The 576,716-nt window shown below is 38.4% G+C and overlaps 9 protein-coding genes and 2 long non-coding RNA genes across 51 annotated transcripts; 7 read left to right on the forward strand and 4 right to left on the reverse strand.

The window, feature by feature from the left end:
* Window positions 1-16,116: 16,116 nt before the first annotated feature.
* GCNT1 (glucosaminyl (N-acetyl) transferase 1) lies at window positions 16,117-25,957 on the reverse strand. 2 transcript variants are annotated; one of them, XM_085567103.1, is made up of 3 exons: window positions 25,635-25,957; window positions 18,839-18,971; window positions 16,117-18,449 (listed from the first exon to the last, which is right to left on the reverse strand). In XM_085567103.1, the coding sequence occupies exon 3, from the start codon at window positions 18,309-18,311 to the stop codon at window positions 17,031-17,033; it is 1,281 nt and encodes a 426-aa protein (XP_085423229.1). In that variant the 5' UTR covers window positions 18,312-18,449; window positions 18,839-18,971; window positions 25,635-25,957; the 3' UTR covers window positions 16,117-17,030. The 2 variants fall into 2 exon arrangements, with proteins under 2 accessions (XP_085423229.1, XP_085423230.1); XM_085567104.1 differs by having other exon boundaries at window positions 22,691-25,957.
* Window positions 25,958-26,683: 726 nt separating this feature from the next.
* On the forward strand, window positions 26,684-52,952 carry RFK (riboflavin kinase). 3 transcript variants are annotated; one of them, XR_014951573.1, is made up of 4 exons: window positions 26,685-39,931; window positions 45,452-46,447; window positions 49,646-49,748; window positions 50,282-50,318. XR_014951573.1 is itself a non-coding variant. In XM_077790204.2 (4 exons), the coding sequence occupies exons 1-4, from the start codon at window positions 46,366-46,368 to the stop codon at window positions 50,410-50,412; spliced, it is 468 nt and encodes a 155-aa protein (XP_077646330.2). In that variant the 5' UTR covers window positions 46,268-46,365; the 3' UTR covers window positions 50,413-52,952. The 3 variants fall into 3 exon arrangements, 1 of the variants encoding a protein (XP_077646330.2); XM_077790204.2 differs by lacking the exon at window positions 26,685-39,931 and adding an exon at window positions 48,141-48,292 and having other exon boundaries at window positions 46,268-46,447; window positions 50,282-52,952; XR_014951572.1 differs by having other exon boundaries at window positions 26,684-46,447.
* On the reverse strand, window positions 52,787-99,189 carry LOC144248314 (uncharacterized). Of its 7 annotated transcripts, none has more exons than XR_014951578.1 (3): window positions 84,301-86,079; window positions 68,676-83,715; window positions 52,787-67,626 (listed from the first exon to the last, which is right to left on the reverse strand). It is a non-coding gene; the product is annotated as an uncharacterized LOC144248314 (long non-coding RNA). The 7 variants fall into 7 exon arrangements; XR_014951577.1 differs by lacking the exons at window positions 52,787-67,626; window positions 84,301-86,079 and adding exons at window positions 86,086-89,858; window positions 92,380-99,189 and having other exon boundaries at window positions 76,317-83,715; XR_014951579.1 differs by lacking the exons at window positions 52,787-67,626; window positions 84,301-86,079 and adding an exon at window positions 86,086-99,189 and having other exon boundaries at window positions 76,317-78,665; window positions 83,671-83,715.
* A 27,629-nt stretch (window positions 99,190-126,818) lies between these two features.
* On the forward strand, window positions 126,819-224,654 carry PIP5K1B (phosphatidylinositol-4-phosphate 5-kinase type 1 beta). Of its 14 annotated transcripts, XM_021530504.4 has the most exons (19): window positions 126,821-127,026; window positions 131,106-131,240; window positions 131,735-131,841; window positions 138,598-138,695; window positions 139,538-139,649; window positions 163,420-163,501; window positions 164,220-164,288; window positions 175,394-175,524; window positions 185,784-185,901; window positions 188,899-189,051; window positions 190,829-191,128; window positions 199,328-199,539; window positions 201,145-201,228; window positions 201,341-201,389; window positions 201,841-201,925; window positions 206,187-206,342; window positions 207,087-207,231; window positions 215,779-215,896; window positions 223,913-224,654. In XM_021530504.4, the coding sequence occupies exons 7-19, from the start codon at window positions 164,220-164,222 to the stop codon at window positions 223,913-223,915; spliced, it is 1,623 nt and encodes a 540-aa protein (XP_021386179.2). In that variant the 5' UTR covers window positions 126,821-127,026; window positions 131,106-131,240; window positions 131,735-131,841; window positions 138,598-138,695; window positions 139,538-139,649; window positions 163,420-163,501; the 3' UTR covers window positions 223,916-224,654. The 14 variants fall into 14 exon arrangements, with proteins under 14 accessions (XP_021386180.2, XP_021386187.2, XP_085423690.1 ...); XM_021530503.4 differs by lacking the exon at window positions 138,598-138,695; XM_085567560.1 differs by lacking the exon at window positions 131,106-131,240.
* Window positions 194,027-228,549, reverse strand: LOC146763867 (uncharacterized). Of its 3 annotated transcripts, XR_014951544.1 has the most exons (5): window positions 225,986-228,549; window positions 207,971-221,378; window positions 207,020-207,288; window positions 206,837-206,909; window positions 194,027-200,693 (listed from the first exon to the last, which is right to left on the reverse strand). It is a non-coding gene; the product is annotated as an uncharacterized LOC146763867 (long non-coding RNA). The 3 variants fall into 3 exon arrangements; XR_014951543.1 differs by having other exon boundaries at window positions 207,020-221,378; XR_014951545.1 differs by lacking the exon at window positions 206,837-206,909 and having other exon boundaries at window positions 207,020-221,378.
* Window positions 228,550-228,926: 377 nt separating this feature from the next.
* FXN (frataxin) lies at window positions 228,927-239,884 on the forward strand. Of its 4 annotated transcripts, none has more exons than XM_085567005.1 (6): window positions 228,927-229,055; window positions 230,355-230,437; window positions 231,783-231,903; window positions 234,464-234,541; window positions 235,041-235,138; window positions 237,882-239,884. In XM_085567005.1, exons 1-6 carry the CDS (start codon window positions 228,927-228,929, stop codon window positions 238,033-238,035), a joined length of 663 nt encoding a protein of 220 aa, XP_085423131.1. In that variant the 3' UTR covers window positions 238,036-239,884. The 4 variants fall into 4 exon arrangements, with proteins under 4 accessions (XP_085423131.1, XP_021386220.1, XP_031363268.1 ...); XM_085567006.1 differs by lacking the exon at window positions 228,927-229,055 and adding an exon at window positions 229,503-229,712; XM_021530545.4 differs by lacking the exon at window positions 234,464-234,541.
* Window positions 239,885-244,100: 4,216 nt separating this feature from the next.
* TJP2 (tight junction protein 2) lies at window positions 244,101-306,125 on the forward strand. Of its 9 annotated transcripts, none has more exons than XM_021530495.4 (24): window positions 280,518-280,728; window positions 281,333-281,356; window positions 284,507-284,560; window positions 286,554-286,678; window positions 288,886-288,988; window positions 289,438-290,017; window positions 291,502-291,605; window positions 291,760-291,913; window positions 292,906-293,014; window positions 293,120-293,259; window positions 293,765-293,831; window positions 294,951-295,101; window positions 295,841-295,949; window positions 296,585-296,795; window positions 298,166-298,353; window positions 299,380-299,475; window positions 299,585-299,664; window positions 300,095-300,305; window positions 300,723-300,823; window positions 301,195-301,407; window positions 301,765-301,875; window positions 302,757-303,095; window positions 303,490-303,575; window positions 305,199-306,125. In XM_021530495.4, exons 1-24 carry the CDS (start codon window positions 280,657-280,659, stop codon window positions 305,362-305,364), a joined length of 3,594 nt encoding a protein of 1,197 aa, XP_021386170.3. In that variant the 5' UTR covers window positions 280,518-280,656; the 3' UTR covers window positions 305,365-306,125. The 9 variants fall into 9 exon arrangements, with proteins under 9 accessions (XP_021386177.3, XP_085423126.1, XP_085423127.1 ...); XM_021530494.3 differs by having other exon boundaries at window positions 280,518-280,724; window positions 281,248-281,356; XM_021530499.3 differs by having other exon boundaries at window positions 280,641-280,728; window positions 281,248-281,356.
* A 6,704-nt stretch (window positions 306,126-312,829) lies between these two features.
* Window positions 312,830-313,617, forward strand: LOC110470691 (interferon omega-1). The gene has a single exon (XM_021530544.3). The coding sequence runs from the start codon at window positions 312,972-312,974 to the stop codon at window positions 313,524-313,526; it is 555 nt and encodes a 184-aa protein (XP_021386219.1). The 5' UTR covers window positions 312,830-312,971; the 3' UTR covers window positions 313,527-313,617.
* Window positions 313,618-322,901: 9,284 nt separating this feature from the next.
* HACD4 (3-hydroxyacyl-CoA dehydratase 4) lies at window positions 322,902-339,013 on the forward strand. Of its 3 annotated transcripts, none has more exons than XM_077790316.2 (7): window positions 322,902-323,006; window positions 327,153-327,256; window positions 328,139-328,266; window positions 334,036-334,148; window positions 336,563-336,669; window positions 337,407-337,538; window positions 338,270-339,013. In XM_077790316.2, the coding sequence occupies exons 2-7, from the start codon at window positions 327,160-327,162 to the stop codon at window positions 338,350-338,352; spliced, it is 660 nt and encodes a 219-aa protein (XP_077646442.1). In that variant the 5' UTR covers window positions 322,902-323,006; window positions 327,153-327,159; the 3' UTR covers window positions 338,353-339,013. The 3 variants fall into 3 exon arrangements, with proteins under 3 accessions (XP_077646442.1, XP_085423129.1, XP_085423128.1); XM_085567003.1 differs by lacking the exon at window positions 322,902-323,006 and adding an exon at window positions 324,155-324,173; XM_085567002.1 differs by lacking the exons at window positions 322,902-323,006; window positions 338,270-339,013 and adding an exon at window positions 324,155-324,173 and having other exon boundaries at window positions 337,407-337,780.
* Window positions 339,014-345,601: 6,588 nt separating this feature from the next.
* FOCAD (focadhesin) lies at window positions 345,602-434,029 on the reverse strand. Of its 2 annotated transcripts, none has more exons than XM_021535466.3 (45): window positions 433,953-434,029; window positions 430,050-430,152; window positions 429,512-429,600; window positions 426,475-426,549; window positions 424,606-424,760; window positions 419,960-420,064; window positions 414,733-414,834; window positions 411,801-412,005; window positions 410,014-410,220; window positions 409,493-409,580; window positions 408,585-408,787; window positions 404,215-404,472; window positions 397,335-397,439; window positions 396,846-396,947; window positions 395,570-395,700; window positions 393,906-394,032; window positions 388,637-388,771; window positions 388,204-388,254; window positions 386,445-386,528; window positions 384,860-384,992; window positions 382,210-382,398; window positions 381,865-381,986; window positions 374,386-374,478; window positions 372,393-372,481; window positions 370,304-370,345; window positions 368,919-369,027; window positions 368,268-368,384; window positions 367,676-367,914; window positions 366,169-366,258; window positions 362,746-362,893; window positions 360,715-360,834; window positions 359,715-359,837; window positions 358,740-358,817; window positions 358,288-358,359; window positions 358,018-358,120; window positions 356,816-356,896; window positions 355,662-355,790; window positions 354,545-354,660; window positions 353,078-353,338; window positions 352,273-352,362; window positions 350,616-350,793; window positions 349,151-349,248; window positions 348,035-348,286; window positions 346,826-346,901; window positions 345,602-346,039 (listed from the first exon to the last, which is right to left on the reverse strand). In XM_021535466.3, exons 3-45 carry the CDS (start codon window positions 429,566-429,568, stop codon window positions 345,966-345,968), a joined length of 5,412 nt encoding a protein of 1,803 aa, XP_021391141.3. In that variant the 5' UTR covers window positions 429,569-429,600; window positions 430,050-430,152; window positions 433,953-434,029; the 3' UTR covers window positions 345,602-345,965. The 2 variants fall into 2 exon arrangements, with proteins under 2 accessions (XP_021391141.3, XP_085423124.1); XM_085566998.1 differs by lacking the exon at window positions 433,953-434,029 and adding an exon at window positions 433,240-433,472.
* Window positions 434,030-445,048: 11,019 nt separating this feature from the next.
* On the forward strand, window positions 445,049-566,662 carry MLLT3 (MLLT3 super elongation complex subunit). 3 transcript variants are annotated; one of them, XM_021535464.4, is made up of 12 exons: window positions 445,058-445,314; window positions 445,808-445,988; window positions 505,488-505,570; window positions 510,331-510,474; window positions 522,307-522,426; window positions 530,055-530,660; window positions 546,419-546,497; window positions 550,089-550,221; window positions 551,738-551,837; window positions 554,481-554,552; window positions 556,359-556,430; window positions 563,091-566,662. In XM_021535464.4, the coding sequence occupies exons 1-12, from the start codon at window positions 445,303-445,305 to the stop codon at window positions 563,220-563,222; spliced, it is 1,734 nt and encodes a 577-aa protein (XP_021391139.2). In that variant the 5' UTR covers window positions 445,058-445,302; the 3' UTR covers window positions 563,223-566,662. The 3 variants fall into 3 exon arrangements, with proteins under 3 accessions (XP_085423383.1, XP_021391139.2, XP_085423382.1); XM_085567257.1 differs by lacking the exon at window positions 530,055-530,660 and having other exon boundaries at window positions 445,049-445,314; XM_085567256.1 differs by lacking the exons at window positions 445,058-445,314; window positions 445,808-445,988 and adding an exon at window positions 446,078-455,811.
* The last annotated feature ends 10,054 nt before the right edge of the window (window positions 566,663-576,716 follow it).

Consider the following 576,716-nt stretch of genomic DNA (forward strand, 5'->3'; position numbering starts at 1 on the left):
ACAGCATGTGGCAGATGTTTGTGATGCTGTGCCCTGAACAGCCTAGCATGACGTCACACTGTGTGTAAGTACAGATGGGTGGGATGCCAAAATTATTAAAAAGGATACAACTGCTACTCATCTTTGCCATGACTAATCCCTTACAGGGGAAATAGTGCATAATGAATACGTATTTTTCCTCGAGATAGTTACAGTTCATTGAGAATAGACCTGACAAAATAATGGGCAGCCTATGGCTTAAAACTAGAAGTAAAATCTAGGTATCCAGGAAAGCTTCTGCAGAAACACGGGTCGAATTTTTTAAAAATCTAGGAAAGAAATATTTCACATTGGGGTACAAAAACTTGAGAAAACTCAGTGCAACAGTGAGCAAACAAGAACTGGAACAGTGCATGACACATTCCCATTCTTAAAGGGAATGTTGTTTACTGAAGTTGTGACAGAAATGGTTGCCATTTGCTGTAAACAAGTGTATTTAAAACAGCTACTGTAGTATAGTATGTTGTGCACAATTAATTTTAAAGCCCGTTTGCAGCTTGCTGGATTCTGATTATAAGCTTGCTTAAATAGCATTTTATTTCACATTTAGGTTCAATTTCATTCTTCTCTGGGTACCCCTGCTGCTGCTCCTATCTTCAGCTTTGCTGTTGTCCATGATTTCCTTCTTGTTGCTGGCATTACCATTGCTATTGCCCTTGTCTGGTGTTGTGTTGCTGCCCCTGATGAGATTGGAGTGGGAAGAGATGTGGCAATGGCAGCAGCTGTGGAGGCAGTGGCAGTAGAAGTGCTGGGATGAACCTCAGAGGAAGCAGGGTTGTGCCATGTCCCTGCAGCTTTCTGGGCAGCTGGAGAAGGCTAGATAACCAGGGTAATTTCACAGATCACAGAGTCCTTTCACTTGGAAAAAACTTCCAAGATTATCACCAGTTTGATGGTTTTGTTGCTAAAGTGCTATTATTGAGTGAACATTTGGGGTGGGAGTTGTTTTTGGTTTTGTGTACAGAATAGGAACTAGCTTGTAATGAGGACAATAAAGTAACTTACAGTGGCTTAAAATTTAAAGTCAGCATGTTTAGCAGGATTCAGAAACACTGACTGAAGCCAGTGAAGTTACTAAGGAGTGAAATGATCTGTTACAGATGACTAGCACTGATGTTGAGTTTATCATTAAAACAAAATCATTGTTCATAGAAGTATGTATCTGAAAAATATTATCCTAGAAAAAATAGTGTGTTCTGTAAAAAGTTAGATCAGTAAAATATTTAAGAAGGTACACACATTTCTGTAGCATTTCCCCACAGCTTAAAAAGTGAAATACAAATGTTGGTTAATAAATGTAAAAAGCTACTACATCCCTTTTAAAGCTAAAAGGATGTTAAAATAGAGTGACCCTTCCGGCAGTCGTGGAACATCTGTGGATGTGGAATTTCCTGATAACTCTTGGTTTGTAACTTACCAAACAGGTTTTCTTTCTTTTTCATAACCCTATCTGAAAGTTAGTCTAAACTTTAAACATTTTTTAATATATTTTTTTTTCTGACCTCTATTCTCCTATGATCCTTTAACAAACACACCTTATGGTTTGTGGACTGAACTAGTAACTAAATGTTCAGCCAAGAAAAACAATTATTTCTCAACTTTCATTAACGAGGTTAAGTGCAGGACAGGTCCTTTTCTGCTTATGGGAAAACCAGTACTGTAGTTGTACATCAGGAAGTACTGCTACAGAGGTAGGTTCCATTTACAATGAAATCACAATTAAAAAATAAAAAAACCCACAATGAAAAGAAAAATAGCATGGGATTTATTTCAATAGAGACAGATCTGGGATAAGGTCAGATGCTTCATAGAAAACTTGCCGGGAAATGACCAGCATTTTGCAATATAAAGCTCTTTTTGACCCCTGCTGTATCAAGACCTTTTTCATAAGATGAAGAAATTGTCCTGATCTACTGATGATGATATTCCAGATGCAAACTCATGAAAAAACTAAAAACAAAGAAAGAATTATTTACCTCAGATTTAGCTCAGTTCACAAATGTCCACGTATCATAGAATCACAGGATGGTTTGGATTATAAGGGACATTAAAGATCATCTACTTCCTACCCACATGGACACTAGACCAGTTACCCAGTGTATCCAGCCTGGCCTTGAACACTTTCAGGGGTGGGACATCACAACTTCTCTGGGCAACTTGTTCCTGTGTCTCACCACCCTCATAGTGATAAAGTTTTTCCTAATACCTGAACTGTATCTACCCTCTTTGATTTTAAAGCCATTACTTCTTACCCTACCAGTACATGACCTTTTTTCATGGTTACTCTTGAAGGTTTTTTTAAATTTACTTAATTCTTTAATATTAATACTTACTTTATGCCATGTTAAGTTCTGTCTTCTCTTGGTATGTTTTTTTGTGGGTGTTTGTTTGTTGTTTTTTTTGGGGGGGGCGGGAGGGGGGGTTGTTGTGGTTTTTTGGGATTTTTTTTGTCTTTTTCTTTTGCTGTGTGAGTAGTTGTCATGGTTAAATCCCAGTCAGCTGCCAAGCTCCACACAGCCACTCGCTCATTCCCCCACCAGCAGGACCAGGGAGAGAATTGGATGAGTAAAAGCTAGAGAACTCATGTGTTGAGATAAAAGTTTAACAGGAAAGCAAAAGTCACACACGCAGGTAAGGCAAAACAATTAATTCAGCCCTACCCATGGGCAGGCAGGTATTCAGCCATCCCTACAAGAGCAGGGCCCCATCACATATGACCTGGGAGGTCAAGTGGCATCAGTCCCCGCATACTGCCCTTCCACCTTCCTTCCCCCACTTTATATCCTGAACATGACGCCACATCATTTGAAATATCCCTGTGGCCAGTTTGGGTCACCTGTCCTGGCTGTGTCTCCTCCCAGCCTGCCAGGCTCCCCCCGCCTCCTCACCAGTGTGGAGCACAAAAAAGCAGAAAAGGCCTTGGTTGTGTGTAAGCCCTGCTCAGCAATAATGAAAAAAATCTCTGTATTCTCAACCCTGTGTTCAGCAGAAATTTAAAACACAGCTCAATATCAGCCACTGGGGAAAAAATTAACCCTATCTCAGCCAAAACCAGCAAAGTAATTCTTTCAGTTTATGAATATACAAAGCACTGCTACCCAGACAGAGTTAGTCATGTTATTGGTCTTATTCCCTGTAGAAAACATCTGCAGGTGTCTTTCTTTATCCTGGATTTATAAATTGGATTTGGATTATTTTATACACCTGTGCAGGAGACAAGATGAATCCTTTTTCTGTTCAGCCTGTTGCTATGGGTGTTAAGAGTGCTAGAGTGCAAGTAGTTGAACCTAGAATGTCTTAGTAAGTCGTCAGTCATCATAACAAATTACAAGTGGTTGATATACATGACACAAATTATAGGCATCAAACTTCCCAAAGGTATTGCAACTGCTGACAGGACTTCCCATCATTAATTACCAGAGGGGAAGAGAAAGGGTGCTGGAAATAAGCAAATGTTCAACTATGTGAAAAATTAAATTAAGCTACATAGTGTTCTCTGAAGTTCTAGTATGTAAAGACAAAGGAAGATGCAAAGCTTAGGACCAGTTAAAGCAAGTGGAGTTAAAATTACCCATAGCATCTAGGCTAGCCTAAAATCCTATTTTGCACCACATTACAGCCAATTAATGTGACTTTTGAAGCCAAAAATACATTACAGGTGTGGCTTCAACAGTGCAGATGAGGTGACAGATGACATGGTGTCCAAGACCAATTTGTTCCAGACAGCTTGTTCCTGTGTCCAGAACAAGGCTAATAAACAGATGACTGAAGAAATGTGAAAGGAAAACGTTTGAACTAGAAGATACTTATTGGTCAAAGTTAGATAGGTGAAAAGGGCTTGGCATGTTTGTGGGTTTGGGATTGTATTTCCTCTGAGGGCTGTCAGTTTATCCTTGAATTAGAGCCACTAAATGATTCCCATAGGTAAAGCAAGATTCAGGCACCTTGTTGGATGATCCCTTAACTGCCATCTGTTTGTTTCTACAACCTGGCCTCAAAAATACTACCTGCTACTCAGTTGCTACCCAAAACTACCTGATTTTGAGCTGCTCAATACTTGTCTGTTGCTTGAGTGAGGATCCAGATACAGGTGAGACAAGTAAATTCCTATGGATGGGGCTAAAGGAGTTCAGCTTCCTTAATACGCAGGCTTGAATGTCTGCTCTGTGATCACATACTCGCCTACAAATGTCCTTTTCACACTTTGAGCATTTAAATTCCTATGTCCTCTTCCCTGGAAAGTGCGGAGGAATCTTAGGCACACAGCACTCTTCATCTGTCTTGTATGTGAAATCAAAAGTTGCATGTGAAATAAAAAACACTGCAGTGGGCACTGGGGAAAGGTTTTATTTTCTTTCTGTTATTTTTTTCTTTTGGGGATTTCTTAACCAATAATATGACCATCTCTGGCGTTTGAAAAATTATGTATTGTACAGTGCAGTGAAACCTCTCTTTGTTGCCAAGGCATTGTGCCTGTTCTTTAATTTGTGTGTTTGCACAGGTGTGTGCCTAACTAAATGTATGGATTGCTGTGCAGGTCTGCACTGAATGAAGGCATAAGACTATATTAATTTTTTTAAGTATGTGGTGAAAACAACATACTATTATATTTTTAAATGTCTAATTTTTAAGTTTTATAAAAGTCTGATATTGCAAAAAGTGCACATGTCCACATGTGATGCTACATGATGCTGGGAGAATTAGGATAAAGATAAAATGTAGGAACTTAAGAAAATTATAGTGGTGAAAGAATAGTGAGATGAGGGCAGCTGTTAGCTAAAAGGCATCTCTTTGAAAATTTTCTGGTAAATAAGACAAATCTTATTTAGCTCTATTGAAGTCAGTCAGTCACCCTCTCTACAGAAATGTTCAGTGTGTTTTAACATATCTTTACTTGTGGTTACAATAGACAACTGTGCAATCCTTGTGGCAATGCTGCTGTTAAAGATATGCAGGCTGTTAAGATACCTCGAATTCTCTGATTTTGAAATCTAACAAGGTATGTGCATTTTTGAGAGGAGCTAGCTGAAATCAGTTTTAACTGTCACACCAAGAGTAACTCGGCATCAATGCAGAAAAAATACAAAGCACATCGTTCCCCAACCTGGGGCGCTCCTGCCTCTTTCGAGTTGCAGGATTCCCCTGTTCACTGTCCCCCGTGGCTGCCCCAGGGACAAGGCCACCGTGTGTTTATCCAGTACTCGCTGTGCCTGACTGGCCACCATCAGACTTGCGGGCAGCCCCAGGGGACCATTGTACTGGGAAGCAGGCGCCTCACCCAAAGCAAGAGGCTAAATTTGCGGAACTGGCAGTAGCAGGAAGGCTAGTGATAAAAATAGGTTAGAAACTATTGTAAAAAGGGGTTTAAATGGTGGTTGTCAAAAATACAGTACTCGACGTACCATAATGCACCTAAGTAAATTATTTTACCAGCCCCAGGCGAAACGAGCCTGCCTGGACAGAACTGTAATGGGGCAATCAAGCGCCTTAAACCTTCATGCAAATGCAGGATCCAAACAGAAACCAATCCAAAGGGACAAAAAACAGGATAGAAAGGGGGCTTCTGACCCCGTGGAGCCGTGCCGCCCTACCTGGACCATCGGGGACATCGCTGCTCAGCGGACCCAGCGCCGGTGCCGCAGCATCCTCGACGGGAACGCTCCTGCTCAGCCCGCGGGCCCCCTTGCTCTAGGCCTTTTCCTTTTTATTACAATAAATGCTGAAATCACTTTTAGTACTGGGAGTGTGGTCCCGTTTTTAACATAGGACAGCGTTGCCCATCTGCACGACTCTCCCTCAGTCCTGCTTTGCTATGACAGGTCGTTTCCATATCTATACACAATAGGAAGGGATTTTGGGATCTTTTGCACTGATTCAAGTCTTTGCTGGGGCTGGTTTTGTACTCTTGTAATTAACTTGGAGTGACATATTGAAATTACCCCTGTGCTGAGGTTAGAGAATAAAATTGTTTTCTTGCAGTATAAGCATACATGTAAGCATATGTAGTTTGACCTTCATTTACTGCATATGAAGTATCTGGAATCCATTCTAATAGAAGTTACAGTGACTGTATGTCTCATGACAAAAATGTCTGGATTACAATATCTCATAAATTGCTGTAGTAAACAGGGCATATTCTCCCAAATGAAGAAAAGCATTCTCAGCTGCTTGGTAGTAGTAAACCCAAAAATTAAATTTATTTTACTTTTAGGCCCAAAAAACAGACCAGGTGAGTGCTATGTAAGTACCAGAGGACTTCCTGTTATACTTTAGATAAGCTAATGGATGATTTGTGAGAAAACACTAGAATAGGACTTTGTGCTAGAGACTTGTCATTGTTTAAGATAGCTGATGTGTGATGCTTAACTTCCTGTTCTTTCAACTTCCAGATGGAAATAAGCATTCTGATCTGCACTAATCTCTTTGTGAGGCTATTTCAGACTTGTTTGTTTAGAAGAAGTCAGTTTGGATGGGCTTGTTTCAGAATTAGATTTTAAAAAGTATAAAGGCATTATTATATTGAATTAATTTTCCATGGGAAAGATTTTCCCAAATAGTTGTTCCATTTTAGGTAAGCTAGAAATTTAACTTTCCAGGGAGGAGAAGCCCCTGGTGCCTGTAAAAAAGATTTTATTTCAATTTACTTCCAAATCCTTTTAACTGCCTGATGTCATTTGTACTGAATTCATACATACTACTTTGCAGGTGAGAGGAGGTTGTGTTAGTTGTTCTGGGGAGTTTTCTTGAAAGATTTTAGCTTTATTATATTTTAGTTTTTCAACTATGTGCTGAATTTAGTTCCTTAGAGTGATTTTCATTTAGAGCTTCTGGTCCTGCCTTGGAGGTGCGGGTCTGTTGCCATCCCCATAAGAAGAAACACTAAGATCTGGTATCTTTCAAAATGGTATTTCATAGCAAGACACTCCACAGACCCTATTTATGACAGAGAGAGCAAGTTAGCCACCCTCGACAGTCATTCAAGCTGTTGCAGGATTTCCTAACAAGAAAGCAACTCTATTGGTAATTTCCACTGTCAAAGAAGAAGGACATTCTCCACAGAATTTCTTGTACCCTGTTAAAAGACAGGGCTTTACCAACTGTGCTGAGTGGGGGCTGCCCACAGGCTCCTCCAGCACCACGCAAGGGCTGTGGTGGAGGAGTGTGTGTAGCACGGTGTGACAGGCACAGTGTGGCTCAGCACAGCCTGACCACCAGCCTGGCATGCAGCACCTGCCCAGCAGAGCTGTGGTGTGAATCACTGCCTCCTTAGTGTGCAGTGGTCTCCAAGTCAAAACTTGCAGTTTCCCACAAGTACAATTATTAGGTCATTTATAATGCTTCACCACTGCTGTGATGGACAGGATGGGTACAGACAGAATGGACAATTTCTTAAAATGTCAAAAATTCATTGGAACAGTTTCTTCCACCATATCCTGCCATTTTACTATCATTACCTCTTACTAGTTTTTTCTATTCCTCCTTTTGTCAGCCTTTCTGTTTTCCTATTTTGGGGTTGTTGGAATTTTTGGTATTTTTCTAGTTCAAATCTATTGTGATTTTATTGTACATTTTCCCATTCTATTTTTTTCATTCTAACAAAATACATTCTTCATCTCCCTTACCTTTTAGTGCAGCACCCTGTGATTTTTTTGATGTAGTTTCTTTGGAGGAAGTGGTCTGTCTTCCCATTTGTTTGTATTACACTGGCCACAATAGGGCACTTGGATAAAAGTTATGCTGAAATCAATAACCATGTGCTATTTTTCTGCCATTTACTTCCTCTGGACAAGTTAATATTTAACTCCAGTAAAAGGTCATACTGAGGATTTTTCTTTTTTTCTTTTTCCCCTCACTATGTGTCCACTCAGTGTGTGTCCACTGCCAGGACTCCAGAAAAAGTGAACAGATCTATGCCATTTTCTTTCCTATATTATTGTGTTCCCAGGTTTTCATGGGATTCCCTAGCCACTTCACTACTTCACATCTAATACTGAATCTTCTGTCCCTTCTTACTCTCTCTCTGCTATGTGGACAAAAGCAAGTGGTTGTGCTAAGCAGAGTCTCGTCACTTGTTCTGCTTTTCACAGCTGATTTTTAAGACATTTTTGGTCTCTTAAGTTAATGTAGATCATTTCCCTAGCAGTTACTGTGTTTTTCAAGCTTCTGCTGATGTTTCTGTCTTAACAAAAAATGTATTGTGTGAACCTTCATAGAATACACTGTAGAAGGAATTAGATAGCAGCAGTGTCCCAAATCTGCCCAGCAGCTGGACTCCCTTATGGCAGAAATAATGTGATAATGTGAACTGAGCAGCTCTGAAAGCAGGATTTGCATATTGAACTGCAGCACTGGGATCAGTTCTATGAGGAAAAGTGCCAAGGGCCTCTTGACATATACTTAACTGTTATTTGAGAGTGTTTTATCCAACAGCCTAATCCTTTTTGTGCAGATTTTAATTTAACACCAATTCTGAAAATGTATTCTACTGTTTTTATTTTGCTGTTTTTAAGATAGAGAATCTTCTATCTGGTAACTAGAGTTGTTTAAAAGGCAGGGTAGTGAAGATTGTTTTTTTTTCTCCAGCTGAGATTTATTTGCCTAAGCCTTTTGAAGTTGATAAACTTCCCTTTCTGAAACTATGCAGTGTCCAGGCTCCTGTAAGTTCCATTGCTTTGTTGTGTTTTCTTGACTTCTCCTGCCTGGCATTCTCCAGATGTCAATTCTTGAGACTTGCCATCACTCTGAGCCACCCTTCCAGCTTAGCAGTGGGCCTCTGATATTAACTGGCTTGTATCACAACCTCAGAGAAAGATAAAAGGAATGTGGTATCAGACAAGCACAGTGACACTTCCTCCTCAGCAGTTACAAAGTGTAAATAGCATGCAGTATCTGCACAGAGATCTGCAAACAGCAGTGAAGATGTACACACTGGGCTGCATTTAAAATGTTCTCCCAAAGGCATGTTGGCATTATGTGCCTGATTCCCTATCTGAGATTACACACAAAGCTATGTTTAAACCTCATGAACAGGAAATTAACAACTGCATGGGGCTGGCCAGGGCAGTGGAGAGTATGGAGAAGGGTTTGTCTTTAACCCACTTGGAATTATAGAACTCAATTCTGCAGAGAAGAGATCAAATTCTTGTGTAGACAGCAACATGTATTTTTTATCCTTTCAAAACATGAATGTGTGTGCTGTTCTCACACAGGGAGGGGAAGAAAAGCAAAGCCTTCTGAGTGTGCTTACAGCATATGTCTTTGTGCAGACTTTAAAACTAATCAGTTGCTGGGCTGTGCGGTATGGGCTAAGCTAGATGGGAGATGTGTAAATGCACATACGAAGGATCAAAGATAAAGATTAGATGATGATGAAGCAAGATGCCTCTAACTTGAGGTGTGGTGGGGCATGGATGGAATTTTCAACATACTATTCAGTGTACCACATTAGGTCCTTTCATTTCTTTTTAACAATTGGCCTAGGCTAGCAGCATGAAATATGAATTGTATCATAGTCCTTTCCTACAGTTTTGGCAGTACCAAATATGGGAAAGAAAATTTGAGCCAATGCTCTTAGTGTTAAAAAAACATTTCATGGTCACTTTTTGTTGCTGATATTTTTCGTTCCATTACCTTTGCCAACAAATGACACAGAGCACTCAGCAGAAACTGAAATAATTTTGGTAAGAGTTATTTTTCCTTTTTTTACTCAGCAGTGAAAGAGAGTAGCACTTAAAACAAACATTAACCAAATACTGCCTTCTGCCATAAACCATTTATACTGTTATAACTCAAATGCATTTATATAAATAATAATACCACCGCTGATATATTCTGATATACAAACTTTAAGACAAGATTTTCCTTGGGATTGTTAGATTATATATCAGATAGTAAGTTCCCATCAAAGGTCTCTATAATGTGGTTTCTCAGTCTAAACTATTTTATGAATCACCTTCTGTCCAAAGAGATGGCAAACTATACAATCAGGCAAGAATCTAATCTTTCTTACAGCTGTTTATAACAGTAACATACAAGTCCAGATATACAGACCCTCTGGAGCAAGATGGAATACACATGAAAATAATTACACAAAACAGAATTGCTTTCCTACAGTTCATTATCACAGCTACTTCAATATTTAAGTAGCCAAAAGCTGAATAACTTCTTAGAGACATTTATAGAAGATTGACTTGCTTGTGCAGATTCTTCTTCATGTCCAAAGTGAGATTTGTACAAGTGCAGACTCATTTTCTTTCTAATTGCACTCCAAGAAAAAGCGAGGAAATACTTCCTATCATCCCATTGTTGTATCTCACAAATGGATTAGTTGGTGGGAGCAAAGCCAGATGGTCATAACAGAACCAGAAAGTGCTAAGTGTATATATTGTTCAAAAAAACCCTGCTATTCCCAGTTTCATCTGGGCTATGTGAGCCTCTGAAATGTGACTGCGAGTAATGGGGAGATACCATCACATTACATGTAGTAAGAACCCTGGCCCTCTCAGAGTGAAACTGTCATTCATGTAAGCAATCATTTGACCAAGTTTAATCCCAGACAGATAGGGCAGTATTCCTGTGAAAGGAATACTGAGTTAAAAATAAAACAACAGGTGAAAACCAATATGCTGGGACTTTGTGGGGCCTGATTCTTGTGGGTTGACAAAGTGGTTTAACATGGGAAAATGAGTTGCAGCAAACCTCTGGTACTACATATTATTTAAAACATTTGGTTTCTAAGTAATGGATCATCTGACTCTGGAAATACTTTTCTTCAGCTCTTACTTCTCTAGAGTAATTTTGTAACTGTATAACTACTGGAAGAATATAGGAAAACAGTTACATGGAATGATGTGGAGTGCAGCAAGTCTCCAAACTCAACTCCCTGCCCAAAACAGGCTTATCTGTGGGATCAGACATGGTTGCTCAGGCTTTGTGTCACTGGAGTTTGAAGTCCATGAAGGACAGAAATGTTACAGCCTCTCCAGGTAGCCTATCCCAATGTTCAGTCACCCTGCCATGGAAATTCCTGAGGCCCGCTTTCTGTAGCTGAAAACTCTCCCGCTTCTACTTGTGGCAACTATTGTCAAAAAATCCTAGCTGCCAGTAACCTCCTTGTAGGCAGAGCAGACACCTTGAAGCTGCCTTCCTCCAGTCCAGCTTGCTGCCTTTCCTCACATTGTCTGCTGAAGTCTTACTCATGTACAACCAGGCCAGCATCATCTACTGCTCTCACCTCATCCACAAACCAAATTATTTTGTCACAGATGATCATCCATCAGATCAGGCATCACTTAGCCAGTCTCCATCTTCTGCCTTGTGTGCTTGTACTTGCCTAAGGTAGGTTGACAGCTCACTTGAAAGCCACCAAGTACCTCATCATCTGTCACTAAATCACTGCCCTCCCTCGAGCAGCTGGTTCAAATATGCTTTTTTAACCTCCACTGGTTGTAAAGCAACTGGTGACTGTAGCATCTCAGAAAGCTATGTGAAGTGTTCTGATATTTTCATTGTCATTCTGTTCTGCTGTGACTGTCACTTTCTTTTCAGTATTTTCTGCTCTTAGCATACTTGCAGATTTTTGAGAGACTGTTCCAGTCTGTGTCATTCATCTTAGGATGCTGAAAGTAGCCTTGTGGAGGATTTTTCCACATTTAAAAAAAATTTCCATGTGTGACTATTGTAATGCTAGAAAGATGCTCAGTTGATGGAAATAGGTTTGTGTTCTCATAGTTGCATCCAAATTAACTGAAGTACATGAATTACATTGCTGCATTGCCAGTCTGGCAGATTTAGAATTTTCTGAGGATTCTTCTGGCTACTAGTAAAAATTGAACTTTCACAAGTCAAGGCCCCTATATTGACTGCAAATTTTGATACATTAATAGGTAAAAATAATGTGATTTCAAAAACACAACCCTAGCAGAATGCAGTTTGCCAAATAAAAGGGAGATGTGCAAACGCAATTATTCTTAAGAGGGTTTGAGACACTGAATTTACTAAAAAATTAAGCTAAAAAATAGCTACCAAATTGAGAAGCAGAGTCACCCCTCACATGCTAGATCTAATTCATCTGAAAATAGTTTTGCTGAAACTTCACTTTGTACCTTGGCCAGTAATGTTTAGAAGGTTTCTTAGTGTTTCTTTCATATGTGCTGTCTCTTCACAGATCATGGTAGGAGGAGCAAAAAAGGTAAGACACTCTGAACCAAGGAGGCAAGGGTGGGAGAAGTCTTATGTTTTAAAGAAGGAGAAAGCCTATGAGACTGGAGATACTGAGACTAGAGAACAGACCTCTTTCTGTGTGCCCCTTGTTACACAAGCAGGCAAGAAATGTTTAAAAACCAGCAAAGAAAAATACTTTGAGTAATTGCTGTGAAAACAATTGGCCCTTCTGATTTTAGTCATTTGAAGAGAACAAGAGCTCTCCAAAGGTCTGTTGCACTAGGGAGCAGGGACATTATCTTTGTGAAATGTTTTGTTTGCAAGGTTTCCTGGCATAGCAGCTATTTGAATTAAATTTAGTGGGGAGGGAGGAAAGAAGAGAGGAAGAGAAGAGTATGTGTGGTACTTGTATTTTGCCTTCTATTAAAAGTGCTTGAAGAAAATACAAATTAATTGTGTAGTCTGGATATTTATTTTTTCATTGCTCTCTCATTGCTGTCTCATTGTTGAGGATTTATATATTTCACAGACAGCAGCTGCTCAGTGCTACAGTGCCACAGGCACAGCAGAAAGAATAAATGCTTTTGGTCTCACCTGGGTTTGCTCTGCTGTAAAAGCAAATCCCCTCTGCTCTTGGGGGCCCCTGAGGCAACAGGAATTGAATGTGCCAGGATGCAAGGCTTAAAAGGCTTATCATACATTAACTCTTAAGAGCACTTCCTTGTTCTGCGTGCCCAGCAAAGACATGCCGTGTGCATAACATCACTGCCTGGTATGTTGTTAAAAACACGTTTGCTATTTTTGCAGAACTTGAAAAGGCTTAAAGGGTGGCTTGGACTAACTCGAAATTAAGGTCAACAGCACTTTAACTCCTTCTTGTAGGCATTACAAAATTAAAAATTATCCTAATAATCTAGTGGTTCAAAGGGGTAATCAAGATTTAACTGCCTGGTGAAAGCAACATGTTTAATTAACAACAGTCTGTTGTTAAATGAGATCATGAGCATTATCTACAGACATGTCATGTGTTCTCTTCCAGTACATTTTCCATACTAACATGATTTCACATCAACACTAGGGAATCTCTATTTCCAGCACCACTAAAGCAACTCACACAGCTCTTAGCACAATATACTAAAAACTCACTCATAACTGTTGATGCTAAGCCACAATTTTCACTTTCCCTATCACACACACATGAAGCCTTAGACCATTTCTGCTCCCCACCCCAGGCAAGTTGTGTGGAAGGAAAAGTGATAAAGGGTTTTGATTGTAGACAAACAAAATTCATCAAAGATATTGATGATTTTATTAATTAAACATTTTCTGCTAAAATATTCCTGAATTATTACTTGTTTAAATGAGAGAATTAAGGGGGTCATGTCCCTGAAATATTAAAAAAAAAAAAAATAAGATATGCAAGATCAATGTTTTCATGGTACAGAATAAAACACCATTAGTTGTATGTGACTAGATCTCCCAGAAGGCTACATTTCCAAGTCCAAAGGAAATACTTTATTTAAAATGTAGCTAGATCTCTATCTGTCAGAAAAAGTTCCAGCATCCTGTCTTGGAGTAGGTAACATGGATCTTAAAAAATGGCATCTGGTCAAGGCCCATTCTGACATGTTCTTAGCAGAATTTTTTCATCTTTTACACAACTTAGTTGTTTTCTTAGGAAACTTTGAAAACTTCAGGTTTTTTGAGGAAAATAATATAACAATATATTTTTAATTATACTATTTTACTTCAAGGATTTGGTTGTGTTCTTAACTTTTTCTTGTCAAGCTCTATTATAGATACAAAAAACAGACAAAATAAAACAAATACTGGCAGATCCTAGAAGAATGCAAACATGTTTAAGACTCCAACAACAAAGCTCAGTTTGAGAGGCAGAGTATTTAAATGAGAGCACTGAGCAGAATATTTCCCACTTGGAAGATACGGTATATAAGGCACGGCAAATAAGGCAGACAATGGTGTAGAACTGTCAGATCCAGAAAAGGGAAGGGGTGAAAAAAAAAAGTGAAAAAAAAAAAGGATGGGGCAGGGGAGGAATGGGGAACCAAGAAGGAAAAAAAATACAAACTATTATCTGTATGCAAAGAATGTATGCAAAACCAACTCATTTCTGCTATAAAACAGAAGAATTAGGGTACATATTCCAGAAAGATACAGTAACATCTTGAAATAATGTATAAGATCAGATTAGTTAGATTCTTAAAAACGGACTAAGTATATCTGTTAAAAGTCTGCTGGCTTGATTTCAAATAAAAAAAGAGATAAAAGCACAAGTTTTCGGGATCAAGTCACCCTTCAATCCTAAAGGCTTTCAGCCTGGTGATCCTAAGTGTTACTTTGCTACCACGCTTACCATCAGTAAACCAAGTAAATTGCTTATGTGTTAAGTGGGGACTGAATTTGTGCAGTGACTTCAATACACTGAGCTCTTTTAGAAAGCTCTGCTACAGAAAATGGGGACCCTTAACATGGCCCTTCAGCAACGATTTCAGTGAGTCTTTCCAGTTGCCCTCCTAGCTGCCCACAGGATGACAGGATCATGGTGTGAAGGCTGGTGTAAGCTGGGTATGTGACTTGGACATTTAAATTCTAACAGAGCAAGGTGACTGTTCTGTAGTCAGTTTTAGAGAGGGTTTTAGAGGGTTTTTTTTGTAGTTCACTTTTCCCAGAAGAAATTCTTCCTTATGGCAAACGTGTCCTAAACAGCTACGCTCTCTTACTTTTCCTTCTGTACAGAAGATACGGTGAGCATACACAGGATCTCTCTTGACTCCATCTAAACAGTAATATTTGAAGCATCTAACCAAGCAGCATCTTTGCTACCCATAGTAGTAGTACTATTAACAACAGAAATACAGAGTATTACACAAATTACTAAGTACAAAGCAGGCTGAAAGAGGTAGGGTAAAGATTGACAAGTAGATTTCAAGCAACTGAGTCAGCAGTCCATCTGCTGCCCAGAATATTTTATTATTTACCATCACTTTTGCAGTCTTTTTGAAGAGCAGTTCTGGTATCATAGAAGACACTCATGTATATTGTCTTTAGGTGCAAATTCTTAAATAAAAATTACTTCCTGGAAATTCCCAGTCCTATACACAGTGCAGTGAAGTTTGTTGTAGCTTGTGCAAAGGTGGTAAAGCACGACTGTCTACAAGAGCATTCTTGTGGAAAAGTCAGAGGGTGGGGAAGACGGGGTATTTCCCTCAGCTGCCTTCGGGGTATTTCCCTCAACTGCCTTCGCTACAGGCTTTAATTACCTGCTAATGTGAAAGTCTCTGAAGACTCCCTGAACAACTTTCAGGTGGTTCTGAAGGCAGAGGTTGGCAAAAACAGGCTCCACTTCAGATTAAACCGCTTGCCTCCCTAGCTGTTTGCATGACCAACAGTAAGCAGTCCTTTATGTTAATGTCTAAATAGGAGAAACTTCAGAACAAAGTGCCTTTGTGAGAAACACATGCTGCAATTACAGCAACAGTTCACAAATAAAAACATTTAGTCTGTTTTGCCATTTGCTAATACTTTTAATTAATTCCACTGCCAGCTCAGGAATGAGACAGCTGGCAGTAACTATGCATGACAAACCTGAATTGATACAGAAGGAAGTAGTATCATCCCTCACAGTGTCTTCTTCTTTCATCCCCAAGCTTCTGTGTCATACTGCAGCAGCTAAACTAAGCAATGGCCTAACTAGAATTAAAATCAGATGAACAAGTTAAACCTAAACAAGCACAGACACATGAGTAACTGATCATATGGAGGTAAGGAAGGGCTTACATAAGCTGCAGCTTCAGTCATGTATGGAAAACTATAGCAAAAATATCTTCAGCCTTCATCATTAAGAATTATTTGTGATATTTTCAGAGGGGACTTGAATTGTAGGAAGAGACAGTATCATTTAAAAAAATAATTTTATTTTTTCCATACTTAGTGTTAAAATAATCTGGAATGTAAAGTGAGCTTGACAGAAAGCAGAAACCAGCAGTTCCATCAGTAATATTTAGACACTACTGCAGTTCTTTAAGTTTTGAGAAACTTCAGCTATTTTGGATACAAAAACAAAACTCCCCATACAGTAAGAAATGTAAAATTACAAGTCTAAATCTCATCAGGCACAAAACTGAAGTTTCCCTGAGAAGATATAATTACAAACTAGTGTATAAACTTTATGACACAATATCAGGGTGCTTTAAGAATACAAAATATTTGAATTCTTTAATACTCCATGCTGAAGACAAAAATTTCAGGAGGATTAAGAATCACATGTAACATAACTGCAGCAAACAGATCTATGTAAAATGGTAACAGCTGGTTTTGTATATCCCCTTTTGCATAGCTTTTAGATAAATTCTAGTGTATTCCTGAGATCTTTTAGTATTCAGTATGAAGTGCAGTCCAGCTGCTTTGTACCCCACCCCTTCATCTTTCTCTTCCAGCTAGCATTACATTCATGGGAAAAAAAAATTGAGAATAATCATGAGCAACATGCATTTTCTGTGCCTTAAAATAGTTTGGCCAAAGGAAAGTCCATTATACCTTCTAGACAATAAATACTCCAAATAGTTGGCTTTCCAAAAACTGCTGTCTGATTTTGTACCTAAAGCTCCAAACCTCAGTGTGCCACAAGACACACTCAAGATATGTCTTTTCTGCCCTTTGTCCGTGGACAAGGCAGGGCAAGAGCACCACCACACCAACATGGTGGGGGTCATTATACCCATTATCAGCATCACCACAATTGCTGCAACATGTTAAAGTATGTTGCAGTAGAATATTTGTAGCTATGTTTCCTGACAGGAGCAGACATTTCAGTTCTTTTGCAGATACAGAGCTTTGTGCCGCAAATACTCTTCCAAGCATTTCACTGCAAAAGGGTCAACATCAGTGTCGAACTTATTAGCAAATAAGTGGTGGTTTCGTAGGATCCAGTTCAAGTCTCCTACTCCAAAAACACAGACAGAGCGAATGTGAACTCCACTGCATGGTGGGTAGGGTGCACCTTTGGACACATCACCTTCAAAGTATTGCCATTTGACAAACCTGGCCAGTGCATTCATGTCAGAAACATCATACTTGTCACTGGAAGAAAATGCACCTGGGACTTCAGGGATTCTCTGAATTGTTGCCCACAGGTACTCATCTGGGCTGTAAGTATCTTTCGCCCACTCAATGAACTTTAGTATTTTGCTGTTTTCTAGTACATATTCTACAAAGTTCCTGCTAACTACAAAATAGGCACTGCCAGAAAAAACTGGAGTACTGAGAGGTGGTAGTTGTTTGTCTATGCCTGTGTTCTTTATTTTACCATCAATAATCTCATGGTGTTTTTTCCACCTTACTTCTTTATAAACAGGCATTTTTTCTGTTTCCAAGCTGTTTTCACCTTTAAGGGCTTTTAATTTCTCTACTATTTCCTGGTTGGTCTTTATAGGAAAGTCCATACCACATAGGTTTATTAGGTATTTCCAGTTTGAACTTCTTCTGTAGAGATCTTTCATGCAGTTAATGTCTGCTTGCACTCTGCTCCATGAAGCATATACCACACTCTCTAACTGGCTGGAAATAAAGACATTATCAAAACATGAGACTATTCCCTTCACAGCAGCAAAAAATGATTCTGGAGACTTTTTGTCTACATGAATGCAATAAAAATTCTGCGGAACATAGATTGATCTTAGAAGTCTATCAAGCATCTCAATTTTGTGATAAACCACAATTGAGTAAGCAATTGGAAATTCTGCTTCTTCGTTGCTGAGAGGTTCCATAATGTATTTCCTAGTCTTGGTGAAGGAGGCACAGTCTGCAGTCATGTTAATATAATCATCTGTTGTTAGTCTGGGGCGTTTCTTAAATGACACTGATAATGCCTCAAGCTGTACCTTTTGTATTTCTTCTATATCCCCCTCAATAATCTTGGTGCAGTTAACATTGCTAATAGGATCTTCTTTTGTTAGCTCCAGATGTCTCCGATTTAGGAAGTCTTCTTTCTGGTTAACTTTCAAAACTGAAATTATTACTAAAATGAGAGTTAGACCCAAGAAAAGCCTGAAGCGCGAGTTGTGGCAAAACCGTAATTTCCTCTTCAGCATTTCAAATATCAGGTAGCTTTGCAGGGCTAAAAAAAAAAAATATCCTCTTCTCTATTCATAAGAGCTTCAACAACTTCCAAAAAAAAATTTGCTTCTCAGGATTTTGGCAATTTTTTCAGGGAAATGGAAGGAAAAATCCTAAAACAAAATGGAATATGATAATCATTCTTAGACTAAAAGGTTTATTAAAAAAATTAGTGATTAATAATTACATTCTTATTTAGTGACAGTAAAAAGCTGAATAGTTCAGCCAAAAATACTCTGTTGAAAATTAAAAATTAACAAATAATTTTTTAAGAGAAAAACACTGGGAGAAGCATTGTTTTCATGAAACTTCCACAGTACTAACCCTACAAATCAAAGTTCAGTAAGAAAATAGAGGTGATTTAGTTGCATCTAAAACAAAATTGAAGTCAGATACACTACTGAGAGGCAAGCATTTCTTGTTAATTCATGGTTCAGAGCCTGGAAAGAATGTTTAATACCCACTTCAGGGTTGACATAGATTTCTTTATCATTAAACTTACCACTCACTTCCTGGATGGCAGTCATGCTTTAGTTCTCACTGGCGAAGAAGTCCCTGCAGCCTTTCAAGATCTTTATATGAGACAGTCTCTTCAACATCCTTCATATGAGTTTAGAAATACCACTAGGGAAGAGCTGATGAGAAGGGAAAGGAAAAAAGTTATTACAACAGGGCATCTCAATTTTCAGAGTTGTGAGAAAAACCTGTTACTGATTTGCTGAAATAGGTTTATAAAGTAAGAGGCAATACTTACAACCTGTATCTCAAGTTGATTTGTATCAGGTCACTGCAATTGCACTAATCTAGTGCACAGCAGTGTTGCATTACCATCATTTAAACACACTTGTTCTTCTTATTCAGCAATTACTTTTATGTGGAGGCATGCTGCAATGTTGGATTGCAACAAGATTTCTAGCCAATTTTATTTTCTACTTTACTGCACAAGCACTTGATAATTTTTGTTTGTTAGTTCTGTTACTCTTTAAGCACCTTTTTTTCTGTTTTGTGAACAGAATCACTCCAGTTGTGCAGCAGCTACAGCTGTAGCTGTTGAGAATACTAGAACTGTATTGCAGAACTGTGTGTCTTTTTTTTTTTTTTTTAAGTACTATGTCATGCAGGTAAATTGATCAAGAACAGGATATCCTTAAATAACCTACACTGCTACTCACATGCTACTTCTAATCACAAATTCACTGCCTAATAATGTAGTGCAGGTTTGAATTTCAAACCAGCCTCTAATTCCAAAAGCCTACACAGTTTACAGAGAATGTCTTACAAAACGTGAATATTTAAGCTTATGAAATATAAAGTATTTGAGAGATACAAGGCTTCTTACATTTTTACTACTTCCAAGAAAAAAGACAGTGCCTCAGAATAACTTTTTAACTGGCAATAAACTCTGTTCAAGAAAAGTAAGTGTGTATTGTGTCCACTGCTGTGTTTTGCTATAGGTTGTTCAGCATAAGAATTTTCTTTTTCCCCATATTCTCTTTAAGCTACCCCAGGACCATTTTAAGTTTTAATTCCTAAACTGTGGCTCTTAAGCTGCTACTTGCTGATCTTAGTACAGGTGCATATAGGAAATGAGGCATGGCATCACAGAGTTGTTCCTTAGTAATGCTGCTTGGGATGCACTACACGCTGGGTCCACCACTATGCCCATGGCACTGCAAACTGACTGAGGGAAGCAGCAGGTGGGAGGAAGGTATGGAACACTGCACAAATGCCTAGCACAGCTATGAGAATCAGGAACTATTATAGTCAAATATATTGTATTTCAAGCCAACAGCAGACAGAGACCACAAAGTAGACACAAATTTGTCACTAGCAGCATGATATAAACATTTTATTTACACTGAAGTGTACTTTGTTTTCGGAATTACAATGGTAAATATTTTATCGTGCATTTCTTATCTATTTTAAGGAAGGCAGTATATTTTTCACGTACAGTGAAGTCAAACTGGAAGAAGATTTAAAATGCAAAACTTAAGGAAAGTAGCCCAGTGAGCTAGCATTCAATTACAGTGGCAAGCACACAGAGGGAAATTTTAACAATGAAGTCTTACACTTTGAATGTAAAAAAGAATTAAAAAGAAAATTCCAGAATTCTGTTATTCAATTTGCAATGTATCATCGAACCCAGTCACATAATTTAGAACATATTTTAATACGCCTTGTAACTTATCACACACTTTTGTACTTGACGTCCTGCTTGTTTGCACTAGTAGATCTAATGCTCCAAAAATAATATTCATCACATATTAAACTAACAAAGGAAGGAGACTAAATATGTGATAGTGTTCATTGCTTATATATCTTCATAGGATGAAGCCTGTGATACTGCTTAACCTTCAATTACTGTATTCTGCCTACCAACTTAAAAATTAAGATGTTTCTAGAACTTAAAGTGCACTTCAAATACAGTTATATTTGTGATACTTTAGCTGATAGACATTGGAATCCTTTCTTTAGGCTGTTAGCACTATTATTTTATCCTATTCTTAGGAGCATTGAGAAGCATTTTATAGTACTGAGAAATAAAACACACTCAAGAAGATTACCAGCCCATCACTGTCCCAGTAGAGGGAGACGGTCTTAATTGAAAGTGACCATGGCTGTCTTCACCTTCTAAAGTTTTCAAAGACTAAAACTTGCTAAGAAGTCTTTCCTGCTCTCATTTTAGAATAGAATTTAGTTGAGTGTAGGATACAGAATCCCATTCAGAAAGAATGGGATTCTTGTATACCCAGCTGGGTGCAATTCCTCTTTTGTTCAGAGCTCAGAATAATCAGACATGGCATTTTCATGATACCAAAATGAGAGATCTGCAAATATTTACACATTAACATGACTCTTATCTTTATAATTTTTCCCTGTAATTTTCCCTGTGAAATTCTTTTCCCTTGTAAATTTCTCTCACTGGCACACTCCTTCCTCAGACCAATTTTAACAGTAAGTAACTATATATTTATTCTCACAATTTCAAAATCCTAAAATCTGAATCATTTCCCATTCACAAAAGCTGATCTTTACAGGGTAAGATTTGTTGCCTTTCATCTACTAATACACCTAATACACTTAGTGAGCATAGAACACTCATTAATATAGTTTCAGATTACATTCAGTTAAGCTTTTTTAACATCACTAAAACTTTAGCTCTACACAGCCTTTGTGCACTCACTAGAGAATTATCTTGCACTGTGGGAGAGGTGGAGGAAGGTTTGCAAAGCTATGGAGGAAATGCTTCATTTGGCAGCCTTCGTCTTGCTCTCAAATGAGCTTCAGTTGCAGAATTTACATACCTGACCCAATTTCTTTTTTAACTGCTTTCTCCTCAAGTCAAAATCTGTACTTCTGAAGTTTCCCTTTTCATCATTGAAAGGGGAACCTTACAGACGTTGCTGGTAGTTGGGGGAGTCAGCAGAAAGGCTGAGTTAGCTGCCCACTTCCCTCTTTCCTGCCAAAGTTATTTTTTATTCCTGTCTATAAACTGTCAACAAACTGTATGGTCTGACTAAACAAAACCAAGGTAATTTCCGCTTGATTTCTAGCAAACACGAAATTCCAAGAGAAACCTAGGTCTTCAAAACAAAGGAAAAAACCCCACTACACAAAACACTTCTAGAACAGTATAGCAGAGCTTGGAGGGAGACCAGAGCTGGCATGGAGGTTTTGTGCAGACAGGCTGGACTGGAGCTAGCTGCGGGTGCTACAAATGAGGATGCTTGTGAGGATGCACAGCCAGCAGGGCACTGCTACTCCAGCAGCCAGGACACCAGCCTCTGGCCACTGGCACAGCACAACCTCTGCAGCTTCACTGAACCACTGCTCTGGCACCACCGTGTGCTGCTGGTGGAAGGAGCAACCCCACTCCCATCCCTGGCACCCACACATTGGGCCGGGAGGACAGATCCAACCAGACAGCCTCTGGGAAGCTCTCCAGCCAGTGGGGCCCAAAGATGGATTTGTTGTGAAGTCCTCACATATCTAGAATGCTTCAAAGCACACACATCCTGTAGTTACTACAGTTACCATGCTTCCATTCAGATTCAGTTATGCAGAATATTCATTCTGATGAGGAAGTGATTTTCAAAGCAGTAAGCAGCTTGTATAAAAACAAACATGTATAAACACAAACATGGATAAACACAAAGACAGACTTAGTGGACTGCAGAGATCTGCCAGGCACAGAAGTCATTTACTCAGCTTTCCAGGACACCAAGCAGCACAATCTTGAAAGCAGATATGCCTGTAAATCAGTCCAAGAACTCATATTTGTTCTGTTAGGTAGTATTGAGTCTTGAGTCGTAGTGAAAATGAGAACTGGTCATAAGCCGCATAGCTGGCTTACCATAAATCTTTATGGGACCCTTAATTCTGAAATCATATGCAGCAGGGTTTCATGTGGGCTTCATGTGTCAGTTGTCCGCAACACTCTGTAGGAGTAGATGCTTCTCCTTCAGAGGTGCTCAAGAAAACAATAAAAAGGGAAAATATATTCTCTTTTTACAGAAAAAAAAACCCCAATGCATTTATAGTCCCTTTTCAACTTGGAAGACAGCTTTAAATGAAATTCCACAAGTGACTAGTACTGCTACATATACCACTACATGGAAATTAAATAAGAGAGTAGCAGTAGACAACTGTTTTTTCAGAGCTAAAAAAATACAGAAATAAATTAAAACCTCCAGGTTATTTGAAGATATTATATTCAATTGTTATGTATCTAACACTCAAAAATATTTCTGTTTCAAAAAATTAGTAACACTCACATGAACATACACTCTGTGTAGACTCTGTTTCAAAAAATTAGTAACACTCACATGAACATACACTCTGTGTAGACTGTAAATTGAAAAAACAGTTTTACTAGCCTTTCTAGTACTCTCTTATACTACTGTATCACGTAAACCTTCTGCAGAACAGTTCAAAACCTAATTACTTTTTCCAATCCTTTCCGTCCTTAGAGACCCCATAGATAGAGCTAACAGTAAGGAATTTCAACTAACAGTAAAGATGTTATGGCAAAGTCATTCAGTCACCAGTTCCTACCTCAAGAAGCCCATGACTCTTAGTATGGACAAAAATATAGGTTTTACCTTTAGGCTACTAACACTGAAAGAACAAATCACAAAACAAAAAATAATGAAATCTTTAAGCTAATGTTGGCCAATTTAACATGCAGTAGAACTGCCCAGTGTTCCTCAAGGTAATTTGTACACTTTGTCTACTTCAAGATAAAACACACACTTGTTCTTTTTACATTATTCTAAAGTAGGACCTATAACCATCAGGAAGAGCACTCCTCATGCCCAGATAAAAATTTTTGTTCATTGCTGCCTTGTGACAATGCTGTATTTCATAATGGGACACACCGGCAGGAAAGGTAGTCTGTAAAACCAGAAGGAAGGCGGAAGGAAGAAGCTGTCAAATTTTTTGAGTACTGGGATCCCTCTTCAAGCACAACATAGAAAATATTCTGAGATTTTTTTTTAAAGCCCTATGGAGAAGCCAGCATTTTAAAGCCATACCTACAGTTAAAACTCACCAGTGAGCTAAAGAATCATCAGTGAACTTGCTGATATATTTTATCACAGATTTCCAAGATGAAGTTTCTGTTTGTTTTGTTAACTTCCTTTAACAGCACCACAATTATCCTATGAATAACAATGCTGCACATTGCAAAAAGTGGTGTCTCTGGAGCTATGAAGTTTACCTAACACTGAAAGTTACTCCACTTGTACTACTGGGTAGGATACATTTTTGTGGCACCACATTTTTTCACCTTTTATAAGACAGAATTCTATGTTGATAGTTAGGTGTTTTCTGTTTCAGGACATTATGAACCAGAGTAAAGGGGGAACTTTTAAATTATGTTGAAATCCAAAGAAAAACTGAGAGGGATTATTTACAAAATGAAATTAACTATTTTAATAAGACTAGCAGTGGGTTTTCTAATGTGGAAACAAAACTGGAAAACAGGATTTTGCTCAGTAAACGTAGTATTTTCAGCAAATAGACTGTAAATCTTTAGCTTGTATGTTTGCCTTGTATTTGGTTTATGTTAGAAAAAAAAAAGGCAGTCGGCAAAGGTATTCATCAGGTTTTTTAAGCAACTTTTGGCTCTTTTGGCCTCAGGAAGTTAGTGTTATCCCAGATAATTCAGATTATTGTAGGAAAGACATTATGCTGGTAACTGGCATACACTATAGGCAGAATAGCTAATCATTAAGGAAAAAATACTTTCTTTTGTATACACCTACTTTCAAAAGCAATCTAAGTGATCTCCAGCTTGAGATACAAATACTGCACTGTTTTTCACAAAGATTTTCAAGTTGAAAGACAGAAAAGCTAAATTTGTCCCATCTTCTCTCCTTACGATTTCTGACTCTCATTCTTGCCAGCTCTGTGGTCAAATACCTCATATTCCATTAAAAATTAAATTTAAAATAGCAGACTCCAAAATGGCAATTCCCTCCTGCTGCCACTCCTCCTCTTTCCCACAAAGAAGTCCACTTTTCTGAGCTGAAAGAAGGCAAAGTGCCAGAGCATAACTGAGTCTCCTGTCAGCCTTCTTTTTCAGTCCTCTCACCCAACCTGGGCGATAAAAAAAACCTATTTACAATCTTCTAACTAGCTGTTTGGTGGGGTTTTTTTGTTGTTTCTTGTTGGTGGTGGTGGTGTTGTTTTGTTTAGTTTTAAATTCTAACCAAAAAGAACTTTTTTTCAGGGTTTTCCCAATTACATTCAGTTAAAGAGAGAAAAAGAAAAAAAAAGAAAAAAAAAAAAAAGAAAAAAAAAAAAAAAAAAGAGGCAGCACAAGCTACAGCTCAACACCTCAGGAGCATCATGAACCCTTAAACCCCGTTCTCGCTAGCAGATTTCGCACCAAGCGAACACCCAGCCCGGAGGGCAGCAGCCTTCCCGGGGCTCTCTGCAAGCACTGCCGCGGAAAAGGGCGAACGGAGGGTCGGAAGACAGACAGAGAGTGGGAAAACAAAACAAACTAACAAAAAAGGAGGTGTGACGGGGGAAAAGCAGGGGAAGAAGGGGGAAAGGGAAATGAGAAGAACAGGGGAAAGAAAGAAGGGAAAGGACATAAGGGAACCAAAAAGGAGAGAAGAAAGGGGAAGTGGGGGCGGGGGGGAGGGTTGGGGGAGAGAGAGAGGAAGGGAAAGAAGGGGAGAGAGGGAAAGGAGTAAGGAAAGAAAAAAGAGATGGGGAATAAAGACGGAAAGAAGAAAAAAAAGGACAGAGGCACGACAGACGCATCTCCCTGCCCTTGAGCGCAGCACCTGCCCGACGATACGGCGGCTCCGGGAGTAATACCGCGGGGCTCCGCTGGGAACGACCCCAGGAACAGAGATGCCCAGGAACAGCGGTGCCCAGGAACAGCGATGCCCAGGAACAGCGATGCCCAGGAACAGCGGTGCCCAGGAACAGCGGTGCCCAGGAACAGCGATGCCCAGGAACAGCGGTGCCCAGGAACAGCGATGCTCCGGAGCAGCCCGCGCTGCCGCCGCCTCGGGCCCGCTCCCGGTACGCCCACAGCCCCAGGTGCGCAGCAGCCCGGGGGCAGGCACGGAGCCCGGCCACCTCCTGCCCCGGGCCGCGGGCCCCGCCCGGCCCCGCGCCCCTCCGGCCCCACCCGGGGCCGGCCCGCCCTCCGCGGCGCCCGGCGCCCGCCCCTGCCCCGCGCCCCGCCGGCCCGCCTCACACACGGCACCGCGGCGGCCGCGCTTGTTTATCCTGCGGCGCTTTCCGCGCCGCTTCCTCCTCAGCGCCGGCAGCGCCCGAGCCCGCGCAGGGCCGGCTCCCCGCGGGGCCGCAGGGCCGGCTCCCCCGGGATCGCAGGGCCGGCTCCCCCGGGATCGCAGGGCCGGCTCCCCGCAGGGCCGGCTCCCCGCAGGGCCGGCTCCCCGCAGGGCCGGCTCCCCGCGGGATCGCAGGGCCGGCTCCCCCGGGATCGCAGGGCCGGCTCCCCCGGGATCGCAGGGCCGGCTCCCCGCGGGGCCGGCTCCCCGCGGGATCGCAGGGCCGGCTCCCCGCGGGATCGCAGGGCCGGCTCCCCCGGGATCGCAGGGCCGGCTCCCCGCAGGGCCGGCTCCCCCGGGATCGCAGGGCCGGCTCCCCCGGGATCGCAGGGCCGGCTCCCCCGGGATCGCAGGGCCGGCTCCCCCGGGATCGCAGGGCCGGCTCCCCCGGGATCGCAGGGCCGGCTCCCCGCAGGGCCGGCTCCCCCGGGATCGCAGGGCCGGCTCCCCCGGGATCGCAGGGCCGGCTCCCCGCGGGATCGCAGGGCCGGCTCCCCGCGGGGCCGCAGGGCCGGCTCCCCGCGGGATCGCAGGGCCGGCTCCCCCGGGATCGCAGGCCGGCTCCCCGCCTGGGCCCGGCCCCGAAGGACCGCGCACCGCCGGGGCTCGGCAAGGGCGGGGCGGGCTCGGGGCTGTGGCAGCCGCGCCGGGCCAGCGGGGCCGGCGGCTCTCGCCTGCTGTGCGAGGGGCTTGGAACAGCTCCGTGAGGGAAGGTGGCGTGAAGGGGAGCGGGCGTGGTGAAGAGTAAGATGTGCCTAGGGACAGCGTGAGGGAGATTTTGATTTCTAGTTCGCTTTGTCACTTCAAATATCTGTCGGACGATAAACTTAGTTCACGGGGTGTGGAGAGCTGTGAAAGATGAAGGTGGAGCTCAGGGGCAAGCCCCTTATTATTTTAACGAAGTACTTTGAAAGAAAACAGAAAATTAAATTTCAAGGAAATAAAAAGTTCAAAGACAGCATGTGCTGCTTTTAAAAAACTCCAAATACTGCAGCCTGCAGCAACTTGAACAGTGCTTACAGAATTCCTCAAAAATCCTTGCACTTCACCATTATCGAGCGTGCAGCTTGATTTGGCATCTGGAGGCACATGTAATGAACTCTCCTGGCCATTTCTCATCCCAGTCATGAGACTGTATTGAGAGGTCTCGCATCTGCACTGATCAAGAGACTGGAAGCTAACAAGAAAATGAGGTTAGCTTTCAAGGCTCTTACTGGAACACATTGCCAACAAAAGAGGGAATTGACTCGATACATCAGATCCATCCACATGGATCAGACAGCTTATTTTAGGAATGAATTGCAACATCTCAAATTTTCATCATCGTGTTGTTAAGATAATGTTTAATGGGTGTGTGTATATATATATATATATATATGCACTAGGTAAAGAATTTGTGTGTAACAAGGTAAAGAATTTTATCTAGGTAAAACTAGATAAAAAATTAGTGTGTAGCATGCCAGCTTGGCAGTTCTCCCTTTTTCCCCTTTTCCTGACAGATGTGGGGGGAAAGATGGTTTTCTAGTGTGTCTATTATTTATAGGCATGAACTTCTTGTTCACTTCTGATTGTTCATGGATCACCATGCCCAAAAGGCCTTTTATCTGTAAACCCAGCAGAGGCTGGTAAGAGAAGTTTCCAGCAGGAGACAGAAATCTGGGGGAGTGGGCTAATTTCCTACTAGTTTTCCCATGAAGAGTAATGTTTTGTAATTACTAAAGATTTATTATTATAGACAGTGACTGTCTTGTTTGTCTTCCATGTAAATAAGAAAAATAAATCATAACGTAAATTTAAGTATTTGTTCTCTTGCTAAACTGCCTGCAAGAGCTCACAATATTTCAATTGCATTACAAGCAGTAGAGCTGAACACCAGTATTCTTAAGAGAATGAATTGGGTAAGCTTTAGGGGCAGGTGTTTGCTCTGTTTTCCATCCACCCTGCCCTAATTACTTAAAAAGTTACTGATGCAAAGATGTCTGATGCAAAGTCACCAGCTAGAGTTGATATATATTGTTGCACTAACAAAGTACTGTCTAATAAGTACTTCCTGTGGAGAGAAAAAGTCATTAAAGTCATTACTGCATGTAATTATTTCAGGTAGAGGACTGAATTTAAGAAGTCTGTTATTCTCTAACTTTGGCACAAGTAAAAAATGGAGTTCTCTGTATGCTGACATAATTACAGAGGTTGTGATCCTTGGCTGGACATGCTGGCAGAGATGCATCATGTTTTTAGTGCATCTGTGAAATTTCAAGGACTGTGTTTCACTTATGGTTCTGTCATGGATAATTTTGTCAGTTGTTCCTGAAAAAAAAAAAAAAAAAGAATGAAGTGGGTTTTAGGGTTTGTGCCTAGCTGCCTAGTTTTTACTCATCTTACCTTGAGTCTGGAATATGAAGATGACAGCGTCCACAAGCTGCACTTCATGTCATGTGACAGGTAAGTGACAGATGTGACTGTATGGCAACTGTGAAACATAAGAAAAAAGTTACGTTGTTCATAATTTTGGAATTACTGACAGACAAAGCAATAGAAAAAATTGGAGCTTAGAGGCAAAATAAAGACAAAAGTGAACAAAAAGCAAGTTGCAAATATGGGAAATCTAAAATCCATAGATGAATTTGCTGTAAATTTTGATTGGTTTGAATGAAATCAATTTGTACATGAATATTTGATTGATGAGGTAAGACTTACAACCCACTGAGAGCAAGTACATGCAAACAACTTTCAGAAAGTTTCAAAAATAGTTTTCTGTGCATGGCTAAACTTACATAGTTATGGTGCAGGAAAATCTGGAGTAAATGTATTTCAAATAAGGAGGACAGTTGTCTCACAGATACACTTTCTCTAATTTGATACTAGTATCTCATTTGTAATTTGACAGCTGTCTTCAGGATTTTAGGCTTTTTCTTGGAAAACAAAGTATACAAAATGTTTCTAAATACCTTAGATTTTTTTTTTTTTTATACTATGTAAAAAGTTCAAGTGGTAGATAATTTTTTAGTCATGCTTACTGGTAATTCTTTTAATTTTACTAATTTTAAGGAAGTAAAGTTTCCTTTTTTTGAAATGTCAGACAGCAGTCTAGCATTTTGCGATAAGACCTTCCCTATTAATCTTTTTAATGAATTACTTATCTAACTTTTTCTGTCATGTTGCGAACAGCAACATCATGTAATATATATTTCTTCAGATAATAAAATAAAATGTAAAATATATTTCTTCTGATAATTCAGACCTAACATTAGAAAGATGCAATGATATCTATCCTCAAATAGACAGGAGATCTGAACCTCAGTTTTCATTCCTGCTAGGGCTTGAAGGTTTCTTCATAGAGTGTGATGAGTGTGATTTTACTGCATTAGCCTTCTCTAAGGAAAGAGTTGCTCCAATCCAGAATTTTTTATTATCTTCTCCACAAACATCCCTAGCAACATTTACCTTTGTTGTAAAGTTTATGAGATTTAATGATCTTGTCCTAGACTTGCAATTCTGCTTGCTCTGTACCTGAGTAGGAGAAAAAGTAATCTTCAATTTGCAGATGAACTCTCGAAGGCTGAACCTCCACATAAATTGGGGGTGGGGGTGGAGTGTGCCAAAAATGCAAACATCATGCACTGAAGTAAAAGGTCTGAAGAAGATGATTACAGCTGCCAAAACCATTTTAACACAAAATACTGTCTGACAGAAGGAAGACAGCTCAACCCACTTTTGAAAATAAAGAAAAGCATGTCTAAAGCACATTGGAGTGTTCTTCTCTTTGGAACAAAATGTCTACTGATGTGGGTCAATATTAATTTGTGGGGACAAGAGTGGCTCATGCCTAAAGTTCATTATGGAAGGTCACGTTTTCTTCCTCAGACTATGTGCAATACATACAGAAAATACTATTTCACTTTACCTATTGTGTGCTTACATAGAATTCTGGGACTGTTTGAGAGGCTCATTTTTCAGGTAAGTTTAAAATAAGTTTAATATAAATGGACTGTGTCAGTACTGCATGATCAAGGACATGCTAGGACAAATTTCTTCCAAGCCACTGGCTGGCAGGTGGTACTAATTACAGAAACAAAAATAATATAGAGTGGATTGCAACCCTGAGTTCCCAAAATTACTGTAAAACATACATTGGGTAAAATAGGGACCCCTTGTCCTACCACCGTGGTGTGTTTGGCTTGCTGCCAGATGCCTACCCAGCTCTCTTACTTTGTTTCCTTCACAGAACAGGAAATAAGATGGAAATGCTCATGGATTGGAATAAAGCCAGGGAGGTTACTCACCTGTTACCGTCCTGGTCAAAACAGACTCAACTTGGGAATGATTAATTTACTGTCAATTAAAAACAGAGTGCAATGGTGACGGGAGGGGGGGGGGGGGGAGGGGGGGAAGGACAAAACTAAAAATACCTTTCCCTTAGTCACTCTGGCTTCTACTCAGGTGCAACCTTACCCCTTCATTTCTGACTCTTCCTCCTTCTTCCCTCCTGAGTGCTGCATGGGCATGAAGAATAATTATTGTCATTGTTAACTGCACCTCTCTGCCAGTCCTTTGTCCTGGGACTGTTTTCCCCTTTCATGTGCTTCACAAGCTGCTGTAGTGTGGGTCCTTTCAATGGATTGCTGTCCTTCAGGAATAGACTGTTCCAGGATGGCTTCCTGCCCCAGGTAGCTGCTCCTGCCAGGAGCCTCCACTTGAATGAGCTTTCTACTGCCTACAGCTTTCTTCAAAACACACACCCAGCTGTCCTTATCTTCCATGGGCTGCATGTGGTTATCTGTTCAACTGTGGTCATCGATGGGGTGCAGGGGGACAACCTGCTCCACTGTGTTCTTCTCCAGGGTCTGCAGAGGAAGCTCTGCTCTAGCATCTGAAGCACCTCCTCTGTTGGAGAGGATAGATAAATATAATTATTCATAAATAATACAGCCAGGATGAGAACAGTCCTCTCTGTAGCCGGACAATGCCCTTGCCTATGGATGGGTCCAGGGGTCAAGTGGACTGTTCCATATCACCGTCTAAAATGTATGGTTCACCCTGCACCTGTACCCTCCCCTAAAACATCAAGTGCCTGTAACCCCATTGGTCCGAGCCTTGTTCCAGCCCACCTTGAAGCCCCCTGATAAGGGGGCTCCAAGGGGCCACACGGCCTCTTGAGACTTCCCCTCCTCTTGGAACTTCCCCTCTCCTAAAGCACCCTCTTGTCTCTCCCCTGCCCCATCCCCTCAAGCCTCACCACGTGCTGCATCTGGCAGCTTGAGGCAGGACCTTTCTCCATCCCTAATAAACCTTATACCCCAAGAGCAGCCTTCAGAGATCTCTCGTCTCCATTCATCTACACCGTCCTGGAGCAGACAGCGCTCCCTACACTCCTCCCCCTCATTCATTGCTGGCATTGGTGTCCGTTGGGCTGTTTTTTCCATATTTTTCTCACTCTTCTCTCTCACAGCTGCTGTAGAGGCGTTGTTACACTTTTTGAAATACATTATCACAGAGGTGCCACCAATGTCACTGACAGGTTCAGTAGCAGGTCCATCTTGGAACTGTCTGGAACATGCTGTGTCCCATACAAGGCATCCCCTGAACTGTTTTTGCAGAGGCCTCCCACTTCACTCCACCAACTTTTCCAAATAAACCAAATTGAGCCACTTAGATTACTTTTTGTTACTCGGATCCAATTAAGAAACATGACTTGCTAATTTCACTGAAAAGGTGAGAAGCAAGCCGGGTGCTACAATGTCTGTTGGGGGAATGAACAACTCCTCCTGCTGAATGTTTGGCGAGAGTGGTGAAAGCTCAGCCTGTGTAGCCTGGCAAAGACAATATTTTAACCAGAAGGAGTCAAGGTTCTCCTAAGACACTAACAAATGAGAAAAACTTCAACCCTCTGAACTATTTCAGATTTTATTTATGAAAATTATAATTTGTCTTAGAAAGTAATAATAAATAAATACTGATATTATGTATATAACCATAAACAAATACATACATATATGCAGATCTGTGTGTATGTATATGTCAGGAATTTTGAACTAATACTTGAATTGGTTTCACTCGTTCTCTACACTTTTGAAGCATTCCACAGATTTCAGAACTTGGTCTCACAATTGCTTACAGGTGGTCCAGCTGCAGACTTCTGAAAGGACTGCAGACCGTGTATCCACAGTGGTCTGCTCAAGCCTTTTCTTTGATTGTCTATTGATGGTTTCAAAGTCAGCTTTCCCAGAGACGTTTTGCTTCTCCTTCTTTGCTTTATTGAAGCTGATGCCTTGGGTTTTAGCTTTCAAATTTTTCAGATTCTGTGCTGTCTAGGTGTGTAGCTCTGAGCTTCATATTAAGTGTTAGTAAGTTCTCTTCACAGGGTAGGAAGACAAAACAATCCATTTCTGCCTTGAGACCAAGGACAACTGTTACAAGCTTCAAGGCCCCAAAGGTATAAAAATGGAGCACTGAAGAGAGGAAAAAGGAGGATGGAACTTCATAACCTGAAGCTATTATTAGACAATGAAAAGTGTGAAATCTCATGACTGGTGAGCATTTTTGTGACCATTCTAGGTCCATTTCAGGTGTAGCCCTGGCCAGGCTCTTGTACTGCCCAAGGTATATCCTTTAAGGCATTTTAACAAATACCTACTTTATTCCTTTAACTCTGTCTAGTCTCTGTTCCAGGGTCAGCCTCTCAAGGCATCAAAGCTGTTGTTACAGCTGTGTGGTGGGTTGATCTTGGCTGGATGCTAGTGCCCACCAAAGCTGCTCCATCACTCCCTTTCATTAGCTGGACAGAGGAGAGAAAAAAATATAACAAAAAGCTTGTGGGTAGAAGAAGGGCAGGGAGACATCACTCAGCAATTACTGTCTCAGGTAAAACACACCCAACTTGAGGAAATAAGTTTATTACTGATCAAATCAGGGTAATGTCATGATAATGAGAAATAAAACTAAATCCAAAAAAATACCTTTCCTCTTACCTTCTTCCCATTATCAGCTTCACTCCTGATTTGCTCTATCTTCTCTCAGCAAGAGAGAGAGGAGACAAGGAATGGAGGCTGTAGTCAGTTCATGTGTTGTTTCTGCCATTCCTTCCTCCTCAGGGGGAGGATCCCTCACAGTCTTCCCCTGCTCCAGTGTGGGGTCCCTGCCATCAGAGCCAGTCTTCCATAAACTTCTCCACTGTGAATTCTTCCACAATCTGCAGTTCTTTACAAACTGCCCCAGCACAAGTCGCTTCCACAGAGTGCAGTCCTTCAGGAACAGACTGCTTCATCATGGGCTATTGTGGGGTCCCAAGCCTTCCTAACAAACTTGCTCCAGTGTGGGCTTCTTTCCATGGGGTCACAGCCTCCTTCAGGCATCCATGTGCTCTAGTGTGGGATTTTGCATGGACAGCAGGTAGATTTGCTCCACCAAGTAAATCCATGGGCTGTAGGGGCACAGCTGCTTCACTGTTGGTATAAGATCTATCATTAATATCATTTCATGCTATGTTGTCAGTTGCTACTTGTAGACAGGACAAAAAAAGAATTCTGTATCAACATGTTTTTTGAGCATGTCCAAACAAATGTTAGCTTAGGACCATGAATCTAAAGTTCCTTTAAATGTTATTTGTATGTACAGAATAAGTCTCTTACCTTTACTTGGTTCAGTCTTTAGCATTAAGGTTTCACCATCTACTAATTTCCTTGTATGGCTTTCCTTATGACATTTTATGTAAATTCTGTAAAAAGGGCAGTATTTTTGTTATTTCTGGGGGTTTTTTTTGGTGTTTTTTTTTGTTTGTTTTTTGTTTGTTTGTTTGTTTGTTTTTTAGTTAGACTTTCACTGTATATTATCTATTGTTGTGGGTTCCTTTTTTATAGCAGGGTTGTTCTACTGGCATCAGCCAAAAAAATTTCAATATTCCAATTTTAAGGATTTTTTTTTTTTACTAAAACTTGTGCAGGAAGCAGAATGGCCTTCTCTGTCCCTCTGGGCAGTCAGACTCCATATAACATGTTCATAAAGTACTGTATATGTGATTGCTGGGAAACTGCATGGAAGTATGAAATCTGAACACATGTATTTTCCAGTACTACCATGGGAATTCTTTTTTATTATGTAAACTGTGAATAAAATTCATAATCTGATATTTTCCATCACTGGATTAGGTTTTCTATTCCCCAAGGAAATAATAAAATGTGTATTTCCAAGTGTTGAGAATTGTTAGGATTAATAGCCTTGCATAGCACTTGAAGCTAAAATACTTGAGGCATTAGGCTGCAAGAACTCTCTGAGAGTAAACCTTTTGATAAAGCTAATGATGCAACCACAAATCTAGATGAATGTGGCAGATACAATCAGAATGAAACTAGGAACCCAGGAAACATTTCTAAGGGAAGATGGTAATTCTTCACACAAGTCAGCCCATCAACCAAAGTATAGCTAGGGTGTGTGGTCTGGAATGGGGGTCCCTCCTTGGACCACACAGCTCAAGCTCCTCTGTATGTCAGATAAAGAAACAAGTTATTTACTCAGCAGATTGGTGGCCTGTCTCCTTCAGGCAGGAAGATAGGGCTGAGCCCTGTTGAGGTGGCATCTGCAAAATTCCTAACATAGACTAGGTGGCAGCTGCATAATTCCCACAACACAAGACTGCCTTTCACTTGTATATTTAGTAACTTGAATCTATAATAAGAATTGTCCCCTGCCTTGTGATTCAGTTATTTCCTTTTTGGACTTTACTGTAAGCTCATCACATAATCATATAAACTGAATGTTACCATAAATTACAGGGAGTTTATTCATACAACTAGATGGAGCTTCTTGTTGAGTAGTTCCTAGAGTGGTGTACTGCTGCATAAGAGTGTAGTTTCATTTTTATTAGGAATTTCATTTTTGTCCACAGGCTTGTGAAGATGGTGTAAGTCCTTGGAAATGGAGAAATTTTATCCAAAGAGTGGATATTGCTGGGATGTGTATTTTATTGTACCTTTATACAAACTTTCACAGAGCCCTTTCCAAACTTGTCCTGTTGAATTTCTAGACTGCAATTTCCAAATCTGCCTTGTTTCTTTATGTTCCCAGGAGTTAGTGGTTTGGTTATTGTTCTGCCCTGGAGGGTACATGTGGGGTCCTAATTACAGACTGGTCAGTTTATGTTCTGCATTTCACCACTCCTTTTATTTTTTGTTTTCTTAAGTTTAAATCTGTATCTTATGTAAATATTTCTTTTAAGTTTGCTTGTCTCATGTCTGTCACAGACAGATCCTGAACAAGAACTTCCCTAAGATCTTAATACTGCCTATAAAATTGAGGTCTCTTGTAAGAATTTCTTAAATTTCTTCTTCATACATGATACCTTTTAACAGTTTCATACGTTCTAAGTCAAGAATACTTAGTACCTTTCCCTAGTAGAATTTGATGAACATGTAGTTTCATTTATTATTATTAATCAATTAGTAAAGTAATTTCAATATCCAGGACAAAACAAGTTTCTTGGTGTTGTAGTTTAACTCCAGCTGGGAACCACACGCCATCTAACTGCTCACTTACTTCCTTACAGTATGATGGAGGAGAGGATCAGAAGGGTAAAAGTTAGAAAACATATGGGTTGAGATAAGGACAGTTTAACAGCTAATGCAAAAACTGTGCAGACAAGCAAAGCAAAACTAAGAATTTGTTCCCCTTTTCCCATGGGCAGGCAGATGTTCAGCCATTCCCAGGAAAGCAGGGCCCCATCTCTCATAAGAGTGACTTAAGAAAATCAAATGCCATCATTCCAAGCATTGCCCCCTTTATTCTTTTTCTCTTAGGTTTATATGTTTAGCATGATGTCATATGAACTGTGATATCCCTTGGGTCAGTTGGACTTAGCTCAGATGTGTCCCCTTTCAACTCTTTGTGCCTGCCCAACCGAATCACTGGTGGGGTGAGAAGCAGAAAAGACCTTGACACTGTGTAAGTGCTGCTCATGAAAACACCCTTGGAAACCCTTGAAGAGAAAAAGATTTTAAAAAATCCTCATTTCCCCCACAGCAAAATATTGCCTTGCTCATTCTAATTGTGAAGAGTCATAAAGTGAAGTAGTAGATGGTTCATGTCTCCAGCACAAATCAAAAACACAGCACCATGCAAGCCAGTGTGAAGAAAAAGCACTCTTTTTGCATTTTGGGGTTTTTTTCTGGCAGCTTCAGTAAACCTTCCTGAAGGACAAAATTCCTGATGGATCCTGTCAGGTTTTTTTCTATTGGTCCTATTTCTAAGCCTTATATTATCATGAAGTGCTCTGATAAACCTAAGTGGTGGTGTTTTGTGGTAGAAGTAAATACTTTGAAAAGGGAAACAACAACCAAAAAAAGTAGTATTTATCTCTCATGGATGAGTTACAGGTCAGAACCTTGCCAGAAAGAAAGGGTTTAATTGCTTGTTATCAACACTGTACTTAGTCCTCAATAGCAGCTCAGTTTTCTTAAATGCTAAAAAGAATGAAACTTTTGAAAAAATAGCAAAAAGGTGTTTCTAGTGCAAACCAAGGCAAAAGAGGACTTAATGTATGGATCTTCTTGTATTTGTAATTTCTGAATTAAATAGAGAGGGGAATTATTTCTTCAGGGAAGTGATTTTAGGTTTACTGATTAAGTGTTCTGCATTGCTGCAGTTGTTGACAATAGTGTTCAAATATTTTGCAACTTTTGCTTCTTGCAGCCACTTCCTGAGTAATATTTCAAGATATGATCAAGACAACTTATGGTCTGAACACACGATATAGTAATATTAATTTAAAAATCAGAGCAAGGTCCAGTGTTGACAGTTTTGTTCCTTTGGCTACTGCTGCAACTTTCTTTATGAAGTAGTGTATTGATAGACTGTTCTGGGAAATTGATCTGGTGCTCTCACAAAAATAAAGACACAAGCATGTATCATTCATCCTATTTCTCCTTTTGTATACACACATGGAAAGAGCTATGTTTGAAGAGAAAAAGATTTTTAAAAATCCTCATTTCCCCCACAGCAAAATATTGCCTTGCTCATTCTAATTGTGAAGAGTCATAAAGTGAAGTAGTAGATGGTTCATGCTGAACATACTAAGGATTTGGTAATAAAGCAAGTACATGTTATAGGATCTTTTCTGTATCAGTCATGATTCTTTAAAAATTAGTTCAGCATCAAAAGTTAATTGAATAAAAATCACTATATATACTACCAAATAATGCACAGGAAATAATTACCTCAACTTTGGAATTTATGAATAAAAATCACTGAAGTTTTTCTTACCAGTTTGAAACAGGAAAATCCATGTTCCTGGGAAACATGTACATGGACAAATGGCCCACAGGAGCAAAACTGATGTGGTTTTCATTATAAAGAAAAAAAGTGAAAAGTGAAAAAGTGAAGTATAAAGGGAGGCGCTCATGTAATTTATTTTACTTGCACCATTATTGTTCAATTGATTTTTAAAAAAATCTACTGATTAGTTATCTGAAATCAGAATTAGCTTGATCTTTAAGTATCCTTATGTCAGTTGATGCAGTCTTTTTGGATTTCAGTAAAGTATTCAATGCTTTCTCCTAGAGGATCCTTCTGGGCAAAATGTGCAACCCACTACTGAATAAACACATCAGGGGATGTGTGAGCAACTGGCTCATAGGTCAGGCACAAAGGGTTACAGTGAGTAGGGTGGCATCAGACTGGGAACCTGTCACTGGAGGGGTTCCACAGGGAGTCATGCTTGGCCCACTGCTCTTCAGCATCTTAATAAATTACTTGGATGTAGGATTGGAAGGGATACTGATCAAGTTCCCAGATGATACAAAACTGGTAGGAGGTGTTGACTCCCCCAAAAGCAAGGAGACCCTGCAGAAAGAGCTCAACAAATCAGGGGTCTGGGCAATCACCAGCCACATGAAGTTCAACAGGGGAAAGTACCAGACCCTTCATCTGGAATGGGGCAACCCTGGATGTATGGGCAGACTGGGAATGAGATGCTGTAAGCAGGGTCATGGAAACAAACCTGGGGGTCCTGGCAAGCTGAACATGGGTCAGCAGTGCCCTGGCAGCCAGGAGGGCCAACCCTGTCCTGGGGGGCATCAGGCACAGCTTCACCAGCCAGGCAAGGGAGGGGATTGAACTGCTCTGCTCTGAGCTGGGGCAGCCTCACCTCGAGTGCTGGGGGCTGGTTTGGAGTGTCATGATATGAGAAAGACATTAAACTGATAGAGAGTGTCTAAAGGAGGACTATAAATATGGTGAAGGGCCTTGAGGGGAAGCTGTATGAGGAGCAGGTGAGGTCACTTGGTCTGTTCAGCCTGGAGGAGACTTGAGGATACACCTCATTGCAGGCTACAACTTCTTCCTGAAGGGAAGAGGGGCAGGCACTGATCTCTTCTCTGTGGACCCAAATGAATGGCCTGAAGGTGTGTCGGGGAGATTTAGGTTAGATAGCAGGAAAAGTTTATTCACCCAGAGAGTGGCTGGGCACTGGAGCAGGCTCCCTGGGGAAATGTTCATAGCAGCCATGCTTTACAAAATTTGCTTGTTTCTTTGTTTTTAAATTCAACATTGGACCACTTAGATGATCAAAGGGCTGCAGCACCTCCTGTGAATGACAGGCTGAGAGAGGTGGTGTTGATCAGGCTGGAGAACAGCCTTTCAATTTCTAAAACAGGCTTATATAAAAGGGTGAGAGTGACTTAACAGAAATATTTTGTGATAGGATGGGGAGTAATGGCTTTAAACCGTTGATAGATATAAGGAAATAATTATTTACTGTAAGGCTGCTGAGGTGCTGAAACAGGTTGCCCAGAGAAGCTGTGAATACTCCATCCCTGTAAGTATTTAATGCCAGGCTGGATGGGGTTCTGAATGGAAGGTGTCACCTCCCATGCTGGAGGTTAGAACTGGAGGATTTTTAAGGTCCCTTTCAACTCAAACCATTTTATGAATCTAAATTCTTTCACAAAGTGATGGATTCAGAAAATTATATTCTAGTTTATAGGCCTACTATGGGCTGTAAATATTTATTAAATATTGCATTAAAAAAAAATGGCTGGATCAAAACAGATGTTTATACAGATTATTTTCCATAGCTTGATTTCACCTTAAAAGAAGATGGTGTTAGTTTGCACAGCTGGTTTTTTGTTGGTTTTTTTATTTTTTTTTTTTTATGTTCTTGCATCAGATAAAACATTTTGAGTACTTTTGTGCCACTTCCTTACTTATCTACAGAGACAGTTAATGATAGTTGGAGTAACTTGTCTGATGTGAGAAAATACTATTTCTTCTCTGCTGTCAAGGAAGGAAGTAGAAGATAATTCAAATCACCCCAGGATATGGTGCACTCTCTCACTCACTAGTAAATGTTTTGCAATATCTCAAAATGTCTGTTCCATGCTAGTTAGTACATTCTGGTTGCCAAGTACATGTGCAAGTACAGGGTGTACAGCATTCATGAATCTCTGGTTTATTTTTTAGGCAATGAAGGATTATATTAATATTTTTATTAAATGAGTCTGATACTACACTGATGATGGCTATGAAAAACTTAGTTTTGAGGGTAATTACATCTGTTATGTAAAGCAGGCTCTACTGAATTTTCTGCTCAACCTGTTTTGTAGCATAAATTATGGGTTCCCACTGCTATTTCTTTGCCAAGGTAAACAGTGTAGGGCAAAATAAGTGATCCAAGTGCAGGAGGTAGGGATATTAATTATGTGGAAAAACTGGTTAGAACATCTCCACATGAAGCTAGTACTGATTTAGATAACTTGTTTTGAACCTCTACAGCTCAGGACACCCTTGAGAAAGTAAGTGGAATAGGGGATGTCTAAAAACAATTGAGCTTTGGGGTTTTGTCCGGTTTCATTTGGTTTACATGGGAAGCTTTTTGTTGGTGATTTTTTTTTTTTTTTGAGGGGTGGTGGGGGAAAAGAATGATTTTAATTGTAACTCCCAATGAGAAAAATAAGTTGTTTTCATTGCATTTGGATGCAGTTGAACTGGGAAAATTGAAGAAGCAGCATACAGCATTATATTTCCACCATATTTAGCAACAACTGTACCAGCTGTTTTATTCAAACAAGCCTTGTATTACTTCTGGGATTCTTCTTTGTACATGCCTTTTATATTCATAGATTTGGTGTGATTAGGAAAATGAGTAGGGCAGCACCCAGCTAGGCTTACTAGCAAGGACAAGTGATGGCACTCTGCCCATACTGAATTTTTGGGAGAGTTATGCCACCAAACTCTTCTGTGCTCAGCACCGTTGTGTTTGGCACAGGCTGCTTTCAGGACTACTGGGACTGTGTGCATGGCAAATGGGATGGAGCCCAAAAATCGTGAAAATTACGGCTAACACTTTTCTGTTGCCGTTGTGCAAATACTTCCTGTATTAAGAAAACATGAGTTTGTGCTCAAAAGGCATATTTGAAGAGAGAAGGATTTCTTTGCAGTGGCAGACACAAGTGATGATTAGGTCTATTTCTTCAATAGGCAATATTAAGAAGAATGCAATTGAAAAAGCTGTTGCCTTATACAGATTGCAGTGTTGTCACAAATGCAGGTGTGCCTTGAACATGCATCACATATTGGTGGAAGCAGAAGCATTACAAACTACAGGTTCCTTTTAGCAATGAGAAATATTCATCAGAATCTTGTTTGCTCACCTGTTGCTTACTCTGTGATAAAGGCTGGAACAGCAAGCCCAGAGAAAGAAAGAAGCAAATTATCTTGAAAATTATCAATAGAATGCAAGGAAAAACATTGTAGCTACTTCCTTCATTACATCCCCTCTGCAATGTCAGTCACCATAACAATTTTCATTTTCTGCTCTTTCTGATGTTGCTGCATAGGTGAAAAGCTTTTATCCTTCATAGGCTGAAAACTAACAAAATCTCTTCTGTAAAGAGAATAGAGGTCAGTGCCTAAGCAGAGTATTCCTGGACATAAAAAAAGGAATTCTACCACTGGGACAATACATCTCCTGTGGTTTTGAGAGGCTATTGTTCTTCAAGGTATTTCCATGAATTAATTCAGTGGTCACTGGTTCAATCTTTTTGTTCTTTATGTTTTTGTGAAACCAATTCCTGCAGTAAAGACCAACAGTTTTGACAAACTGATTTATTTTCTTTTGTAAAGTGTTCCCAAACTTAAGAAGCTTAATGAACATCAAATATCTGCTCCTTTTATCTCCATACTCATTCCCATTTGAGCTTAAGCCCTTCTAACAGGCTTTTCCCTCTGAGTGATTGCCTTTTTCTGTAAATCTTTAGCACCTTTGTCTTCTATTCTTCCCCATGAAAAGCAGAAAATAAGTGCCAAGTTGTATTAAGTTCTAGGTTAGAAAATACTTTGGTATCTAATATTTGTTTGCTTTACAACTAATGAGAAACAGATATTATGCAGATTCACCAAAATCTGTAATTAAGTTATTCCTGGTATTTCTTAAATTTAATGAGCTGAAAAATTCATTGCCTGTCCCATTGCTTATTACTTTCTTAATAGAGTTCATCTATCTGTTACTTCCTGTAACACATTTCTTACATGCCATTTCCTATGTTTCTTGCACACCATTTCTGCAGAAGTAGCTTGACACTGACCTCCAAGTTGCCTAACATCTATTCATCTGCAAACATCATGACAATACAATAAACATCTCCTAACCTCTCACCTAGATCCCCAGTCTTGTTCTTCTGCATTCCATTGCAAGACTTCTGATAACAATTTGTGTTGATTGTTGAGAAATGCAAGATATTTGGGACAAGAATCTAATTTTATTATCTCCAAGGTGGTGAGCTGCCTTGCCTTGTAATATTTTTTATGTGCTGCCAAAGTTTCTGTAGGTAAGATTCTCCTTAATATTTTGCCAAACAATTAACTGAAGGTTGCTTTTATAATAAGGGATAGACTGGTCACAAATATTTTGATCTGGGTCACTCACCTGTGGCTGCAAAAAAATATGTGTGACAATAAACCTGCCATTAAGATGGCCATCATATAATCCAACCTAATCAGTTAATTACAGATATTTAATCTGAGGCACTTATTAAACCATTTTGGGGAAATGGACAAAGAGGGAAGGACTTAAAATACATTTAAAGGCTTTTTTTGAGCACTAAACATGAAGCATGTCCACATGGCAGAATACAATACTGTGCAGAGATAATGGGAAGATAGCTGAAAACAATGCTTTGTATTTTTCAAGGAGCTAACTGAGGATTTGGTGTGGAGAAAAGACACCAGAGAGAAAAACAGGGATTCATAATCTGGAGGACTTCTTGAGAATTGAAATGAACTTTCAAAAAGCATCGTTCTCCACTTTTATGTAATATTTCTGCAATATCTGAAAAGCACCAGTTTTATCTTTTGCACACAGTTCACTAACATACAAATGGTAGTTGTTAGAATTTTATGTACTTATCAGATGTTTAGCAGATAGTATCAGCTATGCCTTATTAAACAGACATTCATAGTACCTGTTGCTTCACTGTAATCTAACAGTCTCGGTACCATCATTCTACTGTGCAGGTATTTTTCCTAGAAGAAAGTGGTCTATTCAACTAGAACAAAACTTCAAACTACTAAAAATAAAGATATTTTTTAAAAAAAGTAAAATAATAACTTTTGTGGTTTTCTATTCCAGAATAAAATACAGAAAAAGTACTTTCAAAGCAGGTATTTGTTAGACATTCTAGCAAGAGTGTTTTGTACATATCTCTGATTTCATCACCTGGTTTCAGCATACTAAAAGTAAGGAGTGCCAGAGCGTCCTTGAATTGAACTCCTGAATCAATGAGTGTTTTGTCATGCTGGGAATGGAAACTTCCAAGGAACTGGCTAAAATGCTGCTACTTTTACTACATGTTACTCTTTTCTGAGTCAGCTCTTGAATATTTCACTGAGCCTGGTGTAATCAGAATTTCCAGTTTAGCTGGGACAGCCCTAAAATATTCCAGTATCCAGCAGATATGGTTCTGCTATTTTTCCACACCACATGAAGGAAACAGGATATTCTTGTTCTCACCTTAAGTCTTGCATAGGAATGCAGGCTTTTGCAGCACAGTAGTAAGAGACAGGAGCTCTGGCACAGGCTTGTGATGTGATACAAATCTTGTGCTTTACTGCAAAACAAGATTAACAGAGTATGTTTTACTCTGCATTAAATGTTGGTATGATGAGTCCTCAAAGCTTATGTTCAGTTAGATAACCTGACATGGGCCTTACACAGGTGACATAACATGTGCTCTCTTTTCTTTATTCTGGTTTCTGTGGCTCTAGAAAAAAGAAAAATATTTTTCACTGACAATAACTATAGCTAAAGTAGCATAAGTAGGGAACAGAAGTTCTTCCCTAGCTGCCAGAAATAACACCTGAGTTTTCTCACTGGAGATAGGAACTCTCAAATAGTTCTTCTTTTGACTGACAATGGTAGAAGATATGTTCCTAACTAAAATTTGATTATGTTTTTGGAAGAAACATGTCTACTAACTCTACTACATTTTAGTAGTTAACTACTATAAATGTCAGTAGAAGTAATTAAATTCTACTTAAGATCTACCCCCCTCTCCAATATGAACTACTATACTTAATAACAAAAGAAAAATGAGGACATAGTAAGAAGGATGGCTAATATTTTAGCTGGATCATGGCAGCCCATCATGATTGCTGATAAAAATTAGTGTTACAACTTCTTGAAATAATGAGATAGAAGTTGTCAGCAAGACTTCTGTGAAATTACTTAACCACATAATTCTTAAACAAATACTTCCTTGATTTAGTAATTCTCAAGGTCTCAATTACTGAGATTATAAACCTTTTGCCCAAGCCTACAGACGCTCAAAAAGAAGTCACTGCGTGCCATCGTGTGGATATCACAACAACAGCAACATCAGTTCTGAAAAGAGGGATTCGTTAAAAAAAAAAAAAAAAAAAGGCGTGGAGACGAACACAAATATGTATGTCCTTGAATACAATTATCGTGAGGAAACTCATTCCAGAAAATAAAGGGGTTTCCATTTTTTGCTTTTCAGTTAAAATAAACTAGCAGTGCTAATGGCTGTGAGGCTGTCAACTGTTAATTGTCTGTCATTAGTTAAGCAACTAGGCAAGGACTTCAAGATTTAAGACTTCATATTCAAGATACTTCCATTACAAAACCTTTAAACATCCTTTGTAACATTGTTCTCTACACAATCAGAGACTGCAGAACAGAATTAACTTGCTAGCAGCATACTTAGGATACTTTCCAATTTTTCTTACATATATACCACCACCTTTCTGTTGCAAGTTCCAGCTACACATATGGTCATTCCCTAAGACAGCCAAAGCTTCTCAAGCAGAAGTAATGAATTTAAATGTTATCATGAAAAAGATGGCAGGGAATCATGAGAAGGAAAGAAGGGGATAAGTTTGAAGCAAAATCACTTAGAAATTTTTTGCTTTCTTATATAAAAAGTTTGTGTCCACAGCTTCCATGAATAGTCAGTGCTTTATAATATGATTTCTACAAAGAAATAATATTATTCCATTTCTCCAAAAAAAAAAAAAATCACCATTTAAAAAAGTTGGAATACAATTAAATACAAGCAGAAGCCACAGATGTTTACACTGCTTTTCCTCATTAAGAAAAATAGCAAACCAAATTAGAGGTAAGTCCTGAAATATTTTTATGGCTCATATCAAACTTTTGAAATTAGAAACTGTTCTAGAAGGGAGGAAAAAAAAAAAAAAGAAAGTGCCAGCTCACTTCAGGGATTTTCTGGATGGTGTTTCTGGATAACAGTTATGTGTTTAAACACTTATGCTTATGTGCAGCACAGCAGTGCTGAATGAGACCCCAGAACTCAAATGGCCTATAGTATCACTGATACAAAGGGACTGTCTGCTGGTGGGCTGGCTGTTCTGTAATTTACCAAGATTATGTACTCTTTCACAGAATGCTATTTTGAACTCGTGCCATCTTAAATTTATTTAAGCTGAATCAGGCAAGCTAATAGAAAAGAGTGCTAATCATCTAAATACATTAATAAGCTTTAACAACATGAAGATCAACTGGAGACAGGAAGTGAAGGAAGATAAATGCTCCTGTCACCCTTCATTTTCCTTTGAGTGAACACAGAATGAGCACTGCTGTCTTGGTGCTTTTTTCAAAGGAGACCCTGCACTTGCAGTGGTAAAGGCAGAAGGGGAGACGTGAGCACGTTGGTGAAAACAGAGGTTGAGTAAAATGGTTTGGGTTTTTGGTTTGGTTTTAGTTTAGTTTGCTGTTGAGGTTTTAGTTTAGTTTGCTGTTGAGGTTTAGTTGTTTGGATTATTGTTTTTGTTTCAAGCAAGGAACTGCAGTTCGCTGGAGCATGTCAAAAGAGAGCTGTTCTCGTGGCTTTCCTGAATGTCTGCTGTGCACTGAAGCATTTGGCCTTTTCTGACCGAAAAGGCAAATCTAAGGCTACCAAGGGAGCAACAATTCCTATCTCCATGCGTGGCCGCGGGGTCGAGGCGCAGCCTTTCAGGTAAGAGCGCCAGGATGCGGCAGCTGGAGCACAGCAGTCGCAGCTATCACTGCAGCTTTCACTGCAGCTTCCATCAAAGAAGCTGCAGGACGGGCCAGACTCAGCTGCCCTCGGAGAGCCGAGTGCGACGAGAGCCGCGAGCAGGAGCAAAGGGCACGGCGGTGGCGAGTGACAGCAGCCGGCACCGCCCGCCGCCGGCACCGCCCGCCCCGCCGCGGCCGGGATGGCCGCGCAGCCCGCCCCGCCTTGTCCCGGATCTCCGCCCAGCCCGGCCCGCCTTGGCCCGGATCTCCGCCCAGCCCGGCCCGCCCTGGCCCGGATCTCCGCCCAGCCCGGCCCGCCCTGGCCCGGATCTCCGCCCAGCCCGCCCCGCCTTGGCCCGGATCTCCGCCCAGCCCGCCCCGCCTTGGCCCGGATCGCCGCCCAGCCCGCCCCGCCTTGGCCCGGATCTCCGCCCAGCCCGGCCCGCCTTGTCCCGGATCGCCGCCCAGCCCGCCCCGCCTTGGCCCGGATCTCCGCCCAGCCCGGCCCGCCCTGGCCCGGATCGCCGCCCAGCCCGGCCGCCCTGGCCGTCCCCCGGCGGGGGAGGGCGCACTGGGCATGCGGCGCGGGCACGTCCGCTGCGGAGGCGGGCCGGAGGCTGAGCGGGCCCTCCGCTGTCGGCGGTAGCGCCCCGAGCGGGAGGCGCTGAGCGGCGCGGCGGGCCCGGGGCGCCGGCGGCTGAGCGCAGGGCCATGAGGCACCTGCCGTACTTCTGCCGCGGGGAGGTGGTGAAGGGCTACGGCCGGGGCTCCAAGGAGCTGGGCATCCCCACCGGTGAGCGGGCGCGGAGGGCACACGGAAGGACACGGGCGGGGCCGGGCCCCACGGCCGCGCCGGCTCCCGGGAGCGCTGCCGCCGGCTCCTGCCGGCCGGGTCCCGCAGCCGGGCGGCCCCGCTGCTGCCGGCCGAGTCCCGCAGCCGGGCGGGCCCGCTGCTGCCGGCCCCGCTCCTGCCGGCCCCGCTGCTGCCGGCCCCGCTGCTGCCGGCCCCGCTGCTGCCGGCCCCGCTGCTGCCGGCCCCGCTGCTGCCGGCCCCGCTGCTGCCGGCCCCGCTGCTGCCGGCCCCGCTGCTGCCGGCCCCGCTGCTGCCGGCCCCGCTGCTGCCGGCCCCGCTGCTGCCGGCCCCGCTGCTGCCGGCCCCGCTGCTGCCGGCCGGGTCCCGCAGCCGGGCGGCCCCGCTGCTGCCGGCCCCGCTGCTGCCGGCCGGGACTGAGCTCGCCTGACCTCGGCGGCCGCCCCGCTGCTCCGCACGGCTGCTTTTGTCATGCCTTGCGGCTTCCGAGAGCGGCCCTGCCTTGTTTCCTACTAGCGTTTTCCTGTTTGTTCCTGTTCTCATCTAGTGATCATCACGATGTAGATAAGTGTCACATTCTCCATGCAGTGGTGTGGCAGCCTGGGAAAATAACCTTGCGCATAAGGCTCCGGTAGGAATAGGAAAGGGAGTAGACATTTGGAATCGCTGCAAGGAGGAAAGTTTAATGGGAGAAAAGCAGAGTTTGAATCAGAGCAGGTGGGCTTGGCCTACTGAGAATGTATTTTTCTATTGCCCATCTCTGTTTCAGTTGTCTAAATTCAGGCAGATGAAGACTGCAAGAGAATTTGGCTGTTCTTAAGCAGACTCTGAAGTTAGTAGTCATATTGTGCTACATCTAGAAGACATGGAACTATAAAACTACTCTTGTAGTGCAGGATTTCTGACATCTGTTTCTGGGAACTTTTAATGCTTTTCTCTTGGTTGTTTATAAATGATGTGTTGGTATTAGGGAACAGGGAAAGGAAGCTGCAACTATCTGTGAGCTTTGATAAAAATTTGGTAACCAGCTATTCTTTCAAAGCATTTTTGTATCTTGTATGCAGAGATCTATTTAGCTTATAGAGGTAGGATAGTCATTTTGTGAGAAGATTCAATTCAGTCAAAAGGAAATTTTATTTTACTGTAAATACGTAGTTTTCAAAGGAAATCGCAAATCCACAGAAGCATCTGAAAGGGAACTTGTGCAAAACTTGACAGATTATTACATTTGCTTCTACACAGTTTATTTTATCAATAAATATTTTACTAATAAATAGTTCTGAGGTGCCACTTTATAGTGCAGAAGAAAGTTGACTTTTCCCCCTCTCATTTTTCCTCATTGTAAATCTGTGGTAATTGTCCTAAGAATGAGATGTGTTCTGGCTGTCTGTGTGACATATTTATTAATTATTAGTGCAGAAGAGAAAGAAAACTGTACAATATAGTGTGTGTGTATGTGTATGTATGAGATGTAATAACTCTGGTATTGCCACAATAACTGAATTTTATGAAGCTGTTTTATACTTTGCTGGTGGTATGCTTCATTATTCTTATCATCACCAGTGTTATATTTGTGAATAATATGTAGGCATATTGTTTGGCTTTTAAGTATTTGAAGATCATGTTGTATATTTGACTTACACAAAGTCACTCACACTTTATAAAATTTTTACAGCTAACTTTTCTGAGCAAGTGGTTGAAAGCTTTCCATCTGATATCCCTACTGGTATATACTATGGATGGGCCTGTGTTGGAAATGGAGATGTGCATAAAATGGTTTTGAGCATAGGATGGAATCCCTTCTATAAGAATATTAAGAAATCAGTGGTAAGAATCTTGCTTTTTGTGGGATTATTATTCTAATAAAAGATGAATTCTAATGAGATACTCGGAATTTGATGAATGGTATCTAGAAGTTTGTGCACCATTAGAAATACATTTGTTATCTATATAATATTTCTAATCTGAAAATAATATACTCACTGTAACCAGATAATATGCAGAGGAAGTTGAATAAAGTTTTTCTTTCTTCTATTCCACCACTTTTTAACTACTTCCAAAATTAAAATATAATATTACTTGAAATGATGGTTGCTTGACTTGCTGATAGCAGATTAAGCACAAACTTGGTAAATGCATTGAATTTACTAGTTATGAGACCCTAGCAGAAGCTGGAACGTATTAATAATCTATTGTTCTCTGCAGTGTATCTGAATTTCAGATAGGAGATGCTGGTGCAGCTTAATTTGTAATGAATTTTTAATTATTTGTTCTCTTAAATAAGGAAATGGATACATAGGATGCTGTGTCTTAATTTACTAAATAAATATTTGAAGGCATATAAGGATGTAAGGATGGAGAAATCAAAATCCTGAGCTGTCATAGCTGTGGGGTTTTTTTCTGTCAGGTGCTGGTACTTTTCCTGAGTCTTGCAAAGCTCTCTTTTATTTGTATATGAATCTCTACTTCTAAGTGGTTGTCTTAGGAAAATCTATACTTGAAATTTTTTTTGCATATAACTTTTCTGAGCAATCAGTTAAAAGCTTCCCAAGTGTTAGCTCTGTTGATATGGGTTGGCCTATTTTGGAGATCAAGATGTGCATTAAAAAGTTTTGAGTGTCAGGTCCGTGTCTTAGTCTGGACTTGCTCTTCAATTTTATCATTCAGTTCCCTTAGGAGACGGTTGTAAAAGCTCTCCCTGAGGCAACTATTTCTGTCAACATCTTCAGAGTTATTTTAATGCATTCACATGTTGATGAAACATTAACACTTCCTGGCATGGAAATCTTAACTCTGAGAAGTTTTGAAGCACTTCTTCTGATGTCTGGGGGTGTGGGTTTTGTTTTTTTTTAAATTGGTTTGTTGGGTCTTTTTGTTTGGTTTGAGCACTTTTTGTTGTTTTGGTTTTGTTTTTTTTTTTTTTTTCCCCATTCCTTTTCTCTTTGTTTTTACTCTTTAAGGAAGTACTTTTTTAAAATTCCATGCAGAATGCAATTCTACTTCCTATTACAAACTAAAGCCCTGGCCTTTTAATTTTGGATTATACATGCTATACTAAATGTCCCTTTTATTTTTTATCTCTTGAGAATTTGAATGCTGGATATTAGGCCTACATGCTTACAGAGCAGGAAAGAAACTCGTAAGTTCAGAGTAATTGTCCACTTATTTCTCTTCCTTTAGGAAACACACATAATCCACAGCTTCAAAGAAGACTTTTATGGAGAAATTCTTAGTATAGTCATAACTGGATACATTCGACCGGAAAAAAACTTTGATTCCTTAGGTCAGTATTGGAAGTCTCCCTCAGACTAGTTTATATTTTGCCTTACTCATGGAAGTTTTGTGTCTTCACTGTACCTCCATGCATCCTGAGATATTTTATTGGTTAACCTTTAAAATGTCAGTAAAATGTTTTTGTAATTTAAAACCAAAAAACATACCCCCACATCTTCTTATGTATCACACTAAAGACCTGCATTTTTCTTTCGCTTGTCTGAGGAGTAATGTTAAAATATTGGGCTTGTCATAAAAGTCAAGTGTACTGATTTCTTCTTAAAATGCAGTTTTGTTAGTTTTGAAACAGAACTGCTAATGTGTCTTTTGGCAAACAAAGATAATAGTGCTGATAACAGATGAAAATGCAACTCTAGCATGTTAAAAAAAAAAGTTTAAAGAAGAGAATTCTGCCTTTCAAACCTCATAGTTATATTCTACTTCTGTGATTGTTGTTTGACATTTTGTGGTACCTTATTTTCACTTATTATTTGCTCAGAATACAAACCAACTTTTAAATATCCCTATTCTTACCTTTTTCAGATGCACTCATTTCAGCAATTCAGGAGGACATTGAAGAAGCAAAAAGACAGCTAGATCTACCAGAACATCTTAAACTCAAAGAAGATAACTTTTTTCATCTGCCAGAAGGCAAAATAGTAAACAATCGCTGAGAAAAACCATACAGCCTCTTTTTTTTTTTTTAATTCCTTTCTTTTTTTTCTTTTTTCTTATTTTCTCCTATGTCATGGCGCTTTTGTATTTGCACTGCTGTCATAGATACTTTTGTGTCATGTCTGTTAGGTGACTGAGATCAGAACAACCGTACAAGATGACTTCTGTTTTGCTTAAGTCATCATTAGCCCAGTCATGCAAAAGAACAAGAAGGCTGTACTAAGTGATTATAGACAAGCAATGTACAATGTATCCTAATGTTACCAGGTCTTTGGAGATCTGAGCACATTCAGAACATGACCAATTTTAATTGTAACCATGAGGTGTGGTTAGCTCATTTAATGAAGAGCGTCTGTTCTTAACATAATGTTCTTGTCCCATTTTCTATGTAATTCTTAGATCTGAGTTTTAGCTTAGAAAATGTTGGTGTCTGTTAACTCAGAAAATTCCTGTGGCTAGATATGATTAGATAACAATAGCAAGATTAATTCCTTGTAGTTCTTGTTTTTTTATATGCTGCACGGCTGTTATGGTTGAAGCTGTTACTTTAATTGAAATTATTTATTTTAAGTTTATTTGAAATGGAAGTAATTGCTATTGCTCATTGTATTGCTAGAATCTGAACTATATTTCTTCACACTTGACAGAACATATGATAACTCATGACTTGTGTCATTTAATTCTGAAGAAGTGTTTCACTTAATTTCAAAAAATGAGTAGAAGTGTGAAAGCTGATAAACTTTAAGGTTCAGGCGTAAAAGATGAATAAACAATATAACAAGACTTCTGGTCATTGCACCTTAAAGGAAAAGAGGTAGTGAAACACAAATTTGCATTTTATGTGCTGCTGGTAGTTTTCATAGGGAAATCTTGAGGTTATTCACTGCACTGGCAATAAAATGACTGGCTTCAAGGTTTGCATTATTGTAAGGCACAGAAAAATTTCATCAACACTCTGCTCTAGGTGCAGGTAAGAGCCAAGGTTTTGGGAGACCAAGTAGATAAATACACAAATGAAAACCTTTGGGGATTTATTACATAATGTATCAACACTAGAAGGAATATTGGTTATTTTTTATAAGTAGTTGCAGACAGTCTTATTGTGAAATGTGGGGATACAAGTGAGGGTTGGACTAGATGATCTCTGAATGTCCCTTATAACCCTAACTATTCTATGATAGCTAAGTGGAAGGAGGTGTGACAGTTGATGTAATTTGAAAAATACTTTGAAATAAGTATATGATGTGTGAATCAATACCTAGTCTTCTTTTCCTCTGATAAATTTTTCTATCCCTGGGTGAATGGAAGCAGGTTAGCTACAGTGACTGTCAAAATTATAACTTTTTGACATCGCTCTCTGATATGTCTTGGACATATTCTGAAATTCAAAATACTTCTTTAAATATGTCTCAGCTGTGATTCTCTGTCTGAACTATGATGTTCAATATGGAACGCACAATTTCTGTAGTGAAATTTGATTAATTTACTCCTTGTCCTATTCTTATCCTACCTTTTACTCTAGAATTTGAGTTTTTCCAAAACAGCTGTTTCAATCTTTGTGGTGAGTGCTGTCGTTAGTTTCACTTCATATTGCTTTAAATTCTAGCCAGTAACATGGGCTGTTATTAGGGAAGATGGCTCATGTTTGCTCTTTAGGATTTCAGGAGAAAAGTTGATTTTGCTTAAATGAATTCTTCGCCAGTGGTGTTGATAGCAGAGGCAGATACAATACATTTTGGAGAGATGGACATGGGACAATCTACTTTCTTTTAAAGGAGAAAAGAAATAATTTACTGGGCTTTTTACTATATAATGTGTTAGAAACTGTATTTTTAAAAAGTCTGTAAAATCTCTTGGAAGATTGGTGATTGAAATTTTAAAAAGCAGAGATAAAGGGATAAATTTTTTTTGCTAAGAGTTTATGCATTCTTCAGATTGTAGTAACATTAAAATCATATATTTTACTACTCTTTCTAGAAAATAAGCAGAAGCCACACTAGTCAATAGAGTATGTTGTCAACATTAGATTGTTGTTCATCATGGTACTGTAGCTAAACACCTGTAGCTGCCTTTAAAATTGATTTTTGCCAGTAATGTCTTGGGTCTGTTGTGTAAACTATGGTGCCTTAGGCTGGTTCTGAATAATACTTTTCTGTATCTGCTAATAAATGCCACTATCAAAAATTCAACTCACCATTTGATTGTAGAACTACTGTGCTATGGATAAAGAACAGTAGCAAAGGGAAAACTTGAAAGACTTAACTTGCTCTCATATCCTAGCTGAAGTATGATATATGAATACACTGAACTAAGAAACTGCTCTTTAGGTGTTTGTCTTCAAAGAGAGTGTGTTAGTACATCCATTTGGCTGAGTGTACCTGACCATGTTATTTAAGAGAAAATGTTATGCATTGCTCTTTAAGCTCAATATGTAATTCCTAACACAATATAAACTTTATTTTTGTATTATGTACAAGTAGCTGTATTTTGGTTGATGCTGTTGCACTGTACCATTACTAAAGGAACTGTAATTGACAAATTTATTCTTCTTGTCTTGGATTTCCTTTCATTTGCCACTCCTAGCAAAGGAGTTGTTTCAGTTGTTTCAGTTTTAGGCAAAACTTTATGGGGATGAGTGCCTTATTTTGAATTTCTAAATCTTTACATGATTTTATATTCCTCTTTGTTCTGAAGGTGCAATGATTAAATCCACAGAACAATGTCAAAGTTACAGGGTGATCATGAAGTCTTTAGGAGTATCTAACACACAAAAAAAAATCCACTCAAGAATTACGGCTTAAAAATTAGTCCTTCTCAAAATCAATTCATTTGTAAAGATAACTCTTAAGTGATTAACAGCTCCATAGCTATTTATTATCAAAAATATGAAGGAACTATTTTAAGGCTCAGTCTATTCTCTTAGCCATCTAACCATACTGACAGCAAAAAACAGCACTTCTATGCACTTTCGTGTGAAGACTTTGTTCTTTATAGCAATGTTCTTTATATGAAGAGCATCCTCTTCTGTAGTATAATGTATCCAGTAATGCTAAAAAAGTTGCTTTGTTGTATCCCTTTAAGGTAGATCACCCCACTGAGTTCTATTTATTCCCTTTGGCATAGTTTGAAAGTGCTGAACCACTTTAAAAGATATGTGGAAAATTTCTGTTGGAAATACTGTCTGCTTTTTTCAGTTCTCTGTAGCCCAAGAAGATCATAAAGAAGACAGAAGTTCTTTTTACCTGTGTACTTTTGGACTATGTTTCACAATAAATTCAAACTCTCTCTTTGTGATGGAACACTATTTAAACCACTGGAATTAGATTAATTAGCTGTTGAGGTATAGAATATTTCTGATAAATTTTAAACAAATGAATACTGTGGAGGTAATTGGTGGAAGAAGTAATGTCATAAGGTTGGAGTACCATTTTTAATGTTTCGGAGATACTCTCGCACCCTTCCAGTACTGGAGTTGTACTCTTAGAGCTGTGATGGTATAAGGCTAAAAAACAGGGGCTTGGTAGGGCAGCTATACAGTTTTTTATTAGTTAAGAGTAGTCAGAAGCAGAGAAGCTAACAGGGACACAAATACAACTCACTTCTACCCTTAGGCTAGAAACACAAAACACTCAGAAACATTTTTAACTGTAGTATCTAGAAAAAACTGAAGACTGGTTTTCCCAGTTGTATCCATTTGGGTTAATCACATTTTTTTCACTCCACTAATCTATATGCAAGATGCTGTAGCTGTTTCAAAGCCAATGAGATACAGATTGCTCTCCATTGAAATAGGTACTTTCTAGTCAACTGTTTTATGGAAAGCATGGATGTTTTTAAAAATGCAGGACGAAAAGTGACATTGCAAATCAGCTTTAAGTAAGCCCAGCCTGTTCTGGTGATGGTGCAGAGGCATTATGTTATGTACCTTCAGCTCAGCATCAAACTTCAGTTTTTTTCTGCCTTTTCATTTTTAAATGTCAGTGCAGTCAGTCATAAAGCCCTTAAACGCCAGTACTGCTCTTCAGGCAAGGTCATAGCTTGGGATTTTTGCTACAGTCAAAGCAACCTGGGCTGTCTGCCAGTTTGAAGTCACCTCAGCAGGGTGGGCAGGAGCCTTCTTCACTGTACAGTGGCATGTTAGCTGTAAACAAGAAATATCAAGACAGCCTATCCTTACAGGAAATTCTCCATTGTTCACATTGTGTTCAATAGTTAAAAGTTTCGTCTACAAATCACAGGAGAAAATGCTTCCAAATGTCTCTTGGACTTTGTATTCATCTGTAAAACAGCCTGAGTTACGCATTTCACCCAATAAACTTTATCTGTATGCACAAGGTACACACCCAAATGCTCTCTTTCCTAGAAAAAAAGTTAAGAAAATATCACAACACAACAAAGGTCATCTTATTTCCCTTCAAATACAGTGATCACTTTTCTTTAGTCTTCACAAAGAATCACATGATATCTTTAGCAGGAGAAAGTCAGCATTAAAAAAAATTAAATGCTGAGCCTCATCTTGAAACTCTTTACCAGATTTTGTTGGTGTTTTGAAATTTGTGAAACAGCTCTTCATGAACTGCAAGGACTGTGATGGACTTTTGCCTTTTTTTTTTTTTTTTTTTTCCCTATTATCACCATTCTGTCATTTCCCTGAAGAGGGGTTCCAGTGAATTTGTAGAGTCCTGGCAGGGTTCTTCAAATAATGCATATTACAGGAGAAAGATGCAGACTGTCAGGGCAAGCGTGGGACATGAAACCCAGGCTGAAGTGCTGACCAGAAAAAGGTCAGGTTGTGCTGCATAATTCTGAAAGGAAGAGTGAGCAATGGCAAAGGAGTTCAGGAAGGATATAACTCTCTTGGTCTATAAGCTATTCTAAACATTTACTACTTCTTTTTATGAGCTCCATTGATTTTTGAACTTTGTTTAAGGAAATAAATTGACGCAGCCATTTAGTGTGAAAAACTGTTCCTAGAGTTAACCAATTAGGTCCATTCACAGGGCCATTCTCACCCCTAAGCTGTCTGCCCAGGTTTCTTATTTGCTCTTGTCAGCTACAGTTTCTCCTGGCAGCCACAGCTAATTGTGGTGCAGAGAGGAGCTTTAAGGGCAAGCAAACCAGGTGTCTGCCTTTCATGGTGATGTCAGGGGCAAAAGAAGAGTGGATTAGGACACTCAAAACTCGAAGTCAGTTTCAGTGAGGAACAAGAGCATCCAGGAGCTGGACTGCAGCTCTCTGGAGTCACCCAGCAGTGGAGTCACATCAATGCAGAAGTAGTGGAGCAAGATGAGCTAGAAGATGCTAGCTTAAGCAGAAGGGTGTAGTGGGCAGGAAGGAAAATCAGTAATTCAAGTCCCTGAGATTGAAAACAGTCATCTGAGTCACTGGGTCCAGGTGTAGCTTATTTACCTGGATGTTTGTGGGGATGTCTGATTGAAGAGCTGCTGGGAAATTTTTCTGAGAGGTGGAAATCAGGATTGTTAGAAAAGGCTGCAGTTAGGCCAAGTATCCAGCACATGGGAGCTCAGCACATCATCCTCATCCTTACTCTGTTAAGTGTTTTGTTTTTCCTGTTTCTCCTTTCTGAAAGGTTGAAATACTTTTCAGCTGAGCACACCAGCCAGTCAGGTAGTGGGGAGGAAAAATAATGGCTACAGAAGTAACTTGACCAATGTTAAGGTCTCCCTTTTCGGAGATTATAGTGCAAATACAATAGTAGTTAATCTTTATAGTCAGAATGTTAGCAAAATTATTACAGACTACCCTAGGAAAAAAAAAAAAAGCCAGTACTATTCAGTGTGGTCTGTCCCAATAACTCATTCTGCCATCTGAACTTAAGCCAAGTGCAGGTGGAGAGGTGTGCCTTATCTCCAGCTGCTGGGGGCTGCAGAGACCACCCCAGTGTTCCGTGATTTCTCAAAGAAAACTTTGACTAGCCTCTTTGCTGTATCTATGTATTAGTTAAATATTTTGGTATGGATTAGTAGTACCCCAGCAGAGTGAAGAACAAGCAACACAAAGACTTTTTAAAATGCCTTTTCCATTTTCCTTTAAGTTTCATCCTTGGGGAGAATTATCATTTTTGTTCTGCTTTCCTTAGCTTTTTTTAGTGGAAGGATGTGGATGTCTTGCAAGGTTTCCTGCACTGGCAAGGTCCTAAGAGTTTAGATAACTTCTTTCTCTCACTGACATACTATCTATATTTGCTTTTTTTTTTTCTTTCTTGCTGAAGATCCATTTTTCGACAGAGCAGATTAAAATGTACAGCAGCCCCATCTGTCTCAATGTCCCTGGGGATAGAGTGTAGTCCAAGTCTCTTTTAAGCCTCTAGATGTACCTAGCTGTGATAGCACACAAACATTTTTAGCTTGCTTATACACATAATACTCAAAGCAACTTGCTGATGACATCTCATCACTCATGTGAGATGCAGAAATTCACTCTCTCCAGACTTTGTGAGACTATTTTCTAGCTTCATATTTTTTCATTACTATTATTGAACAAATCCTTACAGAGTATCCTACTTGGTGTCATCTCTAAGAATATAAGGAATACTCTAAGACACCTAGATGTTTCATCTTAATTTTGTTGAGTTGAGCAGTACTCGTGTTTTCCATTCATCTAGCCCCACTGCCGTGTGAATCCTAAACTTTTTTTTCCCTTTTAGACTCTGGTCATTTGGCATGCTCTGAAAAAGTGTCAAGTTGTTGATGGTATATTGGACAGCCATGTAGTTTTAAGGAATGTGTTTCACTTTACTCTAAAACCTTAGCTGAAGTAAAGATCCCTCTCTTTCTGGTATCTACCTGCAGTAGGATGTCCTTCATTCTGTTGTCAGAGATTCCTAAAATCTATGTAATAGATAGTAATTCTCATTTTTCTTTTTTGCCTTCATCTAATTTACCCTAGTTTATGTTTAGTTTAATCCTGGTTATGAGTGTGAAGAACTAAATCAAAAGCATAACTGAATTACAGTTAAAATTGACCTTGGTCCTGACAAGGTAATGGTTGTAATATAAAAAAATAATTAACTAGCAATAAAATAGGCTTCTTATCTTGCTATATTGAGAAGAGATTAACTACTGCTGAAGAATATAATTTCAGAAACATCTGAAGCCTTGCAAGTAAAAATGAAGCTCTTTTAAGGTGGAGTACAGACCTCCTGCCCCCTGCCTTTAATATTTGCTCCTTTAGTAGATTTTATTGTTTTCTGTAGTAGTTGCCAGTCACCTGCAGATGGGAATGTACACAAACAGGTGGTATCAATATGTTTTTCAAGTGACAGCCTTTAATGTCACAATCAGATGTAAATTTTTAAATGCTTCAATTTGTACACATCTCTTGCCAAAAAAAGGAGTGTGATTACACTTTCTTTTATTTAAAAACATTTTTTAATGCCTAAAACTTCATAGAACAAGTAGTTGTGATACAGAAGATTTTCCTACTGAAACCTGTGCAGAGTATTACTTCTAGTAACATAACTAGATGTTCCCCCAAAACAGCCTCACAAAGTTGCAAAGAAAAACAGTAATGAAAAGGTAAAATGTTTATCCTTGGCCTTTGAACCATTGCTAAATGAAAACTGCAAATGCCTGTGTTTAGTGATATAAAGATCTTTAACTTCTCAGTTAAAATTTTACTCAGGAAAGTATTACATGTTGTTGCAAAAATGACGCAGGAGAACTAATTAATTAATAACAGAGTTTCTTGCCTTCATGGGAAGACTGCCAGTTTGGAGTCTTCATCTCTCCTGCACTTCCTGCACCTGGTCATTGCAAAAAAACAAGTCTCATATGAAGACAAATGCTTACTCATGTCTTCTTGATGAACTGTTTTGTTGTACTTTCTGTGCTCTAGTGTCTACTACCATGTTTTACTTGAGGATCCTGTAAGTCTCTGTTTAAAAAGTTCAGTCTGTAGCTCTTCTGGTTGCAAGTGAAGCATATAGAACTCCCCTGTTTATGATGTATGAATCTGAAATTTTTATGAAATCATGGATCAGAGTCTACTGTAAACTAACCACATTCTATAAATTGAGCATTTACTCCAGATGAACCACTCAATTAAATTATTGTTTTGCTTTTATGGTTTTTTAAAGACAAAAATGTACTGTTTCATACCTACTGAACTGGTTTTACCAATATGTGTACTTTCTTGTTGGTTGGTGTTTCTTTCTTTAGCTATTTCTATATAATTTTATTTCACCTAAACTGAAACACCTTTCCTTTAAAAATCCTGTACAGGCTAGGCTCTGTCTTAATGTCACATTGATTCTCGTGACTTTATCTACTTTATGACTACTTTGTCATACATCTAGCTCATCTCTTCTATATCTGGAAACCAAGAAACTGATCATGATGTGTCATTTCTTGAGCTAAAGCTTAATTCATTTAAGAAGCTACTGTTGTGCTCTGCCCATTCTGTCTATTCCAGCACTAAAACTCTTCACAGTTCTTGGAAATCTTAGGTACAAATCTGAAAATCGCTACAGAATTTGTTAATAGGAAGACAGTAATACCCTTCCAAATGGTCACAGAGATCTCATTACTGATGAGGTGTAGGTGTAGGTGGTTTGGTCTGATGGCACTATGAATACATTCTATTTTTAGATCTTTATTTTTTTCAGATACCTCCATGAAAACACACAGAATAGGTGACAAGGAAACACAGCTAGTCTAATTTAATGCAATTCTGAACTGGAAAAATTAATTTCTCAGTCCCCAAACCTGCCCATGCTTCCTGTGCTAATCTTCTATTCATTGAAACATACCTTCAGTCAGTACTGTTTTCTTCTCAGCTATGATTTCTTTTTCCTGGACTCTGCATGATCATAGATATTTGTATTGTAAATTGTGGAATTGTTTGTTTTGTTGTTTGGGGTTTTTTTCTCTGTGCAGGAATATGTATCACAGGATGACTCCAGTTTCGTACTAGAAAGAAATGATGCTGGTCTGTCGTATCCTGATACTCTACTACAGCACAAGCTAAAACTAGATTAATAGCAAAGGAAATCATCACCTCTTTCTGAAAAAACAGGTTTTATTGAAGCCTCCTAAGTGGAAGTTGGTTCCAAGTAGCTGGAGATATTTGTCCAGATTACAGCTGTAGGTATTTCACCTGCAGGCACATTTGAGACAGAACTCGGAAGAGTCACATGGAGAAAAAGAATAGCATTGTCATGTTTCTGTGTTTTGGGTAAACATTTATTATTTCATGTGCCTACAGCAATTCTTTTTTGAAACTAGGACAGCCACATTTGGTATCTTCTGCAGAGCCAGATTCTATGAGATTTTTTTACCTTTTCTGCTAGGATCACAAGGTTATTCATTCACTTGTAAGAGTGCTTCAAATGTCTACTACTGCTTATGGATTTTACATGTCTGTTTAAAAAATGAATTTTGGTTCCCCTACCAATAAGGAACATCTGCTCTTTTTTAGACCCTACACAACAGAACAGTAATAAAATTCACAATTAGATAAATGGCTTGAGTGAATGACTGGGTGTGTAAAGCAACAATAAAGATCAGAAAATACTTCCTGACTATTGCAGGAGCAAACCATAAGGTCTAATACAGTTCATCAGTTGTGCTGCTAAAATAATCTTACTTGCCTTACTGCAAGTCAGAAAAATGGAAGTCAACCTGGAAAGTTTTCTAAAAGTTCACTATTAGCCAAAACTAGTATAAGAAACTACAGGGCAAACTCTCTCGCTTGCCCACTAGCCCACTCGAGCACTCACTCACTCACTGACTTCTTCTGGTCACCTACTGCATTAAAAACAATACAATTAAGATAACAAAGAGTGGAACAAAAAATTAAAACTTGTCTAGTTAATTTTGCCAAGTTTCTAAGGTGTTATGTGATACTGTTCTGTGATTTGAGTTTATAGGATAGAAAACCATCAACATCACATGCAATCAATTTTTCCATTTTGTCATTGTTTGAAATGAGAAGGTTAATTTTTGTTCAAAACTTAAAAATACAGTTGAGCTTGCCCTATATGTTATAAATTGTGACACGACAATTTGAAGTGTCTTAATTCAATAAAGCAATTTTATTTAAAATAGCAAGCGAGTAAGGCAGGCAAAGCACAGCGCTGGGCGGCCGGGGAGTCTCCTGCTCCACCAACGGCGCGCAAAAATGTTCTGTCCCCACCTTCCTTTTATCCCCCCCCTTCTCCTTGCAGGCGTGACTCTCCAGATGTAGTCTGAGTCTGGTCGTTGTGATAGCTTCTAAGTCTCTTCTTTTGAGATACAGCGAGCAGACCAGATACACACACCCAGGGCTCTAATCTCAACCTCCTTATCACCTTGTAAGCAAATAAGCATTTCAAAGACACACCAGTACATTCTTATGCAAACCAAGGTAATCGAGCATATCACAGTGAACAAATGATCTTCCACTTATCTCACTATATACATACTGGAATAGGAAGGAGGCAGAATCACTGGGCACTTCCATCTGCCAACACAAGAATTCGTAATATGCTTTGTCTTTCTTCTAGTTCTAGTGAAAATAAAACTTTTGATCCATTTACCTTCAACAGGTGATTCACACATAGCATTCATTCAAATCCAAGAGAAGAAGAAAAATATTTCTACTCCATGAGGAACATCTCCACAGCTGGTGGCAAATATTAATGGGACACAGTATGCTTGAAATTAAGTGGACCAAGAAAAACTGAAAGGAATCTTTCTAGAACAATCAACTGCATGCACATGTCCTGTCACACTTTCAAGCACTCAGAATTTTAGTTGATGTTTCTTTGTGTGTCTATTTTTCATGTAGTAGAAAAACAGAAATACTTAATTTTTTTGAGGCTCATTCAAATAGTTCTAGTGACGTCGAATAACTCACACATCTAAGCATTCTTAAAAATCCCCTTCTGTTAATCTCACATAGATATATATTTTATGGCTTCAAATACCTTATTTTAAGTAAACATCTGTCTTAGTTTGACAAGACAGGAGTCTGTGAAGGAGGGCAAAAGCCTCCTGTGCAACGGAGAAGGTAAACCCCCTCCCTCCGAATTACTAGGATTTTTAAATTAAAAGGCTCTCAGGCAAAGATATGGGAATGGGAGTAACAATTCTTTACTAGGAGAAACTAAATAACAATTTAAAAAGGCAAATGCAATCGGTACAAACAAAACTAGTGACAAAGTCCACATCCTGAGGATTCGGGGTGTTGGTAGCAGTCGGGTTGAAATGACAGCTGCTCCTCTTGCAGTGGCTGATGAATTGCAGCTGCAGTGGTGATCTTTAGAAGGGTATAGTTTTCTCTGAAGATCTGGTGGCAGTGGGGCCGGACTTCCTCTGGGAATCTTGCCGAAGGAGCTGCTTCTCTGGGAAATCCCGCAAAGAAAGAGCTGCTCTGTCCCCCAAAAGGTACCACTTTATACTATAAAAGAGTGCTTGGCTTCCCCCTCTGGGTGGAACATCTCACAATGGGATGGTGTTACGTTACCAGGCCTGCAGTGAGTCAGTCAATGGCCCATTAACAAACGATTACCTCTTGGGAGCAAACCATTGTTCTTGGAAGAGATAACAAACCTGCCCAACCTCCAACAGATGGCAAATAAAATACAAGCTTATCTTACAAACCAGGACAACATCAAAGTCTTAACATTCAGAATGATTTTGTTAGGAAATGACTAAGACTGTTTTGTGATGTTATTTAGCTGCCTGAAGTGTAATATGCTTTGTAATTTAGAAAATTATAAATTAATAATTAAATAGTAATGTTATGGCAGTGTAAAATGTTCCCTACTAGAAGTCTTATAACTTATTTTTAAATATGAAAAAGTAGTAATTTTCTAGATTTGTCCCTTCTGATATAATACTATTTCTTTCTGAGATGGTATTCAACCAGGTATGAGGACTACGCATTCATTTTGCCTTCCTGATAATTTCCAGTATTTAATAGTATTCATCTCTCTAAAAAGTAAATTTTAAAATAAATTCAGTGCTCATACTTAAACAGTTTTATTTTTGTTTGCATATAGATCTCTTTCAAAATATATCTCAAGGCTGAAATTTTCAGGAAGCTGAAGGGCAATTCTACACTTATCTCACATAACCAGCAAATAGAAGTACCCACTCCTGTGACATTCTTACCAAAGTCTTTCCTTCAATCTCGATTTTTTTTATAAAGTGCTCATACTGAAATAAATGGAACTGAAGTGTCCAGTGGGACTTAAAAGCATCATGCATCCCAACGTTACTAAGATGCCTCAGTTTACCTAGCTGGTTTAACCCCTGTAGTTAGGAGATAGGTTAAATTTGCCTTCAGTGGTTTTGTTCTCTATACTTTCAAGGCTTTTATCCAATGCAGATGTATGCATATTTATTAATATTTTTAAAGTAAGTATCATGGGATTTGAAAGACTTACAAGGAAGTGAATTATTTCAATTAATGTAAAGTAATTACTATCATCAGTGAACATAAAATTAACTGCATGAATGGGTCAATAGTGCAACACAGGCGACTGAACTGCTAAGCAAGTTCAAGTTGCCACATGCCACACTGAATAATACAAGAAGTCTGGGGGAAATTGTGTGCTATTATGAAATTGAAATTGCTAACATAACACATATTTGCAAGTGGCAAACTCATATTGTGAAGAAACCTTTATTAGGAGGTTCTACAGGTTATCTCTAAAACCTTCTATATTTTACATGTAGTGATATTTGTTTTTAAGTAAGTAAACCTCCAAAGTATAACACCCATAGAAATGGATCTATTATTTTGCTTCTTGTTACATGCAATTAGCTGGAATCTGTTTTATTCTTGATATATGTAGAACTCATAAACTCATTCCACAGTGAATTATTTTTTATTGAGTATGAATGAATATTTATTGTGCTGTAATTATTATGCTCAATTTCCCTTCAAAACAATTTGGTTCCTTGGAGTATGGTATGACCCAATAAGGAAATAAAAAGGAGTTTAATTTTCCTCTGGTGAAATTCAGAGTGAAGTTTTTTTAAAAAAAATGTGATTAGATAAAACTGAAAAATTTCTCTATAATATTTCACTGTAGCAGATAAACATACACCAAATACTGAAATGCTTTGTTAGTATAAAAAACAAACAAACAAACAAACAAACAAACAAAAACAACAAACACACCTCATTTTGAGGGGGTATGAGAAATTAATCCTTTTAATATCCAGATAATACAATATTACATGTATGTATAGTTGCATTAACTCTGAACCTGACTAATACACCTTAGGGAATTACAATGCTTTTTTAATATCATAAGCACCAGAGAAGTGAAATACTTCAAATTTTTGAAGGAAAAGAAAGAACTTGTCTTAAGTAAAGCACTTTAGATGTAAGAGATTGTTGTAGTTTTTTTAAAAAAATCATTAATTTTGAAGTGTCAGCTACTTATTTAAATTTAGTATTATACAGTATATAGTAAATATATAAAATTATAATTCTTATTATAATATTCAGAGAATAGTATACCAATTCATTTTTTAGTAGATGTCAAATACGAAAACTTACTTCTGTGTCTTGGCTCAAAATAGAGTAATATAGGAGACTGGCAGGCATAATCTGCATTCTGCTTTGTGAAACATTTGATCTAAGACTTTATAATTAAAAAGTTTGCCCTTCCAGAGAGGAATAGCCACTCACAGGATTGAGTTGCAAACTTGGAGAGCCTTGTAAGTAAATAATCAGCATTAAATCCAAATTTAATTTAATGTTGCTGCTGTTTTTCTTCCCTCTCATTGATTTTTCCAATTGTGTCTTCCATGTGGAAGACCACTTTATTAACTGGTATAACTGGGTTATATTCTAAAATGTTAGTTTTTTAAAAGTTCTATAGCAAAGTCGTTAATTTTCTTAGTTTTCTTCTCATATTCTCTTTTTCTGCTCTGTGGAAATGAAGAGAGGAAACTATTCCATTGAAAGCCCAAGAAGCAACTTATAACAACAGGTGAGGAAGAAAAGGATTTAGATGCTTAAGAGTTATGGGTAGTCATCCTTCTTTGAACATGCATTGGATATTTCTTCTGGATCTTGAAACCACAGTAATTTTGTGGTATAAGAGACCCATTCCTTAACCATCTCTTGCTTAGATCCTGGTAAATGTGATTGTTGTCTTGTGCTCTATTTTAACCTTTTCTGAAGAATGAATCTTGGGAAGGAATTAAATGAAGAGAGTAAAAGGGTGAAAGAGAAAAGAAGAAATAACAGACAGTAAGACAGTAGTTTGTAGTACCTCTCCTTAATACAAAAATGGGGGGAAACCACACTACTCTCTGAGGCTTTTGGAGCTTTGTAAATGTTATAAAATTAATTAAGTGTATTGGTAACAGCAGTTATATAGGGAGAGCCCTCATGAAGTTTAATGTTCTACATGTTTAACTGTTATATGTATGTATAGTTATATAAACCTTTAGATGGTAGGAAAAAGACAAGTTTTTTTAATATTAAAATAAATATTATAGTAGTCAATTCAGAGCTGTGTCAATATTATGTCATGTTTTGAAAATTATTGACATTTTGGAAAGCGTGTCAGTTTATAAGAAGAGTTCTAGATGAGCACTGTTTTATGTCTTAAAAGACCACAGTAGAAGTATTTGGAGAAACCCCTATATTCAACAGTCATGAATAACCAATCCCTTCCATTCTTGATAATAGGATTCCCAGAAACTAAGCAGGACATAAGAAGTTTACTGCCTCAGTCAAAGGAGAATTTTTGGGTGCTTTAGAGTCCCATAATGTATTCAAACAACTGAAATTCCTTGTTCCTTCCTCAAACCTGTAATATGTTCTTAAAAGTATTATATTATTAAAAGTAAAGGTTTTTATTTGCAATTCTGCTTCTTTCACTCCAAGCTCCTCTGTCACATAGGAGATGTTGGTGTGCCCTAGGTGTATCTGGTATATTGGGTATCATCTATCCAGTTCTGCACACACTTACTGCCTTCCAGACCTCAAGCTGTGTCTGCTTCTGTCACAAACACTTCTCATGACTTGGAATGGCAGAGGATCTTGAGAGATGTGCAGTATCACCAAGGGGTTTGGACCTTTGTGATCATAACAGAGTTTCTTTGTTAGTTAAATTGTTCCTTACATTAGGTGATGAGCTCTTGTGGCGTGGGGCTGCTTGTGTCCTGTGCGCTAAAATGCACCAAAGGTGTTTGGGTCAGAAGCTATAGTAAATTTTATCCCATTTTCATGAGAACTCATCTTCAGGAACAAGACAACTGGTCATGTAAAAGAAAAGATAATGTACCATCAAGCATGAATTTTTGCAGATAAGCTGTGTTCGGGTGTAAATTGTGGAAAATAATGTACACTAAATACTACAAGGATATTTCATCACTGAATATTTGTTTTCCATAAAAGTCTGAAGTTGAGCATTACATAAAATACTACAATTAAATATTATATTGTATAACATGCGGTACTTGTGCAGTATTTTGCTTATGTTTCTGATGGCTCACTTTATTAATGCCTAAGACATCATTTATCTAATTATTTATTCATTTTAAAAGCAGAGTCAGAATAAAATGTAGGTGTATAAAATATTCAGCTAGGTTAAGATAATGGTGGCTTAGACAAAAATAATTTGAATCAGTGAGAAATGTAAAATAAAAGTTTGTATATGTGAGCCTGTGTGTGAGGAAATAATATGAGCAGATGCAGTGCAGCCTGCACAATGCACATAACTATTTTATCTGTATCTTTGGAAGCAATAGATTTTAATACCATAAAAATAATTTGAATATCTTTCATTTTTAAAACAAATATTGCATAGTGGCTCCTGCTGAAGTGGTTTCAGAAGTATATCTGAAATTTTCTGTATTATAATTTTATTTCTATACTTTAGAAATTTATTTCACCAGAAACCACCTTCTGTTATATCTCTCTTGTCAAAGGAATATAGGAACATACAGGTTCATACATTAAATACAGAGGTTCCGATATAATTTCTGATTTAAATCCTTCATTTGCCAGATGCATTTTCTGATGCTTGAAATTTGCAGTAATTTGCATAACATCGTACAAAAGAAATAATTCAAGTAAGGTGCAATGTTCCATTTCAGTCTATATCAGTGAAAATATGCTGTACTTACTGAATCATACAATTTGCTATACAATTTCTTCAGTTAAACAATTATCAGATTCACAAGCGCAGTGAAATCTACTTCTAAATTAATAATTTATTTATTGTTTTTCCTACTGAATCAACACACAAGATGGCAGGTTTCTGTTTCAACATATGCATTTTCACCTTTTCTTTGGGCAGTTCTCCATAAAATCAGTAGAGTATGGAACACTCAGTGACGCTCTGCACTGATTTTGTGGTATTGGCTCTCTTCTGATTTCCTACTGCTAAGCTTAATTTTAAACATTAAACCCAACAAAGTTAAATGCCTTCTTGTCTTATTTGTCTATATAAGAAATTTCTATGCGGCAATTATTAAAATGTCAATTCATGAACAAGTTGTTCTGCACACAATAGTTGGTGTATTCAAGCAGAAGTGGTATATAAATAAATCACCTTTCAAATGTTGTTTACATTAAGAGAAGAGTTTAAAACAGACTGTTCTCAAGCATTGTTATTACTTATATGGTGTTTTCAATGTAGTGAACGTTTTGTTTTAGTTCCTATGCTGAAAAGAACCACTTTTTAGTTCTTGTTGGAAGGAAGTTAAGAAATCTCAGGTGGAAAACATGATAGAGCTCCAGAGTTTCCTGTTTTTTTGCATCCTTGTCCCCGTGCCTCTGCTATTCTTTTAGAATCAAGTAGGAGATACTGACAACAGAAAATTAGTCTGTCTAATTTGCACAAAACCAGTCAACCATAATTGCAAGTCATATTAGGAAAAAACCTATGTATGGACAGCTGAAATTTTTTCAATAATTATTTTGTTTTTAATCCAATATTGCATGAGAATTTCAAGTATTTGTTTGTCATTCTTGATTAGGGTAACCTCTTTCTCAGGACCTAGAGAAGGGAATTAATTTTCTTCCAAACAGAAAATTGTGAGTTCAGCATTTATCTCAATGATATATATATTATACTCCCTTAAGATGTTTTATAAAGTAACAACAACTTTTTCTCATTTTGATTTTTTTTTAAATAAAATTGAATTTATCTCCTTTAATAAAAATTTGCACATGTGTAAATATTAGTTAATTAGTACTGCTAGTAGCTTCGTTTACTTTGGCTCTTTCTCAGTTACCTAAAAAAAAAGATTTAGTCAGAGAACACATAAATGCAAACAGGTTTTATCAATTCCACATATATAAACCTTAGAGCACTGTATAGATTTGCTCAATCTAGTGGAACTGTAAAGACAGATCTGTTCCAAATGCTTTTCCCAGGAGACATCACTTATGTCCTGAAGCACCATAGGTAGTATAACCTATGCTTACTGCATGTGAAGGTACATTTACTTAGTGCAGTAATCTGTTAGTGAAAAAAAAGGTTTTTTCAATCTCTGAATTCTTAAATTTGTGCCTTTTAGACAATTTATCAGTATTTAAGGAAAGGTTAAACTGCCAAATGCCTCTCATCATCCCCTAACAGTAGAAAAGTGTGAGCTACAAACTTTCAGATGTTGTAATGTGGGGCCTTTTCCTACCCTTAGCATGCCCATGCTCTCTTGCCCTGGTTGCAGCTCAGCCTGTGGGGTGTTCACAAGGGGTATAATGCTTGTACTTTTAAAGCAGATGTTAAAAAAGAATTGTATCCCAGTTCTGCTTTTGTACTTGAAAATATGTGAGTGCATTTTAATTCTCATATTAGGAAATCTCCATAAAACTTTTATCTTACTATCTGTTGTAAATAACCACATATTTCTTTGGTGCCTTGTCAGTGGCAGTGGATAATAATCACTTCAAGAACAACCACATTAGGAAAAGGTTTGAAATGGACCATGTTACCCTGTTATAAGACACTCTTATGAGTAAGGCTACACATGTGTTTCCTTAGTCTTCTATTGACTAGAAGAAAACACTTGTTGAAGAACTTTGAAGCAAAATCCAACAGCCAAGTTATTAATCCCATCTAGGACTCTTAGATACGGATGGAACAATAAAACAAATAGAAGTTTAATTCATCATAGATTTGCTAAAATTAATCATAATAATAATCATAGGAACAGTAATTTAGGCCACTATTTCCTTTTGTTTTCAATTATTGGAACTGTAATGCACTCTGCACTACATGGTTGAAGAGACCAAGTCAGACAGAAGATAAATACAGGTGGGAGACACCTGATTGTCTTACCATAATTCTCACAAAGCGTGGTTGGGCATAACTTGGAAGGAAGTCCTCAGCATGCTTATAAAGTTAAAGTTGTGGTAACATTTAAGCACAATGGCTGCCATCCCTGTCCTTCCTTCATTATTTAAAAAAATTGAAAAATAGTATGACAAGTAAGAGTATATGTTAATGTTTTATAACATTCGGAGGGATTTAGTAATATTCACAACAAATAAATTGATACTGTGAAATATCTATCCTGTTTTCTCAGACATCTCTGAGTATAAAGTATATGACATTTTATTTATAAGGTATATGATATTTTATTTACTTTACTTATTTTATTTATACATGGCATTGGAGAACTTTAAAAGTTACTTTCAGTGGGTTTATTCAATTTTAAAAAGCCACTGATGTCTTTTAATTGGGAATTCTCTGTGGCTGGAAACTGCCTGCAAGGTTTTATTACTACCTGAACTCTGGTAAGGTAATGGCCTTATTAAATCAGAGGGAGCATTAATTAAAAAAAAACCCAAAACCTGAAAGCATTCAGACAAAGACTAATGCAATAGAAGGACATAGACATGTATGACACTGTACTTATTCTATATAAAGTTAAATGCTTATTGTACACTGTAAAGGCAGTGCTGAGTGCTTTGCTCTCTATTCCACAGAAAAAATTGTGACAAAAAAGCTGACCCCTATATATTATGTTTGACATGCAAACTGAAACAAAACCCTTTTAAAAAATGTACCAGACATAGTTCCTGCATTCTATTTATTGAAACACAAGCAAAAATTTTAAGTGGAGAAAATACATAAGTTGGAAGAAATCAGCTGCCACAGTTAAATCTGCTCAGAAAAAAAGACCAGCCTTGAGGTCTGCCTAGAGGCACTGGAAATTAAAAATATGGGTACTCCTTTTCCTGAAAATGAATCTTCTGTTCTTGAACTGGTGATATGCTGTGAAGTTTGTTATGGCAATATTTGAGACTCAAACAATATAGAAATATGAAAGACTATGCTATCTAGATGTTATTGACACTACAACCAAAAATTGATGTGAACCTTGAGGCATTTTTAAAGTACTATTTACTGCCTGAGGTAGCAATAACCCTTTTGAGGAGCTCCCATCAGCTCCAACTGTAGATGATAAGAGATGATTTGAACATTAGTGTACAGTTTTATTTGCATGCACTACATGACTGCCACCTGCTGATCAATCATTCAGATGATGGCCTTTTAATTTTATTTTTATGTATTCTCTTTCTTTGAACTCATTGTGTTTCCCATCTCTCAGTGCTGTCTCTTGACAGCTTCTTTATGTGAATAGTTTATTTTAATACTAGACCTTATTTGCCTTCAAAGCAAATGATGAACATTTACTCAGCACCACAAAAAGTTTGTCTTCCCCAACAAAGTTTGTCTTCCCATTGTTCCTTCAATGGCTGCATATTCTAAGAAATTTTTAAATTTTGTAATTTGGTTTCCTACAGTTTTTTAGCATGATATTGTATATTTTTATGAAGCATCATATATGATTGAGAGAACATTCCAATTATGAAAAAGTATGTATATTCTTGGACAGTACTCATAAGATAGTGGTTTCAGACGTTATCTTTTAATATACTCTATCTTACCATTTTTCAGAAGAAAACCTGTAGCTCAAGAGAAGTCTTATGTAGTTCATAACTTTGTATTTCTCACTTCATATTTCTCATTTCTGTGTTACAATTTTTAATTTACCCAAATTTTTCTTCCATTCATTACAAAATTTCAGCATGTCATATTTATTAAATACAGCATTTTGTTGAAATTGAAATTTCAAAACACTGAAGAAAAGCCTGAATTGCCAAGCTGAAACTACTTATATCCTTACAAATACTTGTGCATGCAGTTGCAAGACAGAAAAGTTATAGTAAGAAATTACTATCTTCATTTTATATTCTTAAACTATTGGCAATGTCTTACTTTTTATACTTACACCATAAACATTAACTTATTGGACAAAATTCATCATACCAATGATCTCTGCAACTTCTAAAGTGGCAACATTTTCTCCTTTCCACATGTTGAAAATATTTCTTATATTAATATAGATATTAACTTACCTTTTTAAATTCTGTATGTGTCAGAGGACTACTTTTAATGTGGGGTACATTCTTAACTGAAGAATGTAGACGTACAGACAAACCCTTTTCTGCTTTAGTGCCATCTTATTTGAGATCCCAGTGATACAAGAAGTGCCAAATTTGAAAAATTCTAATATGTTGGAGTGAACTTTGGTGGACTTGATTCCTCTCCTTAGTGTTTTTGTTTAAACAAAATTGACATTCATCATGTTTCAGTCTGATCTGTGTCGTCCAGTCCTGTGTATGTGTGATTTCTTCCAAGCTCCCTGGATTTACTCTTGACTTTATGCTATGCCTGGAAGTGTCTCCCACTTGGTCAGTGAAGGAGAGGAACCCATCCTCATCCATCACTAGGGGGTCCTCTGTGTCAAGATACACATTTCCTTCCACAAACACATTATGCAGGAATTTCTTCTCTCAGGTTTCTTTATTTCCAATATATCCAGAAAATGGGCCATCCTCAGTAACTTGAAAAACTAGAAGACCAGGTGCACCAGCAGGCCATGAAAAGGGGATGCAAATGAACATATATAGAGTGAGCTATTAAGAGCATAAATTATGATATTAAAAATCCTTTGGAAAGCCATATTGGTTTTATGTGTCTTATTGCTACATTACCTTAGTTCTTCCCTGAACAGAAGAAACAGGTGAGTGGAAAAGGGAACATAATTTTTCTTCCTCCTCTTCCTTCTCTTAAAATCTGGACCACAGGGAAGAGATTTTTGGAGTGTGTTGTACATCACTTACCTGGTAAAAGCATTTACCTGTTGAAAAGATGATTTATCTGTCATTTGGAAAGGGTGATGGTAGTAAAACAATACATGTAGAGGCAAAATATATAGTACCTAAGACCTCTGAGGGCTTTGAGGTTTTCCAGAGGATAGGGGTGCTACTGCCCTAGCACTGGTGTGCTGGTGCGACAAAGCAAGTTGTAAGCCACAATGTGTCTGGGCCCCTGATCATCAAGGAGTCCCTGGAGTCTGAAGCATATCCATACTGGGCATCACTCCTTGTTTCTGCCTAAATTCTGTTTATAACAAAGACAAAACTTCCATTGACTTCACTGGAATAGATTCAGAATACCCTTTAAACATTTTTAAAAAATTATTCTTTATCTGTGATAAGTACTGGCTTTTTTCTCAATGTGCTCCTGAAGTTAAAAGGTAATTCCATCTTCAAAAAACTTTTATTTTACTCCTTCAACAGATGAAATGTTTTCAAGCAAATAATTTTCTTTACAGCTGTATTTCTGCATGCTAAATTTAATCCTCTTTGACAAAATGTTGAGTTTAAAAAAGGGGTTGCTCTAATCCCAAGTTATTTTACAGGAGGATCCTCTAGTTGTTTGTGAATTTACTGTCATAACTATCTCAAATTGCATCAAGTGACAGCTTCATGGTTATCTAAAAAATATGTGTAACAACCTGCAAAATTTTGTGTTATGAAACTGGGAATTTTATTAATTTCACTGAGAAATCAATAGTTTTTTGTCCAGTTTCTAATGTAACCATTGTGAGGAAGCAAGCTCTTTTCAAGAAAAAACAATAAATATTTTTATTGATTTGGATATTATCAGCAAATCATATCTTATCAGAAATAATAGAAGATTGCTACTTTTCTTGCAGTACTACTACAAGAATATGTTATGTTTATTATATTATCAAAGATAAGCAATAATAATTGCTGATTTGATGACCAGTATTACTGTGTGTCATGTAAATCTGACATTATCATAACCTATTATAATTTAGGTCATCTGTACAATCCTCTCTTCTATTTTCAGGAATTTTATCTCTATGATGATTTAATCTACATACTAAAATTAGTGATGTTAAAGACCTTTCCCTCAGAATTGAAAACTTTGTCACAGATGGACTCAGGCTTGTGTGCACAGGCACGTGAATATTTGATGTGGCTTCGATAAATACAATGCTGTCTTTCGTGACACTCAGTTTTCAGGATTTTTCTCAAACATATTCTCAGCTACCTTATTTTCAATCTAGGAACTTCGACTCTTTGAGGTGGAATATTACATTTTAAGTAGGAGTTTGGAAAGTCTGTGCAACTATAGGTACTAAATAGGTAAATCTGGTTTTGTCACTAAAAATAAAAATATGATCCATAATTTGAATTTTTTATGTTCTTCCTCAGAATTTTAACTCTGAAATTTAGAAAGCAGCTTTAAACATTTGGCCTCAAAGCACAATATGTCTAGGAATTACTGTCTTTTTTATTTCTTTAATTTTTTTTTTAAGAAACACTAAAAAATCTGACTTTTCCAGGAATAGAAACAAATTCTTCTCAAGTGAGAATAAAAATATTATGGGCCCCAAATATTACTAATGTTCTTATATGACTGTAATTTTTTATTTTGGGTTACTTTATAAATATTTGCATATATTATTGCATATATCAGCAACAAATCCCTATTTGGATCTATTTTCCTCTTTTTTTCTATTTTCAAGTTCTATGCGTATGTCAAAAATCTGTTCCTCACAGAAATATCATAGTCTAAATTGAGTTACCTGTTAGTTAATATATAACTAATATTTTTTTCTTACCTATGGGTACTTTGTTGCACCTTCCATTTTCACCTATTATAAGTTCTTTTTTCCAGATATATTTCAACAAGGCAAAAGAAACTAAAAAAAAGCACATATGCATACTTAAAACTATGCCTTTCTTACTAATGTTATAGCTTTGATTAGAATAGCTTTGAATCAATGAATAGTCCCTATTGACTTTTGAAGACTTGATACAGCCTGAAATAAATTGACAGTATTCTAAGATGAAATTGTCAGAAAGTGTTTATATAATGATAAGCAACACTAAGTACACATACACAGATAAGTGTTCATCTCCTTTGCCGATAAAAAAAAGCCCATTGTCTTAGAGTAGGATCATATTCAGATCATTTTTATGAAGGATAAAATGCATTGGTCAAATTGTCAGTTTTGCTTTAAAACTGACATCCATTACTAACATTGCTGGAATGCAAATCAAGATAATTCTCTGACAAAAAAAAAAAAAAATCCAAAATAATTTTATAGACATCTCAAAAACTGCCCCAGAGAGGTGCAAGTGCAATCTTACAACTTAATGACTTAATTAGTCTTTCCTACCTCAATCCTCCATCCACATGGTAAAGATTGCTAGAAAACTGAAAGTATTGAAGAGTTGGTATCATGGTCTTGCCAAGGCATTTTTGGCATCCCAGATTAAAAGCAGAAATCATTTGGAAGTCATTAATCTGGTCTTGATCTTTACTGATCTGAATCTGTAGTATTGCTTGAATAGTATTTTATTGTAGTATAATGTTCATGATTCACGGAAACTGTACAAACTGGAAAAACATTTGAGACTGTCAGGGCATTTTTATGGTAGAAACACTGAGAGTTTCAACAGTGGTTGTATATGTAAATGTATATCTTAGATATTTTGAGATTAATAATTGTCTCCTTTATTTGTTGAGAAATTTGATTTTTTTTTTGTTTTGCTAATCTTATTTCAAAGTGTGACATTAGTTTTAATGAATGGAGATGCAGTCAAAGAGCAAATTTGTGTAAGTTTGCTTTGGAATATCTATCTCCGGATTCATACCAAAAGTCAAATCAAAACTAGTTTCTGGCCTCATCATTTATTATATGTGGGTTTTAAGGATGATAAGTAAATGTTAACAAAAATCATCATAAATCAGCCCTGTGGGTAGTCACATCTACACAGTCAGTTTGTTTTGGTTTTTTTTTAATATATTCTGGGGGAAAAGTTGCGTACACAAGCTTCCATGTACTCATTGTATATATTTACTGCGGCCTCAAATTATATGTACAGAGAATAGAGTCAAGGAAGGGGCTAAAAATAAGACTTCTGTTTTCATGAACCAATTATTATTATTGTATCTGGAAAGAAGGAAGCATTTTCTTCCTTCCTGTTTTTTGTAATTTCTGTCTTTCCCATGCCTTTAAATTTTTTTTTAAATTATTGTATGGTTAATTGGTGTTTGGTTGGCTGATTTGATAACCCTTACCTTCACAGCTCCTATTTTATTAGTGTAGTTTAGGAAACCAAGACTTTCTTCTGTGGACCCATAGAACTCAAATATTTTAATTGGGCCAAACCTCATCAGAAATTCTTTCCATACAGAAGGTCTGATAACAATTCCAAGAGCAATGCACACTTAATGAACTCTGCCCTTTTCTTAATGTGAACAGACAAAATAAAACATTCTTTGGATGGGAAAAGTGGATCTAAATACCTAAAATTGATCTAGAAATTTCTAACAGAAAAATTTTCATTTGTGAACTGCCACCTTGACTAAAATACTTCACAGAATGTTTTGGGTTTTTTTTTTCATTTTTTGTTTTTCTTCAGAAAACAAAACATAAGCATATTTAAAAAAAAAAGCATAAGAAATCCTAGTCTGAGGTTCAGGAGGTTTTGCAGGATGAAAACTTTATTTCTGTAATTGTTTGAATTTTCATTTATGAACTCTGTAACAAGGATGTATATTGCAGAGTTTAAAAGATTTTAGCTTTAAAAAAATAGGATTTAAGGAAGTGCCATTTCCCATAGAATGAAAGTTCCTTTTCTGCCAAAAAGAGAAGTTTTCCTGTATCAACAAAATTGTGCCTTAGAAAACACTTGTGATAAACAAAGGTTGATTCTTTTTGTAGTGATACTTTGTAGAAAATCTGCCATGTTCCTTACAGAACTCAACGCTGCTTAATACCTCAAATAACTCAAAGCTGCTTAAAATACCTCATATTAATAGGTTCAATTTTAATCTTAAATCCAGATTCACTAAAAGATTATTATAAAATCTGCAGTCAAAATGTATTTGCTAATGTGTTATTGTTACATGTTAGTGATGTAATTATTGTGGTAAACTATTCAAAGTTTACTTACATAAGTGCTTTCTGCATAGGAGCAGACTGCTCAGCCCCTGTCTATAGGACTGTGGTCAAGACTCTCAGAAACCCTCACTTTTTTGCAGCTGTATTTCCTACAGTCATTCCAAAACTGTCTTGCAGAATATTTCTTCTTCAAAACACAGGTCACGCCTATGTGATGAAAACTTAAAAGAAATTTCAAAATAACTTTTAAAATAAATCCCTTTTCTTCTACCATTATTGTAACAAAAAAACCCAACAAAACAACAAACAAACAAACAAACAAACAAGTTGTCATTCTCTTAATTCAGTTAATGATAAATTCAGCTAATTAAATAGATTATAAGCTCTTTCCAACAGGATCTGTCTGTTAAATGAAACTTGCACAATTAAGCCTTGCTTCTTTTTCTGAGTAGTAACTAAAAACTTAGAGTAGCAGAAGCAACAGAAGCATAGCTTTTAATGATCTCCCATTGTTAGGAATATGCCACAGCCTAAACATATTGATTCTGTCAAGATCATGAACTGGTTTAACTCTGAAAAAAGAAGAACTTGGAACAGGGGAAATGATAGCTCATAGCTCTTCTGTTTGTGTGACAAGTGGTAGAAAGGAAATGGGCTGAGTCTTTGTTGTTTCTGATCCATTCGCCTTTTTTTGTTCCTTTACAACTGAAAATAAACACTTTTTTTTTTTTCTGTGACCCTGATGTTCTTTTAGAGCTTTCCATTCCAAAAGCCATTTCACCTCTCATATCTGCCACCCCATCTCTTCCTAAATGCTGTCAGTCAAGAATTTATGAATTTCCCTGTTTCTATCCTTTCAAAAATTCCTTTTTGCCCAAGTCCTTTTTGTCCCGTGTGAGGCTTCCCAGGGCTTTCCAAGTTTTGAATCCCTTCTAGTCCACTTTTCCCAGCTTGCCTGCTCCTCCCTGATCTTGAAACCTCTCGGAACTCTTCAGCCTCATCCTTCTCAAAGCTTTGTCATTCAAATCTCAGACTCCCAGGTCTCTATCTGAACACCTAAGAAAGCTGTTACCCTACATTTTCTGTTCCAAGAAAATTCATCACCTCAAACATCTTCATACACTCATTTTCCCATCCCCTTTGTGTTTCTGTTAGGCAGAAGAAGTCTTGCCAGCAGTTACTGTAAGCCAGCATGCCTGCCTGCCTTGTTCCTGAATAAACAAAACACTGAAATGTCTTTTAAAACACTCCAGTTATATACTTAGCATGACAAACCCCAGCATCTGGGCAAGACTTTAACAACAGAAAAGAATGATGTACCTAGGAAATATCTGTTTGCTAGCTCTCTACAAATAACTCCCATTATCAAATTTAGAAGGGGAGATTTTGTTCTTCTTCCTGCTTTTCATTTTAATATGATGAATCTAACTCTGTAGGTCATACTCAAATAAGAGACTGAAAAAGCTCCACAACACATTTAGTCAATCTTTTGCTGAAGGCTGGCTTCCACAATGCATTTATAGCTTCTGACACTAAAAATCAAGCCTCAGATACCTGTGTGGATTCCTTTACAGACTTTTGGCATAGAGTAGGAATATGATTTCAGGTTAAACCTACAGAATATATGCAGTGGTGCTAACAATACACAGGTCTCAAGTAATTTTATGCTGGATTTATACAACAATAAGTGTTTTAAGCTTCAAAAACTATACATATAACTTAGATATTGCCCAGAAATGGGAGAGGTGATAAAAACTATAAATTTACAGAAGTTTTTTGGTAAACATAGTATTTGAGTTACCAAGCAGTTATTCACCTAATACTAACATGTTATAGCCTTGTTATGTTATTGAAACTTTACTAGAAGGTAAATATTACCTAACTGAATGCATCCACTGATGGCAAGAAGAGAAGCACTGATGTGGTACAAGCGAAGAGCAGTATACATAATATCCTGGGAAACTGCACCACATTGAGTAAATGCTAAGGAAGGAACCAGAGTTCTGAGATGAGTGATGAGTGATGAGCAAGGTTTTGGAAACCTGTTCCAAGGAAAGAGCAAATAACTATAAGTGTATTGCACACATTAATGATTTTGCTGTAAGTAGAATATGTTGGGAATGTACAGGGAGAATTGTCTCTTCTTGTGAGTCTTCATCCTATGCTTCGCTGTTTTATGAGTATATCTCCTTAGTCCTGCTTCACTCTTTCTGCCTGTAAAGATATTCAGTCATAGAATTATAGAGTGGTTAGGGTTGGAAGGGACAATGATGGTGTAAGATAATGTAGCCCAACCCCCCTGCCATGTCTGTTTCATCTCGGGGACAAAGTCCATGCCCTTCACAGCTGTGTGCAGGCCAACTCTGCATACAGGTTTCTCTTGCCAGAAAGCAAGAAGGGGAAAACTTCTGGAGAGCCACTGTGTCACTCACCTTCTACTTGCAATTGAAATAACTTCTACAAAGTTTTTTGGATTGACTAGTGGATGAATTTCCCCATTCTTCCACTATAAAAATAACTCCCATTTCAGAATCAAAAGCAGAGGTTCTGCTGTTCTTCCTTTCTGAGCAACTCTTAGAGACTGACCTTATTTGCTTTATATTCAAGAAATTAATTTCAGCCATAGAGTAACTATGTAGAAATTCAGTAACTGAAATTACACCCTTGTTAAGCTATGGCAAAAATGGTTTAAAGTATACTGTGCTTCTAAATAAATTAATTCTTCCTGTCTTGATTTAGAAATTCAAGTTCTGTCTTTTTGTGTCTTGTTGCTTAATTTATACTGCCTTAATTTTCAGAGGTGAAGCTGTACTTTGTTAGTACATATCCTCACATACACACATACAGAGCTGTGTTTCTTGTATCAGTGACAGCTCTAAGATGAGATGGAACAGGATTATCAGACACCTTGTCTAGTTTTTCTGGTAGGGTGTGAACATGCTGGAAAGGAGAACTGATGCTCATCCAGATAGCAACATTATTTTCCAAGAGATTCAAAATAAATTATTTCTCGATTGATCCCAAACAATCTGCCAAGTTCAAACAAACAAACAAACAACAAACAAACAAACAAACAAACAAACAAACAAACCATGGTCATTATTAAAATAAATACAACTGCAGACCTGATTACTAGCACTGAAAAATATGTCATACCACTGTGTAAACCTACTGCAGCCATAGGAGGGCTAACCTGCATACTAGACAAAATACTAGAAAATATTATCATGATGTTTAATTTCCCAATGTTTCTTTTGTGACTTTAATTGTAATTGACAAAACACCATGAACTTAGTTGGTGATGCTAGTACATAGGATGGAATTTAATCACATTTGTTCCAAAAGTTGCTGCATATACCAAATAACAAACCCTCGCAGATTCATATGGAATTATGGTAGTATTGCCAACCTGTATAAAAGACGGGAAAACAGCAGTAGGAAGTTAAATAAATTGCCTAGTATTGCATAATTTGCTATAAACAGGGACAAAACTGCCGCTTGTGCTTCAATCTTTGCTCCAAAAAATGCTGCCTTGGGATCACTATAACTACTATAACTACAGTAGTTATAAAGTAACATAAATTTTTATGGAGGTATTTTGAGCTGAAGGGAATCACAACTACAAAGGGAATCTGTGTCTTCCTGTAGTCAGTAAAGTTTCGTACAGGCCATATAAATGAATAAATAAATGAAATTATCCTAAAGTATGCTAAAATATCTCCCAAGGCTGCTTTCTTGCTGATGCATGATTATTACTTCTGGTACCTTGTCCAGTAGCTGGAGAGTTTCAGATTTAAGCTTTTTATTCTACTAATTAATTGCAGGGGCTTATTTTGTGCTTATACACTTGAAATTTAAACATTATCTCTTTTCTCTCCTTTTTAGACAACACTATCTCTTTCCTTACTTTTCTCCTTCCTTTTAAGTATGTTTATACATAAAGAGCTGGCAGCTCTAAAGGTCTGTGTTTTTCTATGTTTGATAAAAGCAGGAAGCAGTAGAAAGTGAGCAGTGAAACACAACACAGAATTTACCTTCTCCTACAACCAGTGCTTTTGCTGCACATGTATTAAGGCATTGCAGGAGAGATCTTGGGTGGATATTGATGTTGAGAAAGGCCACGATGAAGGCCAGCTTGGCTAGCCTGAACCAGACACTGATGAAGTCAGGTTCACCAGCAGGGCCACAGTGTCAGCTTTTCTCAGATTCCTATAGTGCAGGAAGGCCTGTGCTACCCTGTTACTCCTCCTGTCCACATCCTGATAAGTGTATACCATCCCTTCATAGATAAGGAATGTCTTGTGGGGATTTTTTTCCACTGCCTGAAAAGGTCAATTATTGAGAGAATTCAATTTTTTCCCCATTTTTTTACTGTTGCCTTTGACCTCTTCCACCTCAAAAAATAGATAAGGTCTGCCCAGAAATAGGGAAGATCTTCAGAGAGACACATAGCATTGGTATTCCTCCAGCAGATGTTGAAATCCATGTGCATAAGCATGCTTGGAGCAGGACAATTATACATTTAGTGATCTCAGACATATAAAATACATACATTATAATAATTAACACTGAGTTTTAAGACATAGACTGGAAGTTAACAAACTAATTCCAGGAGTAAATCTGAGAACTGTAAATACCTTAAAATTACCTTATTGGCATTTACTAGAATAAAAAGAGCCCCAAGCATATAAAAAAGAAGACGGGAGTTAAGAGTAAATAAAGGATTGTACAAGTATTATGAAAGGATTGTGAAAGTATTATTCAAATGGAAACTTAACTTGTAATCAAAACTGTGTTTAGATTTTTTACTGTCCCATGGCAAATCCTAAAAAAGGTGAAAACAACCAGGTCAAGTACATACCATCATATGTATAATATGAAAGTATGTTATGTACAATACACCTGTAAGATGCACCAAATGTTTTTTGCTGCCTAAGATGTATTTTCTGGTCTGATAGAATTTGGGACTGTTTGAGACCAAAAGTTTGAACAGTCTGATCAACAAACTGAACATAAACAAATTGTAGGCAGCATACTGTGAAACGTCTGCATCTTCTGAAGTACCCAGTTTTTACCATAGGATTTTCTGGCATTTGCAATAAATGGTGATTAATAACTTTGCAATATTTGTGTTATTGTCACTATTTGCAATAGCATCCTGCAGTCTCAAACAAAATCGTGCACAAATACAAACTGAAGTTTGGAAAACAACCTTTATAGCATAACAATTATTAACTTCTGTAAAGTATTTCAGGAAAATTTAATTGTCATATTTTCAAACAGTCAAAGGGGAGGACTTATGAAGATCATGCAAAATCCTTAAAAATATATGTATCATTGACCAGTCTCCTTTTTAAAGTTTCAGCCATGATTGCTACAAATATTTGAAATGTCTTATGTGACAATCTAGAATTCAGGAACACGTCAGCAGACTGAGAGGCTTTTTTAAATGGGGTGACCTCCACTCGGTAGTTTAGAAATATCTTACTGACAAGCTGTACTTTTGTTATAATCCTCAAGCTTGTTTACATTTTAAACAATATTCAATGAATATACTTGTAAAATTCAGTGGAATTACTGCAGAAAGCAATATCTTGTATGTACCATAAAGCATATGAAATGTATTGGTAAAAGAGCAGCTTAAAAATGAAAGCATCATGGCATTAAATTGCACATAAACATACAAATGAAGTTAAAGCATGTGAAGCAAAATGTTTTAATGTTCCAAACAAAAATTCTAAACCCATCAATTTTTAAAGTCTTTAAGTTGTAAAGAGACATTCTTAGTTACCTTGAAATCTGTCAATTCTTCTTGATTACACTGTGTTGCCTATCAGGCCAAATGTCTTATCCTTCTATGTTAAGAAACAATTGAAGTAGCCACAAGTTTAGTCTTACAATAGATGTGCTGTTAAAAGACCCTGTGTTTCAGCTCATATGGCTCCTTTAGTGCCTTTCTCAGAATGTTATTGTTTAATGGCCTAAGGCACAAACAGAAGACCTCCTGAATGTCATGGCTTGTCTATGATTTGGAAACCTTTGCTCAACTTTCTTTGCTACATGCAAGCATGCAAGATTCACTGAAATGAATCAACCAGTAAATTTAACTCCAGGCAAAGACTAGGTTTCACCCCTAGCTTTCTTTTAGCATATTATTTGTATTGCCAAAAAGAGCAATAGTGTATAAGAACTCAATGTAAAAAAAAAAAAAATAGAGGGAAAAATAGGCAAGCTACAGGAAAAAAAATTTAGTCCTCAAAGCTGTGTCAGGATTTTGGTTCACCCTTTTTACACTGGAAAGTGATTGGAAAGGCCCACAAATTCTTATTTTAGAATTGTTTGAGCAAAATACTGTTTATGGAGCAGAAAACAAGGAAAATTAAAGGAAAATGTAGACCATATAGAGAAGGAGTGAATTTTAGGAAAGAGTGACTATTGTGAAAGAGCATGTTTCTCTCTGAGAGAGACTACAGTCCTACAGCCAGCTGCAGAGCAGAAATCCTACTGTTGTCACCTGCTGTACACCTGGAATGAAAAGCCTGATACTTCCTTTTGACTGCAGTATTCTGGCAATACAACCTAACTTGCTTTTGATTATTGCTTATAAATTTTCTCAAAATCATTCATAAAATGTACATGCACAGGAAATTAAATTACACTCCAAATGAAGGGGCTGCTCAGAACAATGAAATTATTTCCAAACTTAGACAAATTCAAAGCACTTTGGAAAAAAAATCAAACACTGTGATAAGTAGGTCTTGATTTTGCTTTGAATGCAAACCAGTTTCCACAGAGGTATTAAATGCATGCTTAATTTGAAGTATAACCAAATCCTTTGCATCCTTCTCTCAATATCACTTGTTAAATTACTAAGTTCTGGCATAGTTTGGTTTTTTGATTGTATTTGGGGTTTTTTAGAAGCTGTCTGTCAAAGTATGAAATCTGATATTAGCCCTGTTATCTGGGTTGTCATTATCTTGTTGTCATTATTTTCACCAAGTTTCCACAAAGTGGAATTTTTTTGCACAAGTACTGAGATTTTTATATCAGCATGGTCAGAAATAAACTTAGTCCAATAGGTCCATAAAGAACTATAGAATCATAGAATGGTTTGGGTTGGAAGGGACCTTACTAATTCTGGCCTGCCTGCTATGGACCACCTTGCACTGGACCAGGTTGCTCAGAGTTCCATCCAGCCTTGGATGTTCTAGGATATTTTCTCATGCTGTCTTTGGTAAATTTACTCTGAAGTCTTGGAAAGTGCATTCGTACAATTATCTTAGAATAACTGAGTAATTCCTTTAGCCTTATTTTAATTAATGTGCAGTCTGGTTATTTCCAGTCCTTAGTCTTAATCTGTTTATCTGTTGAGAGCATTCTATGCCAAAGAAGTATTATTCCAATGGAAACTGGCTGCTAGCTCTTCTCAGTTGGAACTCCCTTTTTCTTTGCCTGTCTCTGATCTGGCCCTATTCTGTTAGAGAAAAGGAAAACAGGACAACAGAGCTGCCACCTGAAACACAGGCTATGACATGTCTGCAGCTTTGCTTTCACAAGAAGGGTAACTCTGGGAGGCGAGGAATGTACTGGAGAGAGCAATAGCACAAGAATCATTTAGTCGTTTAAAGATCCAGCAAGACTATCCAGACATGTTCTCCAGTCCCTGGGGAATGTAAACAGCCCTATGTGTTGTCCTCTATGCCTTCATGTCTAGCTCTCTAAGGCATCTGAGATGTCTCTGAAATACCTGAGAAACAAAGACTTTCAGTAACTGCCCTCACAATTAATGTCACAATGACCTTAAAAGTGCTTACAAGACTGTCTCTCATATGAGCTTTGCCAGGTGGAAATACTATTTTAAAAGACTTAGTGTTTTGAACAAATGTCACATAACCTCTGCTTTGAAATTTGGAAGCACAAAACTTCAATTAAATTAATCACTTAATTGGTCACCAAACCGTAGTTTTGGTTTGTCATAGCTTTTTGGTTATATGGAGACAGAAAGCAGAGAAAAGCAGGGTTTTGTTTACTTACTCTGTCTGCTTTGTTCCTCTTTTTTCTTTCTTTTCAGCTGTTCCTCTGCAATCATAAGGATTGAAAACATTTCCTTTTAATGAGAACTAATATTCTTAAGTATCTATTAAATATTCTTAACTATCTCTTTGGAAAATGAAATAAAATTCAAAAGGAAGTAGTCAGTGGTATCAAAATACACAATGAACTATTTTTCATTATTTTCTGGCAACCACATGAATAATGACAACAGGGAAGGTTTCTAAATACAGGGAGTCCAAATATTTAGCAAGAATTATGGTAAGAAGTCTGTCTTCCAAATAATATGTCCGTTTTTTCAGTGAAACAACATGCTACCTTTTCTAAAAGCAATCTAACCTATAGGCAGCAAAATATGAGTTTTGAAGCTCACTGTACTATATAATTAGTAGGAATAGACTGAGATGTTTCTTGGATTGAAGCAGAGTTTCAGAAAATTTTAATGCAAGCAAAAAAAATCTCTAATTGGCTTCTGATATATACAGTGGACATTGTTTTATGTAAAATAAGAAATTATCTTTAAAAGAAAGGCCAACATTATACTTCATCGGATTTTATATCCAGTTCTTTTTACAGCATCTAAATGATAAAGGAAAGCATTCACTTACCAACCTTTTTTCATGTGTATGCTGATTAATGTCCTGCATGCAATTAGATAGTTTCTGCCTCTGTGTATCACTTATAGGAAGGTTGCATGGGCTTTCTGAAAATGTTCTTTTTACCCGAGCAGATGTTCTCTTAAGCTCCATACCTAGAGTGTGCCACTGGTGACTGTGTGCCTGTATGTGCAGATAAAGACTCCTTTCTGTCCCCTGGATATCACAGGTCCCCAGTTCTGTAGCTCCTTGCTTTGCAGTCTTGAAGTATGTGAGTGAAAGGAAATTGGACATTGTATTTTTGAGCAAATTGTATTTACTCTCTGTATTGAGAGTTAATTGTTAAAAGATTAAGAATCATGTGCTGCTGATTTATATGCTTGAAAGGATTATGAGCAGCATGACATAGGGTTGTAGCAAGGGAAAGGACTAATCTGTGGAAATTACTGTTTCAGTGCAATAGAAGCAACTTAATGATGTTTCCATATGCTCCTAAATACAGTATATAGGGTACACAGCAAATATGTATGTAACATTTGTCTGACATTGTCATGTAGTCTATGTAACAGGAGCAAAAGCCTTTTACAATTAACATATTTTTAAGTTTAGTCATACAAATATCAGAGGACATTCTTGTTGTACAATGTAAATGCTGAACAAGGACACTATACTGTGTGACACTGGCAGCCTACTTGTTTGAGGAAGCAGATAAGATTACATTATTGAAAACATACACACTGTTGACTGAGAGTTCAAATCATGTGGATCAACCTCCCAATTTTTGAAACTCAAAAGTACAAGCTAAACAGCTTTTTAAAAGGCTGTTGAATACATGTGGATTGCCTGATTCCTGTTTGTGTATTTTAAAATTTTTATAAGACATATCTTTTACATATGTATGAATATTTCCTGAAGCATAATTATGGCATTCATTTATTAGAAAATCTATAGGCTGTTACTTTGCTCTCTCTCTCTCTTTTTTTTTAAATGCATAATAACTCACATTATTTCATTAGATTGGAATGCATTATTTAAGGTTATGGACATTGTTTCATGCACATACTACAGACATAATTTAGTTTGTTTACTCCATTTGGAGGACATAATTTTGAGCTGGTCATACAGTACCCTGGCTTTTTATGGAAAGATTGGACTATGGTCCTGACTGGAGAAAAATATTAAAGACATTGTAAAGGGAAGAAGATTACTATGGAGCAGATAGCCTGAAAACATGACTAATTTATTAGAGAAGAAGAAGAAGATGAAGAAAATAGCTTGGAGTAAGGGTCAAGTAGGGGAAAGATTTGGCTTCTTTCTAATAATAGAAGTAGTGTTTTGTGATTTTGTTACAGTTTTTGTTTCCTTATGAATGAATGATTTTAAAGGTAGTAGTTATAAATAAGGACAATATTGGGAAGTAAATAGTAAGGTCAGGAAGACAGAAGCTTTTCAGCTGAAAAAGAATCAGCAGAAGAGAAAGAAAACATTTATTCTGTAGCATAATGGCTATGAGTCTTTCCTAGCAGTCCTAGATTTCAGTCATTTGCCTAGCAGCAGAAACTGTACTTGTACCATACATTCCAGTATGTATCCTGCAGATGACTAACAAGCATAAGTAAAGCAGAATTATACTACCTTCCTTACTGTCCTATTTAATATCTCTAAAACGAAATTATTAGACTAGATTCTTTACATAACTTAATTTTTTTTCACAGAATCACACAAAGGTTGAGCTTGGAAGGGATCTCTGGATGTCATCTTGTCAGGGTTTTCTGGTTCAGAGACAGCTAGAGCCACTTACCCAGAATAATGTCTAATCTGCTTTTCTGTCACAAGACACTGCTGAAAGAGCCTGGCTCCATCTTCTTTGCAGCATCCTTTTTGAGACCTTTTAGGTTCAGGCCTTTTTGCAGATTGATCAGATCCTCTCCGAGCCTTCTATTCTCCAGGCTGAGCCATCCCAGCTCGCTCAGCCTATCCTCCAGGAAGAGATGCTTCATGCCCTCATGATCTTCATGGCACTTTGCTGGACTATGCCCAGCATGCGCAGCTCTCTTGCACCAGGGAGCTCAGAATCAAGCACAGTGCTCCAGGTAAAGGATCAGCTTCTTCATCCTGCTGGCAAAACTGCTAAAGCAGTCCAGATCATTAGTGTCAAGGGCACATTGCTGGCTTATGATCAACTTGGTGCCTGGCATGACCTCCAGGGCTTTATCTGCAAAGTTGGTGTCCTACTGGATAGCTGCATGGGCAGGTGCCTGGGAAGGCTGTCCTCAGGGGCAGGACTCTGTGCTTCCCCCTTGCTGAACTTTTTGGGCTCCTGGTCTGGCCCTGGGGTGCTGCAGAGAGAAGCATCAAGTTATGACTCTGTGTAGGAGGAATCTGGTTGCTGCTATGATGCCTCAGGTTTTAGCTTTTGTATTTTTCAGATTCTGTTCTTCTTTAGTGTGTAAGTCTAGATTTCATATTAGGGGATAGCAAGCTCTCTCCACAGAACAGGCAGACAAAGCAATTTCTTCTCTAGCTGGGGACCAAGGACAGGTGATCCAGGTCTCAGGCTCAAGAGCATAAACAACGGTGGACCAAAGAGAGAAAACAAGAAAGATTTTATTTCATGGCCTAAAGCTAATTGGACAATTATTAATTGGACACTTAGCTCCAATATGCTAATGGACCAAAACTTATAAAAGTGTGAGACCCCAGGACCCCAGATCTATTTTGTGGCCATTTTGGAGTATGCTGCACAAGGTGGATTTATTGAGCCTCTTAATAAATACCTACTTTATTCTTTAGCTCTGCCTAGTCTCTGTTCTAGGTCAGCCTTCACAAGGCATCAGCTATAGCAAGTTTGCACCAAGAATTGCAGGCTGGTAGGAGAGCAGGACCCCAGGATGTGGGGGCAGAGGGTGTGGTGAGGATAAGGACAGGCCCGGAGTGATTATCACTGGAGCACAGGCTGACCCTGGAGACTTCTGTCTGGGATCAGCTGCAGAGATACAGGCATGAAGCTGGAGAGCATTTGCTTTTGGGGAAACAACAAAATCATATCTGGCAAATGTAGAAGGACCCAGCAGCATTAACATGCCACTTCTCCTGGCTAGGAGCTGCATCCCCTCACCCCTTCTCCCATGTTACCCATCCACAGCGGCTAGCAACACATGAGGAAGCAGAGGCCATGCACCAGGAAAAGGGGGAGAAAGCACAGATGGGGATTGCCATACCAGTAGCATTAATAACAAGATTCTATGTTTTTCATCCATGTAATTTCCTTGTTGGACTACTGAGAGCCTTCTGGTTGACTTGTGGGCTGGCAAATATTCCAGTTGCTGGACCAGCTCCCAGCTCCATTTTCATCATTATTTGGGGCACTCTTCCAGTGCTGCTGGTGAGTTGGCGTCTTGCAGGACTGGAAAGAGCCTAGGGAGCTTCTGGCCTGCCAGATGAATGACCTCTATCCCAGCTGGAAGTGGAGGAACTTGGCATGGCCTACCCTGGATCTGTATGAGGCAATAGCTTCTCACTGTAGGTGGGAATAGGGGCACTGGGGGACTGCTGGCACTGCCATGAAGAGCAGTGGTTGAGGTGCTGGATCACTCCTCTTCAGTTCCAGCAGGGCTGCTGAAAGGGGCCAGGCCAGGTATGAGAGACCCCCTTGGTGAGGCAGCAGGATGGGGGGCACCAGGGGCTGCCCACCTGCTCCTCAGCAGCATGGCTGTCCTCCAGGTCGAGCAGATGGGGGCTCCCCCTGCTGCTCTGCTGCACCACAACATTAGTGAGGTTGTACAATGCTTGACATGTGGTTTTTGAGGCTGAACCTCATGCTGGATCAAGAAATCTATGTTCAGCCCAAAGCAGCACAGGGTGAGCATTACAAAGTCCTCCACTACATGAAAGTGTTGATTCTCAGAGGTCAGTCTCAGTTTCTGATGTACCCAGAGAAGAAAGGGCTGGAGGAAAGCTGGGTGGTCACGGAAAAGGGATGCCCAGGTATGCAGGTGGAGGCCACCTTCAGGAGACCTGAAGTAGATGGTACTCCACAGGTTGTTCTGCTCCTGCAGGTCTGTGGGCAGCTGGATGGCCATGAGGTCCTCCTGCCTGGTGGCCAACAACTGATGACAGCGTAGATGATATGACAACATCTTCCTCGAAGTCAGACCCATCTGCATTGAGTACACAGTGGAGAGGATCTCTGTCTTGCAGAGGGGGCAATTGGGCTTGCTCTCAGCCTGCTGCAGGATTTATGGATAGGCAGCATTGTTCAGCTGTCCAGGTTGTGGGACAGCAGTTGCCCAGCTCCATGCTCATGCTCTGTGCTGCAGTGGGATGGTGGGAGCTGTGAGGTGCTGGGAGCTGTTGAATGCTGCAGCAGTGGGTGTCACAATAGAAAGGGAAGAGGTGTAGCAATCACCATCCCCTGGAGAAGAGTGTAAGTGCCCAGGTCCCTCAAGAAATAAAACCTCCCAGCTCTGCAAAGTAATTTCCCCTTCCAATTCAGCTCTGTTTCTGAGAGCAGTCCTGGGTGCCTCAGCTGCCTGAACCTGTCAAGGCTGAGGAAGTTCCTTTGATGGATCTGGAGTTGGACACCAAGACCAGCAAGAAGCACACTCCCCTCAAACAACACTGGCACCACAGGCCTCACTTAATGCACCAACCCTCAACAATTCTTCATCAGGAGTCCAGACACAAGTTGACTGGGTGAGACTCAGTGCCCAGATAAAGCAGTAAGGTCACAATCCATCACTTGGGGAAAGCCAATAGCCAGCATCACAGCCTGTCATTCAGATACATGTCAGTGTTGCAAAAAAATGCAGTAAAAAATCCCCAACTCCTTAACACCAATATTCATTAAGAAGCATACATTCTTTATTTGGCTGGATGTGCAAGGGCGGTATCTCCTCTTAACACTGTGCATGCTGAGTATGGGAAAGTTTCTGTTTATATACTGTATTTTACATACATATTCATAATGATTTTTCCAGAATAAACATGAATATGATAATAATTTCCTCAAAGTCATGAACACATTTTCCCTCCCTTTTATGCATGTGTTCTTCTGTCCTAGGGGTCTCTTTGGTGATCCTTACTGGTGGATGACCCCAGTGCTGACTGACACCAGGTGAAACTGGCAGAACACTGGGGCTGGTGGACTTCCAGTTCTCCTTCTTACATAATGGGCATTGTGGAGTTCCACAGGCTAGTGGGTTTTGAAGAATAAGCATTGTGTTAACTCACTGGGTGTAGACAATTTATCATCCAGTACATCCCTTGGTGACATCAGTTACCTTGGAGACACCACTATCCAGCACTGGGTAACATCACAATGGGCCATCCTCGCCCTGGCTCTCTCCAGGAGCACTGTGGCCCAAGAGCACATGTCTGGGATTTCTGTAGTGCCACTGCCAACACCACCCCTCTATCTCTTGTCTCATGCTTCTTACCAGTGTTTCATACCTGCCACCGAGGCTTTATCCCTGTGTTCCAAGGCCCCATCAGGTCTCTATGGCCAGGGCAGACATTTCCAGGCATATCTGGCAAGAGGGCTCTCTGGTTAAGAACTAATGCCTCCCTGACAATCTACAAGACAAAGCCAGCAAAATGGCTGTGAGACTGACAGCTGCTGGTGGCACTCACACTAGAACTTCATCAAGTTCACATCCACTGCAGCTTCTCAGGACACCCAGGCAGTGAAGAGTGAATTCTGGGAATGTGAAGGGGCACCAAAGGTTGAGTTTCTTTCCCTCTGTCTTACCTCAGATAATTCTTTCCAGACTAAGAGGGAATACACATTTAGCAGCTTTCAAAATGGTGGATATGACAGTTTGTGTGCAAATGGGTGAATCCATTTTATTTCAAAACAAAAAATCTCTGCTCCTTGCTTTGAGCTTTGCAACATTACTGTGATTTGTTTATTCAATTTGCATAGAGGTTTTGGGATACTCAGAATATCCCAGAAGGCTTCTAAACTCTGCCCAGGGACCAACAGTGTAATATGATCTATGTGATTAAAGACAAGATTACCTACCATATCACATAGCCATCGTCCTTGGTCACACAGGATGGGGTGGGCAGCATTTTGCTTTTCAGAGGTTAAAGCTGTTCCATTTATAAGAGAGTACAGTGTGCTACAGGGAATTTGCTATTACAGGCCTCTTTCTATTTGTATGTTCCAAGAATCTTAATTTCCATGAGATTTTCAATACAAATTGCTTCAGGCCATCAAAAAAAAAAAAAAAAAAAAGACTTTTGGATGCAAAAGCCATCCTCTAATTTTATTATATATTTATAACTTGCTATATGTGCAATATGACCAAAAAAAAAAAAAAAAAGGCAAAAAATGCAAACAAATGAAGTAAAGGTCAAAGAAGTATGATCATTCTTCCCTTGCCCCAGGTACTTTGTAAACTATGCAAAAAAATTCACATCAAGTAATGCATTCTTACTAAAAATCAAAGGAACACTTTAGGCTTCAAGAAAGAACCGCTCAGAAAAGGGGATATACAGATGGTAGAATTTGAAGTCACGGTGGCTTTGTTGGTCCTGTGAAGTACTGTTTGCCTGTTTCGAGGTATCTTTAGTCTCTCTTGCAGAAAAAAATGGAATACAATTTAGATCAGACCAGAACAGAAGAATTTTATCACTACAGCTATAGGAAACAACACAGAATGGCAGTGACCATTGCTGCTGGTACGAACTCTGTCCAAAGGAGAGAGACACAGAGCTGATAACACCTGACATGCAGGTTATACAACTCCTTCTTTGTCAAAACTGTGTCAGATAAGCAGGATATGGAAGGTAACAACTGAGATTCAAATCCTTCAGATAAGTAGGGTCTATGCAGTATATCAGTTTACAAATGATCTACTCCTTTTATGAATAATCCACTCCTTTGTAAATAAATCCTGCTGACTGGCAAAGCCCTTAGCAGCAAATATGTCTTAAGTAGGGAGACTGGTAGAGGCCTATGAGACATTAACTATTTTGCTTCCACAACACTGGATGAATTTCTTTTTTCCTACTTTCTAAAACCAGCAAAATCAGAGAATGTAACATGGACTCATTTTAGCTATATGTATTATGCCAAAAACCCTGAAGTCTGCAACATGAACAAAATGTAGGAAGGAAGCTAAGAAACAGAATACCCTATGTGTGCATCAACTGACATTGAAGAAAATAAAATTGTTGTTGCTATATTACAATACTGCTTATGTTATACAGAACCCCATAGATTTAACGATTTCTATTATTGTGAAAGGATGTGTTTATCTAGTAAAAACATGGACATTAAAGGATGTAAAACAGTTTATTGTGAATTTTTTCCTCTCTTCTACAACAATTAAAGACAAAGAGGAAAGAGAAATGAAATTGGAATTTAAATGAGAAAAACCAGAAACTGTGAAATAGTAATAGATCACAGAAATTCAAATAAATTTGTTTGTTTGCTTGTTTGTTTTTAATTTGGTGAGGGGGACTTACAAGGATAATTTGACCGGTTAGTAGATAAAATCTGGAAATATTCAAATATTAAAGTTAGAATAATTTTATAGTTTCTCCAGAGAAAACTGATTGTGCTCATGGTTTAGGTTTCCTTCAGTAAAAATACAGTGTTTTCTGGCTTTACCAGAATTATCTTTCATTAGTCCAGCCAGAGGAGCCAGCAAGGAGTGGAATAATTAATTTCCCAGGCAGTTGTATTACGTTTGACCTGTTACTCACTTCTACAAGGCAAACAGCAAGCTATGCTTTTTAACTTCATCAAAGTAGCAAAAGCTTATCTAGATAGACACAAGAGGCCCCTAATTTACCCAGTACATGCTTTGTAGTTAACTCCAGCAACTCAAACCTGCAATAATTTCTATTTTCTTAAGCTATTTCAATTTTTTTCATTTTGTATTTGGCTCTAACAGCTAACCAGTCTCTTGGAAGAAAGTTGTCCCAAGATATCTTTGATCTGACATTATTTATCCACATTAAACTCACCTGAAAAAAAATCTGTATCAAAATTAGTACAACTGGTGTAAACTCACAATTCAAAAATGAAAACCCATTTATGATGCTTATTACAGATACTTGTTTATACAGAAAAAGCAAATCTGACCTTGCCTTATGTCCTGCTCTCAGCCAGGGCAGAGTTAATATCTTCTCAGCAGCTCCTAAAATGCTGTGTTTTTGATTTGGAATCAGGATGATGTTGATAACACACTGGTGTTTTGGGTTTTGCTAAGCTGTGTTTATCCTGAGTCAAGGACTTGTCTCATGCTCTGCCACTGAGGATAAACACAAAAGAAACTGGGAAGGACCACAGCTGGGACAGGTGGCCTGAAGTCCCCAAAGGGTGTTCCACACCATGGAATGTCAGGCCCAGTATGTAAACTGGGGGAGTTACCTAGAAGGGAGAGGGCTGATTGGGGCTCAGGAACAGGGTCTGGCACCAGTCATGGGATTGTAAGTAATTGATTTGCACATCACTTGTTTTTCCCTTTTTATTATCATTATTATCTACCGTTATTTCCTTATTAAATCCTTCTTATCTCAATATACAAGTTTTACTTTGATTCTCCTCCCCATTTCACTGGGGTGGAGTGGGGGTTATGGGGGACATTGAGCAAGTGGCTGCCTGGTGCTTTATCTCCAGCTGGGCTTAAATTGGGATACTTTATAAACCCTCATCATGAGCAGTGCTCATGTCTGTGAGTGAGCATGCAAACATGGCAAGTCTGCTTGTTTGCTTCAAAGACTGTTTCCCAAACCTCAGTTAACTGAGCAAATTCTTCCAACTGGAAAGAGATGAGATGAGAAAACTGCTCTTGATGGACTGTGGAGTCAGTCTCTTCTTTCTGAGTAGTTACCTGACAAGTAGATTCTGAGTGCCCCTGTTCCTGGATGTCACTGCAAGCAGTCCAGGCTCCCCAGCAGCTTCTGGTCCTACACCCACTTAAATGCATTCAACCCTTTCTCAATCACTGTTTGCACCCAGGCTGAAATATAAAGAGAACGTGAAAAATCATGGCAAAAAATTAAAAGCATTAATAGAAGATACATTGTTGATTTCTTAAAACCTCACAATGGAACACAGAATGAAACGCAATGCTAGAACTAAAGGGATGAGAGTCCAGAGCAAAATACCAATCCCTGTCAGTAGCCTGTGAGAAGCACAGTGAGCCAAAGTGACCCCAATGCATTATGATGTTCTGACACTGCTGGAGCAGGTCCCTCACCAGAAACAAGGACTTGTAAGGGCATCTGTGGCACATGGCATGATTCTCTTGGCAGCAGAAAATGCTGGCATCATCAACCCTCCAAAATATTTTCTGTTTCTGAAAAGCAGTTGAAGAGCACCTGCTGGGTGCATTCTTTGTAAGGATGCTTTAAGACCAGCAGTGAGGGTAGGGGGTTTTAATAGAAACAGTTCACAACACACATACAAGAGAAAAGCTCCATTGGCAATTCCTGGGTTGAATTTTGCACTTAGGAAGAGGAGGAAGAATACAGACTCCTTCATCTGCAGTGCTTTCACTCAATGATAGAAAAAAATCCATCTGTTAACTATACTCTATACACACATGCATTAAAAATATCCTCCAGGGTATTTTGCCTATGTGGCTGAGGAGGTGTGAGGCAGGGAGGGTGGAGGAGGAGCATCAAACTGGGGAAGTCAGCAAGCTTTGGCACATTGTAGCTACTATCCTTTCATTTAGGATGAATGTCCTAATTTGTAGCTAAGGAAGCTTAGAAGGAGGGAGTTGAAAGTCTTTAATCAGATACATGTGACTGCGGGCACAGTGTAGAGGTTTTTTGTGCAAAAAGGGTGCAGGCGCTATCAGGAAATGGCAGAGCAGTATTGGTTGTACAGTATATGGGGCATACAGGTGATTAACATAATGAAAATAATTAGCTATCTTTAACCATTTTATTGCTGAATGCATCCAAGCCACTGAGAACAGCACACCTCAGAAGTAGTATGAAGCCAGAAGAGAGGGTAAGGTATCAGGCTTGGCTCTTATATTATTTCCATTCAGCAGCAAATTATACATAGATAGAATGGCATATTTCCCTGCTGCACTTTGCAGGGGGTTTCCATTCTGTAACACAGAGCAGGAGTACTTCTTTGAGCAACCATTCTCAGGGAGTCTGTATGGCCAGGTACCTAATCAAGGGCCAAAAGGAGACTGGAGAAAACATGGGCCTGCAGCTGAATGGTTCAGGGGACTGGTAACAGATGACATGGAAAACACTGATGTACTCAGTGCCTTCCCTCCTCAATATTTACTTTACAATATTTTCCAGGAATATTTACAGTATTTTTAACCAGTCTGCTCCAATAAGTGTCAAACCCAGTAGGATCATTAGAGGCAAATTGGACTATTTCAGGTCTGAATTTTGATTGCTGAGGATGATTGTATCTCACACTGAAAGCATTATTGATATGTTCCCATTTAGTCTTTTAGTGACTTTAACCTCCTTCTCTCTGGGTTGTCTCTTCTGCTTTTGCTGGCACAGTACCTCAGCAAATTCTGCACTGATCTCAAATCTTGAAGCAATGCTTGCTGCACAGTTTGTTGAGCCAGCACCTCCAGCAGCACCTTGACTCTCATATAAAGTGACCCTGACTGTCCTGCAGGATCCCCAAGCAGCTGCAATTCCCAGTAGGGATCTAGGGCAAGGACAGACAGCCTGGCAACCTCCAGGCTTCCTGAGGCAGCCTATGGGTCAGGGATTGTTGCTCCTCACCCTCCTGTCTATGCCCTGGCAGTAGGATCAGCAGTGAGTTGGGGCACTGGAACAGCCAGGCTGAAAGCACAGCAGGTGGGAGAAAGAGGAGCATGCGGAGATGGAAGAAGTACAGGAGGAGCAAAGTGGGCCTTAGGCTGATTTGCTCCTAGTTGAAGGGGTCCGAGCAGGTCTTTGCTCCATTATAGACCATGTCCACAATAATTTTTCTTCTAAGTATAATAGTAGCTGATCCTTTCAGTCAAACTAGGTCCTGTACATCTGCAGTCCTCATGCACAAAGTACAGCATCCTGTTGGGGCCCTCAAAGGAAACAAGACAACTTTTCAACTGAATGGTGTAGATATACACTAGCCCTGTGCTAGTACTAGCATCAGGAATATGTTACTTTGAAACACAATCACCTAAAATGTTAGAATTAATTCTGAGTATTAATTTCTGGAAGCCTCATTTATGTTTTCTTCCATTTCCAAATTGTACTTCAGAAAATCATAGGGATTTGAAGGGTTTTCAAATTAATCCATATTTTGAAATAGTGAAAATGCCATTAGTATGTTTTGGTGCTGCAAAAAACACCTACATTATAGCATGGGCACAAACTTATACAGGGTAATTGATAAATTGCATAACAGCTTCTCCTAAAGCAAAGCCTCCATGTAGTGCCTAACCTCAGGCACTTGGGGGTGTCTTCTGACAAAATATGTCTTTGACTTTCTACAGCACGGTTAAGATGTGCCAGCAGTAGCTCTCTACAGTAAGGATCATTGATGTTTCTTGGGAACTTCCTCTGATTCTGCCAAGTAAGCAGTCCCTGAATCCAGCTACATCTGGCCTCTTGTTTCCACACTAGATTGCCAGTGATGTGCTGAGGATGTTCCTGATCAGCAGGGGATGTCCCAGCATGCTTGTCATGGGGCCAGGCGCCTTCTACATGCTGCTTTTTCTTTGGAAAGCACTGATAGCAGTACTTCTGGCTTTGTATGTGTCTCCTGTGAAAATGCTTAGATATACTTAGGCCTATTTTTCTTCATGGATGATCCAACTGTCATGTGGTTTTCCATTCTTGTATCTTCCTTTGCTGTAGGACAGGCCATCCACATGCAGGTGGTGGTTGGGCACTACAACAGCTCCCCAGGGAGGTGGTCACAGCCTGACAGAGTTTAAAAAGTGTTTGGACAATCTTCTCAGGCACATGGTGTGACTTGTGATGTCCTGTGCAGGGCTGAGAGCTGGACTGAATGATCCTTCTGTGTCCTTTCCAACTTGGCATATTCCTTGATTCTGTCTTCTAGCCCTGCTGTCTGACAGGTGTGTGTTCCTGTCCTCAAAGGACTCTGGCTCCATACTTGTGAATTTATTGTCATTAGTTAGCTCTACGACACAAGATGCTGCCCCTTCATTTTTTTAATGCTTCTTTTAAGACTGATATGATGAGGTGCTTGTTCAAGAGCAGCACAACCCAAGGAAAAATATAATTAGACCTAAGTGGAACATTCTTCCAGCCACAAACCAACTGAAAACAAATAACTTCAAATCTAGCTTCATTTATGCTATTAATTTAAACAGCCTAAAAAAAGTTCCTTCTGTTTCCCTGAAAAGGTGAATTTTTTTTAATTTCTGCATTACTTAAAATTAATGTTCCTTCTATGTCACATGTACCATTTTAAGAAATTATTGGTTTGTAGGTACCTGCTGAAATACTGGGTAATTTTCTCAGTTTATATTTTGCTCTGTTTTTTTATGGGATGTTACTGCTGTCCCTTATTTTTGTCTCTGTCCTTAAATGTCATATCCATATCAATACTTTCATACAGTTAAAAAATAGACTCACATTTATAATTCAAGTAAAAGTTTAATTCCATAATTTCTTCCTTCACAGAAAATTGTTTTGAATCTGTGTTCTTCCCCATGCATTCGAATATTTGAAAGTCAGACTAATATTTTGATTTAACTAGCAATCTATTGAAAAAGCCTGTGTTTTCCAACTTTCCAATCTAAGTTACCATTGTCAGTAGTAAAAAGTCTTGGGTGGGGGGGTGAGGGGGGGAGGGAAAGAAAAAGAAAAAGAAAAAAAAAAGAAAGAAGGGTTTGTCAGTACTAGGTTGCAAGATGAAACCATAAATACACAGAAATTCTTTGTTGTTTACACCTCATACCTCCAGGACCTCCCAGCATGGCTCAGCCTGTGTGGTAATAACTCCCACTGTATTTCCAGGGGTCTCACTGCTGAGCTCAATGCAACAGTAGGGGTGAGGTGGTGAGGGGTTTTGTCATGTATGTAATGAAACAGAGACTTGGTTTGAAGGATATAAAATACCTATGTAATGATTATAACCTCCAGCCTATAGCAAAATCTGCTGAATGCAATATACTGACTGCAGATGAAAGAGCATTTAATGGTAAAATGAAAGACAGGAACATTAAATAGATGTTAGTTTGGAAAGGGCAGAACTAAGTTGATAATCCTACTGTCCTACTTCACAGTTTCTTTTTCTTTGTATGAGTATATTAAAAATTCTCCTGTGGTTAAAAAAGGGTCGAGGGCATGATCTGGTGCCCAAACCTTTCCATGCAAAGGAGGACCATTTATTATTTGAGGCGTAGGAGAAAATACTGGTAGACATATTTAAATCCATCTTCCGAAGTATGTCCTTTGCATGAATAGCATAATTCTTCATGAGACAAGATTGAAATATAGACTTCCTTGAGCAAATGAACATGTCTTTGAAAAAAAAAAAAAAAAAAAATCTCAGGCTATTTTAGGAGATCAGAAAAGTCATGCAAAAACATCAGTGAAGAGCAGTCCAGGATGGTCACAACAAGATTTCAAAGTGACTTGTGTAAAATCAATCTGAAATTCTGATGAATTCAGCTTATTTGGTTTATATTGCAAAAGCTTTCCTGAGTCTCTCTTGGCTTGGAGGCTGGCCAGCTCACCAAGGTCACCATGTACCCACGCTGAGAGGATGTTGCCTGTGCAGGCCCCAAGGACAAGGAATGCAGCACTATGCTTATTGTGCTGTGGTTTTCTGTAACCAAGATTTACCAGACAGGAAACAGAAGGACTTTCCAGCTTGCTCATATGGTAAAAAACAGATAATTGTAAAAATGGGACAAACTGATAAAAATCAAGTCAGACATTGGGAAGCTGTGGAGATGCCAGAGTATCTATCCTGCACAGAGGTTAAATTATTGCCCAAAATAACTGGAGGTGCCTATCTACTCCCTTTTAAAAATACTTTAGATTTTAAAGACAAAATTTGTCAGGAAATTGTACAGGGTAATATATGCAATATTCCTTATTGAAGCAGGAAGGGCCTGAGACCTTTCTTAGCTGAACCTGTGTTCAACTAAGAGGGAGGGTGAATTACTGTGGCACATGCCCAGAGCTGCAGTGAGATAGACTTGTTACGACCATTGTGCCCCATGGGGTGTTTTCTGTAGTGAGGGGTTCTTGACGCAACCAAGACAAAGCAGATGCAGGATCTAGTCCCACTTGAAAATCCAAGCTCTCAGGAGCCGTAAAGAAGAGCTATGCCATATTGAAAAAAAAAAAGAACAAACTCTCAACCATTTAGTAATTTGCATCTTGACTATACTGTCCCAATAGGAAAGTATCTAAAAATTAATGGAGGGGTAGGTTTTTCACTAATTCAAGAAAAATCTGGAATTCTAGAGCAGAGGAAGTACTTCTCAAGAGTACTCAATGAATATTCCTGCCAAACCTTTTCCCTCCAGGCAGACAAATATGACACACTGAAAAATGTTTATAAACTTGCACCATTCCCCAGTATGTCAGATCTCAGATGTTAGGGAAAAAAAATTCAAGAAAGTCAAATATCCATATTCAGTTGAATTCAGTATGAACAGATCAGCCTTTTCTGCCAGGGAGGAAAGGAGGAAGGGAGGAAGGGAGGAAGGGAGGAAGGGAGGAAGGGAGGAAGGGAGGAAGGGAGGAAGGGAGGAAGGGAGGAAGGAAGGGAGGAAGGAAGGGAGGAAGGAAGGAAGGAAGGAAGGAAGGAAGGAAGGAAGGAAGGAAGGAAGGAAGGAAGGAAGGAAGGAAGGAAGGAAGGAAGGAAGGAAGGAAGGAAGGAAGGAAGGAAGGAAGGAAGGAAGGAAGGAAGGAAGGAAGGAAGGAAGGAAGGAAGGAAGGAAGGAAGGAAGGAAGGAAGGAAGGAAGGAAGGAAGGAAACATTGAAAAAAAGCTTTAATTCTTGTATGACAAAACAAAGTGTATTCAGTGTGTTTAGGCAATTTGACAGACTTGAAAAGCATGCAGAAAATGGTAAAACATTAGTGTTGCTTCCATACTCAGATAGAATGAAGCCCTCTCCTGAGAGAGATTACGACATCTTCTAGTTCATATGGTGCTTAACAACTGAACTGCAGTGACACTCCATGCTGGAAAACTGTAACCTGGGGCTTCATTCTGGGCCAGGGAGTTGCTGTTTCTCTAATGTGTGGACAGGAAGGTGTTTCTAGTGGCATCAGCTGCAGCTTTGCTCTGACATAGAAAAATTGACTATACTAACACTAATATACTCAGATGACAAACAGTTTGTTCCGTTTCTTGTTGTAGGTACTTAGGAGAGAAAGAAAGCATTGTGTACACACAGCACAATCAGTTAGTCTGGAGAAATGCTATTGTTCTCACACACCTCAGAGTGCTTAGAGAACTGTGTTTGTGTTCTTGCACCCTTTGTACCTGCACATTTCCTGCTTTTGCAATGTAACAGAAGTATGGGGAAGTATTGGGAACCTTGCACACATTACCTCCAAAGTCATGAGACTATATACACTAAAAATATAAGATGATAAAAAGTGGAAAAACTTGAAAAGTCTATTCACTAAAGAAGCTTTTTTCCTCCAGCAAATGTTACCAATAATTAGGAAATAGAATGTATTGAAATGAAAGATAGTTGGCTAATCTCATCCTTCCAAGTTCTCGCTCCCTCTCCATCCAGCAAACAGAAGGGCAACTTTCCATGGCTCAACCAGGAACAAAAAGAAGGATCATGCATACATGATCCACACTACACAGAAGTATTTCTTTAGTTTCCTTTTTTCCAAACACTTTTATTTCCCTACTCATTAGCAATGAGGAAAGTGGGAGCAGAGAATTCAGTCTTGCAGTAATAAAAATACATCACACATCAAATAACTTCTGATCATGGTAAAAAGCTGCTAACAAAAGAGGTACCTATAGAAAAAAAATCGGTAAATTACTATACCAGAGACTACGCTAGGTTTCTGAGAAGAAAACTAAAAAGGATGAGGATTTGTTTGATGGCAAGTGTGGAAGGGAGCCCTTGGCTGTCCCAGCGTGGCAGTGCCCCGCAGGGCTGCGCAGCCTCCCGGGGTGTCAGAGCACAGCAGAGCGGCCAGAGCACCTCCCGCAGGGGAGCTCCTGTTGGTACAGCACAGACAGCAAAACTGAGCCTTCCCACACAGCTCTCAGTTGAAAACTAAAATAGATGATCGCCCTGATGTTAGCAGGCAAGTTTTAAGAGTATAAGTTTTTCTTTGTGCTTGTTTGTAAAATTGCAATCTGTGCCTTTCTAGGTTTGTTCCATCTTCTAGTTTGATGCCTTTTCTTCAAGTTAGAGGGACTCACCTGGCCTTTTATAACCTTTTTTTTGCTTAGGATAATTACTAATTTTACCCCTTTTATAGATTATTCGTTGCAAACAGAGATGAGTGCTCTGAGAGTGTGAAGGGTTTGTTTTTGCCCCAGCTGACCTATGGGGAGGACAAGGAGCAAAGCCACTTACATACCAGATCATAACAGAGGAAATGGAAGGAATATAGATTTTCTCTTTATGCAATAACTCCTATACTGTTGAAAATAATGAGTCAGTAAAGTTACCTGATATTGTAATGTTCTCTCTCAAAAGGTAGATTTAATGTCATTAACTTGTGGTGTACTGGACATTACTCAGCTCCATACAGAACACAGCAGAAACACAGCAGAACTACAGCTGCAGCTTCTAGTTAATAATGGCAATGTGCTCTTACACAAAACTACTATTACTATTTTCAGACATGTCTAACAGGACGTAGCAGGAATAGGACACATCCTAAGATGTTCCTTACAAGTCATTGTAAGCTTTGGGTAGTTCTTAATTTCAGGATAGGTAGAAAACACAAGCGGTATTGAGGTTGGAACGAGATGATCTTGTACATTCCTCATAACCCAAACCAGACTATGATCCTATTAAAAGAAAAAGTAGGCATGCAACTGAAAAAAAAAAAAGTTATTCAGGTACTTCTGCCAGGTAATATATTTACTTTGTATTGTACACTTGATTTGAATGGAGACACTGTCTAGAAAATTCTGTAGATCTGGTGGATTTTATGCATTTATATTGATGCTGAAATTGGCAAGATAGAAACTTTCTAATGTAGTTTGGAGTATTAGAAATCAGAAATCATCTTTATTCTTAATCTTCTTTAATTGAGTGTCCTAGGATTGGGTAAACAAAATTTTTATTATACACACTGATTACATATTCATTAAATACCCTTGCTTACTTGATGTGTATATACTATTTCAATTTACATGGAAATCCTTGTATGGTTCTTTGGGATTTTCTTTAGTGGTCTCCAGCATATAATGTTCTTTCAATGTGGCTGTTCCTAGATCCTTGTTTTTGAGTAAATGCAATATTATAATTTTGCTCAACTTCTACTTTGTCAGCTTCTCCAAGGCTACACTGTTGCCTTTTTTTGATAAGAATAAAATGTTGTTTTGTTCTACCATTCTTATCAAGTGAGTAAAATGCTGTTCTTTCTACTGTCCTTATCAATATGAATAGTATGATCATCTACCTTTGCAGACTGGTTACTATTAAAAATATAAGAAGCTTCACAGTTTGGGGGCCTGAGTCAGATTGCTGAATAGTATGATTTACAACAGACTGTTCCAAAGATAACCATGTCAATGTGTCCCTTTGAGATACCTAAAGCCCTTCTTGGTCAGAGCTGGAATGCCGATCTGATCCAACACAGTACTTTCTGTGGCCCTGGATTTTTATTTATGCTGTGAAGCAATTGCATTTTTGCTATTTATAAAAAGAAATCAATCAAAATGTAAGGCTACCCTACAAAATACCTTGGTTAGGAGAAAAGGGTCAAAAATGGAAGAATGGTAAGAAGGACAGTAGATAAGCTCAAGTGACTTTGCAGCTGGGAATGCCAAGGCCTGGAGAATAACTGTGTGGGGAACCCCATATATTATACCCACTGCTGTTTATCCTCTGTCTGTTTTGAGGAACAGAATTTCCCTGTAGAGATAGCATAGGTGTTTGGAGAGACCTGGAGGCAGTCTCAGAGACCTGCTCAAGGATCCCGTTTTGGGGGGAAAGAGGATCAAAGTTTAGAGATCACAGAAAACTGGGAGGACAGCACATCATGGTGGTAAACTACATGTGCACAGGCCCCTGAGAAACTGGCGGAAGCAGCAGAGCCACTGCCTGCCACCTGCCAGCCTGGACTGAGCCTGTGCTCCTGCTTGATTGTCTCTGCAAAGGCATTGCCTTGGGATCACCCTGGTTAGCGAAGTAATGAAATAAACTTACTCTTTGCGTTTCAGACATGGTTTTGTGGTTGTTCTGGCTGTCTGCCTGTGTCAGCTCACTCACATTCTTCACTTCACATAGTATTTTGAAAACATATTTCATCTCAGTTAATACAGCATTTGGCAAATAGAGTAATATTGGCAGGAAAACGTTCAAAATGAAAGATTTGATGAGGCAGATGATAGGTTTGCTCTAAGTGTCTTGTGGCTGGGCAGACTAAGAATATCCATGAGAGAAACTTCACATATTTAATGCTAATTATCCTCTGTCTGTTTTGAGAGGCAGAACTTCTGCAGAGATTATAGAGAAGCTATCAGAAATTTAAGAGGCACCTTTCACAGACAGTCTTGAGTGTCCTGCTGGGAAAGAGATCAAAAATCTCAGTGGTCAAAAAGCACAGCATTGTGACGAACTACACATGCATGAGTCCCACTGGTACCCCGGGGCAGGCAGTGGATCCCCAGCCCCACTGGGGTCAGGTCAAGCCTAACTGCACCTGCAACTCTGTTTCCTGTGTTTCTACAGCACTGTGGTGTGTAGGGACTCTCAGTTAGTGACCTAATGAAATAAATCTACTAATTGCATTTCAGCTGTGGTTTGGTGGTCACCTTGGCTACTTGCACGTATCAATTCACATGGAAATACGTGGGGGTTTAGATCTCATGTTCATTTAGCTGAACTAGAATATGTAAGTTGTCCTTTAAATAACCTGATCTGAAGTTTTCTTGATCTGAGCCATAGGGTTTCCTCTAGTCCAGTTTGATATACAAACATATTATTATTATTTCTCAATTCCTGTATTCACCTAATTGTCAGCTGAGTATTTAATTTAGACCAAAAAAATGCATAAAATATTTCTGCTGCAATAACAAAATACATTTTCCTCCTGAGTCCAAGCAATGCAATTGTTTGGGTACTTTGTAATAAATCAGTTTTGACAGGTGTGAAACTAAGAATGAAGGTAACATTGGGGCCAGGGCAGAAAAGGCATTTTCTAGAAATATCTTTATGTAAATATATTACTTATCTTAGCAGGGAATTTATTTTAAAATAAATAACCCCTAGAAAAATAAGTAATACAAACTGATGCTGATTACATAAACATTACAGTAGACTTCTTTAAAAACTTTTCTCCCTCTTGGAGGCCTGATGAGAAAAAATCCCCAAGTGTATATTTTTATGCACTGGATTTGGGTATCCGTTTTGCTTTCAGAGAAGTAAAGAGCTGCTCACCTGTTGTACTTGCTACACCTCTAGGGTTGTTTATGCCTGGCAACCTTATCAGTATTGTAAAATACAATAATGTTGTCCCAGGTCAACAGTGGTTTATTTAATGAAGAATTGCTGGTCGCCAGTGAATTCTCTTGAGGAAGCAGACTTACCCACTGAAAAAGGCTCAGACTTAGCTAATATTTTTGGTATCAAACTTTAAAAGCACATATTGCTTTGATTCAGATACATAGTTCTTTCATTCTGTCTTAATGTACTCCTGTGTTAGAGAAATTACACTTTTCCCCTATTTTTAATAGCTTTATCTGCCATTTAATTTCTATCTTTAGCTGAAGAATCATTTTAAACGCAGACTTTTGGAAATATTCCTGTTAGCCCCATAGGTCCTAGGAAGTAAATTCCTGCAGATACAAGATACAGACAATAATTGGAGATTGGCAGCCTTTGCCTATGACAAGGAGTACCACTGGTGAGTTCTCCTGTCAGAAACTGCTTTCTCCAGCACCCCACATTGATTTTATCTGCCTCAACAATTACAATCATCTACTAACAGGACATCCTGAAATTAAACTTACTCTAGATCATCAATCTTGCAGAACACACGTAGTGCGGGTAGCTTGGAGTGCGAGCTGCAGGTTGTGCTCTGGCTGGTGGGACACAGCTGCAGCCCCAAACAATGAGCTGTGCTGGGGCACTGACCTTCTGCCTAACGAAGGGCACAGCCCTGGAATGCCAGTCATCAACAGAGCCTCTGCAGTGAGAAGAGCCCAGAATAAATAAAACCATCGGACCAAGAGGCGCATGAAAAGGACATGAAGGGTGTGTGAATAGAATGTGCAATGACTGCAAGGATCAGGGATTCCTTTAATCAGAGTCCCTCCCGGGGGCACCCAAATTGTGCTCTTACTTTGTTGCTTCTCCACAATTATTACTTGGAGGAATCAGAGGTTTCACTCTGCTGTGGGAACCCAGGGTCAAGCCAGGAACAGAAACTTGTCAGACAGTGAGGGTGTGAGGTGTGGGGAGAGTCAAACAGGGCACTGCTGGTTCACTGGAGCCACTCACTGCAAAGGAGCTTTGGTCCCAGCAGTTAAAACCTTGGATGGTGTGACTCCAAGTTCCAGAGTGACATCTAAATGGTCACAACAAGAAAATGGCTTTAGCATCTGTAATGTCCATATTTGAAACCTTATTTTGAATAAAACTCAACCAAAACCAGCTCAGCTAACAAGGAAAGATGCTCTGCTGGATTTTATATTCACCAATAACTAGGAGATTTTGGAAATGTGAATCTGAAAGTGTCACGAATTAGTGTCTTAAGATCTCTTTGTGATTGAGTGTTTCAAGAGCAGCCTTGCCTGCAGTGATCAAGTAATTGTGGAGCTTAGGCCCCTGAGGTCAGTGAAGAGGGTAAAAAGCAATATAATAACCCTAGACTTCAGGATACCAGATTCTGGCCTGTCCAAAGATCTGCTTGGAAAGGTCATATGGGATGATCCTCTGAAGAGAAGACAGGCCCAAGATAGCTGGTTAATGTTCAAGGGTTGCCTCCTCCAAACTCAAGAGCAGTGCCTCCAGGTAAAAATGCCAGGAGGCATTTTCATCATAGAGCTTCTGGACAAACTCAAACACAGGAAAGAAGCATCTAAAAGGTGGAAGCAAGGAGAAATAAATGTAGAGGAATACAGAAACACTGTTCAAACATCCAAGGAGGGAATTAGGACAGGATGTCAAGGATGTCAAAGACTCACCAAGAAGGGTGAGTACATTTAATAAGCATATGAGTACATAGGTGGTGAAAAGGTGAGGGTCTGTTGCACAAAGGGACTTGGGCTGAATTGCTGAATGATGTTCAGTCTTCATTAGAGAGGATGGCCTTTGGAGTTCTCAGATTGCAGAGACCATAGCAGAAGTTTGGAGCAAGAGAGATGTACCCTTTTTGGAAGAGAATCATGTCAGGTAATACTCAACTAAACTGGACTTACAGAAGTTCCACATGCTGTGGCATCATTGTGATACCACACCCAAAATTCCTTGATTGTGGCAACTGGAAGTGCCTGATTTCTGAAAACTGGAAGAGCTGGGGCTGTTTGGCTGGACAAAAGAAAACTGAAGGGGAATCTTATCAATGGATACAAACATCCCAAGGAAAGGTACAAAGAAGATGGAGCCATCAGTGGTGTTCAGTGACAGTCCTAAAGGCAATGAAAAAACTGAAGCACTGAATATTAGGGCATATTTTTATGTTGTAAGGTTGACTAAGCACTGGCACAGACTGCTCAGGGAGGTTATGGAGTCTCCATTTTTGGAGATATTCAAAAACCATGTGGACATGATATAGACCAACACTCTAGGTGGCCGTGCTTGATTAGGAGTGCTGGACTAGATGACCTCAAGAGATTTCTTCAAGTGCCAACCAGTCTGTGATTCTCTCATTCCGAGAAATACAATGCAGAGGTTTGGATCTCCTCCTGACCTATTGAAGTGATTTTGGATACCAAAATAGGATTAATTGTTCTTGTAAGATGGTGCTTCTCACCCAGCCTGGAAAGGCAGAAACAACTTTTTTCAGGCTCCATTGGTACTTCAATTTCTCAGCTAAAACAAGAAAGTGCAGTAAGTGATGTGACTGATAATAAAAAACCAAAAATAAAAATAAAAATAAATATTAGCACAAAATGCAGACCTAAATAAGGCTAGGCTGCAAACTTACATGTGTGTGTCCTAACTAAAGCAGCCCTTAATTCCCAGTACAGAATTGCCTGGGTCATGAAGAAGTAGTGCTTCCCTGAGAAAAGTGATGAAGGACATGAAATCATGTTTAGATTTTTCAAGGTAGTATGAAGACTCCTGTGGTTTGCACTCCACAGTGTAAAATACATTTATATACTACCAGAGGATTTGCAATTGTGACTGTACACAGGATTAATAATCAATTAAGAAATACTGTTGACATAATGAGGGTTAATGACAGTATGAAATCTCATACTAATTTTATAGCAATTATAACTTTAAGAATTGTTTTAACATTTTAAAGCAGAAAAGCTGGTTACTTTAACACATGATCATTGTTGGTCCCTTCCAGTTCAGAATATTCTTTGCCTCCCCTTTGCTGAGCTATTGTGTTTATACAATATTAGCACTTAATGCTCCTATTACCACAAATGCATTCTTCAGCACAATGTTACATCCAGTATGTTAGAAATACTGCCAAACAAGGGAGAGTTTAATTGAAAAACAGCAAAATAGAATTACTGCCTTTTCATTTACAGATTTGCTTAAGGAAAGACAACTAATTTTCCTTACTTTTTACGTACAGCTTTCATGAGACAGAATTTATTTGGAACACATTACTGAGCATATTTCCTTGTTTTTCTTATCCAGTTTATGTATATAAAGATAAGAGATCACAAAAATCACTAAGATCAGCAAACTCCTAAGGCATATATTTTCTAGTTGCATTAAGATTCTAGCATGAAGTGACGTCAATTAAATTCCATTTTTACTTGATCTGTGTGATTAGCTGTGAGATAAGGATCCAGTAGGAAATGTGGAAAAACTTTATATTCACTTTCAAGTACAGAGGTTACTTTTTGGTTAGCTGGTTGGCACTGGTTGCTGTTTCTGTAAAGCTCAGTAACTGCATGAATTCTACTAAAAGATGTTGTGTTTTGAGCAAATGGTTGAAGTCTTCAGTCCACAGCTACTATTTTAAAATAGTTAATATTTGTGATGAACTGGCCTTTTGAAAAAAAAACAATGCAAAATCTTCCACATAATAACAAAAAAAAAAAAAAACCCAGTTCTCTTTCTCTCACATTTTCTCTGTATCCTCCCTTCCCCAGATATAAACTACAATTTAGATACAGAAGCAACATCACATTGAGAAGAGAATTTTTTTCCCAGGGAAATCCTTCTTTCCATAGGTAGTAGGCATAGCTACAAAAGTAATGTATTAGGAAAATTATGTATTTTAAATTGTAAAGTACAGTTATTCTTTGTGACATATTAGTGATATGTTGTGCTTGCTTTACACTAGTGAAATTTAAAGTGCAACACAACACCTATGATGAAAGGGTAATAGAAATACTTATCACACTTCCTAAACATGTATTCTGCTCTTCACCCAAAGATCTCAAACTGTTATGAAGTTGGAGGGTAAGCAGATGGGCTACTTCCTGAAATTGCCAGGGTGCCCAAAGAAAGAAGGACATGGGCTGATCCTCCTAAACAACCCATGCCACACTACAGCTCTCATAAGGGGTGGCCAGCAGTTGCTCCAGCTTATTTTCTAGATTCCTTGGCTACTTCTGACCATCTAACCCAGCTAAAAACTGCATTGGCTGTGAACCTTCCAGATTTCCTCTTTTCTCTGAGAAATTATTTTCTCATATTGACTGATTGAATGTGTTGGTCTCATGACCCTGCAAAAGATACACTGTGCGTCTTACTAGGAGAATAAAGTTTGAATGTAACAATATTCTTTGACTTACTTATAGTTAGAAGCATCCCTGACACTCAATCAGTGATCATTACCAAAGCAGACCTACAGGAGCACCACAGTTTTAGTTCTGTTTGTTCTAAAGTCAGTGAAATTGTTTGGTTTTCTGATTAGTATCAGAACTTGAGCTTAATCTAGGAAAATGATGAATAAACTAGAAAGTATGAGATCCAGAGCTACTGCTGAAGTTTAATATTTATGTGAAAAATCACCAGAAACTGGCGACTTACCAACCTACATCTGCATTTTTATTTTATTCACCATTTTCCATATTTACAGCTCTGTCAGAGATTAATGAGTTACCCAGTTCCTACTTCACCTCTTTTTGTAAGAATAATGCATATACTGATTAATAAGAAACTGCAAAAAACTAAAAGCTTATTCTCCTTCCCTTTCCTTTTTTGAGATGGTCTTGAAAACTCATCTGTTCTGGGAAGTACTCCACCTGTGAGCAGATGCCTCCCTGACTTGTGCTTTGTTTACTTGTGTGCCTTTAATTGAAAGTTCTTTGCCAGCAGGCCTGCTAATCATTTATTATGCTACCTTTATTGGAGATGGATGTATTTACACTAATAGCACTACTAGTTCTGTATTGTTCTGTGTCACAGAGAGGAAAGAAATATGCTATGAAACTGCTCAACAGCCCACTACAATGTGAGTCTTGTAACATAACTTCCCAGCAGTCAAATTGCAGCAATCATGCTCATGCAATGGTAGTTGTGAACAGAAGTCATGATACCAGCAATGGTAATGACACTATCTCGAGTTACTTTTTTATTTTTCTATAACAGAAAAGAGTAGAGATTAATTTGGCAGTTTCTTACTGAGCAGTTTCTGTTTCAATTATATTCACAGTTTACTTAGGAAGAGTAATGGTGTAACCACACTGCTTTGCTCAACACGTGAGATAGCTTAGTGATTAGAAAACAGAGAGAAAAATCACAAGGGACTAAGTCCTGTGATTGCTGGAGTTAAAGGAAAAACCCTATTGGTTTTAATGGAAAACCATAAAACCTGTGTAATGTAACCCACGATTCTGAAAGAAATGGATTAATACTAGACATTCATATTTTGCCTTTTATACTTCAGTATTATTATCACCAATGTGACAAGGAAAATATCAAGCCTATCAAAACTTTGATTGTAAAATTGTATTTTTTAATATGACTAGGATTTCTTACCATGACCTGTGTGATAATCCAGTGGTTTGGTTATAGCTGTGATCATCCATCATCAAATGAAACATTATACCTTATTTGACTGTGTTTCCTATGGCACACAGGAATAGGAACAGCAAACCTGAGATAGCAAGAGAGATATTATTCAATGCTTAAATTAATGCTTAAATAAAAGAATTCATGAAATACAACATTTTAAATAATGGAACCATTCTGTTTCAAAGTGTGAAGCAGATTCCTGTGGGACATACCCAAAGCATATATTCCATGTGGGTAAATATGTTTACAAAACAGATCAAAATTATTACAACAGTTATCTAATCAGATCTCCCAGTAGATAACAATTTTACTCTGATCACTACATTAAATACTTAACTGCAGAGTCACAATAGACAATTCAATGTAATTGCAAAACTTGCAGCAGCAAGACACCTCTCTCGACATCAATCAAGAAACCTACTCTAGTCACTTACTGTTGTAAAAATCTGATAAGAATAGTACTTGATGATTACCAACAAATTATTTAACCTTTGGATGATGAGTGCCTGACTCAGACAACAGGCTTTATCCTCTGCAAGGAAAAATGATAGCTGTGCATCATGTTTTTGGAATGGATTATAAACTGAAAGGTGTTAAAATATTTTACAGATGGGAGATCAACTGGATATCTCTTCATAAATCTTGGCATTTTCCATCTGTTTCCATCATGTCACTGAGGCTCTTGGTGACCACACAGTTGCTGATAATATAGCAGTACTACTTGAGAAACACACTTTGCTACAACTGTACACATCCCCTTCTGTTAACCAAGCCTTGTCTGCAGAAGGTGCAAGCTTATGTCCTTTGTGTTACCTGCAGACATAAACTCTTTCTGATTGTCTTTCTAGCCATGATAGCCTTATGTCTTCAGAAGCAGTAACAGCTTGGACTTAACATCACACTACCTCTTTTGATCTTTTCCTGAATGCTACTCACTGGAATTGGGGTTTGGGCTATTGAATAACCTCTCTTGCAACCTCTGGTCCATGTTACTACCTGTGGTCCTCAGGAGGTAGGTGCTGTTTAAACAATACTGGGTACATGTCATCACAGGTTCACATGCTTCCCTGACAGCCTTCTTGATCCCAGCAAGAACAATCCTCTGAGCACACACAAAAGTGGCATCTTAATTTCTCCTGCTCACTTTCTCCTAACTCTCTGCGCAGTGTCGCATAAGACAGAAGGGTTGTGAAGATTTTGCATAGCCTGTGCATCCCAGGGGAACATCTGGTGTTTTGCTTATGGGTCTTTGCACACCTGTGAACACACAGAATTTACTGTGCAGCTTATTCCCAACAATTATATAAACAAATTTCATTCCTAAATACTTAGGAACCCTTGGACAAAAATACACCAAACAAAGCAATACAAAATAAAACCCCAAATCAATAAAACAAACCACTCCCTCAAAAAAGACCCAAATCCCCTATTCTCCCTGGCACACAAACACTGCAAAATGAAATGTATCACTGCTTTGAAAATGTCTGCCCTTTTCTCTTGTAAACATCTGCAACACCAACAGATTAAAAGATTGACTCCAAGAACACAAAGCAGTTTCAGTGTGCTGAAGGGAGAGCTGCCCACAAGAGCAGTGCCCATGGTAACGGGAAATCTGCCACCTCCTATAAAGCCTGGAAGTGAGACAGGGAGGCAGGAGCCGTGATGGGACTCCGCAGAAGACCAGGAGAAGCAGCAGTACCTGGGAACATCTGTGCAGGGCCGTGACACTTGCAGACATGCATCTAATGCTCTCACTGTCTGCGGAACTCTGCATCAGAAAAAACGACAGGATCCCTGTCTTCATATCCCAGCTGATGGGATTATTATGGGGATGATGGTAATAGTCCTGTTTTGACTTTAAACTGGAATTTTAAGGAGCACATTTAAACACTCAGGTATTCACATCTTACCACAGAGAATTTAGCTTAATGACCTCATAAGAATTCCCTCTGTGTTCAGGTAGCTAGACTACATGAGTATTATTTCAGAAATGTTACCTCCAAACTGATGAATACTTCAAAATTATTCAAAACTATGTCACTCTACCACTCTACCATCACAGCCTTTGCTGATTAGTTGATCCTGACGACTGGGATAATAGTTTATTGCTTTTCCAGAAGACATAAGGTTATGCTTATATCGAGACTAAAAGTGTATTTTTCCTCTGCTCATTTCCCTGATATGCTTACTTTCTATGTTAGGAAATGATACCATCCTCTCTGCCAAAGCTTTGCTCTCTCAGCAAAGCTGCTAGTCTCCTTTGTGGTATTCAGTTCCCTACTTATTAATACTTGAAAATTGTGGGATTTATTGGAAAATGAAAGTTACCCAGTTCCTACTTTACCTGAAAGAAGATTTTTCAGGAACACTATCTATGACAACTGGACTTGCTGAACATTTGGGAAATGTAACATGACACTGGCTACCTTGAGCTGAGAATGGGGAGAGAAAAAATAGAAACTTTGTGTATCTCAAGGCCTCCTTTATTTTCATAGATATTTTCTGTTTTCTCAAAGCAGGTAGGTTTCTCTAGGTACTCCCATGCCCCTGTGAAAAGAAAGGTTTAAAGGCCACCTAAATGAAATCACAGAATCAGCTAGGTTGGAAAGGACCCTGGAGATCATCAGGTTCGACATATGAAATGTGTACTCTTTGTAGTCTTCTTACATGCATCTCAATGCCACCACAAGAAGAAATAGAGAAGAAAAAACCCACAGGTTACAGCCCAGAGTAATTACCTTGGATACCAAAATACTGTGATTTATAAAATGTATCAATAAAATCATGATAATTTTCCCCTCTTTTCATTTCTTTCACATGCTTCTCTAAATTATGAATGTGATGTTATATTCTTATCTCAATGCACAGCACCGAAATTCCATTCTTATTAAAAATCCCTCAGTTTGAGATTAGTTCCTTTTGTTTATACCGGAAATAATTTTTTTGATGTTCTATCCTCTGATGTGATATACAGCCTCCTTTTACTGGGAGTGCCATGACTTTATCAAACTGTAAAATCTGAGCTTTGCCTTTCTGAAGAACCAGTCTCAAAATCCATTGTTTTGCCTTGTGTATATGTTCTCCCCTGGAGAGTCTGTATGATATTGTAATAGGACATTGTTTTATACATATGAAAACAGGACTTAAAGTCACATATGCCCGGCATTATGAACACCTGCCGCTTTATAACAGCTCATTGTTCATTTGGGGAAAAAAAAAAGACACAAAAGTATGCAAAAATATTTCCCACAACCTCCAAAGTGTTTAGACTGTATTTGAATTTTGTGCAGGTTTTAAAGGGAGAGCAGCTCTTTGAGTTGGGTATTTTGGGAGATCTCCCTTGCTGTTAAAATGCAATTGGAATGAAACTCTCTCTGTATGAGGGAGGACATAACATCAGTATCATTGCAATTCTGGCTAATTATATAATCATACAGTTCTTACATGCAGACAAGTCTTATACTGAATAAAAGTACAAGTTTACATGTACAAGATGAGAGGGTTCAAGCCTTTAATCAGATTATTGGCAGCAATTATTCAAGCCTTTCTTGAATAGTTCTTTTTCAATTTTCTTAATTTATTTGCAACTCAAGCTACAGTGTTTATCATATATGAGGTCTATGCATTCCAAAATGAAGGTTTTTTTTTTTTTTTTAATTTGTCATGTTAATTTGAGCTTAATATTATCTGCCAAGTAGTAGAGATATGAAAATTGGGCTGAAATAGTCCCAGTGTTTCTGCAGTTGGGGAGCTATGGGATAGTTAATTACAATATGCTATAAATAGACAACAATACACTGCTTCAGCATTTTCTTTTCCCTATTCTACCACTCTTTCTCTTCCTGTCTCAGTCTTTTCTTCTATTTCCATTTTCACTTTTCCTACTGGTATTTTTTCTCTTATTTACCTAATCTTCCCTGTCAAATTCCCTTTTAGTTATACATTTCTGTCTAATATTTATAGCCAGTACCATAAAATGTGAGTTAATAAGGCAACAGGATAAAACTGAAACAAGACAGATGGCTAGTATCACTCTGTTTTAAATAACTACTTATGAAAAACTCTTCAGCTTTCAAATTCTATTAGATGAAGAAGAAATAAAAAATTATGTGTATACAGTTTAAAATATGCCTAAGGAGTTGCTTGCCAAAGGATTTGCCATATGTTGAGTGCACTTTAGAGGTGGTCTGGGGGCCAAATTTCACATATGACTTGCAGATAGGTGATGGGAGCATATGACAGAGAACTGGGCTTCTTAAGGAATAAATGTGTGGTCTGAGCTCACTTCTTTAGACCCTTTAAAGACATGAGTGGCTGTCTAAAGTTAGACACTTAATGAAAAGAGGATGTAGCCCATCTTTCTTCCCAAAAGATTATTTCGACAATTTGTGCAGGTGAGGACTTGGGCAAAAGTAAACTTGTTAGGAAGGAGACTGATGAGAGGATTTGGCAAAGAGACTGTTTTAGTGGTTGTGACACTGCATGTGACTTCACTGCAAAAGTAATTTGTTCTTTAAAATTTCCTTTGAAAAGGACCTGTGCATTTAGCTTGAAGAGAAACTGAAGTTCTGCAAGAAGAGTTGCTGCATCTGGTAAATTCATAACATGTTTCCTGCTTTCTGTGTGTGCTTTTTCACTCCTGCATTGACAGAGCCAATATGGGAATGATGCTCTTTCTAACCTGCACTCTGAGTGCTCATATAAAGGCTATTCCCTGAAAGTGACTACTGATTTTGAATTCTTTAGAAAGAACAATTGTAAGCATTATTCTGCTCCTTCAATTGTGCAGCCTAAGCCTTATTAGCTGTTGCTCAATTAAAAATAATTTTGCACAGACTAAAAACTATAGCACTGGTTGTATACATTCTCAGGGTTTTCTCAATGCTAAATCCATATGTGCAAACTGCTTCATGTTTGTGTATATGGTCCTTCCTTATCCTGATTTTAAAAATAATCTCTCCCCAACATATACATATCCTTTTTTGTGTGGAATTCTCTTGACCTCTTCCCACGTAACACCAATGATCAGAAATCTTGGGAATTAAGTCATGGGTTTAGCAATGGGAATTAATTTCTTTCTGCTCAGTACCTCAAAAGTATCCCTAATAAATAACAGCTTTCAATTACTATGTAAATGGATGCTAGTTGTGCTTATTCTGATTCTTCCTATCATGATGCTGAGTGACAAACTCCCAATCATTTGTTCAGTTTAAATTATCAATTTGCTAGTCAGAATACTTAAATCCTTCACAGTGATACCTCTGTGGCAGGTGTATACAGGTACACAATACTCTGACTATTTAACATGTCATTTTTACCTGAATAATTAGATAATTCTACCTCTGGCTGTGTAAAGACAGTTAGTTCTAGACATCAAATAATAACAATTCAGGTTCACCATCTGGCTGTGAAAAGACAGTTCTAGACATCAAATAATAACAATTCAGGTTCACCACTTTTTTTCTGAAATCATATCAAATGGAAACTTGCTGAGGGATTAAACAGCAATCTTGTTTTAGCTGTCAGTCTTATTTGATGACTAATACCATTCACAGAAGAGAGTCAGGGATGGAAGAAAATGAATGTATAGATTATAGTAATCAGTGTCCTTATTTCTGCATTCAAGACTTTCAGTTGTGACAAACTGTAATAAGGATATATATTGGATTTTACATTTGAGTCTCTGGTTTGCCTTAAAGAGACAAAAGAAGCCCTTGGAAAATATACTCAGCTACTATTAAAAAAGAACTAGATCAAAATTATAATTTATGCTTGCTATATTTATATTATGGGCTGAATATTTTCACAGAACTCCATTTTCAGTGGCCTGAAAAATCCACAAGGAGAAAAAATTAACTTTTCATTCCCTCCAAATCTTTATTTTTTAAAGTTATTTCTGTCTTGCAGTAAGTGCTGTTGCACATAAAATTGCTCAAGTCATAATCCCTTAGACATTGCTGAAAGACTTGAAGCACACTATTTTTTTGAGCCAGACTCTCAATGAATTTGTCAGTATGCTGAATGGGAACTGTCACCAAAAACATTCTACCCACCAAATTGCTGACTCAAATGTGTCAGATTACATTATGGGTATGATAAAGTAATGTTTTTATGTGACATGGTGATGCAATTCAAACACAGTTTGAATAAGGTGATTTTACAAATTATTATAATAATTTCACAATCATTGTGAAAGTAAAATCATAATGTATAAGGTTGGAAGGGACCAAAGGGCATCATCTGGCCCAGCCTCCCTGCTCAAGCAGGGTCATCCCAGAGCACATGGCACAGGATTGTGTCCAGACAGTTCATGAATATCCCCAGTGATGGAGACTCCACAACCCTTCTGTTCCATCTGCTCCAGTGCTCTGTCACCACACAGTAAAGAATTTCATCCTCATGTTCAGGTGGAGCTCCTGTGTGTCAGTTTGTGCCCGATGCCTTTTGTTCTATAGCTTGGCACCACCAAGCAGAGACTGGATCCATCCCTTCAGATGACACCCTCCCTTCAGATACTCACAGACATGGATGAGGTCCCCTCTCAGTCATCTCTGCTCAAGGCTGAGCAGGTCCAGCTCCCTCAGCCTTTCCTGCCAAGAGAGATGCTCCTGTCCCCTCATCATCTTTGTCACCCTCTGCTGGACCAGCTCCAGCAGCTCTGTGTCTCCCTTGTCCTCAGGAGCCCAGAAGTGGACACAGCACCCCAGAGGTGCCTCACCAGGGCTGAGCAGAGGCCCAGGATCACCTCCCCCAGCCTGCTGGCACTGCTCTTCCCAATGCACCCCAGGACACCATTGACCTTCTCGGCCACCAGGACACACTGCTGGCTCACGGACAGCTTGTTGTCCACAAATAACTAATAACTAATAACTAATAAAGAGGTCAATAAAACAATCCAAAGCACTCAAGATGTTGCTTACTTCAACAATTACTTTTGATTCTAAATGAGCCTAAAGAAAAAAGGTTATGCCAAAATTCTGATCCTGTGTGGTTTTTTTAACCCTCAGTTGAGTGTTTACACTAAGATTTTATTTACTTCCTATGCTAATGGACTATAATTTACTAACACCAAGGAATGACTAGACTTCATCAAATAAACTTCCGAAACACCTGTGGGATTTTTTGGTTGTGGCTTTTGTTTGTTTGTGTTTTTGGGTTTGTGGGGTTTTTTTGTTTGGTTGGCTTTTTGTTAATTTGGGGGTTTTTTGAGGGGGAGAATACTAACACATTTAATATTTAATACCTATGTTCAGTGGGAAAAATTTCGTGATAACAAATACAGTTTATATAGCTTATTTTTGACCTTTCATTTCATAGGAATAAATATCAGCTTATTGACTGACAAACATTAAACCATCATAGCAACATGGCCATTACTACCTTAAGAAACATAAATTGAAATTATAATTTGGCATAATATGAAAATATCACCTAAGAAACTGGTGGTTTGAAATACACTGTAGCAAATTTATAGATGACAAATAAGACTAGATTCCTGCTGCCTTTGGCAGTACAAAAACGAGAGAAAAATGTGTCATCCCATCTCTGAAAAAAAACAGACAAACCAGATGTAGTATTTAAATGGTTAGAAATTTAAGAGGAAGTAAATTTGGAATTTCAGTTTATGGAAACACTGAGCTGAAAAAAGTAAAATAACTTACAACTTCAGAAACCCCCCTTGTCCCCCAATTCCACATTCTGCTTTTCATTGCCTGGCAAATACCTTTCAGCTAACACATTGATAATCACTTACAAACATAAAGATTGAATTTACAGTAACCAGTTTTCCTATGGATTTCACCTGGGACAGTTGGATATGTAATTTATTAATGAGAACACCACAGCAAGGTGTTCTAATTAATCTGTTGTTAGGTATGTTAACTGCTACTGCTCTATCCAATGTTTCTCATTAGAAAGTTAAGCAGCTCAAAAGTTCTCTACATGTGGGGCCATGATCAACAGTGCTAAATAATCTAACCTAATGTTAAGTACATCCCAAAAGTTTAAATGATCAGTTTGGATCCATTGTCCTGTTTGCATAAACACCAAATCAGAGGAAGATTATGATCTATAACCCAAACAAACAAACAATTGTGATATCTTTTTACACACACACACACACACACACACACACACACAGACACACACACACACAGACATATATATAATATTAAAAATTCAGCAATCCTCTGTATGGAAAGCTGTACAGTGTTGAGCTTTAAGTTATGATGTTTCACTGCAGGGTCTTCTTGTGTCTGGGAAAAACAGGCATGCTGTATCATTGCTGCTTGACTTCACAGCTGTTCAGGCAAGGAAGTTCTCTTTTTGCATTAATTAAGATTTTACACAGTGCTAGGCATTTAACAGCACAAATTTTAAGATAAATTTTGTAAGTATTTTCTTAAGTGGAAGCTGAAAAACCCTTTTAAATAGAGAAAGTAAGAAGCATTTCTGCTTCTGGTTATTTTTATCACTTTAAGAGAGAAAGTGAAATACTGACAGGAACTGTTTCCAAGTTCAAATCTCAAAGAAGGGAGTCACCATGAAAAAGTCCTTGGATATTTCCCGTTTAGTCATTGTTACTGTTCCACCCACATAGCCAACAGGGTTTATGAAGATTAAGTGAAATAAATAAACTTGCACACCCTTAACCTAACAGAAAATTGAATATTTCATAGAAGAAAAGTGGAGCAGCTTGACCAGAGAGGCTGTAGAGCCTCCCTCACTGGAGATATTTAAGAACTGTCTGGACATAATCCAATGTCATGTCTCTGGGATGCCCCTACTTGAGCAGGAAGGTCAGACCACATGTCTCCCTGTGGTCTCTTCCAACATGACCCATTCTGTGACTCTTTGAAAAGGCAAAAGGTACATGAATCCATAAAACTTAACTTTGAGAGACTACATTTCTGTAAGTCAAAACAAAATATGAAATACCTGGTTGCTGTTTATGGTTAAAAACAGCATTCAAGGGAAAGCTTTGGACAATGTAGGAATCAGCTGAAAAAATAATGTGCATTAAGGATAGAAAAATAATCAAAAAATAAATAAATGCAAAACCTGAAATATTGATGGTAAGTATGAAAAAAAACCAGTGATACAAGATTGTCAAGGTTTTACGTAGATATTTTGAAGTATTTCTACTGATAATTAATTCTTCAGTACTCTGTATGTGAGAGTGGGACTGCAGTTTAGTTTTTAAAGACCTTTCTTCTGTTTGAAATTATTACAAAGATGAATCTATTTTCTATTTCATACAAGCAGTTACAGCTTAAGAGAGAATGTTCAAGAGTATACAGGCACATATGATGAAAAGCGCAATATTGTCTCTTACTGTCTTGGCTGGTCTTTTCTCACAATGGTATAATTCACACCAAATGAAGACAAGTTTTCTTTTAGTGAATTAAGAATTCAAATGAAGTTTGGAAAGCAAAAACACTAACAAGGATGTGAGCCTAGACTATTTTTTTTTCAATAAATGGATCAGGTTTCTTAATAGCCATATGATTTTAGGTGAAAGATATCCAATTTTTAGACATGCAGACCTAGTCACCATTAATTTTTCCTAGCCTTTTCTTCAAATTCATCTTCAATTTGGGCTACAGAGAGTTGAATTGTAGTCATGAGTGTAAAAGAAACAAAAATTGAACTTTTCTCTACATTTCAAAGTTTATTTTCTCTAAAAGTTGTTCACAAATAGCATTTTAATACCAATAAACAGTGATAACACAGAAAAGCTCAGCAGAAATGTTGAGTCTAAAATGGAACCATTACCTACAGCAAAACTAATGGTTTAAAGAGAAAAAATTCTTCTGACATAACCTAAACATAATCTAACATTCTAACATAATCATATTCCAGTGTTTTCAGGAAATATCCCAACCAGAGTATGGTAAAAGCTAGCAATTATGTCACATATGCAACTCAGGAACATAAAGTCAAAATTTTATCCATAATTCTTTGATGACTTTAGCATAGCATCTGAGGCACATTTTCAGCATCTGAGTCCCATTACCTTTGACAGTCTTCGGTTCAAACACCAAATTCTGAATGCACAGAGACCACCAAATAAAAGAACAGTAGCAAGTAGGTTTTCCAGATGCACAGTTTCAATGGATGGAGTCAAAAGAAGATTCAGACACTCTGAAACAAATTCTCCTGAATATCCTGGATTTTAGCCAGAGGAGGAGAAGTAATTCTGAATTCCTACAAACCTGTTTCATGTCCCCATGTTCTTGTCTGTTCTGCTATGCTTATTATTTTTTTCTTTCTTTTGTGACTGGAAACAATTACTAAACTTTTTTTAGCATTTCCACAGATTTAGAAGCAGTAGCTTGCTAACTACAGAACATTTGCTTGATTGCTCACAAGGCCTAATGCAGCATCTCATCCAGTATTTGCAAAGTACAGTATGCCTAATTATCAAAATTTACAGATAGTGTTGAGAGACATTGCATTTGGAGCCCTACCTGTGTAGGATCACCCTTGGCCTGGGCTGATTCAGCTGCCTGTGCAACTCTTGTATCTGGTACCAGAGTTCCCTTCAGTGTATTTGCACAGCACCAACAGTGCTGGGCCACAGAGACAGGAGATAGCTTTAGTGTACAGTGTTAGGAATACAGCCTTAGGAATACAGTGTGCCAACATTTGCTCTCCAATATGATGATGTGATATAGCAATAGAAAGAGAAATACACTGCAACTCTGTTTCTGTGGAGCTGTAAAGGAATGTGTCTGGAAGAAAAATCCATGTGGGCTTGGTCACTACCTCTGTCCAGCAAAGGATATGTCTCATGATTTAGAACTTCTGTTTAGCTAGGGAATAAAGCAATACTTTCTAGTCCTGGTAGTAACTCATAAAGACTTCAAACATATTTCTGAAATAAGTGCAATAGAACTTGCATGTAATTGCAAGAACAATTTCATGTTTTGAAATAGTAAGATAATTTACTAGTATCTGAGCAATCCACTTCTAAATGCTCTTAGAAATGGAATTTTCTTCCTCTCTGCCATATATGTGAGCACAGCTTTACACACATGTGGGCCTCAAGAGCCAGATTTTATCAGTAAAATGGTGCCAACACCCACTGAAAGTGCACTGCATGTCATGGTTAAGTTCTCCAACATGAATCCTGAGTATATTTTTCTGTAAAGATTAGATACTCTTTAAATAGAAAAACATAAAACAACACTGAGAGACTAAAACAAAATTACTCACTATCAGAGGGGTAGGATCCCAAGTATAGGAGAAAGCATCTCTCTGCATGGAAGATGTTGCAGTGGCATTTGATTTCCCTGAAAGACAGTCTTGCTCTGCCAGATAATAAACTGGGAGTTTTATACTTCATTTTCAGAGAAACTTGAAGAAGAAACATGCACTCAAACCACCATACTTCAATTCAGTGTCTTTAATAGAAAACACAGCTTTGAGAAGGAGAAAGCCACAAAAACCAGACAAAGTCTGCAGGGTGTGTGCTACAGGCCAATACCTGCTTTTGGTTGGTTGGTTGGTTTGTGTCATAATACAGTAATCTAATTTAAAGATGCAAACATATATTCCAAATTCCATTTTTCAGATTACTTCAGATATGAAGCAGAATTCTTATACTCCAAATAATGCAACTTATTGTGAATTAATGACTGTATAATTAGTGAACATGTAAAATATTTATAAATGCAATCTAACTTTAAATCTGAGATTTAAAAGATATAAAATATTTATAAATGCAATCTCACTTTTTTTATATACCCTTCTATCTAAAATATTTCTATAGTCATTACACTGTTATTTTAAAAAGCATGAAACTAGACTAGTCAATAAAACATTCAGACAACATTTACTTTTACATTTTACTTATTTCTTCCCCTTCTTTGAACCAGTTTGCATCTATACAGACTAAGCAATGAAACTAGCAGGAAATTAAGAACTGGTTTAGAATTTCTCTGTTACTCTTATTCCACAAGAATTTCTAGTGATAAGATCACTTCGGGTGCATGCCCTGCACTGGGAAACAGAACCGATGTCATCTAGTTTTGACAGCTAGGAGACCTCAACACTGCTGACTTTTCAAACAAACATGTAGCAAAACATAACTAATTAACTGCTGAAACTTTGTATGCTCTCCATTTTTCAGTGCTGAAACTTTAACTTATGTAGATGCTTCTCTCTTTTTAACCTTCAGAAAGTTTTTACAACCTGTTTTGTCTTACATACAATTTCCTTTGTGGACCTGTCTTAGATTATGCAATATTCTTCAGGAAGACACAAAATAGTGGCAACACTCAGACTAGAAGTTCTGTCTGCAACTGGTTAGCATGCTCTGCAACCTCACAGTTACAAGAACAATCGAAAAAATACAGCTTATTGCAGAACTGTTCATAAAGTTTATTAAACACAAGTGCAAGGATACGCAGGTGGCTAAAAAGATGGAGTCACAGGTGAGGAATCCAGAAATACTGAATCTAGTTGTAATATTAGTTCAACCAAAACATGAAGAAAGTGATTCAGGGAGGAAATGGTTTCCCATATTTCAGAAAAGCACGCCTGTTCTGTTTAGAATAATAATGCCAACAGTGCAAGGATGATATTTTTTCTCAATGGAAGAGATCAGGATGATAGATTTGTCAACTTCTAGACAAAAGTTGTCTAAATGACTGTGGCTCATGTGAGTACCTGTATGAAGAGCTCTGATTTTTATAGCAAAACTGACTGCCTAGTTCTGCTCAATTATCTGCATTGCTTGTGGAGTAAAAAAAAAAAGAGTAAATTAAAAAGAAAACTGGGGGATGGTAGGATGGTGTAAGCAATCAGCTCTTAGATACCAGAGATTCATTATCACCTGAAAGCAGTCATCAGAAGTCTCAGTAATCCCTGTCAAATAAAGTGTGTTCTCTTAAAAGTGGTAAGGACCCTTTTAAAAGGCCTTGTGTCCTACTTTGTTTTCAACAAACAAAAAAATGCAGGCTTAGTGTTGACATTCTAATATGATGTAATTCACCTCTATTATAGCATGTAATAATATAAATCTGTAATTACTAGATAGGAGAAAATGTCCTTGGGTATTCAGACAAATAAAAGAAATGAATAAATTTTAATCCCCAGTAAAATATATCCTTAATGATCATGGTCAATATTATTTTAATATACATGCTTTTATTATATTCATAAGCTGATCAAATCAGCAGAGGTGGAAAACTAAACTGGTTTTTAATAATCTTGCTTGCTTGTGGTGAGAGAGAAACATAGTAAAGAAAACTGCTTATTTTAATTAAGGGAAGAAACAGAAACCTTTATAGTGCTTTACATTTATAGAGGAAAAAAATCTCACCACATTAACAAATCACAGAACTGCTTGTATTGAAACTGCATGCTGTTTTGCCTCCTACATAAGTCATATTATGGAGAGAGACTTTTGAAGCAAAAGTTTTCATTACCCACTTCTACACAGAAGACTCTAAGAGCTGCATTTGCATATTTATAGAAATAGTTTCTGAATTTTATTTTTTTTTTAAAGCTGAAGAAAATAGATCTTCCTAAGTGTAACTTTACAACTTTCTTTCAAAAATTGGTCCATGGCTTACTGGATATGTAAAAATGAAATTACTAATGTGGGCCTAAAATATTATCTGTGTATATGCTGGACTCTGTACTCTGAACTTCTGCAGTTAGTAGCTCAGATCAGTACTTGTTCATGGATTGCAGGACAAAACAATTACTTGGATTACCTGATTTCACTCTGGTAGAGACAACTAGAACTCTAGGATCCTGCAGTGACTGAGCACTCTGTACTGCCATCCTTATGCAAAAGTTTTGATAAAGAGAAAATCCAAGAAAAATGTTAAATATTCTGCATCAGCAAAATGATCCAGCTGCAACTACTGATGGTTTCATCAAAATTCATCCAGTGGAGCTGTGCACCACTGGCTCTCCTGGTAGCATAAACTTGTTCTGGCTTAGACATGACATACAATTAGACTTCTCCCCACACCATCAAGAATGTAAATTGTGCAGGTAAAGTATAAACTCATTGGCATAAAGCTAATTCCTATAAAATGTCTGAAAGAGTCTCAACCAGAAAACCATGTTTATACCAGATCGTCGCTCTGCCACAGCGCTTTTGATCTGGAATTATGAGTCTTAAAACTGACTTCAGTATAATTGTTAATATATGTCTTCAGTCACACATATGTAAAAGTATATAATAATACTTTTCCCATCTCAGATATTTTGTGAATAAATACATTGCTATGGAATGTCATAAATATCCTCTATATAAACATCATCATCAATCCCATTGAACAGTGATTATACAAAGAAGAAAAATATGTTGACTACCCCCAAAGCTCCAGATTTTCTGCAATTACCTCACTAGCTTGTATGCTAAAAGCAGCATAACATGGAATTCAGTAGGGAATTTTGGCTGGGGAAGGGATAATGTGATAATGTTCTTTACAGTAGTTAGATTTGTGCTGGAAACAAGTGTATAACTCAGGGATGTTTCTATTGCAGTGGAGCAGTGCTTAGAGAGCATCAAGGCCTTTATTTCTCCTCAACTGACTCCACCAACAAGGTGCACAAGCAGCTGGGAGAGGACACAATTGGGATCACTGACCCAAGAAATTCAATATACCATGGTGTCATGCTTGGCATATAAAACTGGGGAAAGAAGGGGGAAGGACCTGGGATGTTGACTGTGATGGTGTTTGTCTTCCCAAGTCAAAGTTACACCTGATTGAGTCCTGTTTTTCTGGGATGGTTTAACACTTGCCTGCCCATGGGAAATGAGTGCATTTCTTGTCTTGCTTTGCTTGTAAGTACAGGTTTACCTATTAAACTGTTTACCTATTATTTACCTATTAAACTTGCTTTATCTCAGCTCATGTGTATTCTTACTTTTACTTTTCTAGTTCCTCCCCCTCCCACTCCAAGGAACAGTGAGTGGATGGTGCTTGGTTGCCAGCTGGACATAATCCATGACAAGGGCAATCTACTAAAATGATAATTGCAGAAAATTAGATTGCAACAAGCAATCTAGTACCACAACTAGTGGAAACTCCTGCCCCATCTGTCTAGTTTGCATACACCTGCACGTAGCTGGTGGACCCCAGAGTGCTATGAAAAGACCCTGGAAGTGTAAGGAGAAAAACATGATAATTGAGATTCACAACTTGTCATTTATTGAGAGTTTACTTATATCATATAGCACTGTTACAGAGTATATGCAGGAGTGGAAAAAAACCCTGTTTGGTTCAGCAAGTAGAGGAAAGAAGAAATTTTCTCTTACTTTAGGATGCTTTTTTGAAAGTAGTCAGGGGTTCTGCCCACTCTTGGAAAAGGGCCTGGGACTTCGTATTGCCTGTTCATCATATATAACCAGTGTCACCATATCTGCAGTTCTTAAAACTTCCTTTGCAAGAGTTCTGTAAGACAGTTTAGTTCTGCCCATTGAGGTGAAATATAACATGAAGCAGTTCACTTTAAAAATCTGAAAAAAATATTTTGAGAAGACCTGATAGTATTAGATTATTCTCATCTTCTGTTTTTCTATCTTGAAAATACTCATATAACCAGAAACTAGTTATAGCTGCAGATTCTGAATACATTAAAAAAAAATGCCATCCACTCTAAAGATTCAGAGCTGAGCCAGATGGCACATCTGACTGCCGTGTATATGAGCCACTGTACTCCTACTGCTGTGAAAATCAGAAGCTGATGCATCAGTGGATGAAGCTAGTTTACCAGGAATCTCTCTTGCAGCTCTGACCTAGGGCAGCCACTGTCTCTAAGTGGTGCAGCTAGTGCACACAGGTTTGAGTAAACATGTGGTGAAGTTGTTTTATAAGTATCACGGAAGATAAAAAACTGAGTGAAGTAAGGACCTTGAACAAAATGGAAGAAAAATGGAAGCAGAACATTGAAATGCTATGTTATTTCTTCTCTTTAACACACACGGGCACACAATAGCTCCTTCTGCACTTGGAATTCAATGCGCGTGAGTCAGCCTGTCCAATATCAGCAATTACAGCTATAAATGCAGAGCTATTATGCACTCATGTTGTGTAGCTTGGGAGTAGTCTATTCTACCGGGAACAAAAAGGTCTTGAGCAGCTTAAGGTTCTTAAGTATTCTCAAGCAGCGAGTAGGCAGTCAACTGTGCAGCCTTGCTTCACACAGCAAGAATTCAGCTCCAGCACTCTGCTCCCTGAGAAGAGCCCAGGGCCCTGCAGGAGTGACATTCTCTTGTGTGCAGCAGTACTGCAGATGAAGTCCCAGTTAACCTCCCATTTTCATCAGCAGGAAATCTTTGCACATTTTTTCTCACAGCTTCCTTTCCACAGTCATTCATTTACACTGATTTATAGCCTTCCTCACTGTCCTCCTCCTCAATTCTTCCCCCTCAATTTTTTCCTGAGGCCTGAAAAACTTAAACGTGGAAAGTACATGTTGGGTAATTAACAATCCGATTTTTTTTGCCTTCTCAGCATGGATGGGAATGACCAGGTGGATGATGCCAGTGGTCCTTTTCAGGGTGCACATCTGCTGGTGACTGGCCCAGAAAGCAGTTTTATGTGAGAAACAGAATTCAGAGCTCGTATGTGACAAATGAGAAATAAATGAGAAGCGAGGAAAGTGACCTTGTCCTCTGACCCTGACCTCTGGTCCAAGCCGAAAGGCTCAGCCCTGAACAGGGGCTGAGAACAGGGGCTAAGACAGGCTGAGAAAGCTGGAGCTGTTCAGCCTGAAGGAGAGAAGGTTGCGTAGACCTTCCAGTATCTGACGGGGGTCTACAGGGAAGCTGAACTCTTGGTCATGAAGAGAGAGATAAGATGAAGAGTAACGGGTACAAACTGAAGGAGGGGAAATTTAGTTAGGAAGAGAAATTCTTAGTGTGAGCAGCGGAGCCAGAGCCCCGTCACAAAGGGCCAAAGGTGCCGTCACTCGGCGCAGCACCACGGGCTCGCACTGCCTCCGAGCGGCACGCAGCCCCGCACAGCCCCTGGCAGACGTGTCTCCTGCGGGCCCGGGACCACCGAGCCCAGCTGCCCGCCGGCCCCTGCCGCAAACAAGCTCCCCGGGCGCCCTCAGCCGCAGCCCCCGGGGAAGCGGCCGGGGGACGCGACGAGCCGCGGGGCCGGACGAGGCGGGCCGGGCGGACGCCCACCGAGCCGGGCCGCCGCCTCGCCCCCGGGCCGGGCGGAGGGCGGAGCTGCCGGCGGGCGGAGCCGTCCGCGGCACCGCCTCCGCCGTCATCTGCCGCTGGAGCTGGGGGAGCGCGGCAGAGCCGGCCGGCAGCGGCGGGTTGGTGCCGCTCTCCGGCCTCGGGGTGCTCGGCGGGGCGCCGGCGGCGAGGGGAGCCGAGCAGGAGCCGTCTCGGTCCCGGTGCGGCCGCGGGCAGCGCGGAGCTTGCCCCGCCCCGCCCTGCCCCGCCGTGTGTCCCTGCTGCGGGCGGGCGGCGCGGCGTGCCCGGGGACTGCGGCGCGGGCTCTCCGGGTTAGTCTGATACGCTTTTATTGCTGTTCCGCTCGGCCTCGGGGAGAAGGGCTGGGGAAAGGCGGGCGGCGCAGGGCGGAGGCCGGCGGGGCCCCCGAGCCGGGCTGGGGCAGGTGATGAGGCGGCCGGCGGCGACGGGTGCTGTCCGCGCCGGGAGCCCCGCCGGCCCCCGAGGCCTGGAGCGCCGGCGAGAACGCGTCTCGCTCCCGTGCTCTGTATGTGTGTGTCTGGTGGTCTGTCTGTCTTCGTTTTGGGAGGGGGGAGATTTGTCTGTGAACTTCCACGGACTTTTAAGTCTCTTGATTGTGGGGTCGCAGCACTTTAAAGGAAAAGAGCGCCCAACAGCATGTAGGGGAATGGTGGGAGGTAGATTCCTGTATGCCTGAGGCGCTGGCCATTTCGGGGTTGAGCTCTGCCGCTGCTTTTCCAGGTGCGCACAGCCCATCCCCGTGGAGGTCCGGCTGGGCGCTGCAAGGGGAGCGGGGCTGGACTGAGACTTCTCTGCTGATTTTGCTGAGTAGAGCCGGATAGAAGGAAAGTCCTTCAATAGTAAACTTACCTGTTAGTACCATAAAGTGACTTCTGTAAAGTAGCAATCTCTCCAGTACCTTGCTTATGTAATCAGAGGCTTTTGGTTTATCCTCTGCACCCCTCTTTTCTCTTTAATGTTGCCTCTTAAAAGCTAAGCTATGCTATTGCTTTAGGAAAACTTGGCGTTGGTGTTGTTATCTCTCCCTAAGGATATGTAAATATACTTACTTCATGTTGCTTCTGAAAGGATATTGCTTAAGATGAAGAAACAGGGTTTGTTCCTTTTATTTGTTAGAGTCATGTATTTATTTAGCTGATATGACACTAGCATTTAAGTAACGTAAGGTGAAGAGGACTTAGATCAATGTTAAAACCATTTTAAGAAATTCTTCTTAAAATGAACCTAAGGAGCATTGGCAGTTCTGAAATTTATGAATGTATATTGTAGCACCCACTAGACTTTATGTAGCAATGTAAATTTATAGGATGTTTATCTCATGGTTTATTAGTGTGGAGATGCTTATAATGAAGTTCATTAAATTGTGTCTCAAAATTCTTTCATCTTCAAAGTGGAGAATACATGTTCTGATGAATGCCTAATAGAGTTGTTACTCTGACTCTCCCAAAACCTATAATAATACCTAATTTGTGACCTGTTTCTCCACCAAAATATTTTTCCTATCCATAATATGTTGGGTTTTTTCCTTATTGCCATTTCAAAGCTGATTCAGAAAATACAAAATTGAACACAATTATTCAAATCCCTTTTGCTCTTGAAGTTCAGTGTCTAATAATTAATTTATTGGGAGAAAATAAAACAGGACTGTAAATAACTTATCTTCATTATTTTTATTTTACTGTATTACATTCTTTCCTTGATTCTTCCCTTCCTGCAATTAGATAAAACAGGGAGTTGAAAATAATTCTAAGACTTGTTATTGATCCTTAAGCCATTAAAAGCAGCAAGAGATTTCTTTCTCCAAATTCATTGGATGCTAGTTGAAGGGTGCCTTTAGTTATATATTTGGATATTCTTGATATTGGAAGAATTGAAACATGTGCCTAAGAATAAGCATTTGCTCACATGTTTTACTGTAAAAGGGTGTTGTGGAATGGTGTTGATTTCTCTCTTTCTTGTCTAGCCTGTAGGGAGCAAAAGGTTTTTTTTCTTTTACTTTTGACATGAGTAGAATGGACTAGAAATTATAAAACTGCTTTCTCTGTGGCCATGTAATGTGCTCCATGTGCTGTGGAAAATGTGCTTACTGATTCCTCCAGTCCTGAACGTACTGTACCTAATCGGTGTGTTTATATTCTGTGTAACCAAGGCAGGTTAGGTGTGTTGGCATTCTTGGCTAGTTTAGAGCAGAAACTGGGTAGATGGTTACAAGGCACTGCCTCCCCCTTTCCTCCCAGCTCACATTTGGTTTTAATGGTAGATAAGAGCTGGCACAGCTTTCATGCCCTTTTCAGCACCCTGCACAATACAGTGCTGTGCTAGCAATTGCTGAGAGCCTGCCCAAAGGTTTGTCTTTCACCGTGATTGAAGACTGTATACTTCTTGGTGTTGTAGTGATTGCTTTGGTTATGTGGTCACCTCCTATGAGGAGATAGCCTGCTTAGTGGATGAGGGAAAGGCTGTGGATGTAGGCTACCTGGACTTTACTGAAGCCTTTGATACTGTCTCCCACAGCATTCCCCTGGAGAAGCTGGCAACCCATGGCTTTTCCAGCTGCCCTCTCTGCTGGTTAAACCAACTGGCTTGATGTCCATGTTTAGACAGCGGTGGTAAATTGAATTGCATCCAGATGGTGGGTAGTCACAAGAGATGTTTCCCAGTGCTCAGTCAATCTTTAAGAATTTTATTGGTGATCTGGATGAGAGGATCGAGTATGCCCTCAGTAACTTTGCAGGCAACACCAAGTTGGCTGGGAGTGTTGATCTCCTTGAGGGTAGGAGGGCTGTGCAGAGGGATGGATCTGGACAGGTTAGCTTGGTGGCCAAGGCAGGGGTATGAGGTTCAACATGCCATGCCAGGTCCTGCACTTGGGTCACGGCAGCTCCATCAAGTGCTACAGGCTGGTGAAGAGTGGCTGGAAAGGGGCCCAATGAAAAAGGGCTTGGAGATGCTGGTCAACAGCAGCTGAACGCAAGCCAGTGTGTGTATCTGGGTGGCCAAGAAGGCCCCTGGCATTCTGGCCTGTACCAACAGTAGTGTGACCAGCAGGACTGGGGCAGGGATTGTCCCCCTGTACTCAGCACTGCTGAGCCCACACCTCAAGTCCTGTGCTCAGTTCTGTGCCCCTCACTGCAGGACAGACATTGAGGTGCTGGAAGGTGTCCACAGCAGGGCAACAGAGCTGGGGAAGGCTCTGGAGCACAAGTCCTGTGAGGAGTGGCTGGGGGAGCTGGGGTTGTTCAGCCTGGAGAAGAAGAGGATCAGGGGAGTGCAAAGGAGACTGAAAGGAAGGTGTAGCAAGTGGGAGTCGTTCTATTCTCTCAGGTAACAATTGGGCAAGCAGAAAAGGCCTTAAGCTGTGCTAAGGAAGGTTTAGATGAGGTATTAGGAAAAATTTATTCTCTGGAAAGGTGGTCAGACATTGGAATCATCATGCCTGGATGTGTTCAAAAGATGGGTAGACATGGATCAGCGGTGGACCTGGCACAGTCAGGCTAACAGCTGGACTCAGTGACCCTAAGTGTCTTTTCCAACCTAAATGGTTCTAAGATTCTATTGCTTGTGATATGATTGTGTGATGTGCTTATGATGTTATTATGTGATGGCCATATTTGAAATTTATCTATTGTAGAAGTTAAAAAGCAAACTTCAATGATCAGGCAAAATAAAATGTGAATTTAGAGCATATTGATGAGCAGTTGGGTATTTATTTTATTGATTAAAACCTCATATTGCCTGATAGCAAGCTCTACATAAGTTAATGCAAAGGAATGTTTTTTCAAGTTAAAGACTTTGCTGGCATAGCAAGCAGGAATTGGAACGATGGTTTTCATGTCTTCTCTGCTGACATCCTGCCATTCAGTGCGAAGTACTGAATGGATCATTCCTTCTCTAAGTGCAATTTGTATTTGAATCAGTTTTATACTATCCACTACTTGTTATAGGCTCACAGCACTGGTACTCTGAATTTTATTTTCTCTAAATAGATCAAGTGTTGACACTGTTGAGGCAGGATGGGAATTAATAGACTTTGTTCAGAAGGCTGAGAGTATAACTGATTTATTTCAAAATACATCACTCTTTATAGAGAGCTTCATCCAGACCAATTCCATTGGTCCTGAAGTAAAAACATGTCAAATCATTGGTGTGCAGTGAATTATGCACAATGGCAAACTTATCTCTAAACGATGTGAACAAGAGAGATAAAGAACCTTATTTACATTCTTCTCAACTGTTTCTCAGCCTTCTGCCTGGTTAGAAACTTTCGGTTTCCCTCTGAGAATACCCACAAAGTGTCTAATTTGTTGTTGCAGACTACTGTTGTGGTTATGTGGTCATGTGTATTGTCTTATTCTTCACATTTTTACAGTCCTGAAAGACCTTTCCTCCTTGTATGTGAGGAAGAAAATTGAAGTCCTCCTTCAGTGAGCTGGAGTTTCCATTTTTTTACGTTCCTTCTTCATTCTCTAGCTGTGACTGGAAAACCATATCAACCTGTTGCAAGGTGCAATTTACTATTTTATTGTTATTTCCTCCTTGCAGTAAAGCTGGTCTGTTTTATTTGTCATCAGTGAAGTAGGAGGAAGTTGCACTTGCATTGTTTATTTTCACTCTTGTCTAGATGTGCTTGTGTTTTGTGTTTTGAAATATGAAATTTTAAAGTAAGAGTAAGCTCACAGTAGTTTCTTCAGTGTGTCACAGCTATCAGCTGCATCATAATCAAAAAATTAAGTTACTTGGAAAATATTTTGTGATGCTGTGTATTTGCATAGTCATAGGATGTTTCTGTCTAGTAAAGCAGGTGCTGGATGATGGCCGTTTCAGTAGCTGTGTTCATTTTTGTTGCTAGCTCTTTTAGCTCAAGATTCATGTATTTTGTGATTGCATGCCATCTGGGCCACCCCCTGTTTGGTACATTCTGGTTTTTTATATGATCCTTGTTATTGCAGTATTTTAAATTCTATAGATAGTGATGTACCTTCTAAAATTCTCTTTAAGATCAGAGAACACACATATTACACACCCTGGAGCTGAGGCACAGAAGCTGAAAGACTCATTCAGTGCTGCATAAGAAATGTTTGACTGCAGATCAAGATCCATTGTTGGTAAGAGGATTTTTATTCTCTTCAAAAGGAGACCAGTTTACTGTGAATCATAAAACTCATCATGAAAAAAAAAAGTGTTGGGCTTCTGGAATCAGGTTCCACTTGGCTCCTTTTATCTTTGTCAAACTTAGAATTTGGCAGTATTTTGGCAAGGGAAAATATAAATTGAAAAGTCTGTCTTGATGTCCTTTTGTGGAGTTTTTAGTTTATGACCACAATTATATTATACATTATGAACACAAATGCAAAGATCCTTTAATTGCAGAAATACTTAAAATCAATACCCTTCAACAGTAGAAATCTTGGTGTAATTTGCAGCAGTTGACAGTTATTAAGCCTTGCTAAACAGCTCCAGAAACTTAACAGTGCCATTTGAGCTGAAGAAAGCTGCTGCCGTTTAAGATTACAGCTTGGTGAGCAGTGCAGTTTAATGACACATTGCCTTCAGCATCAAACAAAGCTGGCTAAAAATGCTACAAGTGTTATGGCAGTTTGCCACTTTTCTGGCTGTGGTTGCACAACTGTTGGTAAGGCTTTGTGATAGTATCGGATCACTGAACAGATCTGAATTAAAAATAACTTTGCAAGAACAAAAGAAACCAGCGTGATGATGGGCAGCTGTCGTTCAACTGGCTCTTTAGCTGGGGCAATTTGCAGGTTCAACCCACATTTGTGGGGTTGTGCTGCAGTGGGTGGGTTGTAAATGGCAGGGGACAGGTGTAAGAGAAGGAATTGATAATTTCTTATGCTCTTGACAAGATGATTGAGTGCGTGAAATTGCTGTTTGTGTTCATTTGATCTAGTCAAGAGAGAGAAACTTGTTGCTTGGTTTTTAACAGCTTGGTACTGCCTTGCCCCCAGCCTGAATATCACTTTCTGTGCCCATCAGGATTGTGTTGTTGTTGTTGTTTTGGTTTTTTCCTTCCTTGTTGCTGATACTTTGTAGCAAAATTAGCTACTTTTACTACTCCAGCAAAGCCCATGATCAGATCAGTGTGTGCCAAGGGAGAGAATGGACTGGATTCTCCTCGCACTGTGTGCAGAGATTCCCATCCTTTGCTATCTGGGGAAATAATTTGCTTTTTTTCTTCTGGTGAGTTTGTTTTCACAAGAAGTTCTTGGCCTGAATACTTGGTCTGTAGTGAATCAGCTAAATGCCAGAGGATAGATCCATGCAGCTAGATGATACCTTAACTATAGGGGAGCTACAGGACAGACAGTCTCACCTCTGTGCCCAGCAAAATCAGGGTATAGATCCTCCTGGGAATGTGCTCTGGTGCATGGAAAATAAAGATATATTTGGTACCAGCCAACATAGCTTCACTAAGGGCAAACTGTACCTGAAAAATTTGATGGCCTTCTATAACAGGGTTATAGAGCAACTGACACCCCTTACCTGGACTTACACAAAACATTGCCACTGTTCCTTATCTCTAAACTGAGGAGACGTGGATTTATTAGGTGGACCTCTTGTTGGATAAGGAATTGGCTGGATGATTGCACTCAAGCAGCTGCAGTCAATGGCTCAATGTCCAAGTGGAGGGCAGTGATGAGTGGTGTCCTCAGGGGCTGGTATTGGGACTGGAGCTATTTAGCAGCTTTGTTGGTGACAGGGAGCATAGGACGGAGTGCACCCTCAGCAGCTGTGCTGATAACACCAAACTTGTGATGTCAACATGCTGGAGGGCAGGGGTGGCATCCAGTGGGACTGTGGCAGCCATATGTGAATCTCATGTAGGTCCTGCATGGGGCTTTTGTCAATTCCAAGCAGAAATACAGGCTGAGAGGAGAATGGATTAAGAGCAGCCCTGGGTAGAAAGACTTGTGGTTGCTGGTTGATGAGGGGCTGGACATGACTGGGCAATGTGTACTTGCAGCCCAACCACATCCTGGGCTGCATTCAAAGCAGGATGGCCAGCAGGGCATTGGAGGGGATTCTGCCCCTCTGCTCTGTTGAGACCCCACCTGCAGTGCTGCATCCAGCTCTGGGGTCCTAGCACAGGAAGGACATGGACCTGTTGGAGAGAGTCAGGAGGAGAGCCATGAAGATAATGTGGGGGACTGGAAGTACTCTCCTCTGAAGACAAGCTGGGGATGTTGAGCCTGAAACAGAGAAGGTTCTGGGGAGACCTTAGGGCAGCCTTCCAATATCTAAAGGGGGTAAGAGAGTTGGTTAAATTGAACGCTTGATGAGGTCATGTAGTCATACGACAATGGGGAATGGCTTTAAACTGAAAGAGGGTAGGTTTAGATTAAGTATTACAAGTAAATTCTGTACTTTGAGGGTGATGAGGCATGGGAACAGGTTGTTCAGAGAAATAGTGGATGCTTTGTCCCTGAAAGTGTTCAAGGCCAGGTTGGAAGGGGCATTGAGCAACCTGGTCTGGTGGAAGGCGTCCCTGGTCTGCCTATGGCTAGTGGGGTTGGAACTAGATAGTGTTTAAAAATGCTTTTGATCCAAACCATTCTGTGATTCTGTGATTAATTGTAGGAGGGGTATGTCCATCACTCTCCAGGTCTCAGTGTAGCTATTCTCAACAGCAGCAGTGGGGGGAGCAGGGAGATACCAGCAGCAGCAGCCTGATGGTGGTCCCAGGTCTGTACCAAGGCTGGCAACCTGTGCTAGCTGCTGGTCTGTGTCTGCAGCTCTTGCTGAGTGTCATGTGTAGAAAAGTTTCCCAGTGCTGGAATAGCATTGCCATTTAGTTATGGAAAAAATCTTGTGAAGTCTCCTGCCCTTAGCCGCTGGACCATGACAGCCAGTAAATGTTTGCTTTTGGATTCATTACAAACTGTTGTTTCTTCCCCAAATCTTTTTTTTTTTTTTTTTGGTTCATGAAGAGGCCTAACTGAATGAGATAGCACATCTCAAACTGTGGTTTGCTCAATGGCAATTACTCACAGGCTGTATGTCAAATGGCTTTTTGTTGGTTTCCTGAAGATTTCTGCTGATCTATGAGTGATTTGGAGGGATGTTTGTAATCTGTTGGCTTACAAAATTTGGGAAATGTGAACTTTTTGTTAATCTTTTTTTTACCCTAGTGAACTCAGTTGCTGGTAAAACATTTAAAACACTCATGAGCCAAAAAATTTGGAAGAAGACAGGTTTCTATCTGGGTAGTGTAAAAATCCATTGCAGCTACCAGTTCTGTCTATCTCCAATTAGAAGATTAATGAAAATATTTATTTTGGGTCAAAGGAACAGTCTTCATGGCTATGTACCTTCTCTAACCCAAGCTGTAAAGTTGCATTATTAAAACAGAGCTGAGAAATTTGAGAGGCTCTTATTAGAGCTATATTGAAAATCTTCAAAGTATGATTGAGCTAAATTGTAAGATTCTGAGATATCCTGGTTACTGCTAAGATAACTTCCTGGTGTCCACAGATGCTCACCCTTTTTATACCTAATTATAGTCTTAGTCTTAATGTGTTGTAAGAGGTTTTTGACAGGAGTAATGCAGTAGCCATTGAGACCATGGCTATATTGAGTTTGGCAAGGGGCACTACACATGATCAAAACTATCTCAGATAAGAACACCATTTCAGTAGTGCTGTCTGAGTTAAGATTTTGGATACTGTATTACTTAGTTACTTCGGTGTCAAATTTGACATTCAAAACTCCGTGAAGGGGTGAGTCAGCTGTGTTGTAATCCTTTCTCTTTAGTGTTTGTTTCTCTTCCTCTAGGGTTTTACAAATTTGAAAAGACTTGCTACTGATTTGTCTGAATATACAAATATTTCTGTATGCATAATTCTAACAAAACATTGCTAAGAAAATATATAGTCCTATTCAGCCTTTTCCTCCAGTATGTTTGCTGACTGTATTGGGAGAGATGTATCTGGGGATGGAGGGGTGAAAATTGCCTTCTAGGCTGTTGGAAAGGTAGCCATGCAGTGTATTCTTTTGGAGTATGAGTCAAGGTAAAGATCACTATACCTTGACTCTCTTCATTGTGCAATGCATATGCAGCAGAGCCACACCTGCAGGTGCTTATTGGGATCTCGATATTTATTTGCGTTATGTTTTATGTGTGATTCTTCACTAAGCAGAGGAGACAGTCTGGTGTGGAGATTGCCTCTTCTTACTCAGCTGACCCAGCTCCTGATCACCAAGCTGCAGAGAGATTCAGTGGTGTTTCTGTGGTTAAACAAGTAGCCTGCAAAGAAGAAGGCTCGTATGTCTTACCTTGCATGAAGGAGCACACCCTTAGGACAAAATTGAGTTCCCAGCTTCTGTCAAAATTTGTGTCTTTGCTTGAGTTTGAGTGATGTGGAGGTCAGTATGGATAACTGTATAAGGTATGTGACAGTCGTACATGTCTGCATGAAGGCCAGCACACAGAGAAGCCTTTGAGGGACTGGTACTTTAGCTCTTTACATCCCACTCAGCTTTGAGGAAAAGAAACTTTCACATTCAGAGTTGTAATGAAGCTCCTGAGAGGGAAGAGAAATTTCCACCAAATTTAGTCACTTTGTTCAACATGAAAACAAAGGAAGTATTGTGAAGAGCTTTCTGGCTAGAAAACAGTAAATCTTCTCATGGGAGTCCACAGTTTCTGGTTTTGTTTTTAGTACAAACATGATGATGTAACAAAGTAATCTTGTTAAATAATGATACTTGTATGTTTAATGTTATCAGTTTCTGTTTACACTTTAAACCTTTTTGCCAGCTATTCATAGATTTCTGTAGTAGAACTCTTAAATACAACAATGGAAAGAGCATTATTGTGTATTTCTCAAGGACAATAGAAATCTGAATTGGAAACTTACTTTGCCTAGAGGCTTTGCTGGTCTTTCTGCTAGAAATAGTTTTGAAGTACTGGGAATGTGGATAAGTAAGGGTCATTGTCTTTCTCATCACATTTTTTTGTGATTATAAGGCTTCTGCTGAAATTTGTGGTGCTGCTTCCATACAAGCAGATGTGGTGCTTTTGAGACTACTTCAATCTTCAGGCCGCCTGTCAGTGTGATGATTCTTAGTGCATGCAGAAAGCAGAGATGGCATTCTTAAAGATGTGTCCATTTTCTAGGCAAAAGAACACACAATGTTATTATGTGGGGAGCAAATAATGAAATCTAAGTATAATATATTAAAAGTACCTAAAATTGAAGCACAAACACCTGTGTAATTTTAAGAGATCTAATATTCTAATATTATTAGACAAAACAATGCAAATTTTTAGTGCAGTAATGAGGAGGAGTTTGAGACCTCTTCAATAAAAGAATCCATCCAATCAGAAAAGGGTCTTAATTAACCATGTGACTATAAGATCACTTATTTAGGAATCACTTGTACCACTTGAATCACATTTTTATCACTTATATAGGAACACGTGCTAAAATGTTCACTGTTGACCAATTTTTTTTAAAGATAAATACATTTTCAGAGCAAGATCTAAGCAATGAGTAGTTTATAACTATAAATATTTAGGTTAAGATGGCTCACATACTGCTTTTCATCTGAGATGTATTTCTTATTCAAAATCTTATGCTTAAGTTTTTGAAGAAAAAAAAAGAAATTCTAACAGTAGGAGGAGCATCCTACTTGTTAGCCTGCAAAGCTTTAATTAAGTCTTGGAGTATTGTAAACTGTCATCTCTGCGCAGTCCCAAGCTCTCTGTTGGGAATTATGTAGAACACAGCCAACTAATTTTGACCTGTTGGTGAAGAAATATTTTAATTGTCTGTGTATGAAAAAGCAGATTCAGTGTACTGTGGTGTTCTCATGCAAAATAGCTAAGAAACATACAAGTGTCTAGCAGGACTAGGTGTTTTATATGGCTGCCCCAGGCCTTTGTTTAGTGTTTACACGGTTGTTTCTCTTTCTCTAGGATTTTATCCTGCTAGAGAACATACCAGGTTTTGTTGTGTGTTAGTGTCTACCTAGGAGTGACTTTAGTTGTGTTCTTCATACGCTTATGTTGGAGTCTGAAGTGTTACTGCTAACAGACAGACCCCATCTAGGACTGTCTGTGTTGTCTGCCTCTCTGTAGCAGAGAAGCAAAACTAGAAGCTTTGAGCAGCAGATGAGTACTTTGAGTCATCTACTGCCCATACAGGCTGCAATGAGGGCAGTTTTCCTTCATATTTTCCTTCTTACTTCAATGGACCAGATTGTTATTAATGTTATAATTATGAGAGCACAGGCCTTCCTGTTGTGCTCTTATTAACAAAAGTGAGCACACAAGCTTCGGGACAAAAGAGGAAACATTTGAAACTAGTCTTCAGAGTTCCTGGTTCCCAGCTTGAGATCATTGTGTTCTGCTAGCAGCTGAACTGATCAATGCACTTCCTCTTTTCAGGAGCAGCCCAGTAAGTCACTAAATTATTTCTTTACTGATTAATATTCTAACTTTTCTTTATAGGCTTGTTTCTAAAGGGGAATCTGGCATGTGCTTGTCTTAATTTTGATAGATACTCTGCTTGATGTGAGAGCTGATAGTAAGACAAATGTACAGTGCAACACTGAGAAAGGAGATTGCTATATGTGTGTTTCAGCAATGTATTAGCATTATTTTCTTACTATATAAATAATTTTAAAAGTTGTTTAAAACAGAAATAAGAGCCATCATATGCTTGATCTCTGGGAGCTCTAGAATCTAGATTTAGCTGTATTTCTTTGGGATCTGAAGTCTGTCTTACTAAAGCCTAAACAGAACATGTCTTATGTGTTACTGACTTCTGAGTTTGTCTTTTCCTACTTTTGGTAGGTGTTTGAACCTACCCAGCTTCTGGTTTTTGTGCTTTGTGTTGCAGAAGTGACAGAAGCTCTACATGAGGGAGGATTGATTTATCAAACTGATCATCTGAGAGCAGTACCCTCTTTACCATAGTTTCTCCAGAGGAAATGTTGTGTAAGGATTCTTATAGTAATTGTGTTCTGAGGAACTCTACTTGAGCAAGAAAGGTTGCTGTAGTTTAGGTGTGTTTGTGATTGAACTGTAACTTTGTTGCAGCCACAAAGCAGTTGTGCATCATAGGAATATCCTACCTCATATTTTTTGGTGGTGGTGCTTGAATTTATTTACTTGTGATGTAAAAATGTTAATTTTTTAACAGCTGCGTGACCATATGTGGAAGTCAATTATTAACTAGTAAGCAGCCATGAACATATGCACGATCACTAAGTGCAGTTACCTTCATCACTCATCTTGACTCCTTGTACTTTGTGCACACTGCACAAACTCTCTGTAATTCAAAATTGCTCTTTTCATTTTACCACTGGTGCAAAAAAATTTTTGCTTTTTATACATTTTCCATATATTCGTAGCTCTGTAGATGACTATTACATAATTATGTAGGTCTTTAACTAACTTTAGTACTGTCCTACCCCTTCACTTAGATTTTAGAACAATAAGCTAATGTTCCTGGAATCTTATTTAGTCTTGCCTCTATAGTGAACCAAGGACATTATAATTCTTTTCTCCGTGTATCATAGACATAATAAATGTCTATGATAGGAGCTGAGGAGGTGGAGGGGGCTTAAGTAGGGGCAGAACCACAAGTGTGGGGATTACTTAATTAACTGTTCCTTTAATTGGATGATTTCTGTTAAATATACTAATTTTTTCAAACTTACAAAATTGTCAGGCTCCTGTATTACGTGTGCATTTCACCATATATTTGCACCCTGAAGGATCTTCATTTAAGGTAACTGTTTTTTATCATCTTAATGTTGTTTGCTTTGTGATTTTAGGCATCCCCACTTGCAGCATGGTTTCAAGCTTGGTATGAAGTGACAACCTGCATCAACAGAAATTTGCAACCTGAAGACCCTTTTGTGTGATCCTACTGTTGGTGTTTCCTTTGTAAGTTTACTGTACTAACTTTGCTGGTTTATTTTCATCCCCACTCTGTCCCTCTGAGACATGTAGGAGCTGAAGTGGTGAGATCTGGTGTTCTTTGGACAAACAAGGGGAACCCTGCTAGGTATAGGTGTATGTCCTGATACAAAGGTTGAAATGAGTCTTCTGTCTGGTCATGGCTTTTCCATACTTACCTTGCATTCTTGATACATGCTTGCATTTCTATCATGTGGGCAAGGACTCCCTCTGGCCCTCCATGCCAGTGTCCTCAATCAGCCTTGTGCACAGTGGTGTGGACAGGTGTGCCCCAGGCACAGCTGGCAGAAAGCAGGCATCATTGCAGTGTTGATGCAGGTGAGTGATGGTGAGGAGCTTGGTGTCTGGAGAACATGTAATGTGGTACTACAGAGAATTGATGCACATCCATAATCTATGCCTGGTTTGGGTCTATGTTAAACTTAAAAAAGAATTGTGAAAAGAATTGTGATTGAAGGACTGTCTGATCTCTTTGGTTGCGATGTAACACTGTAAAAAGCAGTGTGGCTTTGTATGTTTCATCCTCACATCAGGATGTATTTGAGGAATTAGAAGTTCTCTTTGAACAAAAAAGTTACTTGGAAACAAATACCTTTTTATTAAATTAAGGCAGTGTGAATTGTGGGACAAACCACCCCCCCCATCTGTACTAATTGGGATTGGTAGCTAATTTGCATAGCTTAATTTTTTAAAAATAATAGCATATATTGCCAAGTCGTAATCCAGTTTACATTGTATATTTGCCTTTTAAAAGGAAGATGCTTATGTTTTGTTTGGTTTTTTCCTTTCACCCTGATATGGGCTACTAAAAAAATGGAGTGATGTATTTCAGAATTGTAAGCCATAGTAATTAAGACATCTTTTAAATATTTTCCTTGCATAGCATTATTGCAGCTCTTACTGGAGCTGAATTTTACCTGTTTATGACTGCATCCCAATGCCAGGTTGATTCAGTGGTAAGAAAGGTCTTGGAAGTCACAGGGACACAGCAGTGTCAAGCTGTTTATATTTTTTTCCAAAATTCAGGGGGATCATGTGTTTGTTTGGAGTTCAAGGAAGAGCTTAAATCTAAAAGAATCATATTCAGTTAATTTTCATCTGAAATTATCTGGTCTATTCAAATGTTGTTCATACATGTATTATAGAACTTTGAGTTGAATTTATGTAGGTAACAAATAGGATCTGAAATTTCCTCAATCTTGATGTTCAGTATGTTTCTGACTTAACGTAGAGTAACAGGATAGCGCAATACTATGGCAAGTATGAAAGCACAAAAGTACATTGTTTGTTTAGTATGATTAAATTGGAGGTTAAAATGCAAGAAGCAATTTTAGATGAAGTTAGATGTATAATATCAGACTGTGGTAAGAAGTAAATTATAAGTTTTTTGCTTGGCTTTGAGTTGTTGGTTTTCTGGGGGGGGGGGCTTTTGTATTTTTTTTTTGGGTTTTTTTTTTGGCTGTGAGGTTTTGTTCTGTTTTGTTTAGGGGATTTTTGGTTTTTAATTTGGTTGGTTTGTTTGTTTGCAGGCTTTTTTGTGGATTTATTGGAGTATTTTTTGGTTGGTTTTCCTTTTTTTTTCTTGTCACAACATTACATTAATAGGAGAATGTAGTTTACCTGCAAATAAATGGTGATAAAGCCCATGACGAAAAGTGTGTTCATAAATATTGAATTGAAAAACAAAAGATGCTTTACAATATTTTTGTTGGCTGCTATTGAGCAAATTTTTCATAGATCTTCAAAGCAGAAGGAGTTTAAACTTCAAACTTGAGGTGTAATTACAGGGACATAAGTTTCTTTCAGGGATTTAATTTGTTTTTTGAAAAGTAAACATTTTTCTCAGTGTTTGCAACACTCTAATACTATGCTAAAGTATCAGAAATTACATGAAATCTGCTAGAAATATGTATTTTTATGTAGTTTGACAGAGTAAGTGACTAGGTTTAGTAAAAATTATTCTTAATTTTTGCATTTGCAATTATCTCTAGGGATCCTAGTGACAAATGTCTGGCTGGAATTTAGTAATTGCTTGGATTAAACTTTGTTTTAGTAGCAGCCAGCTTAAATGCTTGGATGTTTGCTTCCTCTTAGTATTGTTTATCCTTTCATGTAGAGTGCATTTGACACGGTGGGGATTACTGCATTTAAAAGCAGCAAAAGTCTGGCTGAAAAGGTTGGAAGAAAAGAGAGTTTGACTTCTGTGTTTTGGCCAATGGAAATGAGCAGCAGCTGTTGATACAGGGACATGGATGTTCAGAGTCTTTCTGTGGGACCTCAGAAATACTCAGCATAAACATTGAGTCTGAATTTGTTACTTCCACCATCAGCTGTAAGTGATATTTAGAATGAGTTTTGCAAATTCTGAGAAATACTTTGTAGTATGAATCTACAAAGTGAAAATGATATTATCTCTTTAATATACTAAAAGTTGGGATTTGCAGGAGCATCCCCAAACTTGGAAGGATGAGAAATAAAGTCTTCAGTAGTTTTCTTAAATCTTTTATGAGGTTTGCTGGATACAGTGTCTTCACCATTAAAATTAAATGTAAATTTTCAAACACAATTTTTACAGACCACAAAATGACAGTGCATTTTGTTGAAGAATTGAAGCCAGCTGTTACATGGAAATGAGTAGTTCAGCAAGATGCAGCTGGTTCTTGTAGCCTCAGTTCTGATTGTCTAGATTTGTTGTATAAGACACTGGAGGCAAAAGCATTTCATGAAGTGCAGTACATTAAGACCTGGGCTATATAAGTTTTGGCTTTTTATTAAAAGCTTGCACTTAGATTGTCAATCCTCTGCAACAAGCTGTCCCTTAAAATCTGGAACATGAGGAGAAAATCAGGGCTAACCCCATAAGACTCACTGAGTTGCTGCAGCTCCTTATAGCAGAAGTGAAGATTCCAAAGGTCCAGCCTTTCATGTGAGAGACTCTTAAGGGCTAAATAAGCAAGTTGCAGGAGCTGTACCTTTAAGAGCTAACAAAAGAATGGAAACACAATATAGTGAGTACAGGGAAGGGTAAGATTCCATGATTGAGGCACATTTCCACCTGTGTGTTTTCTGTGGTTTGTCTCTGTGTTGCAGGAGAGCAGAGCCTGTTGCTTATTTCTGTGCAGGGTAAGCAAATGCAGGCTGTGATCCTTTTGTGCTGTAGGGTTTCTCAGAGACTTCAGCAGCACAGAGTCAGATTTAACTTGCAAAATGTCTGTGTTATCTACTGGGCATTGACCATGTATTTCCTGCCATATATTCTATGAGGTAACTTTTTATTTGTACCTATGAAATATTGGAATATATTCTGTTCTGCCACACATATTCTCTTTACACACAACACTGTGTGCACGTAAGTGAGAATCAGACCTGGTATTCAGGGATTAATTGGGAAAGCCAGCAGTGGTGTTGGGAAGTTACAAGGTCATTTGTGATACTTCCATCTGATCATTTATCTTATCTTCAAGAGAATAAGGTTCTCTGCAGGAAAAGCAAATATTTTAATGCTCAGGCAGTGAATCATCATTCTAGGTGTGTGCAATGGGTATTAAATGTAGAGCGAGAAAAAGGATACCACTTGTTCTGGTTTTAACTTTGATGCACTGATAGCAGCTAGTGAAGGTGAGTGACAACTGTAGCAAAAGCCAGCTTAAGAGAAATATCACTTTTAGGTATCCTGGGAACTGTGTATATCTCAATTATGTTGTGTTCTGCTGAATTAATACCAAAAATCATCACGTCGTCATCTTTAAAAATCAGTCTGCAATGGCAAACTGTATCCCTACATATACTTTCACTAGGAAGAGGAATTCTTATTCCTGCTCAGCCATAATTGGATTGATTTGGATGTGGCCCATGAAACATGGTTCTGCATGCTCCTGTACCTCCTGTTGACAAGAATTTTTTTCTTTTGTCTAGCAATACAACTTAAGAATGCCAGTAATTGACAGCAATTTTGGCTAATCAAGCTCTTACAAAAATGCAATGGAAAGTAGTTTGTCTGTTTAGTTGATATAATAAAGAGACTTGAAGGCCAGGAGCCACTCAGATTTAATACTGTTGCAGTGCCACACAATAAATTTCTAATTTATTTGAATACAGTGTAAGACTAAGTTAAGATAAATTTCTCTTAATGAGAATTCACAGGTTTCCAACATCAACTATGTGTTGGAGAAGCTACCTGTTACTCACTGATTTGTGATTCTTATTATGTAATAATTTAAAAAATACAGTATTAGATTTGCTTTGATATGTTTTGTATTTCAGCTATTGTAATAATACATATGTAAGAATATGCTGTTATTATGCTGTTATTTTATAGTATCCTATTGCTTTTGATACTATTCTTCAGCAAAATTATGTGGGAACAAATTCCTTCTCCATTTCACAGTTCTGATATCATGTTCAGTTGAGAATGTTTCTCAGTTTACCACTGCATGTTAGGAACAAATTGTATTTTATGAGCTTTATCTCTGTGCATGTGTATATGGGCAGTATATGTATGTGTGCTATCAGTCTGTTGAAAGGCGTTTCTGACCTAAGTTAGAACTTCAAGGACTCTTTGAACCAAAACCCTTCTATTATCATCATAAAATAACTAAATGGTGTAGTATGTAACATATAATGTAGACAGAATGCTTAATATACATGTATACAAATTCTGTATGCATGTATAAAAGTATTCTTTAGCTTACTTGTGTTCAGAAAAGCCCTTCATAAATATTTCCTTTCATCCCAGTATGCCTGCCTAATGGCTTAAAAATGTGCTTTTGTGGCGATGAAAAGCATATGCTGTTTTCAAAAGTCTGCTCTGAACAGTGGTATTTTTAAATTCCTGTTTGTTTCTAGGAGAATTGAGGTGACTAGCTATAAGTTTGTGAGTACTTACAGTATAGTTTTTTCTGTCTTGAATGACATTTGGTGGAGGGGAAATGGCTATTAAGGAGGTAATTTCAAGCAATATTTTATTGGAAAATGTGTGAATTAGGGTGATTTTCCTCTCACTCCAGTTTTATTTAGGTCCTGTAAGAACTCTAACATAACTTGCATGATTTTGTAGTATTGAATGTATAATCTTTCCAGGTTGCTTGGTCTATAGATGTCTGTGCTTCAACAACATGAATGATTCTGTCTCTTGCTACTTGTCCCACTGTTACAAGGAAATCTAGATATTTTTGGTAAGGTGCATAGTGCCTCCTTGAAGTTGTAACTCAAGAAAGTTTCTTGTAAGCAAGCTGAAATACCTAATGAACCTTTTTTGCAACTCAGATATTGAAATTGGAAAGTACTCTTTCCAGTTCCGCTGTTGAAGCATTAATAGAGCTTTGCTGTGCAGGCATGAAGCCATTAAGTGCTCCCTTTTCAGATTTCCATAGTTATCAAGAGAGGTGGGCAAAGCTGTACTCCACAGCTTTACAAACACTGATGGTTAAACCTGACAACCAAAATAAGGAAAAATACTCCTATCTGTCATGGTGCTTCAAGAAGCATGCTCTGGTACCAAAGCAATTGTAATAAGTGCAGTTAAAATTTCACTGTTAACTGCAGTTAAAATACCCTGTTTTCATATGGGATTGTAAGAAACTGAGCTGCTTTTATGAATTTTTAAAATATGTCTCCTCTGTGGTTATTGCTGGCCTCTCATAAAATGTAGTACAGATAGTCCTGTGTGGAGCTACAGCATACTGCAGATGCAGCCTCTGGGGCCTTCTCATTTTTCAAATCCATCATTTCTTAAATCCAGGACTTTCTTTTGAGTCTATGCTAAACAGTTTCAAAAACTACTATTTTACTATTTCAAGACATAACAGTTTTTTAAAAGTTTCATGCAAAATAGCTCTAGCTTTCATTCTCAGGGAGTTTCCTTAAATACCATTCAGAGACAAAGTGCCTGTTGTAGGGTTATGCTCTACTGGTAACTCATGCATGTCACTTGAAAATAAGAAGTTTTAGCAGTGGAAAATCTTAGAGGGGAGAGAGAATATCAGGTTAAGGATGGATGAAAAAGCCTTTCATTTTCTAGTCTGTTGCAGAACTACACTTTTTTTCCCCCCTGGCTTTTCTGCACTGTATAAAGATGCACCAATAACTCACTTGCCTGTACTTTATCTAGGAAGGCAATTTTTCTGGAGTGGTCAACCTATTTCTCCTACTTCTTGTGTTTATCTTTGTTTTATCCTTTTTCTCTTGAGATTTGGATAATATACTTGTTTGGGGTGACATTACAGAAATCTATGTAGCCTGGCTCCTGTGTGAGATGTGAAATACTTTGGGCTTTCACTATTTATGGTCTAAAATGGGAACAAGAAAGGTATCTTATATATGAGAATAAATACTGCTTTTATTTAAGTAAATGTAAATATATAATAGAAAAATCTTTTACAAATAATAATGAGGGCTGAATTTTGTCAGAACTAAGAGACACTGGATTTATACTACTTTATTGTGTTCTTAGTAAGTAATGCAACAAAACTAAGGTGTGTGTTTATTAACAAAGTGGTATGCTATTGGTTATTTAGGATTAGTTTTGCTATTCCTATTCTATGAGATTATTTCTGAAGCTACTGCAATAGTGGTGGGGGTTTTGTAACACAAGCACTTCCCCCCCTTTTTTTTTTTATTAAAAACAAAACAAAAACTAGGATCAGATTCTTTGAGCAGCCAAGCATCAAAGCAATTTCACTAAGACCGTAGTAATGCAGGAAGTAAGGGAAACACATTTCTTCAGAAACAACTTATTTCTCTTATTTTTGAGCCATTTTTTCTGGTGGTGAAAGTTGTTCCAAGTGGAAATAATGGTGCATCGTGCCAAGAGAAATCAGGAAGCTATACTGGGAGAAGTGTGCAGTGACAAAATTAGAGTGCAAAGAAGTAGTGGTGAAACTTTCTCATATAGGCACACACATACTGCAGCATACTATCAAAATAGCATTGATTTAATAAGCTGCAAAGGGAGCCCTTGGACATGTATCTCAAATTTAACACTGATAAAATGGTGTGTTCTGCAAAAAGCCTGCTTGGAATGTATTTATGGAATATCTTCATGTTCAAAAATATTAATAAATTTCTTTTGACACAGAGTGCTGGGGGGGAAGAAATCATGTTGTATTTTTTTCCTTATTATTAAATATACATATATTCCTGATAAGGACTATATAACAAAAAGCTGAAAAATGGGAAAAGCAAATGTATTTCAAGTTATCCTGAAAGCATTAGTATAGTTAACGGTGAAATTTGGAGATTAAGCAAGAAAATGTCTAGAAGGACTGCAGATCATTTGAAATCACAAAGATAGTCCAGATGTTAAAAAGTAATTTTTTACCAATTACACTGAGGTCCCAAAAGAACGAACCTGATGAATGACATATTTGTAGCTAGAAATTATATCATCATGTCTAGGATGAGGCCGTGTGAGAAAAATTCAGGCCTCTCCTCTTCTCTGGGATAAGAAACAGAAGCCTCAGGCAGTGGGTGTTGAGTGCAGTGCTTCATGTTTATGCCTTGCAACAGATGGTGTGAGACTTGAGGTCTGTGCAAAAAAAAATGATAGGTGGACTTCTCTGCTTCAATAAAGCATACACAGATTAGTTCTGCTAGTGTAGGATGATGATAAGAGTGAGAGAGTACAAAGCTGTTTCAATCATAGAAATACTTTCATATGAAGCATTTTGTTTGTATACGAATAACAACTTCTGCCAGTGCAGAAGTAGGAGGACAGCGATTTCCCTATCCTGACTGCGATGAATACATCCAGGGCAAGATATGTGGAAAGATGATTAGAGGTCTGGTGCACCTCTTCTGTACAGGCAGGCTGAGAGAGTTGGAATTTTTCAGCCTGGAGAAGAGATGGCTCCAGGGAGACCTTGTTGCCTCTCCCAGTACCTAAAGGGTACCTACAAGAAAGCTGGTGATGGACTTTTGACAAGGGAAAAGGGTAATGGCTTTAAACTGGGAGAAGATGGATTAGATATTAGGAAGAAATTTTTTAGTATGTGGGTGATGGGACACTGGAACTGGTTGCCCAGAGAATTTATAAGTGTCACATCCCTGTCAGTGTTCAAGGTCAGGTTGGATGGGGCTCTGAGCAACCTGGCCTACTGAGAGGTGCCATGCCACTGGAGTTGGAATACCATGATCTTTAAGACCCCTTCCAGCCCAAGCCATTCTATGATCCTATAAACTGCCATACTGAAATCCACACATGAATACTTTTTGCTGAAATTATGGCCATAAGATGTAAATCACAGTAGTGATAACCTGTGTTTATATCTTTATAGCCTATAGTTAAGCTTCTATGTGACTTGGAAGAAAAACCTATGCATACAATATTTGCATTTTCTATTTTGTTTAATCTGTGATCTCCTTTGTATAATATAATTGATAAAGGAAAAGAAAGGGTGCATGAGCAGTAGGTGCCTATGGTAAAGGCTCTCTGTTATAATAAAACATATTGCAGAGGTAACTTCACTTATTCAAACATTTTCTGCTTTATTGTGATTGGGCTTCTCATCCCCATTAGCCTGATTTTGGACCCTGGTAACAGATGTTGGAAAGAAATTGAAACTTACGCCTTTGTCCAATTTGCAAGAACAGTGCAGAACTTTTGCCAAGTGGAGGTTCACATCTTGCTCCTTTGACTGTGTCCCTTAGGAACCCAGAGGTTTCTTTTGTAACCACCATATTATCCAAACAGAATATGCAAATGTAACTTTTGCTATGGATCAGTGTACACCTAGACTTCTAGATGTGTCTGTTTTGCTTGGAAAAACACCATTTGGAGGATGATCACAAAGGTGAGCAGTAATTCAGTCTTAGTTGCCTGACCAGGTTTTAAAATATGCTTTACCTAGATCTCTACTAAAGATCAATGTATTTGAAATAACCATTCAGGAGAATGTTTCCCAATATTGACAGTATGTACTGCAGTAAAAGCAGTGTTTAATATCTTGCTGAATTTTTCAATATGTATTGTTGCTTTTGTTTTAGCCAAAGCTATACATAAATTTAATACTTCAGATTGATCACCTGCAAATATTGCTGGACTTGATATATTTTTCACAGAGATGCATTAAAATATGCCTGCGGATTTTGTGCCTTTTACTTTCTCTTCCTTAATTAAAGAAAGAAAATAAAATTGTTTTCTTTGCTGTCTTTCTTACAACATCAGCTCTTTATTGACTTCTTAAATATATTTTTTCCCTTCACCTCAGTACCCTTTTGACTACTCAATTCAAATTTAGTGGCACTGAAGGCTTGTTTTTAGCGGACCAAAGCAGAAATCATTTCCTATGCACGTGTTTCCTGTTAACATGTATTTTCCTTCTACTTTGGTTCCCTTGCTCTTCATCCACTACTGCTTCCCATTTCTCCTTTCTTCCCAGTTCCCTCTTGTTGAGTCTCTCCCTTCTCTTCTTGCCTTTTTCACTCTTTATTTTTACTTTGTTTCCCATCCCAACTTGCTCCCTGTGCTCACTTGCACCCTTCCTGTTTTATGCATAAAAGTCTTCAAAGTGAAAGAAAGAATGCTTTTTAGCTAGATTTAGTTTGCCTCTTTCTGTGAGGACATAAACAATGCAAAGGAAATGGACAAAGTGAGAGATTGAGAGATAGACTTCCAAGAACCTTGGCTGATTTCTGAGCAGAGAAAGGTATACGCCTGTCACAGAGATGCATGTTATTGAGGTATGAAATGCCCCTGGAGATTCCTCTTCTGTCCCCTCAGCCTCATATGTGTCAGTTCTTAGGAGCTGTATTTGTTATGCAGAGTTCCTGTCTGTCCTGTAACTCAATGGTATAGAAGAAGATCCCTCAAAACCCAGGTCTGTGACTTGCTGGGCCCATTGATACAAGAGGTTTTTCAGAGACAGGTGTACAAAAACAGGCACCTACTGTAAATTTCTACCAACATTTTTTGGTAGAACAAGATATCAAGGATTATAAAGTTATAAAGTTATTTTTTCTAATTAGTTAGATTAATTAGAAAGCTATATAATCTTTGCTATGACTGGGAGGAACTCCCGAGGGAAGTGTCTACCTAAAAAAATTGCTTGACTACTGCCATACTGTTGTGAGGGAAGATGGATTTGCCATCCGCTGCGGTGTTAACTCTGCACGTCATCATTCTGTTGTAACCTGACTTCACTATCACCTAGCAACCCCTTCATTCTCTTGAAAAAAACTGCAAGCTCAGACCTGTATCTTCAAACCCGTGCATTTTACTGAAAACATTTTTCTTTGAAGGGAGATGTGGATAATGTCCAGTTTTTTCAGCTTTTGTACAAGACCAGTGTTAGTCACTGCTTGTTAACAGCATCTTTTGAAATGTGTTTACGCCTTCAGACTGGCCTTGTGAGGCATCTTAGTTTCTAGCCTTCCTCCCTGTCACTTTTATATGTGCACATGTAAAAGTGCACACAGACACTAACTCGCACAAAGACACACAAATACACCAGCTAGAGCTGGTAAACCTCAGTAAAGGTTTTTAGCTGATCTAAAACTAAAGGTTTTCTTAAGCTAATGTGGCTGCCTTTTACAAGCATCTGAGTAATGCCATGCTCTGCAAGAAAATTGTTCGTGGCACCATCACCTGTGACAACCTGCTGCGCCTGTTTCTGCAATGAAGGTGACCATCTGTCTGTTCCCTGGCCATCCTTGCTGCTAGAATGATGATGAAGACTAAGCAGGCAGGCTTGTCTGGCTGGCTCTTGTCTCGTAGGATTCTTGCCCTTTATTTGGCAGTCCTTAGTTACTAATGCTGGGCTACAGGTGAGTGCTCTTATAATGCTGCCATATTGCAAGCAAAACTGAAGACCAGTTTATTTCTATAAAATAAAAACATAGCCACCTAGAATGAAATTTTAATGAGTATCACTTTTCTCTTACGTAGCTATTCTCAGGAACAAGATAAAAAACAGAGAGGTTCAGGGGCTGCATACTGTTAACAACAACTCTTAAAAGGCAATTTTCTGTAAATGCATTTAAAATATGTGCTGTTGAACATACTGATCTTTGTTATCTCAGAATAAAACCCCCCAATCCAGTAGCCAGTAAAATTGTAGGCTGAAAAAGTTATTTAATTTATTTAACCAGATGTTTCAGCAGATTAATGCTGGTAAGGATTATAATAAAATAGTCTATTGCATTGTACACCTTAAATTGTAAGAACTCTCTGTTCCTGCAATAGTGTGTTGACTGAATTTTTGGGATTTTTCCACTTAGTCTATGGAATCTTTATAATATTTATAGCCAAGTTTCATCTTGTCAGAATCTTGTTCTTTTTCCAGTGGGCAAAAACTGTGATTAGTTGTGTGGGTTTTTTCTTTCTAAATGCTGAAAGCTGTATTTTTACCTTTTGAAAACTACAGTGTGGGCTGATACCTGATTTACAGATAATACTGGATGCCTTTTCTATCCTACTTACAATGATGCTTCCAACCCAGTTATAATGATGCAGTGAGAGGTGGAGATATTGTTTCAAATGACTTTTTTGTGAAGGAAGGAAATTCTTATTTGAGCCTCTCAAGAATTCAGAGACCTTTTAATTTGTGGGAAAACTCACACTCATTTTCTTGGAAGAAGTCACAGGTTCTGGTGTCAGGTTATGGCTCTTCTACAAAGATATCACCCACTGCTTACTCTTGTTGCTGGTGGTAAACTATCTTCTTTTTGTTTTAAGTTCTGTTCACATGTACACCAGTTTTAAATCAAAAGGGCCAATTTATGTGCAGATGTGTTTTTTACTTACAGTGATAGCTTAAGATTCTGAATTTTCCTATAATATTTCCATCTATGTTATTTAAAGAAATCCAGCTAGTCATTTGCAAAGAAGTTCAAGGGGAGGGAGACTGTGATGGTACTTCTGTATTGTTTGTTAACTTGCATTTTTTAATACAAAAATATTTAAAGTTGTGCAACTATATGTGGAGTATAAACATCTGTAGGATAATAGAGTGTTTCAGAATCGGCAAAAACATCTAGTAATGACTTCATCTTGCTTTCTTGCTGCCAAAGCTGTTCAGGGACAGGTTGTTCAATTTGGTTTTGCAAGTGAAAGACTGTTGGACACAATTTGTTTATGTAATTTGGCTGGAAATAACTACTTCTAAAGGTTTATTTGAAAATATTTGTATTGCCATTTAAAAATTCTGTGACTGTGTCCATGGCTGAAAACAACTGTACACATTTCTTACCGTGATATGTCACTTGATGTCAGTAGGGTAGATTTGTGTGTTGATGCAGTTTGGATTTGTATATTACAGTGCAGATATGCTCATAATTCAGCTGAGTGCCAAAGAATACTGTTGGGAAAAAAGTAGTCACTTGCCCATCCTGATCTGTTAATCCAAGACATGGCTTGGAGTACAGTGATGCCTTTTCCTGGTCTTAAAAATTTTAAGAGCCAGACTTGGTTAAGGGTAAGGGGTTTTTTACCTCGGTATTTTAGTAAGGGTCCTTATAGGTGTACCACTTCACCAAGGTGGGATGTGCCGCAATGCACACACATGAAACAGGTCACATGTACAGTTACATATACACATGTACATAGACGTTACAAATTAGCATATCTAACAAGGACACCCAGTGGGAGGCCTCGATGAATGGTGTGATGTTCCCCCATCCATGGAATTCCCGCCTGAATGGGCCAAATCTCTGGTTTACAGGATATATTCTAGAGAGGGCATTGGTTTCCCAAAGACCGTGTAAGGTTTTCTGGCCTCCTACTGTGAGGCCTTTGGGGTGTTTGGTCTCTGGGCCTAACAGAATACTAGGACTATGCTAAGTTATCAGAGTTAAGGAATTACAAATATGCATGCTAACAGTACTGAGAATACATGAAAGTTATTTAAAAGGTACACCGAAGAGAAGACAAAAAATCATCTTGGTGTGAACAGAAATATATGGTTCCTTATAAGGGTGGTATTAACCATCACATTTAAGCAGACACATTTCAGTCAGAGAATGGAATAACTTTATAAAAATTGTGACAGTTCTTTTGGTTCCCACCTTGCAGTTCTTCTCTAGTGGCTGCAAAATCTGTCCTGGTTTGATTACAGGAGCTCTGACAAATATCACTATTTCCTTGCATGCTGAGTTATTTACTAAATTGTTTCAGAAATTCACGTTATTGTATTAATCATATTTTTGGAGTTTATTTGTCCTATGTAACTTTTGAAATTGTACTTTTCTCCCATGAAGCTTTCTCTGTGATTTAAAAAGAAATATGTTAGAGAACTCCTTTAAACCAAGAAGACTCCAGCTTTTGTGCTTTATAGGCCATTTTATAAAATTGGATGACACTTTCCTTTTTGGTAACTTTTTGAGTGATTTTAGAAATGTATCTGAGGAACTTCTGTTCTATAGGAAAGGAAGAGCTCTTAATTTAATCAAAGAAATCCTACTGATGTTGGATTTGTTCTCTGCTGAGGCTGGTACAAGACGTCTACTAATTTCCTTTACCTGAGGAAAAGAGTTTGTGGGGGGTTAATTGGTTGCAATAGATTTTCTTATTCAGTAGGGTAACTTAGAGTATCTCTCATCTTGAATTTATACACTTTGAATTTACTGCTTACATCATTCTTCTATACCCAATCTTCTTATGACTTTATTTTTCACACAAGCTAGGCACCTGAAAAACAAGTTACTGTATGAATATACATTTGGCAACCTAACCTTAGCCGTGCATTTCCATTTTCTCTCAAGCTAGTGTTGAACGCAGTTTGGGTGCTGTTGCCTGGCCCATCAGGCACTGTTGCTAATGCTTCTCTCCATCTGTGTCTCGGTATTGTGTTCTGGTATTATCACTAGTGGACTGGTGACTCTGAGGTTATACAAAATTTTGTGAGTGATTTAAACAGCTGAGGCAATTGTTCTCTCCTCCATTGTGGATCAAGAGTCTAACAGTATTCATTACCTTCCTCATTTCTTCCCAAGTTTCTTTTTGATCTTAGAGGTGACCATAATAAAACTGTTGTAAGGAGTTCCATTTTGGTTAATATTCTTTGGTAGGTTACTTTTTTGTTAGCTTAATTGTCTAGGTGAATTCTCCTGGAGCAAGAGTAGCATTGGTGCATAATAACAATGCTATCCAATGCATGCTTGGAAGGCAGGACCACAGTAGCATCAGCCTGGATCAGCTGAAATTGTTGCAGATATCCAGTCTGAGTGATACATAGTGATTCAGTGGAAACCAGGAGGAGTCATGGCAGTAACCAGATCCTTTCCTTCCTTCAAGACATTGTCAACTACTTTCTAAAAAGTTGTCTAATCTTTCAAAAGAATCTCACATACTACCTGCCACGTCCTCCCGGGTAATCTCTTCCATTCTTCAACTGTCTGTTTGCAGCTCAATAGAATGGCCCTCAATTGCAGATAAAAATGGGATTTTAAAATACTTGAATTTCTTAGATAATCTTACTGCTGAACAGTTTAACTTAGCTAGCATTCATTAACACTAATATCTACAAAAGTTATACTCAGAGGACCTCAGGAAGAAAGCACAGAGAACTTGAAGATCATGATAATACACTCATGTATTGAGTTCAGTATTTCCATGACATATCCTTCTGCAAACTTTGTTGTGAATAATTATATGCTAATGTGAAAATAGCCTAAATGATGCCTAGTAGTCTATCATTTATGAGTTACCTGTGTAGAACTGATGCACAAATTATGCCTGCTGTTTTAGTGGTTGCAAATTATTTTAATCATAGCTTTTTTGTGTTGTCCACCCAAAAGTCTCAATTCAAAGAATTCTTATTAACATTTTTTATTATTGCCTCTATTGTAAATTTAGGATTACATAGCAGTTTTAGGTGTGGTTGACATCCTTTTGAGGTGGAAAAATGTGGATGAGTAAAAAGATAAAGGTTTCAAACTGGAGCAATACAGCTATTGTGCAGTTCTTGTTATTGCTAAGGTACTTCTTATCAAAGTAACTTGTCCTGGGCTTTTCTGCTTTTTATCTTGCACGTTCAGTCTATTCTTTTTATACTTAATCTTCTCCAAATCCATTTGACCTATATTTCTTTTCTCAAATGACTATTTCTGGAGTTTCAGATTACTAAAGCTTTTGGGTTGACCAAATTCCTCTTTTATACCTATTCCCCACCCACCAAGGTGGGATTGTTTGCATCTCTGTTTGTGTCATTCCTTTAGAAATTGACACTTTCACTGATTTCATTTTTGCTGTACATGAGATTTCCTTCCCCATGGATCCTACCTGCCACTTACATGAATGATTGCTGTGCTCTCCTTTCAAAAAAATCATGATCACTATGTTGCATGATCCCTGTCACTCTATTTGGCATGTACCATCAAAGACTAGTGTAGAAGAATTTTCCCTCTCCTTCTCCCTTTTTCCTTATCAAACATTTTTCTCAGTGCTCTGCAGTGTTTTATTGGATGGCATGCATTACATGGTGGTTTTATCTCAAAGTGCAGTGTCTGGTATGTGTTAGTAACAGTAGTCCATTGCCATATCAAAGTTGCCAAAGTAAAGGAGCAAAGTAAAGGATTCTGGGTTCTGCCAAGTCTTCCACCTGTGCCCTTCACTGTGATACTACCCTAACATATATTGCATACTGTTGTATATAGCATGCAGATGTTTCCTTCTTTCAGTTTTTTCAAAGAAAACCCTATCTTGACACCTTTATTAATTTGTAATTCCAGATGGCTTTATAGAGTGCTTGCTAGTTTTCTAAAAAGTGCTGTTATTGGCACATGAAATCAGAATAGTGAAAACATAAGTAGCAATTGGGAAGTCTTCTTCGGCTATGTACAAATAAGCCTTTCTGCTTTGCATGCTTTCAGACTGTTACAAAATAATGAGAAGTTAATGGGGCTGTTTTACTTTGTAAAAGGAGGGCCTGTTAACAGTTTCTGCAAGATACACAATCTGACGTCAGTTATGTCAGAGATCAAATGTTTGCTCTTTCTGATTGCTGATCTGAGCTCGCTGATTTGGAAAAGTCCCATGGTTATTAAGACATCAACACCACCTAGTACACAGTAGAAAGTTTGCTCTGCTTTTACAGATGGTGTTTGGCAAGACGTAAGAGATCCTCAGGTGCTTCTGGGGAAAGCAGAGACAGAGTAGTTGACAGTAAATGATAAGTAGGCCAATAGGGAGCAGAGGAGTGAGATAAATTTAAGGCCTTTGGAATGAAGCCTTGAATTTGGAAATTCATGGAGGAGGAACAAAGACCAGCCCACTTCTTCTGTGCAGGTTATCTGTCACATGCAGAATTCACAAAATACAGACCTTACAAATGAAAATTTGTGTGCTTTGTTGAATGAGCACAGTGTGCTGTGTTTCCAAGGACTTCTACACTTTGGTTCATTAATTGAATTTTCAGTTTTATTTGCATTGTTGTAAAATAGGTTCTATCTGAAAGAATCGCAGCAGATTATTTCTGAAATGAAGGGTATAATTTGCAGCTATAGTTTGTGATGCTCTTCCTGTGACCCTGGATATTACAATGGTAGTGTGTTTCACCTTGAAGAAAAGGTTAGTGCACAAGGACTACCATTTTAAATTGAAGAGGAAGGGATTCTTGTAGGTTGTCACACCTTCTGGGTAATCAGATGTATTCTGCATGTTTGTAGACTTTGATGGAAGTGGTATTTTCTGAAGTTCCTAATTTTCATTTTTTTTCCATCTGAAAGCTAAAGGAGGAAGATAGATGATCTGACATTTCTTGCAGTAAATCAAAGCATTATAATGAGAACATATGTTTTTTATACTGTTAATAGTATGATACGTTACTTTTCATATCTAGCTAGCAAACTAAGAAAAAAATGCTAGTTCTATTATGACATTTTTAAAAGACATCCAAGTAATGTGCTGTATTCCTGAAACTAGGGGGAGGAAGGAAGGGAGGGGAATGGTAGTAATCAAACTGTATCAGAATCTTAGCATTGTACTCAGATTAATTGCTGAGAGACTAAAAGATCTGTCAGGGCACTGAAACTAATGTGTGTTATTAAAGCTAGGTAAATAAAGGTGGTGTGAACAGCTGACATGACTTAGAGTAGATGAACAGTCTAAATGGAAGTTTTGTGTTGTTTTTTGCTTGCTGCTTTAACTGTAGCATTTCTGCTGGCCTGATGATATTACAAAGACCAGGAGAAAGACAAGATTTTTGTTCCCTTTTACTTTATTGATGAATTTCATCACTTTTTGTATTAATTCTGATTTTCCTCTTATTATTTTTGAGGGAAAATAAAAATCAAATCACATAGGTAGACTAATCAGGGATTTTTTTTTTCTTTCTTTCTTTCTTTTTTTTTCTTTTTTTTTTTTTTTGGCTGGCTTTTCTTAGGCATCACAGGCTACACAGTTTCTGATCTGTTTTTTAGCTGTTCACTCAGAAATTGTTCATTTTAGCATTAATTAGCAAAAACATTTTCCAGTTTTCACAGGTATTATCACAAATTTTACACAGAAGATTTTATTTTCAGTCACCCTTAAAACCTCCATAATCAGTTGTGGGTTGGGAGATCTTGACAAGGTTTCAGACCTAATTGTTTGGAGTTTTTCTTTACTTTTTCCCTCCTTTAAATTCATATGACACTTTTTTTTTTCTGTCAGACAGAAAAGATCGATTTTTTAAAAATAATTTTTTAGTGGCATAAATGAATGGTGTTTATGATGCAGTAAAAAGTTTGCTGTACTTTTGCAGTAATAGACATAAGAATCTTCCAGTACTGCAAAGAGTGGAAGTCAGAGCAGTTGACAATAGAGGTTTATTAGGCTGACGGGCATTACAGGGATTGGGTGGATTAAATGCTCAGATTGAAAATCTGATTTTTTTAGATTTGAAGCTTTCAATTACTTTTAAATTATTGTTGAGTCCATTGCAACATGTAAACATTTACTTCATTATCAGGATACATAATTTAAAAATATGTATGTTATCTTTTACTCCTCAGATGTTTCAGATATGGGAGCATATAAATTTGATCTTAGATGTCTGCATGTTCTTCTGGTACAAAGTGAATCTATTCCACAAATTAGTGTTTGGGATATTATTAAAAAGAGAAATAGAGAGCTGAATTGTATATATTTTTTTTTTTTCTTGTAACTGAGTGGCTACATACATACCTCAATTTTTATTTGGCGACTATTTAACTGCCCAGGTACTCATGTAAAAAAAATGTTCTCTGACATTAAAAGACATAAGGTTTTTGGAGAGGGGGTTAACTTGTGATGACTGTTGAGAAAGCTGTTGGATCTTTGATGTGTTGTTCCCTTTACCACTCTGTGCATTAAATTATGCTTCCTTTCACTTCTTTAGATCTATGTATTGGCACTCTGCCTAGCAGTGCATGCAGGTTCCTAAACACCACTCTTCATTGTCTGGTAAACTCGGAAGGAAGGCAATTAAACCATGAAAATTATAGACAGCATTGTTTTAAAGCATGGAGAAAAGCTTCTTTAAGGAGCTAAAATGTAATAAGACATACGTCCTATTATTTACCTGAAGTTAACAAGTCATTTGCCTCTTGAGCCTTCTGAAAATAGTGCTGATAGTATGCTGATACCTTTGGATGGATTTTGTATGGAAACAAGATGTGTGTAGGCAATTTTTATGTGTGTCAGAGGATTTTTTTTGTGTCCCAAACCCCTTCATTTACAAATAATCAGATAAATAATCCTACTGTTCAAATTCGGCTGGAGAGGGTAGGGAAAAAACTATTGACAGTTTTGATTGACCTAAGTTTGTCAACTGAATTTGACAGTGGTCCAGAGTACTAGCAAGTTTCATGGAATAATAAACAAGATAAGATGAGATCTAATTTGGAAATCCAGTGCTGTTGTGCATATTGTATTAGCTGGCAGAGAATCCAGACAGGAGAGAGAATTTGTAAATGCATCATCTGTAAGAGAAGTTCAGTGCCTAAGAAGGTATGAACTCAAATCTTTATAATTTCAAAGAAGTAGGTTAAGAGTAAGGAGTTAGCTTTAATAGTGCCTTTTGATCTTGGACCTGCCTTCAGGTAGCTCCAAGAATACCATGAATGGTTTTTGGGTACTTGAGCTTGGGGTAGGGGAAGCACAAGAGAACATGTGTTCATGGATTTCTTCAACTTTTAACTTAGAAGGCTTGCCTCTTCTGGCAAAATTTTGTGCAACAAAGGTCTCCAGCTTCACACTAGAGCTGAAATCTGGCAGTGTATGACTGTCCCAAATGTGGTTTAGTGGAAGAATGCTGTCTTACAGATCTGCAAGTCCTTTTAGTGAGTTGAAGAACTGACTTTAAAAGCTACTGTCACAGATTCCATAAGGAAAATAAGTCTGAACAAATCTTACTAGTAAGAGTTTTGCAGTAATGGAATGACTATGGTTTTCATAGTTGTCTTAGAAGCTGCTGCTTCAAAGTTGTAATAGAGAGGAGACAGGAGCCATGAAGGAATTTGACCTGATGATTGTTTTTAATGGAATTCACTATAAATGCTGTTTGTAGGACTAGAAATTCTTGTCAGCATCCTTACAAGCTGCTGTGGTCAAGAAGGAATGCAGTCTTGGTGTGTAAACTCCCAGTCACTTAGGACATGTAGAATTACTATTCTGATGATATTTTTTTGTCTCCCGCTTAGTATCATAGGTATGAATTTAATGCAAGAGTCTGTGCTTTTCTGAGAAGTCACTTGCCACATTCTGAGGATTTAGTGTCCTCCTGGCAGAAGGGAGCCATTCAAGCATTAAGAAGCAGTTAAATAAGTAGGTAATATGAAATGCACAGAACTATGAGAATGAAGTTTCTGTATTGATCCAAAATTGTGTATTCCATCCCAATGCATTCACTTGCCAAAAAAAAACCCCAAAAAACCCAGAGTGTTTCTGAAAATGCATTTGTGTGTTTCAGGCTGGAAAATCTGTGCTGTACCATTTATTTTATTTATATATGAGTAATCTTAAACATACAGAATTGTTTATTGAATTCTTTGATTTCTAGTGTTCTCCCTCTGCCCACTGGAAAATTTAAAGCTTCATTTCATCTTGTTTTGTCTTGTTTTTTTACTTCTCATATTTAAGATTAAAGATTACACCTGTGCGAAGTTATAAATATGTTTTCTTTTGCATGAGGTTTCTAACTCACTGCAGAAGCCAGACAGCAGTACACCCAGGGATATGTCTGTATTGAAAGCTATGAAGAATATTTCACTTTTAACTATCAATCAGAACAAGTACTACATATAATGAAAGTTACATGGCTTTTATTTGGAGTGTGATTCCTCAACAGCATGCTTTATTAATGCTTAAAAAATTTATTTGTTTAAGAAAATGGTCTAAATATGCTAAGAATTGAATTATCCAAAAAAAACCCCAAAATGTTTTCATGGTAATGGAAAAAAAGTAGACCTGATTTTTCGCTGAATGAACTAATACATGGGCCTGTAGGAATCTAGCAATAGCATTTTTCATGAATGTTGGCTTTTATTGAAATTGTTGGAAGTTATAAAGTTAACTTGAAATTGAGCTGAGAGGCCATTTTTGTGTAAGGTACAAATACCTGTTCACGTGAACTGGGCCTCAGCAACTGAGGTTGTGTAAAACAGCTGGCTATTTATAATCTGGAAAAACAAATACTTTATGCTGTTAGTAAAAGAAAAATTTTGACTATATAAGAAACATGGAATTAAAAATTCAAGAACAAGAAATCAAAGCTGGGTAGGAAGCTCACATTTGCTGTCTGTAATTTCTGTTCCAAAATGCTAGCTATGTGGTGGGCAGGGTGGTGTTGACATTGTGGCCTTCTGGCTGATCGGAGAAATTAAAAAGGCATCCCTGTAGCTCTAGAGGAAAATGCATATGGCACTTTTCCCCCAGAGTGATGGAAGTTGCGGTTTGTGTTAGGAAGTGTGTGGTTGTATGATTCTCCTGTGAGAAACTAACTGTGAAACACAATTATTTTATTTTTTTTCCGAAGCATGCATTGAATAGATGTGGTTTTTTCAAAGTCTGCATTTAGGACTAGAAGGTGTTTGGAGCAGAAGGCTGAAACTGAAGGCTGTAATCTTGTGTTTCCAGAAATGTACATGTCACAGTAGTTTTTGTTGCACATAAGATTTGTGACCAAAATGTTGACTCTTCAAAAGTATTTGGGAAAAAACCTCTTTAAATTCCTACTGTACTTAAATGTTTCTCTTTCTTTGTTATCAGGTGGGATAGCATCTAAGACGGTAAAGACAAGATCTTTATAGCCATCTTTCACTCATGGTTTAAGCCCAGCCAGCTGCTGAGCCCCACACACTCTCTCACTCACTACCCCCTGATGGAACTGAGTAGAGAATCAATAGGGTAAAAGTGAAAAAACTCAGGGGTAGAGATAAAGACTGTTTATCTCTAAATAGGTACATAGCTGTGCATGTAAACAAAACAAAACAAGGAATTCATTCACCATTTCACATGGACAGGAAGATGTTCAGTCATTGCTAGGAAACCAGAGCCCCATAATATCTAATGGTGACTTGGGAAGGAAAACAGTCACTTTGACCGTCCTCCTTTCCTTCTTCCCCCTACCTCTGTGTAAGTGAGCATGATACCATATGGTCTGGAATATCTCTTTGGTCAGCTGGGTTCATCTGTCCTGGCTGTTTCCTTTCCCAGCTCCTTGTGCGTTGCCAACCCATGCACTGGAAGGGTGCAGCAAGGCCTTGATGCTGTGTGAGCACTATGCAAGAGTAGAAAACAGTCCTGAATTATCAACACTGTTTCCACCACAAATCTAAAATGTAACCCCACACTAGCTACTGTGAAGAAAATTAACTTTATCCCAGCAAAAAACACACTACAATATTTCTGAAACAAAAAGTTTTCGTCCTCTACCCACCCCTACCCCACATCTTACTTTATTGTGAACTTTTCCTTTGTCAGGTACATACAGAGATCAAGTTTAGTTACAGTAGTTTCCTGCTATGGCAACAAAAAAATAAATAGTTGTAGCTTAGTCTGGAAGTGAGTCCAAGACTGTGACCTGTCTTTGAACTGTTAAACCTCAGAACTGAGACAGTAGCTGTTGCTCTGCACATTATAAAACGTGTGCGAAGGCACCATGTACTGCTTCATTAGCTCTCAGGCAGGAGGAAAATACAGGAGTAATACTTCGCAAAACATTGTTAGCATGGAACAAAGAGATGGTACTCACAGCACAGATTTTGAATGTTGTTTGACACAACCACAGTTAAGATAGAGTGGTGTCTTTTCTCAGAAGATTAGAACAAAATTCTCTTCTAGATGCCTTTAGGAAAGTAATTGACACATACAGGAAAAATTTACTGTCTTTATGGTGTATGAGCTTTTATACTTGGTAGTTACTGAACGTTGTCTGTTTCCTATTGTCAGCATTGCAGGGGTATATTTTCACATAAGTGAAGTGTTGAATAATTTGTCTGTCTGTGCTGGGAAAAAAACCAGGCTTTTCTCCCATGTCTAGCATGAGTGTTTTATTGAGCTGACTTACTGAAAGAACTCTCCCATGTTACATTCATGTTTGGCTTTTGCTGAGTCTGTGTGCTCATAATTTAGGAAGTTTTGTGTGTAGTGGAACTTCATATTGTATCAATAGTCTTGGAGGTATGTGGAGAACAACAGCTTGGGTGGGGATTGGTATTTTAACCCAGTGATCAGTTATTTTAAAAGTCTTTTACTAGTAATTAAAATGACATTTCTTTTCCTACAAAAGCTGTTTAAGCAAGTTCTTAATGCCTTTGTGTACTGATAGAGTTGTAAGCATGGATGAATAGTAATATTAATATTAAATGTGTGAATATAGGTGAGTGAGATGAACTATGTACAATTTAAAAAGCTATAAAAACAAAGTTGTTGCCTTTAGATAGGAGTTCAGTGTATAGGAGACTGCTAATGCACATCCAAATGAAGGAATTAGTGATTAACACATGTTACTTGTATGGAGGCTACAATGAAGAATGCCGTTAGCTGAAGGAGGAAAATACTGGTATGCAGTATAAGAAGTATGTTTTTCTGAGGCATTGTTTTCTTCTGAGAAACTCCAAGTTTCTATTTGTTGTGCACCCCCACCTTTTTTTTTTTTTTTTTTTTTTTGGCTCAGGTGCTTTTCCGAAGAAAAGGAAAGGAAAATACTTTGACTCCTTTTATGAAAAGGTTCCTTGGTAGTGTTAAGTATACTTTTTAGATTAATGGAAAATCAAAATCAGTGAATGAGGCCTGAGAATACTTTTTTAAACCAATTTTTAGTTATGCACAAGATGCTATTTGAACCGCTTAAAGACAAAGTGAGATTTTCTTCTCATTTGAAGTATTATTATATTTTTTCTTATTTGTAATCTTTGACTTTTCAATGTGCTGTCTTCCAAACCATCACAGCTATTTCTTATAAGTGATTGGATATTATAAGCCTTAATAACACATGTAATTACACAACACTCCAGAGCATATATGTGTATTGCTCTACCTATATGTTTTATTGTAGAGTTGCCTGTGCCACAGGGGTGGAATATCTGGGGCAAAAAGGAATTACTCTGCACTGATTCCCTCCTGTGTAATACTGCCAGTTTCTAAGTATATTAACCAAGTTATAATATGTTTTAAGTATAGTAAATTCTAAGTATAGCAACCAAGTTATTTGACATGAATCTTAAAAAGCCTCACTTGTAGCTGAATGCTTGCTTTGAAGGAAGAATAGCAATAAAAGGAAATCTACAGCTAATAAAAGGAAATTTGTTAAGGCATAGAGATGAGAGATATTTCTTATAATAGGTTGTGAAAAGCATTACCACCACCAATGAATGGCTTGATCTTCACTCTCAGCTCCAGATGACCTGTTCTGTTGTTCATAAGGGTAAGTATAATTCCCTTGTCAAAGTATTGGTAAAATCTAGAATTATTTTAAGCCGTGTCATTGTACTTTTTTGTTTTGTTTACTTTGGCAGATGTACTCAGAGTGTCTTACCAAGGTGATCTCTTAGTGGTTCATTCTTGGTCTAGAATAACTTTACAGCTGTGATAAGATACAATGTCAACTAGAGCATGATGCTAATAATGCCAAGGGTGAGGCTTCAATCCCTGTATATGGCATTCACTTAACTGGACTCAGTGCTCATTGTGGGTCCCTTCAACTCAGAATAGTCTGCAATTCCATGTTATTCTATGATTTCCTTGCTACTTTAAGGAGATACATCATATTGATGCAGCCAAGGACCTTCGACTAAGACATGCCACTGAATATCTGGCTCACAAGCTTCAGAGTTTTTCTCTTTCATGCACATCTCATGCAGTAGGCTGAGGAGCAAGACTTCACTGCACACTGGTGTGGGGAAAAGAAGCAGAATCATGTAGAATCAGTCATATGCTGGACATATTCCTGGGCCAGTGCTGTCCTTTTAGTCTGTGTAGAAAATAAAATATCCTAGATAGTCCTTGATTCACTGATCTTGGTAGTGTGCTGTCCTCTGAAAAGTTTGAATTTAGCAAAAATGGATAATAAATTATATGATTTTTCTGAACAATTACTTTTGTAAAGCAAATACCTTCTTTGTAACCTAAGCTTCTGTTACTAGATGTCGTTTGTTACTGAAAATGGAGATGTTACTGCTGGAAAGCCAAATGAAGAGAAAACATATAAAAAGGTAAATAAAACCTTCAACCTTTTCATTGTATGTTTTATCCTTCATGTCTGTAATCCAGACCTGCTGCATGTGAATATATTTCAGAACAGATTAAAACCAAGAAGAAATAAAATATGTTCCGTGGGGTTTTTGAAATTACTTTATCTGTGCTGTGAAATCATAAGGTATTTAAAACTTGTTTAGTCCAGCTTTAAGGAATACCATCTTGCTAGATTGATAGAAATTTTTGCTCTTGGCAACAGATACATCTCTGGGCTTAAACACTGTTGTAAGAAATGTACTAAGTTTCCAAATGCTTTGAGTGTTTATGTGATATGTCTAGACTAGTAACCTGAAAAGCAAAACACCTTTCTAGCACTTTGCCAAGCAGCCCAGTATTTGTTTTCTGTTTTTCTTAAAGACGTGTAAGAGGGGACTTATTTAATGAAGGAGCATGTATCAGTACTCGGTTTAGATATTGCTGAGAGTGGTTTGGGGTTTGTTTTTCTGATACTGATTGTCTGTGACCAGCATTATCTAGGTCCACTAGCAATTTTGGTAACTAAGCTGAGCTATAAAATTTTTATTTACATATTTACACAATCAAATTTTTAGCTACTGAATTTGATCATTACTTTGACAGATAATCTCAAATAAATGGTGATTATGTTTTAAATTATTGCTGTAATCTAGCCCAGAGGTCCACCTGCTTCTGCAGTACATGCAGTGATTAGGGTTTTTAATTTCTGTGTCACGCTTACAGTACTGCTGGTAAAGTCAAGAAGATTAATAAGCTATTTCTTTTACCACCCCTTTCCTGGCAATTACATTGCCAGTACCTTGGTGGCCTTAGCATTCCAGATAATTTTCTCAGAAACGAAAGGAAATAATGTTTATTTTAAATATGGGTTAATTTAAATTTCCCAACTGATGACTTTAAAATATAGCAGTCAGAATTTGTCTTGACAATTAGTATGAGAAAGGAAGAAATGTTTGGTGCCTGAACTTCTACAGGTTTATGTTGCTAGACTAGATTGGTAATAGCCGTAGGCAAGCTTCCATTCCCCCTGGTCATCCCACATATTCTTCTGTTCCTTTTCAACTATAAATTCACATTGTTTCAGGGGAAGCTGTAGGAAATCTTCTCACTATGGCACAAATTCTGGAAGTCCCTCTGACAAGACCTGTGATTCATAGCCACATCATAATCACAGATCACAGTGACTGTCACCTCCAAGTTCTGCCCCTGAATCACCAGTTGTTGTATCTTATTCCAGTTTATTTCCTTTTCATATAATTACACCTCCAGTTCTTCTATGTTCAAGATTCTGTGCTGCATATGCCTCTAATACTTTAGTATTATTATGTAATAGTATCATCCTTTTTGTGATAATTTTAATAAAATATTAATAAATCTTGATCTCAAAATTTATCCATGCAGAGCTGACTAGTAACAACCCAATGTCCCACTTTTAACAATGTCTCTCTTTTTTTTAGTCAAATTCCTTAGAAACTTTGCACCTTCTGTTAAATCTTGAAGACTCTACTTGAGCAGGGAGGTTGGTCCAGACGACCACTGGTGGTCCCTTCCAACCTAAACCACACTGTGATTCTGTGATCCTCACCTCCTTCAGATAGTCCATATATGTTGTTTCTTTTTTTAAATGAATTTTCAGATGTATCAATGGTATATGTCTAGAAGTATAGGGTAAGCCCGGTAAGATTTGTGTTCATCAGAGGCATTTCATATAATTTCTCATTTAATTCCATGGTTTTAGGTAAGTTACAAAGAGGAAACTTGCTCTGCAGAAGGCTTTTTTGCAACCAGAAGCTACCCGTTTTAAATTGCCCACAGGTGTTCCATTTACAGTTCTCCAGTCATGTATTGTTACACTTGTTTGATTGAAAAATACTTACAGTCCTTCCTGTGACTTCCCATGCCACTTCTCCAGAAATCTGGGCTGCAGAAGGGCTTGTTTCCTCAGCTGGTGCTTTTTCAGCCACTTGGGCTGTTTTTAAGTAGTTATAACTGCTATCCATGTATTACAAACTTCTGTAGTAATGGTTGTTTTTCACTGCTTTAAGTTAACCTGAGTTACATGAAAACAAGCTATCTGCAGGAGAGCACCTCTGACTTCATCCATGATAAAACTTTCCAGAATAATAAGTAGTTTGTAAGGCTGTCAGGTTTTCCTCTGGAATTTTAGATTATTGCAATATTTCCTTTATTATTTTGTTCATCTCAGCTAAAACAGACGTAGGTAACATCTTTATCTGAATTAATTAATCTCCAGCTCATCAATTTCCTACAGTAGTCAGCTGACTTGCCATCTTGTGTGAATGTAAACATGTTGAAGTTCAAAGAAATTTCTTACATTACTACAACCTTGTGAAAGGGCTTGCATGAGCATTGCTACACTATCCTTTCAAACTCTGAAATGCATAATTGAACCAAGACAGAGAATGATTTTTATTATGAATCATGCTCCTTCTTTCCACTGTTTTCTTTTTAGCTTTCAGTTTTTCTTCTGCTGCACTCTGACATAAATGCTCTTCTGGCTTTTAATTGTCTGTTACTATCTAGTCAAAGTCTTGCGAGAAGAGGGAACATAACTTTCTGTTTATTTGGTTTTAGTTTTTTGGGTGGATTTTTTTCTTGTTTGGGGTTTTTTGGTTTTGGTTTTTTTTGTTTGTTTGTTTTTGGTTTGGCTTTTTTTGTTGGTTTTTATTTTTTTTCTCATGTCTGAAAACCAGGGTGTTTTTCTCTCTTTTAAATGGTGTTTTTTAAGGTGGGGCTGCAAAGCTGTTCAGCTGCATACATTTTTTACAAACATAGTCTTAGACTACTTATGGGTTCTCTATTTGTAAATTTTGAGAAGTTGTTAAGTCTACAGTGTGAATATGAATAATAAATTGTTTCAGTCACCCAGATCAAAGAACTTAGTTAATGAAAGAGACACTTCATGGATACAGGTTCCATGCAGCTTTTAAGGTAGAGAATTAAAATAACTTTGAGATCAAAGAAATTCTAAATTGTGCAGACTGTGGCCAGTTCTTTCAGGGTGGAGGGGTTTTTGTTAGCTTGGGTCAGTTTTGTGTTTCTTTTGCTTTTGGTTTGGGGTTTTGGTTTAGGTTTTTGTTTGTTTGGGTTTGTGTGGGGTTTTTTTTGGGGTTTTTTTGGGTTTTTTATTTGTTTGTTTGTTTGTTTTTTGTTTGTTTTTGGCTTTTTTTGTTGTTGTTTTTTTTGGGGGTTTTTTTGTGAGTGTTTTTCTCAGAGAGGAACAGGGTAGGAGGTATAAGAGAGACTGGTTGTTTGTACCATTGCATACTTGCAAAAATCAGGTCACCAGACTATAGTTTCTTTTAGATATTTGTATCCAGTCATGGACATCTAGAGTATGCAGTTGCTGCTTTTTTTCATTTCCTCTCTATTTTGCAGATTTTGTTGTGAGAAGTTGCTGACACACATGCAGTTTCTGACTTGCAATGTCATTGATCACACAAGCCCTGAGTCCGCTCCTTGTCAAATCAGATTTCAGTAGCATCCTGATTCTTAATAATAGGATGGTGGTAAGAATAAGGCTCAGACAAGTTTGTCAAAGCAGATTAGAAGTGTAAAAGAATCACACCAGAAAACAGAATAGATGTAATTGTGCACTTGTTAATATCTGTTACTGGATTTCCACAATCTCTGTTTAATCTGAAGGCTGCCACACAAGTATATAATTAGAGTTTGTTTCTTGTCATTACATATCTTGCAGCTCTTCTGTTTAGCCTATTACAAGCACTTTATGTAACCTGTTCAAAACTGCATATCGTGAGTCACTTTGCCAGAAGCAAGGGAAATTTGCCTGGATAAAGGAAGCCAGCTACCTATTGTTAGAGCTTGCTAACGTGCAAGCAGCATTGCTCCACCTCTTTTAGCATTGACTTGTGCCCTGCATCTAATGCCGGCAGATGGGTACTTTTTCTTTTAGACACTGCAATTTCATCACTGAAAGTTTTGCTGCACTGGGACCTCAATGGCAGATTTTATGCACCTATAAAGATACTAAAATGACTGTGATGTTGCCTGGAGCTATGGCTGCTTCCAAGCTCAGAGGTCTCAAATTCTTTTCCTCAAAGATAGAACAGCCAGAGTAGTTGGATTCTTGGCTACTACTGAAGCTTAAGCATAAATGTTTTGAAATTGAGAAAAAATTAATTGAAAGCCATGGAGTCATTTGAATCCTATTTTGGAAAATGAAGGGAGATCAGATTCAGCTTGGACAAGGAAATAATTCTAATTGCAGTTCAGCTGTAACAATTGCACAGACACACACACGATGGGCAGGAGTCCACGTTTATGAAGAGTGACCTGCAGAAGGTAGGCAAACGTGCTAGAGAGAAGTGTGAACTGAAGAAAGATTGGAGTGGTACTGTGACTGTGGTGACCCATGGTCACAAGTTGCGGAGAAACAGTAAGATTAGTTTTTTTTAATGGGATTTTCTGGTAGCTCTATTTTCATGTCCCTATTTGTGATTTATTATGTATCAGCTACAGAAAGCATGCTGAGATGGGGTAGCTGCCTCTGTCTGGGAGTTTCAGTAGAAACAGTGTCAAGTGTTGTTTCAAGGAGACTGTAAGCACACCAGGCACTCAAAGACAGAAAGATCAAGTGCAGGAGCCACGGACTAGGCAATAACCACATGTATGTCTTGAATCTAATTGAAATTTCCTAATATCCTAAGCAAGCTATTTTTAAATATTGCTTGAGGAATATGTATTGTTTTTCAACAGGCATTCTCCTCAGATAGTTTGGCTTAAGAGTTTGCACAATTTCTGGCATATTCTCTCTTCTCAGAAGTCTGGAAATGATAAACTGTGTTTGCAGGGAAGTGATAGCATGGGTGGATTTCTGGGACTTACATTAACTAGTAAAGCTGAAGAACAAATGTCTGCTTGTAGTAGAAAATTCAGATCTGGCAAAAGCCATGTGGCTTCAACAATTTTTTTTAAGTGAGACCTATGAATATTTTTCTTCCTTTTTTAAAAAAGTTATTTATTTCACTGAGACTTTTGCCTGAAGGCAGGTAGCTGTTCTACCCCAATCCTGTTTACTGTCAACAGAGGACAAGGGTGAGATAATGAGGAAGATGAAAGCAGATTTCTCCACATACAGTAGCAGAGAGAAATGAATCTAGTGACAACTACTTTTTGGGATGCGTGGTTGCAAAGCAGTGTAAACCAGTGAAGACTTCTGTTCAGATGTCTGTTTCTCCCTATCTCTTAAAAAGAGTTGTGGTAGTTAGGTGTCTGTGCCATTTTATTTGGCAGATTTAAAAACCTGTATGAATGGCAGTAGTAGAAAAGCAATCATCATTTTGCCTTTCACAGTGATAATGATGTAGAATTTCCAAGGCAGAGTTAATTTCTCTGCATCACTTTGTGGCACCTGCAATAAACCAGCTGTCTTCTGGAAAAATCACTATCTTTGCTATAGAACGTTCATAGGTCAAACTTCAGCTGCAATAAAATGTTATAAAAGGGGAGAACACAAAAAAACAAGGGCAAAGTTCACATTCATGAGGACTTAAAGGGTTTCCCTTTGATGTCTACTTTTGAAGAAGCCTAGAATGTTAGAGTTTCATTAACATGTTGTAGGAAATGCATATAGATTTAGCAAAGAGCAATTGAGACTTGAAAATTGCACAGAAAAATAACTGAATGACAGTAGAGAGGAACTTCTATTAAATTAGATTAAGCCTGTGTCCTTCTGCTCAGCTCCAATCTGCTCATGGTTTGTTAAATCTTTTATGCCATTAATAGTCCCATACAATTACCAATAAATTATAGGGACACTTGTTTCAAGGAATAAATTCATTTATCATATATAAAATCTTTGTGTACAGTGGAGTTTGTACATTTACTGACATATTTGTATTTTGTCAGGTTTGCCAGTAATTTACAACCTTCACACTCTAACAGAAGCAATTATTGTCCAAATTATAATATACATTCTGAAATTACAGTATCCATATTTTTGCCATCCTTGAATTTTTTTTTCAGTTACTTTAAAGGACAGATTTTTTTAATCCTTTCAGTAGCCTTGTTCCTAACTTGTAAGGTTATTAGATAGTTTCAGTTAGTTGATTTTATTTTGTTGGGTTTTTTTATGGTTATCTGGTTATGAACTGCCTTTATATGCATTATATATGTCTGAGTAGCACCTTTATTTTATTAAATAAAAAAATTACACTTTAGAAGGCTACCTGAACATGATTATTTATAGGAAAAACAATGTCTGAATCCTGCCTAGTTTATTTGTGGGATCATGTGCGAACTTAAGACCTGATTTAAGAGGATTTAATTTCTCATTTATTTTGCTACTCTGAAAAAAGGATTTCAGCTTACAGTAATGTAGAGCAAGTGGAAGACCAATCTGCAGAGAAAGTAATTCAAGAAAACAGTGTATTGAGTACTAGAATATTTATCAGTGATGCAAATATTCCATGTACCTGTATTCTGTGTTTTATACTGCTGTTATGCTTTGAATGCATATAATTTTTCTCATCTACAGGCTCTTTTAGCAAAGCCATATGACAGGTATGAAAAAATGTATAGTTACTTTTGACAAAAAGAGGCAAAGGTATGTTTCATTATGAGAACAGTTTCAGTTTTTTATGCAGGGATAAAAGCATCAAAGCACCTGTGCAGTAGACAGTAATATCCTGAACAGCAGAAGGAGGACAGGAGAAGTTTTACTTTGTGTCCCTTTATGTAACAAAGACGGCTGTCATAGAGTACAACATTTGCTACAAATTCAATCACTTTCATAACCTAAAATTCATCAACATTTTTATCCTGCTGGTTATTATCATCCCTTAGTATTTTTTGATCTTCAGAATGTTGATAATAGGTTAAATTATCTGTGACTCATTGTACTGTCACTGTGTGCTGTCAGTTTTACAGTTACAGTTAATAAATAATCTCAGAGCCATTTTCTGAACCTCTTCCTAAGACTAATGGGAAGAAAAATTTATTTCAGTCTCTAAAAGACTGAAAAAACCCATGGTGCAGAAGGTTGCTGAATTTTATTGTTTGCTTTGCAGCAGGAGAGTATTCAAGACAAATTAAAATAAGAGCTTAGGTTTGAAACTAGATTTTGCTGCTTTTTGCTGTCTTAATGTCTTTTAATGGGCATTGAAAGTGGTGCCCAAGTAACGAAAAATTCAAAAGGGACTTCAGTTTTTCCAGTTGCATTTGCAGTTTCCTAGAAATACATTTTTGTAGTAATAAAATGGATATTTCGAGAACATTTCCCCTAAGGCTTAAGAAGGAGCTTTTTTATATTTTTTTTTATTTAATGATGATAATATTATTATTACTAATAGTAATATAAAAATTAAGACAAGTGATGTTTAAAAGACAAATTCCAAGGCTTGTTCTGTTTTTATTTAATGGACTGAAAACAAATACTTGTCAGTTGCTAAAAGCATACTGAGTTACCAGCCTTTGGTCATAGTAGTCATTGACAAGATGTGGACTTTGGGCTAGCAGTTGCCTTCAGCATACTGTAGCAGCTCTCAATTTGTTTCAAAGCTGTTGTTAAAGTATTCTGAATTATTTCCTAAATTACTTTTCTGCTAAGCCAACTTCTCTGGTTGCTGCAGAAATGATGGGTGGTTACTAATGACATTCTTGAATATGAGTGGAAATTAACAAGGAGGTAACCTTGTAGGAAAGGTCTGTGTCATTGTCCTAGAAGGTTTTACATTCTGCCTTCCAGAGACTACAAGTGTATGGGTCTTTTGAATTTGAAAAAAAAAAATTACTACAAATATTTTTATGAGCTTGAAAGGTGATCCAGAGGTTTCTTTTTGAAATCACATTGCCAGGTTACTTCTATTGGGTGTTTTTAAAGTTTGGTGGGTTTTGTCAGGGTTTGTTTGGAATGGCACGTCCTCTGTTGTGCTGTTCTGTCTGCTGTTCTTTCAGCCATAGTTGCTTGCTGTGGCAGTGAACATGATGGGCATCCAGCAATGAAGCAGAAACTATTTGTATGTGTATTGGTTTGATCAAAGTTACATAATTACAGCTTTTGTTGAGCATTAATCATTCATGAATAGAAGCCTTTGAAGGAAAGAAAAATGTGACTCTTCTTATGACCCAAAGCCAAATCTTTTTACTAGTCAAAGTAGTACTTTCAGAATGGACTGTTGTTTGTTCCCACCAAATTGCTGGTTCTAAACTGTTATGCAAGTCTAAGTTCTGCTTGGTATGCAGTGTTAATTATTTAAGAGCTACACATCTCTGTCTTTTCTAAAACTAAGAGCCACTCTAGTTTATGCTGTTCCAAGAACTAGAACAAGAGTAGCTTTGTGTACTTGAACCACTTCTTATGTAATTTCCACTCCTGAAATGTTTCTGTTCAAGTGCTGAAGTGGTTCTGATCATGAAACTTCTGGTGGTCTTTGTTTCTTCTGTTAGTCTCTTGCTTGTTGGGTAGGTAGAAGGTAAAGCCTAGAAACAGGGACCAAACATGTCTTCAAACTGGTGATCATGCAAGGGAAGATACTCCCTTTCTTATAGCATTCTTTCCCTGACCAATGGTTTTCTTTGTTCACTCTTTCCATGTTTCTTTAAAAACTCCTTTTTTGACTAGTTTCTGATTTTGACTCACTTCTGCTGTTTTTAAAATTGATGTAGTGTGACTGTCTATTCAGCATGAGAAGGTTTCAGATATGGTCTCAATTTACACGCATATAGTATCACAATTTCATGCCGTTGTTTTGAAGCCTTCTCTGTCCTGCAAGCTCTGGCCATTGAATTTAGTCTTGGACTTTATAAAGGGTAGATTTTTCAGAGAGATTTTTTTTGCTTTCCCCATTTCATTTTTTCTCAGGACTCTGCACAGTCAATAGACCTCTTGCACTGACTGTTAGGCAGAAGATAATAAATATATTTATTTGCATCTAGAATCAACATTTAAGCCATAAGCTTGCATTGTCATGCTTTGGCATGCATGTATAATCACCTGGAATTTGTGACTGTTTCTTTCCAGAATATAATGCACACTTCACAATCCTGAAACATTTTGAATGTCCTGTTAGATTGCAACTTTTAACAGGATCACAAAGGATCATTACAGGTTTTGTCAAGACAGGCAGAAAAGTAGAGGAGGAGTTGCACTCTGGGTTAAAAGTGAATCATGAACATGTACAGATCAACTACAGTGTCTGTGGAAGCCATATCAAATGCCTCTGGATCAAGATCAGAAAGAACATCCCCAAGGGGGATCTAGATTAGGCATCTGCTACTGACCTCCAAACCAAGAAGAAAAGGTCAAGGAAGCACTTAATCAGGGTCACTTAAGCAGTTTTGGATAACAGATTGTAGGTCTTTTCGGTGACCTCAACTATCCAGACATTCTTGGTAGAGCAATACAGCAGGTCACAACATCCATCAAATTTCTGGAATGAATACAGGACTGCTTCCTCATGCAAATGTTAGATGTGCTAACCAGGAATGAGGCATAGCTGGACTGGCTGCTCACTAACCAAGGAAACGAGCTTTGTAATATCTCACTTAGTGATGGCTTTGGCTACAGTGATCACAATATTGTGGAGTTTGGGGTCTGTCTTTGCACTCTGAAACTTTATACTAAGGCAAAGGAAAGTGTTATGGAAAGAATTCTCCTAGAAGCCATCACAAGTCAGATGAAGCATATGATTAGGAAATGCCAGCATGAGTTCAACAAGGGCAAATTGTGCTTGACAAACCTGATTGTTTTCTAGGGCAAGCAAGCTGTTTGGTTGATGGGGGCAGGCCATGGATGTTGTCTCCTGTGTTTCTCCAAGGCTTTCTCTACGTCTCCTGCAGCCTCCTGGTGAAGCTGTTGCGTAACAGTCTGGACAAGCTGCCCGTGCAGTGGGTGGGGAACTGACCCACAGGCAGCACCCAGAGTGGGGGTAAATGGCTCCTTTTCCAGCTGGCAACCTGGCACAAGTGGGCTCCTCAGGGATTGGTGTTGAGCCCAGCGCTGTTTTATGTCTTCATATGTGTTCATCCAGAGCACTTAAAATCACTCAGGGATCAAGTGAACACTTCGGAAGGGAGAGTCATGCTGGAGGAAAACCTGTGTAGGCTGGAAGAGTGGGCAAAGAGCCTTTTGAAGTTTAACAAGGACAGGTGTAGAGTCTGAGACTTGGGAAAACAAATCCAGGAGTGCAGCACAGGCTGGGAGCACAAGGCTGGGGAGCAGATCTGTGGAAAGGGACCAGGGAGTCCCAGTGAGCAAAAAGCTGAGTATGAGTGAGGGGTGTGCTGATGGAGCAAAGGAGCCCAGTGAGGTCTTGGGCTGCATCAGCAGGGGCATTAGCAGCAGAGATTATCCCATTCTCGTCAGCATTTGTCAGGCCACACCTGGAATACTCTTATCTGTTTTGGTCTCCCCTATACAAAAAAGATATGGTCAGGCTGGAGAGGGTGGAGAGAAGGGCCACAGAAATTATCAAAGGGCTGAGAAGCCTGACACGTGAGGAGAGACTGTGAGAGTTGGGTTTGTTCAACCTTGAGAAGTGACAGTTGAGGGGAAACTTATCACTGTGTTACAGTATTTAAAGCGTGGTTTCAAAGAAGATAGAGGCCCTATTTTTACAAGGGGTCACATGGAAAATATGAAGGATAATGGGTTAAAGTTACTCCTGAAGATATTCTACTTGAACTCTAGTGGAAATATTTCACAGTGAAAACAATCAGCCAGTGGAATAATCTACCCAGAATTGGTGGATTCCCATTTTTGAGATTTGGCTTGATTGGGTACTTGGTTGTCTTGTCTAGATCATGCTTTTGTCAAGAAAGGTTGAACCTTTTGAGGTCCCTTCCAACCTGCTATTCTGTGATTCTGTGCTGAGTTAGAACTCCATGTTTATTATTTGGGTAATTTGAAAAGTTTTACTTTGTATATAGTGATTCTTTAAAATATTTTAATTAAAAATCAGTTATTTCACTGAAGTCTAGGATGTGAAGATGACAGGGTGTTGTTATTATGAAAATGATTGAAGCATTTAGCTATAATATTATTGATAAAGACCAGAAATCTGCTTTTAGCAAACTCATACTTGAATTCTTACTTTTTACACAGACTGCATCCTCAGCTATTAAAGGTGCTATCCAGTTGGGAATAGGATACACAGTAGGAAATCTTACATCAAAACCAGACAGAGATGTTCTTATGCAAGACTTCTATGTAGTAGAAAGTGTCTTTCTACCAAGGTAAGAACAAGCATATTGGATTTTTCTTCCATAAAACTTCATTATTAAACTCTTAACTAGGTATTTTGAACCAGGTTTGTTTTTCAGTTCTAACAAAATCATATAAGAGTACATATAATGTATGAAACTTGAAAATTTTCTGGTCTTCATGCTGTCATTGAAATTTGAGATTTAGCATTTATAGAAAGGGAAAGTAATTTTGACACTTGCAATTGAAGGAGTTGTCAATTTGAATTAAAAGTGATTTCCGCAAATCACACAGTCTGACATTCATATTTGATTAGTTGCTGAAAATTTCAGCTGTATTAGTTTCTGAAAATAATACTTGATATTTTGTTGAGGGGTTTTAAAAATTTATGAAAATTCAAGTCCTGCCACTTAAAGTATAATATAAAAATGTATACTACAATATTGCCTTATAGTTACATTATAAAATTCTGTCCAGGTGTCATGGTTTGACAAGACTCTAGTTGGTGACAACACTCAGCTCCTACAAGATATGCTGATTACAGGTTGTACACCTTCACTGCTTGGCCACCTCAGCTTGTGTCACTGCCAAGTTGTTGGTATAGAAATTACTACAATACAGTTATGCTGATAAGGGAAATCAAGGTCATACTGATTTTTGGTGTTCAGAAGATGAAGTACAGTACCATGTACCCTTTCCAAGTTACATGTGCTAGCAATAGATGAAGAAAGTTTAGGAGAAATATATTTCAAAACCAGGATGACTTCCTCTGTTGAGTGTTTTCTAGGTTTTCATAAGTGCTAAATACAGTTGTTTCAGTAAGGACATGCAATGTAAACTTTGGGATTGATTTGGGATTTGGGATTGATTTCTTTCAGTTTTTCAAAGTTTTGTTCATGTACAGTTTGAATGCTACTTCATAAGCTGTTTCAAATAATTTATAATCCTTAGTATTTACTGGTGTCACTAAACCAAGCTAAATTAACAATGTGCAAAATAATTGCATACACTTTAAATTTTGGTATTTCCTCATCTAAAATGTCTTGATTTTTGTTTAAGTGAGATATCCTTAAGAAAAAAAAATCTTATGTGAAATGCAGCTTTTGCATTAGTTCCTAGTAGTTGAGAGTATTCATATCCTTGTTTTGGGGTTAATGATGGGGTTCATACAAAGGTTAGTAACATTTCTCTTGTAGATTAGGTAGATATAAAGATGGTAATTATATGAATGTGTTTTCATACACTATAATCACAAAATATTGTTCTAAAAATTCAAATTACGGGTAAGAAATTGCATATCGTGTAACAAAGCTTTTATTGGTGAGAAAAATGTCTGCCCATGACAGTGATAGAGGCTTCCGTGCTATGTTTGCTATTTAATCTTTGTTCATGAAAACTAAATTGAACCTATATGCTAAAACTGTTTTATTACATAGCACAGTTTTAGAGAGAAAAAAATTATTCTATTTCTTTTTAAACATAGTTTTAAAGGAACAAGTAAAATAAAATGGTTTGTACTCCATAGCATTGCATGTGCCTTCTTTCCTGTGAGACTCGCATGCGTGTACACACAGAAATGAGATTTACTTGTTTTGTATTGGTATTAAGGAAGAGCAGGGAGACATCCCTTCTGGCTTGAAAAAAAACAAAAGGCAGAACAAAGACACTGATTGCATTAATGTAAAACTGAATATATAAGCTTTAGTAGTACCTAAACAGACAGTTTCCTATTAAAAATAATATTTTGAGGAAAATTAGACAAATGAAAGTAATGGCAAAGCAGTGTAGTTTTGGGAATTTTTTTTTTTTGTATTTTTTGTGGGTTTTTTTGGGGGGGAGGTTGGTTTTTTTTTGTGGTTTTTTTTTTGTTTGTTTGTTTGTTTGGGTTTTTGTTGGCTTTTTTTGTTTGTTCTCTTCGTTGATTTTTTTGCATTGCTTTGCTAGGTAGTAAGCCTTATACAGCATAGTGAGACATCTTGACTGTAACAAAGAACCTCTCCATGAAGAGCACTTCTTGACAACATTGTATATGGAACTAAAAGTTGGCTATCCAGAGCAATCTCTTCAAACTACTCTTGATTACTTATGCTGATGCACAGAAATGTCAAATTTCAAATCCTTGCATGTCTCAGTGTACCATCCACTTTATTTATCTAAATTATATTCAACCAGAATTGTATTATTGTGCATGAATTGTTATGCAATTCGTTGTATATATACAATATATATATGTATATATACGTGTATATGTATATAACTGTGTATATATATATGTATATATACAATTCATTTTGTGCAATTATGATTGCACAAAATTAATACAGGATTCTTTCTTGCTGGTTCAGAGTGTTGGAATGTTGTTTCATGATGGTATTACGTGGATTGGTCCTGAGTCATGTCAATAGGTAACTTCATTAACTATGTTTGAAGCAAAAAGCAAAGGCTGCATATTCTTTACAGCTGGGACTGCACTTCCAAGGTACACCTCAGGTGCTCTTCACTTTTTCCAAGGGGAATACCTACCTGTACCTACCTGCAGCATTGTTAAAAGTCATTACTGTAATGACTTTTTTGTCCTGTTTGGATTGGTCTGGGTTGAAAGCAATTGGTGAAAATTAGTTACACCAGCAGGTGAAGTGGGTTGACCTCTACCTGGAAGTACCCTGGAGCAACCTGAGACTGAGTAAACTTTTTGCAGAAGTTTGTAGTTGAAGGAGAACCTAACAGTGCAGCAAGAGTGGTGCTGAAATAGGTGCTTACTCAGTAAGGAGCAGTATTTTTCCATTTGCTTTGGGTTCAAATAATTCATCTGCAACTTCAAACAGCTCTCAGCTGAACTTCCCCTTCATTTTGGCAACTTCACAGCAACCTGCCTCTTAGCATGGTGTCCTGCCCCACCTTCCTCCCATGTTTTCTCTGCCTTACCTATGTCTGTTAGTGAGGTGAGAAGACATGCTTCTTTGACAGCAACAGGGGCACTGTTAAGGTGACTGTAGTAAGATAGACTTAAGCTAGTAGAAATGCAATGCAATTCAGTCTGTGCCCCAGTGAGCAGAAGAGTGTTATATCTGCCCTTTTATAATTAAGGAAAAATAGTTAACACTTGTTTATGGATTTTATTGGTTGAAGAGGATAGTCTCTGCACACCTCTCAGTCCATGAAATAACCCTCAACCTGTATCTGTGCTTCAGTAGTCATACTGAAGCATTCAGGATTCATTAAGAATGGAGAAAAATGCCAGGGAAAAAAGTGGTTATGTCAGATCTGAACATAACTGCTCTGCATATTGTGGGACCTAGTGATGTAAATCAGAAGTAACTCTCTGAATTGCAGGTTACTCCTGGTCCAGAATTACTCTGTAACTGTGTTAATTTGGTCAGAGTTTAGCCCAGTTAATTTATGTATTTATTTCTGGAAATGACTTTGAGTGAAGTTCAGGTATCTCTGTATAGTGGCTGGATTTGAATTGCAAAGGTGCTTGCCTTCATTTGCACATTGTAGTTGTGGAAGACCTTTCATCCCTTTCCCTTCAAGCTTTTGTATAAGAGTTTGTATAATATATTGCTTTTGGAAAATGAGGTATTACTGGAAGCTACAATAACAGTGCTCATTGAGAACCACCATCCAGATAGAGTTAAAATAGTACTGTGCAAATCTGTCCTGGAATGGAGAAACAAAACGCACCCTGCACCGATCTACTTGATTCTGAAGACAGTGTCTGAAGTCTCCACCTACTTGCTGAATAGAGTGAAACCACAAGGGAAACCACTCCAAGTAACCTCTTTTCTGGCTTTTCAACTCTGCTTTGGAAATCCAGCAACAGAGGTGCTTACCTGAGGTGTTGATACTTCTGCACCTGTGGCTGCAGGGTTCAGTGGCAAGCACATGCATACTGCATGTGCTCTCTATGCTTTGTCCTGCGACTAGCTGTGTCAGGCATACTTGTGCTCCTGTCTTCCTTGGCTGGAAGCAGTTCTCAGTGACACAATTTGCTTCCAGGTAGTTGTTCGTACAATGTGGCTTCAGCAATATTTTGTCAGCGCTATGGCTTGGCGATGGTGCTGGCTCCAAGTGAGATGATCTTGGTTAGAATGGCTCGTTGCTCATCTGTAAGCTTAGCTCTGGTAGGCAGAGATGTCTCAAACTGGTCGCTGGGCCATGAGGCTGTCCGGCTGCATTTTTCTTGAGTTGACAGTGTAGGCACCTTATTAAACTCTTCCAGTAGCCACAGAAGGAGGTGCATTTTCTGTGATGACTGAGAAGCCAAACACAAGCTGCTCCGTTGTATATAGCAGTTAATTTTGGCTACAAGGATTCAGAAATGCAGAACATTTCAAGCAAGATGGTATGTTTCAGCCTGCACTTTTTGTTTTCATAGATGGAGGCTGCTTCTAAGCGCAGCTGTTGAGTTTGACCATTTTTGCAGCAAGTTGTTAGTCAATCTTATGTACTTCCCTTGCTAATATGCTTTTATTGCAGGGTCTAGACCCTGCGTGTTGAGAGCAGTTGCTGTGTTTCTAATTGAGCTGGAAAGTGTGTTAGATGTTGATGTATGCATGCTGTGTGTACTCCATTTACAAATTGCTTTCTTATGATGCTAATGAAAGATTATTCAATACTTTCTGCTCTTTAATGTCAGAAGCATACCATTGTGTTGTGATAGCATTTGAATAACAACCTAAATAAGTCAAAGTACTAAGAAAGTAAAAACTTTACATGGCAATCTGGGTTCTACCCTACATTTGAAATGGACATGTATTGCTTTCTAGTATGTTTTTGAGGACTGATTGAGAAAACTGATACTTGCCTTTGGAAATATCTTTGTATCAAACCTGTATCATAGGTTAGCTGACGGACTAAGTAGTGTATTTGTAGTGTAGAATGCTCTACAGGTTTTGTGTGACTAGTATTTAAATGTTCACACCAACGATGAGTTGTGTAACTTACACCATGATACATGTTTCCTATGGGCAGTTTCACAAGGAAGATAAAGTGATCTGAATATTCTGATAAAGTGCTGCTGCTATTCCTTGGTGCTTTGGTTGCAGAGATGTACAGAATTATTCAAGTTCTGATAAGGTTTATATGGTCTGTCAGTTGAGTTACAAACGCAGAAAGAAGGATGCAAAACAAATATTAGAAATGGGAATACTTTGGCAACAAAAGCAAAGTGGTATGAAATACTGCACTCAGCTACCTCTGTTACCAACAAATTATTGGTAAACCTGATAACCCGAATAGTTGTATGGTTATGTAGATTGCTTAAACTACTTTTCAAGTACTCAGAGATCATGTATTTTAATACCATTTCCAGTTGTTTATAAAATAATATCTTCATAAGTATAAGTAAATGCTTCTATATTCAGCTGTTACGTAGGTATGATTGACTTGACCTGTTTTTAAGTTAATTACTATTCCTAATTGTATTTCAAAGCTGACTTGCAGGGAACTGCTTAGGACAGCATTTGGTAACTGGAAGTTTAGGAAAATGTAAGTGAGAGAAAAAGATGTTGCCACTGGACTTTAACCCAGAGTACAAAGAAAACACAGACACACCTCTTTGTACAGATAAACATGATACCTGCTTCCACCATGTGGGAAATGAAGCTTTCCTGAAATTACATACAGGAGAGGAACTTACCAAAGCAGTACATCACCTATGTGTTTGTTTGATACAGTTTTTAGAGCTGAAACACATTTTGTTTAAGTTTTAAAAAGCAGCTGTGTTCAAGAGCAATGAAATGGAAATTGGATAATCTTCATTTTTAATGTTTGCAGTGTTTAAGTTTAGACTTTTTTTTTTTATTTTACAATGTAAAAAATAATTTCTTTCACTGAAAGAACTGATATGTTCCTCCTCTTCAGTTTTATTACAATACACACAGGAAAGTTATACACATGGTCATAACTACAGACTAATTGTTTTGATAACAGCTCTGTCAGAGCCTTTTAACAATCCTCAGTGATGAAGGCTTGCTACCAAGATATGAAGCTGGCTTTCTCTGCCCCTTCAGATAGGTGTGGTATCTTCTGAGGACATCCTATCAGGGGGAGGCCATAGGAAAGAAAAGCTGCCAAGAAATGTATCTGGGTGTCTTGTTTAGCAAATTTTTACAGCCATTTTTTTTAGCCATTAAAATTTTAATTAATTTTACTTCACTTTTAGTTTGATATTACACCACCTATGCTTTAAATCCACTCTCAGCATTTACAAAGAGGCAGGCTTAGATGCACATACTGTTATTTCTAGGTGTGCTTGATTTTATAAAAATTAAAATTGCAATATAAGTATTAAACCAAACTTGCATTTTAAGCTTAGTCAGCCTATGAATCTTTTTTTTCTTTTGTGGGGTATAACATCTAAGGTTATTAAAATACCTCATAAATTACAATTGCTGCCTAATCATTCCAAAGCCTGTATTTTGTTGCCATAGCTCATATAGAAATACTTGAATTGCTCAAGATTGCCAGAATCAGTTAAAGTCTTTATCTTTGCTTTGCTGGTAGATCTGTCCTTAAACTAGCTGAGTAGGAAATTACATGGTTACCCCCTTTCTTATTATGTCCAAAGTACCATTGTACAAATTTTAACTTTTTGTCAATGGATCATGGGCATTTTTTTGTTAAATTTCAAAGATGTAATCATCCCCTTGAAACTCCCTAGACTGATTAAAAATCATTATATTTAGTGCTTTGCACATACACTTTAATCCCATGAGAGTGAAACTGTAAAATGCATCAAGAAAATGTGAAGAGAAACCACAGAATACATTCTTTCAATAGCTAATAGAGTGGTATGTGAATAATTATAAATAGGGTAGGGATGCACTGAGATCAAGGATTCTGTACAGTGATGTTTATCTTTTTCCATAAAGAGCAAGGCCATACTCAATTCATACTTGTTATGCGAGCTTCAAATTGATAAGACATTTGAAAGGTTTTCATTATTCTAAGAAATTACTGGAAGTGAGGGTGCTTTTTCTATTAAAAGTACCATCAGGAAAACCTTAAAACTATTTTACAAAGTATTAACAAGAAATCTTAACTTTGTGTCAATGCTTCATGAATTACAGAAGAGCTTATTGTTTGGATCAGTAAACTGTTCTGTTAAGTAGTGAAGCTGAAACTAATCAATATGATTAACAGAAACAGGGTATGGTAAAATAATCTGTAGACCTTAAACAGAAGGTGTTTTTAAAGATGACTTTATAAAGAGTAAGAAAGCTGTCTGCATAGGGAAATTGAATGTAGTAGCTGTGATAAAGTGTCTGATGTGTTCTAAATAGATAGAATTGCCCTCTATGTAGAAGCTATTTCAAAATAATTGCCCTGTTTAGCAATAAATCTCCACTTGCTATGCATTACTGTGCACCTCACAAAGTAAGGTGCAAGTGTTACTTGCACCCAGCATTGTCATTTTACTCCATATGCACTTAGGAATGCCTCAGAACTGTCCTATTGTCATAGCAAACCTCCTACCTTCATGTCACCTTAGTGAAGTGACAATATATGTTCTGGTATAATAACGACACATAATCTATTTGCTGACATGCTTTCACAGGAGAAGCTTTTGAGCTACAGCTGGAGGAAGCAGATTTATAAAAGTGCTTAGTACCAAAATGTAAAACTTATTTAAAAAGTTTAGGTACTTTATATTCGCTGACAATTATGTGATACTTCAGTAGAGAACACTCTGTTCTATTCTTTTCTACATTCCTATGACAATTAAATCCATTTACAAGTATGACCCCAGATTTCCAGTGTAACTATATGGCCACTGGGACATCCTCTTATTGTACAAAAATTCAGTGAGTCACAACCAGCTATATACAACTTAATGTCTGACAAATCTAGCAGTGTTTTGAGCAGAAGAGAGGCCTTATGAAAGAACATTAGTCTATGTTAATTATAAATAAACACTACCATCTTTAGCTTGTATCCTACTGATACCCATTTTTAGCTCTATAATGGAACAATAAAGCATATGTGGACTTGATTTTGATATTTGGAGTCATACTGCAAAGTGATCAGAGGAGTTCCTTAGGACTAGGCAGCCATCATTATTGCCTGTAGGGTTTAACACAGCAGCAGTATTCTATTGTCTTCATATGTATGTCATCCACAAGCATCTTTTTATATGTGAATTCCAGAAAGAAATCTGTTTGATTTTTTTTTCCTCCTTGCATCTGCTGTTCAAGAGTCTGAAGTGTTATACATTTCTGGAGACTGAGAAAGCTTGTTCACCTGCTGTCACTGAAACAGTTCAGTTGTGAGGGGTTTGGCAGCACAGGGGCAGCTAGGTGAGTTGAGTAGGCTTCTGTCATCAAACTGTTGTTAATGAAAAGCGGTAAGTTGATATGACAAATATTAATTGTACAGGATGAAAGCTCTTAAATTCTTTCATTATATTTAATTATTACTAATTATGTTTTTCAGGATTGTTGCTTAATATTTATTGCTTTTCATACCTGTGTGAATTTGTAGCCTTTTTTTCTTTTTGGTGTCCTTTGGATATTCTTTTTCCCAAGCATCATGGTACATTCTGCATTACTGAATAATTTAGTTACAGTAAATGAGTAAAGAAGAGTTAGAAAAGCTTATTTCAGCAACTGTGTCAAGTCTTGGATTTTGTATTTCTCTATCAAACCATTCAGACACTGGCCAAACTGATAAGAACAGTAAAACAGAACAGCATTTGCTGTTATCAAGGACAGTGGAACACAACAGCACAGTCTTGGAGATATAAATAAAGGATGTAACCTCAGCAAACAGAAGTCATGCAAAACACAAGCAGGATGCCAGCTCAGCTCTACAAGGCTGGCAAAGTATAAGTTGTACAAAACAACAATATTGCACTTACCCAGAAGCAGAGGTCAAGGAACAGCCACATAGAAAGGACACTGGACATTGAAGACAGAGCCCAAAGAATCATATGAAGACTTCTGATAAGGGGTATGATTATGTCAAATAAAGTCAAGTATGTGAGGATAGCTAATTAATATATAATCAGTGTGTATGATGAAAACTCTGTTCACATGACTCTGGGGCACTTGATTAGAGAAAAGATCCCCAGAGTAATAAAGGTTCTCTTTCTAATACTCTAATAAATATGTGTTAGAAAGTTTCTATCTAGCTGATTTCAGTACCAAAACTGTCTTAAAGGTGTCCTTGTTTATTTTGAAATCACAGTATAGAACTTGATTTCTTCTGCTTAAAAGACCTCTCTCATTTTCTATCATAAATGAATCCATGGGCATAGAGTTGTTTTTGGTTTTTTTTTTAATCTAGCAGCATTTTGCTGCTGGCCTTTATCTTATATCTAGTATTCATCTCAAGAGTTTTGTTACTCAGGCTAAAAATACAGTGAGGTGATAAATATAAAACAAGGAAAAGAGCTAAGGAGTACAGGTAACAAACAGGAGGAGCTGGAAACCATAAAGTAGCAGGACAGCCATGACATAATCACTGCCACAGGAACACAGGGTGGGGTGACCAGTGCACTTCACTGGATGGCTCCAAGCTCTTCATGAGGGACAGGAAGGAGAGGAGGTGGGGTGGCTCTGTACATTGGGAAGTGTTTTGATTGTACAGAGCTCAAAATAGTGATGGTTTAATGCCTATTAGTGACAATCAGGAGGAAACCTGGAAAGGCAGATATATCCTGGTGGGAGTCTGTTTTAAACCACCCAACCAGGATGAGGAGGTGGATGAACTATTCTATGATGTGATGGTGATTTGTGATTGTCAGCCCTTGTTCTTGTGGGTGATTTTAACCTGCCAGATGTCTGCTGGAAATTCAACATGGAAGAGGAGGCAGTCTAGGAAATTCCTGGAGTGTGTGAAGATAACTTCCCAACACAGCTGGGAAGTGAGCCTACCAGGGGTGCTGCCCTACTGGATCTGCTGCTTAGAAACAGAGACTGGCTGGTGGGAGATGCCATGGTTGGAGTCGTCTTGAGCACAGCAACCATGACACAAGAGTTTTCAGAACTTGGTGGAGTCAGTCTACCCTGGACTTCTGGATTTTGTCTTGTTCATGTTTAAACATGATCTTTATGCAAATGCATACAGGCGATGAAAATAGTTTTTTCCTTTAAAGTGAGAAAAAGGAATTTGCTGGCAGTGGCTCTCATGGACGGTGTCTCAGTATTAGTGGTTAATGATGATAGAGAGGTTTATCTGCATTTATGCTTTTTTCTCAGCGCACAAACAGTCAAGTTATACAGCTTAGTGGTGAAACTAGCTGCTAATAATTACTTAGTAATTTGGTTTGGTTTGTTTTTGTTTTCAGTGAAGGGAGCAATCTTACGCCTGCTCATCATTACCCTGACTTCAGATTTAAGACATATGCACCTCTTGCCTTCCGCTATTTCAGAGAACTTTTTGGTATCAAGCCTGATGACTATTTGGTAAGAGCCTGCAGTTTTCCTTTGAGTTACAAATTATTATAAAGCATGCTAGGTTCATTGTGGCAGAAAAGGATTCTTAAAGGTTGCCCAAATCAGTAAGAACTTTTGTGTGCACAGGGGTATATAAATAGTGAATATTTTTAATGGTGACAAAAAATTTAATTTTTTATCTTTGAGAGAATTTGTATAAAAACCCTACCTTGTTAATTAACTGGAGCAACATCTGTGTCATTCAGATGATTTTCTACAGGAGTTATGTCATTCAGATGATTTTCTAGAGAAGTTTGTGACTTTTATCAATTCATTTCTAATTAAGTACTTTTGTGTGATTTGTGTTGCTTACACATTTCATTACAAAGTGAGGTCTGCAAATGTTCCTGTCTAGCTTTGAGGCACATGGATGACAGATTAAAAATGGAGCATTTTAGAATGTTTCCTTTGTTCTCTCTATTTTATAAATTGAAGACTTATTCTTTCACAGTGTTCAGTTTACACAAGGAAAAATGTTACAAATTTGCTGACACTGTAAAAGCAGGCTTTACTTGATGGAACCACTTTGTATACTGCTGGAACAAGTATCTGCTGTTTTATTTCTCCTGTAGTTCTGCTTTTGGAAGGATAGGATGAATGCTGAACTGGATTGTCTTCTAGATGTTTGCCCAATGTTCAGTTTGTTTCATGATGGGTCACTGATGAAATCAGAGTTCTGGTACAAATTAGCAACTTTATATGTCAGATTTATTTCTGACTTCACTGGCATGGTCAGGGACACCTCCCCCACTAGGTCACTCAAAGTGCCATCCAGCCTGGTATTAAACACTTCTAGACATGGGGCATCCACAACTTCTCTAGACCACACATTCCAGCACCTCACCATCCTTAGAGTGAAGAATTTCTTTCTTCCATTGACCACAACTCTTAGAGTATGACCAATTCCTTATCCTCTGAGTTATCCATCCATCAAATCTATGCCTCTCCAGTTTAGAGACAAGGACATCATGGGTGCCAGTTGTGTCACTATGTAATATGCTATTTATCTTATCTCTTTTTATGGACTTGGTAAAAGATGAAGTATGTGGGCTGTGCTGCCAGCTGCTAAAAAGGTTGTGCTTCTTAGAGCAAAGTTACTATCACCTACAACTTCTTTTCCATCTGAGGAAGCTTTTGCAGGAGCAGAAGTGAAAGTTTATACAAAAACTACATGCTGTGAATAAGATTCGTGACAGTAATTTTAAGTATAAAAAGAGTATTCCCTGAGGGAAGTACCAATAAAGACAATTTGTTGCAGATTCTTTTTTCTGTTAGCACAGGAAAACACACAAGTGGTATGTAGTAAGTAGTAAATGATTGTCCAGCTGTGGCAGAAGGGTATGTGAAGTAAAATAAGAGCAGAAATTACAGCAAGCATATGTGACTTTACACTGTTAATTTGAAGTGACAAAGCTCAGGATTTAAAGCTTCACCTTTTCCAAGGAGGATAAGCAGTAACTGTAGGAGTCAGATAGGATAACAAGCATAAATACATTTGAATAGCTGGTAGAATTAAATTATCACTGTAAACCTCATGAAGTACTGTCATTTTGTAAGGAAACTTCTTGATCATAAATACTCACTTGTCAGGCCCTTGGAGATTTTCTTACCTTTTGGTTTTGATTTACCTTCCAGAGGTGTCCAGTCAAAACTAGCTGGGCCCTTTTTATAGCAGCATTTGATGGGTGGACTTCTTTACAGAAATGCATACCACTGGAAAATGACCAATGCAGAGTGTAGGTCAATGTCTTCTGCTTATGTTTTATTGTTCTATTGAGCATTAATGTTTAGGATAATTGCATTAAAATGCTTATCACAGTGACAGTTACTCATTAAGATCGAAATATTTTGACAAGAAAAATGCAATTACTGCAGTACAACTGCTGATTTGGTGTAAAGGTTTGTAGTGTTACAGTTTAGTATGGCCATTCTGTCTATAGAAAATTGCAACTATAAGGTTAACAAGAAAGGCATTTTGTATTAATTGGAATTGACTATAAGCAGGGAGATATCATGGAAAATTCTCTAAAAAATTATAAACCTTAGCTGGAGCTAGGATAAGAAGGTAATGGCTTAAACCCACAGGAAAGATGCTTCTTTAGTTCAAGTGCTCAGAAAAGAACATATTTATTAGCTTTTCTGGAATTACTGCTTTCAAGTTTAATATAAACAGATTTTTCTATGGTTTTGAGTTGAATGTCTACTCATATAATTTGAATGAAGTTTGGAATAGTGGACACTTAATAAATGTACATTAGTCTCTGTGTAAGTGTAGTTCTACTAGTAAGGGGTAGTCTTGTGTCCTTTTCCTCCTTAATGTGATTGTAATTCGTAATGTGTCCAGTGGAAAAGGAAGCCTGTCTAAATATGCAATATAATGATTCTTCAAATTCCAGTTTTTCTTACTTAGTGGTATTGAGTTTTTCTATTTCAATTGGTTTTCAATCATAAAACTAGTAAACTATTTTAAAAATCAGTAACTATACTAAATTCAGTAGCTATACCTATACCAAGTCTAATGGTTTCAATCCCAGTTGCACAGAATAGGATTTGCCTATTCTTCTATAATGAAAAAACCCTACTCACAGTTTTTCTACCATCTTGTACCTGTTTCTTTCAAAAAAATGGTTGTGAAAAGCAAACAGTTCCAGTGAAAATGTCTTCTCAAAGTTTTTAACTCAGAGTTTGCTATGCTGGCAGCATGGAGATCGACTCCTTCCTCATCAACCACTGGCTTCACTCCAAAGGAATCTGCTTTGGAACATGAAGAGGGATTATATGCTTAGCTGCCAGCTGTTCATCCATGATTGTGCAGCATGGCCTGGGCAGAGTGGCCTGACTCAGCTAGCAGCAGTAGTGTTGCTACATAATTCTCTTGTGACTACTTGAACCTGCAGTTCTTCATATTAAACTTGTGTTTGGGTAACACATGCATGGGCAATGAAAAGCAATTTTTGTCTCTTCCAGTACTCAATCTGCAGTGAGCCTTTAATTGAATTATCCAACCCAGGTGCAAGTGGATCCTTATTTTTTGTAACTAGTGGTGACGAATTCATCATCAAAACAGTTCAACACAAAGAGGCTGAGTTTCTTCAGAAGCTCTTGCCCGGCTATTATATGGTAAGTATTTGAAAACTGTATTTTACCTTTAATTCTGCTGTTTCATGTCACTTCTGAAGAATCAGTTCCATTTGTCTTGAAATATTCCACTGGGTTAATCTGTATTTTTTGTGATATTTTTTATGTTTTACCTGCCTTTCTTCTTCATGCCATACACACCCAACAGAAAGAATAGATATAAACCAAGAAGATATTTAAGATAAGAATTGGTGCTCTTTTAAGCATTCAAGGTGAAGCTAAATGTCATAATCTAATTTGATACCAAACTTTGCTTCTAATAAGCTAGTAACAAAATAAGGTTTCTAAATTTCTAATTCAGTTTTTTTTCTCCATTTTGTGTTTGTCTACCCTCTGCATTTCACTCAGAGTGGACAAAGAAACTAGACCGGTCAGTTTCCCTTTTGTTTCCAACTACTTTCGATTTCCATTTCTCATGTATTAAAGCAATCATGTAAAAGATATTTTTATCCATGTAATTTGTTCAAAACTTAGTTTTTGAATGGAGCTTTTTGAGGGCTAATTCTAAGTCCATTGTATTGGGGTTTGTGTGTCACCTGAAGGGAAAACCACTGATTAAAAAGTAAGTAGAATTTAATTTTTTTTTTTGTAACAAAAACCACTTATACATATGAACAGACATTCTTCTGGGTGGTATGTGGGACTTTGTATTATTAGACCTGTGACTGACTTTCTTTTCTTGCTTTCTTTTCTGAAGTAAATACTTGAAAAATTACCTTCTCACTTATACTAAAAATGAGGAATGTTGTCATTATTGCATGAAAGTAACATGGATTCACTGTGTGTGTAAGAAAAAAGAGATATGTACTGACACATGAAAAAAGACAATAATGGCAGGTTTTGTTGTTCCTAATCATGATAATCCACTCAGCACAAGTTTGAGTTATTACAAGTACATATAAGGCCAGTTTGTATTGTTTCTGGGAACTTTATTCTCACTGCTATGCAATTGCTTCCAAAATATAAAATTTCAATCACTGTGATTACTTCTGTGAAAATATGTCTGGTAGTTGTATGTTGTAACTTAGTAATCATGTAATACCTGAAGTAGTTTTTCCTTTTCTTTCTTTTTCATGCTGAAGACTGAGAACAGTTGTATTCAGAAGAAGGATTTTCTCTCTCACCTCTATTATCCTCTCCTACCTGATTTATATTGCCTGTTTTATCACCTCTATTATCCTTTCCTACCTAATTTATTTTGCCTGTTTTATAAATAATTTGGATTATTTTACATTTTTCTGTTCTGGTGGTCAGTTGTGGTTCTATTATGACCTCACACGCCTTTGGAAATAACTTAGTCATTCGGTACTAACCCTGACTGTGTAAAGCCTTATGGAGAGAGGGGTTCTGTTTTTCAGAATCCAAGTCAAGATAATGAGAACTACATTTAACCCAAACTCCTTCCAGCAGGTAAAACTCAAAGGTTGTTCAGGTCAGAAAAAATAAATTAAGTCTTTGTGATGCTTTTAGGTTTGGCCTAGTCTGTTGTTTTCTGTGAGAAAGAGAAACCCGGCTTAAATGTAGTCACTCTCTGTTTTTGGTCTTTATAAGTTCCCAGTAAGAAGGCAGTACCTATGCTAGCTTTCTGGAACAGAAACCCACAAAGATAGTCAACTGGTTGAAGAAACTGTGCTGAATAAGAAAACATTCATAATTGTCTTTGTGTTTGTTAATATCTTTTGGTGTTAAAGAAAACCCTTTCTTAAGTGTGGAAGTTCATTAAAAATAGACATATTTTAAAATATCTCTTTTGTTTTAGAATCTGAACCAGAATCCAAGGACTCTTCTTCCCAAATTTTATGGGCTGTACTGCGTTCAGTCAGGAGGCATTAACATTAGAATTGTTGTCATGAACAATGTTTTGCCACGAGCCTTGAAAATGCATTTCACATATGACTTGAAAGGCTCCACATACAAACGCAGAGCGTCAAGAAAAGAGAGGGAGAAGTCCAACCCTACATACAAAGACCTGGATTTCCTACAAGATATGCATGAAGGGTTGTATTTTGACTCTGAAACACACAGTGCATTAATGAAAACACTACAGCGGGATTGTCGGGTGAGTATCTATTTAAACTTCTGTCTTCACCTCTGCTCTAAATTTACTCAGTACAGATTACTTAACCTCCCTTTGTTTTCCATGCTATTTAAGGAGGGATATCTATGGATGTCAGAGCACTGATTAAGCCTGTATTTTAGTTAAGCTGTTGTGATCTGAGATCATAGTCACAGATGGAATGTCCATATACTTTTTGAACACCAAGACTGGGGACCATGAGCACTTCCCTCACTGTGGAACTGGTTCCAGTGCTTAACCACCATCTCACTGAGGAACCTTTTCTTCTATTCACTCTGAACTTTACCAATACAGCTTTAAGCTGCTTCCTTGCATCCTATCACCAGGCACCAGAGATCAGCACCATCCTTTCTGTCACCCTCAACCTTACATCTTCCTCTGCTCCCCACAGATCATGCCCTGTAGTCCTTTCACCATCTTTGTTGCCTTCCTTTGGACACATTCTTATATTTTATATCATCCCTACACTGTAGAGCCCAACTGCATGCAGTTCTTGAGGTGAGGCTGCTCCAATGCTGAGTGTAGTGGGACAATCACCTTTCTCAAACCAGGTGGCTGTACTGTGCTCAGTGTACCCCAGGATACAGTTGGACATTCTGGCCACCAGAGCACATTGCTGATTCATTAAGTTTATGATGTAGAGCAACCCTAAGTTCCAGGGCTATCACTCTATTTCTATGTACATCCAGGATTGCACTGATCCATCTGTGCCAATACAGATTAATACAGAAATGAAGTTCAGTAGATTTGATGATAATGATAAATCTCCATTAATTTGTAGATTTTAATCTGTTTTTCTTGAGGCATAATTAGCCCTGTGGAAACTTTATTATGTATGATAAACTGTATGTAGAGCTGCTGTGAATTGGTTACCTCGGAATGGGAAGGTAGGCCTAGTGGCAGCAGTTTTACTTCTAGAGCAAGGTAATTTTTCCTCAGTTCAAAAGTCCACATAAAAGCTGTCCACAAAATATTTTCAAGTCAGAAGAGGGATACCTGTCATTGCTCTTTGAGCAGACCTTGGTGAACAGAATCAGTTCTATTACGGACAGAGAGAATTGCTATAAAATAGGGTTTTTTTTCCTGTAGCATGGGTAAGAAAATGTAAGGAAAAGGGAGACTCCAGATCTCTCAGAAATTCCTGGGATTCATGGGGTTTTGGAAAGAAAAAATTTGCTTTGCCTGAGGGAAATCATAAGAATTTAATAATAATAAAGCTAAATGGATAGTCTGAACTCACTACATAGAAGAGACACCCTGAATATCAGAGTTTACTGTTCACTGCCACCTGTGGTACAAGATGAAAAGCATTGTTTTTTCACATGAATAGAATTTTTTGTTTATCACAGAAGTCTGCAATGCCTTGTGATTGGTTTGTAAAGCTGTGTGACCTAATGTTCAGCTGTGTATTCAGCATGAGACATTTTTCTAACGTGACACATTGTTCTCTCTGTAGTCTCTTGCAGTGAGTATTTCCTGAGCTCCTACCATGTGTGATGACAGAGAATGCATCAGTATGTCACATCTGGGGATCTGGATGCCTTTCTGTGCATCCCCCACTTGTCCAAGGTTACTTACCCAGTCAAAGTTTGGGGAAATCTATTTTATTGGAAATAATAGAGAGTATCTAAAATATGTAACTGGACTGAAAAGTAAAAACAAGAATCAATCATTTAATTGTTACATATAAAGGGACTCTTAATGATTCTTTGGAAGTCTGGGAAAATTCCTGCTACATGTTATTTGAGTGCTAATACAATCTTTTTCCATGTATATCTTAAATTAACAACTCTAAAGTTAGTCTAGGGTTCTTAAAGGCCCAGCTAAATTTTAAAAGTATTAAAAGTAAAGAAGAAAATTATCCTATAGTAATCTGTGTATTTACAAAAATACACATATACACAATAAGGCATATATCTGTGTGTATCTGCATATAAACACACTGAAAGTTATACATATATAAAAAATTAATTTTTGTTTTCTAGTCAAGTCTTACTCTGTGTTGTAAAATGGAGGGAGCAGACATTATTATCTTTCATATTGCTGAATTTGCTCAGCTAATAAAGTTAGCTGAGATAGTTTATAAATTTAGCAGATAGTTTATTTATAAACTATCTGCCTTTTATTTCTGCCTTTAAAAGACCAGAAATATTCCATCCATTTTGTGAACAGGGCATCAGTGCTGCCTCTGCTTTTTCTACCCATGAGGTATTTAGATGGGTATAGTGATAACTGACAAGCTTTTTAGGACTTGAAAACTTGTCATCTCTTTTTACTGCTATTTCAAAGTGAAAAATTTAGTGTAGCCACTTGAAATTAGGAATTAATTTAAGAAAGGAAATTTTTGATCTTTCCAGTATTTCAGAACTAAGATATTCTCTTCTGTGTTGCTTAAATTTGGGTTGTGTTTCCATTGCTCATATATGCAATCAGAATCAGGGAGTAATGGACTTTTTTCCTACTTCTTAAATATAAACATCCCTGGTTGCTAGCTCTCTCCTCCTTAAGATCCATTGCTAAGTTCAGAGGCCTGGCAAAATTTCCTGGTAATGAAAGATAGTTGTGGTGGGGACCTGCTATGGTCTGTGACTGCTGTCAGTGAATCTTCTGCCCTGTTCACCACTGGACTCATGTTTTCCTTGGGCAGCTTTTCTCTGTGTCTTGATATCCTTGCTGGTCTCAATTCTATCTGGCCTTTGGCCTCCTTGATCACAGCTGCCATCCCTAGATGCTCAGGCAATGTTTCTCTATTCCTCCTTTCTAGCCTGTCCGTCTTCACCTGTCCTGTATGCTGCCTTTTCACATTCAAGCTGTGCAGTATCTTCTTTGTTTAGCTGAATTGGCCTCCTGATACATCTACTCAGCCAGCACAGACCATCCTGACACCTGACACAGAGCTTTTTCCCCAGGGAATGCAGTGCTGCAATGGTAGACCACTGCTGGAAAAGTTCTGGCCTTTCACACCTCCTGGCAGTGCTGGTGAGGAGATGCATGACCTGCCCAATTAGAGAATGGGGCTGAGTTGTTTGTGGTGATCCCTCACGGTCTGGTGCCTCCAGATTATCCATGCTGGAACAAGTACAGGTTGATTGCATTGTTCAGCTCCTGCATCCCCTGCTTGTTTTGTTCACATTTGAGGTGACAGGGTCTGAAAACTTGTCTCACAGTTCATTTTGCAGAATTTGCAACTTAACTGAACCAAAGAGTGTAATGCAATGTTCCTAAAGATGGAACATTCATGAATTTATCATATATACAATGTACACAATTGAAAATTTGAACTAGCTTGCAAATTCCAGACTATTGGTGAGACTTTCTGTAGCTATCCTATCCTTGCCTTTTTGGAGAAGCATTAACAATTAATCAAACTGTGATCATGTAGTTTTTAAGAGCAAAAGAAAAAATGAAGATGTATTTACTATTGAGAAATGAAGGTTTTTTGAGAGTTTGCATTTTACCTTTATGTCAAAGAACACTAGAATTTTCTGAGGAAATTACATTTTAAAAGTGACTAATGAAAAATCCTGTAAAGGAAATTTCAGGATGGTCATGTCTCCTAAGTTTGAGATTTGGGTATTATTTTCATCACTGCTGTCTTAGCCAGTTGCTACAAAAGTTTTTTGGTGTGATTGCACATCTGTTTTGTACTGTAGCAAATGTGATGCAGATCTTGTATAACCAAATTTATCCACAGAATTTTTCAAATTCCTTCATAGCATGTGTAGTGTGTTTTGCAGTTTTTTGCCTTTTTTCTACCTCAAAGGATCTACACAGATAATTCTTTAAGCCAAATAACTTCAGTGACCCATTGTACAGCATATCCTTACAAACAGTAGTGTTGGCAAAATTAATGAAGTGTTAAACTGCAGCGTAGGACAGAAATAAAAGATGGCATGATGCGGCATGGAGATGGAGAACATACTAATCTTAGATGAAGGGCCTCTTTGTCAGAAATGGTAGTTTGAGGGAAATGACCATAGCATGATGCTGTAGATCTCTTGTATCTTTATATATTATCACTCCTATAGTATCAATTGACCTTAGGAATTTTTCGTTACTTCTACTTTTAAAATCAGAATCTAGATTGTTAATTTTGTAGTGTTAGTTTGGGGAATTATGTTGAAATGGGAAGTGATTCCACATATGTTTTGGTGGGAATGTGATGATTCATTTTCTTGGGGTAGATTTTTTCTAAACCAGACCCATTTTTAGGCATTGACATTTGTGAACTTGTTCCTAAGACATGCTTATTTTGTGAGACAGTCCTTTAATTTGTGTTTATTTCATATAGCTCATTATGTTGAATAGTAATTATTGATATGTTGTAAAATTAGTCTTCTTTCTACTGTGTTAATTTTTTTGTCGCTTTTCCAAAATGCTTGTAGGAGAGGAAATACTTCCTTGCATGGTTGTTCATTTAGTACTTTTATTAAATAAGGTTCTATTTTTTTTTCTTTTGAGTTGTATTTTTCTCGACCCTTTTATGAAAATGATCTGATGACATTTTTGTGTGCTGTTTTGCATGGATAGCAAATGTAAATGCAGATTTCTCTGTCAGATAGTGTGTAGCTCAGGCTGGCTGCATATAAAATAAAAATGACATTTTGTGGCAGAAATACTTGTTTTGCACTGTTAGTCACTGGCTGAGATAGTGGAGCATAACCATGTCTAAGATAATTCACAGAATAGTTTAACATCTGATTACCTCTGAGAAAAGAAAATCTGATTCAGAGAATTAATTTTTCATGTTCTGCATCAACATATTTTGTGATGCCATTTTAGTGTGGGTTTTTATGTGGTATGAAACAAAATAGTGCTTAAGGCTACAAAGGGTGAGTGCCACTTGCCATCTGGAAGTTTTCAGAGCAGCTGAAGTCAGCCTTGACAGCAGTACTTCATGACCAAGTGACAACACTGTGTTGACAGAATCTGTGTAGCTAGTGAATTAACACATATAAATACTATCAAGATAAACAATTTAATGTTTAATTAATGAACTGAAGGTTTACTTCAGTTATTGTCATTATCAAATACACCACTTGTTAGTACACAGCATGGTTGAGACCATTCTTCCTGAAACCCCACAGTGCCATTTTGCTAGCAAGGTACATGTCAGAATGGTTACATGAGCAAAGATTGGGGGTTTCCTCTCTTCACCTACATAAGTAGTGTATTTCTAAGAATTTATGTTGATTTCTAGTGATCTCACATGGATAGAGTCAGGTGTTTTGCAGGGCTTCCTCCTTTTGCTGTGAATATAGCCATGTAATATTGTAATTTATTTGAGTGGGGTTTTTTTCTTTGATTAGGTTATCATTTTGGTGCCTTTGTAGCAAAATCTTCCTGCTGCATCTCAAAAGCGCTCCTAAAATCATCAAAAGTATCTGCAAACAAACCTCAGCATAGGAAAAGAAATGCCTTGATGTTCTGCATTTTGTAACTTGTCCTTGTTGAAACAGATTATTATGTACAACTGTGTGTGCAAAATGTTACTTATGTATTTTAAAATTGTCACAATTTGGTATTTTAAATATGTGAGATATTATTCAGTAAATCCAACTAATTTACTGTCTTAATACAGACTGAGGATTTTGACACAAAGTTTTGTTGATTGCTGATTTATGAGATTCTTCCTTATTATTTTGGTTAGTTAATTCTTACCAGAAGTTTCATCAGAAATAAACGGGGAGCAAAACATGTTTAGATATGGTCACAAATATTAATTTGCAAAAAGAGTGGTTGGTTTGGTTATCACATTTCTAAGGGGAAGTAATCAGAACTGTACATCAAAGATGTAATTAGACAGGGCCAGATCACATCATCATATCCTAAAGACACACTGTGAACAGTGTAATGCCATCTCTGAGTAGGGCCATGAACAGTGTCTGGGGGACAAGGGTTCTTATGCTGTGTGCTGTTTATAAGAATTTGTATTGCAGTTAATCCTTGGGATGTGAAGGCGTTTCAGTTGTTAATGAACTGTAATAACAAAATTTGTTTTTATGAAGTTTTTTGATAATCCTACACCAAAATCATAAATTGTCAAGGCATGATCTGTTGTACTGTACAAGTAGTATGGGTTTAAGTGGCAGTGATGGATTAATTTTATCACATAAGAGGTCCCTGTAGAAGAAGGAGCAGCACATTACAGCACAGCCTCCCATGAGACTGCATCCAGTCATAGACATAGGTTATGTAATTAGTGCGGTAAAATCATGTATCTAATGTGACCTAATTAAAAATGCTGTAAAGAACATGTTGAAGGTAGAACTGTCAGCAGTAATTTATAACTGTAAAATAAATGTGACAATGCTTTTCCCAAGCCTGACTAGCTCCTGTTCTGGTTTTGCATGAACAGTGTTGCTTACTGTACTAAGGTGTTATTTTTCAGCCTATCCTGAATTTTGTTTCAGCATTTGATGGCAAACATTCATTGATTACCTATTTTTTAATTAATACATGATTTTGTAATTTCTTTCTGAGAAACTCTGAGTAAAGGGTAGCAATAAGTAAGCAGTATATAAAATTTTAGATGTTTTTGGCACCAAGTGCCTTTGTACCTGTTAGCCATGCTATTTTTGCAATTTATGATTGTAAACCACCAACATGTCCACACAATGCACAACAAAATTTCAGAATCTTGTGGTTAGAATACAGGCTTTGTTGTGTATTAAATAATTTGTGAATTCTGTCCTCAGAAGATGCTGTGGACTTCTAAGGCCATACATTAGTAGTCTTTTCTTGTTCCATTTGAACTAAGGCATCGCTGAGTAGGATTCCTCTGATAAGAGCAAACCCATGGTGTCTTCAAGTCATTCTTTGAGTCTGAAAATCAGGTCTGATTTTGTGCCTTTCTACTTTATGCTTTGTTTCATCACTGCTCTGGTTATCTGAGCAATGAGTATTTTTCCAGCAATTAGAGTAAGTGGTATAAAAACCTTATGATTAGACATACAGATCCATACTAAATTACTGATTTACTGCCATATAATTTTTAAACCTACACAAATGCTGGAATTGCTTTTTCTTTTTTCATTAAGAGACGGGATGTTTCTGCTTAACCAAAAATACTTATGATTGGATAATCTCCATCCAAATTACATACCTGGAATCTGCACTCATCTCTGTAAAATCACTTTTTTTCTTGTTAATGTAAAAAGACGTACTGTTGCCTCTTGAATCTGTGACAAAAATCCATTATCTTCAGGCACTATGTGTCAAAACACATCATGAATCACTGCTGAGCTGCATGAGGTAAAGAGTGAGTGGCACAGCATATCCCTCCTGGCTGTTACTGGTGTTTCTTCCTCCACTTAGTAGTGTCATGTAAGACATTAAGCACAGTTGCTGTCTGACACTAAACTGTTGCTCTGAACAGTTTGGTTATATTACTAGATGTGATTGCAGCTTGCTTTAGTTCATGTTTGGGTATTGACTTGAGCTGTATTGCCTTTCAATTATAGCATGCCAGACTTTGGAATGATGTAGCTGACTAAAAACAAATGAAACTATTTGTGTGTGAGAGAAGACATGCTGCCAGAGACAGAAATGGTTGGTACAGCTAGAAGAGAAGGATGGTTGGTTAAGTCATACTTCATAAGTAAAACCTGTCTTTTGAGTTTAGATAGGCTCTATTTAGCCTAGTAGAGAGGTGCATGATTTTTGTACTCCAATCCCATTAGCTGCTAATAAGGTGGTGGTAGCAAATACTTTTGTTGACATTTGAAAGTTCTCCAAGAGTATGGTGTCTGTTATAAATAGGAGGTGGAGGGGAGATAAGAGAGGAGTACAGTCAAAAACACTGAGGGAGGTCTGGAATGTGGATGAGAGATAATTTTAAAAATATGTTGTTCATAAGTATACGATGGAACCATTAATTGATTATTTGCTATAAAGGAAAAGGAATTATCTTCCTTGGAATTATTTTCCTTGACTACAAAATAGCATCAGGTTACATTTCAGCTGTGCGTCTTGCTTTCTCACTTGTTACAAGAGCATTCAGCTAATTAGAAAATGAGCACTTGACTTGTGTGGATAGTAAAAGGTTTTTGTGTAAATGTAATTTCAAATACTTCCTGATAAGAGAAGCTTGTGCCGTGAGAGCCTGCTTTCTCTCAGGTTTGCAAAGTGCTGCTGTTTAATTATTTTGTGGTTTCAGTATAGTCATTCCTTCTTTGGTAGGTTCTAGAAAGTTTTAAGATCATGGATTACAGTCTGCTTCTGGGGATCCATATATTGAACAGTAACATGAAGGAAAGAGAAGGAGAATGTTCCCAGGCTGCATCAGATGCAAAACGCCATGGAGGGCAGAAAGTTCTCTATTCCACAGCCATGGAGTCTATACAGGGACCTGGGAAGTCTGGAGACTCCATCACCACAGAGAAAACAAACACGTAAGTGCTATAACCTGCTCTTAATATTGCTTTCAAAAGTATTAACAGGCAAAACTTTCATGAGTACACTGTATTCTAGGAATTGAAAGATTGAGCCTGTTTTTTTTTTTTTTCCAAAACCTGCATCATCAAGATTGGCCACAGAGCATGATATTGGAATGTTGATCACTAGATTGATAGTCTTTAAATACATGATAGTTCAGAGTGACTTATGTATGCACACGTGCATTCTTTTATGAAAGAGATGCTACAGACAACTATTACAAGAGTCCCAGCTACAATCTAATTTTAACTGAAAGCAGCCTGGCGAGACCAAATCAAAAACTATAAATTAACATTGAAAAGGATATTCCTACAGGGGTTGTTTTCATCTTGAAGTAGTATACTCAGAGTACACAGAATGATATAATCAACCACTGAAGTGCAGTCATATATTTCCTGAGATTAAGAACTGATGTTCTTTTTCTATTTTTCTGTCTAACAAAAACTTTAATAGAAATTTGAATATATAAACAGTCATTATTTTGTTTTTCCTTCATAATATATTAAGTTCTATGAGAGTATTATCGTCATCATTCAGCATTGCATATAATAAGTTCTTTATGTTAATGAGGATTTAATTAAAAATTAAGGATTTACTTTTCCTGGTTCTCAAGGGAGCTGTCTAGGTAAATACAACTAATGATGCAGAATCTGTGCTTAAACTTACAGCAAACAAGTGAGAGAATTATGATATTCAGTATTCATGGGGAGTTTCCAGACACTGAGAACTCTGGACTATAATTAGAGCTTTATTTCACTTGGTTTTTACAACTCACATTCACACGGAAGGTGGCTAGTGCTGTTGATGGCAGAGGTGTTGCACTAGCTGGGCTCCCACACCACTTGAGCTAATACAGTGCTACTCAGATCCTGACAATTGTAGTCCTTCTTTGACTCCTTGCACTATGTCTCTCATGGTGACATAATAGCTAGTGGAACAAAACACAATGCAGAGGTTGGATGGACCATTTTTCTAGGTGTTGGAGTAGGAGGAGAAGGTCTTAAAATGACTGTTAATGGCTGAGTATGGATTCTGGACCAACTGGAGCCCTGGATTCTCTGCAGTCAGGATTCTCAGCTTGATACTGTTGCTTTATCTGTCACTTATCTGTCTGTAAAGAAATTTTGAAAAAGCACAGTAATATATTTTTCACTAAAAATGATGTATTAAACAACCTTTTCAGACTTTGATTAATGTGCAGACTCTCTGTGATTTTTTACATATAGTAGAAAAAATTCTCCCTTATCTAAAGGTACTTACTTTCCTTAGCAATATAATGATATATACTTTCTTCCACTTTACAGATCATCTGAATATTTCCAACTCTGTCTAAAATGTATCTTAAAATATTTATTGTTTCTTAAATTGTGGATATTTATCCAGATACTTCAAATTTTTTATTCAAAATCCACTGCATGCTAGGTGACTCACATTTGACTGACTTTGCACTGTGGCATCTGATTTAATTATTGTCTACTCCTTTGGGTTTACAAGTGGGTACAGTTCAGCTAGTAACTGGTGATCAGAGATGTATTAAAAATATTCTTTGTTGTTTCTCTTAGAATGGGAGGTATTCCAGCAAAAAGCCATAAAGGTGAAAAGCTGCTTTTATTTATGGGTATTATTGATATTCTTCAGTCTTACAGGTAAGTTTAACTTCAACTTTCAATGAATTTTCACTGAGCAAACTATTCTGAAATTACTTATAAAAGTGGAAGTTTTATAAAGCAGTTCTGATTTAGTTTTTTACATAATTAGGTTAATGAAGAAGCTGGAACATTCTTGGAAAGCTCTTGTTTATGATGGGGTAAGTAGATTTTATTGATTTTTTTAAAACTGCTTATATTTTAGCTGGTGGATCTTTGACTCATGTTGACCAGGAAAAATCTTGTGGTACATTTTAACCTCACCATGTGGTTTGAGTTGCTGCTGAAATCTTCCCAATACATGCTCTGGTTTTATTTGTTGAGCTTTCAAACAACAGCTAATAATATTAGTTTGTCCTTATAACTTACACAAGTCTAGCCAGCTAGCAGAACACTGATGAATCCATAACTCAAAAATATACACCGTTTGAAAAAAAAATTCAAATGCTTGGAAGATTTTGCAGACTATAGCTGTATAATTTATAACTCATAAATGGTATGATTCGCTAGTTTTGACTATGCCTTAAATGCACACTATAGTTCACCTGAGGTGTCCAGGTTCTTCTTGACACCTTGTGGAAAATGTGACTGAGATATTTTTCAATCTTGTAGGATACTGTTTCAGTTCACCGACCAAGTTTTTATGCAGACAGATTTTTAAAGTTTATGAATGCAAGAGTTTTCAAAAAAGTTCAAGGTAAGAAAGTAGTGACTTCTTCTTTTTAGATATTTTTATAATCACAAATGCTGCTTATAATGCTCCTGTATTGGAAATAAAACAAGCCTTTCTTCAACATCATGTAGCACTTTTGTAGCTCCAGTCAAGAAACTAAATTTCTGACAATTGGGATTTTACTCCATTAGTAAAATTACAGAGAATTATGTACTATGTATTTTTGTCACATCAGGGCTGTCTAAAGTTGGTTTCACTTCCCCTCTTCAACTAGATGGGGGAAAAGTTATAACAAAAGGCAGGTGGGTTCAAATAAGGACAGGGAGAGATCACTCACCAATTACTATCCCAGGCAAAACTGACTCAAATCAGGGCAATTAATTTAGCGTCTTACTAATTAAAAGAAAAACAAAACAAAAACAAAAAAAAAAAAACCAAAAAAAAAACCAAACCCCAAAACAAACAAAAAACCCAACAACTTTAGAGACTCCTTCATACAGACTTTTTCCATCAAAAGTTCAGATCAAGTTTTATTTTCACTACTTTTTCTAACACTAGAAGTCATACTGGCCTTTGTTGCTCTGCATATTGTCTAAAGTTGAAACCACTTTTCTAAAGATAATTGAACCTTTGAACTCTGAGCCTGCCCATGAAAACCACTGTTAAAGCCTGGCAGATTAGAACACAAACATGGTTATGTATAAAGGCATATGAAAAAGACAAAACTGATACTGCAAAAAGAAGGTAGAAAATTATGTAATAAGTATTTTGTGAAATTCTAAATAAAAAAAAGAATAGGATAGACTGATGAAAGGAAAAGGCTGAGACTAATTATACTAAAATAGTTAAGGTATTTTAAGTAGAATTAAGGAATCCTTAAAAGAAAAAGAAAAAATTTGAATTAACCCTAAGTAGTGATTCCCTGTATTCATGATATGTTATGGTAGCTTTTCAGGAAACAACACTTTTTGTGAATCTTATTAATGAATTTATATGTAATTTATTTCTAAATTGACTATACTAGTGAAAGGAAATTCAATCTGAAGTGTTGCAAGTGCAGAGAAGGATGGTGATGGGGGACAAAAGAGAACTGGACAAGTGAGAAATGGACCCATGGGAACCTGACCACGTTCAACAAAGTCAAGTGCAAAGTGTTATATCTGTGTTGGGGCAACCCCAGATACCAGCACAGGCTGTGGGATGAACAGATCAGAGCAGCCCTGCCCAGAAGGACTTGGAGGTGCTGGTGGATGAGAGGCTGGACAATACATGGCCATAAGCACTCACAGCCCAGAAAGCCAAACGTGTCCTGGGCTGCATCCAGAGCAGTGTGGGCAGCAGGGCCATGGAGGGGATTCTGCCCCTCTGCTCTGCTCTGCTGAGACCCCACCTGCAGGGCTGCATCAGCTCTGGGTCCCAGCACAGGAAGGACATGGACCTGCTGGAGCGAGTCCAGAGGAGGGCCATCAACATGATTAGAGGCATGGAGCCCCTCTCCTATTAAGTGAAACTAGGCAAGCTGGGGATGTTCAGCCCAGAGAAAAGAAGTCTATGGGGAAATCTTGTAGCAACCTTTTAGTACCTAAAGGAGGTACTGGAAGGTGCAAGAAGGCTGGAGATGGACTTTTTAAAAGGGTATATAATGACAGGACAAGAGGGAATGGCTTTAAGCTGAAGGGTAGATTTAGGTTAGATGTTAAGAAGCTCTTTACAAGTGAGGGTGATTAGGCACTGGGACAGGTTGCCCAAAGAAATGGTAGATGCCCCATCCTGGGAGTGTTCAAGGCCAGTTTGGTGGGGATCTGAGCAACCTGCTGTAGTGGTAGGTGTCACTGGGCTCAGCAGGGTTTGGAACGAGATGATTTTTCATATCACTTCCAATACATGCCATTCTGTGACGACTGCTGAGACACACTCAATGTATGTGCAGTAAGAAAGTCTCTAATAAATATACTGGCAAGACAAATATGAGTGCTTGAGGTTTGATGATATCCAGGCTGTTCTTTGGGGAAAAGCTCTCTGGATTATTGTGAGCAATGAAGTTTTTTCCAACAGTTATCACAAGTGTTATGAAACCTTACAGTAAGACATACAGATTAGGTGTTTTGAATAGTGTGCACACATACTAACTTGCTGCTTTACTACTAGATTATTTTTTAAACCCGTGGAGGTGGTGCTGAAATTGCACCTTTTTTTTTTTTTCTTTCTAGTAAGAGAATGGCTGGTTTTGATTACCATGTAGGAGAGAGTGTTTTCTGAGTTGAGGATTCTTTTATGAAGCAGTGTTCTTGAGAAATAAGTATTAACTGATGGGCTAGAATTATCTAGTTTTTAGAGGAACTTGTACTTTAAAATGGATCTGAGTTAACAGTTTCATAAGCCTGCTTATGGAAGTGTATTTGTTTCAGAGTTTGAGTGTCAAAATGTGGAATGGTCACTTGGCTCAAATACTACAGGAGGAGTATTGGGCATATGGTATTGTCTTAAACTGATAGAAGGTGTTTTGCAAATACTTTTTGACCAGTGTTATTATACTGGTCTCTTAACATTTTCATTAGTTATCTGGAGTGAGAAACAATTCTGTGTGGACAGAGAGAGAATAAAATACAAATGAACACTAGAACTAAATAATATTTAAGTAAACCAAAAATTACTACAAATACTGGAATAAGTTAACAATTTAAAGTGTTCAAAGTTAAGTCCTTTGGAAAAGATTGATTAATAAGAAAATAGAAGCAATTGATGTAATGTGACAAAATGTGAAGCAAAATTCAGCTTAAAGGAGAAAGGAGCATCCCAAGACCTAGTTCTCTTTAAATCTTGGAATAATTTTGCCAAAGAACTGGTGGGAATTCTGTTGTCTGAGGCAATACTCAAAGGAACTCCTCTGCATTGATAAAGAATAAAGAGTGCCTGCTCCTTACTACTTGATACTCGTGTTTGACAAAATAAATACCGTATGTCTTACCTCAATATTGGCATCTTTTTTCCCCCCAATTCTTTCTAATTCTGACTGCTAGATTTGTTCCAGGACAAGACACAACCTGTTTTGTATTTGAAGCGTATAATGTACAATTAAAGCATATAATGCCAAATTTTCTCTCTGATCTTAATTAATCTGTCTCATTTTTCCAAGCTATTAACCTGTCTAAGTATCCTACTTTTATCAATTTCCTCTGTATACAGGGCTATTAATGGACTTTTATACAGATTAATGGTTCAAATGCATTATTATTCTTTCATAAAATACTGGGAGTGTTCCTGCCTTCAATAATATTATTTCTAAGCTTTGAGTCAGACATTTCAGATTAAACACTTTAGCCCTTGTCTGAATCTGGCTTTTCCACTAGTGCATAGAACAACCATGCATAGTTAAGAACAAAAACTTACTAAGTGAATTTAGCCTTGGGCAGAGGCTAGCTCAGCAACTGTCTTCTATGTTCTTTTTTAAAAGTACCCTGGAACTATGTAGCTGATTATTTTCTTCAGTCTTCAGCCAAGTGAACACTTGATGTGTTTACTTTGAACTGTGTAGTAAAGAAATTAAAGAAGTGTTATAGTGCATCTGATGTAACTTCACAGCCAATGCATGGTGATCAGCAGCCAGCAGCTGAAAAACACTAAATTAAATTGTTGGCATCCTTCTGGAGAAGAACTACTGATGGGGCTCATGGTTCAGTAGTAGTGGCAATGATCAGTTGTAGAGTTTGATTCAAAAGGCTTTTTAAATAGGCAGGTCCTGCTAAGAATTATATAAGAGGTGCTGATACCTGAGTGCGTAGGCCATCAAGATTTTGGAAGTGTTTATTGTATCAAAAAAAAAAAAAGTTTGACAGAAGAGTCTGGAGTGGAAATTCTTCAGTATCATTACATAGAAGTAGTTAACAGCTCAAAAATAAAAAGATTACAACCTCCCAGAATACTCCAAATGTCTTTTTCATTTTTGTATTTTCTGGGTTTTTTCCTGTATCACTCTGTCTTTGATTGCATGGGTTGGTACTCCATAGGAGCTTTTTAAATTAGTGGTGCCAGTGACTTGACTTATTGTCCTACAATAAGCAGTCAGAAACTGAAAAAGACAAAAGTACTTCTCTTGCAAATGAAATAACAATACTTTTCACTTTAGTTACATTAGAGTTACATTAATGTAATGTTTAAGTAAGTTTCTAGACATGTTCTTCATCTGTATTCAAAACCTAGATTTTCTATATGGCTTACTTTTTGTAAAGATGTGTAGGGAGATAAGATGACATAATTCAACATCTATGTTCATTTGGTAATGCAGCTTTAAAGCCTTCACCTTCAAAGAAACGGTGTAATTCCATCACAGCCCTAAAGGCAGCATCACAAGAAATAGTGTGTGCAGTTAGCCAGGAGTGGAAGGATGAAAAGCATGGCATTCTTGCTGAAGGACAAAGTTATGCCAGCCTTGATGAAGAAGGTATGGTCTTTCAAATAAACAAATTATGTTTTTAAGAATTTTGTATAAGCTTTAGAAGTCCTGTAACTAGAACACTACTAGTATGGCTGAACTCTCAAAATCAGAGTCAAGTTATTCTTATGGAGAGGGTAGTTAGTAATATTTGTCAAAATAGACCTTCAGGAGCAAGACAAAGTCAGTGTCAAAGTTTGTAATATGATGTTAAACTTTCAGATTTCAGGACATCCTGAAAAAAGGTGTTCAGTCCAGACAGAAAATTAAAGGCAGAACCAATGCTATCCTTTTCACTGACCTCTAGACAAGCATGTCACTTCAAGTGTTTTGAAGCTCAGTTCATTGTTCCCAGAGGTTTTTTGAAGAGGTTCAACTTTGCCCCTTTCAGAACTTGCCTGCAGCCATGATGAAAGCAGAACCAATTGCCTAATCTAATCTGATAAATGAGCTGTGGTAATATGAGTATAGTCCTCAGACTGAGAAGAATTTATAACTCATACCTCTGTTTAATATTTGACTTTGGAGTTAACTCTGTATTCTGCTGAATGTAGTTGTTAGCAGCTGAAGTTCACTCTGTAATACAAGAGTGTGGTATGGGCATATGAATAATACCATCTCATTAATTCAAACATTAGGAAACTTCAAGAAGCTTATGAGGGCACTATGGGACTCGACATACTTACATGAAGATTCTTGGGCTAAATTTAAAATGAAGTTTGTTAACATTGTTCTTTATTTCTGCATATGCAGTACTAGGTTCACACCACCGGCCAGATCTAGTGCCCAGCACTCCATCTCTGTTTGAAGCAGCTTCCTTGGCAACCACACTTTCTTCTTCTTCCTTGAATGCAGACGATCACTGTCCACGTGATCAACCTACACTCTATTCTAGCAGGTAAAGGCCGTATCTGTTCTGCTAGAAGTTTAATGTTGTGCTCCACAGAAGGGGGCTCTGCAAAATAAGAGCAGAAGGGACAAATGTCGCTGTAGCTCAGTGTTTAACCTTTCCAGTGAAGGACAGGTGCCAAAAGCTTGTAGGATTTATCATGTATTTTTTTGTAATTATACATGTTGTAATTTGGGATCATGAAATAGAAAGCATAAATATGGTGAAAAAGGTTATATGAAGTTTTCTTCATGTTCCAAAACAAAACTGGATATCTAAATTTTGTTTTGGCCTTAGTCTGTACCATAAACCAAACTACATTAAGGTCAGGGTAGGAAGTACTTCTTGTAACTTGGCTGTAGACTAAAACAGCTGCAGAAAATAGTGATGTGCTAGGAAAAGAAAAAAACTGTTCTTTATCCTGAATGCACAGTAAATGTACACTGAATGGTCTGCTTTAAATTCTTCTATAACAACCATTTTCTGAAGTAAATTTGTGTGAAACTTCATATATGTGTGTGATTAGAGCCTGTCTGGTTTTAATCCAGGAAGTATAAAAACAGGAATGTCTTAAGAAAAGTTGTGCAGATGCTAGTGAGCTAGGTTAAATGCAATTTGAGTTGTGTTTGAATATATTTCAGCTGTGTCAGTCCAATACCATGCTTAAGCCAGTAAGTCTTGCTGGGAGATTGTATGTGCCTGTATGTTCCCTTGTGAACCTCAAGTGTACTGTGCTGTGTCACCTTACCTGCTTGCAGATCTTTTTACAGTGTATTGAGCTATTTCTTTGCCAGTTTTCATCAAGAAGGTAGCCACTCAAGCGTCTTGAATATTGTTTGGAAAAATTTGGAGTCCTGAATTACTCAGTGTATAAATTTCACAAATGCAGTAATGTGCCAAGATTAAATTCTTTCCTGTAAATGGCATGTTGTCCAAAATGTCAAGTTATTTTAAAAGCAATCTTGAGGCAGTAGGTTTTTATCTCCTGTTAAATTTTTGACAACTGTATTTACATAAAAAGTAAAATGACTTGCAGCATTACTTGATAATAGTGATATTTACGGCTTCCACTTCCATTACATTGAAATAAATTTCACTGATGTGGCATCTTCTATATGTCTGATGATTTGCTATAAAAATTTGAACGAAGCATGTTTTGGGGTATTATGAAGATGAAGTTTTTATTGCAGAACAAAAATGTTTCTCCACAAGCTTTAGGAAATAAAACTACTGATGAATAAGCATTTGTAGAAATAGAGCTCATTCACTTCAACTTGTGTCAAGTTATCTGTAGGACTTCAATATTCATGATCTTTCACAAAGCTTTTTCTTTGATAGAAATAAAGCTGGAGGGTTTTGTTTCCTTTAAGCATTTCAAATAAAACCACAGAACTGCTCTTTATCAGCATCAGTCAGGAAAAGAGAATGGTGGAGTTGTCTGAATAAAGAGTTCAGATTTAAAGCATTTCAAATATTCTTTACTCTCTAAAAATTAAACTGTAAAGAAAACCTATGAGTAATTCTATTGTACTGTGAACATATGCCAAAATAATTCTAAAATAAAGTTTTTTGCAGATCTACACTATGATTGTACATCTAGACTTGTTTACTTTCCCACAGTGATGCAGTCAATGAAATAATCTCTAATGCAGGACATGTTGCTGGCTATGTGATTAGTATGCATGTCTTTAAAAATCCAATTGTTAGTGTCTGCAGTCCAGGTATGGACTTCATCATTACAAGAGGGCACATTCGCTACCGCAGCAGACCTGGTACCAGCATTCACAGATGTGTGGTTCTCTCCACATCCTCTGCCAAAAACATCTACTCTGTAGGCAGATCTGCCATAGGGGCTTACCAACTAACATCTTTGCTGGTCTAGGTGTGCCATCTTCAGCTAGGGCCTGGAGGCAGTTTTAAATTCTCGCTAAGCAGTGGTGTGTGTCACAATCTCAGTATGTACAATTCATGAGAATTAGCTTCCCTGTCATAGCTAGGAGTTAAGAAGGCTTCAAAGTATGTTCAGTATTGAACTAATTTCCATAAGATTCTGGGCACCTGCTGTTTTGTACCCACTTCTTTTGACATCAGTTCACGGAGGTCATTCCTTCTTCTTGGCACTAAAAAATATATACATCTGAAGTTTTACTTATGTTTTTATGGTTCAATGAAGGAACTTTAGTCCTCTCATAAAAAAAAACTAGCAGGGAAATAAACTCGCCAAAAAATCCGTGCTACATGATGCACTGAATTGTAGATTCAGATCTGAGTTTTTTCTTGCCAGAGGTCTTCTTCTGAATATTAGAAAATTTTGTGATGCAGGACTCACCATTTTACTATTTCTCTCCGATAAGAGCAAGCTTAGAACAGTCTTTGAAACAAAGCCTGAATTAAGAGATCTGTTTACAAATGTGAGCCTGCTTTCAATCTTCAAATATGTAATTAACTGTGACAGTCTGCTTTGCTATTTAATAGAATTACAATTTGGCATCTTCTTCATCAGGCTTTTTTATTATTCTTCAAAGTAACATAGCACACAGTAGAGAGTAGGTGAATTTGCTTGTAACCTGTCAGAAATTTCTGGTTTAAGGTAATAAAGGAGGAGAGTCCTGTGTGCTTAATAATGTGATATTTGGACAGCTCCTTGACTCCTACTAATGGACAGTATGTGCCCACACCACTTAGAAAACAGATGATATTATTTCCCTCATTAAAAAGAGAGTAGTAATATTTTTTCATACCTTGAAGCACACACTGTATTTTTTATTTGGGTTGGATTTTTTTCTTAAAAATTACACTCTGTTTCTGTTATCCAATGTAATACTTCCCAAAGGAGAGGCAAATGGCTTATAACATAAGAAAGGTGATTAGTACACTCTCTCCTTGAGAGTGCTCAGCATCTGTGGGTAGAAAGGGAGAAAGTGCTGCTGCTGAGCTTAAGCAGACATGCTCCTCCATTGCTGAGGTGGAGCCAGCTCCTGCAGCTGTGCCTTACGAGGAGGGCTTTTGTAAAACTGGCTTGGTTCAGGTTAAAACTAGCATAACTAATTGCTATATAGTGCAGAAAAGTGTTTTGAGACTTGTGATTAAAGTGAAAAACAGAGACTGAGCAGCAGTCATAAACATACAGCTTATTATGAGGATTTTTCTAGGCTGCAAGCTGATCATTTTCACCAAGCTATTCCTCAGTTGCTGGAAAAGTAGGAAAGCCAAGGTGCTATCCAGACAGTGTGAAGATGGATTAGTACAAATGAAAGAATAGTAGAGAGGGGGAAATTGCTGTATTTTTAAGCACAAAAAGGACTGGACCTAAAAACAGAAAGAAAAAGAAAAAACAGACAATCATGACATATGTTTCTTGTATGTCAGAAGACAGCTGGTTTCTTTTCCATTAAGCTGTTTCTCAGTCAAGTGGTTTTCTTGTAAGCAATCTCAAGTATTCTTTTAAGTAAAATAACAGAATTGACAATTTATTGCTTCCATTAACATTTTAAAATATTTTCTATATATTTTCTATTTTTAAAATATTTTCTATATCACCTCAAGTAGGTCTATGTTTGGTGCAGATATTTTAGTACTTAAAGGGTCTGTTTTCCACTAGAAAATATAATTATTAGTACAAAATCACTTTTTTGAAAGGGTTTATTTGTTTTATCTTAGGAAATGTAATACTTGCATATTATATGAGGGATTATTTTTATAGAAAAAGTAATAACAGATTTTCTCCTTCCAGGAAAAGTCTTCCTATTTAGTACTGATGAATTAATTTAAAGATGACAAATCTGAATGCCCTAAGCACTATGACTCTTGTCTCTCTTGACATGGCTTTTAGAATTGCAAAGAGCTGAAGAAGGTCAATGGTGTTTCTGGAAATATTTGAAACTTGCTTTAAAATATTTTAAAATGTTTCAAACTGTAGATGTTTTACAATTCATGTTTTAAATAACCCAATAATATAAAAATTCTTTTTTCAGTATATTTTTCAGCAGGTCTCATGGGGCTTTCCAGTCCCAAACCCAAACAAAATCCCATGATGCATAAAGGGGCACTTCATCTCCCCCTTTAGAGCAATGCCAAGATATTCTGAGCTGTATAAAGAGGACTGCTGAATTCTTCTGATACACCTGAACCTAAGGGAAACAATCTATATGAAATCTATTTTTTCTTTCTCTTTATGCATTCTATGCCTCTTTTTTGGAAGATGTATATGTAGTCTGGATTTCTGCCTTCTTCTTCTTTCTTATCTGTATATGCTTCAATTTTTTGTCTTACCTTTGTGTTGCTGTTTCTTTGTGGAGACCATTTGGAATTTTAGAAGGCTTTGGAGGGATTGTGGGTGTCATAGTTTGACACAGAAAAAGAATTTTCTCAGAAGGAAGAGGTCAATTTGGATATTGACCAACGGAAGGTGGACATGCCTCTGAGAACACAGAGGGGTTAAAAGCAGAATTCCCAGGAGAACTCGCTCTCTTTGGTTCTGGTCAGGGTGCAGTGCAAACCTCCCCTGCCCGGCGATGAGCTGGGTACAGGAGGGGAAAACCCACGTGGCCTTCGGAGGTAGGCCCAAGGGTGGAGGGACTGGAGCTGAGCTGGCCCCCTGCAGATGGAAGGGTGGAGAAATCTGGGATGTCTCCGTTCCTCCCCAGAGTTGAGAGAGAGAGAGAAAAAGCCAGCAGCAGTTTTGTCAGCAGTTCACCACAGGAAGGAGAAGAGCTGGGGGCCGCAAGGTGTCCAGCTGCCTGTGGGAGCCGGAGCCTGGGCATCGAGCCATCCTGGGAGTTCGGACTTTTAACCCTTCCTGAGAAATGAAAGCTTTGTGAAATTTCACTCCTCAGTTTAAAAAAAGAGGAAGAGAGACAGCTTGGACCCTGGGATGTTAGAAGGAGAAATTCTAGGTGGGAGGAGATGATGGAGGGGCTTTTGGCTGGATTTTTTCTTGGTAGCCACAGACTGAACCAATCTTCTCCTCCAAGAGAGACTGTATTTTAGGAGGATGCCAGTGAGCCAAGAGACCTGCTTCAGCTGGGAAAAGACAGAAGTGGAACGAACAGAAAAAAGTTAGGGGGTTTGTAGTGGTGACCCCTGTCCTTGAAGAAGAAGAAAAGAAGAAGACCTCTGTTCTTAGACCCTTGGCCCCAGGGGAAAATGGGTGGGGGACTGTGGTCCCAAAAATTGAAAAACTGGTTGTTTTTTCCCCTCTTGGCAGGGCATACTTGAAAGGAAAAATCGTAAAAGCAGTCTGTCCATCCATGCATTGGTCTTGAGAGCACTGTGCATGGAAAGGAGAAGGGTCACCATGGCAAACTTTTTCTCCGGGCAGTGCCATGTGAGACATGGCAACACAGGATGTGGAGCTGTGTTTCCTGGGGGGTCTGTGGCACAGGAGAGACTCCTCTCATCCTTGATGGACTGAGTATCGATTGTCTGGAAGTGGAAACCTGACTGGGTCCAGACTGTGTTTCACTATAGTTTGTTGAAGTTGAGTGGTGGGAGGAGGAATGCTTTGCAAAGTTTTCATTTTAATCTTTGTGTAGTTTTATTTCCTTTCTTTTTTCTTTTATAGTAGTAACTTAATAAAGTTCTTTTCCTGTTATTAAACTTAAGCCTGCTTTTCACAGCATTCAATTAAGAGATTGCATTTTCATAAGGGCACTGGTATTGTGCCAGTGTCAAACCATAACAGTGGGTTTGTTCTCTTACACAGTCAAACTTCCTGAAGCATACAGTCTTTGAAATGCTGTTCTGCTATTTTTTTGAAGTGGCAGGGATTTATAGGTATTGGTTTTTCTGTTGTAAGAAATATTAAAGCACCCCTCTTGCCAGTTGGTGTTCTACATAAATAAACTTCTGTGTATTCAGTGTTCTGTCTGTTAGCTTCTGAAGCTTAGACAACTTTGTCTGAATCTGATTCGAAGTGGACTAAATTCGCACATGCTTCATGATAATAAGCAGTTGGGTGGAAGAAAAAGGCTTGAATACTCAAACACTATGAACAGATGCACTGAGACACTGGGGGTATCCCCATGGGAAAGAAAATTTGGCTATGATTGAAATGACATGTAATTGTGTCTTAAAGTAAAACAAAGCTTTCCCAGTTATCTAATGATGGAATTATTTTTGCTTCTTTTTTTCTTTATTAATTAAGAACCTAGAGCACATAGACTACTTTAGCCAGAGGAGGGCAACAGCATAGCTGAGCTCCTTGTGGCTGACCATCACTGAATGACAGAAAGTTAAAAGTGTTAAAAGTGTTTTGGTTTTTTTCTTTTTTTTTTTTTTTTTTGGTTTGGTTTGGGGTTTTTTGGTGGGTTTTTTGTGGGTTTTTGGGTTTTTTTGTTGGTGTTGTTATTTTGTTGGGGGTTGGTTTTTTTTTTTTGGTTTTTTGTTTTTTGGGTTTTTTTGGTTTGTTTTTTTTTTTTTTGGGGGGTTTTTTTTTTGCTTGGCTTTTCTTATTCAGCCTAAGAATTAAGGATCAGAACACAGTGCATTGTAGAAACTGTACTAAAACTCAATTCCTCTGAATTGCTTTTTCTGAAACACTGCATGCGTAGGGATTTCACTTGTTCTCTCCTGTGCCACCCCTAGTATGTCTTTGCCCTATCAGTCTCTTTAAAATCAGTCTGCTTTAAAACTGGCAATAAATGTGGCTATGATGATGCTATTGAAGAAATTTGAACTTCAGTTACGAACTGCTGACAGCATGTGTATTGCTGTTAAGAGATTAATTACAAGATTTTTGTTTTTACTATTTTTCCTTGGTCAATAGAATTCAAGTTACACATATAAGAGTCATGCTAAGTCAATTGGACCTGGGTCATCCTAGTACAAGAGAAAGAGTCTAGCTTTCGAAAAATACCAAGTGCATTATATGATAAAAGGAACATTGTAATGTGGTGAATATAAACCTCTGTTCCATGTGGAAACCCAGGGCAAGGGGAATATTTCTCTGTCTGCCCTGAGGGGTTCTACTCTAGGGAAGTGCTGACTTTGACCTTCATTCATGGAGAAGGCCTCCAAAGCCTCACAAATAAACTAGAGACCACAAAAGTGTGAAATAGATTATAGAGAGTAGTATGGTATATCACTTGGGTGAGAAATTTAGGTTTTAGGATTTTTAGGATGTTGTAAATGGGAACAAGATGGAGGGTATAGGGTGTTGTCTCTTGTTCCTTTTTCTTCCTTCTTCTTCCTTCTTCATGGGCTTAGGTAATTGGGTAGAAAAATCTGCATTGTGGGTCTTTAGGGGTCAGTATTGGGTTAGAAGGGAAAATAATCTAGGTGTCACTTCTTAATTGGGCAATTTAGTTTTTGATTATGCTTAAAAGGCCTTGTAACACGAGATTGTTAGCCATTTTATACTGTTTTCTTGCATGCAAGGTCTGGTGCAGACAGCATGCTGAAATTTTGATAACAATAAAACAAGAAGCTGAAGACCAAAAAAGTGCTGTGCGTGTCCTTTTCCTGGCACAAAACTGCTCCAGGAGAGTTTCCCCGGTCAGGGGAGCCCCTGGGGGAGGCCCAACAAGGGGCCAACAAAGCCATAGTTCCAGTATAACATTAATTCATTATTTTGTTGAGCCTTTGAATCTTAACTTTACATGCTAGTTTCTGCATATTGAACTGTGCATGCTAGTTTGCCCTTTCTGAAGTTCTATCCCATCTGAAATATACTTAAAGTAGTACAAAGGGAGGGGGAAATTAGTCATATCTGGACTGATGGCTGTAACCATGTTTCCATACCAAATTATAATTCAGAATTTTTGCTTTTCACCTTGTCTGTACATAGTTAAGAACTTCTAAAATGCCCCTGCAGAACTGACAGTTGAATTTTCAGTGCAGCCTGGAGCCTAATTTCTGGCAGCTAGTAAGATATGTGATAACGGACATCTGATTCCATTAAAATGCCTTTGAGAGTTTTAGCTTTGTTAACCAACTGTGTTACAAAATGAGATTTCTGTGGAGGCGCATTTCTGTAAGGTAGAGAACAAAAAATATCAATCAATGAATAAAGTAATAGAGTGCACCTGCTCTGTAAACATCACTTCCTTGCATAGGTGTACCAATTACACTCTTGTTCTCCCACTTTTCCTTCTGAACTTATGGCTGCTAGTGAACTGTGTCTGCATGAAAAAGTCCAATGTCACTAATGTTACCATGTACCTAATTGTTTACTCTTTCTTTTCCCTATTTTGAATTACAAAATGCTGCCAAAATTTACACATGTGTAATGTGGAAGTAATGTATTTTGGGATTAATGAAATTATGTGACATTTACTGTGACATAGTTTAATTCATTAATTAAATATTGACATTCAGGAATAGCATAACTTTCTGATCAAATTTTAGTAAATGCAAAAATAAATTGTACAGTTAGTCACATATGAGCTTCCATTTATCTAGCTATTGTTAACATATCTATATTTGTTTATTTACATTCCTTTTTTCCAAGTATTTTGAAGATTTTTATGTTTACTAGAGAAACTTTTAAATTTTCAGTTATGACTGAGCTTTGTAACTTGGGCTTTTGGTTGACTGTACTTTCCCTTCTCTTTGCAGTAAAGGCTTACCTTCAAGTTCAACATTCACTTTGGAAGACAGTGCCATCTATTTGACTTCAGAACAGAGCACATTGGAAATGGAAAATGATAATGCTTCAGTTTTGGATGTCTACTTAGTAAGTTGCCAAACTTCTTCTAATGGGCTGTTTTGCCTGTAATTGTTTTAATTCAGGCTCAGTAAGTGACTAAAATACCTGCTCAACTTCAAGATCCAGAGGTTTATTGAGATATTTTTTGTATGAAACATGCTTGAATTTGCATAGGTATGATTTGCCAAAGCAAATCCCTAAAGAATTTATATGCCTATTAACTATTGCATTAATAATGAAGTATGCCAAAACACCTTTCAGTTTTTCTCTAATGATAGGAGGTCTTTTCTGTTGTTTTCTATTGGAGGGAAAAAAAGACAAAACCCTAAACAACAACAACAGTGTCTTTCCTCTTCATGTAGAATACTTCAGAAATAGAAATTAAAATTTCTCAGGTTGGAAAGTTCTGTATTTATGTCACCAATTTTGAAGCCAGTAGAGCTCAGTATTAAATACATTAATGGCCCCCTCCTCTGATTTGAAGGGTTGTCCAGTTGTGACACCTGATTAAAAATGTATATTTTCTTTGCTCTTTCAGTTCCTAGTAAGCAATTTATCTGACTGCTGAAAGGTCAAGTCTATATTTTGTATTTGTATCACCTGTATTTCAAATGTTCTCTTGGTACCCATAGCTCACATTCCACAGACATAAAGGCAGTAGGAGCCCAATTCAAGTTCCAGTTGAGTGAAGTTTTTTGCACCTGATTTTTTTGGCTGTTCTGAAATTGTCAGTATAAATGCAGGGGGCAGGTATGTTAAGCTTGGCCTTTTTTCCCAAAGGCTTATTTTCATAAATCATAAACAATTCTGACATTATTCTAGTAATATTTCCCCTTGACTCTCATGGCAATGAGAGATGAAGAGATGAAGACTCAAAAGAGGGAAGTTTGTTCATGTTTCTAATAAAAGTTTCACAGATACATGTTTGTTTCCTTTCTAGATAATTTATTGCATGCTTTATTTTTCTTATCCCTAGAGTTACCTGATCTTTGCTTTGAGAAATCCATACTATCTTAGAATCATAAAACAGCTCAGGTTGATGGAGCCTCAAGAGATCATCCAGTCCAACTCTTGTAGAAAAGGGAGCCTAGATATTATCTAACAGCTTTTTGCACCACAGCTTAAAATCCTCCAGCAATGGGAACACTGCCACATCCCTGCAGTTGTTTCAGTAATTATCTGTCCAGAAAAAAAATTTCTTGTGTTCAGATGAAACATGTTTATGCCTGATCTTACATCAAGATTAAATATATTTGTCACAGTCTCTCTTTTTCTGTAGACTATGCCACTGATGTTTTTTCCTTCATCTTTGGCAGCAACGCTTGAGTGTGTATAGTACTCGGTTAACAGCTACTAATTTAATAGTCCAGCACACCTAGGGGAGTTGTTGGCTCCTCCCCCTGGGCAAAGCATCTCACGGTGGGATGATGTAATTTTATCAGTCATGCAGTGAGGCTTGATGGCCCCACCACCAGGGAGTTATCAGGGATGAGTCATGGAGGAGATAAGGAACACTGCCCCACCTGGTTTTAACAGATGGTGATAGAATACATACTTTTGGTTACTTCTTGCATCAGCAGTTAAGCAGAAGCCCAGGGAAGACACAAGCCAATTACTAGACCAGTCAGGGAAAAAGGTGGAGATAATGCTGGCAAGACAGAGGTTCTCAGTACCTTCTTTCTTCCTTGTTCAGCAGAGTGGCCAGAGCCAGACCATAGCTCCCAGGATAAAACAACACACATGTTGACCCACCAGTAGAGGCCTGCAAATCCTCAACTCACATAAATGCAAGGCCCAGAAGGGAATATACCCCAGGGTGTCAGCAGAAGTGGCTGATATTGTTGCAGGACCACTGTCCTGTTATTTTTGAAAATTCATAGAGATCAGGGGCATCCCTGATGACTGGAAGAGGGCAGATCTCATACCTGTCTATAAGAATGGCCCAAAAGAAGACCTAGTATCCTTATTACAGTCCTTGGGAAAGTGGCAGAACGAGCCTCTTAGGAATTATTACCAAATAAATTAAGCAAGTGACTGGGAAAATCCAGCACAGATTTATCGAAGACAAATCATGCCAGGCTAACCTGATCACCTTTCTAAAACAAATTACCATATTCAGTCAATATGGAGAAAGCAGTTGATGTTGCTTGCCTAAAGCATTTGACATGTGTCATGTTGTCCCCACAGCTAGACAGATGTCAAATATAGACTGGATGGGGGTGATCTGTGAGATGGGCAGCAATCATCTCACAGGCGATCAACATGTTTTACTGGGGCTGGCAGCCGCAGTCCCAGGTGAGTCTCCCAGGGATCAGTACTGGGCTCCACATTGTAACATCTCCATGAATTATCTGGATAATAGGACCAAAAGCACCCAAATGTGGTGACATTTGCTGTGTCACTAAACTGATGTCAATTGAGGGGGACACATCAGCAGGGAGAGCCACCTTGCAGAGATATGAGCAGGCTGGAAGACTGGGCCACAAGAACTGTGTAAAGTTCAACCAAGGAAAGTGCAGAGTCCTGCACCTGGGAGCACAAAACCAAAGAGCCTGGCCAGGCTTAGGACCCATGAGCTGTGGAACAGCCTTGCAAAGAGGAGCCCGAGAGTGTCAGCAGACAGCACACAGACACCAGGTCAGCAGTGCACTGCTGCAGCTACTGAGACAGAGTGGATCCTGAGCTGCATCCACGGGGCACTGATAAAGGAGAGATGTGGCCATCCCTCTTCACCAGCACTTGTCACACTGCACATGGAGTTGTGTGTCCAGTTCAGGCCCCCACAGTTCCAAAACAGATATGGATGAACTGAAGATGGGTCAAAGGAGTGCCATAAAGGTAGTTAAGACTGGGGAGAACTTGACATTTGAAGAAAGACTGCAAAAGTTAGTCTTTTCAGTCCACAAAATTTTCAGGAGGGACCTCAACACAGTTTTCCAAAACTTAAAGGGAAGACTACAGATAGTATTGAGATCATCCTTTTCTCTAGGAGCAGTGGATACAAGTTGTAGGGAGGGAGGTTTCCTCCCTAAGAAATGACTGTTTTTACAATGAGAATGATGCAAGAAGAATGATTTACAATAAGCGTGATTTTATAATGATGAATGTTTCACTGGAACAACTCCCCCAGGGGTATGTGGTAAAGTTCCCATCACAGGAGGTTTTCAAGATGCAGCTAGACAGTGATGCTCAATAATCTCATCCAGGCTGCCTTTCCCACAAAAGGTTGAATTAGATGGCCTCTTATGGGCCCTTTAGCCTGGACTGATCTGTGGTTCTTTTGGCCCCCTTTAAACAGTGAAACAATTTCTTCTTGATAGCTTTTGAATTTAGTTTATAAAGCAACAGTATTCTTTAACAATAATACTGTTTAGCACTGTGAAGTATTTCTTTTTAGGTTTGAAGTCTGTAGGGTGGATGGTGGAATGCTCTGGAAATCTAGTGACAGGCACAGGCTTTACCTTTTGTAAAGCTGTCTATATGAGTTTCAGGTGTGATCATCATCTCTAGTTAGTTTTAAGTTTGTAGAACATTCATTACTAATATATCTTGTAGACTGCAGTAAGCAGATGGGTATTCCACTCATAAATATCAACATAAAAATAATTAAAATCCAACTTTGGATGTCATACAAATACCCAATGTTTATTCCCCTGAGCAAAGGTCTGAAAGAATAAAAAGTTTTTAAGTGGAGAGAATCAGATATGCTTTTTGGAACTAGCAGCACACTTTTTCTGCACCCTGAAGAAACTGATTAATTCATACAAATAATTTTAATTATCAATTAAATGGAAGGAATAAATAATAAATTAAATTAATAATAATTAATAAATAGATTATAGGAGATAAAAAATTCTGAATTTGAAATGTTTATCTGCATAACTTCAAACAATAAAGGTTTCTTGCTTTTATGAATATGTAATACAATGATAGATCAGTTGGAAACAAATTATTCTGTCTGAGATAAATAGGTTTCTTGTATATAAACCAGAAACAGAGAAGGTAACACATTCCAATTTAGCACTTTCATGTAGAAATCTACTAAGCAGGGTTTTCCTTCTTTCTCTGGAAATACATTTGATCTCTTTTTAAAATTCCCTTGAAGCCCTATATATTGGTTTCAGTTCAGGCATTGTCAGTAAATGCTGTTGTCACTGTCTCAGTGTTCTATGGAACTTGATTAGTAAAAGATAGAAGTCCAATCTTGCAAAAGTTCCTTAACAAATGCAGCCAATCCTGAAGACTGTAGTCCAGCATCACTATGGAGTGCCTTAAAAGTGATAATTCCACTTAAAAAATAAGGAATAAAAGTAATCTTCCTTCTTTTGTTTTGCAGTGAAGTATCAAATTTTTGATTTTCTCTAGCTAAAAAAGCAACACATGCTATTATAAACTATCCTACTGTATTTTCTTTGCCTTCCCGTGAAATATTTACAAAGATATCTGATACATTGTACTACAATATCAGTAAAATCAGTAAGTAAGTAGTAATGCTTAGGTAGTAGTAAGTAAGAAGTAAGGCTTACATATTTAATTGATTTACTTCAAATAGGCTTGATTTCCCTTATACTTCCAACAGAAAAAGGACATGCATGTAAATAGCAGTGAAAAACTTCTAAATTTGTTCCATTGTGATGCTGTATAGGTTAAGTCAACTGGTGATAAATATAGGATTTTAATAAATAAATATGAGTCCAGTCTATAGGATCTTATGTCCTGCCTATAGGCTTTCATTAATGAATTATTTTTTGCTTACAGAATACTTCTGTATATTTAACTACAATACAAATTTCTTGGGTAGTACAGAAGTTTTCACATGAAAATACAGCATTGCCTCCTGTTGTTAAAGGAAAGGCTCATAAAATTTATATTTAGACATCACTGCTACTGAAGATATGGATTGCTAAGTGCTTCAGTAAAATAAAATAATGGAATATCTGTAGTGACGAGCAAGCCCAATGTATTTAGAGCCTGAATAGTGTATTTCTATTTTATTTGTGTCAGAAGAATTGCATAGATTATACTATTACATTTAAAATTACTTATGGTGTGGTTTATTTCCAAATGCCAATTTTATTATAGGATTTTGAAGTCTTAAAATAATATTGAAGATTAATTATGTATGTCAAAGCTGCTGTAGTTGCATAGGTTAGAAGATTAACAATCATTGGTCTATAAAATGCTTGTTTAGAAGCTGTCAAAACTTTCTAACTCTTCATACTCTTCAGTACTCCTTTTCTTCTGTACTCTCTCCAATAATTTTAATTAAATTTTAATCATGGTGTAGTTATCTTCAGGGTACTGTTGTGGAATAATAAAAAGTGCAGATGAAATTAAAGCAATTCCCAGGCAGAATACATGTAAAAACAAGCTAGAAGTTGTGCAGTCACACTGCACAGCATACCTCAAATTTTGATGTGTTGCTCTTTCTATGGAAACTTCAGTTTCTCTGTCTCACCATTTCCTCTGAAGATACTGGTGGAAAAACTTGGTAGGCTGAACTGGAATGCTGGGAATATGAGAAAGGAATTATGACCTCCTCATTTACAGACATCTTTTCTTTCCCCTGAAAGCATAATAATCCTTAAGATGTTAAGTGTGCATGGTAGAGCCAAACAAGCACTCTCCTCAAAACAGAACTTGTTTAAGGCTGAAAGGGGCAAACCAACTTGTTTTATACAGCACAGTTAACTGCTCCTTTCCTCTGTTCTTATCTATGTTTTCCCTGTATCCATCCATGCATCATCCAAAAAAGGAGAGGAACAAATGAGGCCTATGTGTCCCATAAAACTGAAACCTGGTTGGAGGTGAAAAACAAACGAGCAGTCAAATGTAGTTTGGCAGAGGTGTTCTTGCAGAAGAAACATTATCTAAGAAGGAACATTTTAGTCACCCTTGCATGAAAATCAGACACAGGAATTAGGTGCTTGATTAGATTAAAAAGGTACCAATTCAGATCACAAGCAATAGGTTACCTGAAGAAGCCAAGTGCTAAAATACCAGCACGTATTATCTCAGAACTTACATGTTTTCATGCCTGGAGCTTTTAAAACACCAAAAGAGGAAATCAGTCAGCTCAAAAACATATCCATGGAAAGAGTACTGGAGCACAAAAATGCTCCAAGACAAAAAGCCCCAAGTAGGCTCAAACATTGTAAATCCATTATCTATACAGTGTCAGACATCTCAGGCAGCGATTATAGGAATAATTCCCATAATGTCATTTGTGCATTACTTATCATTTTGGACCAAATTGCTACAGCCAAACTCAGTTTTTATTTTAAAAAAATGTTTCCTTTATCTGTAATCAATGAAACCCCAAAAGTTCTGTAGTGGATACAATGTTGCCTAAAGGATCATGTCCTGCACCTAAAAATAGATGGATTTCTTTCAAAAATAATACAGTACTGGACTGTATCTGGCATAAATATGAACATCTGAAAATCCTATCTTCTTAAAAGGGCATTAGTACCATCAGCAGTATTTCTGTGATTGACTCATACAGTTGGCAGTTGCTACAAGTTATTGTCAGATCTCTTTTCTCTAACTTCGTTATGCAACTTTTATTGGAATTTTTCACTGAAATGTTTTGTAAGGGTCAGAGGAAAGAGGACAAGAATATGCTAGTCATGATTCCATTGCATAATTAGTGGAATACCATAAAACTAGCATCAGCAATACCAATAGCCACCTTAGTGCAAAGGAGTAATAAGTCCCAAGAGTTGGAAGCTGTGCTGTGTGATCTCTATATTTGTCAGAAATGGATATGCAGTAATTCATATCTGAGCTTTCAGACAGAAACAAGATTATGCTAATGAAAATTTTGATTGATTTTTCTTGGTTCATATAATATAATCTTGTTTATTGGTACTAGTATTTATGGCAGTCAACTCTACTTGCCAGACCACAGTTCCCAAGAGAGCAAGCAAACAGCACCTGAGAAATTGGCACTGTGCTCAATGGCATCAGTGATTATGGACACTCTAATACTGGTGCACAATACAGTAGGAAGTTCAAAGTTTTCATAGGTTCCTCAAGGTTCCAGGGCTAGTGCTAGAAGTCATAACAAAAACATTGATTTAAATCTACTACCTTTCTCTGAGATAAGCTTAAGAAAAGCCTTCAGAGATTTTTTTGTTCATAATCAAGATTAGACTGTTGTAAAACTATTTAAAGGTTAGTTAAGTGCTTGTATCAAATAGCATAATGTAAAGGTGACCTTAAAAATCTGTTTAATAAATGGGACCTTACACCTTTGTAGTGTTTTTTAATGAGGTTTTAGAGTAAGGCCACTACAGATCTCTCTGTTTTGATTTTGTGTCTTGCTTCATTTTGGATATATCAGCTGAGATGCAGTCAGTTTACTGCAATATATTCTTCAGCTGTCACTTTATCTTTAGTCTGAGTTGTCATAATAAAATGTTTAGTAAAGAAGAATTTCTTTTAATCTCTAACTCCACAGGGATGCCAAGATGTGATCAACTATTTCTATGACATGAGGGTAAACTGTAATCCATTAAGATTATAAACTTTTTTTTTACTTTTTTTTTTTTTTAAACTCGAATGATCACTACATTGACTGAACATTAATTGTGCCTGAAAGTTTTTTGATAGGTATGATTTTTCATCTGGGGAAAGGCCATCATGAAGAAGCTGAGAGCACTGATATTCATGACATACGAAGACTGCCACTTTTAAGTAGTAAATACCACAGTTCTGCAAGATAAAAATAAGCTGTTGTGAATTGCTGAGTGGTCTCAGATTGTTCTGTTTTCTCCGATATCCAGAGTGCTCAGCATTTTGCAGCAGCAAGTAGTTCAAGTTCACGTAATACAAGTGTACTGCAACATCTACAAAACCCATGGGGGTTAACTGTTGTACAAGAAAAGAGACCCAGTGCTTTTGATTAGGGCTCAAGCTCATAAGAGAATCACTGCTAAATTGTACTGCAGCCTGTTTAGGGGAGGAAAAATGTTACCCGTTTATAATTCTGTAAGAAAACAAGTAAACACAACTCTTAACTTGTAATTTCTGTATTTACAGTAACAAAGAATACATGAAGATTAAAACTAAGAAAAGTGACCATGGTTAATGAAGAGCACCTTCTGCACTCCTCGTTTAAGGAGGATTTGCTAAGCCTAATAGACAAAGAGTAATAATCAACAGAACTAATTCTAAGAAGTGCCGGGATCTTTGAACTATAGAAAGGATTGATGAACTTGACAAAAATGACATGAGACATTCCACACTCTGCTGTCATCTGCCATTGCTTGCTCAACTGTGAAGGACTGTGTATTCAGGCCGCTTGCTTTTCAATATTGCCAATCACCTTTTTTGGACTCTGAAGTGATATTTTCTTATCAGCTCTCTCATGGTTTCATTTGCATGCATTCTGTAACTATGCACAAGCAAAATATATTTCCTACTTTACCTATTTAAAAATAAAGACAGTGGTGAATAAAATAAATTTCATTTTTCTGATTCCCTCCGTTCGAATTGCTTAGGCCCACATCAGTGGAAAATGGAACGGATGTTGTATGAGGGTTAGGGCAAATCTCTACACATACCATATGAAAATGAGCCTTGAAAGATACTTTCACTGTTGGTAAAAAGGAGATTAAAATGTTATTTATAATATGGCCTTATGTTGTGTACATATATTGTCCTTGAAATATTTTTGATTTTACTTAATTTCTTGTAAAAGAGAAATTCTATAATTTATTTAGAAAATACTACTGTAAACTATAGTTTTATTGATGAATAAAAGATTTTTTTCTGAGGACTATCACTGCTGTCATTGCACTATTGATCTATACTGGACTTAATTGCATTTCTCAACCTTCGTGGGACAGTCTTTAAAGGCCTCATGAGATATGGAAAACATCCTTTACCAGCTCTATAATGAAAAGGGAAATCTTAAAATTGGAGCAGGAAGGCCAAAGGAACATACTCAACAGGCACTGCTTTATAAAGCCATTTCAGGTTTTTCAGTATGGGTGATCATTTTAGGGTAACTACAGAAACTATTTTGGTTCCCTAATTTCCCAAGTAACAGGGACATAATCCCAAATGTCAGTGATCATCAGTCCAAGATTTCATGCTTTAATGCAATGGTGTATTTAAAAATTTGCTACAGATGTCACTTAGAAAGCTACTGAAGTTATTGGTAATAACATGTCTTCTAGGAGTAAGCATAGTAAACCTGTTAAATTGAAAACCTGAACTTGGCATTTAAAGTCCTACAATTATTCTTTGTACCTGTATGGAATTTTTCTTGTAAGGATTTGGTGTGGTGAATTTTTTAGTTTTGGCTTGGTTGGGGATGGTGGTGGTATATTTTTATTTTACATTGATGTAAACCTATAATCCTGATGAGTAAGAAGAATAATTCCTTAATTATGTGCAGTATAGGGAAATTTAAAGAGGTTTGGGGTTTTTTGTGTTCTAAGTATGCAGAGTCTAAGGCTTCCTTCACTCAGTGCCTGTATCTCATGATTACCATTTTTCTAGGCTTTAAAATTAGACTGCTTAATCTCAGCAAGATAATTATTCTGCAGAATTCCTCTGAGGAAAGCAAAACCAATCTGCATGTCCTATGAGTAAAACATTTTGTACATCTCTGTCAAGTGTCTGCTCCTTTATGCAGTATACAGGATATGTGTCTCTGTGCAAAGCAGATACTTGTCATTAGTCTCATTTGGGGAAAAACATTTAAGCACCCAATTAACCTTCATATAGAACACCCATGACAATTTTCCCCCCAATTACCTAGTAACTATAGTATCTTGTGGGAACTCAAAATGTCTCTCAGACATTTTTAGAGGTTCCAGGCCTTGGTCAGAAGCATTCTAAACCCTGGCAGACAACTGAAAAACAGCTGTGATTTTGAGTTTGAGCCATGGAATGAATTACCAACTTTGGAGGTGGAACAAGCAATCACAAAAGGTTAGATAGTATAGTAAAAGTAGTTACAAAGTAGAGGGGAAATTTTTTTAGTATTGTACAGGGGGGTTTTAACACATGTACAGGGGGGTTTTTACTTTGTACATGGGGGTCAGAAGTTCTAAGATGGAGGAAAGTGGGCTGATCCTGTTCTTCCTCCTTCTTCTTCCTTACCTCCATGTTCTTGGTGATGTTGGCACTCACAGATTGGTTTAGAGTAGAAAAACACTTGGCAACGTAGGTAGTAGGTATTGGGGAATAATTGTAAACATGTTATACGTAATATATCTTATAAAAGATATTGGGCAGAGGGAGAGACGAAGAAGACAGCAGACAGAGAGGATGTCAGGGTGTGTGTGTGCCTCTACCCAGGCCACTGATCAAATAGCTGCAGTCCAAGAACATAATCTGTTAGATAACTAGCAATAAACTGCCTTGAGACCGAACAGCTAAAGCCTGCGGAGTTTTTCTTTGGAAGCACGGGTTGGAGGAGGAATTTCACCACCACATGAGACCCCAGAGCAAGGCCGGGGTTCTCATAGTATCTGAATTTGTCTTAGGAAGAACCCAAAGGATTCACAACTTAATTGCGACAATTCTGTCTAAAACCAAAATGTCTATACCAAATGATTCAGAGACTGAGACATCTTTTGTGTACAATCCCTCTGTTGTGGGCAATTTAATTTCATATAACTTGATGGCATTTTCCCAGACCCTTCCACTAGACAGTGATACAAGAGCAATCAGTAGCACACTCCCTCTGTTCTTCATAAAAACTATTTGCTGAAACATTTAACATTTGCTTAAAGTAAAAAATCTATCAGCTCTTTCCAGACTGAATGTGTGAGGCATGACCCTGCACTGCTTCTGCGTCTGGAACTCCTTCACAAGTATTTTACACCAGCATAAAAAGGTACTGATACCAGTATTGTGATATGAACAACGTTAATTGTTGTTCCTGTTGCTCCTAAGGGACAGGAATCGAGATGAAAAACATTAAGAAACCATTGTTACAATTGCTAATCCCTAATCTGAGCCCTTCAGAAGTTGTGTGACTGATCCTTGTAAAATTCACTAACTTGAACTTTACATTTGAATTAACTGTTGTTAAATTTATAAAAGACTTGGTATGTGAATTTGCTAGTACTAGAGAAAATATTTAATCCACACAAATTCATTTGTCATTAACTAAGAAACAAGATGAACATTACCTGTTGAGAGTTGTGTATGACTTGGATGACTAGAGAAATTTATAGGAGAGGCAAGCTATATAAATAAGCACCATCTTTAACTAGATGAAATACTACATAAAAGAACAGGTATTCTTCCTTTCTTCTAGCTCTTTTCCCCCTTCCCTACGAAGGAATGAAAAATCAGTCGTTTGCTTTACCAATGATTTATGTGGTCTGACACAAGTTCTTTGTTCCTACAAGCCTTATCTCAGTCTGTAAAGCATTATTCCTGTAGAAACATAAGTAGCTTGTCCCAGCAGGGCTAAGAATGCGTTGCCCTTCAAGAAACTGAAGAGTATCTTTAATCAAAACCTCCCCCACAAAATACAACAAGAACACAAACTGAGAAGACACTGGGAACAAAGAAACACAGAGGAGTCTGTTGAAAACAGATAAGAAGCTGGCTGAGTTAGATAAAAGTTTGACAGAAACAGCTTTTAGGTAAAACAGACTTCATAATTTCAGTTGAAATTTGTGCAAGTGGCTTGTTTGAGCTTTCCCCCCTTGTGTAGAGTAAAATTATTTTGGCTTCTAGAAAAGTATTATAAAATTACAGATCTATGTGAGAAACATGAGAATTTATTCTCTAATGCAGTGGAAGATCACACAATCAATAGAAGAGTTTGAATTGGAAGGAACCCAGTCTAACCCCTCTGCCATGAGCAGGGACATCTTCAAGTAGATCAGGTGGCTCAGAGCAATCAGCTGCTTACTTTAACAGTTTTTTAAATAAAAAAAATCTATCACATAGTAACCAGCGGTAAACTTCTGAAGCTTTTGGTCCTGTCCTGTGGAGGGCTCTGAAGTGAAGGTTGTCTGTGTTCCCACAGAAACTAGGAAATATTTTTTACCTCTCATCTACTTGGCAAACCTAATTTCTTTCAGTTAAAGTAACAATACGACACGTCTGGCTGAGACTCTACATCTTCACATACTGCTGATAGTATGGCTCCACCAGCATTTATGTAACTTAGTGGAAAATGCCAGGTGTGCTTTATTTCTCCTTTACTGGCTGAGGGAAACATTTTACCTGCAGGACGTAGACCAGAATACTTCCTGTCACAGAAAATAGTCCTCGAACGGGTCCCTGAGTGAATGCTTGGTGCATAGTGTGCCTTCTGATTGCTATTTTCCGCGGCTCCAGCTGCCTGTGAATCTCCGCAGCGGGCGCGCTGTGCCTGCGCGGGGCCGGCAGGGATCGCCAGACCATCCCTGCCCGGAGCAGCGGGACAGCCGCCGCCGGCCGCCGCCGCTCCTGGCCCTGCGGCACCTCGGGGGCGACATCTCCCCGACAGCAGCCTGAGCAGCACACGGGCCCAGCACCACGCGTTCCCCGGGAACAGCCCTGCCGGGCCGTGCTACAGACGGGGGAAGGACATCGGGACAAGGGTGCCGGGGACGGCGCCGCCGCCCCGAAAGCCTCGCCGGGCGGGCAGGCCGTGCTGGGCTCCGGTACGCCCGTGCTGTAGCAAAGCGCCCGGGCTCCGTGAGTCCCGGTGCCCCGGAGCGGAGCCGGCAGCGGCGGCGCGAGACGAGCGCCGCGCGCCCCGCCGCGCCCCGCCGCGCGCCCCGCCCCGCCCCGCCGCGCGCCCCGCCCCGCCCCGCCGCGCGCCCCGCCGCGCCCCGCCGCGCGCCCCGCCCCGCCCCGCCGCGCGCCCCGCCCCGCCCCGCCGCGCGCCCCGCCCCGCCCCGCCCCGCCGCGCGCCCCGCCCCGCCGCGCCGCGCGCCCCGCCCCGCCGCGCCGCGCGCCCCGCCCCGCCCCGCCGCGCCGCGCCCCCAGGGCCAGCCCCGCGCGGCCCCGCTCGCCCCGCGCCGCCGCGGGGGGGCGCCGGCGCGCGCCGGCCCGGCCCGGCCCGCCCGGCGCTCCCAGCGGCCCAGGCGCCATGTGGCGGGCGGGCGCGGCGGGCGCCGTGCGCGCCGCGGGACGGGCGGCGGCGGCGGCGGCGCGGCGGCGCGGCGGCACCGGGGGCGCCCCGAGCGCGGGCGCAGCCGCCGCTGGCCGCGGCCGCACGGTGAGCGAGGGGCGGGCGGGCGCGGGGGGCGAGGCGCGGCCTGCGCGGCAGCGGGCGGAGCGGCCGCGGTCGAGCGGCGTCTGGGGCGGGCGGGCCGAGAGGGAAGGGCGGCGGGCGGGGATTCCCGGGACGGCCGCCGGCTCCGCGCAGGTCCGCGGCAGCCAGGGCGGCCAGCGCCGCCGCGGGCCTGCTCGCAGGCCGGCCGGCAGCGAGGCCCGTCCTCCCTCCCTCCCTCTGTGCGGCTGCCCTCTGCTTTCCCGTCCCTGCGTGCCTCCGAGCTGCCCCGGCCGGGCGCGGGCAGCGCTGTTGGCAGCCTCCCGTCACAAACCGAGTGCAGGTGCACACTGGTGCAGTTAGAGCCTCTCAGTCTGGACGGAGCCTGAACGTGCTCGTGGGCTTGTAGCTTTTGAGTCTAAGCGAGTATAAAGTGCTGTAGGGCAAGGGGTGCAGTCAAACATACAGGCACCGTGGTGTATTTTGGCCTGTTCCGCTGTGTCGCCCTGCTGTGCTTTCTGCCGGCGGTACACCGCGTGGAGGGAGATTGGCCTGTGTTATGCTCTTCCGTGTTGAAGAGAGGCTGACATAGCTCCTTTGCAAATGTCACTTGCTTTTCAACTCCATCTGAAGTTTTCAGAGCCGTGCACGAGTACGCAGAAGGTAATCATGAATGCTCTTCTACCATTAAACCAAATGGTCAGTGCCAGTTAGGAAGAAAATGGAAATCCTGCCATCTTCCTTTCCTGCTGGATAGCAGAAGTACTTCTGCAGCTGTGTCCGGCCTGGGGATACAGCTTTTCCATAATTTGGAAACCTAGAATCTGAAGTGGTTTTGTCTCTTTGTACATAAGGAGGATTCAGGGTTTGGGTTTATTTCAACTTAATGCGTTCCTGACTTCCAGCAGAGGGATACATGTTGGTGGTGGTGCAGCATTTGAGTAGCGGATACTTAGGAAAATCTGAGCCTAAGCCATTTAATAGTCCGGAGCTGCTCAGTAATTTTGTGACAGAGAAATAGAAAAGTTAGAATAGTTCTCTTTTCCTATAAATGAGAGAGTGTGGTGCTTTATTCCATTAGCTGGCATAATGAAGACAAGGATAATTGTAGATTGCTTTAATTATCCAAAGACTAAAGCTGCATGATTCCTTCCATATTAGCCCTGCAATACAGAATATGAACATTTTACTTGAGGATGGAAAGGACTTAAAGAAGCTGTTTAATTTTATATTATAAATACATAGTTTGTAATTCATTACATTTTAACTTTAATTCCATTTTTTGTTTCTGCTTACTTTAAACAGCAATTACAATATTCTTCAGATGTGAAGAGCAGGACTGCTTGGTTCATGAATTTGAGAAATGCAGGAACTCTGAGTGACACAAGGTAAAAATACATTTTGAAATATTCATATGAAAATATTGGTTATGTATTTTAGAATAACTTGTACACTTACTAATACTGCCAAACTAATGTAATGTTGGTGTGATGTAAAGGACAACAACAGTTTCAGCTAAAAGTGTTTTGTATGTATTTGCGAAGTCGCTTAGCCAATAACTTGTGTACCTAAACGCAGGTGTCTAGCACCGTTTCACGTGTGCCAGAGGATTTGAAATTATTGCTTATTCTGAGAGAACGTGACACCACATGTGTTGGAGACTCCTTCCCTTCTGATGCAGCAGTTGGAGACACAGTAAAGGATTGTGCAGATGTCTGAAATGGCTCTTGCCTTTAGGTGCCTGAAGCGGACCCTGAACCTGTATATGAATCCTGCCTGATCCAAAGGCTTTCTGTTCTCCATGCCCCAAGACATTTTGTGGTGTCTCTCTCATGAGTGACATAGAGCTCAGTAACTGGATAAGAAACTTCTAAAAAAAGTTTCTGTTACCAACTGATACATATTATATATTCAGCCCATAGTAACTGTTTCCTTGCTATAAGCATTAGCAAAAATTGAGATTATTTTCCTGAAGTGTTTGTTGGTAGGGACGCCCCTTTTGACACTCAGTTGAAAGCTGACACTGATGGTGATGGAACAGCTTACGTGGTTTAATTACATTTGGTTAATTAAACTGTTCAACACTTGGTTCCACTAAAGAAGAAAAGAGAATTGGTCTCAGAGGTGCTTTAAGCCTTACGCAATGGCCGCAAGGGTGCTTTGAGACTCTCTGGAATAGTCTGTAATTACAGACTATAAGTGTTAGTTCATAAGCACAGTTTAAATAACATCTAATTACCAGGTTGTGTGGGTAAATCCAGTTGAGGAGGCAAATGCTGTGCATAAACCTGACATGTGATACTGACATTTCTAAACCGTGTAGAGCTACAGCAAGTTTTGTAGAGTCAAATTACATATATTTTTAAATGGTAGATGCTTTTGCCTCGATTTGTGGAATTCAAAACTAAGCAAAACTTAGACAAAGTCTTATTATGAAAATGCCTTACTTTGAAATGTGATGCTATTTACTAAATGGGGTTAGTATATCTAAGGAAGTAAGTACCTTTTCCTCAGTTAAAAGATCTCTAATACCAACTAATTTCAAAATTTCACCTCCATTTATAAGGTGGATTGTCAGTTACATCACCTTAAGAAAAATGACTACTTGTTTTATAAGATCATTTCATGGTTACAGTTTCATCCAAAGTTGTGGTCTTTGTATGTTTTTATTATAGGGAAAATGCTGTCTTCCATGCTTTTCCTCCTAATTAAGGACTTCTTTGTCATTTGCAGCTCTTTAGATGAGACAACCTATGAGAAACTGGCTGAAGAAACACTGGACTCCTTAGCGGATTTCTTTGAGGACCTGACAGATAAACCTTTTACCCCAGATGATTATGATGTCTCTCTAGGGGTATGTTTTAAATGTTATATTACCACTGTAATTATTGTAGGGTTTTTTTTTTTTTTGTATTATTTGAAGGAGAATTTTAAATTAGTCACCTTAGTGCTGATACTGAAAATACAATTAATTTTTACACCTTTGTTGTTTACTATATTGTATACTGACTGGGGCAACAATTCTGGTGAAAAGTAACACATACTGTTGTGTGATTTAGGGATTCAAAATGTTTAGAGAAAGACATAATACAGATTAATAAATCAGCATAGGAGGAGATTGAAGCTGTTTTTCAATTTCACACTGGTCTATACATTTTCTTAAACAGGCACAGATACCTGGCGTAGCAATCAGTTCCCTTCTTGTGAATACTAGAACAGTAGGCCTGCATGGCATAGTATGCATGTGACAGAGCAGTTTCTTTGGTTGCTCTGAATACAGACAAGCATTTGTCTTGACTAGATAGTGTATTTTTGTCCTGGTTTTGATGATGGTAGCCTGTGGTGGAGAGAAGCAATAGGAAGGTGCAGTGGTTGGATAGGTTGTTGCAGAAGTGACACCAAGAGTGTACATGGGAGGAGGCTACTATCACAGGAGACATTGTATGGCTGGAGCCTTCAGTAGTCAGTTACTCAAATACAGGAGTGACTGACTCACAACAAAAATATCTCTGTTATTTGTATAGGGAATTTATTAGTTTTCATATAAATTCAGTTCCTGAAGTAATCTATGTGTTACAGCCCTCAATATGACTTGGAGAAGAGTGCTATTTCTCCCTACATTACTGTCTGCTACACAGGTTTTTCAATACTGCAGTTTGTTGAGGTCACATAACTATTGCTCCCTCTTCATGTGTTACCACGAGATTGCTTTCTGCTGGCACTGTCAGTTAAGGTTTTGTGCTCCAGGATGTTGAATCGGGTGGTTTGGGTTTCACTGTGCAATATACAATTATGTTTTAGGATATCAGTACCTATTAGCCTGATGAAACTATCCTAGGACAAAAATAAGCAATGGTTGAAATGTACCTTTTAGTATTCCTAAACACTTCATTATGTTAAGCTGATGAGTCATGACATAATTTTTTTCTCCATCTGCTGTATGGTGGATTAAGGTTGACATTGACTTTTGAAGCTCAAGAGGTAGTACTTTGCATCTTAATTTTTACCAGTGGTCCTTTACTATATAGACAGGATGATGACAATTAATAATATGCTGTCATTTCTGTTGAAAGCAGAAGGTTAAATAGCCCGTTTTTATTCTAAACAGACAGGGTCAGTGCTGCAGGAGACCACAAGGTGGCGAATGTGATAAAGGTCTGCTGTGCCTGTTGTAAATGTGATTGCTTTGAGCAATTTATGTCTTTGTGTTCAGGGAAAAAAAAATCTCTTTAGAAGAATATTTTTGTTACCAGGAAATAGCAAACATTCAACCAGTAGTACAAAACACATACAGCAGTATTTCTTAAAATATGGTAAAAGTATCTTGCAATTTAAATTCTTAAAAAATTCAAGTTGTATTTACTAATATTTCAGAGGTACTGTAAAATGTATGAGAAAGTGTTTTCAATTCAGCAGTAGAGGTTAACCTCTATTTACTTTGCAAGGATAGAGCAACAGTACTTTCTAACAGCTGATACACAGTATGAATAATAGTACAATTTTTTGTTACCTCTTTGAAAACCTATTTACTTGTAGTGTTTCTGTAGAAACATGTAGCATAACATCATGCTGAATACTTAGTATGGCATTACAAACGATATAGAAGAATGCTATATACAGAACCTGTATATCATTATGCAAGCCTAATCCTCCATCCTGTTCTTATTCTGCTATATTTCTACAATTCTAAGACCATGAGATATGGAAAAGTTGAAATTCTAACAACCAGAGAAGTAGCTTGTTCTTGCCCTTCTGTGCATTGTACTAATGTCCAGTAGAAATAACTGGTAGGACAAGCCTGATGGGACTTTAAAACAGAAGACCCTTTTATTTTTATTTTGATCACAGATATAAATGCCTTAAGCACAGAAGTGGCATGGAAACTAAGGTAAAAAGTCAGATCCTGAGAGTATTATTTTATGCCTAGTGATACTTGAGATATCTTCCCCTACTGAGTTACTTTGAAGGGGAAGGAAGCTTTCAGTTGCTGCTTGTGCTACAGAGTATGTTGGCAGGCAGTAGATGCTCATACCTGAAAGTATATTTCCCCATAGTGAGTGTTTATACATAGCAAATAGCCCAGGCAATGGTAGATAGCTCTAGTAGTATCTTCTGACTAAAGCATGAAAAGTATGATACCCTTGAAGAAGCTTTTTTGTCCTGTAGGGCTTGAAGTATTGGAGATACTGTGAACTAAATAAATTATTATCTGAATCATCACATTGTGTTCTGTAGAAATACTTCCCTTTTTAATTGGTATCATTCAGATCACCTTTAGATCAACTCCAGTCCCAATATTGTTGTTTTTTCACTCTTAAAGTCAGAACAGAAAATATTTTTGTCAGTTACAAGAAACATTAATTATGTTGTCAGTAAGAAATGTGAGCAAGAAAGAGAAAATAAATGTTCACCAGGGTGATGGTCTAAAGATGGCAGAACCAGACTCGTGGAAAACCAGAATCATGGGATTTAGAACTGGAACATTTTTTCAGGTATGTATCAGAATTATAAAGAAAAAAATGTGTTTGTTCCCTGTTAAACTATTACCATTATTGAAGAAAAGTAGGTAAAATTGCATGGCTCAGCAGTCTGGCAATGACACATAAAGCTTCTTGACTTTGAACCACACCAGTTCTGCATCGTTCATTAATACAAAAAATGTTATTGTATTATGTTTTAATCACTGCAAAATGAGTTGCAATGGTCTGGTCCTTTCAGGATGCCAGGTCCAAGCTCAAAAGTATTATTTCAGTAGTAACATTTTGAATGGTACAAACACACTAAAATCAAACTCTGGCCAGAAAGTTTAAAGTCTAGATCAGACTCAAATATATACTAGGTGTAATGATTATTCTCCTTAGCTATTATGGTTTGGGAGATAGATTGAGAATTGATACAGGTATGTAAGTTTCTGCCACTGCAGATGAAGTAATTGTTGTCAAAAGTAACAGGATACAATTTTTTTATTTCTCACTTTCTTTGTCTTTTAAGAGTGGAGTACTTACAATTAAATTGGGTGGAGACATGGGAACATACGTAATCAATAAGCAAACGCCAAACCGGCAGATTTGGCTGTCCTCACCCACTAGGTAAGTTAGTTACGCAATATCTGCAGACTGGGTGGAAAAGTTCTTCCTCGTATTTATAGCATGGCATGATCCTGTAATATCCTTTTCATAAGTAACCCTTCTACTCTGCATATTCTCAAAATGTGATACAATCTAAATGTTTGATAATGCTTTGGGGATAGGGTTTTGGGGCACACTGCAGTATTACTGGCATACTTAAATTAATACAGGAAATGTGTAACAAAAAATTTTCATATGCTGTTTCAGCCCAAAACCACTGCCTACAGCAATATAGCTTACTCATAGGAAATATAACCAGCAATGATTTAAAAAAAAACAAACAAAGCTTCTGCTGGAAAAAGAGCGATGATGATGTCATCATCTAAACCTCTCTTTGTGTTTTAAACAGGGTGGCTCCTTCCCTTTTAAGCTTGTGGGATTTCCTGCTTTATATGTTTATGTATGCCCACACTGGTTGTTTTTGTCAAGCCTCTGCACTTCACAAGAGCCTTAGCTAGCTGCTTCCTCTGCCTTTTCTAATGATGTGTTTTGATCCATTCCAGGTTTTCTGGTTGGTTTCAGCAAGCAGGGTAGCCAGATAAGTGGGAAAATGCTGTAGCTATTCTCCTCAAAATCTGTATTATTTGCCACTATCCCTGGGAAAGAACCGAGGGAGCTGCTAAGTGTTAGTAGTGAAGGAACCAGCTTATAAGATTTTTGTGTCATTGACGGGCTTAATCTTTTTATAAAAACCAAAATTCAGATAATTCCTGTCTATTTAGCTCCAGGTGAGCTAAGACATACATGCTCCAGAATATGGAGTTTGAGGAAAAAAGATAATTTTTTCCTTTTATACTCCCTTAACTGGTATTAGATAAACGGTGGTATTTGCTGGAACGTGATACTATGTGTTCACTTATTTCCTGACTTCTGAAAGACGACTTCAGGAAATACTGTATGATCTAAAGTGTCATCTTCTTAACTGCAATATGTTGGGAAGTGAAAGAAGCAAATGTTGCTACCAGTAATTGCTTTCATCAAATGTTTTGGAGCATTTTTACCATAAATGTTGACCTTTAGTCTTATATCCCAAGGGAGGCAAATTTGTCAAGATTTGTGACACATTTTTCTTGGAATTTTTTTTTTGGCCATCTGTTTGCTATTGAGTATTTGTACACCTGAGTGAAAACTTTACTTAGTTGACAGTTACAAGAAAGGGGCATGAGGGGATGTGTGCAACCTGCTAGCAGTGTAATTGCAGTAATTGAATGTAGCTCCTGACCAAAAAGACTTTTCAACCTTACAGAATATAGACAATACCTTAATGTGATATTTTAATTATTTTCTCTTATGGTTGAAACATATATGCAGACTTTCCATCAGAAATAGATTTAATCTATAGTTAACTTGGTAGGTATTTTATAGGATTCACCAGCTCTTTGCTTTAACCATTAATTTGAAAGTCATATTTGTACAGTCTTTTGGAGGTTCATAGAACTATAAAGGTGTTTCATGTGCTAACTTTACCACTGATATTTACTGCATAACATTTAAAACCAGTTCAGATAATATACATATTTCTTTGTCATTGATTAAATAGTCTGATTTTAAATTAATTAAATTACCTGATTTTCATGAATGACAGTATCTCATTCCATCATTCTCTAGGTGCAGGAGAGTATAAACATAAGCTTGTGCTGCAGAAGTGAAGTGAGAAATACTTAGTAAAGTAACTGGCACACATAACCCTGATTGAAACAGTTACTACTTCTGATACATATAGTGAGATTTCAGTGAAAGTGACTTGGATTTGTGCTGATCTTTGTAACTTCTCATACATTGAGCATTGGTTGGAAAGTTCTTCATTTGACTATTGTGACTAATTCAGGCTAGTTAAGGTTCAGATCAGCGCTTATGCTTGTAGAGAGAGAACCTGCAGATTTTTCTTTTGTATGTACAGGATAGTTTGTTTACTAGCAGACTTTGCATGTTGACTGAGTTCCAAGGTATATGTCCTACAAAATGAAGGGTTTCTCCATTTATCCCAGATGATAACTTCATTCCTTTCTGTTTTCTTTGCTTATCTAATGTTAAGAGCAGTGGTTACCTTTCAGTCTTCTCCCACTTGACACGTGGAAAACTGGGTGGATAGCAAGGTCTGGAGTAGAATCCAGGTGTTCAGGTTTCTTTCTTGATACTTAATATAGACCTGGAAAAAAACAAGCCAGTTACAACACAATAGCTCCGAGAAAAACAGCATTTTAGTTATAAATCTCCCACATGCCAATATATTTGCTTTCAGGGGCTAAATAATTTGGTTGCATCTAAAATAAAATTATTTGTGCTTTGCTGTTCTTTGAATATTTGCAAGAACTAATCAGTGGCATTAATTCAGCATTATACAAATAGCTGTTGTGATATTTGTGTGCAAGAAAATTATATCTCTGAGGGAAGATCGGGATAAAGGAAGGAATTGTGGGGAAATCAGTGCCAAAAGCAGGAATGGAAAGTGCTTGTCTTCCCTAGGAGTGACTGATGTATCTTGTCACCTTTCAGATATATCTGTTTGATGGCTCAGTAGTTCCTGACATATCAGGCCTTTTCTGCTCCACTTCCTCAGACTGCCCACCAGCCGTTCCCCATGCTGTCTGTTCCTTTTCTTGGACACTCTGTGGCATACATTATGCATGCAGGCTTCCAGCAGGTCTCCTGAAATAATGTGTATTTATGCAGTGTTTAATGTTCTGGTGTATTTTTTTTCTAGTGGGCCCAAGCGCTATGACTGGACTGGACGGAATTGGGTGTATTCTCATGACGGAGTATCTCTTCATGAACTACTATCAAAAGAGGTTTCAACAGCTTTAAAAACTAAATTGGATTTGTCCTGCTTAACATATTCTGGGAAAGAAGATACTTGATTGTATTCTACCTCATGGAAGTTTGAAGACTTTAACCTCAAGCCAAACTCTTTCTTAGGCTGAAGTACCTGAGCTTAATTCTGTTGTTTTTCTTGGCATCAATATATTGTGCAACAAAAACGAAAATAATATATTTTTTCTCTAGCACTCAGTCTTTGGATTTCTGTGTGCCATTTGAATCTGTGCAGTACACATGGTTGAGGTCGCCCATCCTGTCACTTCATGTCTTCCTTTCTTCCTGCAGAAGTCATGAATTGTTAGTTTCTATAGAACTTACTTGCATGTAAGGACTGACCACCTGGTGACTTCTGACCAGCACACAAACAGTGAATTTTTCTTGGTGAAACATTCACCCAAAACAAGAAGTGCCTGTGAGTTACATCGATGTAAATTGTGGTACTGTGAATGTGTTGCCTCAAAATTTGTGGCTGTTGTGATACATCATAGTCATATTTAATATGTCATAGTGTGTGTTATGACAATTTTTTTCTTAGTATTGCAGAACTTGCTATTCTCCAAAGTCTAAATTGTAGTGTGTTTCACCTCAGGATTTTTTTTTTTTTTTGGAGCTAAACTTTAAATTACTTAGACATTTTTGTAGCTCTGAGCATGATATGGAACTAGAAAAGCTTAATATATGAAGTTTAGGCTGTACAGCATTACCTCTGCAAACATTTAATTCTGTTACTGTGCATTTCTTTTTCTCTGCCCTTTTGTTCTTCAAAGAGCAAAAGTACTTTTTTTTTTTGAGCTTAGCAAAATTAAGTTAATTAAAATTTGCACTAATTTTATACTACTGCATTTCTTCAATGGTTTTAGATTATCTTCTTATCACCATGATGCAGCAAGTGTTCCTCTGGTACTGTGCTGATGGAGAAATTTCTTAGAATCAAATATTGTTCTTAGGCTGATGAAGCTGTCTTCATTAGGCTATTAAATATGTGAAGGAAATAAACTATACTCCAGATCTTACAACAAAAACATTTAACATTTAAAAGAAATCATGAACTACAATACTTCAGCAGTTGCACTATTGTAATATTACAACTTCCAGGTTTTAACTGCCTATAAAATGGACCAAATTGTTGACTAATGCATAAGGGTAAAATTATACCATACTCTTGCAGATTGTATGAAAAGATGTTCAGTGCACAATATTTTTCTTACTGGTTTCTCTGATGATGTGGTTAATTTGGCATGATTCTCTAGCTAGCTTGATAGGTAAGGATTGATTTTTTGTCACTGGAAAACAGTAAAGTGTTCTTGCCCAGTGTTTGCATTTAGAATATAAGCATTGTTACCTGCTATTTCTCACTACTAAACAGAAATGTTTCAGTGGAAGTAGGTTAATGGTTCATGCTTTGTGCATGTCTTACAGTCAATATAAATTTCAGCGCTACTGGATGAGGTAAATACAATGACTCCCAGACTTCATGAGTATAAGAATAAAGCATGTTTTTTCAAAAAAGTACAGGGAAGTAAAAATAGAATATATTTTTGCTGTTCTGAATTTAGAACACTGAGGATAATTTATAGCATATGGAAATATGTATTTTTATGTAGTTGTATAATATTTAGCTCAATCTTGTACAATTTAGGATTGTAATTTAAACAAGTTTGTGTAGAAGTTAATGACTTGATAATGGGATTGAGGATACCTGGTTATTCCTTTGCCTGACCATATGTAATTATTTTTTCCAATTGACTTTTCAAAAAATTATTTTATTAAGTATTTGCATGCGGTTTTACCACTAACATGCATCTGATTCATATTTGGAAGTTCATTTTCCATTCCCTTGTGTCTGATAGAAATGTTATACCAAAATAAAATTGCATGTGAAATTCTTAATTCATTATGTAAAGGTGTGATTAGAGGGTTTGATAATAAGGGTGAAGGCCACGGACAGCTGCTTACTTTTGAATTATTTCTGTTTCTTAAAATGCATACTGGAAAGATTCTGTCCAAGTGTGGCCATTAGACGTGAATTTTATAAGAGCAGTTCAGCTTTCACAGTTTACATGGCTTGCCCTTCATCTGTAATGCTATTGCTATTTATGCAAACAATTTCCTGGTTTAGGTATCTGAGTAACGAACGGATTTAATCTTAGCTGAAGATAAATAACATCAACAAGTTAGAATGAGTTTTATCTCAAAGCACAAAATGAATCATAGGACATGACTCATGTTTTGCTTTAATACTTGCATCAAATTGTAAGTAGGGGGCAAGGACTCCCATGAACCATCACACTTGTATAATGGAGGCACAGAATGAGCTCTGGTGCTAATGTCTGACTGCTTATTGCCCCAAGACAAGTAACACTTCTGTACTGTTTTTTACTTCCGTAACTTATGGAACAAAAAGATTATTGTATAGTTCCCCACCTGACATCATGTCAATAGTTTCTTCCTTCACCTCTCCCAAAAGAAACAGCTGAAGGACAATCATTAAATATAGACTATGCACAGACAGTATTAATAAGAAGCACTGTGTTATGGGCATTACTTTTTCCCACAATGCAGTTGCTGTATTGTTGGTGAAGGAGAGCATGCAGAATATTTTGGAAGGATGAGCTGCTGTTTTGTAGCTTTACTGGCTGCCCAAACTCAGCACATAAACTAGGGTGTGTGGGGCTTTTTTTAGGTATACCAGAATTTTCACCAACTGCTAATCTGACTTAAATTCTTGTCTAGTGTTTGTTTGTTCATTTTCTTTTCCACTTGTGGATAATTTGTAAGAAAACATAAGGTGTTCTTTACAGGATTGCTCTATGTGATAAAATAATTTCATCTTATTTCCTTAAAATTCCCAGTGTCTTTTGGTAACTTCAATAAATGGGATAAAGGCCTGTCCTGAAGTGGAGGTACTAGAATAAAAGAAAGGGGGTTTACAGGAAGGTTTGCGTTTGATTATTTTTAGTTTCTGGTTAGTGGTTGAACTCTGCGATTATGCTAACTAGGTCTGTAATATGTGGAAGTCCTGGGAAGGAAGGCAGAGGCTTGCCAGAAAACCTGGAAGAACATTCAAAATAGTAAAGGAATTATGGGAGGGACAGAAGCAGAGTTTATCAGGAAGAAAGTAGCTTTGCCCAACAGCTCATGTTGGCAGGGCAAGGAGAGATGTGGGGCAAACTGCCTCACGTGGCCCTTTAGGGAATGGTGTTTTAAATTTATTCCACACCACTGTTTATAATTGTAACCAATCAAACATGTTCCAGTCCATTTTGCTATTGAGATTTTTTTTAATTCCTCTCAAAAGGTAAGAAAAAATTGTGTGAAGTTACATCCATCTCTCTTCCCAATTGTCTTTTATGTAAATTGTACTGCTGGCAGTTGTAGAACAAAGACAGTATTCATGTCTTTTGCAGAGGGAGGTGACCAGTGGAGATTACTTTGCTGGGAATAGGATAAACAGAGCCAAGAACAAATAAAGTATTCTAAACAGTTCCTAACTACAAACTTTTTTTTTTGGAATTCAGGTTAAGGAAAGACAGACAAGTTTAGATAAGAAAACAGTGGGTGTTTAAAATCAGGCATATAATGTTGCTGCCCTCTCCAGTTTGCTGAATTGATTTAAAAATTGTTTGTGTTGTGGTAATTATGCAAAGTGATCAGTAACACAGTGAATAATTATGCAAGCATCGTTATTTTCTGCATGTAGGCTCTTCTGCTAGACATTAATGTTCTCTACTGTTGTACTAAAAGAAATAAGTTATATATATAATGTGTCTAAGTCTTACTCCTCTTAATAGCATTTTAGGAGCATTAACCAAACATCCTAACGCCACTGTTACAAAAGATTTGGCGAACTAACAGATAAAGTTTTAAAACATTTATTAAGGAAAAAGGTACCCACCACAGTGTAAACAAAGTAATCTGACACATACCTGGAAGTAAAACTAAATTTCCATTTCTTGTGCCTTGATTGTGCCTGAAAGCAATATTGCATTACCCACTGATCATAGAACTAGTCTGTAGGTGACCGAAAACACCAAGTTTATAAATTAGCCCTGAATTATTTTTTTTTTTCCCCTCTGATCTTTGCTGTTGGGGCTTTTAGACTGAAATAGGTACTTGAAGGCTAGTGTATGCATATGTATGTTAATTATTAACAATGGCTAGAAGCAGGCCTTTCCATGCAGTATCTGAATGCAGTTTCATATTTGCTGTAATAAATAGGTTCTTTCAGGGCCTCCTTCCAAAGTCCAGCGCCTTCCTGAAGCATACTGTTTGCCTTCCTTATTCTGTATGAGATACAGTACATGAACTGTACCTGTTCAGGAAGAAATTTATCTGAATTAGAAATGTAGTGGGAATCTAGTATATTTCTCACCTGCAAATAGCAACAAACCATAAAACTTAAGGTAGACTTTGTTCTGCAGTCTTGATACGGGTAGGAGTGCACTGTTTAATTTTAGAGGGGCTTGCAGGGGGTTTAACTGTCCAGATAAGACAGCAGATAAGGAACATTTAGTGCTTTACAGTGCAAAAGAAATACGACTCCAAAGAATCCTGCCAGGGCTGTTTGGCCTTGCCTTTCTCATCTCAGCTGCAGGACAGCAGTGATGCTGAAAGCTGATAACTGTGGAATGCCAGCCTGGAGTGTATTTCTCTTATGGTATGTTACAGTTTCGGGAACAGTACTGGGTGACTTGGCAGCGTGATGAGAGGTGTTCTGGCCTGGAAAGGGAGCTACTCTGCCTTCTGATAATCCTGCTAATTTCAGCGGAGAGTGATGATGTGAACAGATCTCTCCCGAGCTGTCAATAAAGTGGCTGCAGCTATTCTGTGAGAAAGGGTAGGGAAAAGCAGATTGAGAGGCGTACGTGGAGCACTGCACTGTGGTGTTAAAGGCTGTCTCAGAGGTCTTCCCGTTAGAAAGGTTCAGATGGGCAATGATCCCAAGTTCCAAACAACACACTGATGTAAACGGAAAACACACCCAGGCGCTGGGCTGGGTGACGGCGCGTCCTGCCAGCGGCGGCAGGGCTCCGCCGTGCCCGCCCGTAGCTCCGCTCTGCTGCCTGGGCCCGGCGCGGGTGCCTCGGGCAGAGCCGGGAGCAGACCCGGGAGCAGACCCGGGGGCAGAGCCGGGAGCAGACCCGGGGGCAGAGCCGGGGGCAGACCGGGGGGCAGACCCGGGGGCAGACCCGGGGGCAGAGCCGGGGGGCAGACCCGGGGAGCAGACCCGGGGGCAGAGCCGGGAGCAGAGCCGGGAGCAGACCCGGGGGCAGAGCCGGGGGCAGACCGGGGGGCAGACCCGGGGGCAGAGCCGGGGGGCAGACCCGGGGAGCAGACCCGGGGGCAGAGCCGGGGGCAGAGCCGGGGGCAGAGCCGGGGGCAGAGCCGGGAGCAGACCCGGGGGCAGAGCCGGGAGCAGAGCCGGGGGCAGAGCCGGGAGCAGACCCGGGGGGCAGAGCCGGGAGCAGAGCCGGGGGCAGAGCCGGGGGCAGAGTCGGGGGGCAGAGCCGGGGGCAGAGCCGGGGGCAGAGTCGGGGGGCAGAGCCAGGGGCAGAGCCGGGAGCAGACCCGGGGGACAGAGCCGGGGGGCAGAGCCGGGGGGCAGAGCCGGGGGCAGAGTCGGGGGGCAGAGCCGGGGGCAGAGCCGGAAGCAGAGCCAGGGGCAGAGCCGGGGACAGAGCCAGGGGCAGAGCCGGGGGCAGACCCGGGGGACAGAGCCGGGAGCAGACCCGGGGGCAGACCCGGGGGCAGAGCCAGGGTCCTGCCGGGAGACGGGACGGGCAGAGAAAACCCGGGGGGCGGGGCGGCCTCGCCGCGGTGACTCAGCGGCGCGGAGCACCGGGCTGCGACCGGTATTTCCTGTTCCCCTGCCGCCGCCGCGGGTGTCGGGGCTGTGGGCGTGGGCCGGGGCAGCCGGGCGAAGGCACCCTGGACTGGAGGGGCGGCAGCCGCAGGTGGAGGCACGCCTAAAGAGGGGGCGCGCCGCCCGCCCCGTCCGGCCGCCACCGCCTCTCCCCTGCCCGGCTCATCCCTCCCCATCCCTCCCCTCTCCTGCCCACCTGGGGGCGAGGCCGGCACCTGCGGCGGGAGCCCGCCCCGGCGTGGCCGCGCCGCCCCCGCCCGCGCCCCGCAGGAAATCGCCCGGCTCGGCGGGAGCGGCCAGAGCGGACACGGACCCAGCCCCAGCCCCAGCCTCAGCCGCGGCCCCGCACTCGGATTCGACACCCCAGTCCCTGCCCGCTCCGGGGCGGCGGGGCAGGGCAAGGCGCAGTCCCAGCGCCGGGGCGCCTCTGGGATCTCTGCTCCCGCTGCCGGACGCCCTCTGAGCAGGCGAGTATTCCCCGCGGGATATCCCCGCCCAAGCCCGCGCTCCCCGCCGCTTCCCTCCCCCGGGCAGGTGCGGTGCCCCCCGGCACCCCCTGTCCCTCGCGGCCGGTGCCTCCGCTCCCTGCCCCGGGGGCCGCGCTGCGGCCACGAGCTGCCCGGCTTCTCCTTCTCCTTCCTTTGTGTGCCTCGGGTTTTGTCGGCTCTCGCCCGCGCTCCTCAGGCGCGCTTTGCCGCCTTTGTCCGCGGGGTCGGACCCGCCGCGTCCCCGCGGAGCCCCCCCGGCCGGTTCCGCGCCCGCCGCGCACCTGGGCGGCGCGAACAGCCGGGCTCGCCCGGGGATCGGCTTTTCTCTAACGGGATTAAGCGGCTCTCGGTGACTTTTTCCGTGATAAGTACTTTCCGGGAGAGCGCGATACTACGTGGAAAGTGGGAGAGATGACACCGGCGAGTCGGGGTGTTTGTTTACCCGGGTTATTCCCGAGGGGAGAGGGGGGAGCTGGGGGGGGCGGGTCCCCCGGCCAGCCCACGCCCCCGCCATCGGGGGCTTGGGCTGCCTTTGTTGCACAGAGAATTCCTGAAATCTTTGTGTTGGCACATCCCGAGTGGATTCCAGCCGTGCCTTGGGCTTTGGCTAACTGGGTCAGGGGAAGTTTCAAGTTAACAGGGAACCGTGAAACAAAAGGAACAGGCAGTTCCAGAAAACAAATGTTTTAATTGCCCTGTTAAAGTGCCTTGGCACTGGCCATGTTTGCAGTGCTGGAGCCCAAGTACATTAGATTTTCACCCTGGAATGCCAAGGTTGATCTACCAGTGGCATGCAGTTGCTTTAGTTGACAACTCTGCCCTTACTTACCCCGTACTTGAAACCTGTTTGCATTTTTTTTTCCAGCATGAGAAAGTACATGCTGTTTGAACATACTTGTGTAAGAGACATATAACAAATCAGAAAACTTAAATGCCTGCAGTGTTGCTTTCTAGTTGTTATTCACTTGAAACTGACAGAATCACTGAATTATCTGCTCCCTAGCTTCAGCTCATAAAATTGCATCGGTTTCCACAGCTAAGATGATTCTCGAGGGCTCTTGGCCCCACAGCTGTGCTCCAGCAGAGGCTGCAAATGTCTGCTTTGTTTTAACCTTCGGAAGCAATTATCAAGGTCGCATTATTTCCAAGACAATAGATTACCTTTTCTTTTGTTGTGCAAAGTTTTGTTCTAAAGGTTGAGAACTGTGATTCACCTATAGTTCGGAAAATAAAAGAGAAACTAGTGTCTTTAATTTGTGAAGCATTTGTCGTCTAAGGCTTTAAGTATCGGCTCCATCAAATAGTGATGCTTGTCAAGATCCATGAAGTCCTGACGTGGCAAGAATCAGGTACTGAAAGGCATAGGAGGTTTGCTTGTGTGAATAAATACTAATTGAGAGATCATCAGGCTGCTTTAAGAGACTTTGAAATGTTTTTCATTTAGTAAGCATGTGTGTGCCACTTAGACATGGTCAGTAAGATTTGTACTTAGTATAACATTATTATGACGGTTGTCTTCAGCCTTCTGAGGAAGTTTTCTGCATATATTTGACTTTTAGGTGGATTTACTGTTATAATTGCTCCTGGACTGTTACATGCAAACATCTTAGATCCTAAACATTGGTTTCAAGTACGGCAGTGACTTCTCTCCCGTTTATAAAGAGATGACACTGGAGTGGAGAACCTGTTTCTAATTATGTTTTGCTATTGGCCTGTATCACTGGCAGTAACTGCTGAGGTGCTTAGTGCCACTGCACTGGATTTTTGTGAGACTAAAGGCAAGTGTTGGGAATTATGCAGCAGAATTGGGGTGATCCCAACACTTTGCATGAACTAAAATCTAAATAGATCTCTTCAGAATGAAGCATCAAAGTAATAAAGTGTATGATACTTTTTTGATTGCTTAATCTCCCCTTCTCCTGGTTCCGTGTCCTCTAGGGACAACCAGGAAGTCTTTCATAGTGATTAAAACAATGTTTAGGTAGTTCCATGGCTCACAAAATGGAATGTGCTGTACCTTTATAAAACCTATATGCTGAAAAGCGTTAAGAAGCTCCTGCACCATAGTAATTGTCAATTAAGGAACTATTCAGCTGAGGCCTACTATTCCAGGACTACTTCAAAGCTGCATTTAACTTAGAGAACATACCTGGGTGATAGCATTTGTGTGTGTGTTTTTAATAGTTACCAATCTTGTCTTTCTCCAGAACTTCCTTGTAGGGTAAGGGAAATCTCGTGTTACAAGACTGGTCACTTTTAGTTGTTGAAATAATAGTATTTATGTACTCAGGGATGGTATAACTTTTGTCATACTGTGGCTGCATCAGTGTTATCCTATTGTAGTAGTCTTGGAATTGGTCATTCTAATGACAGGGGGAATAGGGCATATGTTAGAACAGCTACAGATCTATGAGGTTAGAAAGTTTCAAGTCTGGTTTATTTTCAAATAGGCAGGGAATTTCTGATTGCTGGGGAAAATTTAATTTTGACAATTGATCTTTGGCATCAGCTATAGAAAGGCTGTGGATCTTAATCCCGGATTGCAGTGAACTTTGGAAGACTTCTCAAAAATGAGATAATCTATTTATAAAACAAATATTTATGGCAGTAAGTATATAGGGCATAATTTTGTCTTCTAATATGAGTCTTACCATAGTGATGAATGTTTGCTAATGGTGTGTTACCTACAAAGATTGGAGCAGTGGCATGGGGAGGACTGGTTTTGCTTGACAGTGCTGGCACACACACACACCAGTGCACGTCATCTTTCAGAGTCAAAGGTTCAGTCTCGGTTCCATGACCAAGTGCTCTAAATGCATTTATAACTTGCATCATCAAAATAGAGCTGTTCAACCATGGGACGCTTTTCTCAATTTTCTAACCCTATCCTCTTCCTCAGAAAGGTAGCCCTGTGTTGGATACCTATGTCTGCTCACTTGAAAACTTTGCTAACTGCTTGTTCCCAGAGTCTTTTAAGCCTTCTGTTGCTCTTCAATCGTGTTTTGCCATTACTTGGGCCATCCTAGTCCCACTTCAGAAAGTAATTTTTTTTCCGGAGTCAGTAAATTATGATGTAGAACCTGCTGCAATTATGTGGGTATTTTTGTTTAGAATTTGGAAGGGTTTTTTATTTGTTTGTTATTCGTGGGTTTTTTGTTTAGTTTAGGTTGGGGTTTCTTTTGTTATTATTTTTTGGGGGTTTGGTGCCTTTTTGTTGTTTTGCTTTGTTATGTGTGTTTTTTGGTATTGGTTGGGGGGTTGTTTTTGGTTTTTTATCAGACAAAGCCATCATTCAACTCTAGAGAGCTGAGGTTATTTTTTTCTTAAATATTACATAATTTAAACAACTACTAACTGCAGCATTGTAATTAAACAGTTGGATGCAGCAGCAAAGTATACTCAGGTCGTTTAATGCCTTAAAGTATTAATGTTTGGGTTGGGTTTTAGTTGGCTTGTTATTGGGATTTTTTGTTTTGTTTTGTTTTTCTTTTTAAACTGATTGCTTTTTGAAAGTGCATGTCGTTAAGGGATATTGTCATTTTCTAATTATAATGAGAATGCAGACTGTCAATTTCTTTCTGTTCAGAGTGATTTGACTCTTGCGTTTCTGAATGTATTTAGGATGTTTATGATCCAAGCTTAGTAATAACATAGTTAGCTGTGGGAGCTCTAGTTTGATATCTGGTAAGCATCTACCCTAGTGTGTATTCATCCGCTGCAGGCTTTGTTTTTAGGAAACATGAGCTACCCAAGTCTTCCTGAATTTAGGTCAGCATTGTCATTGTGCATCCGAGTCCCAGAACCTCAGATAACCATGGCTGCTAATCTAGGAAGAAAACGAAACTCATTAGCGCTCTCTTTTCACATGAATAATGTGCAAACGACAGGCAAAAATACTGCCTGATAAAATAGTAGGGTCAATAAGAAGTGTGCAAGGCAAGATATAAAGCCCTATTGTTTTGGGGTTTTTTTCCAATGCCTACTCCCTTTTCGTGCTTTTGTCTCTGCTTTTGTTTTGTACCAGCAATCCAGAATTGCTTTTGAGAAGTTTCTTTTTACTTCTTAAAGGTGTGCAGTTATGTGGGGTGTGGTTTATATACATGTGAAATGTCAGGTTTAGGATGTTCCTTAGATTTGGGTTTGTTTTCATTGAGTTAGGCATGAGTTCATATCTATCGGCCACTGTGGCTTTTTCCTAAGACTGGCTCAATGATACCTCTCCCTAAAGGATTGTGCTGTTATAACTCTATTGTACCAAACTAATTTTTTGACATCAGTTGATAAACTGACATATGGATAAACTGAGGGTGAGCTTAACAATGCAGCTTCATCATAACCAAGATTTCACATGTTGGTTCAAGCTATGTGTTATTTGCCTTGCTTCATTAATTTTTGGTTGGGATTTTTAAGGCTCTAGAGAAAACCCATAAATCTCTCCTGCACGTCACTCTTAGCAGCAAGGCTGTCTGTGCTCTGGCTTGCACTCTCTATTCTAACATCTGCTTCATCATCTAGCTCTGCTTAATAGCCAGCAGATTTGACTACTGGTGTCTCTAGCCTCCTTAGCACAACTTTGTATAATCTGATTCTGAGAATCTCCAGGAACATATGGACTGTTCAGGGAAGGGACTATCTCTAAGGAGGAGCAAAAAGCAACTGCAATCCATGAAGCTGTAAGAAAGAAGCTTCCAGGTCTTCCTCCTCTCTTTTCAGTCCCACATCCCACACTCCCAGTCTGAACCTTGATGCTCCTCTACCTTAAGATTTTGCTTACAGATCAAACTTTACATATGTGCTGGTTGTGGCACAAACAAAACACTGATGTGTTCTGAAGGTTAACAATTGACTGTCACAGTTGTTCTTATCACTTCAGCAAAAGCATGTACGAAGAGATGCTTGTTTCTCTGCTCTCTTTATAAGAGAATTCTTTGATCTGTATCTGTTACAAAGACTTTTGTTGAAAGATGAGAAATAACAGGATTTTGTTTTTTTCACTAAGTGGAAAATAATTTGTGGCTGCATTAGGCAATGACTCTCTTTTTTAGTTGGGTCTGAAGTGACTGAAGATGTGATCCTGCCTCTGCCATCAGTTTACAAGAAGTATGCTCTACATCTAATTAAGAGTGTATTACTCTTTTCATCTGTTGAGGATTAGAGCAAAATAAAGCTTTTGCTTTGATCTTGCAAATGTTTCTTTAATGGAGAAAAAAGCTCTGTCATTCTTTCCCCCTTCTCAGAAATGCATTATATTTTCCGAGGCATTACTTGTGTGCTCTCAGTCAGGAAAATTGTGCTGTTTCTTTCCAAAAAAACTTGGGTTTCTGTTCTTCTTGAAAAAATACAAAGACAGAAAAAGTGGAGTGGACAATAATTCTCCAGCAGGAAACAATGGAGGACAGTCTGTTTTAGACTTTTTGTTTGCTCTACAAAGTCATTCTTCAGTAACAGTCTGCGTACTAGCAGCTTTGAATTTCTGTTTCTAAATAAAGTTGAAGGAAGTTGATTAACTGTGAGTCAGCCTCTCTCCCTCTGGATACCTGGAGGTTTCACATGCCATTTAAACGAAAGCAGTACTTGGGTGTAACTTGTGTTTATTGTGTGGGCTTGGCTTCCCTGTATGCAACACTAGTCATGGGGCTCCTTTTCTGGTCAGAATTAATATGCTTTCACAAAGGGACAGAAGATGGGCTAGAGCTGCACTTAATACTTTTAGACTTTGCATAGGACTGGCTTTGAAAACTCCTGTGGGAAGGTTTTTTAAAGAACTATTTCTTTGATCTGTAAGGGGAAAGTTTAAAGAAGTGTTAAAGGAGAAGGTATACAGAAAGAAATACCAAAACTTCATAGGTGAAAGTGTGGTAATGCTGAAGTTGTTAATTGAAACCAACTTTGAGGGACTTGATTTTATAAAAATATTTCTGCTTTTGAGTAAAATAGAACTGTCATGAACTTCTACAGTCAGGAGATCCTTAAGTACTGGAATTGTCAAAAACTGCTCACTTGTCTTGTCTTTTCTTTCTCAGTACAACCTTTATGGTAGATCTACCAAAGATCTATCAGAAGTCAGGATGCATGCAGGCTTAATGGCGTTAGCTGTGCTTGCTAGGCCCTAGTACTACTCTGCTTTCCTAAGCTTCTTAATGCTTTGTATACAGATGTTTAAAGTTGTAGTTAAGTGATTTTTTTTTTTTGCACACGGAAAAGTAATTTTTTGCTTAATTTAATTCATGTGCTTTTAATATATTAATTATTTTTTTAACACATCACTACATTTCAGACTACATACTCCTTATCAGCATGTTCCTCTGACAATTGTAGTGCTAGTCTCTGAATCTAAAAGATGCTTGATTTTATTTTGCTCTTATAAGATCAGTCACATGGATTGCTTTAGTAATTACTTGAGATAGTTCAGTGCGTGCATGTGCTAAAATAGCCTACAAATGTGATTGGATATTAAACACCAAATATGGCTAATGCAGGATTGTAAGTAATGTAGAATCTGGAAATAGTTATACAAATGTTGTTATTAAGAGCTAAATATTTTACAGCACAAGAAATCATCTTAATTTCTAAATAAGTAACATGTAATATGATATCACCTCAACAGAAATACACACATGCCTAATAGGACCAGGAAATAAGTAATATGCACAGTTTATAGAGGAAGTTGTGGTTCTAGGCTTCAGTCTTTCTGTCACATCTCTTCTTTCTATGTTTTTATCTCTATTACTGCCTAAGTGCATAATATTTATATATTATGCAACTTATATATGTACCTATGTGTTATATATACCTTTATCTATATATATATATATATATATAAATGCATTCATTTCTTACTAAGAAGCATTACATCAACATTTCCTTGATTAGCTTTGCAATCAAGTACATCTCTTTGAATATTGCAATTTGACAGTACTAGAGTGTTTCTAAAATGTCACCGTTACTTCTTTCAACACTGTCTCCAGTGTTGTAGTTCATACCTGATGTCTTCGGCACACGCAGTTCCTTACCTCATGACTAGAGCAATTCTGACATGGGATGTGGCTTCTGGCATCATTGGGAGCCACATTTGAATGACTGGAAGGTATCATAATGGGAGTCTATATCTTTCTTAATTCTGCACAAGCCATGTAAGGAAATATTTCTCCATGCCTTTTCTGAGTAGACCAGCTAAATCCCTTGTGACACTTCTAACATAGAGAGCTTTCTGGTGCTCTGGTGCTTTCTGGTGAGAAAAGTTAAGGCAAAAGCTATTTTTGGCTGTCACTGTCTAAAATGGTCTCAAGATTTCTGTGCAGATCTCTTTTATTCCCTGGATGGATTTGACAGAGAAGTTACCTAGTGCTCCATTAGCAGTTGAAAGATTATAGACAGCAGAGATTTAGCAAAGGATTAGTCAATTGTAGAGTGTGCATTATCCGGCCAGGCTTAGAACCGTGATTGTCTCTTCAATCATTTTCATTAGTGTCTTATTCAAAGATTGAATTACGTAACAATGACGTTTCTGGGGAATCTGGTAGGAGTTTTTCTTTGGTTTCTCTCTCTCTTCTGCTAACTATTCTAGCCTGGGAGAGGAGAAAAAGCATTGTTTTTGTGCTTCAAAGTGGCAGCATGTTTTAAAAAGCAGCATTTCAAATCAGTGAAGAGGCATGGCTTCAGTTGCAGCATCTGCATTTGGATGATAACTTAGTGTGGTGGAAGTCTTGAGAAAGGCAGGATGCGATACAAGAAATACATAACTATTTTAGAAGCAGCAATAGGTGTTACTCCCCTTAACAAGAGGGAGCTGCTTCCTGAGGGTAGACATGCAAATCTGTGGCAACATCCAGGGTAAGTGTTAAAAAGCAATTAGTGAGTAACTATGGGAAAAACTGTGCTCACCTTGAATCATGCATTTTTAAAACTTGTTATCAGAAAGAGGAGAGTTATTAATAAAACAGGTGATCTTTTTTTTGTACTGTCCAAGTTTTGTATCTTCAGTAGTTGTGGTTGAACTTAGTGGTTTCATTAGAGATTTCTGTGTACTACCAGTCCTTGACTAGAGAAATAACTAGAAGAAGGTGTTATTTCTAAATTACGAGTTTGCTGAAGAACAGGAACAATAAATACATGTATACTCATCAGAACAGAAATGAAATGGCTATTTTGTATTTTTTGCTTGCTACTAACTTGATGTATGTCTGTGTTTCCCCTCTCCTCATTTAAAATATACATATTTTAATTTTTATCTGTCAGAGAAGCAGTTCCTAAAATGGGAAAAGAAAAATCACTTTTTTCTTTGCAGGCAACTTTACTTCTCTGCTTAGGAGGAAGAGTTCATAATACTTAGGAATACTGTTTCCCTACAAGAAGACTTTTCTGATTGTTGTTAAAAACAATTCGGAGTGCTTTCTTGTACCATACACTTGAGTATTAAGCTTCAGAAAAATCTTTGTGTATGTAACTGTTTCCACCAAAAACATATGTTGTGTGGAAAACAGAGTTGTCACTCTCTTCCACCTGCCCCTGTATGAGTAGCATGGATGGATGGGTGTCTTTAGAGTCCTTCTGATCTCTTGTATTTTTGTAATACATTAGAATGTTGTCACCTTGTTTCAGACATTGCAGAGGAGTGCAAAATATGAGTGGCTTTTGTCCAAGACCAATTAGCATGTTCCTATTGGTTCTGTGTAAACAAGGCTTCAAAGAAAAACTTGGATTATAATTGTGGCTGTTTGACTATAACTGCATTCAGATTTATCCTATAATTTCTCCACAATTTTGCTTTCTTTAATGGTGGCAGCAACAGTAAAAGCAATAAATCACTATCTTTTTCTTTCAGATCTATCACCAGAACCATAAAAACTGGTCTAGAAAATACACTGATAGAAATGGTTTTGTGTCTTTTTATTAACAAAAGTGTTCTTCATGTTGGTTCTAAATTTCCAGTGTCATGTTAATGAGTGCTTGTAGCACTTTTTGTTAAAAACTTGCCCAATAAAAGGGATTCTCAGTGCAGTCTATTTGGATTCAGGACAGCGGAGTATGCTGTACTGTGACTTCCTTTGGTTGTTCCATATAAATTATATACATGCAAATTTCTGATTTTTACAGCTGCTCTTTATACATTAATAAAATGTTAGCTGATTTCTCCTACTATTTTGAGGAACTGTGTTGGAAAGTTCCTGTATATATATTCTTGTAGAATTCTTCTTTGTTTTTAAGTAGGTTACTCTGGCTAGAGTCACAGCTTGAATCAAGGGAGAGGTTTAGTTAATGTGATTGTTGTACACACTTGGAATTTCAAGCTGGTTAAGATATATTCCAATTATGTTTGGATTGCCATTCCAACAGTTTCAGAAAAGCTGTTGTCATTGGACTGTAATAGGGATCCCTTTTATGTTTCTATTAGAACTTTCAGGGAACAAAAGGTTGGTAACCAGCAATTGAGTAGAAGGAAATCGAGTTGACAAAAAAAAAAAACCTGTTCTTTTTGTAGCTGCATATTGCTTATTCTGTATGACTGGAATAAACACATTAATAATGCACTTTGCTAAGATCAGCTTATCAACTTCTAGAGGTACTCTGTTATATTCTTTGTAAAAATGAAATGTGATAAAAGTGTGAGTGTGTGTGTATAGGAAAAATATGTAACATAATGAGATGCTGTCCAAAACCTAATACTGAATAAAGGGTATAGAGTCCTTATTTGTCAGCTCCTCACTGCACAAATGCAGGTGCATAATTGAGCACTTTATATTTCTTAAACATCTCTTAAGATAAAAAATAGCACTGGAGTGTGATGCCAGGTCATCTTGAATGTGATGGCTCGAGCCATTGCTTGAAAGTTGTAAGAATTCTGCTTAAAAATCCAGACTACTGTGCAAAAGAAAGCAGGAAAGGCACATACATTATTTTGCTGAGGTATTAATTTATATTTTCTTATCAAAGACATTACAAAGTTAAGTTTTTCTACTTCTGTCTTTGCTTGGAATAGTGATGTGATTTCTGTGACAGATTGATTTTTATGAAGTTTGACAAAGGTAAAATGGTGGTAGGAATGGTAGTTAGGCTTAGCATGTCTGTGTGACTTTTCTGCAGCCTCCAGAATAGTATTTTGTGCACAGCCTAGAAAGGCTGAAGTTTGTTTTGAGTGCACAGTATAGCTTGTGCTGCTCTTTGGTGGTCATATAAACTCATGTTAAGCATCTTTTTCTACTGCAACTTCAAAAATCATGCCTTGATTTAAAACTAGTTTACTTAAAAAGATACTTTTATGCTGGAATAGCAGGGGAAAAAAAGACAAAATAACCTTCTAGTTTCGAGGTGTGATGTCTTTACAACACACATTGTTGCGTGTTGTAAAAAGTTAATCTGAAACAGCTTTATTTTTTTTAATTTTAGATATTTTAATTTTGCTTTTTTGAACCTGTGACCTCATTACTTTTGTGCTTAGGAAAAAGTGGATGTCACACACAAGACACATCAAAACTTGGGCCAGACTTGTATACAGTGGGGAAGTTATGCAGAATTCTTTCAGTATCTCTTATGTCTCTCAAGTGATCTAGAAACGCCTAATTGAGTATTAACCATAATGAAAAAACATCTATACATTGTGAGGGGCAGGGAGGGTGGGGCATGGAAACAGGCAAACAAATTCAAGCCTGATGAAAAAATAACTAATATACTTTCCTAGGGAAGTCTGGCTATATCCTTCTTTGGAAATGGAGCACTTGGAAAGATGTTTTGGAAAGAAGAATTGAAATTACTGAGTTGCACGTTGGTTTTCTTTTAAAAACAAAACAAAAGCCACCATCAAACCCTAACTGCTAGCTTGTGTTTCTATTTCTGTCAAAAGTTCCTTCTTTATCTTAGTAAAACCATTCATTTTCTCTTTTCCTACCGAGGGTAATCAAGGACTAGACAAGGGGTCAGGGAGAGGGAGAACCCCGTGACAGGGATGCTGAATGGAAGCTAACATGCTACTTGTGCCCAAGAAGGGTAGATGAAGCCTACTGAGCAGGGGAAGGAGGATAGAAGATTACACTGGAAATTGTTTTCTTTCTATAATTTGGCAACTGAAGTTCTTGAGTTACCATCTGATGTCACTGGAGCACATGTATCTGATTGTTCTCACTGAGGTTATGCTCAAGATACAATGCTGTTACTGTACACAGCTTTCCTGTGTACAGCCTTGTGCAAGCTAAACAATCAGACCAAAACTAAATTGGAACAAAAAGCCAGATGGATTGTGGAGAGAACCAGTGCAACGAAGTAACTATAAGTATGCTTCCTGTCAATACCCTATTTCATTGGCAAAAATGCATGCATTGCTTTGCGTGTAGGCTTAGTGTAAATATTTCTGAGTATCTCCTTTTTTTCAATCACTACTTCCAAGTGATTTCCCAGGAAGCTAAAGCATGTCAAAATAAGCAGGGAAATATATTTTGTATCTTCTTTTATCTCTAGGATTTCAATGTTCCAGGCTTCACAAGCACTCCTTTTTGGTTATATGGACTTAAACGAAACCTTGTTTTTCAGGGAGCAAACTACTGCGCTGCCATCTCCTTGTGAGTGGGACTGGGAGCACAGCTGTACATCAAGCCCAAAGCATAGCGCAGCAGGTAGACAACGGCACTCAAAAATTGTCACTCCTCCCAAGGTACCAGTCAAGTTGCATCAGTTAGACTTAGCCATTAATTTAAAATTGTGTATTCTTGTCATGTGATCGCTGAGGTGTATATTCTTTTAGCTATGTTTTTATAAGGTTTCAAGAAATTGTACTTAGTAGAGTAATGTGAAATTAAAACTAGTTCTTTTGAATTATCAAAGAAACTTTAAATGGTTATATGCGCATTTGCTGTGAACTTGATGATGTACAACAGGCCTCCAGAGGAGAAGAGGTTTCTCCAATGAAGTCAATATTCTGCTAAAGTTATGCAAATAATAATGCACAGGCCTGTACTAGTTCATCTGTTAGCTAAACACTGGTAAAGAATGGATGTAATCTATGATGATGTCTTCAGCAAATATAAATATTTAGCATGGACTTGGGGATAAATAAATTACTTTTAAGCACAAAGGGTAATATTCATGGGAGTTGCTTAGTGACTCAGTCAGTCCTAGGAAACAGAATAGCCACACAGGGAGAGTTGTTTTGCTGCATATTTTCTTACAGTACATCATTAAGGTAAATATAATCCTTTTGGCATATTAACCTTTTGAAACCATTTCTCAAGTGCTTCCAGAAGGACTATAAAATGCATCCTTAGTTTTATGTGTTGATCGAACGTGCTTGGCTTGCTTTTGTAAGTGATTAACAGATGATGATTTTAAGAGAGGGAAAGATTTTTATGCTGATATTTTACAAAACTATAACTGACTTCCATTTCTGAGATGAAGCAGCTATTGCTGCTTTAGTAATTTACTTAAAAATGTGCATATCTGCTGTTTTGACTTTCTAATTTGTGACATACTTAACCAAAGCTAGTTCCCTGTTTAATTTTCTGGCAGTGAGGGAAAATTTGATATAAGAATATCAGTGAAATGTAGCTAGGCAGGAATGTCTCTGCTGAGGTTTTGAGCAGCCTCTGACATTTTCCTCAAAACAAAAACCTTCAGTGGTAGGGTATGCCAGCTTTACATCAGGGACTGTGGATAGTTGGGAGCTCAACTCTTAGCAAAAGAAATTCCAGAACCATTTATCAACAAGGACAAGATGGCTCAGAAGGTGCATCCAGCTGCTTTATCTGTGGGCTTCTAGGAGTTGTGGAACTGGCAAGTGAATGACAGGATGGCTGTGTCCATCTGCTTTCCCCCTTATTGTTCTTGCTGTTCTCTTTTGGACTATTGCCAGCTCACTTTAGTCATTTGTGAAAAACATCACCCAAAAGTGGGCATTACCCTAGCTGGGACCTTGCTGTTTCTGAATAGGGCTGCAGAACTGCTTTGTTTCTTAATAAGCTCGTCAGCAGGAGGTTTGCCAGTATAAATAGGATGGGAAGAGGCAGAGCTTTGAAGCATAGTTTTTGTGCTCTAAAGAATTAACTTGGCTGAAGAACTGCTGTCTGGAGTTTTGTTTTTTAAATTAACCCCTATATCAAGAAAAAAAGTAACACATCTTTGTGTATGTTACATCTTGTGTAATCTGCATATTCTTTTGCTTGTTTTTAATAAGCATAATGTTATCCACGAGAATGGGATTTTTGTTTTCTTTATTGTGTTGTCTTAATTAATTTGGAGCCATAACAGTTGATTACTATGGTAAAGCTTTGATGTTGTAGGGCTTGACTTCTAATGGGGAGAGGCAGATAAATAGCTAAAAGCAGAGGATTTATTCACATCCTTGCCAGTAGTCAAGAAACATAGGGAAGAGAGGAAGGAAATGAGACGTAAGCAAAATGAATGTTCAAACAGAATGTGTCTGCAGTTAAAAAGGAAAATTTGCGGTTGGGAAGAGATTTCCTTTCAAGTGTTGATATACACTTTTGTTATGGTGTCTGGAGAGGAAAACAGCACACACTTGTGTGATTTGGATTGGTTTACACTGCATTGTTATTTCATTCTTTAGAATAACGGTTTTAGTTTTTGTAGCTTCTTAAAGTAGTAGAGGTTGAAGTGCTTTTGCCAAGAAAAGTTGTTTCAATTTGCATAGTCTGTAGAGGAGGGGATGTGGGGGGGATAGTGTATTCAAGCAGAGTCACTGTTAAGACCCTGCTTGCCTCTAGCAGTATGTCAAACTATTTCATTTGCTTGCCTTACTAGGGTAATTTTCAAGGAACTGTAGTGTAATTAAAATGTTGCTCAGATGAAAATGTGGTTAGAAAAAATAGACTGTATTTCTTTTTCTCACAACTATAATTTTTATTAACTGTTACCAAACACCTCTGCATATTCTCATGCTGTTTTATCTATCCTATGAATATGCTGTACATCTGTGTTTTCTAATTGCCATATTCTTTGCAAAAGCAAAGTAGCAACAAACAAAGCAAACAATCTTCTGATGTAAAGCACAGCAAACTTGTAATGTGTGAGATCTGGTAGAACTGATGACTGTCCAACACAGTGAGGAAAATATACATTACATTTAATATATATTTATATGTTTTAAAAAAGAAAATATATGTGCATCTCATTTAATGGCCAGTGCTGTTCCTAGTTCTTCAGCATATAACAGTGCGTTTCAAATCTTTTTGTGAACTTAAAAATTGAGTTTGTGATTGGCTTAGAACAGTGCTGCCTCTTGCTCTAAATAATTATATATTTTAAATTTTTTAGCAGTTTGAGATGTCTCAGGAAATCTCAGTGTCTAGGTTTAAAAAATTTACAATATTCTGCTCTTGAAAACATCATAATAGGTGGCCTCGTAAGTGACAAAGGATTTGACAGTGTGATTATGCCATAAAAATATGTACAAAGTGTGAGATGCTGTGTGTGTTGGGCTGTGTTTCTTCCTGGGACATCTATACTTTCTAAAATAACAGCATTAGTATTGCTGCTTTGAGACTTGGAAAGTGTGTATAGCTGTTCATCCTTGCACTACATCAGAGACAGACAACAGACCAGACCCTGCAGCTGCATGCCAAAATTGTTATGTTGCATAATCACAAGCTGTACTTTGGAAGTGGAGACAAGGGGCAGGATAATAATTGCCTCGTTCTGCTTTAAGCTGGCACTTGAATCATGCAGTAACTCCGGAATGATAGGATAATTCAGGTGGAAAGGGACCTCAGGAGGTTTCTTGTGCAACCTCGTGCCCAAAACAGGGTCATCTGTGAGATCAGAACAAGTTGCCTGGGGCTTCACCCAGTTGGGTTTGAAAACCTCCAAGGACAGAGACTACAACTTGTCTGCAGTGGGTCCATGGTTTGCCTGTCCTCGTGGGGAAAATTGTTTCCCTTTATGGACATCTGAACCTGTCTTGTTTGAACTTTGGCCCGTTGTCTCTTACCCACCTTGCACTACTGCTAGCAACCTGGCCTCATCTCTTCAATCCCTTCTATCAGCACCAATGGGCTGCTGCTGAGTGTCCACCCTTCCTCCAAGCTAAAAATCCCAGCTGCCACAGCTGCCTCTTGCAGGGTCAGTGCTTCAGCCCCCATCATCTTGCCGACCCTCCTTTGGACTCACTTCTACACATGGTAGCAAGTGTTGAGATAGTATGTAAGGTGTCTTCTCCAGGTGTCCCTCCAAGACAGAGATTAGGATTACTGTGCCATATCTGTGACAACTCCAGTGTAGAGCTGCATGTTTGAACCATATGTATGGAGCTCCTGAGCAGTTCCTTAGAGTCAGAGGTCAGCTACCTACACATCCTCTAATCCTGAAGGTTGAATCTGTTAGTGCCCAGCTTACTATATAAAGAAGCGAACGTAATTGGATTTATGAATCATTTAAGTAGGACTGGGCTGACTGATTTGTGTGATTTTGCAGGCTGATGACAAATGGCTGTCTAAAGAGATTGCCTGGAAGGGAAGGGGGAAAGGCTGTTTGACAACATGGTATTTTTAGAAACTTCTACAGTGTCTCTCATGACAGGATCATGAACACTTGCTTAAAAACAAGAGCACAACTGGCATCTCTGTTCAGATAGTTCCAAAACTGGACGAGCAGCCTACATTCCCAGTGTCTCTTTCTGAAATCAGTTCCCAGCTCTTAAAGGAGGTTGCCTTTTTGCCAAGCTGTCTAGCATCAGCACCAAGTGTTGAACTTTTAACATTTAAAGAAACAGAAAAATATTTTATTGTCATAGGGGCAGGTTAAAAGGCTTGATGGTAGAAAGGAGGCAGAGAGAACCTGAATCAAAACATGGTTGCTGCAGGCAAGTTGCAGAATAGCCTTTCTCTGTTGGCTGGAATAACTGTGAGAGCAGCTGCTTGTTTTAAATTTGCATCCTCTAGAGTAGTGTTAAATGGGTGTTCTCTCTGTGGATGCTGGAAGTGACACAACTGCTTAATTCACAGTAGCATTAGTTAATTTATGGAATGCATCCTAGGTTTTGCATGACTCAGGCTATAGCAAGTGGTCTCTCTAAATTAATGCTACACAGACCATAGATTCAATCTGATTGTAGGCAAAAAAAAAAAAAAAAATCTCCCTTTATTACTTAAACTGAAAATCTCAATGGGAAATGTGTTCACTGTAAGTTACTTGCATATTTTTCATGAAGTTAATACCAATAATCTTTCAATTTAAGTTAATTTTAAAATTCCTGTACATCTAGGTAGCATTTCATTAAATCCCCTGCAGATGATGCTGTTTTGTAGAGTTATTGCACATGCAGAATAGCTGGTCCTAAATGCTGCAGAGAAAAGAGCTGCAAATGTGTAGCCCAGTTCATGTAATTTTACATGGTGCTGATACCCAGCCTTTACTCTTCATGATGCACTATCCCTTGCAGGATGGACTACAACTGGACCTGCACCTCCCATTTCAAAGGGAGAGCAATGATTGAAATGTGTATGCAGCCATGCCTCCAAATACTCAGGCTGCTCAGGGACCTGCACAGACACATCAGACTATTTGGCTGAGGGTCCTGCCCCTTTTCTGCTTGTGTTGCTGCCCCAAGTGAGTTTTGGCTAGTTTATGGGTATTCTGTATCCACACTGGGGGTTTTTGTGGTGTTTCAGAGTAGATGAAATAGGAGAGGTTATACCTAATGGTAAACAATATGCTTGAGCTGCAGGTGAGGGAGTTTGGTTTTGTTTGGTTTACAATGGGGATGCTATGCTATCATGATAATAGCTGTTAAGTGAATTGAATGCTTTGAGAACCTGTTGTCCATTTTTCCTACCACAGGAGGTAGAAACTTGAGGTGCTGGAGGAGTTAGCACAACTCTCATCACTGTTTACACTGGTATCCTTCCATTTGTTGCTTAGCTGGCAACGTCTTCCTCTCATGAGGCCTTAGTGCATATCTATCTTGGGAGGACATCCTGGTCAAAGAGCAGGCCTGAAAGTTTGTTCTTAGTGGTTGAAGTGCAGGATAAGAAACCTGACAATTGTTACTACACTGTTGCTTACATCAGTCCATGCCATCACTTTGAGCATCACTTGGGCATTTAGCACTAGAGCATGAGCACTAGAGGCCACTTAGTGCTCATATTTGCAGGCTGGTATGGGATGATTTATATGCCCATTGTGGCAGAGTAGCTGTTTAGTTTGAGAAAAAAAGAAAAAGAAAACAGGAAAGCATATGTATACTTTGCTCTTAAAAGTGAGAAATTTTATGGACAAACATGGGAAATATTTAGATAAGCCCACATGGATTATTTTGCATCTGTTATTGCAGGACACTAAATAGAGACAAAGTGATAGGCCCTTCCCAGATAGGCTGGTTTTCAGTTTCAATTACCACAAAATACTATCTGGCTTGCATAACTGTGGTCAGTTCCTGCATCTGTGTTACACTTACTTCAGGCTAGCCTAGTGTGTTAACTCTCCTTGCTGCCTTACAGCTCAGGGAAGTATAGCCTCTGTTAGTGATAACACCTTGTGGCTTTGGTGAAGTCACAGAACATGCTAAAAGGAGGCATTAGATCAAGCCACAGCTTTTGCCTGGAACCACAAGTAATCTTTCTTGGCCTTGGACAGGATAGGCAGACCTTTAGATTGCAGTGACTGGCACTGCCTGCTCTTGCCAAGCAGCCGTGTCTAGTGGGGGAATCAAGAGCAGTAGCTCTTCATCTTTTGCCAGAACCTCCGTGGAAGGAAGCAGCTTCAGGAGGCTGGTGCTCTAGTTTATGCTGCCATGAACTTTGGGTATGTGTTAAGAGATGGCAGTCAAGAGATCTGGTGACTTCTTTTCCTGTCCCACCTCATGTCTGACAAGTGCTTTTCAAAAAGTATATTGCCATCCAGCTTAAAGCAAATGTTGTTCTTGCATCTGAAATGATGTTGTTTTCTGCAGCAAAATCTTGTTGTTTTCATTGTGTCATGTCATTTCAACAAGTACTGGACACTGGATTTCTCTGCTAGTGCTGTGACATAGCATTCTATGCTGATGTTGCCAAGCAGTGCTCTTAGGCAGGTTGTCTCCAGTTTGCAGAGGTGTGCACCGATGTGGAGACTGACAGCCTTGCCATGCTGTATTTCATGGATAAATTCTTGATGCCAGAAGCTATCACAGGATCCCCATGTGTGTGAAGAACCTGGCCCACAGTGCTTCATTTTTCCAAGTGGTCCTGACTTCAGCCATATACTGGACTGCTAGTATTGCAAAAAGGTTGTATGGTATCACTCACTTGTAAAACTGAGAGGAGGAACAGCATCAAAGAAGAGAAAAGTTCATGCTTTGGCTTTTTTTTTTTTTGGCTTATTCTCTTTAGATTTGAGGGTAGGCTATCCAAAGTAATGTGCTGTTTTTTTGGGATTTTTTGGGGGGTTTTTTGGGTCGTTTTTTTTTTTTTTAAACATTGCCTTAAGAAAGTTTTTCCCTTACAGTTAGTTCTCATTCTTAGTTTCTTCCTTCCAAGGGTTGATTCAAGAATTGCCTCATCCACCCAAAATAGCATAAAGCCAGGAAGACAGCAGCACTTGGGAAAGAAGTCTTTTTTTTCTGAATATAATGTGGTTGAATTTCTGCCGGTCTTCTCTTCCTTAATGTTTTTAATGAGCATTCCTTTCTTTAAGCTCCTGGGAATAGTTAACTCAATAATGTTCTTTTTTACTATATGTAATTACAATTCCTAAAGCAAGCAATTTGGCCTCTGAATTAATAGCAGTGGTGTGGGCTTTTGAGACTGCTGTGGAAGGCTGTTAGGTGGTGGGAAGGAAGTCGACCAAGGCTGTGGATGTGAGGAGTGTTGGCTGTGGGGAGGCATTCACATCCACGTCCTCCTAAAAACATACTGACAGAAAAGGTGGGCATGACTGGTGCATGTCTGACACAAGAGGGCTGTGGATACAGTCCGCAAGCCTCATGTCAGGAATGCTGCCCGGGCTTGGGCCACTGGCCCCATCGCTCCCGTTTATCCTGGGACGGGCGTCAGCTGCCGGCCGCTGCCAAGGGCAGAAACACAAGAAATATTTTTGTAACTGGGGAATAACAATTCTTTTCTTCCCAGGGAGAATGGAAGTGTTTCTTCGCCTTCCCGGGGCGTTTACAGGCACGATTGGCTGGCGGCGGGGGCGGCAGGGCCCCGGCAGGACAAAGTCTCTCTGTGGAGGGCTGCTCAGAGCCGGCTTTGTCCTGCCGGGCTCCGCCGCAGCCCCTCGCCAGCGGCCCGGCCGGTTCCCTGGCGGAGGCGGAGAAGATTCCCGAGGCTGCCGGCACCGACCGCCAGCCCCGGTGCGCGGGCGCCGGGCCCGGCGATGTTACTATGGGAGCGACGCAGGGCTCCGCCGGGAGCGGCCCGCGGGAGCCCGCGGCGGGGGCGGAGCAGGTCGGTACCATCCCCGTGCCCTCCTCCTGCCGGCGTCCCTCAGCGGCGCCCCCGCCCCGGCCGTGGGCCCCGGGGGGCGGCGGGGCACCTGTGAGGCCGGCGCACGGGTGTGCCCCTGCCCGCGGGGCGCGCCGGGACCGCCGGGACCGCGCCGGGACCGCGCCGGGACCGCGCCGGGACCGGGACCGCGCCGGGACCCCGCCGGGACCCCGCCGGGACCGCGCCGGGACCGCGCCGGGACCGCGCCGGGACCGCGCCGGGACCCCGCCGGGACCGCGCCGGGACCGCGCCGGGACCGCGCCGGGACCGCGCCGGGACCGCGCCGGGACCGCGCCGGGACCGCGCCGGGACCGCCCGCCTGCGGCGGAGCGGGCCGGTCCCGATCGCTGCGGGCTGCGCCTGTGCCCCGCGCTTCCCACCGGCGCGGGCTGGCGGAGACAATGCTGGAGCGCAGGGCCGTGGGAATACCGTGCTTATTCCAGTTAAATGGGAGCGGGGAGGCAGCCTGTCCTCCGAAGCGCCTTGCAGGTTCCTGCGGCGCCCGAAGGCTACACGAAGTTTTGTATTTTAAATACTGGTTGGGCTCAGGGTGCAGGTCAGTGTTTTTAACTGAAAATAACCCCAGTGGAGAAACAAACTCGGAAGTCTGATGAAGAAGAGCCACTTCCCCCTCTCTCTGGTCATAGCTTTTTAAGATTGTCAGTTGCTGAACTGCAATAATCAAAGTGTCTACGGAGTAGTAGGCAGCATCTGTCAGGAGTGGAGGGGTGGTGTGGTGTGCATGCTGGCGTGCAGAAAACTGAACTTATCTGTAGTCACTCCTCCCTCCCCCACTAAAATGTGGATGGAAGCCATAAACACCTATTTACACTTCATACTTTGTTCTGTGGTTTCTAGAATAATCAGTACTCTCAAGTGTCCTTGCAATGTTGATTATTTTGAGATTATTTCCATACTCTGTGTGTTCTAGTTTTTTGGTTTAATGTTTTTTTGTTGTTGGTTTTGTTTGGTTGGAGTTTTTTTCACCACAGAGGACATTAACAGCTGGCTAACTTAATCCACTCTTCTTGTTCTGTTATCTTCAACCTCACCTGTATTTGAGTGTTTCATCTCTTCTTAATCCTTCTTGTAAGCCCTTTGACACAGATCCCAGTGTATTTGACACTGTTGCTCCAGTATGTTTGGTAAGTAGGTGTAATCATTGCTGTTGGTTTAGGTGAGAGAAATAGAAACAGCCACTATAATGTGCTGGTGCCTTGCAGTGGTCTCTTGGGGATGACGTTTACATGTGTTATCCTGAGATGGATGGCAAATCTAACACCTGCACGTTTGAGCTATAGGAGTTACAAAGCCTGCATTTACAGATGTGCACTTCATATGGCTATAGCTTAAATACTTCACTTAAACAAAGTTGTAGTCATGGAATGATTCCTGAAGTAAGCTTTGTATTGAAGTATTCAAACAAATGTAGTGTCAGACTGTTTTCTGTCTCCTTTCATTTGTCCCAAATAGCAACTTTTTTTTGGTCTGCTTTTATCAATATCGGTCAAATCCTTTTGAAGTTAATGACAATACTTCTGTTGGCTTGATAAAAAGTATGGGTTGTCAGGTCTCAACTGAGTGTATAGCCATTTTGGAGTCTGCCTTTCATATAAAGAAGTAAGAAGTAATTGGTTTGGTTAAAGCTTCTTTTTGGCTCACAGCTATGAGTCCATGCAGTATGGAAGTTGGTTGTTGGTTATTAATTCAGTGCCAGCTTCTCTGTCAGCAAAATGGGAGCTTTGGCTTATCTTTCCCTCTGCCTACTGTGTGAGACTGCAAGAGAGCTCATGTTTCTTATGTGGACTCAATTAAGTAGGGAGACATGGTCAGTGTAGCTACTGCAATGGTTATGTTCCTTATAATACAGTTGCTAATAAGGCCACAATTCTATTTCTTTTATAAAGACACCAGTTTGCTCATTATTTTGTAGAAAAAGAGAGAAGAACCTGGAGAGATACTAGAGCTATGAGTTCTAGCTGTCTCGTTGTTTTTCCTAATGAAGCTATGCAAATACTATAAAACTTACAACTGCTAGGAATTCTGACTGTAATTCATGGCTGTTAAAATTGCAAATGTACTTAGAATCACCTCATTTTTTAAAGCTATATTTGGAATATATTTCTTACCATGAAAATTAAGAACTCTCCAAGAATTTTGTGTCATCCGTGTTGATAGGAGAAACACACACTGCAAGTACCAGCCTTCAGGCAGATTTATGTTCCTGAATGCATCCTAGCTGGAGTGTACAGTGGAAAACAATATATAAATGCAGTTACTCTCATTGCTTTGTGAGACTAAAGAATCATGTAACTTATTAAATAGTAGGAGAAATGCCTTCATGAACTCTTCAGGCATCTGTATCCCAGATCTTCAAAATGCAGTAAAGAAAAAAATGCTCCTTCAAGGCCTGCAGTTCTAGCAGTTAACTAAACAGGTAGATAATCAGCAGCAGCTTTCCAGGTGGTTGTGTCTTGTGTTGTACCCTATTAAGTAATCAGGGAGCAATATATTTTTTGTCTATTCTGCCACTGGAGTCTCTAGATCTGAAAAACAATACTGCATAAGTGTTTCATAACTGAGTTTTGGATGGCTCTTGTTAAAAAAACACAGTATTGAAAAAAAAACTGGGAAAGAAATTAGCTCTGATCTACAGCATCTAAGTACAGCTACAAGAAATAATGCACCTATTCATTATTCATTGTTTATGACTTAATAATATGTCTTAATTAATATGACTTAACACTTACCCTTCCCTACCTTTTGCTTGGAAATGCATGCCTATTCTGTGATAAGAAAGCATTCTGAATGCTCACCCCTTATGGACTTTTAGTCAGTATGAGCTTTTCAGAGATAATGCAGGATGTCTAGCTAGACTGTCATTATAGGCTCCATAAACAAAGCTCTGAGAAGCAAACTGTTGGCCTTTGACTGAACTGAGCGGCTTGCTGCCCGGGACAGCACTTGGCACTGATTGCTCTTCTTTCTATGTTCCAGCACTTGAAAAAATCTAGTGGATAATGTGAGTTTCTTTTAATGGCCATGGCTGAGGATTCTTCTGTCCAGCCAGTATTTCAGAAGCTTTTTGAAGAGTTGTAGAACAGCATGAAAAATAGCTTACATTTTTTTATTTATTTGTTTTCCATAGCAATTCTTATTCCAGAAACAAAAAGTGGTCAGTGGTTTTGGTTATTCTGTTCATAGAGTTGATACATTATTAAAGCAATTGAAGTGACAGTAGCATAGCTAATTGGTAGCATGTGTGTGCATGCTCTTTAGATGATGCATAAGAACTCGTTTATTCTGTGTGGAGCTGTACTTGCATTGTTTTGTCTGTGGGCTAAGTAACGACTATAGTTTGGCTGTAAATTTTTATTTTCCAACACTTAGTTTCCTAAAAGTCTTTCAGTGGGGATGTTGTTTCTGACTCGGTACTTCGGTGGGAACTCCCTTTCACTTGCTGGCAGTTGATAAATACTTGTATGTGCTTTACATCTGTATGGTGTGTTACATTAGGGAAAAAAATCCCAGCGTCAGACTTCTGAAGACATACTGTTGATTGCAGATGGATGCCTGCTGACATTTCCAATAGCTGCTCTGCACTCAGTTCCCCTTTGGCAATAATTCTTTCCTGGCTGTTTGTGTGCAGTGCCTAGTGCTGAAAGCCTGGAAGTTTTAAGGATAGGTTAAGATGGTGGAAGAAAGTGAGGAGTCTTGTACCTCAGAGACACTTGTTAAGCTATTGGTGGAATGTGAGACCCCCTGTACCACTGTTGATATATCCCTCTTTTCTGTCCCTTTAGTGTATGTGAAATACTTACAATCTAGTTCTAACATAGGTGGATGTCTTCAGTATGTTTATAATTTTCTGAATGGATTTTTTTTTGACAGGTTATGATGTCTATTTAATATTGCTATGGTAGTGAACTATAGAATTTAATAAGTTGAATTTTATTTATTAACTTCTCTCCCCTGTTTTTATAATTTGACCTATTTTTCAGCTCCTTTTCCAAGTTTTCTTTTCCTGCTTTGTGTTGTAGAAGTCAGTAGATAAGTTCCTAATATCTTCTGCAACTTAGTTCCTAATATCTTCTGAAACTCTTAGATCACACTAAGTTGATTAGATTTTTTAAAAGCATCTTCATCTGTAGGCAGGTACATAACTTCAGGGTTTTTTCAGGTGGGAACTTTATTATAGTTTGCTTCTACTTTGTGTGTCAGAAGGTTCTTGAATTGTATAATGCTCTTTCATGTGGCTCAGACCACAAGAAGAAAACTTTCTGTTCCAAATCTCAGTTGAGAATGAACTTCTAGTAGCTACCAAAATGAGATTTGCTCTGGGTGGTAATCTAATGGAAGAATTTCTAAACCTTAATGATTATGACCTGTTTATTTTCCCTTCAGCCACATATGCAAAAGGATTCTCTTGTTTTTCCTTCTTAGTTCTTTCCAAAGCCTCATGTTGTTTATGAAAGTTGCAAAAGGAGGAATAATTTTTCTTCTGTCACTTGCTGAGCTTGTTCTGGTTAGTTTATTCTTTGTGTACGCAGTTTGCAGTTCAGTGGAAGTGACCCTGTTTCATAGGGATGTGTCAGTTTTGTTTCATTTAATGGTTGGAGTGAAGCCTGAAGTTACTTACATTGATGTTACATGCATATGAAGTGTTTTGGTAGAAATATTGCATCAAGGGCTCAAGTTTTAAATTGTTCTGCTAGCATCCTTTCAAGTGAAGAAAGAAGGACTGCACGTAAACTTGGATTAGTGCTATAGGAATGAACCAGGCACGTGAAAGTTACTATCTTGATAAAGAAAGAAAAGGGGCAGCTGACTTCACCCCTCTGCCCCTTGTGTTGATTTACTACTTGTTTGTTGACTGCTGTAATTAACACTATTGGTAGGAATAATTTCTACAAATGCTGGAAGTGTATGTGTTAAATTCTTCATAATTATGTTAGTAAAATCATGCATAACTGCATGGTATACGTAGAGTTCACATCCAGCCGTGGAAGAATATTGAGGGGAAGGAATGGAAAACACTTGAATTTTACCACTCTCCTCTACCCGTTTGTTGTTTTCTTGCCTGAGAGTGTCTTATCAGTGTTACCATGTACGGGTGAATTTTAGTGTAATACTGTTTTATGTTGGATAATAGGTTGCTGGCCACAATGTCCCAGAAGAATTCAGAGTGTGGCTATATGATTGATTTTGTTGTTTGAAAAAATAATTATAGTCCTTTGGACTGAGGAGGAACTGTGAGTAAAGGGATTCTAAATGTTTTACTGAAGCAGGTGCAGCTGGCTTAATCCTTTATCTCATGGTATACAGGGTCTTGGGAGGGGCTGGGTGATTATTTGTTTACTCTTTTTCCAGATACACTGTGAGAAGTACCAATGTAAGATATAACTTTTTTAGGACTTGTAGACCTAAACCCTTCAAATGCAATCCCCAGATCTGAATCAGTGCATCCCACTTGAATCAGTGCATCCCACTCACTGTGTGGATGACAGAAAAATTGCTAAACTCCCTTTTGCAACAGATTTTGTTTTTATTTTAGTTACGTGCAAGACATGTTAAAGTTTAGGAGTGAACTTCAGCAGTGCTCTCTGGCATGGCTGAGTGGACTGTTGAGACATCTTGAGAGGGAGAGGTAAGTTGCTTAAGACCTTGAAGGCTAGAGTGTGGTGGTAGAAGGAAAGGAATGTGGAGAGGTATGAATAGTGTGACTGGAAAACAGTGAAAAGTTGGCTGATAAATTGAGCTGTTTGTTGTGGCATGTATATGAATGATGCTGAATATATGACTTCAAGCTCAAAACTTGAAAAATCTAGATTTTATAGGGTTTTATAGAGTTCTGGTGTCTTTTGGTCGATGTGGCCTTAAGTTTGATGTTTGTGTTCTGCATTGGGTTGGTAGTTGTATGAAATGCATTGCATAGTGTGAATTTTATGGGGTTTTAAGCATAGATGTGATCAAATGTACCATTAAATTTTATGCATTACACAGAGCTATATTCAGGTTTACTTCAGAGAAGAAAATAAAGCTGATGTGAACAGTGTGTAGTAAGGTTACATACTTAGATACATACACACAGGAATGCTTGACTAAAAGTAAAATGCTTTCAAGAATATGGCGTATCATTGTTCTATTAATAGAGTGAGAACAAAGGCTACTAGAAACCTTAACAGGTTTGTGATGAAGCTTGGAAATGAACAATTGTTCCATTGTTAGAATTGTCTTGCATTATGACTTGATGATTAAATATAAATGCTGGTCTGCTTGGATTGTATCCCAGTAATGAATTGGCCTTTTAAAAAACAGTTGCAGGGAGAAGTAGACAGGTACCCAGTTTGCTATTCTCAGATTCCATAGTTGCAGGTGTTGACTGACCAATGGAATAACAATCTTTTGATGCTAGAGTTGGTCACTTCTACTGCTTGGTTTGCTACTTGAATATGAATGCAGGAAGATGAAGCATTCAAAAACAGTAGTAGTACAAAGTGTATTGCTGAAGTAGAATAAAATGATAATTAGAACTCCGAACCATGTAATACATGCAGTGCTTCAATTCAATTCAGTGGTTTGGTAGTTTTTTGTTGTGCTTTTTTTTCTTTTTTTTGCAGGGGGGGTAGTTTTGGGTTTGTTGTTTGTGTTTTTGTTTTGTGGGTTTTTCTTTGTGATTTTGTTTGTTTGTTGGGCTTTTGGGTTTTTTTCCTATTTTTTTCTTTTTAATTTTAAGATGCCACAAGAGTTAAAGCTATGTTTTAGTTGCAGAGAATAAATAATTAATGCAATGAGGCACTTTGGGAATGGTGGCTGTACTTACTTTATTTCACAGTTAACTTAATTTTTTTCTTAATGAAATTTATTATGTACACCTACTGAGTCTGATTTACCTCACCACCAAAGCCTGATACTGGAAGCACACCAGAACCAAACTTTTGAATTTTTATTTTATTATGCCAAGACAAGTTCAAGTCCCCTTGATCTCAGTTTATGCACAATTTGCTTTAGCACTTTAATTCTCAGACTTCATTTTGTGTGTTCCCAAGGAGCAGAAGGTCCAGAAACATGGTGACTGTAAAAAAATGTATTATGATTAAAGTTAAAGTGAATGGGGCTAAGTCAGAAGTAGCTTTTAAAGCCAGTGTTGATCAGGTGAATTGAAAGTTCAATGTAACTTCAGTAGTTACCTTCCTGAAGCATATACAAAAAAAATCTTCCTAGCACCATAATCTGTGTGAGAGGATGAAAGTCTAGGAAAAACATTCAGAAAATGGAACTGCAAATAAACACTTTACTTCCCAGTGTGTATGCACATATCCAACATTCAAGTATAAATGGTCTTTCAGTCTTTTACCTTAATTTTTTGATCTTCAGATAAATCACTTGGCTTCCAGATTTTTATCTCCTCAAGCCTTGTTGAGTTTTTAAAAAATGGGTGGTGGAGAAATCTACTTCACTGCAAGACTGGGCACATGCTGTGCCTCAGGAGGTGACATTTGTTTTCTTTAGAGCACCTTCGGCACCTGTGGGAGAGTAAATTGTCATTTTCAAGGCTCCTCCCTAGGACTTCTGCCATAGGTCCCAGAACACTAGGGAAAACCAGCTTCTGGCTATCCTCTGTGAAGCAATATGTGAAAAGCAAGACATCTTTGATGAAAAAAAAAGTTAGTTGTTAGAGTATTATTTCTCAAGAGGCAGAAACTGTTTTCTAAAAATTAAAATAATTTAATTGGGTGGGGTGGGGATGACAGGGAAATAGGATCTGTTTTGTTTTTTCCCCAAATGGCAGTTCTCAATTTCAATTGAAGCTATTCCCTCACAAATTTTGAAGAACTGATTGCTTCCTGTTGGGGGAGCACTGGAACAATTTTACAAGGGCAATGTGAAAACTGTTGAGCAAAAGATAGAGAACTTGCTCCTGCAATAGGTCTAAGCTGAATTTTTGAGATTTAGGTAATTAGTAAATAAGGCCTGAGTATCTTGCAGCTGTGCTTTGAATACAACCAGTTTCTTTTTTCCCGCCTCTACATCTTGAACAAGCTATTGTTTAATTTGTAACGGGACACTTTACTGTTTTTTGATGATGCATATTTGTGCATCTAAGTCCAGTAGAATTCAGCTGTAACAAGTGCAAACTACTCCACTAATCCCAGAAAAGTTTTGTGTGTGTACTCTTAATTGACACAGCATATGGGGGCTGTAAATTGATACTGAGTTTTAATGTTTGGAACTTGTTAGACTCTGCTTCATAAATACTGCTTTTTCCCCCATCCCTGCCTCTGATCATGGTAAATGATGACCTGCTCTGGGTCTCACCAAACCAATTCAGGTGACTGTTTTTGTAGCAATCCCTTTCCACAATAATTAGAGAGGGAATGTGAAAATGTGACTTACTTGCTAAAAATGAGAAATTGTGACTTTCTTGCTGAAAGAGATTAACTTGTTCAATAAGCATCACTGTTTTAAAAAGACACCACACAATCCCTAGTAATTTTTCCATACTCGATTGCAATGATTAATGTTGTTCTTACTGTCAGAGATCACAAGTACTGTGAAATACAAGGGAATAAATTCTAGAAAATCCCACTGTGTGTGTTGTTTACTTTTCTAGTGTAATGAGAAATTACTATTTTATAAAAATCAGCAAAATCAGGACCTTGAAGGACCTCGTGGTACTTTCTGAAAGTGTAAACTGTTTAAGTTCAGGTAAAAAGCAGTTAGGAGGAAAAATTTTTAACTCTAAATGTAACTATATTATATAAAATGTAACTATAGCTCTCCTTTTTATTGTTAAGTGCTCAAATGTAGGATTGCTAATTTTCAGGTACCTATTTTCGTGGTATCTTGGTGTTTCTGTCTGCATTAGTGCGTGGTTTGAGTACCAGATGTTTCTTTTTTTTTTTCCAGAACATGAAACTGCATGGGAAATATATTTGTTTCCTTTTTATAAACAGTACAAATAATTATTGAAATAAGTGTGGTAAGAAAAGGCATTTAATAAAGCCGGAATCAATAAAAAGCCAAAACGAACAAACAATCCTAACCCCAGTCTGTTTGAGAAAGGGTATGAGCTTGAGATAAAAGACAGAAAAGCAAAAGCACCTAAGAAATTTGCTTTAACATCCTTTTTCTGTCATATTTACGGTGAAAGGATGGGATTGAAATAGGATTTTTGCCTTTTTTTACTCCTCCAGGTTAGGGTGCAGTGGCCGCAGTGCTGCGGGTTCCCGGCGCCGGGCAGCGCTGCTGCGGGATCCGGCACGGCTGGCTGCTTGTGGCGCTGCCTGCCCGGGCTCTGAAGTGCCCTGCAAATTCGGCAGAAGTGGCAGCGCTGCTCCTGGTGCTTGTAACCCTTTGTAACGTGCAGCCTAAGCCGGTGGGGGAAGGAAAGCAGGCTTGCTTTCTGCTCGTCTCTGCCACAGGGTGTATATTTAGTGTGCATATATGTGTAAATAGAAATTGTATTTTGCCCTGCACAGGGCATTCGCAAGAATCACACCATGTGCCTGATTGCATTTTCAAACACTGCTTGAGTTCTGTCAGACTGGTGCTGTGACCACTTCCCTGGAGAGATGTTTCAGTTCCAAACTACCCTCTGGGTGAAAAACCTTTATTTTAACAGCCAACATAAACCTCCCCTGACACAGCTTCAGGCCATTCCCTCAGGTGCTGCCACTGTCACCACAGAAAAGAGATCAGTGCCTGCCCCTCACAAGGAAGTTGTAACTGTGCTGAGATCTGTCCTCAGTCTCCTCTTCTTCAGGGCAAAGAGGCCAGTTGACGTCAGCTGCTCCTCATACAGCTTCCCTCAAGGCCTTTCATCATCTTGGAAGCATACTTCTAATAAATTTATATCTTCTGAGGTATTGTGGTGCCCAAAACTGCACACTGGACTTAAGGTGAGGCCACACCAGCACAGATCAGAGTGAGACAAGAGTGCTGATCCGCTTGCTGGAGGGGAGGAAGGTTCTGTACAGGGTTCTGGACGGGCTTGATCCATGGTCGAAGACCAACAGCATGAGGGTCAGCAAGACTAAAGGATGGGTCCTACACTTTCATCAAAGCCCCAGGCAGTGCTACAGGCTGTGGACAGGGTGGCTGGAAAGCTGCCCAGCAGAAAAGGACATGAGGGTGCTGGGTGACAGCAGCTGAATATGAGCCAGCATGTGCCCAGGTGGCCAAAAAGGCCACTGGCATGCTGACCTGTATCAGCAGCTGTGTAGCCAGTAGGATGGAGGGAAGTGATTGTCCATGTATACTCAGCACTTCTGAGGCCACACCTCAAATCCTGTGCTCAGTTCTAGGCCCCTCACTCCAAGAAGGATGTTGAATTGCTGGAGCATGTCTGGAGAAGGGAAACAGGACTGGTAAAAGGTCTGGAGCACAAGCCCTGTGAGGAGCAGCTGAGGGGGCTGGGGGTATTTAGCCTGGAGAAAACAATGATCAGGAATGACCTCATTGCTCTCCACAACTGCCTAAAAGGTGGGTGGGGTCTCTTCTCCCATACAGCTAGTGACAAAAAGAGACAAAGGCTCAAGTTGTGCCAGGAGGATGTTTCAATTTAATATTAGGAGAGGTTTCTTCATAGAAAGGGTTATCAAACACTGGAACAAGTTGCTGAGGGTTGTGGTTGAGTCACCATCCCTGGGGCTATTTAAAGCCATGTAGGTGTACTCTTAGGGATATGGTTTAGTGGTGATTCTGGCAGTGTTACGTTAACAGCTGGCTCAATGATCTTGGAGGACATTTCCAATCTAAATGATTATATGATTTAATCTGTCCCATTTATAAAATCTTGTTTTCCTGGTAAATCCTTAAAAGTGAAGCCTCACCTGTTGTCCAAGTTGAATTTAGCTGCAGAGTTCTAATATTTGTTCTGCCATTTCCCTTGGCCTGCCCATTCAGCTGGTGGAAATGGCAAGAGAGTAATTCAGTGAGAAAAAATGAGGATGTTTTTGTGGCTTTAGAAAGCTGTCTTGGCTTCTTTTTAAGAACTGAACAGCAGAATTCAAGAGTCAAGGCGCTGCATGTAAATGAGCAGGAGGAGTGTGGAAACTGTGATGGTCAGAAATAATTTGTTTAGTTCATACTCTGCAAAGCTGTAGGCCAGCCTATGGGGTTGTGTGTTTGGGAAGGAAAAACTGCTTAGCCAAAGAGGAAAAGGGTGTTGGTCTTGTGAGACCCTTCCAAAGCTGCTCATTTTTAGAGGCAAGGAAACTTTCACAAGTCTGAGAAGGAGAAAGCACCTAGAAAGCAAGAGAACAGACAAAATAAAGATACAACACACCTTAGACTTTCATAAGCATTTTCTAAGGTGAATTGTGACTTGACCTCAAAATATTTAAAGAAAATCCTGATTCTCCCTTTTCTTCCTTTAAAAATGCTTGTCCCATTTTCTGAAATTTTTCAGTATAATTGACAAACATTTGGTAAAAATATGTAGGAAATACAGTTTTCCTAGAGAGTATCTTAATGTCTTGAACTGAAAAAAATTTCCACAAAAACAAGTTGTGTTTTTTTTCTTCTCCAGAGAGTCTAGTGTATGCATTACTCAGGTATTTGGATGTGCAGTCTCCCCATTTTTATATAGGTGCTTCTTTAATACAGAGTTGAAACAAAACAAAACTATCCAGCTCTAGGCTAAAATGCACCAAAAGGATGCTTTTTGCCACATTTACTGTCTTCTTTTCAGTTTTCTTTCAGTTCCCTTCTGTTTTGGAATATCAGAAAAATTAAGTATTTACAAAATTGAAATCACATGTCTCTATTTTGATGTGGGGTTGTTGTGGTTTTGGTTTGTTGTTTTTTTTTTTTTTAACTCTTTTTGGGCAAATTCCTGCACAAATTCTCTTAACTGGGGATATTGTTTCATCACAGTGAGCCATTTGAAGAGTGCTACTGCAGAGGCTGCTGCACTGGGTGGATGTCCTTCATTTAATTTAAGCTTTGTTTTTCATTTAAATGCTGTGAGCTGGATGAAGAGATATATTTTGCATTAAAAAGCACACAACTTGTCAAAGATCCAGATCAGCATAGATCTTCTCTGTGTGTGAAACCTTTTTCCATCCCCTTGGGCTGATTTGTTAAACAATTTTTTGTTCACTGGGAGATCTGGGGCATTATGCTGTGAATGTTAATATCAGGGATACAATGCAAATGAGACCTAGATGCTTATGTCAATTAATATTCTCAATAGTTTGATGAATGATGCTGTTGCCCTTCATTTCCCCAGTTCTGGTAGGGGTGGATTCTGGTTCAATTTGCAATCTGGAAGGCGTTTGTTGTGTCGTAGTGCAACAAGAGGCAGAAATGAATGCAGATTCTGCCACCCTAAATTCCTCCTCACCTGTTAGGCTCAAAATCCCACAATGGGATAAGGTTGATCCCTGTTTTCCGATTACAGGGGCTATTTTCCTGCAAAACTTGTATTTGACAGAGATGGAGGAGATCTCTCTGTTGGCTTCCTTGCACAGCACTAAGGCTACTTGACTTGAAGTCAAGAAACCTAAATTATGCTCTTGGCTCTGCGGCTGAGAGCTTTGGTACCGGTTGATTTGTAAGAAGTAGTAGTTTTGCTAACTGGAAGCAAAAATCATAGTGAAATAGTGATCAGCACAGTGTCATGCAATGACTGTGGGTATTGTTGTCATGATGGATTCATACTATTCCTGAAAGAAGGGAAACAAAAGACCCTTTCATTATTGTTTTGTTAACTGTAGTTAATGGTTCTCATTCGGTAATTTTAAAAGTTTTCAGGAAACTTAAGAAATAAAGATTGGTAGGTGAATGCCTGGAATAGGCTTGTTGTGCTTTGTGCAGTATTTGCCAGTACTGTTTCAGATAGAATTTGCAATTTATAGCGACCAAATGGTATAACTTCTGGGTGAAATATGATTAAGAAAAACTTTAAACAATACCTTGTCTTTTACATGAAGAATGGTTTGTGTTTCTATATAGTGACATTCAACTTAACATGGTTTTCTCTTATTTATCTATGAAAAACAAATTTTTAGAAATGTTACGTTCAATTTATTTTTTCTTTAGATCTTTTTAGGCAGCCCTTCAGATTGCTGTTTCTACATGCACTATGTAAAAAAAAAAAACAGTTGCTGACACAAGGTCTGGTAATACACAAAATCACAGAGTGATATGGGTTGGAAGGGACTGAAGAAATAAATTAATTCCAAACCCCCTTGCCATGAACAGGGACAACATTCACGTGACCAGGTTGCTGGTGAATGTGTTTGTTACCTTGCCAATAGAGCAAAAGTATTTTGCTAATATTTGCTCTTGTTATGTAATTTGGGTGAAAGCAAACCTTATATAATGTAACTGATAATTCTCCATTAGAGGGAAGAAGAAGAAAGGATTGTCTGTCTCATTTCTATGTGAATTTTTTCTTCTCCTTCAAAAATTTCCATTCCATTGTGGAAGTATACTTATGTGTTGAGTTTGTGACTTTTTTTCCTCAACTTCCTGCATCCTGGTAATATAACCCATTGTGATGTTAGCAACAATTTTTGATTTTACTGGAATGTAAAAGTAGAATTGATGATCTTTTAACATGGAGCTGTACCTTAAATTTCTTCTTTGCCCCTAGGAGGAAAGAGAAGGAGTTTCTGCCATTGTTGAAGAGCAGTTATCTTTTACTTCTAGTGGATATCTTTTGCATACCATTTTTTATGACTTCTCTTTATTTAATTTGAGCCATTCATCATTCTAGGAACATGTTTCTTGAGGAGGATCTGTTGCTGTTCTGAGAGTTGCTGTATTGGTGCAGGAACCTATATGAAAAATAGGATATGCTTCTCTGAATCAGAGCATTTAGTGGAAAAAAATAAGGTACTTTCTTTTGTGTGAGATGTTGGCTGTATTGTGAATGATCCATGGGTAAAAGTAGTTTTTTCCTGGATCCTAATCAAAGGTCTGCTGTATCATACACGGATAATTCATGAGAACAGATCAATTGGAGCCTTCTTCCAAGTGGCTTCCTCACTGCACCAGAAAGGCCTGGTAAAGGTGCTCTTCCTCTTCAGTCACATTTCTCTATGTTAAGAATACTTGGCAAGCTCTGGCTGTGTGACTTGTGTTGCATCATCATAATTTTGTAGACATCTTTAATAACCTGGGCTGTGGCATTCAGCTGAAAAAGAGGAGATTGTCATAGCACACTGATATATAGATTGCTTCTTATTTCACTGAGCCTCCACTATACAGATGGCATTTCTTTAGTGTTGTCCAGAAACTGAAGTGGATCAGGATCTTTGAAAGCCTGTAAATCTAAGGCCATCCTTTTTTGTCTGTCATAATTGCCTTTATGAGGGCAGGTGAGATGCAGGGGCAGTTTTTCTGATAGTGTACCTGGTCTTTGAGACCAGGAGTACTTATATCTTGATGCAGCTTTGGACTCCCTCAACGTGGCTGTTCCTATCAGTGGCTGGAAAAGTCCTTGCCCCTGTGTCTCTCACAAGTGGATAGCTTTCATTTAAACTTGAAATTCTTGTTTAGTTTTGCTTTAGGGAAAACCTAGACTCGGCTTTCAGGGTTTCTATGCTTACATCCATAGTAGCATATGAATGAGGATAGGAAAAGTTGGAGGGCAAGGACCTATTTTTTTTTGTGTTGCTTCCATAATGGAGCCAATAAGACTGTTTAGGGTATCCTTTCTGCTTGCTTGGACAGATTGTGTCTTGCTTGTATAGATTATGTGTGAAAAAAACGCCCTTTTTCTTCCTTGTTTGTAGAGGAAGAGATCAAAACATAGTGCTAGGTGTAAAACTTTGACCAGAGTCAGTGGAGAGATGCAGCCTGCTGCTGTAAGATTTTGTTGTGATGTTCTGAGGTTGCATGGGTCTTTGAGAGCTCTCATTTTCTGTTCACTTTCCCCAGTTTATAAACCAGATCAGCATGCTTAGTTTTCTTTCCCCACATGATTCACAAATATTTTATTGTCAGGATAGACTTCAAGAAAGAACCAGAATATGTATCTGTCATTGGAATTGAGCTTGCTTTTAGTAAGAGTTTGAGTTTTAAATGTCTGTGGATAATAGGTGTGATATGTAAAAGGGTTGTAATTGCCTTTATAATCTTGTGCTAGGAATGAAGTTAGATTATAGTTTCTCTTTATAGTTATTTTTTTGTGAAGAGGCATGCTGGTCGAATGAAAGGACAGTGTCTGGGACAATGCTTGTTCAGAATTTTTTTCTATCTCAGTTTAAAAGGATTGAATTTAAGTATTCCTATTCTGGAGATACTGTTTTCCTTCAAAATGGAGCATCCAAATGCAAAAACTTGCATTTTTCTGTTAACTCTGGTCTCTTAGTTTGTTGCAATGTTCCTAGATTTCCTGTTTATTTTTTTAAATTTCTTTTCAGAAAAATTTCATTTTAATTTTTGGTGGAGGCTGTCCATTCATTTTTTCTCATTATGTTCCTTTAGAGGAAAAGGATAGTCCAAAGCCAACAGACTCCTTGCTGTTAGAACTGCTACAGCTCATGTTTCACAGTTTTTATTCTCTGTCATCATGGTATTTTCTTCTCAATTGGAAGTGCTTCTGAAGCTTTTTCGGGGCAAGTGGGAGAAAAACAGAAAAGCTAAGAAAACAAGGGTAGAGAAGTCTCAAAGACATTCTTACATTTGTTTCTTTTTCCTGCCCTTTTTGTAAAAATAAATAAATACCAGTTTTGGAAACTGTGAATGTGAGTCTGTTGAGAGGAATGTGCTTTTTAGAAATGCTGATGGAGATTCTAAACTATTTTGATGGAACTCTAATAAAAGTCATACTCATGTCCAAATGGGTAGCCTGAGTTGGGGGCTGGTGTCATTGTGCTTCTCGTGGATCCCCTTGGTGTTCACTCCTGGCAGCTCGGTGATGAAGGTGTAAGACTCTGTTCATCTTAATTCAGCTGGCTAGTGCAGAGGTGGGGTCACAGTCAAAATACAGAATGCTGAATTCAGTCTTCATTTTGAATGGAAAAATCTGAACACACGCATTGTCCCACTGTAGTTAACACCACTACCCACTAATCTCCCTAACTGCATCCCCCCCACCCATAAAAACCCCAAAACCAATAAAACAACAACAAAAAAACTCCACTAAAAATGAACAACAGAACCCTTCACATTTTCTGAATTAATACTCTTTAGCACTTAATATTGCTCTACTAGTGAAAAATGGAATCTATGCATGGAGGTTTTGGTTAGCATTGTGTACAAAACTTGGTATGTATTCCTGTCTGTTAACTGCCTGTGAAACTTACATAAAGTCTAGGGGAAAAGTTCATTTGAGGCTTAAATTTCACAGCATTCACGCAGCATAAATGGAAGTGATAGCTTGACCTATTTTCCAATAAAGTTAACCTATCTCTTTGGCTGTACAATTAGTTTATTGTTCTTACAGATGATACTTTACTAAATGTTTGATGGAAAATGCTGTTATTTGCAGTATTATTTTGTATTTATTTCTCCTTTTTCTTGCTGGAGCCAAGCCCACATAGTCCTGTAAAATATTATAGACAGTATATGAATTTTCAGATTGCCTGCACTGTGCTTCTTAAGCCTCTTTTCTTGTAAGTTTAAATTAGGTTATTGGTGTGGTGAACCCCTATGCGCTGGGAAGAAGAATAAGGTGCTGCATAATGATCTGTTTTTGACACTTATTTTAAGAACAAACAAACATAAGATTACAGCACTGCATTTTCCTGAATCTCTGAAACCAGGAGTCAGTTAAACTCACAGTACATTTCCTTGCTGTGGTTTTGATGTGTTTCTGTGTGAAACTGACGGCAGGATTTGTTCGAGTATGTAGGCCACTATTGTATTAGAATTACATAACCGTGTTGAGTGGTGGAAACAGATGAAAAGACGGGATGTACGGCGTTCCCTCACAGATTATATCCTGCAACAATGAAGACAGCTCAAGCTCTGCAGAGAATGTGGTCACATGCTGTCAAAAAGTTGGGGATTTTGAAAGGGCACGTGAGTTGCTTTTTGTTGCATCTTGCTCCACTTCTTTTCTTCCCCTCTGCCCCTCATACATCCCTCCCCTCTCCAACTCACTTTTATAGATTGTTGTGGCAGGTCTTCTGGTTTTGTTCTTCTTTCAGCATGAATGAAGTTGTCTTCAGTGATCTCTCAGTAGCAAGTAATTGTGTAAATCTCTTATGACTGTCAGAGCTGCAACAGCTGCCTGTTTGTTGCACACTGACAATTTTAGCATTTTGACTAGTTTCCTGCCAAACATTCTGCTAAACAGTCTATTTAGAAAGCACCTTTCATTTTAGTATATGAGCATTAGACAGATTTAAGCAGATCCTGACTACAGTGTTCTAATTAGAAATGGACTGTAGTCCCTAATGAATTTAGACTAGCTAATTACAATAATTTGCATTTAATGCAGGTAGCCTGTTGTCTGTGTGAAACCTGGGTGGTAAAACAGTTACTGCTAGTAACTGGAGGTGGGGTTCTTAACCATTGTGCCTGCCTTTTTCTCTCCAGTGTTTTGGTGTGCAATCTTGCAGTGAAACTGCGATCCTGTAAGGAATGCACAAGCTGCTCAGGATCCCTTTGTGTTTCCTTACAGATGAAGTATGAAGAAATTGGCAAGGTGATGAAGGCTTTTCATAACTCATCACTTGATGCATTCAGAGGAGAGTCACATCTCTAAATGTGGAGTACAGGAATTTCGCAATTCGGGTGGAGACTTAGATATTAGATTTGATCAAGTCCCCGACTGATGATTTGTAAAATTTGTAGTCTCTCTCTCCCTCTCAATCTTCTCTGCTTCATTACTCTGACGGTATGGGTTAGCATCATGATAATGGCAAGCAGCAGTACATTTTATAATGTTAAAGAGATTATTGTTTAGAGATTGTTTTTGCCTTATGGGCTTCCAAAATGACCATTCAGTTCTCTGAACTGTGTTGCAGAGCCTGCATTTTTTTATCAGTGCAGCAGTAGTCGTGTTGTCTTGGTAATTACATTGTACAAAATCAGCTTTGCAAGTACATAGTGTGCTTTCCTTCCCTGATGCAGAGTACAGCAAATGGGAGACAGTTTCCCAAGGAGCAGTTTAAAAAAATTGATTATTTTAACAAATACTTGTGAATTTAAAAGTTAATTGCTTAACTATCTTCTGTTGAATTTTCAGTAACCGTTTCAAGGTACAAATAAACCCCATAAATTTACACAGAATTTACCTGAAACAGTCACTGATACTATGAGAATCTTTTTCTAGGCACAAATGAGATGATACTATGGGCTTGGCATCTTGCAAGACCTTAATTTTATTGTCTGTAGGCAGTAGTTTCTCTTTCATTATTACTATTTTTTTTTTACCAGATACCATAATACTTATTTATCAGAGTAAAGTAAACTTAACTCTGTAGGCTTATGATGCTTTGGTTTACTACCCAATATATCTTTCCACTTGTGCACATGGTTATACTTAAGCCACTGCTCATGGAAGGCCTAGTTTTCTGGAAGAAAATTTCTGTAACTTTCCTGTTTCATATCCTTACATCCCTGATACCTTTACAGTGCTTTCCTCAGTCCCTTTCCTGCAGTGTTGTACTGAATAAGCAGTAATTTCTCTGGCCTGTCTCTGTCCCCATGGGTGGAAAGCTCCCCATGAGTGCATTCTGCCTGCTTTACTCTTGCACCTGTGCAGAGCTGGCATCTGTTATTGGCTGGGATGTAGTGTTGGTAGGAGCAGCATACAGTGCAAACTGAATTTAAGTGATGTTTATGTTACATTTTTTTACCAAGAGGAGGATGGAAAAGATTTTCCATCTTCTGTCCTAGCTGCTTGTCCTTTGGATTTTACCCATCATTTGGTACTGACTTTCATTCCTAAAAGTATATTCAGTGAAGTCAGATGGAATTTAAATGACACTGAGACCCCTCTTCAGCACAGGCTCATTTTTTGCAGAGCTTAAAAATACATAGAAAAGCAGGAGTGTAGGAAGGGTCAGTAGTAGGCAAGCTGTTCCCTATATGCCGGGTAAGCAAGCCTAGTCACTTCCTAGTCACTGCCATTTACAGCAGCATCACAGCAGGTCGAAAGAAGAGCTTGATTAAGGAGGAATTTTTCACTTGCAGCAGAGATTCTCTGTGTAAGGGAATATATCGAGTGAGTTCAGTTTCAGATAGCTGAAAGCTTAGCTGGTTAAATGGCAATGCCAGATAAAATAATTTTACTATATGATTCGGCACATTCAACACTGACCCCAAGACACATATGTTTCAATACTAATCGTTACAAACACATTCTTATCTGACCTAGACAAGACAAAATTTTAAAACTATTACTTACATGTATTACTTTTAATATAAGCCATCATCTCCTACATCTATTTCTATTTTTCTTTTTAATTAGACACCAGAGGCTCTGGAAAGTGGAAAGCATTGTTCATTTTCTGGCAGAACAGTGGAAATTTAACACTATTTAATTTAACACTATTTTTAATACTATCAGTATTGTATAATTCCTGGTAAGAATGCTGAATGTTTTGCATGTTCCTTCAGGATCTCTGAGCAGGACTTACTTTTGCTTTTCAATACAGTGAATGTGTGATGGAAAATGTAAATCTAGTTTCTCTTTGTGGTGCACAGAATCAGCTGGAACTATGCAACAAGGTTGTTTTTTCTGCATGTGAGAAATAGCATCTATAGCTTGCTGAACAGTTGTGTACTGCCAGAAGTCTTACTCTGAAAATGCAAGGGATGCCTTAAATTACAGGCATACCCTTCTTTTGTCACTTCTCTGTCTGATGTTCTGTGAGTTTAGCTGTCATTACTCCCTGTGATGCCTTTAAAAAGACCATTAAGTCTGAACTGAGTTTCTGTCTGAGATTCAGTATTCTGAGATAAAGGAAGTCCACTTTCAGTAAAAACAAACAAAACCTGTGGCTTGAGTATGTGCTTGCACATACTAAGGCAGCGCCTGGATTTTTCTTCTGCAATGGACACTTTCCATTTTGAAATGTTTTCAGTGTCATTTTTCTGCAGTGCAGTGGCTCATTTTTCTCCTAGTTTTACCCTGAAGGGGCTGGCTGTGTACTATATGATGCAGCATTGCTGGGTGATTATTCTATATTATATTTTAAGCTGTGAAGTTGGTAAGATTTCAGGTTATATCATGTAAGATAAAAGGGATCAGTTTTAACTGGAAATGTGGTAAAAAAAGGTGTCTGAGCTGTGTCACAGAAATGGCTATATCTGTACTATATATTGATATATTGTGTTTTCCTGTAAAATTTGATTTCTTGATAAGAACCTAAATATTTAGCTATGTAATTCATAGTGGACAAAACATTTTGTTAAATCCACATGAACAAGATGCAAGAGATCTGAAGTCTAGTTCATTTTGAAGACCCCAGTTTCAGGTGCTAGTCTTACTGCATATGGGGACAGAAAGGTCTTCCATAAGTATTTGATGTGATATTTGAATCAGGGCTATAGAATGCTAGTTGATCTGAATTAAATGCTTTTGCTGAATAAGGATTTTCCAGAAAATCAGAATGAGATGTTAAATCAGTGAAATGTGAAGGCATTCTACCAGCCTGGACCTATTAATTTTTTTTCATTTTTAAAGAAAAATTGTCATTATTTAAAATATATTAATTTAATACTATTTCTCCCAAAATATTAGAATATGCAAAATATTTTTAAACCTGTGTTTTAGTGGGGTATTTCACATTCTAATTTGAATAGTTATGTGGTATGTGTTTTACTAATTGGTTTCTGTGTGCAACAGGCCCCAGGCATGGAAGAGCTGATATGGGAACAGTACACAGTGACCTTACAAAAGGTGAGTGACTGCCTGTTATATTTTTAGTTTTCAAATATTCAAGCACTGGTTTACTCTGAATATGTTTCGCAATAGATATCATTAGCATGTCTGAGTCTAGAATAGGATTAATTCATTGTCCAAATCAGATATGGTTTTTATTTTAAAGCTTAGTTGCTACTCAAACAATAGTGCAATTCTTTAATGTTAGAAGTAAATTCAATTAACAATTTAAGTGCCGTATTTACTGCTATTTAGTCTTTCTAATGTCAGTGTGATATACCACATGTCAACCACTTAGCTAAATTCATTATTGGAGAGCCTTAGCAGTAAAGCAGATTGCTCTATCAAGCAGGTTGTGGTTGATGTCCAAGCTTTGTAATAATAACTGAACAGGATTCCACTGATTTTATTTTTGTAAGATACTTTAATATATACTAGTGTAGAATCCAAAGGAAAAACACTGTCGTAAAAACTCACAAAACAGGTGGACTATAGGTGTCAATTTAAAAGTTTTTTTTTTTTGAGAAAAGAGGAAGTGTCTCATCAAGTGGAGTCCTTTTGAATTAAAGAAAATAGAGCACTTATGCCTGTGTTCTTTAATAGCTAGGCTGCCACACCACAGTAGCAGTGTGCACTTTGGTTTCAGTGGTGGTAGTCTTCCCAGCTGTTCTGATGATTTGTGTTCAGTGAGCAGCCTGCACTGAGCTGCTCTAGTTTTTTCACATCTTCTGCATTGAACTGAACTTGATGACCCAAGGTGAAATAAGGGATCTTTTCTACCTAGCTTGTTTCATGTGAGAAGGTATGGTTAAGAAGAGGTTAGGCTTTAGGTTACAGAGGTAGACAGGAAAAACATTGCAGAAGAAGATCTTAGTTCCTGTAATTTCCAGCATTTCAGATCTATGATATTGTGTAAAGTAGCATTACTTCTTTACCACAGAGGCAGACTTAGGCTACTGAGATGATGGAGGGCTAGTGAACTTGCTGTATCAACCACTACCATTAATTTTGCCATTACTTTGAATCTGTTGTTTTGGTGTAAAACATCAAACTGCTTCCTGTAAAGCTAAGCCTGTAGCAAGTGAAGTTCTGTTTTAAAAGAAAATCACGTTGCTGTTTTCCTCCTCAAAGAATAATCACTTACTGTCAGCCTTAGTGGAACACAAGGTGACACATGATGAACTACACATGCTGATTGGGTGTTGGGGGGAAAGCGTGACTTTAATTTGATGTATTACTTTGCCACTATGTTAAAATGTTTTGTTCAAATGTAGCATCATATGTAATTTTTTGTGATATGATATGTATGTTAAGTAGCTGATAAAATTAAACTTGTGTGTTTTTGTGCTCCCCTTGCTGTCAGCAGTTCAGTTATGCTAATAGTTCTCAGGTTTTGGTGCTATTGACACGTTTCCTTGGCATTCTGTGAAGCATTGCTTTGGTTTTATGACTGCTATCTTAAGACTTCTATGGATTTGTTATTTCTATGACATAACTTTATATTTAAAATAGTTGATTGTGACAGAGTATGGTTATATAGACAATGCACAAGTTCACTACTTGCTCTTTGTAATCAGCCATAAACTTGTTATTTTGATTGAGGAACTACTTAGTATTCATAATGAAGATGAGATCCTGGGAAAGCTATACTACTTTCCCAAGCATCATTAACTAAATAGATTTACCTAACAATGAATTTGGTGAAAATAACCCATGGGATGGTGAAGCAAAATGCAAGCAAATTTAATACGTTCTGTACTTAATTACTAACAACCATAAGGCTGTAGAGGTTTTGGAAGACAGGAACTTGTCATCTTGATACATGGATGTGTAAAAACCTAATCTTTCTTAAATCTAGAGGTACTGTGTGTTTCTGCAGCACTGTGCATGCAGCTATCATATTTCAACATCTATTTAAGAGTGCCATTACGAGAGTATTCATGTTCCTCTCTCTTCCCACAAATTTCTGTCTATGTATTCAAGTTTTATTGTATTTTATTTTATTGTAAAGGATTCAAAACGAGGATTTGGGATTGCAGTTTCTGGTGGCAGAGATAACCCTCATTTTGAAAATGGTGAAACATCAATAGTGATTTCGGATGTTCTCCCAGGTGGTCCAGCAGATGGATTACTTCAGTAAGCACTCTTTTCTTTGTCTGGGATTTTGAGGGGCATGGCTGTAGAATACATAAAACCTTTAGACAGACATGACTGAGATCCTGGTGATTTAATCACTTCAAGATTTGGTGCGCTCTTGAATATCTGGAGGTCTCTTTAGAAAAAAAGAACCAAAACAAGTAAACACCTACACAGAGGTGTTTGTTGCTCCTTGCATTGTATTGTGGTGGTGTTGAAGTCTTTAACAGTTAAGTATGTTTCTTTCAATGTTGTATTTTCTTTAAAGAAACAGTAGAAACAGTTCTAGTATCTTAAAACATCCTCCTTGTTCCTCCACCAGTAAACACATTGTGTGATCAATCATTAGTTTCCAAGAATGACTTAAGTCAGCCGAAATAAGGTTTGCTAAATGTTTATTTTATATCTGAAAGAAAAATATTATAGAAATAAAGAGCTTCTGTTGTTCTTCTGATACCTTCATCCTTGGTGAGCCAGCATCTGTCATGTACAAACAATCTGTAGGCTGAGAGTTTGTCCTACATCAGTTTTTCATCCTTTGATCTGAAATACCTGATGAGGAATAGACTATTTGGAAATATACCAAATAATTGTGCAGCAGTAATAAATCAAGAGAGTAGATTATGTCCCTTTTGCCATGCATTTATTTTTGATCAGAAAATGGCATGGTAGTTGTTGTTAAGTAACTAAATAAAAGGGTAATTGTAACACACATAACAAATCATTTTTAACAGAAGTGCACAAATACTACATTTTATAGCAGTGACCTCTGCACACCACCACTATCATCCATCCTGTTCTGTAATCACCTGTGATTTGGGAATGAAATCATGTCCAGAAATTATGAAAGATCATAGGTAAATTGATAATGGCAATGGAATACCAAGATATTCAGGCACTTTCAGACAAAACACATTCAGAAGAAAATTAAGGCAAAGCTTTTCCTCCAAATCAAGGAATATAGGTCTAACCTTCAGAGTGGATGGGCAAAACCATCGTGTCATCTTTTGTAGGGTGAAATGAGCACATGTAGATTGACCTCTTGGCATAATATTGAAGCATTAAGTTGAATAGTAGCTTTGGATGTATGGACTGTCCAGAGAGCTGTTTTAATTCTTGCATAAATCTGGATGAAACTGATACTGGAATATAGCATGTTGTTCTGGCATATTCATGCACTAAAAGAAACTGGAAGGGTATGAAAAGAGGCACAAAAATCATTTAAGAGTTAGAGTGCCTTACGAATGGAAGCTTAGAGTATATAATCTTCTTATTCGAAAAGAAGATTGTGATGTGATTTGATTATAATGACGATAAAATAGTTGGTACCAAATATTTATTTTATCTAGCAGAAAATGTCAAAGTAACCAGTAATTTGTTGAGCTAAGGTTCTGCCTGTAACTGGGTAGTCACCAGAATAAACTAATATAAAGAGTATGAGGAGTGGTAATTTGGGGGTTTTTTATCTCCTTCACTTTTTGCATTGAAATGCCTTTATGAAAGTTTTGGAGTTAAATTCATCAGTGTTATGGGGCTATTTCATAGGGAGTTGGATGACTTAGGTGTCAGTGGTCTATTTGATATGCAGGAAGTCTGAACAGAAAACTTAGTGATCTCAGCTGGCCTATGTTTTAGGGCAAGGAGGACTTCTTGTGTGTTATTGGTTTTGTTTGTTTTTTTTGTATTCCTGATCACCTTTCTACAGAGTAGATGTGACATGAGCACCAGATTTTAAGAAAAATGTATTGCAGTTGTACTTGTGAATATTTGCCTAAATACTAGTATGGCTGCAGCAGTTTGAAGCTTTTGTGAAATTCTTATGTGAAAGAAGTCTATCACTAGGTGTGAAAACTCAGGTGTCCTAAAAGACCAAAATAAAAAAGTTTCAATACTCATCACAAGTGTTCTTTAAAAACCATTATGGCAAGGTACTTCAGCTGAACACAGTATATACACAAAGACACTGCTGCTCAATGCCTAGTTTTTAGATGTACTGAAGGCTGCTTCTGGTATTCACATATTGTAGAGTTAATATAGCAAACAGCGTTTGAAAGCAAAACTCCTTGTTAAACTGAATTAAATCCATAGGTTTCCTCTGTTTTTTTTTAAAAAAAAAAAAGGAACAAAAGAAGAAATTTTGTTCTGCTGTTTTCATGGAGACTCCTTAAATCTTCTCTTTCCTTTTTTATCTCCCTTCCAATTTCCAGAGAAAATGACCGAGTGGTCATAGTTAATGGGACCCCGATGGAAAATGTTCTACATTCTTTTGCAGTTCAGCAGCTTAGGAAAAGTGGAAAAGTGGCCACCATTGTAAGTAAATTCCAAATATATTCAGTGTACAGAGGTATGTACCTGTGTAATCAGTCAGGATTTTAGTTTTGTTTTAGAGTATTTAAAGTCACAAAGAAAAGCAGTCTTCTGCTGTATGCAAAGTACAAAATAAATAAAACAAAGACATAGTTTCTGTAGGTGAAACAAATGGAAATTAATTAACAGTATCACAAAGTTATCTTGTTGAAAAAATGAGAATAAAATGTTTATTTTATAATGTTTATTTTACTAATGAGTGGTACAGAATAGAAGTTATGTGAGGCAAATTACATTCTGCATACACAGATCTTGTCCAATAATAAATAGAATATTGCTCTTCCATTTTTTCCCCAGCATATATTTAAAGCTTGAAAAATATTAATTTGTTCAGTTTCACATTCTGATCTTTGACAGGAGTTTGTTTGTTTGTTTTCTGTTGTACTGAACAGGTAGTGAAAAGACCAAGGAAAGTGCAAGCTGCTGCGCTGCAGAGAAGCCCCTCCCTTGACTATGAGGACAGAGCTTTAGATGTAATGGATGACCATGCAGAATTTGATGGCAAAAGTGCTCGAAGTGGCTACAGTGAGAGAAGCTGGCACAGTGGAAACGGAGGGCGCAGCCAAAGCTGGGGAAACAACCTGGATCAGAGCTATAGAGATGAGCATGACCGAGGGCGTAACCGAAGCAGAGACTGTGACAGGGAATGCGGCTACAGCCGCGATCGAAGTCGTGGTAGGAGTGTTGACAGGAGCTTGGATCGAGACTATAGAAGGGATCGGAGCCGGGGAAGGAGCATCGACAGGGATGCTGGCTATGAACGGGACTACAGAGGAGACTACAGCCCACCCAGTTACAGTCACGGATCTTTATCTGATCCGAGATATGGGAGGGAAATGAGGAGTCGTAGTCGGGACAGGCTTCATTCCCGCAGTCCTTCACCTGAAATACACCGCCAGCACGAGTACCTAGGACCGCAGGATCAGAATGCACCCATCAGTGTTCTCTTAACAAAAGGCAGACACAATGAAGGTGGGTATAATAGGGGAGGAGAGGAGTCAACTTCCAGTACAGCATGGGTTTTGGTGGGGAAAACAAGAACTGAATTACTTTCTACTTTTGCAGGTTAAGTGTTGACTTTTTAAACTGGTGATTTAAGTTGTTCTTTCATTCTTTCTGGCTGATTTGGGATGCTTTTTGCCCAGAACCTTGAACTTTACCTTTGAGCAAAGATTTGTTCACCCACATAATTTCAATCTTTTTAAGCCATTGTGTCCCTTGTTTTCCATTTTCTCTGCCCTTTTCTCCTGGTTCTGAGGGAAAACATGGATCTGATCATGATTCAGATTACATTTGGCACATCTACAAAAGAATTAGCTAGAAAGCGTAAAGAGTAGACTCTGTCTTTAGTAATACAGTTTGTTTGGTTCTGGTTATTAAAGAATACTGAAATAGCAGTAGCTGAAATCCTGAAATAGCAGTATTTCAGCCTTTCTTTGCTGAGTATTGAAGTGTGTAAATAAAAGCCAAAAGCTTGACCTTTTTTTCACTGTGATATAAAGATTTGTACTGGAAAGCATATCTGAGATTAGGTTGTACATAAATTTCTGTTTGAGTTTTTTCTTGAGGGGAGTTGTAGTTTATTGCTGGAGGGGTTGGTTGTGTTTTTTTTTTTTCCTAATCTGCCTTGTTGTAATTTTGATAATTTTTTGCTAATTAAATTTTGTATGTGGGAGCTAATATCTTTTTTTTATTGGCTCTGGCAACCATCCTTTTTTCTCCTTCCTCTTCTTCCTCTGCATATCGTGTGTCCACTTGCAAAGATAGTGCAGATATGTATACAAATAAGGAGAAATATAAGCATTTGTTAACTTTTATGTTTAGCTATACTGTAATAATCTCTGCCATTCATATGGATACTTTGCAGACTTGCTGAAACGTGGTGATCTTTTAAAGCAGGACAACATTCTTTTGTTCTAGGATGCATGTTTTTTGAGGATGTTGCCTTTCTTTTTAAGTAGCAAATATACTGACCCAAGTAACTTAGATCACAGGGAAAGAAAGGGGGGGGGCAAGGGAATAAAAGAAATTCCTTTGCCTGAAACAACCAAGGCATTTCCTGGAGTACAGATAGGACAGGGTCAGCATGCAGCAACTGATGAAAAGAAATACTTCTGTTAGTGCTTTTTGACCCTTTCCCCCCTCTATACCTTGCAAAATATGAATCAGAGAGAAGCTACTCTAGTACATTAATAAGCAGCTCCAGAACAAAGGCATTGTTTTGCTGCTGAAGGTGCAGACCAGTTGTCCAACTGTAATTGATTTGGGATGTTGCTTGTTCGTATTGTAATTGCAGCACAGATACAGGGTGAAGTGGGTTTACTAGGTCTACATTTTTTTCTTTTTTTTTCTCTCATGGTACAATGGTGTTTGATGCATGAACACTGTGTAGTTTTTAAAACAATGCATCCTTGCTCATATTTTAAGCCTACAGTGGGTTATTTTCTTGGTTCCAGAGTATGGACTCCGTCTTGGAAGTCAGATCTTCATAAAAGAAATGACCCATACTGGTCTAGCAACCAAAGATGGCAACCTTCATGAAGGAGATATCATTCTCAAGGTCTGTTCTAGTTTTACTGCTAGCAATTTGGCAGGCACTGGTTACAGTGGTTATTGTTGTAACCAATAACCACTAAGTCATGTTATAGTCAAGTTCACTATTAGACTTGAATACAGTGCAGACTTGTTTGTTATTGTTGTCTTTTTGTGTCCAGATCAATGGTACAGTGACAGAGAATATGTCTCTAGCTGATGCCCGAAAATTGATTGAGAAATCACGTGGGAAACTCCAGCTGGTTGTTCTCAGGGACCGAAAGCAGACACTGCTCAACATTCCTTCATTGAATGACAGTGACTCAGAAATGGATGGTGAGGTTTAACGTGCATCCAAAGTTCTGGACTCTGTGCAAGGACAAAATGGAGCTTATATTGTTTTGCTGTGGTAGAGTGGTATTAGGTTCTTTAAAAAAAGAATGAAACACAAACAAACCTAAGTAATACTCAGTTAAGCAACAAATTCCCTTACTTTAGATGAAAATAATTTCATAGTAACCATATAATTACATTTTAAGAAGGGACAGAGATAGAAGGACCAGTGTTGGTCTGGCAGAGTCTGTCTTACTTCTTGGAGCAAACAAATCAGTTTCTTTAATAAAAATTTTTAAAACAAGTGCTTTGGACTGGTCTCTCCTTCTGAGGACATAAACATTCATGGCATCATTCAAATGGAGGGAAGAAATGTCAGGACAAGAGGAAATTAAGTGACCCTGGATAACTGGTTTCTATTCCCAGCACCTGTTCTATATGGGTGTGTGAGCTGTATCTCTCAGCCTGATCTTGCTTTGGGAAGAGCTCAGAATGTTTGGGAGAGCAGGATATTATATTGTTTGGAACAAGATACTTGCTTTTCTGGTGTCAGAATATGGGGAGGAACTTCCTGTAGGTTTTACTGTGAAGTCTGAGGTGCAGTTCAAATCCAAAGTCCACTCTTGTTTTCTTTGCTGCTAAAGGGCAATGATGTTGGAACTGTTGATATGAAGGTGGTCTTCGGTTTGGAAACCTCCATAACACTTCAAATCAAAGCCTGGTAGCACTAGCTAATGCGTGTGTGGTATGCTCAAAGTAGTTACGTGATGCGAGCGTGTTTGCTAATAGTTGCATGAAACTTTCCTGAAGTATTTTGGAGGATGGAAGAACTAAAAGGTACTTCTTGAATCTTTGTCAAATCCAGCTTGAGATGAGAGTGGGCTGAAATGTTCAGTGTATCCTGTATCTGAGAACTTCATAAATACACATGCTGATCAGGTGAGCAGATAACTAAAACAAATCCTGCATGTCTTCATTTGTCACTCTCTTTACAGATATTTCTGAAATAGAGTCAAACAGATCATTCTCCCCTCAAGATGACAGATCACACCATTCTGATCTAGATTCACATTCGTCCAATGAAAAACTGAAAGAGAAACCAAAGTAAGAAGTGTTCTCTATTTTTTTCATGCTTATCAAAGAAGTTATTCAAATATAAGCATTCTCACCTGATTTCATGACACTTTTGTTCCTCTTTCTTCCTTTTAGTGCAAAAGAGGATCCCTCCAGTAGGATGTCCAGAATGGGAGCAATGCCTACTCCATTCAAATCAACTGGTGACATTGCTGCTCCTGCTGTTACAGCTGTAGACTCAAACAAAGAATTGAAGTACCAAGATGACCCAGCAGGTCAGAACCTGAAGGTTTTGGTCACTTTTTTTTCCCCCTGGCCACAGAATGTTCATTCCATCAACCATGATGACAAAGCTGGCATGCTGTGCATGTCAGCCCCACCCTGACACACAGAGGAAGTTTGTCTTTGCTTTGTGGTGCTGGGAAGAAACACCTGATATTTTTTGATGGCAGTTGCTTATTAGAACTATCACTTGAAAAAAGCAAACACTCTACTAGAACATTTGCTGTTTGACTGCTGGCCTAAGCAGACAAATGAAGTCTGATCTAGCTTGCCTTAAAGGGTTGAATATCCCGTTCCTGAACTTTTTTTTTCTTTTTTGAGAATTAAAAAAATAGAAATAAATTCATTTTGTCGGACATGCCTGATGTTTAAATCTATATTAATCTTTGGCATGGAGGGTTTGATTGCTATCTGATAGCTAGAAATTCCTGCTATTTATAACTTTTTCATATCTCAGTAACTTCTTTTGTTTGGGTTTGTTTTTTTTTTTTAATTTAGTGCCTCAGCCAAAGGCAGTTACACGAACAATTCTTAAACCCAGTCCAGAAGATGAAGCAATATATGGGTAAGGTGGTACTTGCTGAGTTCTTTTGCACTCTGTATTCTTTCAGTGACCAGTGCATGATTCTTGGCTGCATGGGTTTGTTTTCTTTCTCCCATTTGGAGTGGTACTCCCTTTATAGCTTAATGCCAGGAAGACGTGACATGGCTTCTAACTGATGATATTTGAGATAACTTAGTTTTAGAAATATCTGCATGGAATCTACCTGGAAGGTATAGAACACCCTGTATTTCTGACCTTGCATGGGAACATATGCAAGGGTTTTGTTTTGTTTTATTTTATTTATATTAATAGGAATTCAATTTACATATTTCCTTTGAGAGCTTCCAGATACAGAAATTCAAGGAATAGGAGTGTTGGAATTGTAAGGAGAAACCTTAAGTTTTGAAAATGTTCTGTAGCTTGGTGTGTTGTCTTAAATGAAAGCCTTTCTGGGTTGGACCCTGCATATGTTGTAATTTATGTGCAAATTAATCAAGCGATTATTTTGGTGAAGGGGAATTTATAATACAGGCTTAGGGTATTACTGAGAATGGCTGACAGATAAGTAGTGTCCTCTGAGTTGGAAGGTCACTCAGGCATTCAGCTTTTCTGACAGCAAAAAAGCTGACCCTAGTCCAGTAGTCCCCCACTGCAATGTGAAGGCATTGACTGTTAACATACCAGTAGATTATACTTGAAAGTATTTCTCATTACAAGAAAATTTGAAGACTTCTATCAAACATGTTACACGGTAAAGAAAATAGGTATCAGTTTAATTTGTATTACAGTTCATCAGATTATAGAAGAAAAAGCAATGAGTATGATTCCTCATAACTCAGTCTGTAGGGAACTACTCTGGGGAAACCTGACTGTTTCCCTGCTCAGTCAGGTCTGTGCGTGCCAGTTAGTCACTATTCCAAGCTCTTTTTCCACTCTGAAAAATTCAAATTCTCTGCTTCCTGCCTTCACTGAAGGGTAACTTCAGTAAATGTAGCCTATAGAGTGAAAGAAAGGAGATAAAAATGTTATTAATATGATATTGTTGAGGGGGTTGTTATTTTTTTTTCTTTTGGCATCCTAATATTGTTATTTGCTTTGATATCTGGCCTTACTTCCTTTTTCTGTTTGTAAATCCTGTAGTCCTAATACAAAAATGGTGAGATTCAAGAAGGGGGATAGCGTGGGTCTACGGCTCGCTGGTGGAAATGATGTAGGGATATTTATTGCTGGAATACAAGAAGGAACCTCAGCTGATGAGGAGGGACTGCAGGAAGGAGATCAGATTCTTAAGGTATGAGTATGTGTCCCTGAAATGCAGATAACTTCTGTATACTCTCATTTGCTCCTCTTACTTGAAATATAGAAGAAATTATGATCTTAGGAATCAAATTATTGCAAGGGTGTATATGTGATGGAGGGATCTTACAGAAATGAGTTCTTGAAGGAGAATTTTATACCAGCCTTTAGTTTGTTTATAATGTTGTGGAAGATGTAGTTAAATATTAATCAAGAAAAATGCTGCAAGGTGGCACAATAAATTTTTTGTACAATGTTTCTTCCTAGTCTTGGAGGAGGAAAAATTGAGGCCATCATAATTTTCTTCTTCTTTCATCTTTCTCCAGTTTACTTGGGTTATAGTGATTTATTTTTCAGGTTTCTGATTTATATAATCTGTGCCATTTAATCACTTCATTCTGCTTTTTTTTTTTTTAATTCAATTGAAGGTTAATGTAATTTTCCCTCTACCTCTTCTCTTGCCCCTACTAGAGGCTGTTAAAATTGAAGAAACAATCTACCTATGTAGAACCAGAACATTTTATTTCAGGAAGATTACTGTTAATAGCTGGAATTAAATATTCACAAGAGACAATAATTTACTTTTGTATATATAGATAGATATAGATATACAGATATATGTAAAAATAATAAGGAAAGAGAATATTAAGATTTTTCAGATTAAATAAAAATCTGTGGTTATTCCTTTTATTGTTGATTTAACAGTTGTTGTGGATGTTTTTTTTGTTGTGTAGGTAAACACTCAAGACTTCAGAGGCATTGTTCGGGAAGAAGCTGTTTTGTATCTCTTAGAAATTCCCAAAGGTGAAACTGTGACAATTTTGGCTCAAAGCAAATATGAAGGTAGGTGCTTTAAAAAAAATGTGTGTATATCTATGAACCTTTTAAGCTGTGCTTTGTCAGTGAAACCACAAAGAATCTCTCTTGTGCTTATTTTTGATAGCATTTTAGCTTATTTCCTCTTCACTAGTTGAGAAGATAGTTGTGTTCTATACATACAAGGCTGCATGTGTGATGTGTTTTTCAGGATACTTCTCCATGTCTTTTATTATTAGCAAATAGCAACTCTTAATCCTGAAAAGTGGTAAGGCACTGCTTTTTCTTTTGCCTTTCTGTCTGTAGCAGCTGGGAGAAGATCAGTTGTGCCTTGGCAGTCAGAAGGGATTTGGTCAGCAGCAAATGGACAATTTTATTCATGAGCAGCTAAGGAGCAAGAAAAGCTTCTTGCTTTCCTTTTGGGAGACGCAGCCTGCTGCAAGGCTGTGTTACCATAGCTGCCTTTTGCTCTGGAGCTGTAAGGGCTATGCACATACAAGTTTGGAACATGCCTGATAAGTGTGTGTAAGGGAATGTGGATCTGAGTTTTTACATCTTTCTGAGCAGATGCTCAGAATTTCAAAGCTGTATTTGCTAAATCACAGCTTAATCTTTCTTTCAAGTGTAAAAAGATATAAGCTAAAATGGAGGTCTTGTTTTAGTCTACAGAGACATCATGGCCTGTGGCAGAGGAGATTCATTCTTCATCAGGAGCCACTTTGAGTGTGAAAAAGAGTCACCACAGAGCTTAGCATTCACCAGAGGGGAGATCTTTAGAGTAGTTGATACACTGTATGATGGCAAACTGGGAAACTGGCTGGCTGTGAGAATTGGAAATGAACTGGAAAAGGGCCTCATTCCAAATAAGAGCAGGTAAGGTGGCACCATGTCTTCCTACCCATTGTTAGAAGTAAGATTTTTTTTTTTTCCCTTCACTGTGTCATTTTTACTTCCTATGTCATATCTTTCTTCCTTTCTGTTCCCTTCTACAAGAATGAAAGAATTGTTTTGTCTTTATTTTTACAAGAATTGTACTATAAAAACTGCATACTTTAAAACCATGGCATTATGCAATGAGACAGTGAGAGAGGGTGGTGTTACCTACATACCAGGTCATTATTTACAGCACAGGCCTAGAGCTTCTGTCTCAGCAATCAACCAAGCTTTGAGCAGTAGCTGCTTCAGTTCCTCTTACAGAAAATGGGTGGTTGGTCCTATTTTTGTTTGTTTTTTGCTTTTTTACCCATTTTCTTCTTTGTCTGTTCACCCTCACAGAATCAAATCAAAAGAAACAAAAGACCACAATGAAACAAAAAAGCTAAACAAACAAAATACCTTCACCTTAGGAAGTTCATGACTCTTTGTGCAAGAATACTGTCGTGATTAATTTTTAGAAGAATTTAGTGCTTGAATTTCTTATGTATATCCTTGTGGATAGTATTTTAAGTATTTATTCTGAGGCAGGATTTGTTAGTTTGGGTTTTTTTGGTAGCTGTAGTCTGTATTTTTGTGTGAGATACTGAGTGAAGCACAGCAACATTTTCACTTAAATATGGTTTCCTAATCAAAATTCATGGGAAGGAATAATAACTGTTCAAATGTATACAGTGCATAAAACAATCAAAGTTAATCAGACAGAAAAAAACCCTAAAACCATAACCATACTGTAGCTGAATTTTTAGACTGTATCTTTTAAGTTCTTGAGTGTGGTTGTGATTTTTTGATGGAAGAAAAACCTCACAATTACATGAAGCACACAAGTTACAAAATACACTTCTTGTGTGACTCCCTTGTCAGCTTCCTGCTAAGTACATTTTCTCCTTTCTGTGAATTGGTCTGACCAAACCAGCCTTTGTTTCTGTGCTCTAGTGATTTAAACTTTTGAGGCCTAATGGACAAGAGAATAGTGACAGTAATTTTTTAGGCCTTCAGTTCTGAGTTGCCCCCTCTCACCACCTCTTTGCATATGCATTCTTTTATTTATGCTTTGTAAGAGTTCAGTTTAAGACCTCAGGACTCATTCCTGCCCAGCAGCTTGTAGCTGTGGCAGGTTGGAGCATTGTTCTGACAATGTGTTTGCTCCAAGGCAAAGGCACCTGAATTTTTTTGTGTGCTTTTACAAAACTCCACTCCTTTCTGTCTATCTGGCAAATTATCTGTTGCAAATTCAAAATCCATTGGTCATCAGTGAAAGTACCCTTGCCCTCCTTAACTAGTTCTGAACTCCCTGCTTTCTCTGTCAGAGCTGAACAGATGGCCAGTGTTCAAAATGCCCAAAAAGATGGCTCAAGTGATAGGGCAGATTTCTGGAGAACACGTGGCCAGCGATCTGGAGCAAAGAAGAATTTGAGGAAAAGTCGTGAAGATCTGACAGCTATTGTATCTGTGAGCACAAAATTCCCAGCTTACGAGCGTGTTCAGTTGCGTGAAGGTAGGTGAGACTGCTTTGAGCTGGCTGCCCATTTATTGCTGCCTGCTTTAGCATCCAAATGTTTGGTCAGCTAAGAAAGTGATTTCTAACAACTTCTATGTTAAATTAGAACAACAGGAAGGGATGACATTTCTCTCAGAATGGAGGTTTCTGTATGCTACTAATAAGTCTATAAGAAAGCTTTTTTACCCTTTTAAACTGCTGTTGTTCCCTCTTGCCTCCAAAATACACCTGCCAGTTTTAAGGTTTAAAATGAAAAAGGGGCTGAAACAGCAGGGCTTTCCTTGTTTCCTTGGATTCTTCTTGGCTAACTCTGATAGTAGAGTCCATATGCCTGAGATCAACCTCAGTCTTCATTAAATAGCACTTCAGCAGTAGGTTCAGAGCAAATACAACCCAAGTGTTTTCAACAGTCCAAACATAATCATGGCTCATGTGGTCTATCTCCATGACTGTAAACTACCTATATTACTTAGTGGTGAGCAGATCAAGCTGATTTTCTGGGTAGTAGCACATGGCAGTATTCTGGAACAAAACAAACAGTAAAGAGTATTTTAAAGGAGATCCCAGATGCCACGATGAAGACTTAACTCCAAGGATTGTGTTTTCACTTGCTTTGACATGAGCAGTAACATAGTTTTACATTTCTTTGCTTCTTCAAGCTGCATTTCAGTAGGTTTATCATTTGTGTCTTTATTCATACAAAACCAACTCTATGTAGGTTCATGGAGTTTTGATGAATGGAAAGATAAATGAAGATCTGTACATTTTCAGAAGTAGAATATTATAAATACAGTTTCACTAGAAGGAATAAGAAAGCTGTTCATGAAAACAGTCTTTTACTTTCTCAGCTGGTAAAAGTAATTTTCTCTATTATGTTCTTGTACAAACCTCTGAGAAACTGTTTTTTAAAAATGTATTTTTAATAACCTCAACTTAACTTTGCATAGTAACTGAAGGTCTTGTCTTTTATATATAAAACCAGTCTCATCAGATTTCTCTTTTCTCCAAATATTTTTCTTTCAGCTGGTTTTAAGAGACCTGTGGTGATATTTGGCCCTATTGCAGACGTTGCTATGGAGAAGTTGTCAAATGATTTGCCTCACCTGTACCAGACAGCAAGTAAGTTGTCCTCTTAGTGTCTTTTTTTCATCCTTAACTGAGAGAATGGATAACTTAATAATTGCAGCTGCCTGGCCACTCTAGATAAGCTAAAATGTTTCCTTTGCAGAGACAGAACCCAGAGATGCAGGTTCGGAGAAATCAACTGGAGTAGTGCGCTTGAACACTGTGAGGCAAATCATTGAGCAGGTAGGGCATTTCTCTGAAAATTGCTTATGCCCAAAGGCATGGTGTTTGATTTGTGTGCTCGAGTACTCAACTTTTCAGTGCATCTATTTCTGTAATAAGCTTAATGATAAAGCTGTTTTGAAGTTGTTCAACAGCAATTTTAGTATTTTTTATAACTTTGAACCTGATATTAGAAATTGCATTTTCCTTCTCAAGTCCATTCTAAATTTGGACAGAGTTTTAATATTTGGTTTCTGAATTTGAGAGGCTTTATGTTCATGCAGTGTTCTTGTTGCTCTTAACATTCTAAATATGGTATAACTGTGTATAATATTCCGCAAGTTGTGCTCTTATTTGGACACAAATATCCTAGTATTTTTAGGATCCCATGTTCCAGTCACCTGCACTTGTTCCCACATGTACCACATTGACTGGCCTTTCTTGTTAACAGGATAAACATGCTCTGTTGGATGTCACTCCTAAAGCAGTTGACCTGCTAAATTACACCCAGTGGTTTCCAATTGTGGTCTTCTTTAACCCAGACAGTAAACAGGGTGTGAAGACCATGAGACAAAGGCTATGTCCTACATCAAACAAGAGTTCGAGAAAACTTTATGAGCAAGCAAACAAACTGAAGAAAACTTGTTCCCACCTCTTTACAGGTAAGGAAGAATTTTTTTTAACCTGCTGACTAAGAGAGTAGTGTATGTGACTTTGTAAATCTCAAGACATCTACTCATTACTCAGCATAACTCATGCAGGCTGGAACTAAAAGAGTGTGAAGGTGTGGTCATGAGTAATGCCTTCCTTGACTTCTTTCAAAGTTCTTTGTTCTGCCAAATTCTAATGGAGAATAAATTGTGAGCTGGTGTACTGCCATTAAAAGATAAGTGATTTAATAATCTTAGAAATGGACCAACAATAAAACAAAAATACCATGGTTCTGTCAATGATCTAAATGAAGTGGCTGTTTAACATTCTCACATACCTAAACCAAAAAGCGTTAAACAGCATGGAATGGATAAAGGATTGCATTGCATTTACCATGTTATATATACCTTTTTCTTCAATTTTTACAGCAACCATTAATTTGAATTCAGCCAATGATAGCTGGTATGGTAGCCTGAAAGATACAATTCAACAACAACAAGGAGAAGCAGTATGGGTATCGGAAGGAAAGGTAAGCAATCAGTCCATACTCTCTGAAGCTATACAAATGTTTCAAAGTATCTCTTGCCAGTAAAAATTGTTCAAATTTTCATTTGCCAGTGGTCAGTAGGCTAGACAAATAGTCAGTTGATGTATACCTTTAACAAACAAAAATTTCTTGTTCTTGTTGTAACACTTTGGAGCCCAACATCACTAATACCAGGCTAGGGGAGAAGGATGATGAGGGATGAACTTCTACAGGACTTTTTATAGCGATTCTTCATTAGTTTCTTTCAGTTCCATGAAGTCATTCCTAAGGGAATGTTTAGCCTGATGTTGAGTCTTAACTGGACTTTAATTTATTTAATCTTTGTTCCTTACTTCTTACTGACTTTTGCATAGATGGATGGCATGGAAGATGACGCAGATGATCGTATGTCTTACCTTACTGCCATGGGCGCTGACTATTTGAGCTGTGACAGTCGGCTGATCAGTGACCTAGAGGACACAGATGGAGAAGGTGGTGCATACACTGACAATGAACTTGATGAGCCTTTGGAGGAAACAAGGATTTCATCTGTTAGCCGATCCTCTGAACCTGTGCATCATGAGGAGGTGAGATGATTGGATTTTTCAGTAAGACTGAACTTCGGGCTTTCTGAAAACCCTTTATATATGGCTTAAAAATTAGAGGGTTTATTTTTAAACAGCAGTTTTACTTTGCTTCTTATACTGTTTTAGATTACCCTGTGAAGAGGAAAATAATAATAGCTCTGCTTTTCTGCCTGAATTTATACATTTCTTAATGATGTCTCATGACCTTTAAGTTTTCAATTACATTTGCAGTGATTGTAGTCAGGTTGCTGGCAGTCTTTTGACTCCTGGTTACTGTTTCCAAAATTATGAACTTGAGACAGAGGAAAATTATTGAATTACTGGCTACTGCAGTGATTTTATCTCTTTCTTTCATAGAGTTTAAAAAAGTTTGCTCCAGAACCAAGAGCTCAGTTGAGAAAAGCTGGTAGCAGGGAGATCCTTAGAGAGCCAAGTCCACCTCCAGCATTCAAGCCTGAACCACCTAAGGTAAATTTGTAGAAACAAATCTGAATACAAGCATCCTCTTTCTGGAGAACTCTCCAGGGTGGCATATTGGAAAGAGCAATAGACCACTTTAAGTGTGGACACTATATTTTGAGTGTGGACAGAAGAAATTACTGAAAGTGTTGCAGGATCAAGCAGAAAGAAGTCTTACTGGATAACAGTTCTTCTCAAATACATGTGATCTCTAATATGGAATAAGAAAGTAAACTCCTTTTTGTATCTACTAGCAAACTGAGAGGCACTTTTTTAGCTCAGCGAGATCAAAAGTAAGCTAATCACCAGGAAAAACATATCTCATGGCTATTACCGTGAAGCACAAAATCAGAATCTACCACCTGGCTGTCACCATTCTGTTAACTGTTTGCTCAGGAATTATGCAAGAGGGAAAAAAATACATATACTCTAAATATTCAAAATACAGCTCAAGTGTGCCTTGACAGTGAAGATAGGGCAGCGGAGGACATGCACAGTAAAAACAAAGGCTGAATATAAAACATTAGGTTCTGTGCAGTTCTAAATTTTAGGTCATGATACTTCACATTAAGCAGCAGTGAAAAATTACTTGGGGCATCAGTTTTCTCTGTGCTGTACTCTAACATGCGTAGTTCTGGTAATCCTTAACAAATAGGAAAAACAAATGTCTAAGAAGTCTGAATGTCCTGGTCTTCTGTAGGGTGATGTGTAGTTTATGAGCATATGCCCAAAATGTTTTAGCAGTTCAAACATCTTTGAAGTGTCACATTATATGAAGATTGAGCCTGATAAATACATAGGCAAAGTGATAACTTTTAGGTTGAAGCCTTCTTTTGAAACTAAAATTAATACAGTTACTGATGTAAACTTTGTGGGTTTTATACTTGCAGGGAAAGTTACAAAACAGAGAGGATCCATATGACTTCCCCAAGAACTATGACTCCAAGTTGGGTAATGTTGCTGTTAGCAGTGAGACTTCAACTGTATCAGCTAAAGCACCACCACCACCTGTTTCTGTGAAACCTGTTTTTGGGCGTCCCATTCTGAGAAACTCTCAGCCAGCAGTCCTGCCTGCAGAGGAAGAGGAGGAGGCAAAGTTGGAAGAGGAAGGAAACGAACAAGAAAATACTCCAAAATCAGTACTGAGGAAAGTAAAAATATTTGAGGAGATGGATCACAAGGCAAGGATGCAAAGAATGCAAGAGCTACAAGAGGCTCAGAATGCCAGGGTATGAAGAGATGCCTTTCCCCCTGTGCTTTGTGACCAGCCAGAGTCCTGAAAACGAAAATCATGCCTTTTGCATTGTGTTGCTTATGGAGGGAGAAGTTTGGGAAACCACACACAGAGACATACTCTCACTCATTGTGTGTATTTGTGTATAAAAAGAGGTCATATTTTAAGGTTTCCTGTTTTAACAGGTAAAAACCTGACTTCTAATAATCGTGTTGCTTTTGGCAATCCATTGTTCTCAAACGTGCTTTGAATTAGTACTCTAGCAAAAGAATATCAATAGGATATTACCAATTTGTGCTTTGTTTCAGATGTAGCAGTCTCCTGTTAGATTCTAGATCCAAATATAGGATCAAAAAAGAACAATTCTTTTCTTATATTTTCTTTTAAAGCTTGAAATAGCCCAAAAGCATCCGGATATTTATGCTGTCCCTGTCAAAACACAGAAGTCAGAACAGAACTGGCCCCAGCCGATGAGGTAAGGTATATCCAGTTTCAAATATTCTGTCTCAATTCTTGACTTTGCTGGAAGGAGGAAAACTGATCTTGCCAATTTTTGTTCATACAAGCCATCCTGCCTTGGTATATTGTTTTGTTGTCATGCCTTAAAGATTGTCATAAAGGTGGGGCAGAATTTTAGCAAACTCTTCAGTGAACTCATTTCAGGATTTTTTTTCTTCTAGTTCATTTATAGTAAGTTCATTTATAGCATTTGAGTCATTTGTGAAGAAACACGATATTTTTCACTGAAATATTTGCAGAGACAGTTTTTTACCCCAGTCAGAAGCTGCCTTGCATTCATGTTCTCTGATGTCTAGTCTACCTGTGCTAGATACTTGATGACTGTTACTCTATCCAAACAAATATTCTAATAACACTTAATTATGTAAATGCTTCTTCTTTACAGATATGTAGTGTGGCTAGGTAAGCTAAGGGTGAAAGTTGATACAGGTGACCCATCAAATCTCATGAAAGTAGTAGTCTTTCATTAAAATTCATTAAGTTCTGGATGGGTTGACCCACTGCACATTTGTAGGACTTGACACGTATGCAAGAGCTAACACACTGCATAATGGCTTTTGTCTTCTGTTCTTCAGAACTCTTAATTTTTTCTTGCATCTTTGCAATAGCCAATAGAAATGGAACTTTTCTTCTGTAGTGAGTCAAATGCTTTGATGACACAGTAAATAATCTAAAATGCAAAGCTGGAAAACAGGTATTTTCTACATTTCTTGGCAGGTTCAGAAAAGCATTAATTTTTATATAGCATTGGAAGTTTTGTAAAAGTAATGAAAATTAATCTTTCACCACATTTGCAGAGTGTTTGCATGTAGAAATCGGTGTTGTTAGCTTTTTACAGGAGTTAATGATTGGCCTAGAAGGGAGTATTTAATCTCTGGGAGAAAGATGTAAGCAGAACACCATCTTTTTTTTGCAGAGCATGGGTTGATAAAATCATAGGTTTGAAACTGAGGAAATATGCTGCCTTGGCAGAATCTACTTTTCTATGTCTGCCTAATGTCCTGTCAAATGTGTATCACCATAGTGTATAAAAAGCAAAACTGTGAGTTATTTCTGTCCTGAGGGCCATGAGTGGAAAGGTTACCAATTTAAGAAATGTCACATAAGAAGTCTTTAGACTTTGAGACAGAAGACTGAAGATGCAAAAGAAGAAGGGGGCATAGAAAAAAATTCTGTGCAAAACTAATTAAGGGAGATGTCAGTTGCGGTTGTAGCAAGGCTGGAAACCTCTCTGCTCAGGGAATAGAGTACTGTCAAACTATTGATGTTTTAAACTATTGATATCTCAAATTTTAAACTGCACACACAGTGTGCTGTTTAAAATTTGAAATTTGACATTTTTCCAGGTAGGTTGATCTGAGCATCATCCTCCAGCTTAATGGAAATAAGATGCCTCTCTAGATAGGTTTACCACAGTCACACAGTTTTTTATTGGCTAGAAGGGGTTTTATTTGCTCCATCTGCCTTTCTGTATGTGGCCATAAAGCAGGTATTAAGCACAACTATTTTTTGGCTTTTCATAATGGAAATAGACACTATCTCTATCTCTTTCTCTTACTCTCTCATGTTCTGCTGTTAGCTCCAGGCCTCCAGAACCCCAGAAGGCTCCTGTTAGACCTTACCTGGAGAACCGTGTCAGCTACGGCAGCGATGCGGAGGAGGAGCAGTACCGCCGGCAGCTGGCAGACCACTCTAAGAAGGGCTATTACGGACAGGCATCCAGATACAGAGACACAGAATTGTAGGCTTGCTAGCATGTCCATGTCTAACACTCTTCTGAGGTTTCTTCCTTCGCAGCCAAAGTGGAACAGTAATTAGTCTTGAAAAGCTGTATTTTTACTGGGGGTGGTGTTAGAGGGTACGTTACTCAGCTCAGACATATCTATACACTGGAACTGGAAGAGTTCACTTTTTGGGGATATTATTTTGTCAGTGTCTATGAAAAGAAATCACTATTGCCTGAATGCTGTTGCCTGTTTTATAAGGACCAAATCCTTAAAGTTTGGCATCTTCATATTTTAATATAAGCCCCTCTTTTTCCTTTTTATTAATGCTGCCTTTTTGGACTGTTCTGCTATGTTATAAAAGTATGATCCCAGAGATACGCTTCTAATGCAATAGAACTAAATGTGAAAGTGTATTTGAAGAACAGTAAGTGCCTTTAACAAGAAGCATCTGAATCTGTTTGTTTTGACATGATACTTGGTGCAAAGCCATAACACACTAAAAAGGGGATTGACTGTTTTACCTATCTTAATTTTTTATCAGTTTCATGGTAACAATTTTCCTTGCATGTTATTTTTCTAAGTTCATATAGATGCATATGCTATATTCATAGATGCATATGCTATATTCAAAAATACTGACTGTACATATTAAAGGTGCAATTGAATGGGTGGTTGGAAAAGACCAGAATGTGCTTAAACAGAGAAAATGGTGTAGAAAATTCAGTCACATATTAAAATTTACACAGACTACAAATAATAAAGTATATATTCTAGACAAACTTCTAGTATCTCATTTTTATTTTCTACAGCATTAGTCTAGAATTGCAGACTTTCATGAGTACACTGTTTCAGTTCAGGATCTCCTCTCCTGTTCAGGTAACTGGGAAACATCGCTATTGATGTGCTTCACACTTTCTGAACATCATTTTAAAATCTGCTGTGATTTAAAACTGGTACAAAACAATGGAGTTCCTGCAAGGGACTTACTTCTAGAATATTAAATTTTGCCTCACCATTTGTGCTTTTTAGCCTTATACAATAAAATTCTTCAAGGTGGCATAAAGAAAAATTTCTTTTGATCATACAATACGAAAGATGGTTTTCTAATGGCCTTCCAGAAATAAAGTGCCTTCCAACCCCTAACCATTATATTCTATATTAGGACAATGTTCTTCACTGGGAGGGTGGTTCAGCACTGACTGGAACAGCTCCCCAGGGCAGCAGTCACAGCACCAGCCTGACAGAGTTCAAGAAGCACTGGGACAATGGTCTTAGGTATATGGTGATACTTGGGAATGGTCCTGTGAAGGTCCAGGAGCTGGACTCAGTGATCATTGTAGCTCCCTTCCAACTTGGGGAGTCCATGACTCTGTAACACTCTCTTAGAAAAGGTAGAATTTTCTTGTTGAAGCAGTAGGATGAGGAAACTTGTGCTGCTTAGATTAGAATAATTTAGATTGGAAAAGATCTCCAAGATCATCAAGTCCAGCCATAAATTGAAAAGTGCCAAATCCACCACTGAACTATGTCCATACCACACCTGCATGTCTTTTAAATTCCTACAAAGATGGTGACTCAGCCGCTTCACTTGGGCAGTTCTAATGCCTGACAGCTCTTTCTGTGAACAGATTTTTCCTAATGCCCAGTCCAAACCTCTCCTGGTGCAACTTGAGCCTATTTCCTCTTGTCCTGTCACTTGTTACCTGGGAGAAGAGGATGACCCCCACCTCACTACCAACCTCCTTGGCAGAGAGCCCCTGAGCCTCCTTTCCTCCAGGCTAAACACCCCCAGCCACTTCTCACAGGACTTGTGCTCCAGACCCTTCACCAGCTCCACTGCCCTTCTGTGGACCTCTGCTGCCTCAGTGTCTGTCCTGCAGTGAGATGACCGGCACTCGAGGTGTGGCCTCAGCAGTGCCAAGGACAGGGGGACAGTCTCATGTGTGGTCCTGTTGGCCACGCCTGCTGATACAGGCCAGGATGCCATTGGCCTCACGTGGGCACAGCTGGCTCATATTCAGCTGCTGTTGACCAGCACCCCCAGGTCCTTTTGTGCTGGGCAGTTTTCCAGCCACTTTGTCCACAGCCTGTGGCACTGCTTAGGGTTGTTGTGACCCAGCATGAGGAGCGTTCACAAGGACAGGCTCTGACACTTCATCATGTTAAACCTCACACCACTGGCCTTGGCCCATTGATCCAGCCTGTCTAGAGCCCTCTGCAGAGCCTTTCTAACCTCAAAAAGATCAACACATGCCCAGCTTAGAGTCATCCACAACTGACTGAGTGGGGCACTTGATCCCTTTCCAGATCATTGATAAAGAGAATACCCATGTAACATAAGTATGTGATATAAATATACAGAACACATGAAATAGATCAATTTAAACAGTGTAACAGAGCTGAGGGGTCACTCCTAGAGAAGCTGTTTGAGCTGGGTCTGTACCGTGGCAACCAGAGTTTTTGCAGTAGCCAGGGCTGCTCCCGAGGTGGGGAGGCACCTGGGGCGGCTGCCGGAGCCGCCCGGCCTCCAGCCGCAGCCCAGGTGGCGCGGGCATCGGGAGGGCCGGCGGGACGTGGTGCGGCAGGGTCGCAGCTCCCTCACCCGCTTCCCGGCCCCCACTCACTCAGGGATCACCTGCCTCAATCACGATGAAGAGGCAGAATTTTATTGGATTAATGGGGAAACACTGACAAGTGATGAGGAAAGGGCTGAGCTACTGAGCTGCTCTTACTGTTCAGTAAGAGCAGTAGACCTCGGCCCCCTGAGCTGGAAAACAGGATCTTTATAAATTATAGAGTCAGTGAGTATTGAGTGCTGCTCAGCAGGTTTGCAGATTACATGAAACTGAGTGCTGCATGTGACACAAAAGCAAAAGAATGGGATATCATCCAGAGGAAACTGGACAAACCTAAGAAGTGGGCCCACAAGAACCCCATGTAGTTCAATAAGTCCAAGGTGCTGCACGTGGACCATGGCAATCACAAACACAAGTACAGAGTGGGAAGTGAACCCACTGAGAGTATCCCAACAGAGTGGGTTCTTGTGGCAGAAAACTTAAATAGGAGGTAACTGTGTGTACTTATAGCCCAGACAGCCAGATGTGTCCTGGGCTGCATCCAGAGCAGTGTGGGCAGCAGGGCCAGGGAGGGGATTCTGCCCCTCTGCTCTGCTCTACTGAGACCCCACTGCAGGGCTGCATCAGCTCTGGGGTCCCAGCACAGGAAGGACACGGAACTGTGAGAGAGAGTCCAGAGAAGGCCATGAAGATGATTAGAGGGATAGAGCAACTCTCCTATGAACAAAGGCTGAGCTAGCTGTGGTTGGTCAGCCTGGAGATTTTGGGGTGACCTTACAGCTCTCTCCTGTACCTAAAAGGAGGCTACAGAGAAGATGGAGAAGGACTTTCTACAAGGATATGTAGTGGTAGGACAAGAGGCAATGGCTTTAGGTTGAAGAAGGGTCATTTTAGATTAGATAGTAGGAAAAAAATCTTTACTGTGAGCATGGGGAGGCACTGGAACAGGCTGCTCAGAGAAGCTATGGATGGCACCCTAGCGATGTTCAAGGTTAGGTTAGATGAAGATCTGAGCAACCTAGTCGAGTGAAAGGTGTCCTTGCCCATGGCAAGGAGGGCTGGAACTAGATGATCACAGCATCATAGAATCAGTTACATTGGAAAAGATGTCTGAGATCATTGAGTCCAACCTTTGATCAAACACCACCTTGTCATCTAGACCATGGCATCAGGGTTGCCATCCAGTTACTTCTTGAAATCACCAGGGATGGTGATTTTACCATCCCCCTGAGCAGTCCATTCCAATGCTTAACAACACTTTCCATGAAGAAATTCTTCCTGATGTCCAGCCTGAACCTGATCCTGTGTCCTCTTGCCCTGTCCCTAGAAGAGGCCAACCCCCACCTGGCCGCACCCTTTTTTCAGGCAGTGGTAGAGAGCAGTAAGGTCACCCCCAAGCCTCCAGGCTGAACACCTCCAGCTCCCTCAGACATTCCTCACTGGACTTACAAGGTCCTTTCCAGCCCAAACCATTCTATCACCTATAAGAGAGAAGACTGGCACACATAGCTGTATGGAAAGCATAACAGAGGAAAGTATTTTCTTTTCACATGGGCTAGATGGGGAGGAAGCTGTCTTGTGCCAAGCCAAACCTATTCCAACTCCTTTGTTACAGATGGACTTTTTTAAATCAGTGTGTTTTCTGAATGGAGAAAAGAAACTAATATCTAGAGTAGATTAAATGTTTCAACACAGGGTAGTTATAAAAGGTCAAAAGAATACCATTTTATAGGAATGTTCTGTCTCAGTGCCCCATTTACCATCCTATACAAAGGTTAAATTTAGACTTTCCATTTGCCCTGGTGCCTGAGATAAAAGAACCATGGATAGCAAATATTAATTTAATTTCTCTATTGCATTATAAAATGTAATATAAAATTTCCATTAGAGAAGTAATTTACAACACTTTAAAGATGTTAGAAAGACAAAATTGTGCATATGTTTAGCTTCAGTCTTCTTATAATGAATACATACATAGCTAGATGATTGTTTAGGAGCAAATTTTTTTGGTGAATTGAAGACTAGATAACCTTTCCAAAATAATGATCTGCTAGATCTACTTGGAAACACAGCTGTGTTTTGTCAGCTCTTTTCCTCATTTAATTCCAGTTTAGAGTGGTTGGTCTGTGCTTCACCCACAGGCAGAGAAATAAACAGCAATCTGTACTGCAGCTTCATATCACTCATTTACTCCTTCCAGTCATTATTTTTAATTAATTGTTTGTTCCTGAACGAGCAGTAAAGGTAGATGATTAGAGTAAATTGTGTCCTGAATCATGCAATGTCACTGCTATGTTTTGCTCAGTGCAATAATCAAAAAAGTGTCTGACCAAGGAGGAACAATTTATCGTTACTAGACAAACACACACACACAAACAAAACCAGACAGAAACCAAACCCTGGTGGACTAAGTCAAGTGTAACTGTTCTGTGAGAAAGCATAGACAACATGTTTAAACAGACAAGAGAATAAGACACCTGGACCTACTCAATCTTCTTAAGAAATAACGAAGAGACCAGCTTCTATTTTTAACTCTGTGACACTCCGTGTCCTTCACTAAGAAGGAAACCTGGACAAAACTATTTTGCAAGAGGAAAGAAAGAACTTGTGTGTCTGGGAGATATAATAAATATTACAAAGTTTATCTGTTTAGATCACTACAACAATTAAACTCATATAATGATTACAGTTTTGGGAAAATACTTGTGTATAATTTATGGAAATTGCTGTAGTATTAGGGAATAATTTTCTTGAAGCACATAGGTTTTTAATTAATTTCTGATGCACTTCTGTTTTCAAAGTAATAAATATTCCCAGTAAGTGGAAACGTTTAATCTTATGTTACGCTTTTTGCATCCCACTCTGATTGTTGTTACTCTTTGTTGTCATAGGGGATACATTTTTCCTGACGCTGGCAGTACATCCAGTCCAAGTTCTCTTAGGCAACTTTTTAAAGCCTCCCAAATACCTACATGCTGAACATGAAGGAAGCTATAAAGCAGTATCATCAATCTGCTTGGAGTGACAACCAGATTGGGAATGAAGCCAACCACATAGCAGAAGGTCCAACAACAGAACAAAAAATACTGTATGAATAAGGCCTAGAGCCATGAGATATGTCATAAAGGGAGGACTGTGGGCAGGATGGCTTGCTGATGGGGAGACAGGTCATCAGGAGGATTGTAGCTGACCCTTACTGCCACACTTGGTCAGGTGAAAATGGGAGTGACACCAAAGTGTCCCTTTTGTGTTATGTTCCACCCTTGCACAAGACCCACTGGATTTGTAATTTCTCTCTGTATCCTTCATTAACATATGCACTGGCTGCTCTCTCTCTGCACTTACGCTGGCAGTAACTGTATTTGGCTGCACTCTCACGTTCACTTCTCCCATATGTATAGACTGTACTTGAAATCCTTCATGGAGGATGAGAACATGAGCACTTTGCACGCAAGTCAATGGGCTTGTTCCTGTCTCCTCCCTAAAGCAGGGATACCTCTTAGGCAAGATTTGATCCCCAGATGTGTCAGAGTGCCCCTGGGAACACTTGTACATAGCACTGTACACTTGTTTCATGTCTAGTGAATCTATCTCTGGAAATCTAACAATAAGCAGTAACTTGATGCCCCAGTAAATGGAACTATTGGTGAATCTGGGTTTAAAAGTTCTTATTCAAGTCAGCCAGACTGTGTTGAATCCTTGAACTGCACTATTTGTGACTCTGTGATCACAAGTGGTGCCAGACCAGACTTACGGTGTAACCCACACCATTGGTGTCTCTGGGATCTCATTGAATGTCACTGGACTTAGACCAACAAGTTGGTTCTAATCAGAAATTAAGCTCAGGTGCACCTAGCCCCTCTCTTCTCTGGGGACCACCTGGGAACCAAGGGGATTTATTTTTCTACCAGTCTTCCATACTTTTTATACAAAAATTACACAGCCAAGTCTCAGACTAAGAAAACAGTTTATCTGACCTCTTCATCCAGACAATATGACTTAGAGACTATTGCCTTTCTCTTCACAGGAGACAGGGGGGACAACAAAATAGCAGTTTAAGACCAGCTTTCACTAAAAAAAAAATCAAAAGCAAGGGGCAGATATCCCAAAGTACTATGATAATCCTAACTGCCTCAATTACATGGGAAAGCAAAGAGGTGAATTGTACTTTTTGTCCTCCTTATTCATTCTCTTCCCATTTATTGTCAAAATTCAGACCTGTACTCAAGTGACATTGATAATAATTATTGCTCAGTTACTCATATGAGGGAAAAAGAGTATTTCATTCAAGTACCTAACTTCTTCCCATGTCAGTGTCTTTGTATTTGCAAGGCGTTTATTGTGTCTGAGATCATGGCTTCATTTAATTATCAGTGTTTATGTATCAAAATCCACATATTAATGCACATTTTTACACACATACACACACACACACACACACACACACACACACACAGACACACACACTCCCTAATGATATGTATCCATAAAAAATAAAAGTGAGGAAAAACAAAACATTTTTCCTAAAAGAACATTGGTAGAGAAAGCTTAATGGAAGCTTGGAAGTATAAATCATATTATAGGAGACAAGATGGCAGTGGCATTCAGCAGGTCCCTGACCAATCACTGAAAATATGACTTTATTTCAGCATATTCTTCCACTGCTAGAATATTAAGAAAACAAGTGTTTCTGAGACTCTTTATTTTGAATTCTGATTATACATCCTATAGAATTTTAATAGTAGAGAGAATTAATAATCCAACATATATATAAATATTCTAATATCCAGCTGAAATAAAAACAAAGTAGCAAAACAAAACAAAACAAAAGACTATGAAGTCATAAAGCAGAAAATGAAAGTGCTGCAAAAGCATGGACAGGGGGGAAAACCTTAAAAACCAACAAATGATGAAAGAAAACTTCTCCTACAGAATAATTAAATGTCAAAATTTTGAAGAAATGGGAGTCTACAAATAACTTCAAAGCAACCAGCATAGCACGCAGAGTTTACACACAGGAAAGAAGGAACATTAGAGCTTGTCCTTACCATGAATACTTTTGGCTTGATACAAATTGGCCTCATACTGTCAGGCACCACCATCATCTCCAGTCTTCAGTGCAACCACCTCCCTTTGCAGCAAAGAAAAGTGATTGAGAACAGCCTGCGACTCTTGGATAAAATGGGAAAAGAGTTTCCCCAACAATGTCTAAGAGAGAAAAAGTCCTTCAGATTTCCTGCACAGGTTCTGCAGCCCAGGCAGAAAGAGGCTGTTGGAGTTGCCATTGAAGAGATCTTCCAACATATCTTTTATATCTTTAGCAAAAATCTGACTCTAGCTGCTTGGGATGGAACAGTATTGGATCAGTTCCAAAATGGACTTTATCTGCAAATTGAGCAATTGGAGGCATGTGTAATTGAAAAGCACACCCAACATTGTTGGAGTAAAGACGTCAGCAGGCTGAAATTGAAAAAGTACTTCCAAAAAATAGACTGTTTTCTTAAAGATAAACAACACGACTTGTGCTCTTGGGAGATCAGCCGTGCAGAAATGAGAAAATGTCTCCAACTGATTGATAAAGTGACAAGGAAGCTTAAAAACTAAGGTACAAATATATTAACCTCACATAATTTACAATATTAATAATAAAATATTATAAATAACTTTTATTATTTGTTCTATGATCTATCTTGTGGCAGTGCTGTAGTTAATTTTTATTGTATTTAAATTATGCTTCTGAAATTTAATTTTGCAAATGTAATGCATTATTCAAAGTAACGTAATTTGTTTACTTGGTAAGTAAGCTGTCTACTCTAGCTATAAATTAATCTATAAGAATTTTCAGTGAGGGTTACTCCCTATGAAGATATTGTGGCCTTTGACAGATAGTGACATCTTATGGTGTTTTCTGCTGAGAAATATGCAAATACTTTCCATCTCTATTTCACCTACAAGCAGAGAATCACATATTTGTGAATGAACTACACATCTCATGCCTTACAGGAATTACTAGATTTGTACTGATGCAGAATGCATCAAAGATAAAGTAATACACTGCTTATTTAAGTGATCCTGACTTAGGTTGAGAATATGCATTTTTTTATTTGAGAGTTTGTTCCTCTTTTCCAAGCAACTAATTTTTTTTACATTTGTGTAATTCCAACATTTGCTTTGTTCAAAAATGTAAAATAATTCTAGAAAGATTTGTCTACATAGTACATTTTTCACTGTAGTTATGGCTTTTGAAGTAACTTCCCCATTGGACAGTGTTACTTTTAATTGAAATACATTGCCTCTAACTGTTTGGGGACAAGGGTTTTATTCCTTCCTGCAGTGTTTCCAATTCACTTCTATTTTTTCATAAGATTATTTGAAGTAACTTTTCTATGTAAAAGTATCCTAAAGCCACATCTGTCTGTGGCACATTGTACTTGCTCATGGATATATTAATCCTGGCTACTGCAACCTCAAACACCACCACCCAGTGCTGTGCTTTATTGCTGCATGAAATATGCCTCTTTCCCTTTGCTCACAAATTGACCCATACAGAAGTATAGCCCTCCAATTAATTTCCCCTCCAAACCACACAACCTTCAGTAATAATTACAATATAATCACATTTCTTAAAACAGCTTGCAATAAAACTAAGCCTGGATTTTACCCTTGGGAAACTGTCCCTGGGTAACTCCATTTCAAACAGTGTGCTTTCCCTAATCACTTGCTATGAGGGGAACAGAGGTATATCAAGTCTCTTTTACCCAAAGAACAGAGTTTAAAATTTGGTAAAACCCCAAAAACTTTAAAACAAACCACAAACAAATATCTATCTGTGGCCATCCTGATGTACATTTGGCACAAGCTTCTGGATCTGGCATAAAGAAGCAGAGGAGAGAGGATATCTGTAGGTCCCAAAAGAGGGTGGTGTTAGTCCTGGAGGGCTGAAACTGCCAGAGGTTGGTTTATGCATCAGGTAAAGAGAAACTTTAAAGCTGCTTCTGATCTCCAGCCATTCTGAAAAGTATTGAAAGGGGAGATAATAAAAAGTGTATCTAAGAAAAAACTGACTGGTACGAACAGCAGTGACGGTGCAGGGGTTTCAGGTGTCGTGTCTATGACACAGGTCTCTTTTGCAGGGTGTCCGTACTCTCCTCTCTACCACTGATGGATGCTAGGTAAAGGAGAGATGGCAGACATGGATCTCATGGATGAAGCTGAAATACCAGAAATAAAAACAGATAGCAACTTCACCATAATCCAGAACAACAAAAAGACCAAAGAAAACCAGAGTAAATTATCAGAATAATTTTTACACCCTGCCACATTACAACAAAATATGTATTTCTTTGCTGCATAACTAACAGCACTTGAAATGGACCCACCCTGGGACTGTTTCAAATTTCATTTCTGTTACTTGTTTGTTATATGTACTTCTCCAAACCTGTACAATAAAATTACATTCAGCCTACTTACCCTTTTGGTTCTGATATCTTTGGGTGGTTATTGCAATGCAGAAAACTGTTACTGAAATGGTTGCACTTTTATAGAAATTTGGAAATAGTATGAAATATTTTTCAGCTGCTCTCTTGCCAGGGATTCCAGTTTTTATTGCCTTGTCTGCAATTAAAACATGCTAATTTATGGCCCACTAATTGTTCAGAAACTTTTGTATTATTATGTTTTCTTTTTAATTCATAGCTGTCCTAAATATCTCCTTATCAAACAAAAATTTGTTTTGACGTATTTCAGTCAACATAGTACTTTGCAGTGTGGACAAAAATCAGAATGGGCACTAGAGGGCAAAGTGAAATTAGAGACAAATGTAAGAATTTTAGGTCGATGTACATGTGTTTTGGCAGTACAGCGTTTCAGATCTTTATGAGCATGCTTATCAATAAAGTGCTGTTGGTTCACAGAAGGGAACTGAAAGAAAAATTAACTATTCTTGAAAAAAACAAGAAGATCTCAGAGGTGATGGACAGGAGCTCATAAAGCAACACTTGATTTCATTACTTTTTGGCCAGCTGTGAGGCAAAAAATTATTTGTATTGAGACAATATCTAGAAGACATTTAAGTATAGGGACCCTGGAATAGTCATAGTACAAATAAAAAGGAAAAAGAAAATTGCAAGCTAATATGCCTTTGTTTCATTCTTACTTTCAAGAAAGGTAAGTATTCTTAAATGTAAGGTAAGAAAGATGGAGATTCAGAAGATCATTTCTCTTCATCTTGCCCTTGCAGCATTTTGGAGTAATATATATTTATTTGCCATTGTGTTACCAGGGAAGCTGTGTACTATGCCCGCGGCTAGCTAAAACTTTCTGGTATTTCTTCCAGTTATTATTTTTCTAGAAGTTAGATGAGGCAAATAGATTACATTCTTTTGAAATGGAAATTAATAAAACAGTAGATGCGAAGTCTCAAATCCTCATGGAAAATTTAGCATCTATGAAACAAAATCCTTCCAAGAAGGGACTGATTGTAAGCCAAGAAGCTTCATAAATTTTTCTACAAGGCTCACACACCAGTGCTGTGCAGCACGGGTCCCGGTCACAGCCATAGCTGTTCTCACAGCACCTTGTTTATCTGTGTTGTGCTGGACTTACCTGTGTTGCACTTTTGGGGACACTAAAAATGGCAAGTTTTCATTTATGCAGAGTTAGTTTTCCAGCATGGATTTATGTGGCTAGGGTCAAAAGCCTTGTCTTCCACATGAATTTTAAGAATAGCTGCAGCAGAAGTGAAGAATGCTTATTCCAGACTTTATTTTGGAAAAAATTATTCACAAAGCTCAGTCAACTATCAACTACAGCTGTTCAGAGCATTTTGTCCACGCGTTTGGCTTGTTCCATCAGTTCCGACTTAATTTTTAAATTGTATAAATAAAAAAAAAAAAAAAAGCAAACCCAAACCAGAAGACGATCCCAAAGCAGGACAAAAGCCTGTGGAAATTACTCGCCAGTCACCCAGGATTAGATCTGGTTGCTTGTCCTTCAGAGCAGCCCTGGGGTAGTTACAGGGGTGGCTGTGGTGGAGCAGGCAGACCCACACCAAGGCTGGGGCTGTGGGCAGGAAAAGGGATCAGGAACTGCTCATGGGAAGACAATGCCCACAAACTGCTACATCCTGCCGGTCCTCATTCCTTCCACTCCAGTCTGTCCCTCGTCAGGGATAGCCCTAATCTATTTTCCCCCTCCAGTTGTGAAGGAACACTGGGTTCTTCCAGGGAGCAATCAGAGGAAGACTAAGAAATGAGGGTGACAAAGATACAGAGTAAATCCTAAAATAAAGTGTCTGTTCTCAGTTTTAACTGACAGAGAATTTGCTTAAGAAATTTAATGAAAAGCAAAACAATATGAACAAAACAAGTAAGATTGTAATTGATAATTTCTAACAAAGTGATTGCTTTTTAATATTCAAAAATCTTCTAGTCCTCATATAGGCAGGTATGAGTCATTTGTACCAAAATTTCCCACACTTCTGACATCATGATATCCTCAGGAAGGTGCAAAGGCTTTTTCAATTTTGTGCTCCCAGAGGAGCAATCATCTGTCAGGGAATGTGAAGACAATCTTTCTTCCCAACCTTCACCCTTCCTAGTACCACAACCCAGCCTGCAAACTAGAGGGAAACTGCAGTGCTGCTGTGGGGCCACATCTCTGCAGCCACACACTGTCAACCCCATGATGCTTCCAAACACCATCCAGGCTCTTCAGTAGCTGTGTCCTGAATTAATTATTTTTCTCTCTGACTTCAAAACTGAAAATCCCATTTCATGTGAACTGGTTTAATTTCAGTGGAGGGGAGGAAGAAGTAACTGCAAGTGATGAGCAGATGAGCACAGGGAAATCCATGTGCTGCCTCAGTTCTCTACATGAGGCTGCAAGGATGGTGCATTTTCTAGGACCAACCTTGCTGAGCCCAAGTGTTCACAGTAAGAATTCTAAAACCACGTTATCTTCATCAATGAGGAATTCAGTGTTCTAAGCAAAAAATACCATCTGCTTTTGAACACATAAAAATAAACACAATTAACACTCCCTTCTAAAAAATAACTGTTAAAGCATGGAAGTGAATTTGCAAAGTCAAAATCCACACTCAGCAGATGAAGTACTGAGATTTCAAATAGCATTATCTGGCCCCTGCACACCAATTACCAACACATCTACTCACTGTAACTTTCACTGTCTACACTATTCCTTAAGTTTCTTATCTTGGTAGACCAGAACCTGCACAATTTCCTCTGGATTTAATTGGAGTACTGTGTGTTACAATTCCCAGAAAGGAAATATCTTGACAGATATATTTATATAAAATAGAAAGCTTTCCTTCAACAAAGTAATAAAGCCTATCTGACTTAAACTATTTTTCAAAATGTTGCTCTCTCTTCAATCAATTAACATACTTTCTTTTAAAGTCTTTTTGGATTGACTTGTACTCCGTTCTGGTCTCCATTTTTTGGGAAAAGCCTGCACTGGACATAACAGTCTTTTTCTTGAGATTATAATATTTTAATAACTAAAAATAAGTTCTTGCTGCCTGCCATATAACTCAGAGTGTTATCCTTGTGACAAATATTAAATCCAGTCAGTGCTACTCACTTATACATTAAAAGTATTTATGTTGGACATGATTACTGATCATTAGAAGTAGTTCAAAATATTAAACACTTAGTTTGCTTTCTCTTTTTTCTTCTTGGTTTGTTTGTTTATTTTTAAAGAAAAATAGGAACCACCTCCCTCTCTTTCCCAGTTCCTCACAGTTCAGCATTTCTGCAAACCATTACATTCTTAGAAAATGTCAGAAGCTATCATCACAACTTCCCTTATAAGAGACTTGGTCAGGACTAACACCTCAATAAAGTGAAATCTACCAGCCCATCTAGCAGTAATTCCTCTTTATTATTGTGGTAACAAATTTTATGGGGTTGTAGGTCTCATCCAGCAATGAAACTGAGAGCAGTGAATTAGGAGGCACAGATACTGTAGAAACATGACTCATTTCAAAACTGAGTATGCCTTTGATATTTAGGTAATCTTTTCACTGCCTCCAAAGCAAAACCTGTGAATTTCTCATGCTGCTGGAAAGAGGCTCCTTTCATTTGGGAATGAAAAGAAAGGATGTGATGAAGGATAAAGGCCAGGTTTTTTTAATGAAAAATGAGAGATGCTATTTACACTGCTCCCTGAAAAAAAAAAAAAATTGTAGAAAATTTATTTTAAAATAAAAACCCAGGTTATATAGTCCTTGAGTATGCAGATTTGGCTTCCCTAAAAACAGTAAAACCAGGTTATAATAATCAGCCTAAAAAGTCATCCTTTGCATCATAAAAACAAGTTGCTTTCATGTGGAAAGGTTTTAATGAAAAACAGAATTAAGTAGTGCTACAGAAACACAATGGTTTGAGTTTTTATCCTATGCAGAGAAGATAGTCAGTACTTTCTGCTGTTTACCTCAGCCTGGGGATTAGGGTAATATTGTAGCCTCAACACTTGAAACTAGTGCTTGAAAATAATGAATCCTCTGAATCAGCATATTCCTATAGAGTTGAGGGGCTGGTTATGAGTACACAGGTCCATCAAGACCTATGACCTGCTCCCTCAGAGACTCACAGGGACTGACAAGTAAGGAGGGTAAGACTGTCACATCTTCAAATGACATTTTGGAAGGTCTGGACAGGAAAAGTGGCAAAATGCTAAAGGATGCACAATGTTGAACAGGCTGGCTGGGATAATATTTTTTCTCCAAAATCATTTCCAAATGCCTTTTTTCACCTGATAAAATTGCAAAGCTAACTCCCCTGCCAGGTGTGTATCTGTTTGGTGGACCCTTGTGGCACAATAGGTGCCTCCCTCAGTACAGCTCTTCTCATCCTAAAGCAGACAGAAACTTTGGTGTAAGTTGCTCTGTTAGATGATGCCAGCAAGTCAGCTTTGGTGAGGTGGGAGCTGTTTGCAAGCCAGGGTCTCTGCTCAATTTATAAAATCTCCTGGGTGTGAGAGGGGAGATGGCATGGCTGCTGCTTCCTCTTTTGCCCAGTTTTAGAGTACAGACAAAAACACTGACACTTTTCCCTATTACTTGCTTGCAGTGAAGAAGAATTTACTTCCCCTGCTGGCTCCACATAGCCTTCCTTTGCTCCCTAGCAGTAATGGTCACACGGCACAAATATCATACAGCACTGTGCAAATACCTCCACTGGCTAGTGAGAAGTAAGAGTGGCCAGTGCAGCTCCACATCAGCCCCATGGCATCCAGGCAGCCCAGGGTTTACTTTAACTGAGGTGAATAGCATGGGAGTCTGTGCTTACAGCTAAACACACATTTCAGAGACGTGATTTACCAGTGCTTAAAATAGCATAATCCACTGGCCAACACAAGCTTGAATTCACAGAGCCAAAAAATCTAATTATAGAGGAAGGGACACATAATGTTAACAGGAACATTGTAAATTAATTTTAAGACACATATTTTCTTTTCTTAAAAACACATTTGCATATTGGTTTTATAGCAAGTATTTGGAAACAAAAGCTGTGTAAAAAAGGAACAGATATTTTAGCCCGGTAATGTTTCCTGTTTGAAGAGAATGAAATCCTTTCCACATCACATGAGGCATTTCAGGATTGCCATTAACTTTCTCCTTGCAAAGATTCCTGACACAAGCACCATGCCCAGATAGAATGTGTTTTCGCTACCTCATGATGCAGGGAAACCAAATGCAGTTAAAAACTGCTTAGATTTTTAAAAACCCATGAGATTTGGTCTCAACACCATAAGTAGAACAGTCATAAATCTTGTTTTAAGAGATAGCAGCAGCAATACAAATAGTTTTTTTGTGCTGGGTAAGTAGTTTCTAGACAGAATTAGTCTGCAAGAGAATAGCTGGAGTGGAGAAGAAAGTTCTTTTTCCACAAATAAAAGGTAGATTTTTTTCCCATGGCTTATTCTCTTGTTCCCATATCCAGTTAATATGTGTTTCCAAGTATGGGTGCACCATTGGTCAAGGCTGGGCCGATTTTAAATGGTGGTAATGCCTCTGTTATAACAGGTTTAAGAAGAAATCAAAACAAAAGTTGCTGTGCAGTTGCAACTGTGGCCAGAGAAGAGCAGAGTGGAAACACGTGAGAAGAACAACTCTGCAGACACCAAGGTCAGTGCAGAAGAAGGGACAGGAGGTGCTCCAGGCACTGGAGCCCACATTCTCTGCAGCCCATGGTGCAGCCCATGGTGAAGCAGCTGTGCCTGTGCAGGGCCACAGGGATGCAGAGATCCACCTGCACCCCGTGGAGGAGCCCCACATTGAGGCAGGCAGATACCTTGGAGGATGTTGTGATCCTGTGGGAGGCGTTGCTGCCAGGCTGGAGCAGCTTGTCCTTGGAGGACTGCACGCCATGGAAGAGTGACCCATGCTGCAGCAGTTTTGGGAGGACTGTTGCCTGCGGGATGGATCCCACTGCAGCAGTAGGGAGGGAGCTGTTGCTGATGAGATGGAGCCATGCCGGAGAAGCTCTCAGTGAACTGTCTCCCATGGGAGGGACCCTGCGGTGCAGCCGGGCAAGGACTCCTCTCCCTGAGCAGCAGGAGTAGCCATGGGTGATGGACTGACCATAACACCCATTCCCTGTCTCCTTGTGCCAACTGGGCAGGAGGTACATCTCACAAGGTGGGAGGGGTGGCAGAAGGTGTTTTTTAAGGACTTATTTTTACTTATCTTTATCCTGCACTGATTTGTTAGTTGTAAGTTCACTTCATATCTCTAAGTTGTTCCTGCTTTGCCCGTGATGGTATTTGCTGAGGGATCTCTCCCAGTCCTTATCTCAACCCATGAACTATTTGCTGGATTTTCTCTCCTCTGTCCAGCTGCAGAGGGGAGTGAGTAAGCAGTTCATGGGTGGGCCTTTCAACAGTGGTATGTTTAATTGTTTAACCCTCTGTTTAACACTGATATATTATTTCCTCCTGAGAAAGAAAGGAATTCTTTAGCCTAGAAAAAGATTATTCTGGAGCAATAAAAGTAAGCTGCCATATGGCAGGAAAGCCAGTCATAACTGTATGACCCTTGTGCTCAGGTCTCAGGTGGGAGACATAACCCTGGAAAACACAATGTCCCACTGTGCCAGCCAGGAAATCATTCACTAGCCAGGGAGGCATTTCACACCTCTCCAGGACACCACATGGCATGGCCCTACCAGGAGCTCAATGCCACTTGCAATAGGGATGAGACCCAGTAAGAGACATTTTATCCTCCAGCATTTTGTACCTACACATAACATCCTATGATTATTATATCTTCAGGGTGCTCTTCACTTACAGCATCAGATTTCAAATCTCACTGCAGGATGGGGTGTAATTCCAACATGAATGCCACATGAATGTGGCAAAACTTACTTATTTGCAGAAGGGAGTTTATAAACAAGTTAGGGTGTTCTTGATCTGATTTATGCTGGGACATCCCAGACACCCCAGGCAGAAGTAAACTAGGATGAACATATATTTTCACTCTGCAAGTAGTGTCAAAATTTCACAGGGGCATGAAAATCCACACATTTCTATATAATAAATGCAAAATTCTTTCCTCTATCTGAAATAATTTAAAGGATGGGTGTGCTCCCATCCTTCCTTACCATTTGATGGAGTTGATAGTGTTGCTGAATTGCTGATGATTTAGGCGTAAAAAAGCATTATAATTTTGCATTTCTTCCCTCCAGTAATCTTTCAAAACACTGCTCTGTGTTAAGAAATAAAGTTAGTGGTATTTACAGACTAGTTTATTGGCACAACAGCAAGAAACTAATTTAGATTATATTAGGCTAGGTTAGGTTAGGCTAAGGTAGGTTAGGTTGCGCTAGGCTGGGCTGGGCTGGGCTGACTGAGGGTAAGGGCAAATACAGTGGAAGTATTTGGGTATAAAAACTTCTTTCTCGGGAAGTGCAGTGCTGTTCCTGCTGAGTACTACATACGGTGACGTCGTGGGGTGGGGTAAGAGGAAAGAGGAGGGGTGATCTCCTAACAAACAGCTGTTGCAGCTGCAGAAAGGAAAAAGGAGAAAGCTCTGGAGCAGCAGCAGCAATCCGACCCCTGCAACAGGTAATGCTTCTTGAGTGAAGGTGACACAGACTGCTCAAATGCAAAAAGGAGAGGGGAAAAAACAGTGGGTGGCATGTGGGAGAAAAGTACAGCAGCTGTACTCAGCAGCTCTCTTCTTTCTTAACTACAGGGCTTGCAGCTTGTCATGGGTAGGAAGGGGAAGACACAGAAGTTCAGACCAACATGACTTAATGTGACTTAGAAGGAAACTATGTCAGCAGAGGGAATTTTCTAGCAGATCCTGCCTACTGAGGGGAAAAAAAAAAAAAAAAAAAAAAAAGGAACATTGCTCTCTGGTTTCAGCGTGGGGGCTGGTTCCTCATGTGTGGTTAGCCAGCACAGGCACACAGAGCACAGGAGTCCCGAGGGGCAGTAAAGTGCTCTGTGCATGCAGCCCTGGGTGGGATCCTCCGTGTGGCACAACCCTGAGAGCAACCTGAGTGTGGCCTTCGTCCTGTCACCCTGCAAGGGACACACAGATGGGGCAAGGGCTGACCTGATCTGGGCGCCTCTGCTGCGCTGTCACCTCAGCTCATGGGGGAGCATGGTCCTGACCACCCTTCAGACTAAGGGCACCTACCTCCATGCTTGCCTTGGATGATAGTTACCAAAGAGACACACTGAAGGTCTTTCTGATAAAAATAATAAAATGCAACAGTTACACTTTGTGAAAATTCTGCCCAAGGAAGTATATCAGGCTTTGCAACTAAAATGATAAAATCTTTGCTGTGTGTGCTAGTTCTGACATTTCTTATATTTCATCTAGTTTTCTGGGTTTTGAGCCCACAGAGAAAGCAGATAAGCTTTCTGCTAAGCAAGGTTGATATTACATATGATAAATGCATCCCTAACATTTCAATGTATTTGGCATAATAAACAGTAAATATTACTAAAAATATTTGTAAAAAATAAATAGTAACTTGCCATAGTAAATAAGGTGAAACTGACAATTAAAACAGCAGACAGCAAGTGCAGCCTTCTGGGTCTATGTCTCCTGCAAGAACTATGTTTGTTTCTTTCTCCTGTCATCAATGCAGGCAGAGTACTGAAATGTGCTGTGACCACCCTTCCCCCCGCATTTCTTTCAAGTGAAAGAAACTTGGACGTTTAAAACAAATCACACTAAAGGGAGAGATGTGGCAGCAGGTCAGGCACCAGGATGGCAAAGTGAGTTTTGGGAGACTAGCCAGCAATCTGAGGCTCAGGGACTGAATCAGTATCTGATGGATTGTCTGTGTATTGTTTGCAACAGGGCTGCAGAAGCAGGTTCTGGAAGTGAAATGTGGAGTCATCCCTGCTGTGGACCGATGGGAGCAGGAGATCTAAATAAAGACCTCTTCTGCCCTTCACATTTCACATAGAAGCAGATGCCTGAGTTTTGTGTTGTGACACAGAGCTGTTGGGACAGGGAACTAGGGAAATAGATTATCTTAGGCCCGCTTTTGTTTCTGTAGGTAAAGAGGTCAGCCTTTGGATGGAGAAGGACCTTGGTGAAAAGCTACATTTCAGCTTCCTTTTATCACACTGAAATCACCTTTCAGTCTCTTCAGATTTCTTTGCTTCTGTGAAAAGCTTTTGTTTGGTCTTAAGTACTTGTTGGGCAGAGATTAACAGAGTAGGCTGAAAAAGTGTGATGCAGTCTCAGATCAGGGTTGTTTCTTCACAGTGCAGAGTTTCAGCAGGGGAGGGAACTGTGCCACTCACAGCTCCGGGGCCAGGATCTGTCTGCCATGTAACACCGGCATGCTGCTCGGCACACGTCTCTACACTCCTTGGGAATATGGGGCCCTCCATTAATGTAACAGTCTGTACATACTGCAGCCGTCACTGGTATATTTTAAAGATTATGTGTTCTAATGTGCAACAGCTGCCACACTGCCAAAACACTAATGTGAGGCTGTGTTTACAAATGCTACTCCCTGTTTAGTCAAGATTAAGTACCCTAAGAACTGCAAAAACAACAGTTTTCTAGCCAGCCAATACAGGAAGAGTTTGGAAAATACAACCAAATCACTGAAAGACAGGCTCTGAGGATGACAGAACATCTAGCAAACTGAACTTCAGAAGAGAGAAGGCATATGCTCAGCTTGCACCCAGTATGATGCATACACAGCAGTATCAGACCAAAAGAGTGGTGGAGCTGCTGACTGGAAAGCCTCAAGATTTTAATGTCTGTTCCTGTAACTTCCATACACTAATATCTATCCATCCAGTAACCAGGTTGTTTCTTAACACAGAACAATGTTCTTAATTTATTGTCTTTTTATAATATGTAGATTCCCAACTTCTTCTTGCCACAAGATGGAACAAAGTGTCATTCAGTAATAAAACAGATGGAATTTGGTTTAAATCTTAATTGATTTCACTGGACTTTAGTTCAATTCAGCTGTATCCTACTTTTTCTAAAAGAAAGGTATCTATGGAATATTGTTTTGGGTCCTTTTATGTCTTATTTTTACAGTATTAATGGACAATGATGTCTTTTGGGAAATATTTTATTCCCACAAATCTTTTTGTGCTTACAAAAGTGATGCTGTGAATAGTTGTCATCCTACATAACTGGAAGAGAGGAAGACAAGTGCTTTTATGACCTCCCTGCAATTTATCTGCAATAAAAATTTAGAAGATGAGTTTATCTAGATCAACTTAAATAAGTAACATAAGTAACACAAGTATTGTTAATTATGGTCCAATGCTAGGAATGAAGGATAGGCATTCATCAAATTTAGATATTTCTGAACAGAGAAATTTATTCCATTTGTTAATGTACAGATACAAATGAAATTAAATTTTTTGGCAGAGACATACCACAAGAACATACAGGATCAAGGCACAACTTGAAGAGAATACTACTTACTAGAGCAGGAAATGAATAGGTCCAACACAAGAGATAAATTCTAGTACAAAATTAACAAGTTAATTTCCTAAAAAGTAGTCTTATAGCCAGAGGACAAGTAAATCTCTCCTTTTCAAAAGAGACCAGAAGAAATGCATTTATAGGAAAGTAGGTCTATCCAGAGTTCATGACGTCTTGCAAAAAGTCAGATTGTCCATGAAAATTAGGTTAGAATATCTGAAAAATTAGTCTTCTCCCACAGGAGAAGATTTTATTTATTAAATGCAATTTGGATCCAGAAGTTAATGGAGTATCTTTGTTTAGATACTTCTTCCTCTGGAGGCACAAATTTCACTTTATGGCCACTGATTACCCTAATGATTGGTGGGAACTCTGAAAATTTTTCTGGGCATATCCTAAGTGTAGCAATAAAGGGAGCCTTTAATCCATTAGACAGAGTTCTGTTCTGGGACCTCTGTTCTGTTTATATTTCATGGAACCAAAGAATTATTTGGGTTGGAAGGGACATTGATAATTGTTAAGTTCCATTCAGCTTCCTCTAGTTCCAACACTCCTACCATGGGCAGGTACACCTTCCACTAGTCCAGGTTGCTCAGAATGCCATCCTTCTTTTGGCCTTGAACACTTCCAGGAATGGGGCATCCACAGATTCTCTGGGGAACCTGTGCCAGTGCCTCACCACCTTCAAAGTAAAGAATCTTTCCTTAATGTCTAATCTTACCCTGCCCTCTTTCAGTCTAAAGCCATTCTCCCTTATCCTATCACTACATGCTCTTGTAAAAAGTCTCCATCTTGTTAAGTTTGCTTTAGGTACTGAAGGCCACAATTAGGTCATCCTGAAACCTTCTCCAGCCTGGACAGTCCCAGTGCTCTCAGCCTTTCCTCAAAGGAGAAGTGCTCCATCCCTCTGATCATCTTATTCACTTGTGCTCTGACCCTCCTCTGGACTCTCTCTCACAGGTCCATGTCCTTCCTGTGCTGGGACCCCAGAGCTGATGCAGCCCTGCAGGTGGGTCTCAGCAGAGCAGAGCAGAGGGGCAGAATCCCCTCCCTGGCCCTGCTGCCCACACTGCTCTGGATGCAGCCCAGGACACGTTTGGCTCTCTGAGCTGTGAGTGCCATGGTTGGGTCATGTCCAGGCTCTCACCCACAGCACCCCCAAGTCCTTCTGGGCAGGGCTGCTCTCAATTTCAGCTCTTTTCCTTTGCTTTATTAACATGTCCAAAGAGGGTGCAAATTCTTACAATGTTGTTTTAAGTCATATAGTTTATTATTTTCACTTTCCACAGCTTTACCATGAGCATGTACCTGTTTGTGTATGACTTAATGCAATTCTGTGGACATTCTTGGATATTTACAAATATGATCATCAGGTTCATGACATTTGGAAAAGGTAAGGCTCCTTCTCTATTTTCCTTGGACATTTTAAGCGGCAATGACAGATACACAGAAATATCAAATTAGAGATAAGAGTCTGAACATGTGTATGTCCAATACCAGGGACTAATTCAATCAGAAAGGCACTCCATTAAAAAGGCTGAACAAATTACTTGTGCCTGTCTTCTACTCTTTTCAGACTGGGAATGAAGCTCTTGTTTTACAAATAAACTTTAATATTCAGTGGCATACTAGTAACATTTGAATTAGATATAAACCTAAATGACTAGGTCCAGTCACAATTGCAAATATTAATCTTACTGAAGCTACCGGGAGAGAGTATCTTTGTGGTTATTATATATGACTCTCTATCTCCAAAAACATTACAATATATTTCTGTTGCCTGGGGCTAAGACACAAAAATAGAAAAGTAGTGACTGAAAATTTAACATTATTTATAATGGTGGACAGTTTTAGGCATATAAAATGATTGCTTTCTGGACTGCTTGTTTTCAGCAGTGCAGATACAGGCAGGAACTCAACATCTTGTAGTGTTTAGAAATTCTTCATGCATTTCCTCAACATTTTCTCCCATTTAGAAATACCCTAAAGCAGTATCTCTAAACCAACACATCCTGCACAGCGTTTGCCCATGCTTTAAGTATAGGGAATTTAATTATTTTCTCAGCTTCCTGCCTCTGTGTCAGAACCACACACACAGAGCAGACTGCCTCCTCCACTCCTTGAAGCTTTTCTTCTGTTACCCAGAAGTTTGGTACTGTGTGGACTTTATTTCTTGTCATTTCCAGTGATGATAGCATAAAAGCAAACCCAGCAGTTGCTCCAGACTTTTAACTGTATAACCATCCTCTAATCTTCCTCTTAATTTTGTCTTTAGATTCACTGGCTGACACGTTTCACTCCATAGGACTGGTGATGCGCCTTTGCCAGTTGTTATCTGTCCTGGAGATCCTACACATCCTCATCGGCATTGATAAAAGCCGTCTCCTCCCCAGGTTTTTGCAGGTAAGTTCGATCTCAAAGCTCTCCTTTCGTGACCAACACACATCAGCCATGGCTGCCCCTGGGGACAAGCCCAGGCTGAACTACTCTGAATGTACCCTTCCTCAGGCAGCCTGGTTTCCTGGTAATTTCCCAACTGCAGGAATTGGTTCCTCAGAACTGGGCTGGTTGGGAAAGAACTCTCCTGTCAACTTTTTTCTTTTTGAGTGAAACTGAATAGTGAGTACCCCATGCTTGGTCCCCAGCATGGACCCAGAAAAGGTCTGGATGAGTGGCCACCAGCAGAAGTGGATCAGTGGCCAGCTGCAGTAATCAAACCAAGCCAGGGGGGCTTGGTCCTTCTAAACTTCTCCCTACATAACCTCCCAGCATTCCTGTAGTCCCCCTAAGTTATCTTCCCCTCCTTCCAGAGTTGATGCACTCTCTTCTTTTTCCCTGACTTCCAGTAAGTTCTCTGTTTAACCAAGTTGGTCTTTTCCCCTAGTAGTTGTCATATGTTCAGCTGAAGGCAGAAAACCGGCCAAAACATCATATACTATAGCAGAAAGAAAGATGATACTCTGACAATTTCTTTGCCATGCTATTTTTTTTATTTTGGGTGCTAATATCAGGTTTTGTTATTTTTTTCTTAATACATTGGAAAAAAAGAAAATGGTTATTTGAATTTACCTTCAAACCTTTTCAATCTATAGTATTTGAGTAATGGTGAAACTCATATTTCTCTCAGCAGTCAGAAGACCAAGAGTAGTTAGTTATGTTTTTAGTTTTCTGGATAGCCCATTTTTATCAAATGATGTATTCATAGGTGAAGATGTTCCTCTTTTCAAGTCTTCATTAACTGTCTAAATTGACTAATATGGATCTCTATTCTTTACACTGCTCCCTAAGTATCAAATCCATAAAAATGTAAAGAACTGCTTTTCCTTGCCTAAATCCACAGGCTTTGATGCTAATCTAGGGGAGAAAGAAGACTCCTATCTAGTATGACCTGTAACAAATCTCACATGTCTTGGAATGAAGAGCACCCTGCTCTTAGTCATTAAAGTAGGCCTTGTCCTGACAGAGTTTACACATTCCCCAGCCCTGACATAGTCTGTTTCTTTCCTAGCCAGACTTACACAAGGCAGAGATCAGGGAGGCCTGCACAAACACTATTATGTTTTGCCACAAATGACATTAGTATGAAAGGGATATTCTGAGCAAGAAAACCGTGACCTTTCTTGGACAGTGCAGTTTGTGCAGTGCTCTCCTGGAAAATATGGAGAGGCAGCTCAGGGAACCATATGGCACTGTGACTCTCAGTGTTCACCTCACACCAAATATAGTTTTGGTTCCTTACTTGGTTCTTTCCCCAACTGCACTCTCACTGTGAACTTTCTTCCTTGTTAGCAGCAGCCTCATGCTGTCCAAACAAGATATATAAGCTCTTTGGTGGAGACTCTGCTGTCCTGTGGGTTGCCCGCTTTTGAGAGTGTTGGTTAAGCATCTGTGTGCCACCACTACTCCCACATGCCTTGTCACACTTTCTTCACTGCCTCTTAGGAAGGAAAAAAAGGTATATTTTCCACAGTGAACTAGGGAAGAGATGTTGGTTAAGAAATGTTTACCTTGCTGCAGCTTACTAGACTGCTGTACGGGCAGGGCACTGACAAAGGTACAAGAATTTGAGAGGGGCTGCTTGGTTCTCTGCTCCCATCACCTATTCCAACGCAGAGCTTAAAACCCCTGTGTGCATCCCTCATTAACAGGCATGCATGTCCACATTGAAGTTCACCTGGGGTGATAGCCAGAGTGTGAGAACAGCTGGCTCAGGCAATGTCAGAGAAGCACATGGGTGGAGGCAAATGAATCCTTGAGTGAAAGATTTCTGCCTATTGCATTTGTCATTATTTAGTAGCATTTAAGAAAAACAGTTTGAGTTACATGAAAAAACAAATTCAGAGGAGTCTTCTGGAAAAACTCCTTGAGGGACAAAGTCTCAAGCCACCAAGCACCTGAGAAAAGCAAGGTAGGTCAAGGCCAACTCACATCCTGAAAGAAAGATGAGTCCTGTGTGATGGATGTGCTGGGGTAAAGTGAGGCAGGGGATGGTCATAAAGCTGATGCAAAGGCTATTTACACCTTAAATAATTGGAGGAGGGCAGGAGAACTTGTCACATGTCATTGTCACCAGCAAAACAGAAGGTAATGAAATGTGTTAGTCTGGCAAAGTAGCAAAGGTTGAAAGGACTTGTACCACAGCAAGGAGAGAGAAAAGGTCTAAGAAAAGACTGATGTTTTTGTGAAACAAAGAGTAGTCCTTCATCCTGTGTGAACAGATTGGATTTACCAAACCAAAAGCAATGTACTATGGCTTTGTGATAAAAACCTGATTTTTTAACTTAAATATTTAGTGGCACTTTTCTCACTTTCGTTGTTGTTTTGGTTTGGTTTTTTTTGTTTGTTTTTGTTTTTTGTTAATATACACTAAATTTAATAACTATGTAAGCATTTCAGGTACTGAGTACAAAATTGCACAGTCATGGTTATTAAAAAATGAAAGTGAATGTGCTATTTTCTCTAGCCAAATTTGCTCTGTTTCTCTTACTTGATTAATAAACTCAGTCTGCCTTGCAGAAACTTTTATTGTCCTACAGAACCTGCTGTATCCCATGAGAGATCAGTGTCAGAAAAGGAAGGTAATTCCAATTTGATTTTAAAGAAGGAATGAAAACTGAAAATGTTATATTTATGCTTCATGATATGTCAGCACATACTTCCTTTTTATGAATGTGAAAACATAGAACTTGTAGTTTTGTGCTTTTTTTTTTTTATTCAGAGCATGAGTATACCTACAGAGAATATCATGTCTTCATTCATGAAAGGACAGATGATCCATACAGGAAATGATCCATAGCTGAGCAGAGCACATGTATTTTATTTACATGTGTATATGTGTGTGTATTTATAAATGTACATGAATCCATGAATATATGCATACAGATGTGTGTACATATATCAACACAATATCAAAACATACTACTCTTCTCCAAGAAGCACCCTGCCTCTTCACTTGCAGAAAATGTCCCCAGCCTTTGACTAATCTCTGCATTTACCTTCGATTTGTGTGAGTTACCTAAAGCTAGGAGTGCTATGAAAGGAAAGAGAATAAAGGCAAGAAGGCAGGTGACCTGCTGATTTATGCAGAGAAAGAGGTAGGATGCCACTGCCTGTCCTCATGGGGGTATCAAAATCGTCCTGAGCAGCCAGCTCTGTGTCCTGCCCCACAGATGTGCTCCAGGCCAAGGCCACGTCCTTCCAGTCTCAGTGTCTGGTGGCTGCTTTGTGCAGCCCATTGCTTGCCAGATGAGACTGCAGTCTAACAGGAACAAATACCTCAAGATGACCAGTTTGTGCCATGTCCAATTTCATGTTCTTGCAGGTGCTTAACATACTTTATAGTTCGATTACTGAGTTCCTTCATGTGTAATTACCAAAGTTGCATGTCTCCATTGCTCCCCTTCCCCAGTATGACTCTCTGATTGAGGCAGTCTGCTGAACCCCAGGTAGGGGGTTCTAACTGCCTCATATTTCTCCTTGTATCCTGGGGAGAGAAGAAAATCCACAGCTTCTTCCACTTCTAGATTATAAGGCTGAATTTTGGGTCTCTGTAGTCATTCCGTCACTGGCCAGCACACATCCATTTGAAACTGGAGTTTCAAACTGGAGTTTGAAATGGTAACTACCCTTCTACTGCTTGTCCTTTCTCTCACTGAAATGGGATTGGATCTCAGTCATTTACCCCATGCTGTTTTCTAGCCCATTTCCTCCTAGCCATTTTTGGAAAAGTGAGTGATCATTTGGAAAATCTTCCAGCTCTAACATCTAAGAACATGTCCATTTTTTCACTATCATGATGAAGCCGTGGTCTCTAGGACCTGTGGCAATTCCCTGAAATAGCTCTTGCATTAAAAATAATGCAGAACTCCCTCTCCGCATCTTAAGTCTGATTTTAGAGTCAGTAAAAAAATACCCACACCACCGATGCTGCATTCTTTATTACTCTACATCTAACAATTTAAACTCAGGTCCTATCTTATCTGTTCTCTCCAGCACACAGTCCCACCCAGTGCTCACACACTTCTACCTTTGTTTTGATTTCCTTTTTGTGATGGTTGCCCTGTTGTGTTTCTTGTATCTCTGTTCTATCTGGTTTCAGATCTGCATTCAATACTTCCAGTTCCCCCATGTTTTCACCATGTTTCTCAGCATCAGTGTACAAACACAGGACATACTAGCTCTCACTTTCTGTTTCCTGACCCATCTATACAGAAGTCTGCCAACATCTGACCTTTTGTAAAATCAGTTCCTCAGTTAGGGACCTATGGGATCAGCAGCACAAGGTAATGGTCATAGGATGGTGAGAAGCAGGAAAACCATTTTTAGCTGTTGTGGCCCCTCAGTGCTTTCCAAGATGAGGAACCAGATCCCAGGGGGACAGACATCCTCTCTTTCTGTATGAAAAATTGCTCTGACGTAATTTTGCTGAATAGTGAAGGCTGCTTTATCTGACAGATGTGGTTTGTGAAACAAGAGAGTTTGTGGCCAGAATGGTCCATGCAGGACCCTGTAAATATTACGTAGCAAAACTACCACACAAACTTGTCAACAGGCAGAATTCTTACTTTGGTTAAGGTAGGAGTCTGGGGAAATCAATGAAGAATAAATTCAACACTTAAAAAAACAACCTTGGTAATCCACTTTAATTTTGTAACTTTTAACTGATTTGACATCACAACTTGTGAAATCATTACAACTAATGTACCTTTGGAAGACATGGCATTGGGTTAAAAAATCCAACCTAATGAAGATATATCAATTCATACCAACTGCTTAGGTGCATATTTTCTACTTCAACACTTTCAAATAGAGTGTAAATCAGAGCGAATTGTTACTGTTCTGGGACAGCTTGACAACTCTTGGAGTACTGATTAATTTACTCTACAGGGCAGGACATGGATACTGTTAGGAAAGTTTTCAGGAAAGCTGCAAAAAGATGCACTTTAAAAAAAATTCTTGAGTTTTAATATTACCAAAGTATTTATTTTAAGCTGGAGACACTGCCTGTTTAATCCACATTATCTTTTAATTTGTGGGTTGGATAAAGTTCAACTACTAGAAAAATGCTAGGACATAAATACTATGGCAATTATTCACATAAGTGACAAGCTTAAACCCACTTCCCGTAACCAAGAATAAGATGGAAAGAAAGATAAGGAATTCTACTTTTCCTCCTTCTTTCTGCAAATCTTACATGAAAGAGATTCCTTGGGACACAGATTTCCAAGATATGAGGAGCAGATCTGGGAGTACTTTCTGGCATATGACCCCCCTCAAGAAGGGTCCTCTGTATCCTACAGCCTCCCACACAGCCACAAGCAAGAAAGCTTATCCCTGCCAGCATTCCAGGTAGTCAGGTGCAGCAAGAGTAGTCCTTGCTTCCACAACCTCCCTGGGCTCACCCATAGGTTTCTTTGGCTACAAACACAAGTCATCCCAGCTGGCAAGCCAACTTCCACACGTACCATAACAGCTCTTTGATGCTACAGCCAGCAGTGTCCACTGCTCTTTGCTGAAGGACTTTGAACAAAAGCAGGCCATGAAACAAAATATTCACTGCTGATGTTGTGTAAAAAAAACTGTATCCACTTGTGGCCTCCATTTTTCCCAAAACACCACAGAAATAGGTTAGAGAAGATGCCAACTGAATTCAAAGTTTTCTTTTCTTTTCAGATCACTGAGAGAATAATTATTTTATTTGTCGTGATCAACAGTCAGGAAGAAGTTCAAGGGAAATATGTCGTCTGTGTTTTATTTTTCCTTTGGAATTTATTAGATGTGGTCAGGTAAGGAGTCAACATCAAAACCAGGAGGGGAAAATGGGTTATTCTTGCCAGCTGAACTCTAACCCCATTGTGCATCAGGCTCATTTAATTGTTTGAAAATTGGCAAAGCATATTATCAATTTTTAAATAAAAGCTTGAACTTTTTAAGTTACCTAATAATTTTTACAAAAATCCGCATGGTTAAGAGGCAGAGTAACTTACAGATGTATGATAGAGTAATGCATTAGCAGACTGCATTAACATTTGTAGTTCAAAAGCTTTGATGTTTTTAATGAAAATTTAAAAGCAATCATAACTACCTTCTGGAGAACAGCAATTCCTGAAGTCTTGCTGGTTGTCATTACCATCCTGTTGCTTTATTATTGTTTTTTTTTAATCCACTTTGATACAAGATTGACAGCACAGTAAGGCAGCACCAGCAGAACTTGCAAAGGCAGAAAGACTGTTCTTGGTTAATTGCACTGTGCTTTCCAAAAAGCCAAGAGCTCCAGCTGCAGGAGACTGAGAGTTTTGGTGTAGTAGGGTATATATCATGCCACAAGAACATCACGTACTTCTCATATGTAATGTAAGCCTCTATGCACCTCAGTTTGTAGACTTAAAGCATGTACATACATAATTAAGAAGCATTTTAAGAAGACACAGCTCTCACAGCAACCCATGTATTGCAGCAAAACTTTTTTTCCTGATAAAATGCCTTTCTGCTAATTTAAATATATTGCCTAGGGCACTGACTGAATAATATGTTTTTTGGCAGCAAAAGAAACATATTATAAAAGAGATCTGAAACAGGAAAGTGTCAGAGAGAATTAATAAAGATTTTAAGTCAGTTTCAGAGTATTTTGAAATACCTTTTAATAGGCTGCTGCTTGTAATAATTATTTTGATTATATTCCATCCCATTTTTTTCTTGAAGTTTGTAAAAAATGGGATGGAATTATAATCAAAAGTTTGTAAAACTTAAAGAAGTTTGTAAAACAGTAGAACCTAATCTGAAATGAAAGGGTTCAGTGCAACTGGAGAAATGCCAGCAGTAGAAACAATATTGGCTATGAAGTCAGTGCATAATAGCACCATTGATGCATCATTATTTTCTACCCTTACTAAAGAACACCACGGTAACAGCAGCTGGTGGTGGTCTATAGTAGTAAATTACCAATTCAAATAAACCGTAGTACAACTCATACAAATTTAGAATTCTTACCTGATTTATCTTACAGCTCTCAAAGAAGTATTCAAGCCTAGAAGTGGTTAAGCATCTCTCCCATCCCTAAGTCAACTACTCTTGAAGTATTACAAGTTTTTCCACATAAACTTTCAGGGACATAAATTTCTCTGAAGGACTATTTATTATTTATTTTATTATGCATTATGGCTGGTGATACACTGAGAGCAAGTTCTGATCTTTCCTGCTTATACCATAACAGCCCATGGAATTATATAGAGAGGGACTAGCTGCTTCCTTTTTGTATTGTGTTGAGATTCAGCCTTAAGGGCAACAATAATAAAAAATGGAGACAATCCTGACGTTGCAAAGGGCAACCTTGAGAGACAATGGGCCATTTTTAGTGGTCTACTCTTCTACAGTCCAGGTATGATGCAAAATTAATGCAAAATTAATCAAATTAACCAATAAAAAGGGAATAAAAAGGTGTGTTTAATGCTAGTTTTATCTGTCAGAAAGTCTTTGGTAATAGATGAACATCTCTAGCAAGCCCAAAGTGCAGAAAGTCTTTCAGCTGACCAAAAATGCAATCAGACCTGTTTCTGTAGTGTTTGGAGAGCTGCTGTATCACTTTAATATCAAACCAAGATCAGGTCACCTTTGGAGACTGAAGTACTAATCATTCTGGGCTCCCAATAAGCAGCAGTAGCAGCCACAGTAAAAATAAAACGCTACAGTACACTGGTGAACAACTGCTTTTTTTGGACCAACTACCCCTGCTGAGGTCCAGGAGAGGGACAGATGTACTACAGGTTATGTACCTGCAGCTGACTTCTTGTTTAACCTTCTTCAGCAGTAATTCAGTTAGCTCAGCAGTCATAAATCAGGATTGTCTCAGTCCCAAGCAACAGTGATATTCTGCCTGTCCTTCTCAGTTGAAACTCCCCCGTCTGAAAACCATTTTCTGATGCACCAGTATGAAATTTTGTTTGTTTCTGATACAGCTTTTTGTCTGGAGGGCTTTATTGCTGTCTGCCTATTCTATGGTAGCACCACAGGTAACTCTTTGGGGAAAATGAACCATCTACTTTCAGGCATTGGAGTCTGAACAAAAACTGTTGCTGGCTCGGAAATTTACTTAGACAGCTCCAAACTCTTCTGCAATTCCTTTGAACTTTTCCAATAGTGTATCTTTATTCTAAAGACATCATAATTTCCTCTGAACCTATCTGCTTTCCTCTTTTTGCAGGTACACTTACAATATGTTGGCAAGGATGGGTATATACTACCTACCACTAACGTGGCTCAATTTCTCACTGTGCATCGTGCTTTATCCCCTTTCAGTTCTGGCTAAAGGTAAGGAGTTGGGAAAGGTATCAGCCACTTGCTTCCTTAATATAAAATGTGATCACTTCAATTGCCGTTTGTATTTAACTTAGTTCCTCATGTGTTGACAAGGCTGTCATAAATGTTCATGTACTTCATATTAACCTCTATGTCACCTCTGTCTCCCTTTTCTGTTATTTTTACTTTAATAGAGACTATCTGGCGTTTGGGGTTGTGTATCTGGTAGGTTTTATGGTTTTCTGTTTGCTTGGTGTTAAATTTTTCAAAATCTGGGAGAATGTTTTTTTTTTCCTAAGTAAAGCAGAAAGATAGACTCATAAAAGACATATGGATTCCTCCCTTCCACACTGAGTATACTAGACAGCAAGTTCCAAAGCTTCTCCCCAACTGAGGCTGACCATAGCAGGTTATCATATTTACACCGAGAACTCTGCCCACTGGGAACACACTGAAAGTACTTGTTTTTGACAGAACTTGTTAGTGAATATTATATATGTATTAATTCTAGTATTTAAAGCAATTAGCACTCCAAACCTACAAAACTAAACTCAAGGAGAAAACATACATATGTATATGAATGCATATATATATATATATATATATATGTATGTATATAAAAACCTATATATATATATATAAACATATATATATAGGTTTATAAAATATAAAAGGTAACTGACTTGCTCATTGAGCTCTTTGATGATCTTCTGCTTCCTTTAGACTAAGAATTTACAATGTTTTTACAGGATTTGCAATTTGTGTATCACTGCCTTATTTTGAATCCTTTGGCACATACTCCATCAAGCTACCATTTCCATTCACCTTCTCAATCTACTTCCCCTATGTTCTAAAAATGTACCTGCTAGTGCTCTTTGCAGGTAAGTATCTCATCTTCCAGAAAACTGGGTCTCAACACAACTGGGATGCCCTTGTAACAAAAAATCAAATCTGTACCGGGCCTTTCACAAACTCTAACTCTCTCTAACTACATCTCCTGCAGACCACTGCAGGAAAGTGCATCACTACCTGTTTTGATTCCCAATATCTTTTAAATACAAATAGTTAAATATACAAGATACACCATGCATATGGTGCATAAAATCACAAACCTACAGAAGTTTTTTTCAGTGATGCTAGCCTTGCAGCTATTTAGTGAGACTTGCTTCTTGCTTTTTTTTTTTTTTTTTTTTTAATCAATTCCCATTTGATCATATGCTGGTACTGTGTAAGTGTTCCTCACTCATAACTCCTAGCTGGGATGAAAAATTATATCTAAATTAAGACTTTTACAGCATGATATTTTAAAGGGATGAAAAAACAGGGCCACTCCAAAACTTGCATGTAAACAGATCCCTTCTCCTTCTCATCAAAACATTTTGGAAAAATTTCAACTGAATTTAGTTGCATCACACAGAAGTCTTTGTTCTTTCATTGGCTTTAACGTGAATTTGAAGGATCTCATCTTTATGATGGAGTGTTCTGTTCCTAAGTGCATGGAAGGAACTTTGCAACCTTGTCAGATGAAGGCTCTTACAGTTCCTTCTAAATTAACTGTAGACCGTTTGAATTCTAGTCCTTTGTTCTTACACTGTTTTGTATTTTGATTCAGGTATGTGCTTTATCATCCGGAACCTCTTCTCTGAGAGAATGGCACACCTAGGGACAGACAACATCAAAAATAAAAGAAGCTAACTTGATATTTTGTTTGGAAAAACAAAATATATTCCTAGGAGATTGCTGCACATCATAGTTAAAAACAAACTGGAAAAAGATTTCTCAATGCAAAGCTCCTCTTTGCATGAACATTATCTGGCTGTGTAGAGTTTTCAGAAAAGGCAGATCTCTTGAGTGCACCTCAAAAATACAGCAGCTTTTGAAAACTTTTCAATGTTTTGACTTCAAGTGGGCAGAGTTTTTAAAATTAATGTTTTTTTCTAATATATGTTACAGAATTCTGAAAAAATTGAAATGTGTCACAACTCACAGCCACACCCTTATTTCAGTGTTAATTCTTATCTATAACTACAGATATTCTGTAATGGTATTACAGATATTCTGTAATATCATTTAATCTGTAAGATTACTTTATACTAGGCCAACATATATGTACTTCAGATATAAATGCTAAATTGACTGGAACTGTAATCTCTCAAGGAGCAGAAGTCAGAACCTTTGCAGCATAGAGACTAACATGATGATTAACCTAGGCGCTCACTAAGGATTCTTCAGTTATCGAAAGACCATTCCAGAAAATGCAGCTAAATCAGAAAGGCAACTGTTAAGGTACTCATCTACTATATATTCAAGGGGATGTTTAAGTGTCAGAAATAAACACTTCTGATAATGTGTTTGGCATGTCAGTCTCTTCCCCCACAATGATTTTCTTCCATGCTGAACAGCAGACAATTATGTGCAAAAGAAGTGTGATGTAGTCAGGTCAAATAATATGTTGTTCCTAAAAGGGAACTGAATCAAAAGCCATGTGCAAAATTCTAGGCATTTTACTCAATTGTATTGCTCCTTGTACTTCTCTACAATAAACTGCTAGAATGCAACTAGACATCGGCTTTTCAAAGGTTGGCAATGAGGAATATACACAGCAACCCAGTGGATTATACAGGCAAGAATAGCCAAATAATTCCTTAGAGACTGGCAGGAGCTTTTCTGATGTTTCATCTGTATTGATTATCACCTATGTTCAATTCAAGCATGTGGGGAAGAAAAGTGAGGCTATTTTTTTTTCTAGCTGACTGAACACTGTGGGAAGGGATTGTAGGAATACAATCGATTCCTAGATTGTAGGAATATGAGAGAAGGTAATATTTAAAGGGAAACTAAATACTATTTAAATATGAAGAGGATTTTGCCGGTATGACTTTTCAAACCATGCAGCTGAAGAGGTTATATAAGGGAACAGTGAAGCTAAATTATATAAAAGGTCACCTACTATAATTTTTATTTATTTAATACATGTGGCAGACAATGCTTGCAGACTCTTTTGACCAGCAAGTATTTGCAGACCATAAGGAACAAGATCACTCTTAGAATAGTATAGTGTCAACCCTGGATTAGTGTTTTTCAAACAACTGCAAACAGAAATTTGGAACTTTGTGGAGAACCAGGAGTGCTTTCACTCTGGGCTTCTGTCTCACCCAAACTGATTCAAGTGTGAACACTATTAAGAAACATATAGAACTGCTGAGAAAGATGACAGTTTTGAAGACAGCCAGAGTAAATCCACATTAAACCACTCTATAGTTTCCTAAAGTTGAAACATGAACTTTTTCCCTTGGAAATTCAATCCAACATTCCAGAAACAGCTGATTCAATCCAGTTCCAAAACTGAGCCACTGCAAGACAATGCTGTACCAAACACCAAAGATGACGGCATGGTATCTCTCTGAAAACTTAAGGAAAGGTAAGGAATGTTACACAGCAGCTGCAAGAAAGAAGAGTAAGAAAAATGTCAGAGAAACAGCTCTGTAGACACCAAGGTCAATGGAGAAGGAGAGGAAGAGCTACTCTAGGCACTGCAGCAGATTTCACCGTGGGTCATGAAGAAGACCATGGTGGACCAGGTTGTCCCTCTGCAACCCATGGAGAAACACATCAGACACGATATCCACACGGCAGCCTGTGGAGGACCCTAGGCTGGAGCAGGTGGCTCTGCCCCAAGGGAATCTGCAGCCCATGGAGAGCTCACACAAGCAAAGCAGGAACTGTGGGCCATTAGGGACCCCCACTGAGGCAGCTTTTTCCTAATGGACTGCACCCCATGGAAAGGACCTATATTTGAGCAGTGCTTGAAGAGCTGCAGCTTGTGAGAAGAAACCATGAAGGACTGTGTCCCATGGGAGGGATCCCATGCTGGAGCAGAGCAACAGTGAGAAAAGAAACAAGCAGCAGATATTAAGCTTTATTACCGAAGTGCAATCTTCACACCCACCTTGTACTGCTCGGGGGAGGGAGGAGGTAGAAAATGCAGGAATGAAGGAGTAAAATGAATCTAGGAAGAAGGGAGGTGTAGGGGGGAGTTAGTTTTAGTTTTGCATTTTTTTTCTTTCCATCCTACTCCAATTTTAATTGGCAATAAATTTTTCTTTGAGAAGTTGAATCTGTTTATGTAAAAGTGAATAGTAAATGGTCACTCTGTCTTTATCTTGACCCATGAACTTTCTAATCCTATTTTTTCTGCCCTGTTGAGGAGGAGGAGGAGGAAGACTTAAAGTCCTGTTGAAGAGATGGGGCTGACTGGACATCTGGAAGACAGCTGAGGTCAAACCTATCACAGATAAAGCCATGTTTATTATTTTATGTTAAAAAAATGTTATCTCAAGACATATAACATATAGCTGGGTAAAAGGAGAGGTCCTCCAAGTGTAAACTGCCTGATAAAGGCATGAAGCTCATGACAGAAGACTTCCCCAGCTCCTGGTCCAGAGGGAACTTGGGGCAGGCAGTTGGGACATTGAGGTAGTCAGCCTTCCATGTGTGAGCACAAAAGGCCACTGTAACTTCAGCTCCAGTGCCTCACCTAAGTTCCTGGAAAAGCTCAGAACAGTGCAGGCAAAAAGATGTTTGGGACAATGACTTTTATGACATTGAGTTGTACTTCAATGATTGTAGCCTGTTAGGAAGGGATGGGATCCATCTGTCTAAAAAGGGCATGAGAAGCTCTGGCAGCAGACTGGCCAGTTTGGTGAGATGGGCTTTAAACTGAATTACTTGGCTGGGGTCCAAAGTGGCAATACTCATGCCATTGCTCCCTCCTGGGGGGTGGCCCATGCCAGCCAGGGTAAGCTTGGCTGCCTCAAGATGAGAGTCTTAAGGCTAACCACATCAAGGGTGGGTATGGCTACGGGGAATCCTCTTACACCCCTCCTAGGGAACCTGGATGCTCAACTGCCTGCCTGAAGTGCCTGTACACAAATCACGGGGAATAAACAAGAAGAACTGGAAATCCATGTGTGGTCACAGAGTCATGCTCTCACTGCAATTTCAGAGACATGGTGGGATAGTTCACCACTGGAATGTTGTCATGGATTCCTGTGAAATTCTTAGAAAGGACAGGTCAGCAAGGTGAGGTGGTGGAGTTGGTCTTTATGTGAAAAAGCATCAAGCTTTGCCCAGGGACAGACAAGGAGCTGAGAGCTTATGGATAATAATTAAAGGACAGCCTAAAATGGGTGACACTGTTGGGGGTGTTTACTACAGGTCCCCTGACTCAGACAAGGAAATTGATGAGGCTTTCTATGGGCAACTGGAAGTAGCCTTAAGATCATGGGCCCTGGTCCTCCCCTGAGAGTTCAACAATCCTGATAATTGTTGGAAGCACAACATGGCTCAGCACACAGTCCAAGAAGTTCTTGCAGATACTGGAAAATAACTTATTAATGCAAGTGGTGGAGGAGCCATTGAGGAAAGGTGTGTTGCCCTCCAGAGGATCCTTCCAATAATTCTGTGATTCTCTAAACTTAAATCTTTGTATCTTGAGATATCAGCACCCCCAGATCTCTTTATACAGGGCTGCTCTCCAGTGACTCATCTATCCATTTAGACTTCTATCAGGAACCTGATACCTGGCACCTCTGTACCAGATGCAGAGTCCACCATTTTAACTTGTTAAATTTCATGCCATTAATTATAGCCAAATCCCAAATCCTCAACTATCCACATCTTTCTGCAAGGTCTCTTGTCCCTCAAGAGTCAACAGCAACTTTCAAGTTTAGTATTATCAGCAAACATAATTGTGCATTCAACTCCTGCCTCCTAATCATGGATAAATACATTGAATTGAACTGGCCCTAGACTTGAAACCTGAAGAACACTGTGGATGACTCTTTGTCAGCTCCATGCACTACAATTCTTTGAGGTCTGTCCTTCTGCCAGTTCTTTAACCAGTGCACCATGCACCCACTCATCTCACCGTTGAACAGTTTGTTCAGACAGATATTGTAAGGGACAGTATCCAAAGCCCCACTAGGTGGGTGGCTGTATCATAGGAGGGTATCAGATGAACTACTCAGGGCTTTCCCTTTGTAAACTCATGTTGACTGTGCTTGATGGTTGTATTGTTCTTTAAATGCTTTTCAACAGTATCCAGTATGATCTCAGTAAATTTTCCCTGGTAATGAAGTTAACAAGCCTGCAGTTGTCTGTGTCTTTCATCATGACCTTCTGGTAAACTCGATTCATGTTGGCCAGCTTCTGGTCAGCAGGGATCTCCCCACACCCTATTGGTAGCTCCTGCAGTGCTCTGGGATGAATCCCATCAGGCCCCAGAGACTTACAAAGATGAAACTGATATAACTGCTCATTTACAGTTTCAGTGTCCAGAAATGGAAAGTCACTGCTGCTGTATGTTCTCTGACAGGACAGGCTAGACCAGTGTGTATCAGTGTTATCAATGACTGATGCAAAAGCATAATGCCTCTGCCCTTTCCTCATCCTTTTTTCCAGGTTGACTACCTTCATCAAGATTTAGTTGAATATTTTCCTTAGATCTCCTCTTGCTCTAAATGTACTCAGAATTTATTTTTTTTTTAATCTGACCCAACTTCAGTTTGTTCTTTTTTTTATCTGACCCAGTTTCAACTCTGAGCACTGGACTTTTGTGTTTTCTCCCCGCAGATGGGAACCACAGCTCTGTAAGCATCCTGTGAGGCCTGACCTCTCTTACAGAGATCATTCTTTGGAGTTCTCTGTTCAGCCAAGCCGCTCTTCTGCCCTTCTTGCTTGACTTTTGGCATAGTGTGTACTTGCTCCTGTGCTTCTAAAAGATTGCTCTTAAAAACGGACCAACACTCATGGATCTCTAAGCCCTGAAAATCAGATTCCCAGAGGACACTGCTAACTAGCTTCCCGAGCAGTTTAAGGTTTGCTATCCTGAAATCTAGGACAGCAACTCTGATGACTTGTTTCTCATTTACACCAAAAAATTTAAACTCATTATTTAAACTCATGATTACTGTGGCCAAAACAGCCACCTAAAAATCCCATCTTCTCCTTCCTTATTCACAAACAACAAGTTGGGGATGGGGAGAGGCAGGGGAAGAGTTGAAGGGACATCTTTCATTTTGTCTCAATGAATACGTGTGGCAAGAAATTGTCTTCAACACACTTCTGGAGTTTCTGAGACTTCCTTGTATAGTTGTCTGGCATTTCCAGTTGATGTCCAGGAAACGGACATTTTCCATAAGAACAAGGGCTACTGGTCTACAGATGTCTCCTCATTGCCCATAGATTAAATAATCACTGCTAGCACTGTGACTGAGTGAACAGTATTGTGTGCATTGGTGTTCAAAAATTTCAAATACTCAAACTCTCAGTGCTCTCTGCAGCTCTGTAAACATTGCCACCCTCAGGCCATGCTATGGCATCCCTTGGCTTCCATGTTCTACTAGACATCAGTAGGAATTTAGTTAATTCAGATGTTTACATATTGCTCCTCTATGCAAACTGAAACACAGCAAGTAGGCATCACCCAGTGATTTTCTTTAAAAAAGACAAAAATTCATCTGAATTAAAATGGTAATCAGCATACAAACTGAGATAAAAGTTTGAAACAGCACATTAGAGATGGAACAATTAAAATGTGACATATTTGGTTTTGTTAGAGATTACTTAGAAGTGCACACAAATGGAAATGTCATGAACTGAGATGCACACTCACTCACAAGGACTTTCTGTGAGTCCTTCTGCACATTCACCTTTGAACAGTTTTCTCAGTATAGAGTTGCAGATGCAGCAGAAACCTACCACTACTTATCCACTATTTTGAAAAGGCAAACAAGTACTGCATTAATCCTCCACATACCCAATCAGTGAAGAAATGCTCAGCCTTCACACAGTACCCTGTTGGATAATAAAATCCTAGAAAGACTCATGGAATCATAGATTATTCTGAGTTGGAAGAGGGCTATAAGGATCATCAAAGTCCATCTTCTGGACCTGCACAGAACAACTCCAAGAGCTGAGCTCTGTCAGGCCGGTGCTGTGACCACTGCCCTGGGGAGCTGTTCCAGTGCCCAACCACCCTCTGGGGAAGAACCTTTTTCTAATGGCCAGCAACATAAACCTCCCCGACACAGCTTCAGGCCATTCCCACAGGTGCTGTCACTGTCACCACAGGGAAGAGATCAGTGCCTGCCCCTCCTCTTCCCCTCACAAGGAAGTTGTAACTGCACTATGGACTGTCCTCTGTCTCCTCCATAGCAAACAGACCAAGTGACCAAGAAGTCAGAGGACAATTTCTTTAACAGAGGAAATGTTATCAGTCCTGAAAATAAGGTAATTCCTCCAATGGGGTGTGTCTTCTAGATGTATGGAAATATAATTTCCTTCAACCTGATCAAAAATCAACAATGCTCTTACCAGCACTGTTTTGAAAGATACTAGGGAACAGTGCCCCATTATATTCAGCTAATTTTTGTCTACTTCAGCAAAGAGGATTGCTAAAAAATACAAAATCTCTTTTAATACCTATCTTGGCAAGATTGCAAAGTGAAAAAGTCTCTATTCCTTCAGAAAGAAAAAAGTAATAAATAAGGAAAATAGCGGGAGCTAATTTATTTAAGATGATAAAACTGGAAAATTGTTGCTATATTGTCGCTTTTCCCTAGAGGCAGAGGAAAACTCTTTATCTGTAGAGAAGTGTCAGGGAGATGAGAACAGTTGGAAGTGGAAAGAAAATGGCAACTGTCCTGGAGCTGCACATACAACAGCCATCAGGATCATTGACTCATTTCAGCAATCTTTATAAAGCATGGCAAACCTGACATGCATACCATCCCTCTTCAGAAACCCTGCTCACACTACATAGTCATAATGTGTTGCCATTTCTGCACAAGAACATTGTGTTATTACTAAAGGATTATCAGTTCAAAAATAATGCTCATTCCAAATCTATTACACTAAAATATACTTTAGTAAATACACTATATCCGTCAAATTTTACTAGTTTATTTTATTTTCAGCCATTCCTTCAAAGCTTCCATGAATTAAAGGAATATTCGACTCCAGCTTTTGAGGTTCCCAGATGTCACTGAAACAATTAAATTTAAACTGAATGTGTATTTCTCATTTAGATTCCGCACATTTGCAAAACAATAACACATTACTTAAAGACAAAATATTGCTTTTCATAGGAATTTTTGTATGAAGCAAAAGGGTAAAAAAAAGCCAAACCCAATTAAAAATCTTGTAATAGGAAATGTCTTTGAAATGTAGCTTCTTGATGCCTGAGTAATAATATTATGCTTTCAAGTATGGACAATTTTCTTCACTGGATAAGGTACAGTGTGCAGCTACCACCCATAAGCTTTAGTCCATACTGCTTTCTTCTTGAACTCAGCAAGAGACCTCAAGGCCAAAAGTGTAACTGTGAAGACAGGAACAAATTACAAATTAAGTTGTGCAGTCCAAAGGAAAAGATACGAGAGTATTCTTCCTAGTGATTTTACTAACACAGGTGTAGGTTTAGTTCTTCTTTTACTGACTCTTTTCATAATTTTTTCATTTGTGGTGATGCACAAAGCCCTTCCTTTGCTTTGAGACACATCTCACCTATTGAAATCATATCACATCATCTTCTAATTAGTCTACCAGTTAGGCAAACAGATCAACCAACATTGCAGAAAGTTCAAACTCAATGCGCAATTCAAGCCAGGACATAGGAGGACTGGGAAAAACAGAACCACAAAGTCTTAAGTCTTCTGCTCAATTCACTGCCTGGAAATGCAACTCACTGATTTCTTAAATCAATTTGAAAGAATCATGTTTAGACAAAATCCAGTAACTAACCTAGTCACAGTCTAGTTAGTCAGATGGAAGTTTCATGTTTTAGTATGTAAAAGGAAAAAAGCATCTTATTTTAAGGATAACTTCAAGACTTCAAAAACAACAGACAGATCTATCAATGAATCTATCACAATAATGATCTATCACAATAATCTTGTGCACTAGATGTACCTCTAGGTCCTTTGGACCCTAAGTGCTACATCATAAGCATCAGAAGATGAAACAGCAAATGTGAAGTGTTACAGACAAAAATATCAACTTACCTGTGACAATACCTCAAAGACAAAATCTCACTCCTTATAACAACTGTATTTTGATCTCTACTGACCTTTCTGGAAAAATGAGGACCCAATTAAAAATATATTACCTTTCAGCAGGTCCCTGGAAGATTCTGATAATGCTTCCTTAGGACATTCCATCATATTGATCAGCCAGTCAATAAACTAAAGATAGAAATACAAAAAAAATCTGAATTAAAAGAGCCCCTGTATCAGAACACAATTAATTATTTTCAGTTTGACAGACAATATTTTATTTCTGCTAAATTCAGTTATCTAACTTCATTGGCAGTGGCCAATGAAGCTTCTGCCCAAAGTAATCAAAAACACCCTAGAATGTTTTCTCCCTGTCAATGCAATTCTTCCCATAGCTGGACCTGAAACTCCCTTTGTTCCTTCCCATTATGTCAGCAATAATTCTTTGTAAGAAGAAGGCATGCTAAACAGCTTCCCTCCATTTTGCCTGTTCATACCTTTAACCTATTAATATAACACTTTCTTATCAGTCTCTTGTCTAAATGTTTTACTGGAAATCCTTCAGAACTCTTATTCCTCTTTTGACCTCGCTCATTTTTTGTTATTTTCTTCTGGCAGTGCAGGGTGCCTGGATGACAATATGGTATTTAAACTCATAAGGATGGTTTTCAGGGCAAGGCCTCACATTCTTCCTTAAAACCTAATTAGGCACTTGCATACTAACAGCTCACCCCTGCATTCCTCTGACATTCTGAATTCTGACTTCAGAGGTAACTCTGAGAACAGAAACATGCTCAGATAAACCAGTTCTCAACAGATTCCAGTTTGCAAAAAAAAAATATTAATCTATAGATTAATAACAGTACTTCCACATATAGCAACTACATGCATTGCACAGTAGGATTGCCAAATTAGGCACAATTTTCCACATTTATTTTCAACTCATACTTCAAAATAAATGACAACACTGCAAACTGTGAAGAAGATCTTTGACTGCTCTGAATTTACAGTGTGGTGTGTCCAGCTGCAGAGGAGCCTTCTTTCAGTGTTTAAAACACTGACTTGCTACCAGCACCTCCCAATTCTCTTCTGGCTGTATTTTCTTACGAGTTTGACTCCCAGCTTTGTCATTTTATATTTTTTTCGCAACTCTCAAATTTTACTTAAGAAACTACTCTCATATCTGATTAAAAATAAAGTGAGATCACAACTGAGATGCAGTAAAATACAGAAGAAACAACTGCTCAATCTAAGATTTAAGGTGACTACCAAAAATGGAGCGCTTTCTCATGTTAAGTGCTTACCACTACATGCAATTTTACCTTCTGTGTTTGTTCTTTCCATGGTTCCTTAGCCAGCAAAAGGGAAAGGCTACTTGGAAGGAGAGTGAGAGTCTCTTGCACAGCAAACTTGTCAGTAGGGTGCTTGCCAATGCGTTCCTCGTATAATTCCGGTGATACCATGTGGTGTTTCCACAATGACCAGTCAGCACTGAGACCAAGGAGTAATGGTGCACCATGGTCAGCCCAGGCCAAAACAGAAGCTGCAAACAGCCAGATGAGGAAATCTATGCACTAAACAGGAAAAAGGCAAAAATGCACTTCATTAAATGAACAATATGGAAGGAGAAAAAAAAAATTAAAAACCTCACCAATAAAACCCAACAAAAAAACTCATCCAAAAAAGACACCAACCAAAATCTAGATGATGACTTGCTCTTAAAAACAATAATCTAAAAATTCAGGTAAAATACACAATGTAAGAACTAAAAAGTTAATATCCTTTTATGCTTTGTAGAGTATAAGCATCTTTATAAATTCAAACTGTCTACAGAAAGAAAAATAAAATGTCTACAGAAAGAAAAACAAAATCACACTCTTCTAAAATTATCTTTTTGATTAAAGCTGATCCACAATTCATTTAAAATTGGGAAAGAACTTTTTCACAGCAACCTGACCGTTGAAGGAAATCAGAGATGGTCACCCTTGTGGTGCTGTAAATTGTTGGGAAATATTGCAGCAATGTAATTAATGTCCTTCTGATCTAAGCAGCGGCTTATTTTATGTCTTCAAATGGAAGACCAAAAAATAAGTGAACAACATTATTTCTCTAAAACTGTTCAAACCCTCTCAGAACCAGAAACCCGCTTAGGCAGTTCTACAAGTGAATTCAAAATTTTCCTTCAAATGTTCTAAATACAGTAAATTTAAAGAAATTATTTCCTTCAGTTGCTTTAAGGTTCTATTATAACTTAAATGCAATAGTTATTTTAAAGTAATAATCCATTCACAAAATTGTGAAGATCTTCTCTGTGGTGGTAAAATCACAATCTTCTAAAACACAAAAGCATGGGGAATAATTCTTCTTACTGAGGAAAAATGTGAAATATATCAGAACTTCCTTCTGTCCTTGCTCCAAATAATTTTCACAGCCATTACCTCTTTCAGATCAACATTTTGTAAGGGTGTTGACTTGTATGCTACATTTCTAGTGTAGCCCATCAGGTCTAACAGCCAGTCCATTCTTTTCATAACTCCTAGAAAAAGAATAAACACTGACTCATGTCAAACACTAGAATGCACTGCTTTTCATTAAAAAGCAAGCACAGAAAATCACTATAGCAGGAAGGTACCAACTGCAGAAGAACAAAGATCACCAATAATACAATCACGTTTGATTAATTTTACCACTGACATACAGGCCCTAAATAGTACACAAACATTGCATATAATGCAGGCAACACACTGAACACACACACACACAAAAACCAAACAAAAAACGGAGTGAGAATTATTTCACATAATAGCAGCCTGCAGGACTCACTAACCAAGTCTGCACATATGACTGCTACAGAATCTTAAAGCCTCCCTCAACATGCAAATCATGGTGTAAATGGTCCTACAGTGTTGAGAGGGTCAGTAAAATATGGTCAAAGCATGCAAATAAAATCAGCCCCCAGTTCATCTCAAGGATGGAAGACATTTCATTGATTCAGATTCTGCTATCCAAAATCTGTTCTATCTCCTAGAAGGTAATAACCATGCTCACCACCAAGACCACATTACATCATACATAACTATTTCCATGTAGTCTTTACAAATGCCCCCTTTCATGCTGTCTCCTACCCAAAGAATCCTCACTTCACTCAATTAAAGCTCACTGCTCTTTGAAATTCTTGAAACACAGATGGCAGCTAAGGCATCTGGCAGTAGTTGTTTAGTGAACACAGGCAGACAAAAACCTTTCTGCCATGAAAATGATACCTCATTCTTTTATCTTTCTGTTCTTTTTCCTTCTTTATCTTCCTGTGTGATTCTCTTACTTCTCTTGCATCAGCTCCTATGCTTTGTCAGACCTAGAGCTGAGCCAGCCCAAATCATTAACCTACCAGATGACTATCTGGTATAGGTATGAAGAGGAAAAAAGGGAAATTTATTTCCTGTGTTAAACTGTGCAAGGAGTTCAGGAAAGAAAGTTATCTCCTGAGTTCAACCAGTCTCCTGGGAACATTTCCCCACCTTCTGTGTCACAAACAGTTAAGTCAGATTGTAGGTCAGAAGGTTAGCAGAGTTGCAGTATTAAGAGGTCTTTAATGTACTGTGTACATCTGTAACACTACCCTAAAAAGAGTGGGAGACACAAATCTAGTTAAAACTCTGGTCTGTAAACCACATTGATGAAACAAATGACTTGTAGCTGGACCCCAGAAAAAGAAGTAACTGGAGAAAAACATAAAAGCAGAGTGTGATACAAGTACTTGACTAATAAAATAATTCTGAAGACAGCAGTTTCTAATATGGAAAAATTTGGTTAAACCATCTTAAAATAATTTTAAAGGAATCATTGTAGATTCATAAATATCTATTGATTGCATTGTTCATTTTTCTTTAAGCCTAATCTTACCTGTATTTTCATGTCTCACAATGCGAGCATGATAGAAACTATGCAGGAACATCCATAAAATATTTTCCTTCTGGTGATATTCTGCCACAGTATGAATCACAGCACTCAAGTTTGTCAGAGACAATCTGCCTTGAGAAACTAAATACACTGTCATGAATGTGGCCTTCTCTATATTGTTCTGCAAATGCAATAAAAAAAATAGTTAAATTGAAAGGTATATTTCTTGTGGGAACAGTAAATTCTGCATTCCTCTTTATAAAAAAAATAAGAAACTCTTTGAATGACTAATAGGCTTCATTTTCCTCAAGACATATTACACAGAAGACTGTACATGCTACTTGAACTTTACACCGTTTGAAATAGGCCAGCAAAGTGTAACTCAGTCGAGCCTGTTTTCATACTGCTTTAAATTTTAAATTCCCTTTTGAAATTGAATTAACCAGCTTAAAAGTTCTGGACACTTAAGTCTTCTTACAAGACAGATACACTGTAGTGACAAAAAGAGGTTTTCTTAAATGATGTTTTCCAGTGTGAAATATGAAGCGAAAAATACAAGGAAATGACATTTCAGCTTCCACAAACTATTTGAATGTTTGACGCTCTAGTGAATTTCATAGCAAGCAGAAGGGGTGGAGGGGGGCTTTATGTCACCGACTTTTTTTTTTAAAACTTGATGTGAAAACATCAAATTCTTCCACACAGGTAATTTCCTTAGTATTTTAGCTGCTAAGAATTCCTCCACTAATTGATTCCACTGGTGAGCTACAAGATAAAAGCTTTTTTTATTCCATGATCATCCTCAGTCATCTTTCCACCAGGAAAAATCTGAGTGTGAATATAAATATAGAACACAAAGTCAAGAATGAAAGGTTTTTCAGTCAATTATTTCACATTTTTAACAGAAGCACAGATCCACCAGTTCAAGGACAGCTAGTCACCATGATGCATTTACAGTCCAATTTCAAGCAGGTGGGTATATTAACCAAAGAGGACTGTAGTCTGCTGTTTGCATAATTGGTCTGAGATTTAGAAGATAGAATACCACTCTGGTTCACACCATTGCTGTTCTGCTAACAGAAGTAATTCCCAGAATAACAGAATCAGTTAGGTTGGAAAAGGCCTATGAGATTATCAAGTCCAACATATGATTCAACAATATCATGTCAACTAGACCTCAGCACTGAGTGCCACATCCAGTCTTTCATTAAACATCTCTAGGGACATTGTCTCCACCATCACCCTGGTGTGACATTCCCATTCTAAGGTCTAATCACCCTTTCTGTGAAGAAATTGTTTCTAATGTTCAGCCTAAATCTCTCCTGGTGCAGTTTAGGACTGTGTCTTCTTGTCCTGTCTAGGACTGGTTGCCTGAGAGAAGAGGCCAACCTGCACCTCACCATGTTAGTTAAGACTCTCCTGTTCAAACCTTCCAGGTGAAATCATGAGTATTTCAGTTGCTTTGAGAAAGTTTGGGATATGGATTCTTATCACTTCTGCTTCTCTCACTACCTGCAGATTAGATCCAGAATACTCTTACCTACATGTTAGGTAAAACAATGCTCCCAGCAAGCTAAAATAGTCTGGTGACAATAAAAATGAGAAGGTTGCTTGTTTCACATGATCTGGTGATAAAAGAGTATAATTAAAACATAATTACCTTGGAGATCTGGACAATGCGCTTGATCTCTGAATCAGCCATTTCTGAAATACATCTTGCTACATCGATATACATCTCCAGTTCACCTCTCTGCAAACAGAAAAGTAAATGCATGTCTAAATGTCTATTTTTGGCTTTCTCCATCATCAAAATCCATGAGTTTAGGAACTTGTTAATGATAATGATGAATAATTAATCTATCTTGTAACCTCACTTAATCTATTTTAGAAATTCTGTATTTGCTGGGGAATTCAATGTATATCAACAATTCAATGTACAAGAACTATGGTATTTGAATACTTTCAAAGAGTTTATTTTATTTTTAATGTCAAAATGCCATTCTTTGAAAGCATTTTCTGTAGTTAAATAGCGTCTTTAAATCACTGTGAGAAGCTGAATCCTCTGTGGGAAAAAGAAAGCCTTCTCACTCACTGTTCATTTCTTCTCTTTCATTAAAACTTATTTCAGTACTAATATTGTAATTTTCCATTACCAAATTGTTTATGAGGGAGGAGTGCACATTAGATTGGTTTCACAACACCATAATATAAAATAACCAAAAGTAACTTAGATTGAAATCATGCTGCTATTTTAATTAATATAATTAAAATTTGTACATCTAATTCATGTTTTGAATCTGATGCATCAGTACAAAAAGATGGGACTTAGTATCATAAAAAAAGACTATTAAAAATTATTACTACTGGGATGGGACTTACCATCATTATTTTTTTAATGATGGGACTTACCATCATTAAAAAAATACCTAGCTACGGTATTCATACACCTCATACATACTCCTTACCTGAACCTCATTTGGAAGAAGCTCATATATTTTCTCCACAGCTTGACACAAAAAGCTCCAGCAAAACTGGGCTGGGTTGGGAAGTTTCATTGCCTGGATGAGCCCCTGTAGAACACACTGGACAATTTCTGGGTTTTTTGTCCGGTTCTTCACTTCAAATTGTTGTATCAGAAGCACTTCAGTAAAAGATTGCAGTTTATCTTCTGCAACATGTTGCATCCACAGAGACAGGGACAGGAAAAGGTATTTCAGACTTTTCATCTGAAAAGGAAAAATTTTTGCTGAGTTTCAAATTCTAGTTCTTCACTGACCTTGAACTATTGTTGGATAAAATTATAAAAAGAGTGGTGCAAACACAACTTATAAAAGCACTTAAAGTCATATATATTTCTCCATTCTTTTTTTCTTCCCTTTTTTGATGAATTTTTTGAATTAAAAAGAGCTCAAACATGTCAATATTCTGTTTTCATTAAAAACTGAAGAACTTATTTTTCAATAGAGATCACTTCTCCATATGGGCAGAGCAATTTTTTTACATGGTGTCTACTGCATTCCTACCTAAAGCATACAGACTGCCTAGACAGTCAATGACAGAAGTATGACAGCCATAGAACCATGAATGTTGCTAGTTAGTGAAGAAGAATGACTAACCTGTATAAAATGCAGAGCTTAAATTCTCTGTGGTTCACCTTATTTTTGTGACCTCAAATTCTCACTGCAGCTGGAAAAGTGGTAGTCAGAAATAAAACCCTTTTTTTGGTACCTTACCAGTTATGTACCTTAAAACTGCCAGCAAATGTTTGCATATCTAAGATTAAGGAATTAAAACAAGAAACACTCCTTGAAGAGATCACAGAAACAAACAATTAATTTTCTGAGAATTTTCATTTATCTGCTCCTGAACTTGGATAAAGTGACAGAAACATGCAGTCAAGTGTTTTGTGGGATTCAGGGAGTTTTACTTACTATATCATGGAATCCACCTTTTAATTCCAGAACAACAGAACAGCAATGAAGGATAAGACCAAATTTGATTATACTGTTGGGTATCTCAAAAATTAAGACAAGGTTTTCTAGACATAGCTTTTTTTAGTTAGCTAGATCAAGAGACCTTGCTAGAAAAAGTAGGTAAGCTTTTTGACAGATTAGGGTGGACTGTTTTTTAAGACTTTTAGCTAGTATAATAAAAGATACTTTTTCTCCCTACATGCCATGCTTTATGTCTCCAGGTTATCAACACTATAGGTTTTAATCAGTAAAGTAAAATGACTGTAGCAGGTCTTAAGTCTGCCTTGAATTTCAAGGCCCAAGAATAACCTCTCTCACACTATAAATACTCACTAAATTGTATTTCTGAAGAATTCTGAAACCAGTAATCCTTTTCTAGTGAGACAGTCTAAACAATGTCACTGAGTAATTTTATATGAAAAAGGGGTTGAACTCCCACAAGTTTTCTGATATACATACACTGAGACTGTAGATAAGGGGAGGTGCCACCCACATCCCTAAAAGCATTGCTGCATTTTGAGATGACTGGGCCTGTGTCACAGCCAGTTCAAGGCAGAGATGTTTTACATCATCACCTAAAACAGAAGAAAACAAAGTAATGAAGAAAATATTTCCCCTTTAAATTTGTTCTCAACTCATAAAATAAAGGAGGGTTGTGGTTCTACTAGAGCATTACATTACAACTTATTTTTCTAAAAATACTTCTTAAAGCTTTTAACACATAGATGTTAGAAGACTCCTCTTTATATTCATGCACTTTCAGTAAGAAGTATCAGCATTTGTTCAAGTTATTTCAATTTACGCAGGAACCAAAATGTGGGAATGCTATGAAAAGTAAAAAAATAAAGGAAGAAACCCCTCCTTGACAAATAAAGTCAAGATTTAATCCACAGAAGGAAAAATAAGTCAATAGTCCTGGACTATGATGCTGTCTGAAATCCAAAACCAGCCACAAAACAGATTGTACTGTTTCCTCTGAAAATTCCCTGGTTTACAAAAGTAAGACTCCTAAGTGAAAAGCAGGAATAAAAAACCCCTCCAGACATTTCACAAGTTTCAGCTCTTCATAAGAATGGCAGACCTCAGTATAGGAATCTTTTTCCATTATTTTGAAAGTTATTACCCAGTGTAATTTAGTAGAAAGTGCATTTCAAACTAGTTATAGCTAGATGAAGTACCAAACAGTTCAAATATTTGGAAAAGTGGCATGAAGGCTCTGACATGGGCATTGGAACAAGCATTTAGCAATTACTAGTAACAGAATACAATTAGTTGAGTTTTATGACGGGCTCGTATATAAATAGTAAATATTAAATATTCAGGCCACTTTCACCAATGTTTTAGGGAACTTCTCAGCTCTGATCTTCTTTAGTTTTTCTTCAGTTAAAACAGTGTCCACATGGTGATGACAAATATATACTTGCATACACTAAAAAGTCAGTCTCAAAAGCATAATAAAACTAACCACTGCACTAACTTCAAGCCCTGAAGAGGACTCCAAAGTTTGTGAAAGCTCCATTAGTAAAGAACTCTTGTGACAAAAACAAAAGTCTTAATAGAAAACTACTACTCTTACCAAAGTTCAGCCTCATCAAAGGAGAAAGAATGGATGCCCAGTTTACAGGTGGATACTGATGGCTGTCTCCAACTAATGCAATGGGTGCCAGTGCTACTTTCACCAACTCAGCTGGGACAGATTCAGGGCCTAGAACAGAAGATATGGTCAGAGTCTAAATTTGGTATACACATACTTCGCTGAATAGCTCAGCTGTAGTAAAGAAATGAAAAGTGTTACAAAATCACTTTACTTCCTTTTGTGTCTGAGAATTAGCCATTTCATTTATAATGAACAGTTACGTTTTTAATATCCTGTCACACTGTTTTTTTGTTACTAATAAATAGAAACTTTCTGGTCCCCTGTTCTTGAGTCAATTTACAAGTTAATTATAGATATTCCTCATCTAGTAAGGCAGTATTTTTGCATTTCTTATTGGGAAAACAGCAAAGTTTTCTGACACTGCTTTCCTTTCTCCTCTTGTAAATGCAGGCTAAAAGAACAGTCAGGTAAGTGCTAACCTTTGCTACATACCATGTTATGTAAACATAAGTTAACTCAGTCCTCCTGGAATCAAAATGTAGGCATTTTAATCTCCATTTAAAGCAAAGCTTGCTTCATAGGACAGCAGTAAACTCACTGAACTCCACATAGAAGCAATCCTCTCTCTCTTACCTTCCTTAAGACTACTCTGAGACATCTCTCTTTTAGGCTTCCTCATGTAAGACCATACTTTTTTCAGTCTTCTTTGGATCTATCTCATCAGTAATCTTTTTATTACAACTCTTGTTACAGAGAATCTTAATCCAGTGTTACTGAAATAAGGGGCAGCATAAAGTTGGTCTGATGATGGAGTATTAACTCGGCATACGAGCTAACACTTAAAAACAATCTGACTTTCATTCTCATAGGGAAGAAACATCATCTCACCAATAGAGAGGGAAGGGAAAAGGGTTTTAAAAGTAAAAAATCATGTGTTGAAAACAAAAGTCCTAACTACACAATATTACCTTATCTTTTTGTCTGTAATTAAATTTCTATTTTAAATATCTCACATTAGCAAAGTTCAAATTTGTACTTAGAAAAGTTCTCTAAGCAAATAAAAGCAAGTGTTTAAGATCATCTTTTATAGCCGTAACAAATTTCCCTGACGAATACTGTAGTTTGATCCTTACCTTTCTTTCCACTTTCAATAGCAAAGTCAATGGCTGCCCTGATAAAGCTGTTTACAGGTAAGTAGCCAAAATCTGGAGGAACTGTGAAGATAAAAAGACTGCTTATATTCTAAAACATCATCAGCAAAAATTACAACCTTCTGCTGCCAGGTAAATTTAAAGGCCAAACTGAGCTGTGTTTCAGCTAACTGATTCTGTAGGTGACTTGGAATATTTAGACCACAAGATTGATAGATGTATTGGCCTTTTCACCTTTAAAGCAAGCTAAACATTTCTGGTCGTGAGGGGGGCCAGATCTGAAAAAACAAATTCTCAGACCAACTGAAAAGCCAGGGATAAAATCTTCCTTAAAAATATACTGGGCACTGCAAGCTGGGCTTTGAAAGGGAGCGCATCAAAATTTTAGGAAATTTAATGCAGCAGACATTCCATATCTATCTAACCTTAGGCATGCATGTATGCATGCAAGGATACATAAAAGCAGAAACTTTGAGTGACTTTTCTCTGTGATGTTTATCTACATTTTGTGGTTTTGGTTCCCAGTTTAGTTCACACCAAAGCAAACAGCTTCAACTTCATTAGCTTTTGCTTGTTACTGGTATTTCTTAATGATTAATTATCCAGCCTTTACTTTACCAATGGATATTGAAACAACACTCAAAGTTAGCAATGTATCAGACACTCTGAAAGGGCACAGAACACTAATTTTTTTATTTCAGCTAATCAGAGAAGAGCTGTTCTAGAAAAAACTTCTAAAATATCAGCTTGGTTTTGTTATAGACTAGTTTTTAAGTATTGATTTTTTTTATAGAGTGGCGAGTGCTAAAACAAGAAGTAGATTAATCAGTTCTGAAAGGCATGAAGTAGATGTCAAATACATGTGCCATAAGAACTGTAAAACCTGTTTATAGTTTATCCTATAAAAAAATAAAGAAGCAATATACAAGTTTGACCAGAACAATTTAGAACCTTACTTTCATACTGCAAGTAAAAGCAGTGGTGGGGGATCCTATTACTGATTCCTACTGATTCATATTCCAACGTTTAGGCACACAGGACCATGAGATCTCTGATTCAAAGGTTGTCATGTCACTTCACATGTTGCCTTGTCTAACTTATATTATCTCATGTGTCCCTCACTGTCTTTTTAGTGATGTGCTATTCCTACATGCTCTTTAAGAAGCAGTAATAAAGCATCTTACCAGATGCCCTGTTCTGGGTAGAAGACAAACAGGACATGTGAAGACGTCCCAGAAGTCTTGCTGCATTTGTCTGAAGACCAATCTGCTCTGACAAACTAATTATCTGTTGAGACAATAAACCACTCGTTAGACAAATTTCCCTACACTGCCTCATTCAAGCTGGTTACAAACATTACATAGTTTCTTTTTAACAGACTTGGCTTGCTTTTGCAAGTTGTAAAGGTATGCTAGTACTTTATTCAAAAGAGGAAACACAGGCTACCTTCTTACCTGTGTAAGGGTTCTGATCACTTCATTCAGCTTACTGTGAAACTGTGAGGACTGAATGCCCTCAGATTTCAGCTGCAAGAGAAAAACAAAAAAAGGTTACTTTCGCAAGAAATAAAAAAAGAAGCAACAAACAGAGAAAAAATTCTGAAAACAGATTACATTTGCACCCATGCCTTTCTCTGGGAGTGGGAGAGAGAAAAGAAGAAAGCTTACATGGCTGAAAATTTTCCCCAGTGGTATTGCACATGGGCCATATGATGGCAAAATGGAACAAATCCCATTTTATGCATTGCAAGTCAATGTTGCTTGGTTCGTACACAACATGAATTATTGCAAAAATGTGATGTCCTGGTCTACAGTCATTGCTGTATGAATGTGAAGGATGCATCTCATCTTGCCTTCTAGGCAAATTTCTCCAAAAAATACAGTACCATTTGCTTGCATATTCTGACCTGTATCATGCCTCCTTCAGAGCCCACCAGTGCAACCAGCCCACTGACAGCAGCCAGACGGTCCATTGTTGGAGAGCCCTGGAAGCATAATTCAGGACAATTGAGCCCATGTGATGACACAACACTACCTTAAGACCAAACGCTTATTTCTTCCAACTTAAAAACCATTACTACTATCACTACTACACCTTTAATCCCAACAGCCTTTTCAGATCAGACTCCAGCATCCCTCTCTTGATGAATGAAAGCTTTATATGGAGCTTCCTCCTCACTCCTCCAAATCTGAAATCATCATGGATTGACAAATCACTGTTTTTCCTAGCACAATCTGTATTCGACAAAATATACCAGTGCAATTCAACTCAAAACCAGTTTATTGATAATTACCTTTAGCTGCAATCTTAATATGTAAATTTAGAGTTTGATTTGAAACACCTAACTTTTCCAGATAAATTGAAATTATTTTAATGACTAAGGCACTACAATCACCCTTCTTTTTTCTAGTTTTGATAAGCAGCACCTGATTTCACAAGATATTTTTACTTAATAACTTAGACTTTATCCTTGGGCACTGTTCCAAATTAGTGAACATGTACAAATTAACACATCATTGAGATAAGCATTTCTCATAAATTATCCAAGTAGAAGAGAAACAGAGATTTTTCCCTTTAGCAAACACCCCAAAGTTATACTCTTGCTTCCAAATATCAATCAAACAGCATATTCAGATAGTCCTAACTTTTCCTAACATCACTTCTGCAGAAGCAAGGAAAATTATGGTCCTACTGTTAATTTTAAACTGCACAACATCCCATTCCTACCTCCCACCTCCATGGGTAGTTTTACCCCTACCCATGCAAAAAAAAGCCCAAAACAAACAAACAAACAAACAAAAAAAAAAAAAAAAAAAAAAAAACAACCCCTAAACCAACAAAACAAGTACAAGACCCAGGATATGCATACAAACTCCTTTACCTCTGCAAGCACAATTTTTATCCAGGCTGGCATTAGTCTGTTACTCAGGTCTTCAGCTTTCCCATGACCACAAGCTGACAATCCATGTACTATTGCACCTAAAGCTAAAGCAAAACTGTAGGTCTGTAAGGCAAAAAGAACTTATTAAAAACAGATTTTACAAAGGAGTCTGTATTCTTTTCTATATTTATTATTGAAACATTACTTACATATTTATTATTTCCAAACAATTAGAGATAATGTCTTTGTCTAGAGTACCAGATGTCTTATTTCAAGTGACATGGGATTTTCTGAGATTAAATCTTTGACACACAGAGCCTTTGTTTTAGAGAAGATTTTCTGATATGAAGATAAAAAGCTCTAGCACAGGTAATTAGGTCTGATTTCCTATTTTTCAGATAAACATTCTAAACAGTTGATTAATGTAAGAAGCTTTGATTCAAAATGGTTGCCTCCCACAGCTCCTTCATTTCCTGGCAAACATTAACCAGAAAAGAACTTGCACTAAAATATTGAGATTATTTTTGGCAATTTGCAGGATAGTCTAGGACATTAGGGATGAAACACACACCTGTAGGAAGCTGTGGCTATGTTTACGGTTATGCATTGTCAGTGGTTCAGGGAAAGCAAAAATTCAGAACAGCACAATTGTATTTTCCCACCAAGAAAAAGAATTTATAGAAATATGCTATAAAAGAGACAAAAAATTGGTAGGATATAGGGACTAAAGACATCAAATATAACAATTTCTCTTCTAAATGCAATCAAACACATAAAAGTTGCTTTTATTTCACTGTCTAGTAATTGCTATAATCATTAATGAATCAAATGGTAGTCTTAGTAATTGTGTGGTATGTAAATAGATTCATCAGTACTAGTTAATGATGAAAGTAGATCAATATAATTGTCTTGAATTGTAGTTTGGGTAAAGCAGTATCCAATATTAAATAGACAAAGAGAGAAAGAGAACTGAAGCAAAGCCCAGATACAGAATTATTACCTGTTGATTATTTTCTGCTAAGGTCCGTAGCTTGCTCATAGCCTTCTCTGCCTCAGCTGCTTCTATGATTCCAACACTGAAAGCAGAGACAGAGGAACAGGCCACAGAATAGGCAACTACCTGAAAAAAAATTTATTCCATTAACTAGTGTCTAATAAAGGTCACTGTAGCAAAGGTCACGTTGAATAATGTGCCAGCATAATAAAAAAGAGTTAACATTTTCAGTTTATACTTTCAGATATTTATTTCCTCCCTGAGAGATTCTTCATTGATGCTAATAATGTTAAACACAACTAAAGCTTGATTGATGCTAATAATGTTAAACAAACACAACTAAAGCTTGGAAGTACTTCTGATTTTACAGAGGTTAAACTCCTGACCTTCCACACAAATGTAGCTATTCTCTAAACACAAGTATCTGATCATTATTTATGTAAGCATACTCAGCATGCTGTGCTCCCATCAGGACTACAAGCAGGTCCACTAGGCCAGAAAATGAGCAAGTAGAACTGTCACTCTCACACACCCACAACAGCCTCCTGTCCTTGCAGAAGGATTCACCGGCAGCATTGCTTTTCTGTTTTTCTGCCTTAGCCATGGAGAATTAAGTGAAGTCTGAACTACCAACAAAGCAAGTGTGCCAAGTGTCTAACCCTAACCTCCTCTGTATCAAAGTTAAGCAGCAGAACAAATATGTGACTGAGGGAAGCAGAGAGCACCTACCTACTGTGAAGGATTGACATCAATTGACCTGTAGCAAGTAATGTGCAGATTGTACCTTTTGCTGCAGCAGGCCAAAATTACTTCTCAATACCAGGTTATATCCAAGTCATTTACAGCTCTGAAAAGCCTCTTGTGCATCTCATATAGTAGCATTTATCCTAGAGTGCTGCCCAAATTTTACTCATCTCTACAAATCATTTGAGAGGTTTTAATTGCAAAGGCTAGTGAAAAAATGAAAATTCCTTCTCATCCCAAACTATCTCATGATGTTAAACAGCTGCTGCCTTTCATCTCAGAAGTTGCTGTATTGAAATCAGTTTAATTTCAATAATACACTTGAAGATCTCTGGGGACAGATAAATTATTTCATAGCTGTAAGTAATTTTAATGCATGAGCAATAAACTGCAGAAGGCTAATCCCCAACACATATATACTGTCAAAAAAATAAAACTCCATCAAAGATGTTTAATAAAGAGCCTTCAGAACACTTCCAACAGGGGGAAAAGAATAATACTATCAATCTCTATTGACTCCTGTAGGAAAAACAGAGGATTACTCAACTGCTCAGCTGCTCCAGGCTTACATTTATCACGTAAAGACAGGGTTGCTTTTCTCATAGAAAACATATGCTTGTTCTGATTTCTCTTTGAATTTCATCAGTTTTCATTCTCAAGTTTTACCTCAGCAAAGTTATAGGCTAAGTACATGGACCATGTCAAAACTTACAGGATGTATCCTGGAAAAAAACTCCCTGAAATGCAGGGCTCAGTTTAAGTTTTCAAAATATAAAGAAAATAGTAAATGGGGCCATAGCAGCATGCACAAGTAGAAAATTCACACTTAGCAATACAACACAATTAGTTAGCAACACAAAATTTCAAAGAAGTATAACGAAGGCATATTGAAGGATGAAGAATTAGCATTTAAGTTCTGAGAGTAACTTGTCTGCTTTTAGTAGATCAGATGAGCAGTAAACAGCAGGATGTAAGAGACCTGTATTCATAGTTACTCATGATCCAACTTTCAACAATTTAGTCTGGGGTTAAGGAATTAAAGAACACCTTTAAAGAATCATGTCTGTTAAATTTTCAGGCAGCTCCTTAATGTCTGTACAAGATATTCTTGTGATTGCTGTTATTATCACTTTTTTTTCCAGCAGACAAACCCATATATTGTGAAAGAAAAAATAGAAATCCAACTTTCCAGTATCACAAATAAAAAAAAGTTCCAGCAAAAAGACTATAATTATTAAAGGGAGGCAACAAAATTAAAGGAAGACTTAAAATTTGTGATAAAATAGGTCATACCTCCTGGACTCCTCTGCTTTGGTCCTCACTGCTGTCTAGGTATTTGCAGAGTTTTCGCAACGAAGCAGAAACATGCACGCGTGATTCTGTTTGGCTACTGTGACTCATAAATGAAAGAACAAGTCCTACACCTAAAATACATCCAGTACTTTAAGAGAAAACAAAAGAGAAATATTGAAGTATGCTTTGGCTGCTCTGAACTCCCTTTAAATCTCAATAAAATGTGTGGGTAAAATGACCACTTGGCCTTGACTGATAATTAGCCCTGTAGATAACTTATTACCATAGTCAATTTAGCAAATGGGTTTTTATTTCACACATCCTTTTCAGGAAACACCAGACAAAAGAAGAGCATAAGAAGAAAATGTGTATTTAAATAGTAAGTCCTACACATACAGCTTCATTATTTTTTCTATTTCTGAAGAACCAGTAGCCCCAACAACAAACTCCATAAAGTAGTGTGAAGGAAGTATGGATCCAAATGTCTATGTGTCCTGATAGTATAAACTAGGAAATCCCAATTAAACATGCTAATTTCAGGTTCACTGAGTGTATTAGCATCTACTGCTGTCAGACTCCTTCAAGAGATGTTTCATTTTCAAAAGTAATGAAATTAGTGATTAAGCCAGAGAGCTCCTAAGATGGCTTTCTTAGCCAGGTAAGAAATTAAGGTATTCACCTGCATTTCTTACCAGGAATGGTTAAGTCTCCATTCTAATGGGTATGTACTAAAATTTGAATATGCTACAGTGGAGCAGCTTCATCAGGGCAGACATATCCAGCACAACTAACTGTTTGATGCTGAGGATACTTAAAATTGCAACAAGAATATAGTTTCAAAGGACATAATTTAATAGGGCAGCTGGCACAAACATCTCCACAGTCTCCTACTCTTTTTCAGATTTTATCAGAAATTCCATTCTGGGGCAAAGATCTTTTACTAAGTTCTGTATATGTGCTCCCATAACAAGTTCCAAGTCATCAGTTTTGTTAGAAAACTTCCAAACAGTTCTGGCTTCCATCATGAGCTACTAAAGCATAGCAGACACCCTACTCTGAAGGTGATCTCTCACTGGCACACATCCTCAATTGCTCTTATTTGTAGATGATTTTTTTCCCCCTTGCACATTGTCCAAGACTGAAGACCAAGATGTTTCCTATTACTATCCGAGTAGGAGTTGCCTCTGGGCAGTGTTCCTTATCTCCTGTCAATTGGCCCATCAGTGTCTTGCCACATGACTCAGAGATAACACTCTCCAGGAGCCAGTTCTGTTTAACAGGTGATTAAGGACACACCTCGTGACTCAGAATAACATCAGCCCATTGTGAGATGCTCCACATAGGGGGAGGAGCTAGGCATTCCCACCTGGATAAAACCGGGGATTTCTAGACAGAGAGGCAGCCTTTCCACAGGTTTCTGAGAAGACACAGCAGCCACATCTGCCATTCCAAGAGGACTGCAGCCACTCCATTTTGGACTGCTACCAGCATGCTGGGCAGAGGGGTGTCAGGTTGTATTCTTTGCCAGTGGTCTTCCTTTTGTATCATTGCACATATTTTTGTCTTTTTTCCCTTTTCCCAATAATTTGTATTTCTGACTTGGAGTCTCTCACTGGTTTTGCTTTCAAACCAGAACACACATCTTCCTGACACTGCTTGTAGCAAGTAGCAAGCAGTCAAATAAACATGGCTAGGATATTAGACATTCTCCTATCCAAATTAAAAATGGCAAGATCTGCTTCTTCTACTTGGCTAGGTAAAAAAGAAACATCTTAGAATAACTTCAGTCTTATTTTTAAGATGATGTTTCCGAATAACTGGGGATTAAGGATGATTGAGCATGGCTAGAAGACAAGAGGGGTGTCTTGGGAGTGGTATTTTTTTCCAGCAAAGATCAAACAAACTTTTTTAATTAACTGGTATATCTGAATTAATGACTAGCAAACAAAACAAGGACATGGCTTATATACAAAAGTTCTAAATTCAAGTTTACACTACTGCTTGCTGACAAAACTATATAGAAAGAAAATAAGAGTGTCTCATTAGAGCTATAGTATTTTATGTTATTCACTGTTAATAAAGACTTAAAACATAATTGGACACTAAAGCAAGAATAAAACTTCACCTTCTCTGTTCCACTTTTTGTAACTAACAATTGCTCTCACTTCGCTACCTTATTTGTGAGCTACATAAAATGAGTATTTAGATACATTTCATCTACATGATATCTCAGATTTCCCTGCCCACTTTAAGTGTATTACTGCCAGAGCATCAGGTTGCAAGGAGTCCTGCCTTCCACTTGGATGCATACTGCGCCCAGACAGCACTGATTCCCACACCTGCACTGCTCATCAGACCTATGCTCAGAACACCATCAATCTGTGTTTTGTAATTCCCATTTGCCATTCACCAATTTAGCAGGGGTGAAACACTGGTGAAAATGCTCACGCCTTGCAGCTGATCATGCCAGTATCACACTGGATGAAAAGACTGGAAAGAACCTTCCCTTGGAACAGCAGTTTACAAGAAGAAATGAAAAATTTGGACAACTCTGCAGCATTTACAGCTTTATGTTATTTCTTTGCTCACAGAGAGAACTTGTACTAGACACCAACTTCCTCTTAACCCTTAAAAACCATAGATAGCATAATAAACTACCTCCTCTTCAATCTTCCCTCTCTTGCTTGCCATTGTTTCATATTCTTCTAGCAACCTCTTGCCGCCAGAGAAGTCTGACTTGGCTCTTCTCTGAGGCTTTGATCTCCAATTAACAGGCACAACTCAGCAGCAATAGGCATGACAAAGGGATGCAGCTGGTAGAGTCTCTGTGTACTCTGTGTCTCACCCTGTGCCATTCAAAAGGCAACAAAAATCCTCACTAAGCTATACAGGTTCACAGCCAAATGGTGCACAGCCATGACTCCTTAGAGCTTTCCAGAAAGTGCACTAGATAAAGGAGGGCAAACGGGAATTATTGCTGTTTCTTTTGAACAGCAAAGAGCTGGACAGAGTAATGCTCAAAATGAAAGAAAACCTTATGCACTCACACCGAGCTGCTCAAGATATAGTGATTCCTCCCCTGATTTGAAAGAGAAATGACTACCGTGGAAGAAACATCCTGCCATGCTATGTTAGTTGTCTCATGGCAACTGACACGTTGTTTATTGTCTAAGGAGATTCAAATTCTAACTGTAAAAACTTAAGCCATGTAGACAAAATCTGTGATTGACTCTCTTTGAGGGAGCATGTGGACCTCCAAAAGGCTTTTCCAGCCTGTCTGAGCTGGTGATTATATGGAAGTACTCAGAACCCATTGTCTCCTTGTCCTATTCTTATACTTTTCTGTGTAGAATTAAGGAAGAAAGTGTGAATTTAAAAGGTATAGTTCAAAATAAAGTATCACCAGTAATAAAGTAAACTCACTTGTACTCCAGACTGGTGTCAAAGCAGCAGTCCTCCAACACATCCAAGGACTTCATGAGAACCAAGTTCATCTGTTGACCAGGTATATCACTACAAAACCAAACCAAAATAGAAACAAACAACCAAAAAGAACCAACCAACCAAAAAAAAAACCCCAATGCCCAGTGGGAGGAGGAACCTGATAAAAGATCATCTCAGCTAGATGTGTAACTATAAGCTGAAAATTCATGACATTTTTACACTATTAGCTCTCTCAATCTCTCTCCACCTGATTGCCTAATTTACTGATAAAAAAAGACGTGTTTACAGCTCACTCCAAAGATGTCATATGGACTCCTCTCTTATAAAACATATACTCAATTATGCTAATGAACAGGACACCTTTAATGGAAACTAGATCTATGATCTGATATAAGCCATAGCTACATTCATATGAGTTTTGATTTGTTGCAAGATAATGCTTTGAAGAATGTGTAAGATTAAGCTTTCAAACCACGCAAGGCAGTGAAAGAGTAAAACTAGTCTGCAAGAAAAGGTTAGAAAAATGTATTCACTTAACATACCTCACCACAGAAATGAAACAAACACAAACCCCCAAAATATTGATTCACATACTCCAAAATACAGGGCTGATTTAACTTCATTCTCTTTATAAGTCTTTTAATGCTTGTATGTAGCTCAGTTGTCCCACTGACTAAACATCCAGAGGTAGTCCATTCCCAAATTATGTGGCTGAGTCAGTGGGAGCAAGGCATCAAGATACCAAAGCATGAAGATGAAAACTCAGCAATGCTTCAGTTTTAACAAAAGCAGTTGCTTCGGAAACATTAGTTTCATTGAGTAAATTAACAACTGCCAATCAAATCTGTATGGTACCTGTGCTTGTGTATTAATTAAACATTTTTTAATTGGTATACAAGAAGAAAAAATCCCTAGCAGTCAAAACTCTGGATGAATATAAAGCCAAACCTATTTTTTAATTTCTCTGTAATCACCAGAAATTTGTAACTGAGGCCAACTTTTCTGCAAAGGAGGCATTTTCTAACAACTTCAAAACACCTCTGCACTGCCAATACAGCTGTAATAGCATGCTTTAAAGACAGTTCACTACACTACTTCCATCCTCACATTTGTAACTCACATGATGTAAGTGAACACTGTCCCATGTCCAAAGCACCACTTAGAAAGGAACCAGTGAGAGCTGTGAATTATTTTACGGTTACCAGTGCAACTAGTCCCATTTAAAAGCATATGTGCTCTTCTAGCTGACTGCTTTGCACTTTGTACCTTAGAATATTACAAAAATTAGTCACTCATCCTGAAAGAATAACAAAATATCTAGGACAGCTCTGAAGGGGGCTAAAGTGCAGGGGGAAGACTGATAGTAAGAGGCATCCTTTAAGAAACATTAAAAAGCCCTTCAAGAATCATTTGCCCATGACTTGTAAATACTTTATTAACTCAGAGCTTAAGGCCACATGCATACACTGAATACAGCAGTGCTCACCTGACTTTTTCTTCATACAAACGTGAGATGAACATCCCCAAACCAAGACCCATGTGGATTTGAACAGCTTGAGACTCGTCAGCATTTGGTTTCCCAGGTAACCTGTCAGTCAGCATACTCAAGACCTCCTCAATCTTCTCCTTGCATGACACAATGAAAATTGGCACCAGGAGAGACAAAGCTGTGGCTGCACAGGATCGAGCTATAATACTAGCAGTATTTTCACCTGAGTAAGATTTCTAGAAAAAGACAAAAGAGAGCATTTTTTTCTCTCACACCTTTCCAGGCAATAACATTCAGCATTAGAGGAATTTAGAATAAACACCTACAGAGCAAACAGCAGCACAGAGGTATTGCAATCTGACATTCCTTGCACATGGCTTTTATCATTTTGATAATAAAGACAAAAACTTCAAGCAAACACAAATATAAACAGAAAGTGCAATGAAAGAAAATTAATAAGAGCAAGAAAAGTCTTGATTTTCCCCTATTCCAACTACTACAGCTCAAACAGAACCAGGAGACTTCATTATTAGAACTCTAGGTATGAAATACAGATATATTGCATTGCCTTTAGCACCACAGCACATACCTGATAGAACCATGGGAAGACCTGACCTTTAGGCTGGTAGCGGCTATTCACAATACTCAAGAGGGTCTCCGTGACCATGGAAATCCAGTGTTTCATAGGAATAAAATCACGTTCAGTCTATAAAAACCAAACCCAAATAGTCATCATTATTTTTTCTTAAATCAAGCTCTATCTAAACAGAAGCTCAGCTGCTGATTATCCAGCTGTGACCCATCATGAATGAGATTATTTTGTCATTCCCATGTAGTGTAAGTAGCATCATTTATTGTCAGTGCTGGTTCTCCAGACTACTACTACTTTTGATCAAGTACTATTCAGTGGAGCCAAAAACTATGAAAAAAGAGTTTGGCTGGCTTTCAGTGTCCATAGAGTCACCTCTATCTCATCTGTCAAAATAGTCAAATAAACAAGTTAGACATTATGCTTCTTGTGACAAGGCACATACATACTCCACCTGCTTTGGTATCACAGAATCTGACAGATGGCATCCACTGAGTATGATGAAATTTGAACTTGAAAATGTAAAGTACTTCACATGCACTTACCAGCCCCCAGACACTTGGTCATATTACTTCTCTGTATTCCATGAAGAGAAGGGACCCTTTCCCAGATTCACTAACCTCAGGCACACCCTTTCCCAGATTCACTCACCTCAGTCACCCCTTCAGTGTCTGAAGAAAGGCTGCTTTCGTATTTGGCTACAGCAACTGCAAGGCCAGTTAAAGCAAAAATAGAGTTTCCTTTCACCACTGGGCTGTCTCTGAAAAGAAAAAGGAAAACAGTTAAGAAACATAGTAGAGATGCTGGCAACAAAACACATATCTCAAAGCAGAAAGGTTATGCTACAGGTGATCCAGGAGAGAAGGCCTTTGCCGCTATCAACTTAATCAGGCTCTCTTGTAGCTCAGCAGCAATCTGTTACATTTCATCTTCAGGAATTAGAGAAAGAATGGAGGGAAAACATGTTTCAGTCTTTTTATTTCCTTGTCTGTCTTTTATATAAAGTTGTATAAAAACAGAAGCTTTCTTCCACTATAATAAGGAATGCTACCCTGCAGAGCAAGTAGCACACACAGAAATGCAGCAGTTGGTCTTAGCTAGTACCATTTCCATGGAGGACAAAACTAAAACATCTTCAAATGGAGAATGCTGGAGAGGCAGATGCCACTTCATTGCAAGATGCCACTTCACAGCATGAGAAGATTTACCAGAGGAGCCATTATTATCAGTTTAAAAAAAAGGTTTTGAATTATTTCCCTACACTACAAAAACACTAACATAATGGAAAAGGATAGGATTCATCACTTCTACGACAGTGCAAACCTTTAAGGAAATCAAGAAAGAAAATCTGCCACTGACAAAAAAGAGGGAAAACATAACTGTAGTTATGTATTAATTTTGTAGAAGGAAATATGTTGATATTCTAGTCATTCCCAGAAAAATATACTGCAATATAATCCTGATGGAACTCTCTTACATTATTTTACAAAAGCACCTGAAAAATATGACTGCATAAGATCTCTTACAGGCCAGTAGAGTCTTTGCATCAGTCTTCCATTTCTAAAAACTTACTTGACTGTTGCTGTGAAAATATATCTACACTGTCAATCTGGCATTTGTTCCAGATCCAAAGATGTCATTATCACAGTAAAAGTATTTTCTGGATTTTTATTTTGCTTTTTAAAACAAGAAACATGAGTCTTAGTGGAATGTCATCATTTGGAACAGTGAAACTACCTCCTCTCAGATATGAGGTGCTTGCAAATAATTACAACAAGGTACTTGGTTAAATTTTTTGAAGTCTCTCACTATCTTTTGCCTTAAATAATTTCCTAAGCTTCTAAAAGGTAACATTTCATTATGTACCTCAGAAAGAAACTTCTAAATCCACACACTCATAATGAAACCTGGATGCTTTAAATTTAATGAAGGCAAAAATCATCTTAACAAGATCTAGGAGGAAAAGGAGCAGTGTCCCACTCTTTACATAAAATATGGGAAGAAAACATCATCTGTAGTAATTTAACAGTTCTTACTTGGAAGCACCTTTGATGACATCAGTCAACATATCTCTGACCCTGCAAGAGAACAGAAAGAATTTACACCATGTTCATTACATTATAGCATGAACTCAGTTAAATTCCTTTTCTGTCTCACATGTGTCTATTCTAGATTAACATCTGTATCAGCCTATCAGAAGACTTAGCACAAAATAATTACAAGCATTTAATCTATAAGAAATCTATGCACCACCCCAAGTTTCTTCATGCTCGTGTGCACTCCCAGTGTTTTTTATAAAGGACTCTTATTTGACTTAATATGATTTTTTGTAAAATGCTGTAAATATGCTTTTTTATCACATCAAACACATAAGTTTCCAGGTCATTGTGCAATGTTCTAATATAATGAAATCTGAATGTTTTATAAAGGACAAACATTACAATTTATTCAACACTTACTGTATTTCTGGAAACCACTACAGACAGTTATGCTATGACATGGTATATAAACCTGTATAAATTTAAATTAAATACATAAGAGTGGTTACAATTCCTTTCACACTACTGTAGTTGATTTATAACAGGCTACTCGTTTTAAATTGTTTAGTTTTGCATTTCTATCAAGACTGAAGCAGAGATGCAATCAATCTCCTACACTGAAAGGTGTGGATGAGGAGAGAGATTGTCTATTCTAAAACATACAATTCTGTCATGGCCATGAATGTCATTCTACAGAAAAAAAAACAACTTTAGACTGAGAATGTATGTCTCCTAAAAGAGAGCTGTATGTTATGAGACTGAGTTACACTCAAGTTTTCAAAGAAACCTACCAAGATCTTCCTTCATAATCAACTGCTTTCGCACACAGTTTCAAAGCCACCATGCTAGAAGGATTTACAACTTGGTAAATACCAATGCAAAATTGCACAAAAAAATTTGCACTATTTACATGATAAAGGATTGACACTAAAGTTTATACCACATTGTCCCCAGTGAGCAATAAAAATGCTTAATGGCTACTGAAGTTAGGGCCCTGAGGAACCAAGCAAATAATTGTGAACTGTAAAAGAAACTAAAGCTACTACTGGGCTCCAGTTAATTTCCTACTTTGATTTTTCCCCAATAAAGGGAATTATGTTCATTTTTTTATATAGCTTATACATTATCAGCATTTAGGAAATAAAGACCAGAAATTCTTTCAGGAGAAATCTATGAAAGCAGCATTGTCACAGGCCTTTTTATACCCTTTCAAGAAAGGGATCCATCATTAATACAGGATCTTTTCTACAACACTGTAGTATTCTGGATCTTACAATGCAAGCCTCTATTCCAGAATTAGCTGGAATTCAGAACAAATTCTGAATTCCTCTTGAGTGGCATTTAATAACACACCTTTTAGATTGAAACAGACAAAAAGCAATTTGGCTTTGCACATATTTTGCTTCCAATACACTTATGAATAAGCACAAACCCAGATATTTATACTGTCCATGGATAGATAGTTTTTTCTCTTATAAAGCCTCCCACTTCCCACCTTCTTCTCCTGGCCATGCATGTACTTGGCTAAATCCTGACAGACTGAGAGACACTTCTCACCTGACTGAAACAGAATTAGGGCAGGGTGTGCATCATGTGCTTGTTTTTAAACAACATTCTCATACTCAATAATGGTAACTTAGCATCAGTCCACCATGACATACATCAGATTGTGACTTGCATTTCTTTCATCAAGGTCTTTTCAGTGAAATAGCTCATTAAACTCTCAAGAAGGAAATTTTTATCTTTGCATAACCCTTCTTCTTTAACACCCTGTAAAACACCTGAATTCTTTCACTTTTTCCAGCTGCTCACCCTACAAAGTTTTCAGGTTCTGTAGAGGGGAAGATACTTGTGAACCCATGCATATGGAAATCCTTACAGTTACCCAATATTCTTTCTTTCCACTCCCCTCTCCCACCATGGTCACTGTATCTGGTGGTTGGTTGTTGTTTAGTTTCGGGATTTGTTTTTTCATTAGTGCTCATACAGCCTTTAAACTTGCAAAATTAAAAACTTTAAAACCTTTTCCTCCCTGTCCCCTTGTCATTACAAATGGTCAGGAATAAATACACAAGCACTTCCTTACCATAGCCAGGCTGTAAATTGTTTGTACTGCACCTCATCAGGATCCTCTTTTCCATGTTTTAACTGCATCTCCAGCTCTGCCTGCCTCCCCTGCAGAATTGCAAAAAAAGTCACAAACTGATTGTATATCATAAGCTTTATTTACATCGTAAGATTTCTTCAGAAAATACTCAGGTAACACATGTAGCCTAACCTAAGGGCTAGTTCATAAGTGACCTTAACTGCTTTGCATAGGGGATCCCACTGTAATATACAATATATTAATGAGAAGAATCCATAATTTTTTGTTCTGAGTAAGAAAAACAAACTGTAGATGGCATAAATGACCACAAATACTAAGGCATCTATCTAGTACATGCAGAGCCAAGTTCCCCTGGGAAGGGCTACAACAAGCAGGAACTGACCTTTAAAAACCTGTTAGCTAAAATGGATTCTAACAGCAAAACATCGCATTCTTGATGCTCTACTTAAAGGTAGAAATCATGATTATTTTACTTTACATAACTCTGACCTCCCTGTGATTCCCTACACCATTCTTTCTGTACATTTAAGGAGGAGATAGGGATTCTTTCCTCTAACATCTTGTAACATAACATTCATATGTTATCTAAAAACATCTAAAGCAGCTTTGTTTTAACATTCTGTCTCCAATTGAGAGAACTATAACTTAATTTGTTTAGGTTGTCAATTACTGCTCCTTAGCAGATTATTAAGCTTTAAATGAAAAAATATAGGCACATATGCTGTATTTTTCTGGTATTGAATGCTTGTAATTCGGTGTACATACCAATCTGAAAATAAAACACCGTGGATCTTGAAAATCCAGGTGTCTCTCTCAAACAGTGACCCTCCAGAGAGATTAAAGGAGTACATCAACACACTGACTAAAAAGAAGGCAGTATAGCAGCTCAGAAAAACTGAATTATGTACTATTCAGACTACTCATCTTGTACTGTAGTCTCTTTTGCCACCTCTGATGAAATGTACTACAAAAGTGTAAGGATGAAGTAAGAAGCAACAAACATAGGCTCAACTGTCCTGTAAAATGGCAAGAAATCCTACAGATCCTTTAGAAAAAATCGGGTACATGCTAAGCTTCTTGTGAAATCTTGTCTTGGAAGGGAAGCAAAATAGGAAAGTATTTGAATGCAAGTGACAATGTCCTCCAGGACCTAAACTTGCAATTTGAATAGATGCTGCTTGTTTTGTAATGGGGCTGGCTTAGTATAGGATCTCACATTTTGTTGACAGTCAAGACAAAAATTGTTTTGAAAATGTGAGAGAAGCATATGCTTTGCTGCACAGAAAACAAGGAGCAAAGCTTCTAGAATTTGTTCAGAAATGTGAGCTGCTCATGCTGAAACAGCTGATGTGGCCTGGAAATATAAACAAATAAGCCCTTATAGAAACATAAAGAGAGCATTCTGCAAGGAAGCTGTTTGCTAAACCTTTTTTAGATAATTTTCCTGTTGAAAATCTAATTATACTACATTGGTCCAGATACCAGGTCAGCTAACCTAATGAAAAAGAGAATTTAAGATATGTCCTAATCATTAGATAGGGTTGACAAATTGAAAGGAATCTCTTACAGTGCAGCAGGGTGACATGCTAATTAAGGGGAAGTTTTTTAAATGAATAATCCCTCAATAGCTTCTATCTACTTTGATATTACTATTTCAAACTTCCTACCCAAGCAATAGCTCTAGCTAAAATTTCACCTTCTAAAAATTGTAAAAATTGACACTTTCTGCAAGTTGACATATGAATAAACCTGCATGAACCTGAACTGTAAATAGAAACTGCATTTCTACAAAGTATCCCAGACTATGCTGTCAGTAGCTGAAGACTCATTTTTTCTTTTTTATAAATGTTATAATCAAGAACCTCGAGCTTTACTTTTTTGTAATTTGTATGAGTGTTCTTGCTGGTAAAATTAAAACCCATACCACTTGAATAAGCATTAATGTCCACAATAATGTATACCTCAAAATTACCTGCAGGACTGCACTGTAGGTTCGACTCATAAATCCTAACCAGGTCTGTGGCAGCAGTATGGAGTGGTGCCATTCAGAAGGCTGAATATTAACCTGTGCAACATACCATAAAGGTTAGAAGCAGTTACATTAAGTCTAATATATGCAGAATCTATGTTCTCCAGTCTGTGATTTGCAGACAAACATTCACTCATTTCCACAGGCCATTACCCATGGCTGTAGGAAATTAAAATGATCATGTACTTTATTCTCTTTTCTGATTTTACCCACACCAAGTTGCTTTCAACTTCATTACCCAGGTCTGTCAAAAGTGGTCGCCTGAGGCAGTGCAACAAGTAATTGATCCCAGAGAGACAGTGGAACTGTATGAGGCAATAATCACAACACACAGTAGCACTGGCAAATGTTTCTTCACAGTTTGTGAAGATCTTAGAAGTTTCTAAAAGCAGAATTGTTAACCAAGATAAATAACTGACCTCTCCTTGTATCATTATTTTCCTGAGTCTTCCTGCTTATTCACCTCTATTTTATGCCCCTAATTATCTACGTAAAGCAGTCAGTATTCTTTCTTCACTTGGACTTTATAACAAAAAACAAAGGACCATCCTAAAGCTCCATGCCCACTGCTTTCAGTGAACCTGAAAGACTTGTGAATAAGTACAAATACACCTATACAAATAAAAACATTCTAAAAGTCAATGAAAAAAGAGAACATACTCCATCTTGCAGACAATACAAATATGACTTGTAGTAAAAAAGGGAAATCTCATCCTAGTAATGACTAATGAACACTAGTCCTTCCCTTTAGTTAAAATTACATTCACACCTCATCTCTGCCCATCAATTCCTCTAAAAGCTTATGAGCAGTCAAGGTTTCAGTTAGAATTGCTTTCTTTGGGTTCCTGAGAAACCTGCAGCAGGTCCAGTCTTCCCCTCTGCCTCTACACTGAAACTATTTTAGACTTGTGCATTAGACTACTTAGTCAAAATCTGCTAGTCAACAGACAGCTATACATGAGTCAGTGTGTGCCCAAGTGGCCAAGAAGGCCTGAAGCAACAACAGTGTGGCCAGCAGGGCTAGGGCAGTAATTGTCTCTGTGTCCTTGGAACTAGGGAGACCACACCTTGAATCCTGTCTTAATTTCTGTAAGAACACTGAGGTGCTGGAACATGTCCAGAAAGCAGAACTGGTGAATCATCTGGAGCACAAATCCTGTTTGTTAGGACTGACTAAGGGAGCTGGGGCTATGCAGCCTGGAGAAAAGAGGATTACCAGGACTGCTCTCTACAACTGCCTGAAAGGAGCGTATAGCCAGGTGGGGATGGGCCTTTTCTCCCAGACAATTAGGGACAAGACAAGAGTATATAGTTCAAGCTGTGCCGGACTCAGGCTGGACATCAGGAGGAATTTTTAATATAAAGAGCTGTTAAGCATTGGAATGGACTGTCCAGGGAGGAGGTGTATTCACCATCCCTGAAGGTGTTCAACAGATTTATGAATGTGGCACTTAGTGCTATGGCCTAGATGAAAAGGTGGTGACTCGTCAAAGATTGGCCCCAGTGAGGTCTTCTCCAACCTAAATGATTCTGTGATTCAGGTTTAACTGGTCTTGTAGTGATTTGAGAAGTTTACCATGTAATCCACACTTGTGAAAGCCAACAAAAGCAGGCCTGCATAATACTGCAGGTATTCAAGTGGGATGCCTTAGGCATCTTCTTGCTTTTCAAGCATCTAAGACAATATGGTCTACCAGGAACACCTAAAATTTGTCTATGTGTTTGATGACAATAGAACTGCTGTGGTGCTTTTCATTAATTAACTTTCTTCATGGCAGTAAACATTTTCCATGTATGTGGATTATGAGGAAGGAAAGAGGGAACTGAGTATCTTCACATAACAAAGAACATTCAAAATTAATCTACAACTGAATTACATAGTGCTGAAGATTTTCATATAAGCCTGACTGCAACCTGCTATTTTAGTACAGGAAACCAGTTGCCTTTACTTATCATCTATTGCTGGATATCAAGGGTAACACCTAGACTAAGGGCTGAGTAATTAATACTAGCAACCACAAGCAAAGGTGACAAGTGAAGTTCAGATTGTTTTTTAAATGCACAATTTATGTGTAAAAAAATATTGGCTGGGTGGGGAGGTGCAGGGAATGAGGCTCAAGGGAACTGAGAATTAAGGACAAGTGCTTGTGGAACACTGCCACATTGATGTGGGGTTTTTCTTAGGAATGTCACTTGGCCAGACCAAGCAGCCAAGCAGTTTTTAAGGAAAAGCTGCAATCTGATATCTGAGGCAGTAAGAAATGGCATGAACTTAGAGCTAGTAACCTAAGCCTGTCAACTGATGCTTCAGAAGGACATGTCTGCCTGAAAAGACACAAAATCATTGACCATATTGGTCAAAATGCAAGACGAGTAATGCTGGCAAACCACAGGAGATACTATTCCTATTTGGGACAACACTTTTATGTCAGTGAAATGTTTAGACATGAATTTAAATGCCATGCTTGTGTATGGGATATATAAAGTGCCACCCTAGTGATTTCATAAATAAGGCTAGCATTATGTATCTGTATCAAGGCAATAGTGAGACAACCTCTCTTTTAATTTTGACTTTTGCTTAGAGGATCTTTTTAACATACTTGCAGACATATACTTCCAAATCCACACCTTAACATTTCTTTGTGAGAAAAAAATTGTCTTTCTCTAAGGTATAGTAGACTGAGGAAGAGAAAAACAAAAATCTGTCAGAAACTTGATTTTTGAATACTGTCTTATCACTCAGTAAATTCAGTAGTAGAAACCAGCACAAACTAGTTAATATTTGTAACTACATCCATCTAGGCACAGAAGAATACAGTACAATGAATTCTGCTCCAGAAAATCGAATTGTCATCTTAAGGTGCTTCACATTTGAGGTTTGAATAAACTCTTCAGTATCTTGATTACATCAAAACCAACCAGGAAAGAAAAGCACAGAAGGAGCTTTTCACTTTACTTTTCAAAGATGCATGTCATCACAGCACATCTAATTGAATACACTTAAAAAATATGCAGGGACTAGTTCTTCCATGCGTATACAGAATGCCTATCATGATTATCACTTGTAGAAAAGTAGTTAATACTGCATAACTCAACTCTGCAACTCATCTTTGCAACTGTGCCTGCAAGTATGATTCATAAATAGGAAAAAGTAACGTGCTATTTCCAACACATTGAAAACACTTGGATACAGAGAAACATGCAAAGGCAAAACCATTCTCCATTTAAAAAAAACCCAACAAATTGCATCAGTTCAGACTGCCAAAGCCACCATCTACCACACTGGGCTGCCAACAGCAGTCTGCCTCTGTGCTTTTTGCAAGCAGGATGAACTGTCCTCTTCACTTCCATTAAAGAACAAGATGGACAGCTAGCTGAAAGTCTAGTAACTCTAACCCAAAACACACATGAACAGAACCATCAAAATATATGGTACATGATCTGAACATAGGTGACTATTCATTGTCAATCATTTTCACAACAGATTAAGTGAATCTGATATAAAATTATTCCTATGAATTTCAATGAAGCATTTCTTGCAAAACCTGAAACAGTCACAGGCAGTAATTGGAGACTTCTTGTACAGTGTGCTCCAGGGCAGCCATAGGAAAAAAGAAAACCCATGGTCTATACTTCTGACCACTATCACTACAGTAAATTACATGTTCCCTCAGAGAGAGGCTAACAAGCTCTGTTTAATAATCAATCAGCAGATCCCCATTTCTAAGGGAACGATGATCTTCCTCTTTCAACTCACCAGCGACCACTAAAGAGCAATACAGCCAGCGTTTGATACGACAGTTTATTGATCCTATTTTCTTCCTGTGAAATAATTGTTCAAGAAACATCAAAAAAACCTTCTACATCTTAATCTGATCCTGCTGACAGGTATCACAGATGCATCCAATTCCTTAGCTAGAATAGCACCTAGGTGATAGAATAAGTATGGCCCGTTGAAGTTGAAGAGTAAATTATCTTTTTGTTGCTGTCACTGTTCAATTTGAATGGCTAAACCCAGGTATTTATTATTTGTATGTTTTAAAAGACTTATCCACATACAAGAAGAAAATATTTCCTCTGCACACAATCATCATATAACTATTTTTGGTAGCAGAATACCAGGCATCACAGTTTTACACATAAAGAACCTCATCAAAATGAAACAGGTATTTTTGAGCCCCTCACCTTGCCCCAGTTGCCAAAATCCAGTTGCAGTACTGGTAACTATGCATACACAGATACAGATAGATACACAACCTGTAGGTTCCTATTTTATAGCTGTGAGCATAGATCAAACCACTGAAGACATAAAAACGTTATTATCTCAGTATGGTTCTGACTGCTTAGTCCTAACTAAGAAAATGTCAACTGGTGGAGATTTTTTGAAACAAAATAAGTAGATGTCTGGTATCTCAAATTAATTGCATGAATTTATTCAGAGCTTTACACAGACTCCAATGCTTCAAAGGCAACTCTAAGACTTCTTATTAATAGAACACTCCTTACTTAAAATATCACTATAAGGATTAACCCCTACAACTTCTTCCCTCTCCCAAAATAATGAGTCAAAGATGTAGCAAAAAAAGTGTCATTCTGATAAGTTAAATCCCTAAAACACAGTGTGATGTGTTGTGATGACTTTCCAAAAACACATTAATTCCTACAGGACTGCAAGAATAAGATGGGCCTACTAACCCAATTTTCTTTGACCAATTTGGCAGTTTTATAGCTTAGGCTCCCTATCTTTACTGTTAAATTCTGTTCCTCAGGAGAACATTGAGGACGAAACAAACAATAAAGCATGAAATTTAGTTTGATGAGCCCAGGGATTTGCCAGTCTCGAACAACCCTTTTCTGACCACCCTGTCTCTATATACAAAGGGAAAAAACTAGAAAAACTTTGATTCTTAAAGCAGTGCAGTGTAAACTGAAAACAGAAACACTGATTTTTTTAATCAAAATTTCATAGTTACTGTGGATTTTTGCTAAGATGGTGCAGTTAGCATTGTCTGAAGATATTATGTGTTTAGGTTTAAAATATAAACATATTTGGAATTATTTTTAGTTTTAGACCTTGAATTAATCAACTTTTAATAATCAACAATATTTTACTGAGAGACTAGGTAAAATATTTCTGTCTTCACTCATTCTATGTATTCACTAACTTGATCCAGTTCATCACATTTTCCACTACAAAACTGCCATGTTTTGTCTGGTAAACCATTTTAAAGTTCTGTTTCTATGAAGATAGCTTGCTCATACAAGAAAGTCAATTTTGGATATGCTGCTGGATTTTATAATCACTGCTATTACACACAAATATTTTTTTACCAGGATTTTATTTGATGCTTCAGGGCAACAGGCAGGTGTTTAAAACAAAGTTCAGAACTGATCTGCATCCCACTATAATTGGATTTCATACATGCCTTCTATGATAATGTAATTAGACACGTTTTTCTTTAGAACCACTGTTCTGGAATTTAAATCTCTCTGAATGAAGCATTAAATGCAGTGCAGAGCTTTTCTTTCTGGATACTATGGAAGCTCATGCTTCATTCCTAACTCATGAATCTGAATCTGTTCTTTTCGCATATGAAGCATCCTTGTGGACTTTCCCTGGTGCTCTCCACTGGAGCTTCCAAATAGTTAGAAAACATTCACTAAGTTACACTCCTATGATAATGAGGGGCATTATCTCCAGTTTCTGCTTTCATTCTTTAGCAGCAAAGATGTCAAGATGAAAAACATCTATTAAATTTGCATATATAGTTAGATATCTTGAGATAAGTGTTCAAGGGTGGGTTTTCTAAATTTTTCTAGTTTGAGAGAAGAATTTTACATCTGAAGTACTTCATAATCCCATTGACACTGACTTCACAATACAGAGTCAGGGATGGATTTCTATTCTCCAATCCAACTGGTGTAGACTGACTATTGTCCTTGGCCTAAATTCCACTGGGGGGGATCCACAGACACTGGTGTGTCTGTGGCCATAAGACATGATTATTATTTTTTGTGTCTTTTCAGTCATGAAAGACCAAAATTGTTAAGATGTTATATGCAAAGTGTTGTATGCATATGCTAGCAAAACAGAAGTGTTTGAGAGAGGGTACAGAGCCAGAAGACTGTATTACCCAGAAGCAGCCAACTTCACCATGTCACACATTTGACTGGAAACTTCAGGCAAACTACACTGCAGACAGGTTTGTTAGAGAGGGAAATGGTTTCCTTGCCCCAGAAAGATTGAGGGAGTTAACCAGTACAAACACAGTGCAAACATGCTGAAGCAGGACCTGAGAGCAAAGCCCAGAGGGAGCCATGTGGATGTACCACAGGATCAGAATGTCATCCACATGCATTATCCATATGGCATATGCCTGTGTTCTGCCATCAAACTTTCAGTTTGTACACAGAAAACTCTCCAAACTCTGCACGCACAACCTTCCCACTCAAAACTTGTGCTATATTTATTTCATAACTGAGTGTTTGCTATCCGTGATTTTAGTAGCATCATAGAACTTCACAGCAGATATGGCTCACATCTGGGTGAAAGTCACAAAACAAAATCAGGACCCCAATCACCCCCACAGATACATGTAAGTAGCTCCAACATACATCTAAAATGACTGTATTAATAGAATTATTTTATGAACTTTTAAAGAGTTTAACACACTTTCACTTGTGTTAAAAACTGCTCCCATTGGCATAAAGTTGGGAAATTAACACTTACTTCCCTGGATCCAGATGAACTGTTTGGATTTTTTTACTGTTGTCCAAAATTTTCAAAGATGAACTTTGATATTCAAAAGTACCATAATTCAAAATGCTCTTACAGACTTCATTACATGCACTTTATTTTCCATAATGATTATGTGAGGGCTTATTTCATACCATTTTTTTAAAACCACACCAAAGGTAAATGCAAGGTTTTGGTGGCACAAGCCTAATTGGTCAGAGACCTGAAATGTTTAAGAGACAGAAAAAAATACCAAGTCTTAGCAAGCTGTAGATACTGTTTCCACATGGAGCCCCATCATTGCTCAGGTCTGGTATTCACCTACAACTGGTTACACATGACAGGTATCAGGCATATATGTATAGCAGAATGCAAGGCAGAAAAAGGCAAAGCTCCTCTTTGTTTGGATTTTCAGAAGAGGCATTTCAGCAGTGGATATTTAGAAAAAAAGTATTTACATGTTAAGTTCAAGTTAGTGAGGGTGGGTGACCATGGTGGTAGGCTGATGATCCAACTCGATGATTCTATGATTCTAGCTGTCCCTCACAACAATTTCAGTTAATTATGATACATTCACACATACCATCACTAGCTGATACAAACACCCAATGCACATAAAGAAAAGAGATAGTAAAGCAAGGAAGGAGGTGTTATAGCTCTGAAAAGCAGAGTCAGCAACAACTTACCTCATGAATGAGGGCGACCAACATTTGCTGGAAATTGCGGCCCCTGCTGGCCAGGAATCGATTAATCGGCTTGCCATCCCTGCCCATGTGGACTGGGAGGTCGAAACACAGCAACATGCCAGCTGAAAGAGGGAAGGAAGGGGAACACAAAGGTCAGTGCCCACACTCAAGAGTCTAGGGAGAACCCAAAGCAAAGTAAGGTTAACTTAATAAAGCCAACAATTCAAAAGAATATGCAAACATATTTAAGGGGCATAGTTTCTTAACTTGTTTCACTTTCAGATTCACAGAAATCTTTGATCCAAAATATGCATACTTGTCTACTTCAAGAAAGGGACAGCTTACCTGCAAGACCTGGTGTCATGCCTGGTTGCTTGTTCCTCTCATACATTTTCAGCAAGAAATTTGGAACACCTGCAACTGTCTTCCCCTGGTCTAAGCGTGCAGTCCCTCCTCTTAATGCAGAATGATACACAGCACGTGGCATGTTGGTCATCTCCTGTTTCACAAGTGATGTCGCAAACTCTTCAAATGCTTGATGAAGTGGAATGCAATGACATGAAAGGAAAGGGAATGTGAGAGGCTGACAATTGTAAGGAAGTTCCAGTATAAAGCTACTTTATTCAAAACTGACACAGGTATATTGAAGGTTGGAAAGAAATACCTTAAGTATTCTATGAGCTGTTGATTGCTGCCTTTGATTGCTACAAAAGTAAGAGCAATGACAGCACATGGTTGACAGAAGAAAAAAATAGCAGAGTCTAAATTGTGTTTCTGTAGCATGTCAGGAAGGGCACCTGCATCTTGAGATTTTTTTTTCCTCTGCTTGTAATGCCAATATCCTTCAAAAAAGCCCACAGAACGCAGTCAGCAATTTTCTCTGCAGTGATATAGACTTTGTCTTCAACCTTCAGTTATGTTGGAGGAGGAGATATTTGTTGCCATGAAAACACTATCCACCTACCTGCTTTATACTTTTTATAAAAACTTTTTTGTTTAGGATGGCTGCAACAATAGAGAAGAAATTTGCTTAAAGTGGGAGCTATTTCTCTTCTGGAAACCATTCACATTGATAGAGATGCCTTATCACTACTGTCATATTACTGCATTCACTGGTTATGCCAAAAGACACAAATACAACCCATTCAGAAGCAATTCTTCAGGCAGGGGACAAGTCAAGGCTCTAGACTGACAAATATAACTCAAACTAAAACTAAAATCTGGATAAATTTAGTGAAACAACTAGATGCGCAGCAAATACCAGAAATACAGTATTTCAATGATTGAAATCAATCTGACGGTAAACAAAGATAACTAGAATCACATTAATATTATTATTATTATTGGTGTTTTTACAATTGTTTATTATCATCATCTCCTCTGCAGTAAGGATACTACCCATATTACTAACAACAACAATATCAAGTTTATAGTTCTTTTTATTAATAGTTTTTAATTCTCTGACTACCAGATTTGAGAAAAGTCTAAGGCACCCAAAATGAAAAACTATCAAAATAAAAAAAAAAAAATAAGGCTTTCATATCCCTTCTGACATCCTGGGAATCTAGTATGTAGAAACAACATGAAAACTGATGTGACAAACCAGTTTTAAAGGAGTATAAGACAAAATACTGCCTAAAGCTCCACATTTAAATGCTTCATGTAAGTAGTTTCAGGTTATTAATCTAGTAGTTTCAGGTTATTAATCTCCATAACATGCACCACTAGAATTACAGCAAATGAGATGACACAGATTCAGCTCCCATAGAATGGGCTCTGTGGCTTTTGGCCTGTCTTGGACATTGCCTCATTAATCCAGTTTCATACTCTTTTGGTGAAACAATTTACTTTCAACAACCACTCCAGCCAGTCACTAAAGCTTTTGTTCAAGTGTTCTGGACTCTGTGTTAACTAACCATGTTAGAAAACACCTCTGAGGAAGAAACTGCTTAGTTAATGTTTTGATTCAACACTTTTGATACCAGTCTGTGGTTGCTGCAACTCTGAATCCAGCCTATTAACTTTAAATTCAATTTCTATCTTTCTAGAAAATTGGCTATTTCAGCATTCATTACACAGATTGAGTTTTCTGTCAAGATACATCACTCTGTTTTCATTGAACTCAGTTATGTCATTCTCCTCCACAAAGCTTCCAGGATTTAGTAGATAGGACTCTAGGTTAGGTTGCACACACTCCAGAGGCCAATGCATTCAGAGTTTAACAAATGGATTCATTTAGAAGTGTCCATTGTAGGAAAATGTTACAAGACACCATCTGCTATATCATGGCAATGTTTACAGCCTGCAATCACACATGAAGATCCCATGTATTCTACAAAGAATGAAATAACGTCTATGTCCTGGCACACTATCTCAAATGTTGTAACTTGTATGATAAGATAAATCTTATCTTGTAAGATAATGAGCATTTCTGGTAATTCAACTGCACAGGTTTCAGAACAAGTGTCAGACACCACCTGTTGAAGCATACTTCAGTATCAATATGCATCACTACAATTACGCATTAAATGTAGCACTGATATCTTAATCAATTAAGCAGACTTTGTGTATAGCATTGTTTTCATACCATTAATACTCTGTTTACAAAACAATAAATATAAAATTCATTTTACTTCCATCTGTCCTGGGCTAAAATACACAGTTGCCTTTAGAAAGATCTGTTCAGTACTCCCTACTGAGGTCACTTTCATGAAACGACGAGTACTTGAAGTATATAATAAGGAACTGGCTTTCCCTTTAGGACGTGTAAAGAATTTTTAATTATAACCGATTTTTCCCCACCATCAGGACCTCTGTCACATAGTCTTCCTAGAAATGGGTTGTGAGCTTTACAGTTTTTCCCATCATTTGTTAATGAAAAAAAGAAAGGCTGCATTTCAATATGACACTCCATTCTAAAAGAGCCGCAGGTCTTTACAGTCTTTACTATGATTCCTTATCTGCAAAGTGACCTCAAACACTGGCTATATTATACCTCCTAAAACAGCAGATGGTGTTAGAGACAGCAGCTTGATATATGAAGAACCCGGAACAAACAGATTTGCCTCCTGATCCTCTTCATCTTCATTCATGTCTATCTCTTCCAGTGAGTCCACTTCTGGTCGTGCCTGGAAGATTTAAAAAAATTAAATGTCAGCACAAAAATCCCAAGTCCTCATTACCATTCATGATTCCAAGTGCAAAAATTACCAACTAAATATGAAAAGTTCCCCATTTCATTATTTTCACTCCATTTCTTAAATTTGAAGCTTAATGAATAAAAGCTTTTCTTCTACCTGACTAAAAGGTGACACTGGCTGATAAAAATTACAGGGTGTGTAAATACGTATCTTTTATCTTTTTCAAAATTAATCTTGACACTTAACTGCTGAACTAATATTTAAAAAACTTTACTGTCACCCTGATTCTTAACAATGCTTTATATTGGCACTTTAATATAAATAAAACATTTTTGCTAGACACTGCTTCTACGTTTTAGTTTTTGGAATTTGAAAAACTCCAACATATTTACATTTCTTTCAATTAAAACATACTTACTCACTTTCTGTAAAGTACTGCACCAGTAATACAACTGCAAAGTAACTGCACTAGTAATACAGAACTATATACTACTGTGAAAGATTTAGACTTGCAGCAGAGTTTACATTATTTCCCCTTATTCTATCCTGTGGTCGTCTATGTAAAACACATTTTTCATTTGTAAGGTTTATGATGAACTCTTCTCACTGATTTAAATAAAGTATGTTTTTTAAAGTTGCATATTCAAGCCTTTTAATAACAACCAGTTACAACATACAAATAGAGCCTATTATATAATAAAGCAGTAAATAAAACCTTTACTATAAAGCCATAGGATTCACTATTCCATAAAGTACCAACGGACTACTGCCTAGTCTCTCATACAATGTAAAAAAGAGTCACACAGATGACCTTATACTCGTCTCCTTGTACTCTTTCATTCTGTTAGGTTACTGACTCACTAATCAGAAGATTCAGAGCTTAACAGCCCTCTGCACACTTAAAAAGTGTTTTAGTAAATACTCAACTCTTTTCTGACTGCCTTTACTGACAAAAAAGTAAAATGTTATGCTGTTAAAGTTCACAACAAAAACATGGGAAAACTTTCAGCTTAGTTGCAAAAATTGCACCTACTTTTCTAACTGACTTGCCTGTCTTGTGAACAAAAGCCCTATCCATGAGTGTGACTGCAATGGAAGAGACAGCAATCACAAGAGCTGCTTAGTGCCAAGACTCAAATGGCAGCACTAACAGAAGAGCATAAAATGCAAATCAGCTGCCCAAAAAAAAAGTCGCTAATTTAACAATGAAATAAGAAAAACTACCTCCTAACTGCTTAGCCTTAAGTTTCATTTGTGCCTTTCCCTGCTTATAAGATTTAGCTATTCCAATCATACATGATATCATCTCATACTACCAGCAGGAGCTAGTAGAATTTCTGGCAGAGAGGTCACAAGGACTGGTTTCCTTTTCAAGAGGATATAATCCATGTCAGATGGAAGTGTCAGACGTGCTTACTATCAAACATATAACATAGTTACCTGTCCAGGAAGATGAAGAATTGTATGTTCTTCAGAGCCAAACGATGAGAGTGATTTATAGGCTGAAATGGCTACAAGGGCATCCTAGAAAATTAATAGGAAGAGAAAGAAAATCACAAACACATCATATGGTATTGCTACTGGAAACTCCGTAAGAACTTATCAAGTAACCACTGAATGCTGAAAAAGAGTTCAACAATATTTTCCTGAGGCATACTATCAATTGCTTACTTTTTATATACACAATTCAAAATAGCAAGACCAATTATCTAGGCTTGATAACAACCACTGTGAGTATTTCACTTCAGGTAGAAATATCCAAGCTATGAGAAAAATGTTGATAACATTGATGTTTTAGTTGTTGCTAAGAAGTACTTACTCTAAATCAAAGACTTTTCCTCTTCCTGTGCCAGCGTGCAGGTGCACATGATGCTCAGAGGGAGCAAGGTCAAGACAAATGACCTGAACTGACCAAAAGGATATTCCACATCATATACATAGCATATAAACTCAGGGAAGTTGGCCACAGAGTACCCATTACTGCTCCGGAATGGACTAGGCATCCCTCAGTGGGTGGTGAGCCATTACATTGTGCAACACTTGTTTGTAATTGAGTTTTATTCCTCTTTGTCTTTTTGCTACATCCCCTTTCTTTACTATTATTATTGTTACTGTTATTTTGTTGTTATTATTATTACACAGAAACTTATGAACCTGTACTTGTCTCAGTCCATGGGGTTTACCTTTTTCCAGTTCTCCTCCCCATCCCACTACAAAGAAGGGGAGTGAACAAGTGGCTACATGGTACTTAGCTGTCATCTGGGACTAACCATGGGACTGAAAAATTCTGAAAAACTGAAATAGGCTGACAAAAGTTTTAGCCTTAAACTAAAAATGTACTTCCACCAGCACTATGGTGAGGATGGTCCAATATTCCCACTGCATTAGAATACTCCACAAGTGAATTTGTCAAGAATGCTTCCCATGTTAAGGCTGAAATTTTCCAGAGAACTCAAACTACTTTCACAGAATCACAGAATATGCTGAGTTGGAACACACCCACATGGATCACTGCATCCAACTCCTGGCCCTGTACAGGACATCCCCAAGAGTCATATCTTGTGCCTGAGAGCATTGTCCAAACACTTCTTGAACTCTGTCAGGCTGGTGCTGTGACCATTGCCCTGGGAAGCTGTTCTAGTGCCCAGCCACCCTCTGGGGGAAGAACCTTTTCCTGATATCCCACCTAAACCTCCCCTGACACAGCTTCAGACCATTCCCCCAGGTGCTGTCACTGGTCATCAGAGAGTAGATATTAGTGTCTGGCCCTCCTCTTCCCCTTGTGAAGAAGTTGCAGACTACAATGATGTCTGTCCTCAGTCATCTCCAGGCTGAACAGACCAAGTGACCTCAGACATTCCTCATACAGCTTCCCCTCAAGGCCCTTTGCCATCTTTGTGGCCATTCTTTGGATGCTCTCTAACAATTTAATGTCTTTCTTATATTGTGATGCCCAAAACTGCCCCCAGTGCTCGAGGTGCAGAGTTCATTTGTAAATTCTCCTTGGAAATGGCACAGACGTTAGAACCTTCAGTTACCACCCTTTACATGTAGTACATTGCTTCAGAAACAGTGTTAAACAACAGAAACAAAACCCTATTAGAAAATGAGATTACTGACACTTTCTTGATGGAAAAGTACAAAACTTAATATCCTCTTACTGACATCAGAAATTAATGTTTTCAGTTATATCACTTACCTCATTCTGTGTATTGTTCCAAAGGAAGCTGATAACTTGAGCTTTGAATTTCTACAAAAGCAAAGGAAATATGCATTTCTCTTTGACCGAATAAGCAGTTGAAATAGAGACAGTTACCTGTAACAACTTACTGCCACATCAACATAGATGGAACTAGGAAAGTGGAAGGAGTGCAACTCTGAACTCCAGGCATATTCACATGTCCTCACATTATATTAGAGGGAAACCATGGATTAACCTTGCACTGTAATTTCCCATCTAACTCTCAGGACTCACTAATGCAAGTGAAAACTCCGAAACTGTATGAAACACAAATTTGACTAATCTGAATTGGGCAGTGGGTGCAATTTTATCTAGATTAAGCAGGTTTATGTAAAAGTTATATATGAAAATACACTAAAAGAAAGAGTTATCTTAGTCCATAAGAACACACCTCAAATTCATTTGTATTCACTGTTAATGAGGGAACCAGGGAAAACAATTCATTCAGTGCTTTTAAAATGAGTGGTCTTGTATCACAACTCAGCTTTGGTGACAGAGCATTCCATGTAGAACGGATGCAAACAACCTGGAAGCAGAGAGGGAGACATCATTACTAACAGCTATCCCAACTTCACTTAAATAACATTTCTTTCCAGTGCTTGTCCTTGTTCTTCCTTCTTGAGAACAGGAATTAATATATGGCTCATAAAAAGTAAAAAAGCAAAAAAAAAGAAAAAAAAAAAAGTTAAAAATTCACTTGTAAATCAACTAATGTAACACAGTAATACTGTAAAGTACTTCATCAGGGAAAGCAACTACCTGTAGGAATAAATAACACACTGTAAGCAATACACAGAGCTGTACATGTATCTTCATACCACATTAATGTTCCACTTAACTTGGTCAAATTAGCTAAAAAGCAAGCTGTCTCTGGGACAATAGGATGAAAGCAGAGGAAGCTACCGAGGAATCTATTTTTGCTGGGAGCCCTCCAAAACAAAATGCTTTTAATCTTTAAAAACAATAAAAGCAAAAAAAAATTTGCAGAACAAAAATGCAAACCACAAAAGTTCATGGATCCAGAAACTGCTGGAAATTGTCAAACTACAATAAATACTAAACATTAATACCTAATACTAATGCATTTACACTGTAACTAGAGCACAACAGGATACATAATTGATCTTCCAAGAAACATAAGTTTCCTCCTGGAAACAACGCACATCTCACCAAGCTCCTTTTCACCTTCAAAGATCTGCATGACAGCTCGACAAGCAGTCAGTACAACATTTTGCATTTCCAGGCACTGAAAAAGTCTGTAAGATGTTCAGTCACTGGTACAGTTCTAGATGAAGAATTATACAGAAGTCATAAAAAGTAGTAGTCAAGTTTCTCAGGGATGTTGAATAGACAGCAATACTGGTACTAAAACTTCCTCCTTTTTCCTTGTGAGATGTTTTCTATTGTCCAAGCTTTCTCTTGGTGACAAGCTGTGTATTTTCCTGAAAATATCTTAAGTAATTTTCATGAAGTGTTTCATCAAACCTTAATATTGCTACCTGTGAAGAACTTAACATTACAGAATTTTACCACCATACATAAAATAATTCTGTCTAGAATTTATCTGTTGTTACTACTTGTCTTTCAGATTTCAGACTCCACTGCAGCAAAAACAGTACAAAACAGGAAAAAATACAACCAAATAAATAACAAAACCCCCCAACAAATAGAACCAAAAACCCCAAGAAACTGTAATTCTGTTCACCCTACCCCACAGAACTACAACGCAAAGAAAAACCCCAAACCCCAAGCCATGTATGCTTAGAACCAAAGTCTAGACAAAAATTTTAAAATAGCAATGGCAAAGTATAATTTTCAGCCTTCTAAAGTGAAAAACTGCAAATCAAGACTTAAAAGTCTGAGAAAATGCCATGAAAATGTCTTTCAGGCATAAAAAATTACAACAAAGCAACAGAAGACAAAGAATTGAGAAATGCAAATTGATCTATGTAATGAAATCAAATAAAGGTATGTTTATGAAGATATTCCACAAAGGCATTGGGAAAGGTAGTTTTAGTATTATTCTGTGCTGAAAAAACAGCCTGTTTTGTATCTCTGAATGCAGGCAATTGCCAAATTAAGCAGTCACTACAGTGAGTGCAAAACACATATCAGGGTGCAGTTTAAAAAACGAAAGATGTATTTCAAGTTGTACCCATTTCAGGAACAGCAAACCCATGAATGTGTTTCTATGGTAACAACCACTGATGGCTAGAAAGACCTCATCTCATAACATTCCAAGGGAAAATGATACCTCTCCATTCTTTCAAAACAGACTGTTTGCAAGAAAAAGAAAAAAATCTTCCAGTGTTCAGACACAGAAATATTGATTAACACTCAAAGTTCTTCCTCAACTATCTAGAAATGTTAAATTTGTAATGAGTTAGTTGTCTGGAAAACACAACATGTATTAATATGTAGAGAAAAAAAGTTGTGCATTTGAGAGATTTGATATGGTAATTTAGGAAGACTAACAAATCATTAGCTAGCCAAGCATGTTTAATTTCATTCTTTCCCACAGTAACACACATATTCTCCAACTTCACCCAAGAGGTGAAAAAAGGCCTTAAAAAATAGCCAGCATCCTAACAGCTTAAGACTGTTCAATTCCTTTTTAAATGGTACTTTCTAGACTTGCAACTTAACACCTGCATGACAGAAAACTCCTACCAAATGACGTAAACTGATGAACAGGGATAGGAACAGTGGGAAACTGGGACTTTACACACCATAAAAATGCACAGTAAAAATAAAGAAAGGTCATAAAAGTAGTAATAAGCTTGACATGGTGTCTTCCTGGAGGAATGGGCAACTGTGAAAAATATCTTGTGATGAAATTTATCTGCTAGTCATGAATCCTCAAGGAAAAACCCTGTGATCCCATAGACACTGTTCAGCTTCACAAAGCTGTCCTCTGAAAATGCAAAATACTCTAGAAAACTAGCACGATAAAAGAACTTTACAACCCTGGTATGCCAATTACTGTCTGAAAAAAAAAAAAGGATAGATGAAATGCATAAAATGTATGTTTAAAGATCTAGACATGCTAGTGCCATGCTTTGGTAAAAGTTCTTAAGGCTATTTTCATTTTTTGTTGTGTGGGGTTTTTTCATGCCAGTTTGTTCAAATTAACATATCATTGTTATCTGGAGACATTAACAATCACACAGTGCTTTCGGTACAATACATTTTGATTTAAGTTTATCTTTTCTTGTAATTTCAAAACTGATTTTAAAATAGTAAGCTTGCCACTCAACAAAACTGACTGCTAGATGGGGAAAAAAATAAAAGCTAAATTTTACAGATGCTGAGGACACAGAAAGCACTTCTGCTTCAGGTAACCTATGGCCCTAAAAGGGTGAGAAATCTTAGGAGAAAAACAGAACAACAACATTTCAATGGAAAGGGAATTTAAACACTGTGCTTAGAAATTTTATTTTCAAATGTTTCTTGGCTTGTATATTGTACTTGATACATAAAATAGATTAGATGCCGGTATAGCTTCAAATGAAGTACACTAGCTTCTGTTGAAATCGCTGAGGGGAAAAAAAATAACATGCCGAAAAAGAGGAAATACAATCTGGCAAGAACTGTGTGATTTTTTTCCATTTTTGATATTCAAGTCACTGTGCATTATTCACTAATGAGCTTATGTTACACCTACCAAAAACAAAGAGGGGGACAGAAACAGCTAGCCCTTCTTTCAAGTCCTGCAAAAGCTAAGCTAAGCTTATACTCTTAACACTATTCATATAGGATGCACTTTGAATGAAGTCACTGTCTTTATACAAAACAATTACTGCAGTCAGTCAAATGGATAACTATTCTTACACAATAATCAACAAGAAAAAGAAATCAATGTTATAGTACATTTTGTTATCGCATTATTTTAACAAAGGAGCATTTCTGAGACTCTCAGAACTCAACCCTGACAAAGCCACGTGATGTATAGGGTTCAATTATCAACTGAGTCAACACTAAACATATGATAACATAATTTATTATTCTGGTTCAGAAGCTGACTTAAAGTTTGCTGCCCTCTAAAATCCTACATCTAAGCAGCTGCACATGGAAAAGCTTGGATGCTATATCCATTTCCCTTAAGTTAGTGGCAAAGACAGAAAACACCAAAACAAAACCAATGTCTATGATTATGTCCTTTTTGCACTGCAAACTATAGTCTAAACAATAAATAAGAGACAGATTAAATTACTTAACCAAAATTATTATCCAGCTTGCCAAACCACAAGAGAATTCCCTGTTAAAGTTTCAGAATAGCTAGGTGGTAGATTAGGCCTCCCAGAACATTACACTGTAGTTAGGGAAATAAGGCAAATAGAATTTGGACAGGGAAAACTGGTAACATCCATAAAGTTTATCCATCTCTCCTTCCTTTCTTCCTTCCTTCCATTTTGAGTAGTCTTAGCCTTCCAGTCCTCAACAGTGGTACAGTATACATCTGTTCTCAAATGAGGCTATTATAGTAGGATGTGAACTTTATCATGTATCTAACTCTTACTTCTTTGCAAGACAAAGTCTAAATATAATCCAGCCTGGGAAAACACTGATCCAATACCAAGGCGGGCATTCAAAGACTCTGTGTGACCTTAAGAAGAGCTAAACTTCAGAGCAAAGGCAAACAAAAAATTACCCTAAATAAATTGTTTCTTAGCAGCTACTGTCTGACGATTTTTAATTATATTGACTACAAATATCTGTGGATGATTCACCATATTGTTCTTGAACTGCTCAGTGATTTCAAATAATGTGGCAATGGCTGGCATTACTGCAGTAAACACTGCAGTGAATAAACATAAAATTTCTGTTTGGCAGAGAATGGGTAATCAAATATTCCTGCAGGATATAATTAGTTCATTACTCTGATGGCCTGCATAGTACAGTGTGTCAGCAGCAGATTCACAGCATGTCTGTGCCTGTGTCACAACAGGATATCACCATCTGGGATGTGGAAACAAAGAGCCTTGTCTCCAAGATTAGAGATATTGTAGCATCACTATTTGGGTTCAAAGGGACCTCACAATATTTCCAGCCCAGCCTCCTGCTCAAATCATGGTTACAATGAGATCAGATCCAGTTGCTCACGGTTGTATCCAAAAGGAATGAGAAAATCTCCAGGGAAGAACACAGCACAATCTCTCTGGGCAGCTTGTCCCGAAGCTTACTTGCCCGCTTCATCAGTAAGCAGTGAACACATTATAGTAAAAGAGAAGCCTCCCAGCTCTAGTGATTTCACTCCCTATCTGGTACACTCTATGAATGAGACACAGCAGGGCAGGCTAGTAAATAAAATACAAAAATTACATTATTTAAGTGCCTTTCAGCCAATCAGAATTGTGTACCAAACAGTCTTCCTTTTCAAATCTCAAGGAAAGTTGCACGGAATGATGTCTTTGCAATAAACTGCAAAGCTGATTTAAAATTTCAGTTCATGCACTGAAGGGCTGATCTGCTGTGGTAGGAGATCACAATACAATTTCCCAGGAACTATTAACTTATGTTGGAGGAGAGGAATTAAATTTGTCAGAAGAAAAAGAAATTCTGCAGCAACTCAATGTACTCTTAAAAAAGAGCCAACTGGGAAAAACTACATGAACCATGAGCAAAATTCGAAACACAAGGACAAGCCAATTTATTCTTACCTCAGCCTCACAAAGTGCCCGTAGACCCTGTAATACTATGGCAGCAGGTGAAGCCTGATCAGGTTTTGTGCATTCATTTAATACCTGAGAAATTGCAGCCAACATGTCTGCTCCATGCTGGTATGGTCTAAAGGAAAAAACATATGAAAATAGAAGGCAATATTCACACATACACACAAATTATAATTTATACACAAAAATCCATTAAGTGCTAGTTTTATTCAAGTGACAACTAAAACTGTCTAGAACTGGGAGTTCATATACACTCACACACAAAAACAATGTACAAGGAGGATATGACAGAGCACTGAGTGAAATGGGGAATTAAATCAGCAGGCATCAAGTTCCAAATAAAAGATCACTGAATGTAAAGTTGTAGAAGGTTTTGTTTAGGAATGTTGTGCTCACTAAAGATTACATCATTCATGAAGGGACAGAGAATTAAAGTCCAAATGCACTATTTTATGATTCTTTGTTGCAATATCCTGCAAGTAGTCCCTACTGTGTATTGGTGGAGATTCTGGTACCAAATGTTTTCTGTCCTTTTTACATCAGACAGCTATGTTTTCCCTTTTTTTTTTTTTTTCCCTGCTGCAATGCCACTTCTCTTTCCCTCAGAGACTGTATGAGGTGCTTTAACTTTCCAGTCTTTTAACTATCCATTCAGTTTTATTGGGTTGTGGGGGGCAAGGTGTTCAACAGTTCCTCATACTATCTCTGTAAGAGATTCTGGTAAATGTTATCTGGTAGGTGATTTATAAGCATGGTAAATTGTAACTTATCTATTTGTTCACACTTTCTTCGAAGTAATTTCTAAATGCATGAAGAATATGCATACACCTGAACTCCAGCTATACCACTTAACTGGCAAAAAGACTACAGGTGCTTTGAGATTTCTCTTTGATTTTTCATTTTTAAAGTGAAAAATATTATTGAAAAAGTTGAAGAGGTAAAGGAAAAGGTATTTTTTTAGGAACTTCTTTTTAATTGATACTTAAAAGTTATTTGAATCTTGTCAGCTGTAGATAGCTGACCTTTAAACAGGAAAGTGAAAACTAGAACCTAAGATAGGTGACAAACAGAGATGATTATATGGTGCCTACAAAACCTTACAGTAAATACTAATGCATTTAAAAATACTCTTTAAGGAGCTCTAAATTATTATCAAGTACTGATATTCATGAATTGTTAGAGCTGGAAAGGTTCAGTGTATTATCCAGTTAGACCTGCACAGCAGGGTTTTGTGGCATTATACCTGAATTAAGCCCAAAAATATACATGTGACAAAATATGGTTTTCAGAAAATAAATTCTATCTTTCTTTAAACAGATCAAAAGAGAGACAATTAGTCCTTATTTCTATTTTTCATGTCTCCCTTTTGCTAATCTGGGAGTGTTATGCCTGAAGTTTCTACGTTGGACCAGCATAGGATGCATCTTTTGTTCCAAGATGAAGATCATTTAATTTTAACAGCATTTATATGTGTCTTCTATTAGTCATAATAGAAAACCCCAAACTTTGTAGCTGCTCAGATTAGCAATGGCTGAATCAGTGTCTCAACTAGAAAAATATTACTCACAATTAATGTAACAGAATAAGAAAAATAATGATGCAGCTTTTCTTTTCCTTTACAAAGATATATGATAGGTAACGCTTGCACTTACCTCAGCCTACATATATCTCTTATACAAGCAGCTTTAGCAATCAGCTTTTCCCACTGAGCATCTTTGTCAACAGACACAGAAGGCATATCAGACATTGCCAAGAACTTCTGCAGTTCTGGATAAATTCGGTCCTAGAAAGGATTTCATTGCAAATTATCATCACACCTTTAAAAACATTACTGGATTTTCAATTGGTAGCACTTCTGTATGACTTCTGTATACCACTTTGATTTTTATTATTGCATACCATATTTTGGGTTTTTTCATTATTTGTCTCTAATGCTATATTGAGATCAAACTGGCTTCTGCAGACCAGATACCTATTACATCTTTTAAAAAATCAGACGCAAATTATTGCACATAACTTGTGCTGACTTTTCTGGGATAGAGTTAATTTTCTTTGTCTGGGATAGGGTTAATTATCTTAATTCTCTTCTCTCACAATGGCTGGCATGAAGCTGTGTTTTGGATTTCTTCTGAACACAGGGTTGATAATACAGAGATGTTTTTGTTATTGCTGAGCAGGGCTTACACACAGCCAAGGCTTTTCTGCTTTTCATGCGGGGGAGGAAGTTGGCGATGCTGTAGAGGCTGGGAGGAGACACAGCCAGGATGAGTGACCCAAACTGATCAGAGGGATATTCCAGACCATATGACATCATGCTCAGGATATAAAAATAGAGGGAAGAAAGAGGAAGGGAGAGACATTTGGAGTGATGACATTTGTCTTCTCAAGCCACCACTGCATGTAATCTCTCTCCTGGAGATGGCTAAACACCTGTCTGGAAAGCAGTGAATTAATTCCCTGTTTTGTTTTGCTTGTGTGCATAGCTTTTGCTTTCACTATTAAACTGTCTATCTCAACCCACCAGTTTTCTTCCTTTCACCCTTCTAATTTTTCTCCCTAGTCTTTACTGGTGGTAGAGGTGTGAGTGAGTAGCTGTGTGGTACTTGGTTGCTGGCTGGGGTTAAACCACAGTAGTAAGATCATGTTCTTACTGCATATAATGAAAAGCAGAAAGCTATCCTTCAAGCAATTTTTTTTTCTAATCGCAGTTTGAGATGTCATGAAATGAAAATAAAATTTCATTAAAGACATACTATTTAAATATTCTACTAGAAGCTCAGTATAGACACTATTAACACTATTTACTTCATAGTGCTGATAGCGACATACTACTACAGCAATGTTCTACAATTATTTTCTTTCTTGGTAATGAAGTAATGAAGTTTTTCAACTGTCTTTATTATAGTGACACTACAAGAAGTTTCTAACCTGTCTTTCCCATAATGATGTCATCAGCCGTGAGGCAATTGCTCTGAGCTTAGCTGTGCTCCCCAGCATGTGTATGGCACGTAGAATCTGAGCTACACAAACCTGAAAGAAATTTTAAGTTTGTTATTGTATATGTTTTAAGGACAAAGAGTAACCTACAAATCATTATTTTACAACCAAGTACAACCAGGAAAAACCATCCAGCTGCAATACCAGAAATAAACTGAAAGTCATTTTCCAAAAAACATTAGCAAATAACAAGTCCAAGAGCATCCTCTCATGACATATATAATGATCATTGTAGAAAGTAAAGTGTAACGTACATTTAACTTTAAAGCAAATATCATATCCCATCCAAAATATTATAAAGTAATGCAGACGCTTAAAAATCAGTTAAGCAAGATATACATTGCTCAGTCTAAATAGTTTTTATAAATACATGACCTTTTATTGATAGTTTTCATTTTACTAAAAACCTTTCATTCTGACCTTATGTACACCAAGTGTAGGCAAAGTATACAATATCTCCCTGTAAAGTGCAGGCTCCAAAGGTCTTCCCAATTTAAATATCAGAACAGGGATCAGATTTGGGACCTAAAATAGAACAAATGCAGGAATTAAATCGGAATTTGCCAAATTTGCCAATATGACACCTTAGAAAAGACAATGGACTTGTCCCAACATATTAGAAAAACATATCTTTTATGCATTTTTTTCCTGCCTGCATATATGAGAAGAAACCTGTCACATAATACAATATAATTTATTACATTCTTACTATATGGTACAAAACTTCCAGAGAGCTGCTAACACAGCAACCTGCATCACCATGTTAAATTTCAAAATTCTCTGGGAGGTCACACATGCTCCTCCACTAATTCACTGATACATAAGCTTTTCATGCAGCGGTTAACATGTTAATAGGGAAGAAATGTTTTCTAATAAAATGATCCAGAAAGTTTCATATGCAGCAGAATAACTGGAAGGCTCTCAGCTCAGAAGATACGAGGATTTTGTCAATTCTTTAAAGAACATCCATCCCTGATAAATGCTGTGCTGGGAAAACAGGTTATATAAGACAGCAGTAGAGATGACAGATACGTCATTATAATGATCAATAGCCTTACCTAAGTTGCTTACTTCCCATCTCTTCCCCTATTACCCCTTTCTCTTGCCAGAGGCAGGTTCTCAGGCAACTCAGTCTAGTCAATACACTACTTCCTTATTTTTCTCAGTTGTAGCGACATTGGACTACACATCAGCAGTGAGACCAAATGACATTAAAAAAAAGATATTCATAATCCTTAGTTGTAATAGCATTCAAACCTCTAAAGTCATTCTGCTTAAGCCCAGCTTTCATCAGCTGTGATGGGAAGCTCATTTCAAGTCCTGTGCCTACATTTATTACCTTGTTATGAAGTCTATTCTACAGTAAACATATATTAAATCAAAGTTCTACAATTGCTTTTACGCTACCATTTAGTAAACAGATCCTAAGTTTGATCTACAAAATTCTCAGAAAATGCTTATGCATGTGCTACCATAAAGACACTTAAGAGACTTCTTTAAAAGTCTTATCCTTTACAGTCTGTTTGTTTTGTCCAGTATATTTCAAATGTAAGATTTGGAAAAACACCAAAATGTTCCAGTACAGCAAAACTGCTCTTGTCTCCACCTACCTCATATAATGGACAAAACAATACTGGGATTAATTTCAATATTAAATTTATGCTACATCTTCATCAAGGGCGTAACAGCTCCACAAATTCATTAGCTCCCAATAGGTAGGATCCTGTGGATGTGACAGCCTGGTCAGAGAGTGATAAAACTAGGTAAGTTTTCTCATGGCTGCCTTGTGAGACTCTGGAGAGTTGTAGAGAAATTATGATAGCTTGTTATTGTAAATACCCTGCAAGTGGTGTTTTTCGTACTCTCTGTTTTCCTGTTTTTCTCAAAGATTATTTACAAGAAAGGTGTTTTTCTTAATTAACCAATCAGGTGAAATGTATTGATTGACCAATCTGGTCTATATGTATCAGAACAGTCTATAAAAAGAGAGAATTTTCATATTAAACCAGCCTTCTGGTGAGTCTGTGTCATTTCTTACTCAAAGCAAGAGGAACCAGCCTCAGAATGGAAGGCATGCTGCCTGTCAACACTGGTACCAGAGGATGCAGAAGCTAAGTCACAACTGCCTTTAGAAATCTGAAGAAGGGTTTTGACATAATATTTTTTTGTTTTAAAATTAATTTGAATCATAAAAATAATGATAAGATTTCTCAATATTTTTCCCTTTTAAAATAAAATTAAACACATAAACCAAAATTATATTATTTAATAAATACACCTGAGAAGCATTCTCTGCCATTTGGTAGCATGACTTCTTTTTTCTGAGCTACGGGACAACTATTCTTTTCCAAAAAGCAACAGCTAAGAGAGAAGAGCAGGTTCCATTCCTGGGCTGAATTTTGTCAGATCAACCATGAACCCAGCTGTCCAGTAGGCAAGACAATGAAATGGGAAGATTTCTGAAAGCATACAGTACTCGGGCATTTCTTGCTTCAATAAACAAGACAAAACTACGGGCAATTCAGACAAATGAATAGACAAGTTTTTCAGGTAAGTGCATAAAGGTAGTTAAGTAAACTATAAAATAGGAGCTTCATAAAACTATAAAATAAATTTCTCTCAAAAATGATAAGCACTTTTTAGAAAAACTCAAGCTAGGTTTTCTAAAGTTTCATGTACTCTAGCAGGATCCTAATCAATAAATTAGCATCATGAAGAGTCTGTTCACAAGATAGGACTATGACATGATTCTTTCCCTACTGCTACTCACTAAAGTTTGCATAATGAATCCAACAAAAAAAAGCATCAGGCACCACCTGAACAAGACAAATTTCGTTCAGTATGTCCTTAAACATGTTTTCTACGTTAATAAAAACTTATTTTACATTTTTGGGTGTTAATGCACTCCCAAACCTCAAAGAACTTAAAATAATGTATCTTCAGATGAACTTCCCAGAAGATGTCATTTACCACTAAAATAGTTCATTCCAGCAGTTGAAAGACCATAAATAATGCATGTCTTCTATGACTTACAATCCTCAAATAACAGTAATAGATCTTGTGCTATATCCACCAGTGACTTAGTCAGATAATTTAATTTCTTCTCCTTGCAGCACAGCAAGGGTTTCATAGGGTGTAATAACAATTTCTTCAAGACAATTCATCCAATTAGACCAATTAAGTCCTTCATGTGTCTCTGCTGCCTGTGCAGAGATTTTACTCCAGAAAGCCTAACAGTCCATGTACTAATCTACATTCCTCAGCCTTTAGAAAATTTTCCTGGGCTTTCTTCCATAGGGAAAGTCCAGAACCACTACCCCAAAATGCTTCAGCTAAAACCATTACCTTGCATCATAAAAAGGCTTTTGTTCAGTGGGGAAAGAAGAGATACATGTTGAGAAACATTCTGTAGCCTCCCTTCATGGAGAGGATAAGGGAAAAAAAAAAAAAAGAAACAAAAATAAAGCATAACCAGAACAATGTTTGCAAGAGCAATTATGGTATAATAATTAAACCTAGTGAGGTTTTTAAGTGCTCCACCAGTTTAGATAATAGACTCCTTATAAAAACAACATTCAGTGTGAAAACAGGAGCTACTGTTAGTGAGCTCTGTGAAGAGTTGGAATAAACATGAAAGCAATCTCTCTTTCTGACTCCATTTTGTTTTGAAACACAATTCTTCAACTAGATTTTGCACAGGAATCACCTGTGGCTTTTCAATTCAATATCCACAGCTGCAACCATTGTGCCCCTTTGTGAACAACAAGGTAATAGAATTTCTCTAGCAGCAGAATTCTGTGACTGTCTAGATCACTAAAAAAACGAAACAACCAATAACAAAAAAACCCATCACACAATTCTTTTTATGCTATGACCTTCACCACATCTCAGCATTTTTATATACTCTGCTGGAATACAGGTAATTCACAGTGGCTCCAAAGTAGACACTTCTTAATTTTAGCCTGTATTAATTTAACTTCTGCAACATTAAGTGCTGAAGTAGCAGCCAGTAAACTTCTAGCTGATGTTTACTTTGATTTGGACATTATTCAAATAATTCAGAATATACCTGTTACAAATATCTGGCTGTAAACTGAGTGTTATAGTGCCACTCACACCAAAGTAACAGATTAAAGTTGATACAGATGTGACTGTCTAAAAATAAGATCGGGCTTAACAGCCACTTTTTGTTTTCTTCTTCCCATATCTGTCTTCTGATTTCCTTCTTCTTCAGAACAGCCTTCTAACTACTATGCTGCACACCACTTTCCACTGCATCCTTCAGAAAGTAGCCTAAGGAAGGAACTGAAGACTCAAAATGTCTAACAAGTTTGTTATGATGGGTTTTTCACTTCCTCAACTTACATTCCAATCACTTACTTCCACCATATTTTATAAAGCACCATTTATTTGTGTGGAACTGAATAAAACAAAGAACCAAACATAGCAATTTCTGAAGTATAACTCTGCCATCAGTATGTTAGTGTTAGTTGCCATCATATCATACTGCTGACTGAATTTATTAAAGTAATCAGTTATAGCCTCCATGCAGGAACTTGAATGATTTCTCTCGTTGTACTGTTATTGCAAGCAAAAGATGAGACAAGTTCTACAGTAATTCTTCTGCCTTAGAGAGAGCAATGAACCCACAAGAAGCAAAGTGATAATCTCTCAGTGCACTGCTGCACTGTAATAATCTCTATGGAGCCATTAAGCAGACTCAGAATTAAAATAACTTGTCAGAGACAAGACAGATGCCAGGTGATGCCAAGTTCAAACAAGCCAGACAGTAATTTCAAATTTCAAAGCATTAAAATATTTTGGAGTTAAATACATCTTTTAAAAGATAGAAATTCATTAAATTGCTAACTGGAGAATATGGTGTCCTTGGTTGCAGTTAATTTAGGATGAGGAACAGAAACATCACCCCAATGACATACATTATTTTTCCCATACCAAATTTTCAAATACTACTCAGTAGAACATCTGCTATATTACCAGTTATACTGACTGCTTTATATGATACTACAACAAAGATATCTGATTACATTACATATTTTGCAGAAGAGTATTTTAAAGCCCACAGTAATTTTAAAAATTAAAAGCTCTCCATCTACATGCCTTATAAACGGACAAAATGTGAGCCAGTAAAAAAGTATCAACAAATCAGGTTGAGTTCTGTATTTTTGCAATAGTTTCTAATTCACATAGACTTCTGCTGATTGGTGGGGAAACAAAAAATATTATGAAGTCTGAATTTCATCTTCTCATTGCCTTTGGACACAAGCCATGCTTCCCAGTGCCAGGGAGGACTTTTTCATGAAGGTCCTTAATTTTAAGGAAGGTTTCTTAATTCTAAGATAGTCTGACCAAAATAGTTAGCGCAACAGGATATGTCCATTAATCTTACTTTTGTTCATTGTATTGGTGAACAAAACATTCAGCTCAAAATAAGAATAAACAAAGCAGAAAAACCCATTCACATAATGCTAAATATGAATAGCTTCAGGTTAAATCACTTTCCCTGTATCTGTCTAAAGCTTCTGTAATTCTGCTGACTTGCTGTTTGATTTGTCTCTAAACCTGTTAATTTAAAGTTAGTGGAGCTATCTTAGATTAATCTAATTAAATCCACAACAGTCATTCCCTACAGTCAGGCTTCAGGCTATTCTGTTCAGGTACCACATTACTTCAGTGCTATTTTTTCAACAAGTTATTGCTTTTCTTCTATCACTGTTAAAGTGCATTTTGAACAACTATATCAAATAGTTAATAAACAAAGCATTATTCCTCCCTTTCCTGTAATATACCACTGATTCATCATCCAACTCACAGACCCAATGCAACAAAACAGGTTAGAGAGGTTAGAGATAGTCCACAAAACCCAAAACCCACTCCCAGAGCATCTGGAGTTATCTTTGTAATTTTTACACAGCTAGCTAGGCACAAGAAGAAACCTGCCTTACTTGCAGCAGCTTGGATCAGAAGTCAAAGAAAGGTTCCCACAACAGGGCAGATGTATGTCTTACCTTTTTTCTTAGAGAATAATTAATTCACAAGGACTGGGACCTGGATCCCTGGTTACCAACTATTTAGTGGACATGTCAAACTACTCATAGTTGATGTGTACCACTTCTAATAGTTTTGAAAGCTGACTTACAGAAACATTTTCAAGAAAAAACTAAGTTAGAGATACCCAGGTGGTTCTAAATCACCTCAGCTTTGCTTAAACACAGAAGTGCAATTCATTTTCCTTAATCCTGACCTTTGAGCATAGTTAGGTGCTTTCTACTAAAGTGAGAAACCGAAGTTTTAATAACTACTTTGCAAACAAACAAACAAACAAACAAACAAAAAAAAAAAAAGATCAACAAAGCATTTGTAAGTTTTCTTAAGCTTACAATGTCTTCCCTCAAAAACCTGTCTCAGTTACATGAGGAAATGTGTCTGGAAATCTCATTTCTGACTCCTGGCTTAGGAACATATTGTCATAATCAGATCACAGTTTTCATTACCTCTAAATTTTACATACTTTCCCTTTTCATTGACCCTTCCTCTCAAGAGGTCTAAATGGCTTGTAGGAAGTAAAAAGTGTTATTTTCTGGCAAAAACATTCTACTTCTAACCTGTTTCTTAAAGGATTTTGGTTTTCCTACAGATAAAATTTTTATGCTACCAGATTTCCAACATCTACTTAAATATAGTCAAAATTGTAACCTTTTTAAACTCTTGTGCTGTAGAACATGTAAACTCTTTGAGAAGAAAGACATTAAAAAATACCAAAGAAAATAAAACTCATCTTTTATGGCATAAATTAAAGCTGAATCAACACTTCTCTCCTGCTTATTTTACAAGTAAGTTAAAGTTATTTCTGCACAATGCCTTCCTCCATTACATTGCTGTTTCCAAATAAATCCCTTCCTCTTTCCAGATTACTGAGGTATATTTACGCATCCTATACAATTCAAGCTTGAATTCAGTACTGAAGTAGACAAAGACTATGCACATATTTCTAAAAAACATGAATACAGGTGTCACAAGGGTCTTGTCAGTCTTCCAGTAACCACAAAAGAACACAGAGCATAATTCAGAAGATAGAAATTATTTGGTAGCTCCTTTTCAGCTTCCTCATGTTGTGTTTTCATGCTTCCTGGATAATACTAACAAATAAGCCAGTCTGCTTCCTAAGTAACTTGTTGGACCTAGCATCATGAAGCTGTGGCAGACTTGCCCCTCTCAGGCTCCAAAATGCAATGCAAATCCTGAAAAAAATCGCAAACCACTAAAAAGAAATCTTTACCTGAGAACAATCAGCCTTGGCTATTTCTGTTGTAGCCTGAAGTACATCACGAAGACTATCTCCGTTTTCTTGGATCAGCAGATAAGCCAACAAAAGAAAAACATGGGCAGGTACTTGAGTGCTAACAGGTAGCAGTGACTTCACTGAAGATAACCACTTAGTAACTGCAGACTTCTCCTTCATGAGCTCCATGATCTTCCAGGTTGTATACAGTGAACTGTAAGAGCTGGTTATGGGGCAAAGGAGTTTGCAGGGCACCTGAGAAGAAGTGAAACAAACCAATGTCTCAAACAAATAAGATACCATAAAGAACAATCATAACATCCAAAGCATTTTTTAATAAATAGAAACAATATACTGTGATATATTTTTCAAAATCTTTTATATGAATTCTTGCACTACAGATGTTTCAATGGGTCAATAACTCCCTGCTCAAAAGTTCCCATTTTGTCTGACATCCATCACTCCTGTTCTTGATTGTAACTGCTGTGCTACTTGCCCACTAAAATGGGCATTGTAATTCTCAAGTATGTAAAAAAATTAGATTTCTGACAGTGACCGGACAGTCCCAGAATTCCAACTATCATCTGTATTATTTTTAAAAACTATCTTAATTCTTAATAGTACTTAATACCACAGGTTTAAGTTAACCTGACTTTACACTTTTTGTTTAAGAAATGCTTTGCTTCACAGAACAAAATGTTCTGCAGTTGTGCCACTGAAAACAGGGAAGTAAAACTCTCAATCCAATTTGTTAGGTTAGAAAGCTGACATTACTTTAATCACATTCCTGGAGGCATAGGGAATTCTCCCCAGAGTATTCATGCCCCGTAACCTAACAGACTAGGCTATATTTCTGAAACAAATATATATACATTCCATTTTTGAATACATTTACATGTTAACTATTTCTATGGACCTGTTTGGATATGGTTCCTGATCTTCTGGTGAATCTTTTCTCCTCAAGAGTACCTCAAATATGTCACCAAGTCATTATCAATTTCTTTCATCATTTTTTGGTCTGACACACAACCCTTGTTCTCAAAGCTAAGATATCAACTAGTACATATTAATCACTAACACAAATAAATAAGGAAGTATTAGTGGAACATGACTTATTAATCACACTCATAGGGAGTTAAGACAAGGCCACACTAACTTCTGGCATTTGTACTAAGCACTGTAGGGTAGGAAATAGGCATTAATCAGGAATATAGGGATAATATACTATCATGCTGAAGTTAAAAGGATTTTCCAACATATTCCCTCACTACTCCATAGATTTCTTCTAACAGAAATATAACCTTTTCAGTAACAATTGCATGAAAGATTTAGCAGCAGGAGAGTTGTAAAATAAAAATGAGGAATTATTTTATGTCAGATTTTTTTATAAGGGTAATATATTTTAAAGCTCCTGTAAAATAAAGTTCAAAGTTTTTCATGAAAACAGGAAAGCTTAATACAGGACATGACATCTCCTTTCCACTAATTATTTGCTTCCTTAGAAAATATCTTTACATTATCAAGAAAGTAGTCAGCAGGCAGTAATCAGGTGAAGAACATTTATATAAAGATAAGGTGAAAAAAGTATTTGAGAAGAGATCTCCAAATGAACATTGAAAGTGGAATTCAGAATACAAAAGGCATGGCTCCACTCAGCTTTAATAACCAGGGGGAAAAAAAAGCCTTTTGAGTGGTAAAAGCTGTTCTAATTAAAAGAGCAGAATTTCATTTTAATCACACTGTTTGACTCAATGTACATTTATTTTGGCAAATGGAAGGTAGAATGCCCTTGAATTTTAGATTACTTTTTAAAAATTACATTAAAATTAGCTTATTCCATTACTTACACATTACAACTAATGTAATAACAAAATGTTATCTCTCTGGCTGGCAAAATTGCTTGGAGTCAAAAATCCCTTTTAGAGACAGCTATGATAATTTAATTTATTGAAAAAGGTATTTAAACTTTATCCAAAGATATACAGAGGCCTAGTAAGAGTTCCAGAGATCCATAAGATGTACTGTTTATTTGCCTGCCTGTAGAAGATAACAGGTCTTGAAATCAAGAGCACACTATGAATGGTTTTCTGCTGTTTGGAGTTCTCTTTGGGAGAAGAGAAACAAATTTTCTTTTTGTTTGTGGGGGTTTTTTGTGTCTGTGGTAGCAGTGCTCCCATTTTTTTTGGTCTTTATATTTTTTTAAGTGCCTGAGAAAAACTGCCAAAATTGGTAGAGTCTGAAATATTATATTGGTATTTCCCATTCCACATTACATTCCCAAAAGGTTTTGCTACGTAATTGTACTCCCTCGCTTCTCCCTTTATTGGGAGGCTATGATCACAATTTTATTTTATTGCTGCACTCTAGACAAGCAAGTTAAGTACAGTATTTCAGTCTACTAACACAAATATATATAGAGGGTTGTGTGTCCATATACATACACATACAGATATACACATATATACACACATATAAAATCCCTCAATGGTAAAGCACACATGAAGGCATAGGCCCATTCTAACTTCCAAATCATGGCATGGAAGGTAGAAATGCTCCCCACTACCAACAATGCAAAAGAAAAAAAAAATACCATTAAAGGACATTTAACTTTTGAATGCTGTTAAAAGCAAAAAAGCACACTCTCAATGGAAAGGTGGCCAAATACCCACTGGAGACTACAAGATCTTTACTAGGATTTGCAGGTGATCCTTGCTATGATTTATCACCTTTAAGTGGTACACATGAAGGTCAGGATTCAGCTGGAACTGGAATTGGCCAGTGATATCAAAAAGAAGAAATGGCTGATCAGATACATAAGCAGTTAAGCAGAATCCTGGGGAAGACATAGGCCCATTACTAGACAGGACAGGGAAAAAATTACTGATAATGCTTGTTCTCAAGAACTCCTTTTCTCCTGATCAACATGTTTTTATTGAGGCTGGCAGCCTATCCCAGGCGGAGCCCCCCAGGGATCAGTACTGGGCTCCACATTGTAACATCTCCATGAATTATCTGGATAATAGGACCAAAAGCACCCAAATGTGGTGACATTTGCTGTGTCACTAAACTGATGTCAATTGAGGGGGACACATCAGCAGGGAGAGCCACCTTGCAGAGATATGAACAGGCTGGAAGACTGGGCCACAAGAACTGTGTAAAGTTCAACCAAGGAAAGTGCAGAGTCCTGCACCTAAGCCCTTAACAGAAAAACTTTCACATGCTTTTCTGAAGCAAAGAGAATACCAGAATTAGGACAACCAAGTCCTGTTAACGGAAGGCAGTTTAACACAATGTATTGTAATCTTGTTGTACAATAACACAGTAGTTTTATGACAATATTAAAATAGTTTCTAAAACACAACAGAAAACAAAATGTGTGTGAGTGACACAGAGCACAGAGGACTGACATGTGACAAAAACATTTCACTGAAACAAACCTTCACTGGCATCTGTACAGGCTGGCACCCAGAAAGTCCCATTAGAAGGAAATGAACTGTAACCACTGTCATCCCACTGTTTATTCTTTCAGAGCAGTGTAATGTTTTGTGAATTTAAAAAAAAATGTAGTTTTTTTTTTCTATTAGGAGCACAAATGGGCTTGCTTTTTCAGATTTGAAGAAATAGAAGATGAAGTAGGGGAAGGACTCCAGGTCAAGGAGAATTGTCTGGACTCGGAAGTGGCACTACGTCTGGCTCCAACTTGTCACATCACACCCTCTCTACACAAAACAGGGGTGTAAAGCAGTAAGGAAGCTTAGCCCCACTGCCAGACACATCTTGATTAAAGAGATTTGTTGTCACCTGTTCATGGAACAGTGCAGATAAATAAATAGATGGCAGGGAAGTGGGACATAAGTAAATAACTAAAACACAAAAAACCCCAACAGAACATATAAAAAGATTCAGGTAAATGAGACAAAATTTGGTACTTGACACTTAGGTGCTCTGTAACTCTCTTCAGCCAAGGTAGAAAGAATGGTACATAACAGTCACATACCGCAGCAAGGAAAAAGAGATGCAGAGAATAAACAAGTTCGAAAGAAACAGAATAAATATATGTAACCTTAATTTTTGCTAAGTCCTGTTACTTGCTTAGCAATACAGGTGAATTCTTCAATCTATATGGTCTCTTAAAGTAAAAAATTCTCATTTGCTATATAAAACCAATATCCAGCAAAGAAACAAACTTTCACTTCACCACTGCTCTGGTTTTATAGACTATACGTATTTTCAAGCATTCCCATAGAATGTATTGCACAAAGAAGTTCACACAGAGTCTTTCCCAAGCAGCTAGGCTTCATGCAGAAAAAAATTTAAATGCCTCCCCTACCTGCCCCCAAAAGAGGAAAGAAACTCTATCACTTTACCGATTCCTGTTTATCCTTCACACCTTTATCCTTTAGTATTCCCAAAAGATTTACAGCCAGCTGCTGCCTAGTAGTTCCAGAAACATCCCCTGATAAGCAGTCTCCAACTGTTGTAGAAGATAAGATCTGCAGCACAGGCATCACCAGAGTAAGGGCTGTGGTTGAGATGTCCTGGGCTTCTGAACATAAAAGGAGCTTGTAGGCTATTAAAGAGAAGATGAAGAAAAACAAAGGTCAAGGAGGAAAAAAAAGGAATGAACATTGGTAGCCTTAGGTATGACACAGGCTTTTCTAGGAAACACTTCATTTGAGCAAATTTATTTATTCATATTTATTCATATTTACTGTATATGTACAATATACTGTACAATACTGTATGTATTGTATAAAAAGAGTAAAATATTTTTTTGCTCTTTTTCCTTTAAAGACACACAGATTTCTGTTTTTTAAAACAAAGTACCTGAAGGCAGCAAAAAATACAAAAATTAAATGGAGCACAGACCTTTGTTTTTACTGGAATAACTACACTAATCAAAACTTCTAAGTCAAAAGCACGGCTAAACATTGCCATGATTGTCACGCCTGCTCTCAATACCTGCAATAAAAAAATGCTCAGAATGCATGAGCATCAGCTAAGAATATCCTGTTGGCTCAAAACTGAAACCAGTAATCTCCAAGACAGCAGGAGGCTTAAAACACAGCAACATTGATGAAATATGTCAGTGTAGTAGGAAAAGTAATTTTTACTGATATTACTTTTAAACTTCAGGAAAAATTCTGCTTATAAAGAAATCACATTTCATCGTCCAACCCAACTCCAGGTGAATGCTGCACTTATTTCATAAATATGAAAAAGCATAGACACAGTTTTAAGAGTGTGGATTCCTCTTTCACAAGACGAACTTTACCTAGACTCAAGACAGACTTTTGCTGACTTTCAGGAGTTTGCAGCAGTAGAAGTGCTAGCCCAATTATATACTGGTCCACTGGAAATACCTACAAGGAAAAAAGAAAAAAGTTCCAAGTCTCCTCTGTTTCTCAGTGGCAATAAACAGAATGAACAGGAAACTACCAAAACTTTGCAAGATTATCTTCATGAATCACAGTAAATGTACATGCAGTGACAGAGCAATGAAGAATATAATTGTATGAAAATAGCATTTTAACTAATTAGAGCATTTAGTTACTATTTCAAAACTGTTGTAACTCACTTTAAAGATATTTCTGTGCTAAAAGATTAATTTAATATACAGAACCAGCCAAGTTTTTACCTTCTGAACATATTCAACCAGGGAAAAAAATTAGAAACTTTTGAAATAAATAATGGTCACCTGCAGGCAAATGTCATGTATTAGCGTCTCTACTGCCTTAAGCATGATAATCTTTAAATTTAATAAAACTACTTTACATTTTTAACACATACTCTTACCTCTTTTAGGAGCTCAAAGTTGTCCTCTATTAGGGAGATCAAAGATGAGCATTCTCCTGTCACATTTAAACACACTTCACAGAAGCATAACAGTTGCAGACTAAGCTGGGATAACTGAACGTCCCAAAACAAAGGATAGCGTAGCAGGCTGAGGAACAGCTCTTGCAGGAAAAACAAGGCTTCTGTAACTTGCAGTAAGTCTTTAAGCTGCAGAGAAGTGTTAAAACAAAACAAAGCCAAAACACATGATGATATAGTTGCCTTTCCTGATCTATGTAAAAGTTACAATTAGTTCTATTACTTCTGCTATGTTTCGATTGCATATAGTACCAAATCTTTGAAGAAACATCTGTATAAACTAATGCCAGGAATCCCTTATTCAACTTCCCCAAAAAAAACCAACTTACGAACTGCTATTTCATATTCTGAAGTAAAATCAGAAGCATATGAAAGAATTAAAATATTTCTTGGTAGCTCTTGAGAAAAATTCCCTTTTACTCAAAAGCAACAGCAATTAATTTAGCTCTTGGGGTTCCCATAACAACACAAAAAAGTGAGTAGAGATTTCATTAAGCAGGTAAATATTCTTATAACAGAAACATCTGGCTCTACAATACTTCCTTTATAAGATAACCAGGATTTTAACACTTGTCTCAAAAGAGAAAGGCAGTGTTGTTACTAGAATCTAGAACACCATGCAATCTATCACAAAAACTAAAAGCTGAGTGTGATACCCAAAAGGAGTATTTCCATATCTGAATGCCTGCTAAAAAGGTTTCAAGAAGCAGATTGTCTCCAGAAAGTCCCCATGTGTTAAATAATAGTGTTTTCTGTTCTTGAAAATTGTACTTCCAGATAAATGCACTGTTCCAATCCAAACTCTGGAGACAGCATTAAGCATAGCACCCTGATTTTTATTCCCTTTTTGCTCTATAAATAATCCGCTCTAATCAGAAATCTCATGTCACTGATTTGATCAGCAGAAAAGTCTACAAGTGAAGGGCTGTACTTCTGACAGCTTTCTTGACACTGTCAGAAAAAATGACAGGGAAACATTCCAGCATTTATATTACACAGAGGATTAAATTAAGCTATGCCAAAATGAAAGGATAAGAACAACTTGAGGTTCAGAGAAAGAAGTACCTTCCATTGTGTATGTATCTCATGCAGACAAAAATGTTCAAGTATTAATACAAATTCAAAAAGATGTGACTGATTCCTTGTTAAAAAAAGAAGAAATGCCAACGTGTATGAGGGAAAGAAAGGTTCATAACTAATTCTGTAAGTTTTATTCAGTGCCATTTTTATGGCTAAATGTTTTCAAGTCTGAAGCTTGGTCATACATTCATAACACAATGTTATACTGAAGCTCAGGTAAAATTGAGACAAAATCAGAAAAATTGAGACAAAATAAATATTTAGATCATGTAGTTTCTTTAATTTTAATATTATCCACTTTAAGTTAAAACTGGATGGCTTTGACAAATATCTTGCTATTTAAGAATATTTTCTCATGACTGTCTAAGTTTACTGAGGCAACTAGATGGAAGTAATTACAGTAAATGTATTTCTATTCTTATCTTAACAGGTTTATCAAATTTGAACAAATAAAGTTTTGTCTTCTACCAGAAACAGACAGTTTGTTAGAGTTATATATTATCAACAAATTGCATCTGCAGAAAATGGAAGAGCATGCTATATTTGCACACTTTAAAGACAATAATAATAATACTATCGCTGTTTTTGATATCTGTCTGTAAAAGGTAATAGTCAGGCAACAACTGTACCTGCAAGTGTGGAATAAAATCACACAGAAGTTTAAGAATCTCACATTCCAGCATGGAGGGTGCTTCTATGTTCTTTGGCCCACGAGGCTGCAGTAAGATCTTTAGTAAACCCATTCGCAATCCAGCATATTCCCGTAACTGGGATGGTTCACAATACAGGTATCTTAGAAATGAAGCCATTATGTGAACACATGAACCCTCTGCCCTGCAATTCAAGAAATAAGTTTGCCATGAATGCTTTCTATTGAAAGCATAACAACAAGGAAACCCAAGTAATGTGACATTACCTGCAAAAATTCACAGAACCCAGTTAACAGAAAGGTGTTGAGAAGGACATGTCTAAATCTCACAAAAAAACTTGGACTTACCATAACTAAGTACTGTCATGACACCAATACTGCAACCATGCCTCAAAGTGCAATTTTTAAAAGACTCAATATGGACCTGCAGGTTACAATACTCCTAATTTTATTGTTTTTTTCTCATTAATTGAAGAAAGTGACTTTCCTTGCTGAATGTCATAACAGACTAATGTGCCATTCTGAAAGAAGTATTTGGATAAGACTACTCAGAAATATATTTTTTAAACACATAAAACATACTTTCATTAAAAAGAAGACATCCTTATCAGTTTTTGCAGAATGGTCTTAATACAATTAAGTGAAACAGGAACTGTTTTAACCAATATGGCTTCCCAGCAAAATATTTGATTTTTATTCCCACAGAACAAATCTTTTGGCTTGACCGTGTTTGGAATATAAGCTGTCCTTGACATTACTAAAACAATCAAATAAAGCTGATGGCCAATACAGTATCAAATATAGAATCACAGAATTGTTTAGGCTCAAGTCCAACTAGCACTGCCTTGCCCACTACTAAACCATGTCAAGTGCCACATTTATAGGTCTTTTTGAATACTTCCAGTGATGGTGACTCTATGACTTCCCTAGGCAGACTGCTACAATGCTTGACAAGACCATGATGAAATTTTTCCTGATAGCTAATCTAAACCTTCCTTGATACAACTTGAGCCTATTTACTCCCATCCTGTCACTGGCTTCAACCTCCTTCCAGGCAGAGAGCAATAAAGTCACCCTTCAGTCTCCTTTCCTCTGGGCTACACACCCCAGATGCTCCTCATCAGATCTGTGCTCCAGACCCTTCACCAACTCCATTGCCCTACTCTGGACTTGCTCCAGCACCTCGATGTCCTTCATATCCCTCTGTGTCCACCTCTATGTCCCCTCATGTCACGAGGGGCCTAGAACTGGATAAAGGGTTTGAAACGCAGCCTTACCAGAGCCAAGTACGTCAATGCCAAGTGCATGGGCACTTTGCTAGTCCTGTACCTGCTGCTCACACTATTTCTGATCCAGGCCAGGATGCCATTGGCTTTCTTGGCCACATGGGCACACACTGCTTCATGTTCAGTGAACCAGTACCCTCAGGTCCTTGTCCTTTGTGCAATTTTCCAGCCACTCTTCCCTCACCCTGTAGAACTCCATGGAATTGTGACCATAATGCAGGACCTGGCATCTGGAGTTGAACCTTCATACTACTGGCCTCAGCCCATAGGTTCATCAGTGCAAATCCCTCTGCAGAGCCTTCCTATGATCCTACATCAACAGGAAATCAAAACTCTGTTTTAAACAAGTTTCTACAGTTTTGCATCAAGACTGAGTCTTGATGCAAAACTGTAGAAAGAGTTCAGTAATAGGTCTACTTCAACATAGCTTGTTGACATCACACTTAGGGACACAGTTTATTGGGGGACTTGACAGCATTAGGTTAACGCCTTGACTCCGTGTTCTTAAGGGCATTTCCAAACCTAAATTGTTCTGTGATTCTACATTCTCAGTCTGGCACTTTACCCATAGAAACCTTGAACAAAGAGCACCAAGAGGAACATCACATATTTTCCTTTTCACTAAGAAAAACTCCTGTTTTAATTCAAAAGAAGCCACAAGCAAAAAATCCACTGTTCACTCCATCATTTATAAACCTGAAGGGACTCTATGTGAGTCTCAGATTTAGCAGCTGAATGAAAGAATTAACAGCATTTGAAAAATACTGTGATCAACTGAATGGAGCAAAACATACTTTTGCTTGAAAGTCTTACTGTTGTGATCATGTAGTCTAATCCCACCAGAAATTTAAGAAATTAATCAACTTGTTTCCTCACAAAGAGCAAGAGAACAGAGCTCTGCACTATTACTCTGTTATTAGTCTTTCAGAAAACAGGAAAAAAAAATGATCTGAAAACCATACATATAGGTGTAAAATCATTGAAAACAGTTCTCTTTGAGGATGCCACAGATTTGTTAATTTACACTGAAGCTTTATTGGACAAGTTCTTTAGTGGTAAGCATGAAGAAAAGGCTGAGATTGTTGGGTGTTGGGTATTTGGTAATTTTAATGATGCTTTATAATATGGCTGTGTCACTGATTTTTTTTCTATATTTTTTAATCAGAAAGATACATTGTTTCTCAAGACTTCATATTTTCTGTGTGATTTAACCATCTTCATTTTTCCTTCATCATCCCATCATTTTGTATAGATGTTACAGCTGCAATGTATTCACTTTTTATGACTAAGCAGTCAAAATTTTTACAAAGCTGATAAGCCAAATTGTGTATTTAAAAAAAATCAAATATGCTATCAATTTTGCATCAGTTATTTTATACCCATATAAAATTTATCTACAGAGTTGATAAAAAGCTATGAAATTTATTTTAATTGATTATACCAGTATTTAATTAATTATTATTACTTATACTATTTTAAATTGTGAAATGGTATAATTACATTTTACAAGTATCTTTCACAAAAGACGGAATTCTTACAGTTTGTTTGCCTTCAACAAAACATTTACAGTGATACGATTCAGCTGTCTACATTTGCTAGGCTTTTTGAAATTTTTCATTCATTTACCTCTCTGGACACTGATGGAAAAATACAGTTATCTGCTGTAGCAGAATTGGCCAGCAATCAGGTCTGTTTTCTAGGACAGTGATTAATGGATGAGGAGTGTTCCTGAAAGACAAAGAAATCACATTTATATCTATGACACAGAAAGGAAGTATGCAAAACAACTATCTAATAAGCATGGATGTAGATACAGCCAGTTTAACCTCTTCCTTTTACCAGCTTTGCTAAGATTGCTACACTGTCAAAAGAGGGTATTTTCTCAAAACTTCTGAAATGAGATTAAAATTTCCTTCAGGTGGAGGAAAACCTGGGAAGGTGAGAAGCCTGAAGCATGTAATCTGTTCTGCAAGAAACAAAACCAAAGTTGTTTAAGTTGAGTAACTTACTGCCCAGAGTTCTGGATGCCCCATCCCTACAGGTCAAGGAAAGGCTGGATGAGCCTTTGAACAAGATCGTCTAGTGGAAGGTGCCTCTGTCTGGGGTCTAGGGTGCTGCATCTAGGTGATCTTTAGGGACCCTTCCAACTCAAACCATTCTATGCTGTAAATTGAAAGGCAAATGGAGAAAGGCAGCATAAATCTACTGCAAACCACCACCTTCAGTTTGGTTAACCATTTATCCAGCTCACAGATCCAACAAATCTGTGCTACACACCAGCGAGACCTTAAAGGAGTTTTACCTACAGAGGAGGATGATTTCAGAGCCATCCTTTGAAGTGGTGTATCTCAAGAGACACTGCCTCAGTTTCAGACACTACATGAGTGACAGTCAGATATGCCTTTTAGGAAGGATTTACAGTCTTTCACTTACTACCATTGTTTTAAAAACTTCTGAGGAGCAAAAGGTCAGAATTTCCAGCAGTCTTTTTATTAGAGAAGACAACATTCACTGAGATACACTCATCTCCAATAACACTGCAATACAACAATGGCTTCATCCTTAAGCACCACTGAATGAACCCAGTTACAAGCGAAGTGAGTGAGATCTGAAAGAACACCATAAAAGAATAAAAATCTAATTTTCCCCACTACCTGGCAAATTTGAAATGCATAGTGTGATGGTACATTAAGGATTTCCTTAGATAAAGGAAATCTTACCTACTATAATCAGGAATTTTTAGACTAGCAAAACACTGTGAAAAAACACCATCTAGCAGACATATTCTTAAACTAAAAGAGGTGTTCCTCATCATGGTTTTTTTACTTTCTCAATGTTAACATTTTTGAGTCCTAGGTAATTGACTGGTTGTGAAGATAAAAGAGCAAAGAATTACATAGCCATCAGCTGAATTAAAGGAGCACCAAACTATGAAAGCTGTTTGAAGAGTATTTACATACCTAATGACTCGTTTTCTTTGCTATGCGGTTACAACACAGCTAAAAACACAGTCTGTTGTTGTTTTTGTTTTTTTTAATAGTGGTTCCCCCTCTGCTTGTCAAATAATTTTTCTTCTGAAGATGTGTGTTTCTTTTCAGGGAAATAAATAATCTGAAGACAAAAGTTCCCTCAGAAAGCAGGCTGATGCTATGGACTTCTTGAATATGTTTGGAAAACAGATGCTATCTACTAAGAACACAAACAATGCATATTACAGATTTGACCCTCATATTTGGGGCTAGAAAACTGTCACTTCTCACATTCATTTCTCAAAAAATTGTCAATTTACTTAATGTTCTTCATATGTCCACCTTCCTAGATCTTGATTTTACTGAAGTAACAGTCTTTTATAATCTGTGCACAAAGACTAGAAAAGCTAAGGTTTTTGCTCCATGTCAGCTTTCCAAAGATGACAGCATGCAAGAGGCAAAAAAGTTGTTGCTTGTCTAGCACCTTAATCCAGCAACATCATAGACCGTATCCTTATCAGACAGTAAGCTAGAAATACTGCCCACATGCAATGCCAGGACCTTGAAAGTACATATTCCTTGTAAATTCATATAGGGTTATAGCGGCTTCTTATTTCAATAACTGTCATATTTTAAAAATTAACCGCCTTTCCTAATCAAGAGAATATGTCTCCAGTCATCATTTAAATGCTGCAATGACACCAAAGCCAAAAGAACCATCCTAAAGTCAGCATCTGACTCATCAAGTTTCAAATTAAAATGGCTTACTATTTAGGGGAAAAAAAGCAAACTTTTTGTTACATATCTTCTATGTTCCGAAACTAGTAAAACTGCACTGAGCTGGATGACAAAATAAGTCAGCTAAGCTCCACAACAAACCGTGATTAATAATGAAGCAGTAAAAACTGCAAACCAAGAATGTTCCACTTGATAGTGCTATTAGCAGTAAGAAAACTGAGGTGTGTAGGTGCGATTTATTGTCAACAACAGAATTGACAGAACAGCACCTTAAAACGTGCATCTTCAAATGACATTACAGCACCACTACCCTAAATTACTGCTAGTGGGTACAGGATAAAGCAAAACACACAAGCAAACATAATGGTTACCCACTCATAATATGGAAATGTCCAGGCAAACAAAGATAAATCTTTGTGAGAAGTAACAATAAACCATATATAATTTTTAATTTATAGGTAATCTGAACTTTTTTGTTACATCTCTGAACAAAAGTGAGCTCCAGTCTGATTTAAAGGACAAATTCAGTGACAGACTTCTTTTTCTGTATGAGGAAACAATGTCTGCAGTCAACATACCTTTCTGTGTATGCAGATGTGACCCTGGCCCTTTCAGAAAGCTGGTCCTTTCAGGAACAGCATTGTACTCCATAAAATATACACTTTTAAAGCATTTTTCTACCTGCTCTGAATATTGAATTCAGAAAAGTAGCAGTTCTCTATAACTTTAAAACAGTAAAATCATGCATGATTAATCATTAATAATATTTTTAAAAGGCTAATAGCTTTCATTTAAAAATCATATTCCATTTTTTGTACATGTATATCATAAACCACCTATTCTGAAAATGCTAACAGGAGCCCTTCGCAGGTCAAGATAAAGGCAGTTTACTAAAGAAAAACAAAGACCAGAAAAGAAAGCAAGGAAAATTTAAAAAATATATTCTTTACTGTCCAGCAGGCAATATCTAGCCACTTTCTGTGCAGTAGGGCTTCAGTATGCATAGCTGTTGCTTTGGAAGACAAAGACCTTAACAATAAATCCACTCCCAGCTCCTTCCTCTTAGCTTTTACTCCTGAGCACAGTGTTATGCAATATGAAATATCCCTTTTGTTAGATTGGGTAAATTATCCTGGCTATGTTGCCTCCCAGAGTATAGACCACTCCTCCCTCACTGGCCCTTTGAAGGATGGCAATGGGTGGAGGGACTGCACTGCTTAGCAGTGGCCAAAATTGGTGTGTTATCAACAGTGTTCTGGCTGCAGATGGCTGCTCCAGAGAAAGCTAACTCCATCCCAGGAAAACACTATATAATAAAATGCACAAATCTGCAACACATTAATTTTCTTCCATTTCTTTTCGGGAACTGATCATGATATTACGTCATCTCAAGAATGTGTATTATAAAGTGAATTCTATTGTCCAGAACTAACATTGGCCTAAACCACATTTATTTCCCTTTAATATTGGTGACAATAGCAAACAACTTGAGAATGTACTGTTACATTTTGATTCTTCATTGATGATTTCTATATGGAGTACTTTTGCACAGTGGACAGCATAATATATATACACTGTAATGGGAGATTTACTGTTAGTGAGCTACTGAATACATTCTTAAATTCCTTACAAAAAATCTGTTTTTAATGGCATTTAATGGAGCACAACTACAAAAATTGCTATATAACAATGAATAGATAGGTTGTTCTGTACACTAAAAACCAGAAGTCAGGTTTCAAAAATCTCAGGGCTCTGACCCTATGTCAAGCAATCATTTCTCTTTATTAAAGTTAACTATAACCAAAATGGAAAACAAAAACCACACTGGCTAAAAAAAAGTCTGCTTCTTATTTTTAGTTCTCTATTACTTTACTTTACACCATTCTGAATTACCAAATTTCACCTTCATGTATCTTACCAGTAACTTCCCTTTTTGTGAGTGTGAAAAAATGTAGTAACTTTTCTTTGCTCTGTTGGGTTGAGACTATTTCTTTATTCCAGACACATCCTACCACCCTCTTTTTCATACGAAGCCAGAATTAAGTTCCTTTAACTTAACTTCTTCTACCAGAAACTTTAGAAAAAGGTTCCATAAGAATTCCATCTTCCTTACTTACCTTTTCATTTAAAACTGCTCTATACAACCAGGGATTTTGCAATGAGAACTGATACAGCCACATGAAGGATTTCAGGAATGCAAACACATCCAGCACACCAAAAAGCCTGCTTCAATTCCTGCACTATTTCATTTCGCTCAATTAAAGACATGATTCCTGTCTGCCAAATAATGCATTTTATATCCTTAAGCCATTTTAGCTACAGCCCCCTACAATGATACCTCTTAACTGCATAAAAAGTAACTTGAAAAGCATTCATGACATCTACCAAGCTTTTCTGTTCTTCAGAAAAGATACAACAGAGGCTTTAAATGTCAGTATTGACTCATGGTTTCTCAAGAGATGATGAAGTCACTATGATGTCCTCTTCAAAGTCTGCTATTGCATGATAAGAAGCTTTAGATAAGTACCTCTACATGCATCTTTAAGTATTTTGTTTTTACACGTCAATCACCTTAACAGCAAAGACATTTGTGAACTTGACTTTTATAATAAGAACAAAGCAGGAAAAACAAGTGAGAATGAAGTGATTCAGAGCTTTAAAATAAAATACTTATCAAAAGAAATATCAGAAATCATCCAGTATTTGAACAAGTACTAGTACTTGTTTTCTCCCCCTGTCTTGCCTCCCATTGCCCCACTGCCACTGTCCCTTTTGAGCTTATGGTGGCAAACTTATCCTTGCATTAAAACTTCTTAAAACTTTCAACCAAAAAGGAAACCTCAAAAACCACAGAACCAAATCATCATTTAGGTTGAAAGGGACCTACTCAGATCATCCAGTCCAACCCAAATGCTCAAGCAGTCAGCTATTACAGTCAGGTTCTGTTATCTCTAAGGACAGAGATTCCACAACCTCTATGGGCGACCTGTGCTAGCACTTAATTACATGCACAGTGTGAACAAAGCAAAATACACAAAAAAGAGTAAGATCAAAATCCAGTATTAAATTAATTTTCTTTTTTTTCTTCTCCTGGAAATCAGACAGAAAGTTGTTATTGTTTCTAAATAAAGGAATGTAAAACTAACCTGATTCCATACAGATTGCAAAAATACTTATCTTCATCTTTTCCCAGGTGAACAGCTTGAATTTGTATTAACTTGCAAATAGTTTTTACTAAACCGTGCACATTCCTGTTGACAAAAAGAACTTAGTTACCGTCAAGTATGCAGCTACATTAATTGATTTATACCTAAGAGAAGGAATAAAATAGACACTTGAGACCTGGAGTTTTACTTTAGGGCACCTCTTAACATATTCCCATACCGTTCTGGGCAAGCTGTGCATTTGTGTGTCTTTGTTGTCTTTTCACATAATGACCAAAACAGCAAAGAGAATATCTGCCAATCACTTAAAACTTTTGACAGGTTGTTTCTACCATGTATTACAAAAATGGGAATACAAGGCAAACAGCACATTTAACTGTAAAACCTTTACCATACTTGTCACCACCTGCAGACAGACTCTTTTCTATAAGGTGATATGGCATGCCATGGAACATCTAGAGAGTCCCACAGTGGATCTCCTCACCATTAAATGCTTACTTTTATAGTTCAGATACAGGCAATGTTCTATATTCTCTCTTCTGTGCTGGAAAACATTGACTAAGATCAAAAGTGATAGAATATGCTTGCATTTCTCTCTCTCTTTCAAAAATGGACCACTTATAAGATGTGCCTGTAATCTTTAAAATGACTGGCTGCTGTGACACCTGGCTCTCAAAATACTGAAATCTGACAATACAAGAAGACATTGAGGTTTGGCAAAACTCTGCTGCAAAGCAGCTAACAGGAAGATGTGCCGTAGTCTTCTAAATCCCAATATAGTCAACCTGAAACACAGAAGAAGATTTTTGGATGGGTGTAGGGGAAGGAGAGCGAGAACAATCTTTTAGCTTCTTCACTGCTAGAAAAAGCCAGTGAAATGAGAATTTGCAAGTTTATTTCCCATCTTCAATTGGGTAACTGCAGCAAGGAGGAAAAAAATGAACCATAAAATACTTTATAAGAAAACCATCTTTCCTGTTATGAAACTTCAATACTCCTGGTCCTAATTTCCAGCCAGGAAGTGGGGAGAGAAGAGATGCTTTAGGTTTTGCAATTATCTCCTGAACACAAGCAACACAAAGGCATGTCATATTGCAAGGATTTCCATCCCATTTCCCATCTCCTACAGGCATGGATGCTCAGTAATAAAAACATTCTGAAAACGTGCCACACAGAAATCCTTCTGACAGTGTCTTTTAGATTACAATAATTAATTGTTTCACAGGTTTTTCAGTAGATTGATTATTTATCCTTGTTCATTACTGAACACAGGCAGTGTTTTCCCACCATCATCTAAACAGAATGCTGAAAACCAATCCTAAAAACATGTGAAAACACACATGCATGTATCTACATATGTAAAGATATTTCCTATATATGCATAAACACACAAATATGCATGTGAATATGATGTTCCATGAAGTTTAAACACTTAGGGCATCAAAGGAAACACTTAAGAGCCAGTTACAGTACAATAATATATACAATCAGAAGGTATTGCGAACCACACAAGTTAACTTAGATAAACATGAGATCTTCATCTCTGCCAAAACAAAATGTCTTTTCTAGTGTGAATAATTTGATAGACCTGACAAAATATAATCCAGCAGGTGCACTTAGCTTCTGCAAAAATTCTTTGTAACAGAAGAGAAGCAAGAATACAACATAGAGTAGTCTTTGCCAACAAAATATACACCTAACTGCACTCAGCATTGAAAGTGCTCTGTGGTTGCAAATGCCTTTCTGTTAGCTGCCACTGGCTGCTAATTTTTGTTGTAGCAACTGTGTATCAAGCACTGCAAAGCCACACAGATGAAAATTTGGCATGGAAAAGGATGATGGACTGCAGACTACAACTCTAAGGTAAGGTAAAAAAAAGTACTAGCACTGAAAAGAGTCAATCTGAAATTGTCAGTTTAATAAGCTCCTGAGGCTACAACCACAGACTTCTGTGGTTAGGCAGCATAAACCCTGCTTTGCAATCCATAGTGTATGTGGTTTCATTGGTAACAGCTTGAAGGAGGATAGGTTGGCAGTGGGAAAGAAGCCAAAAATACATAAAAGGTTAGTTACTATGTAATTTGCCAGGACTTCATACAGCAATCAGTCATGTGTTGGTTTCACACATGAAAAAGAGATTTTGAGAAGTTTCAAATAGTGTAGAAGTGGGGCAGATTGTAGTCTCTTCAATATTTAATTTTGAATTTGCTTTTAAGGTTAACTTAATTCTAAATATCCCATTTTATACTTTTTATTTTTTGAAGTACAAAGCTGTATTAACATTCCATAACCTCATAAACTGTTGGTACTGTAACAAACCCTCAGCTGAACAGCAAATTCAAATTTCTTAGTCTGCAAGCCACAGCTGATGCCTTTTCCCTAGTCCTAGAATTATGGGCCAGACACAATTAAGGCATAAAGTGTTTTTATCTTTGTATTTAATAAGGATCCTTAGATGCAACAATTCATCAAGGTGGAATACACCAAAATGCACAGACAGTATATCGTGTATATAATTTCAAAGACCTTGCAAATCAGTATATTTGACAAAGATTCCCCAATGAGGAGCTAAAATAAATGGCACGGTATCTCCCCATTCTAGAGTAGCCCCACCAAGATGAGCTTGAGTGTAGTTTACAAAATACACTCTAGAAAGAGCCTTGGTCTTTCAAGATAACGCGAGGCTTTCCAGCCCCGAGCTGTGAGGCTGGGGCATGTTTGGTTTTCTGGCCTAGCAGAATACCAGAATTTAAGCTAAGATGCCAAAACAAAGAATTTCAGCTATGTATGCTAAGAATACCGAGAATATACATAAAAAGTATATAAAAAGAAAACACAAAAAATCATGATGGCATCACAGCTAATAAAACTTTTACTCCACCTTATGCCTCAGGACTCAGGTTATCACAGTCTTATCACAGGTACTTTTACTTATTTGTTATACTTATGTAGAATCCTCCCTTAACCCCAAAATGCCCCCAAACTTCATCATTTGGAGGACAGTGGTTTGCAGAGATTACCCATACTATAAAAATGTATTTACAAAACCTCTTCTAGGAAATCGTAGTCATTTATAGCAAACCCAGCAGAGACTTAGCATCAGCACAGCAAAACTCTAGCTGTAAACAAGCAAGTCACAAGCTGTAAACAAGCAAGAAAAAGCTCACATTTGGCTCACACTGAATATGAGAAAGCTTAGATAAGGTAAAACTGATTATGTGAAGGTGAGAAGAGATGAAGAACATGTCTTGAATAGCATGGTTCTTGCAGCCTCTCTGCTGTGTCTACCAGCATAACATATCACATATATAACTCTAAATAGCTGGTTTGGCTAAAAACAACTCTACTAGTCTCTAGCAAGAGAATTACACAACTTGGTGCAGAAATACACTTAGCAGTCAAAAGGAAACTTAATAAAGTTGGTAATTTTTTCCCCAATCTCCCCAAGGTTGGAAATCTCTCCCCAGTCATCATTTGATTTCCTATTTCTAAATGTTATGCACAGTGCCTCTTTCCCTCACAAGTGCATTTTCTCAGTATGTTGGACAGGCAGTCTAGGTCAAAAGACCACTACAAGATGAAAACATTCTATTTCCAGAATTGTGTAGGAGGAAGGAGCTTCAAAGTAGAGTGATTTCCTCCTCAGCAGACAAGGAAACAAACTGCAGCATTTCTAATCCTAACACACATTCTTATGGTGACTTTATCTGAGCAATCAGTTTTTTGACAGACTGATGAAGTTATTTCCCTCTGCGCTGGTTTTATCTGAGATAGGGATAATTCTCTTCACAGGTGCTGGTATGGGCTGTGTTTAGGATTGTGCTGAACACAGGTCAAAAACAGAGATGTTTTTGTTATTGCTGATCAGGGCTTACATACAGCCTTTTCTGCTTTTCATGCTGCCACACAGGGGAGGAAGTTCGGGGTGCTTGGCAGGCTGGGAGAAGACAAAGCCAAGATGGGTGACCCCAACTGACCAAAGAGACATTCTGGACCATATGACATCATGCTCAGTATATAAAATTCATGGAAAGAAGAGGGGGTGTTTGGCATGATGGCATTTATTTCCCAAGTCAGCATTACATGTGATGGGGACCTGCTTTCTTAGAGATGGCTGAACACCAGCTTGCCCACGGGAAGCAGTGAATTAATTTCTTGTTTTCGTTTGTTTATGTCCATAGCTTTCACTTTTCCTTTTTTCAACCCGTAAGTTTTCTACCTTTTGCCCTAATTCTACTAGTGGGGAAGTGAGTGAGCAGCTGTGTGAGACTTGGCTGCTGCCTGAGGTTAAACAACAACATATTTCCCCATACTGGAAGTTGCTGTGATAGGGACAACAAAACTAAGCAGTTCATTGACTTCTGAGGTTCCACAGTTCTAAGTTGAGAGCACTAGCCTGAACTACTGACAATTTCAGCTTACATCCATAGAATACTCTAAGAGTTTTTATGTCAGACCCACACTGTCACATAGCAAAGGTGAAAGCAATATCCTTCAGCAGAGTGGCAGGGCAGTAGCAGTCTTAATGTCATGGTGTGTCTGAGGATACTGGCACAGAACTTCTTCCTCTGTCAGGGATAAACAATGACTGATAACCACCTGACAAAAATTAGGCAACCAAATACTACCTTGCTGAGGGAATTCGGTTAAGAGCTTCATGAAGAACATAGTCAAGCTCAGCATGTTTCTCCACCACAAGTGCTACCAAGCCCTCACAGCAGGCTGTTCGCAAGGCAACATTCTCACTGCAGCACTTCTCCCAGAGCAGGTTCAGAGCAGGAGTCTGAAGGCAAAAGCATGGGACACAAGTAATGAGAATGGTCAATCATCACACTAATTTATTTTCATGCATCTCAAACACACTTTTAAATACAAACTAGCTCAATCACTTCTTCTGAAGCCTTAGAGAGCACAAGATGAAGCTGGGATACAGATTCTATCCCTGAGAAAGTCAGGACAAACTGCCAAAGAAAAGTCAGAAAAAAGCAGGGACAGCTCCCACTTTCTTGCCCTCTGCTGTCTAGGCCCATGGTAGGGCATAACACTGTCTCTGACAAAAATGGTAATACAGGTGAATTTTTCAGCTGTGCCTATGCAGTTAGAATAATGGAATGGATTGTGTTGGAAGTGACCTTAAAGACCATCTAGTTCCAAGTTGGGGACATGGGAAGTGATGCCACTCACTGTCAGGTTGCCCAGGTTCCCATCCAACCTGACCTTGAACACATCCAGGTACAGGACACACTCACAGGAAGGTTATCATCAGTTTCTCGATTTAAAAAATAAGGATGCAATTGGAGACAATTCAGAAACTGCCATGAAAAGCTGTCTCTACACCAAGGTGTAGCACACACAGCTAAAGACAGGCGTACAAAGGGCTATCCAAAGGTAAGTCGCCTTTACTAAACACTTAAAGTTCTATTTGCTTGTAAGCATGAAGATTTGGCAGCAACCATCAAAGCTGCTGCTGGTTTCCATGATTCTCAGATTAGTTTGCTGACTTTGTGACTTTCAACTGAAGAACACGGAAGGTTTTAAAACAACCAACACTACAAAACACTCTTGAGTATAAAGGGAGTCTGCAATGTCTAACCAGCACAATCTTCTGCTTCCTAGCATATTAGAATGTGTTGCTGTATTTCAGTCTAATACCTTCATATAAGCAGCATTAAGGGGAAAATATCAACTTGTAGCTCAAAATCAGAACATAATTTGGGAACTTGATTATGATCAGGACTGTGAAAGAGCTTCTCTTAGATAAACTACACACTTCCAATACTCCCTCACATCAAAACTTAGCACTTTCCAGGTCTGGGTATGTTAGGGTGAAGTTCCCACACCGTGGAACAAAAATCAACAGATCAATTTCTGTTCATTTCTAGACACATAAGCTTTTGGGGAGAAAAACCAAAGTAACAAATCCTAACTAACACCTTTCCCATTTGCTGTGACACTTGCAATTGCCAACATTTTATATACCTCTCTGTTAACAAGACATGCACTTAAGTAAGCTTGACTCATTTAAAATGCAAATGCTAAGTATGCCTTTATATCCTGCTACCTCCTGAAGAAATACAAGGTCTACTTACCTGATACGAAATATAACGTTAATGCAGGTATGCAAAATGCCATACTTCTTGAAATTTTTATAGCGAAGTAAACAAATTTCCAACTCAAGAGACAATGTCCCAGTCTATGTACTTCACTCTCAAGTAACATAACTAAATTAAACTCTTTTAAACTGAACATAGCAAGATATAGGTATTCTGCAGGATTCAGGCTTCCGCCATTAAGTCTTGTAATGGAAGTAAAATTGTTCTCCTGATGCCAGAGTTTAGCTGTTCCTGTATGCCCAAATACATATTGAAAACTACCTTTATTTAACTTCTAGAATTGTATTAAAATGACACAGTGGCAAACTGGAAAACCTAGAAAAAGCAGATAGAATAATCACATAAGGATGAGAGAGAAGATGAAAGTGAAAAAATGCCACAGACCTGGTCAGAAGCCTGTCTGATTGTCTTTGAAGAAACTTTTTCTTTCAGAACTGCAGCAATCAGATGGCTCACTGCCTAAAGAGGAAAAGAAACAAAAAACACACAGAGATGCATTAAAAGAAATAAAATGAAAAGAAATAAAAAGCACATGCATGATTTTTAAATTTTCTATTAAGAAGTCTTTACAATGCTGTTGTATATGATCATTTTACTGTGATTGAAATACCAACCTTATGGATGTTGAAGCTGAAATATGCTTTACGGTCAAAAATTTCCATAATGTTAATATACTCATTTTTACTGTTAGGCTGAGGCAGAAAAGAAACAAACTTCCACAGGGCTCCACATAAGTCCAAAGGCCTCTTTTAACAGGTACATAGGTATTTAGGAATTGCATGCAATGACTTCAATAAACTTTATATACCTCCACTGCTGCACAGATCTTAATGTCCTTAAAAGCACTAGTAATTACTAAATCCTATACTATATAGGAAAGCAGAAGCAAGACAGGAAGCAGAACACTGCACATCCAAGCAAATTGCCCAAATTTTTGCACCACAAGTTGCCTTAAGCAATTTGCATATCCCCTTATCACAGCTTCTGCCAGAAGTATTTCATTTACTTTAAATAGGGGATTTGAAATTAGCATAATTCCTCATTAAGCTATTTCATGGCAGAAATCATTAACAAGTTTTAAATAGTCAAGGTCTCTTCAAAACAAAAAAGCTTCAGTTCCCCAAAACAGCCCAGGCTTATTCTTTTGAGGTAAAGATTAAGTTCCTCATTCTATTTTAGTAGCAGTCTGATTTCCTGAAACTGTCTTTCAAAAGCTAAATATGAACTGAAATACACTCAAAGGCGTCAGGTTGTTTGAAGCTAGGCTTCTGGTCCCTGACTCATCTATAATGTCTTACTCTCGGTTCATAGTTATTGATACTGTTACACAGAAAACCCATTTTGTGAAAGACAGACATGTTTTCATAGTAACAGCACAAAAATGTTTCAGACTATCAATGCCCACAGAACTGCATCTACTGCATCTACTCTTCTCTGCTAATGACAGATCATTACTTTTGTAAAAAGTAAACTAGGCCAGCAAGGAATAAAAATAAAATTAGCATTTCAGTTTTGTTAGTATATAAAAAGAGAGGAACAGACTATTTTCAATGTTTCAAGGTTCCTTTCTCCTTTCAAGATTTATTTCCACTTCAGTCATGCACTAGTTGCTAACCTGTCATAATAAACTGAAATAAGAGCTTACATTTCTTGCAAAGACAGCACCTGAAACACTCCTAGACTACAAGGGCTACACTCTTTAACTTAAAAAGACAGATTATTTGGAAATCTTACTCTTGAGGAAACAGAAGGAGAAAATGGGACCAAGTCAATAATTTATGTCTGGTTACAACTAACCCATCACAAGAGCAACAGTGTGCTCCCCAGACAGATCAGATCTCTTTCAGTGCACTTAGAAGGGAAGCCCACATTATCTTTTCTTTTTCCTGCTTAAAAGGACCTTCAGAAGTTAATTCACACCTACATCCTTAAGACACTTCTGTTACACAGGAAAATGAGCTTATCAGTAGAAACTTGGCTTTTGCAGTGACCTAGCTATACAGAAAAGTCAAAATGCAGATTAGCTCTCTGCACTCCTAGAACTTGATTAAGCAGTAAAACTTCATGACCTACAAATCTGTGCATAAGTTCCTCATTTTTATGATTGTGTGTAGACTACACACTCTGCAGAGCTTGGCAGAGCCGATATCTTGCTTGGTTCCAGAAAGAGAAGACATCTCCCATGAAGTTGAATCCTGACCTGATTATAGTTTGAAGATTACAGAATGCTTTCCAGGGTCAGAATACAAGTAGAAACTATCAAAATAGCCCAACAGGACAAAATCAACTAAAGCACATTAGCAGATCTTAATGATGTGCAGCTGTAATGAGCCAAGATATTTAAGCAGTACAACAGGGATAGTACCACAGGGACATTCTGCACTAAAGAAAAATTAACTGCTTTGAAGATGCTGAGCCCTATTCATCAAGGCTAATGGTATAAACTCATCTGCAGTGCAAGACTCTTTGCTTGACCTTAGATGAACTCCATTTTTCAGGAACATGGCTTTCTCTTCCAAATGCTACGCTGATGACAAGTGGACTTGAATCTCTCTTTCAAACCTAATTACTGTTAAACCAAGGTGAACTGACTGAAATGAAGAGGCAAGAAAGACACCAGGTTGCACAGACTGTATTCCAATCAACCTATTTCACCAAACAAATGGGTACATATTTAATCCTCAATTCAAAACAGGATGAGGAAGAAAACAGGGAAATTAGCAATGAATTTACAGCCAAGGAGATACATTTTTAACACTGAAATGAGAAATTACCAGAGTAAAGAACATGTATGTTTTAACCAGAGACTATTACTACTATTACTCTTTCCTGTCCATTAAACATACTATGATAAACACTTTTTGTATGTTATAATTTCAGGTAAAAACAACAAGGAGCAAAAGCGTGAATCAGAAAATAAAGGGGGGTGAGCTGAGCTGCATAGAGTTATCCCTTGATGACAGACAGGACTGCAGTAGTTTGTCAGCTCTCACCACCAAGGAAGAAACAGAGCAGTTATATTACGAAGTATTACAAAGTATTTTATTCAGATGTAATAATATGAACTAATATAATATAATAATACTTCTATTACAGAAGTATTACAAAGTATTTCAGCCCCACATACAGCATTTGGTAATTCCTGGCTTCTTGAGATGACAAGGTCAGTAAAAACCACTTGGCCACACTCCAACCTTCCAGTCATGGAAGGTTTCTGATTTTCCTGAAGAGACTTTATAGTGATGAGCAATTATGTCCTATGTTTCAATTACATGGAAAAGGCAATTAGAATTTGATTGCAATTTAAGAATACTCTGTTTCTCTGGTTTTCTGACTTTGGAAAAACACATATAAGCAGCAACTCTTGGAACAAACATTTCCACAGACAACTTGATTTGTTCTAATGCTTTTTAAAAATTACCTGTGACTGAACAACTGCATTAGGAAATTCAAATCGCTTCTTGATGTCATCCAACATTTTGGTTCTGTCATATGACACTAAATTACACTCTGCAAGAGAGATTCAAAAAATATACTTAGGAGTAGGAAGGACAGCATGCTATTTTTTACACCCTCCCCATCCCCCTCCAGATTTATGTTGTATTTAACAACAGATGCAAGCATTAAAGCATTTTCTTCCCCCTCTGAAGTCTACCATATCATCTTGTCTTTTGGGCTTGAACCCAAGAAATGGTGAATACTCATTGGTCCTGCGCAAAGAATGGGTTACAGACATTTCTTAAACCTGCAACAAATATACCATTCCATATGGCAGAGCATATGTGTACTCTGAGAGCATGTATTCTTGAAAGCATTTTAAGTATATTTCATTGAATTTAAAATGAGACAGCTCAAAAGAAATGTTCACAGTCTCACAAACATGATTTAAAATGCAAAATTATCCACAAACTTTCCATCATTTCATGCAAAACCAGAAGTAAAACAAACAAAAGACCAACCTGTGAGACTGCAAATGGTAACTGTAGGCAATAGGGGCTGGAACACTTGAAGTCAAAACCTCCGTAAGTTGGAATATTCAGGTATTCACAAGCATATAAGAACCTACATTAAAGAGAAATCAGAAGTCAGTCACACCAATGAAACAGATGGCCACTGCGAATACTCAAATATTTCAGTTTACTATAAACTCACCTCCAGTACTTTGGAATAGCTTTCTCAAAAAACCAAAACAAGCTAGTACTTGTTGAAAAATAAATGTAATCCTTTCCACTAAGCACTGAGGAAATACATACATGCAAAATACTCAAATTCCAAGACATTATCAGTGTGATACAGTCAGAATCTTGCCATTGACTTAAAAAAAAATTATGGAATTAAAGCCTGGATACAAGCAATGTACGCATGTACCACAAAAAAAAAAAAAAATACCATTTGTGGCAGGAAAACTCAAAATTAATAGCAATATTAATAGATCAGTGAATACAAATTCCTTGCAGTTAAGCAGTGAGGTATTCCCATACACTTGGATTACATGTCTCAAAGTGCAGGAGAAAAATACCAACACTGATGCTGATATGGGTATGTATAATTTTAGAACAGATGTTATGGCATTTTGAGACAATAGGTGTCCATATAATAAATCAACACATATTAAACTATAGCTGATATGTTGCTTTAAAAAACCCAAAACTTGCTACAGCAAACAATTGCAGGCATACATAGATCTGTTGAACATGGCTAATGACTCCTGTGGATCTAGATGTATCAGCCTATCTGTAGATATAAACCCAAGCTCCCTCAGTTCTACCCAATAAGCAGCAAAATGAAGTAAGGTTCCTTCCTGGACAGTTTTGACATGAACACACTGGAATTATACTGTATCTCTCATCAGATAACTTTTTTTACCCACATTGAAAGGAAAAACTACTCCAGAGAAACATTACAAGCACAGAACACACTTTCAATGTAAGCACAAATCAGCTTTTCCACATAGACTAGAAGTCAGTTACCCTTGCATCAAACACAAATCCTACATTTCTATCCATCTAAATGAAACAGCTACAGCACAGTTACAATGGAACAGATATTTCAGTGCAATTAAATAACTAAACAGGTCCTCGATCTTCAGCATTCACCCTTAACAAAGGTAACTGTGTATCCACAAGGAATGACCATAAAGTTTACAGGACATATGGATAATCGAGACCGGCAGAGACCTAAAGATACTTTTGGTTCAACCTCCCATTCAAAGGAAGTTCAGACATGTAGTCAGACCTGGTTCTGAAGGCTTTGCCTCAGTTTGGGTTTGAAAACCTCTCAAGACTGGGGAATGCACCGCTTTACTGAGCTGTCCTGATCAACAAAAGCTTTCTCTCAATCACTAGTCTTTAGCTCATGTTTCCAGGAACTCCTATGAAGCACCTGGCTATTCCTTCTTTCACCCCCCTCCCATTAGTGCCAGGGCTGCTACTGGCTACCACTGCTCAGCTGTGCCTCCTCCCAGCTGAACAGTCCTAGAAACCACAGCCTCTCCTCACAGGGAAAGGGCTCCAGCCCCATTATCTCCATGGTGTCTGCTGAATTCAGTCCCTATGCTCACTATCTCTCCCTACACAAGGATTCAGAACTGGACATGGCAATATGACATCTAAGGTGTGCTGAGAGGAGGTGGACAAATCTCACCCTAACAGAGCTTGTCACACTTCCTAGGGCAATGCCTACCAGGGCCTATGGCCACCCCACGGAACTCCTTCCCAGTCCCAAAAAAAAGTGGTGGGCCAAGACAGGGCATTTGTCATTGCTGAAATTCCTGAGGTTTCCATCACCTGTTCCTCTAGTCCATGCAGAGGGCAGCCTTGCCAGCAGGCACACATCCTGCCTCTGACAAAGGAACAGGGTGGGAGACAGTGTGGAAGGCTTTGTTCAAGAGGAGGTAAATGACACCTACTCTCCCACTCAACTCCACAATTATTATTTATTAAAGGCAATCATGTGTGTCAGGCCTAATTTTTCCTTGGTAAATCCACACCCATGTGTATTATTCCTAGGAAGAATCATTGAATAGACAGTTTAAGAACAAAGATTTTCAGAGCTCATCTAGCCCAATCCTCTTATCAAAACTGGTCTAAACCCTCCTCTCTACCAAATCCAGTGGAGTCCTGAAAACCTACAAGGGTGGAACTGGTGGAGTCAACATCCTTGGAAGTGTTCAAGAAATTACTGAATGTGGGATTTTGGCCTATTGTTTAACTGAAATAGTGGTTTTCAGTTAAATGCTGGACTTGATGATCTTTAAAGTCTTTTCCAGCCTCCACGATTCTATGATTGTGGGTACCTTCCACCTCAGGACATTCTACAATACACCATCAACCACACACATAAAAACATATCCACCCCAAAAAACCCACCCAACACAGACTCACAGACATGTAAGATAAAGAAAGAAAAAAGAAGGTATTGGAAAGGGACCCTGGCTTTCTTGCCCAATTTAGTCAATGTAAGTGATAAGCATCTGTGTAGCCTTAAGCTTAACTTACGGCAAGATAGCCATAAAGTTGCTCTATCACTGCCCCTCAACTGGAAAAGAGCCAAAAATATGATTAAGGGCTTATGACATGAGGACAGGAAGATCACTCAGCAATTACTGTTATGGGAAAAACTGACTCAAGCTAAGGAAATTTATTTTCACCAATGAAAACTGAGTAGAATACTAAGAAATACAAAAAACTTTAGAAACACATTCCCTACACCTTTCCTTCCTTCTGCGGTCAACTTCACTCACTACCAACTTCTCTACCTCTTCCCCCTAAATGGAGTATGGGGTCAGGAAATGAGGTAGCAGATGCTTTTCCCAGCTCCAGCATGGGATCTCAAACACAGTCTGCAGTTCTTCATTAACTTTCCAGCGTGGGTCCCTTCTATGGGGCACAGTTGTTCAGAAACAGACTGCTCAAGTGTGGATCCGAAGTCTTGCCAGAAAACCTATTACAGCATGGGTTCCTGTCTCCATGGTCCCACTGGTCCTTTCAGAATCCTGTTCCAGCATGGCCTCCTCTCCACTGAGTCACAGCCTCCTTTGGGCATCCAACCAGTCTGGCATGGGGTTCTCCACTGGCTGCAGGTGGACACCTGCTTCACCACGGACTTCCATGGGTTGCAACACGTGTGCTACTTTACCAAGATCCTCACCACGAGCTGCAGAGCAGTCTCTGCTCCAGCACCTGGAGTGTCTCCTCTCCCTCCTTCTGGACCTTGGTGTCTGCAGGGCTGGTTCTCTCATGTTCTCACTTCTCTCCTTGGGCTGCTGTAGTGTAGCCGTTTTTCACCTTCTTAAACTTGTTATCCCTGAGATGCTGCCACCATCACTGATGGGCTTGGTCCTGGCCAGTGGCCCATCCATTTGGAGTCGGCTGGCATTGGCTCTGTCAGACATGAGGAAAGGTTCTGGCCACTTCCCCCAGAGGCCACCCTTATGAACCCTTCCTTTCCCACATCCTTGCCACGCAAATCTAATACAGCATCCTGACAGAAAGCATTGCTAATTCAAGTGAACCACAGAAAGGCTGTCACGGCCCTACACCTTCAGAGCTGGTCTAGTTCCTCAAAAGAAACTCTGTCAAGGTGAGTTAAGCTCCGTAACAGAAAACGACCGCATTTTCCGTCTGTGGTCTCAGAGCCTTTGGCTCCTTTTCAAGGACTCTCAATTAAAATTGGTGTTCCTACCAAGCCAGGAGTGAGAACACCTGCACACATCCTCACCGCTTGCGCGCGACATAGGCAAACGTCTCAGAGCGACCAGTTTTAAACAAAAGCGTAAAGCAACAACACGCCCGCGCACACGGCAGGAGCGGCAGCTGCCTTTCCTTCGCTCCCGCCGCCCGCCCCGCGCTCCCGGCCCTCACCTCGGCCGCGCCGCGCCGCGCTCGCCGCGCTCCGCCACGGCCGCGCCGCCGCCCGCCGCGCATGCGCGGAGCCTGGCGCAGGCGCGGCGGGCGGGCGCGGGGGCGCGGGGCCGCGGGGGCGCGGGGGCGCGGGGCCGCGGGCGGGCGGGCGGGCGGGCGCGGGGCCGCGGGCGGGCGCGGGGGCGCGGGGCCGCGGGCGGGCGCGGGGGCGCGGGGCCGCGGGCGGGCGCGGGGGCGCGGGGCCGCGGGCGGGCGGGCGCGGGGCCGCGGGGCCGCGGGCGGGCGCGGGGCCGCGGGCGGGCGGGCGGCGGCTCTCGCTTCGGAGTTAGCGCCGTGAGCCTCTCAGCCTCCCGAATGCCTTGGCAGGCAGGCAGCAGCAAGCTGCAGGGACATTAGGAGGAGGATGTGAGGAGTAATGATGTTCTCTGGTTGCTGTTTGTTGCCACGTAATCGCAGAATCACTTAGTTTGGAAAACACCTCTAAGAATATCGAGGGTGTAACTCTCTCAAAGACAAAAGAAGAGTTTAAACCCGGTTCTGATGTAATTTGGCAACTGTTGTGCTACTAACTGGTAACCACACATCTGTATATATATTTTGTATTCTCAGTTAAGGTTGTTAGTTTACAGAACAGCACTTCTGTTTCCTAACATCAAATCAACACACACCTGCGAGGCATGTATAACTTAAGAATGCCTCTCAGTGAAAATAACTTTAGAAAAATTCACAATATTTTGAAAGGAATATGTTTGAAAACGGTTAGTTTATTCTCTCTAAGGTTAAATTATTCTCTCTCAAGGTTATCTTCTCTGAGTTGGTTTGAGCTGAAAGTAGTGGAATGCTGACAAATAAGAAACAAAAGTAAATGTAGATAAGTCTGTCTAGTATTTCTTAAGTTTTTTCATTTCAAAAGATAAGGAGTATATTGTGTTCAGTTTCACCAACTAAAGACATAGGCAGTTTATGGTATCCAAAGAGCCCTGCCACTGTGTGCATAGAATTGATGGAAACACGTGCACTCCAAGAGGCACTAAAAGCCCAGAAGTGACTCACTGTACTGTCTTGAGCTGCCTACAGGTGTGCAATACAAAGGGAAGATCAATCAGATCCCAGAGAACATGTGGACAGCTTGCTTTATCCATGACCTCTCTGCAGCAGCTGTTTTCAAGCTGCACATACAAGTATCTGCGGCATGGCTTTTGGCTCAATACACTCAGGCCAAGATGGGCTCCCATGTCTGCCTGCTGCTGAAGTATCATGAGATGAGGAAAAAGGACCTGTAGGAGCTTTCACAAGGATGTAATTCAGTCAGTCTCTAGGTGACCATAGGTGGTGACATGAATCCAAAGGCAGTGTTCAGTTTCCTCTGCCCATTCCATGCTTTCTGCTTCACCTAAGAACATCTCGCTATTGACAGGTTGGTTTGTTGACATTTTGTGATTAGTAGTCAGCTATGAAGGGCCATCACTCTACTCATGCAGAGCTTCCATGGACTTCAGTGCAAATCCAGTGTGAGAGAAAAGTCCCTGATCTGTATCCTCACAGGCTATTGAGATGAGTTAGAGTGGAAATTGCTTAATTCTTGCCAGAGGGAACTCTGCAATTCACAAGATTAGGCTTGAAATGCCACACTGAACTTTATCTTGTAGGAGTTCATAGATAAAAACTCCCTTTGTATATGTGCAAGCAAGGCCTGTGGCATTTTTTCACTGCCTGTACAGCACCTTTCCTTTTATAATTGCCAGGTTTCAGACAGGTGAAGTGTATCCCAGTAGCATGCCATCCAGGGGAACTTCTCCAGCTGTGTGTTAGCTCCATGCTGTGCCCTAGACATGGGAACCTTAGTTCTGAGTACAGTTCCAAGTCTGCTACTGCCCAAATGAGTGTTAGCCAAAATGGCTTTCAATTTGATGCAAACTGCAATGGGATCTCTTGAGCTTAAAGGAGCACATAGTAATTTATTTTGATGCAGACCATTCTGACCCTGTTGATACTGTGAAGCATCTTGCTTTTACGGGAAGCTCACCAGAGGTTTCATGTTTGGTGTGAGAATATCAGGAATATCATACCCATTCTATGAATTACTTGACTGTGATGTGTAATTGCTAGCACTGTTCCTAAACCCTGAGTTTTGTTCAGGTCATCTAAGGACATTGAGAACGCTGAGTGTATGTAACAGAATGCTCTCACAAAGGGCTCTTGGTAGCACCAGAGACTTCGCAGTGTTTTAAGACAAAAGGAGCCCATCTCATCTTCATGAAACCATTTACTATCCTATGGTCGCCATCTGTTTTAATAACATATTTTTCTATGCTGATATCTCAGAAGCAGGAAGAAAGCAGAGGATATCTCTTAAAGAACATACTTAAATTTACAGATACTGCTTTTGATTGCCTTTCAACTTGCAAGGCATATAGAGCCTAGCTGTGAAACTGTGATATATTTTCTGTAGTGGCCTCAAGTGTTGTACCCAGATTTCAAGGTCTTCCATTAAAGTAGGGGAAATACTTGGGGGTTCTGAAGGTAGCATCAGTGTCAAAGTTATAACTGGGTTTGATTCTGAGCTGCTCATATCTGCTGTAGATTATGCTGAAAAATGCTTTCCCTAGAAAATTTCTGAAATCAGTTTTCCCTTTTGAAAGAAATTTGACATCTTTGGGAGGTGTCTTCAACACTATTTCCTGCTGATCTTAATGTGGCCTGTTATATAAGAAATAATAAAAGTATAATTAAGATAGTTTGTATTGGGCTACCAAATAGGATTACCACCCTCCCCTCCAGTTTGTGTGACAAGAGTCCTTGAAAAAGTCAGTAAATCTGTGAAAACTGCCCTGTTCTCTGGCTTGTGAATTTTCTTTCAGAAAAAAAAAAACTAGGCAGGAGTCCTTGTCTCCATTACACCTTTTCTAGGATATTCTAAGTTGGGTTATTATGGGACAATCTAATCCCCTGAGGGGTTATACATGGTAATGTTCTCCAAGAAATGCCAGAAGGTTCTCTTGGCAGCATTTGTAATGTGTTGTGAGGTCTCCCAGTGAAGGTTATGATGCAAATGAAAATCATACAGTAATAGCACTGATAATGGCCTAATCTGCATATCTCATTTCTTACATGGAATTTTATCCAAGCCAGAAAGCAATTCTGGCTTCAATCATGAAGCAGATGAATAAGAAAAGTTCTAGTTAAGAATATACTGCAAAAATCAATTGCAGCAAAGCCTACCACTATTGAAATATATTTATTTTAAATCTCTTTGAGCCTGATAATGAAATACAATTTTAGCAAATGGACCTGCCTAGTCAGCTATGTCTTTAGCCATTATAACTAAGAAGGCTTATCTAAAATGCATTCAACATTCAATGCAGCTGTTTTTGCTCCAAACAGTAGTCAGCCATGAAGGGCCATCACTCCACCCATGCAGAGCTTCCATGGATTTCAATGCAAATCCAGTGTGAGGGCAAAACTGAGAAAAAAGTTCCTGATTTGTAATCTCATAGGCTATTAAGATGAATAAGACTGGAAATAGCTTAACTCTTGCCAGGGAGAACTCTGCAACTCACAAGATTAGACTTGAAATGCCATACTGAACTTTATCCTGTAGGAGTTCATAGATAAAATCTCTATTTTTATTAGTGCAAGGAAGGCCTGTGGCATTTTTTGACTCCCTTTACAGCACTTGCTCTACTGAAGGGTAACATAGGAAGTTTGAGGCATATTTCTGGCAAAGATATTGTTGGACTGTTTCAGTTTCCCATTGATTATATTGAGTGGCAGAGAGTTTTTAAAGAGATAGAATCATTTTTGGCATCAGTTCTCACTCTCAGCCTCATAGAGCCTACAAAGCCCTTTAATTTATATGTTCATGAATGAAAACAACTGGTGGAGTGGTAACACTGAAATTAGGACCTCACCAGAGACTGGCTTCATATTACTCTGTACAACTAGATCTGAATTTATTAAATCAGTGGCAACAACAGTTACAATATTAGAAATAAGTCACCCCCTTGTTGTGGAATACAGTGTAACAAATTTATGTCCCACACAAAGCAGAAAAACTTGAGACAGTATACAACTCAAACCTTATTACCACCATGTATGTGCATGTGAGTACAAAAGAATTCTTCTAGAGCTGGATAACATAACTTTGAAAAGGTATAGCAGGGCCAAACATCCCCAGTATGAGTGGGTCATGAACACTTCAAGTAAACTACAGGCAGATGTAACTGATGCTCCTTTGTAAAATCCAGATGTAACTTTGTAGGTGGTTCATTTTCATACTCTCAAGGACAACAATGAATGAGATACACTGTGAACAGTCAAGGACGAGTAATAGAAGCTGAGAACCTCGCTAGACTCCAAAATAACAAATGGCATTCTACTTGCATTTGCATGACACAGCACAGCAAAATCTAAGGGGGATTCAAGGAATGAAGTTAAGGATGTGATTTAAATTGTTTTATTCCTCCACTTACTTTCTTTAAATGAACATTAGCTAATGTCACAAAAGTACAAGAAGACTGCTCAGGAGTGATCAAAATAGATGAGTATTCCAATTGTCACTGAGATTAACAAGACTATTAATTTGTTTAGATTTACTTAGTGTGTGTTTGCAAGTCATGATGTGACTTTTGCAAGATCAAGGAAGGGATCATCCCCTTACTGGTGAGGCTGTACCTTGAATCCTGTATTCAGTTTTGGGCCCCTCCTTTACTACAAAACAGACATGGTGCTGGGGTATATATCCAGAGAAGGGAGAACAAAGTTGCTGAAGGGTCTGGAAGACAAAATACAGAAGTAGCACTTCATGGAGCTGCAGTTGCTTAGCCTGGAGATAATGAGCCTGAGGGGAGAATGAACTTTCTAGACCTCCTCTGAAAGACTTGCAAGACTCCTGGCATCCATTTTCATAAGAATCACTGCACCTTATTACCTTAGTCTCTCAAGGATTTCCTTGAGGTGGGGATGCAAGGGTAGAACATTGATTAATGATGTGGTGGGAAACCACTGCTCTTTTCTCTGTTTATATATACATATATAGTATTATTTTTTTACACACACATTTGTACGTATTTGCAGTCTGAAGTAGATAAAGTGTATAATATTGGTAGGTGTAAAATATACTGTCTGAGGAACAGATAAATGGAGAATGGGTGAGGCAGCAGAGCATTGAAACTGGAAATGGCAGTAAATCAGGATAGCATGTTTTTTGCATTTGTATCTTTTGGAGAGCTGGGAAGTTATTATTGGAAATTGTAAATGTATGTAAAAGTGTACGGAATTGATGACACATGGTGATGAAAAGTATTCTGATAGGAAACTCATTGTTCATTGAGGGGTGCCTACCATTAGGAGAAGTGTAAATGCTTACTAGTAAAATCTATTGAATTCAGTGGACCACATAGAGCTTATATGAAAGGGCATCTGAATCCTAAATAGCAAGTCAGAATATACAGGCTGCAGATTCACCAATCCCCTTCTAGCATCTGGCAAAACATGTCCACCCATCTAAATTCTGTTTTGTTCCCCTCTATGACTTCATAAAAATTACTTCTGGATTCCTCACTATGCTATGATTACTGTCTGACTTCCATATGTTGAGCAATCATGCTTTATAGCTTTCTCATCTGTGAAGGTTGCTATTTCTGATTCATATGATTTTTGTTTAGATTTCTGAAATGTGTCTGTCAAACTCCTAAGGCCAGATTTCTGAAAATATGTATGTAATATATTCCTTAAACTTTGCAATGTTGTCTCAAATGCCACCTCAGTTAAATAATTTTTTATTGATTGTTGTGCTATCTGTGTACTTTAGTTTCTCCGTACTCCAATACTACTTTTGCTTACATGCTTTTTTCTATTTATTTTTTCCTATTTTTTTCAGGGCCAAACTTTCTTCTCACTGTGTTTAACTGCTTTCAACCTTCATCTGTTTTTCTCCTGGTTAAATAATTTAGCTAGTCTCTTGATTTCATCTTGCTATCCATAAAGTTGGAGTAAAACTTCTTTCTGAATCAGTGAGAGCATAATAATGGATTCATTAAGGATGAGGACAGCTAAGACCCAGTGACTATATGAGTACTTATCACTGATTTAAAAATCTATTTTTCACTAGGAGTTTTTCACCAAAGTAATGTTAAGCCATTCCAGATTCTCACTAATTTTGTAGTGATACTGGGAATAAAGAAGATTTGGCTAGTTTATGGCTCTCAGAATGAATGTGTGTGGATAGTGTAGTCTTGTACCTTTCTGATACTCTTGTAATGAAGCTATAGAATAACAAGTATTCTATGACCAAGATATGGTGGTCATCTTATGCATAAATTCCTGAATTCGATAATGGTCAACTTATAGTGGTAACTAATGGTAACTAATAGTTATGTATTGGGTTTGCATGGCCAGATTTTTGGTAGTGGGGGCTACAGGGCTTGCTCTTGTGAGAAGCTCCTGGAAGGTTCCTCTATGTTTGGCAGAGCCAAAGCCAGCCAGCTCCAAGATGGGAGTGCCACTGGCCAAGATCAGGCCAGTGATTAGAAATGGTGGTAACATCTCTGTGATAACAGATTTAAGGAAAGTAGAAGTCGTTGTGCAGATATAATTGCAGCTAGAGAAGAGCCAAGTGAGAACTTGTGAGAGAAACAACCCTGCAGACACCAAGATCAGTGCAGAAGGGACAGGAGGTTCTCCAGCAGTGCTGGAGCTGAGATTCCCTCTGAGATTCCCCTGCAGCCCATGGTGCAGCCCATGGTGAAGCAGCTGCAGCCCATGGAGGATCACAGGATGCAGAGATCCACCTAAAGCCTGTGGAGGAGACCACACTGGAGCAGGGGGATGCCTGAGAGGAGCTGGGACCCCGTGGGAGGCCTGTGCTGGAGCAGGCTCCTGGCAGCGACCTGCAGACCTGGGGAGAGAGGAGCCCACACCAGATCAGGTTTCCTGGGAGGATTTGTGATGGATCCCATGGGGGACCCAGGCCGGAGCAGCCTGTCCTTGAAGGAGTGCACCCCATGGAAGAGTGACCCACTCTTCCAGCAGCAGCTTGTGGAGGACTTAGCCATGGGATGGACTCACACTGGAGAAGTCCATGGAGAGCTGTCTCCTGTGGGAGGGACCCCACACTGGAGCAGGGGAAGGAGTCTCCTTCCTGAGCAGTGGAGAAACAACACGTGGTGATTTGACCATAACCCCCATTCTCTGTCCCCATGCACTGCTGGGGGGAAGGAGGTAGAGCTGGGAAGGAGAGAGGGGTGGGAGTAAGATGTTTTTTTAAGGTGTTTAATGGTGTCTTACTTTATGTCTCATTATCTTGCTCTGAATTTTTTAGTAATAAATAATAATCTCTAATTCAAGCCTGTTTCACTCATGACAGTATTTCATGAGTAGTCTCTCTCTATCCCTGTCTTAACCCATGAACCCTTTGTTGTATTTTCTTTCCCCTGTCCAGCTGCAGATGAGAGTGAGAGAGAGACTTTGGTGAGTGCCTGGCATACAGACAGGGTCAATCCACAGCAGTGTTTTTGGTGCCACGACTTGGATTCAAATCAAGGGTGCTGCCACCACAAGAACCTGATGCAGAGTTAAGATGGTCACATAATTGCTTTATACTTGACTGATTGCTAATGGGGTGATTTCCTGTCAGGCCAGGAATAGAGAACACTGATTTCAGTGAAGTTACTCTCTAATATCTCCCTTGCACATGTGATCAGACTGTCCTGGCTGTGGCTGGGGAAATTCAGAAAACAAGTTCTCTGAACTTAGTCATTACACAGCTGTAAACAGAGTACAGAATTTGACTTTATTTCTCTAACAGGAACATTTCCTCTAGGGGCACCACCATTGTGAGGAAATAAACCCCTAAATACTTCCTTGTAGGTCTTTCAACAAGATGTTTCCACTTTTGATGAATTTCCTTATGTGTCCCTAGAGATCACAAAAAAAAAAAAAAAAAAAAAAAGAAACAAGCAAAAAACCAAAAAAAAAAAAATGAACCTTCTATACTGTAATATTGTACAAGGCCCCTTTTTGCATTTATTTTCTGTTGTTATTACTATGTTCCTCTGAGGTGACCAGTGGTAAGTTGTAAACTGCTTTATATTGTTTTCTAAGTCACATAGCCTTGGTCTTTCAGATCTTTTCTGTTGGTAAGGGGGTTTATATGTTTCTATCTAAAGTGCTCATTTTCCATTTGATATGTGGTTAGAAATTAACAAGCCAATAAAACCTCAAAACAGGCACACATTTGGCTCAGGCTGCTTGGCATTTGTTCATCCTATGTAGCTAACCAAAGAAAGCCAATCCAGACACAGTATTCTTCCATTAGGTCCTGGCAGCCAGAGTGGCATTGCAAAGAAACTTAGACATATTCCTTGTTGCATGTGTAAGATCAAGCTTATTTTAACTTCTTGGCTCTGGTTCAGGTAATCAATATCTGGTTTGGATCAAGATTGGCTATGATTTTTTTATATTGTCTGCATAAGAAAAGATCTCAAATATAGAGAAATTCAGACTGATGATACATTTAAAAGGCACTGTGGTTTCATTTATAGCCAGTAATCAGCTTTTTCAGTTCATTGCCTTTTTTGAAATATTTGAAAACAAGGCCTATTTAAGAGTCAGTCAGATTTGGGTCACAAAATTTAAACTTCAAATAGAAATTTAAAACAGCTGTGTTTAAAATATTAAAGACAATTAAATGTATCCAAATGAGCTGGGAAACAGTATTCTTTTTTGTGGCATAAGACATATCTGCCTTTTGTTAGAAAACAAGACAGGCAGCAATTCCTTTCAGTTCTGTGTGGAATCACCAACAGTACAGCTATGATTGATGTATGAAATACAGCTCCTGTTAGGTCAGATGTAATGTTGCATTAACACATCTACACTCTATTTCAGCTATATACTGAGCAGAAATGTTGAGTTGTGTTCCATGTAAGTCAGGGATCTGTGATCTATGCATCATGTGTCACAGCTTGATGCAGGTATGACTGAAGACATCTGAACACAGGAACTGGCGCCTTTCAGGAAGCCTACAATTGTATCAGTTATTTCAGCAAACATAAAAAGTGCAAGCATTTTTAGCATTGCAGGAATTGATGACACAAACATTCAGGTTGTTAAACACCTCTAAGAACATAATTTAAATGTCTCTTATTTTCCAGCAGCTGAGTAATTATTCCCTGGTAAATCTTGTTTAAGCAATACTGTATAGCACTTGTAGAAAATTGCCTTCACTTTTATAATCCTGTAGTTCTTTAAACCAGTGTATTTGCACATTCATATGCATATAATTACATCCATCTGCTATAATGAGATCAAAGAATGTTTATTCTAACTGTTAATCCAAAATGAAGTCAATAGTTGCACCAGGTTGTCACTTAAAAGCTTAGAGACTGTTCTTTGATTTTGCTCCTGTCAGCCAAAGATTATATTTGGAATTAATTAAATTTTTGGATTTTTAAAATTGTAGCTGTAATTGCATTTCAACCCTTCAGCTTGAATACAAATGCTGCATTTGGGGTTTTTTGCTGTTTAAAAATCAACATTGCTTCACAACTGACAAACAGTGAACAACTTTCTTTTCCAAATTTAGCATGAATCAGCAGATGTTTCTGAGTAATGATTACTCAACCAAGTAGTCTCAGTTAAGTTAGCTAAAAAGACCCTCAAAATGAATGAAGTTAGGTAATAGAAGATTTCCACTGTGACACTGGTATGTATTATAGGAAAACAGCTTGTAGTGATTCAGTCCCATTTTAAGTTAAGAGGATAAATAATTTTGTCCAAATACATAAGAAATAAGTCAGTATAGAAGGACTCCAGAAGGCAATCCAGCTCCATTCCTTCCAGTAGCATCCCAAGCTAGGAAGACAATGCTCTGTTCAGATGAGTCCTGACCCCTGGAAGCACACCACATTAAGCTTGGTGGCGGTCCATCCTCTCTGCCCTGGCATGCATAGTCCTTTCTCAAGAACAAAGCTCTAAACTTGCCAGAATCAGCTTTGGTGCGTTTATGGACTCAGCCGGAGGTCTTATGTTTGTTGGCTTGCCTAATACAAGGTTACTAGAAGATATGTGAAATTTCAGATATGCACATCAGGATTTTAAAACTTGGATATTCATATACATGGATATTCATACACATTTTAAGTGACGTTGTAACTTGTGGAATTTACAAATTGTATTCACCCTTTTCAATTCTTAGTACTGATTTTATCAATTAGACCTTACAACATCTTTAAGAAAAGGAAGATGCAGCTCAGTAGTTTTGGAGAAATTATTAAATAATGCTAGACTTTGGACAATGTGCGCTCATTGCCGAAGTGAAAAGGTAAGGCAGAAATCGTGGTCTTCTGGAGAGGTCAAACGAGGACATGAGCTCCAGGACTGGCGCGCCATCTCGTGGTGACACCTGGAAGGGTCAGGCAGGGTGTTCATCTGCTCGCCGAAAGGATTGCTGCTGTGTCAGTCACCGGGTTATCACTGCCACGGTAAAGATTGTCAAAAATACACTTATTAAAGGACTAAATGAGTTCTCAGCGTGTCAAAAGTTACTGCCACCAATTTTTGACAATTTTACGGCTGTTGGAAAATAGTCATCTCACGAACGTCAGCACCATGATTTAGACATTCACAGTAAATCACTTCATCTTCACAGCGGCATGCTCCCGTGGCAGGGATCTTCCACGTTATCTCCCAAATAGGTACGAGATACGGAAATGTTTGAGGCAGTGACCGCGTTTTAGGAGTCTCTCAGCCCGTTACAGGTAGAAATAGCAGCTGGTACAACAGACGCGTTAAAGAATCGCGTTTGTTATTTCCTGCCTGCTGCATGCCCATCATCACCTGCCGTCCCTGTGGGGCATCCCCTTGCTGTCCGGCGCTCTTTGTTCGCGCGTGGGGGCCTTTCGGGGCGGTTCGTGGGCGCCGGGCGGCGGCCGGGCCCCAACCTGTTGCTTTAAGGGCGGGCGGGGCGGGGCCGCGCGAGCAGCGCGCGCGCCATTGGCCGTGGCGCGGGGCGGGCGCCGCCCCCGGCACTCACCGCGGCGTCCCTCGCTCCGTGTCAGGCAGCCGCGCGGTGCGCATGCGCGGCGGGCGCTGCGCTGGCCGCGGGGTTGGGGCGAGCGCCGGGGCTGCGGCGGGCGGGGAGCGGGAGCGCGGGGAGCGGGAGCGCGGGGACCCACAGCCGGAGCCGGCAGCAGCCGCAGCCGGCCGGAGCAGCAAAACAGAGGATGCCTGCCGCCCGCTCGCCGCTTCTCTGCGCGCCCGCCATCTCCTCCACGTCCTCATGAATTAGGGCTGCGCGGTGGGGGTGGGGGACGGCAGCGAGCGCCCCGGCGAAACCGGCGCCCCAGGCATGGCCGGCTCGGTGAGTGAGTAGCGCGGGTCTCCTCCAGCCCTCCGCCCCGCGCTGCCCGGTGCCGCCGGGAAGGGGCTGGCGTGACCGGGAATTTCTCTCCGCGTGCGGCTTTCCCTGCCTCCCGCTGCTCGCGGCGGCGCGGCGCGCGCGCGCCCTTGGATGGAGCCGTGGTCCTGCCGCCGCGGCGCGGGCAGCGGGCGCGGGGCGCCGGGGCGGCACGGCGCGTCCTGACAGCGGGCCCCGCGTCGCCTCCCCGCGCTCTCCCGGTGACACCGAGAGCTGTCCTACGCCCTCGCCTGTGGGGCCGCTTTTCTGTTGTTGCAGCGGTGCCTCGCTGGCTTTGGCAACTCTCCCCCCCACCAAATCCTTTCTGCCGTGTTTGTGGTACGGCTGTGTCCGTGTGTCCCGTACTGCCCGCGGTGGGTCCGGTTCCCCGCGGTCGCCAGCCCCGTCTCCGTTTGTTGGGGCGCTCACCGGCCGCTCCCCTGCTCTTCCCCCGCAGTGTGCCGTCCAGGTGAAGCTGGAGCTGGGGCACCGAGCCCAGGTCAGGAAGAAACCCACCGTGGAGGGCTTCACCCACGACTGGATGGTGTTTGTCCGAGGGCCTGAGCACAGCAACATTCAGCACTTTGTGGAGAAAGTCATTTTTCACCTGCACGAGAGCTTCCCCAGGCCGAAAAGAGGTAGTGGGGTCATCCCCTGGGATGAGCGCTTGGAGGCGGCCCGGAGCGGGCACAGGCGGTGGGTCTGTGCCGGTCTCGGCGGAGAACAAAAGCAGTCGCCAGTGCGGTGTTGGGCTGCCGGGGCTCTCTCCCGCCGCTTGTAGGGCTCTCCGGGGTCAGGAGGGGCTTCTCTCTGCCCCTTCGCGCACTTGCTGCCGCGGGGACGTCCGCTCCCGGTTGCCTGAGGTCGCAGAGCTTGGTCCGGCCGTGGCTCTGGGTCCCGACCCCTTCTGGTCTCTCGGTGGTGGGTGGCACGGAGTTAGCTTCTGTCCCAGCGTACGTCCTCACTGGCGATTTTTGCCCACGTGTTACTTCCTTCTAGCTGGTGTTGTTTTCTCCCAGTGTCCTGTATAACTGGAAATAGGGATGCCTGTACATGTGTTACTGTTCCTATTTTGATTCCTTTGACACCCTGCTTGTTCACCTCCTGGGTTTCATCTTTTTGTGAGTACAGAAAAAAGTCCCAAAAGTTGCATTTGTGGTGCATACGTGGTGCATTTGTATCCAATACAAGTCTGGCTGGGAGACATGTAAGAAGCCTTTTGTTTTCAGATCTGTTTCCAGAGCCTTTGCTTGTCTTGATTATTGTAGTAGGATTGGTTGAGGTAACAGTACAAATAATAGAAGTGAGCAGGTTTATTTATCTATACAGACAAAATACTTAGGCATTATCTTTCATTTGATCTGTAATCTTTATTGGCATCTAGTACTGCTCCAGTTCCTTAGAACAACATCATCATAAATTGTATCTGCTTGGAGCTAGTGGGGGATAAATTGAATGTCCATGGAGCAAAAGAGAGGAAAATTTTGAGTGTTGAGATAAAAAAGCTTTGCTTTGTGGTAGGATAAAAACATATAGTTTGATTTAACGTTTCACAGTTGGAAAATATCAAGCTGTGACTTTTTTTATATCAGTGACTTTGTTTTGTCTAGAATACTTATCTTAAGCATCAGAGTGTAAGAATTACATTATTTCAGCTCCAGAATTTATCCTCTGAAATACAGGCTATTAATTCCCTTCTGTTTTCCTACTGTCAGTGAATTTTTTGGATTTGTTTAAATCTGTGCAATACTACGCAAACAGTTTTCAGTGAATTGTATGAAATACTGCTGTGTTATTTTTGAATTAAATTGCCCAGCTTGTCCTGTGAGTCCTCCTCTTGCTTTCTTCTCTTTCTTATGCAAAAAACATGACTTTAAGTCAATCTAAATAGTTTGGCAGAAAAACTCCTGACAACACATCTAAGAAGCCTAAATAGCTGAGATAGTATTATTCATATTTAATGAATTAGATGATGTATCATTAAATCAGTGGTAGAAAGTGTGGTTAATAATTGAAGCCTGGTCTGCACAGAGGTTGTTGGTGGTCCTCTCTGCTTTTATTATCTCTGCTATATTTGTTTACTTGCTGAAACATGAATCCACTTCCCAAATACGGTTGCTAGGTGTGATATGGAGCTGGCTAATAAGAATATGGTTCAGGACTTTTGCAAGTGAGAGATATATAATTTGCTACTTGCATTGTGTCTCCAGCTGCTGACTTCAGTTACACAGTCATTTAAATAATTTTTTTAAAGTGTTTATTTTGGTGGTTTTTTGGTTTGGTTTTTTTTTTTGTTTGTTTTTTTTTTTTTTTTTTTTTGTATGCATCATTTTCATGATGTGGCAACTGCTGGGAAAGATGCCCTCTTGTATAGCCTGGGAGGGGACTTGTGCAGTGCTTGTACCTGCCTTGGATTGTAGGAGAGCTCTGCAGCCACTCTCATTCAGCAGATTATAACCTGGATGGCAGGCACTCCATTCACTCTGGGCTTTGCTTAGCCTTCTGAAACTACAGATACTGAAGAAATTTCAGGTCCTTGAAATTACACTGGGGGAATGATCCATGTGTGAATTACCTAGAACGTTTTCTGCTATTGTAAAGTGTTCAAAAGGATGGTGGGAATGTGTGCCTTGTAAGTGGGAGCAGTTTGTCTTTCTACTTTAGAAGTATTGTTAAAATTTTTGACAGAAGTATTCTAAGGTGTTTTTTTTTTTTGTTTCTGTAAATCAGTGCATTGGTTTGATACCTCAAGTGTTGCATATTTAATAGGAACGATATCTGTGTTTGAAGTGTTAGTCAAACTATCTGTTTTCACTTTGTCTGCAGTTACATACTTTATTATTTTAGCCTAGGATAACTTACCGCTTTGAGATACTCGGTAATTTCACAAACTTTTCCTGAGCCATGGGTTTAGCATGCTGAAATTAGATGTGTAAGATTAATCAAAAGCAAGTACTAGTATGCTGGCTAGCCATTATAATACCTAGTTCTCTGATAAGTGTTGTTTTTGTCTCTGCATTCGTGATAAGAGTGGCTGCTCTGAGATGTATGCATGTTAGGAAGAATTTTAGTTCATTTGGTCTATCTGTAAAGCTCAATTTGAAACTAATGAATCAACAAGCTAAATAGCTGTTATTAACTCATAAAGTATTTCTGGTACTAGATCACTTTTTATTAGGGATACAGTAATTCCAGCTACCAGAGGAGGCAAGGGAGATAAATTATTGCCAGGTCATTTGCTTTGCAAATTTATGAGAATACCTGGATAAGCTGTCAGTTTGGCAGCTACAACTATGGCTTTGCTTATCTGTTTATGCTAGAAATTTTGGAAATACTAGATGTTGGCAGTGAGTTTGCAAAGGTGTGTCCAAGTGTTTGTTCTGCTAATTGTTGCTACAGAGCAAGCAGGGTCCTGTATCCCAAAGTTGCATTAGTTTTAAGGTGGCAACATTACAGGAGTGGTGTTCAGTCACTTGGGTGCAGAGAAGGTTGTTTTGTGTGTGTTGGCAAGATGGAGGGGTGATGGTGACTAACAGGGGACAAAGTGTAGATAAGCTTTTGTGAGCTAATAAAATAGTATTCTTCATCTTTCAGTCTGTCTCACCTTAAAATCTTGAGCGTGCGATGGTGGTTTAATTGCTTTCTGTATCCCTTATGATAGCTGAGTGCCTAAGTTTATCCTTGCATAGTGGAGCATACAGGAGTGTGCAGTGATTTGTCCTTTTTACTTCATCCAGTTCAACGGCCTGCTCTGCTGATTTCCATAACTAGTTTCATGGGGTCTGGCAACTGGACTGCTATCACATTATAGAGAGTAGAGTCATACCCAGACTCAATTTCGGGTAGTATTTGCAAGACAAAAGCTCGCTAGGATCATTGTGCAATCACAAATGCTGCTATTTGCAAATCTTGTCTGCTGATGTAAATTGGTTGAGAGAAGATATGGAGAATTTTTAAGATTCTACCTTTGTTTCAAATCATGTGCTGCTTATGTTTCATCATTCATGTGAAAAAACATTGTCCTGTGTGTAGAAGTGAAGTGTTTTAAAGCATGTCTGTGAAACAAGGTGTGTCATCAGATTGTGGTTAGTTTTGATCCACTGCTATACTGCCTCTGAAAGAGGAGTTGTTCTTCTTGCACCGTAATATGTCTCATTAATTGCATGGATGATAGGCAATTTCATCTCCTTGCCCAGCGAATTCTGATGCTCTTCAACAGTTGCCTGACTTACTCTTTCTCTTACAGAATTTCAGTTGGATAAGGAAACATATCTTTTATATTTTGACGTCTCATAAACACACCTCAAAAATGGCATTGGAACTAGTGTGTTCTGAATGGTTAAATTTCTGCTAATCGGTGGTACTTTTTGACAAACTAAATATTTCATATTAAATAAAAAGGGCGTGCAGTATTTCTGTGTTAATAACTTAGGCAATGTGAAAATGTTGGTTTGGTTACTGGAATGTAACTTTAAAAATGGGAGAGATTGCTTTTCTCTGTGGAGCTGAGAGCAACACTGTTTAGTGCCTCTCTTAGCTCAGTAAGTTTTACAATTATATGGCGAAGTGGTGGAAGTAAAGCTGCTTGGTATTCTAGTACAGGAAGGACTAGCTGCAGTTGTCTTCTAGAATGTTCACATTTCCAGCACTGGTTGTTTTCATTAAGGTAGTCTGTTATGCAGGATGAGATTTTAGTGAATCTTAACAGATTGAAATGTATTTAGTTACTGTACAAGATGCCTTTTACTATTCTTGTTAAATTATTTTTCCTTTTCATGATTTTTAACTGCAAAATAACACATCTTTAGTGCTCCATTAAAAGTCAATGAGTCTTAAGTCTATTAATTTTACTGAACTGAGTGATTTGAGCATAGGGGTCCATAAGCAGATTCTTCGCAGATGATTGAAGCTTTCCTTTCAGACCAGCTAGTGAAGGCAGACCATCAAGATTATTAAGCAGGCAATCAGTTTTATGATGTGTATTTTATTAGAATATTTAGCTACACTTTTAAGAACTTAGATCAGTTTTAGGTCAGTTTTCTTTGCTTTTTTCCCTCTTAAATTTGCCTGAGCCTAACCATCTAAGTATGATAGGCACACATGAATTTCTTTTTCGTCAATCTAACAGATACAGGTTTGATACTGCATCTTTTAGGACACTTATGGCTCTTAGCTGCAAAACGGTCACATGGAATGACTGATATCTAGTGAAGAACTTCATTTGTTTAACAGGAAACGCTTCAGACTTAATTTTGCTACTACTGAGTCTGAAGGTGAATGGCTTTGAGAATACATGTGTGGTTTTAGGTGCACTTTCTAATTCAGCCAGTAGCAATTCAAAAGGGCATTTCACAGACTTAAAAGACAGTGTAAAGTGTTTCAATATAGAAAAGCTATCATGTGTTATATTTGCATGAGTGGTATCAGTAAATAATTGGTGGCTTTGATTTTAAGATACTATGTGTACAGAAAACCCAGGTTCTAATAAATAATTTTGCCTCATTGGTATGACTCAAAAAATAATCACATTCAAAGCCAATATTTAGGCTTTTTTTAGATGTAAACAGTGTGGAAAAAACTGGGAAATAATAGGAGTGCTTCATCCTCCAGTATCAAAAACTTTTCTAGTCTATTTGCACAGTTTTTTAGGTGGCTTAGTTGTGTGAATTATTTGTTCAATGTGTGCTTATTTTAATTTAATGGGAGGGATGCTACTCCTACCTACATTTCTTCTCCCTGTAAGCATGTTTCTGCAAGGGTAAATGCTGATTTCTGCCTGAAACTGCCAATCAGTTCTGACTCTCTTAAGCTGTAAAAGATGAACCTTGGTTATTTCACATTAAGTTAAATATGTGTAGTGTTTAGTTGCTGAAACAGGTTTTTAGTCTTAAGAAACTAGTTACTTCTTACAAAAGCTACAATATTAATATTTGATTGTACTCTTCTAGGTTTTAGATGAGAGGAAGTGTAGTTTCAGGGCTGTTGTACAAAAGATTTTTGGATAGCTGTAGAATACTACTTGCTTGAAGTAGAGAAAAACAGGTTATTGTGTTTAAGATCAAATCTGTAACTTTTTAAATAAGATGAGGGCGAAACCTCAGTATTATAAATGGAGTTAGTTAAATTTAAGAAAATGAAAACAGGTGTGTTGTTCAATAATTATTATGACTCTTATTTACATCTGTACAGTTTTTATCCTTAGAAAAATAAATGTGTCAGAAATGTCTAAACCATGTATTATTTACAGTTACAGGTTAGGCAATATGAACTGCAGGCATATTGTCTATTAAGATTTAATAAGTTGTAAAATGTTGGACATAAATTTGTTACTAAATTTTTTGTGGTACGAAGGCTATTCTTGTAACAATATTGTACAGTATGGTTAGGATTCGGTTTTTGTGTGTTAGGTTTGATTTTGGGGTTTTTTATAGCTTTTCATTCAGGAAAGCTGAAATGTTGAAGAGGATTAATCTGTCCTTTGTTCTGGTAGAATCTGTAAAAAAGACAACTTGATTCATTGGGGTGGCAACCTGAATGTAAAGCTTGTTGATGATGCTTGCAATAGCTGGGGAAAATACAGTTAATTTATACATGTTTAATCCAGAATTAAATCTATTGGCTGCTGAAGCTTGACTACATGAATTTTTATGAGATTCTTGTGATGAACACCTGCAATTTTAAACCAACAGAATTTAGTTCATAGGCAGCATCCTTTTTCTTCCTGTCCTGGCAGTGATTGACAGACATATATAAAGACAAAGGAACAGTCAAATTCTAAAGTTGTATACATTTGCATGAAAATTATGATTTCTCATCTTCTCTTAAAACACTTAGCTTGTAATTCAATATGTTGTTTGCTTTTATATGATTTTTGCCTTTTTGAGGTGCCTTTTAGTATATAAAGGGCTGGAAGAACAGACTGTTGTATGAAATATTTGTATGCTTACTTAAATATCTGTGCAAGAATTGATTTTAAAATTAAATCTATTTATGTATGTCATCAGAGCTCTTTATCAGTATCTTTGGCTTAACTCTCTCCCATGCTTGCCAGGTATGGGCTGTATCATTAATCCTGTGCCAAACTCCTGCACTGATTCTGGCTTTCTAGAGGAGTACAGGTTTGTTTCTTTGAGCTCCCTGGATGAGCTCAGTGGGTCTGTATGAGTTTGATTTTAAACTTTGTCAGAGGCCTTGACAGCTATAATGTCATCTAAAAGATAGATCAAATGTAATTGTTTTAAAATGCAATTCAGACATATTCTGAGCAGTTGATGCTTAGAAATTGCAATTGAATGACTGCAGTTACTTGTCCATAATTCTTTGTAAAAACCCACATGACTATACACGGTAGGATGTATGTAATTTTCATAGAACAGTTAGTTATAAAGGTAAATACTAGTATAGGTGTTTCTATTTTCAAATGCTTATGATAACAAAGTGAATTGTTACATGTAACAAAGCAAAATGAGTAGAATTGAATGAGCAGTTGAGATGGATTGATTTTGCTGATGATTCTTATGATATATTATGGTTTGCAGTAAATTTAAATTTACTATTTGCAACTGTTTTTCTAAAGCTGGTACAGAAGAATTCAACCCAGTTCAGTGGGACACTAATTGTTCTGCTCTTTCTAGATAGCAGTAATGTGAACATAACATACATCTTGAAATAGGTGTTGACGGCCAAGATGTAGGCTTATAGGGCAAATTTGGAGATATGTATACTTAGTATACTTTATTGTACTTGTATACTTAGAGGAAGACCATATTTTACCTTTCGTAAGCAAACTTTAAAGGGCAAGTTATCCAAGAAGGAAAAATGTGGAGATTCAGTGTAAACAGAACTACTTGATGTTGTGGGCTAGAGGCTAACAATCCTTTTGTTTTCCATCATCTGTGTGGAAAAATGGCAGGTCCAAAAGTGTTTGCTGTTTCTTGAAGCAGCCTTTCTTGTAATGAATTTTGGTTGATTGGTGTTAAATGGGTAAGTGGAGTTTTAATTCCTCTTATTATCCTCTGCCAGGCTCTATAATAATAAAAAATATACACATTTAGTTTTGAATAATGTAAATTTCAAGTGAGTATTTTATTGAAGAACTTGGTAGAAATAATTTGCACAATGGGAGTTTGTGTCATCACAGCACTGGCACCATGTTTTAGTGAAAAGGAGAGGGTGGATTAAACCTGAAATCTTGTGTGCTTTCTGAACATGGAGATGCACAGATCTGGCTTGATATTTCAGGGCAGGTATTTGTAGTTAGGATGATGCCAGATTATTTTTTTTTACTTGTTGGGTATTTTTGTTTTGTTAGTTTTCTTCTTGCCCAGCCTTCTTACATCACACTCTAATTCTGGATACTCTTGGTGTCCTAAAATGACTTGGTATGGCTACAAAGAAAAGCAAACTATGTGAAAGAGTAAAGTATATTGAAATTGTACAGTCTTTGACTGGTTTCTGTGGAAAGGTCTTAATGAGTATTGCTTTGAAATAGCTCTAACAAAGTGTTTCTTTAAATATTGCTAAGCATATAAAGTTGAAAAGCTTTCACATTTAAAAGAGTTGTGCACCCTTGAAATATTTTTTTGAGGTGTCGTTGTGTTTTGTCTCTGTGGTGTAAGCTTTTGCTAGGGGAAAGAAATGAACACTAATAAGCAGAATAGTAAGATTAGTTTTTTAGCTAGATCCAGTGCCTTTGCACTCAATTTCCAGTTGCTGCCTTTCACTGGAGGAGTGCTTAGTAAGTGGAGGTGCTATGGAGAGTCTGTGTCTTGTGCACAGTGTATGCTTGTTTGCTGCATCTGTGTCTCACAGGGCTTGGGGGTTTTGTTTTGCTGAGCACTGGCCCAGCAGGCATTACATTCCAGGGCCTGGCTCCTGTGTAGCACAGGCAGCAGGCAAGGAAGTGACCCAGTGGACAGGCCAACAAGGAGATGGAGGTGGATATCTACTGCCAGTGAATAATTCTGCATAGGATCAACACTGGAGTTTTTATGAAATGGGGAGGAAGGCTGTGGAATTGTTTTGTTGTGTTTGAAGACTGCATGTGGAAAGTATTTATGTAGATTGTTCCCCAAATTTAGTAGCTGACAAGGGGATGGAAGTGCTGTTGAACTAGGTTTGGGCAAGGTCAGGTAACTATACAAAGAAGTTCTCAACAGGTAAATTTCATATATCTAAATGATAATAAGCTGGGCATTGGCATGAGGGATAGCAAGGAATAAAAATATAATGATAAGAAACACACTTAAAAAGTATATCTATTTTTTGAGAGTTAAAAAAAAACTCCCAAAGGTGTTTTGTAAATGTATTGTTTTGTTTAGTCTTTCTTTTAGAGGTTGCCAAAGTAATCTTTGCTGTACAGAAATTAGAAGATACAATTCTTGTAAATTTCTCCGTAATACTGAAGGTTCCTTCTGTATTTTGTTGTTGCTACTATTAGGTTATGTCTCTTAGAGCTGCAAAGGTCTGCTCCTGTCTGTGATAAAATTCCTGCACTGTTAAGTCTGAATCATTTTGGCACTCAAGTTATTTCCTTGCCTGGCTGTCAGTAATGTGTCTGAAGTGTTTTTAAATGTGTGGCTTCTGTGAGTATTGTAAATGATTCCATTTGTACCTAGTAAATATTCTAAAACAAAAGGTCCCAACTTAAATTTGGTGAGGCTTTTTTTGGCCCCTTTCATTTGTGCTGTGTTTTAGCCTATTTCTGCAGAATATTGCTATGATGTCTTTTCAGCAAAAAGTATTCTATCCATAACCTATAGCTTACTCATTCATTACAGTCAGGTTAATAGAAATAGCAATGTAGCCATACAGTTGCATTATCCATACTATTTGAAGAGCAGAGATATTTCAAGAAGACTTCTCAGGCTGTTATTTTTTTTTTAATTTTTTTTTTTTTTTAAATTTGAAGATTGGTCTGAATATAAGACTCTTTTGCTTGAGTAAAAGGCAACCAGAACACATAAATGTGTTCCCTGTCTTGTAGTCTTAAACTCCTCTCTGCATGAGTAGGGAGAAGTAATAACACTCCAACCAGTCTCTGTAATTACCTATTATCCTTTCTGGTAAGGAAAGGCTTTTATCATTCTCTGTATAAATTCTTCCCTAGGTAATTCTTTTAATAAAAGATATTACAGCTGACTTAAAAGTGCTGTACAGTATTTTTGAACAAATTACTGTGAAGCAACTCCAAACAAGCTCTTTAAGTGCCTTTGTCAGTCTTGTGCAAATACACCAAGACCAGCCCTTGAACCTAAATCAAATAAGGCAGCCAGCATCAGTAAAATACTTATTTCCTTCTGTGGGCATTGCTGTCCCATCTAGCACTGGGCTTCTAGTGTGTATTGCCTGGAAACTAAATAGAAACAAATTTGTTTCTTTGAAGCGGATCTACATTCGGTTAGTTCCTTGAATTTGTGATATAATAGAGGGAAAATCAAACAATCATGGCGGACCTTGCAGGTATTGAAACAGAAGTTCTGTGGTATTAGATTACTGATCTTGGACTGCAGGGGTATTTCCTTACATTTTTGTCGTAATGCCTGAACTGAAATTTACATTAGTTGAAATACTAATAAACTATTGAAGATTGACATTTTAAGTATACAATCAAAAGTAGCTATAGTGTTCCAATATGGAATATTTAAATTGTGGCTTGGGCTTATTTGTTTGTTTTTGTGGGGTTTTTTTTTTTTTTTTTCAGTTTCTATTTAGGAGTAGTTTAAATCTGGGAAGTTGTTAATATATGTATTCTAGACAGTGAAAAATTTTATATTTTGGTTTATGTTCCTTTCTTTGTAGTCCATCCCTAGATCTAGACAACAATATTTTCTTGATTAAAATCTAAATTAACATCTGTTTTTTTTTAAATCAGTTTAATAAACATTTGATATGTATGTATTATTTTAAGTATAGACTTTGCACACAATATGTAAATGTGTTTACATATATTGTAATTTTATAGACTTTGTGATTTTGGAACCTAATACAGTGATTAGATTAATTTGCTTGTCTTGAAACTTCAATCGCTTAATCTAAACTCAGCAAATTTCTGGAACATACTTTTACTGAACAGTTTTATTCAGAAATAAAGAAAACTGACATTTGTATCTTTGGATGAGAAACACCAAAGGAAAATAATGATTAAGATTGGCATGCATGATAAGGCACTGAAGATAAGACTTTTTCTTCCTGCTCTCTGGAGAGAGTTTTCTTTCATTCATTTTTTTATGCATTTTATGCATTTTTATGCAGCCTGTTGTACTGTACATTACTACTACATATCTGGTGTCTAACCCACTTCTGTAATCACTTTCACAAAACCACTTGGGGGCCAATTGGAGGCCCAATGACTGAATTGCAGATTAGGGATATATAGTGTGCAAGATGCCTCCAGCAATGAGCAGATATGGGATTGAAAGGGTTTTTGCCATTTTAGTTGCCAAAGCTAAGAAGAGTAGACTTCATAAAAATTAGGGGAAATTCTAAATGATCATGAGAAGCATGTTTTTTCAAAAGTGCCAAAAAGAATGGGAGGTGGGCACCAATCAGGAAAGGCCAAGTATCCAGGATTATACCCTCTTTTGGCATCCACTTTATTGACCAAACCATTTGTTAGAGATCACCAGGTTGGTACTTATTCTTAAGAGGATGGATTTAGAATGAAATTGTTATTATCTGTTGGTTTTTAGGTTTTTTTGTTTCTTTGTTTGTTTGGTTTTTTTTTTTTTGCTTTTTTTTTTTTTTTTTTTTGTGATTTGATGGTTTTGGATGTTGCTAATTTTCTGCAGCACCTCTAGAATGTGCATTCATTCTGTAAGGAGAAAAAATGTGACATGGGTGCATATGCCTCATATATACAAATTATGCATGTACTCATTTATACAGCCTTAGAATAAAGAGTCCATAATTCTGATTTAATATTGATTTTGTGTATTTGCATTCATACTGTGTGCCTGTGCACAGTACAAATTACTGGGAAAAATTTTTTAGCCTTTGACCAAAAAACAGCAGACACTTAAATAGCAGGGAATTTAAGGATGTTTTGTATTTTTTGTGTGTCTACACCAATGTGAATTATATTACTCAAATAATATCTTCTTTGGCCAGTATGAAAGTTTCCCTCATGTAAAGAAAAATAGTAATCCAGCATCAATTTGTTCAGTTGAATCTCTTCGAAATTCTGTGTTAAGAGGCAAAAATGTTGCTGGAGTTATTTGAAGGTATTATAGTGTTGTCCTTTCTCAGAGATTTTTCATTGTTTTCAGAAACCACGTTGCTACAAAAACAACCGGCTTCCCAGCTTAAATGACGGGGAGACCTTTCCATACAAAATATAATAATAATGCAAATGTAAAATACACCTATATAATATCTCAGGTTCTTGTCATTGCTGAATCTCTATGTATTTGTAAATTGTTACTGACAGTATCAGTACCTTGAAGCACTTTTGCCTTTTGCAGACTTAGGCAGTTTCTTTGTTTCCTTTTACACAGTATGATTATTTGTCACCCCTTTCTTTGCTTCCACACAAGAAGGGGTGAGAGCTGAATACTCAAGCAGGAAAATGTGCTTCCCAGCTTACAGAAAGTGCTGAGGAATCAGGTGTAGTGTGCCTTATGCCCTCTTTCTCAAGGTGTCTGTACCTTTGCCTTCTTTGAAGCAGTGTTGATTTAAACCATTGCTGTGTCTTATCTGTGTTTGTTCTAAGTCACTTTCAAATATAATCATCCCAATGCTAAAGTTTTGGTGTGTTCATGTTTGAGCATGTGGGAATTGATATGCCTTATTTTCCTTCTGTGCCTTCTGGAAATTAGATTTTTAGTGCTGCCTTAAGATGGCTTTGAAGCCCTACAGGCAAGCTGGAATATCAAAGGGCTGCAGGAATTCAGCTGTAATTGTTTTATGGCTTGCCAGAAATCAGCCCTATTTGTATAGGTAGCATAGAAAATGGCTGTGATTTAACAATTTGGTGCAATTTATATCCACCATAAAAATAATAAAAAAAGTTAAAGGGGTATTTTGGAAGCAGGAACTAAGCTGTAAATGTGAATTGCTTCTCCATTTTCTCAAAGGAACAAAAAGGAAACAGGGTTTAGAAAGCTTTCTATTGAAGAAAACTTAAAAAAGACCTTGTCTGCTTTGAGGATATTTAATACTGTACTTGCACTGTGAAATTGCACTTTTTTTTTTCCATTTAGTACATTTAGATCATGCTATCCAAAATATGCATATTGATATGAACTTATTTACTAGTAAGTCAGAAGAAGAATTCATGCAAACTTATGCAGCAGTATGAGTAAGTAGTCCAAGTGACCTCACTTCTGGAAAATTTGGTTTAGTTATTTTTCTTTTGTTCTTTTCAGTCTTTTTGATGCCCTTACTGTCTTCTGGAAGTCTTGCTCCAAATTACTTTCAGTCACAAATGGTTGTGATTGAAAAGTTATGTGTGCCAAGCAGAAACTGTAGTTTGATATGTTCTTGGTTGCTTGGGGAAGCTCTCTTGGAAGTGTTGGTACTCTTATTTGGAAATCAGAAGTTAGGAAGCACTGGATGCGCCCTTGGCTGTACTGGGTACATGAAACATGTGAATATATATGTGAGGTTATCCCAGAGCCCAGTGTAGGGGGGTGATGTGATGAAGAAGTGTTCTCTGGGTTGCCATTTGGTGGCTTGTGGTAAGAGCAAGTGCTGGAAAATCATTTCTCAGAAAAATGTAGCACTTAAAGAGATGTGGCTTGGCATTAGGAGAACATAATCCCATGATCTGGTGAGCTGTTGCTGTGTCTCTGTGAGTGTCTGAAGAGATGTGGAACTGCAGGTCACTTGCAAAGTAACAAAACTAGTTGGTAGCAGTGAAAATTCCAGTACTTAGCAAGGATGCAGGGACATCGAGGCAATAGTGCTGCAAGCACTTTTGAGCATTTAGCTGGGGATACTCTGTAAATGCAGCAGACCATGAAATGAAAAAATGATCTAACTTAAAAATGAAAATTTGAGACCCAGAAAAATCAATAACCCAGTACAGCTTGCTGAGCATGGCTGAGGCTAACAATTCTGTACCAGTACTTATCCCTTTTGCTGGTCTGTGTAGGCCTGCAGATATCCAAGCTGTTTTTAGTAGATTAAGTACACCTGATTTCTGTCTCTGGTCTCATTCTTGTTCTAGAAAGCTGCTGATTTCTTTTGGAACTTTAATATTGTTCAAGAAGCAATGAAACTTGTGTTTGCTATTGGACTTAACTTGATACATGAGCAAGGTTTGACACTTGTAGTACTGGCCTGCCCTATCAAATCCCAGTATTCCTGTTAGCTCTTACTCTGAAAATCTTTGAAAGAGATTTTTATCTCAAGAATTAATGCCATTCATCTTGCTACCAGTGGCATTCCTATCACTCAGTCACTAAAAAGACTGATTTCTTTATTTTGCCTTTGTCTTGTGATATCTGAACATTTTAATAAGCTGAGGGATATGTCTTAAATTTGTTCCTTCTAAATCTCTTGATTTAAAGCTCTTTATTCTGAATGGCTTTTGGCCTCTCTGTTTATACCTTTTGTTGGTTTCCAGCTTTATTGTTCATCCGTTAAAGATGGAAGAAACACTTGAAGATTTGTGGGTGTGATTGTCATATGGACTGTGGGTCTTTTTCAGTAACTAAATCTTGCTTTTAAGACATAGCTATTTCTTAGTTTATGGTATTTGAATGTTTTCTCCTGATTTGAGTAGTCCTGCTAGTAATTCGGCCTAACAAGTATTGCCCCTCTTATAAAGCAGTGCCAAGGTTCAATTTTTGGGCTTCTTAGTGAAGTAACAATGTCCTTGCTGGGATGGGATTGTTTAAAAGTAGCTAGTGAGGATTTGAATTCTGTGAACTTTGTGTTACATTGAATATATATTCCATTTCCTTTTTTGAAAAGCTTTGTGAGAAATGGAAACCCTACAGTTGATCCAAGAAGGAAAACAAATTCCTTGGGCAAATACTTCTTCGCAATGAGGTGTGAGAAATTGCACAACTTAATATTTAGCCTGAATTGAATTGCCATTCAAATGATGTTGTTAGAGGATTTATCACTTCAGGTAACTTGGGTGCAACTTGACAGTGCAGTTGATAGTTTAAGCATTGTGTAGCTTAAGTTGTTTCTCATGTAATTTACATTCTAAATTGCTAGAAAGTCATTCAGTTGTGGAGCAGTAGCAGGGTAGAGACTTTGTATGTATATCAATTAGCTTTCAAACTTGTGGCACATGTAACTCAACTGGCATGTGATGGGGGACTCTCCAGCCATCTGCTGTAACTCCTGGCTATGATTTCACTTTCAACAAGTTCCTAGTATTAAATAACTTTGAGATCTAACTTGTGTTGTTGTGAAACAGAATTAAGTTAAAAGTTGATGTGGTTGTGATTTGTTGGCATCTCTGACCTATGAGCTAACCCACAGGAGGAGGAGGTACATTTGCTGTGAATCTTCTACTTTATATGCTTGTGTGGTCTCATTTGGTTGTAGTTTTCCCCTCGATGATTGTTGTGCAAAGGAACTATATGCAGTCAGTGGTAGGTGAAGTGCCTTTGTGAGTTTTTCATTCCATGTTGTCCCCATTCTCAGCTTCTAAACTAACAATCATGTGGCATTTCTGATTATCTTGGTCTCTGTGCAGTAGCTGAGGCACCCAGAGGAGTTTATTTTCCATTTGCTGATATGTGTGTCCTGCACTTGTGTATGCATTGTAGTTCTCGGGTAAGAATCTCAAGTGCATCCACTCTTTCTGTGAGCGCTAATAGTGCCTGAGAGACTTTAAAAGGTAATGGGTCCTTATGAGAGGTCTTGTTTATACCACTTCTTTGTACTTGCTGCTATGTCATTATTTCCTGTGTAAAGTTTATAGCAAAACACCTGAACATGATCCCTTTTAAACATCTATAAAATAAGATCTCTAGCTGCAGAAAGTGATTTGCAGCTTGTGAACTCATCTACCAAGCTGAACTCCATTATGACTAACCTTATTGTGCCTTAGTTAAGGATGAAAATAAGCTGTTTTGGAGTTGCACAACACGCCACTTAAATACTGTGTTCTCATCTTCCTCTTTCTCAAGGATTGCTCTCCTGGTTTTTAGATTTTATTCTCAGAGCTCTTGTGAGTACAATTGAATTAATGCATACAGCAAACAACTTAGTAGAGTGCATACGTGACTTGGTAGGTGCGGGTGCAGCCTGCTGTCAAAATGGATGGCTCATCTTCAGTGAAAGCTTGCCACATAAGATGATTTACTGTGTTAAAACAAAAGACATCCTTCAATTCCTTGAATGCCTAAGTATTGCTTTGATGTTGCTGCTGATGTATTGTGGTCTTGGCTCTGACACTTTTGTACAAGAAACTTTAACTTACTGTAGAACTGTACTTTTAGTGGATTTCACTTACTTCTAAAACCTGCAGACTTTGCAACAGTTTTGGAAATTACAAGAGACTGCATTATTAATTTTTAAGAACCAAAGGAAATTGCAAGGCTTAGGCAAAAGTTTCCAGTGTAGCTGACAAATGGTTATCTGCCAACTAGGAACCGCTCAGATCTGTAATAAGAGAAGGATAATATAAAGATTTTCTCTTCACTTAAAAAGACAATACTGTAACATTTTAAAAAGCTTTTTTTAGTTTTTTCCAGTGATACATTTTGTTTTTCTTGAAGTGGCCTGTGATACTCTGTTTACTCAGAGGAGTAAGATAAGGAGGACTGAAAAGGGAGTTGTTTTAGTATTTTTAGAGGTTGTACATTTCTGAAGAGCAGAGAATTCCCTCTTCATTTGAATGCCTGCAGGGTTATCAATATGAAAGTCATATGGTACTCCAGGAGATTTCACTGCCCAACTAAGCAAGGGGTTTAAAATCTTCTAGTGTGGTCATGCGAAAGCTGGTCTTACAACTTCAGGTATCTGTGGTATCCTTGCAACTCATGTTTGTGCTTTCTACATTCTGTGTACATCCTTGAATTTTTTACTCTTGTTTATTTTGGTTTGTTTCTGTGTGACACCATTTAAATTGTCTAATTGGTTTCTCAACTTGTAATCTTAAATCCCCAAATAAATTAGTCAGACTACTTCTCAGGTTTGATATTTGCAGGGGAAGAGGGAAATGACCTCCTAATGTCTTTCCTTCTATAGTATTTGGCAAAATGAGCAGGAATTTTTTTCTGTTGTCTCAGGATCTGATGGCAGAGATGAAGGTTATTGCAGTGACACTTAAAGATATGCTGCTTACTTCAGTGTGCTCTTTTAAGGGCCTCTACTTGGGACACTGCCACAGTGATAGCAGTGTTCATCAGCTGGATGTTATACAAGTGGTGAAGAGTGAGCTGCAGCCTATCAGTGACGTGGGAGATGAATTCTGCTTGCCCAGTGCTCAGAATTCTCACTACTACAGGCTCATAACTCAGTAGGCTTTTATAGCACTGTGGTTTAAGATGGACATGTAGCTAAAATGTGACAGCATTATTGATTTGGTATGTCTGTGATAGATTTAACTGGACACAAAGTGTTACCTTTCTCTAAGGATAAACAAAAGAGGTCAGCACTGACCCAGACTACTCCTTATGGTTTTGACAGTTGTATACCAAAGCCATGACTTTAACACTCTACAGAGGAGCTGATCCATACTGAAGCTGAACCACCTGTTCATGTTCCCAAAGAAATTGATATCTTGGCAACAGTCCTAACTTCATAAAAACAGTGCAAAGTTTTATTTCTTATAGTATTTTTATTTGTAACTCATCACTTCCTGATTCATGCCATCAGCCTGAGTTTGGTAGAAATTTGAAGTTGAGTGGTTCTCTGCAGATATGAGGTCTTTCTTCTACAGCAGAAGAGTATCTTCTGGATCCAAGAAAGTAAAATAAATTTTTGATTATGGATGGCTGGGCTTAAAGGTGCGGTGCTTCCAGTGGTACTTCTGGCACTTGATAGGCCATGTCAGACTTCTAAAGCACCTTTCCACAGCATCTAGCCGAGGAACAGCATTGTTAGCACCATGGAGTGTTTTTTGCCTTCCTGACAATGGTAGGATATGGTTGGACTATAATACTCCAAACATGGTTTCTAATGCAAGCTTAAAGACCTGTGCCAGTTGCTTGGCAAAAATGAAATACTTTTGCCAAATTGTAGAGCAGCAACTGGTTAGTACATCTGTCTAGAGTCCTCTCCCATATTTCTGCTGGCTTCAGCATGCATGATTTTATGCTCATGTAAAACAATTAAAAAAACACCAAAAGTTGTGGCCTTCATTAGTTGTTGTGATCTTTTAGATGACAGATTTTATTGCCTCACTAACAACAGAAGAAAGTCCTTGACTTGCCTTGTGCTGAGAGTAGGCACAAATACCAGGACTGTCTTCTGTCCAATAAGGACAACTCTTGTCTTCATTGAGTATCTGGAAAGGTAGAATAGTCTGCTGTCTTCTTACTTTGCTTGCTGCCAGGCCAGCAGTGTTCAAAAGACAGGCTGTGACATCAGGATAGATTTTAGCAATGGAGATTTCTGGTTTCATCAAGGTAGGGTTAATAAATATGTTTCATTTAAACAAGGTGAATGAATGGGGGCAGATGCAAAAAATTTCTGACAATTCTTTCAAAAGGTCTATTTCAACTGGTTTTATTAAGGGACCAATTGAAGTCAATAGTGTTGTGCTGCATGCTATGGCTCTCAGGTTGCAGCAAATTGAAGTTTCAAGCTTTTGTCATACAAGCCCTTAAAATTTACCTGCTCATAAGGCATTTTATTAAAAATCTTTAAGCTGTTTCTGACCTTCTTTAATAGAACTGTAATTATTCCTTTTCAGCATAACATGTAATTGGAAACAAAATGCTTGGATTTTTCAGAAGCTAATACATGGAGTGTCACAGTGCAACTGAAAGCGCTTACAGCTTTTGAATGGGTTGGCTTGAGAAGGTAGGGCCTTGAAATCAATGGGAATGCAAACAAAAAAAAAAAGTAAAGAGGGTCTTGTTATCCAAAACATGGATAGTCCACAGTTGTTAGCTCAAGTTTGTCTTCCACTTTTCGAATTTTAAATGCTTTTTGCAGGCATTTCCTGGCTTGTAGAATTGCCTTAGGTAAGATGAGAGAAGTGGTGGGTCTTTTTTATGAAAGCATATATAGTAAGTGCTTGGGCTTTAGCTTCTTCATTCTGCAAAGGGAAGATGTACTGTGGGCATTTGTCCAGAATCAAATTTCAGGGGAAGTGTGTGGGACAAGTGGTGAGCATAAACTCACCAGGAGCTTTAAAATGAGTATTTTGCCTAATTCAGTGTTAAGCAAAGTAGTCTTACCCACAAGTCATTAAATAATTGAGTATCCTCTGACTTACATGACTGCAGAGGCAGTTCTGTATTAACATTCTTGTGAGACACAGAAACCGCTGTGGTTGTCTACAAGCATTGGTGAACTTGGTTCTCCTGTAGCATTACAGCTTCATGGAGAGAGGGAAATTCCTGCACACTGTTAGAAATTTGAAAGCTCAAAGAGTATGAGATTGTCAAGGATAATGAATGAAAAACTAGAGTGGAGATTTCTTTGATTGGATCCAACAGGTTGTTACTTACCCCATACTTTACTGGCTGTAAAATACCTAATGTAACAATGAGATAAGTTGTTCCTAGAACCTAGGGGAGAAAGATATTCCACAAAAAAATTAGAAGGTGTAAATTCTCTCTTCTTAATCAGGTCTGAGATAAGTATCATGAGGAAATCCTGCAAAAAAAATTGAATAAGATTTTGTTAGTCATTTAATACATTGTAATTCAAGCAGATTTTTCTTTTCACTTGCTTTGTTCCAGGTAGGTGTTGTAATTTCAGGTTTTTATTGTTTATTTTTATTGTTATAGGATTTTTTTGGGTGTTTTTTTCCCCCTTTTTTCCTTATCCTGAAAACCTTTGTAATTATTACGCTATACTGGGGGATTTCCATTGGCTTAAGAAAAGGTCAAAACTGTTAACATCTCTGTATGATGCCAGTGACAACACTGTCTCCTAGATGAAATTGGCAAGCAAGTTCTTCATGCTGTGTGTGTAACTAATCCTGCCTTCTGATACTTAAATTTTTATAAAAGGAGGGTCTAAATTGCCTTTACTGTGGTTATGAGCAGTTGTGGACAGCAGTTTAAGTTCAATGAGAACTGTGCTTTAACACCTGGATGTTGTTTTGAAAAAATAGCATCCCCCTCCTCCCCACTGGCACCCTCAGATATCTTAAAAGTGAAATACATGGGCTTGTATTTTTATATGTTTTGAAAAATTTTTGAAGTTCATTTTTTTTAAAGATTATTAACTTAATGAAACTTTTTTTGTTCTTATTAACATACTTTGCTTTGAAACATGAGGTATCTTTTAAAAAAACATCAAAAATACCAACACCTTAGGCCTGAAAAGACAAATTCTTGAACACTGTGGTAAAACACTCTGAGGGACATGCATGAAGCTGCATACTTCCTTAAGTGTTTGCAGGACTAAAGTATTTTTTTTTAAATTTTTTTTCCCTTTAATTCTGTCATTCTCTTTTCCCATTGCCTTGGAAAACAAGAGATTCTACCAATTATGGCAGTTTTTTTTTCTCACAATACACTATTTGGGAGTTGACTATACTGTTTGATTTCTGTAAAATATGTAAAATTGTGCTGATTACTATAATTTGAAACAGTTTGTTCTTAATGTTCTTCTTAGAATAGTTTAACTTTTTTTTCTGAACCCTTTTCCAGTACCCAAAAACCTTCCTTTAAAATCCTTCTGAAATCTGGTTTTGGGGGGTAGTTCTTTTTCTTCCCTTTCCTCTTCTGCCAGTACTCCAGTGTTAGTAAGAGAAAAGTAATAGATTATTGCTAACATTTTGTAGAGAGAAATTGTGCTGAAGAGGTGACTCATTTTACTTACTTAACTTTATTTGTACTTAACAGGCAAATTTGGATTTTCTGACTTCCTGGGAGTTGTTTGGGGGTTACTATGTTGTAAATAAATGTTTTATTGGTGAAATTTTATAGTTTATGTTGTTGATTTAGTTAATGGTATGGTTCATTTATTCCAGAAGGCTTTCCCCAAAACAGCTAGCCAGGTAGTTGCTATCAAATGTTTATGATATTAATTTGAGCTTTGCCATTGTAATACTATAACAGAGAAATACCCAGGTGTATTATGTTACGGGTACATTTTTATAGACCTTAAAAAATAACTGACTTCTTGTGGGATTACTCTCTCTGGAAAGCTGAAATAGGTGTGTGTTAGACTTCAGTTCATGATGTCGGGTCTTGAGGTTAGAAGGTGTTTGAAATAGATTAGTGTTCTTAAACATAATAGTTGACATACTAATATATGTATTATAACTTAACATCCAGCACTAAATGCATTTTAGATATGACTGTAGGAAACGTAATGAGGCTGAGGGAATGCTACACATGGTTAACATAGAAATACTTAGTAATAGTTTTTTGGTGGTAAGTTCAGCACTGAGTTACTTTATGTAACAATCAGATATAAGGAAGAGGAAGCATGCTTTTTTCAGGAGTATCCATTGATGGAACAAGAGGCCGTGGACACACTTTGAAATATAAGAAATTCCATCTGAACTGACCAAACTGCTTCTTTTTCTTTCAAAAGTGTGTAGAAGGTCAGATGCTGGATGATATTACTCACTGTTTCCATCCTTTAAGATGCTCAAATTTCAGCTGCCTAGGTCTTTGAGAAACCTTTTCTGCTTGGAAGTGGTAGGAGGAAGGGGCACTGAAGCTGACTAGAATTCAGGACAAAAAGGGGAATGTCATGGTGTCCTCCATCCTCAACTGCCCTGTGATACAGCAGAAGATGTAGCTAGAGACCTGATATTAGCAAAGAAATTAAGCAAGCAGCCCAAAACTGTTACCCTGATTTGCACTCTGACAAAAACTGTACTGTGAAACTGATGGTGCAGTATGGTCTGGATGATACGAGCTTGCCTGTTTTCAGAAAATGATGAGAGAAGTTTATACTGGGAAAGGTGACTAAGGAGTTAGAATGTAGCAGTTACTGCTTATCACAGAATGGTTTGGGCTGGAAGGGACCTTAAAAATAATGTAGTTTCAAAGCCCCTGCCATGGGCAGGAGCACTTTCCACTAGACCAGCTTGCTCAAAGTCCCATCCAGTGGTCTTAAAACACTGCCAGGGATGGACACCCACAACTCTGGGCAAATGCTCACTTTTTATTTTTTTAAATTTGTTTGTATTTTCAGTGATGCATGATTTCAAATGAGAAAATGTGTGTATGAAGCCTGACTTCCTTGTTATTATTGTTTTCTTTTGACATCCATTTTTGGCCGTGGTTGAAGAAGTAATGAGCTGAGAGGCCATTTGGTTTAATCACATTCAGGATTTTCGTATGGGGTGTTCCATTGTATGAACAGAGAGCACTAGAGAAATGTGATTTCTAGTCCTTTGTGATTTTGAAGATTGCTTAGAATGTTTTGACTTACAATACTTACAGCTCTGAATCTTATGTGTTGGCATTTCCTGCTACAGCTAACACAAGAGATTCTCCCACTTTGCATAGGAAAATTTGGGGTCTGCAAGAGGAACAGAAAATAAGTCTGTTGCTAGAGAACTAAAGGCTTTTTGGGAGGTTTTTTTAAAAAAAAAGTAAGAAAATTTAAATGCAAACATGGACAAACTTAAAGTAGCTGAGGTTTCACATTTTAAGAGGCACTGCTGTTGCAGGTAAGGCTTGGGAAGTAGATTCAAATGTGTCAGCATCTTAATTATACCTGAAACAAATTTCTATTTTTCTCTCTTCCTCTATATCCTTCTTTATAAATCAGTTGAATTAATCCCTGAATTGTTTCTTTGCTGTACTTGATGCTGAAAATCACTTTCTAAGGAATGAAAGTATTTCCTGTCTGAAAAGGAGTTTTCCAACTATTACAAATCCAAAACCTTCTCATCCTCTTTTCTTTTATTAGTATTCCAGTTCATGTTTTTTTTTTCTTCCTGCCTGTCACTTTTAAGTGATTAACTGTATATGAGAATCTACCCTTGAGATTTGCAGAGTTGAAAGATTGATCCTTGAAAAACGCAAATGATTTTCAGTCCCTTTACATTAAAGGAAGACCTGAGGATTGGAAGGAAAAATATAATGTTATAGGATTACAACACTGGGCTTGTAAGGCACAATTTCTTGTATTGGGGAAGAAGATAAATCTGTACCCAGTTTTGTTTTTGTTTTTCTATGTTAGGTAATACCAGAATACCTGTAATAAGATGGGAACTGTCTGAGAGTCTTTTGTGTCTTGTTGATGCTCACCTGGCTCAGTTTGTTGTTGAAATGAGCTTTTGGCTGAATTTGAGGAGGAAGTGGATGAGGAGAAAGCAAGTGAATTTTGAAGGAGTGCTTTAATGCCCTGTATGTAAATGTAGAATATTTTAATAGGTCTTTAAATTGACAGATGACTAAATCATGTCTTAGTCTCTCACTGGGAGAAAGGGATAAATAATTTTTATATATATATATATACACCTTTCAGGAATGAGATTGAATTTATGCATAACAGGCTAAGAAAAAATAAATGGTGTAAAATTTGGATGAATATAGCATTAGATTTGCTATATGAAGCAAAAATTATTGAATGGTTTTACGTGCAGAAGAAAGAGAATGTTTATTTGAAGAGTTTGTCAGTAAAATCATGTGTGGCAACCACTATAGAGGAGTATACTCTGAAAAATCTTTGACTGTATTGGATAATGGATTTTTTTTCCTAGACAGCTGGCAGCTACAGCAGTTTTGGTTGCAAGTCTTCCAGGTGTTTTTTAATGGTGATGATGTACAGTGAAACACAGTGCTGATCTTGGCATCTTTAAAACAGATAGGATTTTTGGGGTTAGTATTAGATTGTCTAAACTCTTCTTTTTGTGATAGATTTACAAAATAATTTGGTTTTTAATCAGTTCATTGATGATTAATCTGATTATTTTTAATGATAATTAAGTCTCCTTTCTTCCTTTTGATGTGACTGTGATTCACAGCTGTGTCTGTATAATGTAAAAAAAGAAAAGTCTTGTCAATAAATGTACTTAAAACATACAGGCGTGTGTTGAAATTTGGCTTTGTTTCAGGCAAACATTACTAAGCAGCTGGTATTTTTGCTGGATAGTCTTTTCAGCTGCTTCTGAAATACAAGGTGTTCCTTGGCTTCCCACATTAACATTACTGCAGGATACTTTAACTAAAAGTTAACACAAGAGTAAGAGAATGTGCAGAAAGGCTGTCTTTACCTTACTCAACGAGCCACAAGAAGCTCTCTGTATTGTGGTAGAGCTGATTTGAGAAAGCATGAAGATTCCTAAAGACATGCTGTGAATTGATAGCCTAAGTATATAAGAAATTACTGAGACTTAAAGATGTCCAATTTTTCCAATTGTAACCATCCATGACTTTGGAAATTGCCACAAGAAAACTAGGAATGTGTACAGTGTTTACATTGGTGTGTTCAAACTTCTTGATCACAAGAAGCAATGGTTCTTTCCAAACTCTGTGTTCCAGCCTTAGCCTATGTGTTAGGAAAAATGTTGAAACCTTTCCTGGTAGTCAGGGAGCTGCTATGGATATGGCTTGTCTTCAGGCAATGCTGTTAGCCAGGACTGACAAATGGAAGAAAGTGTGGGCATCTTTGGTCTCCGAGTTGTGTCTTGATTTCATAATTGAGATGAGAAGAGAAAGTAAAATTTGCATGTAGACAGGACATAACATGTGAGGATCTTGCCAAGTAGTGTTTTCTTCCCTCTTTGTGGCTGTTCTACAGGAGTAGGCTCAGGTCTGCTGCCAGTATGTGTAGTAATGTGACTAATTTTTTATGAATTGTCTTAATGTTCAGGACCATGTACATGCATTTCAGCATTGTATCTGTAAAGGGGAAAAAAGGCAGTAGTCCATTTTGCTCTTAGTGATAAGTAGTACATTTACTAGCAAAAGCTCAAGAGTTAAAAAAGTTCTCATTATCTTCCCTTTTCTGATTTTTTTTTAAATCCTGGAATTTATTTAATTATAAAACAAATGTAGTCTTTTTACATTTGATAGACAAAATGTATTTGAGGCATTTGGAGGAATTATAGGGTTTGTGAGTATCAGATTTTTGTGTTAACTTTTGGATACTATTGCTGAGGTTAAGCCAAATGGGAGGAATTTTGAGTGCAGAAGTTTTGTCTGGAAGGCTAGAAGAGTAAACCATCCAAAGCTGGGGGCAGATTGTCTACCATGGGATACAGTATCTTCCATGAAGAGTGTGTACTACTTGGTACTGATGTTACAGATGCCATCCTCAGTATCTAATGAGAGATAAGTACAAAAAAATCTGTGATCCTGGCTGGTAGCAATTCCTTACCTCTGCAGATGTTAGGTGTAAACAAGGCCCTGTATGGAGGGGAGATAAAACCACTGGGGGGCTTTTTGCCCTGGCAGAAGCTTGTAGACAGCAGGAAGTGTTGAAGAGGGGGAAATATAGGCTTAGGAAATCAGTCCAGAGGAAACCTGAGTTCAGATGTTGACAGAACTGTTGCGTGCAAGCATGCTTTGTGGTCTGTACAGATCCTTCCTTGAGCTTTGAGAAGTGTTGAAAATGTAGTAGGAGTATTTTAATGTAGTTTTCCTAGACTGCATTAACAAAAGAGCAAAAGAATATGGAATTTTCTGAAACAAAGAGAGATGTAAGAAGATGGGGACAGAATTTTTAACTGGGCCTGTTTTGGTAGGACAAGGGGTAATGGTTTTAAGCTATAAGAGGGTAGGTTTAAATTAGATATGAGGATTTTTTTTGTAAAGAAAGTGGTCCAACAGATTGTTCAGAGAGCTGATGGATGCCCCATCCCTGGGAAAATTCAAGGCCAGATTGGACAGGGCTCTTACCAACCTACTCTAGTTGAAGGTGTCCCTGCTCATTGCAGGAGGTTTAACTAGATGACCTTTTGACCTTTTAAAGATCTTTTCCAGCCTAAACTAGCCTGTGTTCCTTGAATCTATCTAAAAACTTTGGTTTTTAACATATTTCTTTGGTGTTCTGAAATACTCATTTCAGGTTTTGGATTAAAAAGAGGTGTTGAATAACCTTAGAGGATAAGAGAGGATAACCTCCCTGCAGGTTAAATGTAAAAGTCAGTGACCACCACTGTTACAAGTAATGTTTACACAAATAAATTTAAAAGTGAAACTCTCAAGTGCCTTTCATGCTGTTTTGGCAGCAAATTGGTCTCAATATAGGCAGTGGGTATAAAGTAAGCTATCTCCCCTCTGCCCCACATCCCACTAAAAAATGCCATTAGGAGTGTTCTTCCTGAACCAGCAAGAGCCTAGAGGGAGGGCTGGAAATGAAAACTTAACTGGATCCTTCTTACTGATTTAAACAAATGTATGGGCTTTTTTCATGCACTCCGAGTGCCAGTTCTGTCATTTGTGTCTCAGAACATTTGTATCCATTGACCCATTGCTTTCCAATTGCTTTCCAGTTTTGAATTGATTTTCTCTAGTATTTTCTGTGTGGGCTATATGGCTGTTCATACAGGTTACAACTCAATGACTGGAACTTCTGGACTGATTGCATCCAACAACTTTGCCTGTCATGTAATAATCACATGCTGTAGTACTGTAAATTTATTTTAGGTTTGATCTATCCATGAATGCGCACATGCAGGAATCCATAGGCAGTAGCATTAAATCTAATGTGTAAATAAGCTCTGCCAAGCATTACCTTTGTATGTCCTTATAAATAAGAAGTTTGTAAGCTTGTCTGACAAATATGTGACATTTCAGAAAATGTCCATGAAAATGTCCATGTCCACGAAATCTGGAACAAAACTGCTTCCAACTGCTAGCACAGCAGTCTCTGTTTCTGTTTGTTGTGTTCCCTTTCTCCAGTCAGGTGTCTGGAGTCAGTTGCATGTGGGCTGCTATGGGGCCAAGTTTACTCTGTCTTCACAACCTCTCACTCTTAGCAGGGAGGGCCTGTGAGCCTGTGAAGTGTGGTTAACCAAACACCAGAATGGTCCTCCCCAGATTGATGTGGCATTGCTGGTGCAGCTCTTTTCTAAACCAAAACAAGGAGGGCTCCTCTAGCACACTTAAAGCTTTACCAGGCAGTTCTTATCCAGCCTTTTGTATTCAGTATGCTTAGCCTGGGGATTACAGTTCCTCTGCTGGCAGATGATTACTGCTGGTTTTTGCTGGCCCTTGGGAGGAAAGAAGGGGAGGGGAGGAGTAGTGCGGTCTTGACATATACCTTTCCTTCCTCATTCCTTATCTTCATGATTATGAATGTTTCTGATTGTGGTGTTCTGGAGAGAAGGTCTTGGTGATGTTTGCTTGTAAATTTTAGGAACAAGGTGGATTTTTCTGGCTCATTTTTAATCTGAGCATAGCATGGGGTAAAAGCATTAATAGCTATTTTACCTTTCAGCTAAGATTTGGTGAGGTTCATCTATGATAGTATTTGGCTCATAAATTTTAACTATGGAAATGGAAGTATTTCACAAAAGAGACAGACATGTATCTCTCTCTTTACAGATGTAGAGGTGGAAAATTGTCTTAAAGGGCTGGTAGCAGAACCAGGAAGAGAGTCCAGCTCTGTTGGGCACTCAGTCCAGAGTTCCCACTATGAGACCAGTCTGGATATAAGGTCTCTTGCTCATTCCCTGGGCAGTAATACTCCAGCAACAGTAATGTATGGTTACACTTTGAAATTGTTCAAGGGAAAGGATGAAAGAGCAAACACAAACATTTTTAACCACTGGAGCTGCAAATCTTACATGTTTCCTGGAGAGAATTGCTCCCTTTATGCATGAAACTAAGCCCAGACAACTTCATGGACTGTCCACAGATAATCCCTTAGATTCCTTTTCTACACTTTTGAGCATGGCCCCTTTGCACAATTAATGACTTGTATTTGAAAAAGCTCTGCTTACTGTGTTCCCCCAGTTCTCCTAAGCACTGTAGGATTCTTCTGCATAACTGTGTTTTCGTGTGTGTTTGTACACCCAAATGAAAGAGGGAGTATGGAACAGGCATGTGACCAATTTCTCTCCCATCATCTCCTCTCAGAAATTTCCCTCCCACTGTTATTGTCCTCTCTCTGTGTTTTGATTCCTTTTCTTTCAATAGAAAATTATTTAACTTATCTTTTCAACAGCCCAGCAGACATTTAAGGAAAAATGTTTCTCTTGGAACACCAACAGGCTGAGTGGATTGCTTTGTTAGCTGAGGTCAGCATGTGGTGTGCTTGTGCAGTGTGACTGGCATCTTCTGCCTCACATACCAAAGCCTAAAAGCATGCACACAGTCCTTATTTGGGCCTTTGCTGATTTATGTGATAGCCCAGTCATGTTTTTAGTCCCTCAGGTGACATTAATGAGTTTTCTTTTTTGTTCCTTTCACTTCCAACAGTGCTCATCACAGTTGGACCTCAGCACAATTTACACTGTTTTCTCAGGACATTGGAGACTAAAGTGTCTCACTGGTCAGTTTCAGTGATTACAATATTTTCTTTGAGCTACCAGTTCCTTAAAAGCCTTTTCTACTGACTGATTTTCATGATAATTTACATACAGTGGAATCTCTGTTTGATCTATAGCACCTTTTCTTCAGATGCCAAAGGACAGGAGGTACTGAGGTGATGTCAGGTTAGTAAAGGTATGCTAATCGTCTGCTTTCTACATGCAGTCAAATCTGTAAAGAGCAGTAGGGACTGGTTGCATTTTCTGATGACCTTGGTGATGACCAGTGATCACCCGGTGGTGACTCTTTGGATCACTTTTCACACAGAACAAGGAGAGGTAGGCAGGGAGATTTTTCAAGTGCTCTTACTTGTTCTGTGAACAGTGCCTGCTTACCAGCCTTGACTACACCGGATCTGATGCTTTCCTTAGCACTGGTCTTTTAATTTTCAACTGCTGTTGCTCCTCTAGCATTGATTTCTTCCCTGTTTTATAGAAGTATAGCAGCTTGCTAATAACTCAGAAGCTGACTAAAGCTCTCCTCTAATAAATCTTAACTGTGTAGTAGGTACTTTTGATGTGACTATTAAATGTTTAGGAGTTTATTGTAGACTTTGATTCAAAGGAATCACTTGATTTCAGTGAGTACTAAGAAAGCATTAAAACTGTAGGACTTAAGTAATAGTTACATATCATCAGACAATTTCATTTGTATTTTGAAACCACTGAAATGCAAGTTCTAAAGATACATTATTCCCATTATATATTCCTTTCCTAAACCCTCATTAGAAGCTTGGACTATGTTTCTAGTCTTGAGAAGAGACATGTGTTAGCTTCCTATATGGTGAATAGTGTTTGTGTTTCAGCAGTGTTATGCACAGTTTGAGATCTCCCTTTGAAAAATTTAAAAGCATAACCACTAGTTTTATTATCCTACTGCAACTTGTGACTGAAGTAGTGAAACAGCCTTAGTCAGTATTAGTTAGAAAGCCTTGCATACTATGCGATGTAGGCAGACTTTGCAGCTAGTGCTTCTTGAGGGCCTCTATTGATGTCCCACGTAGAGGAATTAGGCACAGTATCTTTGTGACAATCATAGACTGAAAGAAATGAGATGAAGTAAACCCTTTCAGTGTGCAGATGGTCAGCTGCTCACTGACTGCCCAGTCAGCTGTGTCGTTTCTCTTCAAAAGTGAAGTCAGTGATGAGAAGCTTTCCTTACAGTAAGGAAGGGTTGTAGGAATTCTTCTGCAGTCATGCTCAAGAAGTCACAGGGCCACTCAGAAAGCCAAATGCAACATAATTGTACCAAAGAACATTTATTCTCACACCTTCTCTCTTTTTTAATTGAAATCATATTTTATCTGAAATATTTGTAGCTAAGATATTTCTGGGAGCTGTGGCATCTTAGCATTGAATAGCCTTTCAGATACTGGCATGGAGCTAAAGTTTGAGGTATACCAAGGAATATTAAAATATAATCACTTTCAGTTAATACACTGAAGGTGAAAAAACCTTGATTCTCTCAATTATTTCCTCTTGTATGTGACACATATGCCAGGACTGCCTGTTTTGTTCATGAGTAATTCCAAAAATTCATGCTTTCTGTAGGTTATGCATCTGTATATTTGGAGTTTACAGTTTTGATTTTTTTCCTGTGTTTCAACTCTGGCAGAAGTTTAGCTGGTCAGAACCAACAGGGTTTTTCAGATTTTGGCTTTCAGGGTATTTATTGATGGCAGACTTTCCAAAATAGGGTTTTTGTTTGAGATGCTGTAATTTTAGTTAGAGAATCTTCTGTGAGTGTTCCTCTTCAAAGTTCTTAGTTCAGTTGCTGGCATGATTGATGCCAAATTGAACAAACACAACTGACTTGAGCATTTCTGCACCTCTATTCCAGCAGGGATTTTGAGGAGATGGTGAGTGGCAGAACTGGCAGGCTGGCTGTGTACCAGCCTTGAGAAACTCTCTGTTGTTACATGGAGCAGAGGCTTTCTGAGGCAAGCTGAAAACTGCTGTACAGGAAACTGAGCAGGGAAGTTAGGTCAGGCTGACGGCTGTTCTTGATGTCCCTAAAATGAGGAGCTGAAAGGAATGTTACTCAGTAGCTGTGGTATCTCTGGGGCAGTGCCAGTTAAGTGATGTGACTGTGACGTTTCAAGCAGCTAGTAGCTGGACTTAAGCAGAGAGGATGGGAGTTTCTTACAAGGCAACAATTAATTTTATCATCTGAGAGACTGTGGAGTTGCTGAAGTACTCCCTGGTGTGAATGGGTTGAATGCTATGGCCTTTAATACAAACCTGGAGAATCTAGTATTTATTAAATTATTTGACTGGGGAACTGAGTTCTAGTGGCAGATGTTGTTGGGCCAGAATAATTGTCTGGCAACTCGGGGTCACTGCCACCTGGAATTACTGTACCCTTCTGTGCTATTGCTTTGGGTTTAGTAAATATTTATTTCCATAATGTATGAGAAGTGTCTTTGTTTAATTCCAAAATGAGAAATCAAAATAAGAGCTGTTATACATAACGAATTTCAGATTGCAGAGATATGTGCCTGATTTTCTTTGTTTTGTTATATTTCCTTTAGTATTTATGTGTCCACAAAATCTAGTAGTTGTTAAATCACTGTGATAGTGAAAATAAAATTTCTCCAGTGGCCCTAATTCAAGCACCATAACTTCAGAAAGGAAATAGTACTGATTTTCAATCCTCCTCAACACTTCTTGTCCTTAAGTTTTTGAAGTAAACATTTTAAATTGTTACACTGTTTAGTTCTCAAAATAAATCTCTGTAAGCATTGTTAGATTAATAAAGACAGCTTGAAGTAATCATCATGTGACCTTAAACTGTTTACAAACAAATTGAAATTCCTAGTTAAACCCCCTCTTCTGTCTTTTGATTTAGACTTAAAATAATAACATGCAAGTAAGACCTGTTAACATTATGAACAGGAACTTAGCCATTATTTTTTACCTAGTTCACATGTCTGAATGTTACTTTGCTAATAGTGTGGGGCTTTCTCATGCTGGAATGTAATAGGAGTGTTACAGGCAGTGGAGTTACTAGGCAGAAGTGCTATCAACAGTGTAATGAAATACTGCTCTCTCAATTAACTTAATTTTTTTTTTTTTTTTGTGATCCCCACTGTACCATTCTTGATAAAGAGGGTGGAATTTGGTGAAGTGTGTGTTGTATTTAAGGAGCAGTCTTCAGTGTCAAACACACCTCTGGGTTCCCTTTCAGCAGCAGTGTTTGTGAAGGAGTACAGTGTCTCACCTTTGCCTGGAAAGACCTGTTTCCTTTTCCATACCAGTCTGCTTTGCCCCTGAGCATAGGGGTGGAAAGGGGTATGACATTTGGGCTGGATACCTAATAAGAAGAGGAACCAAGTGATAAGTTTCTCTTTCTCAGGCTTTTTAGTTCTTGAAGAAATTGATTCTCATTTTGGTGTCTGCTTATAAGAAGGTGGCTTTTGTACCTAAGCTGCTGAGCTTTATGAGCTCTAGAGGTCTCTCTATTGATTCAAAAATGTGATGAGTGATAAATATTTATCTCCCAGAAACAGAAAAATGGATAAGTATAGTGTAGTGCAAACATAAGTCAAATTGATTAAACTCCAATGAAGTGAAATTAAATTAAAATCCTTAGAAAGCAAGGTGAATTTCAAAGAGAGCAGATTCTTGGAAGAAATGAATCGCAGCATTCCTTTGTTAGATTGTTCCAGGAAAGTAAACAAGAGCTGAGAGTATATGAGTTGAAAATTCAGTATGACTATTGATAAAAAGAAGAGAATTCACAATTCCACTTGGAAGTAAGGGACTTCACACACCAGATAGATATTCCTGCAGTTTTTCTTTTCTGTACCTCCGTAAGTAGTCTGTTTACTAACTGGTCTTAACAGCAACAGAATAGAGGCTTTTTCTCCTTGCTAGAGGTATTTATTGCATTTTTTTTGAATTCACACATTAAATATAGTTTCTATTTTCTTCCTCTTTGTGTGGGCAACATGAGTTTTGTAACAGGTACCATGGAAGTGCTGTGGAAAGAAAAACTGGGGAAGCACCTTGAATTATTAGAGAGTAAAGTCTTTATCAAAGAGAAGGAAGTAATAAAACCAGGAGTAGATAGATGATTCATTGAGAAAGTAGAGGCAATATGAAATCAAAGAAAGGAATTACTACCTCTGTAAAGCATCCTGACAAGGCTGATTTTGGATTAGGAGGAGAAATGGTACAAGGGGCTTATAAGTAGCTAAATCAAACACTAAATTGCTTGTTATGTGAAATCTGGTGCATGGGAAATGGGGAGTGAGGACATAGATTTCTGTAGTGATTTGTCTTTATGCTTTGTTTTTTCTCTTGTGAGTCAGAGGTCGCATCAGAGTTGTCAGAGCATAATTAGCTGCCCATATCTTGCAGAGTCTGGTTAGAGGCATGTTCTCATGCTTTGTGCCATTCAAAACACAATGCTAGTACTTTTTCCTGCTTAGTTTTTCTAAGTGCCTGTGAATAAGCTTTTTCAAATAGTCTTTTTGGAAGATAGCAGTTAGACTGCAATTACAAAGGTCTACAGGGCTGGGATACAAGGCTGGAATAAAGGCCAGTAAGAGATTTGAAATAACAATTTGACATGGTGAAAAGCCTTATTGTGGTTTTAAGAAAACTGAAAATCCTCCACATATGTACCAAAACTGATTTACAGGCAGAGAAGTATGTTTGTAGTGACCTTGGGTCTGTATACCTGCTTTGAAGATTTGACCAAAATGGTTTGCAGATCAGAGAAATAAAGAGCATGTGTAGTACGTATACAGTTACACTTGATGTCTGGAATGAAAAACAAAACTTCAGCTTTTATTTTAAGGTTCTCTGCACTTTTTTTTTTACTACAGAATTGGTGATTGTTATTTCTTTGCTAAAGTTATTCAGTGACAAATGTGCTTTTATGCATCTGAAAATATCTATTGAAATCAGAGACCAGAAGGATATATCTCATGTTCTAACTCTACTTTGGTGTCCTCACAGAGATTTTTCTTTTCTGTTTGTTTGTTTTAAGCCAACAATTTATGTTGTGCTAGTAAGCTTTTCATAATGAGCTCTATACCTCATAAATAAGAAAGGCCAAATAAGAGTGCTTAAGTAGTAAGGAGAAGTATTTTTTATTGGATTTTTTTACCAGTTTATATAAATGTCAGTAGTATTAGAACCTGAAAGAAACCAGCTCTATGGAAGCACAAATGTTCGTAGACATTTTAGCATCTACTGTGCAATATACATGCTCAATTAAACAGGGAGTAGATTTCTTCAGGTTTCATCCCTGTTCTCTATCACATGACTGAATTTTGTTTTGTCTTCGTATTCTTCCTGCCTTCTATCTATGCATATATCTTAAGTTCTATGATGTAGCATTAGGAAAGGTGATAACAGACAAAACTCTCCCCTTCCAGTTTTTTCTGCTTTACCATTTGGAGTTGTGAACACTCACAACTGAGAGTGGAGCTTTTCTCCAAAGAGAGGTCTCAGTCTTGGTTGTGAATCTTCATTTCAGTTCAGTGGTGTTTGAAGGCTTGGATAAGGTTTCCCAGCTTCTCAGCAGAAGAGAGCTGGTGTTTCAAGATGCTGAGGGACCCTCTGCTTGCTTACCATTCCAAGAACTGTTGGTAGCTCATGTCCCTCATTGCTAGAAGCAGCTGGTCATGGATCATTAGTAGAAAATACCTTGTCATGAAGGGAGGGAGGAGGATCTGTGGTCTGGTATGGAAAGCAAGGAGAGAAGGAGCAGCCGAGGTAAGATGAGATATTAAATCTCTGGGAGAGTTGGTTGTGTTATGTGTTTCCCAGCAACCTCTGCTCTGTTGGGTAAACTGCTCTTGGTTTTCTAAATTCAAGTTTTACATTGTCTTTTAACATAATCACATTGATGATTTGGAGACAACAATTGAAATTTGCCTTTTAGTCAGAATTGAGGATCAGATGGAAGTGTATAATCATCCTTTGCTAGATGCTATGGATTAAGCAATGTTTGCATTAAAATATGAAAACAATTTCTATTTGTTTTATATTCAGGACTAGAGTGGACTGTAGAAGGCACAGGGTTCCTGGTTTACCCTTTTGTCTTGAACTGAGAGGTGTGAACTAGCTGCGAACTAGCTATGGAGTCACTTCAAAAATATTGTTAATGAGAATTTGGGAACAAAGCATCATCCCAGAGAGATGTAGGAACAATAGAGCTTTAAATTAATTCAAGTTGCAAAAGTATATGGAGACCAGTTAAATCATTGTCAAGGATTGCTGTGATGCTCTGAGTGCATACAATGATACAGTTTTCTGCTGACACTGCCTGCCAGATACCTGCCCTTACCCTTGAGGGTCTGTAGTTCTCCTAGCACTTGACCCACTGATTGCAGGGATCAGGTGGGAGGAATGGAGTATGTGCATGCGCTGTCTCATCCATAGTGTCAACAACCACCAGCAGCCTGTGTTAAACTCTTGTACTGCCATAATTTAATTCTGTTTTACACCAACCATGAGAAATTATTGATGCTGAGACTGCACAATTAGGTGTATCAGCTTCTTGTGGTTATAAATGAGCCAAAAGAAGCATTAAGTCACCATATGCATATTTTTTGACATAAAATTGTTTATATAACAAATAGTGAAATACTAACTGGAAAAAAAATAGAAAATGTCACACATTTTCTGTCACACAAGACTGGCAAATTAACATCTCTTCCTCCCACCTGTGCACTGCCATTTGTATACATGGACAAATCAAAGTGCCATTATTATAGATATTTCTTCTTTCTGATCTTTTTTGTGTTTGTATTGGAGGAACAAAGAAACTTATTTGAACTGAGCTAGTTGTAGACCTTGCAGGGGATAATCTTCCTGTGTTGTTTCTTCTAATTTGTAGTGTGGTTCTCTTGCATCTCTGGAAGATGAGATTCTCTTCTTTGTTTACAGACCTTGTGGATAGAAATTGTTGTGTCAGACAAGCTACTTTTGGCTAAACACAGAAGTGCTTAAATTGACTACCAGTCAATTTAGAAATGGGTAGAAAGGGAAGATGTAATCTACATTCTGCATGAAGGTGAATGAGTGAAAAAATTCTGGGCTTGTGACAGCTATGCGATAAGCAACTTTTAAATTTTTCCACCAGTTTCTGGTTTTGAAAGTATTAGTGAGTTAAAAGATGACTTGGAGCAAAATCATAACTGAATTAACTTGGACTTCATGTCACCAAAAACTAAATGTCAAAATTTCATGGCAGATTTTTCTTTTGACACAAGCTCATTTAATTGGGACCCATACCTTTGCATGTTTTTGTAGTGTGCTTTGGACTTCACAGAGGCATTATGGGGCTTCCACAGGGTGTCACCATGTAAATAATAAAATTTGATATCAATCTGACCTAACTTCTTACCATCAGTGTGTCCTCTCCAGAGTGACCTTCAATTTGGTAGCTGATTGCCATCAATATCAGTCAGCACCTGGTGGTTTCTTAGTGTTTTGGTGGCACTGTTCAGTCTTGGAAAGCATTTATTTCAAAGGTATATTACAGAGTCTAGTGTCAAAATCTGTGGCTAAAGGTCCACAGAATCAGCTGATGATCTTAGGGAAAAATGTTTAAGACTTTGGACAGATGTAATGAGTGAACATCTCCCATATATATGCATTCTATTGCACCCTGAGAATACCCTCTGTGATTTTAATATGTTCATAGGGGGAAGGTTGATAGATGGTGAGGTAGAGAGGTGAGAAAAAGGAATGTTCTTCATTAGCATTAGTCATAAGTGGGGAACATGATTAAGTAATATTTGGCATTTTTTGTTAAACAACCTGTGAGAGGATGTGCAAGGTGCAAATAATGGCCCTGAGAGTCTGCAGTCTTCTCTAGAAAAGGAAAATGTGCTTCTTTGGATGCATCTAAAGATGGTTGTTATTAGCACCTTTGTAAAAGAGACAAGGACTACATTGCATGGCAAGCATGCCTTGTAAAGATGGAGGAAAAAATTGAAACCTGTGGCTCACTGCTTTTGGGTGGGCAAAACCAAGTTAGTGAATTTTTTCTTTCCATTGCCTTTACATCTAAAGGTTAGACTAACACTATCATGAAACTTTAGCAATGCGGAACAAAGACACATGGACCTCCTTGCTTTCTCTGAAGAAGATTGTTTATTGTAACAAACTGGAGCCTTTTATGTTCTAAACTTAACCCAAGCAAGCACGCATTGGCTACCTGCCACTGCAGTGTCGCTGCTGCTGCATCCGTTTTCCCAATCAGCTCTCCAACCATGTGGTGTCCATGTGTGTCCCCAAACAATCACTGCCTCATGCACAAGGCAAGCACAGACCAGACATACAACCTGTTCTCTGGTTACACGACCTGCTTTTTAGCTGGCTGTTAGCTGAACCTTTCCCAGAGTGCTTTCTGTTGAGCAGGATTTCTTGTCTCCCACCTGAAACAATATCAAACTTTGTATCCACCTACCACTCTGTCAGTACGCTATTCCTGGCCTGTAAGATGTATGGCAGAGAGAACTTACACTTCCATAGACAGATGATGCAGACACATTCTTTCTCTGTGCATGCAGGTATGACTGCAGAAAATGAGAAAGCATTGAAAACCATATTTGTACATTGAATTTATATTGAGGATTGAAATGAGATAGTGAAAGTTTGAGGTATTTATGAAAGTAAATGAGGGAAAGAAGAATCAGGGATGCTTTAACAGGATCATGTTTTGACAAGTGGGCCAACAATGAATGCACAGCAATAATATTGATGGCACATGAGGACTAGCCAAACCAAAGAACTGGAATCATAAGTTTATCTGTAGGATGGAAAGCAAGGAGAAAACTGCTTCCTTCTTTTACGAAGCTTTACTGCAGGCTGGAGCTGAGGGGACATTGGCCTTGTACTGTCTTGTACTGTAGCTTGTGTGATCCCTCTAGCAATGCTGATGTCTTAATTGAAAACCAGATAATTTCTCTAAGTGTGTTACAATTACCTAACTGATGAATGCTGCAGTAATCCTAGCTGGTAAGATATTGACTGGTCCTTTCCGAAAGGAGGTGGTTTTCAGTTTGTGAATTTTTTTTGCTTGTAGTATGACAGCCCAATAAAAACCAGCTTATTTTAAGTCCTTTGTTATATGGGCTATTAGAAGCATTTATCCTGGCCCACTCACTGTCTTTCATGTTGGCTAGAAAACATGGATATTGATGGCCAAATGTAAAACTTCTCACTAGTCTAATCTGCCCTTGTGGATGGATCATTCTCTTTTTCACATGCATTAACCCTCTTAAAGTGTAAAACACTGAAAAGAATACTTCTGCAAATTGCACTGAATAACTACTTTGAAGAAAAAGAAAAGGGCTCCTTGAATGTGACTTCATAAAATAAAGAAAATCAATAGAAAACTATTAACTGATACTTCAGCTTTCATTTAGTCATTAGTTATCTTCTTGTACAGCCTGATTAATATCTGCTTCCCAATATGTTAGTAAGAACCAATTTAAAGTGGAGTCAGTTTGACTTTATCCTGTGCAAATACAATTCACCCCAGCAAGAAGAACTATGAAAAATCCAGTTTCTCCCATGAAAATCTTGATCTCCCATTAATGGCAGCCAAGAATTGCAGCTTCTTTGGTTTTAGTGAAGTTGAGACAATTGCTGTAGCCTTTTGCATCTGTAGTGAGCTGAATCACAGGTTTTAATGGAGGGCTTCATAGGAAAGGGTGTAATTGAAATGTATTCACCATTGCTTAGGATTGTGGTTTTCCCTTCAAGAGTTTTATCAAGAGCTGGAAAGTTTCTTTACTTCTAGAAAAAAATATTTAACCATATAAGAATATTTGAGCAGTTTTCTAGAAGATCAGTGTACTAGCATAAGACTTGTCCTACTTAGAAACTAAATTGTCTCTAGTTGGTCCATTGCTCAAATGAACCAGGAAATCTATTAGCAATCTCTAGTGCTGTCATACTGTGGAGAAAGGGAAGTGATCCCTATGAAATAACCTGTGTAATAAACATACCAGTATGTATAAACGTACCTAGGTCTCTGTTGAGGAGGTCCTCATTTTGTTGATGCTAATTGTGTGGTTGTAACGTTAGGTCTTGAGCTGCAATTCATGCACATCCTGTATTTGCAGTGGTCCACCTCTTGAACTCAGTGCTTCATTGCCTTTCATTTGTTGTTTTAGAAACAAGGCAAATTGTTGCTATTCCAAGAACCAGTACTCTAAACATTTTGTTATTATTTTTAAAGGTCTCCCCCTTAGATGCTTTGATTATTTTTTGAAAGCAACCCTAATGTTAATAGGAGAAAAAGTTTGTTGTTTCTTAGTTGAGTAATTCTCATAGATAGTCCAAATTTTTTGTGCTTTGTCACTTATGCTTAACAATACTAAGACTGACACATGCAGTTGTGTGATATATCCCCAAGCTCATAATTTTAAACTCGCATTGAAAGGAGTGGTACAAATTGTCAAGTAATTGCTGCCTGGAGGGCATGTTATTTTCAGAGCAGCTTAGGGACAGATATATATGAAAGTTCTGTTTGGTTTTGTTGATTTATTTTGTGCCTTTTGTGAATGTTGAATATGAGGACAGGCTCAGGTTCAACTTTGTCAAGTTTAGCAAAATGGAAAATATTTATGGGTAAAGCCAGGTGTTGTTAGTCAGCAGTCCCTAGTGTCTCTCTGTCCACGATTCTGCCACTGATTTCATAGATTACATAAAACAAGGTGTTTCCCATCCCCTTGCCCCCATCCAAATCTTCTAAAAGTTGTTGCAAATAATACTAGTTTCCTTGGTCAAACACTCATATGTATACTAAGTTACTACTCTATTTGTCTTGAAGTGGTTGAAAATTCTTAAGTGTCTACAGTACTGTAGATTTAAGATACTGTGTTAAAGGAAATAAAAACCACTGAAAATATGAAAAATTTCAGTAAAGCACCATATTTTTACCAGGGAGGAAGTAGTTCCATGGAGCTTCCCTAAAGAAGGTTCTTAATTTCTTTTGAGTAATAACTCTGCATTTCAAACTTCTATTACTTGACTTGTAATGTTAGTCATATTACTGATGACAAAACCGAATGAGTAAACTTCTTAAAAAATCAGAGGTACTTGTAATTGCTGTGGCCTAAGTTCAAGTTCTAGGGGGTTAAATGTATATATACTTAATACTTAATTTACTCCAACAGCTGACTTAACCATGGAAAAATGTATAGGTGCCAAGGAGATTCTCACAAGTTGAATAAGCTACTAGCCTCTGGGAATTTCATCCTGATACAGATGGTACATATTAGGGGCTCTTGTGGGAAAACTGCGTTTTGTAGAACGTGAGGGGAAAAAAACCCAGTGTAATTCACAAGATGATCAGAATACAAATGCTTTGTTGAAGGAATTTTTATTGTAAGCAAAGAACAGACAGGCAGGCAACCAAACGCAATGGGAAAAGAAGAATTAAAACTTATGTTATACTATAAACAATGCATAAGTGAATCTTAACCAGCATGGCTGGCAATAAGAAACATGTAATCTATACTACTTTCCTTAAGGAACCAAGGCTTTTTTCTCACTGTTACATATCCCTCTGATAGCAGCGAGAGTCTTGAGAGTGTTAACTTTTTCCATACTTTAGGAAAATTACTACCTTGTGGAAATGAGGACAAACCCAAACTTGTGCCACCAGTGTAGCATGGGCAACACAGAGGTTGATACTGGCCTTTTCCACTGTCCCTCTTCCTGACCCATCAGCCTAGATACTCATCAACACTTGCTAAGTCCTCAGAAATGTGGGAGGTTTATCCTTCCCCAAGAAACTAAAAAACACCTTGGAGAGAGCCTGGAGAACAGGTGAAAATGCCCAAGGCACAAAGGCCACACCCCATACAAAATCTGGATGAAGTAAGGGCTGTTCTGAGAACTGCTTTTCTGTCTTAGTCAAGTCTTCCAACTTCTTGTGAAGCATTTAAGCTTTAGTAGTATGTGTTCTTTTGTTTTTTCTGTTGTCCCCATTTTGTAGCCACTGTCTGACAAGGTGATGAGGGAAACAGTATTACAGGTCTGCTACCTTGTGGGAAACTTTCAAGACTAAGACTGTAGCTTTTCCATTTTTCTGTAACTTCTGAAAAATCACACTGTTTTCTTCTAATGTTGTATTTCTCAGCATGGGCCCTAGCAGAACTAGGGAAGTATGAACAGACTGCTTTCCCTCTAGTCATTTTACTGACCCCTTCTGAGGCAAAAGAGTAAATGTTGAATCACATTTTTCTGAATTTCTGTTCTTGGTATGATGCAAAGGAATGGGAAACAAAAGCGCACACAGAGTTTTCCGATCAGCCTTTGGTTTCTGATGAAGCCTGGTAATGTTTGCTAGGAGTAAGAGTATGTATAAATAAACTGTTTTTTAAGAGAATATCAGTTTGAACATACTGTATGTTCAAAATATGTCAATGTTAACAACATTTAGAGGGAAGTAAACAAAACAAGAACTTTAAAATGCAAGAACAGCTACAGTCAAAGAGAGTTGGGAGATAGAAAGCATTGGTGGTAACTCCATATCCTCATGTTTCTTCTGAGTGAATAACTAATTAGAAGCATTGTATCCAAGGTTAATTTGGTAACTGATTCCCAGTCATAACCCTTCATCTGCATTATTCCCAATTGTTTGATGGTTAACCAACTCTACCATTTAAAAAAAATTATATTCTCATGTAAAACTATGGTGAAAAAGATCCTTCTTTGTGCCTCCTGGAAGCAGACAATAGGAAATGAATGAGCTGTCCTAGTTCAGAGCATTAAAGTAAAAAAATACAAAAGATTTATTTAGAAATACTTAAGCAACTCATGCCTCCTTTTCCAGGGGAGGAAGTGGAATATTAGAGAAGCTTTTATGCTATGCTCCCAAAGAACACTGGTTTTAGTCACTACCTTTGTTCTGGGACAGACAATTAGCATGAAGTTATTCCTTGCCCCTTAAACTCCTATCCCCAAGCTTGTTCTTGAGGGACCAATAATATTGAAAACAGTATGTATTTATAAGACAGTTACTTCAGGCATTTTGGGGGGGCTCTGGAAGAAGATATGAGAGACAAACAAAGGTCTTTTTGATCTCTAATTGAGGATCCTCATGCAGATTTATTCTCTTTGGAGGAGTTGGATGGATTGACTTGCAGTCTAGGCATCACATTGCCTACACAATTATGTATGCTTTCAAAGGCTAAAATATATGGGCAGCTGTCAAATGTTCCATGTATAATTATGGTTATCTGAACACCTAGGACAGGCATAGCTGTATTTTTTGGGGGTTGTTCACACAGGAAACAGCAGTGGCAGATGTATAGATTCTTGTACATACCTATCTATTTTTCTGAGTGGATGGTTGGTTGGGGGGTGACAAAATAGAAGAGCAGAAATAAACCAAAGAAAATGCTCAGTGCAAGTCAATATACTAATGTAAGGCCAGTTTACTAAAAAATGTAAACTATTTTTTTAGTTCCATGGAACATGCTCATTTTACTAATGGTGTGAAGCCCTACTCCAAAGTCTGCCAAATGCTTAGGTCACTGGCAGATGAATCTTAGGGGTTTCACTGCAAATTCTTTACTGTAAAGGCAGTCAGTAAGAGTAGAGATGTGAAAATGGCGTGGTTCAATAGTTATGGTATTTACATTAAAATTACAATGGAGATTGATCGCTTTAACTTAGCAAACATATTTCTTGTAGAAAATACATAAATTTGAGCTTAAACACTTTCACAAGCTGTAGCTTGTAGGTTCACAGGAAATTTGGTGTGTGTTGGCTTCCAGCACAATAACTGAGGCTAGGTAACAAGAATCAGTTTATGGTAGCCCCATTTAAGACACTGAAAAAATGTAACTCTATCCCAGCCAGAACCAGTACAGAAGTGCTATACAACTCTTGCCTAGAGGCTTTAAAGTTATCCTGTGAAAGAGAACACTTGTTTACTGGCACTATATGCTCAAATCTGTGTGTCTGTTCTGGGATGTCATGAGTCTGAAGTGAAGTGTGTTTAGTGCCACAGCTACTTTTGCAGGACTGCTGCTGTCTTTTGCAGGACTGATGCTGAAGCATCTTTTTTAAGATGGGACTGAAATTAGCTGCTGAAGCTGGTAGCATGCCACTTTCAGAAAATGACTGAATTTCACTAGCATTTTCTTAACCATATTTTTGCACTATCCTATGTTTCCTCTAGCTACTGTATGTATTTGTATGAGCTTATTGTTGCCTAAAAAGTAATTAGAGGTTTGAAACACTCAGGTGCTATGTGTTCATGTACAGATATGATGGCAAATAGAAATTAAGTGGATTTGGTGGTTTAAAGGTTGGGCAGTCCCAGGGAATATTTACCAGCACATATTTTTCAGTGTCTGTTTTGGGTAACTGATGTCTTCTGAAGTTATAATTTGTCCTTCTTATTGACAAGTGCTGTGAGACTCTTTTGATGAGAGTTCAGACTAAAAATAGAGTTAAATGATTCTCATATGTATGTGAAAGTTCATGTCTGTGGCTGTCTTAGCTGTCTTAAATAGTTCATTTTCCGATTTGTGTTGAGGCTGTGACAGTCGCGTTTGTAATCACATGAGTGTGCACCCTATTTGTTACTTGAGTAAAGTATGTCACAGATTTAATTTAGCTCTTCTCAGTGGTGTTGCAATTTATGATTTTTAATACTCCCTTTGAGGTTTCTCAGCTTTTCCTGATTTTTATGCTCTAATTTTTTAAAGGACGAGGGTGAGTTAACATCTCATGAGTATTACAGCAATTCTGTTACTCAGAGTAATTATGCTACACTGCAAACCAGCAGATACTTACTTAACTAAAATAGTCAGCCATTCAGTTTATTGAGATAACCTACTTATAAACATAAAGAAAACTAAGTGTTATGTGACTGTTACTTAAAATGGAATTACAATTTAAATGCGGGTCTTTAAAAATTCTTTTTATGTTTCTTTCTACATTGATTACCATTTGTGACCGTCTTGTTAAATGTAGGAAGTTATGTTAAATCAGCTAGTTGTCTTCATTATGCTCAGCTGGAACAGAACATAACTCTCTTTTATCAAGGGTTTTTTCTCCGTAGGATACCTGTCTTACATTCAGACATTAATAAATATTTTAAATAGCACTCATATTGAAAAATACATTGTTAAGAATGGTGGAAGTCAAAACAATCTACCTGTTCAATAAATAAAGTTAAGGTTGCTGGTGTGAGTGTTTTGTATTCACTCTGTTTCACAAAGATTTTTTTCCTGCAGTACATTATGTCTATATTGTACTTCTCCAGTCCACCCTGATATTTTGATTGGTTCTGAAGTCTTCAAGTAGGAGCTGGTTATACTGTCTTGACCATACATTCAACTTTTAACCTTGTTCAAAACTGACTTTGCTGTGGGCTTTTTATTACTGGGCAATTCTCTCCTGCTGTGTACCACCATTTTTAAAGTGGCCATCCCTACTATTGCTCACTCTTATTCTTAGTGTCTTAAATACTTCAGCTTGCTCTGTCTGTGGGAAAGCTCAAGAAGGTCTGTTTCTGATTGCTTGTGAAGGAAAAATTCAGAATAGCTTAATGTTAATTTCAGTCTGTCTGTCTTTACTTTTGCTCTTAACTAAAGCAAAGTGCAAGGAAAAGTTGCTGTTGATTCATCCTTTCTCCAAAATTTACCCTCAAGCAGATGGTGGTTTGATCCTTTGTGCTGTCCTCAGAGGAATGTAAGCAATTGAGGAAAATGAAGAATGTTTCCATTGCTACTACTATGTGGACCATTATACAGCTTAATTGGTTTTTGTCATGCTGTCTTTTGTGTACATAAGTAAATATTCTTCATAAAGTAACTTCAGGACATTTTGGAAGATAGTGGTGAAATATTCTAAAAATAGTTAATTTACTATGTATGTTTTCAATACCTGTCCTTTATTGCTTCTCTTATTCTAGTCCTACTTTTACTTGTATTAGCAAGGTTTGGCTTAGAGGACTCTTAAAAGTAAATGATTATTAAATAGCAGAGATCTGCATGTCTCTGCATGTCATCTCAAGACCTGCAGCAAGCCTATTTAGGCATTTCTACAGGTGACAGTTGTGTGACCGACTTATTCTATCTCCTTTCCCATTTCCTGTAATCTCAGTCTGTCTAAAATGGAATGACAAACAGTCATGGAAGCACTTTTAGTTTCTGAAGCATATGGCTGAAGTTTTGCTGCTGACAGCAGTCAGTTCCTGAAGATGGAAGTGGCAGTTGTGTGCTAGAACAAAAGCCCTCTCACTCCACTCCACCTCAAGGCTCTCCACACCTTTCAGATGTGGGGCTCCTACTGGCATGTTAACTGGCTTCACTTCAGGTTTTTGTACTGAAGTGCACCGGAGAGTCTCCAGTTTCAATTCTATTATTTTTTTCTTTGTAGTGTGTTGTAATCTGCTTGTGGGATGGTTCTTCAGTGCTCACTCAGCATGAGGCTGTGGATGGGCATTCTGACACTGTAATCTTCTTATTTAAGGAAAAGGGGCGGTCAATTTCTCAGATAACAAGCCATTCAGAAGTAGCCCTTACTGTGACTGTGGAAGCAAATGGGGAGCACAAGTACATCTGGGTGGTGTGGAGCAAGGAGGTGATCCTGAGTGCTGTTTTCAGGCTGAATGGGGGCTGCTGATTGCTGCTGCAGGGGAGATGTGTGATGGCAGGGGTTCAGCCTCACTTGCTATGCGGTCTGCTTTAGAGATCAAGTATCAGGGTGTATGTGGGTTTATAGAAGATACAGAGTGCTCTCTTAAACGGATGGGTGGGGGAGAACAGCACCTGCAAAGAGGAACCCTTTCCAGTGCCTGCACACCCAAACCCAGAGCTTGCAGCTTGAGGTGCTACTTGTCCAGCTTCTGCACTAAGTGAGACTTTTCTGCTGATGTCTATTGAATCGTCCTATTCCACTTGCTTTGAATAATGATGTGGCTTTTTAGCCACAAGTTGTACTTTCTTTGCCCTTCACTGCCTGCACTTATGGGTTGCTGTCCTTAGGTCTTGGTGTTTTCTGTCTGCATTCCCTTTAAAATCTTCAAAAATGTCCAAAGGCTCCTGTGTTACCTACCTGCAGGGGAAACCGTGGTAAAAGGCAGCAGAATATCATGTCACATGAAAAAAAAAAAAAAAAAAGACAGAAGGATGATGTTTTAGGAGGCAATTTTTTAGTTATGTTGTCTAGGTTTGGAGTTCTAGTTTGAAAGGCAATTTTAAAGAAAGTCAAAGACAGATGCTTCAGAAATGTTACAGTCAAACTTGTGGCTGGTGTCTGTTGAGTTTTGTGCTTACCTTTCTGAAATTAAATTACTAGGAACATAATGAATTTAAAAACTAACATCACCTGTCTTTGATATATCATGATATTTGATATATTACGATAACTCTTGACTGGTGGAAGGACTTAGGCTTCTGAAAACACAGAAAAATGAGTGGGGAAGCCTTCTTTGAGTTTTGCTCTGATTAGGGAAACAAAGACACATAGCTTTTCTTTTTGTTTCTTCACTGAACAATAAATTGCATGCACACTGTGCTTAGGGGTGTTATTTTCTCAACTCTGTGAAGATCAGACTGGTAACAAAATCTACAATTTATGTATTCACACAGTTTCTTAGGACAGTTGTTAGTGGAAAAAAACCCAAAAAAGAACTACTGTCTTAGGTGACATCAAAAGTATGTATTCTATCACCATTTCCATTAACTGTTATCTTGTCCATGACACATCCCTAATAATTCTCTCCAGGGGTATCTCTGCTAATGGGCCATCAAGGCCTCATGAGATGCTGTGCCCAAGGGGAAGAACCAAGCATTCCTATCTGGATATAATCTGAGGTTCGCAACACCACAAGTGGCTTTACCCACTGCATTCCCAGAGGACATAATCATCAGAGCTCCATAACCATGACTGGACCTTCAGGGAAAGATCAAACCCTTCTACAGCATCACTGCTTTAACCACATCTGACACTTCAACAGGATTGTAGCCACCATTTAATCAGACTGCTACACCCTGACTAACAGGGTGTCAGGTTGCAGCCTGACTCTGTCAAGTTAAGAGTGTTTTTTGCATTTATTTTATGTTTTCCTATGCAATTGCAGTTCTGACTTGGAATCTCTCACTGTTTTGCTTTCTCCAGCTTGTACAATTCATGCCTTGGAGTGGGTACCTAATAAAGCTATACAAGATTAAGAGAATATTAAAGGCCTACAACAGGTACACCTTGGGCAGTCAAAAGCCTCTGGGAGGGGCTACACCCAAGATGGATAATGGTCACAAGTTTCTCATAGGTATAAGTTTGGTCCATTTACATATCAGGCTTAATCCTCCAATTACAGCTTCAGGTAATGAGGTAATATACCCCCAGTTTGCTGGGGGTAAAACAAAAACAAATAACAAAACCAAATACCCAGACAAAAAAAAAAAAAAAAAAAAAGCCAAAAACAAAACAAAAAGAAATCATCAAGTAGAAACTAAGGTGAGGAACCTCTGGAATTAAATATGCCAGATTTTGAAAACCTTTCTTGTGCAGTTAAGTATTGTCAAACAATCCATCTACTATGGGAAATAATGCTTTTGATAAAATTTCTCCCAGAAAGAGAATCTGCTTTTGTATAAAAAAATTAAGAGTGTGACTCTGTTGAAAGCACATGATATGCTAGCATAAAATGCCGATTTCCATTTTGACTAATTTAATGTCCTCTAGACAATATCTACTCTAATTCCTGAAAGAATAATAAATAAATGTTAAATGGAGGATATATTTAAGGTTGAGATTGTCATACATACATAGTTTTTCAGGTGTGAATTGCTCTTCTTCACCCAAGGTGAATCATTGTATTCCCCTTATCAAAACTGAAGAAAAGCGTAGCTTTCTGTTCCTCTGCAGTCTTTTTTGAGTCATGACCACTAATGGAACTATGGTGGTTTAAGATTACTTGTTTCCTGTATGTCTGACTAGTGGTATGCATCAAAGATGTTTACACTGAATTATTTCTACTCTGTTTTTCAAGCTGTTATTTAATCAATACAATACATGGAAAAATTATGTGCCAGAGGCATACCAAAGCAAGATAAATGCATTGTGAAGAGCAAAAGCTTTGTGTTTCCATTGAACTATTATTCACAAATTCAAGACTTAGATTTTCCAGTGATTTTCCAGTGCTGTCTGAAAAAAGATTAGGGTATTTGGTCAAAAAAATTAATGTTAGCAGTTTGCCTATGTAAATGTCATTAGGAAGCTTTCTTTTTTTCCAAGATCTGTATAACAAAAATAGTTATGAGCCACAAACGTGTTCCTCAAGAATTATAATCAAAACTATTTCCTTATTAGTGAATGCTTGCAACTCAACAGTGAAATTGGAAAGATGTCATGGACTGGAAAATTGGAAACAACACTGTGTTGCTTCTCTCGGAAACAAGTAGAGCTAGGGACTACAGAAGAAATTGTTTATTCTGTAGCATATAAATGAATAAAAACTTGCTAATGTTTCCATCAATACATTTGCAATTAATGTTGTGGCATTTTTTAAAAGAAAAAAAAAAATTCAAATGCAATTTAATCCACTTTTTTCCCTGATACTTTCAAAAGTGCAGACTTGAAGTACAGCATGATGAATGGCTTTTATGCATAAGAAAACACTTAGCTTTCTTAGTCAAAATTGTAGTTATGATCTCTTAAAAGTCTGTTTTGTCACATTATTGTTTTACAGATTTCCATCAGATTATTAGTGCAAATGCAATTTAATTAATATAGCAAATTTTGAGGTAAAGATTTAAAAAAAGCTAGTTGTTAATTTCGTGCTGGAATTGGTCTACAGCAAAACCAATTATTCAGGGTTAGACCACTTTGTGTGCCACTTTGAAGATTTTCTGTCCTTATGGTCCAATCTCTATTTCTTTTCCTTCCATTTCTATTTTATGTGCAAATGGGAGTTTGTCAGCTGTGTAGAATGTAGTGCTCAGAGCTTGTGAAGAAATGTATCAGTGGCTAACTTTTTGTGTATGAATATATTGTACTTTTCAGTGTATATGTGTGTGTGTGTCTGTCTATCTATCTATCTATCTATCTATCTATCTATCTATCTATCTATCTATCTTTCAGTGTATCTGAAATGCTTGGACATCAAGTTGTGCAGTGTGAGAAACAAATAGGATGAACTGGAAGCTTTGGTTAGCTCCCAGCCAACAGTGTGTGCCCAGGCAACCAGGAGGGCAAACCCCATCCCGGGAGCATCAGACACAGCAGCCCAGTGGTTGGGATCATCCTGCTGGATTCAGCCCTGCTGCAGCCTCACCCTGCTGTGCATCGTGCTGGGCCTTGCTGTCTGAGAAGGGTGGGAAGGTCCTGGAATGGTCCAGAGGAGAGGAAAAAAAGCTGTTGAAAGGGCTGGAAGGAATGTCCTATGAGGAGCAGCTGAGGACTCTGGGTTTGTCTAGTTTGGAGGAGAGGAGGCTGAGGGGTGACTTTATTGCCTTGAACAGCTGCCTGAGGAGGGGATGTGGGGAGGAAGGTGCTGATCTCTTTTACCTGGGACCCAGCAATAGGATTTGTATGAGTGGTTTAAAGCTGTGCCAGGGCAGATCTGGACATTTGGAAGCATTTTTTTTTAATGTAAGGGCAGTCAAATATGATGGAGCAGACTTCCTAGAAAGGTGGTCAATGCCCCAAGCTGTCAGTGTTTAAGAGGCATTTGGACAATGTCCTTAAAAACATACTTGAGCTATGTCCTGAAGTGTTCAGGCAGTTGGACTAGGTGATTATTGTAGGTCCCCTCCAAATGAAATAGTTGGTTCTATTCTGCCTCTCTTAAGGAGAAGTATAAAGCTATAGGCGTGCTACAGTGGTCAGAGCCAGTATTGCAATTTTAACTATTTCTGGTTGAAGAAATTGGTAGTTTTATATGCCACTTCCTTATCCTCACATTGTTGTTTGGTCCCCTCAAAATTCCTATCAGCTTAATAGTGTAATTGTTGTGATAAATTACATGCATGCCGGTGTATACATTTGATTCACCTGTATGCAAGCACAGCTCTTAAATTCAGGTTATGCCTGAAGCATACATTTACATCATATTAATTGTAAACATGCTTGCACACAAACTACAAGTCTTTCTCTTTCAGCATATTTTTGATTGCAGAGCTTTACATTGTTTTTACACAAGTAATGCTAAGTGGCAGGCAGAAAAAACAGGCAGATTAATGTAAACACACTGTTTACCATAAATAATTATTCTAGCCTTAGCAATACCCTTTGATAGTTTAAGCTTATGTCTTATTAAAACATCTGTGTTTTTCTCAAGTTAACATACTTTTTTTTATTTTTCTTTTTTGTTAGTTAATGGTATGAATGTGTTGGAAGAGATATTTTTTGTTTCTTGTTCTTAGTCTCACTCTCCAATTGCTAAAATAATTTTGGGAGGTAGATTAGTCTTCATGATCTTATGTATACCTACTCTGAACAGCTTCAGGAAGGTACAGGTAGATGATACAGGCAAAAATGATTTTTTTTTCAGTATATTACATCTGAAGAGCAAAGAACTGTCTGAAATTTAGCAAAAGAAATTGCAGGGTCCTGCGCTTGGGGAGGAAGAGCCCCAGGCACCGGCACAGGCTGGGCTGATCTGCTGGAAAGCAGCTCCGAGGAGAAGGACCTGGGGTTCCTGGTGGACAGCAAGCTGTCCGTGAGCCAGCAGTGTGTCCTGGTGGCCGAGAAGGCCAATGGTGTCCTGGGGTGCATTGGGAAGAGCAGTGCCAGCAGGCTGGGGGAGGTGATCCTGGGCCTCTGCTCAGCCCTGGTGAGGCACCTATGGAGTGCTGTGTCCACTTCTGGGCTCCTGAGGACAAGGGAGACACAGAGCTGCTGGATCTGGTCCAGAGAGGTTGTGGAGTCTCTCTCAATGGAGATACTCAGGAACTGGACACAATTGTATGCCATGTGTTCTAGGATGTTGCAGCTTTAGTGGGGAGGTTGGACCAAACATTCACTTGTGGTCCCTTCCAGCCTTATTCTGCAATGAGGCAAGTAAAATAACCATGAAGGATGGAGGTGTGATGGAAAAAAATAATTAGTCTTGGCTTGCTTGTAAAACACCTTTAACCCCAAAACTTTGACACAATTATGGCACCACTGATATACAGACTGACTTTGTTGGCTCCAAAATACTTATTCTCAGTTGGATCCTTACATAGCATGATGAAGTTAAAATAGAGAATAAGATTTATTGTGTTAAATATATGTCTGGAGGTTAAGAGAAAAAATTCTCTGTGCAAAGTTTTTAGTGGGAAGAAGAGGTATATAATTAATAACCAAGAAAGAAATTACTTCAAATTCTCCAACTGTGGGACCTGTTTTTCTGAGTAAAATATAAAATCCCAAGGGCTGTATATTCTATAAAAATATGAGAATGCACTAGTGCACAATTACTGGAAATTTTTATTACTCTTAAAATACTAATGATATCTACAGGGCAAGTTGACATTTATTGTCTGAGTTTTTAATGTTATACCTAATGTGTTTTCCATCAAAGATAATTGTTTTGTTTATTATGTTATTATCCAGGCAGCCTTAGCTACAGCTCGGTTGTTCAAGGGTTTTTCTTTTGCTTTAGTGTCATGCTTATCTAAGAAAGGCTTCTAGACCAGGTACTTTCTGGAAGTGCTATATTCCACTGATACCTGAGACATATGTAAATTTTTCAACAGTAATTTCTGAAAAATTGTAAAAACTGTATTGAAAAAATACAATTGTCTTGAAAAAAATAATATCTAGACATAAAACAGGAAATGTAGGAACAATTCAGTTCAAAAGTACTAGTTTTTATTCTTTTCCTATCTCTTTTGCATTCCTGTCTTGTTCAGAGGAAACATGAGGGAGCAGACAGAACAGATGGCAGATGTAAACTATGTGTGATCCCAGACATTTCCAGTAACTTCTAAATGTCTCAATTAGGACTTTTGACTGTGTGTGCAGTGCAAAATACAGCTGGCAACTTTGTGTCCTTTAGTCAAGAGGGTGGGCTTCTGCACCATCTGATGTGTAATGAACGTCAAAATTTTGCAGCTGCCTGAGGATCTTTCTGTATCAGGAAATGGCCCTTCTGCTGGAAATCCTGGAGGGTAATGTGGTTTAACCTCAGCTTGCATCTAAGCACCACACAACAGCCTATTCATTTCCCCAAAGTGGGATGAGGGAGACAATTGAAAGGATAAAGGTGAGAAATTTGTGGGTTGAGATTAAGACAGTTTGATAGGTATAGCAAAAGCTGTGCATGCAAGCAAAGCAAAACAAGGAATTTATTCACTACTTCCTTCCTGGGCAAGCAAGTGTTCAACCCATCCTCAGTGTTGTGGTTTGACACGGAAAAAGAATTTTTCTTGGAAGGAAGAGGTCAGTTTGGATATTGACCAATTGAAGGTGGACACGCCTCTGAGAACACAGAGGGGTTAAAAGCAGAATTCCCAGGAGAACTCGCTCTCTCTGGTTCCGCTCAGCCGCAGTGCAGCCTCTCCCCTGCCCGGCCGTGGCTGGGTGGGGAGGGGAAGGGCCATGGCCTGACTGAGGTGGGCCCAAGGGTGGAGGGACTGGAACCCCCTGCAGATGGAAGGGTGGAGAAATCTGGGATGTCTCTGTTCCCCCCCAGAGTCTCTCTCTCTCTCTCTTGAGAGAAAGAGCCATCAGCAGTTTTGTCAGCAGTTCACCACGGGAAGGAGAAGAGCTGGGGGCCGCAAGGTGCCCAGCTGCCCGTGGGAGCCGGAGCCTGGGCAGCGAGCCATCCTGGGAGTCAGGACTTTTAACCCTCCTGAGAAATGAAAGCTTTGTGAAATTTTACTCCTCCTCAGTTTGAAAGAGAGGGAGAGAGACAGCTTGGACCCTGGGATGGAGAAATTCTAGATGGAGAAGGGACGATGGAGTGGCTTTTTGGCTGGACTTTTTCTTGGTAGCCACAGACTGAACCGATTTTCTCCTCCAAGAGAGACTGTATTTTAGGAGGATGCTGGTGAGTCAAAGAGACCTGCTTCAGCTGGGAAAAGACAGAAGTGGAGCGAACAGAGGAAAGTTAGGGGGTTTGTAGTGGTGCCCCCTGTGCTTGAAGAAGAAGAAGAGAAGAAGATCTCTGTTCTTAGACCCTTGGCCCCAGGGGAAAATGGGGGGGGAACTGTGGTCCCAAAAATGAAAAACTGAATGGTTGTTTTCTCCCCTCTTGGCAGGGCATCCTTGAAAGGAAAAAATCCTAAAAGCAGTCTGTCCATCCATGCATTAGCAGTGAGACCACTTTGCATGGAAAGGAGAAGGGTCACCATGGCAAACTTTTTCTCTGGGCAGTGCCATGTGAGACATGGAAACACAGGATGTGGCAGCTGTGTTTTCTGGGGGTTCTGTGGCACAGGAGAGACTCCTCTTAACCTCAATGGACTGAGTATCAATTGTCTGGAGGGTGGAAACCTGACTGGGTCCAGGTGGTGTCTCACTGTGGTTTGTTGGAGTTGGGTGGTGGGAGGAGGAGTGTTTTGAAAGGTTTTCATTCTGAATTTTGTGTGGTTTTTTTCCCATTTTTTTCTTTTATAGTAATATAGTAGTAGTAGCTTAATAAAGTTTTTTTTTTCCCTTGTTATTAAGCTTGGGCCTGCTTTTGCTTTGTTCTCTATTGCATTTCATAGCATTCAGTTGAGAGGTTGCATTTTCATGGGGGTGCTGGCATTGTGCCAGTGTCAAACCATGACACTCAGGAAAGCACAGCTCCATCACATGTAACAGTGACTTGCAAATGAATGGTTTAGGTTGCTTAAAAAATCCCTGTCCAAAGGTATAGCAAAAGCAAGTTTAACATAAATTTTTAACTAGCAAAGTTCAGTGGCAAGGTTTACTCTATTACTTATTACATGGGTGAAATACACAATGCAAAATCAGATTAGAATCAGCTTAGAATGAGTCACACAGAGACCAAAGATGGAAAAGAGTAAGCATGTAAAACAGTGAGACCCTTTTGCTGAGTCACAAAGTTCAGAGACAAGCAACAAGCTCCTTGCTTTCTGAATTCCTGATAGACCCTGGGTGTGACTGAGTCAGCCACAGATTTGGAGACTTCCCTGCCCTCCTTTCTTGTCTTAGATTGCTCTCAGTTGATAAAGAAGCTATTTAATGGTCAGGGAGTAGACAGCATGTACAGAAAATGTCACTCCAAAATTTAGTTAGGGTTCATCTTATTTAAGGGATTTTAAGCTGTATCTTGTTATCCTATCCAGTTGATAGAAGTGGTGGGGATCTGGTCACTCTGTGAGGAAGGCAATGTAATATATCTGTAAATGCAGTGCTGAGAGCCCAGTCTTAGAACTTTTAGTACCTTCTCTGCTTTCTCTTGGGGTTTTATCTTTCTCATGAAGTACATGTCAGCAAAAGGTGTGAAGCAAATGGATGCTTCTTAATTCCTAGTCTAGGATGTGCCATTTAAACCACACTCAGCTTAGCAATTTTTACCAGATTCTATTTGAACCTGCCTAGAATTGTTTTTTATATCAATGGCTGAGGTGTACCTGAAGTTAGAAGATAACAGAGCCATTCTCTTCCAGGCTGTTTTGGTATTTTTTTTAAGAATCCACATAATGGACCTTTCCAACTGTCAAGGTGAGCTGCAGAATAGCAGAGTCAAAGAGCATTCAAAAAAATCACAGCTGAATATTTAAAGCTGAGTTATTGCTGCAGGAGGGATTTGGTACCACAATTTGCCTTCCTCTGAAAATGAATGCCACCCACTGGTTTTGAGATTTCTTTTAAGGTACTAGTCCAAAAATCCTTATTATTAAACCAGTTCTCTTTAAGAAGGCATCACTTCTTACAGGCACCCACCTGGAGTATCCTGCAGGATGCATAAAATATGTGTGAATTCTTGTAGACATTATTCTGCATCATCCTGAAATTGTGTTGAAATCTGCTTGAAGGGAACTTCTGCCTTTACTTATTCATTTTGACTATATTTTTAATAAAGAAAAGAAATCTATTCATAATGATGTGTCCAACAGTGCTAGACTGGCAAGTGAATCTCATGTCAAAAAAAAAAAAAAAAGCTTTCTTAAAGCTTTTAAGAAAGATAGCTTTAACTAGAATTTTGTTATTAGTATGTCCAAAGGCTTCAGTGTAGTCACTGTTAGTAAAATGTGGCATTGTGGCTTGATTACATCTGTTCCTTCAGTGTCAGTTAATGTCTGATGCAACATATGGGAATGCATTTGTGAAATAAAAAGTAGTGTTTCACTTGCAGAATAAAGAAATAAATAATGTGAGATGAATTATTTAAGCGATTTACGTGAGCTGTAGAGACGGTGTATTGCCCAGATGGAACAGGGGACAGGTAATCATCAATGCTTGTTCTGGCTTTCTGTGATCTTGGGTGACTCATTCTGCAGCCACTATCAAAAGAATTCAGTTATAGAATGCTCTGGATGAGAACTGAGCACTCTCATTTTTTTCTTATGTGTAGAATGAGTGTCACAGATTCATGGAATATCCTGATTTCCGAAAGACCCTGTCTGCAGCAGTCCTCTCCAGTGTCTCATTCCCCAGTCTCTCCGCATATCCAGGGTTGTCTCACCCCAGATGCAGAATCTGTCACTTGTCTTCATTAAACTTGATACAGCTGGTGATTGCTCAGCCCTCTGATTTGTCAACATCTCTCTGAAGGGCCTCTTGATAGTATGATTAGGCAATGTAACATAAACAGATATTGAATCATTATTGAAAATAAATCTTTATAAATAAAATTATGTTGTAGTTGTAGCAGTAGTAGTAGTAGTAGTGATAGTGTTGCTGTTACTGATGCCTATTGATACCTTGCAGTTGCTTGCTGGAAGGCAGGTTTTTTTTGAGGAATATTTCTATAACTTCTCATCATCTATGAATTACTGGAACCTGTTTGTATAGGAAGGCAGCTCAAAATTAATGGATGATCATAACCAGTATGTTTCTGACTGTTCGTGTTCATGAGGTGTTTGTAATACAGCTAGCATTGCAGCTGAGTGCCTGAATAGGCCTCTGTCACAGGAAGTTGACAGTATACTGTAGATGAGCACCTGAAAAAATTCATAGAATTAATCCCCTGTATAGTTGTACATGTGTGCACATGTGTATGGTTCACCATCAAGAGAAACCATCATTCCACCTTCTTCTTATCCTAGGACCTAGTTTTTACACCTTCCCCTATTCCCTCTATCTTTTTACAACTTGACTAGTCATTTGGTTTCACCTATGTTCAAGCTCCTATGCAGCATTTCGCAATAGCTTTAGCTATAGTTAGAGACGTGTTTGATCTAATTTCTATTCTGTGGCCTTAAACATACCAAGTGTTACTGCCTGTTACAGCAGTGTTCACCCTACAGTACAATGAAACATGGTGAACATAAGGGACAGACATCAGCATTATGATTACATTGCACGAGCTCCTATTTTTAGTTGATCTATCTGGTTAGCAAATTTATTTGCAAATACATTAGGACTAAAATTTTTGTTTATGGGAAAAGAGATTATTCTGACAAACATATAATAAGAAGTCAGTACCATGAACTTACAGAATATTCTAAGTTGGAAGGGACCCACAAGGACCATTTAGTCCAACATTTAATGGTCTGTACTGGGATTGAATGCACAATGTTGGTGTTATTCCCACTGTGTGTGAGAACCCTGGGCTTGGTCTGGGGCCTCATGTGGTGGTAAAGTCTCTCCTCCAACCTGTGCTTCCAAAGAAAAACTCCACAGCCTCTTGTTGTTCTGTCTCAAGGCAGTTTCTTGTGAGTTATCTAAAAGATTGTCTTCTCTGGCTACTGCGGTTTGGTCAGCAGCCCAGGCAGAGGCACAAACACACCCTGACATCCTCTGTCAGCTGTCTTCTTCTTCGCTCCCCCCGCCCAGGGCTGCTGCTATCTTTTATATGATATATTACATATTACATGTATAGTTTTCCCCCAATACCTACTACCTATATTACAAGGTGCTTTTCTACTCTAAACCAATCCATAAGTGCCAGCATCACCAAGAACATGGAGGCAAGGAAGAAGAAGGAGGAAGAACAGGATCAGCCCACTTTCCTCCTTAGAACTTCTGACCCCCATGTACAAAGTAAAAACCCCCCTGAACAGGTGCTAAAACCCCCCTGTACAATGCTAAAAAAATTTCCCTTCTGTTTTGTAACTACTTTTACTATACTATCTAACCCTTTGTGACTGCTTGCTCCACCTTCAAAGTTGGTAACTCATTCCATGGCTCAAACTCAAAATCACAGCTGTTTGCAGCTGCCTGCCAGGGTCTAAAATGCTACTGACCAAAGCCTGGAACCTCTAAAAATGTCTGAGAGACATTTTGAGTTCCAACAACTGTGCTCTGATCAACTGAGGTAAGCTCCTTATTTTGGCTTGCACAGACAACAAACCCATGCATATTTTATTCTGTGGCCACTGTGTGTAAAGCAAAAAACATTTTGCTTTTTTTTTTTACTTATCTTCTCCTGAACCTATAACTCTTGTGACAGGAAACACTGTTATAATTGGTCTGTTATTCTGTATGCTGTTGCCCACTTCTTCCTGCACCTCAGTGATGTTCCCTGGAACTGCCTTATCAGACACAAATTTTTAACTGTGGGAACCTTCAGGGCTTTAACATTTGTAAAGACACCTAGACAAGAGATACAGCAGGGATGGAGAAAATTGTGTTCATACAAACTTTTTGTTTAGGAGAAAGAAATCTGACCATAATAATTAAATCTTAGTGGTAAATGTTGTTCAAGACACTTGGTCTGGCACTTGAAATGGATTTCTGAGTGCCACTTTAAAGGAAAAGAGCAGTCGGAGGTGAAATGCCTCTGTCCATCTGGATCAGGAGCAAAGTTTTTTGTAATAAGGTAGTGTTTTCTGCTTATGTACCTAATCTAGCATAGTCACTTTTTTCCTCACAAGCTTTGGGAAATCTGTTAGGGTCTCTAGATGCTTCCTTTTTCAAGATCACTCCTTCCTAGTTTCTGTTGTTGGTTGAGTTTGTTGGTCTACATTTGCAATTTGCATTTGTTTTTCTCTACATTTTTCATGAAAGGTTTGGGATTTTTTTTCCCCCCTCTTCTCCTCTCCTATGCTGTTTTAATGTTTGTTTTCTTACTTCCTTTTCTGTGGTTTACTTAACTCTTGCCACTTCTCTTTTCTCCGTTCAGCATACCTTCCTAGGATGATTTCCTATTGGCTTGGCTAAACCACATGTCACTTCAGCCCTGGTTACTCCTTTTGACAATTTAATAAGACAAAAAGAGCTTAGCCCAGGGAGTGCTGTTTCAGAGTGCACAGAAATGCCTTTTCTGTCAGTATGTTCTGTCAGTGGTGGCTTCCACAAAGAATGTGAGAAAAATGTAATAGCTGCAGTCTGCACATACACAATAGCACTGAGCTTTGCTCAGTCACTTCTATTTCTCTTCAGGAAGATTTCATTCACAAGAGTAGAATTTTTGTTGTGTTAAAAGCCCAGCTTTCAATTTGGGAAGACACCCAAAGTAGTTTCCAGGCGATTGTTCTGCAGCCCATTATCCAGGCTTTATCAAAACTGGGAGCTGTTACAGATGCTTTGAAGAACCATGAAACTTTGATAAGGTACTATTCAGCATGGCAAACAGCTGTGTAAATCTGCAGGAAGAACTTAATGAGGGAGGCAATGTGAAATGCAAATGAGGTTTTCTGCACCAATTAAGTGCTCAGGAAGAAGCTGATATGATGTTTGTGACATTGCAAATATGTATCCTGATTTGCCGTTTCTAAAACCTCTGCATTTCTATCGATTTATATAATCTTTCCCCATTTTTGTATAAGTGGATTTCAATCTTCTGTGTGTGACCATTCAAAAATTATTGTGAAGGCTTTCTCTTGAAGTTGTCTACTAAAGGCAGAGGAGGAGCAGGAATGTTCCTGTATCCTTTATGAATGAGAAATTGCCAGTACATATTACTATAACCTCTCTGCTGAACTAGAACTATTATATTTACATTTTTCAAATGCTGGCAAGTTGTCTTAGAAGATGTGCCAATATAAGGTGAAATACTACTTCTGGGAGGTTTTTCCAGTTTCCAGCTGAAGACCTTGGTCTGAAACCATTTCTTAGATTTGACCAATCATCATAATGCTTTTTTCAAAACCTTTCAAATCCCACTTTACAAACTATAGCTCCTCTGGTGTGGGTTTTTTTTTTTGTTTGTTTTTTTTTGTTTGTTTGTTTGTTTTCTGCTAGGAGAAACAAAATAATTTCTGTAGCTTTAAGAGAACAGTGTTGCAGAACAGTGTGTAAAAGAGATTGTGAGATTGTTCTTGCTCTTTTCCCCTTCTTTTCCCTTTTTGTTAACTTCATGTACTGAATGAGATAGTGATAGCCAACTTCAGTAGGTGAGCAAGGACTTGTGATCTCCCTAATCCTTGAGGGGTTTGGTGCTAGCAAGGAGGATGGCAAGATAGTAGTAGAAAATTCCACTATGTTTGCTTACTTGGGGATTAGCCAAACTTGCATGTCCTCAGAAAGCTGCAGTACTGATTGTACTATTGGGAACATAAAAGTGTTTATGTTCTTGGATGTGTCTGATGGATGTGTCATGTTTTCAGGAAGATAAAGGATTTTACGTGCCTATCTGCAGTGCTTTGCTAAAAAGAAAAATTTTGGTAATCAGATCCCATACAGTTAATTGCAGTACATTTTTTTTATAAACTACCAGGCAAGTCTGAAAGGAGTATATGTCTGAGCAAATTGTGATTCATCTAATAGTTTGAATTTTTTTCCATCAGCTAGGTTCACAGAGAGGAGACATTTCTGAGGAGGTCAATCTTTTGTGTTATTAACTGCATCATTCTTCCAGACTACAGTGGAGAAATCTTCAATGAGATGGTAGTGCCATAGACATGATTTTTCAAACATAGCATATCATACATACAGCATTTGGAAGCATCTGAGTTGATGCTGCAATGAGCTGCATGGTTTTGCAAGCTTAGCCTCCCTTTGTGCTAATGTGTTACGTAGACTTGAGGTCTGTGAGGAGACTGCTGTGCAATCAAATCGGAGAAGGCAGAGATGGCTTCTGTTCCAAGTTCTGCACCAACCTACTTTTTGTAACTGACTGGAGTTGACAGCTAGTTCCACTTTCTTCAGAGATGGGCTATTCAGTACTGTGGTGATTCAAAGTAGCTAAAAGTCTTTGCATTAAACTCAGAACTTGAAGAAAAAGATTGTATTATGGCTAATAATATACACAGTATTGTTACAGAAGTCTGAATCCTTTAAGGAAAATCTGTATATTATTTAAACACAATACCATAGTTAACCTTTCTCATGTTATTCACTATATGATGGAGTGCTGTATTATGTCCCCCCTTTCCCAATAATAAAGTTTTCAATTTGAGATAAAGATTTCCTATCCATAAAGAGGAAGTTTTACGCAGGCAAGAAGAATTTGTCTTCAAAATTTAGGTTGAGTTGTGCACAGATAGATCCTGTTGCATGTGTGCAGTTTTTTAACAGTGCCATGTAGAACTGTTGTCACAGATGTGCTCATGTGGTTTGCTTATGAATTTCAGATTTCTTTTTTTGTTAAATATGTTTTTTTTCCTTGTTTCAGTGTGCAAGGACCCACCCTACAAAGTTGAAGAATCTGGATATGCTGGTTTCATTTTACCAATTGAGGTTTACTTCAAAAACAAGGTATGGAATCTCATGTTTTTCATAAGAAAAAAAATCATGTTGAAATGAGGGTTTTTTAAAGTTTTGAACTTCAGTTTGTAAACTCGATAAAGAATTATATTTAAAGCTGTCTTTATAAAAGCTGTTCCTCAACCCAGTATTACTATAACATGTAGAAATGTGTAATTGTATTTCACAGGATCCCAGAATGAGTCAGATTGGAAGGGACCATAGTTCAACATCCCTGCTCATGCAGGGTCATCCCAGAGCAGATGGCACAAGATTGTGTCCAGCAGATGGCACAAGACAGTTCTTGGATGTCCTTAAAGAGGGAGACTCTGTGACCTCTCTGGGGTCTGTTCCAGTGCTTGATCACTGCACGTTAAAGAGTCTCTTCCTCATGTTCAGGTGGAACTTCCTGTGCATCAGTTTGTGCCTGTTGACTCTTGTACTATTACTTGGTATGAGCAAACACAGCCTGGATCCATCATCATCTCCCTTCAGATGCTTGTTAACAGTAAGGTCCCTCACAGTCATCTTTTCTCAAGGCTGAGCAGACCCAATTCTCTCAGCCTTTCCTTCTAAAAGAGGTTCCCTCATAATTTTTGTCACCATCCTCTGGACCAGCTCCTGCAGCTCTGTGTCTCCCTTGTCCTCAGGAGCCCAGAACTGGACACAGCACCCCAGAGGTGCCTCACCAGGGCTGAGCAGAGGCCCAGGATCACCTCCCCCAGCCTGCTGGCACTGCTCTTCCCAATGCACCCCAGGACACCATTGGCCTTCTCGGCCACCAGGACACACTGCTGGCTCACGGACAGCTTGCTGTCCACCAGGAACCCCAGGTCCTTCTCCTCGGAGCTGCTTTCCAGGAGATCAGCCCAGCCTGTGCCGGTGCCTGGGGCTCTTCCTCCCCAAGCACAGGACCTGCATTTGCCTTTGCTGAATCTCAGCAGTTCTTCCCTGCCCATCTCTGCAGCTGTCGAGGCCCTTCTGAAGGGCTGCACGGCCCCCTGGGCTGTTGGCCGCTGCTCCCAGCTCTGCCAGCAGGGAACTTGCTGAGGAGGCACCTGCCCTCCATCCAAGTCACTGAGGGAGAAGTTAAACAATATTGCATCTAATATAAACACTTGGTGGACAGTATTTAGTAGATAATTCTGTGAAATTAAAATTGCCTTATTGAAAAGGAGAAGTGTGATACAATTATTGAGAAGAATTACTAGCCCTGCTAAAAAGTGGACAGACTTTAACTAATGCTTAAAGAACCACTTTAACTTGAAAGGACACCAGTCTTGATTAAGGACACCAGTCTTGATTATGTTGATTACACAATGAACTCATTGTATAATATTTTATATTTTAGTATTACATTGTTCTATTTAGTACTACAGATCTTTATAATTGGTTCAGGTTTTGATCTTTCAAAACAGTCTTATTTTAGTCTTGCATTCTTTTGTCTGTTAAAAAATAGTATTTTAGACTGCATGTGAGCACTCATATTCAGCATTACCAGGCTCAAGCCAAACCCAGTACCATTCTACAAAACCTATGTTATTGTGATACCTTGCATTCTAAGTAACTGCTGCACTTATTGTGAGTCTCTCAAATAGAAAATACAGAGGTTTTCTTTAATTGTACATAATGGGGTCTGCATTACTAATAACTAGTACAGATAAAAAGAACTGGATTTATGTGAAATTAAAGAGCAAAATCTTGCAAAGTTTAATGTACACTACCTTAATATCCAAAGTTATTCAGGTTGCCTTTATATGTTATGTGCCTTGGAGCTGTTATGGTACATAGCACAAATCAAAGATACCCATGTATTTATATTATATTATCAAGATGTAGTTTGAAATTATTATTTTAATCAAGTCAAAATTATATCTTTACTGTGTTGCATTTTTGGTAAAAGACTGAAAGGGAAAGAAATAGAAATGCATTGTAAAAGACTTTTTTCTGGAACCCTGATCACTTAAAATTACTTTTGGGGTTAGCTATATGTGCCTTTGAGTGTGTAATCTAGTATTCTTTTGTCTTTCACAGAAAGTCCTGTTAAGGTATGAGATATTCTGTTCAGGCACTTAGGAAGTTGTAGGTTTTGAATAGGTAATTCTGACATGTTCCCTGTATCAGTCTATGAAAGAGAAGGTCTTGATTTATCATGTTTGATAAAAGATGAAATGAAACAGAGCTGCCTCAGTGAGATGATCAGACGTTTTGGTATGCTTTTTAGCCCTCTTTCTATTAGGGAAGCTGTTTTGATTCATTCAGAAAATCTAATGAAAAACAGCCCAGTCTCTTCAGCTCATCTATTGAATGGTCATCCCATGGACAAAATATAAGACAGTGAGTCAATCATTGAGCATCTCTACAGAAAGCTTCCTGCCGAATATTCTCTTTTTGTTTTCCACTAGACTTGTGGCTGTTTTTTCTGACTGTGGAGACTGCAAGTCTCCGGTGTTCCCCAGCAAAAGCTGTGGCTTATACTGAGATCAAGCAGGCAGCGGTGATTACAACTTGCCTTACCCTCAAGCAACATGTGGAATTAGAAAGTTTGCAAACATCCCTCATCCCTTCTTGGTGTCATGTAATATGACAAGCAGCAGCTGGACTGTGAGTCAGTCTGTCGCACAGCTGCAGCAGCATGTGCTTCCCTGGGGTGGGTGCAATACAAAGGAAGAGTGGCACAAAAATTGAGCTGGCAAATTACTACTTTCTCCTGGCTCAGCTGTGCTTTCCCTGCCTAAGACAGTTCACAGGTACTCCAATAAAGAAAAAGAAGATATAGACAGAAGGAGGAAGATGAGACATACTGTCATCATTTATTAAAGGTAGACAGCTGCTGAATTTCTGATTCAGAAAATACCCTCATGGATAAAGAAAGGAGGGGTACAGGAAACTACCTGGACCACAGAGGATCCTGTTCCCAGGACTAAACAGAATAGATGGAAAATTTAATAGGTATTTTACCATGATAGGAAAATATTCCAAGCCTTAAAGAGTTACAGAAATTACAACCAACCACTGCTCCTAAATTCAGCAACAGCAGGCTATGGTTGTTAGTCATTGAAACAAAGTCCTTAAAATGCTTTTAGGTCAAAGACTCATGGTCTGGAAAATGCAATTAATATAGGATAAGGCTCATAAACTGCAGCACATTCTATCTCCCCCATTTTTGAAATAATGGCAGTGCAGTGGTACTGATGGTAATTTGTGTAGTAAGTCTACTTTTTATTCACTGGTTATGTTCATCTGACTTTCCACAAAATTGTTTGAAGACTATAGTTTATGAATTATTACAAATTGGCTTTTATGGCAAAGCTGCTGGTACCAATGTGTTGCCTATAGCAACATTGCAGTTTTCTAAGCAGATTAGGGAATAAATTGCTTGCATTTTTTTTCTGCATGCAATCATGTTAATATTTCTAATAACAAGAAGTATCATCCATGTTTGCCTTTGAAATTATTTCTATGAACTATGTCAAAGCTATGAAGATAGTTCATCTGAGGGAACTGCTTCCTTTTATCTTCAGAAACAGACAACTTGAGGTCTCTTTTTATTGTTTCTGCTCCTGAGTCTAGAGATGGGACAGATTAGGATGTCCCTTAACTGTGTTTGAAACCTCTGAGTTAACTTTCAAAATAGGTGAGGTATCTATGCTTTCTGTTCTTCCCATAGTTGGAATCCTACTCAAAATTCAGCATGGTTAATGTGAATTTCTAAAGCATCTGTCACTGAACAGAACATGTATTTTAATTTCATGCGGTGTTGGATATGTGCTAAGGTTTTGCTGTATCTCTTCCTTCCCTTCCCTCATGGTTCCCTTTTTTCTGAAACATTTTTTCAAGTTGACTTTTTATTTTTATTCTTTCCTAAGGCTTGATTTGGTGACTTCATTGCATATCAAGACCTTTGGAGGAAAGGCTGCATAATAGATTCTTAAAAAAGTACTTAGTACACATACAGTCTCTAGAAGGGACTGTGTACATGTCTATCAACAAATGGACTTAGTTTGTAATAGATAGAAGATAGTGAAATCTGTTTAATGCAACCACTGTCCTTTTTCAGCTGAGGCTTTCTCAGGGCACTAGAGTGCTAGTGATTTCTCCTGAGATAAATTTGCCTTTTGTGTTTTTTCTCATTCTGTACTGGTACAGGGAACATTCAATTTAATTTTTTCACTGCAGTGGCAGAGAATTTTAATTGCTCGAAAGTTCTGTTGAAACACTTGAAATCTATCTGACCATACTTGTTCAAGACAATGAAGTTTCTTTAAGATATGAACAGACCCCATAAGTAGGAGAACAAACAAATGTAGTTGGCTGCCCCGGATTCATACTTCCCTCTTTCTATAACTTTTGAAGATATCAATTGTTTGGTTGCAGTGGAGAAATTTGTATTACTTACTGCACTGTGCTCAGTACTCTCTAGGGCTCAGAAATGTTACTGTGTTTTTGACTGAGTTACCTTGTGTCAGCTGAATCATGATACTTGCCTATGTGCCTGTCTGTAGCCTTGGCCAAACATGACTTAACAGTGTCAAGTAAGCCTTGCCAGGATTTCATCAAATTCATGCATTTTACCTTGTGTTGTCATGGGCTGATAGGAGCTTCTCTGCTTCTCTGATTTACCGTAGCTCAACTGACACTTGGTAAAGTCCATGTCTGTCTGAGAACACAGAGAATGGTTTTAAGTTATTTAATATTAATTGACAGCCTTTGTTTTCAACTTAGTTAGTTTTGGTGCTAGATGTTTCTATCTGGTTATTTTCAACCCTCAGGAAGAACCTAAGAAAGTTCGATTTGACTATGACTTATTCCTGCACCTTGAAGGCCACCCACCTGTAAATCACCTCCGCTGTGAAAAGCTCACATTCAACAACCCGACAGAGGAATTCAGAAGAAAGCTGCTAAAGGCAGGAGGGGTGAGTCCTGCACCCATGTCAAAAGCCATCACAAAAAAGATGTTGCAACTTGTTGCTGGTGCATGATTAGTATAATGAGAAAAATTAACCTAACAGTGAAATTAAGTGAAGCGTTCTTGTGATTAACTTTATACACAAGTTCGGGATGTGTCTTTAAGAGGAATGGGTGAACAAATGAACATGTACATTCCTTAAATACATTGTAGCATGATGGAAGTAATAAGAAAATAAAATGTCTTTCATTGAAAGAGGTTCTATAGTTCTATATTAAGCAAAATTAATTCTGTAGCTATAAGGTAGAACAAGTCAAAATTCTAACCATAAACAAGCCTACTTAAATCTATGTAATATGTTGCACAGTCTGAATCACAAAAATGTACTGACTTCTTTATGTGTTGACAGAATTAAGTGATGTGAAAAAGCCAAAAGGAAGTTTGCCTATTTAGAGGGATGAGGGGGGCCCGAAAGGCCAAACCTTTAGGTTTATGTTTTGTCTGTGAAACTGTTCTGCTACGTTTCACACAATGATAACGTAAGTCATTCCGTTATAGACAATCAGAGACTCAGCCACGAGGTCTGCTCAAGATTTGACCCTTCCTTGCTGGGGTGTGAAGCTCTCCCTGGGCTCTGCTCCACTGCTGGGCCGTCTTCATGGGCCCGAGCCTCTCATGTGTCTGGCTGGGCTGCTGCCTCTTGCCTCCTTCCACACACCCCTGTGTCTCCTCTGTTCCTTCTGATCAGCACCGTGGGAGGGAATGGAGGAGCTCAAGCCCTTCTTGGATGTGCCTGAAGCCATCCCTCCTTCCAGCTGAGCCAGCCCTAGGTCTGTAGCTGCTTCTCGCTGCAGTCTCCAGCCCCACGGTCTCAGTTACCTTCTCTCACCTCCCAGATTTTGTTTCGAGTGGTTGTGTTAGAGATCCGAACTGTAGGGAGTATGTAGATAGGGTCTGACAAAACCCAAGCAGAGGATATAGTTCTCATCCTCCCCTGGCTCCCAGGGTTGTGACCACCTCACAAGAATTGACACTGATAGCCATTGTTACTGCCCAGGCACCTGTGTTGCTGCCTGGGCCCTGGCTCAGCTGATAGCTCTCCACGCCCAGGCCATCCTCCAGAGCTGTGTTACAGCCCTAGCCTCCTGGCTGCAAGGCTCTGCCTTGCTGGGGCAGTTCTTGGTATTTGGCATTTGTCCTCATTTTATTTCATGAGGCTGCTGTTAACCTATTCTTCCAGACTGCCTGGGTCCCTTCTGCAAGACTGACTTGCTGTGAAGTGTCAGATACTTCACTTCCCAGTTGACTGTTATTTGCAGACTGCATGAGTGTATTTTGCCTCCTTTACCAAGTCACTGATAGAGATGTTAAGAAAGCCTTCATGCTGTGAAATTTTAAGTGTTAATGCCAGTGCCTGTCTTTAATTTGAATCAGCTGTAACAAAAGTGGGTAACCTTTTTTGGTACTTTTAGATAATAGTGGGTTCTGGCCTGGAGATAAGAGGGAGCTAGTGTGAGAATCTTCAGGCTGCTGAAGAGAATCTTTGAAAACAAAGCAAAACTAAGTAGCATATATACTCTGAAAGACCCTGTTGGCCTCCTGATGAATGGAACTGCTACAACTATAGTTACATTGAAATAGAAGCATGTGCAGTGTTTTCTGTTTGCATTTATAAGGTGCAAGTGACTTTTTAGTGTGTTTGCAAATAAAACATTGAGATTGCATTCTGGAAAACTTTATGAACCATTGCTTTAATATTTGTTAACAACAGACTGGATAAGTTTTAACAAAAAGTGTAATAAATTTAAGTAATGCCAGCAGAGAATTTGGAATTGAGGACTAATGGTTAAAAAGGTTAAAATAGGAAGCTTCCTTTTTATTGCTAGTTTTGTGAACATTTTAATTTTAGGTTTCTTGAGTTAACAAAAGCAAGAATGTTGCCTAAGTGTGAACAACAAAATGTGGCATGTTTTGATCAAACTCTTTGCCTGAATATAGGGAATAACCAGTATGGTCATTCTTATAATGCATTGCTTCATTGCTCTTTTGTCTTCTGCATGTTTCACACTGCATGGCTTTTTTCTTTTTTCCATTTTCCCAATTTCTTTCCAAGAAATTAATACCTTGTCATGAAGTGATCAGTTTTCTGTATCACTCTATGGACTTTCTGACTTGGGAGTTTATCTGATCAGCTTGGCAGAAATAATGTAATAGCATTCTGTCTGTCTTGTCCTTAAAAGTTTCTCTGAAGTGCTTACATCTCCTGGTGTTGGAAAGCCCATTACGTTTTATGAAATAGTGGAAACAGGCTTTTTTGAATCCTGTAGAAACCCTGAAAAGCTGACTTTCCTTTCCCAGTGTGTTGGAAGTGACTCTCCTTTCCAACTTCAGTCTGTTGTCTGTTCTACAGATTGCATTAACTCATTTATAACTTCCATGCTTTAAGCTGAGAAAAGCATTTACAGGGTAATAAAGTATGAGATGGGTTTCACACTTACAAATAAGTCCAAACAATTAATACTTCTAGCTTATGGCTACATTCAAGAAAAAAATAACAGTAACAGGTTGCTGAATTTTGACTGGCAGGGTGTCTGGCAAAATTAAGCTCATGTCCTTCAAAATGAATGAAATACCATATTAATGTAAAACAGTGGTAGCATTGAGTAAAAGCCTTTAACATGGTGGACTTCTGCTTACACGCTTTTAAATAATGGTCTAAATTGCTTGATTTCTATGCACCTTGGAATCTGTATTCCTTTTCCTCTGTACATGGGCTGACTGATGTGAACTACAAAACATGATTATTTCTCATTTGCATAAACATATGCATATTACAAATAGTATGTCCCTTCTGGAGGGAAAAGTGTAGGCTCACCTGGTATCTGCATGCTACCATATTCAGTATAGTCTTACTTCTGTGTTTGTCTTTTGCTGCAGATTCCTTGAATTATCTCTTGGATTCTCCTCACTCCCTCTTTCAGTTATGTATGTCTTATGTATGTCATGTATGTCTTATGGCCTCTGGAACACGAACTAGTCAAGGTTATTTGCTACAGCAAATGATAAGAAAGTTTGGTTACCCTTCTTGATCCTTTGTGTCCAGTAAGATCTGGCTGGCTATCCTGTAGCTCACTGAGAGTAAGAGTAACATTGGGATATCAAAAATGATTAAAAAGTCAGAACTCAACTGTAGCACAGCTTTGCCACTGTGGCATTTGAGTTAGGCAAACAGGACATTTAGGGTAGTAACAATCATGTAGATTAGCTCTGTGGAATATTAGTATCTTAGCATTTTATTTGACATCACTGGAACTGAAGCATTAATGTGCAGTCAGTCTTCATTACTGGGAGTTCACCAACTTGCTGGTTTCTTTTCCAAGAGGCAATTGGATTTTCAGGCCTTAGAAAAGGGATTTGATTTGGCTTCAGAGATTATCTAATCAGGAAGGTAAATAGAAACCTTTGGTTCTGTCTTAGGCTATATCCAATTGGCAAAGTTTTCCACCTTCAAAAATGTATTTTCTACACTGAACTTCCCACAGCCCCTTGAAAAGATTTAGTTATGCTCAAATCCATCTCTACCATTTACCTATTTTCAGTTGTCTTATTTTTGTAATTAAAAAAAACCCCAAAAACAAAAACAAAAAAACAAACCAAAAAAACCACATTTTCAAAGTTACACTGGACAAATTCAACCAAACCATACATTGTTTAGGTTCTATACCTTTGTATATGTTTGCTGTGGAAATGATGCCACTGAGAATTTTCTCTCCCATTTACTCAGTGTAGTACCTCATCATCTGTAGTTACCAGTTAGAGACGTATACCCAGGTGAATTAGCAACCTGTTGCTTGAAATCCCCAAGGATACCCTGGATACAGGTGACTACTTTTAGTTGATCTGTGTCTTTCCAAGCAAGTCATCAAGCTTCTGGAAGTGAAAGAACTGTATGCATGCAGTTTCCTACACAGTTCATCCTCTAGGCACAACATGAAATTATGCCTGAGTAGGATTAAAATTTTGATCATGTGAACACCAGTAAGTGTTGACGCTTATGTGGTCATTCCTTCCTGGATTTTTCAGTCACCTTTTGTGATCACTTTCAGCCTTAAAATATGAGAGACCCTGTGGAAAAAGACTTTGCACAGGGATTGCTGCATATGGATTTTGCAAGGAAACTGACACTGGGAAATTATAGTGATTGAAAAAAACCTTCAAATTTGATGTAGATTTTGATTGCTGAATCCCACAGAAAACACAAATAGAGTCTGATTCCATTAATATATTATATTGTCAGTAGCACTGGTTCTATTGCTTTTTTGGCTTGCACACTTTTCAATTGCAAGAAAAAAATTGAAAATTACACATAGTCTTTTTAGTGAGGTAGTAAAAATAAATTAATTTTGAAGGTGCTGAATGATAGCTACCTAACATTTTAGAATTAAATTTTGCCACTGGAAAAAATATTTGCTCAGGCATCACTTGTTTGAATATGATGTTACATATTACTTAATTTCAATTCTTGCCAGTAAAAGTAGTGAAAATATTTTCAGTCTGCATTAAGATACCAGTTTCATACTGCCCTTTCTCTCCTAGCTACAAATACATTAATAAAAATGTTTTTATCGTTTTTCAAGTTTAATTGGAAGTTAAACATTACTGTCTGTTTGGCAGGAGACTCAAAATTAGTTGTTTAATCAAGGAGTTTATAGACAAAATTTAATAGCTGACTTTTCTTTCCTAAAAAGAAAAGACTTTTCTCTGCCCCTAAGAGAGCAGTTAACACTGTGGGCAAAAATAGTAAAATTCACTGCTTTATTACAAATGCAAAGGGCTGTTAATGGTTTGAGGTTTCATGTTTAAAGGATGCAAGAAATAGGTCACTTTTAGAGGAGCAATGATTCTATTTAGCAACAGATGAGTCCTTTTTTGTTGCTTTCTCTAAAATTCGTTAGGAAATATAAGAGCACTGCTTGTAACAAGACAGCACTTTTCTTAAAGACAGTTAATCTGTTAATGAAAGAGAGACAAAGACTTATTCTGAAATGGATGCAATTTTTAGAGAAAATTATCAAGGTAAAAATGTAGGTTTTGCCAAAACCCACTGCATTCTGTTGTTTGAGGTTTTTTCATATCTTTGTGGTTTTATTGTTTAATGTTTGAGAAATGTCTTTTCAGTCAGTTGAGATGTCTGCATAGTGCCAGTTTTAAAACTTATGTTCATAATCCATGTAATGAAGATGAAATTGTGGGGATTTCCCTTCCTGGCAAATTCCTCTGTATCAGTTGGAATAGTTGGCTTCTACCCAGAATCAGCCTTAGGTATAATGCTGCTCTAGGGAAGGGATTATTTTTAATCTTGTGCTTTTTATATTTAAGTAATTAAATTTTCTTGAATGACATATTACTTTGCTTTCAAGCAAATAACTTAAAGGTTTTTTATATTGGTTTAAATATAAATAATAGTTTTTCAGGACTACTATATTTTTAGCTAATGACTTATATTTTAGAACTTCAGCCTTAATGGGACTTGTACTACTGCTATGTTTTTCTTAGCAGTGAATTCTCCTCTGGAACTTTGAAATATAGGTCTGCATACCCATGTTGCGTAGCTTGTGGTGGGTCCATACTGATTTTTCATCACCATGACTTTAGCTATTAGCATTGCAGTGGTCATTTAAAATCATTACTACTTTCTTCCCCATATTTCAGATATTTCATACTCTTTAATGTTGAAAGAAGTGATGGGTAGGAACATGTCGTCACTATAAAATGACACAGGCTGGGACAACCCAGAGCCAAAGAGGTCCAGTTGTCTGCTACTGATGCATGATGAGTATAATTCATGTTGAGTGCTGCAGAAATGTAGAATTGGTTCATTATTCCCAGAATTCTAACAGCTACAAGATGTCTTGTAGCTTTTACTGAAAGTGCTGTTGGAATTTTTCTGCAGCACCTGTGGTGTGGTAAAGCTCACTGCCTGTTCTCAATATACTGTATGAGGGTGTTTGATGAGCTGCTCAGTAAATGAAACTGCAACGGGTAGCTTGGTGTGGATCTGATTATTGCAGCTTTATTGATGACCTCCTTTCATTCAGGAGAATGAAATGCTAGGAGACAGGCAACAGATATGTGATAGTGGCTCATTCACCTGCATGAGCTCTAATGTGGATTAATAAGGAAATTGTGTTGATCTGGACCTGTGACAACTCACATAGTTCCTGACTAAATATATATGTGGGGTGGTAGATCTGTGACTCCTGTGTGCCAGGGTTGGCACAATCATAGATTAGTTTCAGTTGGAAAGACCTTTACAGGTTATCTAGTGGGCAGGGACATGTCCAACTAGATCTGGGGTTCTCAGAACCCCAGCCACCTGACCTTCAGTGTTCCAGGGATGGGGTGTCCATTCCCCATGGACTATGGGGGAATGGATTCTAACCCTCAGTGCAATGTGTTCCAGTGGTTCACCGCCCTCATTGCAAAAACTTTCTTTGTTATAGCTAGTCTAATTTTACCCTATTTAAGTTTCCAACTACTATCTTTGTAGTTGGAATAGTATCTTTGTACTATCATCCTCATAGGGAGGATGCTCCATTTTTCTAAGCATGTTAATGTCCTTCCTCTGGACTTGCTCCATCAGTTCCATGTCCTTCCTGTGCTGGGACCCCAGAGCTGATGCAGCCCTGCAGTGGGGTCTCAGCAGAGCAGAGCAGAGGGTCAGAATCCCCTCCCTGGCCCTGCTGCCCACACTGCTCTGGATGCAGCCCAGGACACGTTTGGATTTCTGGGCTGTGAGTGCCCATGGCTGGGTCATGTCCAGCCTCTCACCCACCAGCACCCCCAAGTCCTTCTCCCCAGGGCTGCCCTTCATCTCCTTTTGTTTGTCCCACAACCTAGACTGGTACTAGAGGTTGCCCTGGCCGAGGTGCATTTGTAGTAATGTGCAATAAAAGAAGATCAGCTTTCCATGGAACATTTAAAGATTGTTCCACATTCCTCATGCTATAAGGACATGAAAAGCAAGGTTTTGTTTTGAAAGTGAGTTATTTGTGTTGGGTACACAGGTACTCCATGTTGTCAAGCCTGTATAAATGTTGTCTCCAAAATGTCAGTTTTTTCTTTTTTGTAAGGAAACTTCAGAATAAATTGTTAGTAGGTTTAGTACAAGCTATTGTATTCATTAGGTATTGCAATTTCATAATTTCCCCCAAATTTTGGAAGAGGAATAGCGGAGGAGAGTTCCCTGATTATATTATGGTAATTGGTAGTGCACAGTTGTTCCCTGATCCATTCCTTTTTCAGAAGTGCATGTAACTACTTTAATTAAATGCATGGCAGTTTTTCTTTCCATAGCATTCAGTTGTCTTGAGTAGCAGATCGGAATGTCCTTAGAAATACCCTAAGAGAAAATTTGTACAAGGGAAGGTATTGTTAGGATAATGGAGACTGGCTTCAAACTGAAAGACTAAGTTTAGATATTAGGAAGAAATTATTTACTGTGGGTGTGGGGAGGCACTGGAACAAGTTGACCAGAAAAGTTGTAGATGCCCTATTCCTTGGAGTTTGGATGGCAGTTTGAGCAGCTTGATGTAGTGAAATGTGTCCCTGCCCACAGTAGGGGTGTTGGAACAAGATGATCTTTAATGTCCCTTCCAACCCCAACTGTTCTATGCTTCTAAGATGCCAGCATCTCAGATACTGGTCACTTCAGGTTGATTATTTCTACTGAATAATATGAATATCAGTGGATCTCCTCTATACACTGATTTTGGGGAAAAAGTAGGTTTTCCTTTGCCCTTGCAAAGTTGTTTTGCATTTAAAGCAACTGGTAGACAAAGGTTTTAAATGCAAACTTAACAGCTGAAGGATATAGTGAAGTGAGTTTTTTGTGAACTAGAGGCAATTTGAGCAAATTTGTGAACTAGAGCAGAGCAATTTGTTTATATGAGAGAGATCAGCAGCCCCTCCTTGAGGAAGTTGTGGGCTGCAGTGGAGTCATCTCTCAGCCTTCTGTTCTCTAAACTAAAAAGAGTCAAGTGATGTCAGCTGCCTTTCACCCTGCTGGTTGCCCTCCTCTGTACACACTCCTGTAGTCTGATGATGTCCTGCTTGTGCTGAGGTGCCACAGCTGCCTGCAGGACTCAAGGTGACGCCACACCAGTGCAGAGTAGAGTGGAATAATCACCTCTCTTGAAATGTGTCTCCATACAGCCTATTCTGCTGTTCCTGCGTTATTTGTACCCTCGTATTAAACTGTGAAACCAACTATTCTCCCTCAGTTGTCTTTCTAGTGCTTATCCAGTACCAGGTATCATAAAGCACACTTTTTAAAAACCCTTAAAATATTTGTGAACAAGCCCAGCTAATGCCCTCATTTTACACACTATTACTGTCACCATTTGCCCATGAAAGACAAGCTTGGAGATTAGCTAGATCTCTGCTCTGTTAAAAAAAGTCAAGCAAAATTTGTGAGGGAACAGGAAAACTGTAACTAGAACTTTTTTTTTACTATTGTTAAATTCAGAGTGTTGTTATATGGCCGTTTAAACTGATTTGTTTAAAGATTGCTGTCATCTCACTTTCATTGACACCAGTCAATATCTTATTCCACTAGTCTGGCTAATCCCACTTCGCTGCTGACTTCAGAAGAGACCGAGAAGAATTAGTCCTGGGTTTTGTCACTGAAGTGGTTCATTGTGGGTCCAGCCAAATACCAGCTGCAGGTATCCTTGGCTGCCTGGCTCAAGCATGGGCTACAGTCCCCTTCTCTTGAGCTGCATCTCTAGGCAGCTGTAAGACAGCAGGGTAATTGCAATGCAGGGAGGAGAAAAAAAGTTAAATTGCATATAGGCTGTGTTAGAGAGTTATTACTATGCTATCAGTGAGCTTGCATTCTTGCTGCAGTAGTGTCTTGCTGTGATATGATTATTCCCACCTTTTCCATCCTGGGTGTAGCCATGGTTTAATAGAGGCACATATATAGATACACGCACAGTCAAGCAGTGTGTGTTGCCAGTGGCAGAAGCAATGCAAAAGTAGGGACTTACTCTGAAAGCTGGTGCAAGTACATGTGCCAGCCTGTGATTCTGTGTTTGACTAGTGCAGGGATGAAGGGCAACTATCCACTGCAGAAATTGCTGTAATTCTGTCAGCTGAGGTCTTCCAGTAAACTTAAACTGGATGTATAGTTGTCGTTTCCCTAAATTTAGCCAAAACGTAAATGCATATTAGTTCAAAAAGGTGTTGCTAATATAGGGACTTTCTACATAGATGACAAAAAAACCAAACATATTAGATGCTATTTAGCACTAATACAAATGTATTTCTTTGAGAGATCGAAGATCTTTTTTATTTTTTATGTTTTATAATGGCCTTAAATGAGGAGCATATACTTCTTCTGTCAGAAACCTGTTTGGAAGAGAAGTGTGTGTTTTTTATTATAGGGGCAAAAGAGTTAATTTTACCTGAGACTTTTTGGTCTCTTGTCATCTTTTTGTCAGCTTTAAATATGGTATAGTCTGTAGTCTGTCTTAACTGCATGCATTGTTAATCACATTAAAATTTTGAATTTACAGTTGCTATTTTTATAGGGTTTATGATGGATTCAATACACTGAATTTTTTAGGGTTCATGGTTTGGTTTGTCCAGATTTTATTTTCTAAAACCCCTACAGGATTTATTTTATTCTGTATGTACCAGGAGATTTGTCAAATCAGACCTCACATGGTATTAATGCTGTTCATCCCATCCCTCTGAATCTTTTTGTAGACTGTCATCCTATTTTGAAACAGTCTGCAGTATGGAGACTGTTAATGGTCAAATACTTGCCAGAAAATAACATAACTTAGAAGTCCATACACTTTGAAAAAAGTCAACTTTCTAAGAATGCCTGTGTACATACAATCATGAATATATGACTACTTCTAAACTGAAATGTTTAAAAAGAAAATTTATGCAGTGGTTAAACCTCAGTGAATTCATTTCACTGGATCAGACTTCTATGCTTCAGGGAGAAAACAGCAGCTTCCAACACTAGAAGAAAGAATTTCTGGCAGAGCTTTTGTTTCTTTGATTTTAATTTCAGGGTAGGGCAAGCCCTGATCCTCCTGACTAAATTTTTCTTCTAGATGGATATGCATCTTTTTGTCATATGAATGTATGAACAAAACTATTTTGGGCAATAAAATATCTGCTTAAACTCTGTAATTCATAAGTAACTTTGCTTTTTCTGAATGACTTTGATTTTATGCAAATGATATGTTCTGTTATATTTGTGGCTTTAAAAAATACTGCAGAGTTTGACTTAAAGAACAATACTATTTAACACCCATTTGACATCCTCTGTGAGGAAAAGTAACGCTAAATACATTCGTTTTCTCTACCTGTTGCCCAGGTTTATGGTATGCACATGTGGCTATATTTTCCTACTGGCTGATTGTTCTTTGTTAACTTGTGCCTTCTCTTGTATTCATCTGAGTTTAATGCAACCAAAGATCTTGGCAAATTGACATAAGAAAGTATTTCTCCTGCTAAAGGATCACTTAACTGTGATTCACAATAGCTAATTACAGTCAACAGTGCCATGATTGCAAGAAGAATGTCGCTACTTTTAGACAGATGATTTTTCAGAGCTTTGGCTTTTGGCAGGCTCTGGTTTAGAACAGCGTAATTGCCTTATTCCTCTGCCTTTGGCATTTAGCTACAGTGTTGAAAACAGGCTGATAAAAAAAGTTTTTTATTACCTAGATATGTCACTTAATATTCTCCAAGCTACCATGCATCTTTTGAGCAAAGTGGTCTGCAACAAGATTCATTTTGAGTGGTGTTTAAATAATATTTTTTTTTTCCAATTGAAAGCCTGTCTTTAGGAATCTGTAGGCAATAAAATATCATCCTGATTTGGAGAGGTAACACTGGAATATACATATCTGTGTCCTTGATTTCCCTGTATTTTTAATGTAATGTATATAAGGCATGTGATGGGTCAGCTCATTCCTGTCCCCTGAGTCAGAGGATGTTTTGGTCATCTGAAGAGGTAAGGATAACCACATAGGATATCCACAAAACCAGTGTCACTTTGTGCATGGGAATCTTTGGGAAGAGGGACATGTTGTCAGACAGGTAAGCTGTCTCTAGCATTTGGAACCTTGAACCAGTAGATAAATGAATAGCTGTGGTAGGAATCATAAAATCCAGACAGAGCAGCACTGTAGAAGAAGACAAGATCTTAACTGTGTTCCCACAGATGGAAGGAATAATCTACAGTCAGGTAACTGCTCAGTAATAGCTGCTTTACTTGTGCTTTCTGGAAATGATCTGTTTGTTCTTAAATCTTTAAAATCAAGAAAGGGAGCTAGACCCTCTTAACAGCAAATTGGCTGCTTGCTTACCAGCCACACAGTTTACTGTTCTCTAGGTAACACAGAAGCCTGAAGTTAGAAGCTGAAATTAAAGCCATACTGCTTTTACTTTAAAACCTCAATCTGTTTTTACAGTGTATCTTTGTGGTGGGTTAACCTTCGCTAAGATGGTTAGTCACTCACTCTGCCTCCTCTGCCTCTCAGGGAAGGGAGAGAGGATAGGCTGGGAAGGCTCATGGGTCAGGATACAGACAGGAAGACTGCTTACCAATTAATATAATGGGAAAAACCAGAATTTTTTTGGGGGGAAATTCATTATTGATTATGAGTGTGATTTCATTAAACTACCCCCTCTTGAGAAGAAACATGGATATTGTTTGTTGGACTTTTATTCTCCTACCAGTGTGATTTGCTAGGCAGCCGAGAGTCTTCTCTTGTTAGTAATGTTTACTGACGTGCTTTCCCTCTTACAACAGATGATGGTAATGTCAGATGGCACATCGTTTTCTTCAGGGCAGAGCCTTCATCTCCCCAGCCTTCCCAGTAACTCCCTGTCTTTTTCTGAAGTGAAGAAGAAATCATCTCATGGGCCAAAGGTGAGACTTATTTCACTACAAGATAGTTGAGCCAAAAGTGCTTTTCCTGGTAATTAAAAAAAAAAAAGTCTACCTTTTTTTGGCAACGTTTTAATTTCTAGGCCAGTGATAGCAGGTCTTGACATTTCTTTGCTCAGGATAGCAAACAGGTGCTGGTGATGGTTCTCTGGTTTTCTTAGTTGTACAGCTGTTTTCCTCCTGTTCCAGGAGTTGTAATGTATCTTGTAGAGTTAGAGGATTACAGTGATGGAAATGTGATCTATGGAACTGTAAAGAATATGAGATAATACTATAATAATAATAATTTCAATTATTAAGCATTTTTCTGGATAATTGTGTAGAGTGGAACATGAAGCTGTGTTGTTTAGGATTTTTCATTTTGTTTAAATTTGAGAGGTTAATTCTTCCCTTGATATTTCAAAGAAAGCAATGTGTCACTGGTCTCTAGGACATCAAATTTTGAATCCCCAATTTAAAATGTAGTAAAAAGGTATAGTCCAAGGAACCATTTGAGTAATACAAGTGGACCTTTCTGAAATAGCAAATAATTTCTTGACAAACTGAACTAATGGTATGGGAAAATAAAGGAGCTTGTTGTTGTTTATTCACATAAGAAATACAATGCAGGCCTTTTTTCCATTCTGTTAAATTGTTTGGCTTTTCATTTTCTTTTATAGTATCTTGCAGATTTGAAGTATGTCACTTAATCTTTCAGTGCATGTACTTAAAGGGGCAATACCCATTTTTATTAATAACTTTCATGTTCACTTGCTATGCCAAATCTTGTACCTTGCAAGAATTGTCAGGTAGGTATGCCTAAGAAAAGATAGTAGGGATACACAATAAGCAAGAGCAGGCAAAAAAAGTTCTTTAACATGTCTCTGCCTGGTGTATATTGTACATCAGTGCCTCACAATCTCTAATGCAGGTGGTCTTGCAACATTTAAAAAATACATTGAAGTGTGGTTATTTTCCTAATGAGATGCTGAGGTATAATTTGAGGATTAAACTGAAGGTGCTTATTTTGGTGTGCTGAAATGAGTGCTTAATGCCTCAAAGGAAAGAAGCTGGGTACACCTGGTATTGAAGCAAGGTGCTGCTGGTTGCACTAGGATGTAGCTCCATGTAATTGGACACCAAACATGAGTTACTCTGACACTTGACCATCTCTAGTCGGGCTTCTTATGATGTTGTAGGTAGGGCTCTAGAGTTCATTTTCCAATGACTTCTAAAGAGTCAGCTGCCTTGCTTTCCATGCCAAAGCAGGTGTGCTGAGGCTTGGGTTAATAAGCAACCTAAACACCCCTAGAAGGACTTCAGAGAGGTACTGACATTATACTGAATCCTGTACTAATTCTCTGCCTAGTAACTGTACACCATGGTAAGTCTTTAATCTCAGTTTTTTGTAAGCAAGTGTAAACCTGGGAAGTCATTTTCCAAACTGTATTTAGACAGTGAACTTCTATCTGATGTGGAAAATTGGCAAGTGTGGAATGTGATGTTGTGAAGGAGGGTGAAGTGTGTATTTGCTGCACTTAACCAGATAAACTATTGCTTGAAATCTTTCAGTTTTTGCTGAAGCAGCTCAAACATCTGCAGAGAGTTCGGCCCATACTATGCAGCTATGTGAGTCTAACCTGAGGAGGTCAGACATGCATCACATTTCAGGATTCCATTGCTAGAATTTTTAATAGTGGGGAGAGGTATTTTTTTATCATTACACTGTTTTTTGTCAGTCCATGTGGATATTTGATTTTTCCTCCCCCCCTCCGCAGTCATTGCTTCACCCTGTCCAACTTGGAACACACTTAAGAGCAGTTGTCCTTTTATCTGATAAATATCTGCCTTGCTGAGAATCATAAGCTATTATTGAGAAATGAAAACACAAGATAACCTTGGATTTAGTGTAGCAGTAAAGTTTGGGGATTTTGTTACAAGTTCTTGGAGCTGAAAAGCCTTGAATTTTGGTCTTTAGTGTTTTTGTTCTGTTTGGAATGTAGGAAAGTTCCAGCCAATGTACAAATAGATTTTTGGTTTTATCATTTGGTGTAACCTCAGTGATGGAATAACTTCAGTATCCAGATTTCATTTAAATATGCCTCTAGAATAAGAACTGCAAGAAAGTCTTGACAGTTCCTGGGTTTAAGTTGCTTGTCCCAGATGCAAAATTGTACTCCAGATGTCTGTACTGGGTGACTTCAGGATTTTTCTGTTACAGCAATAGGTCTTTGATGTGCTTAGCCTAATTTTGGTTTGTTTTGTCTGTGAATACCACAGTTAACTTTGAGGTTAGTTTTAAACTTTGAGTGTGGAAAAAACAGAACCTTATGCTTATCTGTTTGCCACTGGAATTTACCATATAAACTGTGTGGGTAGATAAGAATTTAAGTAGCAACAATAAAACCAGTGCAAAAAAAAGTTATTCTTGGTTTAGCATTCACTTACAAAAAATACAGTACATGAAGCATGAAGTAAGAAACAACTGTCAGTTTGCTTTCTGTCACGTTCTCTTCTGAAATATGTACTAAATAGAAATGTTTATATCTCTGAAATTATTTTTTTCCATTTAATTTAATAGAAATGGTATTAGTGAGCCCCAGTATTTTGATTCCAAAACAAAGCTTTAATCTTGGAAGTACACATGTTGGGCAGAAATGTATGAAAACTTCTACTTTATGCATTTCTTCAAAATGTAAGAATAGCTGCAGATTGGCTGCAAATATTTGTGTTGGTCTAAATCAATGCTATTGCGATGCCTGTTTTTATTATGTAAATATTACATGCACAGAATAGAGAAGCAGCTTGGTTAGGTTTTTCAGGGGGATGATTATGTCTTTTTCCAAGAACTGTAGTATTAGCTGTAGAGAAATGAGATTTATTTTATAAGCAAAGGAAACAAAAGCTTTTATTTCTGTGTGTGACTAGAAAAAACATAAATTGTTTTATGCTCCCCCAATTAGCCTTCACTGTTAAACCAGAGAGTTTTGTAATTCTCCATCTGCTTCTGATACTTCTGATGTCATTGACCATAACAGTGTGGTGGGCTGGGTTTTCGTGGGAAGCAGGTAAATTCATCTCCTATCTCAGAGTATTTTTGGAGGCTCTCAAAATGTGGTTTTCTTTCTTGTTTTTTTTTTTTTGCTGCCCTCCCCACCCCCACCCAAATCAACTAATATTTCTATTCAGTAATAAACAAGTTTGTATTCAACAGAGATCTGAATTTACTTGATGAAGGAATTACTTTTAGATATCTTTCTCTTTTCCTCTTGAGAGCAGCTCTCAAGAGACTAATTCTAATCCACTGGCTTAATATGAACACATTATTACAATAGGCATAATATTTTCTAATTAGAAATTAATATAATGCACATTTTTATGATCACTAGTACTAAATTTGTAATCTAAACTTGGTACAGTAGTCTGACAAGGCTATGCCAATGTGTTCAATTTAATGACTTCATAAAATATAATGAACTGCCCCTGCCCCTCTGCTTCCCCCATCCCTCCCAAGTGTTCAATTTCTTAGTTAGGTTATTAACGCCTGTCAGCAGTTGAGGTTTGTAATGGTTTCCAGAAGTTACTGCTTATTCAATCTCACATTAAAACAAATTGGGAATTCCATTTTGTGGTGTGAAGTCAGAACTGTAACATGTACAGTTCAGCATCATTTTTTCCCCTGTAGTTACAGAATTGTTTTAATCTGCAAATATATTACCTACTGGGCAGCTATCACAGTTCATTTGTGTCTCTCAAATTTACAGGACAGTGTACTCTGTGATTTAAACTTAATTTCATGAATTTACCTCATTAAGAAATACAAAAACACAACAAACAATTTGTTCCCGTTGCCCAGATTAGTCTATAAAGTGAATTTACCTCCCAAATCACAAAGTTTCTTAGTTTATAACCTGTAACTCTTAATCCATGCACTTGGGATCCACAAAAAAATAAAGTTACCTAGCTGAGAGCTGAGTGTGAGAGTGCTTGATCCTTTCTTCTCTGTCACAGTGTGGCATGCCCGGTTTCACAGTGGGAAGTGTGAAAGCCTGAGCAATCCAGCTGCTAGGGAATCAATGTCAAAAGTTGGGCTTTTTTTGATAAGGTGATGTTTTCTGCCTTCCAGATTGGCGGTATGGTTTATGTAATTCCTGTAAGTTAGAAGATGGTGATGAAACTGGCAAAGATGGTGGCTGTAGGAGATAGCAATTTCCAGATGATCATGGCAGCATAATGGCCTGTTAGCTTTTCTGGTCACCCGTCCTAGCTAAATGTGCTCTGTATGCTGCCAGAATGTATCTTGGGCCTTAGCATGAGCTGTGCTGGCCAAAATAAGAGCAGGAGCTGAGTACCGCAGTCAGAGTAGCACAGGCTTTATTTGCTGATAAAATTTTTTATTGTGCTTTCTAAAATACATATTTTGAAGGATACATTAGCCCCTTTCATAGAGCAGTACAATGTATCATGAGGTACTGTATGTACATGGTGTGACTTGGCTGAAGATGACATCTGCAGGTATTTTGAAATGCCTATGTACCTGTATTATTCTTTTGCACACTGCTTGTTATGCAACATATCAACGGCTAACATTGATTTGAGCTTCAATATTTGATGAATACACAAATGTAATCTACAGTATGCAGATGTATTACCTGTCAAAACTCCATGATCCCAGTTTTTCATGTGAAAAGAGTGTTGAGAAAAGTGTTTTACTCAATTTATTTTTATTTCTTGCAACACTTAATAAGGTGGAAAGAAATATTTAAACACACTGTATGATTCTAATAAATAAGGAAATGGTTTGAAAATGCATTCTAATTTTTATTATGATCTGTGCTGGCACATGGTACATGCTGGTATGTGGTATGAATATTCAGTGACTTTTCATCCCCATCAGCATCCCATGTTCATCATCAGGTTTGATATAACTTACTGATGGATACAATTTGACCTTTTTTTTCCTGTCTTAAAAAAAGACAGAAATTAAATCTGAAATCTGTCTTAAAGATTTCATGTTTCTATAGCTGTCTCCTCTGTCATTGTTGGCATCTTTTTGGATCATTGCAGAAATTAAATAAGGAAAGATAGTCTTTTTACTTAGAAAATGAATACAGATATAAAAGCTGGGTTGGCTTCCTTTAAGAAAGGGCAATTCTAGGAAAGCATGTGAGAGGGGTGTATAAATAAATCTTGTAAGTATGTCATATATTTGTACTATGATTTCTGTGAAAATATCAGCTTCCATGTTGTAGGAGAGTGAAAAAAGTCTGGTTTGAAACTGAAAATACAGATATCAACTTTCTTTTGGTTTTAATACTACTGTGCCCCAGAACCATTTCCACAAGTCTCATCTGTTGGAAAACTTCTAAAATGAGACTTTCCTTCTGAAATGTAAAATATATGTGCTATATATAAAATAGTGTGCTATAAGGAGACCAGTAAGAGAGATAATTTCTCTATCTAGTTTAGTAATGACACATATTTTATTCCTCCCCAGGGCAACACCTCTCTGGAATGATAGAACATGATGTGACACTAGAAGCATTAATAATTAGTTCGTAAGTCAACTTTTGGTGCTGGTCTTGCATCAAAGGAAATAGTAATTTTTTTTTTTTTTAAAACTTAAAGAAGAACGCCAGGAAAAGTCTTATGACTCAAGTAAAACATGTCAAGGAATGCTAAGTGCTTTTTTATTTTTGTTTTTTTAATTGCTGGCCTGGGAGTTGAGGAAGTGCCTTATATTTAGACATTCAGATGTCATTATAGTATTGTTCATTGTTGATGCTTCTGGCCAATGTTAATGCTGATATATATGTTATATAAATATATAGTTAGTTTACCAAATCTGACACAAAAATATATTTATAGTTCAGATGCAATAAGCATCTTATAAAAACATGCAATTTAATAATTTATGCAGCACTGTGACTGTTTCACTAAATAAGATAATGAGAATGGAAGAACATTTCTAAGTAATTATTTTTAGCTAATTATTTCTACCTATTGTTACAGAGGAGAAGCACGATACTGCAGTTTCTGCACATGTTTTATGTAGACTTTTCAGGTACTAGATTATTAAACACTGACTTAACACATCTTTATTGGACAAGTTATCTATGAACAGGAAGCACATCAGTGGATGTAGTCTCAGTCGTTCTTTCTCTTCTAATTGACACAACTTCCTTTAACATGTAAATTTTGCTTTGTTTTCTTGGATAGCTTTTTTTTCAGAGCAATTGTACTCTGTACATTTTAAAAAATTAGTCCTTGTGGGGGATGAGTCTGGTCATGTTCTGCTTTGGTCCTTTACTTTCTGCTCCACATCTGCAGTTCTGTCTGTGTTCTGGATAAAAAGATAGTTAAGTAAAGGTGGAAGATAAGCTAAATATGTTTTCCTCTCTACAAATCTGTAAATGTGTGGCAGTTTTATACAGCCAGATACAACACATTTATATACATGTCTCTTCTAGGTAAAGGAAATCAATGGGTGTATGCAATACACATTAAAGTGTGCTTTATAATACTTATAACCAGCCTTGAAGAAAAAGTAAGCAGTGTAAACTTCTTGACCATGAGTTCCTGTAAATTGGAACATCACTTTGCAGATCTGAAGTATAAAAATGGACCCTGTCTTGTGTATATGTGTCACATGTTTAGTGTTTAAAACAGTGCAGTTAGTCTACTGGGTGTTTTTGAGATACTGAGAGCCCATCGCTGGCAGTTTCCATCAAAGTGGGCAGTGCTAGAACTGTTCCTGTTTAAATATTCCCAGGTGTTGTCAGAAAAAAGGATCCTGTATGACCGATTCTGGATGGTTCCTTTATTGCCAGTTCTAGCTTCAGGTGACCTCTTGCCTTGCCACTTCAACTTTTCAGATTCAACTGAGTGAGGAATGATTCTGCACTGCTGTTTCTGGTTTTGCCTCTCCTGTAGCATGTCTGAGTCACCACCTTCTGAGAAACACTTCTCACTTACAACAGTTCAATAAAAAAAAAAAAAAAGTAATTAAAGACTCAGCAGAGTTGCCAGTATATTCAAAGAAGGAAGCCTTTTCAGCTTTAGGAGGTTTTCCATAAAATGGCAATGACTGTTGTCTGTCCAATCCATTCTTCCATAGCCGGGCTGGACCCAGGACTGCTATTGTTTATGAGGAAAAGGATCTGGCAAAAACTGGAAGATCACAGCAGAGAAGTCAAACTTTGCCTGAAATGTCGTCATGTTTCCTCTGATCCTGTAATTCTGTTGATATCATATGGTTCATATCTTAATTTTTCTTTGTGATTTTAATTTTCTCATAACTAATGGTGATGATAAAGATTTCCTAAATGCCTTTATGTTTACCATACAATGTTTTTTAAAAAGACAGGTATAATGCCTAGGATAAAAACTAGCTTTTATTATAACTTTTTGACAAGCAGTGATAACTGCTCATGTTCTACCAGTTTGTAATAGATGTTTTGACCAAATGTTGGGCTTTCTGTCTGTTCTTATATGGTTATTTCTACTTCTGGTTACTCGCCCAGTTCCAAGTGTTTAATATGAATCCTATGTCCATATTGTCTCTGCCATTTGAGGATTTAAGATTTCTTTCTCTTTATTTTAAAGTAAAATTTTGCATCTCCTCTTTTCAGGACCCAGCTAGGATTCTGAACATAAATAGCAGCAGCAGTAGTAACAGTTTTTCAAAGACCCAGAAGTTAACAAAGGAGCACAAAGAAAAAAATTCTAAAGACTCAAAAGAACAAAAAAGTGCCTTCAAAGAACCTTCCAGGGAACATAACAAATCTTCCAAAGAATCCTCTAAGAAACCCAAAGAAAATAAACCACTAAAAGATGAAAAAATGGTTCCTAAGATGGCCTTCAAGGAGCCCAAACCCATGTCCAAGGAACCAAAATCTGAAAACACTCCCATCCTTGCCATAACATGTGGGCAGCAGCAAGAAAAGAAGACTCTCACAAAAAGGCCCTCTGTGCTGGACACTGATGAATCTTCTGTAAGAAAAAGAAAAAAACCCAGCTCAGATTCATTATTTAAAAGTTTTCCTAGTGCCCCACCACTGATTCTTACTTGTTCAGCTGACAAAAAGCAGACAAAAGATAAATCTCAGCTCAAGGTGGGGAGAGTCAAAATTGAAAATGATGCACTGGAAAGGAAGACGTCTACTCTGCCACCCTTTGATGATATTGTAGATCCCAGTGATTCTGACATGGAGGAAAACGTGTCCTCTAAGTCTGACGTAAGTGCTTGTTTGGTTTTGCTTAATACTTTACTCAGTGTTGTATTGAGTATTTGTAGTCTGTGGAACGGTGCACCAAATTTGTGTTTTCCCCTCTTTTTCCTGTCTATTGGCAGATTGTCCAAACTGAAGGATGCTGATGGCCATGTTCAAGCTTATGTGTGTTCTAGTTGAATTGTATTGCCTATTCAAGTCTAGTCAGTTACTAATCGTCAACATTATGACAATGAGCATATGGGAGATATTGATAAATAATATTACTCTTTTGATGTTCTTTAGAAATTCATCTTTCTTTTGAGAGAAAAGGAAATGGATTGAAATGCTTCTATTTCACACTCTAAGTCTTTGTTTTAAGGTGTTAGAGAGTTCAGTAAATCCATGAAAGGGTTGCAGTGATATCAGAGAGTTACTTATTTTTTTGCTAAAAGAGGCAGTTCTGTTAATGGCAATTCTGTGGAAGAGGAGGAGTTCCTAGAATCTCACTGTCATGAGGAGAATTTATTGCCAAGTAGTAGGCTTACCAAGAAGAGGGACATTTTAATGGAAATTTGCTTTCCTGAAAGTGTTTATCTACTGTGCCTTCTCCTCTGTTTCATGTATGAGTTGCTCTTTAATTTTATTATTAAAATTAGGATTTTGATCATTCTCCTAGCAAACTTTGGTTTTCACAAGCATCTTTCACAGAGACATATAGAGAAGGTATGGTAGGAGAAACCTTGTTTGGTGCCATTATTTGTGCTTATGGCTAGAGGTGTAGTATGCATGGTAGAGGTATTCTTCCCAGCCTTTCCCGTTCCATTCTGTTTTCTGATTTGTGTCTCTGTTATTGCCATCAGATTCATAATCCTGCCTGCTCTCTCTGGAGCAGACAATAAATGCCTTGCTGTGGGGAGGTGTCAGCATTAGGTTTTTACTTTGTAGAAACTTCCTGTGAGGTAGAAGGTAATTTACTTCAGAAGTGACCTTTTAATGACTGGTCCCTTAGGGCATGCAAAGGCTGTTAATTTAGAAGGCGTACAATAGAACAGGCCTGCTTTACAGCATGACACAGGAGATACTCTGTGTTTGGAGCTGCATTCTCATTATGGCTTGAAACTGAACCAGTTTGTCTTCAAACTTGAAAATACACATACTTGTCTGCCTTGGTGTGAATTATTTCTTGTTTTCAAAAAGCTGAATATTCTATTTTAATTTGTAACTAGCCTTAAGATATACTATATAACCTCCGCAGAGTAGGCTAATTAAAATAGATTTTGAATGCCATAGAGGAACGCATATGCTTTTACTGGCTGCAGCAGTTCTCCATTTTTTTTAAAGACAGCAGAATTGAGACAAGCACATTCAATGTAAGTGGAATTCTACAAATGGTTCTGCAGAGGTGTGTGTTGTGCGGCAACTTGAAAATGACTGATATTTGAAAGATGTATGGATGGTAGTTAAAACTCATCCTTTTTAGTTGCTGATAGGTGTTTCTCTCTTTGTTGTCTTGCAATCTCTTGACCACTACCAACGGTATAAATTGGGACACCTCTGTATTTTTAATAGGCTGACACAAGGCCATTCCCACAAGTCTGTCATCCACCTGCAGCTGTAGGGCCTAAGGAGTTCCTTAATTCTGTATGAGAGCTAAAAAGCAGACTCAATGTTTTCTAAGTTTGTAAGCCACTGTTGCTGAAGTCCTCTCCAAGAGAAGTAAATCCTGCTGGGTTGAACTATTTTAGCGTCGACATAATGGATAATGGAACACACAGGTCTTCCATGGGAGGGGGCAGGGTGGACCCTGTCTGAATGGGTGAAAAGGATGTCTCTCCCTTTTGGACTGTGGTCCTTAATAAATCAGGCTGAGTATGGCTCCAATCAGTGATGGGATACTATTTGTAAAGTCAGTCATATACTCCCCTAAATTGTGGGAACTCAAAATGTCTCTCAGACATTTTTAGAGGTTCCAGGCCTTGGTCAGAAGCATTCTAGACCCTGGCAGACAGCTGAAAAACAACTGTGATTTTGAGTTTGAGCCATGGAATGAATTACCAACTTTGGAGGTGGAACAAGCAATCACAAAAGGTTAGATAGTATAGTATAAGTAGTTACGAAGTAGAGGGGAAATTTTTTTAGTATTGTACAGGGGGGTTTTAGAACATGTACAGGGTGGGTTTTACTTTGTACATGGAGGTCAGAAGTTCTAAGATGGAGGAAAGTGGGCTGATCCTGTTCTTCCTCCTTCTTCTTCCTTACCTCCATGTTCTTGGTGATGTTGGCACTCACAGATTGGTTTAGAGTAGAAAAACACTTGGCAACGTAGGTAGTAGGTATTGGGGAATAATTGTAAACATGTTATACGTAATATATTTTATAAAAGATAGCAGCAGCCCTTGGTGGGGAGAGAGACGAAGAAGACAGCAGATAGAGAGGATGTCAGGGTGTGTGTGTGCCTCTACCCAGGCCGCTGATCAAAGAGCCGCAGTCCAAGAACATAATCTGTTAGATAACTAGCAATAAACTGCCTTGAGACCGAACAGCTAAGCCTGCGGAGTTTTTCTTTGGAAGCACGGGTTGGAGGAGGAATTTCACCACCACATGAGGCCCCAAAGCAAGGCTGGGGTTCTCACACTAAATAAAAACTATCAATGAAATACAGAATAATCCCTGAGGTACTTGAGTCACACAAGTGGCAAGTGCTGTGGTAGAAACAGCTGGGCAGCCTAGTTAGTGAATGTCTGCAGAATTTTATAAGATGATCCTTCTGCACTTTACCATTTTTAACCAGGGAACCTAATGAAAGGTGACCAAGAAGTGTAATAAGGATAATTTTGTATGTTGGAAGAAATAGTTTGGACTTTTTTGTATGTATTGGGTAAGCTTCTAAGTGTTTCAGGAAGTTTCACAGCTAGATCCATAAAGGGTATATCCAATAAACATAGTAAGGAAAAGAAAAAAGTAAGAACTTGTAATGTTACATAGAGAGTAATGGAAGTAAAAACGTAACAGTGCTTTTTCTGTAAAATTTCAGTAATTTTATATCTGTCAAGGCTTCATGATGCTGACAAACATAGTTGCCTGAAGCTGGGAAGATGCTTCGTTAGTGTCATATCCTTGTATAATAATATGCTATAAAATTCAGTCAATTGTTATTTCTTACTCTGGTACAGTTACAGTAGTGGGTATCATAGCCCTGATGAACAAAGAGAGTATATTTGGTAGTATCCATATTTATTCCTAAATGTCTTCAAGAAAGCAAAACCACCATACCCAATTCAGCAAATTTTGGTTAGGCCTAACAAATTGCATTACAAACCAGTACCTAAAATAAGATTGTTACAATACTGCAGAAATGCTAACTCTGGTGAGTCAGGTGCGTTTTTTCTAGTTCAAATTTTGTTTATGACGTTTATGCAAACATAGTAGTACCGTATTAATGTAATGTTCATACATTGTATATAATGAAATTATTAATAATTTTGCTAAGAATTTTTAAGTTTCTTCACTAGTGAATAAGAGTTGGTTTCATTCTCCAACACATGTTCCAAAATGGTGACTGTTCTCTTTACTGATATTGCATATGCATATACTCATATGCATAGCTTCACATATAAAACATGATAAATTTGTAATACAAGGTGCAATGTAGAATGTAGAATTTACTGCAAAAATAAGTTTCGTACTGTTGCTCATCACACATAGGATGGTTCTCAGAATTACATATAGTCCATTATCAGTTCTCAGTTGTGAAGTCTGGCTTCAGGATTTTAAAATAAGGGTGACATTCTGAAAAGTCCTTGTGGTAAAGGAATCTTACAAGCATGATTAAATTGAGGTGTTGTTTCACTGGGATGATGCTACAGATGGCAATGCTTCTGCTCCCCTGATTTCTTTGGATGCAACCCGAGTTCAGTGAATTGGGATGGAGCATATCATAACAATCAATGGGCTTGGATTTCAGACAAAAAAGTAGAGTGTGCTTAACCCTTCACAGTACAGGCATCATATCCTACCTAATTATTGGCATTAGACTGGAAACATGGCCTTTGCCTTCATGAAGTAGAGGATGTAGAGTTACAGCACCCTGTGAGAGAGGGGGGCTGCTTTTTCAGGTCGTTAAGTGTCTGCCAGTGGTTGATCTTACCTTGGAGCTATCCCTTGAAATTCATCTTTCAGAATCCAGACAAGTTAGCATGCTGTTGTCTCTGGGGTATTTCAGAAAGCTGGCACTGTCCTTTGGTGTCCTGTAGCCAGTCTCTTTTTTGAGCTTCAAATGTCTCTGTAAAATTCTGTGGGAAATATAGGGAATCATACCCTTGCATAGTGGTAAACTCTCTGCTTAATAGTCTTTCTATGTGTGACTTAGACCAAGACTATGTATGGTCATTCCTCTGTGGTCTGTTTGGCATACACTGTAGTGTGGTGCACTGTGGTTTTTATTTTAATTTTATTTTTCTGTTGACTCTGAGCTATTGGCAAGTGAAACAAATGTCTGCATTTCTCTTCACATTGCTTTGTTAAGGACCACTTTTCAAATACATCTGTGAAATAAAGTGCATTGGACTTCAGTGTTACTGGTCAACTAGGTGTTCAAAAGAGTATGGGATTTCTTTTGAATTCATTTGGAAATCACACATAAAAGGCTGAAAAGCTATTTTACTGGCTGTGGTATAAAACATGCAAAATAAAGTATAGAGTGAAAGCATGAAGATTTATGGTTGTATTGAGGCACAGGCATATTAACACAGTCCACTTCAAAATTCTAAATATTTTGTTTTTAAATTCAATTACAGGATGTTTTAGTTAATGAAAACTCTACATGTTTGCTTTCTATGTGGGACAGTGCAGCAACACGATAAAAAAAAAAAAAAGACTTGACACTGATTTTGGTGCCAAGCTGAAGTACAATGATATTCTTGTAATATTTGTGTGAGTTGCAAGGTGTTGTATGAGATGGAGAAATACAGAATTTTCGATGTGAGTGAGGCATTTTCTGTGATTGAAGCTTCCCCTTTTGAGCTGTGGAGCCATTTCAGAAGGGATGCTCAGATACTTGTTTGATTACTACTGATTTTGTTTGACTGAGTAAGAAAGAAAAAGTGTTACATGGCTCTTGGTGAAGTTGCTGCAGCAGGAAGGCACAAAAGAGATAAGGCAGATGATACATACCTATTCAGACAGTAAATACTCTCTATGTATCTCCAGCTGTAGAGAGCCTAATAACAACTCTTTAAGTCTGCCATGCATGACAGTGGTTTGGATTTTTTTAGGGAGTCCATGTGAATGGACTGACAAATTAATTTCTTCTGATGTGATTATTTTGCTTGTGGTATGTATTGTTTTTTTCCCTTCCTGCATTATGTTACTGCATTAATAATGGTAGTGGCTTTTTGGCATGTCAAAGCCTATGGAAATACAATCTGAGCAGAAATGTGTGCTAGCAAAATGTGACAGCTCAGGGATAAGGAGTTTCAGTTATTAAGAGCAGAGTACATTAGTAGGTCTTTTGCCTTAAGGAAAATATCCCGTCTCCTCAGGAAGGCCTTTACGAACAATGAAAATACAGTAGAGATCACACAGAGTATGCCTTTGTACTTAATTAACTGCTTGCATGTCCTAAAGCAGTCCTAGAGTACGAGTACCTTTTGAACGGAATCTGTAAAATGCCACTTTCAGTCTAGCACATGATGTAGTAATTTGACGATTGCAAAAGTAGAGGAACATTTTGAAAACCCCCATGGTCTTGTAAACCCTCCAGGCCCTTGATAGCTGAAAAAACCTACTTTCTGCCAGGGCTTGAAGCTAAAGTCAGAGCTTTTTCAGGTAATATTTAAAGCCAGGAGGAACAGTAGTAAGATAGAGCTCTATGTGCTGTTTTCATGTAGTTACCAAAGGTCAAAAAAAAAAAAAAAAGGAGAAGATAAATTTTATTTTATTTGTGAAATAAATGTGGTTGTGACTCTCAAGATGATTAATGGTGCAGAACAGGGTTAATACTGAGCATATGTTTCACTGCAGATTGGGCCTGTGGGTTTACAACGGTCATATTATTATATTCTTTGCTTTTTGTTTGCTAATTAAATGAAGTTTTTCTTCTTCTAGTATGGGAAATAACACTGCTCTTAAAACCATACCAGCCACTCTTGTGGTATTGTTGGACATGGCACTCCTGTGTCAAGGAGGTAATTCAGTAGTAATTCAGAGGTACTTCACAAACAGGTAAATAGGAGGTGTTTCCTTCCAGGTATATGCTTTGAGAGAAACAGTGGCCAAAGATAAGGAGACTTCTTTAGAGAAGTGGCAGTAGGCACAAGTGTGCTCTGTGGCCATCAGCATCTACTGTAGTATGGCACCATTCAGCTGCTATACTTTTCCTATTTTAATTAGATGTTACTATGAAATGAAAAATGCTTTGTCTTCACTCACAAAAGCCTGGGTGCACATTAGGCTGTTCTATATATGGTGAAATAACTATTGCTGGATGAAGAAGCAGCATTATAGAAAAGTAGAGATCTTCTGGGCAGCAAGCTCAAATGTTAAAATGAGAGTTTGGTTACCAGTGTGTGTTAGGAAATCACTGGCTTGCAGAAATATTAAGAATTTAGAAATAAAGTGGAGACAAACTATATAGATACGATTAAATGTTCAGGTTGCAAAAGTAATCTTTTGAGAGCCACAAAATTTTGTATTCTTGAGGAAAAATATGTTGAGTTTTTGTTTAGTTTTAGGCAATGTCACGTTTTGACCATGGAATTAACATTACTAACACAGGCTGCAGTATTATACTTAATTTGCAAGTGCTGGCTACATCTGCTTCATTGTGACTACTCGTGAATTAACTCAAGTATTTGCACAAATGCAGGTTCAAATTTGGGCCATTTTTTCTGTACTTCAACACTGGAAACCCTGTTTACTTGCTAGTCTGCAGAAAGTAAGAGTTTTAATTGGGTATGTGTAGTGCCAATACTGTAATTGTCTGGGGGAGGTTTTGTGGCATAAAAAGACTTTGTGCCATACCTGGTAAAGTCATGACAATTTTGAGAGGCCATGGTGGATTGCAGTGAAAATAATAAAATATTAAAGATAGGATATTTTATTTTAATCATAATGAAGTGAGATCTTGATAAGGATTTCATTGCTTTGAAGTTGCTTTATCTATCTACTTATATAAATTACGTTGTGATCCAGAAGAATGGCTGCACGTATTTAAACTAAAAATTCACACCTGATGATTTTCAGCTGGAATTTTACCTGCAATAGTTAGATCTGTTCAAGGCTTTTATGTCCTTTTATTTTTTATGTGGAACCAGTACATTTACACTTCTTTTGTGGGTGGGCAAAAATGTCATGATATGCTCATGTATTTTTGAAAATTTGCTGCCAAACTCCATATGAACTTCAGAAGATAATTTTGATAATACTTCCCATTCAGAGGCTTGTACTCCGGTAATGACAGACATGAGCTCCTCAGGACACAACTTAAGTGAACAATTTAATTTTTATATTTAAAAGACTCAATAATCCCCTGAAAAAAAATTTAAGTATTTTAGTCTTTTAGTCTTTAACTTTTACTACCACAGAATAAAGACTGTTTGAGCTCACTGCTGCAGTGAGTGTGTACCCTATCTCATGCCTGTGCATTGCCTGCTGATGAGGGAGGGACTGCTTTTCACAGGGAGGTGAGGAGCCCTGTGTGTTTGGCACTGCAGAGGAATGCTGGGGGACCCCCTTGGAATGGGCAAGGGATGCTCCTGATGACATCATTTGCCTGCCCAGGACTCAAGGATGATGGTGCCTGTGTGTTTCTCCTAATACTGAGGTGTGCACATGAGCCTGGTAGAGGAAATAAATGAAAGCAGATGTAATCAAGCAGTTTTCTTTCATGCCCTCTGTATGGCAGCTGCTTTTCCCTCTTGACAACATCCACTCCTTCTCTGTTAGAGAACCATTGCTGTTTAAAGGCAGTGTCATACCTGAAACCTACTTTAATAATATTTTGAGTGTTCATTGAAGGTGGTTTGAGATCACCACATCGGCTGTAGAAAAATTGGTACATAGCTTAAGAGTGTTAGTATGAATTTGTGTTAAGTCTCTGAGTCATTATTCAGTACTACTATTTTGGCTTAGTCAATACCTCAGTACAGCTTGCATTTTAGAAAAAGATGTTGCAAAATTAATTGCTTCATGTTTTTTCCTACCAAAACCCAAAGGTCTCTAAACTTTCAGGCTTTCATTCTACCTTGAAAATAGAAATATATATCTGCCTAACAGAAATGTTTACTTCGTGCTTCCTCTGGCATTGGGTATGTCAGTGGTGTTTCTAGTGTCCCTCTCTGAGTGGCAATATCTCACACCATTCATTCCCATTGAAAACAAGTAGTTGCATGATCAGATTTATTTGGTGATCAGATTTATTTGTTTATTTGTTTTAACGTTGTGCTGCTGTGGAGGGACCAAGAAGTTTGGTAATTAATGCTGTCTTTGCTCTAATGAAAATGACAGCCTTTGCACATGTGTATCACAGTAGGATGGAGCTGCCAATGTCCAGAACATGTAAGTAGGGTTTTTTGAACTATCTTGAGATATGTTACCTGTTTTTGCTGTGGGTATCTGAACACAAAGGAATTTCTTACTGTGTACTTAGTATGTTGCAAGCCATCTGGCAAAGGTGAGGAAATGATGCCCTGTATTGTAGGAAGTAATGTTTCATACAGCAGTTAGAAGATAAATTGAGCTATTTGCACTTCACAGATTCTGTTTATGTATCCACAGAACTTCTCATCATCTCAGAGTGACATGAAAGGATACTTTAAAGGCTCACAAAGGTACTTTAAATAAGTACTTTAAAAAGCTACTTTAATAAGTAATACTTTCAAAGGTACTTTAATAAGTACCCCATCAGCATCAGTGCTGTGTTTTATTGCTAAGGTTAACAGGCAGCTCCACCTGTGCCTGAGCTCCCTGAGGAAGAGATGGCCACAACTGAGGCCAGCAGTAACTGGCTCAGTGCCTCAACATTGATTATCCCAGTCAGAAAACTATTGCAAAACTTATGCTGTTTAATACCATACTTGGTGAACAGTCTTGATTAGGGCAAAAGTAAATCAAGTGATTTTGCTGCTCTGTATGAGGTCATTTTAGGTATTACCTAAATATTCGGAGGAGGTTACATGCATATTTTTGTAAGATATTGTCTTTGTTGTGTATTGTATTCTTATGTCTTATGAAACAGAAGCAAAACTCTGTTATGTAAAGCTCAGATCACACTATCAAAAAGTTATTTTAAATCAGAGAAGCAGGGATAAGGAACTTTAAATAAGGATTATCTTTTGTAGTATTCTTTTTGTAAAAGTACTTGTGTAGGCAAAGTTACAGCACGTAGATGTGTCAGCTGTAAATAGTAAAGAAACAATAAGAAAATAGAAATCTGCTCTGTAGGTTTTTTCTCAGAGAATCAATGTTGTATGGTCTATGTGTATATAATATGGATGATCTTTTGTGAACTCTACTAGACAAACACAGTATTATCATAGAGAGAGTGGTTAGGAACCATCTTATCAGATGTTTCAGATCTATAGAGAAAAATGCACGTAGAGCATGTTGTTGCTAAACAAGATATCTAAAGAGCATTGTTTAGTTTACAGTATCACAAGACTGGCTAAAAATTGTAACATTTTGAAAAACCATTTGAAGAGTTTTGTTTGGTTTTAGAGACTCGAGAATTTTTGAGGATACAGCATATATTTTGGTATTTTTCTCTCTACAGCTTTTCACTGAAACTGGAATGTACAATAAATGAAAGCTGAGTTTTTCAGATAATAATTTAAATTCCAGAAGTTAAGTTTCAGGGAAGAGTAAATACAATGAGTCTTGCTGTAAAACTGACAGGGGCAACAGAAATCTGTATTTGATCCCTCTGGAGTTTATAGTTAAATTTTGAACCATTTAATTTTCTGGGATATGAGTTCAAGAACCTGTGCAAATAGCTGTTGTTTTTCCTAAATTTAGGTATGTATTTGCTTGATTTGTATTACATTGACAAGCTTTCCACATAGTACAAATTTTAGTGTGGGGTCATGCTGAGAGTGTTCTACAAGTTTGAGCTACATAAGAATAGAGGGGAACTGTGGTAAATTTGCAAAGTTTCTGAGTACCTGATGAGACGACCAAATTTCTAATGTGGAGAAATGCACCATAATACATAATTATACCCTAAAAGCAGTTTTATATGTAGATGGTTCTCCAGTTGCTTCTATTGTATGAACTCCTAACATTAGAACCTCAGAGCTGGGTGAATTTGGGTGATCCACCTTCCTGTTGCCCCATAAGTGACAGCAGACTGGTTGATTTCCCAAGCAGTGAACTGTGAATGCATTAACATCTGTCCTTCTCAGTGGTGACACATAGCATAGGGAACTGTAGATAAAACAGAGGAAGAGAAGTGAGTTGGGAAGTCTTAGCTTCTAACACAGCAGCTGAAGGGGCTGGCCAGAAAATCTACCACCAATCTTCTATCATTATTAATCCCATTAGAGCAGAAGATGTAGAATAGTTGAATGAAGCTGTCACCTTAGCTTTAATATCGAGACTGAATTTTCTGGTTTGTATTTAGTACTAAAATTGAAGTTACTTTCTTTCCAAAACACATTTCCTTTATTGGCATAGGACAGCTCTGTGTATAGAATACGTGGAAATTCTCAAAGGGAAAAATCTCAGAAAATCAATATCTGACTATTGGTTGTCAGCTTCATTTGGCCTTTCCACAGTTAAAGGAGTGCAGAGGGACAGTCACCATCCTCTCATCACAGGGGATGCCACTGGGCTTATAAAATGAGCAGTGTTTTCCAAACAAGTATATATTATATTGTTTGGCCTAATTTTTTTTCCACATTAGTTCAGACTTCGTATGGAATAATACCTGTTAAATTTTTCATGTTGTGCTGCTTATACTTTATCAATTCTTCACAAATATTGATGTCTTCTTACACATTTTTGGTGGTCTAAATACAATTTGGTGGTCTAAACACATTTTTGGTGGTCTGGCACAGTGTTTAGTGCTAGATTTGAAAAGCTTTTGTATAAGTCTGTCTTTGCCAGCATTACCTACATATCCAGGACAGTCTTTATCCTTCTTAGTAAGGCTTATCTGATGAGAACTTCCATCAGTTTGCCTCTTGTGTTTAAGGATGGTGTTCATACTCATGTGACCATACACAATTTTAATTTATTTTATCCTTAGTTTGCTCATTATCTTGTACTCCTGAAATCCATGGAAAGTGTAGTATTCAGCTGCTCTACAAAGAAAACCTTAATCTTCCCTCCTGTACTTTTTTGCTTGCTTTACTATGTGTCTGCCACTCTTTTCCATTAAAGTATTTTCAGGAAAAATACCCTACAGGTTAAAGAACAATCATCACTAATGCTTCATCTTTCAATTTTATTGTACAATGTTCTGCAAAAAATTTTTATCCACATTTTTTCCTTAGACTCTTGTTCATGAATCTTGTCTAAATCTCGACTATTTGTGAGTTTTTATGTTAGCATTGTCTCAAATTTCCTTTTTATTTATAAAGGTATAATAAACTCTATTCATAAATGCAGAAAGAAAAGGATCTTTCAAAATTAAATACCATGTTTCAGTAGGACAGTCTGTAAGGAAATGCAAACCCCACTTGATTCAGTGTGGTTCTTCGGAGGAAACAGTTGCTAAGATTTGATTAAGGTCTTTTCTTGATGATACTTTTTAAATGAAAGCTGTGTTTTCAAATTCAGAGAATCACAGACTCCTTGAGGTTGGAGGGTACCTCTATCATCTGGTCTACCTGCCCTGTTCAGCCAGGGCCACTTGGGGCTGGGTGGCCAGGATCTTGTCTAGATGGTTTTTTCAATATCTGTTAGGGAGGGAGATGCCAAAATCACCCCGGGCAGCCTATGATTGGTTACCTTGCAGTGGAAACCTGTTTGCTGATGTTCAGTGGTGACCTCTTGTGTGAGCTACAGATAGGTTGAATTATTCTACTGAAAGCTGAGGTCACTGACAGGGCATTTAAGTGGCAGTAAATGTTTTAAGTACAGGAGTCCTGTTAGAGAAAAAGGCTTGTCCTGCAGCAGAAGCATGTTCCTCCTCCCTGAAATTCTGTATTTGCACAAATGGATGTGGAAGCAATGCTCAGCTGTTTAAGTAGTATCAAGTGTACAGACTTCTCAATATGTATAGCACTGGGAAACATTTGTCTCTACACTATCATACATAAAAAATAAGAAATATGTAGACAGACTGATATGAAATGAGATATTGCTACACCACTTAAATGTTTACTTCAAGAAACAATATGTAAGCTTCCTTCAAGAATAGTTCAGGGAAAGGCCAGCCACATACAGATACCTTCTATTTCTTAATGTAAGAATCAATAAAAAGCTTGAAATGTTGGGGCTTATTTTTAGAGTCATAGAATCATATCCCAAGTTAGAAGGTACCCACAAGGATCATCTAAGTCCAGCTCCTGGCCCTGGACCAGGCAGCCCCAAGAAGTTGTACAAATTGAGACAACCATAAAATATTACACAAACAGCTCCATTTTATCCTTTGCTATAAACAGGTGGGTTTGCCTGAAAGTTGTTTGCAGCTCAAGAGTGAGCTATTTGTAAAAACAGACAAGAATTTGGAAATGGAAGAAGCCAGGTGATTTAGAAAAATTACTGGTAAAAAAAGATACCTTTTCATGGAAAACTTGGGCCAAAGAAAATTGCCTTTTTTTGATGAACAGTTTCAAAGCACAGAATCCCTCCATCAGGCCTAATAAAGAAACCACTGTCTACTGTGCATCACTGTGAGAGCACTAAAACGAAGGAGACTGTCTAAGAATGCAATAAATCATATGGGGTCATTGCACTAATGAACAGTTCAGGCCCAGACTCTCATTAGCTTGTCTGTAGAAAGAGAAAACTGGTAAAACAGGAAAAGGCCATGTGAGGGAAGCTCTTTGCTGGTACTATCTTAAAATTTTATTGTTGAAAGAGAGGCTTTAGTTAATTTCAGACCTATTAAAAAAGAAATATTTTGTGATTAGGAACCAGTGAATAAGAGCAGAAAGCCCAAGTGTGTAAAGTCATAAATAACTAAGTCCATGGGTTAAGAATCTGTAAAACTGTCAAAAAGCATTGCTTAAGTGATAAAAGACACCTGCTGTTAACTAGAAGCATGGGTGCTGTTGGCATCAGTCCATATTCATATATGGAAGGCATCTTTTTAGTTCCTTCTAAAAAGGCAAATCTTTTTTGTTAATAATATTCATGCTTGGGTTAAAAGCAACTGTCTCCTCTGGGTGTGTTCTCACCCAGATTTCTCAGTCAAAGAATGAAGGTTTCATTTCCAATACTTAACAGTTTTAATGTTTATGCTAATCAATAGTCCTTGGAATAAATTTTCAAATGTAGGTATGTTTAAGGAAATGAAGTAAATAGTTTCAAAAGTTATTAAGAACCCTTTTTAAATAAGGCTGGATGATCAGTGTGTTTTATAAGGAGTTTTTGTGGTTGGAGTTCTAAAAATGATCTTGATAAAGCAGAGCAAATTTTTTACCAGAAAAATATACAATTTTGTATGTATCTATATTCATTTGTTCTTGTGATATTGACCCAATTAGTTAATGCTGGGAGGAAATTTTGGTACAGAGCAATTTCACTGGTATTTTCATGCCTTATAATGACAATGAGATTAGGCCTTTCTCCTTTTTTTAATTTCAAGCAAGCTGGTTAAAACAGAAAGTAGTGAACTTGTAATATTTAAATAGTCTCAGTGCCTATTTGATTTTTTTTTTTCTTTTTAGACTTTTTGCACTTGAAAACCAAATATGATTGTCTTTTACTATTTGCTTTTTTTTTCTTTTTGAGGGAATTGACTTTAGTTAAGTTGAAGTTTATGTTGAAATGAATAAAGAAAAAAATACAGTTAATGGAAATCTGCAGAAAACAGTTCTCAGCTAGTAATTTTGCTGCAAGAAGCAGAAATTTACAGATAAATCAGATGTTTAAGAGTAGCCTACAGCTAGACAACTGAGCTTAGTTTGCTGATGTCTTTAAAGTTTGCATGGACACTTGTTCTTCATCACTGCAGTATGTTTCATATTATCATGATTATTTTACAGCTAAAAATCTTGTACGGTTTTACAGAAACTCAGGAAGGAAAAATGAATTTTTTAAATGCTTAATTTTCCGAGCAGTGTCAAGTAATGCTGCAGTTTCCAAAAAGGTCTGATGCTGTGTAGTGTATAAGAAACTCTCTTGGTACTCTGCAGTGGGTTGTGTAGTTGATTGAGTAGGGTTTTGTTGCACAGGATTGATTCAGTTGTATATAGTGGCATATACCCACACAGTCAGGTACAGAGTTTGTATTTTGACTGTGTGTTTGTGAGAACTGGAGCTGGTGTTGATTTAAGGAGAGCAGATGTTAATGGTGTTGTTCTCAAGCATTCTGTTGCCCAAACAGGCATCTCTCATCGTGAGAAAAGGCCACAAAAGGCTGTAAATCTGCCTGCTCTATTATGAAGGGCAACAATAGATTGATTTATGGAGAAAAAGCAACTGTTAGGCTTAGGTAGCCTGTGTGCATGAAAACTGAGTTTTAAAGACCGGATATTTCTGCTGTCGCTTTTGAGAACAATTTTGCTCTATCTTAATCATGAGGCAAGGAGAGTCAAAAAATGTTGGTTAGCCTGGATAACACATCATGATAACACAATGGTACAAAATTTAAAGGGTAAGCCAGTTTAATTTTCAATACTAGACCATTATTTCCTAATCTGTATGGCCACTTCTTGTTTTGTGTTCTGTTAGCATCCCCTCTGCCCGCATACCAGATTCATACTTTGTCTCATGTACACAGATGAGTATGCAAGTCTAGGAATGAAGTGATTGAGTTTAGGAATCAGCCAAAAAGTATACAGAGACATGCAACCTAAAGCAGGAAGCAAGACTCTTCTGAAGTACTGAAGAATAAAATAGTACAGAATTTTTTTATGAAGTAATAGGACTTCCTCATTAAACTAAAGGGAAATTTACACATTTTAAACAATAGTAGGGAAAAATGTGTTGAACTGTTTGTTAAATAATGCACACTGATTTTAATAACCCTGTTTAAAAATTCAGTTCTCTTTTGTAATTGCTAAATTCTAGATAATTTCTCCTTGTAACCAAGCATACCTTCTGGTTCAATCACATTTGCAATCTGCAGAGTTTTGATACATATGAAAAGTGCTAGCAGAATTTCAGTAACAGCATAAAAGTTTAATTTCAACCCCTATATTAAGACTTATTTTCTAAGGGAGATGAAAGGAAAGTGTCAGAGGTTTTCTGGCATTTAGTGTGGTCTGCTCAGGCCTTTTGTTTTTCAATTCCACAATGTCATTGCTAATTTGAAAAACATTTTATCTCCACTATGACAATAACAGAGATGCCTTATGTGCATTATAAACTTATTTAGGCTTTCATGTTTTATAATCTTTCAAACAAGGCTTTGGAAACTCCTTGTTAGACTCCTAGTCAGTGAAGAACTAAACATAATGTTTATGTTTAGTAGTGTGTATGTATGGTGAGTGCAATAGTAATTTCCACAATGTTTGCCTTACTGGCACCTGAAGTTAAGGTCTTTGAGTATTATTTGGCCCCACAGTTTTTTTCTTGACAGAGTGCTTTAGGCAGTAACTAACCATAAGAGTTTTTCTAGGCAAAAAAAAAGTCTCTTAAAATGTTATTTATTTTCTTTTTTTTTTTCTTTTAAGTCTGAACAGCACAGTCCTGCCAGTTCCAGCTCCAGTTCCAGTTCCAGTTTTACACCATCTCAAAACAACAGACAACAAGGTACCAGTAAAGGAAAAGAAATTGAATGTGTGAAATGAAGGGGCCAATAAAAACAGAACTCATGGCATCTCATGACCTCTTTTCTTCTGTGTTTCACTGCCTGAACTGGCCACAGTTTTGATTTAAAGACTTCTCTGCAGGTTGTTTTTTCCGATGTGGTTGTAAGGGCAAAAAAAGGAGAGAAAGAAACTGGGAATCTGAGAAAAGGATGTGAATATTGGTTGTTTTGAAGGAGTAAATACATGCCAGTCACTTAACAGAGGATAAACCCAAAAGAACTTATGTTTCTGAGTTGTCCTTCTGCAGGGTTAGGTAGCATGGCACCTGGCTCCATATGAAGGCCTGGAAGAGTGTGGTTTCCCATGGGCAGCCAACAGAAACCCACAGATGTGTTTATCTAGACCCTTTCAAAGGCTGTGAGTGTCCCATACAACTGGGAGGTTTTAAAAGCACACAATATTTACTTCAAATTCATGGCAGGGAAGGATGATGGTTAGAATTAAAGTTTGCATTTTGGTTTTCTGGCTAATAATTTCAGTTTGCTTGAAACTCAATAAAGAATGCATTTTTCTTCCTGGACGCTTTGCCAAGGCATGTTTTTTGTAAATAAATTGATATTCATCCTCCATGGTCTATTAAACTACTTAGTTCCTGGTTGGCTTCTTTCCCTGGTTTATAAGATTGTACAACTGATACATTCTTAATGAGTTTTTGTTTTATTCTTTGGATAAGGAGCATTAAAAAAACAGCCTTTGACTAAACAAAATTGTTTGTTTTAGCCATTTATATTCTTCAATGTTAGACTTGATTTAAAGTTACGACAATACATTAGTGCCTCAGGCACACTGACTTTAAATAGATTTGGGCATGATTATGTGATGCATATCTGTCCTAGTGCCTTTCTGTAGGTGACTGGTACTGATTTTCTCATGTTTTCTGGTAGTGTTATTCCATGTGAAAGAAGGCAAGAGCTGAAGTGAACTGTGGTAATGACTGGCTTCAGGCAGTTGATATTTACCTAGCAATAAACATATACATTTCCTGCTGAACCCCCATTTTTGTTCTTATGAAAACCTTAGTGGTATGAACTGTCCATTACAAGCAAAAATACTTAGATACCTACTTCTGCATCTGTTGTCTTTGCTGGGAAAAAATTTGTTGACTCTAGTAATTTCTTCTGAGCAGACTGGTCCCATCCATCTTTTCTGGATCATATACAAGATGTATCATAGATTGTCTTTCAGTTCTTCTCTAGAATAGATGGGAGATTTGTCTTCCAGTGTGAACAGCTCCGAAGTGCAAATAGTATATAAACCTTCTCTTTTTTGCTGCAGTAAATAGTGGTCTCTGCTTCTTTCTGGGAGTTCCAGAACCCCAGTTAACTGTGTTTATTGCCCAGGCCATGCTTTGTATATCAAAGGTATGGAGCACCAGGCATACATACCATGGCATGTTCACAATGGATGTTGTGCTCTGGTCAGAAGCTTTTCCCCTTACCTGGAAGTTACTTGCCAGGACTGTTGATCTTTTTTGGTTGCATGTAGACTCCAGTGCTCACTCAGGTGTCAAAAAAACACAGCATGAACTTTTTTCACCTCTTTTTGTATAAACAGTGGGTGGGCTAACCTGAGATTCCTCAAGTTCTTCTGTCCTTGGGGCTTACTTTGATATTTATCTGTTTGTTTACCAAGAAAACTTGCTTATGTTTCTCCTTATTTTCAGTTTCTCCTTAAATATTCTGGTATCTTAGGAGGTAACAACTTTGCAAACCCTTGAAAAAGTTGTTATGGAATTTTAGAGTAAGTGTGCAAGGAGCAGGAAATTGCTATCCATGCCAGGAAAAAAAACCCTAAAAATTAATGCTTTGTTGATTGGTAGAAAAGTCTACTGAAAAGTTAGCTAGCAATGTTCTTTTCAGACTCCCAGATGTGTTCCTACCCTAAGTGAGAACTTGTTTGAATGACAAGTTGTTCAAAGCTTATGGTGCTATCAGTGATGGATGTGTCTGAGGAGTCCAAGTTTCTTTTTATTACTGCTCCTATAAAAGCCCTTTCCCTCCTTCAAGGGTCAGATGGTAGGTTATTCAGTCAGACTACAAGTTGTAATTTGCAAATGAGCATTGTCTTCCTGAGATTCAAACAGGGACAGAAAATGGAGCACAACTCAGCTGCTTATACATATCAGCTGTGTGTGCATGGACAAGAAGCACTTCTATACTTTCACCTATACAAATGTCTGGTCAACCAGGAATTTGCCCATGAGGACCATCTGGTTTTCTTTCCTAGGATGTGAAAACAGAGAAAGAACTCATTTCTCTGAACTGTCCAAACTGTGCCTATTTACAGAAGTGATAAATCATTCCAAACAACAGCTTTGAAGCCACTTGCACAAAACTGGTCAAAATGCCTATGGGCCTGAGCTTTGCTACGTCTGGAACAGTCCATAAAAGTGTTCCCCCCAACGAAGGAACACTGTTATGAGTCTGGCACTGACTGACAGATGTCTCACTGGCAGTGACCAGGGAGGACACTCCTTGACTCAGATTTCCCATTCGCAAATAAAGAGTTGAAAGCGTCATCTCAGGCTCAGCTTGTTCATGTCAGTACTGCATTCCTTCAACTGAAGGAATTCCTTCAGCCATTATAGTAAGTGATGTTCTTACAGCCATCACTGGTGCTTTCAATACTGCTTCATGTCTTAGATGGACTGTACTTCATAGTTAAATGTCCTATGGCACCAGGACATTTTACTTTCTTCCCTCTTCTAATCAGCTTTTGCCCATCCTTATTTCAAGTAACTACAGTATTACACTTCCTAGCTCTATTGAACATATTCTTCTTTCTGTAACTGTCTCTTAGAGCAAAAAGAGTGAAAGTCGAAACCCAAACTGAGTTTAATGCAGTTTTGTGAGCAAATTAAGTTTTGTGCCTTCTTGCTAATTCAGGAAAAGTGATAATATGGTATTGGGTGGTATTGATGTACTTCATACTTATCAACATGGATGAAGTACTTACTCCACTTGAAACTGACCATGAAAAAATGGGAATAGCTGAAGGTAAAATACATAAAAACCAAGAAGACAAAATGACTGTCTTGTACAGTACAATTTAGTCTGAGTGATTTGTTAGAACCAACCTCTCATACATGGATTAACATTACAAATGTACTAATACTGATCAATATGTGCTTGTAGATCTTTGTTCACATGTAATGAGAAAGCAAAAAATACTAAACCCCAGCAAAAGAAGCATGCTTTTGGCAAGAATACATTTCATGTCAATTTCTCCTGTCATGACAGTATTTTATTTACTTCAGCTTTGGTCCAGGGTGGAAATTGTTCTAGAACATGTGAATCACTTCATTGTCAAGAGTAAGTCTGTTGATGCTGACTGAGTTGCTCTTGTGAGTGAAGATTCATGAATACATGAACAGGTCCCTGCAGTATAATCCCCCAGTGCATTACCTGGTTTGTTTAATTTTTAAGACTCTCCTCTCTCAACACTGTGGGGAAGATAGTTTTTAAAGCTGGGTAAATTGCCCAAAACACTGGGAAGTAAACTTCATTGTGTTTTATTGTCCCTGTTGTTTCAGGTCCGTTGAGGACTATAATGAAAGATCTGCATTCAGATGATAATGAAGATGAATCAGATGAAGCAGATGAGAAGGACAATGATTCTGAGTTGGAACAACCTATAAATACACGAGGAGGAGGCAGGAGTCGCAGGTGAGTGTCTTGTGATTGCAAGTGGCCTTCTGACCAAGACCTGTAGTGTTTCTTAGTAACAAGGTGAGGTCTGATGTCCTCAGAGTGCTGAGTAGCAAATGGGCAGAAAATTCACTCTTTCTAAAGCATCTGCACATAAAAGAGCCCCTTTTAAACACTAACACAACTAGCTGTTCCTGATACAAACTCTTCTTGTACTAATCAATATGGTTATGATGATCCTAATTTGTTTGACTTTACTTGATTTAATGCAACTGTGATTTGAGACGAGGAGTTATAATTACTCCCTGGCCAAAATTATAGAAAATTGTCCTTCAACTGTTGAACAAGCTATTCTATACATAGTTACAAGACCTCTTAGATTACTGATTTTAGATAAAGCTGTTAAATTGAATCCAAATCAATTCTGTGCTGCATGCAGTAGATAATGCATAAAAGTGCATCAGAGGATAAAGCAAGCATCTGTCAAAGAAATGTATTAAATTTTTGCTTTTTAAAAGAAGGTTTTGCATCCTTGCTGCAACCTTCAGAAGACATTTGAAAATTCATATGGTGTTCAGGCAGTTTGAAGCTCCATCCAAATGGGGTTCAAGGTTATAGAAGATCTGAAGCAGCGTCTCTCAAACACTCTACATATTAGGTTCTAATTCAGAGGATTTCTCTATTAGTGCACAGCACCTGAGTGCCAGTGTCAGTTACTGCTTTAATGGGAAGATAACAGGAAAACTTTAGTGAGTGCTGCTGCTTCCCTGGTGTACTTTAGCAGCTGGAATCAAGGAGAAAAAGACCAAGTTGACTAGGTGTTTGATAACTTGTTGTTATTGATTGTGTTGTTAGTGATTGTGTAGAGGATTTTTTCAAGCTCAGCTTGTCTCCAAGTGTGGAAATTTTGTTTTGATGGAACTTTAAGGCTATTGTTTTTCTGCTTCATTTTGTCCCAAGTAACTAATGGGGTTTTTTCCAACAAAAAAATATTCCTTGTTGTTCATAAGTAAATTAAGGGGGAAACTGACTAGGAGCTGAGCTTTTTTATGTGACCTCTTCTGAGATGCTAAGTTTTTAAATTTTAATCAAGAAAAGCTGTGTTACTTTAGACAATAAACAAGGAACTTTTCAATGAAACACATATTCAGGTGAGAAGTACAGCTGTAGAAGAACAGAAAAGTATCCCTAAATGAACACTTTCCTTCTTTGACATGGCTGTGAACTGAGATAGGGAGAAGCAGTTCAATTTTGTTGGTGTTTAACCATTTCTGTAGTTAGCTCCTGTTAACTGGACGCTTTGTCTCAGCCAGGTGCAGACAGGCAGCCTCCTTCTTTGTACCACAAAGGGTTTTTTCCAGAGTGCAGCCCTGCTCAGATGCCTCTCTTCCATGTGACCTTGATTAACAATAGCCTGCTTAGCAAGGGATTGGTCACGCTAAAGTCCCTACCTCAAAGTCCAAGGTTGGCTCACCCCATTTGACAGCCCTTTGTCTGCAAATGTAATGCAGATGTAATGCTCTTTTTTCTGCAGGGTTAGTCTCAGTGATGGCAGTGATAGTGATAGCAGCTCAGCTTCCTCACCTCTGCATCATGATCCAGCACCACCTGTACTGAAAACGAACAACAGCCAGGTAAAAAAAATGCAGTTTGGCTTTGTATTAGCAGTAGACAGAGTTAACATCAAACTCAAGGGTTTATTGATGCATCTCTTCTCCTCTCCCCACCAGTGTTCATCTAGAAAGATACAATTTTTTTTTTTACTGCAGTAGATGCCACAACAGTTTTTACTTTGCATCAGAGTATTGTTCCAGATTTGTAAAAGCTAACATGGTTGTTATTTCTGTGGTAGCAACATAGGGTAGTTCAGTTTTTCAAAGAAAACAAAGTAAATTACCTAGAGTTGCAAAATACTCCACAGACAAATAAGAATCAGCTTTTGACTGGTACCTCCCCTGCAGTGAGAAAGACTCTTGAAATATAAAATCAAGTATAAAAACTCACATTCTTTACAAAATAAAATACACCATTTTTCAGTTATTTTAAGGAGGCATGATTAATTCCCAGTGTTAGTAAAGCTGTTAGGACACATACTGGCTACTTACAGTTGTGATATAGTTAAAATAGTGTCTATGTGCACTAACACAAATTTGTGGTTTAGAGAGTGAGTTTCATGGATGGGTCTTTTCTATATCTCTTCTCTATAATTGCTTCAATCATCTGGCAGATATTATTTACTTGCCTTTGTTTTTCAATTAAGATTTCCAACACAAGCTATAGTACAAAGACCAAATATTATTATTCATATTAGCTAAGTTCAAATACACTATGGGGGAAAAAAACCCACAAACTAGGAAATACTTTGTGCACAGAGAGAATGTAATTTCATGTATAGAAAATATTCTTTTTTCTACCACTATAGGCTCTTTTAAGTTGTCTGTACAAAAGTTACAAGTTTTAAAGAGATAGCCTTGAGGTTAAAAAGCTGTCTGTAGGGCTGAAGAATGTTGCATTTACTGACCACATAAGCACAAGAAAAAAAAAAATCCGTCTATGACTTGTTGTTTAATGAAGACTGATTTCTAAAGAGCCAGTGCAATTGTTAAGTAACTGTATGTCTCAATATCAGCAGCCCACTCAGTCACATCTTTTGTGCTCCTTTGCCTGTTGGTGATGTAATAGAAGGTCTACCTCCACATTTAGACACTCCAAACAATAGCTGTATTTCAGCTAAAATACCTTCACATATCTTCCTCCATTTCTTTAAATGAGCTAAATTTTATACTCGATCTGCAAATTGGAAATTTCAGGAAGCATTATGAGACTATAGCCACATTTGAAATCTCTTCTTGGTACCTTAGTGCTGCTTGCAAGGATGACACCTTTTACTGATGAAATCAGATTTGTGTTAACTAAGTTCCTTTATAGAACTGAAGAACTAAGACATAGTTTGTATTTGTATTAGCTTCCTCAGTCATGATTAGTGCTGTATCTCATCTATAAAATGCTTAAGATGTTAAATTTAAATTGCATATCAAGAACATTGTAAAGAAGCTGCTTTTTCAAATATACTGTGTTGTTGACAAGGTTCTATTTGAAACCAAGAATTTTCTTCCTGTGAAAACAATAAATGCATCTAAAAGGTACTGAATCCATGATTAAAGTTCGGGTTTTTTGTAGGGTTGGGTAGGGCTTTTTCCAAGACAAAACTTTGCTACTGGTCTACACAGCAGTAACCCTAGAGGGTGTTGAACAGAACTACGAGAATTATTCTCCAAAAATGTATGTCTTGAATCTGAACATTGATCACTCTTGTCTAATTAAATCAAGTAAGGTTAACTTAGATCTGCAGTCACTTTTGCTAGATAGAGAAATAGCTGTCTGCCAGCTGTATTCATAAGATGCTGGCCACCCTAGGGAAGACATATGCAATTTAATAATTTGTACCAAGGGAAGGAGAAATTCCATTATCTCTGATTACTTAGTTTTCTTTGATGTTTTTCAGAAGAACTGGTTATATTCTGGGTTAGGAATGACATGGTGATTTTTGTTTTAGCTTCAAAAGAGTGTTGTGTATTGAAAAAATGGAAGGAACAATCAACAGTTCATTTTCCCCCAGATATTTCTACCTTTGGTTCTAAAAGGTGCATACCAAGTGAGCATGTCATGCTGCTTGCTGATGTAATCTTCTTGAGTCTGTTTCAGTATCAGATGAAGCAATCTTGGCTTGTATGAGTGATAATAAATGGGTGTGAGTGGCATTGAAGGAAGGGTACCATATATGTGGAAAAGAAATCACTGTCCATCACTTAGTTTCTCAGTTATAACTCATATGGTGATTTCAAGGACTGTTTGAAAACCTCTGTTGTCAAAGAAATGATATAGTATTGAGGGGAAAAAAAAGAACAGGAAAAGTACAGTGATAATGTGATGTTTCAAAGGTGCTGGAGACACCCTCAGCATCATTTTGTACCTGCTGAATCACCTCTTATCCTCCCAGCATGTGAAAGATGTGGGGGAAAAAAAAGTGTTGAGAAAGCTTTAGATGATGTAAAATTCCTTCTTTTAAGGATTAATAATATCATTATCACCTCATTCCAGTACCTCAGCATTTTCTGCTGTAAGTTACTTCTTGTTCTGAAAAGTATGAGTAAGTTATATGGATTAAAGAATGAAAAGCTCAGCTTTGAGTTTGTTTTATTAACAGCAGAATTTTTCCATATATGGTTGTATCCAGTGATGCATTTAATTTTTACAGTATTTTCTTTCTTTTCCAGATTTTAGAAGTAAAAAGTCCAATAAAGCAAAACAAAACAGATAAACAAATGAAGAATGGGGATTGTGATAAGGTAAATAAGGAGATAGTAATAAACTACTCCTGAGTAAACTAATGTGCTTACCAAATGCCAAACTTTGTTACAGAATGAAAATCTTAGTGTATCTTTGCTTTGGATTCCTTTATGTGCATATCTTTTTCTGTTTTCTTTCTGTAATTCTTTTATCTTCTCTCATATTTTGAATTTTTTTTCCTTCTTTTCAATCAGGTGATTTGGCAAATTTCACCAGTTGGGAATCTTCCATCTATTTATTTTATCTACTGTCCACCATGAGTTCATACTGCTCTTCACAGAGGAATGAAATGTAGATGAGAATTCACAGGTGTAATCCTAACCAGCAGATCAATCAGGGGAAAAAAGAAAATCTATTTTCCAGAATCCTTTCTGAGGGCCGTGCATTAGGAAGTGGCAGTGTGATTTAGCATGTTAACTAAAATGACATGAAGCAACTGTTATCATTTAACACTGAGACAGTTTGATCTAAATCTGTCTAATGGTTGTGGGCAAGAGCTCTCAATCCTGCCATGAGTGAACATAGCACAATTGCCCACTATGGACAAGTTTCTCTGAAAGCTTGTATTTTGCTGGTATTAGTGTCAATTTTGTGATAATATTAGGCAAAAGATGGAAGTTGTAGCATCTAAATTTTTAGTGTCTAAATTTTTATCTGCAGTGCCTAGATTTTTAGTGCTCTAATATTTTGGTTTGCATTTTTGTTGCTTAGGTTGAGTGCTATATCTCTTTCTGCTTGCAACCAAAAAGTTTTTTTTTTTTGATGGCTCAGGAGCCACTTCTGAAGGAGAAAGTTAATAATAAGGTGGAGAGGTGAGACATGTTTGACATCCCAGGGAAGACACGCTAAAATTTACCTTTGGATTAATCTTGCTTAGTCTTTCTTTTCCTTGTGATACAAAAGAAATTACATACCTCTAGAGACAAGCATTGATTTGATTTTGAGTCTTTGGGTTTGGTTCTCATGTAGAAAGATACGATATATTTCCTAAAGGTGCTGCTTTGGCATCCCCAATCTTATGATGCTTTCTGGCACAGTTGAGATACAACGAATGACCACCTAAAAATATTTCTGTCAACATGAAGTATGTTAAAAAAACACAAAAATTTATATTTGTGTTATATTAAGCTAGAGAATGCCAGACTATTAATAAAAAAAATACCTCAAAGAAGAGCTTGGTCTTACCTCAAGTCCTGTGTGCTGTGCTCTAAGGAGGATTTAAAGCAATTAGAGAGCATCCAAAGGGGTCTGCAAAGATAGGGAAAGGCATAGAGGGGAATGTTTATGAGGAGTTGCTGAGGTCACTTAATCTGCTCAGCCTGGAGAAGAGGAGACTGTAGGGGAAGAACTTGTTATCTGAGGGAGGACCTCCTGAGAAGAAGAGGGGGGGCAACACTGATCTCTTCTCCATGGTGACTAGTGACACGACCCAAGGGAATGTCACTCAGTCTGAAACAGTCAGGAGAGGTTGGATATTAGAAAAAGGTTCTTCACGCAAGAGGGTGGGTAGGGCCCAGAATGGGCTCCCCAGCAAATTGGTCACAGCACCAGCCTGACAGAGTTCCAGAAGCTTGGAAAATGGACGATGCTCTTGGGCACGTGCTGCGACCCATGGCACTGTCCTGTGCAGAGCCAGGAGCTGGACTCAGTGATCCTTCTGGGTGTCTTCCAGCTCAGGATATTATATGATTCCAAGATTTAAAATAAGATTTGTATTCCTACTGGTTTTGAAGGCATCTGAAGTTTATGAATTACATTGCTACGACTTAATTAACAAGTTGTTTATGGGGGGAATTTGTTTCTAGGCATATCTTGATGAACTAGTAGAGCTCCACAGAAGATTAATGACATTGAGGGAGAGACATGTACTGCAGCAGGTGAGAAGCATTCTTATGCACTATCACAATGCTCTCATTGAAATTCTGAAGTCACATCTGTTTCTTTTTTGCTTTCATTTAAAACTCTGTAATCAGTTATCAGTTACTGGTTAAAAACTGCTAGCAATTTTAATAGCCTAGACCCTGTATAGTCCATATAAGTCTATTACCTCTTACACTGCAGTTTTGGGAATTGTTGCACTTAATATTTAGTGTGTAACTGTATTGTTTCTCTAAATGCCAAGTTTTTTTAAAAAATGCTTGAGATATATTTTTCACCTATTTGTTGTTATGTTTCTTAACATACTGTGTCAATAATTATGAAGGCAGGATAGGTGAATGGATGTGCACTGTGACTTGATAAAAATCTTGTTGCTTCTTTCCTGAAAATAACCAGCCTTGTCTCAGAAACAACTGAAGTGGATTTTTCCTATGGGAAGCAGAAAACATAAAATTCAATGCAAAGAATTTTAAGAAGAAAATTGTCTTTGAAGAAAAACATAATATATTCATTGAATCTTTTGAAGTCTTAGAATGAGTAAAATATGCAAGTGTCCAAACTGGCTGCAAATTTATTGAAAAGTTATGCAATAGTAAGAGCAAAGAAAATATTCTTGGGTTTGGGTGGTATTGTCAGGTACTATTGGATTGAAAATTGTGACAATTAAACAATAAGCACTGTCAATAAAGTAGATGCAATTGTAGCACAGATGGGTTTATTATGTTTTAGAGATATTGTAAAGAGGAAAATTTTTGCCACTTCTAAAAGATTGCAATCACTTGTCAAATTGTCATTCTAACAATATTTTGCAAGCTCCAGCATTAACTGCTTTGTTAGTTCAAGCTCCATATTGTGAGTAAAGATGAGAAAACTATTGAGAGGTCATTGAAAAGGAAAATCTTGGTTAAGGATATTCTTAATTAAAGATGAATTTTGGTAGCTTTTTCAGATTTCGGTTTATAACACACAGTGATGCATATTGGTTACCCTTCATTTTTAATGTCCTGTTCTCTCCCAAGTTTCCTTTTCCTACAAAGGGAACCAAAACATGTTTTCAGAATTGTAGCAGAGCCAAATTTTTATCTACATAGGGAAGTAATTTTGCAGGAGGCTAAGCTATAGGAATCTCAACACCCTATCTGTTTCACATTGTTCATTGATCCTCAAAGAGTTTGCATTAAAATTGAATCTGGAAAAGACACTGTGTTGTAAAAATTCCCACCTTGTCTTTGCTTCCTGAGCACTCATTTCCCCAGTTATCCAAGGCATAGCTTCCAAATGGTATTGGTTCTGATTCACATGAGTGGCCAGTACTGCTGTTAGCAGTGCAGAACTGAGCCACTGTCCCAGCCTGGGCAGTCAGGCCATGAACCCAGCTTTCACTGGGGCTGTTTAGACAGCCTCTAGACCATAGGATTTATATGGCTTCATGTGGAATTTTGGAAAAGAAAATCAACTTCAAAACATTTTGTGCAGAGCACATATAAAACCAAAAAAGGAACCTTCTTTTTTTTTCCCATCATGGTGGTCTAGAGCTTTTAAAATCCTGACAGGATAAGCCTGGAGTAGCCAGATCTGACTCCACAACTGAGCCTGCTCTTAGCAGGGGCTGGGACTAGCAAAATCCTTTCCAATTGGAATTATTCGGCCATCCTAAGAAATACTTTGAAAGTAAGTAGAGTGCTTCAAGTCGAACCCTTCATTGTCTTTCTTACTGGCAGCATTTATTTGGTGATGAAGAATTATTTCTCTGTTAGAAAAATAATGGGTTTGTCACTAAGTTGTGTATTCATTCTAATATTAGAGTACTGTTATAGTAAGCTTTGTGGGAGCTTAACAATACAAGGAAAAAGTAATGTGAAAAGAAACTTAACTGAGATAGAAATTTAGGGTATCCTATTATGAGTAAATGAAATAGAGCTGTATACTCTTGTGCATTTTAAGCTAAACTTTTTTTTTTTCTCTTGAGACAATTTGTCAAACCAGAGAAAACATTAATTCATGAACTTTGCCTCACAACTTGCATTAGGAGTGAGGCATTTTAATGCTGTAATTCATGATTGCATATACATTTGGTTGATGTAGAACCGGTGTTGCCTTCCTGGGGAAAATTGTTCTTGCAGATTGTTTCCCATGTTTCAGAGCATTTGCAGGCTGTTGGTACAGCCCCAGTGAAAGCTGGATTCATGGCCAGGCTGTGCAGGCTGGGACAGGAGTTCAGTTCTGCTGGGAATACCATAATACTGGCTACAGAAGTCTACCAGGTGTCAATGGAAGAGCCAAATTAGTTACCTGTTAGCCTGTCTGCACTAGTGAATGGTCTATATGCTGATGTAAAACAAAACAGAACTTAATTTGACAACCTTTAATCCTTTAACGTTCTGCAATTGATTAATTAATATGATTTTATCTATTTACAGAAATATCTTCCCAATATTGAATGGATAACTTGCAGAGAATCAGTGCTTCTCTACATTAAAAATAATCTGCCATCCCATCTTAAATGTCCTTACTACTTTGCAGCTATGTAGTTAATGTAAACTACTTATAGTGTGCACAGAAATTTAAAAGATACAGAGCTAAGAAAGTCTCTAGGGATTAATATGAAACTTCTATACTAAGAAATGCATAAAGATTGCAGAAAGTATAAAGGTGAGAACAGCAAGGTGCAAAACTGCATAACGGGATTGTGGTTACTGCATAAGAAGAGGGATCAAATGCAAAAATATGCAACAGAAAACTGTAGACAGCTGCAAGAGTTTTAGAGGTGTTGGTGTTGAAGTGGAATGGTGATGTAGTCATATGTTCCTGAATGGTAGCTGTCATCTTGTTAGTTTATTTTAGGGCAGGTAAGTGTCTTGCATAGAGATTTTCAAAGAAGGGACTTGCAAAAGAACAATGAAGGCATTAATTCATTGTGTAAAAGCACAGGCTTTTTAAACTTACACTGAGGGACATGAAAAGGATTTTATTTTTTTAATTTTTTTTCCAATCTTAGTTGTTACTGAGTCCATAGGCATGACAGCAAGCAGGAATGCAGCCAAATTGGAAAGGAGAAAAATGTATCTTTGTGAATGTGGCTCTTTCCCAAGAGAGGGATTCTCTTTGAGACACATTGTTGAAGAAAGCTGAGAAGGGGAGAAGGCAGTAGAGATGTGATACTACACTGCAAGTGCCCAGATACATAATGAAATAATTCTAATGTTAGGTGCTACTTAAAAACATATAAGAATTGCCTGAGAAGGAGAAGATATGTGAAGAATGTTTGACCAAGAAATCAATCCTGTGAACAATTTTTATATGAATATTGGACCATGGCAAGACAGAAGCTGGTCTGAAATCACATTTACAAACAAATTCCTCTACCACATCTTTCACTGTACGGAAAGAGGTTGGAATTTACAGTGATGAGGCTTTTATTTTTTTAACTGAGTCTGCAATCGGATGTTAATGTTGTCTATCCACTCTATTCAAATTTGGCTGGCTAAAGCAGTGTTTCTAACTCTGCATTTTCAGTGCAGAAAATGTTAGCATGACCTCATGAAAGGCAGCAACATTTTTGCTAACTTTGTATCTTATTTTTAGGCATCAGAAGTCATATCTTCAGCTGGTAAAAAATCCAGAAACCAGTGCATTAGGCAGCACAGGCGCAAGGATGAAATTGAGAGTATGCATCATGGCTGAAAATTATGTTGCTCATGTTCCAAAGGTGCTTAACTTCAGATGGCAACTATCTTCTTAGAATTTTCTGCCAGGGGCAGCTTGGAGGTCTGGAAACTATCACATGGCCTAAAAACCCTCCATAAATTGAAAAATGACTGTCATTAGTTGCACTTTGGCTTCCTTATACAAACACACTCATTTGCTTGTTTAAAGGCTGATAAATAGTTATACTATGATGGATAATGATGAAACTGAGCTGGAGAGACATTATGTAAACAGAGACGTAATTTACTGCAGAAAAGAAAAGCTTATATAGTAGGAACAAATGGGATATTTTTGTTTTCTGCAGTGTGAGCTTTTGGAATAAAACATTTTAATGCTGTGTTTTTAATGTCAGAACTGTCAGACTTCCTAGTAACTAATCTCAACCTTTTATTCTTTTTGAAGATTTTCTGAATAGCACAAGGATGCATATGCTAATACTGTAAGTCATGAATTCCTCATTGACTGGCACACAGGCAGGTGTTTTTCATTGGGCTGTCTGGGTTTATCTTGATACATTTTTGTACATCCATTAAAGCCTTTGGGGTTCATTTCAGTCATTTGCCAGGTGCCCAGACATAGCAACTATATCTCTTGGGGGCTGGACGTAGGATATATTTAAAATGTTTATGTTTCTCTTGACCTAGAGCTTAAAAGCCCAAAGCAGAACTTGATCAATAGGAGTCCTTATCCATTTCTTAAAATATGCAGCACTGTTTAAAAATACATGTGTTAACACTTTCACATAATCTTTGTTTCTAAAATCAAGTATATTGCAGTGGGGGTTATTAGGGGTAGTATTCTTCCACAGTTACACAAGGAAGTGATAGAGTTGTTCAATGTAACTGCATTTTCCTGGCCACTGCTTCTGTAAACTTCTTGTGCAGCCATTTATTTGTCTCACAGTGGATATTCAGATAGCAAGCTCAAGATTAGATTTTAAACTTTACAAAAAGAGGCTGGATTGACTATTTACCTTTGCTTCTCTCTCAGATGAGGCTCAAGAGAGTGGCAAAAATGAGAATAATAATGCATATCAGAATTTGCTTCTGGTATCAATCATTTTTTCCCCACTTGATTATTTTTTCCTCATGTCAATTGCAGAAGAACAGTAGGAATGGAAAAGTGTTGCAAGAATCTGTGAATCAACAAGCAGACAAATGAAGTTAGTTATTTTAGATAAAAAATTCGTATATGGAAAAGAAGTTGAAAGTAAGAGGTACAGATTTAAGTGATATGTTAATAAAAGCAGGATTTTTTCCAGGTGCTTTCAGAATTTTGGGCAGCTGTAAACCAAATTAAACAGATTTTATTTTTTTTTTCCACCTTTGAAATAAAAGGTGATTGAAAAGGGAGATTTTTATTGTAACAAGCATTTCCCTTTTATTATTTTATCTTGTATCCATTCTATTTAATCTGTGTCATTCCATGCCTGACAATAAACATTTCATATTGCATTTATCATTAACATAGTCTTTACTTCTGTGGTCTGAGAAGAAAAAAATCTGTTTATATAATGACATGGTGAGTGGAAATCTACAAAATATTTAGCTTAAATTCATTGTTCTTTGTGAAGTTAGTTATTCCTAACAGATGTGTCTTTTTAAGGTACATTCTGTAAGCCATATGTGCATACATCTGTATCTTCTCCAGCTGTGAAAAAAGAATTGTAGTCAGAATAATAAAGCTCAAAACAATCAAGGAGTATCTCACAGTAGTGTTTCAGCAGAGGTTATGTGGACGCCCCAGAATGAAATGAGTTTCAAACTGGAGGTTTCAGGCAGGATTTGGTTGTGCATGAGAGGGAGTTGGAAGGACTGAGAAGAGCAGTGTTGTTCTGTCAGTCCATGAGCTACCCAGGGGCTACTTCAGGGTGGAGTGCTCTTGGCATGTCTGTGTCTTGGAATGAAACCGCACATAAGAGATTTATAGCAGCCGTGTGTTGGCACTGTGTTAGCCCTCTCTGACAAATAATGCTTTGGCTTTTCAAGATGCTCAGTGTTTTTTTTCAAGGTAGGTGTGCATCCTAGAATTTAAAATATCTGGAGTCATTTTTACAGCAATTCTTTGTTGAGTATGACCACTCTTTTAAAATACAGACTACAGTTTAAAGATGAAAAATGCCACAACTGCAGAAACGCACAAGTTAGGTGTCTACTGTTCATTTCACAGAAATGTAGGATGATTAAGGTTGGAAGGAATCTCTGGAGGTCACAGGGACATGTAGAGCCAATTGCCTGGGAGTATGTCACATGGCTTTGAAATATGTCCAAGGATGAAGACCCCATAACCTAAGTGATGTTATAACCTCGCTGGGAGTCCTCCCATGGTTTATTTGGCTAAAAAAAAAAGCCAGCAAAAAAAACCCAGATTTAACTCTGTTACTCAAAAAGTGACTACTGGTGTGTGAACTAACAGTTTCTGTAAGCTGTCTTTTTTGCAATAGGGACCAGACTCTCTAAGGATTTGTTTGTTTTCCTTGCTTGCAGAAAGGCTTATGTAATTTATTTCCTAATGTAACCTGCTTAGTAGCTATGCACTTAATAAATATTCCAGAGAGATCTACCTGGGATCTTTTAATAATTTGTTTGAGCTTAAGGGTATAATCTTGCCCCTCCCCATTTTTTTAAACTGAATTATAAAATTTTTTTCAAAGTTTTTTTCAAAAAACATTTTGAACATTTGAAAAATATATTGTCAATCTAATGTTTGCCACATCAGCAGATGGGTATGCTGACATTACAGTTGATGATGATTAAAAACAAAAAAACAAGATACTGTAATCTGGACAATAATGCACATCAGAAAGGAAGTGAATTATAAGAATAATGCTTAAACCTGCAAGTATTGGGCAATTTGGCCCATGTTAGGCCTTTCATATGGTACTTGATTATACTTAGAGTGAGCATGTAAAACTTCTGGAATTTCCAACTGCATATTTTCTTTTCTTTCAGATAGTAAATCTTATAGAAGAAACTGGACACTTTCATATCACAAATACAACCTTTGACTTTGATCTTTGTTCACTGGACAAAACCACAGTCCGTAAACTGCAGAGTTATCTGGAAACATCTGGAACCTCCTGAGGATTCAGCATATGGCTGTGTCAAAAACTGTTCTTTAAATGATGTATGCAGAATGATGCGACCAAAATGGAGGGGAGAAAAACCAAAAACCTCTTCAGCTTTTATTTTTCCTTAAAGCCAGTCTCTTGATAAGGGAGAGCAAAAGTGACCAGACTCAGAGGACCACTCTTCTCAAGAAGAAAATGCTCTGGAAGAGTTTGCCTGGATAGCCTTGAAAAACAAACACAGAAAAACAAACAAAAATACTTGTTCTTAATGAATGTGTATGATATCATGTATCTCTCTCTGTGGTGTTCAAGTCCACAAGATGAATGCATGTTCAACACACTGCCTTACTACATAACTGATCTATTTATTATTGCATACATGTATCCTAAATTCAATGAGTCACTGAGTGACACTACCAGATATTGCAAGTAGTGGAGTCCCTTGTGTGCTCTTTTGATGCAGTACTTTCACAAGCCTACTTACCTTATCCACATTAAAATGCCACTTCTTGCTATCTTTCTTTAGTCTATTAAAACACTACAGTCTTGATTCCACTGCTGCAGTTCTGGGAAACACGATACAAACTTGGCGACCAAGCAGTGGTCTTGTATTTCATTTCCTGTCTACCACAGTATGTTGGACCACAGCAAGCTGGACTGCAGGTCCTTGATTCTATCCACTTGTTGATATTGACCATGGTTAAAAATGCACCAAATAGGTTCATATGACTTGCTGTCTAGCCTCAGTGAATAAACCAATCAGACTTTCAACAAAAAATGCTATGTATACTGTCCTGAACCTGGCAACTGTTACAGTCTACATTTTTGTGTCCATTTAAATGTTACAAAATTAAATATATATTAGAGTGAAGGCATTCTGTAGGAGCTCATGATAAAAGAAAAAGTACTGATCCTGTCCTTAAAGAACATGTTGTAGAAAATTTTTAATTTGGAGCTATTTATTACTTTGAGTTTCAACACTCTTCTGCTGTGTGTGACTCACTTCTACCATAAAACTTTTTGCATAACGTTTTTGTTCGTTCATATAGTATATGATCTGCTTAGTTTGTTTTGGGGATTTTTTTTCTGATTTAGTTTGTTTTTTTACAACTGCTAAATTAAAACCTTTTATTTGAAAAGAAAACAAAATGTTGTTATACTGTTAAATACATGAAATAAATACATGTATGATATCATGTGTATGTGTGTGTTTATATATACACGTGCACCACACCTGTGTATATATATATATATACATACACACATACATGCACATCATATGCTTTTTAAGCTTTGCAGATATTGGTATCTGTTTGATAACCTTATTGTGTTTCCAGAAGAATTTCTTGTCTATAAAAATGAGTATTCTTTCATGCCATCCATTATTTCTTGAAATCAGGATCCTTGTTTATGCATGATCAAATGAGAGGATGTATCCTCAGTTTCACATCAGTGCTTCATGCTCTCATATTGCTGATGGTTTCTTGATGAAATCATTGCCTTTATATTAAATATTCAAATTTCTAAATTTCAAGAGAAAATAATAATTTTAAAAATACTTCTGGATGCAAAGGTTTATTCAGGTTTGCCAGACTGATAAATGTATCTTGTTGCTAGACAGGCCAGTATGTCATGTGTATGCTTATTATGCCACATGTAGTCTCTATGTGTAGAGCTAAACAGTAGTATCTTAATGACTTACTGTTTCATGTGCACAGTTTGTGCAGCACTGAAAAACTATTGGGGTTATTTCTTATTCAGATGGTAAATCTTAATACTGTTTCTTTAAGTCCAAAGAAAATTTTACACTTTACTCTTTTTGAAAGGGCATGATACATATTGGGTTGGGGGGCTTTTTTCTTATTTAAAATGTTGTTTGATCATACTCTGCAGGAAGTCCTCCTAAGGCTTCTGAAGAATAAGTGTACTTTTTCAGTAATGTTATGACTCTTATTGATGATTGGCATGAAGCATACTTGAAGCGTTATGTTGTTCTTTTAAGTCCATGTCTTAATGTGCAATTGGGGAGGGGATGGAGGACTGGGAGTGTAATGTTAACTTTACTATTGACAGAAGGCAGATGATGATGGGGAAGGGAAAAGGGTGCATGTAAAGGGGATAAACTTCAATTTTTATTGATTGTTTTATATAAAAATGTTTGGTAATCTAAAAGCAACCTTAAAAACCTTTGGTCTACAAATGTGTGTTCAACTTTCCTGTCTTCTAGTTATATCCAGATGTATATGGAAATTTGTCCATTTAGACTTTTCTAACTAAGTCTTGTGGTAAAGACTCACTGAGTTTCAGAAGGGGATACTTCTAGTACGACTATTGCACTGTTTTTTTTAGAAATGGTGAAATGAATCATTTTATCCTTAAAATACCAGATAAGCTTTATTGTACACTGAGAACAGGAGTGGAGAAAAGGAGAAACTAGGTGAATAAGCATAAAAGGGAGATGGCATCATTTACAGTATCAAATCAGTGCTGAATTTCATGCAAACTGTGGATGATCCTTAAACTCTTAAATTTTTTAATTCAATGGGAGAGAGAAAATAGACTGTTGGTGTCAATGTGTGTGTTGACTTTTTCACAAAACTCTGATAAAAATAGAGTGACTATTTTCATCTAATTTTGTATGGAAATGAAATAAATCTATGTTCACCTAATTTCAGACATTCATATTTCTCTTAAAGGAAAAACAAGAAGATACCCTACCAAGTCTTTAACGTCTGTGAGCATTAATATTTGGGATGTGTTAAAGTGCTTTGGCAACAAATGTTTTGAAGTCTTACTTAGAATAAAGCTGTTTAAAACAGTTATATAAGAGAATTTGGACCAGACAGAGATCAGCAGTAAGTTCCAATATCTAGAGTAATTTGCAGCATGAGTTGCTGTTACTAGAGCAGTAGTTGTATCCAGTAGCAAAGACAGTTTCCTCAGTAGAATCTCTCCTCCTCAGAAAGTTGATGCCCAATTGGATAGACAATTTAAAAATATACTACTATATATAGATTTTTTTTTACAAATTCTATTCAGCTGAGAGCCTTTACAAAACTTTCTGTATCATTTAAATTTGAAGGCCATCTTAGTCCATGCTAAAGAATAAGAGCTAGGAAGGAGGAAGGGGCCTCCTTTCCTCTTCTCGTACACTGAAGAGTGTCTTCCAAGCTAAAACTAAATCTGTGCTCAGTCTTCAGCCTTTGGACTGTAAGAAATGGTTGATAATTTCTCTCTCTCTTCATTGGTTTGGTGTTTTTAGGAAAAGTAAAAGTCTATGCTTTCAGTTTCAGAAACAAAATGTATACAGTACAGTGCATTTGGAGAGCCCAGTATATTTCTATTAAAGTTTATTTTAGTCTCTGGGAAGGAAATTACAAGTTCTTGGGTTTTCCCTGGCCCACTGTTCTTCTTTCCCATTCTCACAGTGAAATAAAGTACTTTCACAATCTAGTTTGAGTCCTTGGTCCTTACTTGGTATAATCCTTCTTTCCTAGAAGCTATACCAGTATTTTGGGGTCTTTTGAATGACCCATTGGTTCCAAGACCTGTCACTTAGTTTGCAAAACTGATGGGAAAACTGTAGAATTGCTTGAAGTGAAAACTGCCTTATTCATTTGGTTTTGTTGTATACATTATCTTACTCCAGACACTGCTCTGATGGTAAGATGTTTGATTTGTTCATATACACCATATCCCATCTTTTACCACTTGCAGTTTGATGACAAACTATCTTTCAGTAAACTCCTGTTTCAGTCCACAGAGTTTGTTTTGTGTTTGCTCATTGGTCTGTGGTTTGCAGAAATTAAGTATCATGATGAAAATTTTGTCAGGTTTTCACCCACAGCAGGAGCTAGGAGGAACTACTGAAATAAGCAGTGAAATAAGAGATGCTCCAAAGTTCAACAAGTGTGAGGCATGTGTTTTTATGAGCCTCAATAGTTTTCTTAATTGTCAAGCAGTGTACAGTAGAATGTAGTGTACACCAGGATGCTGCTCTATACACTGTATGGAGTCTTACTGCTGGGCATAAAAGCCTTACTAACAGATGACAGGGACTAAAAGACATATATCTGCAGTGCTTTTGTGCCTGCTTGGAAGTTAATCAGTGTATTAATTCTGCTAAACCATGACATTTACAAGGCTGGCTCTATGTCTGGACAGATAAATTAACATCAAAGCACACTCACTGTAAGGGCCTTGCATTTGATTGAGCAGCAAGTAATCGTACTGTGACTAGACAGGAAAGAGAAAAATTACCACAGTCAGAACAAAGCCCCGGGGTGTGGGTGGAGTGGGGAGAAGAAAAAAAGGTGTAAAGAAGAGATGCAGTAGTACAGCTGCATTGGTTTGCTACTGTAAAATCTGCAGTTGCTGGTGAGTAGAGACAGAGAGAGATGGGTATTGCAGCAACATAAAAATTCTTAAGGTGTTTTATTGTTTGGGATGCTAATGTCTGTTTCACATTTGTTTCAGTATTTCATCTGACTTACATTCTGCTTTACCTCAGCCAGGCTGATTGTACTGAAAACTGGTAATCTTGCATTTTTCATTTACTTTAATTTTTCCAGTCTTGAAATTTGAGTGAAGTCAAATGTAAGCCTGTGAATGCAGCAGATGTATTTTTATTATCATTCTGTATATTTCTGACTGGAAGTAACCATTTCCTGAATCTTCCATTAAATGGATTATGCATTTTTGTATGTTCCTTTAGAGAGCTGATGATATAAAGCTGCAATTTTGGTAAGGGAACATCACCCTTCTCATCACAGCAAGGAATAAATTATTAACTTTTATCATTGCTCACAGACAGGCAGAATGCAACATCTGAGTCCTGTTTAGGAAAGAGTGGGTTTGTGAAGGTGTCAGATGCAGCTTTTTAATATGATCTAGAAATAAAGCATATCTCTTTTCAGGAGAAGGACAGGAAATACTTTTTAAAAATATTTCTACTCTGATAATGCTGGGGTTTTCCTACAATTACATTTCTCTTTCAAATCTTTAAGCATCTAATAGCCAGTGACAACATCAAAACTATTGAAGAATCAAAGGAGTTGAAAATACAAGCAAGTTTGTATTAAAATCCTGACTGTGCAAAGAGTGAGGTCATAATGCTGATGCTGCTTCTGGTGCAGAGCAGACATTCCTAGCACATGTGGTTTGTGTATCCTCATCTAAGTGGGTGGTCTAGAAAATGGTGCAAAATGCCACAGGAGGGCTCAGTTTTTGAGTGGTGCAGAGGAAACATTTATTATATGCTCAGCCAATACCACCCAGGCTATCCAAGATAAAGCAGTTTTCTTTCAACTTTTATGAGCTGCTATGTTTTCACTTTGCCTATACAGCTAAATATTTTAATTATTTTTTTACAACTCTGTTTGTCCCCAGCTGTAAGTTCCATGCTAGCTAGGCACCTGGTTAAGTTTGGAGCGGGGGTTATTGTGATGTAGCTGTTTCTTAGGGAAGGTCATAAGACAGAAGGGAGTCACAGTAGTGACTCCTTTATTATTGTTACTATTTTTGCTTCTAACAAGTATAAGCCTTTCAAATATTTACTCTCAAAAATTGTCTTGCATGTAGGAAAAAGTTAATACTTCTTTCATTAGTGTCAGGTTTTGTTAGCATTGTGTATAGTAAGTAAGTGGATGAATTAGGAATAAGCTTCTGTGAAAGTAGACACATCTAAAATCAAGATGTGGCCTGATGGTCTTTTGGACCACTGCAATCAGAGCAGCCTAGAAATGCTTTTGTTGTTGAAATGTGTGAATCTCAGTCTGTGTATAAAGGGAAATAGTGATTAAGGTGCTCAATTAGTTTTCAATTATCTCTTGCCTAAGGTTCCTCAGACATCTGCTCACAACCTGTGTAAAAACTTAACTGAGTGTCAGCTGAGACTTTTCTGTGCTAAACACCCCTTTCTCTTTGCATTGTCACAGTGATGAGAATAGGTTGCTGTAATAGGCACTTCCTATTGTCTTGTAACTATGGGACAGAATTCTGAAATGTCTTGGCTTAAGTTGGTTGGTATAAGTTTAATTATGTTTATAATTAACCATGATGTTGGTTGCTCAGATGAATTTTCTTTATCCTTTACTCTTTTGTGGTTACGGATTAATATTTGCAGGTAAACAGGTTGGGGAGGAAGCAGGGGGAGAGAGTTGTTCTCTCTCCATCAATGCAATGTCTTCTCTCATTCCTGATTTACATTCTAAAGATAGTGACTCTAACATTAAAATATCAAGGCTCAAGCTCTTCCCATGAGAATGTCATGCATTAAACATCTGCAGAACCTTTGGTGGCCTAAATCAGACCTGGATTTATGGTTTCTTCTTCAAGAGGATTTAAAGCAAGGAAAGCGAGATTGACTCTTACTTCACAAAATTTTTGAGGTTAGAGAGATCATCTGGTCCAATTCCATGGTTTTTCATTGAAAGTCCCATTGAGCTTTTGCCAGATTCTTTGGGAAGCTCTTTGTATTGGCCCATTCCAGGAACTGAGTGTTCAAGTAAGCTAAATGTAGTTTTGAACATCCAGGCACACTCTTACAAGCCTTATGTCACTGTTCCTTTAAGAAGAGGCTTTTCTTCTTCCTGGTTAAATAGTTTCTGTCCAAGGAAAAAAACTGGTACAGATCTCCCTCTATTCACTGGAAATGGAAGTCATTTTAAAGGAGCCTTTGAACAATTTTGACTGCCTTACAGTCCAAATATACTTGGTTAGCTCTGGATTTTACATTGATAATTTTTCTTCTTATATATTTAATAGTGTATATACTATATCGTAGAATAATAGATTTGTTTCTGATAGAAGAGACTGCTGAAAATGACGTGGTTCCAACCTCCCTGTCATGGTGAGGGATACCTTCCACTAGACCAGATTGCTCAGAGCTCCATCCAGTCTGGCCTTGAACATCTCCAGGTACGAAGCATCCACAATTTCTCAAGGCAGCCTCTTCCTCTGCCTTGCTACCCTTACATTCAATAATTTATTCCTAAAATCAAATCCTACCCTTTTTCAGTTCAAAACCATTACCTCCTGTCCTATAGAGATAGGACCCGGTAAAATAGCTTTATCTGTCTTTCAAATAAGCCCCCTTTAGTTATGGGAAGGTTCCAATGGGGTCTCCCTTTCTCCAGGCAGAACAATATCAACTCTCTCAGTTTGTCTTCAATAGGAGAGGTGGTTCAGGTCTCTGGCCATTTTCAATGGCCCTCTCTGGACCTGTCCTGTGCCTCAAATCTCACCTGTCTGTCAATGTTTTTCCTGTATGTAAAGCATAATTTCTTATGTGGTCTGAATAGGGAGAAGAGGGGATGATCCATGTGAAGCAATACATGGAATAAATAAATAGACTCCACATCTTGGGGTAGTTATGAAGTAGGTACGTATTGTCAGTGCCCGATACAAGTGAGATCACTCTCCAAAACTTGTGCGGTGAGCCTCAGTCTGACCCACACCTTTATTCACAAAGCTGTTCCATATGCAATACATTGCACAACTTTCCCATGCATATTCAACCCCTGGCCCCACCTGTCCTCACCTCTCATGCTGAATAGGTCCACGCCCTTCTGGGCATTCGTGGTTTGCTGTGGTGGTCTTGTGGGGGTCTCCGGTGGTCTCTTGAGGCTGAAGATCGTGGTCTTCTTCATGGTTGATCTTTTGAACTTCTCTCCTTTGCACGACCGCTTTTGGTGCTTATCTAAGTACTGCCTGTCAGTCTTGGCAGGCTTAAGGACAGAAGAGCCTCTTTATCTGGGTTCTTTGCATCTTTGGTCCTTTCTGGTATTGTTCTTTATGCAAGAAGCTTTAAAAATTTGCATTTTCTTATGTCCTTTTGTACCATGGCAGAGGTTTCTTAAGTAAAGGTTAAAATCCAACACATAACTCTACAAGCTAGAATATAAATGCTTAATTCATTTTGTTAACTTAAGTGAACTACAAAAATCTCTGTTTCACATGGTTCTCACATACTGCACACCTGTGCAGCCTGCTACCTCGCTGTTCAGCCAGAGCTGCTCCCCACATCCAGTCTGCAACACCCTGCCTTCCATAGCAGACCTCAACATTTGTCCTTGTTAATTTTCACAGGGTCACCACCATCCCCTTCCACCCACGTCTAAATCATGCAGCCCTGCCATCAAGTATTTGACTACAGGCACCCCAGCCTGGTGCCATATACAAATCTGAGGAAGGTGAACTTGCATCTTCTCCCTCAACACACTGATAAAGGTTTAAAACAGAACAGATCCCCACAGACTCTTGGGGAATGCCACCCCTAACCTGTTTCCAGGTTGAGCACAAAACACTAGTCACTAGCCTTTACAGCTAACCACTTTTTTTACTCATGTAGCTATCTCCCCACCCAGACTTCAATGCAAGAACCCAAATATGGAAATACCATGGCAGAATCGGTTGGTTACTAAGGTTGTGGTAAATGACATCCACTGCCCTCACAAAAGTAAGAGCATTCACTCTTGGTAAATGTGTGATGTCACTTGCCACAACCACCACCTTCATATACCTGGAATAAATTTCCAAGGGCATTAACTACACGAATTTCACAGAACCTGAGATGATAACTGGCTTGTAGTTCATCAGATCACCCTTCTTTTCTGTTTGTAAGGCATAGGTACTATATTCACCTTTCTGTAGTCTTGACCTGTCAAGCTGTTAGGGTGTAGCTGTGCTGGGGTGTCAGCCAGCTGGCTAAGCACCTATGTGGCCTTTCAGGTCCTATAAACATATGGGGGACAGGATTGCTCTAGAGAACTCCTCAGTGACACCCAGTACCTCCTTTCTTCCTTAAACCCTGTCCCTACACATGAAGGCTTGGTAGTAAAATCCAAGGACCGAGCATCCCACAACCTTATCCACAGCTACTAAATAAAATCTGGATAATTATGAGTGTGACAGTTATCAGATCATCAAACTCAACCATATGTAGTCTGACCCATGGCTACTGTGCAGTTTAGAGTAGGAAAAACATCTGTCATCCAGTCTGGAGCATTTATTTTCATGAATGGTGGGGCCAGATAACCAGTTACAAGAATTTTCTGTCTCTTCCCATTGTCAGAGCAGCACAAAGGATCTGGAGGAGAGCTGGGGATACATTATTTATCTGGGGGTATATAAACAGAGAAATAATTCATTGAGTTTTAGCAGGGTTTTTTCCCTTATTTGCTCTCAAGACAGATGCCAGAAAACTTGGCAACAAATATCCTTTTTAAAATGAAACAAAACCAAGTTACACATTGATATACAAACTTAAACTTATTAATCAAACACCAGGTTTGTTTAGCAATGAATTCTGTGTAACATAAAGGGATTAAAAGGACTGTGGTCTTTGAGTTTTCTCCAAAAGGTCAAGGACTTATGGCATATAAAAATGACTGGACAATATTTTTTTTTTAAGCTAGGAAGTTCTCTCAACAGAGAGAACCTTTGCTTTAGTGACTTCTTTAACCATAAAAGGTGAAATGTAAAGTGGGAATCAGGCTATAGTAAGATTTGAAGAAACCCAGAGAGATAATATGATAAGTAGGATTGATGAAACCCAACGGAAGTATCTGTTTGGCTCCAGGAGATCTGGTGAATGAGTTTTCATGTCCAACATGTCATTAACAATCATTTATGTTAACCAGCTCCACAATATATGCTGAATTTCTCTCTGTGGTTGCTCCCAACTCTATGTTGTTGAACTACAACTCCTGTCTGAATGACATGTGGTTTTAATCTGAGAATGCTACTGGCAGAAAATTGTCCCTGGTTCCCTGTCCCTAAGATCACCGATCTTCATTCTAAGTGTCCAGTTTGAGCTATTTAAACTATATATGTTTGGTTACTTTCATACCAAACTGAAGCATACCCTCCTTTTCCTTCAGTACCTGCAAGGCATGGTTTTCCTTTTCTTTAAACTGCAACTTAAGTTTCTACTTTAATTACATTCTCTGCTTAACTCAGATGCATAAAGTATGGAGTATGGATATGCTCTTTCCTCTTTTTTTTTTTTTTTCCCAATATCACATTTGTTTCTCCTAACAAAGTACTTTGTTAGGAATCACAAAATATCCTAAGTTGAAAGATACCCATAAGGACCATCAAATGCAGCTCCCTGCTGCTTGCAGGACCACGTAACACCAAACCATAAGATTAACTTCTTGTTCAGATACTCCTTGAACTCTGTCAGGCTGCTGCTGTGACCACTTCCTCAGGGAACCAGTTTTCCAGTGCCCAATTACCCTCTGTGTGAAGAACTGTTTCCTATTGTTCCATCTGACTTCCTCTGATGCAGCTTCAAGTCTATTTCAGTGTATCCTATAGCTGGTCTTCAGAAGGAGAAAGTCAATGTGGTCCAGAAGAACCAGAGAATGTCTGAAAAGCTTTGTTCAAATTTGTCCTCTAAACTTCAGCAGATGTCAGAACTAACATAAGCTGTTTAAAAGACCTGCAGTTGCCGCTGTATCTCAAAACAGAACAAGTGAAAACTCAAGTGAAATGTGTTCTAAAATAAAGAATTATAAATGTCCAATTTTCTCTAAATTGGAAGTAGAGGACAAGAAAAGGGAACAAGAAATGGTAGAACATTTAACTCAGGCTGTTCAAATTTGAGGCTGATCAGAGAGAATAGAATAAACAATAAGGTACCCATTTGCAATGTTGGTGCAGTGTACAGGGCATATACAAGAAAAAGAGGTAGAAGGTTCTTTCTTTGAAGGTAGGAACAGTTATAGCACCGAAGTTGAAAGTTGATTAATTATGCCCCCTTGAATTTACTGGCTTTGTCTCCTGGAGGAAAAGGAGGCACACGGAGAGCTCTTGCCAAGGACCTGTGACAAGAACAGAGAACAATTCCCAACTGCCCTGCCTGCAGGCAAATAGGCCAAGAGGAAAGGTACTGTGTCTGCAACAAGAAGAAGGGAATGAGCTTTGGTGCAGCTAATTGCTTTCAATGGGAATACCGTAAGAAATCATTAGGGGTTGGAGACTGGGCTAGAGAGAGGTAGGAATAGAGATGTTGACATATATGCAACTTGAGGTGAGAGCATAAGACATTAACAATAGTGTTAAAATTTATTTAGGAAAAAAAATTCAAAGGTAGATGTGGCTGAAGGTGTATCAATTTACTAGAGGGAAGGAGTAAGAGCAATGCAAACCAATACAATGAAGTTTTGTGGGGTAATCTTCAGAGGGTATTTCCTAAGTGGAGGAATATCAGATGCAGTTTTATGGAATCTTTTAAAATCCCAGAACAGCAGCTCTAAATGTGAAACTACAAAAACTTTCTCTGGTGTTCAGAAGCTGAAACGAATAGTTCAAAAGAGCAGCCTGTACCCTAGGAAATTGTGTCAATATAAAAAAAAGACAGGTTTTCCTCACTTGGAGAATGAAGGCTGTATGGAAAACATTTCTGAGAAAAGTAAGTTAAACAGTCATTTAATGAGATCAGGATATCTTGATTTGTTCCAGAGGACGTGAAGATGCCAAAGAAGCAGGGTGAAAAAGTTCAAAAGTGAGCTTTTGATATTTTTCAGAAGGCTTAATATCTTTTCCTGTTACCAAATTTTAGTATGCTCTTGCCTCTGATTAACCTTTCACCCATGTTGTGTGGCAGAACAATGGCACCTTTGTTAAACTCTCAGCAGAGCTACTGATTCATTATGTCCTACTTAATGTCTATTGGTAATCCTCCAGTTTATCTGTGGTAGTTTGGGTTTTTTTTTCTTTTTGTCTTTACCTTATCAAAGCAGCAGAAACAAAAAACAATAGCACTCAGACTGTTCTGCCTTGTATTTCAACTTCAAATGCTGACACATGATAGAGAAACAGTTTCTTTTTAACCAGTTTAACACACTTTGTATTGGATATTGGCTTTAGAAGTATCAAAAGCATTTAAAAGTCAGAACTTGCACTCTTTTTTCTGACATTAAAGAAAAGCACTATGGATTTTATACCTCACAGTTTTGTTATTTCTGGGAGTGAACAGGAATGACAACCATTTGAAAATTTCCCCCAAAACAACATGGTAAAAATTTCCACAGTATACAATGACATTAATACTACTCTTCAGAAGGGTCCCCAAGTCACTGAGGCTTTTACTCCAGTTTGTCCTCCAAATGCATAAGTATTTTATTTATGTGTCATTGTAATGGATATCAATTGCCCAAATCATGTACCATAGCACTGGGGCTATAGAAAACACCCATGCGCTTCCCATAGGGTGTAAGTTGCCCAAGTCTGTAACAATATGGGATCACGAATTCTGGCCTCAAGAAATGAAGGTGCAGAAGTAGGTCTCTATATTTATGATATATAACCCCACAACAGTCCCCAGAGAGGTTTTATAAACCTTTAAAATCAGGAGTAAAGAATTCAGCCACAGTATGTATATATTTATTCTTTCTGCATCAACCAGGGAGCATACAGAGAACTCATTCAATCTGCTACACTTTCTGTACAGCTTGCATCTGAAATTTGCAAAACTAGTATAAAATGTACTGCACCTGAAAATTCTCCATGTTTTTTTTTCTGCTGGTTTTGCCTAAAGGTTAGGATTCTTTGGCTTGTTTATAAATTTTCTTATGACACAAAGCCCAACCACTATCCTTTGTTAGCGAACATTTGAAATTCTGGGGGTTTATTTTCTTATCATTGCTGACAGCATTGAAAGTTGATTGCATATAAGAAAATACTTAAATAAAAATTTAATGGGTATTAATGGTTAAATTAATTTTTTAGAGTGTGGTCTCTATAGCATCTGAAACTCTCAGGTGAATTTGCTGTCTCCAAATTTATGTAGCTAAACACATGAGTTTTTACAGATCTGCAGAGAGCCACAGTAGCTGAAACAGGTTTTGCAGGCAAGAGGTTTTACTATTTACTGTACAGCCTTTACTGAAACAGTTATTAAATCACTTATTGTCACTCACTGTAAATCACTTTTGCAATACTTTGGATATTGAATTATTGCTTACACAGCACTGTGAGTAGGCCCAGCACTCCAATGGCGTCTGAACATCATGGAGAAATTCCTCATCTAAATAATATACAAACATACAAAACTAAAACAAAGTAAGAAAAATTTAGATGCCCAGGAGCAATTGCAGTGTGTTTGGTGTAAGCAATGCACCAATTTCAAAAGGACTATTGTACCAGGGAAAGTTAGCAACACCAACCTATTCAATCTGGGTGCTGTGCTTTTGAAAACAAATAGATCAAGTGATTGAAACAGAATCAAATGCTCTTTCAATGAGTCTCCATTAGCCCATTGTTTGTTGGCTAGACAGCCCAGGTCTGATTCCAGACAGTGCCATACCATCACAGACCTGGGGCTAGAAGTGTGAGCTCAAAAGTGCACTCATTGAAAAGGTCTGCAAGGTAAATGTTTTCATATCTGAGATTGAAAGCTGAGGATAATTAGCCATCTTATGGTGAAAATCAGTTCATCTTTCCTGACATCTTCTCTTGTTACCCTTCTGGGAAGGCGTATCTCACATGTGATTAAATGAAT

This window comes from Lonchura striata, chromosome Z (assembly GCF_050655825.1).
Source record: "Lonchura striata isolate lonStrDom1 chromosome Z, ASM5065582v1, whole genome shotgun sequence".
Taxonomy (NCBI): domain Eukaryota; kingdom Metazoa; phylum Chordata; class Aves; order Passeriformes; family Estrildidae; genus Lonchura; species Lonchura striata.

What these genes read in the sequence shown, in the direction of transcription:
- FXN (XM_085567005.1), top strand. Translation starts at nt 228,927, where the DNA reads ATGTGGCGGGCGGGCGCGGCGGGCGCCGTGCGCGCCGCGGGACGGGCG. An exon ending in GGAACTCTGAGTGACACAAG is followed by an intron (nt 230,438 to 231,782) that starts GTAAAAATACAT and finishes TGTCATTTGCAG; the next exon opens with CTCTTTAGATGAGACAACCT. An exon ending in GAACTGGAACATTTTTTCAG is followed by an intron (nt 234,542 to 235,040) that starts GTATGTATCAGA and finishes TTGTCTTTTAAG; the next exon opens with AGTGGAGTACTTACAATTAA.
- FOCAD (XM_021535466.3), bottom strand. Translation starts at nt 429,568, where the DNA reads ATGTTGGATGACATCAAGAAGCGATTTGAATTTCCTAATGCAGTTGTT. An exon ending in AGAGATATATGTAGGCTGAG is followed by an intron (nt 394,033 to 395,569) that starts GTAAGTGCAAGC and finishes TTTTTCCTTTAG; the next exon opens with ACCATACCAGCATGGAGCAG. An exon ending in ACCATCTGCTGTTTTAGGAG is followed by an intron (nt 382,399 to 384,859) that starts GTATAATATAGC and finishes CACTTCATCAAG; the next exon opens with CATTTGAAGAGTTTGCGACA.
- RFK (XM_077790204.2), top strand. Translation starts at nt 46,366, where the DNA reads ATGAGGCACCTGCCGTACTTCTGCCGCGGGGAGGTGGTGAAGGGCTAC. An exon ending in GGAGCTGGGCATCCCCACCG is followed by an intron (nt 46,448 to 48,140) that starts GTGAGCGGGCGC and finishes AAATTTTTACAG; the next exon opens with CTAACTTTTCTGAGCAAGTG. An exon ending in AGAATATTAAGAAATCAGTG is followed by an intron (nt 48,293 to 49,645) that starts GTAAGAATCTTG and finishes CTCTTCCTTTAG; the next exon opens with GAAACACACATAATCCACAG.
- GCNT1 (XM_085567103.1), bottom strand. Translation starts at nt 18,311, where the DNA reads ATGCTGAAGAGGAAATTACGGTTTTGCCACAACTCGCGCTTCAGGCTT.
- HACD4 (XM_085567002.1), top strand. An exon ending in GTTCATGACATTTGGAAAAG is followed by an intron (nt 327,257 to 328,138) that starts GTAAGGCTCCTT and finishes TTTTGTCTTTAG; the next exon opens with ATTCACTGGCTGACACGTTT. An exon ending in TCCTCCCCAGGTTTTTGCAG is followed by an intron (nt 328,267 to 334,035) that starts GTAAGTTCGATC and finishes TTTTCTTTTCAG; the next exon opens with ATCACTGAGAGAATAATTAT.
- MLLT3 (XM_021535464.4), top strand. An exon ending in TCAAAACAACAGACAACAAG is followed by an intron (nt 546,498 to 550,088) that starts GTACCAGTAAAG and finishes CTGTTGTTTCAG; the next exon opens with GTCCGTTGAGGACTATAATG. An exon ending in TGAAAACGAACAACAGCCAG is followed by an intron (nt 551,838 to 554,480) that starts GTAAAAAAAATG and finishes TTTCTTTTCCAG; the next exon opens with ATTTTAGAAGTAAAAAGTCC.
- TJP2 (XM_085566999.1), top strand. Translation starts at nt 281,144, where the DNA reads ATGCAGGTAGCCTGTTGTCTGTGTGAAACCTGGGTGGTAAAACAGTTA. An exon ending in AACCTGTGCATCATGAGGAG is followed by an intron (nt 301,408 to 301,764) that starts GTGAGATGATTG and finishes TTTCTTTCATAG; the next exon opens with AGTTTAAAAAAGTTTGCTCC. An exon ending in AACTGGCCCCAGCCGATGAG is followed by an intron (nt 303,576 to 305,198) that starts GTAAGGTATATC and finishes TTCTGCTGTTAG; the next exon opens with CTCCAGGCCTCCAGAACCCC.
- PIP5K1B (XM_021530505.4), top strand. Translation starts at nt 164,220, where the DNA reads ATGTCGTTTGTTACTGAAAATGGAGATGTTACTGCTGGAAAGCCAAAT. An exon ending in CACTACAGCGGGATTGTCGG is followed by an intron (nt 191,129 to 199,327) that starts GTGAGTATCTAT and finishes CTTCTTTGGTAG; the next exon opens with GTTCTAGAAAGTTTTAAGAT. An exon ending in ACCACAGAGAAAACAAACAC is followed by an intron (nt 199,540 to 201,144) that starts GTAAGTGCTATA and finishes TGTTTCTCTTAG; the next exon opens with AATGGGAGGTATTCCAGCAA.
- LOC110470691 (XM_021530544.3), top strand. Translation starts at nt 312,972, where the DNA reads ATGAATACTTTTGGCTTGATACAAATTGGCCTCATACTGTCAGGCACC.